The sequence below is a fragment of the Trachinotus anak genome, unplaced genomic scaffold, assembly GCF_046630095.1.
Source record: "Trachinotus anak isolate AG129_WGS33_773 ecotype Australia unplaced genomic scaffold, CSIRO_AGI_Tana_v1 ptg000013l, whole genome shotgun sequence".
In the NCBI taxonomy this organism is placed as follows: Eukaryota; Metazoa; Chordata; class Actinopteri; order Carangiformes; family Carangidae; genus Trachinotus; species Trachinotus anak.
In genome coordinates, this window is record NW_027273864.1 from 21652733 (window position 1) to 22199666 (window position 546934).

At 40.0% G+C, this 546934-nt stretch overlaps 7 protein-coding genes and 1 long non-coding RNA gene across 26 annotated transcripts; 5 read left to right on the forward strand and 3 right to left on the reverse strand.

Annotated features, from left to right (window-relative positions):
* Positions 1 to 10419: 10419 nt before the first annotated feature.
* snta1 (syntrophin, alpha 1) lies at positions 10420 to 43012 on the reverse strand. The gene is made up of 8 exons (XM_071494218.1): positions 42525 to 43012; positions 36135 to 36320; positions 16873 to 17065; positions 16375 to 16564; positions 15903 to 16033; positions 15182 to 15378; positions 13347 to 13534; positions 10420 to 12046 (listed from the first exon to the last, which is right to left on the reverse strand). Exons 1-8 carry the CDS (start codon positions 42805 to 42807, stop codon positions 11954 to 11956), a joined length of 1461 nt encoding a protein of 486 aa, XP_071350319.1. The 5' UTR covers positions 42808 to 43012; the 3' UTR covers positions 10420 to 11953.
* On the forward strand, positions 40000 to 51457 carry LOC139630608 (uncharacterized). The gene is made up of 3 exons (XR_011693192.1): positions 40000 to 41377; positions 46134 to 46211; positions 49138 to 51457. It is a non-coding gene; the product is annotated as an uncharacterized lncRNA (long non-coding RNA).
* An 830-nt stretch (positions 51458 to 52287) lies between these two features.
* Positions 52288 to 89355, forward strand: cbfa2t2 (CBFA2/RUNX1 partner transcriptional co-repressor 2). 6 transcript variants are annotated; one of them, XM_071494292.1, is made up of 11 exons: positions 52288 to 52537; positions 78781 to 78939; positions 79262 to 79503; positions 79634 to 79723; positions 81992 to 82176; positions 82283 to 82536; positions 84544 to 84629; positions 84981 to 85173; positions 86407 to 86475; positions 86739 to 86929; positions 87454 to 89355. In XM_071494292.1, exons 1-11 carry the CDS (start codon positions 52510 to 52512, stop codon positions 87802 to 87804), a joined length of 1848 nt encoding a protein of 615 aa, XP_071350393.1. In that variant the 5' UTR covers positions 52288 to 52509; the 3' UTR covers positions 87805 to 89355. The 6 variants fall into 6 exon arrangements, with proteins under 6 accessions (XP_071350393.1, XP_071350394.1, XP_071350399.1 ...); XM_071494293.1 differs by lacking the exon at positions 52288 to 52537 and adding an exon at positions 66675 to 67133; XM_071494298.1 differs by lacking the exon at positions 52288 to 52537 and adding an exon at positions 66693 to 66749.
* An 8628-nt stretch (positions 89356 to 97983) lies between these two features.
* On the reverse strand, positions 97984 to 134063 carry necab3 (N-terminal EF-hand calcium binding protein 3). The gene is made up of 13 exons (XM_071493401.1): positions 133739 to 134063; positions 127874 to 127898; positions 119073 to 119181; positions 117247 to 117272; positions 115528 to 115625; positions 113896 to 114032; positions 111003 to 111124; positions 108969 to 109048; positions 105909 to 105962; positions 103377 to 103489; positions 102849 to 102926; positions 102129 to 102220; positions 97984 to 99228 (listed from the first exon to the last, which is right to left on the reverse strand). Exons 1-13 carry the CDS (start codon positions 133868 to 133870, stop codon positions 99200 to 99202), a joined length of 1095 nt encoding a protein of 364 aa, XP_071349502.1. The 5' UTR covers positions 133871 to 134063; the 3' UTR covers positions 97984 to 99199.
* A 769-nt stretch (positions 134064 to 134832) lies between these two features.
* On the forward strand, positions 134833 to 141206 carry rbck1 (RanBP-type and C3HC4-type zinc finger containing 1). 4 transcript variants are annotated; one of them, XM_071493399.1, is made up of 14 exons: positions 134833 to 134991; positions 135070 to 135117; positions 135490 to 135634; positions 135953 to 136049; positions 136397 to 136595; positions 136714 to 136865; positions 136996 to 137169; positions 137945 to 138105; positions 138227 to 138323; positions 138843 to 139022; positions 139107 to 139205; positions 139715 to 139858; positions 139997 to 140078; positions 140246 to 141206. In XM_071493399.1, the coding sequence occupies exons 2-13, from the start codon at positions 135078 to 135080 to the stop codon at positions 140075 to 140077; spliced, it is 1569 nt and encodes a 522-aa protein (XP_071349500.1). In that variant the 5' UTR covers positions 134833 to 134991; positions 135070 to 135077; the 3' UTR covers position 140078; positions 140246 to 141206. The 4 variants fall into 4 exon arrangements, with proteins under 4 accessions (XP_071349500.1, XP_071349499.1, XP_071349498.1 ...); XM_071493398.1 differs by having other exon boundaries at positions 134845 to 135117; XM_071493397.1 differs by having other exon boundaries at positions 134845 to 134991; positions 139997 to 141206.
* A 1115-nt stretch (positions 141207 to 142321) lies between these two features.
* On the reverse strand, positions 142322 to 149652 carry tbc1d20 (TBC1 domain family, member 20). The gene is made up of 8 exons (XM_071493400.1): positions 149227 to 149652; positions 148807 to 148992; positions 148572 to 148652; positions 147391 to 147577; positions 146115 to 146216; positions 145544 to 145685; positions 144851 to 145029; positions 142322 to 144615 (listed from the first exon to the last, which is right to left on the reverse strand). The coding sequence occupies exons 1-8, from the start codon at positions 149282 to 149284 to the stop codon at positions 144351 to 144353; spliced, it is 1200 nt and encodes a 399-aa protein (XP_071349501.1). The 5' UTR covers positions 149285 to 149652; the 3' UTR covers positions 142322 to 144350.
* A 1267-nt stretch (positions 149653 to 150919) lies between these two features.
* znfx1 (zinc finger, NFX1-type containing 1) lies at positions 150920 to 166496 on the forward strand. Its single transcript, XM_071494460.1, has 19 exons — positions 150920 to 151079; positions 151886 to 151975; positions 152088 to 153178; positions 153530 to 153764; positions 153929 to 154281; positions 154459 to 154638; positions 155265 to 155371; positions 156252 to 156490; positions 156641 to 156772; positions 157094 to 157242; positions 157617 to 157760; positions 157880 to 157997; positions 158579 to 158820; positions 159519 to 159658; positions 160167 to 160299; positions 160995 to 161162; positions 162789 to 162899; positions 163091 to 163186; positions 163398 to 166496. Exons 2-19 carry the CDS (start codon positions 151939 to 151941, stop codon positions 165846 to 165848), a joined length of 6126 nt encoding a protein of 2041 aa, XP_071350561.1. The 5' UTR covers positions 150920 to 151079; positions 151886 to 151938; the 3' UTR covers positions 165849 to 166496.
* A 6892-nt stretch (positions 166497 to 173388) lies between these two features.
* LOC139630484 (cadherin-22) lies at positions 173389 to 393433 on the forward strand. Of its 11 annotated transcripts, none has more exons than XM_071493972.1 (19): positions 173389 to 173492; positions 174341 to 174505; positions 212076 to 212208; positions 223790 to 223895; positions 247806 to 248081; positions 285688 to 285811; positions 299242 to 299334; positions 322713 to 323834; positions 333505 to 333799; positions 348714 to 348833; positions 352542 to 352709; positions 354334 to 354515; positions 355603 to 355859; positions 358845 to 358981; positions 368306 to 368427; positions 383089 to 383206; positions 385963 to 386112; positions 386460 to 386561; positions 391579 to 393433. In XM_071493972.1, the coding sequence occupies exons 8-19, from the start codon at positions 323604 to 323606 to the stop codon at positions 392106 to 392108; spliced, it is 2412 nt and encodes an 803-aa protein (XP_071350073.1). In that variant the 5' UTR covers positions 173389 to 173492; positions 174341 to 174505; positions 212076 to 212208; positions 223790 to 223895; positions 247806 to 248081; positions 285688 to 285811; positions 299242 to 299334; positions 322713 to 323603; the 3' UTR covers positions 392109 to 393433. The 11 variants fall into 11 exon arrangements, with proteins under 11 accessions (XP_071350073.1, XP_071350077.1, XP_071350072.1 ...); XM_071493976.1 differs by lacking the exon at positions 223790 to 223895 and adding an exon at positions 266045 to 266164; XM_071493971.1 differs by lacking the exon at positions 223790 to 223895.
* Positions 393434 to 546934: the final 153501 nt, after the last annotated feature.

Here is a 546934-nt window from a genome sequence, read left to right on the forward strand (position 1 = left end):
TTATTGCATTGTGAGGTGCCCCCACCCCCACCCCCGATTCACTGCTAGCAGCAGGCACCTACAATGACTTCCACTGCATAACATGATGAGCTTGTGCAGCTAGCTTATTTGTGCAGGGAAAACAATCAGTTTCTCCCGTGCAGTGTGCTGTATGGTTAAGCAATGACGCATGTTGGTCTCTAGGTAGAGAACATCCTTCTTTCCACAAGCCTTCAGGCTCAGATATGCCAGCTATGAAAATGAAACAGCATTTTGCCATGTATACAGTGAGACAGGAGGGCTGTGTACAGGCTGTTAGTAAGCTATCATTCATTTCTGTTCTTCCTCTGGATCAAGGAAGTTTAAATAACAGAAAAATGAGAATGATATTTGTGTTAATGTACTCATTGACATAACATATGACAACAGCAACAAGAAAAGCTAATAGATGATTTTTTTTTTTTTATGTAGCCATCTGTTTACCTCGGAAAAATTGTCACGGTCAAACACTTATAGTATTTATGTACCTACAAAATCCAGAACGCATGATTGCAATTTTCATATCTCAAATCTAATCTACTGTGTCGCTCTATCTGTAAAACCTCTCAGTCTCTATTTATGTCTGAGTGTCAAACTTTTCTATTTCTTCCCAAGGGACATTTATTTTTGTCAGGTGCATCTGCATTTCATTAGAATCAAATACACAAGAATCGTTTCCTCCTCCTTTTTCTCCCTTTCTGCCTCTCTTCCAAGTAATGATACTCTCTATCACTCTAAGTATTTTCAATCAGCCTCCCTAGTTTTAAAGAAATGGACTTAAAAGAGTTGGAGCAATTAAAAAATGTGGATTGAATTTTAACTTGGGTATCGATTCAAAGGAACATCCTGGGCTAAATCATCCTGAGAGTTCCAGGTGCTGCCACACAAACCCTGATGAAGGCCACATGGTGAGAACGTGTGTGTTTTTACAAATAAATATTTCTTCTCACTTGAAAGTATTTCACTTGTTTTCTCACTGTTCCAGATCTATTCCTTAAATTGTCAGTACAGTAGGTAAAGTTGTACCAGAATAACTTTTTCAGTGGTGAGCTGACTTGCCATGAAGATGGGCAGCAGCTGTTGAAGCTGCAGTGCTCCACCTGACTGTGAGACAGGTAAGGAGTTCATGCGTGGTGATGCTCAGATTGGAGAAGTTTTCAGAAGTTTTCGAGTATGCAAGAGAAACACCGGGACAGAAATTCTACTGTGAATTGCCACTGTGACTTATTTGTGAGAATTTTGAATGGTAGTGGAGACGCATCTCCATGACTTTCATATGTGACTAATCTGCAACGGCGAATACATTTTGAGAGCCATGTAGTAGCACCTAAATCATTTCCTCTTTATCAACATAATGAGGAAACTTTTGAATGAACTGAATCTGCCAAGTTGCAAAATGTTCATGCAGTTCATGCAAATGCAAAACATCTACTCATGAAATGACACTTGACTCTTAAGGTTTTAAGGTTGGGGAAAGATTGCTACAACACAACACAAGATAGATTAATATTTAACCCAAACCTCCATCTTTCTCTGACCTTAAGTGTTTCAGTTAAGGTCACCCTGATCACCATCCTATGTCTTCAGTGCAGCAAAAGAACATAAAGCTTACCTCACAGTAAAAAAAAAACCTTGCCAACAAATGTAATCCTGGCAGCAGTTACATCAAAACCTACTGAGCAAAACATCATCAGTATTATTGCCACATGATACTTTAATCACCGTGCCAAGTGAGGATGAATGAAGTCTTCCATCCCTTATTAAAGTTTAACAATTGCCAGTCTCACTATAGCTGTTCTGGAACTTTCGATCATATCTAATGATTTTCATCAACATCTGATGGAGTTTGTCCAGTTGCCATGGATTTTTTTTTTTTCCTGAGCATAAATAAATAAGTACTTATTTTTCATTCTGGCTTGAAAGTTGAGTTACAAAGTTTATTTTTGATTTTGGAGAAAACATTCGACACAACAGCATATGCTCAAGGTCCATTGATTAGTCCTCTGATGATTGTTGCATCAACTGCTGTTTCCATGGTCAATGTCCTAAACTGTATGACGCATCACTACCAGACATATCAGCATCTTTTTGAGGCTGAGTTAATGTTAGCGTTGTATGCTCACAATAAGGTTAAGCAAATGTAATGTCTTCAGCATGATAAGCATCCAACCATGCTAACATTTGCTAGTCATCATCAAACACAGCTGATAGATCATTAGGATTAAGCCTCAGGTGGTCTTTAAAGGTGTTATATGTAAGTTTTCTCTGCCACTAAACGTGGTTTCTTGCTGGAAGTAGGTGGTGGTGGTGGTAGTGGTGGTGATATTGGTCAATTGTCAAGAGCTTCACATCAGTGCATTTACAAAACAAGAGTATAGAATACACCCAGGGTGAGCGACTTCTCCATCCTGTCATGCTGAACTGAGGGCAGACTGGACACAACAGTGACGCACAGGTGCAAAGTGTCAGCTGGTTAGCAGGGCGAGCTAGTTAGCATGCTAACTTTTGTTGAATAAAAAAAGTGATAGAAATAGAAGCAAAACAAAAGTTAAGCACTGCTCCATCTAAAGTGGTGGACCACCTGACCAACGTGCCTAGCCGTGCCACCAGCATAGCTGAAAAGTATATATCATACAGTTTTCTACAACACAGAGAACAGACCACAACCTCACTCACTAATCTAAACATATTTTAATTTGAATTCATTTTAATTTCATATTAGAAACACTGCAATTGAATCATTTCAATAGTAACTTCAATTGCATTGACTTAAATCCTGTTTTCTTCTCACACCCACATACATGCAGCTCTAGGCCTCTTCTTCTATGTCAGCCTCAGATAATAAACACATGAGAACATTCTGGAAAAGGCACTTTTTAATACATTTCTTTTAAAAAATGGATTATCAAATTAATGGAAACTGCTCAATAACTGCTGCAGTGAGGAATGCTTCCCACCTAATTGAATTAGGGTTTTCATTTCTGTGATTTCTGTGTTTGTTTTTGGCAGCTGCCATCTGTTTGCCTGGGACCAGCTCTATTAATAAGCTATTCAGATTGAGATGGGGCTTTATTCCAGCAACTGTTTCTCACCTCCTCTCTCCCTCTCTCTCTCCCCTTTTCTCACTTCCTCGCTCACTCAAATCATTGTCATGGAAATCATCAGAGGCGCCAAACCACAGACAAAAGAAAGAGCTTTAACATACACCTGAGCCAAAAAGAACAGAACTGTAGTCTAATTACGATGGGAACAATTAAGACTGTGCATATTTATTGACAGGGGACTTCACACAGGAGCATATGCTCATGAATACCAAAAAATGAAGATGGGATGGGGTGGGGTGGTTGGAGGTGTTGGATCAGAATGTCTATATAATGGTGTTGTTATGGGGGAAAAAACAGGCGTTTTTACCCTAGAAAGCATGAGCAGGCAATGACAATGCGCAGCTTTGCTTTGACAAATCAAACATATTTAATTGCAATTTCTTTATCAACTGATTATGCACTCATTTTTTCTAATGTTTTGATTTAACACCTTTCTGAAAGCAATGTGATCAATTCTCATTGCCTAAAATACAGAGAAAAAAAAAAAACTTAAGTGGGCTTGTTATCACCAGCAGCCAATATTAGCCCCCATTTATGCTTATTTATCTATTTATTTCCTACGCTGCTGACAGCTACGGTCTCCCTTTCAATGGCCCGAACAAGGAATTCCAATCTGGGCTTTGCTCAATATTCTGATCACACTCCCCTCTCCTCTAGTAATACAAGTCTACTTTAAAATTCATAACTACATTTGGAAAGAATAAAAGGGTGCCCTGATGGAATATTTCCAAGGAGCTTACTTGAGCGAAAATACAATTCGCTTTGGCATATTTAATAACCCTAACCTGGTCTTTAAGACATACAGTAGTAATAACAATATTAAAAAAATACTGGGGACCGAAAAAAAAAAAATCCAAGCTATGCCATAGCATGAAATGAGCACCTATAATTCTTGCCTCTAGGAGGAGGATGAGAGACTGATAGAGAGGAAGAAAGGAAAAGGGGGGAAATGAAGGACACAAGAGATGGAGAGTAGCCTTGTCAAAGTTAGAAAGAGTCAGCTCAGCTCAACTCTCATTTTCTGCTTTTCTTTTCCCTCTCTTCTTCTGCCTGGGAGGCAGCTTGAATTGAATCAAACAACGTACATTGATTAAGCTCGGATGAATGACTTTCCAATGACACAGGATTCAGCTTCAGCCTCACCCTTTCCCTCTGTACATATTTGACATGGTTATTGAGGAGTTGATGTGAAAAGTGATTGCGCAGTTTCTTTTGGGTTGAAACGTTTTACCTAGACTGAACATTGCTGCCATTGTTCATTTCCTTGAAAGTCTTGTTTGATTCCTGTCGAATCCTCCTTTGATTCGAATGCTTCATGACGAAAAGCACAATGAATGAGTGTGAGAAAATAGATAACATGCTCTTCCAATTGGAATATGAATTGCTCTGCTTGAGCCTTAGTAATAATCTCTTGCCCCCTTTCCTCTCTCTAGTCCCTTTGTGTTAAGAGGGAGAAAAGAGATAGGGGAGAGAGAGAAAACAAGAAATAGAGTACTGAATATTGTGGGATGTCCTGTTCTGAATTAGGTCAGAACCGATCAAAGCTTAAATTCTCTCTCTCTCTCTCTCTCTCTCTCTCTCTCTCTCTCTCTCTCTCTCTCTCTCTCTCTCTCTCTCTCTCTCTCTCTCTCTTTCCCCCACTGAGCACTGGTGCTCTCTTTGTGATTTCTCTGTATGGAGAGACAGAGACCCCTACTGTCTCTGAGGGTACATTAAAACCTCTCAGACCTCAAACTCTCTCTCCTCACTCGATACCCTACTGCCACCTGTCTGCTGTGATACACACAGCGAAATATGATGCAAACCAGGATGCAGCATTACCCGCAACGACTGGTAATGCTGCATGTGCATGTTTTATGCATCCTGTCATCAAAAGAAGATCATTTGTCCTCTTTTCAGCATAATGTATTGTACAGAAAGTCCCTCGTCAGTGTCATCACATTTTATACTGCTGGATTATTATGATTGATACATTAACTTGTCAGTGGCATTTTACAGTGTAGCTGGTCGAATTTTAAATACTGTATGTTGGTTAGTTTAATCCAAAAAAAAAAAAAAAAAAAAAATCTAATCAAGTGTGTAAAATCTGAAAAAAAAAAAAAAAAAAAAGTAGTTAAAGCTGCCTGATAAATGTAGTGGATTTGAAAATACAATATTTGCCTCAAAAATAGCACAAGTATCTTGAATGAAATTACTCTCCACCACAGATCTCAGGCGCACACGCAGGAGTCTGATGACAGGTGTTGTAGATATTTCAGTTTTTATGAGGTTATTTGCATTCACAGCCATACCTGATCTCTTCATCATGCACAGCATTTTGAAGAGAGCCTGCTCATCTGTATACAGTGTGATTCAGTCAGACCCAAGGACATAATTCACAGCTTTCATAATGACGATGATGATAATCGTGATTATACTAACTCCTTTACACAGGAAGCGATAGAGACACTAAGCACAAAAAGTGAGTAGTGATGCTGGTGGTTTTGATCATCATCTTTACCAGTAGTTGTTGGCCAGTCTACTAATGTGATGCTCACTTGAAGCTGTAATGGAGCAAAAAAGTGTGAAAATGATGCTAAATGGACATGCTGGACCTACGCCATCTCAGGATGTTTCCTGAGTACTTGCCTAAGTAGACATTTTCATTTTGCCATTTAAAAATGACATATCCATTGTAATTATGCTCCACTAAAATGAAATATTCATCATTGTGTGATTGATTTGTTTAACAAAGAATTTGACACACTACAAATTATCATAAAGGAAAGAAGAGCACGTAAAACTGTAATTGATTTTTATTAGTTAAACTTTTAAATAACTTTTAAATACAGAGTGTAGAACCACGCATAAGACTGTTTTACTGGGGCAATAAAGCATTTAGGACATAAAACCTGTCATTAGTGTGGAGCTGGGAAAGTCTACAGGATGGAGACAGACAGGGAAACAGACAGTAAAGCCACAGTTATGGAAACATTTTGTTGACTATATGCAGCAGCTGGAGTGCATGGTTTTTGACCTCTTAAATAATAATCAGGTTCATTTGATACTGGTGCAGCAAATTGCTAAAATGCACAACATGATGAATGTATTTTGTATCTACTAATGATTTGTTTTCCTAGTAGACACACCAGAAATGACTTGAATGGTTGGTCCATATCACTGTTTTTGTGCATTTTAGCCCTTTGATACCCTGTATTTAAAGCCCTGTTATGCCAGCCTTTTTCCAAAGCATGTTGTGGTGTTCTATACTTAAATTGGTGTTTTTGCTATCTTCCAAGAACAGTTTAAAAAAATAGACCAAAAAAAGACAGTTCCATAATGTACAAAGATTAATGGGAAATAATAGCTGTTTTTTGTGTATGTGCTGAAACGTAAAAACTGCAGTATGGTCCTTTCTGAACATGCTGGACATTATCTCCAGCCTCTGGTCTTTTCATTTTTTGACTTCTACATTCAGACAATATTCCTGGTTATTGTGGAAATTCAAACAGACAGTAATACCTGATTGGTAAACTGTGACGGTGCCTATCCAGTCTTATTTAGAGTCAATGTTCCTTCTCTTTGTTTGTCATGTTTGTTTTTCTGGCCTCAACACAAAAGAAAGGAACTGCAGAGTGTATTCTACCCAGTGCAACATTTTCTCTTGGCCCCCTCTCTTACAAACATCACATTTTCTCCCCCTCCTAAGTGCCCTTCCATTTTTGTTAATCAAAATATATTCACACAATCTCCTCCTCCTCTCCAGTGGATCTGAGAGGCTGATTGGCAATTTCAGCAGCAAAACCATAGTTCAGATGAAGAGATGGACACAGCCAATCTGAGAGCTCCCTGCCGTTACCATGGCAACACCTCAACAAGAGGACCGAGAGCTGAAAGGGGAGGGAGGAGGTGGAGGAAGGAGAAGATATGATCAAATGTGAACACTCTATTCTGATTTGAAAGGCTGATATACAACTCTCAGTTTGTTATTACTCGACTCTCCCACTTCCATTTATTGTCCAGGCACACACATTCAAACCTGTGTGTGCTTAAAAAGCATATGCAATCACACAGACCTGCACTTTACACAGTAACAAACAGCATCTGCGCTTCACTGATAACACTGCCACATAGCTGTAAGAGTATATAAGAGGGGACTGTTTGCTTGCTTCTTTTACAATGGCCAGCAGCAAGCCTAACTGTCTCGATCACACACCCCACTGACTTAAGCATCTCATCATCATCTTTGCTCTGCACATTCAACAGATCTGTCTGGGCTTAATAAAACTGTCAGACCACCAACTGGGACTGTTAAATAAAGACTGCATGAAGGCTAGATCTGCTGTCTGAAGCAGCTCAGTGGAACGGCTCGTTAAAGACCATAAGATATGACATTAAAACTTGCAGCCAGATGTGAAGTACATTAGGACTGACTGAAAAAAGGACGACAAGGCTCTTGGGGTTGAAGAGCTATTATATATATATATATAGATAGATAGATATATAGATAGATAGATGTTTAGATAAATAGGTCTCTCTCGATGAAAAAGATGCTGGTATCTCAATAAATCTAAATCAAAACAACATTTCAGGAACCTGTGCTTGAAGTGACCAACACGATATGTCCATGTTTCTCTTTAGCTCATAGTTTCACAGTAAAGACCTTAAAAGCTGCATGAATTGATTTCTCTTGGCCACTTGGGGGCAGTGGACCAACCTGAAAACACAACTTTGATCATAAAAGTATATAAATAAGGCAAACATGGGAGGAAAAAGCACCCAGCAAACACAGAATATTACCATTTATTGGGAATAGTGTGTCTGTCTCTGAGTTTAAGTCCAGTGTTCACTCTCTTTTTAGCTCCGTTTTACTCTACCCCAAGTCCTCAAAGAAACATCTGGTTCTTTAGATGCTAAATGCCCTACTTGTATTGTGTTGTGTTGTCTGGAAGTTAATTTTAAAACCAAAACAACAAGGTGAAAGGCATTCAAATGTTTCCCAAAGGTGTAGGAAACTTAAGAGTCAAGTGAAAGGTATCACAAGGTCTCACACAGTCTTTTCATCAATTCCTTCATATACACCTTTATATAATATATACGGCATATTAGTGCAGCTTTAAACATTAAAGAGTCCTACTATGCTTTTCCCTCTCCTCTCCTGTGCTGTATAACTTTTTGTGCGTGAAAATAGTCTACAAGTCACATGGCTCAAAATACATGCCAATGGGAGCACCTCTGTGAGGACAAAAAACACTTTTCACTAACCAGGTCGCCGGTGACCTGATAGCAATGTAGCACAAAGTATAATTAATTCAGATCTATCAGCATCCTAAACCAGCAAGACAGCAGAAGTGGTGGCGGCACACCACCTTTGAAGAAATCCTGAAGTCCGATTGTCCGTCCATTCCTCGATTATTTATGTTCCTTTAGTCCGCAAGTGTCCACAGATTAAAAAACAAAAAATGTTTTTCATAAAAGTATTCCAAGTTATGGATATTATCATGTGACCGTCAGCATCTTTATTCTCAGCACTTATCTCGATCTTTTGCCATTCCCATCCTTCCTCTGGCAGTGGGTATGCTTGTATGTGGTAATGCTCCAACTGTTTGTTAATAGCTGCACCAAAAAGCAAGACATGGACGAAACGTGTAGTTGCGGGAAGCTGATCAATCAATGCACAGTGGGCTGTGATTGGTCAGCCTCAGAGGAGGGAGTGGGGCCTTAAAGAGCCCTAAGCTCTGACTAAGCTCTAGACAGAAGATGAACAGAGTACAGCACAAGATGTAGGCTTACAGTATACACTCACCGGCCACTTCATTAGGTACACCTGTTCAACTGCTCATCAACGCAAATATCTAATCAGCCAATCACATGACAGAAACTCAGTGCATTTAGGCATGTAGACATGGTCAAGACGAGCTGCTGAAGTTAAAACTGCGCATCACAATGGGGAAGAAAAGTGATTTAAGTGACTTTGAACATAGCATGGTTGTTGGTAACAAAATGGGCTGGTCTGAGTATTTCCAAGACTGCTGATCTATTGGGATTTTCCCGCACAACCATCTCTAGGGTTTACAGAGAATGGTCAAAAAAAGAGAAAATATCCAGTGAGCAGCAGTTCTCTGGGAAATTATGCTTTGTTGATGCCAGAGGTCAGAGGAGAATAGCCAGACTGCTTCGAGCTGATAGGAAGGCAACAGTAACTCAAATAACCACTCGTTACAACCAAGGTCTGCAGAAGAGCATCTCTGAAAGCACAACACGTCAAACCTTGAAGCAGATGGGCTACAGCAGCAAAGGACCACACCGGGGGCCTCTCCTGTCGGCTAAGAACAGGAAACTGAGGTTCAATTCACACGGGCTCACCAAAGTTGGACAATAGAAGATGGGAAAAATGTTGCCTGGTCTGATCAGATGGTAGTGTCAGAATTTGGCATCAACAACATGAAAGCATGGATCCATCCTGCCTTGTATCAACAGTTCAGGCTGCTGCTGGTGGTGTAATGGTGTGGGGGATATTTTCTTGGCACACTTTGGGCCCCTTAGTACCAACTGAGCATCATTTAAATGCCACAGCCTACCTGAGTATTGTTGCTGACCATGTCCATCCCTTTATGACCACAGTGTACCCATCTTCTTATGGCTGCCTCCAGCAGAATAATGCACCACGTCACAAAGCTCAAATCATCTCAAACTGGTTTCTTGAACATGACAATGAGTTCACTGTACTGAAATGGCTTCCACAGTCACCAGATCTCAATCCCACAGAGCACCTTTGGGATACGGTGGAATGGGAGATTTGCATCATGGATGTGCAGCCGACAAATCTGCAGCAACTGCGTGATACGATCATGTCAATATGGACCAAAATCTCTCAAGAAGGTTTCCAGCACCTTGTTGAATCTATGCCACAAAGAATTAAGGCAGCCCAGAAGGTAAAAGGGGGTCCAACCCAGTAATAGTAAGGTTTACCTAATAAAGTGGCTGGTGAGTGTATGTGCCTTTGGAACACTGAAACATGCAAATCTGTTTTGGTAGACACCTAGAATAAAACAATAAACACTTAAATGGCCATATGTCCTCTTTAAGCTACCAGTAAAACTATTTGGAATTCAGTGTTAGTTCTATTCTACGATATGTATGATTTAAAATTTAATATATAAACTAAGTTACAGAAAGGCTTGTGAAAGGAGTGTTTTGCAACCAAAGTGTAAATGTAATCTGTATTTTGAGTCAAGTCTCAATCTTCAGTAAAGCATGTTAAAGTGATATGAGTGACATTTATGCTTTGTCAATAAAACACAGTCAAAGTAAACAATAAAAGTTAACAAAGTTTATTACGTTTATATACAAACAACCCTGCAAGGCACACCTTTGTTTAAATAAGAATATACAATACATTTTATTCTTGAAAGCAAACAAGTTTTAGTTTTGAAATATATATTAATACAAGTCTGTTTAGTGTTGGACAGAGAGAAGGCCCCAAGTTGTGGATATTCGGCTAACAGAAAATGAATGAAGACAAAAGGTCAAACGCTGCATGATGTAAACCAGTTAACATCTTTCATATGGTATTTAAATTAACTTATTTAAATGTTGGACATAAAAATGCACCATCAGTGCTCTCAGATGAAGCCAGTTTGTCCTCTCCGGTGACTAAATTACAAACAAATACACAGAGCACTATAAAATAGGTTTATTTGGGGAACTAAACTCAGTATTTTACTTGAAAGCTTATCTATACAGAAGTAGCTTAGCTGGACCGGCACTCTTTTAGACAACTGTTTGCCATCTATCAATAAATGATGATGCGACAACATTTGTTGATAGGACTCCAAAAACTCAAGAGCTCTTATGTTTCCACTTTGCATGGGCTGAAATCAAATGAAACTGCAGAGTCACACTGTCTGACTAAGGCCGTCCAGATGTATGTTTTTATCTAATTTACTTGTTAAAGCTAAGACACAATTTAAAAAAAAAAAAAATGTATATCATGTTAGTCCTTTCTCTTTGTTAGGCCATGGATTATAAGCATGCTTAAAACAGGGGAAGGAGAGAAACAGAGAGGAATATAAAATAAGAAGTTGTTAAGCTGCAATGTAAAATATATTTGATTTGCCATTTGCAAATTGCCTAAACAAAAAGTAGCTTCTTTCATGAACAATCAGGGAAAAGGCAACTTAAGTATCCACATGAACAGCATACTGTTATAGTCGTATTCTGTACATTGTTCAGTACAGAGTGTTGATCATGTAGTGATCAGTCATGTCATCCTGTCACTCCACTGAAGCTGCCTTCATAAAAAAATGCTTGTCCAACATCAATCAGGACATTTGTGTAATAACGTTTTCATGGCTGCTCATGGCACATAAAGCAAAGATTGAAAGATGAAAGAATACTCATGACAAAGGCCTGATGTGACTCATCTAACAAAACAAAACTGAACAATGGGGCAAAAAAGAACAAAAAAAAAAAAAGCTTTAAGCTTAAAAACATTAAGATGCAAGCTGTCATACTCACACAGTTTGTCATCACAAAGTGTCATGACCTACAATGACAGATTCAACAAATGTCAGATCCCTTAAGTGGCTGCTGACTTATGCCATCGGTAAAGCCTCTCTTTACTTTACAACTACAAGTTCAACAAAAGTCCATCAATGCTGCAGGTTTCTCTTCATTTGGCTAGAAAGACCAGGAGACGCCTGACCAGAGATGATCATTTTAGAGGCCTTGGAAATCTGAAAAAAGGGGTTAGTGAGCATCTTTTCCTGGGCCCCATCATCTGTCAGTCCTCTGGGCTGTGTGTTTTATTGAATATTCCTATTGTTGATGTTCCAGTTGGTTGGCCATTATCATGCCAGGAGGCCAAGTCGCTTGACTTTTGCAGATAGGAAAGAGTGGATGATGAAGACTAAGGTCTTTGGGCAACAGTGAAGGTCCAGTTGCTGAAAGAAAAGAGACATAGGGAGCAGATATGCATACTGATTATTATTTCCAAATATGGAAACATATACAGACAGGTGCCAAATTAAAGGAAAAACCAATATAAAGTGTCTTGTTGGGTGTTGGACCACCATGAGGCAGCAGAACAGCTTCAGTGCTCCTTGACATTGATTCTACAAGTGTTAGGAACTCTACTGGAGGGATGAACACCATCCTTCCAAAAGATGTTCCCTCATTTAATGATGGTGGCAGAGTAAAATCACCAATATGCCAGCCCAAAATCTCCCAGGTGTTCAACTGGGTAGAGATCTGGTGACTGTGAAGGCCATAGCTTATGATTCACATTGTTTTCACATTCGTCAAACCATTCAACGACCCTTCGTGGATGGGGCACTGTCATCCTGTTTCTCCACTCACTTTTAGGTTTTTAATTTGGCACCTGTCTGTATATCCAAAATAAACAGGACTATACATTTAAACAATGTTAAAATAGATTTTTAAACATCAGTATGTTGTATAAGCAGAAAGTTTGTTTTTGACCTTGGGAATATATACTGAACAAGAATATAAATGCAACACTTTTTTCATTAGTTGAAATAAAAAAATCTAAGACTTTCTGTCAAATCTGGTTCATGAATGTGTTTAAATCTGTGCAAGTGTGCACTTCTCCTTTGCCAAGATAATCCCTCCACCTGACAGGTGTGGCATATCACGATGCTGATTATATAACATAATTGTTGGAGATGTGAGCCCTGGGCTGGTCACAATAAAAGGCCACTCTAAAATGTGCAGTTTTATTTATTTATTTATTTTTTCAGTATAGTTTGACTTATAGATTTTTCCAGTAGCTTTAACTGCATCTTACGGATTTCATCAGCAGATGGAGTTTGCTCATTTGTCACAGAGATGGCTCAGTTGTTGCCTCAGATGGTGATTGCTCTGAGTTGGCCATTTCCATGACAACTGAGCAAACTCAATTTTCTGGTTTCAAGCTACTTTTGACATATTCAGTATAACAGCTCAAATTCATGGTGGTGATAACTTAGCAATATTATTTATTATTACAAAATGTATTCCATCTCATTTTACATTAATGTTTTTAATATGTTTTGATGTCTTTTCATGTGATGCATTTGCTGCATGTGATTTCTTAAGTGTAAAGCACTTTTTGCTGCATTTCTTGTATGAAAGGTGCTATACAAATAAAGCTTATCATTATTATTATTATTATTATTATTATTATTATTATTATTATAAAAAATGCTAGATACTGAGAGAGTCTGATGGAAAGCAGTAACTTACGATCTCAGCCTCGGGGCCCCCAAAGTCAAGGAACATCATGCGAACTCCATCGTCTGAGGACATTCTTAGGCGCTCGAAGGGCTGCTGGAGGAGAACACTTTTCCTGACACCCATCTCTTCTGTGAATAACGTGAAACCATCATCAATGTGCACTCCCAGGGTACACTCCTTCCCATTCCAACTACAGGCTGCCAGGGTACAAAAAGAAAAAAGAAGAGCAAGGTAATAAATGAACAGTGTCCAGCCAGTGTTGTTTCAGATTCCAGATTTATACTGCATATTTACTGTATGAGCTCAGTGGCACAGTACTGATAAAGAGCCCCGACTGGCTTTATCCTATGAATGTGAAATCTTAATGCACAAAGAGATAAAAAAGTGTGATTTTAATCATGCTTATTGTTTCAAAAATAGGATATGTTTGAATCACAGTTAAAATGAACATTCATCCTAATTCTGACACTGAAGTAAAACCATTCTATATTATTGAAAAAACTTGTTGCTCCACCTCCTGCTACCAGCAGAGGGCACTGTATGTATACATTACTACACTGCACTGTGTGTGAAGTGGTGCGCGTCTCACACAGCAAGATTAATAACTTTTTAGCACTAATCTTGCTGAATAAAATGCAGAATATAGATCAAGGAAGTAAAAAGAACTGTTCTGTATTTTACTCAGTGCATACATGGGATTATAAAACACCACATATACGGCTAAGCTTGAAACAAAAAAAAAAAAAATGTGTCGTCTCCTGTCAAACTCTTCATATAAATCTATTACAACAAGCTTCTAAAACCCACTTCAAATCTTTTATAAACATGCAGACAGAAGAAATCTGCAGATTGAGGACATTTTACAAAAGAGCACAGTCCCTAAATCATTGTGTATAGAACAATAAATCATAACTTCTCTCTCTGCTTTGTGAGACAGGCCCCTATTATGTACTGAAATGTTTGTATGTGTGTGCTGAATAGAAACCAAGAGTGCGAGCTGTAATTGTGTGGATGAAAACACTTTAAGGTATATTTATAGATATATTTGAAGAGTTTGTGTGATAGAAGGAGAAATCAGCATTTTGTACTACATTACCTTTGAAAAAAAGAAGATTATCAGTGCAATAAAACATTGACAACTAAGATTTAATTGTGTACCATTAGTCACTGTAAAAGGCCTATCAATCAATTTGAGAGTGGCAGCAGACTCCACTCTGCCTTTCGGTGGTGGTACTACTCTCTATTCATATTTAAATTATGTATCTTAACAGAGCAATTTTTGTTGATTCAAAAAATGATTTTTTTAAATATAAATCTAGAAAAATATAAAGAAACAATGTTCTGCCTACATAACATTTACTTTTACTAATGTCCTGTTGCAGGTGTTTTATTTATTTTTTAATTATTACAGATTTTGAATTTTTACAATATTATGTGCTTTTTTTCTGATTCTCATCATAAATTCACAGGACTTAATTTTGATTTAAATTCCAATTAGAGTTAGCCACTGCAACAATCATTTTGTTGCTGGCATCTCAACAGAATCCTCTCTTGATAATGAGTGAAAGGTCATTATGTTGCATAAAACATTCATCAAAAGTAACTTGCAGTACCAACAGCAGATACGTTTTTTTCCAGGGCTGACCCCAGATGCTAGTGAAACCTTGAATCCTGGTTGTGCCATCTTCAACAAGAACTGCAACACTCACAGACAACCAAACATTATTTCTGGCCAATCCCTATGGCCCTATGACAGCACAGAACAAAATCTGAATTGTGCGTGTAGGAACTGTGCCACAAGCATAAAGTGAGAACTGGCAGTCAAATAATCTCTACATCTGTACCTGTGGTAACCTCCTTGATGAGCTCGGCAGCATTGTGACAGCCCTCCACCAGCAGATGGGTCCAGGTGGAGAGCTCCTTCGCAGAATCCACCCTGAACACGTGGGTCTCAACACCTTGCTTTGTGCCTGAACGCAGGCCAAATGACAGCTCTGAGTCCAAGAGAGGAGAACTTTTTCCGGGGCCAGAGTGGACCAGTCTAAAGGAGAGAGGAAGCATGAGAAAAACACAGTTAAGAAAGAACATAATTCAAATTTATAGAAAAGAATAGGGCCAGAGGAACAAATGAAAGAGCATGTGTGATGGTGTGTTACAGAGAAAGTTTTGCAGAGGTGAAAAGATAAAAGTGCAAAGAGACATGGAGTGCGCGGGAGAAGGAGAAGGGAGGAAAAACCCATGACTCATAGGTTCTTTTTCCACTAATGTCTTCCAGCTGAATGTGACGATATATGGCAAAATCTCCAATAGTCTGGTTATGGAAAGAGGAAGCATGTGTTCTTTGACTGGGCCAACATAAGCCATGGGGACGTCTGTAAAGTCAAAACCGGGCTGCTCAGGGTGGAGGACAGATCTATTGAGCTTCTGAAATACCAAAAGTATGCTTTGTGTAAGGTGAATGTGTTTTTCAGAAACACAGCGACAAGCAGAGACAGCACAAGAGTGTTAGTAGCTGCTACTGTATGTGGTGTATGTGTGTATATGAAGACGTTTATGAATGTGAACCTGGTAGTGATGAGTGGGTGACTCTTGGTGGGGTTGCTGAGGCTCTCTTTGCTTTCAGGCAAGGAGGGATACAGGAGCAGGTCTTTGTCAGTCAACACAGCCAGTACTGGTCTTTCTGGACCCTGAGTCACCTGCACACATGGACATTTGTAACAAATGAAAATAAATTATTTAAAAAGAAAATCTTTCAGCCCCAGTCAAGAATCCAGAATCAGGTAGCTGACACAACCATACATGGGCCTGTGTATGTGCATGTGCTTTTTGTATTTCTGTGTATGCGCTTAAGAAAATACAAATGTATTGTCCAAGAGGGTGCAAGACTGTCTACAGCACAGCAAGACCTGAAAGCATGTAACATACTGAACAAATCATTAACAGAACACAACCTAAAAACAGGAATCAAAAACACAAAACATACAATACTGTAGCAGGTCTTGGCATATACAGCCTGCACAGCCATATTCCTGCATACCTGCTCTGTAATCCAGCCCAGATGTTTCACCTCCATGCCAGGCTGCATGCTCTTCATCTCCTCCTTCACTCGTGGCAGAAGGTTGGCAGCACCAGCCTGGATTCCATTGTACCAGGACTGGGCCATTGCTGGGTCTTTTGCCCGCAGGAACACAGAGTTCTTTCTGTTGGATGAAATTACCTCGAAATACCTGGCAGATGAGATGAGAGGAAGAGAGAGAGAGCGGAGCAATGGCGGAGACAAAAAGGAGGTGGAAAAAAGGGCCTGTTACAGAAGTAAAAGACACATGGCAAAGAGAGAAAAGCTTGAGGGTGAATTGGAAGTTTCAGATATTAACAAAGAGAATTTGTGAGCAAGATGTCCCTCAAGAAGTAGAGTTCCCTTTTACAATATTCTCTCTAAACCATTTTGTTATTTTCAAGGTTTGAGGTCTATTCGATTTTTGTATGAACTGGACTAAAATACTATGTAAAGCAGCCAACCTCTCACATGTAGTACCTGTTTTCTGTGTCCGGGGGGCACTGTTTTCGTGACACCTGACACATCTTCAGCGGGATGCTGCGAGGCTCCTTCACCTCAGGGGACAGCTCAGTACCCCTCTGAGGTGTGGAGGGGGGAGAGTCCCATGGCAGGGCAGCCCCAGGGGACCCCGAGCTTTTAAAGAAGGCCGACATCTCCTTGATGTACTTCACTGAAGCAGAGTGAGAGCGCGTGTGAGAGCGAATTAGATAAGGAGGAAAGGCAGACAAGAGGAGAGAGGAGGGAGAGAAAAGGAATTATGGGATATGAATATGGAGCCTCAGGCTTCAGAAATGAGTTGAAAACTGTAGCAGCACTTTAGAACAGCTTCAAAAAGGAGCAGAAACCAATCTGCAGTGAATTTTCTGTCACTTAGGCGATTTGTCAGCAATTTTAGCAGGGACTATCATGCTCTTTTGTGGAGAAAAAAATATTTCCTACAGTAGCAAATGTAGCCAGGTGTATTTATTACTTATTAACATAACACTCAGATGGTGTGATTGGCAAAAATAGAAACAATAATAGCTAATTTTTGTGATTTAGTGAACATAATGTTTTTTTTCTTTGATGTTGTATTTTTGTGGCATGTGGGTGATTCTGGCATGGGTGGGCATACCTTGAGCAGCAGCTGGAGGAAGAGAGTGGATGTGATTTCCTCCAGCTGGGCTTGGTCACCCATGACCACAGTGTCAGTGCACAGCTAGAGGTGTTAGGTAATTCACAACCTAAATTGTAATATATCTGAAGATTTGAGAATCTTGTTTATAATGTAAATTAATAGCTTTAAAGATGTTTTGACTGGTGTACTCTTGATATAATTTGATTTTTTTCTTTAATAATGATCATGCATCAATAGAGGCATTCATGCGGTCACGCCACTATAAGTCAATTTGGTTGTACAATCATTGTAACTATCAGTATTGAGAGTCCTGTACTGTATGACAGTAAAAAAAGAGGTATCTGTACATCCATTACACCATTTTTCCTATGTGACACTTTTTGTCCATTCCATTATATTATTGTATCCAGTATTTATCTTATGAAGTCCTTGTAATCTAGGAAATAATTGTCAATGATTTATTTTTCTTTCCACATAACTACAGCAGTCTTAAATTATTTCATGACTTGTGTGTTATTTAAAAAAATGTTAGACAAGAAAAAATAAATTTACAAAATTGCTTCCCCTTAAGTTCGACACTTCATATTTTGTTCCGTCGTAATGACTTTACTGTACCATATGCAGTATCCAAATAGACGGCAACATTGGAGAGAGATGGTAGGAAATAAGGGACAGAGTCGTGCAACAGAGTTCCCAGGACAGATTCAAACCAAGGCTGTGGCCTATGCTCAGCATTCCAACCCCTCAGCCATGGACCTCCCACAATTACACTTTTTTTTGTGTGTGTGTGTAATAATCTAGTGTTACTGAAGTGTTTCAAAATGAATTATGATCATTGCCTACTCTGTGCACATCTACTTTTTAAATGCACAGTTCTTACCACTCACACACCTACAAACATATATACCTACACATACACACCCACACACTCTCTCTCTCACACACACACACACACACACACACACACACACACACACACACACACACACACACACACACACAAAACATGGCCTCAGCTCCAGTCCAGTAGGCTGTGGTATGGGTTTGGCAGAAGCAGCCACTGCTGAAGTAAAAATAGCCCAGAGGACATGGTGAGGCATGAGGCTGAAGGCTGAAGGTAGAGCTCTGGTTTCACTGGGGAAGTGTGAAGTGCTCCTCTTGCACAGTACAAGAGGCATGTGGCCAGAGGGTAAGTAGAAGGGTCATAGCACAGGACAACAGGAGTGAGAGAGGGGGCTTCCACCATTCCCAAAATATAGTCCCAGTCAGGAAGTCAGTCAGTGAGTTAATTTGTTAAACATCAAGCAGGACATCGATGTGGTCACTCCTTGTATTTTATTTCACTACAACCAGTTTACTAGTAATTCAGATGTTTATTCCTCTCTTCTGTCAGGAGGTGGCAGAGTGACTCACTGAGAGGGGGTGAAAAGTTAAGGACGTGTCCATCTACAATGTCTTTGAGAAGGAACACTGAGCCCCCCTGACACAGCTCCTCACTCACTGTAAAGCTGCTTTCAGACATTTAATCTGTAACACTGCTTGAGTCATTTGCCAGTTTAAGTGATGGCTTTTAGCTTTCACACATGCGTATGTCTCTGGTGTGGAAAAGTTTCTTGTTGACTCCATTCAAAATGACATCACCGCTACAGATGCACGGTCACACAACTGGAAACAGGCATCGCAGTAAGTTATGTATGATGAGAAAGGCGAGAGATTGTTCACAAGTTACCTCATCCTTGACACTGGGAGGGACAACTGCTGTCAAATTTCAGTGCCATACCAAGCCATCTCCAACCATTCGTATAAAAGTAATGCAGCACATTTTGCCTGCAAAAGTCTCTTTTCAGACTAATTTGTCATTTCAGAATCCTTTCTGTGATCAAAAACATAAAATAATACTGTGTCTTTTCACATCTCCTGTGATTGGTTCCAACACTATATGCAGACATGTAAAATGTAAGAACATCATAAAAGTGTGTGCTTTCAATAGCAAAGTTATTCACATGAGAGAAATGTTCAAAATGTTGCAGAGATTTTACGTGGTCCTACGTAAGAAAGGTTCATGGAGAAAATGACTCTGGTCCTTTTTCCAAACAAGATTCCAACATTTAAAACTGGAAGAGCATTTAGGGATTACAGTGCATGTCTGAAGGGGGGCTTAAATCGCTGTGGAAGAGGGCATGACCTAAATGCTGAAAAATATACAGTGACTCTTCTGAGTCAGCACAAAGTTTGTTCATCTTCCTGTCAGCATCTATTTGTCTTTTCAAAACTCTTATTCTTCCTCAATAATATTGTCCTGGAGCTCTAATCTCTGTGTCTGTAATCTTTCTCTCTCTCTCGCTTGCTCTCTCTTTCTCTCTTCATAGATGAGGTCAAAGCTAAAACTCTCTCACCATTGAAGGTTTTTCTCTCAAAGCTATAAAAAAAAAATAAATCACTGAAAAAGACTGACTGTTTTTCCCCACTTTGGATTAAAGGCATTGAAAATGTCTGCCTCACATAGTCTCTCTTCTCCTCCCTTTCTCTCTCTCTCCTTGTCACACTCACTCACTTCCTCCATCATGCTGATTTAACAGCATCCTTTTCATTTATGGTCTACCAGTATTGTTTCCTGGGACACACAAACAGTATGGGTTTAACGCAAACACTTGCTCAAACACTTGCATGATGAAGCACACATGAGCACACACGGTTATGCATATGAAAACATAACTAAGGTGTAAGCAGTGGTGTGGAACTGATTTTGTGTCTGCAGCACAGAGTACTAATATTTGACATTTGTAAATTTTGGCAGTTTAGACAAAGAAAAAGGGTTTTATATGATGGCATGTTTATATTTCTCAAAGTAAGAGGGAAAACAAAGCTTGTTTTGTATTGGAGCTAAACTGTATCATCATCAAAAACTTAACATGCCGTACAGACATCTGGACCTGTCAGCATACACACTCACAACCATCTCACTAATGCAACTAAAGATTAAAAATGTATTTCTCCTATTTGTACTAGAGGCTTTGGCTTGTATACCTCACCTTATTTGCACTATGCAAATCAGTTCAATGAACCAAGAAAAAAAATGTGCATCTGTAGACAAAACCACATGTAGTGGGTATGTGTAGACTGGGAACATGTATCAAGTAGTGAGAAACTAATCTATACCAGCTACAGCTTTGAAGTAGCTATCAACTTGCATATGTAATGTTTCATGGAAATGAGCTTCTGTCCATTTGTTCATGTGCCAACCCATTGATGTTTGTACCACGGGGTAGCCAACTGCTTCCTTGTTGCTGGACCAAGGCCATTCAAAATTGATGTGGTCAATCTCAATATAGCAGGCTAGGCCACAAGACTGGGAATGGAAATGGGATTGCCTTTATTATAGTTTCAAGTGGAAGCTATCATAGAAGATCTCCTGAACTGTGCAACTATAGTGAAGATGAAGGAGCTGCAGGATTTCTCAAAAACATCCACTTGTGGGTGGCAGCACAGTTCAGTCCAACAGGTTGAGACGGCCACTTCAGTGATGGTTATATATGTGATATGGATGTCTTCGAAATTCAACTAGCACTACACCTCTTATGAAAAAAAAAGAAAGCTTCTCAAAAACTTTGTTGAAAAAAGTCAGAGCACAAGCATGGCTGTAGGTGCTAAAATCTGGCACAGAGCAGTTCTATTCTCAGTGGTCATTAATCTTTATTATGTAAGCCTGAGTTTATGTCTGTGTTTCATGCTGCACAAACTGCAGAACAGAACAGGCTGGGAGAAAACACCAATTATAGCAGGTACAAGGAGATGTATACTTTTGTAAAGAGGCTTTACTATTTTCCAAAAAGCAATGTGGAAATGATCGTATTAGTGTTTCCCAGATTAGAAATGTCAGGCAATGGCTGTAGCCCCACATAAAAAATCAGATGAGATAGCTTTCAAACAGGGTGGGGAACGAAAAGGAACTGGGGAGAGGAGCGGAGAATTGAAGCAGGAGGAGGAAAAGAATGAACAACATGGAAAAGAGAGAGTGGAAGAAAAAGAAGATTGAGAGGAAGAAAAAAGAATGAGAGAGTGAGACAGGCAGGCACCACAGAGATACCCAACATGCAGCTAAGCTCAGCCAGAAATGTTGCCATGAGTACCAGCGGCGGCACATTCAATACAGAGCTAAAATTAGCTGAGATGGCACTGTTATTACTTTAGCTTATCTGGCAGCCAGTGAAACTACTTTTGTACTCTGTGTGTGTGTGTGTGTGTGTGTGTGTGTGTGTGTGTGTGTGTGTGTGTGAGAGAGGAGTTTCTTTGCTTCTTCTACAGAATCCACCACTAAGCTTTTCCTGCTAAAGTCTTTACATTGAACCTCACAAATCCTGACCAGACATTTTCAGCCAATTCAGTTTTGACACAATACACTTAACTGTGGTTTGAAAAGCTTTTTCTCTTCCAGTTCCCTGGAAAGTCCAAATTTCTAAAGCACAAGTTTAAATTTTCAAACTGTGCTCAGCCAAGACTTGCCATTGTGCTGATTACCTAATATACATACTAATGCAATTTCAATCTGTCCTCTCTGCTGGCATACACACACACGCACGCACACTGTAGAAATAATTTTCAAACCATCAGGTATCCAATCAGGAAAACAGCAGAGTGACGAGTGGTTTGTCAGAGACTAAACACTGCCCCTCCTCCCCTCGCCAGTGGTTACCGTGGGAGCAGCTGGAATGCCATTGGCCAGTCAGCGACCTCAGAAGCATGCTGTTGGCTCTGTAAACCATGTCAGGCAAACAATGTCCCAATGTTACACCACCAACGAGGAAAGATGTCTTAGGCCAAAACAGTGTCATAAATAACTGCAAAATACAAGGGCCGCTTGCTGTTTCCATTCAATACACTGGGTCAATCAAGGTAAAAGGGGAAAAAAGTCATTACTGAGTCATTTACGGTCTGCCAATCAAATCAGATGATGTAGGAAAATTTTATGTTTTGGTGCAGTTAGGATGTGGATTGTGCAAAAGAGAATGCAAAAACATCAGAAAGATGTTTCTCATATCTTATAGATTTTGTAACAAACTTAAGCATTCAAACAGGAACACATAGAAAGTACAAGCATGGACAATGTCATCCACCATATACTCATTCTAATTTAGAAACAATTACCACCAGAGAACATGGACAAGTTTACTTTATGTTATATGTGCCGATCAGTACATATAACCTGTATGCTGGATGATGTAACTACCATCACTGACACACCATCACCTAACAGAGAACATATGGCAAACATGTCAACAGTTGCCTATTTCAACATCCAGGAGACATGTAGCAACATAAGCATTCATAAGGAGTCATGTTTCCTGCCACCTGACAAATGTATATCTAATATCCACACTGCATGTACCTCTGCTTTGGTCTCTACCAAACCTTGAGAAAAGGTTAAGCTAGCTAGTTGCTAGCTTTGTCTATTTTCTATTTGATACTTAGCAGGTGGTGCACAGTTGGTTTATTAGAGCTTTTTTGAAAATACTTACATTTGGAGATGACACTGATGAGTGGTGAGATTAAATAAAAACAGTAAAGCTGCAGGCTGAAAAACTACAATACTGTGCTGGAAGAGAGTAAAATCATTCATAGAGTAAGATGGTAATTCAAGATTTGTCACTATTACCTTACACATTATATATAAGTCAATTTAATGGTTGTTAATATACTGATTACAGTGGCATTATGGGATTCTTATAAAAATTCAGAGTTATGACTATCACTATTATTCTCAAACATTTTGTATTACATGGTCATTAAGTGCTGAAGTTGAAGGCAACTGGACGACTTTTTGATTCTTGAAGACGTTTCGCCTCTCATCCAAGAGGCTTCTTCAGTTCTAAAGACCAGTGTGGGAAACCAAATAATGCTGTCTTGGGAGCCCTCCCCAGACAGTTTAACCCCCATTCACACCTGGAGCCATGTGACTTTAACGAGTCACATGATACCGGGTGGGGCAAAGACTCTCTGTTGAGTCACACCTTGGCTCATGTGACCCTGAATGGTTAGGGTCACATGATGATGGCTAGTCAACGACTCTCAGGACCACCCCAAAGGTGTTTGTCCCCACCTAGGGTTAAATACCTGGATTTCCCACACTGGTTCTTAGAACTGAAGAAGCCTCTTGGATGAGAGGCAAAACGTCTTCAAGAATCAAAAAGAAAGTCCAGTTGCCTTCAACTTCAGCGCTTAACGACTAAGATGACCTGGTTGACTGAGAACCTTCACAGACATTTTGTATCACATGGTGTGCACCTAACAAATAAAAAAAATGTACATCTGTGCTTCATCTTAGCCATCTCTGCGAGTTTATGTATAGTTAACAAATGTTGGGTTTACCCCCCAGTGTTTTGCTGATTAATGTTTGTCTCTCTCTGGCAGCATCAGTCAGGCAGAGAAGATTTCCTCTGTTCTGAATGATTTAGATCATCATTCCTACAGCCCATCTCATTAAAAGCATGGATACACGCCAACCTCGTGAGGTGTAAGGTATGGTGTGAGAGAGGCTGAGAGAGAGAGGGCAGAGCACACTGAATCAAACTTTTAAACTAATTCACATACTGCCAAAGCACAGATTTGATTACTCTGCATAGTGTGTCAGGAGAGTTAATTATCCTAATTCAACAAAGTGAAAGTGAAGGAAACTTGAACAGGATCTGGCAGAGGACAAGAACAGAGTGAAAGGGAGGTTCAGCTGCAGACATTACCACTTCACTTTCCAACTTTTCTTTTTTTTCTGTCTGGAGAACAGTTTCCTGCCTGAAATGCAGAGAAATTAAAATTTCCATTTATAGGTACATGTATATACGCTTAGCGTGATTTCAAGCAGTCGCTTGCTGTGTGACTTCCTAATCTAATTTACAATTAATTTTCATTCATAATGGAAGTGATGTCAGCATCTGCTTCTCAATTTCAAATAACAATGGCCTCCAAAGTAAACAACTCACGATTATTATGTGCAAATGTATGTATGAAATCCTAAGTAGCCATGTTGAATATTCATTGGTAAACATTAACAGCAAATAACACATTTAGGTTAGCTAGTAAATCAGTGGTTTTTAAGAGAACCTGAAAAACTCATTCACTTTTATTTAGTGTGGTTTTGTATATACATGTTTTTATGTGTATGCTATGTATGAAGCAGTTTATTCTGGATAACGGCTGCATAGCTTCCAATGCCATTACCCTCCTCCCACCATATGCACATTCTGCACAATACAGTGAGATGGGTCAGTGAAGTCTAAGACTGTAATGAAGTGAAAGAGGGCACAAAGACTGGGCCGTCAATTTATCAGGGGCCCCAGATCAGGGCAGTGGGGTTCAGAGGGGGCCTGTTAAGCAAACTTGACGCCACAGAGGGAGAAAGGTCCGAGGGGGAGTTGTGATTTAATAAAGCTATGTTATTTCGCGGGTTAATCCATTCCCTCACTGAGTCTAAACACAATGTCCTCACAGGCCAGCAGCTTTGAAGGAGAAGACCAAACTTTGTGTGCAGAGGGTTAGAGGTTTCAGAGCAGGACTACAGTCAGAGACTCAGGACAGAAACAGCTACAGTACACCGTAGACTAAATCAGGACATGACTGCTTTGGACAGTATTTATTCTCTGATAAAAAGTTTTGATTTGATCATTCTCATCTGTTTCTTTCAAAAGTTTTAAGAGAGTAATGCACTGCAAAAAAATAAAATAAAATAAATATTATATATATATATATATATATATATATATATATATATATATATATATATATATATTTATTTACTTTTCATGAAAATGAAGCCTGCAGCTCAGCATTTCTATTACTGTGCTAATATTGGTTGTTACTTTTACCATACATAAACAGCACTAAGGACAGAAGGTAGAGGGGAGCAACGCTACCTGGCATGATAGATACCACACTATTTAATATATGTGCCATTACTGCAAGCTGTCCTTCTTGTGTCCTGTGAAAACCAACACCTACATGTGCTAAAACAGAAAGCATTTTCAAGTATGACTTCGCCCAGATCTGGGGCATATGTAGGAATCTAAGGGTGAAAAAATTTCAACCTGGAAAGAAGTCCAGTGCAGGCAAAAAGGAAAGGCTACATTGACTTAACTAGGTCAGTGTAAAGAGAAGTACATGGAATCATATGCTGTAATGGTGCTCCCACCAATAGAAATGTATTCTTTCACCAAGTCAGTATTATTTATTTTAGATACAACATGATGAATCAAACATGCAGTGGTGAAATGTAGGGTTGCACATCTCTCTGTGATAAACGATTCGATATGCATCTAGATACACAGGTTACGATTCGATTCAAAAACGATATCCTTTTATTACAGACTGATTCGATACGAATCGATTCCATACAGTGTAAGAACGATAACCAGGTTACAGGCTGGAGTCAGTTATAGTTTGAACCCGCTGACACAGTGAAGGTCATTAATCTATAAAATAATAAGGCCGTTGTTGTGAGCGGATGACAGGCTGGTGAACTGCAGTCAGGATGAGACACTGCTGGCACACACATCACAGAAACTATCACAAAGAAGCTAAATGACTTAAATTAAAATACCTGAAGAAACTGTTACGGAGGAAGTTATGAAAAATCATATCACGTCTTAGTGAATCCAGTTATGCGGCAAATATATAGATTAAAAACAGTTACATTCCTGAAAAAAGTGTAAGAAGTGACGAATAAATGCGGCAAAAAAAAAAACAAAAAAAAAAACACAAAATGAATGAACCTTGATGTGTGTAGAAGAAAACTCGCCTTTGTGCCGTTTATTCACTTTTTACACTAACTTGTTCTCGTCCTGACGACGCTAGCAGTAACCTAGCAACCATGCTCGTTCCCGAGACACAGCGGGACGTGGATAGAGTGCACGTACACAGTAGTGACGTCACACACAAAACTTTTACACTGATTAAAACCCCATGCCTTAAAAATATACATTAGAAAGATTGATATTTGGCTGTGTGCACAGCTGGAGGTGTCCTGTTAAAAGTTTTACAGGCCTCTCTTTTACTATTGCGGTCTATGGGAAAAATGCCTTTTGGGCCGCAGGGGGATTTTTCACTGCAATACCACGAGTGGCCACTGGAAAAAAATTGGCTGCAAGGCTGAGCGGCGGCACCGTATCCAGGTCTTATAATACATCCATGGTCGTCCCTTGTTTATCACTCATGCTAATACCAGCTAGGCAGCTACGGCGATTCGCGGGCAGCCTCAGCTCTCACGTTGTTTTAGAGACCTGTCGCGTGTGTAATGCTAATGCCGCCAACCAATTCAAAGTCTCGCGATACCCGATCCATGACTATAACCGATTCATCTAGGAATTCATTGATAATTCGTATCGATTGAGGAGGCTGCTACCGATGTTGTTGAACCAAATATCCGGTCGCATCGGTTTATCGTTCACAACCCTAGTGAGATGTAAGCAGCATCAACAAATAACAACCAAAATAAGTTTTATCTCCTGCTGAGGTTACCATGGATGAGTGAAGGTTAACTGAAACACACAACCATCAACTGAAACACCAAACTGAACTGAATTTCATTGTGTTCCCAATTAACTCAGACTGCATGAACCTTGCACCACACCACTCAGCAAAACACAATGGTACATCTGAAATTAAGAGAAACCTTTATCACTTTACTGTACTTCACTTGAAAAGGTTTGTTTAATAATAAAGGCTATCAGAGCAGAGGAGAAGAGAGCATTGAGAACAAAGATCCAATAGGTAGTAAGAAACCAGAGAAACGTGGCTGAGGGATTAAGTCAGGCTACAGGGGAAAGGTTTATTTTCAAAGTTATAATTATTCTGTCACCGCAGCGAGAGCCAGAAAGTTTTAATTAGTACACACATGTCATTGGCACAACTGTTCTTAACATTAAGCAGTTATGACATCACTCTGCTTGCTTAAAGCAGGGCTCAAACACCAACACACTGCTCAAAGATTCCTCAAATCATACATGCAGTTCCAATATCAACACTAGTTGGGTTCACGTTTATAGACCGTCATAGACATACGGTGGGGTCAAAAATCCAAGACCACTTGGTCTCAGGCTTTGATCTGAAAAGCATAAATTTTGAGCAGACATAAAAATCAAGTTGAGAATCTGATCACATAGTCAAGTTACACATGTTGTGCACAGGCTCATCAGTGAAGCATGCCTGTTGGATTTCACATGATCCACACTGGAGCATTGACAGATGCACTTTTCAACTGGCTATTAAATTTGACAGGCAAGTCAAATTAAGAAAAAGATGAAAAATAATACAAGGGTCTGTCCAATCAAGGACTGTAAATTGGTCTTCCTGTTGTGAGACAAGTAGTTTTACTTGCGACAGATAACGCTGCAACATTGTTTAAATGTGCACAAATTTAAAGAGGTATAGATAAGGTGGTAGTGAATGTCAGCACAGAAAAAAATGTGGCAAAGACAGTAGACTGAGCAAAGACAGTGGTGGAGGACGCACCACTGACTGTACCAGTCCAGCATGACAAGCTATCCAGGCAATGTTTGGGACGCCAACAGGATGAGAATTTCAATGATCCTGACTCAGTAGAGAGAAAAAAAAAGATTTCTCATGATGCAACAGCATCCTACAACACAGCGACTGATTGAGAAGAAACAAGAATAACAGAAGATGCTTAGGATGCTTGAAAAATCATAACACTACTGTCACCCAGCAAAACATTCTTTTCAAATATTCTCAAATTAGGGCAGGGATTCCTTCAGAAGCAAAGGACACAGGAGGGACAAACAAAAGGGCTACTGGACAGAACACTCCAAACCAGAGGACCATCCTGCTGCTGCTGCTGCTGCCTCCACCCACCAGATGAATACATATTAGCTCAGACACAGAAACACTAACTCTCAGATCTCTGACTGAGCTGATGCAGCTTTAGGCAAAAGACACCCACCTGAGAATTTGCAAGTTGCAAACTGTAAATTAAGAAAATGCCACTTGCCTCCCTGACCACTTGTCTGGCAGGGGACACAGGCCACCATATAGATCAGCAGGACACAAGTAAGAAGTATGCATATATGCATATATGAGCTCAGTCTACTTACAGATTACATTATGTGTTAACAGCCAGCAGGACTGCTGTGTCACAATGAGGAGCTTGAAAATTTACTCCCCAAAATCATTTATTCCATAAATCACTCACTTAACCAGACTTGAAATAGTGCAGGAAGATAGGGTGGGACTATACATCTGTGCTGGCTTTGCTTAAAGAGACGATTTGGTGCAGTAGACCATTCTGTGGCGGTGCGATTCTGTTTTTTTATTTCTTTTTTTTCCCGTTGTTGTTGTTTTCCCTCTAGTCTATGCTCTCAACGTAATATCGTTCCGTTCATTCATCTCCGCATAGCGCTCTTTCTCTGTCATTCTCGGACACACACGGACACACACAGACACGCACACACACACAGACAAGCGCGCATGTGCCAGCGGTGCGCGGGAAAATCAACAAGCGCATCACTGGTGCATGCACACACACTCGTCTGCATACACTCTGCATACAATGACTGACTCCACCGACCGCCACGACACTGTGACACTCGATTCCCCCAACGGTGTCAGTGGAACACCACAAATTGCTACCGGGTCTGTGGGAAACACTGTGGTATGTATCTTTTTTGAAGGGCTATAGCCACACATGTTCTTGAAGAGCTTCATCTGTTGATAGGAAATGCGATTTTAGCCTTCAAAGCAGAATGTAACTCAAACTGCTTGTCTGCAGGCTACAGTCTGCTGATTGGCTGCAGTGTTCGTCCTTGTATTAACAGCCTAGACAATATTACTTTAATATTATGATCATCATCTTCATTGACTAGCTACATTACTAAAACCACAAGTGAGTGATACATACTGTTTAACATGGGGCACCACGATGCAGTTAAAAATTAATATACAACTTGTATCTATTGCATGTAAGTAATAGAAATGCAGTCAGTAAAAGGATTTGATGTAGAGGGAAGCATGAGCTTTGTGCATGTGTGTCAGAGAGAGAGAGAGAGACAGAGAGAGATTAGGTTTGGAGTGAGCTCTTGTGAAGAACGCTGACAAAGCATCCTTCAGATAACACTCATCATAGACACAAATGAACCTCTTCAAATCTAATCTCACCTCAGGCACTCCTGAAAGACATTCCTGCTTGTCCATATTGAATTTTCACATTCTGACAGTTTTAAAGCAAGTATTAATGCACTTAGGTAGAGGATATGATATAGTCAGTGTAGTCACATTTATTAAATACAAAGGTGCAACCACTGTGTCAGTGCCCACTGGGACTTCACATTACTGAAGCTCATTCAAAATATAGCCTGCATGAGTCCCATGATCTGAACGGTATGGCAACCCATGGCTCAACAAAGGCCGTCTCCAATGGTCATCTCTTGGTCCCTGGGACATATGATACTGTGAAGTCCATGTGACTAAAATATTTGAATTGAATTAAAAATACAAATACTGCAGCTGAGTTATAACTGTGCTGCTCTATCCTCCGTCTATGGGCTCATATTTGGGTCAAAAAGATTTTCAGCTTGCAAAGTGATGTTCACAAATAATTCCAAAGTTTGTAGTTGTAAATCAACCTTTGTAAACCCGTAGATTAAATCTGCATGAGATTAAAGATTTGTATTTGTCAACAAAATTCTGAATGTGTTGCATTTGTAAAAAAGAAGAGACTGTGTGAATAAATTTGTGAACGAATGATATCAGTGGTGAGGTTACACAAAGACCGAAAGAACAAGTTTTTGTGAACATGTGTGTACAAATACAGAGTGGAGAGCTGCGTGTAAACCTCAGAGCACACGTGCCACCACACTGTGCCCGCTGTCGTCCATCTCAAAATACACTACACCTTTTAGGATCTTCTGCAGGGATGAAGGTAATGGAACCACCTGATTCTACACTGCTTTGGGACTGGACTCCCTTTTTTTCCTTCCCTATTTTTTTTTTTTTTACTAATACAGATCTTTTTTACAAATGCAAATCTTTTCTACACATACATACAAGACCAACTCAACCCTACGATTACACTAAGAAATTTCCTTCAGACACACCTTGAAACAAAGGTTGTGTTCAAACAACAAATTCTTAACATATCTGACAGTAAGAGTGATTAAAACATTCAATTTTTACATCCACTGTTGTGCAAAGAAAAAAAAAATGTATTCCACATTCCTGTGAAATTCTACTTTTTCTGTAACTGAACAAATATTTGTAGTCAACAACACAGTTAAATACAAATCTGAAAGTTTTGTGTTTGCATCGTCTAAACTGCCTGAGAGAATGTCACTTTAACTGGATTTTGAATCTTATTTTGGCTTTTAACATGACAGAGTCTTCCCAAGCACACTGGACTTTGTACAAAGTCAATCGATAGTTCATGCTTACACATTGGCTGACAGCAAAAGGGATGACAGAAATCAGGAGACTTGATACAGCTAACAACATATGTCCAAAAATTTCTCCCTCCTAAAGGAAGCTGTAGACAAGGAAAAGCATGCAACCAGCTTCCATAACTAAGCCTACTTAATCCATGTGTGTGCGCTGGGCCTGAGCAAAACTACCTTAATGAAAGGGACAGGGCAGAAAGAACCAGCAGTGTCCAGAAATGTCTTGGCAGAGCAAACGAGCTTTCCCTCACTGCGTCGCCTCATTCGCACAGACACAGATAATTCTGTGCCTGTGGATATGCACATAGGTTCTGTGGAAATTTAGGCTGACATTAAGCTAATATCCTCACCAAGTACAAAGATGGACATCAACACATGAAAGAAGACAGTCAAACTTTCTCATGAAACCTGAGTCTCATGAGGAAGTTTTTTAAAAAATAATTTAAAAAAATTTAAATGATCTTTTTAGATGCAAAGTGGGAGCAGCTCCTCACATAGGATAATAAAAACAAATAAAATTCTTCAACTATTTCAGTCATTTAAGATTACAGAATAAGTACTACAGAATTGTTATCATGCCAATAAGAGGTCAATCGTTTGTGCCATTATTAATGTACATCTGTGTGATCACAGTATTTTTCTCACTCTGGTATTCAATTATGAAACACAGGTTTTCATCTCATCAAGATCATGGGTTTCAAAATCAGCGTCTCCAGCTCAGTCCCCTTCAGTCTCTGTCATTCAGCTACTGATTGGACATTTGATTGTTTATTTGTTTGTGCTGGTTAAATTGTGAGGCAGAATTCCACTTGTCCTGTCCATCACTGACTCTGTCCTGTGTATGGACCACATGAACCATGGGACTTGGCTGAGGGACATTGGAAGTAGTGTGGATAACTACTGTGAAAGTCTACAGTGTCCATTGCTGTTGATGAGACAGCACTACATTCTTCTTCTGCACTACGAAACATAGTGTACCAACACATCCGCTCCTAGGATACATGGACAGCACTCACACATACACACACTGACTGATTGATCCACCTGCCCATTATGAGGGACTTCACATGCACACACAGTCTAACTGCCCCCACATTCACAGTTAACTCAGTGTCTTGACCTGTACTCTGCAGCCCATTTATCCTTCCTCTCTGCCTCACACAGTGGGGGTGCGCATGTGTTCTCATGTACATAAGTATGTGTAGTATGTGGTTGTAAACTTACTTTGTGTGTGTGCTTTTCTGTCAGAGCTTGGTTGCCCAGGGAACAGCTTTACCACTGAACTATCCCTACCCCTCCAACCTTTTCTTTCATGCGTGCATGCATGCGTGCACACAAACACACACAAACTTACACACACAGTTTCTTAGCTCCATGGTTTCTTCATATAGTAAAGGAATGAGCCCTGTCTTGGCAGGCAAGCAGGTGGCAGTGATGGATGTGTTTTCAGTGACAGTAGAATCCAAATTAAAAATGGGTAGAAGGCAGTGGGACAGTTCAGAGACCAGTGCTACATCCCTCATCCAGTCTCTATAGAGCTGCTTCATACATGACTGCAGTCGCTTTTAATTCTGTCCTCATTTTACATTTGCTCATTTTTGCCCCATAAAGCCCTGTCTAAGGGTTTCATGATGTTCTCACACTCAACATTTTACAAAATTGATACATAAATCTCCCCATTTATTGTGGCAGAAACTCCATGACTCTATATAAAGGAACATTCAGGAGGGATAATAAGGTGTGTGTGACTGAAGAAATGTGGAGCTGTCCTATGCACCTCTCCTCTCCATCCTTCTCTCTTCCTCCTTACACATACATGCTTCAAGGTACAGTAGATTGCTTGCCTCTCTCTCTCTTTCTCTTTCTCTCTCTCTCTCTCTCTCTCTCTCTCTCTCTCTCTCTCTCTCTCTCTCTCTCTCTCTCTCTCTCTCTCTCTCTCTCTCTCTCTCTCTCTCTCTCTCTCTCTCTCTCTCTCTCTCTCTCTCTCTCTCTCTCTCTCTCTCTCTCTCTCTCTCTCTCTCTCTCTCTCTCTCTCTCTCTCTCTCTCTCTCTCTCTCTCTCTCTCTCACACACTCGCACACAGTGAGGCTGTAAATGTTGTTGGGATAAAATGAAGGCAGCTGTGGTTTTATTTCATCTGGTCTCTTATATTTATCTGACCCTCTCATGTGTTTACTGTTCCTCTCTCTCACACACACACATTGATTATTCCATCACCATTTTGATGTAGGGTACAACAGAGGAAGAGCATCATCCTATTGGGAACATACATAATGGTTCTAGTAGTTTTTTTCTTTCAAACTGACAGATTGACTATGTATTAACTCTTATTTATGGTTAGAGGTTTGCAGGAGGCGGAAGATTTTACACACATTCACTCTCACACCTGGGAGATGCCCAGTGCTGCTCCTTTCTTCTGCTGCTGGCTGCTGAGCCACTGTGTGGGATATTAAATTTGAATGATTTATCAAAAATCTATAAAGCGAACAATGGAAAAATCATTTCCAGTTGTGCCACATACACACAGCTGGAAACTCCTAAACCTTATGAAAACCATCCAATAAGCAATTTTCTTGTTTTCTAATATTTCAATATTATGCACAAAGATCATTTTTGACCTTTTAGCTGGTAAGAACACAAAGAAATCTGTAGTATCCTTGAAAGTAATTTTCACTTTGATTACACTGCTGAAGGTATGAGGCTGAGGTCAGCATTAATGCCTTGCATGTGCTGCTGCAACAATCAAAACTGCATTAATCTAGGGTGTGCAGAAATCTATTCACTTGGCTCCCAATGAAGTCAAAAAAGAAAAAAATCCTGCCACAAGGACAGAATGCCAACCAGGGATCTACTGTAACTCTCTTAAATGATGTGAAAGTACTGATCTGACAGATTCAAGCATACTGTCCACATATTCAAGATATTTTAATGTGATGGAGGCAGTTTCCCCTTGATCTCAGTCAAGGCCGTCTGTGTTATGAATTTCACAGAGCGATGAAAACTGCCTTGAGCACAGCAGTGGTGGCGTGTTTGTTGCTGTGCACATGTAAGAAAGGCTGTTACTCTAACCTTTAACACTTTAGTGATGCCAAGAAGGAGTTTGTTTCTGACTGTGTTTCTCTGTATCTTGATAAAATGCCAAAACAAAAATAAGCAATGTACTTGAACTTCATGTCATATGTATTTGCACATTTTTTTTATGATGCACAAATAGTCTTGAAATAAAATCAGAATCTTAAAAGCTGCAGCTGGAGAGCTCATAGCCCTCAAGTGTTGACCAGAAACATTCATTCTTTATTTCCTCTGCTCCCCTAAAAATACCCTAAAGAGTCTCGCAACACATGTGCGTCCTGCAGTCCTGCCATCTCTGGGTCAGACAGACATCTGCACACACAAGCAGAGGAATCGCAGGGTATAAAAAAAAAAAAACACACATGCAGCCCTCTCCCCTCAGTGAGCCTTCAAGCCTCTTTCCTCTCTTCAGCCCTCTCTCAAGGTCCTCGGTGGGAGGAGGAGGAAGAGGAGGAGGGAAACCCATGAAATGATTCCTGACATGACGGATCACAGAGCAGCGCTGGTTGAGCCGTCTGATATCAACACTTTTCTGCCTGACTGTGGACAAGTAAGGCAGGGGGATTTGCAATGATTTCCCCTGGCTGGAGCTCCAGCTGTATCTGCTCCGCTGACTGAAGTTACTGATGCTAGCCCACTGTGCAAGTTCACCCGCAGAAATGCTGCCACATGGAAAACTGGTAACTCTGGTTATAGTGTACCCTATTTTTTTACATTTATTTTTTCAACTGGAAAGTTCATGTAACATTTCATGCACTGGGTAATTCTTATTTCATACAGCTTATTTAAACTCTTTTAAACCAAATATTTTTTAGTTTTGAAAATAAATGTTTATCCTACTTTCTCAGGAGAGTTTTCGGACATACTAGGTTTTCATCTGGAAGCATGCCTTGATAGCCACCTATGGTTTGAAGTGTCTGTTCAGCTCATATCACTGAACGTAGTTGTTAGACTATGTGTGGAAGCTTGTTCTCAAAACAGACTTGAACACACAGAATATATAGATCAGTGGAAAGAATAATAAAAACAAAACATAAAATGTGTCAAGCGTTATGTTTCCTGATAAAAACATGTTCTTTTCAAATTGTAAGATCCTTTATAAATCCTCACTCAACCCTGTCTTTTTAGTAACAAATAGATTTACAGTTGGACCCAGTGACTCAGAGTCAGCTTGGAGATAAATGCAGACTTTTTGTGATGCAATCAGTTGGCAAGAGGAAAGGAAACATGTTTTTAATTCCCTTTCCCTGTCTTCATAACTCAAGATCAAATCTCAGATTCACCATATTGTTTCACACATGCTCACAAACTGATGCTTCTAGGCAAATATGTCCACACACACATTCATATGCATGCACAAACACACCCTGCAACCAACTAAGCTGTAATGTTGAGAGAAAAGCACAGAGAGATACAGTACATTAGCTCTGGCTGCTTGCATGAATGAGTTTGAGTGAGAGGGAAGAAAAACACCTGCAAACACCTGATGACTCCACTGCAAACCTTCCTATGCACAGCAGGTCTTACTCTATACGTTCCCCACTGTTCTCAGTTCTGACATGAACTTAAAGTATTTTCTATCAGTGTTTGATGTTAAGGAAGACTACTCATTAGCATGCTGGGATGCTCAGAGAGGTGAGCCACAACTATATTCTTGAATTTTGAGTTTCCTCTTCCTCCACTCTTTTAGCTCAGCTCATTATTTGGATGTTTCCAAAGAAGTCTGATCAAAGTCTGATTTAATGGATTATCTCTCTCAGCTCATCATATGTGACCCCTTAAGGAACCAAAGTGCTGGGGAAATGTATCAAAACATGTCAAGGTATCAAAAGTTACTATTATTTTCATCTATGTGTCTGTTTGGAGCTGTGGAATATAGACAGGGGAGATGGAAGTACTTAATCTTTTTCATAAGAGAATTTTGAGTATTATATTGTTTAAAAAATTGCTCTTGCATATTTTGCAAGTGTGTCTTGTATTTAACTCCTAGTCTCCTGTCACTCTACAGAACATCTTAACAGCTAAGCAGAGATGAAATAGAAAGAAACTCTGCATCAGACAAAGAAGAAAATTCACTCTCTACTCTGGGTTTTTTTCTTTCTGAATGAAAAATATCTTACCTTCAAGGATGACTTCTTTGCCAGTTTTCTTCAGCGCTTGCACAGCTTCATCGTGTGTGGCCTCCCGTAAGTCATAACCATTGACAGACAGTATGGCGTCACCAACATAAAGCGCCTCAGTCTGGTCAGCAGCCAGGCCCTTAAAAATCTTGGAGATGAGGATTGGCATCTTGTTCTCCCTCCCACCTGCATTACACAAAGAAAAAAAAATCTTATAATTCTCTCAGGAAGCCTTTGTTTCACATTGCTGCATGGGTGCAGTAACATACATTCACACCTAAACAGTGCAAACACTCGAACTTTTGACCCTTGATGATCTTTACAAATCATCTTGGAATTAAGTTCTTTACTACTTACTGTACACAATCAATGCAAGGTGCAACCACTTGCGCTAAGAAAACGCCATATGTACACAATTTAGCAACACAATTGGAAGACTGGGAGGCTGTGAGTCAACAAACCACCCTTGATGCTACACCTATTGTGATTCCAGTTAAAAAAGCATACAAGGACAGGTGAAAACAGCAGCAGCATTCACCCTCATGTACTAAGTCCAGTTTCCCATCTCTTTCTCTCCCTCCCTTTCTCACTCATTAAATGAAGGTCAGCTCGAGAGCTGATGGATCTGCCTCTTGCTGAGGGCTTCCACTCTTCATGAGAAATATCATCATTAATATCAGCTGGCACTTGGACTCTGGCCTTCAGGCTTGTGAGAAATTATCCAAAAGACGATTGCATTTAATTAATTCTAAATACATCTTCCACAGGTTGTTTCCTCTGGGTGATTCCTTGGTATTTAACTCATGCATCTTCCTTTGGAGGCCAAAGCATAGTGTTCTTCATAAAGAAACACCTGCTTTTGAGCTGACATGCCCTTATTATGTGTGTCGATCACATCTTAGAAAGAGGGATTTAGCAGCTACTTGGCCGCTCTGTGGCATCATATAGTTGTTCATGCACTAAGTCTCTGTATCATGATGTGTTGTTAAACATTTCAAAGTGGAGATAAGATGAAGAGGAACCTTCACCAATGTTGGTGGTGATGCCATCAAATATGTCATCAAAATTTTAATCCCTCAGAGTATCTGTCAAAATCATGAACTCGAATCACTTCTTTGAATCTTTAATAATTGCACTGGAAGAACTGTACGATGCAAAGGAAAGGTCACTTCATACAATGAAAGTGGACTATAAACTCTGCATACTGTACAGAATAAGACGCCTATATTCTGTTGCTGTTCAAGCCATGTGGCATACAGTGTGCTAAAGGCTGTAGATACGGTGACTGTCAGACAGAAGTTAAATGAATAAAACCAGCTCCACAGTACCACGTGATCAAATACAGTTTCTTTGCAAGTGTCAGTCTAAAATTCAACATGTCCACTATTATTTTATTCAGTCACAGTGGGCTGCCAACAGTTTAAATTTTTAGTGCTCATCATTTCCCATTGGAAACCGATAGTTGTCATTGTTTCTTTTAACCATGACCTTTCCCCTACCGTAACTGTGTGTTTATCATTGTAACCATGACGACGAAGGTCTCTCTAACCTTAAGAGAGTATGTATTTTAGTGCAGACCACAATCTTTTCCTTAACCTAACCAAGTAGTTTTTGTGCCTTAACCTAGCCAAACCATGACCATTCTAAAAGCTTAACCATGTGTTTATTATAGTAACTATGACGACAAAGGTCTGCCCTATTTCAGGGGATGTTCCTATGGGCTGCATAAGAGGGTAGAAACAAACAACCTACATGGGCATTTAGGTTGGAGGACTTGTTGGTATCAGTGATCCTGAGCAAAAATAAGGTCTAAACGTTTTTTTCCACCAAACATTAATGAATCACACATTTTACATGGAGGACACTCAGTGACAGGAATGACATGTATACATGAAGCTGTGTGGAAAACTAGGTTTGCTGATCTGGCCACACACTGCACACATGAAGCACCTTAACAATAACAGTATCAAGGATGAAAAAGATTACCCAGGGACATATGCAGTGATTAAATGCTTCGCCAATTCTGGAAGCTTGTTGGAGCCATTCATCTACCAGTACAAGAAACAGAAAAATATTCAGACTCAACACAGCCTAACACATTGCCAAAGAAGAGCTGCCACAAAAATCATGTCAAAAATAAAGCTTACAACACAGCTGATAGATTGTTGATATTTGTTGGCAAATCATTGTTCAGTATCTAACACAATTAACATGGAAACATAGTAATGTGTGTTTCTAAATAGTCTGTGTCCTGCTGACTCACCCCTATCCAAACTTTCCCAGCTTGAGGATTAAATATGAATACCTTCCAGGCAGTCACAAGTTCCTACTCTTCCTTTAGGTTACCTTTGCCCCCAATTTGCACCACCATAGAAACTGCAGTGAGTTACTATCACCTCTGTTCACTGTACTACTACCAATACACAAACTGCAGACTTATTAGCTGTTTCACCTACAGCAGTTATTCACTACTGGGTCTATTGAGCGGGAAAGCTTCAGCTGATTTCAAGTATCTATAGAATTTACAGTAAAATAAGTAAATAATTTGCATTGAATTGAAGATTGAACATTAGCCAGAAAACTCACAAGCAGAGTAGATATAGGATCTTGCAGACTTCAACAATAACTTGCCAGGGCAGGATATTGTAAGGAACCTTTCAGCTACATTAAAACTGACATGCTAATATTTCATGTACCAAACCCATGCTAATAGAGTGATCACCACAGCACTTCCCACTTCACCAACTGTAGGCCTTTCTTCTTTTACTTGATGAATGGTGGTAATTTATGTCCAGACTGTCCCGACTATTTAAAGTAAATGGTTGGACAAGCAGGCAAAAGAGAAGCCTCGTTTCTTTTAGTTAGCCAGAGGATGATAGTGACACTGGTGTCAAAAAGACACGGCATCGGCACCAAAAGGATGTAGGTACGTTTAGATGGTAGATTTTTGAATCGATAAGGAGTCAAAGTCTACTTTGACAAACAGTATTAAGTCAGCACCCAGAGGTGGTGAGGGCCAGCAGCAGTGGCAAATGCACATTAACCTTTTTCCACGTTTATATTTTCTTTCAATTTCTCCTCGTGTCTTCACATACTTTCAGGTTAACTTCCAATCTCACATACCTCTTATTGACATGACTGCTGAGTAAACATCATTGACATATTGCAGGAAAAATATGTCAATATGTCTGCCATTCTTAGACAACCCTTAATCCTCCCATATTCCCTTCCCATCCCTGCCTTTCTTCCTCTCACTTTTCCTGTCAAACACAATTCAACACCCTCCTGCTGGCAGCCTGTCACTCACATGACAGGAGGGTGGTGGTGGCGGAGGTGGGGTGGAGACACTGGAGCTACCGATGACAGGTAAATGAGTGGTACTGGCTTATACAACACTGACATGTACCTAATTAGGTAGTTTTGTGCCAACAATGGGCTTGTGGTGATAATGCTGCTTTCAAAGGATTCAGCATGATCAGCACTTAACTTCATCAAACTTCCTCAGCTGAGTTGCATGCAACACAAATGAACACTGAAACAAACAACACAAAACATGTAACACAAAACAAAATAATGTGGTTACATATTCCTGATGAATGTACAGAGATATCTTTTTATAATAGGTTTGTTACATAACGCTGCACCTGAGCTTTGTTTACTGAGAAAAATATTGTCTAGGTGAGCATCTGAGCTGGTCTGTGACAAAAGACCTTGAGGCACCAAAGAATGTTTTTAGAATATATGTCCTGAAAGCATTGACTTATAACTTACATCAAGTTATAAGTCAATGCAAGAAAAGAAAAAACACACTGTCAGTGTCAGTGAAGCAATTAAATTTAAAAAAAAAGTCTCTGTGATACTGCTTAAGCTTACATTCAAAATCAATATGACTACCATTAAGCTCACACCCAAGTGGCTAAGAAAAAAACCCAGGTCTGCATAAGCATATTCCTCCTCTCTCCTCTGACCAGTGGGCCTGTCTACAGACCTGGAGCCTCATTTCCTAGGCTCTCCTCTTAAATTTAGACATGCGAGAGTGAAGGTTGACTGCCTTCATGCTTTCCTGCAGGCCGGGGTGGGCTCCCTAAAATTAACACTAGTGGAGTACTCCACTCCCAGCCACATAGCTTTCATCTTTAGCCAATGACAACTGCCTGCTGTGGACTGCTCCTCTCAGCTGTTCACAATGTGGAGTCAGCTAGCCCACAACAACTTTTGCCATGTTCTTTAATATGCATTACCCTTTTTGACACTGTCTTTCTTTCTTTCTACTCATTTGACCCATTCTGCCCTGCTCATTGTGCTTCTGCCTTGCTCTTTCTATTCCTCTGCTACACCATTCTTCCTCCCTTGCTTCATTGCTGCCTTTGAACAACCAGCATCAGAACAGTGTCAAGCCACCGGGGTGCCAGCTATGATTTTGTTTTAATAACATGCTGTCTGATTTTCAAAGCCACCCATTTCCACAGAGATGGGCATTACATTTATGTCATTAGGGGGTGGCTTTGTTGTTGTTGGGGGTGGCAACTGCGGGGGAACTAAAATTAACATGTCACCAGCAGTTACAATGATGAACCATCTTTGAAACATGACAATGGAGCAAGTCTACAGCTGTCCATCAAATCTAGCCGGTGTGTTGCTGAGTGGCCAAGTGATAACCTGTCAATATATGTACACTGCAAACCTGTCAGGAGGTGGAGGCTTTAACCCACAGAGAATGTAAATACAAACACAAAGCACACGCACAGAATTATCAGAACACAAGTCCATGATTCACCTCACCATTTACTGCCTTGATGTTCGTTGTGATAGTGCAAAAATCACAACCCAGACAAATCATAATTTCACCATCATAATACGCCCAAACAGGTCTAGTTTAAGCCAGGGAGATGGATCCCTAATATGGGCAACTGGAAGATTAAAATGACCACGACATCAATTGATCGAAATGAAGATGTAAAAGACATCATAAAGATAACAAGCAGTGTAAAAGGAGATGAATAAATTCTGTGGGCTTGAACTTATCTTGCTCCTCCAAATTTCACGAAATCAAAACATTGTTCAGATTGCATTATGCCAGCAAATGACTATCCTTTGTATTTACATAGCTTCCTAATGCTCAACCCTCCCAGTCTTCTTCGCATTGAGATTGCGACTGAGATAGTAGCCTGTTGCTGCAGGTCGAAGAAACAGGACAAGGAAAAGGCTCTTATCAGTCGGCCGCTGCACAGTACACAACGCAGGTATGTAAGCTGGGCTTGTAAGATATGGTGGGGTCGCAACCTTTTTCCAATTGAGAGGTTATAAGAGTAATGCTGGTGTAACCTTGATGTGTGGCAGCATATGCATTTGAGCTGCTCGTCTTCGCTCAGAGACTCAAAGCAAAAACATCTTATAATCAGCCAAACAAGTTTATTTGTGTAGAAACTGTGAAAACGTTTTGATACCTCTCTTTTCAGCTACATAGCACTTAATCAATCCTCACAGCTATACCCTTTAGTGGTAGTGCAGATGTAAGCACACTTCAGATATATGCCTCAAAATTTAATCAAATTGGAGTTAAAAGAAAAGCATTACGATAGAAAACAACTAAAACATGCGTGCAACAGTTGACATGTTTTATCTGTGTTGGTTTATAACATGTTGGGACCATTTGAGACGTAGGTCTTCTCAATTTGACATGTTATCTTCTGGCTTTAAGTGTCAGTGTGATTCATAAATAGATCAAAGAAAAACACATCAAAAAGAAAAATGAGGGTTGATATTGTGGTTCAACCCATTATTGGCGACTTTTATTTGTAAAAAAAAAAAAAAAAAAAAAAAAAAAAAAAGGTGTTTATGAAATAAGCATCTGAGATTTTGTAACCTAACCAGGAAATTGAAGAAACTTTTCTCCCGCTAACACGACGACCGCATATCTTACAGCAGCATGTGTTTTAATCCTGCCTTTAACTTACCCACGTCGGTTCTGTGTCACCGTTTATTAGGACTGTGTGCGGGGAGCTTCACTGTCAAACACCTAGCATAAAGTTACACGGCTGTAGCTAATTACCATCTCCGGTGACTCTGGGACACTGAAATGGCTCCTCACTGAAGCTTGAGCTGTCATTTTTTTCTCCCCCCCCCGTACAAATAACAGCTTTAAATATATTAAATGTGATTAAAATGTATATTGACTAAACGTTGTTTTTGTCTCCTGTTGGTGCCTAACGGTCCGCTGTCAAGTTAGCTAAGTTAACTTTCAAGTCAACGGTTGTTTGCTCGGCGTCCTTGACAGAAAGTGCACTCAAACTCCTCGCCAAAACTCGACTTTACTGAGAGTAACTTATTCTTTTTGTTTAATATATATTAGCCTACTTTTTATTTATTTATTTTTTTTAACCGCCATACCTTTGATACTGATTCCGAGTCCTCCAACATCTTGCTTCGTAACTCGCACGGTGCGCTTCACGTTGGTGATGGTTTCCGGAACCGGGGACGAGCTGAGGTTCGGGGGGTCTCCGTTGATAGCACCGGCGGGATTCGGGCTGGGCTTCGCCGGCTCCTCGGGACCCTCGCCGGGGTTTATCGTGAGCGTGTCCTCGGTGAGTGTGGCCAACACCCGGATCCAGCGGTCCACGGTCACACGAAGTTCTAGCAGTCCTGTTTTCTGCTCCTTCATCGCGGCAGCCATGTTCAACGCATTCCTGGAATAACTCTAGACGGGCTGGCAGTCCTGTAGAGAGATAGGGGGTGGAGGGCTGAGTAGGGGGCACATACTCTCTCTCTCTCTCTCTCCTTCTCTGTCTCTCTCTCTCTCCCCCTCTATAGTTTGCCCCCCTCCAAAGAGGTTTATCCAGTAAAAGTAAAGTTAATTGAGGGTGATACGATTAGCAACGGTGTTGACACACACACTTCAAGTTCAAAGAGCTTCTGGTTAAGTCACACATGATTAAGTTTTCATACATTTATTTATTTATTTATTTATTTATTTCGAGTGCATTGAACCGCCCGGGCTCAGATCACAGATCTAATTTGCAGTGTGCCCAACAGACACAAAGTCAGTGCACTGATATATACAGACGTTATGTCATGAAGAAAATAGAATCAATAATGTTTCCAAAGGCTGGAAATGCCGAGCTGCCTTTCCAGTGGAGGGAGCTCATATCAGGCGTGAAATCCGCAAATCGTCTTCTGCGTGAACTCTGCTGACAGAAAACATGCTTATTACAATGGATGTGATGTTAACAGAGTCAGAAACCTAATGTTTTTTACCGAGTTTCTGTGGAACCTCTCAACTTAAAACAAAGAGAATTATTTAGACGTATTAGTTCTGGTCCAAAATATTACCCACAAAGAAAATGAAGCACACAATAACAATAAAAAAATAAAAACATCAAGGCTGATTCTGCCTTAGAAGAGCAGATTAAAATGATGCCAATTCAGTACCATGACAGTTCTGGGTTGTGACATGATGCATGATGTTCTCTAAAGAGGAGAAGCCCAGAGTTTCCCTCCAGCAGGCACTAAATGAGGTGGCAGTGCAGTACATGAGCACTGATAAAGCTAAATCATCATTGGCCACAGGCACAAAACCAGAATACTTGATACACCATACTGGGAGATCCATAAGAGGGAGGAGAAAGACTTAAGAGACAAGTAGTAGAGACAAGAAACAAGTTTACTGTTCTCTTTTCACAATTTTTAGGTGTTGTGCAGCATTGTTGTTTAGGTTAATAATCCGCTTCACAGCAGGGCTCACCCATTCCATGCACTTTTGGGGCTTTGGGAGAAAAAAATGTCCTCTGCATATAAAATATGGCAAGGCTTTCTACCAACCAGCAAGATCTCAGTTTTCAGTTTCTATCTGCCTCAATTCTGATTATTTTTTCCATTATTTTCAGGCAACAAGACAACATTTTGAATGACATCCTCTTTGAACAAACTCTATTCCATATATATTATAATTTATTAACAATATTATATTCATTTATTTATTTGTTTTCTTCTGCCTTTCATCAGTCCGCTCTCCCAAGCAATTTCACATGATTTGCCATTACTCTGCTTCAGACATGCTCAAATAACAATGGAAACACTGCGGTTGTAACCGCTCATCTTTTCTTTGAATAATCTATATTTTAAAGAAAATGAAAAACTTTGAAAATGCAGTCTAAAATAGGTTTGAAACTGGTTCGTAATAAGCTATGATTTCAGCAGTTGTAAGTCACGGCCAAGCCACTAGGTCTCTGTCTTGACTCCAGCTCAACATGGATAAGCATGGTGCTGTCTTGGTGACTCAGCAGAAATGCGCTTAATTGCGCAGAGCAGACATTAAGAACATGCGTGAGTCACTGAGACAAGCTGATGAAGCAGTCCACATTTCCTATGCTGGTATTTCGCATCTGCAAGTAATCTGCCAGCCCTTCAGCAATGTGTGTGGCAGCCTGCCGTTGCATCTGCTTCACAGCAGGTGAAACAGCAAATAAGTTACAGCACCCAGATTTAGACAACACTCTTCTGGGTGGGCTGGTGAGGGGCAGTTGCTCCCTTCGTGAAAACAAATTTGAAACATTGACTAAAAAATTTCTCTCAGCCCATAGAGATTGTTTGAAGATGTCCAACTCTTAATAAAACCTCGGAACATGAAAGCAGCTAACAGAGAGGCTACCCCTAACTAAATGGCTCCGTTCACTTATGATGGTTAATGTTTCCTTGGTATATATTGAGCTATAGCTTTATTACCCATAACTCAGTTTCATTCATTGATTGTTCATTATGCACAAACTGAACACTCTGCTCATGACGCTTTGTTAAAGCTGGTTCCTAATCTTCTGTCTCCCCCTAGTGATTAAAAGGTTCCATTACATTAAGACAGGCAGAAATTTCTATACCTTGGTGCTGCAGGGTAAGGCATCTTTTTTAATTATGACACAGATAACTGACAAGGTTTATTCAATACATTCTACCTTAATTTGTTCAGGAATATTTTTGTATTGTTGCCAATTTTATTGTTTAAAAAAGAAGTAAAATCGGTTTCTGATTCAGTGCAAGATATCATACGTTTCTTCTATACAACAAGAACAGGCTGAATGAATATAGTCTTTCTGACCTTGATACATGTATTTTCATACATTTATAATAATATATCTTAATCTTATTTTATCTTATCTTAATAAATTAGATTAATCTCTTGGTCATAAGATTAAAGACACTATTACTGGGTCATCATCTTACATCATACCACCACAATCTGTCCAAGGATTAAATGTACCACAGTTATTAAATTCATATCAGACCATATGTTCGGTTAAATGCATGTATTGTTTAGGCAAACGACTCGGCGTAGTGCTGAAGTTGTAAGGTGGAACAATGAGGATAAAATTTTAATTTAAAATTAAGAGAGGACATCTACTGAGAACTGCTCAAGCCACTAACCAATATGAGCTGCTTATTTATCATGTGTAATGTATTACATACACTATTTAACACTTTGGTCACTTATTCTTAGGAGATTAAATAGCTGGTTTAATCTAGTTAAAAGACATAATTCCATGAATAAATAAATGTTATAATTACTTTGGACATAAATGTGGTGATGAACATAATCTAGCGGTTATAATCTGTTTTTGCAGAGGAGACAATAGGCTTAATGTTTTACAGTATTCTTTTATATTAACAAGAAACCATATGACTATGTGGAATGTGAAAGAGAGACAAACCCACAATTGCAGAGCTTTCTAGCCTCTTTTAGCTCATTTTGGTTCAGTTTTGCTTCAGAATGGTTCAGTTTCTCTGTGCAAACCTCCCTGCTCCCAGCAACAGCAGGTAACTATTTTCGACAACAAACAACTATGATAATCCCACTTTATTGTACCGCACAAACAGCAGACAGGACAGGCAGCCAAACCTAGTGACCAGAGAGTGGAACACTTACCTGACTTTAATCTGACATTTGACAAACTAACAAACAACTAACTAAAGGCCATAAGGCTAACACTGCAATTTGTCCACCCCTTTTAGGCAGAAAACCAAACCAAAAGAAGAGCTAAACATTGGATGGTGGCCACAAAATGCTGTGTCTGCTGAATGTGCATGTGGGTAAGTGTTTGCCAACCTTTCAACTTAAAGAGGCGATAATCAGGTGTGTCTGCCACCTTGGAGTGGAGTTTTTATGCCCCCTAGTGCCCATAAATATCAATTTAAGATCTTTCTGTCATACAATTTAGAGACAAGATTTTGGTGCACGCTCACTACAAATAATTGAGGAAACAAATGAAGTTTATGGACAACTTCTCCTGTGTAGTTGCACAGCTTTTGCACAAGCAGAGTTGTACAATTCTTTGTCCAGACAAAAACACTTGGCTCTTCTATTTAGCACGTGTCTTGAACAACACATAAACAGCTCAGCTATAATGACAAGGGGGCGGCAGCAACAGTGTTCGACTTAAGCTGTGCATGTAGTGCGTGTTTAGCATTATGACAAAGTACTTGACCATCTGACCGCTTGTGTATACATCTGTCAGCCTATTTCTTTGTGATGTGAGTGGCAGGTGGCCAGCCTATCTTTCACAGTACCAGGCCGTAATATTTTTTTTAAAGCTTCAGTGAATAGAACAATAGGGCTTGTGAGGATCTCTGACACACAAAAGAATAGATGTCTTCCCAAAGACAATACATTTGTACTTTTGAGTCATGTGTCCTGAAAAGTTGGTTGTCATATGGAAACATATGTACAATAGCGTCCAGGAGTATTTGGACATTGATACATTACCCATTTTTTTGTTCTGGCTCTAGTCCAGCACATTTGACTTGAGATGAATCAGTGACTCATGGCTTTACGGGGGTTTGCATGTATTTACACTGTGAGTGCTCGTTGCCCCCTAATGTCCCTACACTGTTGATCCAATATGGATATAGAATGTGAACCTGCCTTTTGTTGCTAAACTTAAGTACAGTAATCTAAACGTAATCTATCGTTGTGTTTTCATTGTGTGTGTTAAAATCAATAGAAACAAAAACCAAGATTGAACCCAATTAATATTAACATGAAACATAACAAAATACAGACATAATACTACTAATAAGTAGATTAAAAAAATAAAAAAGTATATCCAGGTAGAATGCATTTAGCCTTTTTTGTTTTTATATTTTCAAATTTTAAAAATGATTTTCTTTATCATATATTTGTGTAGATCCATAGGTTGCAGTTTAAAATGTTTCTGGATTTATGTTGAATAAATATAATGGAAAGTTAGACAGACAATAATATACACACACACACTCGCACAACTAAGCACACTACAACCCCCCTGCTTGCCATCCCCACACCCCCAAGTCAATCAGCCACATATATGCATGTCTCAACTCCCCAAAGACAGTGGACAGTTGGGGTGGCCTGCTGATTATTTTCAGTCTCCCCCCGCTTCCCTCTGCCTCCTCCTGCTGCCACCGTCCTCCGTCACTCCATCCATCCCTCCCCTATTCTGCTAAGGGCAGCAGCTCCAGAGATCTACCATATGGGCCAGTGTCTGAGTGGCTGACTGCCTGCCTCCATGCAGCTTGCATGATGTTTGTGTGTGTGTGTGTGTGTGTGTGTGTGTGTGTGTGTGTGTGTGTGTGTGTGTGTGTGTTTGTATTGCTATCTTTGTGAGGACATATGTCAATGACGACTTTTTTACAGAGTCAGCACTTTTAGGCCAGTCCACGGCGAGGTTACACAAAGACACTGTGTAACAGAGGAAGTGTTTTTTGAACATCTGTGTACAAGATCAAACAAACTCAGTTCCCACACTGTGTTTGTAAAATCATGACAATGTTTTTGCACCTGAATCTGATTGGACAACAGTCCAATCACAAATCAGAGTCCAATCAGAAACAATTTCAAGCTCAATTACAAAGTTCTGGAAAAAGGCAGAAGACATAGAGTGACATTGAAACAAGGCTCATTCATTTTGCCCATATTTTTGGAATTATTGCCTGAAGGGATATGTGATGTGAGGAGACTGTGTTTGTGTGTGTGTGTGTGTGTGTGTGTGTGTGTGTGGCTCAAGCCTCTGCTATCTGTTAGCCTGCCCCACCTGTTCGTCTGTAACAGCAGGCCAGACCTCTCCTCTACAGGCCATCCAGGACAGGCTGGTGGATAAACAGATGAAGCAGTCACAGACAGACAGACGAATGGACTGAGAGGAAGACAAGGAGAGCTGTACAGATGTGACGGTCGTGTTTTGAAAAGATTCCAATCAACAGTCAGACAGTGAGTGATGATCGTGGTGTTATCGATAAGCACCTGCCAAGCCATTTAAAAAGTCATTGGGCAAATGGTGAAAATGAACAGAAAGACGCTGGTAATGGGGCCAAAGTCAAAAATGCGGTTGGACAGACCACAAGACAGACAAAAAGATGAACAGACAATAATAGATATAAAATAATGGAATGGAAATATGGAATAATTTATTCTCAAAATATAAATGACAGACTGCAGTGAACAGACTGTAGACAGACACACCACGCTGCTCCCAAAACACCCGAGGAGACGGGATAATAATGAATGAGAACTTGGGGGTGATAATGAGAGGTCAAACAGAAGAATAAGTCTCAGGCTTGTACACCTGTGGCCCACCTTCTGCCATCTAAACCGCCCAGCGACCATTGCTTTTTTTAACCCCCACAACATTCAGTTACTCTCATTATAACCTACTGAATAATGTAAAGGTATATATGCATGAGGGATCCAAGCGGAGGAGAGGAGACAGGGCAGAGGGTTGGAGGGATCTACATAATAGGGCTATCTCTCACTCCATCTGGTCATGTGTTCATAATCTTCCCCTCCTCCTTTTTAATGCTGATCTATCTGTTTGTCTGACAGACCATCAACAATTAAGCTCTCTCTAAAAATATCATTCTCTAACTGGGCTACAGTCTGCACTGTCTGATTTTGGTGATAATAAACCGGATAATAATCACCGCACATATGTATAAGAGTGAGCGCAAGTGCTTATCTCTCGCTGTGCATTTCCTCTCGCAGGAACTGACGCGAGCACTTTGAAGCCTCAGGAGAATTAACCAGGCGTCTGCCACCTGACCCCGTTGACTCCGACCGTCCTGGGCTCAGCTGATACACGTGCCATGCAGCCCTGACATGAGCAAGACAAAAAAGAAGGAGGAGTGGGAGGAGGCCAAGGACAGAAGGACCAGCAGGCAATGAATGATTATGATGACTAGGGCCATCTTGCTGGCTTCAACCCCCCCCCCCACCACCACCACCACAGCAGAAACCCCGGCCTTGGCCCTGGCTCTGGCTCCCACATGGACAAGTGATCTGGATGAGGGTTGGCGTGGGTCAGCGTGGGTGAAGTGTCACCACCAGGCAGGGTCTGGCCTGTCAGCTGTTGGCTTATGACAGGAGGAGAGGAGAGAGGAGGAGAGGAGAGGAGAGATGTAGGTAACAGAGGAGCAGGGAGATGTACAAAAGGTGAAGAGAAATGAATCATGACAACCTAATTGGTGAGTGAAATTGTAAAAAATACAACAGAGGGAAAAGGAAGGAAGGCACACAAGAGAGAAAGGATAATAGTGGAAGGAGCAGACTGAAACAATGGATAAACGGGAACAGGTTTTGTGGAGGTGTCATTTCTGCCAGGCCTTATGCAACCAACAGAGCTCACACAGATGGCACAGCTGCTGAGAAACTAGGGTAAACGGTCCCAGCTAGTGCCTTGCCCCTTCGTGACTCAGTACAGTGAAGCGAAAGAGCAAACCAGAGAAAACGTTCCCTCATGGGGATTAAGAATGTGTCAGGTCAACCACTGTACAGTGGAGAGGGTAAGTGAGCGTGGTTGCTGAGGGTAAAAGTGTGGGATTAAATTTGGGGCATCTTTTCACAGAGCTGTTGGAACTGTCAGATCACTCCAAGGCAGTGATTACTTCACTGAGCAGACTGAGCGAAGAGGAGGGGCAGCCGGTTACTGTCGCGGCCGAGGAGTACGTGTGGCGTCTGAATGGGACAAAGGCCTGCAGGCTCAGTGGGGGATTATAATTGAAAATGTCAAAAGTTTGCACATTAGTTTGCAGGGTGAGAAGTCTTCCTGAATTAAAGTTAATGGGTTAATTGGAAAGGGCTATATTTATAGAAACTGTACCTACAGCTCAGTAGGTTATACATTCAGACAATCACTCAGTTAGCCACCAGGTCAGGTCAACTGATTGGCTGAGTAACAGTCCTGCTGGTGTGATTAAAGGCGCTCTGACAAAGACGCTGAAAGGCAAGGCAATTCGGGGGGGGGGGGGGGCAATGGCCAGCTGTCACACACAGGGGCCATAATGGCCACGGCAAATCCTGCCACCGTCTGAGCCTGTTTCTTCTTTGACTTCAGCCTCCTGCTAACTGACTGGTCAGCTTTTTGTTAACCTGTCACAGAGCTGGTTGACAAGATGAGTTAGATTGGACATTGTTGTCACGATCAAAGGTCTAGACCTGATTGATTCACTGAATGGGCGACTCACTGAATGCATACTAGATTTAGATTACGGTGATGAATATACATGTAGAAATGAAGGATAATGCTGTGATTAATATATACATGTATATTGGTTGATTATTTGAAACACAAAATGTGTCTACAGTGGAGACTTTTGGTAGTTTATGCATGCACAATTTAAAAATCACATATAATCCATACATTGTCCAGTTGTATACACCACATTGTAATACCAACAACTAGACAGCCCATGTAAATAGATTTGATGCTCATTCTTTCTGCTTCCCAGTAGATAATTGTATTATGTTATTTTAATAAAATTGAGAAGAAGTTAACATTGTCACTGTCTGTAAGTGACAAAAGAACTTATGTATAAGAAAACAATATCTGCATTTGTAATGTTTGCACTTGTGTAAAAGAAAAAACAGGACAATCTTAAATAACCAAACACAAAATCTTTATATGATTCACGAACTGCTTATCCAATAAAATTTGTGTGGATGTGTGTGTTTCTAAGTGCCTCAGCAATTGCTCAAGAATAGACTATGGTAAAAAATAATAAGTCTAAGCAGGGATGTGATCATGTGTCGTTGGAAATGTTGCGTCTTCTTTCATTGTTTGTGAAAACAGCTCAGTTGGCAGCTTGTGACTTGCTCCTGACACTGACACAGCAAGTGGTGACTCTTGGCTTCTGTGTCCTCCTCAAACTGGAGCAGCACCCCCTGATCCTCTGCTCCACATCAGAACAATTAGTGGTCCTCGCCCCCCCCCCCCCCCCTCGCTTTGCACATGAAGGGTGAGGGGTGGGGTGGGGTGGGGGGAGGAGGGGAACCTGTGTTCCCCACACACAGAGGTGGTAGCTGATGCCTCCTCGGCTTCTTCCATAGCAGGAGCAGTAGGTAATGACTCCTGTCTGCCATGGTGGACCTTAATTTGTTATTGTTGCAAAGCAGCTGTGCAGCATGCTGCAGAGAGCAGGTGGCAGCCCGGCAGGAGAGGGGGAATGGGGGGCTGGAGGGGAGGGGGAGGAAGGGAGGGGGGAGGACAGGAGCGTGTGGCATATGTGGGTGGCTGTAGGGGGGGGGGGGATAATGGTGTGTGTGTGTGTGTGTGTGTGTGTGTGTTGGGGGTTGGTATAGCTCGCAGCCTTCTCAGCCAGCATCCAAATATTATGCTTGTAAAGAAGAATAATACGTGAGGGCCTGGAGCGGGTCCAGGTCCAGTGTGACTGTGTGGGTTAGTGTGTGTGGACGCTGCTCCCTCAGTGTGATGACGCTCAGCCGCCGACACACTCAATGTCCAACTTTTGTTTTACGCACGTTTATATTGTTCCACATGTTTAAACTGCAGGTGTCATCGATTGCAATGCATCTTGTTTTTTTTTGTTGTTTTTTTTTAGTTTCATCGCGCTTGCTTGTCTCAGTGACAGTTTGTGTTGATCATCCCAGACTTAAAACAAACAAAAAAAACAAACAAACCATCCCATCAATAAATCGAGGTATCACACGGCCCGGCTCAATGCATTGGAGTGAGTCTGCCGTGAGGATTATGAGCTGAGCTGTGGTGTGTTCTTGCTGCAGCTCGGAGTTAATCATCACTGAGAGCACTGCCCCCCCCCCCCCCCCCCGGTGTAACGGAGCGGCTTTGTGCGTCTGATTAAACGCTTACAATTAGTACCGCCCACTCAAACGCTCCGCGCAGCGCCGGGGACTAAACACCTGACGGCTGCTGGAGAACCGGATCGATATCGTCCCCTGCAGACCGCGTTTAACTCTATTTCTTTGGTTCGCATGAGTTTTTAAAGTGTTTTAATCCAGTGGAGAAACTGAAGGAGTTTGACAGACGATCGTATAAATCATTCTGCCAAGAGAGAGAGAGAGAGAGAGAGAAAACCCTAAACCCCAAAAATACGAGGAGCAATGGTCGGAATGCCGAGTGTCTTCAACTGTGAGTAGACTTGAAATTATGCTTAACATGCAGAGTAAAAAAGAAGCAGCACACCTGGGTCACCTTTCCTTTTTTTTTTTTATCCAAAGGTTGCACCTGCACACAGTCATGCGCTATGCTGAGTCATAACAAATGACTCTCATGTCCTCACGTTTGTGGAGAGCTTAGACATAATGAAGTGCCAGGGTCTCAGATAAAAAGGGCTGTCATAGCTTGAATGACATGAGATGAAAATATAGCAGATCTAGGCTGTATTTCTATAATGTGAAAAAAAAACCAAAAAACTTCTCCTCTCTATTATCTTCAGATTCTTCTCCCACAGAGAGGGCGAAGTCTTCAGAATGTGTTGCTTCAGATCATATGAAATCTTCATGATGACCAAACAAAAACTCAGTCATCTCTTTGTCTGCTGAGATCCTACGCTCATTAGGGTCCATTAAAGAGTGAGAATAAACTATGCATAACACATACTCTATTGAATGCATTATCCCTTATATAGCCACCACAAGACAGCTATTATGCCCCTATTTGATTGAATAGCAGCGTTCAGTCTATGTGTCTTTTCAGTGGAGGATTTGGAGCCCTTAATCCACCAGGCAAAGTTTTTTTTTCTGTCTTTCCACCATCTGGAGTTTGCCGCTTTTCAAGACAAAAACACCAGGCGGTGTGAAACCAGGCTGGAGCTACTGCTTGATGCCAGGAGGAGGTGTCCCCCCCCACCCCCCACCCCCACCCCTTTGCCTGTGGTTTCTTCCTGCTTTACATCAGAGGTCAATAGTACAGTCCTGCAATGCAAGTGAGGTCAGTGGAGTCTGAGGGCTCCACTGTAGGCTCCCATGTGGCACTGTGACTCCCCATGCCCCCCCCCCCTCCCTGTGTCCACTTGATTCCCATGTTTTCCACCACAGATAATAATGGCATGACAAAGAGATGACTGTAAACGCTGACGGTGATGAGGTGATGATGACAGTGATGATGATGGTGGAGCTACAGTGGCCACCAGAGAGCAGCAGAGTGTGTACTGTAATATGAAACTGTAAACCTGGTGGATGCTGGGTTTGAAAGCAACTCCTAATTTGGAAAATTTGGTTCCAACTAAAAACAGATCAAATATGTGTATTCTTCTGTTTTACCATAATCGCTGTTTAGTTGGAATAATTTGATGTTATGCAGAAAGCTGAATAGCCCTCTGGGAAGCTGGGACGCTGTGTGTACACTGGGAGAAAATGTGTTAAAGATCATGTAGCCTCAACATCGCTCACACTAGTCAATCATTTCCATTCTCCCTTGATTCAATTAGCTCTACTCAAAAACATGTGGATAATTTGGAACCCCTGATAATTTTCCCTTTTGCCTTTTCCCTTCTTTTCGTTCGGGTGGGTTGTAGAGTCAGATTCCAATCCTCTGACATTAAAAGGGGAAATAAACGACAAAGGGGCCCTGCAGGTTTGCATTAGAGACCTAATTGGTTTTGGCTTGAGTGGGCTGTTAGCGTTGCCAGACGTGGGCCCTTTGTGTTTTGCCATGTGGGAGAATTTGCCTGTGCAGGAGGTTGAGAGGGGTGCCTGCAGATCTTCTCTCTGAGTCACCCCTTCACAGTTTCTTGTCTTTGTGGGCTGTTTGTGTCTGAAAATGTGTTTGCATGCATGAGATATGTCTTTTTCAGGTACGCATGTTGAACCTGTGAACACTGGTGCTTCAAATGCATTTGTTTTTTTCTTTTTGTCCGTGTGCTACAAGTGCTTGATTCTTTCTTTGCAATGTGTCATGCATGCATTTGGCTGTGTTTTTGTAAAAAAAAAAAAACAAAAAACAAATGCATGTGCCTTGGTGTCTGTGTGTGTGTGTGTGTGTGTCAGGCTGTGAGCCCAGTATCCTTCTCACTCCCTCTGGTCTCTGCGTGGGTCTCTTCCACCAGCACTACCACCTGTTAGTGTTTTACTCGGGCCTCAGGGCTACAATGACTGCAGAATCTTCCAGATTTGCTCATCAGTCCCATCAGATCGGCTCCCTTGCCTCAAATCTGGCTCCCATTTCCTATCAGGGGACCAATCTGAGCTGGATTCCCCGCTGCAGTTTAGCTGAGTCAAGATGGTGCGCAGTTGAACTGGTTCAAGTTGAACTGAGATTGATTAATGACTCATGAGCGACAACATTTTATTCAGTGTGCTGCACTGCTGGATCACACTTATGTGTTTGCTAAGTGTGGTTTTAGTGGGAAAAAGAGATGTTTAAACGCTGGATTTATGGGGTCATTTCTGTTGCCCAATGCTCCACATGTGAGAACCACAACAAAGAATCTGGCGTCTTCTGTTTGAGTAATAATATGTGACCAAATTACAATTTAAACAGGCTTTAATTGCAAGTGTCATATATCTACTGTTAAGGACCGCATGCTGTGACAATTGGAGTCTCAGATTTAAATGAACCGTAATTGTAATGAAGCGTTTACTACCGAATGACAGGAAATGAAAATACATCATCTCTGCAGCCTATTATCAAGTTCTCTTGTGTTGAATCCCATACCACTGCAAACAGCATCATCAGATAGGATTTGTCATGTTCTGTGTTTCGTGAGACCTCTGAGCTTTTCTGTCCCGATGTCTGTTTCCAATTCAGCACACTGTGTTCCCCTGTCGATTATTTCAGACAGTGTGGCAACCTGAAGCGAGGCTTGAAAAAAGAAAAAAAGAGAAAGAGAGGAGTGACCGAACAGTTAAAGGGGGGGAAAAAAAAAACAGTGAGAGAAGGAGAGTAGAAAGGGATTAACTGTCAGGGAGAATGTGAAGCTAATTGAAGCCAGTTTTGCACAGCTGTTTCTTGTTGCTGTGCAGCCCCGCACGGAGCGGCTGGGAGGACAGGATCCAGATGTGATCTTGCGCCGAGGATCACCCGCCAACAACAGTCCTCAGAAATACCAGCCGTAGAGGAGACGAGGGCTATTAGAGTGTCCGCGCTTGCCTAGCGCCCTGACAAACCACCGCTTCTCCGCCTCTGAAAGATACCCCAGCTCTGGGCTTTTCACTTTTGATTGCATGTCTCAGCCCGGCTCCTGAGCGTTGTTAACACTGTTATTTTGTTACACTGCCAGCCACCACCATGACCTCTGTATTCAGGTGTCACCAGGCAGCGTAAACATTGCTTTGACACATTTGACTATTCTATAATGGTGGCTCGCAGCATTTGAGAGTGGTTTTGCATATTTGTCATATGCCTTTAGAAACATTCGACCAAAAGGGATTAATGCGTCTTTTGTGCGTTCCTCTGTTAAAAGTGTTTCATTTAAATCATCGTGGAAAAAAAAAAAAAAAAGACATTTATCCTTCATTGGGATGGTGGGATGCAGGTTCCATGATTGTGTGCAGGCATTTATTCTGCTTTAAGTGGAGGGACATTGGATGGGGACAAAAGGACACAGTCACTTCAGAGTGAAGGGAACTTCTCGCCATATTATCCTTTTTTTTAATGCCCCTGTTTCTCTGTTCCCACTCCTAATGCCCCCCCCCCCCATCATTTCCCTCGTGGCTCAGACAAAGAGGAGTTAGCATTGGTTCCCCCTTTTCTCCATGCTTTCCAGGGTTACTCCAGCACTTCTTTCTCACCTCCAGTTTCTGTCTCACGTTCGGGCTCCCTCCATCCCTTTTTGTTCTCTCTTTCTTCCTTCCCTCTCCGCCTTTCTGTGCACACTCTCCTTTTTCCGTCTGCATTTTTGTGTCTTTATTCCTCTCTCCAGCCCCACTCATCTGTCTTGGCCACCATGCAGAGTCCAACTGCAGCTGGCTTGTCATCGCCCAGAGAAAAGCTGACATCCAGCTGCGTATGAGCTCTTACTGAAGACTCTATGAGAAGTCTCAGTCCATGGTTTGACGAGATGTAGGCGACATCACCCCCCCCCCCCTTCTTTTATATCCTCTTTCCACTTGTCACTTTTGCCCCATTTTAATATAAAGTTTTATAAGTTATTACTCTTGTTTTGTTAGCAATATTTCTTTTTATTGAAGGAATAGATATGTTTTATCATCAGTTATGAGCTGAAACAAGTACATTCAACAAAGTCTCTGACCCAGATAATCACATCCTGACAGATAGCGATGAGAGTGATTTGTGACCTCGGCCTAGTCTCACTTTATCTTACACACAAACACACACACACATGCTGTGACACAGGATCTTAGCTCAAGTCAACATCTCTCGCGAGCTCTCTTCTGCCCACGTGTCAGTTGTGAGTTTTATGACTTTTGTCAAGTTCACCTCATCTGTCCCATCTCTGATTTCACTCCTGCTGGGCCTTGTGCTGTCAGAAATCAGGGCCTGCTCTTCTGCTACACACACATAAACTTGCACTGCTCTCCGTCTGCTCTTGCTCCCGGGCTGGAATGTGTTCTGGCTGCTGTTGTTTATGTGTCTTGTCCTCAGCCGGTGTCTCTGCCTGTTGTCTTTGCTTGTTTGTCCTAGCAGAGCACTGTAGCGAGATGTTCTACCCGCGGTGGATCTGCAGGGCAGCAACAAAGCAGGTGCTGCCGCAGTCCACTGTTGTTCTGTTAGGAGATATTTGTGCCATTTTATTTTTTCCAGCAAAACTAATCAGGAACAACTTTGAAGGCAGGAGGAGGTTTTGGTTTAGTTTGTTATGTCTTGAGATAAAAAACAACAACAACAAAAAAAAAAAAACAACAAAAAAAACCCGGCAGAACAAGTTCAACTGTAAATACACCCCCGCTCCATGACTTCCACTCACACAAATTGAGAACTATATTGCAACACTGACAAGTCCAAACATCCCTGAGGCTTAACCTTGGGAAATGCCAACACATGCCTCTGAATGTGTGTGTGTGTGTGTGTGTGTGTGTGTGTGTGTGTGTGTGTGTGTGTGTGTGTGTGTGTGTGTGTGTGTGGGTGTGTGGGTGTGTTTGTGTGAGCAAAGCCAGCCGTTATCTTCCCTCAGCTTTAATTGAGCCCTTCAGAAATCCCGAAAACTGTTACACGCACACACAAACACACACAGAGAGAAAAGCCTTGAGGCTCTATCTCTGCCTGGCCAGGTGTTCCCGGCTCTGCTGCCAGATGAACCACCTGCAGATCACAGGTGTGGTCATCACCAAGGAAGAGAACAACACAGCTGCTCCTGCAGCCTGAGGGAGAGAGGGAGCGAGAGATGGGAGGTTTATATAGAATCAACTGCTGGTAGCAGGAGGCTCCTCACACATCAGGCTAAGAAAACACAGAGTATAAAGTAACATTATATTGTAGGTGGCGTTGTCAGCGCCTGCCTCTCAGTTAAGACATCTTTTCCATTCTTCGCCTTCTGGAGATCTGCTTTTAATTGAAGCAGCTCAGCGTGATGGCTGTGACAAGAGTGGGAATTGTTATGACTCAAGTTATTGTGATAACACTGACAATAGAGAGCAGCAGGCTAATCGTGCCTAGTGTCTATTTTAAGGCTTAATGTATTGCTCCCACTAATACTTAACTAATACTACACATTTTGTCTCTCTTCTTAGGTTTTTTCTGTACACATGTGCAAGACAAGGTTAAGGCAAACTAATGATATTGTACAATTTTCCACCATTTTCACCATCAGTGACACCCATTCTTTGGTATTTAAGTCATTTTCACACTTAAAATGGTTTATTAAGCCATCAAGGAAAAATATATTTATTTTTTTGAATTATTTAATCATGCTTTTTATAATTAAAACCTCTAAAATGTATGTCTTGTATTGGTGAGTAGTGGAAACAAGTTATGAAGGCATTTGTTTGTCTTCTTGGAGCGACACCTTTTACACAGTCTTGTGTCAGCTATCACTTTCAAAACTGGCCAAAAATGACATTTGAATATACAAAACAAAACAAGCAAAAAAAAAAAAGAAAAAGAAAAAGTGAACAGTGATGCCTGTAAACCAATGCAACAAGAGTTGCAACTGCTTGTTTGCATGAAGTGCTTATTTGTCTGCATATTTTCGTGACGTGCCCTCAGGTCGATAGTGCTGGAATGGTAGGCTAGGCTAGGCTAACTGTAGCTTACACAGTCTACCGAACAAATGTCGAACGTGTGGACTTTTTCTTAACAATGCAATTTCATAATTGAATTTAGAATATTCGCTGACAACCCTCGTATTAACCTTTAAATGATGTCATTTAGAAAACAGTCCCAAATCTTTTACGGGAACACTGTGAACAATGTACAGTACTGTCACTAAAATAAAGCCTGCTGTACTGAGAGGAATGTCCACTGCACAGTTACTAACTGTATGTGTTACTGTCTGTGTGTGGGCTTGTCCGTATCTTAGTGAACACACACACATTTAACACACAGTTTCTCCCAAACACGGGGTTGTTTATGAGAACCATTCATGTTTATGTGCCGACAATTGGGTGAGGCTGGCAAAAAGGAGTGAGTTGTGATCTGTGGTATCATTTTCCAATTAGCAAAATTGGTGCATTTAAGGATTTAATTGTGAGTGCCATAGATGGATATCCCCGACAGTGTATCTGGTACATAAGTTAAACAAGAGAGCGGCTGGAGAGACTTCGAAAAAGAGCGTGGTTGTTGAATATCGTTTAAGGGGAGTTATTGGTGAGAAGGGTTTGGCGTCTGGCTACGCACTTGGCCTCCCTGTGTGGAAACTTCAGGAAGATGCAGCCAAGTGAGCGTGTGACCCGCTGCTCATAAATTTTAAGCACACATGCAGCCACTCTCTCATTCTGTCTCATAACAACACAGACACTTTCCCACTCACTTTCCCTCTCGCTCATAAACACACACTCATACATGCATCTCTCGGCCTCTTTCATACCCGCACTTCAACTATTTACTCATGTCTTTTTGTCTCCGTCTTGTATTTACACACATGCACACACTCGTTGCACCCGAAGAGCAGCCGTGTGTCTCCCCTCTGTGTGCCGAGTGTAATAGGAGATCTGAGGGTTTTCCGTGGGTGAGTAGGCGGGTCAGGCCTTACTTAAACTAATGGCTCCCAGCAGTGTTGAATAGCCAGACACACTGGAGCCGAGGCCTGAGGTTTTGGAATGCCACTGCCGGCTCAATGCCTGCCTTTCATCGGCACCGAGTGAAGGAGAGAAAGAGGGAGAGTAAGAGAGAGAGAGAGAGAGAAAAATAAGAGAAAGGAGGGGGAGGAGGAGAGGGAGAGAGAGAGAGAGGAAAATACGGGACCCATTTGTTATGGGTGATATGAGGATGCCTGAGAAGGAAGGCACAATAGTCGTGGAATGGGAGGACAGAGGGGGGCAAGAGAGGGACGGTGGACTGTGGGGAGAGAGGGGAGGGGAGAGGCGTGTTTGGGCCAGTAGGATGTCAGGAGGGGGTAAAGTACCAGTCAGTGGTTGTTTTGTGTCAGGAAACCATGGGACCCCTCTGACCAGCCACACATTTGTTTTTAATGTCTTTAGGATGAGTTGTAAATGAGCCTTCAGAGAATCAGTAATGTTTTGAACTGATGCCAAGTCCAAATGATTACAAATTATTTTTAAAGGCTTTTTATCCTTCCTTCCAAACTACACAAGCATTTTTGACCATCAAAAACATACATTTTTACAAAAACACTCCATAGTATAAACAGTTAACAATGCCACAATGCATTTTTTTTTGTATTATGATGCAATGTGGCACAACTTGTATGCACACATGGTGCATTTAACATACTTTGTGACATTTTTGGCCACTAGTCATTTCTATGGAGAGACGCTTTGAACATGTTATCTTGTGGCCTCCTGGTCACATGAGGATACAAATGCAGTTGGTAGAGTTGGTGGCACGTGCAAAAGAAATGGAGCACTGTAGCAGGAAAAGGCAGAGAAGAAGAAGACAACCACCAGCTAATTTAAACAATGCAGCATGCTAAACATAGCATATGTTTTACCCAATATTGACACACGAGTGCGCCGACTACAGCATCACTACAGAAGCAGCTGTTCTAATATCAGATAATGTCAGAAATTGAAATGACCAAAATTGTACGGGAAGTATACAGGAAGAAAACTGCATTGCTTTTGTGTAGTAATTGATTTATTCTCCGCCAGTCACAACAAACAAACAAGAGATATGTGTGATTTGAATGGCCTGAGAAACACAAAAGGATCCAGAGTATCTATGACGCATCTGTCCGTGTCAGTGGAGACTGACACATTAATAGGAAGCGTTTTTTTCCCCTTGAGACGGATGTCAAATCGAAATGCTCAAAAAAATGCTGGTGGTGTGAATTTCCCGTAGGAAGCAAACTTTCTGCTGTCTCCAGCCATGTCTGTGTTTATTTGAGCATCAGATTATTACAAGGCTGTAAAAAGTGGTTTAATTGAGTGCCATAAATACTGTTTGCTATCCAAGGAAGAGCAGACCTTTTAAAGTTATGCAAGCACCTGACCACAGAAGCAGGGATATCAATACAACACCTATGCTTGGCTGACATTAAACCACATTCCAAGTGATAACAGAAAGTGGTAACAGCCTTTGCCCTGAAAACTATGCCTATGTCATTGAACATGTTTGTGAAATGATTTATCTCTTTCAGCCACATTGCTTACAAGGACCATTTTTGTGGTGTGCCAACTGCTATTTATCTAAAAGTGGAGGAAGAAGAATAGATTTAGATGTTTGGTTTTTTTTCGATTTCTTTGGTATTTGAGGTTGGTGAAGTGTGTGTGTTAGTGTATGTGTGTGTGGATTGGATGATGTTCTGGGAACCTCACGCTTCCTCCCGCCACCCTTCAATAATCTTGAAATTTCACTGCCCAGAACCAGCATGTACAGTAAAACAGAGCTTTACACGATCTTTTTTTGTGTGCATATGACCTATCTTTTATCTGACCCTGCAGATAGACAGAAAATGGCCCTCGCTTTAGCCTTGATTACTCCAAAGAAGCATCTTATGTGATCTCTTGCTGTGTTTTTTTCCTTACTGTAAACGGTCCTCCAGACAGACATGGACCTGGAAAATGACGTGTCCCTATTAGATAAATGTGCTGCAGAAGATGTAATGGAAAATGTGGCCATGCAAGATCAGGAAATCTATGGCTGCATCAGATTAGCCAAAATCAGGAGTCTGAACAGTGATGAGATGGAGGGAAAGAGGGGAAGGAGAAGGAGGGGAAGCATGCTGGTAAGATGGGTAGACGAGGGGAGGGGGCAGCAATGATAAGATTTGGTGGGAAAAATAGCAACGACATGAAGAACTACATTTTTAGAGGTTTTTATCAGAAAGGGAGAGGGAGAGAGGAGAGGCAGAGATCGAAAGACAGACATCTGGATATGTAACATTTTTTTTATAATCACATTTATAGACACAATGAACCAATGTTTTTCAGTCAACGCTGAGCATTTATTGCCGTCGGTAGTGGCAGTTTTTGCTGTGTGACTCTAGTCAGCTCTTATTGGCAGCCATGTGGCCACTTTGGCAGTGCGATTGGTTGTTTAGCCTAGCAAACCAGTAATTTTACCCATTTGCTGTGGTCTCTCTGTATTTTCTTTTCATCTTCTGCAAAAAATGATGGGCTGTCAATGCCAAGGGTGATGCAAAATAACATTTTTACATTGCCAAGTGCAACTTTTAATCATACAAATTCTTTTTGTATTTTGATAATATAGCAGCACTGTTTCAACAGATTGGCAGAGGCGTGAAAACTATAGCTTATACGTTTTGTTTATCTTTGGGCATCTGTACGTGCAAAGTGGAAGTCATCTTGCTGTCACTTGTCTTTGTGGTGTTTTCAAGTATAACAAAATGTATGCAGGCCGTCATGAGGCAACTTCTTTTATTTGCTTTCACTCTCGTTGTGTCAGGGCCCCACAGAGATCTCCTGCCCAGTGACGACCAGGCCGGTAGGAGCCAGGCCAGAGAATGAGCTGTTCTGGCTCCCCTTCCACACCATATGATGATAGAGAAGCTTGGTAATTGATAAGGCCACGTTCACATCACCGAAACAGCCACAAACATTGATTTAACGCAGTGTGAGGTGGGAAAGCTTCTGACTGTACGAAGCTGTGGCTGGGAAAAGAATACAAAGCAGCACCATAGTGGAGTTTTTTTTTTCCAGCTTATGAAAATCTCTGTCATCATTTCACACTGATTTGGCAGCAACTCTCCCAATGAAATCCCATCACTCAGATTACCCTTTCAAACTGCTCAGTGAGTGCTGAGAACAAAATGCTCTCTCAATGTGTGAGTTTTATTGTCTTGTGTAAATGATATGATTCCACTTGCACAGTGAGTGTTGAATGTAGAGTCTTTATTTTTTTTCAACACCCAGCGGCGCTGATGAGGCCTGTTGCCCAAGGGACCTTGTTTCATGAGAGGATATCTCACATTTCCCAATTTCCCTCTTGAATCTAGCTACAGTGGAAGCCTGTAGATGAAAATATCAAGATGTCCATCTGATGTATTTAGTTTTTCACCGTACCCATTGCATAACTGTGTACAAAAAAAACCCCAAAAAACTAAAAAACAAACAAAATGAAACATAATGCAGCAAAAAAAAAAAGCATTACTTTCTACAGTAAAGAAATCTACAGTCATCCAGGATTTCATTATGTTAGCCAATAAAATGTTAGCAAGCTACTTACACCAGAAACCCTAAACCTTAAAACCCTAACCCTAAACCCCAAACCCTGTATTAACTTGTTGCAGCTTGCAGATGGAGGACAACTTGTTGCTGCTGTTACTGATTTTCTATAATTATAGACCCCTACCTCAAAGTGTAAACCACCAATCTAGTGTCTTTGCATTTGTTAAGCCTTAAGTTGTTAGTTAGTGTTATGAATATTTTATCTTTTTACCTGCATTCTCCTGAACCATGCTCTCACCAGTAGAGCTCCTTGATGTTGCTTTTGGTGTATTGCTATTGTTGGTGTGAAAGCCCAGATATGAAGAGTTAAAGATAGTGTAAAAAATGCTTAAGAAAGATATTACAGGTGATATTTGAATTCAACAGCAAAACCAATACACTCCTCCCTTGAAAACTCCATCAGAAGCTCCACCCCCCCCAAATTCATGGACGTGCATTGCCAAGGCAACAACATCATAGGTCCCTGTCATAGCTGCACCAAAACAAACAAAACTTTATAATATAGAATATGTCATTAAATAAAGGGCATGAACACTAACACAGCATCTAAAACACAGCACAGTAAAAAGTAGCAAGAGTTAGTTGTTAAGGTTGTTTTTAAAAAAACTACAGGGCTGTGTATTGTTTTTCATATTTCAAATTTCAGGAGTATAAGGGCTGTGTTAAAGTTGAATGGATGGAGATGGTTGTCAGCTACAAACTTACTTTATTGGTGCAAGACTATTTTTATATGGATATTACATATTTTTTATATGGCAAGACTAAGATTATATGGCTGAGGCCACAATACGTTTTGCTTACCTATATGAAAATATTAAATAACACTGAGCAATGCTTTGAAAATGTCTTGAGGTTAAATCCAGAGCAATGCAAATGCATATAAATGGAGGCATATACACACATTACCCAGACGCTTTATTTCTAATAAATAAATGTATCTATCTATAAATTCTCAAACTTTCTGTGACTTTAAATGCCCAAAGATGCATGTAGAAAACCAGTGCTCTGACATTAGAGATTCCTATCTCGTTTACTCAGTCATCAAGTCTTATGATCCGCCATTCCCTCCTCTCCTCCTCTCGTTTTTTTTTCTGTCTTTTTCTGTTTTTTTCTGTCTCTAAAAAAAAAAAAAAAAATGCTGTTTACTTTTTCTAAAAGTGGAAGTTTGGTGAGAGAGCGTGTGAACAGAAACAGATGCTGCATGCTCTCTTGTTCCGTCGTTCTCTCTCACTCTTTATCTCACACACATGCACACAATGGCAAACAGCTGCATGAGGCCTGAGCAGCTACAAGGAAGCTGTACAGTGAGCAGGCATACATGCTGACTTTCCATTACAAAAATGATGCGTATAGTTGCATTATTTCCTCATCTGTTTTGGGACCATTTTGAATAGTGCAGTGTATGGACTTCAAGCTGTTGCCTATTTTGCTTTATAATCCCCCAGAAATCTGATGACCAGTTTAATGTTTTTTCTTTAAGGGTAACTTCTGTAAAAACAAAAAAAAAAAAACAAGCTTGCACATATTTGGCTCTTTGACATGTTGGATGATGCTATGTGCAGCTTTCTTCAGGGAAATGATGTTTTCTTTTAAGACAAACATTAAGTGCTGAAACAATTAATCAACTCCACCCATGGCTTACTCATTCCACAGACAGTTAATCAGCTATTTGTTACATCATCTCAAATGTATTTTCTTGCTCTTCTGTTTTGACTTTAACTTGCAGGTTTGGTGTTTTGGGGTCAGAGGCTTTTGATGGGCATTTGCCATCATTTTTTACCTTATTTAGACTAAACATGGACTAATTATTCAGAAGGTTATTTGATGTAGATTAATCGATAATGCAGGTAGGCTAATTATTAGTTGCAGCCAACTAATACCAAGCTGATGGCACAAAATTATTGGAAAAGTATGTACTCCTTCATCAGTTCCTGAACTGACCAATGAATTATTTTCTTGATATGCTAAAATTATATGGCCTACCCTACTGAAATGTAACACCATGTTTGCGTCTTATTTATACCCCACCCCCGTTGTTGAGAAATCTTGTATTTCCTGGAAGTTTCCAGATCTTTTACTGGAAAGAAAAGAGAGGTGAAATTAGATATTATTGAGCCTGTGAGGTCAGGTTTGTAGCTTGAGTGAGATCAATTTTCAGCCTATGATGAAATGTGTCAGCATGCTGACTCATCTGCCACCTGCCAGCGATTACACCTGGGTTTAAATCTGTTTTACTACCAGCCTTTGTCCATCAGTCACGTCAGTTGCAACTAGCCACCTACTATGTGCTACAATAGCATGTGGATTACAGTATGGGGCTTCAGATGCAAGGCCTTCCTCGTTTCTCCATCTTTCCACCCCCTCCCTCTCTCACAGCCACCTGGCCCTGCCTCTGAGCCTGCTGGCTGACCAGATGCACCCTGAATAGAGCAGGCCTACAAGGAGAGAGGAGGGGAGTTAGAGGTTATTATGGGTGATTATTCAGTCAAATGTAGTTTTTGACAACCGACGGCAATATGACAACCCACTGTAAACCTTTTCCTGATTACATGCAAACAATGACTTAACGCATTAGTATGGATTTTACCTGTGTTTCAAAAAAGGCAGAACTGAATTGAGCTGACGCTAATGAACTGTTTGTGTTTATCTGACAGCATTTGCTTGTTTGTGTACACAGCCAAGTCTCACACGTTGATCATGTTCTCTCAGTTGTCAGTTGTCTAATTAAAACCAGATTAATGTCTTATTTACTGCAGACTTAGAATGAACATAGCACAGTCCTCTGTGTTTTCTAGAAGTAAACTGGTGAAGGGGATAATAGGCAGGAGTGAATGAAAGCACGCAGGCTGCCCAGTCTCAGCCAGGCTCCATTATCTTAACCTGCATTGTCTCTACAGCACCGTTTGCGCGAGGCCGGGCATAAATCAGACAGTGATTTAAGTTTAACTCAGTGAAGATGGAGCGCGGAGGATAAGAGAGTAGAAGAGGAGAGAAGAATAACTCATTCATGCTCCTCAAGTGTCCCCCCAATGGGTTGGCTGGTGAGACAGGGCTGAGCCGGCCGCATTAAGGAGCTGAGACAAAAGAGGGCATCAATGAAAGAGCCTGGGAGGGGTGGGGGGTGGTTAGTATAAAAACATTTTAAAGGGCGATCCCCACTTCTCTTGAAGGGGCAGAGGGGAGAGTGGTAGGGAGCGGGGTTGCAAAGCCCCCCCCCCTCTCTTCACACACACATGCAGATGCACACACACACACTTTTGTCTCCTTTGGCACAGTCTCTTGTTTAGCCTTTAGGTGCCAAAGCAATTAGTTATGTTAATTGCAGGGTCCATTGCCGGTGAATACAGGTTGAATGGAGCAAGTCAGCAGTGGATGATTGGCCAGGATCCATGGGGGAATGGCTGTGGAGGGGGAGGGGGGCGCTCGGGAGCTGGGGGGAGGTGGTGGTGGTGGTGGGTGGGGGTTGTGACGTCACTGGAGCACCCGGCCCATGAAAACAGAGGAGAGGACAGTGTGTGGGAAAATAGGGGAGGAGCTTGAGACGAAAGAGAGCTATCGAGAGGGTGGGAGGCTCAGAGCCTGAGAGAGTGAGTGCGAGAGAGTACGCCAATTCAAGGAGAGAAAGAGAGAGAGAGGTAAATAAGATAAAAGTACAGCAGCGCAGCGGAGGCAGATTCAGTGAAGGAGATCATTCGTGTGAGGGAGAGAGAGCTTTCACACGAGAGACAGAGAAACGGCAAAGACAGAAAGAAAGTAAGAGAGAGAGAGTGTGTGTGTGTGTGTAGTGCAGCGTTGTGCTGGTCTGCTCGGTTATCTGTCTCCATCTGGGTGCCATCTGTGTCTCTGGCTCTGGCCTTCGCCACACTGGAGCTCACATATGCGGGAATGCAAACACATGCCTGACATATGAAGGCGTGGAGTCACAGAAAGAGACACAAAGGAAAGGATAAGAAAGCACAACCACGGCACTGCAGCTGACTTTCTCAACGGACCTAAGAGTGGACTCTACTAGAGTGGAGGTAGGACAGAGGAGTGAGGGTTTCAGTTTGGAGCTTGTGTTTGTGTTTTTCTGTGCATGTTTTTAGTGAATAGTGTATATTTATATCTATTTGTGAGTGAGTGAATCTACTTCTGCAAATAGTGCATTTATGTTCATACTGTGTGTGTGTGTGTGCGTGTGTGCGCGCGGCGTGAGTGTGTGTGTTTCATCCTAATTCCCGGAGCTGCTCAGCACTATACAGATGGTGCCTCATCCTTTCCTCTTCATCTCTTCATCTTTTCATCCTCGTCTACTGAGGTAGGAGGCAAGGAAAGGATTAATTTGTCTGCTTCATATATCTGTGCACAGAACACTTCTATTGCCATATGGACAAAATACTGATTGTTAAAGAAAGTTCGGTCTGTGTGCTGACGCTTAGTCATCTTGCTGTTGACGTTTCGAAGTATAGAGCAATTTTCTGGGGTGTCATTAAGAAGTTGTTTGGTTTCGAGGAAGAATTTCTCAGGTCAGCTGGATGGATGTAGTTTCAAATCTCTTTTTCTTCTCTCTCACTCTCCATGGCCTCTTTTCCAAATGCACCTCAACCTGTAAAACTCTGGTCTCATGTGGGACCATCAGCAGCAGGAGTTGATTTTCTGTATAAGTTGCTTGGCACTGTAAAATCTCAGGGCGTAATTGGATTTCAAAAACACTTTAACCACAATTTTAGTGAGAACAAAAGCAGTAACATGTCCAGCATCCAAAACATGGAGCCTTCTGTTCTTCTTTACTTTTCATTTTGCAGCTGATCCTCCATTTGTTTCCACTTGTGGCAAGTAGGAGAAAAGTCTAATCTACTTGGAATGATTATGATTGGAACAGACCTTTTCTTTTATTTTCCCCGTAAGTGAGACCTGCGTGTAAACATCAAAAACCCCGCTGCTATAACCGGATAAATAAACCCAGCAATGTGATTGGCTCCATGTGTGAAAGGTGCTTATCTCTCTCAGCTGTCATTTATTCAGATAGTAATCAGTTTTTCCACTTGGCAAGCAGAGCAGAAGAAACTAGGTAAAGAGGACGTGTGCATCTGCTGTACACTATCGCAGACATATGGGAAGAGGAGGGAAACTGCTGCGTCTGTCTTTCATGCTGTGCCTACATGTTACACAACACCGACATCAGTGGTAATCTGGATCCCAACAGTGCAAATGTCACATTGTTGTACTACGGATACTGCGTACAAGCACTGTGTACAATGTTGGAAACCACCATGGTCTGTTATTAGTAGCTTTTTTTCTTAGTTGCCCGTCTGCCTTGAAGGTGAAAATGTGTTCGTGTTTTTGGGGAGGGGTGTCTGCAGGAGAGTCAGACTGAGGAAAGGCAGAGAGACCTGGCTAATGTCACACCAGGCCAGGCCAGTCCATCAGGGAGATAGGAGCGACTAACTGTCGGCTGCACAGTCTCAAACAAGAGACCCCTGTCTGCTCTGCTGGACACTGTCACCCTCCTGACAGCAGGCACTGTTCTGTGTCTGTGTGCGTATGAGTCTGTGTGTTTGTATATGTGTTTGTGCAGAGATCAAGGATGTGATGTTTCAGCTCATTTTATTTAGAAATTTAACCTCCCATTCAATCCCGATGGGCAATTACTGCTTTTGTCTTGCATTTATGTTGCTTTGAAGTTTTCAATCGCATATGTGATAAGTGTATAGTTGTGTCTGGGGATGATTTTGTAGACACTGTGTCTGCGGAGGTACAAGGTTACTCGTCTTGAAGCTTTCTGTGGCTTTTTTCTTTCTGACCTCAATCCCAGCTGCAAGCTTCTCTACTGAAAGTGTAGAAATAAATGGAGGAACAGACCACCATGACCCATGCTCACCATGCTATTATCTGAAGAATTCATCCACAGAGGACACCCCCCCCCCCCCCCCCCCCCCCCCCCCTTTTTTTTTTCTCAACATACACACAGAATAGAGCAGCTGCTTCAAGAGTTTGATGCAGGAAGTGCTCTATTAGTTCCAGTGGCGAGGACTGTGATATCTGGCCCCAGGGGTTCTCTGAGTGGCTGCGTGTTTGAATGTGTGCGCTTATGTGTTTGTGTGTGTGGACATGAAAAGGTTGGGTCATTTACTCAACAAAAACCTCTCAGTCACTACAAGTAGCACTCTGAAAGATTGTTTCATCACCGAGAACGTCTCCTGACTGTGGAAATAGCTGTGTGTGTGTGGATGTTGGTGAGTGTGCAGACGCAGATCTGTGTCAGTGAGCTTCTAACCACCTGCCCCCCTCCGACTGCAACCTCACTGACATTGTATGGGAACCCCTGTCCTTGTGCTAAGTGCATGAGTCAGAGGTCTCTTGCTGTGTCTGATGACCCTTTGCTGGCCTGAGAGACCCGTGCAGCGACCCAAGAGAAGACCTTTATTTACTGGCCTGGTGAGGTCTGAGAGGGGAGGGTGTCAGCACATGCTTAAAAGGCTATAAAAGGACCGCATCTTAATTCCTAATACGAATCAAATCAATTGACTTGATAGGCCATGTAAATAGAAAAATAATAAATCTGTGAGATTTAATGAGGAGCATAGGTTCAAAAATGTAAACGTTTAAAGTGAGACACCGAAACACAGCTGCTAACATGATACTTATACAGCAGACACAGATCCAAATATTATCTACACATTACATTTGGGGTGGAATCGGAGAATAAAATCAATAACAAAAAAGTAGTACAATCTGTGCAGAGCTGCATTGTGTTGATTCTCAGTGTGTTCAGTGCTACTAGCTACTCTTTGACATTACACTGAGAAAGGAGCCTTTAAGCTATATTTCTGCAATACTGAATCGAGGATGCTCGGATAGACAGAAGAAACACTGAGCTTTTGTGAGCAACAGGATGCAATTAAACTTGTGCAACTTTCCTGGAAATGCAGTGTTACACACAAAACCCAAAAGGCAAGAGTTGATACCCAAGTGAGGTTGCAAGAGCAAAAAAAAAAAAAAAAAAAAAATTGTCTGTGCTTGTGTTGTTAGGTGTGTGGGTGGACAAGAAATGGGTGGTGCTGCCTTTCTCGGTGAATTGTCTGTCTTAGTCATTATTTTCTCTTTCTCTCCTTTGCCTTTCCCCTGTCTCCTTCTGAGAAAAAGCTGGCAAAGATAAAAGAAAAAATACTCTTTTTGCCTATTATCGCTTGCTACACACACACACACACACAGCAGCATGTTGTTTGTAGTAGAAAATGTTACCTCACCATCAGGAAGCCTTGCACATAATCAGAAAAATACACTGTGTTCTTAAAACATTAAATACGTGCAGTCAAACCCAGGCAGCGCACATACACAAAGATAACGCTCTCATCAAAACACACCTCTGCCCACACATTCACAACCATACACTCATCCTCTACGGCTATCTCTGTCTCATTCTCCCCTTTGTTTTGAGCACAGCTGGCCTCTTTGTTTTACTTATCTGTCTCTCTCAACGGTTGTTGAGCTCTGGTCTTTCATACAGCTGGGCTAAGCTTGCCCACAGCTCTGTTTGTGGACTCTGTGGACCAATCCTGCTGCTCTGCTTTAATTCACTGTATCCCCCAAAACCTCAGGGTAACAAATTAGTCTTCTGTATAGCATGCACGGAGAAAGGATAATGTCTTTTTTTTTTTTTTTTTTACTACAATGCAGTATGTCGTTTTATTAGAATTACAAAGTTTATTTTTCCCTGAGTTTTGCTAACAAGGCTCAGAAAAGGGAAGATATCTAAAACAACTTCCATCATCTGTCATGTCCGCTGTCAAGTAAGCTCAGTTTCACCTGCCCATTCACTGTTAGTCACTCTATATAAATGTCAGTGAAATGTCTAACATGTGCAAGTCTTGAGATGAACCTAAATACAAAGAGAGTCCAACTCTCTCTCTCAGTCTGGGTGAAGAAAGGCCACGTAAATGTCTCCTGCACGGCCCGTGGTGATCGCAACATCTGGTTGGACCTGAGCCCAGGCCATTGACACTTGGTCTGAAACAGGACAGTCTTAATGTTTACTTTGTTTTCTCATGTCTAGACCTCGTATTTGGTTTTATGGACTACTGTAACTCACTAGTGAAGAGTGTGCGTCTGCGTACGGATGTCCCCCGAAGTACGGAGTTGAGGAAAAACAGTATTTTGCCTGGCTGCAGTTTAAGTTGATTGTCTGGGTTTATGTGTAGGAGCCACCCAGTCTTAATTCTCCAGACAGACACAATGATATACATCTTCAGTGTTTGTCAGGGGAGCTCTATAAGTCTGTTCTGAGGTTGTTTTTTTTTTCCCCCACATGAACCGTACATGGGAAAAAGAAAATAAGGACAATTCAACTTACTTTTAATGGTCATGAATCCTTAAACTCTACAGCTGATTGATTTTCACTTGGTGGTTTTAGCTTTAAAGAATTATGAGGCTTGTGGTGATTGATGGGCAGGCTAACCAATAAGCCACGGAGAGGTGAGAAGGGTTGTAACCAGATAGGCAGATAATCTTCTGGCCTCGGAGAAGGAGGGGGGAGGGTGTCTGTGTATATGTGTGTGTGTGTCACAGCTTTTGTGGCTGGAGGTCATGATTGACAGAGTTGAATTGTCCCGGTTATGTCACAGTTGTTTTTTGTGTGGGTGTGCTTCCATGTGCCTCGGGCAGGCCATTTCACAGGTGTGTGTGTGTGTGTGTGTTACTTCAGGGATAACTGTCCTCTCTCTGCTCAGCCGATGACAGCCCCACCACCTGGTAAATGAGGCCAACACACACACACACTCACACATGATGACACACATCCACTTCCACCTCTATCACCCGTGGCCCAGCTGTGTGTGACACTGGAGTGTGTCTGTGTTTAAAATTGGTGCCAGTCTGAATAACACACATTCATCTGACCCCCGTGACAGTGGAGCCTGTAACAGGGGCTGAATGTAACTACACACGTGTGTGTGTGTGTGTGTGTGTGTGTGTGTGTGTGTGTGAGTCAAATACACATCATTTACCAGTGTATCTGTTCAGTCCCCAGACACAGGCCTTCTTGTTTGGTTATAAATGTCTGGGACATATACTCATGGTTCATGGTCTGTTTGAAAGTTGTCTTCTCTTAATAATATCTTCAGCACAGGAGCACGGGAACATGGGAGTATCTTGGATAATTTAGGTTTATGGTTATGGTTCTTTTTCAAAGAACCAGATGTTATTTCAGTGCAGTTGCTCACGTATTGTATTTTTTTCAAACACGAGAGTTTAATCTGCATCCAAGTCTTGGAAGTGCTTTAGATGCTTGACACTTAAAGTTGTTTATTCAGAAAATGAACAGAACTTCTCTCACTTTGCTCCTCTATAATAGGCATTGGTGTCACTTTAAGTTTTAGTCCTAGCTGATACAGCGATTGGGTTTAAAGAAGATCCCAATTCCAAATTCATAGCAGAAATGAAACTTGCCAGGATTAATTATCTCTGACTGTTCTCGTGTGTTTGTGAGGTCACAAACTCTCTCTCATCAATCTCTCTGTCTCTCTTCAGTCTGACCTCATGTACACGTGGACACTGTTCGTTCTCGCTGTCCAACCTCTGCCAAACCTCCTCTCCCTCCTCCGCCTCCATCATAACATCACTGTGCCTCTTTTTACTGCTCATTCTTAGTTTTTATGGACGACGTCTGTCTGCCTTGCCGTCCCCTCTTTCGTTTTTTCTCTCCCTTTGCCACTAAGTACATTTCCAGCCCTGGATCCCTCTTTTTTTACTATGTGGCATGCTGGATCACAGCAGTGTTTTTGTAATTATCTCACTGAGTGACGAGGTTATATGAGGGCTTCTCATCATCACTCCGTCTCAGAGAAATGTGACGAGTTCACTCCTCGGACACATCTGTGCTTCTTCACATGTGTACATGTCACATGCATGTTTTCTGTCTTTTCGTCCCTTCCTTCGCCTCCAGTTGTGTTTGCTTGTCTCCTTCTCTCCCTACCTTTCTCTACATCGTTCTCCCACTTTTCTCCTTTACTGTCAACCTTGCCACCTCCACATCCCTCCCCTCCCTCACAGAGTGAGGAGCAGAGTGTTGACATTGGGTTTTGTCCAAATATGTAGTCTACGGGGCTGGAAGGTGGTAATGAGAGCCAAGAAAAACAGCCTGGCTCTGAGTCTGACAACCAGCCTTGTCTTTCTGATGAAACCAAATGAAAACAGTATTTTCTATCCTTGTTATTCCCTCCATCCCTCCCATTCACCACCCTTCTCCACCTCTGGCGCCTCTAATTTGTAAACTAATATCTTATTCCTGTGGGTGCTTGTTTCATGGTGTCTTTAAAGGTGTTACTGTGATAACACATAGGAATACTGAATGCTAAATGATAAGTCAATTTAACTGTAAGCAATGATTGACAACAAATTAGACCCAAAATTTACGGTTTTGTTTTAATACAGAGCTGAATTTGAAAATCATGCGTATATGGGTGTATTTTAAATGACCTGCATAAAGCAGGTTTGTAAAATGAGGCTTGTTGTTATACTGTAAACCAGTATAAACCAGTATACTTTAAACTGTGCTGTAAAACAGATCCGATGACTGCTTTGAGTGGAAGTGAGGCCACTGTGTCGTGGCAACAGTTGAGGAGGTGTCAGCTCCCATGAGAACAATAATGTTAATTAAGTTGATTGAAATAAGCAGAGAGGGCACGTGTTCCCTCATTTTCAGAAATTTGACACTACGACACTCAAGTCCTTGAACCTGTCGTCCAGCTGAAGGTTATAACAGCAACATGACACTGAGAGAGACCATACGCTGTAGAATTATCTGTTTTATAAGTGGATGTGATTGTGTGTGTGTGTGTGTGTGTGTGTGTGTGTGGGTGGATGGAGGTCAGGAGGGAGCGCAGGATAGAGGAACAGATGTGTGCTGTATTGTGGCGGTGTGCGTGGACGGACGGGGACCAGGTGCAGCCTTTGTCTCCCTGGCATTTAAGTCCACTCGCTTGCATTCAGCCGCCTCGTGCCTCCCCTCCCCTCCCCTCCACACCTCCCTCCTCCTTCCTCCTCTCCTTGGAGGGAAGGCAGAGATGTGTGTGTGTGTGTGTGTGTGTGTGTGTGTGTGTGTGTGTGTGTGTGTGTGTGTGTGGAGGAGGGGGCAGCCTTGGCTTAGTGGAGGAGACTCCAGCCGTCCCTTCTGCACGCCCCCCCTCCTCCTCCCTCACAGGTGACTGTTGGAGGTCCCAGCTGGCCAGCTCTTGGCCGATTAGATCCATATGGTACAGGAGGAGGAGGAGGAGGAGGAGGAGAGAAGTTCCCATCAGTTGCATGGGTGCTAAGAGGGCTGTTAGCTTGTCCCTTTTTAGCCTTTAGCTTCAAGACAAGTCCTCTATTACTTTTTTCCCTTCCTCTTTTTCACTTGGTCCATTTTCAAATCAGTTGCTGTGGATTCTGTTTTGTGTTTATTTTGGATCATATGGAAGCTGTGTGTGTTCAAACTAAGAGACTGACTATTTGTTTCAGATGTGTTTATGGCTGGATGTGATTGGAGACAGGATAATGATTTTACACTTTTCATGCATACAACATCATTTTGGGGAACAGTGCAGTTTCATTTCTGTGCAGCCACGGCCAGGCGTATGTTACGGTTAGCTTAGCATAAACAGTAAAAATGGATAAGAAAAGCAAACCACCCCCCAAAACACGAAAAAATATAATTTAGTAAAGCAAGGACATGACTTCTTGCTTCTTGCTACATGCGTACTTATTGGGAAGAAAGCTATGGCGTGTAAAGCTAATTTTAACAGGATTTTTTTTGATACAGCGCATATTTATGGCAGCTTTGAGGTTGTTTAAGACATTTTTTGTTATTTATCTTAGTTTCCCTGTACTTCCAGTACGCTCAGCAAGGCTAAACACTCCGCTAAACATTCCCTGTCCTTATCTTCCTCTCTAACTCTTGGTAAGAAAACATATTTCACTAAATTTTGCAATCAGGCTGCTTAACAGGTTGATTCAGTCAGACGTGTTACATGTTTGTGTGTGTGTGTTTGTGTGTGTGTGTGTGTGTGGGCACTAACGTGTGTGTTAGGAACCCACATAGTTGTAGCATTGCACATGCTGTGCATTGTCTTTTTCGCCCACTGATAAATTAGTCAAGCCTGTGTTACATCTTCTCTCACCTCATTTACAATGACAGGACAGCGATAGCAGCACGGCACGAGTACACACACACACACACACACACACACAATCTCACATCACCACACACTTGCACACACATGCCTCATGACTCACAGCTGCCAACCTTTCACAGAGAGTTTAAACCTCAGAGTTAAACCATGAGCTTAATAAACCTCTAACACCGAACACATTTATTTATACATCACATCAAGTGTAATTTATTTGCACGGACTCAAAGTAGGTTATCCGTCCTCACTTTACATAAGGAGCTAAATGAACGTTCTCTGCACTGTATTTGCCTTGTCGTTTCTGGTTATTTAATGAACTGCTTTCAGTCTCAGTGGTGGCTCAGTGGGAATACCCCTGTTCTGTTCCTCTCTGTCTGTCTTTGCCTCATTCTGCATCACCTGCAGAGGCAGAGGCAATTAAAGCCGATTGAATGTTTTAATGCAGACGAGCGTCACCTGAAGCTGAACAAACAAGGAACACCTGGCTAGCAACAACAGCCTCATCACAGATGCACATTACTTTTCCGTCCCTGCAATAACAACTTCTGTAGAAAGCAAATAAGTCAGCCCAGGTAACATACAAGGCTATAAAACTTTGTGTCTGTATGATCTGCTCGAGAAGGAAGAGCAGCAGCCCAGAATGGTATGAGCAGACTTTGTAAATATTTTTGCCTTTATCAGTCGGAAATGTAAAGGTACTGTACAAGTGTGTAGATGGAGCTTTGCTTGCCAGTGTAATCTTCAAAGTGTTGCCTATGCATTGTGGCATTTCCATGTAATCCTGTTGATGTGTGGTGAGGAGCTTTGTGTGCCTTCCCTTTGTTCCATTAGAGCCAAGATGACAGGTGGCATTTAGACCAGGCAAACACTCCACATCCTCCTCTAAGCCAATATTCACCTGAGTTAACATTAGACCACTTTGTGCACTGTGTGTGTGTGTGTTCTGTGACAGCTGCCTCCCCTGACGGTCCTGTGACTATATACAGTGGACTCAGGTGCTTGCAAGCCAGATGAAGTCATCCAGCTATGCGCGATGTCTAATTGACAAGCAGAGGCAATTCTCTATGGGCTGTCAGCACTACACGCACACACACCTGATGTCTCCTGTTTTGGCCATTACATCTGGCATGACTAATGACAGACCAGTCCACATCTTGAGATTGCACGAACACAGCTGACACCTCATTTTCAGTTCCTTGCCGAAATGGATGCACAAAAGAGAAATTTTCTCATAGGAACTCCGGCCAGTGTTATGAGAATCAGGTCTGAGTGTTGCCCTTTCACACATGTAGCACACAACATTAGATTGTCCTCATCAGACGTGTTCTCACCTACAAGAAAGAGGCGAGGGCGGGCACCTGGTCGCGCGTCCAGGCAGCAGGACATAACACAAAACATACACCACAGAAATCAGTGTTGTTGGTTTTTTTTTTACATCACATCATTGCAGTGACATAATAGAAATATCATCAATATGTCCACTTGCTTGCTGTGAATTCTAGAGACAATGACCCGCTCTGTTCACACATGGGCTCAATCGGACATTACGCAGACTTTGTACCAGGGAGCTGGCAGGGTAAAGTCTGTTTAATGTCTGGTCCAACTGAGCGTTCTTACACACAGCTCCTCCGGGTAAAGTCTAGATAGGGTTGCAGTGCCTGTGTGAAAGCATTATAAGACATTTGTTTCTGTCTGTTTTGCTTGTTTGTATTCTATGGCCTGTCTGTCAAACACAATAGGCCTACAAGCATGGCCTCTCAAAGCTTTATGTGGATGACAGGCAATTTGGACACAAAACTCCTCTTCACTGCCAGTGGAGAACTGTTGATGTGTCAACAAATCACTTGTAAATACATTTACATGCAACACTTTTATATAGCACGAGTTGAATGCCCAAATCCTAGGTCTTGTGTCTCTATAAAGTTGTTTACATGGTAACAGTGTTGACACTAAGGCCATATGCCCCGTTGATTCTGTTATTGAGATGTCAGTCTAATTTCCTGGCCATATGGACAGAGTGTGCAGAGCTTTGGAGCCGGTGCGTGTGCGTGCTGCAGGCTGCTTCCTGCGGTGCACTGGCAGACCGCGTGTGTGGTGGGTACGACTGTCCAAATGTCTGCATAGATCCCTCCTTCCTGCCCCCTATGTTGGTGAACAGGTGGAGCGATGGCAGGCAGGCCACGGGGCTGAGAGAGAGAGAGAGAGAGAGAGAGAGAACTGCAAAACAGAAGGAAGAACATTCAAAGCTGTATAATGAGTTGCAGACATGACAGATGAGCTGCATAGACGGACTCCAGGAAAGGCAAGACGTTTGTTGTCAAGATGGCAGCGAAGTGAAAGTTCAGCTAAGTTTAAGTATCTATGTGTGCATCCAGGTACATTCAAATATTTTTGTGATTTGTGACTTTTCTATGAATTTTTTTTGTAATGTATTGATTTCTGAATGTTTTTACATATTTTCACACCAAGGAATTCAAAAAAAAAAAAACTAAGAGGCTTTTTATTTATTTAATAGGCGTGATTCCTTCTTTTGGGGTCTCCTGAGTTACGTACTAATGGCTTAAACCTTCCAACTTAAGCCTTTATAAACTGGGACCCTGTGGCTCAAGGCCATGCAGAGTTCATAGCTGTGAAAAAGACATACAGGGTGCCATTGAAGCCAAAGCCCTAAAACCATGAAACCACATTTAAAAAGCTGCTCTCTGCTGACCCATGACCTGTGAGACCATGCTTGTCTATTAATCGTCAATTCTTAGAAAAGTCTGATCCACTCTAAATGGAGCCGGGACCCAGCCTTCATGGGTCTCCAGGAGACAAAGACGGCTTCTGATCCCCACCACACCCCCACCTCCACATGTTCTCCAAAACCCCTTATCTGGTGGTCTCATTCAGCGGCAAATAGCATATTGAGAAGTTTCGTTTAACATTCAAAAGCTTTGCCGATCTTGTTAGTAAAGCGTGAAATAGCGCCGTCCCTTTCTCTCCCTGTCCCCGCCCACATTTTGTGAGGAGCTCAATGAGGGGGCATTCTTCTCCCTCACAATAGGCTTCTTGAGCATTTCTTCTGTTATTGATCTGAATGGTTGGGAGCGAGGGGCTAAACTTTAGACATCTGGCTCATTGATGGTGGGGGGGGGGGGTGGTTGGTGCCCTGGCAGTAGGTGTTGTATGATGAGAAGTGGGTTTTGGGGGGGGGGGGCATTTTCTTTTGTGACTATAGAGCCTAAGCTTTTCATCATTGAGCTGACTGGGAAAGTTAAAGTGGTGGTATTTTATGGTTTTTAAGAAAACGATTGTCTTTGAACTTTGCTACGTGTGTGTGTGTGTGTGGGGGGGGGGGGGTATGTATTTTGTGTACATACACAAAATAGTACAATGTGAAAAAGCAACACTTCATGAAAACAACATTTGTTCATATTTACTAGCTAAATAACACACAAGTAAGACATTTCAAGAAAACAGCGTTTTTCAAAGCCTTCTGGTTTCTGACCTGTAGCTGACCTCTTTCCTCTCTCTTCTGCAGACAGTAGAGAGAAGAAGAGCCCTGCCATGCCCGGTTCTCCTGTGGATGCTAAGACTCATTCTAGATCAGCCCCCAGCAGCAGCACCAGCTCCACTATGCCACCCCTGCCTTCTGTCAACCCCAGTGGCCCTCGCCCAGCCTCTTTTTCCACCACAGCATGTAAGGGTCATTGTGAAATTCTTTCTTGTCTCAAATAAGCCTCTGATGCTACTTATTTCAATAAGTACATTTGTATTCATAAGCTAAGATAGAGACTGGCATCCTGCCCAGGGTGCGCCCTGCCTCTCGCCCAATGTCATATTTAACTCCTAAGTAAATAGCTTATGGATGTATGGATGGTTTTAAATGTATTTCAACAAAACCCTAACCGGAATCTATCTATAAGCTGAAATTCTTGGTCATTATAAGAGGGGAGAAAAAAGTGTCCTCTGCTCTGATCGTCTCCATTTCTCCCCTCCTTGTCTCACTGTTTATCCCCTAGTGACCAATGGGAATCATCATTCCCCACCAACCTTGAATGCAGTGCCATCTCCACCGCAGCGCTACAGCAACGGACCGTCCTCTTCCTCTTCCTCATCGCTAGCTAACCAGCAGCTGCCGGCCACCTGTGGGGCTCGCCAGCTGAGCAAGCTGAAACGTTTCCTGACCACGCTGCAGCAGTTTGGCAACGACATTTCTCCTGAGATTGGAGACAGTGTCCGAAGCCTAGTGCTGGCTCTTGTGGTAAGTCATTTGTTATAATGTTGAAGATGAACAAATGAAGCCATATCTTTTAAAAAGAAAAAAAAAAAAGGCAGGATCTCGAACGGTTTGTTTTGTTGTCTTTCTTAAACTCCCCTTTTTTTTCTCCTAGAATTCAACAGTTACCATTGAGGAATTTCACTCACGGCTTCAGGAGGCCACCAACTTCCCCTTACGGCCCTTTGTTATTCCTTTTCTCAAGGTAAACACATCTTCCTACATCCTTCCCATCTTCCTGTATTTGCTTTGCTTTTATTCCGTTGGATCACTTCCTTTTTTTTCTTTGCAGCAGTATTTTCCTTCCCCCACTGAAAGCATCACCTTCCCATCAGCCTCATGTCTTGGCTGTGTAAACTATGTTTCATTATTAACTATTAACTAACTACAATAACAAGTAATGAAGAGAAGGTCCTTGACATTAATAACGCTCTCATCCAGGATGATCTGAATAATCCATGGGCAATCACATCACAGCTTGTGAGTCATGGTGATGGAAAAGCAGTAGATTCATTACACTTCATTACAATTTTTCCAGGGTACAATGCAGTGATCTATAAATAAGCCCCTGTTTAGGTTTTCTAATTGATTAATCTGCTTCTCAGCAGTTCAAAGTTGCTATCGAGATCAACTTGATGCTGACTTGACAAGCAACAGATGAGTGTGTGTGTGTTAAACAGCCTCTTTAGTCCCTTTTGTGACCAGGGGAGTCTGCAAGAGTATACTTTTTAGGAGCTCCCTTCAGTAAAGCAACCCATAAATCTTCAGTCAGTTGTACCGCTGTAACTTCAAGCAGTTGAAAATCTGCTGTTTTTCCACGCTTACCTCTTACTCACCTTTGGAGCCCCTCCAGCTGTCTGTCTGAGGGTGCTGAGACAAGAAACCTCTGTTCCCCTCCTTCTACTAATTTATTACAAGTGGGTGGGGTCCCCACAACTTAATTCCAACTCCTTGAGTGTAGTCTCTCTTAAGAAAGAGAGAAAGGGAGGGGTGAAATGGACAGATGGGACAAAGTCAGGGGGTGAGGAAGTGGGGGAGAGAGAGAGAGAGAGAGAGAGAGAGAGAGAGAGAGAGAGAGAGAGAGAGAGAGAGAGAGAGAGAGAGAGAGAGAGAGAGAGAGAGAGAGAGAGAGAGAGAGAGAGAGAGAGAGAGAGAGAGAGAGAGAGAGAGAGAGAGAGAGAGAGAGAGAGAGAGAGATGGGTGAGGAGGAGAGAGGGAGAAGTGGGGACTCGGAAGTGTGAAACATGCCTATAAAGTGTTCCCTTCCCTTTTTTATGGGTTCCAGTGCGCCATATGGAGCCGCTGTCCCGTTAAAAGAGCATTCAGCTGCCAAGGCGCCGCCAATCTAGCATCCGCCCCGCTGAATCCCAGAGAGCCCTCTGCTGAACTGACACACAGCACATGTGTCAGCTAGCTGGGGCCCCAGGGAAAGAAGGGAGGCGGAGGAGCATGGGAGACGGGCAAAAGGGAGCAGAGGGGTGTTACGGAGGATAGACCGCGAGGCAGAAAAATCAGCATCTTTAGGGTGAAGTACGAGAGGTGCTGCAAGTACCAGTCAAGAGATGGCCGAGAAAGGCGAGATTAGATGGGGAAAGGGCTCTGAGTTTACAGGATGTGGTAGACGATGGCTGAAAGCGCTACGTGAGAAGAGGAGGTCAGAGTCAGAAGACTAGAACGGTATGGTTATTTAGCTGGTTTCTCAAGAAAAGGGAGAAGAGGGAGTGAGGAAGTGGTGTAATTGCAAACACACCGGAGTCTGTTCCTAATTAGGGAAACGCAGGGAACAAAAGCGAGATGGAAAGATACGATGGAGACAGCCACAGATAAATATTAAAAAAAAAAGAGAGGGGGAGGAGGGGTATGGAATGAGGGAGACGTGGAGCCTGTGTATCATTTGTTTTGAAATGTTTCTATGTTTTTAAGCCTCTGTATCATCCTGCATATCTTTGCTGTGACCAATGCTGGGTGCAGGGGGTTATTAACCAGCTTCAGCAGCAGCAGCAGCTTAGAAAAATCTGCCTTTTTTTATTTAAGAGAGGAGAAACCACAGCCACCATGGAGGCAGCCACACAACAACATCCAGGCCCATATTGAGCCCTGTAGCCAGACCTCAAGGAGTCAGCACCCCTCCCCCCTAAACCCACCCTCCCTCCCAGCCAGGCATCTTCCCCTGGAGGTCTCTCAGTTCAGTTACAGGATGGTTTTGGTCTGTCCAGGATAGTTCTGGTCCGTTTTCCCCAGATCTCCGATCCTCTCCTTTAACGACAAGCAGCCTGGTGCTTCTTTTTCTGTCTCTGTCGGCCTCTGATATGTGGCTGATATGTTAGTGATTATAAAGCTTTGTTGGAAGAGCTTAATACATTTAGACTGGTACAATAATGCTCCATCAAAAACAGAAATTGAATTCTCTCCACTCTTTTGACTGTTTTGCAAGTTAGAATGAAACCTTACAACTCTATTTCTGTCTTGCTAGGCAAACCTACCCCTGCTGCAGAGGGAGCTGCTCCACTGTGCCCGGGCAGCCAAGCAGACCCCAGCCCAGTACCTGTCCCAGCATGAGCACCTCCTGCTAAGCACCACTCTGGCCTCCTCCCCCGACTCCTCCGAGCTGCTGATGGAGCCTCCTGATGCAGGGACCAAGAGACACAGCCCCAGCAGGTTGGTTCAAAGCACAAAAACTGCTTCCATTCAGACCTTTACTCTGGCAGACACAAGCACGAACACAAGTGGTCATTTGAGAAACAACTCAGCATTTGTTTTTCAGGGCCAAAGAGAACGGTTTTCACGAGCGTCCACCCGTAGCCATGGAGCCCGCCGCAAAAAGAATTTGCACCATCAGCCCTGCTCCTCGACACAGCCCCGCCCACCCACTGCCCCTCAACGCCCAGCTTCACCCAACTCCTCCACCCCTGCAGCACTACGCCCTGGATGACATCGCAGCGCCTCACATCCTACACCGCGAGCACAGCCAGCGCATTCTGGAGATACGCGAGCTCAAAGACAGGCCCAGACTCCCTGGTATGTGATGCAAACCCTGAGTTATGCTTATTAAGGCCAGGTGTACGACCAGTGTCTTTTCATGTTATTCATGATGACAACATGTTGAGAAGTTCAGTCTTAGTCATGCTGGTAGTGGGGAATAAACATTCAGTTCATAAAAACAAACAGCATCAATTCATTTTGTAGCAGTTATGAATGGTAGTTGCTGGACTACAACACACCCTTCAGGTCACTAAATCATGTTGGCTCATTATTGGAGGAATCATGTTACTGCAAACCACATAAACACCAAGACCTTTTACCTCAGTGTGGTTCAATAGTGTGAGTGCAAGTGGCTGATAAACACATTTAGAAATTAAATAGTTGCATTAAAAAAGGCGCACGCACACACATCATATTCTGTGTGCGATAACGGGTGGTCTCTGTGTTTGTGTAGCCGCTGCCGTACGTCTCTGGAGTCTACATGTGTGTATAAACAGAGCCATACTGTCCAGGCAGGGAGGGTTGGATCTACTCTGGTGTATATCTACCCTCCATTTGGGGCTTGTCAGCACACAGTGGAAACAGCAGTAGCTCACAGACACAGACACACACACGCGCACACACGTACGTACAGACGCACACCTTGATATGTTCATGGTGGAGGTGCTGTGTTTACGAGGCCTTAGTCCCTTGTCTGACAGCCTCCCGCCCGCCTGCCGCCACTTAACTCATAGGCACACACGTGCGCGCACACACACATACACACACACACACACATACACACATATATAAACACATCAGTCCACACACTCATGGCTTTGAACTGATGAACACTGATGAGAACCAGGAGTGGAGAAGAGGGTGAGGGGAAGGCTAGCGTGTGTGTGTGTGTGTGTGTGTGTGTGTGTGTGTGTGTGTGTGTGTGTGGGAATCATTAGTCTCTTCAGCAGACCTAGTGTGCATGTGGCCTCTTGTTGGCTGTTTCTGTCTCAGTTTTAAGAGGCTGTGGTTTGCATCTTCGTAGCCTGTGTGTGTGTGTGTGTGTGTGTGTGTGTGTGTGTGTGTCTCTGTCTCTGTGTGTATCAAGATGCTTTGGGGCTCTGCAAGAGCACAAGCTTGTATGTGCAATTATTACTTTTAAATGTATAATTGAATATTTCTTAAGTCACAACATTGTGTAATAACTGAACTGGAATCAGACAGTTTTGTGTGTGTGTGTGTGTGTGTGTGTGTGTGTGTGTGTGTGTGTGTGTGTGTGTGTGTGTGTGTGTGTGTGTGTGTGTGTGTGTGTGTGTGTGTGTGTGGTTGTAATGGTCCACACTGAGTGTCAGACCGGCTGGTTGTGTTTAGAAGTGGAGCCACTCCACTCAGCCTGAGTGTCTCCCTACTGGAATGCTGTGAGCTCCAGGAGGGGAGGTGCTAAGGGAGAAGTTTGGGGAGTGTGTGTGTGTGTGTGTGTGTGTGTGTGTGTGTGTGTGTGTGTGTGTGTGTGTGTGTGTGTGTGTGTGTGTGTGTGTGTGTGTGTGGTTGACAGCTGACTTCCAGATGTGTTCAGGCTCTCAGAGCTTGGAGTCTGTTTTGCATCACAGGCTTCTCTTTTTCTCTTTCACCCTCTTTTCTCGCTCACAATCCCTCAGTCGATCTTTTTGTCTTTTATATTTTGCTCTCCATTTACGTTACCTCATTCCTGTCATTCTTAATTTGGGATGTGAGGTGCTGCCTTTGACTTTGAAATCATGCTTTTTCTATTACTTTCTATTAATTTATCTTGTGGTGAAATGATGAACCTATTTTAAATTAAAAAAAAAAAAACAGAATTGGTGTTTTGGCCATCTTAACAAAGCTATGTGGCCTGATATATATATATATATATATATATATATATATATATATATATATATATATATATACATACACACACAAACACACACACACACACACACGCACACACCTCTCATTCACTTACTGTCACTTGTGGCTTCTCTTATATTAAGAATGTTAATCACATTGGCCTGTGGTCTGTCTTGTGTGTGTTTTAATCAGGCACTAACGGGGGCTACCGTGAGGAGCCGGTGGACCACAGACTGACAGACAGAGAGTGGGCTGATGAATGGAGGCATCTGGACCATGTAAGAGCAGACTTGTACCACCACTGCTAATGGGTTGTGATATCGAAATAATGTAAAATGTGATTTGTTTCACTGTGGTCGCTCTGCTTTACTTTCTGAGAGGATTGAGATCTAGAGTTCATTTGGACATTAATGTTATGTTAATGCTGCAAATCTCGCTTATTGATATGTGATATTAAGGCATAGTAAGGTTCTTTCCTATCATGTTTATGATGCTAATTCCATTGTGATGTTGTTATCCCCATAATTGTTAGATGACACAGTTAACATTCAGAAATAGAATTTGTATATGATTCTTTGATAAATGCAAAAAGCAAACTCAAACAATCATCATTTCTTTTGTGTGCACAGGTATTGAACTGCATTGTGGACATGGTGGAAAAGACACGGAGGTCAGTGAGCGTGCTCAGACGATGCCAGGAGTCAGATCGCGAGGAGCTCAACTACTGGAGACGGCGTTCAAGCGAGCAGGAGGACCCACGCAAAGGAGGCTCAGGCTCCGCTCCCTTCTCCAAGACACACAGCCCTCACTCTGCAGAGTCAGGTGGGTACTGCTGTGTTCAATTCAATCAATCTGGAATGCTGCAGAAACCGATCTTTTTTTTCATCATTTCTGAGGTTGTTGTTTTTCACTAGAGAAGATAATTGGAAATCAGGGGTCAGTTCACCCAAAGTACACCCTGATAGTATTATCAGGGTGAACTGATCTTTTGTGATCGTGGATGAGCATCGGTCCAAGTCCTGAAAAACAGACATGTCTTTGGCAGGAAAGAGTAACCATTGGAAATTCACTCAGGGATTCTAATGTAGTTATATATTAGAGATAAGTGACTTGTTAACACTCAAGTCTTGAAGAGGCCAGACCCAAATGTCTTGTTTATTCTCGTTATTGAGATAAAATGATTTGGACATCCTATGTTTGACATACATGATACTGCAAGGTCTGAGCACAAACCAGGACAGCCTCCCTTTTATTTCATACTCCATCTAGTGGTTATAAATAGAATTGCACCTAAGTCACATGTTAGTGTGTTAGTGCATCCCTCCACAGTTAGTCCCCCAGTCTGCTGTGTACTGGCAGTGTTCTCTCTGACTGCCAGCCTTGCCGTCCCCCTGCTGGTCCATAGTCACAGACAAGTGCCAGGACTGGCCTGGGCCATATCGGCCACAGAAGGGCCGTCCTGCCGTCCTGCAGGCTCAGAGACCCAGAGCTGGCTGACTCGCCAGAGCACCATCTGGGCCCCCAGCCGGGAAGCCCGCCTGCCTGCCTGGGCTTGGGCGGAGAAAGACTGTAGTGGGGGTGGAAACGACGGTGGGGAGGGTGCATGCAGGCTTGGTTGAAGAGAGAGGATGTAAATGAAGAAAAAGAGAGAAAGCAGGGTTGAGACGGAGGATGTAAAATGGGGGAAGACGAGATGAGCCAGCGACACACAAATGAATTGAGATGCAGGGGGAGAGAGAGATTTGAGGGAACAGGCAGAATGTTGACACAGCTTGTTGGTTTGCGTATTCCCTCCAAGCCAAACACATTCCTTTCTGAAGTTGTCAGATCTCAGATCAGTCCAAGACTCTGATAAACAACAATTACATTGGTTCTGTGCATCGACATTACAAAGATATTATCACTGCCTGCCTGTGTGGCCTTTTCTTTGCAAGCACCTGTTACCTTGATTGAGCTGTCAGTCACAAACTGAACCATTATTTCAACAATTAATCATCTTAATATCTCTATAAGCCCTGGCAGGTGCTAATCCCTTCTGTCTCTGCTTTCCCACAGACTCCCAGCGCGACTTTGCTCCACGGCCAGGCTCAGCATACGTTACAGATGAGATCTGGAGGAAAGCTGGTGAGAACACCATAAAATTTGAATTTTAATTATTGAGAAAAAAAAAAAAAAAAGCTACTATGTTTTGTAAGACACAAAGATAATCACAATTCATTTTTATCAAAGCAATGATTAAGGTTACAGAGAGCAATTACATGAATGTTTTTAGGTGGAACACACACAAAATGCTACTGTGTGCTGATCTAGGGTCTGTTTTTACTGCTGCTGGTAGAGTTCAAACACGGTGAGCTAAACACGCAACGCTTGTCTTCCCTGATATATAGAAGAGGCGGTGAACGAGGTGAAGCGTCAGGCCATGGACGAGGTTCAGAAAGCAGTGGCAGAGGCCGAGCAGAAGGCTTTTGAGATGATCGCTGCCGAGAGGGCAAAGATGGAAAAGACTCTGGCTGACGCAAAGAGGAAGGCTCAAGAGGACGCCATCTTGGTCATCAATGAACAGGAGGATTCCAGTGAGGTGAGCACAGATGTAGGTTGTGGGGTTTGTGCAATATGTTTGGAGTCCTGCTTGAAAGAGGGATGCTACCATATTTGTATTTATTATATATTATGGTATGTAATTAGATGTACACAGTTGTACTTGCTGTTGTAGACAATATTTTTGTATTAACAATGGCTCAGGTGACTGAGTGAAGAGGGTCAGAGGGTTTATGGCTAGTTAGCAACTAGCTGGTGAGGACAGAGGAGCATTTAGCAGCTAAAGAGTAGAGTGAATATTGGACTTGGATTCATTAGATTGACAGAGACATGGCTCTCAATGAATGCTAATTACTATACATCTGCTGGATGGATAAATAGGCAGTTGTTTTCCGTAGCAACTTAACAGTGTGTCAGTGTTAGAGTTTAGCTTGTTTTCACTCCAAGTGAAAAATAATAAATGCAGGTTTTATTTTGGGAAAGGCTCACTCAAATTCAATGAAGACACTAATCTGCGTCTACATTCTTGTGAAAGCTTACAGCTGTTCCTTCTCTCCTCCTCAGTGTTGCTGGAATTGCGGCCGCAAAGCTAGCGAGACGTGCAGCGGCTGCAATGCTGCTCGCTACTGTGGCTCCTTCTGCCAGCACAAAGACTGGGAGAGGCATCACCTTATCTGCAGCCCAGGACTTCAGGCTCAACCCAAATCAGTTTCTGCCATCACCGCAAGCAGGGTAGCTGCCATGGCCACAGCGGCGGCAGCAGCAGCCGGGGTGTCCCCTGTCGGTCTGGCCGGGGTTAAGGCCCCCGACAGCGTGCCTTCAGTCTCCAGTCCTAGTGGAGAGAAGGGCTCGGTTGCTTCTCGTTCCTCCACCCCCTCCACCCCTGCTTCGGCCCCTGAGGCCAATGGACACTAGAAAGTGAAGGACTTCAGTGGTCACCCATTCCCTTCCTTAACAGGGAAGAATAGAATCAGCACCATGAGGGAACTGTTTGTGGGTTAAGTTAGGATAACAGATTTTTCATCGTAATCTTTGGCAGATAAAAAAGGACAGATTATGGATGACTATGTGAGTGATATGTCAACTGGGACTTTGTCTTTGGCAAAGGACAGAAGGACTCGTCTCAAATGCATCCATTGGAAAACAGATCTCCCCAACAGATGGAAACGTGTTTGTCCTCGTCCAAAACCCCAAATCTTGGATCTGGGAGGGGAGGGGGAAAAAAAACTGCAGATTGATCTCAGTTTATCTCTGGCTGCGGGGAGGAAGTTATGAAAGGAAGGCATATGAGAAAAGGCAGAGGAGATTAAAAGACAGTGAGGTATAAAAGATGCCTCCCCTCAACTGATGTTCTCACTTTGTTGTGTATAAATTTAAGATAAGGAGGTGGTGGTGGTGGTGGTGGTGGCGGTGGTGTTAAATGTAAACAGTGTAATAGTACCAGCCCTAAAGCATCTGTCTTCGTCCTGTAGGAAAAATCTGACAGTGGACTACATAAGCAGCTCTCCTGTATACATAAATATTTGCTCGCCAACTTCTTGTCAGGTTTTCTTATGTGTGAATGCGTGTGTCAAATGGTCGTGCCGTCAGTGATTATTGTAAAGCATATGATTACTTTTGTCAAAGCAATATTAAAATGAAGTGGTCAGGTATCTCAAGCCGTTTCTGCATTACCAAAGTTTCCAGTCACTAAAGAGAGAGTCGTCATCATTGCCTGTAAATGTCCTTGTGAACAAGAGTTACTTATACACTAACCCCCACATGTCATATCTACTTGTATAATGAGTTTAACTAGGAACTCTGGTCTCTATTTTTCATTTCTGATCATCAGACGTCTTCAAAGAACAGAGGTACGATTAAGGGAATGGTGGCTGGATTGAGTAAGCGCGGGAGTCAAGGTTCAGTTATGACTTTATTCTGGATGCAGTTTCATTCTGGCACTTGTTCACATCACCAGTTGTGTATGGCAGGGTCAGATGTTGCTCCAAATCTTGCACCCTTGCAATGTTTTCATCAGAGAAGAAGACCACTTTGTAATACAGCTTTTTAATTACTGATGTGTGAAAATGCTCATTTGATGTTAACATTGCTGTGGTGCCGGTTTCGAGCAGCGACTCTCTCCCACAGAGAATCTCAGGAGTTAAACTGTATTTGTTTGTACAGATCATTCTGTTCTCTATTTTTTATTTTTTTTCTTTTGTCACAGTTAGACTAAAGTCAAATGTTTAGTGCGGAACTTTGATATATCGTACTCTGCTGTTACAACTGAAACATTGTTCTTGTTTTTGTTCGTTGTAAGATGACTTTGTAAAGAATATTATGAGATAATGCCTTTATTTTGTGAGCCACGATTTTCCCTTCGTGCTTTCAACACGTTCTTTTGTTATGAGGCATAACAACTTCATATGAAAAAAGATATCTTGACATGAAGTATGAAATAAAGAAATAGAATTACTTCAGAAAGTTTTTCTTCTGTCCTGCGGTCGACTTTGTGCTCAGAATATGTGATGAAATTAAGGTAAGACCAATCATATCAGTCATAAATCACAGTGTTAGTTGAATATTAAATTAGACAGATGTCCATTAATATACACTGACGCATCCTGAAGATAACTGTCAAGCCAGTAGATTTTAATGTTACATGATCACTATAAAAATGACTGAAAAAAATATTCAACTGCTACATAATTTGCCTCAGAAGCTCTAAAACCTTGACACAAAAGGGTATAAATTAAGATAAATTAAATAATGAATCCAGAGCTCTGCTAAATGTAATGAGTGCACAGGAGAGCAAGTATCACTAGCCTTTACAAACCAGCATTATGTGGAGCCACAAAAGTTTCTCCTAAAAACAGTTAGAATATCGTCTCATGGTATCCAGCTATTTACATCACTTATAGGCCTAATTCATTCATTGTGTCTATATAACTTCATTAAATGTGTTTTTTCTGAGAAAAAAACAAATCAAGACAACAAATGCCTCTTCAACAAACTTGTTCTATGGTTAAATCATGGGGTTGGGGATCTTCTCAAAAGCCACATGAGTGTGTCTTATTTTTGCATCTGCTCTCTGTCTCCTTGATGTTGTGAATCATTCAGTGACTCCTGATAAAATATGCAAGAGGCATCTTTGAATTCAGGTATGAGTTAATGAGGAGGCTCGTGGCAAGATTGAATTATTCTAAAGTGGGCGGAAATGTTGTCATGCATAATGCATAATGTTTTTCCATCTCTGAAGTTAATTAATATTCAAGTCAGTTCACATTGAAGACCTTTATCCAAGAGAACAGTGGATGTAGAGGATGATTGACTTCAACAGTAAAATTAGTCATCTTCAAATTTCACATCAAAGACGCAAAACATTTACTCAATTCAAAAGCAGATGGGCAGTGGAACGGTGTAATATCATGTGCAGCCACGAGGTGGCAATATATGATATCACTTGAGAATCGGTGGCAATGCCGTACATCTTAACTGCAAAGTTAGAAGATCCTACATGCTGCTGACTTGTTGCACCAGTCTGCAATGAAGAGGAGATGCCCAGTGTATTTCAGATCACAGTCCATGATTGCTTAAATATAAAATCATTTATTCCACAGTGAAACCACAAAACACGAGTTTTCTGTCTCTTTAACGGAACTTGAGCAGGACCAGAGTAAAGTCATCCAAAATGCAATAACTATGCAATGCAATGAATAAAAGTAATAATATATTCTCATTACAATTCTTCCTTGAACATGTACATAATAGGCTAATATTGCTACTACCAATGCTACTACTACCACTATTACTACTACTAATTACTTTTACTAGTATTAAAAGTAAAAGTAAATGCACCTTGACTGTTGATCATTACATATAATATTACTGGGTTATCACTAGTGATGCATTAATGTGTAAGCAGCATTTTACTGTTGTAGTTGGTCTAGCTAAAGCTATTTAAAATATTTTTAATATCTAAAATAACCTATAACAATTCATCATATTTAATAAATTCATAACTTGTTTTGTGTGACAAATCTAAATCTGCAAAGTAACAGCAGCTGTCATTTAAATGTAGTGGATAAATAAAAAAACAACAACATTTCCCTGTGGAATATAGGGGAATACAAGTATGGATCGTATGGACAAGTAAAGAACAAAAACCTCAAGTTTGTAGTTACAGTAAGTTACAGGCATAGTCCCCAGTTATTGATAATAAATCTTAACAAAAGCAGCAACTGCTGTTTGTCTTTGTGAGTAGTGTTGTCTTTGTAAGCACAGAGACACAAAAGACTGTGATTACAAAGAGTATTTACTGATCATTAGTTAATCTAAAAATGAAATATGACTCATCTGTTGTCTAGATGTAATTGTGTGAGTCACCGTGTGTGCCAGAATCACTGTTGTTGTTTATTTCTGTGCCTGACTAGTAACAGGATTGTGATGTTTGCTGAGTGGTTTCATGCTTTGACTCAGATGTGGGTTTTCTATTTGGCTATTATGGATCTATACACGCAATTCTTTGCACACCACATAAATACTGTATATACAGTACATACTGTAGGCCTATGTGCAAGAGTATCGGAAACTTCTCTGGATTAGGCGTGGAGCTGTTTACTACTTTTGTGAGTGTGCTCCATCTTGTCATCTTGTTCTGTTCTGCATCAAAGAAGTTCTGTTGTCTGTTATTTTTGTTAGTTGGAAGCTAAGTGGAATTGCTAAGAGGGAAGAGGAAAAAGTAGAGTCAGCAAATGTTCACAGTTGTGTTTGTGTGTATGTGTCAGTGTGTGTTTGTTGGGGACAGAGGGGCAGTGTGTGGTGAGTTACTTCTGCTGGTTTCTTGGCAAAAATGCTACTACACAATGTTGTAATGATTGTGGGGAGAGACTGGTTTAATTATGTGCCTGGTTTCTGTCCCAACTTCTAGCTGGAGGCGGAGCAGTGGATGTCACTTTAGATTCTCGTTTCCAAAGCTCCTCTCATGATGCCTAAAAAATAGGCAGAGACACAGAAAACATATTTTTCTCCTTCTCTCATTCCACCCGTCCCCTCTTCTTTTTCTTCATGTCTGATTTTCTCTCTGCTCTGACCTCTGTAGTTCTTAATATCATCTACTTTGATAACAACTCACAGAGAGTGAATCATTCCAGTTACAAACACTGAAGATGATATAGTTTCTGACGTTCTCACCACCAGCTCCCCTTGTTCAGTGTGGTTTGTTATGTAATTACATTTAATTGGTTTAATTTCATGAGTCATAAATATCCCACACAGTACAGGAATTACATTTAACAGTTTAACTACACTGACCTTTAAAGATTGAGCAGTTATGTCAAAACACAGTGACACTGAACCTTTGACAACTTAATTCTTTCTTACTTGTTTTTCTTTTCCCTTGTGGAACACTGTGTAAAAGGTCCTTAGATAAATATGTGTATACATTTTTGTTTTACTGCAGTAAGTGAATATCATCAGTTTGTGGTCCATTCAAAAAGCTTAAATCAGTACTATGGCATTTTGGGAAATATGTTTTATTGCTTTCTTACTGAAAGAGATGGGAAGACTGATTCCACTTTCATTTGTACAGTAAATATGTAGCCAGCATCTGGTTAGCTTAGCATGAGAACTGGGAAGGGAGGTAAGTGCAGGCCTGGCTATGTCCAAATATAACATCTGCCTTCCAGCACCCCTAAAGCCGGAGACATACTTTTCAACCACGCATTTGTGTAGACAATCAGCTGCATCTGGAACATAATCGTTCACACACTTGCCACAGCTGCCAATATGACAACGATGTTGCTGTAGATGGTCTGTAAGGCCCCTAAAACAAGCACGTGGTGAAAACAGCAAGTACGTTTCTCTCGTTTTGTCAATGTGAAAAATCAATGATGAGAAACGCCTAGAGAAATGTCTGCCAAGACGTTTTATGATTTGCTCTGTCCGACAAGCCCGCTCATCACACACCACAACAACACACACACACACACTACACTGAGCCTGTCAGTTCAGCAAAGCAGCTTGTGGTCCCTACACTACCTAAGTGTTTATGTGCATATCGCATCTTGTGTATGTGCTAATATCTGCAGAAGTGCACAGCTGACGCTCGGTGGACACAGGGTGCTTGAGGCAGCCATCGTTTGCACACAAATGCGAAGTTAAAAGCAAGTATATCTCCACCTTAAAGCTCACTACATACACATTAAAAAACAAAAGTGTAAGCTAGCTAATTCCCAGTTTCCAGTCTCTATGCTGAGCTAACTAGCTTCATATTTCCTTTACAGATATGCGAGTGGCGGATCTTCTCATCTTTATGCAAGAAAGTGAAAAAGCACAATCCCCAAAATGTCAAACTATTCCTTTAACCACTACGGTGTGACTAAATGTGAAAACATTGCTCTGATGTAATCTGAATACATTTCTTAGAAAACAACATTACTTGGAGAGCTACAGATAAACAGGTTACAGTACAACAATGTGAACTAGATGGTAGCCCCACAGGAAAATAGTAGTACCCAGTGGATTACTTGTTAATAATACATCTAACGTAGCCCAGTACTGTACAGCAGTTGTTCTTTAGCTGAGTTTCCAAAGGGTTTCACAGAAAGACATAAGATCAATATTTGCTTTATGCGTCATAAGGAGACAAGATGAGAACTATACACTGTAGCAGCAACACTGACACTCTGCACCCACTCTGTGGCTCTGTGAGGACGCACTCAGGACTAGTTGTTCTTTAACCTAAATGCTAACATTATCATGCTAAAATGCTCTCAGTGACAATGATTGTGGAGCAGCTATACCACGTACTCCTTCTTAGTAAAGCATGCTCGCATGCTAAAATATTCTATACACAAGTATAAAAAAAAGTATAACATGGCAAACCTCACACAGTCACAGAGACCCAGAGATGAGAGCAGAGTAAAGCAAGAATTTCACAACCCGACACAACTCCACAGTCGAGATTACAAAGTCATACAAATTCAGAGCACTGAGCAAACAAAGTCAGTAGGATTTAGCTCTGCACAGGGAGCTATCATTGCGTCTTCCACCTCTGCTCAACATGGTGCTTAAATTATATGACCGCGTTGGAGGATCTGCCACAGTTCATAATCACAGAGAGACGAAGAGGACGTTGGAGTGATATCTTAGTCCCTTGCTGGACATCACTTGACACTGAAATCCCCTCCTGATAATGTAACTCTCCTTCCTCATCTGTCTTTTTCACATCTTCACATTTCTCCTTACAGACATCTTTTTTTTCTTCCCCCTCACTCTCTCTCTCACTCTGACTGCCCCTCAGTAAAATTTGCAAAAGCTTTTTGACAGCATGCTATTATGAACACTTAATGTTCTTCAAGGTCGGGCATGATTTACAGTAATTGATTTTGAGACCATTTTTTTTTACACTACTTCTGCTGTGAGGGACCTGCATCAAAACACAACACAAGACAAGCATAAAATGTAGCTTTCATATATTTCATATAAAACACTAAGAAACTGCATTTGCAAAAACTATTACTTTATCTTAAGAACATTATTAGCTCAGCATAATAAACTGTACTGTTTAGTAAAACCCAAGCCAGTGTGAGGAGTCTCTAAGTCAATGACAATGAGTGACTTATGAGGCAAGACATCCTCTGAGGATGTTACCTCCTACACAATAAAGTTTCCAGGGTGAAAAGGAACAGAGAAAGTGAGGCATGAAATAGGACAAAAGCTGCTGCTTTGTCACCTTTGGCCCCCGGTCTTTGGATCTCTGTGGAGATGAGTTGCACTTGAACGCAAGAAAATCCTTTATTATCTGATGCCCTCTTTAATTTCCATGTATCTTATCTTTTTATTTGTTGTATGGGGATCTTCTCTAAATACTAACTTTGAATTTATGATTGGATTTATACTGTTTCTCTCATTTGAGCTTAAAAAAATTGTGTCTGAGCTGAATCATATTTACATATTGAGTTCTAAAATATCTGATACAACCATCTTGCACTGTTGTATTGGCATTCTTCAAGGTTTTCTGCCATCCCCTACAGAGAGGTGACACAGGCTTTGACTTAAAATGCCCCCTATGTGTTGGCTCCTGCACAATAAAGTAACCATGACAGAGAAAATGACAGTAGGGAGGAATGAAACAGGACAATAAATGTCGTTAGGTCACCTTAGCACTGGCCATTGGCTCTCTGAAGTGATGAGGTGTGTTTGCACACATTAGAGCCAAGGGCACCTGCCTGAAAGAGAACAAAAAGACCTCTATTTTTAATTTCTATTTTTTCTACTTCTGGTATAGGAGGGGTGCACAGAGAGGGGACAATGTTATTCCGAGAACTGTAAAATTTGAAGTAATTGCAGAGTCTGATCCTTGACTTTGGCTATTCATCTGAAGCCCACATCCTTTGCAACACAGAAAAGCATGTTTCACAATCAGAAAATACATAATAGAAAAATATTACTTGAAAATGAATAAGGTATGGAAATGTGCTAGTGCTGTTAAGTTTTTATTTATTTAAACCAGAGTCGTATATTATGTTATAACAAGGGCTCACATTTATACAGTAAAAATCCAATAGGTCAAAGAAGCTGGTTGGTGCTTACTGCATGTTGTTTCAGTATCATGTCGGAATATAATGTAAAACTGCACAACGAAATCTCCTGAGACTCTCGGGTTATATTTTGAGAGAATAATGCATTCCACAGTGGTTTCAATATAAACATTTCTCATCCAGCAGCAGCAGCAGCAGCAGCAGTACGGAAACCATACATTGTCTGCAAAAATGGAACAGAGGCTGTGCGAATTAATCCCTGCTGTATCTCCAAGAGAGACAATAAATCAGGAAGAATACTGTCTACAGCTACAGCAGGAGATGAATCTATACTTTGAGTGTTGCAGGAGTTCAAGAGGAGCTGGAACTTAAATCAATCATGATTTTTGATAATCATCATCATCATCATCATCATCATCATCATCATCATCATAATCATCATTTTTTGTCTCCCTGCAATAACCATTTAATGTATTTACATTTATTCCTATACACCTCTATATGGTTTTCATTGTTAGTGGTGGGGTATGTGATTCCTGCCCTGGATTCAATTACCTTCCTATGCCCAAAGGATTCACAGGAAACCTCAACGAGCTGCAACTGACGGATGTGAGTGTGGTATCAATTCTCTCATCTAACTCTACACCAGAAAGCAAATAAGGGCACTGCCCTTGTCAAAACGTCAACTTGTTCCTTTAACATCAGAGAAACAGACCTGAATGAACTGTACTTTACACACCAGGCTGTCAATTAGTTGCATAGCAGCTTTGTTTATCAGCTGTTTTTGGGTGAACAGTTGATACAGTTGATTTTGAAGACAAAATGTGAAATGTCCCAATCATATGTCGATGTTAAGAAAATGACAAGTATTCTGCTTCAAACAGCAACAGGCTTTTGTTTTGTTTAGTTTAGTTTAGTTTTTTGCTTCCTTTAATTTCCTGTGAATTAGACGCTCCTCTTAGTAACAGATGTAGTGGTGACACACGGCCCTCGAGGTTTTGAAGAATAGATGCAGAACAGCATGTGTGGGTACACGTCCTCACAGCCTCGTCTACATGGCTGCCCTGATGGCCACTACATATTCATTCTGCCTTACCAGCAGCCTGCCTGACAGGAGGCAAAAGATGAGAGGGTTTCAGTTCGCCAGCATCAATCATGCAATCAAACATTACAGGCCCAGCAATCAGTGCAATGATGTGCCAGCCTCTGTGCCTGTGCACGCCCGTGTGCGCAGTCGCAAATTTGGCACAAACAATTCCAGCAATTATGTGTTCCTGTCATAACAAGATACCGGCTGTAAGCAGGGACTTTTTATAGCTACTCAGAGCTTGTCATACACATAGACTTCCATTGAGTTCTATGTATAGCCGTAGGTCAGTTCACAATAAATTAGGTGCAGCCTGCAGCATCTCACATCCATTTTGTATGGTGCAGTGCACTGCTGTTAGATCTGTGTTGTAACCCTTCTGTTGCAGCATTGGAGAAATGAAATGTGAAGTAGTGTAATGCACTGGCTTCCAACCTGGGATTCAAAAGCGAGATGAATCTGGGATTGCAAGGTGAGTGCTAGCAAGCAGAAATAATGCAAGACACAATTCTGCAAGACAGATTTTTTTTTTTTTTTTTTTTAAAGTCGCTGTTTGAAAGGCTCACAACCCAAAGATATGCAGCCTGTGACAAGGTCACACGTACACATGGTAAGACCCACTAGTGTATCCTGCTCACATAACTGGATTATCTTGGTTTAGAGAAGTGTCTTGTTTGATTAGTAGAAACCACAAATACATTTCAAGTGCTGTCCTTTTCAAAGCACAGAGGGAGGTTCATAGCTCACAGATCACTGACTAATACATTGACAGAGATGGTGTAAAAAGTTTCTATGCTCCTTATTTGTGAGTCAGACTTTTCAGGCTAAACAATGAACTCAAACTTGCCCTACACAGCTAAGGAGAGCTGCAGATCAGTATGAGAAATATGGATTTTTACATTGTCATTTGATGCATTGTCATAAAAATGACTCATTACAGCTGCTTTAAATTTGTCTGTGAGAAGAAATCCTATAACCAATGAAAAGCGAAACAATTGAGATTTGACGTAGGAAAACATGAATCAGAGGAAAGCACAGCTCCCTGATGATGCCTCAATGTCACTCCACTGCTGCCAGCACCCTCTATGTCTCAATTATTATTATTATTATTATTATTATTTGTTTTATTAGTGGTAGTAGAAGTAGTTGTAGTGGCATAAAGTACATATTATATAAGACATTATATATACATTTAACAAACTCTCTCTCTCTCACTATATATATATATATATATATATATATATATATATATATATATACATATTATAACGCACCTACACATAAAGACACCCACATGCGCACTTTGAAAAACCAACACCAAGCTGTCACTCATCATGAGACAACCTGTCGCCCTTTGTTGTTTTGTTACTGTCTCATCCTGTAAATGACCCTGTCTTTTGTGTTGCAATAAAAAAGACATAAGAATAATAAAATAAAAATAGAGCATATGCGTCAAAACTGAAGATTCAGAGGCTTTTTCACATGTCAAAACAAACACTTAGTAGCTTTAACGATTTATTAAAGTTGCTTTTCAGTCTGTATACAAACAATTAGTAGCTTTAACAATTTATTAAAGTTGCTTTTCAGTCTGTATACAGGTATTGATGTTTGTTACCAAACCAAAGCACAACAGAAATATGAATATATCTGAGTTCCAAATGTACAGAAGGAATGAGCTCTACCATGATCAAAATAAATACAAGATACGTTAAATATATTTTATCTTCATAAGGTAGTGATACAATGAAATCTCCTCACAGAATGGCAATTCCCTTAGGTAGCACATTTTCAGAGATACTTTTACATTTGAGACAAAGAAGGTGTCTCAGGCTGAAGAATGAGGAGAGGGAACTAACAGAAATAACTGAATAACTGACCACTATATCTAGCAATACTGCAGATAGATGTCAGGGCAGGTGTAGCTTTTATAAGAATAGCTTTTTCTAGTGTTCTGTGCACTTGACATTAAGGTAGCTGAATGAAAGAAATACAGCTCTACAATATCATACAACATTATACAAGCCAGGATTTGAAGGAACTATTCCTGAAAGCTCTTGGCCACAGTCAAAAGCATGCATGTTTAGGCTGCAGTAACATTTCCATCGCTTCATCCTCTCTGCTTTTTCATCCAGTTCATCCAGTTTAATTGTATTCATCAGTAAACAACTCACCAAAAGCCCAAAACACTACAGACATCGTATTTTTTAGTTCCAATTGAGAATCGCTGTAGGAGCCTATACTAGTGTCCTCTTGGTTGTTCTCCACTGGAATAATATCAGACAAATACTGCAAGACAAATGAGGCCATAGCACAAGTCAGGGTTATGAATGAAATTTTAAATAAAAGGACTGGATTTTGCGTTGCAGAGAATCAGCCACTTTCAAGTCTATAAATTGGCTATAGGCTGTCAGCTATCCCTTTTGATATAAGCGGCACAATAATGAGCAGTCGAAGCAGAGGAACATTAAAAGATGCTGCTGGAGAATGCTGGATGACGCCATTGTCTCTGTCTCCTGTTGCTTTCAAACACATGGATGCCTTTTGAATTCTTCTGTGTGTGTGTGTGTGTGTGTGAGTGTGTATTTGAATGAATTTGTGTGTATGAGAGAGCGTGTGCATGCGGGTGGGTGGGTTGCTGCGCCAGTGTGTCTTTGTCCGTGTGACAGTGTAGGCAGAAGATGTGACATTCTGGATTCACTTGTTAGTTGTTAGTCATAATCCACCAGGAAGCTGAGGAAACACACACACACACACACACACACAAAGAGAGAGAAAGTTAGCTCAATTTACGACAACCTGCTGTTTAAATCAGGGCAATTTATGACTCCTCAGGGAAACGTCAGGATATATTTAAAAATCATTCATCTAATCCACATTTTAGTGAGCTCCAATTTTTCCAATTTGTCGGCGTATAACATTTGCATTATCCAAAGAACGGATATGTCAGTCATTTACGTCATTTGGGCAATTAAACTGGAGAAACACACCTTTATAGAGACAGGACTTACACTGGGGTCATAAGGGTGGGTGCATATTGTTCTGTTGTTCTCACACTGTATTTTTTTACATGAACATCACAAACCGAGGGCAGATACAAGGCAAACGATGTTACAGTATGTTTAACCTGGTGCTTATTTTAAACCTGACCTTTTCAGTCAGAGAGCACCAGTCGCTTAGGCTGCACTACAGTTTCTTGTTGATAATCTAACAAAGCTGGACAGGACAACCGTGTCCTTAAAAAACAAGGTGGCTGGTTCAAAGCTCCTGCTGGAAAAAACATGCGAAGCCGGTGCTCGGTGACAGTCAGCAGCACAGACAATAATAGCCGCAGGTAGGAGCAGCAGAACGCTGTGATTTATTTATTTCTCTATTATTGATTTCAGACTCGACTCCTTCCTGAGCTTCTGACAGGCACCTCATAAACTATCCTTCCTCTTCCTTCCAATCAGTGCATTGTGGCTGCACTCCTATTCCCAGCGGCAAAACGCCTCTGATGCTCAGGGCAGTGTAACCCACTAATAATGTCTGTACTGAGACAGGCAATATCTCAATACAGACAGATAAGTTGTTCTATAAGAAGCGACTTAATAGCTATTTTACTAGACTCTGAAAAAAAGCTCAGAAGTCATCAACAGGACCTTTACTAATGGTGACAGAGCCTGTTTGCATCTAATGAGTAATAAAGAAATCTGTAAAATGCACACGCACACACACACACACACACACACACACAGATTTCCTGTAATTATCCTTGTGAAGCACTTCACACTTACAGAGGTCATGTTGAGGTTATTTTTCTTGATGTCTGACTCTGTTTTCCAATGTCAGATTTTTCTGTACTGTCTGTCCATATCTGCTATCAAAAGTGACCTTTGTCTGTGTTTACGCCAAAACTCTTTAGTTTATGTCTGACACAGTCAGCATGCATACATGCAAGTCACAGATGTGGAAGTAAACAACCATGTACAGTAGCTTAGCAACAGTCACAACCCGTGCAGCCCACACAGTTTAAACACCATCTGCAATGGACGCAAATAGGCAGAAGTAATAATTAACGCTACTGCTTTACTGCATCACATTCGGAGGCTTGTAGCAACTTAATCAAATGTCAAGAAGAGAGAGACGAGTCATGACGGTAGCCTGGGCTAGAGTGGCAGTGATTCATGCCACTCTCACATGTATTGATCCTGCTGAGGAGTCGATGACGCGGTGACAAGAAAATAAGTTATGTGCGTCAGATGTAAGTCACGTTGCCAAGAATACCGTATCTCCACATGTGAATGTGAAAGACAGCGGGAAAATACTTGATATTCTGTGTTTTTGCCCTGTGTATAACTTGAAAATACACACACCTCTGTGCATGTGATGCTAACATCAGAATCAGCTAACTTTCAACAGGTAGTGTAAAAATAGGAGAATATCCCTCAAGTGGATGTTTAGTTCCTACCTACATTTTCTACCTTCAGGCTCAATGACCGAATTCTCAAAGTGTGTTATTGTCAGGAGGAACAGAAACTCTGGATACACCCCTGATTTCCACAGATGGGAAGTTTTAGTACATCTAAACATGTCATCACTCACCAAAGTATCATCACACAGTGGAGTTCAGAGCTGAAAGTGACACCCTGAGCAGTCACCACATTAACTAATCTTATCTGTCAGCTGACTGGAGCAGCAGTCCGTGAGCAAAAGCATGATGATCTGTGGCTGTGTCTCAATTCCATACTAATACCAAACTACATACCAAACTAATTCTAAAAAAAAGTACATTTTTTTCATGTACACTACTGTCCCATAATGCATTGCAAAGAGGACATAAAGGAGCCACACAGCTGAAAAAAAAGCCTATTGAGTTAATTCATTTTTTGTATACTACCTACAGACACAGTATAGCAGCATGTATGTATGGCATGTGCTGTATACAACTGATACTGTAGCTTGGAGTGCTACACTGGCTGATGGTAGGATACTGATGTTAACATTTTGCATGGCCTAACATGCCCAGTGAAAGGCAGAATAGCAAGTCAACGATGCTATTTCAGAGCCATTCAGTGTGTGGCGAATGTGTGTGGATCCCTGACTTGGATGCTACAAACCCAGCGTGTCACTTTCAAGTCTGCTGTCTACCCAGGCTATTTCTCTAAAGATGTTTCTTCAAAAGACGAGGAATTTCTGTTGACACGGAGGAGAAGCAGGGCTCTGTTTGTGTGACCTCACAAACAACTCTGAAAGCAGCGGAAAAATGTCAGACATGCAGGCAGACAGGTAAGAACCGTTGCCACCTGCTCAACACACAGTTTGGGCCTAATGTGCAGCGACTGTTGGGGGAGCCTTAGGTGCCAGAACTGGACACACGAGTCATACATGAACACCAAATCAAACATGCCGGTGGTCCACATGCCTCACAACGGACAAATGTCATGGTGTCTTTCTAGATGAGCGCTTCACAAATGTGAAGGTGATTCAAAGTGACAACATCCTCCATGAACACACAAAAATCATCTGCACAATTGAGGGGCTTTGGGCGAGTCTTACATGTGTTGATCTCTCACTAAGCAGTGTTTACAGGCACTTGGTTTTCTTTGACTATACACACATGTGAATGCACTCACTGACACACATATACAGACCTGGGAGCAGCATAGTATTTACTGCTTCAGCATCCTCCAACATGTCAATGATGCAGCGCTGGAAATCTTTACTGATGTTGGACTGCAGATAGCTACAGAGACAGACAACGAAGGAGCAAAACCGGAGGAAAGATGCAGCAAAAGGAAAAAGAAAGAGATAAAAAGGTTAGAACGAACTAACTCGAGCATCACCTGTTGCAAAACTAATCATTGATGAAATGAAGAGTATTAAATTTGGATATTCTGTATTTTAAAATAACAGTTGTTTTGAAGGTGATTTTTATTGTTTGTAAATACTTGGCGGTCAAAACTGTATTTTAACCAAGAGTGAGTTGTGCAAAGAGTACAAGAGTATATTTTTTTACTAAACAAAGAGTATTACAAAAATCTATATGTTCATTACACCTTATCGAAAGTGTTGTTTTCATCAGATGTGCTGGCAAAAATGTTCTGAATGACAGATTAATGTATTCATTGATATGTAAATGGAATAGATTCCATTTTAAAGATGCATCCTTGTGCGTCCCAGTGTGTGTGTGTGTGTATGTGCGAACTGAGAGATGGGCCATCTGCTCATCTTCACTGGTGGGGAACATTTCCATCAAAAAGTTAAGAGTGCCAAATAAGTCTGCCAAAATCTGACACACACACAGACACACACACACACACACACAAACACACACACACACACACACACACACACACACACACCATACTGACCTCATCCAGGAGATGCGGTCTTGCCAGAACTCATACATTATGTAACACGACTTTCCCGGGAGCTTGTGAACGGACACACTGACAGCAGGATAGAGAACAAAAGTAGAGTGGGGCAAGAAGAGGATACAAAGTGTAAGAGAGTTTTCACTCTGCAAGGATAGATTACATGAAAAAATCTGACTCTTTTGAAAGATAGAGATGTCAATTAGAGAAGTAAGACAGCCACAGAGTATTGGAGTAAAACAAGAACTCGTTTTCATGAAGAAGTTGTGAAAATGCTAAGCTGTTATTACTGTAAAACTTCATAGTCAAGCTGCTAACAGTTTCGAGTCACATAAAAGCTGCTATAACATCCCGGGATAATTGCTGAGAACATGCTGATGGGAATTCTTTATTAACAGCATCTTTTTATCATCAGTTTTGACAATTCAACGTTGCCTCGGTGCTCACAAAGGTGCTCCAGCGGCCGAGCCTGGCACAGTGCTTGAAAGATGTATTACTTTGTCTGAAAATAAACAAGACACTCACTGGAGGTTGTCAGAGTGGGCTGAGGTGGCATCGATGTAGCTTTTCAGAACTTTCCGGAAGTTGTCCAGATCTTCATCGGTCACTGACACCTGCCTCTGAACGAGCAGGATGTTCTGTTGGCAACAAGACGAGAGACAGAGATGAGAAACGAAATGAGACGACGCCAGTATTGTCAAGATGGATACTTTTGAAAAAGTTTGATGGGGGACCTATTGTACCGTCCTCAGGGTACATATCTCATCATCACTAACAACAGATAAATAAATGTGATGCTTCTTTGTATGTGTGTTGTATACTCTCTCTTATGAAGTTTTCAGCTTTGTTCGCCATCCAAAATCTGAGTGGAAACAGCTGCCCAAACGAAGAGACACTAACTAAAGTCAGTCAGTGAAAATCAGGGTCTTTTTCTAAATTGTAATGAATCAAAAAAACAGCAAACTGATTACATGAGAGAATACTGACACTAGACCTGCATTATAATATCTGTGTTGCCATGATACCTCATCAGTGTCTTTTAGAGTATCTTGTCACGTTCTTCTTATAATATACTGATTACAGCAGCAGGCTGGTTCTTTTCATCTCAACTACATGTGAACACACAGTGAGTCAGTTGTTGACTGTTGCAAGTCATTTGTCACATTTCACTCTCCTCGGTGGAAACTGGACTTGAACTGAGGTCATCTGCCTGTTGTGCGGTCTCCCACTGTGCCACTTCAACCCCGTGCCCTTACTTTATCAACAATTCAGTGCTAGAGTGAGTCATTATTGCAACCAGATGTAAGTTAAACCGGTCTTGTGTTTTCTCTTCTAAACTCAGTTTAACAGACTTAAATTCAGTTTACTCACATGACAAAAACTAGAGACTTTTGTCGCTACATCAATGCAACAGAGGAAAAATTGAATTTACTCTATGATGCTCATAGCATTTAAAAATGACAGTCAAGAACTGAATAATCCACAGACCTGCCTTAGAAGGGCTATCATTAAACCAAAAATAATAGCCATGAAAACAGTATTTTTATTTATTTTTTTGTTCTGAGGAGAAAACAAAATTACGTTCTCCTCTGTTGTATTGAAGTGGTGGCAGGTTTTACAGGTAGGCCCCCTTTTCAACCCATATGGAGGCAGACATTTACTTTACAATTACTGCTTTAAATACTTTGAGTAAAGTAAGTATTTGTCGATATATGGACTCAAACACAGTCAGACAATTTAGACCCGACTTGCTCTTGTTTTGAAGCGAGGCTAGTGAACATGAACTGGCCCTCGCTGCTTGACATTTAGAATGAGGACAGCGAACAAACTGGATGACTCAAATGCAATTTCAAGAGAGAGTGACTGCTGAGGGCAGCTGAAAAAGAGTTTAAATAAAATCTTGTCAGCTTTTGGGAACACAGTGACTCTGCTGAGGGAGTACAGAATCAGAAATTGTGGAGTAACTAGGGATGGTATGGGAGTAGAATCACAAGTAAAAGGAAGAGTGTGTAGGATTCAGGGGAAATAGAATAAATATTAATAAATATTTCATTAGTGTATAATAATATAATACTTAGAATCATGTTTTCGTTATCTTACAATGAGCTAGCTATGTAGGGAGTGGATCACCTTCCATCTGCCAGCATGGTGGCGTCACTACAGTAGCCCAAAATGGACAAATCAAACACTGGCTCCAGAGAGGGCCCTTTGTGATTTTATGTAACCTGGAGGCCACTGTGGGTTCTCCTACATGCTTGTAAAGGGAATTGTGGGAGGAGGTAGCAATCTGTAACCTCACCACTAGGTGCCACTACATCTCACACCCTGGTCCTTTAAATATGTAATTGAAGGAGAATTATGCAAACAATGTTGTAATATTCTAAATAAAATATTGTGGTATTGACTCAACTATGTTCGTTAATTCCTTGTATTTTATGTAGAGATATGAACAGAAAATGTTAAATGGTCTGAGCTGAGTTTGGACAAAGAAGAACAAAAGAAAAACAGTGTGAAAATATCAGCAATTATCCGCTGAAGTGAGTCCTTTTTAACTAAATACACTGTCACTATTTTCACAGTAAAGTGCAGTCACTGGAGCCAAGCTTCTGTATAGTCAGCCACAGTAATTCTGCTGTGCAGTAGCCTCAGGTAGAGAAGTGTCACATTACAACATTGGAGTAAAGGTCTCACCGTACAGTTTCATCACTGTGAAATGTGGTTTGACAAAAAATCTAACATGAGCCTGAACTGATTGGTGAGTGTGTGTCTACACGTGTGTGTGGCTAAGCAAAATTAGACATTCTGTAGTGTCTGTTGTAGAGAGCAAGCATTTCATTTTGGTAAGTGATACCTTTTGTGTGGCAGCCTGTGGTACAATCCATTCCATGCACCACTGAAGTAAAGTTATTTACAGTGATTATAAAGACCATTACCACTCTACTGGTGATCCTAGTGTACCTGCTCGGTAAAAGCTAACCGCCAGAAAACAAGATGTTCAGTCAGAGATTCACTCAGGTCAGTGTTCCAGGTGAACTCCTGCTATCAGTGGGGACTTACAGACTTGTACGTGCTGGCCAGCGTGTCCTCCTTCACTGGCTCCAGCTTGGGACTCTGAAAACAAGAAGGCAACTCACATGAGAAGAGGCTCTGTTAAAGATTTGGCTATGGATAATTTGTGTTGCCAGAGGTCTGGATATAAATACTGTAATAAAACCACTCAACCAATCTGCAATGAAAAAGCAATTTAATAACTTTATTATCTGACAGCTATTAACAGCAATTTGCTGATGTTTGAAATATATTTTGTATGTGAATCAATCCCTATGTTCTTGTGTATATCATAGAGAACATACATTTTATTTTTAAAACTTGAATCGGAAGTTTCATTTGTAGATACAAGACTGACCTCCTGTAAAAATGAGCAGCTTATTACCACCATTAGTTACATCTTAGTGGTAGTGGCAGTAAGATGGCATGAGCATGTGTGGCCTGATGATATGATATCTGTTCTTATCAGCTTGATTTAATGTTTTTCAAAGGCTGCTGTTCAAGACAAAAAAATTGCACTCATTCATTCAAAAAGGCCTTTGTGTTTCTTATAGCTTTGTGTTTCTTATAGCTATATGTGTAACAGAATGATAAGATAAAGCCACAGTCACAGTGGACCAAAGAGAGTGAATAAAAACAAGTTGAAAACATGTAACCTATGACATTTATTTTTTCTGCAACCGTATCCTGGGGCTGTATGTAGCCTATAAATACATGATGTTATCTATAGTGGTATCGCTCAGTCAGATAGATAATGCACAATCTAGCTGACTGAGTTTTCATTCTTAAGGTTATGGTTCTTGTGTGAGTATGTGTGTGTATGTGTGTGTGTACACAGTGAACATAACCTTTGAGGCAGAAAACTCATTCTGTTGCATTTGAGAGAGCTGAGAAAGGGGGCGAGATCCACAGAAGGTGTGTGAGTGTGTGTCTGTGTGATGGTGGTGGCGTTGAGGTGTGGGGATGGATATTGCACTCAGAACATCCTACAGGTTATGAAATGCTTTGATATTCCACTCTTGAGTCCCCCCTGGGTTGACAAAACCGAAGACTGGAGAGAGAAATATGCTTTGAACGGAGAGGAAAATGAACTTTTAAAAAATGGGAATAACAGGAGTTATTAAAAAAAAAGAACAGACAGAGAGAATGAGATGGAGCAGAAGATGGGAGGGAGGAGGGTGTAAAAGATGCTTCGAGACGTGGCAGTGAGAATGGGTCATAGGATACAGAATGAGAGACGCGAGTTGACTATGCTCTGTGTTTGACAAGACACACAGATCCGCTGTGTTTTTTTTTTTTTTTACATGATGTGAGTGCACGTATTGTTCTTTCTCATCATCACAAACACACTAAAATTTATATCAGTGCAAAGCTGAGTAAAAACTTAAAATACATAACATAAAATACAGCAATACTGATGGAAAATACACGGTAGGGGCGTTCAAGAAGTCTGTCATTTCCACATCATGGCTGAAACCGTTCGAGCATTTAGCCGATGCTTTGTTCCAGATATAATCATGAAAACACAACACAACACCGAACCAGTCCAGTGAAATCTGCAGTTATGTACATGTTAATATTCTGTGCCCCAAAACAAAATAATATTTGAAAGACAAACACATTATTTCTATTCTATATATCTTCTGCATAATTTATCCATTTTTATAAGTGAGGTGGCCCTCACACTGCCTGAGTTATTTTGTCATTTCCTATTAGATTGGTTCAGTTCAACCTGTTCAAAAAATTACATTAAATACATTTAGGTTAGATGAAAGCTACATATTTGTTTTCATAGTAAGTTACGCATTCATTTCACCTACGGGTGATCACCACTGTGTCAAAATATTAAAGCTCTGTGCTCACATTTGCCTAACCTTTGAGACTGAATTTGTTTCATGACTAATAAAAACAATAATTTGTACGGCACCTTTCCAAACAAGGTTAAAAACCGGCACACAGGAGAAAAAAATACAAAACAATACAATGCAATACAATACAACAGAAACGACTGAGGCAACAAGAAGAAAAGGGGGCTCACCAATAAAGATGACTCAATTTAATCTATTCTGCAAACAGCACCTATTGTTAGTGGTGACCCCTGCTGGCAGAGGTTAACTGACATTGTCACAGCCACCATTTTACCCAATCTGTGACCAGGAGAGTAGCTATTGTCAAGCATCTTTAATCTGCTGCCCAGATTCTCTTGTTGGAGCATTATCTGTAAGTGTGCTCATTTTATTATGGCTGTTTTGTGATTGTTGATTTGTAATTTAGTAGAATTTTGTTTTTCTATTATCAGCAAACTAGCCATCTGCTAATGTGTTGCTAAGCAACATTCTAGGTAGTTTAACTCTTTATGTGCACATTATGGACCATTTATGGGCATATTTGCCAATTATTGTGTCGGACATCTTATCGTCCTGCCCAACGTCACACACTAGAGCTCTGTTCAGATTGTTTGCTTGCCCACTCGTTCACCATGTAGTGTTTGCTACATAGAAGACTCACTCACAGATTATGTCCATTTTAGACATTACTTGGATGTTAAATTGCTGCATAATTATGCGCCTGATAGTTGTTATTATTATCTCTGTCGCATAAACAAACTCCATTACATCTGCATCACAGAGGTAAAGTACATTAAAGTACAGGCTATCTTTATCAGTTTTTACACATCTTCTATGTATTATGGATGTTTTAATGCCTGTTTACAGTGTCCTCTATTTTTGTCAGTGCCTTACTGTTTTGTCTGTTTGCGTTATTTAAAGAGTTTAGGACTGTATAAATTGCATTATTGCCCAAGGCAAATTTCCCCTTGTGGACGGTAAAGTATGTCTTATCTTTTTATAAAACTATCAGTAGTAGCTCCATTGTTATTATAGCTCACATCAAAGTATTTCAACAAGATTTGACTTACTGCTATCATCAAAAATGTAAAAAGAGGCAGGGCACATAAAATGCAGAAATGTGTTTATATAAATGAGTTTGTTCTAGAAATGTATGCGGGAGGCTGTTCCAGAAATACAAATTAATTCCACTTCAAAATATACATAAAGGGAAGTTTCATACCTGACACTCCAGTTTATCCAGAAGTTGCTGCAGCCTGTTGATTTGGGAGCACCAGTTCTCTCCATCGTCCATGCTCCCACCTGAGGTAACACAACACTAAATCATTGGAATGAGCGAAAAATGTAAATGTGCAACCCACCTCCAATGTGCACACGAATAACTCTAACTGGATTTGAGTAAGTGTAGAAGTGAATCCATACTGTTGTGTACATCTTAGGGTATTGATATATACTATGGAGTTAGAAGCTGAGAGTCTCATTTGACTGATGTCAGGAGACTTCATGCAGTCACATCCAAACTGATTTCCATTAGCTGACAAGGGCAAAAATATACAGCTATGGGGAATGCAGAAATGGTTTTATTCCAGCTGTGAAATATCTTACAAATATGTATTTTCACCTTGAAAAATCAAAGGTTTCAGGAAAAAAAAAATGTGAAAGAATTGTGTACATACATAACAATTACTGTGTAATGAAAATCAGGTTCAGTTTTCCTATTATCTATATCAAAGGACATTCAACTCCTGATACAGTTGAATGACAATTTCTTTTAAAGTTTTTTGAGAGTCACGGTTCATTTCTTTATTGTGGGCTCTATATCTGCTGTTCAGTCCATCAATACTAGTGAAGGAGGAAATAAATGATGCTCAACATAAAATAATTTTCTCTAGTAAATGTCAACAGGATCTTTGTAGATGACAAGAGCCTTCAGGGAGAGTTTACCGTCTGCTCTAATTATGCACAGTGCTAATGACAGTGATGGGAGTCATTCATGTGTACACCACTGAACACAATTCCCCCAAATGTCTGATGATTAGACGTACATCTCATCACCGATGTGCTTTGGTGGGAAATAATTACTAATCAAATGATCATAATGTAAGAAATAGTGTGACTTTGACATAATTTTGCATGTATTTACACATCAAAGGGAATTATATAGCAATAAAACACAGAGGGTGTTTATTTCCCACTGTTAATCAAAGGATAAGGGTATATTCTCCTCACTGTCAACGAATCTACTGAAAACACCTAAACTGACAACAAATAGATCCAACTGTGTAGCCACAGCCGGTTATATCTCGTTCCTCTGCCATAGACCTAAGTTTTGTCCAAAAACTATTAAAAACCAATTTCACTGGGTGACTTTCACATTCCTTTATTATGATGAAAATAGGTAGCGTAGTTTATTTTAGGTCATTCCTACATACATTGTCCTCCAGCCGTAAATACTCACTAGACAACAAATCTACAGCTCAAAATAGTCCCTATTTCCTCCTGTTTGAGCAATGTTTTAAAAGAAAAACCAGCATGCCTGCTCTTTTTGAAAACTATTTTTTAAAATTAAAAGTATATATTTGTGAGCCTCTATTAAAGATATGTCTTTAGTAGGGACCAATGCTCCACAGACAGGTTGGTCAGAAAGCGGAAAGACACTGCGATAGACAAACACATTCTTGGATTTGGTCTATTCATGAGATTTGTGGACAATAAACAATTACTGAATATCACCAACCATATGGGTCAATATGACCTGTAGGAGGGTACCAGCAGCAGGCTTATCGGACATTAGTGATCATGGTAACAACAGTAAATGCACAGTAGAATTAATGGATAAAATAATTATGTTTACCATTGGTTTAGCACAGGAAGGAACGAACAACAGTCGCCTGTAAGAAAGTCTAGTGTTTTGTCGACTCACCCATCCCAAGCTTCTCCTACTCTTTGCTCTTTCCACCACGTCACCTAACTTTTTCCTTTACTTTCAGCATAATTACTCCAGCCACTAGAGGTCGCCTAACAACAAAAAGTAACTATGGTCATCATAAGCTGCTTGGCACAGAGGGACCCTCAAAAAAAAAAAAAAAATCCTATTCAATTATATTTAGTGTGACTCTTTAATCCCTTTCAATATACAATATAATGTAGTTCTGTAGTGCAGAGGAATAGCTGATGGTTGGTTTTGTTGGTTTATTTGTTGATGATAGCAAAAAGTATTTTAAAACGTTTGTATGTAATTGGATATTCCTCTTACCTGTGGTCAGGATACCAGAGCAGGGATCTGATGGCGACATGCACAGGTTATTATGGACCCTCCGACCACACCGCCTGCCATTCCTCTGTACTGCTGTCAGCTCAGGTGCCTTTACTTCTCTCCTGCCGTGACAGCGGAGGAGACCCAGGGAGACAAACATCAGAGAGAAAGACAGCAACTGTCAGAGGAGTCTGGCGGAAAAAAATAAAACAGAACCTGAAGATATGGCAGAGAGAGAGGTAGTCACATGAGGAATGAAGAAGAGGATGTGGAATGAGAGGAGACCGGAGGGAAAGGTGCAAGATAGAGATAGAGAAACCGGGAGCAAGGTAAAGAAGGATGCATTAATAATTTATTTAAATCAGAACTGAGATAGGCTAATGTCTGATGCGGTCGATGGTGCAGACACACAAGAGCCAGAGATAAACAGCAAGTGTCCAGAATAGAGGTGAAAACACTGTGACGTGAAAGGCCGGATGCACACGAGTGCTTATTAACCCACAGGCTGGATGTTAAAGAGGACTAATCCCTCCACTTACACACACACACACACATGCACAGACAAACACACACAGCTCTGTTGTAGATAGATGGAAACACGTTTGTCATGTGTAAATGCAGTGTGTCAAGGGCAGTGCATCCAGTTATGAGACTGTGACACTTGAGACACAAACTCACAATATGTGTGTTCGTGTGAGTGCATACTTTTATTTCACTTGTGTGTGTGTGTGTCTGTTTCTATGTGTCTAAATGCCCCTGTATATTTGTTTATTCTTGCTAGTGTGTGCCTCTCTCTCCCTCCTTTTGTTGTGTCTTTGTGTGAGCATGCTATTTTGTGTGTGTGTGTGTGTCTGTGTGTGTGTGCAGCGTCACGCTGACAGCGCAGAGGGAGTGCATTGCTAGGAGGTTCTCATGCTGAGAACAGCCTGGAACCCAAAGGCCACTGCAACAGCCATAAATCCACTGCAGGGAAGCAAAGCAGAGAGAAATAGCTGTTTGTTGCCAACTCAATACGTCTCTAATTCAGCCCCGCCCGACACTCACACACTCACCCTTTCTTTTTGCAAAATCTATACTTGTTTGAACAGTCTTAAAGGAGTTATTTGTGGCCAAAAAGCTTCTCATCAAGCGACACTGAATGCCTCATCTCTCCGTTTTTTCATCTAGAGTATCTCAGACTTTCTGCACCACTCTGTCATTCACTTACTTTCTGTACTCATCTTTCTTTGTTTCTTCTTTCTCTGTGACTTACTTGTTCTATTTTTCATTGTCACCCTTATCATCCTTGCTGCCTCTGCTCCCCCTCTGCCTCCCCCAGTCCCCTCTCAATAATTCACCTTGGCTATAATCGCTCCATTATTTTCGATAATACCAGTGTGGCACCCACAGAGGAGAGAGGAGAGCTCTGCTGAGCTGTGACACATGCAGTGCAACAGACAACCCATCTGCATGTAGTGCTACCGAAGGACTTAACCACGAAAAGAAGGGAAAGTAGCCTTAAATGCTAACAGTCAGTTGAAAGTGTTTTGACAAGCCACTTGTCCTGATACTGACCTGTGGTGAGATAGATTTCTACTCACTGAATGCCCTTTGACGGATTGCATCTTCTGCACTGACTTGCTTTAATAAGTGATATACGAAAGAAATGTGTGACCCTGTGCTGAGAACTACAATGTATTGAGAAACATATTAAGTGCAGGTTTTTAATATCAAAAATTTGTAGTCAGTTGTACCATTTCCTGCATACCCAGTGGCTCAACAAATCCCACATTGGTAACAGCAGTTTAGATCTGATTTGATCCTATGAGCTCCATTTACATTTGACAAAAGTGTCAGGCTCTTTGAAAGAAACAGCGACTTACAAGCAGTCTGCCTATTAGTGAAGCAACTGTTTGAGCAACTGTGAGAATGCAGCAGATTAAAAGCTTTGTGCTGAAAGGAATACCTTGAAAGAAAGGCGTCTGAGGTGGCACTGATTAGTTGAATTTCCCCACTGCTTAGACTAATCCTAACTGATAGCTGATAATGCATTATAGGAATGCTGTCCTCTAGCAATTTTGATAATACCATATGTTCTCAAAAACAGATTTAATAACACCACTCACTGAGGTTTACTGGCCTAAACCTCCAATTTTCAGCCTGCAACCTGCGGAGTGCAACAAGTCCTCATGCCTAAACAACAAAATGGATAGTTTAATTGTGTAGCTTGTAGGGACAGGTGGTGGTGATTGTGGCTTGTTGCGTTTACAAGACAAGGCTAGCTGGTTAGCATGCTAACTTCAGTAAAGGTAAAGACGTGATAGAGACACTGGCGTTGCTTTCCACCACCGGAGACGGCTCTTGGTGAGTAAAGGAATTAAACTTGATGGTGAACTCGCAACATTTCTTCTAGACTGGTAAGAAAACAGCTGCTAATGCTAATGCTGGCTATGTAGCAATAGGAAAATTGATAAATACATACTTTAATAAGCTGTAGGCAGAAAACTAGAAAAAATAAACTTGTGGAAAATTTAAGAAGTAAAATGATGGACATGCAGTCTTTATTCCATGAGCTGATACTGTGCCTTCTTCAGAGCATAAAGTGAAAAGGATGACAACTCCACGGCCACTTTTTCTGGTCTGCCTCTGGTTATGGAAAGATTGGTAAGATCGCTAACCACAGTTAACCCTTTTTTAAGACACTTTTTACTGCACTATAAGAACATCACACTAATGAATGTGAACAGAGGTCCTATTTATAAATGATTGCATCAGATACCTGTCAGCCAATCAGAACTCCTGTCAGCCCGCAGGACCATGCCTGAGCACTACCCACGGCCATAACATAGTATAGAATAACAGGTTCCTGCACAAGTAACACACAATGCAGACAGTGTCATATTGCAGTACTGACGGGGCAGGGCTGCTCTGCTCTTCCACAGCCTCCATGGCACACTGCAGTGACCTCTGTAGAGACAGCAGCTGACTGGATGTCTCTCTTAGCATGAACCTGGTGACAAACTGGCCCAACACACTGGAACCTTGGTACTCCTGAGACAGAGAGAGAGAGAGAGAGAGAGTCACAAAGAAGTAGAGGTCAAGGCACAGAATGACCAAACAGAAGCAACAACAAAGTAAAAGCATCTCAGAGACAAGAGGTGGAAAGAGAGATGATTTGATAACTTTCTAAAACAACAACAGGCACTTGAGAAACGTGTGACAGCTGCAGTTGAATTGGCTAATTAATTATCTGTACACATGCATTATTCAGTAAGGCATATCCAAATTCCAAGGTGGAAGAACTTTAATAGCAGACATAATTGCTGCTTGAGTCCCCAAACACGAACATGATTACAAATTCTCCGAGGAGTGGTGCTACCTCTATGTGCTAATGAAGTACCAGTGCAGTGGCTCAACTTATAATGATGAGTAGCCTCTACTGAAAATGCATCATGGGAATAGCAGTCCAGAGCACTCTGTGACAGACAACAGCTGTGAACTAGCGATTGTACAATCCTCTATGGATTTCACCACACTGACAGCTTAAAAGTCCCAGAACAGAGGACCAAGGTGATCTAATTAAGACAGGATGCATAATTATTCAGGACACATCTCCGCTCCTCTTTTCATTTGACAAGCATTGCTGCTCTCTCCTCTCTCACAATTTTCTATTATAATTTTACATATACCCTGATTCAAGGATGTTATCTGAAAAACTCCTACGGTGATTTTAAATGATCTTTTCATCTGCATTTAAATAAGGTATTGACTTGGGAGAAGAAAGTTAGGCTGTGCAAAATGTTTGTACAATAATCTTTGAGGTTGTTGTTAAACACACTGGAACCCATGGGTAGTGTTATGCAGTAGTTACATAATTAATATTCATAAATGGTCAGACAAGAGAGTGGACAAGTTTCCCCAAAGTTAAGCTACAGTAGCAAAAATGAAAGAGAAAACATGTCTTTTCTTCTAAAACTAATCTAGTAAATCCTAAGGGCAATTACAGAAGGTTAGATGAGAAGACATATCTGTATGGTAAACATCAGGGTACCACCAGCAGCTCGTTAGCTTAGCTTAGCATAACTACTCCAGACAGGGGGAAACTCTGGGGAATCTATCCATCTCATGTAGCTCTTGGCAAGACAGCGTATTTCCCAAAATGATTATTCCTTCAAAGTCAAGTCTTAGGGTCAGTCATTTTTAAAGCCTGAGTGAAGTGTTTTTTTATTCCTCTTTTGTTTACTCATCAGTTTCAGGAGACTTGGTGCAGCATTGGCTCCATCTGTGCGTGCCACTTTCCTCTCATAGCTGTGAATCAGCACTAAACTAAGCATATTTGTAGCACCCCCACCCCCCCCCACCCCACCCCCACCCGACATTGTGTGCGTGGGTGCATTTAACACCTAGTTGTTTTCAATCAGCAGTTTGAGTTTTTGTAATACAGAATACTGAATGAAGGCAAATTCGCATAAAGCTAAATTGCTCATAACAAAACTTTCAGAGGCAAAATTAGAATTTGTTGTTATGAATTCTGTTGAAATCTTACCTCTTTGGTTTTATCCATTGCCTTTAAAATGGCAACATTCAGGCTCTCCAGAGCTGAAAGGACATTGAGATACTCCCCCAGGTGCTGAGAAAAGTAATCTAACAGGAAATAGGAAACAATCTGTCAGTGTTGTTGCAGTGTCATAACGATCAGAAGTTTCCACCTATCGGCTACAACATTAAAAGTGGTTTTAATATCGTGGCTGATCGGTGTATTTCAACTCCTTAAAGCCGGAGACAAACTTTTACATGTTGCCATGACAGATTCCAATTAAAAGACAACCACAGTGAAGACAGTGAGAATATCTTAGCAATGGGTAAAAATATCCATGTTCAGTTTTATAAACAAGTCGAATTGGAAGCATTACATCTTCTCATGTCTGTGCGTCAATAACACTCACTGCTTACCACATCATGAAGCTGACACTGTGTTATGTTAGTCATGGTTTTAATCACTTCGTGTCATAACAGGAGCTCATTCATACCTGCACAGGTCGTGACAGACGCCGTGACGATTAATTTGATAGCAGATTTAGCCAAATGACATATAGAAACTCCTAACATTTACGTTCCACTGAACTGGGAACAGGAAAAATAAAGTAGTTACAGTAGGAGACTGAGCAGAGAAACAATTTTTAATACTACATTATTAAAGCAGAGAAAGACATAAATCTTACTTAGTTTTCAGTTCTTAATTAAAGTCCTAATTTTACAATAACCAGAAAGTACACTCGATATGACACACAGGCAACAACATCATCCAAGGTTAATGGACCAGCAGCACCTTCTACACCTCTCTTACTGAGATCCAAATTAGATTCAAGTCAGCTAAATGAATTTCTCACTATCATGCTGTAACACAAAGTAATGAACCAAGTCTGAAACGAGAGGAACATTCTGTCGTGGGGAACAGTCAACTTCTCTTGACGTCAGATGGAAAAAAGATGCCATTCCCATTCAATAAATTATGCAGAAGTTTTATTCTGGGTACTACTGGTATTTACAGGTCTCTGCCCTATTTCTCTTCGCTTTATTCAGACCATCTGACACACACATGCATTTTTCAGATGATAAAAAAATATGGGTCAATATTATTATTTCTTTTTTCATATTCACAGATTAAAATCAGTGTTGTGGTGGTGTAGGACGCAGTGTGTACATTTCTCACCAAAAAAAATCTAAGTAATGGTTTGATAATTTAATGGAATAGTTGGATCACTTGCCTTCTTTGGAGAGCTTAATGAGTTTGATGAGAGTTTAATGATACCGCTCTCATGCCCGCTCAAAATATCAAGCTACCACCAGCAGCTGGTTAGCCTAGCTTATTAGCTTAGCACAAAGATGAGGAAAAAGCTGCCTAGCTCTGTCCAATAGTGACAACCAGCACCTCTAAATCTAACAAATATAACAAATTATATTGGTTTGTTGTTTGTTTACTAAAAACAAAAACTGTTTCTAGTCTTTATCCTAAGCTAAGCTAACCGCCTGGCTATAACTTCAGACAGATAAGCTCACCTACCTCTCAGCGAGAAAGCAAACAAGTGTATTTCCCAAAATACTGAACTCTTGCTTTAATGTTATCCACGCTACTAATCGCCTAAAAATATGGACCCACAGATAAGACAGCAAACAATGAAGTTGGTGAATTTCCAAGACAGGAATTTCACAGAAATGAATGTACCGTGACACATTAAATCAGACAAAGCACTCTCCCACCAACCTGATAGCTTGTCAGTGTCCAGATTACTGCAGGGCAGAGCACAAGAGGAGATAAATGGGCAAAGCATTGAGAAAGTTAATTAAAGAAATCCAAAGTTCTGCTGCTCTTAATTTCTGCTAGAGAGATAGTGTGGCTTTGAGCCGTGTGTTTTACAGCATTAGCCTGAAGAAGACACACACACACACACACACACACACACACACACACAGATTCCAGTGTTAAAACCTCACACATTAAAAAAAAAAAAGAAACTGACACAATTTGTTCTGCTTAGAAAATTAGGTTTTCTTCACGTGCATGAAGAATATTTCCGGTGAAAGATGCAGGTTAATGCAGTTGTGCGGGCGCCTGCTCTTTCTAACTTCCTCCAAAAAATTGAAATCAGTACTCCCTTGTTTAGAAGTCATGGCAGAAGTGATTACACTGGAGGCTGAATGTATCTCAGTATCACAGTTTGATAAAGACAGAACCATTAGTAAATGAAAAGTCCCCCTGTTGCTCTAATGGCATTCACAGGTAATTTTCACTGTCAGGTGCAGACCATATGCGAAGCTGGTTAATGGCTTGTGTTAAGAGGAAAGCTCACACAGCATCTGTGCGCAACAACAAGCCATTTTCTTTGCTGTTGTAAATGTTCATTTTGATAGTGACAACATGTTTACACATCTACCATAACAATGACCAAAGAGATGATTCTTTTCTCTTTTATTTTCAACTGGGAGGAAATAGTCTGTGTGCTATGTAACTTTAAACATATTCCACAAAGCCTCTGCAGGTTTTGGAACTGCTTTTCTTCCACCGCTGTTATTATACAATTAACAGAACAAGAAAAGCCTTTAATTAGACATCAGAGCTCAGTTCATGCCAACTGCCTCAAGGCTTGGAGCGTGGTTAGAGAGGTCTTTGAGGGCTAGTGTGTCACGTGAGTGCCAGTCCAAGCCTAACAGCTTGTCCAAAACCAATTTATCACATGGCGATGGAAGAACTGGCAACACATCAGAAAATAAATGCAGAGTTGTTCCTGCAGACAAACACTATGCTCACTCTAATTGGATAGGTGCAGAAAAGAAAAAAAGAAAAGTACAAAGTCAATTTAAAAACTTCAATGCATCTCTGTGCATTTGTGTGGGTACGTGAGTGTGTGTGTGTGTGTGTGTGTGTGTGTGTGTGTGTGTGTTTCCGTCTGCTTCTTGCACAACTGTGATATATGGTGTACCAGTCACAGTGAATTCACTATATCATCAGAGCTGATGCATATGGTTTGACTGCCAAGTTAGAAAGTCTGGCTTCCAATGTTGTTACAACGTAAACAAGTTTGCAGAGGAAAAAGGTTGCAAACTGTCTTGTGAATACAAATCCCTAATCTGCCAGAGACAATAAAGACAACTGGCTTTAGTAAAAGGACGAAACCATTACAACCATTTTAAAAAACCACAACAGTGGAGTTATGGTCTTTTCCTCTGTGGCTGCAGTGACTTAAACCTTCTGTGCAGACCAGTGATTTCAGCAGCTGCCCTGAGGCTGATTTCTCGGATTGCAATTTTGAAGGAGTAGGTTTTTGAAGTGGCTGGTGTGTAGTTCACAGCCCAAAGGAAAGGGATAAACATTAATTCAGCCTGCTTGTGAGGAGCACATTAGCTGCGCCTTTAAGGTTGAAGCACTTGCTGTTCTGTCTCTTTCATGTGTGTTTCTGACTGTAAAAAGCACAGGTTGAACACTGGTGTGAAGCAATTTAGTAAAGCACTTGTAGAAAAAAAAACAAACAAAACATTAGTCATTGTGCACCATGATGGTTTAAAGAGTCCATTTCAAATAAAAAAACTCACTTATTTTGTCGGCCATCTATGGAGTAGAAAAGCTCCTGCAGCTCCTCTGTAGTCAGGATCCCATCCGCAAAGTAAGCGTTGAACTCTTCAAACGACAGCTTGCCATCATCTGAAACACATAGGAAGTGTTTGGCCGACATTGTTACAGAGCAACAATAACAACCCTGCGCTTCGTGCTAAGCAGATGAACATTTTTATATTATTATTATATTTGCCATAATTAAAGATCATAATTAAGATTAATCTGAAAATTACTAAAATATCTGAGATAACATTTATTTATTTAACAGCATCTTACAGAACACATGCAGCCATCACCAATGTGCTTCAGCTAATAATACTCTAAAGAGTCCATTCCCTGTAATCTGGATCCACCGTATCATTAGTTCGCTTGTGCCTATATCCCTTCTTTCTATCTCTGGTGTGACAGCACACTAATCTTATAAACTGATGGGAACCATCAACCATGCAAATTACTTCTTGGGTTTCATCATCATCATCTCCTTTCTAGCTTTTTCTTTCCATTCTACTCTTGCTCTTGAGTACAGGTGACATGTTTGTTTCGTCCACCCAACAATTAAATACATACAATTTAAGATGATATAAAATATACAAAAGCAGCAAATTCTCACATTTAATAAACTGGAACCAGATGATGTTTGACTTTTTTTTTCTTGATTTAAACAATTAATCGATCACCAGAATGGTTCCTTATTAAATTGCCCAATTAACTAATTATTCAGCACAGATTTGGTATTGATGACAGGCACTCAAAAACAAAATTCATGTTTTAATGTGACGCTGTATGTGCTGTGTGAATACGCCAATGAAAACCCTGAAGTCCTCATCAATAGAATTGTACCACAGCAAATACTGTGCAGAAATATTCCACTAAATATTACTGTAAAATGGATGAAGTTCCATAGTTTTGGCAGTTTATAATTTTCTCCTCCCTCTAAGACTGGTTAACTGCGAGCACAGCTTGTTGTGACAGACAATGCAGAGAAAAATCAATAGCAGAAGATAAATAGCTCAGTTGTCATCTGTGAAGAAGTTCTCCTTCGTGAGCCTACCATCAGTCTGTCTACTGGCACAGAGCACACAGATCAGTCAGCAGTCGGACTGCCAGACACAAACTGCTAGATGTTTTAACCCTCATCAGAGTCCAGACCGGCAGATAGATTGGTATCTGTGGAGAGCATTTCTAAAAAATGACAGACACTCAGGCAGGCAGTCAGCAGTAGATTGGTGGGAGTAGGTTACCCAGGCAGTTTATGTGACTGAAGGAGAGAACAAAAGATTAGAGTGACAACACAAAGCCGAGATGGGCAGACGGACAAATGAGAATGACCGTGAAGTATTTGTTGCATCAGGCAAATGGACAGATTTTGCCATAGAGGGTCAGACAGCTCCTGAAACAAACAAAAGCAATCCAGCCATGTCATTACTGCGCACATGCTGGAACTATCACCACTCTTTTCTTTTTTTTTTTTTTTCTTGGCTCTGGCTTTTAAACCTTCAAAGTGCAGGATGACTTTTGGCTTCATAAACCCGTTGACTAAGCTGCCCAAATAACGACCCTGTCTGCAACACGACAAGGTAAAAATGAGAGCAGTTTAATATATGCCATGGAGTTCCAGTTGGCTGACTCAGCATGAAAACTCAAGGGCAAGCTTGGAGACCATCTGTTCAGCTGGAGCCTCTTTGACACTGCTCATCGTTACCTCTGACCAGAATGTGTAATAGGCCTATTCTGGTCAGAGACGACGCCTGGCCCACGCCACTTTGGCCTACTTTCTCTGTTTCTCAGACGGTCTTTTAATCCTTCTCTCATTCTCTATCTGCTTCCTTCTCCACTTAAAGAGCGAAAGCAAACTGATAACAAGGCTTAAAAACATCCTTTGTGATTTAAAGAGAAATATCTTTCTCCTTGTCTCCTTTTTTTGTCAGAAATACAAAGAACTGTACCAGGAGATTAATCTATGTTATTTCTGTACCTCAGAGCATAAAATCTGCATGTTGGAGCAGAGATTGAACTGTCCTGGGGAAAAAATAAACATTATTTCATTCTTTGCCTTGTAATACATACACTTTAATGATAATCTTTAAAACCCTTTCTGCTTAGTTTGTTGAGTTTTACTTATATTTTGATGCCATCTGTAATTAGTTTGTGCATCTGAGCCTTCAGATCCCTCCACATGTCTTTGTCTCTTCTCAGTGTTGTGTTTGGAAAGCTTCCTATATTTGGAGTGCCAAACTAGACAGGCAGCAGTTATTCTCACAAGTGACACTCTTGATAATGTGTTTGACTAATGATGAGTGCTGGCAGTGTCTTCTATTCACTCTGACAGTTCTGGGTTAAACGTCTTCTTCATGAAAAGAGGATGACCACAATAAACACACACACACACAAAGCCTGGGCCTGACTTACCTCTTCTGTTATTACAGGGGTTTATGGTGAAGAGAACTGATTTTGCGTTGCTTGTTAGATGCCTAATAAGTTATTTGGGTTACTCTGTACATTTTGAGGATTGTATTTTCTTTGACTTTTGCGTGACCTTTGAATTTCCAATTTCCCATTTACATCCACTTTCAAACAGGAGCCATGACTGATTAGTGTTTACACCCAAAACAAGTTGTTTGCAAAAATTAATGATGCAAACCCAGTCGGGGATCACCTAAATTGACATCTGTGGTGAGAGCAAAAAAGACAAAATTTAAAAAGTTTTCAGCTTGGGCGGAGTTCAGGGCTCGGAGAGCGGTTCTAGAGGTGGACAGATGCTTGTGTCCCATGGCACAGCACAACTATCACTTTTCTCCCTGTGTTAGGAGAAATCCTGAACATGCAGATCTGTGTGCATAGATTATAGCCACATAAACAGATAACTGATTCATATTAGGTTTTGCTTCTACATTTAAAGACATTTGGAAATACTAGACTGCAGCTGCGATTTTATATCTGATGTACGCCATGTATGCAAATCCACAATAGATCACTTTAACTTCAGTCTAAGTTGTAAACTTACCAAAGAAGTCTAGCATTATATTTGATGGAAAAAATGGCAAAAGTTGTAAGTGTACACTTTAAATGCCAAACAGCAATCATGCTGTTAATCTCCCACAGGTCCTTAAGAGATGCTGGTGACAGATGGCACTGGAAAATTGAAGATGCACCGTCAGATGAGGGGGATTATGTGTTTGTCATCTGAAGACTCATACCTGTTGGTTTTCTTCTTAACTCAAATTTATGCACCCTCACTTCAATCACTTGGATTTCTTTCTATGACTTGAATGATGTGAGGATGATGGGAGGATGAAGACGTTCACGCAACACTTATTTGCCAAATGGGACATTATTGCCCTGTCAAGTGTCATTCTGAAGTGATGTTTATAATTTATAATGTGTTACACAGCTGTGTAATTTATCTTAATTTATCTTATACTTATATATCATAGTGGTCGCACTGTTCTGTACTGACTTGTTGTCTTACAGTTGAGTTTCCGAACTTTGCAGCGTTGTATATACTGAAAGATTTTGGCACTTTCTGACCCAAACCTGTTCTGGATTGTAATCTAAAAAGTACATAAACTCCCTCTTTCCCTTGCAGCTCATATGCTCAAATAACCTGATATGCAGTCACTACTTTAAATTGTATATCCCTAAAATGCGTCACTACATTTATTTTCTCATCTCGTTATGTCCTTCTATCTAACCTTTTTGAATAAAACACAACGTTTTATTCAAAAAGGTTCAAATTAAAATGTCAGTGGCTGCAGTATCCAGTTATTAAACAGATTCCCAACCCAAACACCAAAGGATGTCTTCAAATTAATAAATCACTCATGCATGGCCAGTGACATATAAGGAAAACACTAAAATCTCCAAGTAGATCATACACTCCAAAAACAGTCATAACATACAGTACACATTTAGTCATACATTATGAATATGACAAATGAGGCCCTCTTCTCATGTTTCAAGTTAATGTGAAATTAATGTGATTTTACAGCAGCTGTGGAAGATTTTCAGACAACAAAAACAAGGAGCTTACTGCTGAATAACTTAAACATACAAATTAATTAGACTCTACTTAAGTAAAATGTTGTTGACCTGATGTTGTTGGCCCTGAGGCTACATGTCTAGAGACTTCTAAGATCCAGAACAAAAAAAAAAAAAAGCATAAAACTCATCATAATCATAAGAACTACAGACATTACCAGACCCAAATCCCAACTAGACTCATTTATCACTGCGGCAATTTGTCTTTACAGCTGTTTCATTTGAAAACAATAAATCGCCAGCATGTTGAAAACAGATGTAGCAGAGAATATTCACAGCACACCTGAGTAAAAAGGCACCAGCTAACTGTGTAATATCCCAGACTTAATTTGATCCAAAAATATACACAGTTAAACCATTCATACAGCAAATTGTCATTATTACAGCGAGGAAGTAGTTATAAATCACACTGTAGGTTGAGTCAGAAGCAATATGCATAAATTGCTCACTAATACTGAGCCAGAAAAATCACTTTTCAAAGTGAGAAAAGTGTTTCTAAAGAAAGTGTGAGACTGGTGACATGGTACTGATTCCTCAGAACCCCAGGATAAAAACAAAGCTTGAATCTGGCTGTTTCTCCTTCACAGCAAAAAAAAAAAAGTCAGAATAGTCTAAACAAAGTGCTCAGAGGATCAGAGTAAACAAGAACCAAATGAGCAAGTGAGGAAGTCCTGTAAAGTAGGGCACAAAGTAGGCCGCACTCTTATCTCTCAAAAGGTTAGTCCCATTGCAGTTTCTCCTAAGTGGTTTAGAAATTCCCACAAATGCATCACGGCTTCAAAAGCAACTTGCATTACTGGGAGAGTTTGGTGTTGTTTCTTCATAGTAAACTCCTATAATAGTGCATACGCAAACCTTTTCCGATTCTGGTATTCTTAGTATCGATGCTCTACTTAGGATGTGTTCCACCAGACCATCTGTGAGGACATCTGTGATATAAGCTGTCTTTCAGCTTCCATATCCCAATTTAAGCCTCTATGCTTCTTTTAGACCTCATGCACCTACTGCTTCACCATTCTCCAACTCACTAATGGTCTGAGGCTGACTGGTTTTTTCCTGCATGTTGGAGTAGATGTCAGGCAAGAAGAAGGTTCATTAAAAACTGAGCAGACAGAGAGGAAATGGCCTCCTCAGCTCTCACACTGGAAATTGTGTTCGATATCTGAACATCTGGATACGGAAGACTAATATTTTCTGTCTCATATTGATTTTTAAAAAGACAACAGTTTTTCAGTAGCTATATCTGAAGCTGCTGCACATAGAAATTTCAAAGAAGAGTGCTCATCTGTGACCACTCTGCCAATTACGTTGTGTCACAGTCGGGGTTCTGTAAGATGGCTAATTATCCTCAGGATTTCATTGGTGATAGTGAGTCTTAAACCATTAAAAGCAGGATATGCTTGCAGTATAAAACTTCAGGGACATGAAGATGTGCTGTTTTTTTATCTTTTACAATCAGCTCAAGGTTCTTTTTTTTCTACCTTTTACCAGAGCTTTCCACCACATCACGATATTTTTCAGTGAGTTTGCTCAGTTCTCATGGAGATGGATTTGTTGACCTGCAAATTCAGTACCTCAAAGACTATGTAATACAGTTGAAAACCATGGCAAGGGCTGCTAAGTAAATCTTGTTTTGCAGTAGAACTTAAATCCAGCTTCAATCCAATATTCATTTCCCTTTCAGCTCTGGTCTGGTCTCCACAAACTCCTAAATAAATATGTGTATCTTTAGCTGCTGAATGGTCCACTGTGTTTACCAGCTCTACACTTAGTTTGACTGTCTCATAATTGGTGCTGCGGCTGACAACAGCCGCCTGCTGCAGCTGGAAACGATGATCACGACAGATGTGAGGCTGAACCAGAACAGAATGGCCTGCAAAACCAAAACAATGAGCTGAAAGACACTTAAATGCTTCACAAAGCAGAAGGGAACAGGGAAAATTAGGGTGATGGTTATTTGCGGGCTCCTCACAACTTAACATAACCATTTGACCCACCTTAAACAGAGACAAGATGTCCTACAGCTGCTGTAAATGAATAACAGCTACTTAGCCTGCATGTTAACAAATCTACTACTCATACTAGATGAGATGTTACATTATTCAGTAAATATACGTAATGAAAATTATTGGTTTCAGACATATTATAACAGTAGTTTAATATTCACCACACTCTGCTGCTGAAGATTTCATCTGTACTTTGTTGATGTTACACATTCAGTCTAATCCCTGTGGTATTTATTACTGAAAGATAAAGACCAGTGGATGGAGCACAGTATATTTTCTTTGTGCCCCCCCCCCCCCCCCCACCCCCCCCACAGCTGGTTCAGTGATGACAGTCATCTCAGCTGAGCTCAGTCTAACAGTGAATATATTTGGCTGGAAGCCGTAGAACTATTCATCACATACGAGACTCGTCATAGTGAAGGTTAAGAGCTGTTGAGAAGTAATTGCTGTTTTGAGCCATACTGATTACAGCCCCTGTGAAGCAACAATATCCCAGTAATGTGCACTTTTTTCATGATTTGCTTTGGCACCTTATTTCATCTTAATTAGATAGGAATAAATATCTTTTTGGGCAGGACAGTCTTAGTCACAGTTCCAGCAGAAGCAGTGAGGTTATTATTATAGCAGGGATGTTTAAAATCTCATGTGCAGTGGTAAAGAAATATTACTTTCATAAATATGTGATGTATCAAGCAGACATGGGACAATCAATAGGGCAATGCGACCGGATCATGGCATGAGTCTGTGTGAGGCACTATTTTTTTCCCTAAGATTACAATTTTTCCACTTGTTAAATCTGTCCATTATAATGATGCTTACATATGCTGTATTTTTTTTCCAAGTGAATTGTTGTGTTATGGTGTACAATTAAACAAACTCAAACCAAACCATCATTAAAATTAAGCTCACAGTTTATTATTAAAAGAATTCTGTCCTCCAACCCCATTCAATTATTCTGTGTTTGCTGTCACATTTGCTTTACTGACAAGGATCTGTGTGAGGAGATTTTACTGTTGGTCTACTGAGACCACTTCCTCTTTATCTGCTCAGCTGTCCTGGTTGCTCTTGGTAGAGTACATGTTGGTGGAGTTGTGCTTGTCTGGACTCTCTGGACCATCAGCTCTACAGTCTTACACCATCAAACCACTGTACAGGACACATCTCAGGGAGCTAAACAAATGTTTCTGTGAGCCAGTTTGTGTCACATTCTCATTCATCATTTCATTTCTTTGTTGTCTTGGTAAAAGTAATGCAACAGATGAATCACACAAACATGGAATAATTTTGTGCCATTACAGCAGAATAGTGTGAAGACAGAAAAACAGTCGAAATCATCGAAAACTAGAATTACCGCCTTGTTGTTGTAAGCCTCTACCAATGAGCCAAGTTGCAGGAAATATGGTCAAAATGTCTCCGTCCTGAGTTACAGTGTTGAATAATGGCCAGAGGTGTTTTTGCAGAACATTATGACGTCACAGTGAACTTGACCTTTGACCTTTAACCACCAGATTCTAATCAGTTCATCCGTGAGTCCAACTGAATGTTTGTGCCAAATATAAAGAAATTCCCTTGGAAGGACGCACAGACAGACTGAAAACATAAACCCTCTGGTTCTGGCTGTCGCCGATGTGGAGAAATAACAATGACAAACTTCAGGTACTGATTTCACTCTCATAGAATCAGGGACAAAGAATTTCTTTCTGAACTCAACATTATTAGTCAATGATGCAATAAAATCACACACACAAACACACACACACACACTTACATGAGATATGGCTCTTCACTTTAGGAATATTTTCAGATTTATTATTAATCCAACAGCACGTACTGTAAACCAACAGCTGCTGTCACATCTCCTGGGACTAGTTCAAAGTTGTAAAAGTCAAGACAATCACTCAAGTAAAATTAGATGAGACAACTTGCAGGAAAGTGGGTACACCAAGAAACATAATTTCATCCAGGCACAACTCCCAGAATGCATTTTACATCACAGAACGATGGCATATAACAGTGTGATATCCAGGGGTATTTGAGACTAATGGTAACAAATCCTGTTTAAGTCTATGCAGTGCTTCCACAGTTTGATTACCAAAGCTTACAAAAGTGTATTATCCATGAGGGCCTTAAACCCTGTGCAATAATCAATAATCATCTTACAGACTCACTGCATCTCACACTGCACGAGACAGTTTAATAAAATCCATGTCAGACTGTGCGATATCAGTTCTGAGGGATATTAGACTTTGTGATGAATACCTGGATTACCTGGATATCACAGTGCTCTATTCAAAAGTAGCGCCATTTCTCATACTTACCTACTTTAAGGTAACACACACACCACCCACCCTCCCCCCAACCTCCTCATCCTCCCCACCCACCCACCCACTGCCAGAACAAAATAACTTGGCTCAGGCTGTGTTAACATGACTCACATTAATTTGTAAACAGCACCCAGTCATCTGTTTTGCCACTGATGGAGAGGTGCTTTATTTTGTGTGACACGCTCTTCCACTCGTGGCTATAAGCCAGCATTTTAGCATCATTTTAATTGGGCAGAGAGAAACTTGTTGGAGCATGAAGAGGAAAGGAGCTTCACTCTAAGAGTCATTCATGCACGTCCCTCATTTCTCCGCCCAGATCGTCTCAGGCATAATAACAAGTGAAAGAATGTGGGGAAACAACAAGCATGCATTGTGACAAATTATTCATCACAGGACATGTTATGTACTCACCGTTTTTGTCTGCTCGGCGGAAAATCTGAAAAAAAGAGGGGGGCGGAGAAGATGGTTATGACTTAGCCAAGCATCACAAAAGGGATTCTTGCAATAAACAGGTGCAGATTATTAAGCGTCATGGCAGTTCATCAAAAACACAATAGGATTGTTAACGTCTGTTGTACAAGGTTAGTTTGCTCTGCTGCACTGAACAGACCAGTCATATGAACAAGGACACTGACGAACACTGTTATTCTCTGAATGTGTGACTCATGTTAGGTTGAATAGCAGTTAGTAGTATGTGTCAGTTTGAAAACAGGTTTATCTCTTCTGAAGTAAACGGTAATTTCAGAATCAGTGAAAGGCCAATAGTTATTATCTTGCAGGTGCCTTAGTCACAATATCTGCTGGAAAAACGTGGATGTGCAAATGAATTCAACGTTTGTTGATTATACTGTATAGTTTAATATGTAAGAGTAACTGTTGCCCTGGTAATAAATAATTATGATCCAAACAAACAATCAACAGGTGAGTAACAGCCACAAGCTGAGGATTCATCAGTGATGCCCACAGGAGTGTGAAGCCAGTGGATCTCCCAGAGCACTAACAGAGTGGTGGTGTATTTAAAAGATCAGCTCCGAGCATCAGTCACTAGTCGCTGCTGCTGCTGCTGCTGCTGCTGTTTCTGTCAGCTCCAGTTGCAGCTAAGTGCGTTGACTGGCCAGTAGCTACAACAAGTCCCTGCCCAGCTTTCACCCACATGTGATTCAGTGGACCATTTTCACCGCAAACATTTCATTGTGTCAGATAAGGGAGAGCACAGGTTCAACTGACACTAACAAGGACTGAATCACATGTACTGGGCCATGCTGTTATATGTGCTGTCTCTAGCTAATGGTACATTTCAAATTTTAAAAAGCCATCATTAGTGTTATTAATTACATGTTTGGTGTTTTGCTTTTGCTTATTTTGTCGACTCATGTATTCAGGCAACACTGAACAATCATATTTGTTCTCACTCCTTTTAGTCTATTCCCACTGGGCGGTTCTGGTGCGCTATGAGATGGTTTATGATGTGCAAGAGAGACTGTGATACCAGAGTCAGGTGTATTTTTTTATAATAGCAACTATGATGAGGATATTTCTGAATGAACACAGGAGAAATGGCCACATAATAAAAACAAAGCTACTAACTCAAAAAACATCACAACACTCAGTTACAACAAAAGCAAACAGAAAAACAAAAAACAGCTTGACAAATCTCTTTTCACATGGCACAGGTAAAATTGTACATATGCAGTTATGCATAATGCAAAAAAAATACAAAATCTGAATCCCTGAAAAATGAGGAACATGAATGGAGGAATGGCTGACATTTGCACATAGCCAAAACATGTTTTCAAGAATCTGTTCTTTCTTGCTGATGAGAAACTGAGTGTGTCAGGGGCTGGCAGGGATTGTTGTAGTAATTGTCATGGATAATAAAAAGCCTATTTTTAATAGAGTTTTAAATATGCACAGCTAGGTAATAAATGAGTGATTATGACTGGGAAAAAAAGCCATTTGTTGTCTGATATGAAGAAGACACAAGGCCATAATATGGCTTATGGCTGACCATAATAGAAGGTGTTAGTCAGCTGCTGGCAGCCTTGAGAACAGGATCTGCCTTCTGGTCAATAGAGGAGAATTCCAGACTGTTATAGCCTGGGTTTTTCTCAGTTTATAAGGAACTTTATTGTCCACAAAATGGAAATTGTTCTTGGCTTCACTATACAGCATAAATTCTGAGATCTAAGGACGAGGCAGGATCTGAGGACAACAGACTGCACTGGGTGACTGCACAAACGATCTGACAGGTTTTAAACAGTCCCCAGTGTAACCATAATGTCCAAACTACTTATCTGCAGTGAAGATAAAGATTAGAGCCCCCAAAATGCCCATTATACCGTAAACATCTATTGAATTGTTAATGCACACTCAACTAAAGTACAGTGGACAAAGCTGAAGTAGTTTGAAGTGGCTCTTGTAAATCAAATAGATGTTTACAATGGATAGTTTGGGGGACAGTTTTAATAATCACTTTGTTTTCATGTGGTTTAGATAATTGGACTGTGCAAGGGGAAAATACACTCCATTATAAATCTTTGTCAAAATAAGAGGATGGGAAAATCGCTATGTTCCAATAAGCTGACCGCTTTTTAACTTATCAGATTGAATCTGAAACTAGAATTACTGTATAAACCACTGCACTTTCAGTTTAACCTATGTCCTGCAATTTAAATTACAGAAATTACAAATTTACATATTCACATGACCGTGAAAAATTCAAATTTTGTGCAGTTCACATATGGCACTGTACTTTGTTTTAAGCACCTCCTCTTGTATGCAGCCCAATTATAAGCCAGTGGCACAAAATACAGCTCCTGCATGGATAAATCTAACTTCATCATAGGTTTTACAAAGATGCTGTACTTCTATTCTATTGATTCTATTCCACCCCCTCAGTCCGTTGTTTCCATTGTCAGGCAGAGGTCAGGAATGATGTGCTCGTCAATTTTGACCTACACGTTAATAATAGCAGCCGAACCTGCACCTCACTTTCATTTTTCTTTGGCCAACAACCTCAAAGTCTGCACTTCCGCACTTCTAGCCTTCATTTGTCAACCCCTGTGTCTCTACAGCCTCAATCCTGACTAATAACAAGAGCCAGGTCATTTCAAACCACTTCACAACACACTCGTTGCCCCTTTTCTGATTCATCTGTCTAGACTTGAAGGTGACTGTGAAGCTGCAAATTGCTGTCTGTGTTATTTGTTTAAAGTAAAATGCTTTTAATAACAGGACATTATGAACCTTCCTTAGTGTTTAATACATGAATCTGAAATAAATTTTCTGTCTACTTTAAGCTCCTGCATATTGTATAGTAAATCTCATTTTTCCTTCTCAGTCAGCTGTCTTTTCTTTTCCCCCTTTGGAACCATAAACCATCTAAGCAGTGTTTAAACCAGGTACTGTACAGTTAAACTTGTTTGTTGTTTGGGTGTGACTTTGGGCTCTCCAGTGTCAGGAGATGATAATGCATCATTTACAGCAAGCCCAGAAAAGGTCAGACCTGCTTCCCAGAGCGCTGCTGTTCTGATGTCATGGTGGCAGGTGTGAAAAGACAGTGGGTCCTCTCAGGCTGTGCTGACACACTGGTTTTTGGGGGTTTTTTTGGTTGTTTTTAGGGAAAACTGGAGCTACTGACCATATTCTGTTGAGCATATTGTATGTGTCATATTGACTGAAATTTATATTTTCCAGTTTTTCTTACATTTTTTTTTCTTTCTGTTACCCTACATGCCTTTACATGCATCTTTCTCCTCCAGTTCAAGAGCAGCAAAAGATGAAGACCAGAAGAGGGAGGACAGAGATGCGAGAGAGAGAGAGAGAGAGAGAGAGAGAGAGAGAGAGAGAGAGAGAGAGAGAGAGAGAGAGAGAGAGAGAGACAATCAGAAAGAGAAAATCAGAGAAAGTGGTGGGAATCAAGCAAGCCTCAGAAACCAGAGCCACTGGATACACAAAAAAAAAGACAATTAAAAAAAGCAGCCAACAATGTGGATGATAAAACCACCTCCTACGATCATCACCGGCATCATTTATTGTCCTTGGCCTTTGAACGGGACAGGCACTGCTTTGTCTCTTACCCTGGAATCATGAGTTGTTACAATCTCTACACCTCTAATACGGCTGCACAATTAATTGAAATATAGTCAAAATCGCAATATGGCCAAGCGCAGTGTCCAAATCGCAGTAGCTGCCATTTTTCGGATAAAGGTAAAATCCCTCACAACATTGTTAAGAATTGTTAGCACCATAAGCGTTGTGGTGCTACAGAGACGCCCTGGCCTACAAGTCATATTCTCCAGACATGAGGGAAAATGCTTGTTTGGTTCAAGCCCCAACAAAAATCATATCATCATCTTTTTTTTTTGTCAGTGAAAATGAAATGCAAAAATTATCATTCCGACTGAAATTGTATTGGGTATCAGAATCCAAATATGTGCCAAAATAATTGCAAATAAGATTTTTTTTTTTTTTTTTTTGCATATCAGGCAGCCCTAATCTCTAACATTACTTACTGGCTCATCACCATGTAAGAAGGACTCAGTATAGAGCTATATCTGATGTCCTGATATTCCTGTCATGGAGGAATATCTGTTGCATGTACAACTGGGAGGCGTTCTTTCAAAGAATTAAGATACTTTATATTAATTAACATCCCCATTCTACTTCTCATTTTACTCCTACTGTGTGTGTGTGTGTGTGTGTGTTTTATCTCCAGTACACTATTGAAAATCAATGTGTACCCCTGCAATAATAAAGTTCATCCACTGGCATTATCTCTGAAAATCAATCATCATTGATCTGCTTTACAACTTTCTCTCCAGGCGCACAAAATATTCATGCTCCTTTTTAGGCTTACTATGTGACCGGCCGACTTTATTCAGCCAGCTTAGCACCGTGGGGACAGTGGGAAAACGCCACAGCATCCTAAGACAGCTCTCTGCCTGCCTTAAATGCGAAATTAGATTTCTCAAATCAAAATCTGTCAGCTGTCCTCGGGGAATAGTTGAACAATGTCTGCAATGTCTGAAAAATGTCTCGCCTTTACCAAACCCAAGTGGAGAGACAAAAAAGGAGGAATGAATGTGGTAAAAAGGAGGAATGAATGTGGTAAAAATGAGGCAATGAACAGACAAGTATGGTAATCAAAACCAAGACAGCATGCCCTTGTCTGGCTTCAGAGTATTAAGTATTTCTTAACACCATTATCTCCTGTACAGGCTGTTTAGACAATTTAAACATAATCATATTCCTGAGCTGGGAACCATCGAACAGAGTGTTTCTCTTGGTCTGCCTACACTCTGGCAACACAAAAACTCAAGGTTGAGGACTAATTGCAGAGGCTCTCTGGTGCTGTAATCCATTCAGGGACAGTGTTAGCACCAATAAAGTGACATTTTCTGCAAAATGCAAGTAATGTGTCCCTATTTAGACGAGGCTGTCTGTGCACTACATTAGTGACAGAGCAGAGGGAAAGCTGTCAGTTAGTAAGAGCTCAGATTTGGACAAATCGTTGGCCTACTAACCCAGGACAAGACAGTGTGTGATGGATGGATAATTACCCTATTGATGGATAGTCTCTGCTGCAGTGTTGTAGGTTAATCACGCAGCGGGCGTTATTGGTTTAAGCTCCAGTTGGGGTAGGTGCATGTTTGTGTGTAATTATGTGTGTCTGGGAGATAGATAAGTCAAACACTCAAAAATCAGTGGTATGAAAAAAACAAAAAACATGACACCACCCTAAATCATTTAATTCTCTTGATTTGACACACGCACACACACACAAACACACACACAAAGATTTGTGAGTGTGTGTCTGTGTGTGTTTTGTGTTTCTAGTGCTCTTGCATGCCCAACAAAAAGAGGAGGACCCCCCCAGCAGCCCCTAAAACTGTCTGACTGTGAGAGCTTAATTTATCATGCAGAGGCAGCAGCTGCAGCACCTCCCACTTTGCTCTGACACACGCACACACACACACACTGTCATCTTTAGGTGTGTGATGGGGAAATGCAGAAGAATAAAATTAGACAAAACAACACCTTGATGGAATTTACTACAGAGAATCAAGAAAAAAAAAGACACTATAAACTGTAGGTCACTCTCACATTTCTCATCCTTTATGATTTCGTACAGTTTTGATGTATTGTGACTTTTGCTGTTCATGTCACAACACACTGAAAATGCTTCTATAAGACGATTAACATGAACAGCAAGAGCACAAACACAAACAGCACTTTTTCACGGCGATACACGAGTAAGAGAGTCGATCCACTCACATCATGAAAGATAGTAAGCCCTTGCCCGGCGATGTGGAGCGGCGGCTGCTGCTGCTGCTGCTGCTGAGCCCGAAGATGCTTCTGTTTGGCCGACTGCAGGCACATAGTGATCATCTCCGTGCAAGCCAGCATCTTTCAACGCGTCGAGACACACCTTGATTGGTACAGATCGCTCAAACTGTTGAAGTGAAGGCTGGTGTGTGGAGGAGAAGAGGAGGAGGAGCAGGTGGCAGGTGTGAAAAGCTACAGCAGAGCAGGCGGGGGCTCGGAGACGCTCTGCAACTTTGTGGCGCCGCTGCTGCTGCTGAGCAGAGCGGCCAGCCCCTCCTGCCGGAGCCGCTGTGATTGGCTCGTTGATCTGCGCCGTGCATCTGGATCACAGTGTTGAGCAGAGCGGGATTTAAAGCCTCATTCACAGCCTCTTTTATTTATCAGCTACTTTTATTCATGCACGAATCCTAAAAAATCCTTTATCTATATGCCATACTCACTTTGTAATCAAAATTATAAGTGATTTACACTATTGAAAATACAGTTTATTCTCTTAGAGTTAAGGTCAAATATACAGCCAGTCTGTTTTATTATTATTATTATTATTATTATTATTATTATTTTATTTCAAACTCAATGTAAAGTTTCACATTGTAAAATCTGAGACTTACAAACAGTAAGAGCCAACTTTAGACAAACACCGCCCTCTGCTGGATGTTGCAAATCACTATTATGACTATATTCCTTTTTATTTCATTATTATTTATTATTACTATCATCATCATTATTATTATTATTGCATTTCATGAAGTTTGATGTTGTTATTATTAGACTGAAGTAGGTCGGTGCTGGACTGATTACAATGACCTGCCTTGAATTAAAAAAAAAAGGAAAAAGAAAACGACAATGTGCGCAGTTGAGAGAGTTGAATGAAATATTTCACTGGTGTTGTTTTTGAATTGTGTCTTTTAAAACTGTAAACCTTTCAGGAGGAAGGCGGAGGGGCGGGGCGGAGGGACGCTTTCAATCATCTCTCTTCCTGAACTTCAGTCAGTTTCACTTTCGATTCCAGCTGTTTTGTGTCCGCGTCAGTGGCTTCGGAGACTTCTCGCTTCAGAAAAGAAGAAGAAGAAGAAGAAGAAGAAGGACACACGTAGTTTAGTCTCCAGCAGGCTGTCGTCTGCCCCCCCCCCCACCCACAGCTGGGCCCGTCCAGGACCTTTTATCGTGACAGTTGGACGCGTGGCAGCGCAGACGCTCAGGTATCAAACCTTCGAGTCTGGCGGACAGCTGGGTTTCTGTCACCGCTGCGACACATGCTGTGTTACCTGTCGTTTCAGGTGCGATCATGGCGTCCGAAGCTGCACCGGGAGTCGCTCTGAAGGAGGGTGAGCGGCTCAGCCTAGTTTCGATTTTGTTTTGAGGGAACCGATTTAATCTGGTTTCACTCCTCATATGAGACCACCTATTTCACCCACTCTGTGTATATGTTTAATGCATGTGTCGCTTTTTATTATTGATCTCTGCTATAAGAGTGTGTGGGCATAGTCACAATTCAATGTCCATTCCTTTGATTAGTCATAAACAACCTGCGAATAGTAAGTTTTACTTAACTTAAACTTAAGTCAGACGGGACAAACTTTTTTTTACATGTGTGTGTGAGGAAGGTACAGAGAGAAAACTGTGGACGATGTAAGAAAAGAAGTGTGTTGATAATAAGTGACGTCGTGAAATGATCTTTTCCCTTGGTCCCTTTGCAGCGGAGGAACTCGCCCTCTCTCTGGGTGAAGCCCTCAGCAGTGGGGACAGTGAGGAGGCTGTTAAACTGTGCCAGAGGCTGTCACAACTCTCTGTCCCAGTGTCTGTCAGCGTCAGCAGCCAGGCCTACCCTCAGGACTCCATAAGGTGGACCACTACCTTGTGTTGGCATGTGGTTGTGTGTGTGACTTGACTTGACTTCCTCACTGTGGCCCCGATGTTTCCATGACAGAAAGCTATGAACATTGTCGCTTGTGTGGAAGTGTTTCCCTCTTTTGAAGTGTTTATTTTTTTGAATTGGGATTATGTATAGGGGGTTTTGGGGAACGAAGTCAAGTATAGTGAATAACAAAAGTGTGCGCAGGCATTGTCTGTGCCTCCGTGTGCGGTTACATTTGATGCTGTTTTGCAATCAGGACAACAATAACGCAAGACTGACAGGTTGTGTTGTTTTCTGTTCTGTAGGTTGAAGGTTGGGGTGGAGGATGCTCAGTCAGATAACTACATCCCAGTGACTGTTGTGGTTTCTACTGGTATGACCATTGCAGAACTTAAAGACAAGGTACTCATATGACAGCAATTTCAACTACTATTGCTATTTCCTATGTATTGTTATCAAACACATGGCATACTGTAGTAGGTCAGCAGGTGTTCGTTTCTGTTGTTACTGTGTTAGAGGTTTTATAATTCTAATGCAATTCTTCACAACATGAATTTCTGTAACATACGGATTTTTTTGTGCAACTTTATTTAAATACATGTACATGAACACTGGCACAAATACAGTTCACACACACCTTCTGTTACCATAAGTTATGATTACAAGTGAGAATTTTTTTTCCCCCCTGAACAGATGTTACATTGCAGCTGTGTCGAATGATCTGTCTATCCCTAATTTCGCCCTCACAGATCAGCAATGACTTTGGGTTCCACCCTACGCTGCAGCGCTGGGTCATTGGCAAGCGTTTGGCCCGGGACCAGGAGACGTTGTACAGCCACGGTGTCCGTAAGAGCGGAGACCAGGCTTTCCTGTTCATCCTCTCCGCCCATGCTGCTCATCTCACGCGGCAACAGCGCAACCTGGACCTGGAGCAGCAACGCATAGAGGGTCAGTAACACACACACAAACACAGATCAAGGCTGCAAATTAGTTTATTTCACGTGTGGTATTAACAAGTCAACTAATCGATAAATAGAAGTTTTGTGGAATGATGATCTGTTCTTAGGCATCGTGGAGTCCATGGAGTCGCTGCAACTTTTTCCTAGAGGGCTAGGTGGAGCTGGCCGCAGGAAGGCACCTCCTCCTCCAGAGCCTCAAGAGATTCGTCCCACTCCCCCTCCTAAACTCCCTAAACCTGCTGTGCCTCCTAAACCTCAGGTCAGAATGGAAACTCTGTGGTAGACATTCTGTCTGAGCCCTTGAAGTCTGCCTATAATACAGTATGCTCACATAGTGTGTGTCCAGGGGGGTTGTAAGCTGTACTGTATATCTGTGTCTGTGTGTGCAGTTGGGCTGGGCCTGTTTTATGTGTACATATGTGAACAAGCCAACACGGCCCGGCTGTGAGATGTGTGGAGGGGAGCGGCCGGAGGATTATGAGGTGCCTGATATCTACCAGCCGGACGAGCAGGAGGTTCTCCGGATTCAGCAGGAAACGCTGGCCATGCTGCAGTATGAACAGGTAACAATAAAATGAAGACAAGCAGAGCTCCTGAAACCTTTTCACCCTTTCATCCTAAATTTGACCTGACTCGCGCTCATTAAAACATATGGTTATTGCGTGGTGACCTGCAACACAGTGCAGCTTAAGCCAGGGTTTGCAGCTTTCCAACAAGGCTTTACATTTATGAAGAGGCTGTCTAATTAACCCCAGAACACTAACGTTAAAATTAGTAACACCATCACTAAAGTCGGGTGAAAATCACCTGAACGCATGCCTCTTGAAAAAACCATAGATGGGAGGAGGGAAACAAACATACCATTAATGACATCAATGAGCAGCCTGAAGCTACCCAAGGACCCATGCAACTCAGACAGCAGCAACACAATAAAAATCACATGACAAGAATCGTGTGGGTGAAAATCACCCGGCGTTAGTGTTCTAGGGTTAAGAGCTTCTTAAAATTTTTCTGTGAAACATTTTTGTGAATATTTTTTTTTTAATCTGTTACTGAAACTTGAAGTAATCTAAGAGGGCTTGGATGCGTAGCATAGCTCTCTTGTGTGGTAGAATATTTTCAGTAGAGTAAAACTCTTTATAATGCAGTATTTATGATGACTGCAGAACTAATAGGTGACACTTGATGCATGGAAAAGTGAACATAACACCATATCTATAAAAACTTTTCTGATGCTCATTTCAACAGTCTTTAGCTGTTTCTCTTTCTATTTTCTGGAAAGAAGAAGAATCTAATCTCTGTGCCGTGCATGTATCTTTCTCCTGCTGGGTAATGAAGGCTCGGCAGGCAGAACGCGAGAGGAACTACCGGTACTTGTTGGAAACCGAAGACCAGAGCCTTATCCCCAATGCCACAGAGACAGACTGTCCCATCTGCTTCTCTCCCCTGGAGCCGGGAGAGGGCATTGTGCTCAGAGAGTGTCTGCACACCTTCTGCAGGTCAGACAGGAAACAGCCTTTCTTATCCCTACTGTCTATAAGTCTACGTGTACATTATTTACAAAACGTCCACTGCATGCATTTCTTCTGTGTGTGTACGTGTGTGTTTGTCCTTGTTCAGGGAGTGTCTAGTAGGGACAATAGTGAACAGTCAAGATGCTGAGGTGCCCTGTCCTGACAAGTGTGACAGCAAGATACTGGACAGAGAAATCAAAGCGGTGAGACAGGAGGACAAGACACTTTCAGAATCTAGAAGCTGATGGGAAGTGACAGGATTTACAATCACATAATAATAATCATCATCCAGAAAATAATCCACATGATGACTGTGGGCAGATTTTCATTTCACTTGTTTCAGTGGACAATTATTACAGAGAATTGTTAGAATTAAAACTAGCACATTAGCTTTTGATACCTGATGTGAACTGATTGATCTGACCGGTCAGGCTGATCAAAAATTCTTCTTCAAACTCTCCTATAAAATGTAAGAACTTGTATGGTATAGAAGCACACACACGTTGCTTACTCGTAATCCTAATTTTTAAGAAAAGATTACAAATCTCATAGTGCTGACAGGTGAACAACGGCGTATGGAATACCTGAGTCACAAAAGTTCAGCAACAGGACAGTGGGGATGAATTTACAGTATATTAAGCTTTAGATAAAGTATCTTCTAACAAGTAGCAGCGTCTTTCCTCACACTCTGTCTTTCTGTTACTGTTAACTGTATGACGCAGCTTCTCACAGAGGACGAGCACCAGCGGTTTCTGGAGTTGCGCCTGAGCATCGCAGAAAGCCGCGCAGAGCACAGCTTCCACTGTCAGACTCCCAACTGTCGAGGGTGGTGCGTCTACGAGGACGAAGTCAATGAGTTCCACTGTGAACTCTGCAACGAGACCAACTGCATCCTCTGCAGGGTAGCTTTCGTACATGTATTACACTGACCGAGCAAAGCTTTTCTTTCGACACAAAAATAAGAGATGCTGTGTGGATGTTTTCAGGCCATCCATAAGGACATGAATTGTAAGGACTACCAGGATGACCTGCGCATCCGAGCAGAGAACGACCAGGCGGCTCAGCAGACTAAGCAGATGCTAGAGGTGGGTCAACCAGTACCATAGCATGAGACAATAAACAGGCACGTGCTCCCTGGTGCCCGCAGATCAGCATGGACTGAGAAACATATTCAGAACAGTAACAATCGCGTTTTTGCACCACTTCCTGTGCAGCAATATAACTGAACTTCTGAAGGTAGTATTTTACTTTGAAAAAGTGACAGCTTAGAGCTTTTCTTTATTTTTATCTTGTCTAACAGCCAGTAAATATTCCATAATCATGAATAATAATAATATGAGATGTGCACCACAAACCTCAACAGGAAGGTTGATGGAGTGTCTGTTTTCTTTAACTTGAATCTCTTTCATATGAAGTTGAACTGCAAAAATGCTTTCGAGACAGTTTCTGACTTTGAATAGGTTAGACAAATATTCAATATTTCAATATCCATGTGTGTTGCACCAGCAGCACCTCAGGCTTTGACTTCTTAACTCATAACTGTTTAATGTTGCAACTTTTACATTGTACACTTTTTCACTGTGTTTCACTGCAGAGCCTGCTGCAGAACGGGGAGGCCATGAAATGTCCACGGTGTGACATCATCGTCCAGAAAAAGGATGGCTGTGATTGGATCTGCTGTTTGATGTGCAAGACAGAAATCTGCTGGGTCACCAAACAAGCTCGCTGGGGACCAAATGTAAACACACACACACACACACACACACACAGAGGGCTAGATACTCATTTTCACACAGTGTTGGTTCAGTCTTGTGGAAAGTCACATGTGCATCTGACTTACTTTTCCTTTTTCTTTCCTTTTTTTTTTTTTTTACAGGGCAATGGTGACATATCAGGTGGTTGTAGATGTCGAGTCAATAATCAGCCTTGTCATCCTAACTGCCAGAACTGCCACTGAGGCAAGCACACTAATGAACACATACCATAACATAGGGTTGCAAGCAAATGCACTGTGTACTGTTTGAGGAAATGTAGACCTCAGCTGATGCTCAGGCCCCTGGTTTAATGCTGGCTGCGTTCATGTGCTCTTTTGATGTATTTAACTGACTTTCAGTCCTGATTTCAGTGACTCACTGATAGGACAGTGCAGTGGTCGTCCTGCTGTCGAGGCACCCCTTTCTTCAGCGGTGCTGTTACTATACACAAGCTATGCAACTGCCGGCTATATCTCCTACATCTCTGCAGCTGAGGATATTAAGCATCAGTGTGAGAAAATAAGCTTTACTGGGACCTTCTGCTGTGATAATACCTTTTTGTAATGCATCAGTGCTTGATCTGCATTTTGACCTCTGGCTACTGCTTTCATTACTATTCAACCATGATATTGTTTTTACCCAAGTTTGGCTTCAGCTCAAAACTTTGATTCGGCAAGCATGTCATAATATAATTTTTAAATCTTTCCAGACAGAAATGTGAGAAAAGGCACATTCAGTATATACAAATGTCTCTCCATAGCTGACAAGTCCGTAAATAAGGAATTTTCCTGTGGGAAAATAAAGCCTCAACTAATTTACTACAACTAACCACAATGATCATTCATGAATAATTTATTGTGCTTTTTTTCATACAACTCATCATTTAGTCTATAAAACACCCAGAATAACTAACAAATCATTGTTGTAATTACTTGAGCCTAAAAGTGATGTCTCCCTGACTAAACCGGTGTATTTATGAAGTTGTAACCAATATAATGTCAGTGTAACAGCTGGTAATGAAAATGATTGATTGTAATGGGAATTGTAAGCAATGGATCTTGTCTCAGTCGACTAAACAGACTGCGGTGTGGGATGTTGTGTTAAGTGTTTACGTTGAATGAATTTGTACTTAATGCAAAACAAGCTGCTCAGATGCAATTAATGACTTTGAAGTATCAGGTTTAAAACATGGAAAGCTGGACAAATAATGATGCTGGGTTTTTTTTTGTCAGGTGTTCAGTTCTTTATCTGTAGTTCTCATGTGTTAATTCATCAAGATTTACAATAACCAATGTACTATAATATATAGAATATATTTTGTTTTATATTGTGTTTGTTGGGTTTCGCAATTAGTTGAAATATGTCTTGCCAAATCATATTTGTGAATTTGTTTTCAGTTATATCATCAGATAAAATGAATAACCTTTCAGAGGAAGTTCATCTATGCTGCCTCGGCAGTGAAATGCAAGCACAATAGGCAATTTAAAAAATCTTTTTACTCTTTATCCTGGACAAAGAACAAGGTGCTGGTCATTTCTGAACAACTCAACCGATGCTCAGCTTGCATCACTTGTAGTTATACTTTGTCAGGCTTAGCTCAACATTTATCAGGCTCAGCTGTACTTTGTCAGTTTTCTTCTTGGTACCACTTATGAGCTACACTTTAGATTCAGCTAGAGCTTGATAACAAACAACTTTTGAGTTTAATATTCAAATATGTTCCACAATCATATGGGCGTGCCTTCATTGCTTTTGGAAATAACATGTTTGAAAGCGATAACTGCCTTTACACTGCACTTACAGGCATTGTATCCTAGCATTATTATTATATAATGAAGTGTTAGCAATAAGCTTAAAGTACAACTGAAGTTAACAAAATATGACCAAGGTTGATGGAGAATACCAGAGGATGATGAAAGTGTATGTGAAGCTGATGATGTAGTGATGAAGCTGACAGCTGATTGTAACTGAGAGCTGAGGCCCACAAATGTTGAACTAATCCTGATGAATATAGATTAGGCTGAATCAAGTTTATGTTCAGGTGGATCTTCCTGATCTGAAAAATATCTTTGCTGTTTCAAAATGGTGTACCTTAAAGTCTGTCTCAACTAAAAAATGTGTCTTGCTTTTTGTTACTTCACTTGGGTGTTTGGCCTTCACTGTGCAGAGTCAGACACTAGAAAGCTGTTTTCCTCTCCTTAAATTCTGACGCATCACAGCTAATTTGGAAGCTATTCATGGTCAAATATATAACTTAGTTTGTGTAGAAACTTGAAACCTCCATTGCACAAACACAGAAAAGACTTTTCAGTGAAGTAGGAGTTAAACTATTTCAGGCACAATGTATTATTCAAAGCAGAGTATGTTTGTGTCTTATGATATTTCTGGAGATATTAGTGTTTACTTTACTTTTACTCCGATGTGTAACTGAGTCCAAACAAATACACTGAACATTTTCACTCTAGTTTATTAGCATTCTCTTGTACAACTTAACATTAGTGTGACAGTTTTATGATAACAAAATAAACATAAAAGGCAGATAATTCATTTAGTGCAATGAAAATAAATGAAAACCACTGAGTGCAGATACATGTTGCATTACAATACTGCTGAACAGCTATACTCTCAGGCACCTCAGACAGCCCTGGAAATGTTCCAGGTTGCCTTCATTTTGATCTCTTACCAGCTGATCCAGTAGCTCACAACAAAGGCAATAAATCGATCGACCCTAATATAGGAATGGGATGCCCAGGGGTTCAGTTCCTAACACGCAGTAGCAAAAAAATATATTTTCTCAACATGTCTTTTAAATTGCTTTTATGATATGTTTTTAGTCAGCTGGGTTTTGTGCCATCCAATGTGGGTGACGATTTCTGTTAAGCAAAAAACAAAAATATTCAGACAATCCAAATTGACTACCTTAGAATTAAGTGCTCTGACAAACTATTTGCTAATTATCTTCTGTTAAGACTTGGGTATTCAGGTGAGTGCCATACCACTGACCCATATGCAATCCCCCATTTTAAAATATGTGATTGAATGAAAATGACTAGAACATTGGAATGAGCTGGACTGCCACTGAAATGTCCATTCTTTGCTGCAGGCAATCCTATTTACTAAATGGTATGTGTTCAAATCAGGTTCAGTCATGTTTAAAACACAGATGTTGGACAGTATTGATTTAAAGGCTCAGGTGCTCAGGTCTCTGACAGGGGCACCTTTCCAGTAGGAGAGTGAGCAAAGCACCTACCAAACTAACTTTAGAGAGATTTTGCAAAACAAATGCAGTTTAGTGCAAACTGGGTCCCCCACTGTGCCAACTCAAAGACGACCACTTTAGTTGCTATTTCTCCCATCTCTGACATTCTCTGCTACCAGGCATTGAGTGAGTGAGTGAGTGAGTCAGTTGCTGAACTATGAGGAGAGATTTAGAAAAAGTGAAACAGAAAACAGAGGCCATGGAACACAGACACATTTTTAAGGTTGCTCAACCAAACAATTAAGTGAATATGTAACTGGATTTTTTTTTTTCTGGACTGTGAAAGCTGGACTCCAATCAGGGGGCTTGTCCTCACATTTAAGTTTTGAGATACATAATATAGTCTCAAGCAGGCTACAATACATCTACTTTGATAACACCAGAAACATTTTGACACCAATATTAATCCCAAACTATAACGTGCAGTAAACTGTTAACATGTTTTAAAGATATTGATCCCAGAAAGAAAAATACATTTTCTTCCCTCACTGAAAAGTCTTATTCAAACAATTAAACAGGGACAAAAGGTGCTAAAAATATAATAAAATGTTGACCTCAAAAAAGTGCCTGTGTGAAATGACCATATCTCTATACAGCCTCTGACATACCTATGAATTAAGAAACAGGAAATTATACAAAGAGAGGATTCTACCAATCCTCTATTTGGTCTCAGTCCAGGTATCAAATGGATTAACAAACACGTTGCGAACACACACGCACACCCACACACACACTCTCATACATTCACTTCAGCTCTTTTAATTGGCAGCAGTTTCAAGTGTAGTGAGTCCACTAAGCTTTCAGCATAAATCTCTGTGAGCATAACTCAATATCAGATTATCCTAATACCAAATATAAATAAATTTTAATAATGACACCATCAATAATAGTTCTTAGAAATAGTCTCTTCATTATAACAGGATGGATTCTTCATTTCAGAACACTGGCAGCTGTTACTGTTAGACTGCTGCATGCTCTTCAGGAGTCATAAAAAGGTCCCTCAGCTGGGGTCCCAAAAGCCCTACACAGAGTAGGATGTTGAGTAACATCCTAGAAGACAAAGAGGAGTGTAAACTGGTACAGCTTAGAGAGTACACTCCAGACAGTGTTATTGACTGTAGGGTTTGTGGTTTAATTACTTAAAGGGTTCTTGGAAACAAACCCACCAACTAGATTCAGTCAAGGAAAGATAAGTGTAGGGGTAAAAGAGGAGCAGTTCAAGGAAACAGATCCAGTTTGGGGGCCCACTCCAGGGCAGTGTTGACCACAGCGAGAGCTGCTGCCCCTAGAGCCACCGTCAGACCCATGACAGCCAGTCGCACAAACCGCCGTGCTGCAGAAGGCTGAGCCACTGCTACTACTGCGTTGGCTGCTGAGCTCTCCAGGGCAGCCTGTTTTTGCCTGCGTCGGCGACGGAGAACCGAGTCTGGTCGCTGTTGAGTGGACGCAAGGTCAAAGTCCTTAAAGGTAGAGGATGCCATGCTTAAGAGGTAAATAGAGAGATGCATAGCGAGAGACCAAGAGAGACAGAAAATGAAAGGGTTAATGAAAGAACGGTGAGTAATTGGAGTTGTTGAGAAACAGAAGAAACTGAAATATGAATATTACAGTTTATAATAACAGTCAACATGCATCTGTAGAAGCAGAGGAATAAAATATTCAAGAAGGCAAGTAGTGTTCCATAAAAGTAATGTAGTAAACCTAAAGAGATGAGCACCTTTCATGTGAGGCAGCTTCTTTAGCCAGTTCAGAAGGAGGAAACTGGACAAAAAGGTCTCCTGCTCTGCTGATGAGAGTCTCATACGGCAGGTCCTGGGGAATCTGAGACAGCAGGTGATGAACCATGGCCATGTCGCATTCACACTCCAAAACCTCCTCTTCTCTGTACAGTACAATCTGCGACACATGTACAAATAACACATACAGGGACACCTGTCATTCCAAGGGCCAAGGGTCATTTCATCAGAGATATAAGAATTAAGAATAAAATGCCTGTGAAGATCAAGTTAGCTGAACCAGTGGCCACTTTATTAACTTCATCTGACGTTATGGTTTTAAACAGCAGCAGTGATCTAATTATGTAGGGATGGACCAAATGATCAGCCATGTATTATTAAAAAAAGATTAATCAACACTTAAACATCACCTTTATAAGTGCAGGTGAGGTCATGGCATCATTACATTTTAGCAACCTACAATTTTGTCTTTACATAATTCTCACATTGTGACACAGTGACAACACTGTCCAAGTTGAGTAAATGGATACATCATCAAAGGATAACTGTTGGCCTCAGACTCACATTTACATAATTGAAGCTCATTTAAATGTCCTTTCCTCTGGAAACGTTTTATTGATTGAGCAGACTTAATTCATGTACTGTTAATCAAGTGCTGATTATAGTGAACTCACCACAGCAGCAAAGTAGATGGGCATTAGCGGATGGCAGGCCAAGAAGAAGTCATACAACCGGACAACATGGCGGAAGTCTGACAGGACGTGGCCAAACCAGGTGATCAGCCAACTAAGGGCAAAGACTGTGCCCACCTCAGCCCTAAGAATCGACACATGGCAGATATCCTCTTACATCAGCACATAAAAGTGATGTTTTCTTATGCTCTTGCTACAATATAGGGCTCCAGACCGAGATAAGAGGGCAACTCACATGTTAGCCCTCCAAGTGGGAGGACTTAATGACCTGTGATCCTAAGTCTTTACAGAAGTAACTTGAGCTGTCATAATAGGATCAGTATGCTGTAAAAGTCGTCCCTCACAGGAAACATCCAAACCTAATGACTTTAAAACTATGTAAAATGAATAGATTCATTCATCCCTTTGATAAATGCCCATAAAATTTCAACAAGTCCCGAGGATTTCTTAACTAATTGACTGTTAGACTGTTTCATAACCATAGGGGAAGCTCTATGAAGGCTTTTAATACTGTCACCTGGCCTGTTGCCACTTAAATAGCAGAGAGCCTTACTGTTCCATGAAATCATGCACCTCTGGGTTGACCCTCTCAATGATGGGCATCAAATAGTTAAGAATATGTTTGGTGTTGTCCATGGTGGGATCCATGAAGTCCCTGAGAAGGAGGATAACACAAAGAGCATGTTTAGACTGCATAACAGAGCCTATTGTTAAACAAGAAAGGGGGGAGGGAGGAGGGAAGGGAGGGACAGGATATTTTTATGAAATGCGGACATACAACAAAGAGAGAAAAACTGATAAAACAGCTTATTATAATTATACTGAGCAAAACTATAACCCGACATTTTTGTTTTTACTCCCATTTTTCATGAGTTGAAATAAAAGATCTAAGTTTTTCCTACACACATAGAGGGTTTATTTATTTTCAAATTTGTTCAAATCCATATTAGTGAGCATTTCTCCTTTGCCACGATCATCCTTCCACCTGACAGGTGTGGCATATCCAGATGCTGAATACACGGCATGATTATTGCACAGGTGTGCCTCCGTCTGGTCACAATAAAACTTTAAAATGTGCTGTTTTATTTTGATAAAATATATTTATTATGCACTGAACTATGGGTTTCACATGATTTGGGCTACTGATGTGCATTTTTTGTGGATCAAGAAACAAGTCACTATCTGGTGTAACCACCATTTGCCTCATGCAGTGCCACACATCTTCTTTGCACAGAGCTGATCAGGTGGTTGAATGTGGCTTGTGGAATCTTGGCCCACTCCTCTTCAGTGGCTCTGGACTTGTTGGATTTTGGCAGAAACTGGATCACGCTGTCATACATGCAGATCCAGAGCGTCCCAAACATGCTCAATGGGTGACATGTCTGGTGAGAGAGAGGCTGGTTGGATGTACTGCCACATTCTCAGAAATGACATTGGAGACGGCTTACGGTTGTAAAATGACCAACAACTCTGGCGGACACTCAGCATGCCAGATGCACACTACCTCAAAATGTGCAACATCTATGGAATTGTTCTGTGTGTTAAAACTGCACACTGTCAGGTGGATGGATGATCTTGGCAAACTCACTAACACAGATTTAAACAAGTTAGTGAACAAATTTTAAAGATGTGTTTGTAGAAAAATCTTAGATATTCTAATTCTAATCAAGAAAAATGCAAGTAAAAACATAAGTGTTGCATTTATGTTTTTGCTCAGTGTATGTACAGTATATGTATATATGATCTGAGAGCACTTTCCCATTCATTTGAACAGGAGTGGTGTAAGACTTTTGGACCCACTGTATACACTGTTTTTTTGTGTTATGTACCTGAGATGATGCGTGGAGAGCTTTTCCACGAGAGCAGTTGCAAGGCGCTCTCCCAGGACCAGTAAGAAGGTGACAACAATGTCATGGTATCCTTGGTAGTAGTGCAGCTGGGGATTACGTTTCAGAACTCTGAGGATGATGTCTATTAGCTCTTCCTGGAGACCCTCCCTCTGCTCGTCTGGCATACCTGTGCAAATCCACCCAAAATAAAAATAAATACACTTGTTTGCTTATTTAAGCTACAGGAATGCCACTGCACTAGGGACCCTGTAAATACGCACACACACACATCCAATGCAATTTTCATTACCAATTCCACTGTAATTTGTTCAGGCCGAAGATTTCACAACAGTGCTTGTTGTGTTATACTATTTAGCCAAAAAGACGATAATCTGAGTAATTAAGGAGCATGAATGGTAACATTCATTGCTGGATCACCTACCAGTCATGTGTGCCAGAGAAAATGAATGAAATATCAGTAAATAAATATTGCAATTCCATAACCTCAGTATAAAACATAAATTGGTGCTAATTCTGTTCTGTTCTGAGTAATATCAAGTACCTGCACTCATTTATTTAAAAGGATAGTTAAAAAATGCAGTACTGTATATTATTGCTTCAGGTTTTTTTCCCTCCAAAAGTAACAATTCCACCGTTTTATTTTAAAAGAAAAACTGTTTGACCAGCGAGATCACTGAGATCAGAGCTTGCAGAGAAATCTCCACAGTTTTTTCCTACCATCAGTAGCACATTCTGGGTACAGCCCCTTCCAGTAGAGTGTTAAATTGATAGATCTTGATTTGACATTACTGTTGAGATGAACTGTCAGAGAATCAGTAATGACAGTGTGGGCAATATGGTTGCACCCCTTCTGTAATTTTGTGTTCCAAGATTACTACAAGCAAAGGCAAGTAATAGCAAAGCAGTTTCCATACTGCACCGGTCTGGAGGATAAGAAATGTAGATTTTCCTAAGCAAACGGCATTTAATCATTTGAAGGTGCTGAGATGACTGTCCTATAGCGTAAATATAACATATAGATTTGAAAGTCAAATTCTCTTGAATTGGTGCTCAGGTGCACTACAGCTGGGTTGTGTGTTTTCATCTGAGGGCATTACACTCTATCTGAAATAATACAGACAGAGTATATGAGTCAGACTGAGTTGTCTGTCAGTAGTTACCAGGTGGGAATCTCCGCAGTGAGCGTTGGACATCCAGCAGGACCTGGTTGTAGTCCTTGTTATTCTCTCGCTCCACCGTCTCTGGACAAGACATGTCACCATTAGCAATGCTGTATGAGTCAAATATGTGGGAAAGCTTGCATCTATCGTGCATAGTAGGAAAGGAAAGGTATGTGCAATAGCATATAGAAATGCTGCCTATGTTATTCTGTCCACGCTGGTGTAGCTACCATACCTGGCTCCTGATCCAGGACTTGAAGGGGCACGTTGAGAAGCCGGGGCCAAACTTGACAGCGTATCTCATCGGTCAGCAGTCCCCCTTCACTGATAGCCATCCTCCTCAGAGCTGGTACATCCACTGGACTCACGCTCAGGGCCTGCGTGATGTCCGCAATTTTCCTCTTCCGTCTGGCGTCCCAGTCTGAGACACACAAACCACTGTGTTCAGCTAGTTAGCATATATGTTAACTTTTAGCTTGCAACTGTCCGTTTACGAGCAGCGATACGTTCACGGTCGTTGTTGGGGATGTGATTAGCTTAGCTAACTCCAACATAAACAAGCAGTCATGCGTTTCGTTGTACCCCGAAAATACACAGAATACACAGTCTGGTAGCTTGAACTGGAGACAAGTCAAGTTAGCGGCTTGACACTTACCGTTACCCTGCTTTCCATTCACTGGTGACGGGGCACCAGCACTTCTAGATTTCTTCATTTTTTCTCTACAGTCTTCGATGTGTCCTTGTTAGATAACATTACTTGCCATCCTTTGTCTGGCTAAACTCGATTTATCCCTTCTTGCCTGCCAACTGGAAGCTAGCCCTCTAATTAGCAAGGCCAGCCTCATACAAACACGACCCCGTTAGCTAGCTATTCAGTGTTAGCTAGTCAGCAAGCTAACGCTGCACTGCCCTGGTTCCGATACCAACATTTCCGACGAGACAGCCATCGTTATTCAGACTACTGACGAATGTTTACCGATAAGAAAGCGGCGCTAAGTGGCAATCCGGTTAAACTGATGACACGGCTACATGTTTACATTGGCTGAAGCGACCAATAGGATACATTAGCATTAGAGATCCTCCCTGCTCAGACTGACTCATCATCACGTAGGGTCAGGATGTTGGGAGGAGGCGCCTACCCTCCAGTGTCCCGGCTATAATAAAAACACAACTAATACTAATACTTATAGTAGCTATTGATACTACTACCAATAATAATAATATAATAATAATCATCATCATCATCATCACAATAATAATAATAATAATAATAATAATAACAACAACAACAACAATAATAATCATCATCATCATCATCATCATCATCATCATCATCATCATCATAATAATAATAATAATAATAATATTTTGAATACAGGAATTTTACTTACTTTACTGACTGTTATCACAATGTAGTATTAAAGGTCCTCTCCAGTTTAAACTATTCAAACTATGTAAAAAAATACTCTGCTATGAATAATATTTTGTTGTTGTTTGTTTGGTAAGAGGTGAAACAGCAGAGCTTTAGAGATGATTTGTGGAGGAAACATGGGAGACTCAGCTACATATTTGAGCCTCAGTCAGACCCAGACTCAGGAGTCTTTGAGGAGTTTATTGCCACCAAATGTAAGCAATTGTTTATGCTGTTTGTTAGCTTGTAACTGGCAGTGGCTGACACAGTGTTAGTGGCTGTGCTGATGCAAACCCTCCCACTCTGCACTTATAGTGGTGAAGGAGCAGGCTGCAAGTGTCGGACAGACTCAGCTACATGTTTGAGCCTCAGTCAGGCCCAGACTCAGATGAGGAGCCTGCTGTGACCAAAATCAGGGCCTAGCACACATATCAGAAAGGTTACTGTAGTTATCATCATTTATTTGTTGACGCTGAGCTTGATAGCTCTTAACTCAAAACTGGCAGTGACATAGTGTGACAAATTGATGGGATATTTTCCTTAGTTATATTATATATAAATCCCTGGCTGTATAAATCCGTTTTTATGAGACTGCCATTGGTCTTGTATTATATAAAAAAACATCACATGGACACTTTAATGAGGTTAAAAACTTTCATTTTCATTGGAGGGGGTGTTTAAGTAAGACATCTGAGTGCTCTTCAGTAGCTATCACCATGATTAAAGTCAGGCAGCTGGCAAGGCGCCCATCATTCCGCCACATATTTGTAAATATAGACACAGAACAGATGAAACTGTGAGAACAGATGATACTGTGAATAATCTGCGTGCATGGATATTAATTATGTGCGTCTTAGTCATCCATGCTCCACACTAACTGTATCTAGGTGTGGTGTGCCTCTTCTTATGAAACGAAAACGAAAATGACAGGGCATTTAAATAGCAGCTTCCTGAACCGAGCAGTCAGCGTCTGAGCAGCTGGGGAGCGCAGCCAGAGACTACAGTGAGCAGTACAGTCGCTGCAATAATAGGAAATAGGCCCGTTTTCTTTCTTGAATGTCCCTGGAAATATTCATGTCAAGTGGATTTCACTCTGGGTAAGCTATTGCTTCATGTGACTTTTGACGAATAGGTAATTATTCGAAAATATCAATAAAAAAATAAGCGTGAGAATAAAAATGACAGGTGACTGATATAGTCGGTATGCAGTAAGAAATATATAGTGTTATTGGTGATTATAAGAAAATTATAACAAGTAAAGGACATAACATTTTTACTAAGATGTTGATTTATTGCCTGCTCAGCCTGGGGGTATTTGGTCAGTTTCGTGATGTAAGATAAGCTGTGGTAAAAACAAAGCTCTCATCCGATTTCTAGTGAAAAGAAACTTACACCCAGCCCCATGCAGGTCCTTCGTGTTACCAGTAGAGGGCGTGCTCTTTGTTTGAGTTGATTCATTGCCACTGAAAGCCAAGTTCACTCTCAAAAAGCATTTGGATAACAGATGCATTAGAATTAAAAATGTTACACATAACCATTAAAGTGTCAGAAAAGCTCAAATCTAGGGTGCACTTACTATTATGGGCTTTCAAGTACATGTCACACAAAATAATATTTTTTTAAGACTGAAGAGACAGGCACAAGCACAAGGGCGGCTTTGATTTCCCTAGAAGCTGTGAATGGCGAGATCATCCTTATCTGTGGCCTTGCAAATCATTCTCAAATGATAATAGGACACAGTGCAAAAGAGTATGATAAAATGTAACCACATCTCAGGAGTGACATGCTACTCACCGCCATCTTTTACTGGCTGATTTTTATGGTCTTTTCCATAAATGACACATTATTTAGATGCTTGTCTAATTGTAATGAACTTTGTTGTTTTTCACTTTCTAATTTCTAGCCACTCAGAAACCAACCAACCATCCAGCCTAAATTTCAACAGCTGCCACATGCATGACCATGGAAAGACTGGCTTTACCAAATGGAGGAGGTAATTACACAGTATGGGGCAGCAATCAAGTAAAAACCATGAACGAAGGTCAAGAAACTAAGGTATTCATTTTCAAGGTCTCACTGAACGTATGTTTTTTTTCCCCCCCCAGGTAATGATGCTGACCAAAATGAGAATATCCATGGAGGCAGGTGGAGAAGACAGAGAGGTGGACAGGGAGACAGGCAGAGAGAACAAGAGATAGATAGAGGTGAAGGGATGCGTTGGAGAGACAGAGGAAGAGCAGAGTTAGGGAGAGGAGGACAAAGAGGTGCAGGAAGAGGAGGCAGGGACGGGACAGGTGGAGGAGGAGGTGACGGGGCGCAAGGCAGAGGCAGAGGAAGAGCAGAGTTAGGGAGAGGAGGACAAAGAGGTGCAGGAAGAGGAGGCAGGGACGGGACAGGTGGAGGAGGAGGTGACGGGGCGCAAGGCAGAGGCAGAGGAAGAGCAGAGTTAGGGAGAGGAGGACAAAGAGGTGCAGGAAGAGGAGGCAGGGAGGGGACAGGTGGAGGAGGAGGTGATGGGGTGCGAGGCAGAGCAGGAGGGGGAGGAGGAGGAGGAGGAGGAGCAGCAGCACGAAGAGGTGATGAAAGGGATGCAGGAAGAGGCGGTAGACAGAGAGGAGGGGGGAGAGGGGGAGGCGGGAATAGAGGGCAAGGTGCAGACAGACAGAGAGGTAGAGTAGGAGGAAATGGAGAACCAGGTGCAGACGAAAGAGGAGGAGCGAGAGGGGGGGTGGCAGGAGTGGCTGTAAGGAGAGGAGTACATAGTGAGGATAGAAGAGGAGGTAGAGGGGGCGAGAGAAGAGATGGAGAGAGGAATGGAGGGCGATCAAATTCTACAGGCAGAGTTGGGGCACCACAGGGCCGTCGCCTGGGCTATAAGACGCTGGAGGAACTCTCTGGAAAAGAACCGTCTGTGGTGGCCATCACCCTCTCCTCGAACCCTGCCCTACATGAAGTCCTGCGTGACACAAAAATGAGGAAGGACCTTGTCGAACTCCTCTGCCTGTTGCTGAGCAAAGCATTCAAATCACGCACAGACAGAGGATCTCTGCAGCACCTGGTGGGCATCGTAAAAGATTCAGGGTTCTTCTGCACCGTCCTGCCCCACTATCTGGTGGGCATGGAGTCAGAGTTCAACCCTCTCCGCAGGGCACAGTACCCTCAGCAACTGGAAAACATCCTGGCTATTCTGTCGAAGGTAAATAGAGGAAGGAACGAATGAAAGATCACTTAATAAATTAAGCTGAAGAATATTACAACTTTAATGCTCAAAAACCATGAAATCACCTTTTTTTTTACAGCAGCTAAGCCCAACCACTTCAAACAAATGAGAAAAACACAGACAGAAACACAAATGAAGTAACTAACACTGTACAAAATAGATTTTCAGGGCATTTAACAAACTTTGTTTCACAGATTCTTAAAACAAATGTGAATATTATTTCAGTCTAATTGTGCTTCTGTCTGTTACCTGCTCATAAATTAGTAGTTGAAGTCTTTGTAGTTGAATATATAGTTTAACTAACTACACTGAACATGTGCTTATTAGGTGACGAGCATCTTCCCTGCTAGCTCCGTTCAGTCAGTGAGTTTGCTACTGACGCTGCTCCAAGCCTCCATCAACAGCTTGAGGGCGTTGGGAGTGGACATCCAGCCTGGAATGGAGGAGACTTTGGGAGATCTTCAGGGTCTGATCCAGCACCTCCAGGAGAGATCCAGGGAGGGAACCCTGCGCTCAGACAGGGACACCTATACCCTCCTACCCACTGGTGTTGATAACCCAGGTAATGGGCTCTTAGAGATACTTGTTTTTTTACCGTTTTGTTTTGACACCCTGCCTTCAAACCTACACTGCACAATTAGCCAATTTTTGGTAAGGCTCAGAAAAATTTGCTACAAGGTTTTATAGTTAGGTGTGTGACTGAAACTCCCATTATTTCTAACCCAGGTGAAGAACAGCAGCAAGATTTCAGGACCATACCCATCTACCCAACTCTCGAGGAGTTCCAGCCAGGCAACAGGCCGTTCCTCAGGCCCAACCTCACCTCTCAGCGCTACACAAACACCCACCTGTATCTTGACACGCACTTCCGGCTGCTGAGGGAGGACTTTGTGCGGCCACTTCGTGAGGGGATCCAGCAGTTGCTCAAGAACCAACTGGAGATAGGAAGGAATGATAACCCACTGAAGACAAAGCGCTTTGATGATATCAGAGTTTATTTTGATACACAACTGGTGGTGCCCAAGTGCACACACACTGGCATTGCCTACATTGTCAAGTTTGACATTCAGCCACTTAAGGTTAGCCTCCGGATGTTTGTCACAGCTTGATGCTAAAATTTGACTGTCCAGTCAAACACATTCTGTGGTGTTGACATTTTACAACATGTTCTTGCTGTTTAAACAGTACATTTATACATGTTAATACATAATTATAATAATCTATAAATGATTATATTTTCTTCATCCTTCCCACAGTTTGTGCGCTGGCAGAACTCCAAGAGGCTGATCTATGGTTCCCTGGTCTGCCTGTCCTGTGATAATTTTGAGAGCTTCCTGTTTGCCTCAGTGTCAGATCGGGACCCCAAAGACCTGGAGAAAGGACTGGTCCAGATTACCTTCACTGAAGAAAGCAGATACAAGCTGGCCAGAATTCAGGTGGGTCAGTAGCCTACAGTTAGTGCAACAGTTGTTTATGGGGACAGGAGGCATGCAGTTGCTGAGAATACATGATGAACTGATTTCAGCCACTTAAATGCAAAGTCAGTGAAAGTAATACACATTAATTTGGCAGTTTATTATGTACACCCAGTTAAATCACTGTGCTGAGAAGCTTCTGTAGTTTATTCTGCTCTCACTGATATGAATGGGGTGGACAAAATATTGAAGTCACTTATCAGTATCAATCCTTACAAGTCAATTGCACCACAACCTACAGGCTCCAAAACGACAATAACTTTGACGCCTCTCTAAAGCAGTTTTGCCAAAACTGATAATTATAACATTCATGTATTTAGATGACGATCAGTCTTACACTTGTATTCAGCACAACTGCTGTACATTAGTTTCTATCATGCCGCACATAGTATGTTTTCATATGAAACAGATATTCTGTTTTTATTTGTGAGGGGCCATGTACAACATTTAATATAACTGTAACCATTTGATGTATTGTACCAGACCTTGGCAGGTCACAGTTAAAACACATGGTGACAGAACACCATTAAGCAAATTCGGCAAACAAGACAAGAGGAACTAAACTATAAACCATATTTATCCCACAGAAAGATCAATCGTTCCTTATGGTAGAGTCCACAGCCTACTTTGAGGCCTATCGGTATGTCCTAGAGGGCCTACAGGAACAGGAGGAGGACGACCTGCCCTTCCAGAGGTATGTGTGTGTGTGTGTGTCTTTGTGTTTGTGTGCTGTGGAGGAGTTTGAGATTTTAACTGTCAAGGTCAGAGTTATGATCTAATCCCACAGCACTTTCAAAACAAGTTCACTGATAGATTTTTCAAAAGGCAGCAGGGGGAGAAACTGCACAAAGCGAGTTCAGCAATCACACTCTTAATTGGCATGAGTTAATTATATCACTGTGGTATTCCCAAAAAGCTGTCACGCATGGATGAGTTCAAAAGTTCTGTTACATTCTGCACTCCCAGTGCCCTTCACAGATACCACAAAGTGATGCATTATATGACACACTTTGTTGGCCATCTGTCTCTCGAAGCTTTTCTCTGGTGTTTCCCTCAGAACCGCAACATGGGAGTTCTCAACAACGTGAACTGCTTATATATATCAGAAACAGTTCTCCAGTCCATCTATCAAATTTCTTGTTGTTGCTCTTGAAGTTGAATTAAACCCCCGTAGGTCAGCTGGGGACATTTGGAGACTGATTCTCCAGCTCCCTCCACCGCTTTCATTTCTTTATCTAAAATAAAAGCCTGTTGCTTTTACTTAAGACTATGTAATGTAATGTAAAAAAATATATATAACACAATGCTGAATTCATATGCAATAACATGCACTCTTGCTAGCTCTAGCTTTTGATAGCTATTGTTAGCTAATATTAACCATCTTTGGATAGATATTGCTGTGTAATTGAGTCAGTCCAACAATTTTCTTACTCTTCTATACTTGTGCTATTTTTACACTATGACTGTGACAAACATTTTGCATGTTTATTGCAATGGATCTTAGTCTAAGCTTTTACCTGTATATTAACATATTAAATATATAAAAATTTTCATCCTATTCATAATACTTCCAGGTACATCGTGGAATGCAGCACAGATGTCCACGCCCCAGCTTATCTGCAAAGAACAGATACATATGACCTGTCATCTATTGCTGACCCAGAATATAAAAGCAGAATGAAGCCTTTTCACAGCCTGAAAGAAGAGGCCTGGCCAAAAATGGAGATGTTGGGACTGGATGAGTCTCAGATGAAAGCCCTCCAAATGGCCCTCACAAAGGAACTGGCCATTATACAGGGACCTCCTGGCACTGGTAAGACACTCCTGGAGGGATTACTTAATTCATTTGTGAATGAAAGTAAAATAAAATGGTATTTTACATATTTGTAAAATAACAAAATCCATATAATGTGCTCCTAAACTACTTTAACATTAAGCTATTCTGATTCCTTAATTTTCTTAGGAAAAACCTACGTTGGCCTTAAGATTGCCCAGGCTCTATTGACCAATCAGAATCTTTGGAGAGGTGTATTTGGCAATGCTCCAATACTGGTAGTGTGTTACACTAACCATGCCCTGGATCAGTTCCTTGAGGGTAAGCAGAGATATCAGTTCATAATAATATCATATATATTTTATTCCTTGTTTGAGTGGTTTAGCAAATAAAAACACAATTGGGCCTCTTGTCAACAAAAGAGGTGCATCTCTTCCTCGGACAAATAATAACTCGTTTGTTATAATAACAACGTTTGTTGTGCATTATTATTATTATTATTATTGTTATTATTTCAAGTCTTAGTTAATTATTTTTATTTGTGCAAACTCCAGCTCTGTGCCCTGGAATGGACGATGTAAGACCAATAAGTTTTCAGTTTTACGGGATGTGATGTGCATATGTTTTGCCCCTGCATCTAAGGTATTCATAAGTTTCTGCAAGACGGCATAGTGAGAGTAGGAGGCCGCAGCAACAGTGAGATCCTGAAGCGTTTCAATCTAAGGGAGCTGACCCACTCACATGACTTCAGACGTACGCTACCGCCTCACCTGCGCTCTGCATATAATGAGGTGAGTTCATGCTTACCTGACCTACAGCGTGACCTTTATAACTTAAACTGATGTTTCAAGATGCTCCAGACTTGATGTCTCTCATGTAGGAATTGTTGGGTCCTGTAAAAATACTATAACGAGAAGGTCTATACCTCCTCTATTTGGAAAGTGCCTTGAGATAACTTCTGTTGTGATTTGGCGCTATATAAATAAAAATTGACCTGACTTGTATTCCAGCCTTAGCCTCTTAGTTTTAGAATTTTCTTTTCCTATTTTTTATGTTGCGTTTTGCACATTTTTATACTATGTCACACATTCATTTTGCACAGCTCTAGGAGTCGCAGTATATCACACACACACACCTAATCAGTGTAACAAAACCTGTTTGACAGATTCACAAGCAGCTGTGTCAGGAGGAGAGGGAGCTCCAGGATCAGAGCATGAGGCTGGAGTGTTCTCTGAAAGGCATCCTGCGGGAAAGCGTCTTACGGAAGTTCATTTCAGACATACACTGGCACAGTCTGAACCTGCCACCAGTGAGTCATACTGAATTAAAAAAAAAAGGCATTTTATGTGTGCATGCGTAAACTGAGATAGACAGTACAGCACAGAGTGAAAACTCATCAGTTTGTGTTGATTATGGAATAATTTGTAGATGCAGGATGGTTTTGAGATCTGGCATGAGATGAAGTCCAGTCTGATGATGGAGTGGTTGGGTTTGGGTTCCACTATCTTCCTGCAGAGGGAGACAGAGAACACAGATGAAAATGAAGGTAAGGCTCAAGCAGTGCTCCATTGAAACAGTGCGAGGGAATCTGCTAAGTTGTTTCAGCGCGCTATTGTTAGGATACAGTTAAAATGTTGACAGACCAGTTTAAAGTGTTACATAATCAAAGAACTAATGACATTAAAGCCGACACATAGGACCATCACAGATTGATATAAATAGATGAGAAACATTATAAATGGATTTCATTTAAAAAAATTCAGCTAAACCTTTTATTTGAAATAACCTTAGTTAAAAGAAAATCATGGATTTGCGGTATATACAGTATGTACTGAATTGGAAAATATAACTTTGTGACATAGCAGAATTTTGTAGCTAAACAATGATAAACAGTCTTGGCACAGTTCAGCTAGACCATTTCAGTTCCTTAAAATTATATAAACAATTTATCAAAAATATCCACTTCCTTCCTATACCATCTTTCTGTATTTTAAGAACTTTCTTTTCCTTTGGGTTATTATGCTCCATGCAGTTTTATAAGTTGTCAATGAAAGCTAAAATTCTGTACATTTGTTGGACTAAGTGAATAAACTCATTCTTACAATAATTCTCACAAAAATGTGTTAGACATTGCAGCAGAGGAACCAATGGAGTTCGAAGAAGAGGAGGACCTCATTGAAATCGCAGAGGAGGCAGATCTGATCCAAGCAGAGCGGATTATTGAAGACAACTTTCATCCCAGAGGTGGCAGAGATGGCAGAAACACAGGAAACACAGAGGAGGCTGTCAGAGAAGTGGAGGAACTGATGCTGGCTATGAATCTGGATAAAGCTGAAACACAGGCTGAGCAGAGCGAGGAAGAATGGCAGGTACAATTTTTAAGAGGAGATTGTTCATGTGGACATAGTAAAGCATTTCGTTCCTGCACTGTACTTAAAGGTATCCTGTGGAGTACAGAACAGTACCAATCCATGTTTGCTTGATAGCAGTCCTCCCTGCCTTTGTTGGCAGGTCGCTCCATTTATTTTTCACATCACTGCCACCAACTGTCGATCGGTGGAATAGCCTCGAGCCACTGGCAGGGCTGTGTTATCATGTCACCTGCTTGCACACATACATGCTTGTGCGGGTGCCCATTCAAAAGCACATTGCTCTGTAACATTATAAATGGTCACATACTCCACAGCCTAGCTGCAAAGGAGACACTTACATTTTTAAATCACCCATTTAAAAGAATACTTCATCAACAGAAACATCTTTTGAGATCTTTTGAAACGTTTGAAGCTGTCCTATTTGCAGCATAAAGCAGCTGTGGTCAGTTTTGATTGGCAGCAGTTTGTTTCCAATGTAGACGCTTGTCAAAATGCCTATGTAATTATCTGAAACCACTCCTGCACGACAATCCAAGTCTCCACCACTGATGCTCCAAACATTCAACATTTCTGCCTTACATACTGTAGATAAATACGCCACTTTTGTGCCATGATATGAAACACACTGAGAGTGGGCTGTGCTGCACACCAACAAATTAATGACGGAATGAACTAACCTGTCCCGATCTATACAGATGCAACGAAAGCAGAAGAGAAAGATGAAGAGCAAAATCAAAAAAGAGCTGGGGAAGACTTCAGCCATGACTGCGACAGAAGCGAATAATGTCTTTGATGTTTGGACCCTCAAACAGGAAGACAGATGGCGACTCTATCGGTAGGATTGCGTCTGTGTTTCACTTTTCTTTCGTACGTTCACTGACTACGTGACTCTTTTTTCACCTCTTCCTTTCCATCACCTCTCCAATTACTTTTCTCACATTTCTGTCCATCTGCCCTCCTTCTTCCCTTTCCTTCCTTCACTTCTCTCACCCCCCAAGCAACCTCGGTCTTGTAGAAATAGTCTATTCCCAGTGTGTATAATTAAGTCAACTAATCACCAAGTATCCCAGAGGATCTTTTCACCTTAGAGAGCCAAGACATAACTTCTATCACTGTGAAAACAGGACTGTAAGGACTCATGTTTATATAATCTTAATTATCATTTAAAGTAACAAATAGGGCAAGTTCCTTCTAAGACAGATATATAATGTCTTGTTGTAATTGTACCAACATTTTTTTTTTTACTGTACTTCCAAATGCAGAGCAAATAGTCTTCAGGCTTTCATATAGCTAAGTCAGTTGTCACAGTGTTTTACTATTACAAATTTGGTTTGTGTCTGCAGGTTCTGGGTGTCACAGTACAGGATAGAGCTTCGCACCAGATCTGTAGCATCTGAACAGGCCTATCAGAATGCAGTGGACAGACTGGCTGATGTAAAACGACAAGAGAGCCTCTGTATCCTAAAGAAAGCCACGGTAATATGAGTATATTTGAAGTTGTGAATATGAAGTATAGTTAGTTAATTATAGTTTTATTATAGTTATTATAGTTTTTTTTATTTTTTTGAATGATCCTACAATAGATCCTTGTTAAGTGAAATCTTTACATTCCAATTAAAAGGAATGTGAGATTTTAATGTGATATACTACATGGTTGTATTTTCAAGAAGGAAGGTAACAGGTTAACATTGGCACAAGTCTTGTTTTTGAACATATATGACAGGTTACAGGGTTAGTTCAGCTGTATTACATAAAATATATATTTTCCTATGTATATATAGTGGTATCTTGCCATGCTGATGGTTTTGGTTATATTTCGTTTTAAGATATGCATCTCTAAGATTCCTGCCTCTACCCAATGGAGGACAGTGAAATATACATCTGCTGTGGAATTAAGAGAAATTGTACATTTGAACTTTTAAGGAGAAGGTTAACTGTGGGGCAAAGCGTGGGACTTCACATCAGAAAGCCACCACTGTCTGTCTAGTGGTGTAAACCCCTGAAAATCTTATAACCCCATTAAATAGGCTAGTATTTAAATTAGCTGTACCTTATTTGTAAGGGCAGGCAGCAATAATAATAATATTAATGTGGTAATAAAATTAATCATAAAATCAGCAGAAGTGATAAGCTAGTTTTGTGTGTAAATAAACAGCTGTCTTGTCCATCAGATTATTGGCATGACAACAACTGGAGCGGCCAAGTATCGCACAGCTCTGCAGGAGGTGCGCCCACATCTGGTGATTGTAGAGGAGGCCGCAGAGGTTCTCGAGGCCCACACCATCACCACGCTGAGCCAAGCATGCCAACATCTCATCCTCATTGGAGACCACCAGCAGGTAAGAGCTCCCACAGACAGACAGCTCAATGTTTCAGAATCCCTTGGTGGGCCTGGATTTTATTAAACTCTGTGTGACTATTTGTGTGCCAGTGTATTTTGAATAGGCCATCATTCTCTGAAATTACCCCCACTTGCATGTCCAGGTGCAAATTTGAAGGACAACCTGTCAAGAGGGATTTGTATAGTTGTGTGGTTGTCAGTGTGTGCGTGTGTGCTGCCTTGAGGGAAATGGAAGCTGGACAAAAAAAACACCACATGCCAGACATTACAAGAGAAGAGAGAGGAGTGATATGCTGGACATCAGCAGACTATTACAACAACTTGTCAGGGCCTGCCAAGGACATATGGCCAGGCAGCCTGTCTAGCAATCTGCAGTACTGCGATCACAACTACACACAGTTCTATCACACATCTCAATATTCTGTCCTGGTTTCTTCTTGTTGCATAACTTCTGTCTACTCCTCTCCTAATATTTTCTCATTGCACTTTGTTTATACATGCATTTATGCATGTATTTGACTATACAAACAAACCTGACTTCCTTACAGTTGCTGAGAATTTAGCAAGAGTAAGAATAGAATTTAAAATAGAGTTTGACCTGAAAATTGTTTTTTATTGTATCTCTGGCTTGGAAACCAATGGCCATTTTTATACAGGTACATTAGATTAGTATAAAAAAAAATCATAAAAGTAATTTGCCACTATACCTGAGGCTACAAGTGCGTTGAATTTAATGTATCAGATACACATTGAAATGAGTGGACAATTTCAGGCAAGGTTAACAAAAGACATATAAAAACCAACCCAGTTATTCTGATGGCATAAATATTGGAGAGTCTCTTGTTTCATGGCTTTAATGCCATTTGATAGTATTTATTTTGACTCTTCGAACAAGTGTTAAGAGCTTTGTTTTTGTGGAACTCAAACTTGAACGTGTGCATGTAATGGAGGTGGATGGATCACACTTGCCGAGTAAAATAAGCTCTGGCATTTTTGTGCTGTTCATTAATCACAGGTTTGGTGTTGAATCGAGCAGAACACAATGCTTCACATTTATATTAGAATTTGACTTGCCTCCCCCACACCCCTCCCACATACATGCACAATCACACTCTGTCCTCTAGCTAAATTAGGTTTGCACACACGCACAGACACTTACAAACACAAACCCACACACATGCAGGCAAAACAGTGAGAAACTTAACAGGACAGCAAAAGAAAGTTAGAGTGCATTTGCATGCATTCTATATTCCCATCCAGTCATCCTAAGACCCATAGCAGAATATTGTTTATTCCTTCCAGGCTTGCTACCGTATAGATTGTTGCCTCCACCTGTGTCTAGGAACTGTGTAATAACTCTTCACTAGCATTTGCATAACTGCAAATGGTCTGATCACACTAAACGTGACCATGAAAGTCATCACTCTGTCCTTCACTAACATGGTTATTATCTTGGAATCTTTAATACATTTAAATATGAAAATCTAGCACAGAAAACCCTCCAAATTTAATCACCACTGGATGGAAAAAGGGAAACGTTGGAAATAACACAAATGCATATCATGTTTTCTAAAGATTAAAAAAAGGTTTAGAACATATGAAGAACATGTGATTTCTCCTTTAGCTGCAACCCAGTGCCACAGTATATGAACTTGCTAAGAACTTCAACCTGGAGATGTCCATGTTTGAAAGGCTGGTGAAGATGGGACTTCCTTTTGTCAGGCTCAACTACCAGGTTTGTGTTTCTGTGTTTTTTTTAATTTTCTCAGCTTATTGCAGCATCTGTGACTCAGTAAAATACATCTTTGGATGATGCAATTAAAGGCAAGTTGAATACATTCCACTTGAACTGGTATGTTTGTGCGCATGTTTGTATCTTTCTGCAGCTGTCTATGTTTATCTGTTGTATTTTTGTTTGTTTATCAGCATCGCATGAGACCAGAAATTGCCCGTCTTCTGACCCCACACATCTACCCAGAGCTGGAAAACCATCCCTCTGTGTTGGACTATGAGAACATCAAGGTTTGTATTGTTTTTGCTCTCCTGCTGTGTTTCCATTCTGCTTGTTTTTCGCAGCAGTGAATATCTGTTTACTTGCCTTCATGGGTAAAGAGTAAAAAGTATCTGCATAGTCTCTTAGCTTTTTCAATATATTTTGAATCAAAGTTGGGGAACGTATACAAGATAACAAAGAATAACCAAGAATATGCTTCTATTAAATGCTGTCTTACAGGGCCTTAATACCGATTTGTTCTTTGTGGAGCACAACTACCTAGAAGAAGAGATCAAAGATGGGAAAAGTCATCAGAACCGACACGAGGCAGAGTTTGTAGTCGCTCTCTGCCGCTATCTTCTCTTGCAGGACTACAAACCAGAGCAAATTACCATCCTTACGACCTATACCGGCCAGCTCCTCTGTCTGCGCAAATGTATGCCTGCCAACCAGTTCTCAGGGGTCAAAGTGCATGTGGTAGACAAGTACCAGGGAGAAGAGAATGACATCATCTTGTTGTCTCTGGTCCGCAGCAACAAGCAGGGTAAAGTTGGCTTTTTGAGCATCCCCAATCGCGTCTGTGTCGCCTTGTCTCGTGCCAAGAAGGGTCTCTACTGTATTGGCAACAGTGCAATACTGGGCCAAGTCAAACTGTGGAGCAACATCTTCCACACTTTGAAGGAAAACAACCAGGCTGGGAAAGCTCTGACCCTGTGCTGTCACAATCATCCAGATCGACAGGTAAAAGCTTCTTGTGCCGAGGACTTCAGGCAAGCCCCTGAGGGGGGCTGCACTCAGCCTTGCCAGTTCCGTTTGAATTGTGGCCATGTCTGCTCAAGAGTCTGCCACCCCTACGACCCTGAGCACAAGAAGTACAAGTGTAACAAGAAGTGCGAGAAGATTTTGTGTGATCAGGGACACAGGTGCCCACTCCTGTGTTTTAGAAAATGCCCAGAAAAATGTTCAGTGAAGGTTGAGAAGATCATACCCCGGTGTCAACACGCACAGAAGGTCCCTTGCCACCAGGACCCGGAGACATTTGTATGCCAGGAACCTTGCCAGAAAATGCTTCGGTGTGGACATCGATGTGATTCAGTCTGTGGGGAACCATGCACCAGTAAGTGTCAGGTCAATGTCACCTTACAGCTAAAGTGCGGCCACAGCCAACAAGGTGCTTGCTTTTACCGAACACAGACAGAGAAACCTCAATGTAGGAGCCCATGTAAGCATCCGCTAAAATGTGGCCATCCCTGTCCTGGTAGCTGTAGCGGGTGTCATCAGGGACGCTTCCATTTCCCATGTTTTCACAAGTGTGAACGTCTCTTGATTTGTTCTCACAAGTGCAGGGAGCCTTGCACTCGCGATTGCCCCCCCTGTCGTAGACCATGTGAGAATTTCTGCATCCACAGTAAGTGTATGAAGCCATGTGGGCAGCCCTGTGCTCCATGCATTGAACCCTGCTTCTGGCAGTGCCCTCACCAAACATGCAGTAAGCTTTGCCATGAGCCATGTGATCGTCCACCATGCACCCAACCCTGTGACAAGACCCTAAAATGTGGCCATCCATGCATAGGTCTGTGTGGAGACAAATGTCCCTGCAAATGTCGCATCTGTAATCAAGATGAGGTCTCAGAGATTTTCTTCGGAACCGAGGATGACCCCGAGGCGCGCTTTATCGAGCTAGAGGACTGTCAACACGTCTTTGAATACACAGCCATGGACAAGTACATGGCAATGGATGACAATCAACAGGCAAATGAAGAAGAGGTGGCCATAAAACTAAAGGAATGTCCCAAGTGTCTCACTCCAATCCGCAAGAATCTACGCTATGGATCTCACATCAACCGCTGTCTGGCAGAGATAGAGATGGTAAAGATGAAGATAAATGGGCATGAGGCAGATATTAAAGAGCACAGGAAGGCCCTTAAAAAACAGTGGAAGGAAAACCTTGACATCTGTGCAGAGCATCAGCAAGATGAATATAAACGCATCATTGAGAAACTGGGAGAGAGCTATCTCACAGCAAACGACCTGTGGGTCCTGGAAAACAAGATGGATTTCCTCATAAGAGTTGCAAAACTACAAAAGATTGAAAGAGAAAACACATCATTATGGGAAAGCTACCAGTTTGAGAGAGATGTTGCAGAGTTTGTTCACTGGCTCAGTAACCGCCACCAAAAATTCACGGACCAGCAGGTCTTTGATTTGCAGAGACAGTTACGGAGACTCACCTTCCTCACTGAACTTCACGTCCGTTGTCATAAGGCAAATAAGATGGGACAAAGTGATCAAATTAAATCCGAGGTAAAGACAATAAAAGAAGTTCTGGAAAAGTATGGCCAATTCACTGAGCAAGATGAAGAAAAAGTGAAAGACACCATGAAGAAGCTGAACCAAAAGCTTCCACTCACAGGCTTGGGGATCAGTGAGGAGGAGAGAAAGATGATCATCTCAGCTATCAAAATGCCTCCTGGACACTGGCACAAATGTCCTAATGGCCATGTCTATCTTATAACAGAGTGTGGAGGGGCTATGGAGAGTCGACGGTGCCCTGAATGTAATGCTACCATTGGTGGGAGCCAACACAGGCTGGCAAGTGGCAATCAAGTTGCCACAGAGATGGATGGGGCACAGCATCCTGCTTGGTCTGAAGCCAACAATCTTCTGAATTTTGATGAATTTCAATTCTGAAAGCCATATCGGAGAAGCCTCTGGTTGTAGTCGCCATTTCAACCTCAACTGTTGGCTGCAAAACCTATGAGAGGCAACAGGTTATGGTTTTAGTGCGATAGTTAAGTCATACTGGGCAATGAGAAATCTCTACGAAAATTTACTGTACTCAGTGTAATTAAAGGGGGATAATGTAGCTGAGGCAGTCAAGTCATTTGACACATGGATGGGCAGAGCAGTCTGCTTGAGACCATAATCTTCTTGCATGAAACTGACTTTTGAAAGTATTAGCAATTTTCAGTTATACTTTTAAGTTTTTTCTTTCATGAATTTATGTCACACTGTTGTGACTTCTTAAGTTTTAACATTTACTGTTGTAGGCTTACTGAGTTGTAGTAAAAAAAGAAAAAGAAATGTTAACTGTAACCCTTTGATATGTTCAAGAGTCCTTCTGTTAAATAATAGCTGTCCTGTATTTCAACAATAGATGGCAGTAAAACACTGTATAAGAAGATACAGAGAAATGATTAGATTTTTGTTGTCCTTGGAACTTAATTACTCACATTAAAAATATCCTTTCCTTATAAGCACATTCTTGTCTTTATTTAACACACAGATGCCTTCAAATAACACGTCCCTGAAAATATAATTGGGGTCATTCTGTATGTTCTTTGTATTTTTATATGGGTCTTCTTAGGCTGAGAGCATTAAGCTCAGCAGAAGTGATTAATGTTAACGTGTAATACTGCTACAAGACGTGCATATGTAGAAAAACAGAGACACATGCACATAAACCTAGTATTCGGGAATGATCAACATTTATAAAATAATTTTTTTATAGTTACTGTTATGTAGAAATATTAACTACCAAATGGATCAAAACAAATAATTTCTCTTTTCAAAGCTCAGTCTCTCTAGCTTACACACATACACACACTGAACTGGTACCAGCAAGAGTTAATCATTTGTCTCTAACCGAACATCATTGGGCATGCAGGAAAAGAAACAGCCCTGAAATAGCAACAATTCCTCTTCACTACTGTACAGAACTCATAGTCGCTGAGTTTCATTTTGGCATTTTGTAACAGCTTGCATCACTTTATTACATGATGAATGTGTCCCTGTCACAAAACCAGCTCCAATGCAAACTGTCTGCAGGGGGAAAAAAAGAACAACAAAAATGTGCTGTCGAGACAAGGTTAAAATTGAGCAAACTTTAAAAGGGTGCCACTCTTTCAGTATTTATAGGATTGAAGCACCAGGCTGAGAGAAAGCTGGACAAAAAGAGGCACTGCAGAAAAATGCTAATATCCTACACTGTGGACTATCTCATCTATCATGTCAGGTGGACTTAAAATATGTTATCGTCAGAGTTAATCATGTAGTCTGGCCCTGCGAAAAAAAAAAGAAAAAAAACTACCGGCAAGACAAACCAAGTCAATCAGCATTGCTTAATAGCAGAATATGGAGTATCCAATTTGCACAATTAAAAATTAAGTAAATATAAGTAGTAAATGTAGATGATATGATTTACCTGTAGATGTTATATTAGATCTTTCTGATGGTTAGTCATATCAGTTATGTGTTATTAATGTGAAGGATGGGAGCCTGAAAAAAACGTAATGCTGGAAAAGCTACATCTGAGGTTTCATAAGTAGAGTCTATGACACTGGTGCGGATCCAGACCAAAACACAATTCAATGCGGACCGGGAACAAAACTTCACAGCAACCGAAGAGATACATCAGTATCACGTCACCTCACTTGTCACCTCCTTAAACCATTTGCAACCACAGTTAAAAGGCTCATTGTAAGAGGCCAGACTGAAAAAGTGAATGCTATACTCCAAGCTAGTCGATGGAATGAAAAGAAATTTTGACGGCAAAAACCATGAATATAAGACTAAGTAGACTGAGAAAAATGCTTTCATTCTGCCTGAGGGAGCCTGACACCAGTTACCTTCATATACATTGAAATCTGTGGCCACTGCGAAGACTGGTATCAAGAAACAAGAATTACACCAAACATACTCATTTTGAAAGTGATTTCCACATGACAGAGGTAAGAACTGTTATATTAAGCTGCCAGCTACATCAATAATTGTAAAGTCGGTGACCTAAGGAATATGATATATGATGTATATGTTTCACTATGAATCCTGCAGGTTAAGCAAATACTAGTGCCTTGTTGTGTCTCTGATTTATGCAGAAACGTTGCAACAGCTGCTGGATAAAACTAACTGTTGAGTACAGGTTGAAACAAGAGTTTTTGCAGAAGTGTCAAAGCAAATGCCAAAGCATGTCATAGTGTTACCGTCCTGTTGATTGTTAACAAAGTTTAATTTAAAAAGTGCCTTTATCGTGAAAACTGAAATCACAGACATGCTATTTGAAATTTGGTTTAGCAAAGATTATCCAAGGTCCACTGGTAGACTTAGAAAAAAACAAACAAAAAACTCAGAGAACTCTGCCACCTTTGTAAAGATTGTTTTAACGTAAAAATGTAAGCATAATGTGTAATCAGGAAAACTACATGTCAAAGTACAATTTAAACCATCCATTTGTTATTACAGTTGTCTAAACCAAATGTAATAGGTGTACCTTTGTCTATATGTCATAGTTCATACTTACCAGGTGCCACTGTGTTATTGTTTTTGTACTGTATATTTTATTTGTATTGAATAAAATAATTTTTTTTCACAGTTTTTAGGTATTGATGGTATTATTTTCACCTCTTTGCATTTCAAACAAAAAAAAAACAACCTGTGCTCCTGAGAAAATGTAACAAGGTCTATACTCGCAGAATGAACCGTTGGTATTATATTGGCTGCCAGGGAAATGGGTCTGTATTATCAGAAAATTGCTCATTAATGTTCCCTTGGAGGCATTTCATCAGTAAAGCTGGTTTAGGTCCAAAGTTTCAATGTAACGCAGGATATATAGACACGAGATAGAAACTGTGTGTGATGCAACGTCGCAGACAGAACGCACAACAACCCCACTGCTCTTTCAGCAAAAGATCTAAAGCAAAGTGACTAAAAGATTAGTTTTCAATATCATGTGTTACCTTTAAGCCTTTTTACGTGCGATGAGCCACGTCCCTGAGTTAAATAATAAATTAGAGGTTGTTTACATAGTTGTGCTCCAGAGAAGTTGTTTTTAAACTTTTTTACTGCACTGCATAATTGCAACATATTTCTGTAAGTTATTACGCTCATCTTACAAATACAGGGAGGTAACTATCCACACATTTTCTTTCCAATCATCTCAGAAAAAAGTACCTTGAGAATGTCATGTGATTGCACTCTCCTGTATCTCCATATGTTATGAAAAATGATTCCTTTCATCATATGTACTTTGAAGTCTATTTAGTCACGTTGCACTTTAATTTATTTACCTTGTGTAAAAGCTCCCACTCTAGGCTGTAGAAGTTTGTTTAACACAGGTTTTTATGAAAGTAAGGACAGCCAGCACACTTTCATTAAATGTCACTTTACCTCTCTATTGTCAAAACTGCCCCACAGGCCATAATTTCCTCCAAATTCCTCAGCAGCCTTAGGTGTGAGTTTCTGACCGAGTGGATCACCAGGCTGTTTTCTCCCTCTTGCTGACAGTGGCAGGCTCACTTAGCCTCAACAGGCCTTCCATCCCTGGCCATGTTTCCTAAAGATGCTTTGGGCTCTGTTAACATGCTTATCATATCCCACTGGATTTGACTGATCCCTATCTACTGGACCAGAGAGACAGAGAAGGCCACACAAAGAGACAGACAGGCAGAAACGAATACACACGCATTCACATAGACAGAACAAGAGACACAGAGGTGACGATAACATCAAGAGAGAAATAGTCAGATTGGATGGGAAGGGGATGTACTGGAGTGATTGACTGATCCGCTTTCAGTCCACCAGAGGATCCACGCTATAGAGGATATGCGGAAGAAGACGGTGAGATAGAGACAGAGACAGAGACAGAGAGAGAGAGAGAAAGATGATGCGGAGGGGGAATGAGCCGGATTTGATATGAAGTGAATAGAATAGTTTGACTGATTTTCCTCTCCACTGGACCAGTGCGTGTGATAGGGAGAGAGGGATGCAGGCAGGAATAAAAAGAATAAAAAAGGGAAATGGCAAAAGGGAAAGAAAATGTAGATGCAGGTTAAAAAAAAATATGGAGGACCTAAAAACCAGTAATAAGACCGAGTCTTACATTTCAGATCAAGTTGTCTGGCTCAGCTCTACACCGTTAAACTTGGCCTCACCCCAACTATACCTAAAGAAAGTGATCGTCTTAACGCAAAATCGGCTTGTATTCACATTTTGTGCATACTTTGGTTTATAAAGATACTGTACACTCTGTGATGCCAGTGGTGTTTCTGATGGTTGGTCAACAGTCAGTCATTCACGTTCTGATTTCGACCACATCTGTCACAGCAAATCTGGATGCAATCTGATCTAATACAACTTCATTTATCCCTGTAACAACAATTTTATGCAATAACTCCACACACAGTAGATAAAGCTATGGTCCTGGATGGCAACATAGTACCACTTGTATGCTAGATTTTACAGAAGATTTTTCATGTAATGGCTGAAACTTAAGTGTTTCTGAGTTTTTTTTGTCAGAAATTCTTGTACTGAAGGATAAATGGTTTTCAAGAACAGGAAATTGCCCCTTTTTGTACTCTTTCCACAGTTTTTTTTTTGAGTGATAAACACAAAAACCTTTCAATCTTCTGCACTATAATCAGGAAATTACACTTACTTTATGAGACTCAGTTATAAATGAGCTGGAAGCCAGAGAGACTTTTAAAAGGTTTTGAGTCTGGTAATATTTCAGGAACACAACCTGTGGTTTTAATTGGTGCTTAATTGCAGCGCGGGCAGTACATTAATAACTTATTACCTTGGTTCTCTCTTGAGTAACAGGCCTGGCAACTTCTCACGGGGCGTGTGTCATCACGTCAAAACTCTGATTAAGGCAGTGGGAAAAGCACAGACCCAGATCACATTTTTGTTAGGCTTCCAGGTTGATTTAAATGTAAATTTATTTTCATTTCAGCTCCTCCCATCCTGACAGTGTCTTGGTAAAGGAGCAGGGAGGGAGTTGAAGGGAAGATGGCAATTCTGCCCTGGTAAGCATATTTGGTTTGTGAGTGTTTGATTCCCAACTAATTTGAATAACTGTGTGAATGCCAATTTGGTTTAATTGAGCTCTGCTTCTCTGAACACCTGCAACTAGATTAGTGACTGACATTAAGGTGTTTTGCTGCATTGGGCCTCGAAGTGCTGCTTCAACTGCTCCATAACTCTGGATTTACCTCCAAATTTTTAATACAACACCATATGCTATGTGCTTTGCAGAATATGCAATGAGCTTGGCTTGGTGTTTCACTCAGCAGCTGTGAAATATGGCTGAGAAAGGGAAAATAATACCTGGGCTAATCCATTCTACTCTCCTATGCCTGAGCACTATGACAAAGGTGGTTTATTACCATTACCATCAGTGTATCATTATCAATATGTATTAAGGCATTTCACCATCCAGCAAAGCCCCAACAGGCCATGACAGGCCTAAAACAAACTATGTTTCTGCTCCATCGACAGAAAACATTAAGCAAAGATGCACATCCCCCTGGCACCACCCCAGCACAGCTGAATCTGCCCTCAGAGGTTGAATGGGTTTTTGTGTTAGCAGAGACCAGCACACACTCTGTCCTGGCCTCTGTCAGCTTTTTGTACGCTTGTGTGGCTGTATAATTTGTGCACCGCCAAACTCACTGATCCACTCCTATTCAGAAGGGAAGGGAGGAATGAGGGAATGTTAGAATAAAGTAAGACACATGGTAAAAAAATAAATAAACCTTGTGGTAATTGTTTATGAAATCATGAAATTAAAACGCAACTGTTCTTAATTCCACCTGAAACCACATATTTTCCCTTTTTTTTTTTTGCTTTGATATATTTTATTTATTTATAAGGGACCAATACAGATCACACAGTGTTGGGCAAGTTAAAACAAATGTTATTAATGCCTCATTAGTTGCTACTCATTGAAAAAATAATTGAATTTTTTACTAATTACTCAACATTAGTCATTAGTTACATTATTCTGTGCATTACTTCACTGCAAAGTCACTACATACAAACTCTGCATCAGAAAACCAGCAGACCCTGTACTTAAACAGAAACGCTTATAACATAATATTAAAAAAAAAACTACCTTACAAGTAAAAGTCCTGAAATGAAAATGTTACTTCAGTAAAAGTAGTTTGTATAAGTACAATCTTCACGTTTCAGAGGCTGGAACCATGACAGGTTTGGTATTTTTAATTCACAAAAGACTTAAACCATTATCAAAATAGTTGGAGATGAATGTTCTGACAATCTCGGTATCGATTAATTGACTGATCATTTCAGCTCTGCTTGTGAATATTATTAGGTACTGCAGTTTAATCTAGTTTAATCTAAAGATTCATTTTGGAAAAACATGGGTCTTCAAAGTGACCAGTAACAAAAGCTGTCAAATAAATGTAGTGTAGGAGGTAGGGTAAAAGTATAAAGTGGCATGAAAAGAAAATAAGTACACTACTTCAGTAAATAAGTTCATATTGATGAATTTTTAAAGTTTAGGGACCGTATTGAGGAGTTGACACAAAAAAAGTCCAAATATATTGGTTTATTTTTTTTTTTTTAGGTCGAGGCAATTTCTGGCAATTGAAGCATTTCTATCTTTACATTTGTCCTTATTTGAACCTCATACATCATACCTTGAGAAACTACAGATTTTACAGAACAAAATCATACATGTGATTTCATATCATGGTCCAAAGTAAATGCTCCCACTGACCTTCTTTTCCACTGCTACAGTTTTGTAAAGCTTACTGAATGTAATATCTTTCATAGTTCTTGCATGATGTATAATGTTGTATGTATGCTCAATGACAGACTTTGTGACTGTCCCTTTACAGCTGTCCAAATTCATTCTCACTGCTCGCACAGAAATTACATTCCCTCATATATAAGTATCTTATAAAGGGTGAGAACACGTACACGTACACGTTTTACCACGGTTTGTACAGGTCAACAGTTGCGGGATGAGCTTGATGACACAATAAAAATGTCATTATCTGGGTTTGCTTTTAAAACGAGCTCAAAGCAGTTGCTACTAATATATGTTTAAACTTGTAACCTACACCCTGAACAGCTGGGGACTTCAGAATGGGTGCTCTTATTTCTACACACCATAGAGCTCTGGCTGTGTATCTCGCCTATTGGATTCATGTTTGGACTGATGGGATAAACTGTATGTTTTGAGATCATTTATATTTTTGGATTTTTAGGGTGGTTTTTATTTTGTGGTTATAAGAGCATTCGTATGCAGTACCTGGGCCCCCTTTACACATAGGTGTCCCATTTTCACCCTTTCTTATTGTGTTTTTTTATGATTTATTTGTACATTATATTATTATTGTACTTAATTCCATTGCATCACTATAGAAATCAGTACAAATAAAAAAAAAAAACAAATTAAAAATTGAAAGACATTTTTATTGTAATATAAAATATGACCTGCGCTCACCTACGTCAGTGCGCATCTCGGTCAAGAAGCGTCACCAGTTGAGATAAAGTGTTGCTACTGTCTCAGATGGGCTGTGAGTGGCACAGGTAAGAGTACTGTAAACAGGCTGTTCTGGTGATAGGGTGCAGTAAAAACAAACAAACAAACAAATTTAATTTTGAGTTAAGTGCAAGACTGGGATGCGTGTATGTGCTGCAAGCGTTTGCCATTAGCAATAAGTATTAGCCTCAGCAGTTAGCATAAGCGATTCACAGGCTAGTGAAAGTGCTAACAGCTAACATCAGTGGCCAGTTATGGCAGGGGTGAGATGTACCAGCCCAGCACTATAAACAGTGTTTCGTGTATAATGTGTAAAACTGAAAAGATACTGCTGGATAACCTGTCAGGCAGCAGAGCTAGCTAAACCAGGTAATGCAGTTAAAAGGGTAAAGTGAGGTTTTACTCATGCAGGTGTGAGAATGTGTTCATTATTTTGTACTTTAAATGTGGTTTTTGTATTTTAGTATAGAAACTGGAATTGACTTTAGGTGCATAAGATATATGTAAATGTTTTCTATAATTTGTGTATTCTGTTTAAAGGGAAGTTTACTTTAAGTTGAGCTAATTACAGCCAAGTTCACAGCCAGAACGACAGCAGAGTTGATGCAGGCGAAGTGTACACCAGACTGTAATATCAACAGTATTGCTGACTTTTCATAAAAACTTTTTTGCACATGTAGACCCTTTCACTGTGAGTCTGTAACACTTAGAAATGGTAAACTAGGCACTGTGGTTAAATAGGCAGGAAGCCTACAGTTTGGGTTATATATTGACCACCAACAGCTGGTTTAGTCCTGGTGACTGCACACAGCAGCACTTTAAATGTCCTGTCACAGCGTGGCCACAGAGTTTGTTCACCCTCTAACATGAACCAAAACACAATTCCTAAATTCAGGATTACCAGTGGTCAGCTACCCTCCTATGAATACACGGCATGGATATAAGACAGCTCTGGAGTTACCTGAAGGAGTTTTCATCCACTTTTGTCAGAGCAAGCCCTTGCGCCAAGTTAACGCATCTCAGACCTGATGAAACTGAAGATCAACCTACCCAGCTCCTGGTAAGACAACAAACAAATTCAATCCACTAAATGTCAAAGCAATGATACTGTAATTAGTAAATGTAATGTGATTACTGAGTTTCTGTAATGTACATTACTATTAACTGGAAAAAATGTCAAATGACACACGATTCAGTAATGAATGCTGAGAGGAATCTGCTTGAAGATTAAATTAACATCATTTAAAAAAAAATTCTCTCAGTCCAACTAAAAAGTGGCTATTTTGTTTCATTCCTGCATGTATTTCTGGCTGTATGCACACAGACATCACATGGAGGTAGCATACTTGAAAAGACAATCACCCTCCTCAATCATCTGCATCAAAGTAGGACTTTATAGAACAGTTATTTCAAATGGACTCAATGGACTCACTCCATGCTATTACAGTATTTCACATATTCCCACAAAAGGAAATGATAATCATGAAGGTGCTGCTCTGAAAACTAACGTCAGGCTTTTGACCCTACCAAGCATATAAAACATGCTTAAAAGCTCTGGCTGTATTTCCACATTATTTTGAGGGAGTTTAGAAGAAGTGTTACCACTTAGGGAGACATGAGATCCAGATATGGTTACTACTGTCACTGCTCAGTAAGCCTTAGCCTGTCTGACTGCTCCTTTCAGCAGAGACAACACACCGGTGTCCTGTTCACATCTTTATGCTTTGCTGGGTTCATTGAAATGTTTGTACTCTTGTGTCGTCCTCATTCCGTTGTCTTACGATAAATGCTAGGCTTTAGACAGCACCATATTATAGGTTACTATTCTCTAATTAAACAAGATATTTATGGGCAAAGTTGCAGTACAAAAGGTAATACTGCGTTTGTTAATAACCCAAAGTGGCAAAGGCATCACTCCCACCCTCTGTGCATTCAACCCACTGAGGTGGGAAAAACAATGAATGCCTGCTGTGAAATGTCTCTTCAGATGCTTATATGCACCAGAAACCTTAATGTGTACAGTTTAAAGCAACTAATGTTAATGTACTGGGGTGTTGATAATTTAAAAGCGTGCCAAGCTGAAAATTATCAACTAAATTAAGATGCTGTAAAATCATGCAGTCTTGTTAAAGTAATATTGGTTTACTGTTGACTACGTGGGATGCCATGTTCATTAGGCACCATGCCAGGCACTGGGGTTTGGGAAAACATACTTGACATCCCCAAGAGAGACTTTGACTTAATTTCTCTAGTCTTAAACAGATGTCGCACTTTGATTTTGGAACAGCGCTCTGCGAAAGCACAGAGAAGCAGATCAGTGCACATTTTTGAACGGCATCGTGAAACTCAGTTGTTTCCCCTGACCTTTAATCAGTTTCATAACTTTGCAGTCTTAGTGGTTCTTGCACTTGCCCAATTGTACAATTTGTCCTTATTTTTATTAATTATCTCTGGTTTTCTTGACTTGCTCTTTCTCTTTTATTTAATCTGTAATGTATGTGTCTTGTAAAGAGGATGCAAATTAGATATTTGATATTTGATATTTGCACTGAACATTTGAATTTGAGACTCATGTCGAACATGTGAGTAACATACCAGCACCTTGGATCAGCTTTAGAAGCTGGATGCAGGCTGAAATAAGAATTATTCTGCAAGCCTCTAATAGGGAAGGCATTAAGTGGAGTTGGACTTGTAAGATCATAAATAGTTGTTTCAATTTGAATACAGAAGCAAAGCCTCAAATGAAGCCTAAAATTTGTTCAAATACCCCATTTACTTTCATACTTTTAATCGGCAAAATGGTGTGGCAAATATTTAAAGACCTCCAGCAGTAAATAATTTTAAGCCCATGATTCTAGTCTGGGACTTCAACCATAGACTTATATTTGAACATCTTGCTATGGTGCTTTCCTTTCTGTTTCCTGGATAAACTGAGCAGAAATGTTCTGCGCTTTGAGCACTGTGTGAGCAGTGAGAATGAATTTGGACAGCTGTAAAGGGACAGATAGTTACATTGTGCAGCGACAGCAAAACTGGATCCAGGAGGAAAGCCACTCAAAAGCCCTCTGTCAGTCCTTTTAGTGACAGAACCAAGCACTGACCTAATCACCATTGCAACACCATCTAATTATGCTTGCGCTAATGATGAAAAGTTTTAGAACACTGAGATTTGTAAAGTTTTTATTGAAATTTAAGCAGTTCAAATCCATTGCATTACCTCAAGTGGTACAACAGTAAGCTGTGAAGTGGTACAAAGGTAAGCTGTAAAAAAAAATAAAATAAATAAAATAAATTTAGGTCTCCATAAACTGAAAAATCGTGTAAATTTCACAGAAAATAGGTCCTTTAAGAAACTGGTTAACTTAGAGTTTTCCTGCAGCAATGAAAGTAAATGAAGCCTTGAAAGTTAATGCAGACAATTGATACAGGTGTCCAACTATTGTTGGTGACTTTCAAACCACACACTCTCAAACCCTCTGTCTGTACAAAGGCAGTGCTGGAACAAACTGTGTTAGGAAGAAGGCTGGTTGGTCAGGACTTCATTCTACAGCCACATAATGACCCAAAACCTTCGGAAAAAAAGCAACAGACAGTGGCTTCAAATGATGAAAGCACAGTCTCCCCATGGAGCTGGTTTGGGATGAACTGGACCGAAGGTGAAAGCAAAGTAAACTGCAAGAGCAACACATTTGTGGGAACCTTCTGAACAGTATTTCATTGTTGAAAGAACATCACGTGTGTTGGTCTGTTGGATGAGTCAGAAATTTAGATTAAATTTAGTTCAACAAGACGATCCCATGATTCGTTGTTTTTAAAATCTCTCAAGTGTTTATTTCTTCTCTGCTGGAATTTTAGAAACACTGAGACATTAAATTATGTAAATTTAAATGACAGCTGAAAAAATGGAGGTGTTCTGAATATTTTGACCAGTATGGTAGGTTACATTCAGTGCCCATTACACAGACGGATGAAGTGCATAAATGAATGAATGAATGAATGAATGAAAAAGTATTTTGCATAACCAAAGCCGAAATGTCTAAGAAAACACTGACAACGTGCTGCAACACTGTCTGAAGCATGTTATAGCCCTGTATAACCTATAAATGTTGACCTTTGATCCCCTCTTTAACAAGCCCATACGCTGCTAGTTATGCATGGTTAGAGCTCTGTCCCTTTACAGCAGGCAGTATTTGTGAGGACCCAGTATGCTCTTAAGTTTGTATATTACTTGAAAGGTGGAAACCAAAAAGCTAAACTAACTAGCTAAATAGTTGAAAGCTAGTTAGTTCACTTTGCTCGTGTTACCACCACCACTACTCAAAAACCCAACACCTGCTAACATCTGGCTTTTGCTGCAAGCATGAAATCGGCATTCACTCATGGGTTGAATGACTATGCAATAGTCACCGGTATCAGCTCCAGCTCTGGTCGGCAGTGATGTAAACATGACACCTGGGTGAATGAGCTAATTTTTTGCCTTTTTTGTGCTCAGGGCACACAAACACTGTAAACAGGACTGTCGCCTACCCAGCATGGTGCTGAAACACTGTAGCCACACCTTCCACTGAGTGTGAGCTGCATTTGAGGATACATGAACGAGTGCAGCCCAGAAATAAGTTTTAAAGCACACAATCACAGACTGAAGAGTGTCACGTGAAGGCTCCGACACACAGGAGCACCAGACTTGGGATGATATGCAACGGATGCTTTTTACAAGTCTGCACGGCAGCTAACAGTGTGTGTCTGTGTGTGCTCTTTAACGATATGTGCTGACGTTGCACCCTGAAATTGTGTGTCCTCCCAGTGTGAACAGAAAGGCAAACCTGTATGGCAGAAAGGAGTCAGTTGCCCTTTTTAGAGGGTTTACAGGCTTTTAAAAAAAACCTGCTTACATGCTCTAATTTTGGTGTGAAAAGGGTATAACTCTCACTAGAACGATTCATGTTATTTCAACCTATTCTGTCATTGGCAGCTCTTTGGAGCACTTAGTGTTGTTCACCCAGTGCCCAAAATTCATAGTGACAAGTAGTCTTGTTTTCTGACTCAGAAGAACTGTGTGGAGTGATAGAGTAAGGGAGTGTTGCTTGTAAAAGAGTCACATTGGTAGCAGTGGGGATCTGAGACTGATCCTGAAACCCATCGAATATCTACAATTTACAGATGTTCCCTGAATGCCTCTCATGCAGGCAACAGGTAAACGCTAGCTAAAGCACACATCATCAGTTGCCCCAGGATTTGGGTTGATATAACCATACTAACAGTGACTTGCACAGGCTTTAAAATTCAAAAAAGTTACCTGAAAAACAATAACACACTGTGACAGCTGGTGAGTGTGAAGTTATGATTATTTTCAACAGTGTATTCGTTCTACATGTTTGCTGTCTCTCAAACAGTTCATTTAGATAATATTGAATGGAAAAATCAATTAAACGGCCTAAATAAACATGCAATACTGAGGCTTAAGTTGTGGAAGACTTTCAAGGACTAGTGTAACAAACACAATTCAAGGCTATAGCCAACCTCTGATAAACAGAATCTCAGTTTTTCACACTGTCCTCTTGATCATACACATCCTTGGAAGGAACATAGTACTGGGCTGTCGTGGTGATTAGTACATTTGGCTTTTGTGCATTTCCTTTTTGCAATTACATTAGTTCGCCTAGGGCTATAGGAAAACATTAATCTGGCTCTTGGTTTAGTCAATTGCAGAGTGAGTTCTCAGGAAGAATTAGGGGCAGTGGCATCATCAGAGTTGTAGAAATGACTGAAAATGACTGGAATGACTTTGTTCTGACCTGGTTGTACTTGAGGTTAATTGTGGTGTGCTTAGAAGAAGGGGACAGGTTTGTTTGAGTCCAGAAGGAGCTGCAGATGAGAGTGAAGTGCTTTGTGAACCACCAAGAAAGCTCTGCAATTTTCTTTCATCGTAATATTTTACTCAAGAGGGAGGAGCCCTTTTTGTATCCTTCGGTGCAGCACACAACTGCTTTTAAATCCTCACGAGAACTTTAAATATAAAACTTCTCATTGTGTAAACAGCTTGCTCCTGTGAAGTGTGTGTTGATGTCTGCTAAAAGTGAACTGCACAGCCGAAATAGTAGCTGGGAGTATTACACATGGTATTTAAGTGTCAACACACTTTTTATGTCAAGATTATCTATGTAAACAGTATGTTTCCTCTGTGGAGAGTGACTCGGAATGACTGGGGCACTGGTGTCTGCCGTGAAGTCTCATCATCCTGACAAGCATAAGCAACGCTAACATGGATTGTAGGCTATGAACAGTGACGTCTCTCTAATTGGTTTGCTGCTGTCTGTCCTGATTTACAAGTGTATCGAAGCCGCTTTCTCATGCCATGCACATTATAAACAATTGGACATGGCTCTTGCCCTCCAGCTTGCTCACAATTACTTCAGTTCAATCTCCTGTCTGTGTGTGTGTGCGTGTGTGTGCGTGTGTGTGTGTGTGTGGGTGTGTGTGTTTGTGTGGAGAGGGTGAGAGAGGGAGAGAGCATTTTTACACACACTGCTACAATTCACATAAAAAAGTATTTGTTGTAGAGTGAAAAATGTCAAATCTGTCTAGTTGTGGCAGAAGTAACAAGACATAATTAAAAGTATTAATATCTGTGTGTAAAAATACTTGTGCCGTTCATAATTTTACTGAAGTACAGATATATGAGCATTAGAATATTACTTCCAGTATTAAAAAGTACTTGTAGTACTTGTAAGCAGCAAGTACTGTAAGAGTGCTGTATTATTGTGTTATATAGTTACTAATGTATTAAATGGTAAGCAGCATTTATATCTTGTTGATGGTCAAAGTAAAGCTAATTTTAACGACTTTATGTACTGTTGAGTAGTTTAATCTTAGATGTTGTGTCTTGCAAAGCAAATTCTATCTATCTATCTATCTATCTATCTATCTATCTATCTATCTATCTATCTATCTATCTATCTATCTATCTATCTATCTATCTAGCTATCTATCTATCTGTTGTTCTATCTATTGTTCTATCGTTCTATCTATCTGTTGTTCTATATGTTGTTCTATCTATTGTTCTATCTATTGTATTTATAGAAGTGACTTACATCTATCATGGCATTAAGTAGTGACACATTGCCAGGTATGTTGAAACACACTGGGGCAATGAGAAAAAGCAAATAGTTGTGCAGTGCAACAGATTAAAGAAAAAAAAAAATCCTGTGCCCAGTCCGAGAAGGGAAGTTTTCCATTTTATTTTTCATTTTCATTATCTGTCTGGTGAAAGTATAAATGCCAGGAGGATTATAGAAATTACATGGGCTCTCGCCTTTCCTGGCCTGGTGCTTATCCTCCTCTCTGCTTATCTCTCTCTCTCTCCTTCTTTTTTCATCCGGTGCTCTCTTACCTTCTTTGCGTTGCTCTCTCCATTTACCCACCATCTTTCCCACTCCACTGTCCTTTTCTCTCTTCTTTGCCCGTCTCTTTCAATCTCCCGATGTCATAGCTGCTCTGTTGCCTTCTTCACCTCAGTCCATGGTGACATTCCCCTATTTCTATGTCTCCCACCCCTATCTTCGTTTTTAGCCATGCCACTGCTTCGCATCTGTTTTTGTGAGTGTGTTGCTCTCACCACCCCACTGGCACTCCCCATGCGGCTCATGCTGGATCAGCATGACTGGGCCTGGCCCCCATGGGTCCTGCTGGCTGGCCAGTTCTCAGCAAAGTGAAGTGTCTTAAGAAGGGCCCTCCTAATCCTTAAGATCTATTACAGATATCAGGGCTAACACAGGCGACAGAGATTAGAAGGGGCAGATACTGACGGTATTGATTGGCCTTCTCATCCTGAGGCCAGCCCATCAGCTTGCTCGTGTAATAGCATGCTGTAATGAAATTCAGCCAGTACGTCAGAAGCAGCCGCTCGAAATGCACAAAGACTGGACTTAACTGAGGGAAACTGGTGGTACTGTAGAGACATGAACTGAGGGCAGGGGACAGAGTGCCTGCTGCTGTACTAGTTTAAGTGGAGGTTAGCATCCCTAAGTCACCTCCCTAAATATATGCTGGCCCACAGTGGCCCAAATTTGTTGAAAGGGAAAACCACTTTGTGTTTGGACCCAAGGGTTTTTTTCCTTTATTTGTAATGTCATGAACTTGTGTTTTAGTGAACCGTTTGTTAGGGATTTTTCTTTGGCAGTCACATTTAGGCATGGTTAGGGAGCCAATAAACAAAAACCAGCTGGACCACTCACTTTGCAGTCTATTACTGGAGGTTGCAGGGCCATGTGAGACAAAGCCATTTTGTGCTTAACTCAAAAAGATAAGTGCCAAATATTTTCATTTAGGGAATTTGACAAATGTTGACCCATGGCTCATTTAGGCTCGTACTTTAAAATTAGGAACTGTATCAAACACAATTTAAAACTGATACTGAGGGTACAGATGTTTCATCATGTATATTCTTGGAATGGAACAGATTAACTAAGTTTCAAAAACAAAATCTTAGTTTTTGAGAACAATTATTTTGCAGATACAAAATGTTAAATGTGTAAACAGATATTGGATAAGTTCAGTGTTTGAATTACTTGTAATTGATATTTGGAACATACAGCACATACCAGCATTGGCTGTGTGAGAAAAGAACTCACAATTATATTAACTACTGTGTACGTGGCGGGCGAAAGCCGTGTTCCAACCATAGTGACTGAAGTAAAGCACTTATTTACATTGAAGTAATGTTATGCTGTCTAGAAATTGTGTAGGGAGGTAAAGTTAATGGTTATTCAGTTTTTCAACAAATGCTTACAAGTCTGGTTGCATACAAAGTCTAATCAAAAAGACAAAAACTGAGCTGTTGTGAAGTCACACAGTAGCCTGGTGCACATTTCTCCCCTTGCAGTGGTAGATCTACAGCAAAAATGGCAGACTCATTGTTGAAGGCTGTGTAAATCATGTATTGCCTATAGCAACAGTGCTGAGTTTTGTGGCAATTTCAGTGCAGAGGCCACTGTAGTAAGTGCGGGTCACATGACAGCTTAAACTTTTTCCAACACTGACACTGCAAAAGAAAATAGCTGAACAAGAATCAAGATATTGATATTGATGTTGAAATGCTCATTTGGTTATTTTTTTAGATCCAAACAAAATCACATTTAGTCAAAATTTGTTACAGTCACAAATAATTTCAAAGTGATTATTTATTTATTATCAATTATTATTTATTATTGACAGTGGAGCCGTCTGAATGGTTCACCGTGTTTAGATTTCTCATGGCTTGAAATGTTTGATTTGGTCCATTTTGAAAGTACTGGCTCTCTCTGCCAGGGCAGGTGCAACACGACAAGCTACATTTCTCAATAGCTGAGTACATGGGATGTCTCCAACAAACCTGCGCATTAAAACATGTTACTTTCTCAGTGTTAGTAATTTTTTGTATAACATTCTACACACGATATGCACTAATGGGCAATTTTCTGAGCAAACTATACACAGAGCTCCGACCAACGTCTGACTTTTGGTTTTATAACAGTGCAGTTATGGTTTTGTAAGTAAAGCTTAAACCAGCAGTGATGTTCTACAACCTCTTGATGTACATAATACTGTATGAGTGGTACATCTTAGTATGGCTCATTTTATTTGGAGAGTTACTGTTTTTTCACTTGCTTTTCAAAAACAAAAGTAGAACAGAAGTGACAGTTACATCCCCAAGAGAACAAATACATATTCAATATTCAAATAGCTCACAATTTTTGCCATCTGTCTGCCTTTTTTTCTGTGTCTTTTGTTTATTTGTTTCTTTCTTTGCTGCACTGCATTTCTCAGGCTCCACCAGTGCCGTTTAACTACGGTAGTATTATTAACAGGAAGAACCTGCGAGAATTTGTCCTAATTTATGACCAAACAATACAATACTGTCATGTATTTACAGTCATTCAAGGAGATGAGCAGAGATTACATGTTGAGGATGTGACATTTATTTTCAAACATCTGTAATGTATTTTGAAGGCTGACTACATCTGGCCCTGGTTAGACCTCTTTTCAGCCTCTTTCTCATGCATTCCTACTCCTCCTTTGGCCTCCATGCTCGGAAGGAGCAACAGCCCCCCTGTCCCCTGGGTTTAGCTTGATGCAATGGATTGCCAACAACACACTATAGCTACAAGGCTTCTGCTAATCACACTATTGATCCTGTAATTCCACCCATTTGAAACTCTTTACCTCGGTAGGCGGTATCAATGAATAAAGTCCAAGTCTCCGTTTCTTCCCTCGTTCGCTGAGGCACCTGGTGTCTCTGGGGAGGTGATTGAGACCTGTGCTCCTTCTCAACATCACAGCCTGCCTCTCTCTTTAGTATTCAGCCGCCACAGACTCGACAGAAAAGTCTGCCACGTTGAGAACAAACGCAAATAGAGAATGGCTGATCGTCGTCCTCCGCTTTGACTGCATCTTTGTGAAACTGTTGTGTTGTCTTATGCTATGTTGTTTTTTTGGGGGGGTTTTTGTTGTGCAAGTAAAGATTGTCACTTCATTGCAAAGAACAGGGATGCAAGAGAGGAGAAGCCTAAGAATGCAAACTCTTATGGAATATCAATGGGCAGAGTAATGGCCTGGTTTTCGAGGTGGCAGAGAAGGTTTTGGTCCGTTGCATGTCATTTCAAAAGCTGGACCTGGAGAACAAAAACACAACTGCACATCTTATTGTCCTAATAGCTATCTTGTGATTACACAATGTCCCCAAGTGGTTAGTTAGTCTGTCATCTTGTCAGTGAATTAGATTAACTGTGACACACCTCCTTGACAATAATTATGCTTTACTACGACAAGAGCAAACTCAGCAATGCATGCCCTCCGAAGAAAAATCAGGCTGAAATTTACGACATCACTCTGCGTGTGCACTCTGCAATAACGCAGATGGTGCAAAGCAGCTAATGGTGGGTTTAATTTTCCTCAGCACTTTGCATCCTATTATTGACCCTTTTATTGTAGATCTGTGAGGAGATGAGCTTGAAGTCCCAGAGTCATAATGTAATGTTTTGTATGCCTTTTAATTAGACATGCTGCATTAAAGAGAGAGAGAGGGGAGGAGGAGAAGTGGGAAAACATATTGCAGCGAAAGATGCCAAATCACTTATTCTTGTTTACATATTGTCCTTGAGTAGATAAGGACTGAGGGTAGGCATTTTAGGATGAGGTGGTGAGGGTGAGTGTGGAAAAAAGGGAGGAAGAAAAAATAGAGATAGAAAGGATTATAGAAATAAGAATAACAGAAATGAAAAAAGGAAGAACAGGATTTACATAGAGTGTAGTTCTGGAATGGATTTGCAGAGAAAGAGACGATATCTGATAGATTTGGAAAGTGTATCAGTGGTTCAGGGTATATGTAGGTGAGCTCTGTATAATGTTAATACCAGGATAAAAGTATTACATGAAATGAGCTAAAGAACTGTAGGCAGAGAAGAGTGGATGAAGTGGTGTCATTTGGAAAAAGGGATAGAAGAGAACTGGTTGAACCATAAATGTGGTTTCCTCTCTAACTCCAAAAGTAAGAGCTAAAAGAGGCAATGGACAATGATAGCTGGAAGGGATTTTAAATAAAGCTGCAGTGACATCAGTGTATGACTTGACCAGTGTCTTATCTTCTTTAAAGAATTAAAAATGTATGGTGAAATGTATGTTTCCCCCCCAGTGACACATAGAATTGTTGTTTTTACACTTGTTGTTATAGACCACAAAAAAAGATGAGCTTTAGAAGTGCTGGTAGGTGGATATGTCCTCAATCAAATCTTGGTAAGGAAGTAAAAAAGCATATTTCCTAAAATGTAGAAGAACTTTACCTTCAATATGTGAGTGCAGCTAAAATATCAGTAATAATCAGTCATAATTTTACTATTCAACTTTGCTCTTTTGCATAACTTTGGCTAACAAATCCCATTTGTCCTCTTTTTAATGATGTTGCTGCATTTTCAGATCTCTGAGTAACAATGATAGTATTACAGACAGGCAAGGTTGCTAAAAAATCTAAAGTGTCAAACAGAGGTTAAACATTTTGACAAAGCACAGGAGCACAAAGGAGGGAGTCATTTGCATTAATGTGGTAAAAGTTGCTCATCACATTTAGGCATTTAGCCGATGCAGGTGACAGCATGTCAGTGCGGTCACACCTGCTTCCCAAGGTCATAAAAGTTATTTTACAGATCTATGCCAGACCAAGTGGAACAGCTCCCTCTGTTTTTTGACAGTGTGTTATTGACGGATTGGAATTTCATGACATTTTTGTAGTATTTTATACTAAGCCTTCAGCAGGCTGTTCATCTATCCAGCTATTATTAGCCTCAGAAACTCACATGGACCTCTGGATGATGAGGGATTGCCATTGTTCAGCCCCTCACTCTGCGGTTCATGTGCTGCTTCCTCTTCATTATGGTGCAAAGAGATAATACCACTCAACAAACCCTAACTGCACATCCCTTCATTTGCTCTCATCATTATCGAAAGTAGTAATGGTGTTGCTGTGGCCCCCTCCCTTTCTTGCCCTCGACTCACTCTCTTACTCTGTTATAAGAGGCGCTCTTTGCACTCAGCCACGGGCCATTAAAGTTGTCCCACAGCAATAAGCCTTTGTCTGCGTGACCAAACAGTTGATGCTTGATAAGCGTAATCCTGGCCCATGTTTAGTCCCCTGAATGGTGCTGTGTGGGCTGCGAGGCCCTTCACAAAGCAGTTAGCACTAAATTGCTCACTCTTGCTTGCCTTTTGTCTTTGGATTTGTGAAACACTTTGAGCCGCTTTGCAGTTCTGAGGGCAGTGGCCTCTGTGGGATGGAGTTTACTGAGGACCGTGTTTTGTGGATAAAATGACCACACAAAATCAGTACATAGCCCACTTCCATTGGCTTATGGCAAAAGTTGAATTATTTCACGGCTTTGATATGTTATATGTTGTAAAAGTAAGTTTGCGTATAGTTCAGTGAGCTCAAAATTTTATAATAGCATGCTTCACAGTAACATAGAAGATGGCAAAACAGCTGATCTAAATTTTGTATAGATATTTTAGAGTGAACTGGCAGCTAATTTGTGTTTACCAAAAAAAAAAAACACAAAAAAAACCCCACAAAAAAACCCCACAAAAAAACGGGTTGAGACATAAAGGACTGAATCATGTGATCAGCTGCTCAACACATATGTCATAATTAAAATTAAGTCATTGGGTGTCATCGTTCTCATTGTTTGATGGACAAACTGTCTGAAATATATTCTCTCTGCTGTGTTACTGGATTGTGCAAAAGGTGCACAGTTCTACAGCAAAATGGCTGTAACTCTTTTGTTGTAAGATGGTTTTCGAAGGGATTTTAACATCACTTTATTTCTTTCAGTTTAAGACATAAACATATGTCTATCTGCCACTACTTTTATCCCCTAGCAAGACTATGGTCACCCACATCCAACTAGCTTTAGCCACAATCCCATTAATCGCATTAGCACTCAAAGGAGAAGCAGCCAAGTTGGATTAATTGGCCTGCACTATGCAAAGCAGGCACAGTGTAACAGGAATCCAATACCAAGGAGGGCTGATGAGTGATTACAAAAACATTTCACTGTCTGCTCAAAGTTTAGCAAGAAATAATCTCTTGGTAAATGTTGTCTCCTGTGTTCCTCACTCTTTTGTTTCAGTATGAATTGACTCTGTATGCAAATTGACAATGGCTGAAATGCCAATGCCTTGTTTTTCTCTCTGTCTGAGATGTCAAAAGATGTCAACATTCTCCACCATCACTCAGTTCCCTTTTGTGCAGACCTGAGCCCAGCTAATGCTTCCTATATATCCCCTCTGGGCTCCCATACATCAGCCCTTGACCCAAGGGAGAGGTTCAGAAAGGAGGGATCATATATTATTTAAATATCTAAAGGGGTGGGGTGAGATGGGGATTCACATAAGGCATATTTTTTTTGAATGTAGTGAATCTGCAGCAAGACATTGAGGTCAATATGGCTGTCACACATCCACCACTGTAGTATCCCACTGTGTAGCATGACAACCTCAGTGAGGGCTTCTTTGCTGAGAAAATAGCAAATATGCACACATTTGGAAAAAATATTTTGCTACTACTAAATCAAAACCATTCAGTTGAAAACTTAATAGTTTAGTTTTGAAATTCATGTTTGGTAATGTGAATAAATACGGGCTGTGACTCAAAGTCTTACCTGTCTGCATTTTAGGATACCAATATGCACATAGGCCACCATTCTCAAGGTGGAGTGAGGTTGACTGTATTATTGTTATCTAAATCAAATATGTTAGGTTAAAATGATGAATAGTCCTCCAATGCATATGCAGTAGTAATCGTTTCATTCTGATTATCACAATTCTGCATGGGCACTCAGCACCCTTTCTTTCTTTTTCAAACAAAACACATCTGCAGTGAAACATAATCCAGATGAGGTAGACATTGATAGTCCACACTGTGCACCACTACACTGTCACTGGTGGACAAACAGTCTGTTGTGTGATCAACGAGCATGTGTTGGAAATCATAGCACAGTCATAGCCCGTGCAATACAAAGGTACCTCATATATCTGGAAAATGCCTGCAATAACTGAATGCTATGAATAATGTACAGTGTACAGTGTACAATAAATAAGCAATGAGTTAGTTTTTTTTGTTTTTTTTACCAGTCTTGTGTGTCTGTCAACAAGTGCTGGTTATTTTAAAAGGTTGCACATTCATCAAAGGTGCTGGCAAAACAAGGAAGGTCAAGGTTGATATTTTCTACTTCTTTGTTTGTTTTTTTTTCTCGTGGACCCATCAGACAGATAAGGGAAAACAGATGACTGGATACATATGATAGAAAAACACCTGTCCCAAGCAGCGAATGGATAACAGATTCACCTGGCTTGTGAAAGTGGATGGCAGATGTATCACTATGCTCTTCCAAATAGCATTAGGTTGCATATAAAAACATGAAATTTGCCACAAAACAGAGAAAATGTTTTTCTTACAAATTATCACTAACTGGTCATATGAAGTTGCTAATATTAGCCAAATTGCTGTGCCATAGCATAAATGCATAATTTGCCCATCTCAAAGGAACATGTGATGTTTGTTATATTTTCAACATGTTTTTTTTTTTTTAATCGGTTTTGCCATCATCATCATCATCACTTGCTTTTTAAAAGTAGCTATGTTGTTGACTTGTCATAAATGTAATTTTGAGCATCTAAAATTTTACAGATTTTGTTTCGAACTTGTTAGATAAACATGAAAGTCTACTTTTAGTAAACGGACTTTAACTACAGCTTATTAATGACTACCAAACTAAAGCTGTTCTTTGACACAGTATATGAAAGCACATAAGAAGTACAGTACCAAAAATGCATTGCAAGCATACTGTGATATGAAAGATACATACTCGTATACATTTTTAACACACTACAAATGAATATATGGCGCTAATTTTTCACTTGGGGCCAGCTAACCCATCATACTTTGTGTACAGTGAGCATTTAGCTGTTTCTCATCGAAAACAAATGCAGCTGTCTAGTTAAATAGCTGGCACTGCAACTAAATTGTCAGTGAAACATCTTTTATTCATTACATTGGCAGTATAGCCTCACAGGTCTTAGGTGCCTGGCAGAGCAGTCCTGTAATTCTCTGAAAACATAACTCACTGAATACATGTTTACTGACTGCTAATTGCATTGTCAGACACCCTGAGTGCATCTGAGACTATCAGGCCCTTTTTTATATATACAAGTGTAGCCTTGGAGAGCTCACCAATGTGATTTGCATCATCTTTTCCCTCTAGTGTCTGTTTGCTTTAAGGTGTTTCTGAATTAAGACTCCTTAAAATGTCATGGCTGCCATGTCTTGGGGTGATGGGTCTCAGATGGTTGCACTCAGGAGCATTACAGAGTAAATCAGAAGCAAGTCACTCAAAAACACTGCTACACACACACACACACACACACACACACACACACTTTTTCTTTTTTAACAAAAAAGAATAATGAAAGTTTCATATACTGTTAGTGGTACTATTTACCCAGTTAAAAAATTGTGTGTTGGCCTTGTATAAACCTAACCCACCATTTATCCACTGCACTTATTCTCAGAAAAATACCTGAAAGGCAAATCTTCATATGTATTATCAAGTTATTCATTGAAAAGGCTCTGAACTTTTGATTTCTCTAAGTAACAAAAGGCGTTTTTATCCTCAGTGGGATCAATGGCATGAATTCAAACATATTCAAGTATCAAGGCTGTGACAGTCTTGACTGATGACACCCATGTATTTACACAGACTTTATTTTACTGTTTCATCTGTTACCTTTTTGTCCCTTCCAGCTGTTTTGACACTTGGACACTGACAATGCAAATTTTAGAAAGATTCACAGCCTCCAAAATCGGTTTCCGCACTAAATCACTGACCACTTGTCTGCTTGGGGCATTAAGCCTTTAGTGTTTAAAAAAGCTTATGTTGAAATGAACAGCTTCAGGTCTCTGTCAAACCAACAGAGCATGAAGATGTGAATGAGATGTAAAACAACATCTGCCATATAATGGATGCTGTAATTCAAAATGCTCCACAACAGACATTTTTTTAACATGAATGGTCCCCATTAGGACTCTGTGGCACCGGCACACACTGAGCTAGTGTACACATTAACCGCTGGATTACCCATCAGCTGTATGAAACATTTCTGCATCTGTTAATTCTGCAGGATTAAAGTCTTTAAAGTCTTCAGTATTACTTGTGACATTTCAAATGGTGATATTACTGAATTCTGCTTGTCTTCAGTCAGTAGAATACAATTTGGATGGGCACGACAGAAGCCTTTTTTCAAAGAAATAATTCATAGTTCTGATAAAAAGTATCCAAGAGAGTGATATTGTTTTTTTAGTAATGCTAGTGGCATTACCTAGAGGCATGCCAGTCCTAGACGTGCCTCAAGGCATGTCTGTCAGTCGGTTCGCCAGTCGGTTGGTCAGTCCACCACTGTGGTGTGGACTGAAATACCTGGACAACAATTTGATGGATTTCCAATCAAGTTTGTGCACCATTGTCAGATCAAAATTTTAGCGTGCCCAATACTTTGTTTTATGACCAATAATAATTACACTCCCATCAGCCTCAGATGTACTTTGTGTGTAAGATGTCAGTCTGACACCAAAAATGAATATGATAGTTATTATCAAACCTGCAAAACTTCAGCCAGTTACCATTGTGATTGTTAGTTTGTTAGCCCACTGACTTCAGCATCTAACTCAAAGCACCAATGCGGAGACTCTTCAATTTAGATTTTTAGGCCGCTGTTTAATGGCTTTGATGTGCCTCTCATGTTTGAATGAAGGTCATCACTATGTGTTCTGAATGAGTTACATCCCATCAAAAGCAACTGTACCAACTCTTTACCTACTTGCTTATTTTAAAAGGGCATCAATGAATGGTTGCATACTTCATTGTAGATTCAAGAGGATGAACTTTGTAAAATGTGTCATTTTGCATTGAAAGTCACACACAGCTCTCCTTGTGGTGCCTTTCAATTAAACTCTAGTTACTGTAGACATTCAGTTCCATACCCCCACTATCTACACTGTCCTGGAAATAATGATTTTAGTGAAAATAAGACATTCAGTGTAGACAAGTATCATAGATTTCACTCTGTAAATTCTCACTCATGTTATTTTAAATCTGAGGTCATGGTGTAGCTTTGGATGAGAGGAAGAAAGTTAAGCAGATGCCTTGTAAGCTTCTGCGCTCCAGAGAACTCTACTTCTTATTCTCAAAGGGTTTACAGAAGGAGAACTGTAACAATTTCTATTCTGATAAGAAGCAACTATGTGGACCGAAGGGCAAAATCAACTAAAACTGTTTGATCTCCCCACCAGCTGATTTACATTTGCAGACTACAGTCCTAATCTGCCCATTTATAACTTATATAAAGGAGCAGAGACACAGAGAGAGAGAGAGAGAGAGAGAGAGAGAGAGAGAGAGAGAGAGAGAGAGAGAGAGATCTGAAGCCAATGAAGTCCATTGTCTTGTATATCCCCCCTCCCCTCTGTCTGTCCTTTCCTCTTATTTTTTGACTGTCTTTGTCTCCTTGTCTCTCTCTCTTTCTCTTTCAACATCTGTCCCATCACTTTCTGTTGACTGACTCCCCTCCATCTCTCTCCATCTTTCATTCTCCGTTCTCATCTCCCCGAAGGGTCTCCATCTTATCTCTGAGATAAGATAAAGTGCCACAGAAACGCATTGGTCTTCATCTCCTTCTCTGTACCTCCCTTCTGGGTTTATGGAGGCACATTTTGGAGGATATCTGCAGTTTAATGAAGCATTCACAGTGTGCACGTCTCTCAGTGTGTGCGTGTGTGTGAGCGTGTGGCGCCAAATCACTTTTTACTTCCATGGATACTGGAGAAATGAAGGGAGGCGCACCTCCTGTACACTTGACAACATTATAAACCTCCATGGTCTCTGAACCATGAGGCCCCCTTGGACTCGACATCAAATAGTTTCGTGTTCAAGGAATTTATTCAAAACTTTGCGATGTAGTAGATATCCCCTGTGTGTTTATCTCATGAGATATAGTATGCCCAAAAACATGCTGCACATCCCATGTGAAAATTAATTTAAATTCCTTATTACTTTGTTGCTGTCCTCTGCATAAATAAGAGGAAAAATATAATTTCCTATTTTGTTGGCTGTATTCCTGCATACTGTAAGATCTCCTCATTCATCACCTCATTCTCTCTCTTACATAATGAACACTTACACACACACACAAAGGCACCCACCCACACACACACCCACTCACACACTCTCTCTCTCTTGCTGCCTTCGTTCACCCCACTGGCACAGGTGGTCTGCTCCTCACCGCATGAGAAGCCCGCCTGGCCCTACTGCCTGTGCCATCTCCCATGAGCCTCTCTGTTACCATTCTGAGCGAGACAGGAAGGAACTACAGTTCAAAGCCTGATCTGTTCTGTTCGACTGCTGCTCGCTGCCATCTGGCTGCGCGGCATTGCGTGGCATTACGATGATGCGTGCAGATGTAGAGGAAATCTGTTTGCCTCCAATGCTGGTTGTTTGGCGTATAAGGATGGCAGACTGGCAGATGTTAATGGTATGCATGTATGCACATACAGTGCAGTATATATAATATTCCTGCATCTCCAGTGGTATATTTTTCATCAGGTGAAGGCCTCAGCTGACACTGTGATGTGTGTGTGTGTGTGTGTGTGTGTGTGTGTGTGTGTGTGTGTGTTTGTGTGTGTGTATGTGTGTGTGTGTGTATGTGTGTGTGTTATGATTTATTGGTGAACGGCTGTGTGTTGTTGCTGAATCTGCAACTGTGCTACAGTGCCAGCAACTGATCTTCATAACAACATGTTGTTCTCTGTTAGCGACAGGGACAGGGGAGGGGAATGAGAGGAATAGGAAAGCAGAGAATGAGAGAGCGTTTCTTTACCTTTGAAAATGATGCAGTGATTATTTATGGGTGTGTGTGTCTGTGTTTATTTACAAGAGAGACAGACTGAGGCAGAAAGAGAATATGTAGACACTGCTGTATGACCCTGACCTTGGTTTGATGCTTTTCCTTCTGGAGATGCAGAAACAATATTTTTTCAATTTAACTATAACTTTAATATGTGTGGTAGCTGTGTTATTTAGCAAAAAAAGAAGTTTACACACTGAGAGACAAATCCAGAATAACACGAGAAGCTTACAGCTGTGCTTTTCAGTACACTGCAGAAGCTAGGACAGTAGTTTCTTTTGCCTATTATTATTATTATTATTATTATTATTATTATTATTATTATTATTATTATTATTATTATTATTGTTATTGTGATTATCCCTGATAAGGCCTTTACTTTTTACATGATGACATACATGGTGTTGGTTTTATTTGTGTAGACAATAGATAAGTAAAGGGGTAATCCAGGGGTAACGCTTAAAGCTGGGGGACTTGGGACAGACAGATTAAATGAAGTCCAGAACTGATGCAGTAGAAACTGAGATGTCCTTACTTGAAGTCCCTAGCATGGCTTAAGCTCTACAATAAATCTCAGTATTGTCTTTCATTAAACCCACCATGCCTAGGAAATACCCATGTTTTTCGAGCTCCACACCTAAATAGTCTTTTTGTTAAAAAATGTACCCTTATATCCAGGAAACAGTAATCCTGTTAACACCATCAGAGGTTGTTTTGTTAGAACCACAGAAGACATTAAACTCTTTTCACAGGGTGTGTAGGACTCCTCATGACCCCCTTTAATATCTGATAGCATGTTTTTAACATCTAAGGAATGCAGTTTGAAAACATTCTGTGAACATCTAATATGATAATTGGCAGCACAGCTGGTTGTTTTGTCTATTTTGTCCTACAGATGGCAAGGCCAGGGATGTTTTTTAATCTTATATGGAGGGATGGGGATAGGCAGCTGCATCAGGGCCCCTGAGCCCTTGGGTCCCTCAAGGCCCCACATTCACTGTGTTGAACTTAGTTGTGGTAATTTGATTAATTGCAGCTTTAATTATAGCACATTATCAGCTGAGATAATGAAGCAATGGATCTTACTATATTTCCCTATTTGAAGAGAGGCACTTTATTATTTTTGCTGATACTGTACTGTTATTTTCCTAAATAATCCTAAATGAATAATTAATATGCTTAGTTAAATTGCCAAACAGCAAATGGAATAGCAGAGGGGGCAGAAGCTCATTTCAGTCCTGCCAGGCTAAACCAGCCACACAGCTAATATGTCCTCATATGTACACTTATTAGAATACTTTTGTGGATATTGAGTCATTTACAGGCTGAATATTTTATGACAGTTTTGAAATATCAAAATGTCTTTTATTGTGACCTTTCTGCTTTCACTTGTATAAATGAATACATGTAAGATGATATCCACACACTATGTGTATTTGCTAAAGCCTAGTCAATGCTTGGTTTGCTTGTAGGTTTGTCAACATCTCATCACCTCTAACTACAAACCTGTCTCTGCAGTATACTGTAACAGTTAGTGTCCCAAAATAACAGTAGTATGGTGAAGTTTTAACAAGATACTTGAATGGTTTGAGGATTTGCTTCTATAAAGGCCAAGTAGGATTTTCTTGAGCTCTGAGAAAGGATTTAATGGGCAGTTATGCTTTAACTCTGCATCATGGCCAAGGGCACAAATAGAATTCACATGATGTTGAGTCTGCCATAATCAATAACCTGTGAACCAAGGATGGATGGTGAGCTGTTATGGCCATAAAACAAGGAGCCACTTGTATTGACACAGCTATCCATACTACTCTGCTAACTCTCTGTCGACTGGAGAGAGATATTTTTATACCTTTTCTGGGTTTCTTTTCTGTCATGCTGAGCAATGTTAATGCTCTCAGAGTTTTCACAATCAGATGATTTCCTCAAAAGGCTGGTACCTTTTCAAACCTCCACCTTAAGGAGTTTCATGGGCAGCTTTTTTGCACTGCACTACAGAAGACATTTTCAGTGCAAATATAACATTTAAAGTAATTGAAAAAGAAAATTTTGGTGTATCAACAAATGCAGTGGCACATGTGTGGCTCTAAAAAAGACATGGATGAGCTGTTATGAAAAAAAAAACTTCTAGGCATACTAGAAGACGACACTCAGCAAAGTAAAGACAAGATATTAATTACGCTTTTTCTTTCTTCTTTTTGAAATATTATACCCAGTTGATCACTGACCAGGAAACCAGTAAGCACTACTTTTTTATAAAAAAAAAAAAAAAAGACAAAACTTGATGTAATGTGGAAGGGTTGTCATTACTGCCAATCCCTCTGAGAATCATCATCTAACTCTGAAGCTGCACGCAGCTTTCAGTCACTTCCAGTTAGTTTTGATCTGCTTTCTGTCTGGTAGTTCATATGCTCTCACTAGCTAAATGTGTCAGGAATATAGTGCTGCATAGCCCCAATCCCAGTGCTGTCAGACATTCCCACCTGCTTAATCAGTGAACATTTGATGAGACAGTCCATGTCATTTGTTCAACCAGCTTTAAAAAAAACCTATGTTTACTTTCACTATCAATATAGGAAGTAGTATGAGTTTGTTACACTGCAAGAAATGGGGTTAAGGTCCCGGGAACTGTAGCTTAGCAACAGACAGACAGATTTGGTTTCTGTTAACCATGAAAAAATCTATTTTTTTTAACCTTTTCCAAATAGTTTTTTAATTGCTTTTATAGCAGTAAGACGGTTTATAACTTCTGTAAAGTGGCATGCTTTGCAAATGAAACAGAATATGTGGGTGGGATATATAACTTTGAGCTGAAGAGATTGCTTATGGATTTGAATGAATCACACAAAAGTAGTAATGGCTTAGCAAGCATTAATTCTGGAGAATATGGAGCATTACACAGTTGTAGAGGGATAAGGATCTGTGTAGGACAGTTCACTTCCACACACACCTCCCTCACCTACATTGTTAGATCAGGACGAGAAGGACAGGGATGAATGAATGAATTAGACCTCAACCAAGCTCTTCTCAGCATTTTCTTCAATCTAATATGCAGACACACATTCAATCCATGATATTGCTCTTTTGCCAACTACAGTCAACAGTTATATCATGGGTGGGGCTAGCTGGTCACTCCACACCATCTCATTTAATTGGATAGGTGTATATTAATACCCTAGAGTGATAAGAAAATTGAGTTATTTTAATATTTCATTTCTAAAAATATATTTTAAAACACATAGTTGAAATATACTGAGAAATAACAGAACAATTAACTAGGAGATAAACACATTAAATGCATTGATTTTGTTTGATGCAAGGGGACTGCAGATACATGTTACATGGTATGTTGTTGAAATTGTTCTGTGGTCTGCATTTCTGTTACAAATGAAACCCCTGCTGTGCATCACAATACATATACACTATATTGCCAAAAGTATTCACTCACCCATCCAAATATTTGAAATCAGGTGTTCCAATCACCTCCATGGCCAAAGGTGTATAAAATCAAGCACCTAGGCATGCAGACTGTTTCTACAAACATTTGTGAAAGAATGGGTCGCTCTCAGGAGCTCAGTGAATTCCAGCGTGGTACTGTGATAGGATGCCACCTGTGCAACAAGTCCAGTCGTGAAATTTCCTCGCTCCTAAATATTCCACAGTCAACTGTCAGTGGTATGATAACAAAGTGGAAGCAACTGGGAACCCCAGCAACTCAGCCACAAAGTGGTAGGCCACGTAAACTGACAGAGCGGGGTCAACGGATGCTGAGGCACATAGTGTGCAGAGGTCACCAACTTTCTGCAGAGTCAATCGCTACAGACCTCCAAACTTCATGTGGCCTTCAGATTAGCTCAAGAACAGTGCGTAGAGAGCTTCATGGAATGGGTTTCCATGGCTGAGCAGCTGCATCCAAGCCATACATCACCAAGTACAATGCAAAGCGTCAGATGCAGTGGTGTAAAGCACGCCGCCACTGGACTCTAGAGCAGTGGAGACGCGTTCTCTGGAGTGACAAATCGCGCTTCTCCATCTGGCAGTCTGATGGATGAGTCTAGGTTTGGCGGTTGCCAAGAGAACGGTACTTGTCTGACTGCATTGTGCCAAGTGTAAAGTTTGGTGGAGGGGGGATTATGCTGTGGGGTTGTTTTCAGGAGCTGGGCTTGGCCCCTTACTTCCGGTGAAAGGAACTGTGAATGCTTCAGCATACCAAGAGATTTTGGACAATTCCATGCTCCCAACTTTGTGGGAACAGTGTGGAGATGGCCCCCTCCTCTTCCAACAGGACTGTGCACCACTGCACAGAGTCCTGACCTCAACCCGATTCTCGTCCAACATCAGTGTGTGACCTCACAAATGCGCTTCTGGAAGAATGGTCACAAATTCCCATAAACACACTCCTGAACCTTGTGGACAGCCTTCCCAGAAGAGTTGAAGCTGTTATAGCTGCAAAGGGTGGACTGACATCATATTAAACCCTATGGATTAAGAATGGGATGTCACTTAAGTTCATATGCGAGTCAAGGCAGGTGAGCGAATACTTTTGGCAATATAGTGTATGTGTCCTCAAGTATGTTTGAGCCTTGGGTGAATAAGATAATTTGTCAGCCAGTCAGTGAGCATTGTTGTTTTTATAATGAAAATAGTAGGTAATTAATGTCTCAAAAGACAGATGATTAACCAGTGTCAAAGAAAATACTCAAATACCTACTTGAAACACCACAAAGCATCCATTAAATATAGTAAGATTATTATTTCAATGTAAAAAAGAAGCCACTTCCACCAGCTTCTTGCACGCACACTTCTTTTGCCTATAGCCTTATTCATACAGTATCTCCTGACGCTACACTGCAAAAGCTCTACAAAACATGCCAGATGAGACATTTGATGAAAGTGATATGTATTGATTTTTAATAAGGGACTTCTGCAGCTTTTAAGATATTACTTTCACAATTAATAGCATCAGCATTGAGCCATTAAGCTGAGTGTTGCTTTACACCTACTGCATTTTCCTCATTTGGCATTTTGATGATAATGGAATAAACTATCTTTGGCACTATTTTAGTCCTCCCTTAGTGATCAGCTGAGAAAAAGTCAGTTAACTTAAGTATAGTGTGTTTAATTTCATATGAGTTTTGTGCATAAGCCACGCTGACCACTGGCTCTGTGTAACGGAGCATTGAATTTATATTACAAAACATGAAAAATAAGAATATACTGTATTTGTGACTGCAATTTGTAAGCACAAATTTCCATAATGTCGGGGACACACTGCCTGCATTGGGTGTGCGTGCTACTGCCAGCTCTATCTTTCTATATAGAATTTGCCTTTAATAATAGCCATTATCAGGCTGCTTACAAAATACAAAATATATTTTCTAAGTTCTGATTTATTCTTGACAGAAAATTGCATTAATTACCACTGTATCCACATGTAGCTACTAAAATGCTAAAAAATATATTGATATTCTTTCATGTCTAAGATAGTGAAAAGTCAATTTTATGTAATATTGAGGGTATGTTGTCAATATGACTATCAGCAGGTCTTTTACCTGTCTATTTTTGCTGGGAACTGCACGAGGTGAGATGCTGAATCTCACCTCACGCATGTCATCATGCAAGACAGTGTATTCCACTCTAACCTGTTAACGAAATGAAAACCAAGACGTTCTGCAGCTGCCATGCATACGCCACACAGCCGGTGTGCTCCCAGCCTTACAGTATGCACATAATGTGAAGGTGAGTTAATTTTTTACTAAGAAATGCTCGGCACCCTCCAAGCTAGGGAAGCCCTCCAATAGTCCACCAAACATTAGTTTATGGGAAGAGTCTTAGTCGATCAAGTTTTGATTGGTCGGGTGATTGCAAAACAAAATCAACTCCATAGCGACCAGCTACACTCAGTCACTCAGTCAGTGACAGACAGACATCATTCACATGGCTGGTCCCTGCAACTATTAGTTAAAAATGTAACTGAGCGTCTTGGATTCCCTACCTGGCCAGATTCAGGAATAAATAAGATAAATGGGACTGGAGACAAACGGGAACAACAACTTCTTCATTTGTGAAATCAGTGACAAGCCGGACTCTGACAACAACTCCTGCCTTACGCCAGTCTTAGGGCAACTTGTAGGGGACACACGATCTCAAATATGACTAAGGCTGTCAAACAATTCATTTTTTCTTAGTGACGATTAATCGTAGAATTTCAATAGTTAATCACGATTAATCGCATATTTTATCACAAGATTACAATTGTATTATTTGTCTTCACCAACAACGATTCTGGCATTGGATTTAAACACTTTAGGTCTCCTGACACGCTACTTTATGCAGACTGGAACCGTCCCCCTTTTGCTCCCATAGACATGACTTGCCATGAAATGTCTTGCTCTGCCATCTAAAATCTTTGTAGGAAGTGTCTGTGGCAGCTTGGCAACAAGTAAGGGTGCGTCAAAGGGTCAAAATAGTAGCAGCCAAAGATTCTGGAACGTAGCGCTCCAGAATCTTTGGTAACAGCACCAGTGACGGTGTAAAATAAAGAATCTTTGGCAGCACGCAATTAAAACGATTTAAAAAAATAATGTGTTATGCTCGGCCTTTAATCTCATAGCGAGTAACGTGTAAATGCTGTCAGCCATAAATATGACATAACATTCTCTCTCAACCTTGGACTCAAACAGATGATATAAATATAAATAATTAAATTAATCTCATAAAGGTGCATTGACTAATGGACTAATAGCTTGAAAAAGGAAAATCTTAGGTTGGAGGTAGACCTGCTCCAAGCTCACTTTTCTGCACTAGCTTCCATTAGCCATGAAATTCAGATGAAGGCTAAACCCTGAACACATCTAACAATAAATGGATGAATTTCTGTCTGTCTGCAGTGTCGAGTGTGAAGATGTTTTGATGATGCTCTCGTGAAAGCTGCAAGCTGTGTATTTGCTCTTTTCTTTTGATGGATGAACACTTAAGCAACAAATGACTCTTGATAATAATGGCCACTATGTAATCTCCACCTCAGGATTTGGAAGCAGTTAAAACCTGAATGTGTTCAGTGAGCTGGTAAACATGGAAAAACTTCAGTAAAATGCTATTTATTTTCAACTGGCATGTACACATCTACACTTTCAATTAGTGTATTCTATTGTGATATTTAATGTTTCTCCTTGAAGGGGATACTCAGCGTGCTAGGCCCCTTTCCCAAAAGCATCTTAGGGCTAAGATTAACCAAGTCTACATTCTTTCAGTAGGGATGATCTTAGCATTAGGATCCTTTTGGGAAATGAAGGGTAAGTAGCTCTCAGAGAAATTTCTTGTAAAGTGAAAAAGGACTATAAAATTTTTACTACCTTTAATGGCTTAATGAAAACAGCATAGCTTTGTCATGAACTAGCCTCTAGCATTAAATGTCATTTAACGTCAACAGTATTGTTTTTTTTTACGTGCTACACTGTAGGGAAACTGTAAACATTTGCTTTTAATTACCAATGCCTTCAGATTCACATATACATAGGATATTTGTCTATATTTGGGTCATTATAGATAAATGCAGCCAAAAAAACTTCTTTGTACTTACTATGTACTGTATATCAGTACGGACTCCTACAGAGGAGTTATGCCTTTACAACCATATGATTTGTTAATCTTTGTCAGCATCTGCTTGTGTTGGCCAGCAGGAGCAGCCAGACCTGTGCAGGCATTCCCATCACTGGTCAAAGTGATAGAGGCTGACATTCCAGCATCTGGCAAATGTGAACTGTGTGCCATCTAGCCAATGTCAGCATATGCATCGCGCCAATGTCCCAGCAGGAGGATAAATAAGACCCTCAGGTGATTCTCTGTTCAGCCTCTTATTCTTTGCTGAGGAATTTTGGAAGAGAATTGGGAGATAAATGGAGGGTTGTCCAATGTTCCACCATCTATGTCATTTTCGGTCAGTGTGATAGCTTTGTTAGTGTATGCTGTAGGAACAATTGATATTTTCATGACAAATAAATTTAAGACATTTGATTTGTGCAACTTGACTTATCCCTCCCTTCACAGCTGCAGCAAGCTCATCCTTGCTTGCTGTGTTTTTTGTGCCTATTTTTCTGTTACTGTTTTTCATGGTATCATCAAGCATCATCAAGATGGTTGTATGATTGCACAGCTGGTCATGTGTGCACCATTTCCATTAAATCTAGGTTTAATTACATTAAACAACAGACTTTGGATGATTTGTAATTATGACTTGGATTTATAACTTGTAATTATGATAACTTTGATATAACATGAACACATCTGAACGATTTAGGGATGTGGACAGTGATTCAGAGGTCTGGATATTACTTTGCTTTTTCCAAGGCTTTTTCCACCTGTGTTACAGTATGTCCCGTATATCTTGGATCTAGTTGCCATTCCACTTGGATATACAGTTACCAAATAATAAGCAACAAAGGAAAATGATGTGAGATGCAGTTTACTTTTTGGGAGTATAATAGTTTTCGTTCAAAGCGACAAAGATAATTTCATTACTTAGTTTGTCAATTCATCTGAGCATCTCTGTGTTTTCTATTTGTTGTTATTTTCCAAGGACTTTGCTCTTTGTTTGCAGAGTAAAAGCCACATTCTTTGAAAACCTCATGGAGACAGTAAACAAGAGATGGTAAAGAAAAAGGCATGTTTGACAGATATCAAAATCAGAGCTTGAAGGAAAGTGGAGGGATGTCTAACCTTAAGGGCTTGTGTTGCAACAGTTGTCTGCACTTCCCTCCTTCCTGGATGATCTTAACTAAGTAATGACTTTGGACTTTGCACTGACTTGTAACACTGAATAATGAGGTGCGAAACGGAGTCAGAGGGTGGAGTGATTAGTGTTGACATTTTTGACAATTTATGTCAGTGATTTCACAAACACCAAAGAAGCCTCATGATATGATGATTATATGATAATTCATTTAGGGCTGGATGATTCCAGCCCATTCCTGTTCCAATAATTTGAATCTGCACTTTTGCATGTATAAAATGTCTACATCGTGAAAACTAATTAATGAGATACTTTTTGCACAAAAAGGGTTACTTTTGGTCAGATGTTACGTAGATGATAGCCGGCTACATTAGCTGTCGTGAATCACAGTGGTCTCATAAACTGATACCTCCTGCAGTTTATGGCACTGTTGTGACTCCAGCTGCCTCTGGCTATTTTGTTGTGAATTTAATGGATATGTTCGTGAGTAGCTGAAAAACAATTCTGCACACTGTCCTGTGCTTTTGATTGGTCTCTGGTAATGAGGTATCACAGCCCTCACAGTCTAGTGAGCAGTGTGGCGATCCTACTTTGTTCACTCTGTCCCTGCATGCCCAGGACAGCAACGCCAACTGTCATCAGATATCAGACTGATGTCCAGAGCAATGAGGAAACACAAACAGCAGGAGTGAACTGACTATTAAAGTGGAGAATGGCGCTCTACTTAGTTGATGCCGGCCATGTATGGGATATTTTTTTTTAACATGCATAGTGATGGCAGCATTGTGAGTCAAAAAATGCCACAGAATGAAAAATGCTCATCACAGTTTTCTAGAGATTTCTTCAAATGGGTGGTTTTGTCTGACCAACAGTCTAAAACTGACAGATGTTCAGTTTACTATCATGTTAGACAAGGAGAAGTAACAAATCCTCATGCAGGAAGCTGGAATCATGAAATGTTTTCTGCTTTTGCTTGATAAGTTACTGAAATGATTAATCATACAATCAGACTTGTAATTTATTGACTATTTGATTAATTGACTGATCCATTCAACATAATTTTAAGTCAAAAATAAAACATTCTGTAGTAACGATGAAATACCCTTGCCATATTTTGTTATGGTGATTGACCATTAATGTGGCAAATATATGATGCCAACAAACATGCAAAATGAATGACCAAATAAAACACTAGAAATGCCATGCGTTAACAATGATACTGACCCCAAATTTCCCCGCTTGCCCTTTCACAATATTTTCTGAAAAATTGTCTGCTCTCTAAGAGATAATGTTATTATCACTGCATCCCTTAGTAAAATGTTGTTTATTCCATTAATTACCATTCCTTTTTTGTATGCTGCACTGTAGCTGTGGGTGCTATCTGGCACATGCAGCCAGGCAGAGCCTGTAAAAACCCTTCTGGAAGATTCATAAAAGTATAAACCACAGGCAACTCCTCCTGAGGGCCTCCTAATGGGTCTGTGTCTTTCAGGAAGTGTTAAAATGTAAATTATGGAGAGTTTTATGCCTCTCAATGACAGCCTGGGGAACAGTGAGAGGGAGACCCGGGGTGGATCCTTATCATGGCAACAGATAACAAATATTCCAATAATCTATTTCAGCATTTGCCAATGGCCAGGATATACCTGCGGTAGTGTAACATAAAAGATACAGGACTGCAATAAAGGAGACACACCTTTTCACGTATAAGTCGTTGTATAAAGATAGACAACAATAATAAGTCAGGCTCCAGAGAGTTTATAAAGCCTCTGTGAGAGAAGATACTCATTTTTTACATCTTTACAAGGGAAGCTTCATAATCTCACAAGTACATTTATAGGCTTAAGCAGTGCTATAACACTCACACTTAGATTGCCTGGCTTGTCAATGAGTAGAATGAACAACTTAGTAGAGGAAGTGCTTTTCATTGAACAGTTGTGATGTTGGTGAGTGAAAGTTCCTCTCGAGATGCAGCACCAGTTATCAATGAAAAAAAGGCAATCACCCAGCTGCTGTCACACTATGAGGGAGTAAATTGTTTTAGTAAAATGTCTTTTACATGTGTTTAAAGGTTTAAGACCAGGTGTTTACTTGCTAAGTACAACAACAAAACATATATTACATTCACATTTTTCTGCATTTCATGCCACTAAATCTTTTTTTGTCTTTAGTTTTTTTATTGTATTCTTAAAGTATTATTATTATTATGACTTTCACTTTACAATATATAAACTACTGTGTGTTTATTTTATCTGACATATTTTATGTTACTTTCAAAGTTATAAATGAAGAGGAACTTGCCAACTAGTGAGCCTTTTTTTCTTGATAAGCCATTGCCATGGGCTAAATTCTTGAAATTTTACTGCATGAGTGGTGGTACCAGCTTAAGAGCTGTCAGGTGTAAAGTATGGCATAGTAATAAGTCTTTTTCTCCTACATCTGGCCACATTTGTGTCTAAGATGAATGTCAGTGTCAGCTCAGGGCCACGTATTTGAGTCTTTTAACACCACCTTTGTGAATATAAAATGTAGTGAGGCAGAATTCACTGTCTGCTCGCCTACTCAACTCATTTCAAATAAAAAATCTTAATGGTTTTACTAATGGCAATCATCTGCGATGGAAAAAAATTTCAAATTACCTTTGAAGAACCTGCATAAACTACCAGATGAAACACCAGGTATAAGCTGTCAGATTGGTGAGTGATTTGTTATTTGCCTTTAAAAAACCCTACTCCAGAAATGGAAGCCACTAATTTATAACAATTTGATTATATGGCACCAATACAGAGTTGAAAATTCTCATTATTCTTACCTGTAAACTTTCAGCCAATTCAAATCTGTTCTCCATGTGCAAAGGTTATCCCTAAGAAACACATTCCCACTTTGATGAATCTTTGATTTTGTGTTATCTTCTGAGCGAATAACAAAAAAAATCCCTCATTAACCAGAGTGAGCCAGGGGTGGGAAGGAGAGATGGAGGGATGGATAGAAGATTACAGGACTGTAGATAAAAACACACTTTTAATCAGAAGAGCCAAACAGGAGAGGAAGAGAGGAAACCTCAAGGAGATGAAGAGATCTTTGAAGTGACACTCTGGTCTTCTTGAAGCTGTTCTCTTGTCCAGAAGCAAATATGGAACTGCACTGTACATTTTGGACATTGCGTTGGGGATGCAGAGCAGTGTAGTTACACTGTAGGTTTCTGTCCAGAAAGCTGCTAAAATGTTAAAACAAAATGGTTTGATTTAAAAGTTATCACTGAAATCACATTGCTGCCAAGTGAAGGAACATGAGGTCCTCAGGAGCATGCCAGGAGTCATTTGCTGCTATACTTTTCAAGCAGATTAGCATGTTGGTTCCATCAGTCGGGGAAGTGTTGGCCTCTGGCATCATTGCAGATTGGCACAGGGAGATCAAGCTTGTAATATAAAGCATTCACTTCTCTATTCACTTGCTCTTCCCCCTCACATCATTGCATCTCACTTCTGTATCCAGACCGAAACTTTGCAAACTTTACACTTCTGTCTTCCTTAGTTACTGTTGCTATCCTTATACAGCCTTTATCCTTAAGAATATCATCATATCAAACTCAATTATGATACTAACTATGGCCATTAAATGTATTTACAGTAAGTATGTTTAATTTTCTGCCATTCCCATGTTGTACTGAAGTGTCATGTGCATGCACAGGGGATTTACAGGAAACAATGCTTGCAGACACTTGAAGAAACTCAAGACAATAGCATGTCATTTGTGTGATTATGCATTTATCATGTAGTGATATAATCCAGTATAGCTGCTCAAAGTTGTTTACTTCCCCCAGTGACCAACAGGCATGTCATTTTCATCAAAACCTTAGAGACTTGTATTATTAAGACCTTTTGTTGCCAGTTCAACCAGAACTGAAATCTTAAGGATTATAGCTTTAATTATATGATTTGCTTAATTTTAGTCTCCAGCTGATTAGTTAGAACTCCAGAAAGAGTGGTACTTAAACCCACAAATAAATCTTCCTATGGATATCAAAACTTCACATAAAAATATATGGGGCCTCTAAATTTAATTTAAGGAACCCAAACTAACTCATGTATTTTCTTCACTAACATTTACACACAACTTTGTTCGGCTCACTTTTCATGAATAAACTTTGAGATATAGTGTGGGATTCATGGCCATTGGGAGCAAAGAAAGAATCTCTAACACTAGTCCCTGTGTCTGCTCTCTGGAGGATAGTGCCAGACATAGTTCCTTTTTGTAATTGCTCCTCTTGTTTTCTGCAGGAAGGTCAAGAGTGATTCTGTCTTTCTGTTGAATTACAGTAAGTGGGACATAACAGAATTGGGCACCATAATCCTTGTTCATGTCTGAATTGCAACAGACAGGAATTGGAAGAAGTAAGATGAAAAAAAAGAAAGATAAAAATAAAAGAACATTTGTATACACACATGCACACAAATTGTGATTTTCACTCAGACCAGCCACTTATATCATCTTATTTGTTGCTCTGTCTTATTAAACCTGTAAAGATACTGGATTATGCAACAATAAATTAGGTTAGTATGATGTGCAAAATTCAAAATATTTGATTCCTGACACTTTTTTAGTGTAGTGTCATCCTTTAAATTACATTTATATATCCAAAGAGATTCATCCTGTATATACACTGGTTAGTCAACATGTCAGAATAAAACCTGTTGGTTATACCATGTGGTATCTTGTCCAGATTTGAGACCTGGATCTGGAATATGGTGGGACTCAAGGCAGTTGGTACCCTTTGGCTGCTCGTCCTTAGGCATAATGAGTGACAATAATCTGGAATATCAAGAGAAAGACATTGATGAAGTGGATACAACTATTAATATATGAGGAAATCAATTTATTATAGAAAAGAAAAGAAATCAAAATTAAATAAAAACAAAGCAAGCAAAAAAAAACAAAAAAAACAATAACAACGCAAAATATGCAGGTGACCTATGCCGATGCCCTTGCCTGCAACATTGTTAGATGGTGATATTTGGTTGAATGTCAGTTGTGAGAATTGTGAGAATACTGATATCAGCTGACGTTTACATTTTGTTGGTTTAAGTTGTGTTGTTCCGTAACCAAAATGCAATCCCCTCCAAATGTCTCATGCCAACGCCATCATGACATATAAAATACTGACATTGTAGTTGTGAACTAAATGTCACAGTGTCAATTAGCCAATCAACCCGATTTTCTATTCCATTAGAGTCCAACATCTTTCTGACGTTATATTGGCGCCTGATGCCTGCTGGGTTTCCACCATTTGAAAAGGTAACGTTAGGATCCCACAATCCCAGTATACAGAAAAACGAAGTCTGTTCTCCCAAACTGCAACCACTAGTAGCCAAGCCTGCAAACAAACCTCTTGGGTTAACGGTAGTTCAGTCCCCTGGGGTAGTTGCTCATATCTGCCTTCTCAGTCATTACCAGATATGACAAGAGTGAAAAAAGAAGAAGGAGATAGAGTGTGCAATTTCATATTTCATAGCAAAAGGCATGATGTCAGTTAAAATTCTGAAAAACTAATGAAAGTTGTTGACTCCGGCAATAAAGCCCCAGCATTGAAACAGTTTTCAAAACAGTGCTGACTCAGCTTTATGCAGAGTGGAAGGAAAAAGTAGAAAAGCAGCTTTACACACTTTGCCACCACAGCTGACATGTTGTCTAGCCGGCAGAGCCTTACATGAGCCACACGGCAGAACATGAGCCTAATTAGCATAAATGCTATAAGATTTTAGTGATTCAAAAATAGTTTATTTTTTAGAACCGTAACAAACCTTGTGATTTATGCGGGATTCAGTGCTACACTGAATATACCCCTTGAAATTCAAATTAAAGGTGCCGTGTGGAGTTTTCATGTTTCCATTCAGAGGTGCTCACCATAACACACAGTGTGTGTCCTTGAGGGCTACCAAACATGCTGAATGTGTTTCCTTCATCATTAATATTAAATGAATATATTGATATTTACTTATATCGATTAATATGAAAAAAATATTGGGATAATATTTTTAGCCATATCGCCCAGCCCCTAAGTCAGCCATCATTTTAATGTGCATTTTCATCATTCTTTCATTAATAAACTGCTGAATTCTTGAACTGAATGAGTTTACTCAGCACTGCAGGACTGTGTTTCTGGATCAGGAAGACTCTTTGTAGGTACCACTTTATAGGTGTCTTTATTACACAGTGTCGGCCTGCTGTTCCCATTTCATTTTTTATTTTTCATTTGGTGCATGTAAACTTTTGTGAGACTTGTTTTATGTAGAGGCGCTTTACACTGCATGCTGTGCTAACACTCTGACAACTGTTGTATTGAAATAATGCAAGGATGCTGTCGACACATTACAATGACAAAAATGTATGCATGTAACTCATGTTACTGCAGCATAATTGTCTTAGAAATGCTTTTTTCGCATGATGAATGTGCCAATATTTATTGTTCAGTGGCTTTACTGCAATAATAATGTGTTGCACAATAACATAATATTTGGCGCTCTACATACTGCAGTAGTTAAAACTGCTCATTATGTGCTGCGTGTATACTCAAGATCATCTTTATGCCCTTGTACCAACGATACACTTAACCTTTCATCAGTAATATACAGCTATGATTGTTATAGAGCATTCATAAATAATTCGTATTTGAATGGAACAAGAGCAAGACTGCTCTGGCAACATAAAATATCTCATAAACATCTGCTTATCTGTTTGCACAATTTCAAGGACAAACCCCCTGAGGTTAACTACCTAATTTTTAAGCAGGGCAGTAAATAACTGAGACATAAATAAACATGAACAAACATTTAAAGACAAGAAACAAAATAGACGTGAAAAAAAGGACAATATTTAAACAAAATACAAACTTAGTAGTAGTGATAATAGTGATAGTGTACTACTGAATTAATGCTCCATTTAACAACAATGGGCATAACAGTAAACTTAAACAGGGAATGAATTTGATTAGCTTTGAAATTAAGTATTCACATCCTTTGGGAGAGTAACCTTACCCTTGTAAGATAACATTTGTATACACACACGCACACAAATTGTGATTTTCACTCAGACCAGCCACTTATATCATCTTATTTGTTGCTCTGTCTTATTTAACCTGTAAAGATACTGGATTATGCAACAATAAATTAGGTTAGTATGATGTGCAAAATTCAAAATATTATTATATATATTTTTTAGTGTAGTGTCATCCTTTAAATTACATTTATATATCCAAAGAGATTCATCCTGTATATACACTGGTTAGTCAACATGTCAGAATAAAACCTGTTGGTTATACCATGTGGTATCTTGTCCAGATTTGAGACCTGGATCTGGAATATGGTGGGACTCAAGGCAGTTGGTACCCTTTGGCTGCTCGTCCTTAGGCATAATGAGTGACAATAATCTGGAATATCAAGAGAAAGACATTGATGAAGTGGATACAACTATTAATATATGAGGAAATCAATTTATTATAGAAAAGAAAAGAAATCAAAATTAAATAAAAACAAAGCAAGCAAAAAAAACAATAACAACGCAAAATATGCAGGTGACCTATGCCGATGCCCTTGCCTGCAAAATTGTTAGATAGTGATATTTGGTTGAATGTCAGTTGTGAGAATTGTGAGAATACTGATATCAGCTGACGTTATAAAAAGCAGACAAACAAGGTTGCCAGTTTGGGCCGCCACTAGTGACAGTTATCCTTGTACTCTTTCACATTTTGGTCCTTTGAGAGAGTAAATGGGATCTACTGACAATGTTTACCCACAGGCCATCCAGATCTAATCAAGAGGTGAAAAATGCAGAAGTAAATGAAAATGCCACAAATCTTGTACTGCACCACTGCTTTGCCACTGCTGTTTTAAATAGATCAATTGCCTCAGCTCGCATTGTCAGGCCCTTAATGTCCTCCCCGCAGGCTTGTGGTTTAGCTCTTTAGTCCCATAAAAATAGACTTGATGGATGGCATTGCAGCACTGTGACAGAGGCAAGGGAATCCCCAAACTGCTCCCACTCTCCACACTGAACCCCACTCTCCACCACCACCACCAATCCATCCACCTCGGTTGGCAGGCTGTTATTCAGCATTTTGCCAGGCTCAGTTTGGCTTTTTTTGTTTGATTGAATCACATGTCCAGTGTAGTCAGGGGTTCTTACGAGGGTCAGTCTGATGGAGGCGCAAAGTCAATCTTTTGTAGATGAGGAGATTGTAGCCAAGAGGCATGGGAGAGAGAGAGTGGGACAGAAACAGAGAGAGACAGAGGCAGCTAAAGATCTTGTATCAAGAGAGAGTAAGGTTTGGACGAAGGTAACAATGTGTGTGCTCATTTGTACCATATTTTACTCAATTGCTGCCTCATTTTTAAATAATAGATCCCTCTTTCAATCACCATCGGTGGTTTGAGAGATATTGATCGGCCATCTGGTATTCTCAAGCCAAAGGCTAATATCCGCTGTTTACTACATATAAATCTTCAGTTGGGTACACTAAATAATGCAGTGCCAAGCTGGGGAAGCGAGAGTGAGAGAGCAAGAGAAGGCAGATGAGGCTCCATAAGGCTCATACAAATAGAAAATGCTCCAGATCTGCCAGTGATCATACTAAACTGAGACATTTGTCTCTGTTGGTTCTGTCCTGCTGTGCCTGCTTTGGGACGATTAAACTCCAGCCGACATCAGCTTGTCCAGGAGCAGATGAAACCTTTTTAAGCCACACTATGAAAAATGAGTGGGTGCAGAAGTGTTTGCTTGTAGTTTTGGTTCGACATTACTCAGTGTAGGACACATTATTCTACTCAGGCCAGTCAGTATGAAGTATTGAAACAATTGCCCCTTGGGAAAACCTCTACAGGCTCTGACTTTTAAAGGAAATTGCAAATACACCATTGATGATATAACACAGGCTTTCCCCCTATTGTATTTCAAATAAAAGATGTGAAAGTGCAAAATGCCAAGATCTCAAGACTCTTATGCATTCAGTTGTGTTTTTTTTAAACTTAAAAAAAGTAGTTTGAGAATGTGTTTTTGTGGCCTTTGGTGCAGATAAAGCGGATTTGAAAGTGACAAAATGTAGTCCTTATCATCTCACATTCACAGACAGCCAAAACAAGGTTTATACTTTGATCAAATCAAATTTTAACTCCACAGCCCAATATGTAGAGTAACTGAAGCCCTTTGTGCAAAAACTCTGGAAGGCCTCTCATAAGCAGTTCTGCCATTTCTCTCGCATGGAACATAAATCAGCTGCCTGCATTGTATGGGAGGTGTTAGGGGTCAAAGGCAGCAAAATATCCTGCTGAGACCAGATGATTACTTCAGAAGATATGTAAGCAACAGCCTTAGGCAGAGGCCCACCTGGTTATAGCTTCAACGTGCACTCTGAATCCAAATGACTATGAAAATAACACAGATCTCCTCAGTGCAGTATAATCATAGGCACGCTCCACTTGATGATGATTCTATTGTGTTTTCATTACCATCTCAGAATTTTGGGTTCGGCTCTTTAATGCACATCAGTGTCTAAATATTTTCTAATTTTCTCTCATTCTTTGTGGGCCTGACCCAGTGTTTCCATGGCCATTTCAAGGCGAGCTAATGCATCTTCTCCTCTGATCCCCTGTATGTTTAAACTCTCAAAACAAGCCCTATGTGTCATTTACTTTTCAAATTATATTAAATGCATCAGACCATGGGGTGTATTGATTATTTAAAAGCACCACTGGATGAAATAGATGTGGCAGCAGTGAGAAGGAGCAGAGGGCGAGCTGCATAAAACAACCAATTATATCATTCTTTACCTTCGCTTGCTGCTCTGGATTGTGGACTGAAATTATAGCTATTTAAAACATTACACAAAAAGCAACAATGCCCTGGGTGGAATATGGATTGATATTCTGGTACATTTTGTTCAAGAGTAACCCATTTCTTTTAGTTATTATCTGTGATTTTTGATGCTTCTGAAACTGAATATAAGGTCAATGAATAGCAGGAATGCAGGGATTTTTTTTCTTTCCCCAAGGCACTTTTACATGATGGAGACCTTTTCCATTTTCAGTGTAAGATTTCTCCCACACACTTGTTACTGAGAATGTTCAGGTACTGAAAAGCCTATTTGAGGGTGAAGCCTCAACCCAGATGAAAAGGTGGAGCATGAAACTTTGAAACACAACAAACAAGCAGGCAAAAATATGAAGCTCATATCTCTGTATGGTATGACACCCTGAAACAGCCATCAAGCAAACGTGAAAAAGTAATATAAAATAAATATTGAGGCTACCTGTTCAAAGCATTGCCAGTGGTCACAGTGGCACAGTGTTGAAAGAAAATCTTAATACAGGATGTTCAGCTGAAGCATTAGCCATTTTTTCACCCCTGAACTCCTGGCTATGTGATCCCTCAGGAGTCGCTGCCAGCGGGCAATGGTGCAGCAGTGGCTGTGTTCTGCTTCCTGGACTGGAGTGAACAGGAGGAACGCTGTGGATATGAGGTTGCTGGACTATCAGGCGGCACACAGCACTGACTTTGACGGCCTGGTGTGTGACTACTGGCATCACTACACAGACCAAGTACCATCAACACACACCACATGGCACGGCACACCGTCACAGTGTAAAATCACTTTGTAGTCAGCATGCATCATACCCTAGAGGCATGTGTATGTGTGTGTGTGTGTATGTGTGTGTGTGTGTGTGTGTGTGTGTGTGTGTGTGTATGGTGTGCTCTGTGCCCCTGGGCTCATGGGTGCTGAAGGGGAAGGTTAAGCTGTAGCCAGATGTTGCAAGACACTGCTCCAATAGAGTCCCCAGTGTGAGCAAAGAGGATTACGGAAAGGGCTTTCATGACTGTTGCACTGTCATATTTACACTTGTCCCAGGTTTTTGAACTTTTATTTGGGCAAAAAGCAAACAAAGAAACCAAACCTAACAGTGTTCATCTGCCTGTGAAGAAGGGTGCATGATACAGCGCTGTGGTTCTTTTGTCCTCAGTTTTTGCAAATCTAAAGATCTTTTGTTCCTAATCAATACATATCAACAGTGTATTTTATTTTTTACAGTTTTTAAACTAATTGGTATGGATTACTATACTGTTCACTTTAATCATATCTTTACATTTAAATGTACACATGCACAATGATTGTTGTTCAGAATTGGCACAAATATCTAAAAAATGAAACAAATAAAATACCACAGAAAAGTAAGGGAGTTACAAAGCTTTATAGCTTTGTGTTTATAGGATTTCAGTTTACAAAACTGAAATTTCAGTTTACAAAACTGAGATTGAAAAGATGTGTTAGCGCTTATGTATGGTAAGGATTCTCATCGACTAATTACCCATCATGCCAGGCCGAACTGCTTTACATCTTTGTGCTCTTTGGTGTAGTTTTCCTGCTCTTGGCAGAGTGTGATAAGAGGAACTTGGCCTGTGGGATCCTCTGACCTTTGCACCTTTCCAATGGGTATGAGGATGAGCACCCTGAGCTTCGCCGGCCCTCGTGGGCTCTGATAAGGGCCGTCTTGGCATCAAGGAGGAAAGTTATCGGGGGTTGGGTGGCCATTGTGACACCTTGTTGCAAAGATAACGAGACCCCCTTGTGATTACGAAGTGTCAGATCAGAGGATTTTATGAACCTGTGTTGGATTACAGGCCCTTCCCTATAGCACTCTTGGGTTGGTTCTCTGGAATGTCGCCTGGGAAGAAGAGGATTATACATACTGGGAAATCATATGGAATTACAGGGCTGTACTCAGTGGTTATGGCATACAGCTAAGTGTAGCTAGCTGGGTTGTGGGGAGCGGATGAAAGAAGGTAGTGAAAAAAATAACTGCTGGTAGAGAGGGAGAAAGTCAGAGAGAGGAGGAGTGATTATGTTTTTTTTCTATATTGTGGCTTTTCTCATGCATGCCATCTTCAGCTTTTACAGTTTGCAGTCCAAGGAAACGGTAACCAGTGGGCCCAAGGCTTAAGGGGATAATAGAGAAGTGGTTAGCCACATGGTGTAGAAGTGGCTGTGATGAAACATTGAATGACAAAATTACAGAAGGGTAGAAGAGTTTCAGGAGACTGGCATGTATTTGAGTATACCCTCTTTTTCTTGACAGCTTGACTTTTTTTCACAGAAAAACACCTGAATTGGAATAATTAAATACAGCATAGCACTTTATTTTGTGGAAACAGGCAAACATACAAGCAATTTGATTTGTGGCATTTGATAAATTGCTTGTCTACACGTCACCATGTGAAGATTCAAAATGAGTTAACTACTGCTACTAATGAGATAACTACTATATAAATAAACATAACACTAACTGTGAAAATTAGTTTTGGACATGAAACTTTATAGATAAAAATTAAAGTAATCTTTTATTTAAAAAATAGTAGATTTTTAAGTAATTATGATTTTAAGGGTGCAATCATTACTCATTTTGGAATATTAAATTAAATAAAGTTCAGGTATAATTTTTTCCAAAACAGAAATTGCATTTTGAAATGAGGGCTGGCATGTATTTGATTAAAGACAGAACTTAATTTCATATTCTGCTTGTTGTCGGCACTGTCAGGGCTCCACAGTCAGTCAGTTTTTCTATCATAAAAATCAACATGAACTTAACCAACTTAATCAAGATTCATCGTTTGCCTGCAATAGTACACAGTGGTAATGTGCAGAGCGTATGCATAATCTCTGGACTCAAACAGGATAGAGCAATTTTTTTTCCCTTGGATAATAGATGGAGACAGGACTAAAGATAGAAGTCTGGTTCATGTTGCCAGTGTGGTGTCTTAGCTGTCTGTGCTGCTCACACAGTGTGACTGTGAATGCCAAGTGGAGCTGAGAGCAGGACCTTTGATCTTGCAAAGCATGCCTTTAAAGGGTACGTCAAACTCACTGGAGTGTACATGGCAAATCTGACATAGATGATGTTAGTATTTTCCTTTATGCTGCATGTCAATTATTTCTTCAAATGCTAACTAATTAACTGTATACTGTATATTGTAGCGATAGTTGAGGTGAAGTTAAAAAAAAGAACATCTCTCAGTCTAAAGCAACTCAGTGCAACAGTACCACAAACCTCAAAACTCAGTGTGGCGTTCAATCAACACCTCTTTGATGCGCTCACAACAAAAACTGCAAAAACAATAGAACTTAACAGTGGTAGGATTTTTTGTATGTCTGTTGCATTGGATTGCATTAGACTGTATAGCTGCACATTGTATCCCCGCAGAAATTATGTATAATCAGCCATACATTCCAAATATATTTTACTATATAATATACTATAATATAATGCTTATTTATTTAGCAAGCATTAATAAATATTCATTGCAGTTTTCCGCAGCCAAAAGAGAAAAAAAAAAGGTCTACGATGTCACATCGATGTGCTGCTGCAGAAATAGGAATAAGTAACCTCGTGTCCTCTTTTCATTCTCTCTACAATATTTTAACTCTCTAAAGACACTACATCACGATTCAAATCTGTCAAGTGAACTTTTTGTTTCACTGGGATACAGTTGTGCTCGAGTGGAATTTTACGATGCAGTTTTACCTAGTCTGTCTCCAACTGATGATGAAACTTTGACACAAACACTAATATTTCAATGAAATGCAAATTTGATAAACTCATAAAAATTTTGTCTTAGTAAGTCTGTCATAATGTCTAGAATGTCAACAGTGTGTGTGCTGAGGTGTCCATAGAAGCTTTAAACCTCTCTCCTTAAGTAATGGTTGGAGTTGATGTTTGATCCAGTAAATCAACATTCTGCTCTGACTTTTCTGAAATTGCTTCTTGTTCTGACCCACACTTTGAGTGTTAACAGGTTTGAATGCCTCACCCCTTTTATCCCACACTAGTCACACACACAGACTCACAAAACACAAGAGACATAGGGGGAGATGATGAATATCAAGTAGAAATAAGATGATTATCAAACTGAGGTCTTTTTTTCTTTTCCCTCCATCTGCGGTAGCCCTCAAACCCTCCATCTACCAGCAAGCCATGATCCTCTGACAGTAGCAATCATGACCCATTGAAAATGTCCCTCTCATCAGAAAATGGCAGCATGCAGAAATCTATAAAAGGTTTTAATGTTGTGGGGGCTGCCATGATTGCTCAGGCTTTTATCTGTTATTCACCAGATCACAGTGTTCCACTCCCTCCTGCTTGTCTCTGCCAGCCAATGACAGGCAGAGACCATTAGGTGTAATGGCAGCTCCATTGTTGCAGGTAGATAGCCCATATCTTATCGATACTAATTGTATCTGCTTGACAGAGATAGTTTCTCCCTACCTCATAATTTGGCTGTTGTCTTCTTTTTTCAAAGGAAACCAGAGGAAAAAAAGACTCAAAGGACAAAGATATTCTTTCATGAGATGATTTATTGATCATTTATGTGAAAACATCTTTCCATATTTTGTACATAAGCAAGTGTAGGTGCCCATATCATATGGAAAAAAATCTCCTTCCCACATATGTAATTTTCCTGTTTTTTGGAATAAAAACTCAAAACTACTAAGGTTTTCTCTAATAGTCTGGGGGCATTTTACTCTTTTAAGGTTATGCAATGGACTGAAGAATCTTTTGTCATTAGTAATAACGATAACCATAGTCAATAAAGCGAGATAAAGTTCTGGGTATTTTAATGGGTAAAAGTTGGTGTTTCTGAAATTCATTTCAGCTCATTTACAGCAGCTATTTTGTCATGTTCACAGTGCCAATGATCAAAGGCACCACTCAGTCTGTTCCACAGACATTAAAGGAAAGAAATGATTTACCTCTGCAAATGAAATACCTCCTGGAGAGCCATGCCCATGCATTTCAATGACTAGCTCGAGAATCCAAGAAATGCATGTCGAGAAATATTGAGGGCATGGGGTTGTGTTAATAGTTTGCCAATCAGACTGGTTCACAGTTTTGATGAGTGCATTCAATTAGATTTTCACATCAAATGAAATTTGGCAACACATTAATTGGTTTTGTCATGCTTTGATTTCACACATTGATGAAATAGAAGTTGTGACTGCCGCCAAACATAAAATACTGTAAAGTATTCAGTTCTGTATGGTCTTTTAAACCTCAACGAGAAAAACATTGCAGCCAGATTTCATACACTGATGAAGTAAAACTCCTATTCCTGATAGCATTAAAGTAGCAGTCATTTTGACAAGTGTGGAGAGGTTATCGGTTCACATTTGCCATCGGTCTGAGAGCCGCACCCCTCCAGGTCTAAGAGGAAGTGTGCTGAGTTGACGGAAACTCACCTCTTGTCTCCAGAGCGCCACATGTCTATCAGACCTGCCTCTGGCCTGATTGTTAAAGAGATGATCCTGTCACCCGTTTGACCTCAACAGTAAATGCTGTCCATTAACAACAACGAATGCTGTCAAAGTGTCCTTGAGAGCAGGACACTTAAGTCTTATCTGCTCAATCAACAGAAGTACCTCTATCATAGTGAGAGAGTGTGAGGTAAAACTCTCTCTTCCCCAGTGATGCTGTACTGTACATGTTTATCAGACTTGCCTGTGGCAAACACAACATCCCTGTTTGGGAAAAGATGCTGAAGCATTCCTCCAGTTTTGTCCCTACTTATTAGTGCTATCATTTTCCATTATGCTGTTACGAATCTTAACCTCTTCAGTCCTGTCCGAGCCACCTGTGGTCCATCATTACAAACCCGTGCATGGCTAGCCACTGTTCAGAAAGCATTTCTCTGACTTTTTTTTGGGGGGGGGCATTTTTATCATAATGGAGAGAGAGAGACAGGAAAGTTGAGGGAGAGAGAAAGGGAATAACATGCTGCAAAGGGCCTGGGTCAGATTCAAACCCGGGCCACTACGATAAGGACTGAGCCTAAATAGTATGCGTTCTACCAGGTGAGCCACTGGGGTGCTCTATTTCTCTGTAAACTTGAATATTCACATCCACAACAGTTATCCATGGTCAACAGTTAAGTGCTGAAAAAAACACAGCTACCTCATCAAGATTCTGTGTATATGGTTTGACCAGATTAGATTAACCATAGCAACATTAACAAATATCCCACCGTTGGCATTCATCCAAATTTTGCTAAATTCAGATTTGGTGAACAGAAAACAGATGAAAGCGATCATGGATGAGTTGCATAATCATATCTATTTTTCGGATTAGTGGAAAAAAAAAGAGATAAATATAACCTTAAAGAAGTTAAAGAATACTTAAACCAGTGAACTTTTGTCTATTGTAAAAAAACAAACAAACAAAAAAAAAAAACATTCAAGATGGCCAATATTCAAATAAAAATGTTCTATGTGCCAGATTTCCAATTCTTGCTGAACTGTGGGGTGTGGTCTGTATGGATCACGGATCAACAATTGCTCGTTACAGCCCGAGAAATATGTGACATGATTTCCAACCAAGCTCTTCACACCTCAAACAAGAAAAAAAGCAGCACAGGCAGAAATCTGTGAATGAAGTAACCCACCCAGTTCTAAGAAAATCTTGTGTTCATGCAGGACCTCATCACTCATATTAGAAGATAATTGTGAAATAGTTTTCCCATTAACCCGTTACATTTACATATTCAGTTACATTCATTTACATTTTCATTCGTTCATTTGTGAAATTAATATACACAACATCCTTGTACATTAACACTTTAGTGATATGCGGTGGATATCCTTTGTCCTTTAACTAAGCAATAGTATTAAATAATATCATATATTATATTTTGTATAAAAAATGTGTGACAGTCATGTATATACCAAACATCTTGTACTGTTATGCACTACATACTGTATAATTACATAGTAAAGACAATTTTGGACATAAATCAGAATCTTGTCTTGTATTAATTTGGGGAATGCTGTAATGTCCCTCCAAAAGAACTAATTAAAAGAACAGTTTGCATTTTCAGAATTAAACTTATTTGCTTTCTTGCAGAGAGTTAGATGAGATGATTGATACCACGCTTATAGAACAGTAAATATGAAGCTGCAGCCAGCAGCCAGTTTGCTCACTAATTACGAAGTTCTGTCTCATTTATTTAATCTGTACAAAAACCAAAGTGTGAAAATGACACATTTGGTTTTATGTGGGGGTTGTTACTTTATATTTCCATATCTTCCAAATCTAACTCTCAGCACGAAATTAAATAAGAGTGATTCCCAAAATACTGAACTGTTCCTTTAAGCTCACGAGGATCTTCCTACTTAAAGACATTTGAAAAGGATTTTAAGTCCAGGCCTGCTGCATCTCTTATGGGAGCCGTCGCGACATCCAGCTCCTGGTAATCTATACTTTACCTGCAGCCAGACATTCACATGTGCTTTAATGCTGGACATCATTTTTCTGATTTCAGCCAAGAATGTTCTTATCCTTATGGTATTAAGTTTTATTGCACGTTATGTGCTTCAGCTGCAGGGCAGGTTTCAAAGATAATCTACAATCTTCAATTTGTGACTGATACTAAGCTTTAAAAATGTATGGCGGAAGGGGTGAGAGGGAGCGAGAGGGTGGATGAGAAGCACAACCTCTGCCAAGCTTGCTGGCCACAAAAATGGCTGCCTGTTTGATTTCTTCCCATGGTCTCTTTGGGGCCTGAGTCACTACCCTGCTGAGCTTCACCACTGCTGCTCTTTGAAGTGTGCAGCAGGGATGTTCACACAAACTCAATTTTGTGCGACGCATGTACAGACACACAGCACACACTAGTGCCCATGTCTCTCTCTCACACACACACACACACACACACACACACACACACACACACACACACACATTTGTACTTCCATCTTTGTGAGGACACTCATTGACATAATGCATTCCCTAACCCCTTACCCTAACCTTAACCATCACAACTGAGTGCCTAACCCTAACCTTGACCCTAACCTTAACCTAAACCTAATTCTACCCATAACTCTAAAACCAAGTCTTAGCCCTCAAAATGTGATTTTAAGGTGTCTCAAAAAGTGAGGACCGGCCAAAATGTCCTCACTTTCCCAAAATGTCCTCACTCTGTTAGTAAAATACTTTTTTGGTCCTTACTATGTAGCGAGTACAAGTACACACACACACACACACACACACACACACACACGCAAACACAGACATGCAGGATACATATATGGGTGAGAACTTGATTACTACAGACAGTATAGGTACACTCAGCCACCCTGCTCAAGGAAACTACAAATTATGAAGCCAGTTTGATGGTTCCTCATGTGTTGATGTGTTGAGTTAAATAGTTTATTTAGTTTAATATTTTATTTTAAATAGTCAACACGTATCAAGGCACCAAAACAGCTCTGTTCTCAAACGACTAGCCACATTTTGTATCTTGGTTACAGCTAATATAACTGAAACTGCTTTCTTGAATGAGAAAGAATTTCACCACTTCATTTGTGGAAAGCTTGGCTAAAAGTGATCTGGCATTGTGCTGGGCTGGCAACCCTGTAGATTTGAAAATAGATAATTATATGTGTAACTGGTTAGTGTCTAGCATTGTGTGCATTGAGTTTTGATCAAGAGGCAAAGACCAGGATATTGTTAGAAGTGGTCTCCATTTATTCTGACAAAGAGGTAAAAAGCAAAATCCTCCAGTCAACTGTGATCATGTAACTTAGACCCTCTTGAGTACAACAGCAAAAGGGGAGAAGTAAAGGAGGGAGATATATTTGCATATATTTGTAGCAGAGACCCCGCAGAAGTGACTGTGGGGCTACAGAAACTGAGTCTGTAACGTTCCACATACTGACTCTGGACATGTCAGGCTATAAATATTAATACAGATTCTGTGTTATTATATTACTACATATTACTGCTGTATAACTCACTCTGATACATATGTGTATTGATTATTGATTAAACTGTTGCGTAGCATGAATATAGCTTTATATCTATGTTTACAGCCATAAGGAACCCTGTCTTTTGTATTAATACCATTGACCTACTTTAATTTAGTAAAAAGCAGACCTACTTTATTAATTGTTATTATTATTATATTATTTTTTGGACCTTTCAAGTTAATTTGAGGATTCACATTTAGAAATTAGTAGATTTGGTGCTCATGTCTTTCTGAAATGGGTTGTAATATGTGCCTCAGCCATCATCCATACGGCTTGTTGACCATAGGTTGCTAGACTATTCTTTTAGCATCTTACACCGATTCATAATCTGATGCGATGCGGACGTCAAATTGTTTCAGTGTTTACCAATGAAGATGTCCTGAGCTGCTCTGTGCATCAGCAAACTGTGAATTTAAAACTGACTAGTAGCGAGGTGCTAGCTCTGTTATTCTGACAGTATCCTAACTGTCAGTTAGGATACTGTCAGAATGTCACTCTTTATTAGAGCCTATATAATCAGCCTATATAAAATACAGCAGTATACAAATAAAAATAAAAAAAAAGTCATTCTTGTTCAGGAGAGGATTAAAATGTATTCATTTTCCAAAGAAGAATTCACAAATGAGGTAAAAAAAAAAAATTTCATCCCCTTCTTTCACATCTTATTGCACTACATTGCTCATAGAATATTTGGACATTTTTTTTGCTCGATGCATGTTAGGTATAGGTGTTTTACCACTAAATACCTGTAATTTCAGGCACAGAAATTTGCCTTGCTTTAAGCCCTGGGAAAGACAAAATTGTCTTATTACAATACTTTTATTCCAAGGGTATCATTTCCTTTCATAGATAATTTTATTTAAATGCTGATACAATAAGCCAAGTTTTTCAGTGTGACTTCTCTATTGTACTTCTGATAATATCTAACTCAACACCTGTGTGGCAGCATTCATTGCAGGTGTATTACATTTATGTCTCAGTTCTTTGGAGTGTCTGGAGAAAACGAAATGAGCCTCGATCTTTGTACCCCCCACCCCACCCCCCACCAGTGCTTGCCACGAACAACAGTGTTGTGTAGTCATCAAATGCATAGTCATCATGCCCGTTTCACCGGTTTGTTCCAGGCCAGGCGATAAGGGAGGGGACTTCAGTCCACAGAATGAGGTTCATACTCAAATGAAGTCTGTATTCATTGATAAAGCGCCCTTGTAGCATGTAGCCTCACTGTCCCTTCCTCCCTTCATGAAGCCCTTCCTGGCAATCTGAAAATTTAAATTGGTTCTGCACCAGTCATAGTCAGGTTCTCCCTGCGCTCATCACTCACGCTATTGCAATATATTACAGATAGCGGAGATGGACTAGATTATGTTGGCAGCCTTAGTGATATGTGTGTATGTGCATACAGTGTGATTACAAGTACTCTGTGTGTGTGTGTGTGTGTGAGGGATGTGAATATAGGCATGTTTTATTTTACTCAGCACTCAGTTCATGAGGTGTGTCATCTGTACAGCAAAGGTCAACCAAGGTGAATTTAACATCTGGCAACAACATGGCATAAATAATCCCTCCTGCAGCCAGACCTCATATAATGTAATGTGCAATCCAGTATATTGAAATTGCCTACCGGAGAGGAGTCTTAGAAAATTGGCCATCTGCCGTCAATTTGAATGTAAGTTAGTAATTATAGTCAGTCAGATGTTTCATGTGTGTTCATAGTTGAATCCCTTTGTGTGTTGATACACAGATACCAAGTTAAGGTGTGACTAAGTCCGATTGACGGTGCTGTGCCAGCGTCATCAAACATACAGCTCTGTTGGTGACAGGATAGGTCATATTTACTGACTGAGTCGAACAAGAAAAATCTAAATTGAAAATAAATTGGCCATAGGTGTGCAAGGTCGCTTTCACACGTTGCTGCCTTCTAGTTTGTGGTCTGATCTGATTTGTGTTCACACTTTCTTTTTACAAATAAACCAAGAGCTGTAAGCATGAAGTCATACAGACTGACAGGGAATTCATTGTTTGGACAGTTTTTGGTGACTGTCATTGTTCATCAATTGTGCAGCATGGACCCTCGCGGGAAAATCAAATTTCGGCACGACATGAAGTCATGCTGCACTTCACTGCACCTTATGTGCATAATTATGTCCTCTGGTGTCACAAAGAGCTCACGGAGAAATAAATGGTTATGAACGTTATCAGCAGAGACTCCAATTCAGCCTCAATTTGAGAATAATGATGAACAGGTAGAAAGAGAATGAAAAAAAGGAAGTAAGGTACAGGCACATCGCACCTCTGTTTTACCTCCATTTCACTGTTTGATTGATCAGGAAAAATCCCAGCTGTCACTTCCTTCACAGTTCACTGCCACATGATTAGTGTCTGAATTCCTACCAGAACTCCTGCCCCAGACACAGCTTCTCACATGAGTTTAATGATTCATTTGGTTTGTTTATTTGATTTTTTTTTCCTGTTAAAAGAAACCAAACCGAAGGGAAAACATTAACAGCTTTACCAAGGCGTCCACTAATTCAGACCAGAGCAAACATACTGTAGGTTTGAAAATGCTCTCAGATGCTCTTGTTCCAGTTGTTTAGTCTGCACCAGTTTAATTGACTTAACACCAGCTCGTATGATCCAACATAACCAAGCAAGTGCATCAGAGTTTGTTTCAACCAAATCAAATAGGCGTAAAAGCAATATTGTTTCAAACCATGATCCAATTCTAATTTTGTTAGTGATCGCCCAAATCCCCTACCTTTAGCACGTGCATCATATGTGGTAGTCACGCTGTAAATGTAATATTTGGAAATGTATTATTTGTTGCAAATACTATGTTTAGTAAGTTTAGTGTCTACATCATTATTTACACTCAACTGCAGAATTATCTGCTTTCATCGTATTGCAGATCATATTGCATTCACAGAAGGATGATACATGTAACATCTGTCTGACTCAATTTATTTAATTGAATTTTCCTAGTTCACATTAACTTCTTTGCTGTAGTGTAGATCATTTACAGTGGGAGATGTGATGCGTGCTTCAATAATGTATTTATCCCTTATAGAGTACATATGTGTACAGTACAGATGGGGGGGGTGGGTTGACACATGTGGATCTGTATGTGATTAGATAATGTTCAACTGTACCAAACACATTTTGATGTGGTCTTCACTGAGTCACTGTTGGCTCACCCAGAGAAGTGGATCACAGAGCTCTGAACAGCTGAACCGAGTACAAAGGAATTCAGCACAACAACAGATGTAAATAAATTGTAAATCACCATAATCGTGTTCCAGGAGGCCCGAGAAATGGATGATGTCATTAGGGGCACAGCCGGTGCCTGGTCCCAGAACAGCCTCTCAGGTGGAATGTACTGCAGTCCCACTATTCCCCTGTCGAAAGGTAATGTAGAGTCCAATATCTACTCTCTTCTCGGAGGGAGAGGCTGCTTTCTTGTTGAATAATTGAGACCCAGATAAAAGACCAATGGTTTTGCATTAGACAACAGCGTGGCCTCATTGGCTCTCACTCTCTTTTAAAAGCTGTGCTTCTCCACCTTTCCTATTTTCTGAGTTTTCTTACTGAGTCTTTGTGTGACCTGGTGTCTGACACACACACACATACACACACACACACTGCTTTTGGAGGGTAATTGTCTTGGTAAATAATTATGTGTTGGTGTTTCCCCAACTAATAGCTTCCCTACCGTTTGGCTAGGCATGCTTAAAATTACTGATAGGACTGTCTTGTGAAAGATAAACTTAGGTAACGTGTAGGTTAAAGCAGTGCGACCTCATCTGTTACTCCTAAAGGTGGAGATATGGTCATACAAACTTCCAATTGCTTGGTGGAAGATCTTATCGTCAAGCCAACATACACATTCCCACCCACCTCTTGTGCCCAATGATAGTAGGGTTTATTGCTCAGTTCCCTTCACCCCTGAATCCCCTTGTCAATAGGCAGGTCAGTGCACCACCATTATTAGGAGTATTGGTGCTGGACCATCACACATTCTTGTCCTTTATTATCCTGTGTTTTTTTTTTTAATTACACTGAGATGGCTGAATATGGTTATTTGCATTTTCTTCCCATCTGTCTGTTCATTTTGTATCACCTGAAGCATATTCAGAACAGTGCTTACCACAAGAGAGCAATGTTTGATGCTAGATATGTTTCAGATTTTTGTTTTAGAGAGAACAGGTAAAAGGTATATTGATGAACCTTAATTGTATTGTACAGCTTATAAGCAGAATGTGGATGGAGAGCATGAAAAGTGAAAATTAAGTATGCATAATAATTGGCTCCAACTTGAGTCTGATGAGCACTTACCGTGAAAGGTCACTCATCTTAATGCACTGAATAGGTCACCAAAACCCAGGTGGTTATGGGTTTCTCTTTTCCTCCGACATCTAGTCTCTTTTCCCAAAGCCATGCTGTCCTGGATTTGAAGTTGCCTCACAGACAGGCCATACTTTGTCTCTGGGACAATCCATTGTTGCCTAAGAAAAAAGTAGTGTCACCTTTTTTGTTCACTTGATTGTTAATGTAACCTTAGACATGTTTTCTGCTAGCACTCCCCTGTCTCCCTTGTTGTAGGATAAAAGAATGAGAGGAATGAGGAAGATTTGACCTACAAGTAGACTTGCAGTAGAATTGGACATCAACATTAAACCAGACTGGTGTACATGCGCGACAGACTACATGCTCTTGGAATAAGTGGTGGTCAGCACAGTAGTTTTGGAAAGGAGTGCTTGGGGATTGACAATAAAGTGGTGCAGGCAGGGATGAACAAAAAAAAACTGTGAAAAAGGGTTGGCTCTGCTGTGAGGCTGTGCTTTAGCACTATTGGAGAGGAGCATGAGGACGAAACTGAACTCCATTTGAGATAACATGTCCCGCCCAGTGCTGTGGTGCAGCTACAGAGCACCTTCAGACTCACATATTCAGATTGTGCAATGATTTATGCCCAGTTATCCCCAGCTGGCGGGGTGCCTGTCAGCACTGTCTGCATGAACTACCCTGGACTGTCTTTTGATTTGTGTTGTACCAGTCCTTGCGGCATTTTCATGCACAGTTGATATATTTTAGAATACATGTATATGCTTGATAGCATATTTTAATATATAGAGAAAACTCTGGTCATGGTTTTAGAACATACCAATGTATATTATTTTTGATGTTGTACTTGCTGCAAAATGTTAACTTAATATATTCCTCTGCGGTACGAGATTCTCTTCATAGTAGTAGGCTACTTCATTGGGAACAGAATTTAATAATATTACAAACTGCCGTTTCTACATCTTTTTCCTCCACCTGGTAAAAGTGACAATGTGGTGACAGTGTTGCATTTTCCCTAATCCGTCCAGCCTATATGACAGAGAAACTTGTTGCATCTTGAATTCCACAATAGGTTATTGATCTTCACATCTCAAAATTGTATGTGATGCCCTGACACAGCTAAATTTGATTCTGAGTGGATAGAAGAAACTCTCATATACTCTGCAGCCAAACATAAAAATCTATTTTCTGTTTAAAGAAAGAGGAGAAAAATCCATTCAACCATCTTGTATTGCTTGCTATATAACAGGTAACTAATGCAGTTATAGTTTCTGGAGCTTGTTTTCACTACATTAATTACACTATTTCTGTAATTTGTTATATGTTTCAGCATGTGTTATGATGCTGTCATGCTGTTTGTGGCCATGTTGGAGAAAACTTGACTACTTAAGTGCAGCTCCCCGTTTTAGTCCAGACAGCAGTGCATGACTCTATGTGGTGCTGTCTGACAACAAAAGCACAAAAACATGTATTTTCCACATGAATGATATAATGCACCATCTCGCGTCCTTATACACACATAGTATTACATTTATGGGTGGCTGTGGTGGCCAAAAATGTTATGAGCCAGATCCCCTTGGGCTAAACCTTTCAGAAAGTCCAAATTCTATTTTGAACAGCCGTGCGATATGTTTGAACTCATTTGGAGCACACAAGGCTGCTTCAGTGTTTATTTATACTTTATGGAATAAATAGTAATATTGCAAATTTTCCATCTAGATTGAACATTTTATTCATTAAAAGGATATATGAAAATGTGAAATTTACCTTTTAATGTTACATCTTTCTACATGTCACAGCTGCACTTGTGCAAGATAATGATTTTTTTTTTCAGTTTTGACAAACATGATATGTGCTTCAGGTTTAGAGGTTTGTAGCTTATACATAAAGCTATGCAGCTTTGAAGCATCATATTATTTTATCTTGTATTATGTTGTATGTCATTTTTATCATGCATGACAAAGTAATTCAAGGGGGGCACTGAACATAGCTGGTGTTCACAACGCCAACCTGATATTTTAAAGGGTAAGACTTTGAACAAAGATTTGTATGATGCAGTTATACTGTGGTTAATTAAAGCACATTGAACTAAGCATTGAACAATACAAACCACCTACGCTGGCTTTTCAAAGAAAATCTGTCAAAAGGCTTCAGGGCCTGTCCCTCTCTCTCTTTCACTCTCTCCACCATTGGAACATTAAAATAATTGCCAACAATTATTATGATTGGGTCCAGTGAGTTTGCTAAGTGACTGACAGTTTTTTTTTTTTTGTTACTGTTGAGAGTGCAGTAGAGAAAAATGGATTCACTCCCAAGAGCTATTTCAGTGATGCAACTTATCAGGCAGATTAATGGCTTAACAGACCGAAACACTTGCTATTTGTTGTGATTGCGAATTTGTTCTTTTCTCTTTGAAATTTTATTAACTTTTCAAAATAGCAAATACAAACTCAAAAATCAGTTCTTGACAACACTTAAATATATAGCAGATTGAAATTTCTTGTCAGGCCATGTTAGAAGAATTGTTTGACATTTAGAGAAATATTATTGTTTTCCTTTTTGCTGAGATAAGAGGATCGATACCTCTCTCATACACGCTAAAGCTACAGCCAGCAGCCAGCTAGTTCGGCTTAGCACAATGATTAGAAAGAGTGAGAAAGAGCTAGGCTTGCTCTTTCTAAAAGGCAACCTATTTGCACTTTTAAAGCTTACTCATTAGCATGTTACATCTTGTTTGTTTAATTCCTACAAAAACCAAAGTGTAAAAATAACAATTTGGGGGTGCTTTGCAGAAATGCAAGTGTGATTTCTTGGCTGGGCACAGTGTATTCCTGGAGTCTTCTCATCACCATCATTTACAGTCAGCCACTGGAGAGTCCAGGAAGTCGCTGCTCTCAACCAAGAAACAGTCTAGAAGTAGTATCATTTTTTTCATCCCTGTGTCAGATTTATTTTATCATGATAAACCCCTTTGGGGCGAGAGAAAGAAAAAAACTCTTAACTCAGCATCCACTGGGACGAGTGTCAAGCTCCTTTAATCATAGGCTTGTTTTGTTCATATGTAGTACCTGGAGCCTAGAATAGCATATATCGGAGTGTTGCAGATATAAATGAATTTCGAGTTGACATTTAACTAGTAACATGGCTAAGTCCCGTAACCTGCACCTCATGACACTGTGGCAGGGGGTTACTTGCCATAGCTGTAATTAAACATAGCCACTATTAGACACCTGACTGATGAAAGGCCACACCACAGTGTGATGTATTTAAATTCAACAGACTAATCTAGTATGGGATGGCTGACTGATGGAGTAGCCTATGGCTTCTCGCAGGACCTATGAATAATTTAATAGAGGCCCAAGTTTAATAGGCTCCATTATAGAAGAGGAGGAGAGGTGCTATTTATGGTATTTCAGTACTGTTTACCAGGCTTAGGTCATTCTTTAGTTCCAACTGTTACAGTGATATTTTCTTCTCCTTCTGATCTGATTGAAACATTTTGTCACAAATGCCACAGCATTTCTTCTCAGAGTCATAATTCAGTCAAATAAAAACACACAAATCAAGCACACTATAATCAGGGGAAAACAGTTAAGAGATCCTAGACAAAACAAAACATACTCCTTTAAACTTCTGATCTTGCTCATCATTATCATATTTACACTTTTTCTTCAGTTTCAAATTAACTCAGGTCATTGTTGTCTGTACAATGGAAACAGGAACTGCTAGTAATCAAAGCAGCATGACCCTTCCAGTTTGCAGATTTTCAGAAACAAATAGGCTCACAAACTTCAGCAGAGTAATTAGAATGCACTGTAAACTTATGAAATCATTGTCTTATTTTATTATTATTAGTCCATATTTGTATTTTCCAACATTAATCACTCCTGTTCTATTTCTACTATTCATGTCCACCCAGATCATTACTCAGATTTTATCTAGATGCAATTTAGATCGAATGTCAAAGATATACAATACAAATAATATTTCATTATTCATTTACTGTAATCTAGGTGCAATCACAGCATCATCATTGGCAGAACTGGGACTTTTCCCAATGGGCTGCTACACAAAATTTTAATGAGTCTCCTGCTGTATTTACTGCTGTACCGTCCAATCTGAAATCTGATCTCACACTCTCTGTACTAACTTGAAGGGTTGTATGGTCATTTTAGAAAATAGCTACCTTGCTTTTGTAGATTCTATAATTTATATCCATGTGTTTGTATTTCATGTATTACTCTACAAATCATTATAGTTCCTTTAATCTCATGTACTGCATGATTCTTGTAAAGTGTGACATGACCTGTATGTAGTGGTTTGTCTCCAGATGGGTTTTGGTGGTCTAGTCTGAGTCAAAAGCCCCGCCCAGTAGTCAGTCTGTCTATCTATCCATCCATCCATTCATTCATCCATCCTTGCTCTATGCACCAGACATCACCAAAGGAAAACATCTCTCCATCTCACCTGTGATTCTTCAGATTTTCACCTGGCTAGAGATTCATGTGTCCTGTCTTCTGCTGGCAGTAGCTTATTAACTGGCGCTGACTGATCTATACACAGCATAGAGTTGGAAACAGTCACACACAAACACAATACACGTTGGCTACCTGGCCTGCTGTGGTTGTTGGTGTGGGAATGGAATCCAGCCATACCCTCTTGTAGCACTCTGACACGTTGAGTTAAACAATTCATTGCTTTATAAGCCACCTAGAATGGAACATAATATATGTCATGTAGACTGGAGGAGGGTGTATTGTGTGAATTGTGTCCGTGAATAGGTAGGGGGAGAGATAAGGTGTGCAATGTGCTGGGTGACTCACTGAAATACAACTGCTTCTGAGTTAAAAAAAGACCTTTAGGAAAGTCCGATTCTGCAGTTTGAAGTGGGAGATACTGAGATGGGCCATTTTCGACCCTGTTCCACGTGCAACCATATTCCATATTCCTGACCTGATGCATGCCAAGTGGCTCCAAAGATGAAGAGAAGAATCTCTTGTCTGAGCCATACTAACAAAAAAGCAAAGGAAAATATAATTGCTTTAAGAGGAGACATACAGAGACGATGACTAAGGTGAAAAAAATGTTTCTCGTTAATATTTGAATGCAGTAGCTATAACTTCTTTTCTTTTCTAGATTTGTTCTTTATTTTTTATATCCTTGCACACAATGTACAGTGTCTCTGTTCAAATAACTATAATAGGGAAAATGAATTTGATCCTGTCTGCAGTGTTGTTTTCAAAATGAATTAATGGTAGACCTAAAATGTTTTTGTATTGGACTGTAAGTTCAATTTAGTGAAATTGATCCATAAGATATTTAGAAGGAGAGTTCAACAAAATAGTCTTGACAAGTTTCATTTTGTGGCCATGGCTGCATTTTGTCCCCAGTTTAGGAATCTTACATAACCAAATATAGGTTAATAGATGAGATGGGCAGTTTGTCTTGTGCTATTTCTTTGTATCATGTCTGTGTAGGATGCGACATTCATTCATTTTTATCTGAGAAACAGAAAGGTCACAGATGTATCATTGCATGTGCCCCTGTCAAAATGCCCCCTGAGGTTGTCATGACAGCAGATACTAACTACAAATCTCAGTCTTGTTTTTATCCCCCTCTGAAATATGATGTGGCAGGACAGTGTTACAGCCCACACGTATGAATATCGGCAGCAATGTATCACTCACTGCTCACATATTGATCATGCCTGCTCTCACAGTATAACGATGTAAGTTAAGTCACTGGTTGGTCAACTGGGACTGGGGCAAGATGTTAGGTTGGGTCCCACTGGTATGACTTTAGATCATACCGTACATTTTCATACCACATTCAAGGTCAAAAAGATTAATAACTGTTTGAGCTGTGGATTTGCTGTGATTGGCACACACACACATATACTACACAAACACACACACACACACAGGATTAGGTGGTGGTTACTTTTAGAGCTACTGTGCAACTCCCCCAGATTACATCTTTCAAAATGTACAGTAATTTACACTGATTTGTCAAAGTCAGTAATTCCTTTACCAATGATTTATTGTGTTCTAGATATATATATCTAAATGCATTTGAACATGTTTCACTGTACAGTATAATGTTTTGTTCTGTTTTTTTTGCCATTTTGCAGTTTTGTCTCAATGTCAAATTGGAGCTATTAGACCCTGTTTAATTTGCGCTCAGTTGCACAGAAAATATTACAATAACAATAAAAACAAATAAAATGTCTGGTATCAGCTGTTGGTAACACAAGAGTTAATGCTGCTACATTCAGGGTCTAACCTGAGGAGGGTAAGAAATTGTTTTGTGATTGTGCCAAGTAACCCACGGTTTAGTCCCTTCCATGGGATTAGTGAACAAATTTGGCCACATCCTGTACCTCTGAGTTGGCATAACAAAAAGGCACAGCGTGTGGCCAAACGATTTGATTGATGAATTGTTATTCTTAATCATCTCAACATAATAGACACCGGTCTCAAGGTTTCAAGGGTTTATGTCATGTGAAACAATTTAAAAAATCACTGCATTAAACGTATTTGTTGATGTTAGTGGAGGTGGACGACAGGGCAGGCCCCTGGCACAGTAAACGCTGCTGAAAGAGAGAACAGCTATTATTTAATTAGGGTGCATTTTTTTAAATGCTGTTAATTGTTACTATGTCAAAACACACACTCACACACACACACACACTCACACACACACACACACACACACACACACACACACTTGGGTGAAAAAGACTCCTGAAGAAAATTCTTCAAAGCCTCCACTGATCTTTGGAGAGATACCCCTCCTGTTCTCAGGTCTGCACAGCCCTGCCCTGCTCCACTCTTCTCAGGGTGCTAATCTGAGTTATACCCTGGATTGGCCAGGGCAAACCTAAACACCCTGAGGCTCTTGGAAATATACCTGGCCATCTGACAAACAACCTCAGGGGTGTAATATCCCAACATGACAGCTTTTATTCCGGTTCATCTATCTCTGGGCATGCACAGAGTCATGCCAGGTCTCTTCACTCCTGCTGTGGTGTGGAGACCTTGCATGAATCTCCCATATGCAGGAACCCTAGACAGGGACAATCCTCTTGGCCATCTGGCATTTGAAGCAGAGTGTAGTCTTCTGCTGAGTCTTAAAAAGAGTCTTTCTGTGTATAGAAAGACCCATTTTGATGAAAAAAGCCCTCAGATATGCAATTGTAACCACCTGACTAACACATAAAATACTGCTTTGAACCCTGCGGCCAGGATAATTCCATCAAGAAGAAACACATCAAGAATAAGCCTATTGTCAAATTAAAAGTAAAGACATAAGAAATATTTTCCAGGCAATTTTTTTAGCAGGTTGCACTGTCTTTAGAGAAAGCAGAATGGAGTCATCACACCAGTGCATTGGCTACATATGGTTTTAGTGACTATTGCTCCTTTAATAAATGGCAAAGAGCCAAAATATCTATAAATCTTTAATCTGTGTCGACTGCTCAGATCACTCAAATTGCCCTGTGCTGGTTTGCCCAGTGTTCCAGCTGTTGAAACAAACCTAGTAAAGCATCTTTTAGTTTCCATGGACCTCATCTCACAACAAACTATATCTGACATCTGCTCCAAGTCTGATAAAACAAGACTAAAACTTTTCTCTCTGCTAGTGCTTTTTTTTTTTTTTTTTTTTTTAAATTAAATTTAGGCCTGTTTGTGTCTGCTCTGTGAACTGCACTATAACACTTAGATGTTGTTTTTCTGCATTTGTATTTCTGATGTAAAGCACTTTAGATTGTCCTTTTTGTTTGTAAGGTGCGAAACAAACTTTGTGCTCCATTGATTGTCAAATTCAAGAAATCAAACAAGGTAAACTAGGTCACTCTCCTGTAGTTTTCTTGAGATGAAAGTACAGTCCACTGCTAAAACATATAGCATACCAACATAAGGAAAATAAGTGAGCAAAATATGTTTGGAAGTCATGTTTTTTTTTTTTGTTTTTTTTTAGTATGTGTTAAAATTAGTCTAAAAGTCCCACTCGCAGCCCCTTGAAACTGCATCACATTGGTTTTCAACCCACTTCCCATCTGAAATTTTCACCCTTAAAGGTCTTTGTATGAATGAATTGCATGTTTAGGTTGAAACCCTCTCTCTGTTTGCCTCTCACTGAACAGCACACACACACTCTGAAGTAACTGAGCAGCAGCACACCTCAGCTGCAGCAAACAGGGGGAGACAGAGGGCTTTGTGACCATTCATCACCGCTAATAGGTCAGAGTTTACAACCTGACGTTGGGCATACATCATCGGTCAGACACGGGGACCAGGGGGAGAATGGAGGAAGAGGTATGACGGTACAGCAGGAGCCGGGTGAGATTAGATTATATGATGTCGGCCACATTCAGCGACAAACTAAACACAGAAGAAAGGGTTCACTTCAATTCTATTGCAGAATCTGTCCCATCAAGGATTAGAAGACAAACTGGGCAGAGGAGCTTGAATTCCTCTGCAGTTTAAGGTCTAGTTCGGCTCTAGAGGAGGAAGGTTTGCCAGGCCACAGGATACTGCAGGTGAGAAATATTTAGGAGTATATGCATCAGACTCACCTGGATTTGCTTCATGAAGAGGTTAAACATGAGTGACACAAGGTCAAGTCTTCCTGAAGCAAAATGTAGTGAGTTTGGTGCTCTACAGTATTTCTCACCTGCAGTGGCCTATGGCTGTCTTCAAAGTGCTGTCCAGCTCTTCTTTTCTCTGCTGTTGAATCAGCTGCATACGGCTTTGTCAAATCTAAGATCCTATTAAATCCATTCATTATATCCCTTTGTGCAATCTGTGACTCTGCTCTCCATCTGTGCATCAGACAGTGCTCATCCAAGAGGGTAAACTTGACAACAGCATGTGTTTGCTAACCTGAACATTTTATATGACTTTTAAATTGCACAGCGAACCTCAGATGGAAGATCACAGAGGGATCCATCCTGACAGGGGACCTTTTTTTCCACACTGTGGATTAGAGATTCTCTGTGTCGATGATTGGCTGAGCCCAACTCGTGTTGACATCCAGGCAGGTGCCTGCCTGTCATTAAGGTTTAATAAGACTCGCCACATAGTTCCTCATTAATAGCTGCCCACAGGGCACACTCAAGACCTTTGCATAGAAAGGGGAGAGAGCAGCAGAGAAGAGATGGTGGGGTGACTTGAAAAGAGAGATGACACGTTCATATGGCTCTACTGATAGAATACTAATAAAGCTGGACACATGTATGTATGTGCGCACACACTATCCCTTTGTAAATCTATACACTGCACAGCAGAGCAATCTACTGCCGATGAAATTCGAATTCAAACACCAACCAATTACTTCAATTTAAGGGAAAGAATTTGAGACTCTCAGCCTAAATATTTGAGCTGAGGAAGCGAGTGTAGTGGAGTTTTGGGAGTAAACACATTTCTCTGTGTAGGCCTGATAATGTCAGGGGTGTGTGTGTGTGTGTGCGTGTGTGTGTGTGTGCGTTGTGCATGCACAGGACTTGAGAACTTAGAAATAACTCAAATGCTAAATCAAAAGAAAGAGTTGTAAATCTGCCCTCTAGATACCCACTAACTGCTGAACTCTAAAAAACATCAACTGCACAGCTCCCGAAGCTAGCAGTACCAAAACTATTTTTGTTGATCCTGTATGTGTGCATAATTCTGCAGTGCTGGGTGTTTTCCGAAAAAAAAAATAAAATAAAATAACTAAACAAAAAAACTAAAAACCAAAAAAAAAAAACAAAAAACTAATGTTATTGTTAACCAGCTCCTGTGCTTTCTCTGTCGCTTCAGAGAACAATTTATTTGTATTTTATTACAAAAATGCTCAACACTCACCTTAAATGACCTCTGATATAAAACTTTACAATATAAAACTCTGCTGTTTTATTACTGGGGAAGCTTTTTGGCTTGATGTGCACCGAGAAACCATCTCTGATTGTGGGGTGAAGTGTTTTAGGTGCAAACACAACGTAGACATTAGAGTTGAGGGCAAAGCACTTAAAAGACTCTTCCTGTTCAGAGTCAAAGATCCGTGAAGGGTAAAACCATGTAAGGCAGCTGGAGTGTAATAAAGACAACTGAAGGCGTACACATGTTCTGTTGACATTCTGAGTGGGGGGGGGGCAAGGTCTTAGTCACCCTGTAGCGTCTGTTTTACAATTAGATGTAGCTACAGCACCTGTGTTGCTGCTGTGTATGTGATCTAGTGTTTGACAAACACAGTTTGGGGAGTCATCCCCTTCAATAAGTCAATAAGGGAAAGAAGAAAGAGTAAGGCTTGTGATAACGTGCACTATTTTTTTTTTTTGTTTAAAAAAAAAAAAAGAAACAGGAACGCTTTGGATGACCAACAGTATAAAGTGTGGCCACATTAGTCAGCATAGAAAATGTCGGGTTTGCCAACTCCATAGTTGCAAGATCTGAGTAAGTGGGAACAGGAAACTGGACTCAAATGCAGACATAGGTCTATTTCATTTATTTAAATTACGGATGTTAAAGGGTTAACCTGATAAAGCCCAGTATGCTGTGGAATTATGTCCATACTGGATGAATCTGCACCTCACTCTTCATGTCCAGTGCAAGCATTCAGTACCAGTGACTTAGTGCACCACCTATGTTGCGAGGTTGACAGTAAAAGTGCCGTGATTGAGGTGGTGAATGGGCATTTGGCAAATCATACTTACACTTTTTACTGAGGTACCATACAGTGGATTTACAATTACACAAATACAAGCTTCAGAACATCTTTGCAAACCTATGGGGTGATATGTATTGTCCATACAGCCTATATTTGATGTAAAAAAACACATGGCTGTTTTTGTTGAGTTGCAGAATGGCACAGACTTCCCACTATATGTACATAGAATATGACATACAACAGGGCAGCATTACATGCACTCCAAACAGTAGCACATAACACTGCATGCGTCCTCCTCTTGGCTTATTCCAGGCCGATGCATCTCTTTTTCTGCCACCTCTCCATCAGCCTCTGCTCCTCCCTCTAGCCCCCACTCTCCTTTTGGCCTCTTAAAAGATCTAAAAACAAAAGAACCTCTGACAGGGACATATTATATGCTGTTGAAAAAAAACAAGCAAATGTCTGCAAAATAAATAAATAAACTGCCCTGCGACTTTCTTTAATGCATGGGGTTTTATTCAGAGAACGGACAAAAGATGTAGCGTTGTCAGACGGAGTAGAGACCGGAGCAAACAGAGTGTGTGGGCGTGTGTGAATGACAAACCAGAAAGTGCTTGTTTTTAAAATGTCCTCTCCATCTCGCAAACTGAGTAAAATATAGTGCGATGCCAGTTCTGTTGAGAATGTATGGGCATCATGTTTTGAGCAGGCTACACACAGAACACTGGAGAGAAATGTCACGCACATAGCTCACCTGAAAAGGCCAGTGCTGTATCATTGCGCTTTTCTTCAGATCAGAACCTCAGAACAGTGCCATTATTTCAACAAAAAGCCCTTTTGACATAACCACACTATGTTCCTCCTTAACCTTGAATTTACTGGCACATTGTTTTGACTTGTTTTGAGGCTGTATGCCTTGTTCTGGGTTTCAGAAATCCATCTGATGTTGTTTATTCTTCAATTTAAAAGAATTCTGTTATTATAGTTCTAATTATAGAGAAGTTTGTATGAATAAAAAAAATGAGAATAAATTTAAATCTCTCCATTAAATCTGTTGCCACACAGTGTGGACCTCTCTCAATCGATATTTTCTCCTTCCTATCAGTTCCAGGTGAGTGAGCATGGTAGTGGCATACTATTAGGTTATTACAAAAGCAAATCAGTCAGCAGAATTAATTTTCTTGAAAAATATGAGTCTGGCTAAAGGGAATTAATAACCATTGCGGAGCATGTAGATGCTGAATTTTCATCACTTTTCCCCAGCGATTTCAACATGTGTGCGGAAATCTGTCTGCTTTGATGATGGCTGGCTGTTGTTTATCCTGAGAAATGTTCTCTTCAGTGGGCATCACAATGAGGGGAAGTTTTCTAACATAAATTCTCTTGGAAGTATGATAAGCATGCTTTCTGCCAGAGGGGAAAAAGACATAAATATTCAGGTGCAAAATTTATACTTCAAGATATAATGTATGTTGTGTATTCATGAAAGACAATACTTAGACAGTGTGTATATCATTCTGCTACAGAAACCCGCTTTGCACCTTGCTGTTGTGTGGGGGGTTTGTGGGGGAGCATGCATGCGTACTGTAAACCATTTATGTGCGTGATCAAGATGAATGTCTTTATCTAACTTCTATTTACAAAGACAAGGGGTGATCAAGCATGGAGTTGTGATGTGTAGGGAGATGAAAGGCTTGTATGTTCTTCAGGGTGCAGTGGTGCTGAGAGTGACTGGAGAGCCGTGGACTGGCACAGGCAAAGCACAAAGTGTCTGCTTTAAAAAACATCTGAACCCTTCACAGAAGCTGTCCTCTGTTTTCAAAATTGCACAGTGGCAGCATGTTCTGGGCTTTAATTCTGAATCTTCATTTATTCAGCTGACAAGCACTGAAATCTGAAATGGGTGTTCAAAACACTGTTTAGAAAGTTCAGTATAGGTTCTCAACTGTCAGGTGATAATACTGTAAATATAGTCAGCAGTGCTTTTATTTTCTCATTTGCTTTCACTTTACACACCATGATATAACCGCTAGCTAATTTATCCCTAAACCCAGCCCTGCCTGACCGTTTTTATAAACCTAACACCCGGTCCAAAATGAACCCTGACCAACATAGTAAATATTTATAAACTTACACAGTATTGTCAGAATCACCTGAAGCTCAGTGGCTGTTTCACTGGTGTAATCACTCGATAACAAGTTCATTTTTAGCAGAAGGCTACTTTAATTAAAGGGCAGAGCTTGCACCACACTGTATTTTTCCAAAAGCAGTTGGGCATTGCAACTTTCAGAAAACTCAGATTTGTTGGGGACTATTTTAGTTGGGATTGAAACATACACATATTTGGTGGTGGTGAGTATTTACAGCAGCAGGACAGTGTATGTGGGTTCCCCTCAAACTACACTATTCCTATTTGTTCTAATGAGGGCACATTTCACCCACTGCAACAATGTTTACTTGTTAGTGGGCTCATTGTTGGTCTTGGTCATTGTCATTCTGTGACAGTAGGACATGAGTATTATGTGTATGTTCACTGCATTTATTTGACCACTCAAAAAAAAAAAAAACAGCAGTTCCAGGCTTGTGTAGAGGAAATATGCCAAAATATACAGAGAAATATAAACAAAGTCTATGAGACCAAAACAGCTTCACTTCTAATTTCCTGCACTGTGTTTAAAAAAAGAGTAGAATAATCTCATATCTTATCTGTGGAGGAAATAATTGAGGTCGATAGTGTAGTGTAGTCAACATTACCACTTCTGCAAGTGTCCTCACTTTTTCTAACTTCAAACACTGACTATCAGACCATGAAACAGAGTAGAAAGTACTGTACCTGAGGTTAAACCCATTAACCGAATGGGAATATTACTATGCGAGCTGCATAGGTAACTAATGTTTAGGCTCCGGGGATACTACACGGCTTTCTGATTAAATGTGCTCATGCGTTCTGTGCCTGTTTCGATCATACAGATGAGGGCTTACTTAGTAATAATGCAACACCATGCTCTTGCTGTTAGTGTGGATTGTGTGAGTGGGACAACAGCAAATTTGCATTCAACAGAGGCAGGTGTTGTCATATGCTTAACTTCACTTAATCACCTCTGCAGAGTCATGCAAAAATATTGCTTATGTCTGGATTAAAGAACGACACCTACTGTCCCCTGGAAACTAAAAAGGGACACTTTCTTCCTTCCTCACTTGTGGGAATTCTTTGTCTCTCGTGTTTCTTTCATTATAGTTGTTGCATATTTCCTGAACCCAGACACCTAAGTGGAGAAAGATTTAATGACTGCATTTACATACATGCAGTCTGTATTGATCTGCCTCAAATCCTACACAGTCAGCAGATTCGAAATTGCCACCATCAACATTAATGTCATAACATGCCAGTTTTAGAGACAGGCCTGTAATGGTGCCACAAACAATTTTAATAGCACACTTAGCTTTTAGCTATTGTGCATACAAAACAACCTACAGTGTTGTCATCAGGTCACAAGCGGTTATATGTGCATCCTATATGGTAGCATACAGATTTTTATTTGACTAGTTAAGTTTGTTGTGCTGCGCATAATTGATAAATTGCATGCTGGAAAAGAAAATGTCCACTGGTCAGTATGAAATTTTGCTGCTTTTGAAGTTGATTTTCCTTTCTTACCCCATAAAAATTTAAATATGTTATGGAGCCAAGCTCCCCTTAAAGCTTCAGAAAATCAAATTTATCACTACTCTGTGAGAATTAGAGTTTATGGCTAAGCCAATAGAGGTGAACCATGTCTGTAATTGCCATATAATACTGAAGCATGACTCGTTGGAAGTGAAATGTAAAAACTGCCTTGCCATCATTTTCTCTCTCATATATGTGATTTCATGCAAATGTTCTAAAGCCTTGGAAAAGGAGGTAATGGCTCAGTTTGTATAATGACTTTTTATGCCACATTTCACTCTTAGAGATAAGAGGTGGCCAACGCCTTTAACGCCTTAACATCACATAAAGGCTCAAATATTTACTGTACATTATGTATTAAAATATTTGATGCTGATGTACTGAATATTCAGTGTTTGTGATAGAAAAAAGTGGTTGAAGGCATTGATCTTCACTGAAGAGATAAATTACTGTTGTGCCATTGGTGCATTTTGAAAAAAAGGGGAGAAAGTTTCTAGAATGTTAGTTCTAGATGGTTTCAGTATGTTGGCAGGGTTTTGACATTACCCTACTTTGAATCTTTCACAGGCTGTTCTCAAAGCATCAAAGAATTAAACTGAAAAAACTAATCAGCAATGATTCATCACACAATAATGTCCCTGGTATGCAGGGTAGTCTGTAGACCTTGCTGTTAATAGACCTCACCGCTGCCAGTAGAAAAGACTATAATTATCAATGAAAACTTTTCACAGCAAGATCTGTGCACTACCTTATGTAAGGGTCGCTTCTGAAAAGACAAAACAGAAGAAATAGAAACAATCAGTTATCTTTACAATAATAAAATTCCATGTTGCTCCGTAATGCTGTGAGTGCTGTGTAAGTATCAGCAATGGAGACTCAGACTTGCCAAAAAAAAAAAAAAAGAAAAAAGATTTTACTCAGTTCCATTTAGGGCATTAAGCAGGAAACTATAATTTCATTTTGTGAATTAAGTGGCTGACCCTTTAATCTTACTCAAGGTCAGTAAACTGTAATGTCCTCACTTAAAGTGGTAAAGCTAAAACATTTTAAAGAACAGCAGCATGTACAAAAACTGCTCTAATTCTGTCTTCTGTGTATTTGTTATGGGAGCACCCTGTGCAGTGTGGCCGTTTAGTCAGTTGGGTACATTTAAAAAAAATCTCTCCATCTCTCCACTGGTCAATCTATCAGGTTGCCTGCTTGTGTCAGGCTGTCGGACTCGTGAATGACTGATGAACGTTTGAGGTGCGTAGAGAGGGAGGTGCTGCCAAGACAGACCCCTCTGTGACAAAGGCAGTAGTCTTGCACGTCAGTCAGAGCTCCCCGTGACCTTGTGTCACTTTAAACAGCTTCCCTGTAAGACAAGCAGCGGAGGCCCTCTCACCACAGCGGTCAGCAAGGAGGAGCCTGTTCTTACATTGGACTTTAAAGTCAGAGGGGAAGGGTTAATTGTCCTTCAAAACCCACAACATATTAAGCTATCCATCTACAAATCAGCCGCTCCTCCACCCATTTATTTAGCGCTAAATTCAAAATTATAATTATGGCTTTAGGCTACTACCCTAATAGCAGTAAATTAGCTGTCATAATTTAGTGGCTCCCTGTTGAAAAAGTCTTTAGCCAGAACAGGATTCGCCAGAATTTTATACATCACACGATTAGTTTTGATTGGATGAGAGACATTACATAAGCGCGTATAACATAAGCCCCATATGACTACTATAGGATTTGCTTTGTTTAGTTTGAGCAACAAATTTCCTCACACTTGCACTTGCTAATCATTTCTGCCTCCTCCAGGATAACTTACTTGACATTACCCACAGTGGAGGACAAGGTTTTGGATGTTTTTTTTTTTCCTTTATGATGTAGCTGTGATATGACATTTAAAGAATGAATACATCTAAAACAGAGGGTGAGACAAATGCAGAGGAAGAGCATGAGGCTTTTAGAACTACTTCTGATGTTAGTATTTCTGTGCAGTCAATGTTATCAGAGTCGAAGCTGGATGATCTTAAGTGCGGTCAGATACACTTTGACAATAAGCCAGAATTAACTGTCAGACACAACACCGGCTGCTATTGAGGGACGCAAAACAATGTTGCTTGGCAACCAGAAACAGTGGAGAATTTCTATTTTTCCAAACAAACCCAAAGAGTCCTTGCTTGAGAGTTCAAACAATGTTGCATTAAATGCAGAATGAAAGCAATGATAGACTGAATAACTCAGGGTAATGCTACAGCCTACTGGGGGAAATTGCCAAAGCTGTATGTAATGTTTCATATGTTACTCCTTATTATGCTTAGTTATATAGTCTACACTTGAAAAACACAAAGGACAGTTTAGACACTTTCCCTTGTGTTTAGTTAGCTTGAGGCCCTGGGTGGTCAGAGCACCACCCCACCCTCCCACCACGACACCCTGTAGACCCGCAGCACAGAGCAGCGTCCATCATTTTCTTTTGTAGATTAGATTTCAGAAAACTAACAGGATGCAAGTTTCAACTGCTCGCTTGGCTTCTCTTCATACGCTCACATCATCAGACACAAGCCATAAGAGACAATATGACAGCCTCATTTTCTCTCCCACACATTTGGAAACACACATTTCTGATATGATTTATGTTATGTTATCTTATGTTATGTTATGTTATGTCAATTGACCTATCAATAGATCGATTGAGCCAGTTTCATGGATGGATCCTCAGTGGTTAACTAACACTGTAATACTTTTATTGCTGAGGCCTTGATTAGTTACTAAAATATTTTTTGAGGAATTCATCTAAAAGACAAATAAAACTGTATGGCGTCTCAGATAAGCTGATGTACTTGACAGGCCTTGACCTGTGCTCCTTTTAGTATATTCAACAGTTACTCTTGAATTAATACATCAACATCTTTCACATTCAGGCTTAGTTTTGCTGTTTACTCGTGGGTTCAAAAATTAGCAAAAAGCCTTCCAACTTGCTGTGAAAACACAGTATTTACATAGAAGTACATGGAAGAACCAGGAGCAGCTGAAATTCAATATGAGTCTACTTAGAGTATATGTCTCTCCGATATAAATACCTAACAATATGCACAAGAATGATATAAGATTGTGGTAGAATATTGCTCTTTCTCCATTTATGAGCTGTGGATCTACACTAGAATTGTGTTATGAACACAAAATGTGGATATTTCCTCCTCACACATTCTGAAGAATGCTAACTCGTCAGTGAAATAGACGAGTGAGCAATAAATTTCCTTTGCGTTGCAAACAAGCCCTCCCCTTCACGCAGACATACACAATGTAATGCAATGCCTTGGTAATACTATATGACTAAAGAAACTCTCTTTGGGAAAATAACTGGATTTTACCCCTCAGTATAATGTCTCTGAGGGGTGTAGAGAAAGATTAATGTGGTAAATATGAGAGACTATTTTTAGGTCTCCTGGACTGCCTAGCATTGAGCAGCTACCAGTGTGTGGCAAACTAATATTAAAGCCTGATGAGGAGAATCATACTTTTCTCCTCATATTCAAGATGACTATGCAAATTCTTGATTGTTGCCCAGATTCTCTTGGTTTCAAACTGTGATGTTGTGCTTCAGTGTTGTTTAGGCAAAAGAATGGGGTAAAAGAGCTGCAGTGACGTAGAGTCTGCAGATAGTTTCAACTGGCAGGGTTTTCTTTGAAGGAGATCCTACTGCCTGCAGGAAGATAACATCAAATCAGCACAGATTATCAAGTCGTGGTGCTTTACAACCCCTGCTGGGGGACTGTGATCCAGCTGTGGGCAACGGGAGTCTCAGTGATATCTGAGAGTCTTTTCTACCCACATGCTACAGAAGATGAACAGAGCGATAGGAGCTGATAAACTTCAGATGTCTGTCAAATGGTGAGATAACTGGGCTCGCCTGCAGCACTGGGACAGTGCTGCTTGATATGAATTGTTGTGTTGATTTGTGTACATCAGTGTTTTCTTTCATATATAGGTGATAATGTTCTAAATCTCACTTTAAAGTGGGATTAAAAGAGAAAGAAAAAATCACAGCATTGCATATAACTACACAGGCACACATATGAAAGTATCACTGCTGTGTGGATACCTTGCATTTATATCCTTTGTTTAACATCTTGATGATTTAACAAGTTAAAAAATGATGAAGTGTATTTTTCAGTCTCTGTCTGTTGCCTTTGGGCTGTAAAACTACACAGCCCCTGTTAATTCTATGATATTTAAAAGCACTTGAGTGATTGTGAATTACAACTGTCACCACTTTGTTGTGTTGTACTGGCTCTGTTTGTCATTGTTGCAGTAAAATTATTGATAAAAACACTCAATAAATAAAGGTTTTATATGTGTTCCTTTGTTAGTACAAATAAGAATTTTATGTTTATCGTAAATGTGACAGGGATATAAACTAATTAACTTGTTTTTTTTATTGACATAACATAGCATGTGGTTGGTTTGCAAATCTTAGGTTGAGCTTTATGAAGGTTTTGAGAAAAAAAAAAAAAAGGCCAATAGATTGTTAGAATTGCAAATATAAATCATGAAAAACAGGTGAATGAGGAACAGACACAGCCAGTTGTGTGAAGTGAAAAGTTGCGTTTAGGAAGACCTGTCTCTTTTGCGAAAAGATACCGATAGGAAAAACATGTCTTAACCCAGAACTGCCATGCACTGAACCACCACGTTTAAATACACTGGAGAAAGTGACTGCAAGTAGAGGGTAGTGGCTTGAAATACACATAGTAAAACACAGGTGCTGCACTATTGATTTGGGCCTCTGGTTGCTCTTCTCTGATCTCTCGAAAGTGAGAAGGGTATGTCTGGCAGGTGTGTTGATTTTAACCTAGGGCCTGCAGCTCACTTTGACACAGCTAAGAAAACACTCCAGTACAACTATAGATAGATCTGATAGAATCTGATAAAGAGTAGGGTGAGACAGAACAGCTGCACTGAAGCTCTAGGTTGCTTTTGCTCTACTTTGTGTGAGCTTCACTGTTGTCTTTTAATCTATCATGATATCTGAGGTATTTACTAATGCTTGATAATTGCAGCCCTGCTTTTATGTTCTCAAGGGCTAAATTGCCTTTGTTGCCAGTGTGTGACTGATCGGTCTTATCTACCTCAGAATCTTGAAGTTTACTGCTGATTGAGCTTGTACAGTATTAAGACTTGATTAAAAATAATTAAATGTAAGTTTTCTCTCAGCTTAAGTGAGTAGGTAGCTGTTAGTTAGAATTCTGCCTCTGTTAAGGTGAGGTGTTTTGCGAATTGGTAACTCTTTATATTCATAATGTGTGTGTGTGTTGTTTAATGTATTTTTTATCCACCATGAAAACTTGCCTGCAGGGATAAATAAAGTTTATTGGATTGAATTAAATTTAATTGAAATGGCCCTGCAATGGCTCGAGTGAACCTTCAATGAGTCAAGCCCCAGCTAATTTGACACACAGCACAGACAGATCTTTATTAAATAAATAAATTAAAAAAAGTGACGGAGTTGGTGTGTAGTGTTGTGCTGTAAGGAAACATTATTGCTCATTTCTTAATCTTGGCAAGCTTTGTTTAACTTTTTGTTCTAAACATCCTAATAGTTCTTGGTCCTTTTTTCCAAACTGATGCTTACATTTATATATTTTATTTGTCTGTTTTTCTATTTCTTCCATTAACATATATCTATGCATTTTTTCAATAACTTGTCCTCTAACCAGCCACTGGCATGTGCTTTATAAACAGAGATTTTACTGAGGCTCTCTCAGACTGACCTCACCTGCCCTACAAACATGTATTATAAAGCACTCACTTTCTTTGTGTCATTTTTAAACAGAGACTTAAAAAGAGAATTTGAGAACTGTGAAAAGAGGAAGCACACTTGGGTGGCGAAGAAGTCACTGTTACAGTGCTGTGGATGGCTTCCCATGCCATCATAAGAGAAGAAATTCTGTTTGGTGGAGGGAGGTTGTGTGATTAACTGATGCAGTCCATGGTGCTGACATGGGATCAGCTTTCATTTAGCTCAGTCCTTCATTTGGAAACGAGGAGCTGTCTATTAGCACTGATTTGGAATCAGCTTTGAGGCAGCTCCGGCCTTCAGTCTCTCTGACTCATTTGGCAACAGCTTTAAAACAGCTCTGTCTTATGGTTAGTTGTTTTATAGTTGTCCGTGGTGCTGATTTGGGATCAGCTTTGCAGACAGACTTTCATACAGTTTCTCACAGTCTGCTGTTTGGAAGTGAGGAGCTGTCCATGGTTCTGATTTTGCACCAGCTTAAAAGCAGCTCTCTCTCCGATGGTCCCCCATTTGAAAATGAGGCATTGTCCATGGTGCTGATTCAGGATCAGCTTTGAAGCAAGACTCCCTCACAGTCTCTTACAGCCTGCTGTTTGGAAATTAGCATAGACTTTGCAGTCTGTGGGAATGAGAAGCTGTCCATCATGCTGATTTGGGATCAGCCTTAAAGCAGGTCCGTCTCACATTCTCTTACAGCCTGCTGTCTGGAAATTAGCATAGTCTGTGGGACTGAGGAGCCGTCTTAGATGCTGATTTGGGATCAGCTTTAGAGCAGCTGTCTCCTACACTCTTCCATTTGGAAATGATGAGTTGTCCTAATTTGGGCAAAGGGCCATAAACAGCAGCTCACAACGTCTTAACCTAGCTGCCAGTACAACACGGTGTGGCAGTTATGATATTGCAAGTAGCTACAGCTGTGCTGTACATGTAACCATGCCAAGTATATTAAATCAGCTGGGTTGGTTGAAATACAAACGGTATGAGGCAGCAACCTACAGTAATAGGCTGTTGATTTTAGAACACAAGGTTACAAACTCAAGGATACAATCATGTGTAATACACACATTTAAACAAGGCAGGAGAACTATTCTTTGTTGGGAGAAAATAGATTACTTGAGCAACCTTTAAGTGGTGCCTTCCTTTGTAGTCAGTTTGCACACTTGAGATAGAGCGTAGTACTGGTGGAGTATACTGGTAACACCACTGTTACCATCTGAGGACCTTGTATCCATGGCCCCTCATCTCTCTCTTTCATTTCCTTCCTCTCTCTCCTCCACACTGCCCTGTATTGATCTGTTGCTGGTTGTGTCTTACAGTACTATATCCACAGATATTTATGTTTGTAGCTGCTGGTCTCCGGTTCCCATTATAGGCTTGAGCGATAGGCTCGGGCAGTGTTTCAACACCTCGCTGCTGAGGAAAAATGTAATATTCAAGAGACATGCCCTTAGTCAGCACTTCCTCCCCCAGGAGCTGGCTATGTAAAATGACCAGGGACAGCAAATATACTGAAACGTGGTTGTAAAGGTTGAGCTACGAGGAAAAAAGATGATTGAAAGACAAAACCTTGGTTTAACCGCGACCATCAAATGAATTCAGTACTTGACTTATTAATCATATTATCGGTAGAAAAACAAGTCTCAAAAATCATGGAAACAGACAAAAGGTTTCAACAACAAGAAACAGTGGTTGCAGGATAAAACTGACCATCCAATAGCAACACAATGGACACTATGTCGTGGGTTCCAAAGTGCTGCTAAATGGCAAAGAGATTACCTCAGGAGTTCTTAAAAAAAGGTGATATTAATGCTCACAATCCTTCACAAGTTTCTACATTTGATTTTTTTGCCTGTGGGTTGAACTATTGATTTGTAACCTGCCAGTTGTGAAGCCCTCACCTGGGTTTAGGATGAGAACAAATATTCTATATCTTGTTCTCACTTCCTCTCTCTCTGTGCCCCTCTCTGACTCCCCCTGCCGCCTCCTCTTTCTCTGGTCTCTCTGCCTCCATTCAGCAGCTCAGCTCTCTGCGAACAGCCTCTGCACACTGGCTTTTAAAATCCTTGTTGGTACATCAGCTTCCTAACCTCCATAACCTTGCTGACTGAGCCTCTGAGAGACTCCTGCTGCTTGTGTGTAATCTCTCTCCCTCTCTTTGTCTCAGTCTCATTCCCTCTGTCACAATCTTGTCCCGTGTCCCTCACTGAATATTTTACAGGCGCACACACCCACCCACACACACACACACACACACACACACGCTCTGATTAGCAGGTGGACCACTTCAAGGAAGTCAACATACTTGACATTATCACCTTCTCAAATGACCAAAGAAAATTCATCTGAATACCACTTCAGGGCTTTATCACAGTCCATTGTGCTAAAGTATTTCTTCATTTCAGTTCACTGTTGTTTTCGACTGCTCATGCAGGTGATAAAAATAGTATTCAGTCTCTCCAGTGCAGGTGAAAGCCGTGGTGGTCCTTTTTTTCTCGTTATGCACTGGTGAGAAACAGTGATTTCCTTCACAACACTGCCCAGAAAATCCCAATTTCCACTTTTCTACGGACATTCCACTGAAAATAAAGTTGCATTATGGAGTTGAGGAATACAAGCGAGTAACAGAATAGAATTCAAGGCGGACAGTGGACTGAAACAATTTCTTTACTCATGCTTTAGATGCTTGTAGCTCTGACAGTTATGACTTTGGTTTATGAAATAATGGCTGTGATTATGGACAAATACACAATCCTCACGCCTTCATGCCAAAATCATCAGAGCTCAGAGTTGAAGCACACATAACTCTCTCTTTCTCTCTCTCTCTCTCTTTGTCTCTATGTCTCTCTCTCTCTCTCCCTCCCTTCCGCCCCTTCGTTTGTAGGTTCCCTCCATCACCACCAGGGGCTTTCCACACCGCGCCGTGCCGACAGCGGCTTGCTTGGCCGTCTCCTCCGCCTGCACTTATCGGAACGGAGACTCCAGACGCGTAGCGCGGTGGCAGACAGGGCGCACAGAGCGTCTGTCCCTCCGATTTCCATCGCACCGGGGATCCTATACCTTTCATTCCGGGAGAAAGCGGCAAGTTGAGCACTCGTCGCCGCCTCCGTCTGCAACTTGGCACGGCAAAGGCATTTGTTCCCGACACAGGATGACAAAGGTAGGACTTTCGGCAGGGGGGGTTGTCTTAATTGAATGAGAAAGTTCACTGTTGCAGTGGTTTCGTCTTGTAACGTACAACTCCACTGGACTTCCCCTCCGACACCGCGCTGTGGGAGTTCTCAGTGCACTGCAATAGAGGGAAATTGCATAAATGCATACACAGTGATTTTTGTGTGCTTGTATTTGTGAGCGTTATGTGCACCAGGAGACAGAATGGTGGCTTTTGCGTTTTGCTGAACCCCTTTCCATCTTTACTCAGAGGCCGAGCATCAGCACCTAACTTGTTGCCACTTGGAGCACAATTAACGGCGGCTCTAGTGCAGCCGTGACGAGCGCAGCGCAGGAGACCAGGCGTCAATCCGACCCTTTCAAATCGTCTCGATAGTAAACGGGCTAATTGTAACGATTTTACAGTGAAGCAGGGAATTGTGTCCGACGGGTTACACACGCCGTGGCACGGCTGCACGTCGATAATTGCGTCACATAGATTTAGTGTAACAGAATTTTAGTCAAATCTCCGGCAGAAAGACTGGGCATCAGGAGTGCCGTGCGCATGCTTTTCGTGTGGCCTGGATGTGCAAATTTCAATTCTCCTGTGTAATGAATTTGTAGCCACCTGCAATCAAGAGTAGAAATATGTGTAAAAAAAAAAAAAAAATGCAGGTCAGCCTCATAGTAGCAGCAGTTTCATAAATGAAACAACAAGGGTGTAAAGTGATTGAACGCTCCTCCTGCACAGTGGGATGCGTTTCCCAAGGACTGCAGCCACTTGATGCGCCAACAGGATGCATTTGGAAGTTGGATGTGTGCCACTGTGCACTAAAGCCATGCTGCTGAATGACTGAATGCAGACCTAAAAGCACACTACCCTCAAAACAGTTTTTATCTGGAAACTGTGCTGTAATCTTTCATAGATACACTTGTTGTAGATTAAAGTCATTACAGAGAATAATAGGTACAGATAACAGTCGGTTCTTTCTCTCTTTTTTTAATTATGTGAATCTCTGCTGTGCACACATTCGTATTAACACAAAATTTCCTCTAGTTGCATATATTTCATATTTTTATTATTTTTAATCTTCTCATGGATCTAATGGATCATCACAGAACAATGTCAACACAAAGTCCACATTTTGTGCAACATGCGTTTCTCACAGCAGTTACTGTTTGTTTGATTCTCGTTCTCAACAACCTTTCATTCTGCTTTGTTGCCTACGATTTCTTTTAAATTGATTAATGTATCTCAACCGTCCCAAATTATTTGTAGATGTGACATTTAGATTCACTTGACTATCATCTGACATTTGTTTAGCTCATTCAACAGTCACTGATGTCACTCCTGCTCTTATTATAGAGAGAAAGCCTCGTTGTGCTGTGATTTAGCTTTCTGTATTCTCAGAGACAGCGCACTGCCACACTTAGATCGCAACTACAAGATTGATCAGATTCTTTCTATCCCAACTTAATATTTGTTTTGTTTGGAGGCAGACCCTTCATCTCTGTGGTAGCTGGATGAAATACAACCTATTCCCGACAGGAGGACTTGTGTGTACGTGTGTGTGTACGTGCGCTTTATATTGCAGAATATGATTTGTGACCGTGGGGTTACAGTACACTTTAAGCTTGGATATTACTGAGTGACCTTGGCTGAGGTTAGAAATGCTCAAGTTTACTCCTTTAGGGTGTCTGCATTGTTGACCGTGTGTATCGGCGTGTACGTGCATGCACATGTGCCTGCATGTGTATGTGTGAGTACATGGGAGCTGTGTGTGTTTGTGAGAGTGCAGACATGCCTCCTTTCACCATTTATCCTCAGCTAATTGGTGTTTGGGAAGGTGAGAGAAATGCCTCTTCTCCCAATAACTAATCAATGACTTTAATTTTTCAATTAGATGCTGATCTGTACAGGAATCGGTCAAAGAGGCAGGACCTCTGGGTGGGGACCACGACCTGTATTGACCCCGTGTTCGGAAAATTGATTTTGCAGGTCACAATATAGGATGAAAATTGGTTGGTGTAGAGATCAGCAAAACCTAAGGCACATTTAAGGCATAATTAATTCCTTATAGTTCTCTATAGCATTAAATCCCCTACAGAATGTATTGTTCATAGTGTAGCCTCTGCCATGCTGAAATAAATGTTCCATGTCGAGTCACTTGACTCTAACATTGTACAAATGCGTATGAGTATGGTAAAGAGTATGGTGGTCATTATTATTGTAATTACTTCTTTATTTAGCAAAGCCCTCTTATGCACGCCTCTATCATCGCGCAGTAGACACTGCGGATTTTGTGAGAAAGCTTTATAAACCTGTTTTAAGATCAGCTGATTGATAGATATGTAGGGACACACATATGTGCGCACATTCAAAACACACATCTCTTAGCTGGTAGGTGATACTGAAAATAAAACCTTTTCTCTGCAATGAAAAAAGGGGGAAAGGAACACATTTGGAGTCTTACTGCCCATTACAGACATGTATCTGCGTTGTATCCAGGACTCCTCATTTATTCAGCCGGTGGTCTAACCAGCGTGTACATTACAAGGGCCATGTAGCAGTAACCCAGATGGCAGAATGGGCTGATTGTGATTTATGTACCAAAAGTGAATGCATTACTGTGAGCTTCTGGAGTCAGTGCCAATTCCAGGCAGACATTTTCACACATTTTCAACACACATACACACACATGCACACACACACATACACACACACACATGCACACACACAGGGAAATTTTAGGCATAAGACACACACCCACACACACACCCACACACAACACACACACAACATAGATACACACAAATCATACATACACAAAGGCAGAAGTTTACTTAGATACACAACTTTGTCATTACTGATGTATTTACATACAGTAAAAGTTATATCGCTCGCTCTATCACTCTGTTTGCTCGGCCCCCCCCTCTTTTTTTATTTCTGACATTCTTTCTCTTTGTCTCTCACTCTCTCACACACACAGCGCTCCTGAAAAATCATTTAGATGAAGCAGTCCACCGTTGTGAGACATTGATTACCGTTTACCAAGCTGGAGCATAAATGTAGTGTTAAAGGCGAGATGGCTTGGATAAACAGAGGGAGAGAGGGAGGAGAAAAATAGCAAACAGAGAGAGAGCAAGAAAAGGAGAGAGAGAAAGAGGCTGCTAGATGGCAGTAAAGATGACAGACACAGGGCTAAACCAGACAATCTTCACGGCCAACAGAGGGGAGCGATTAGGCCAACTAACTGATCTGGACCTGTGGTTAGATGCCTGGTTCATTCTCAGCAAGCTTAATATACACACACACACACCTCCAAATACACACACTCACACTCCCCACCGCTCACACCTGCTGTCTTGACGCCAGTCAGGGACGCTCAGCCCTTAGTCACTTCATTACCCCCTCCAGGCAGGGACTGCATCAACCATATTAACTCTTAAGCTCTGTGATGGAATCAGTAGGTAGGAGGAGACAGAGAGCTGAGGGCGGTGGACAGGCCCCGTGCTTGATTTTCTATGCCCTGTTTGCCCCTGATCTCAAGGGGAGGGTTACAGGCAACACTGTGATCAAACAATTTTAGAGTACTGTGGCTTTGCTGAGGAAACTCGGCTAGTTTTTTGATGCTTTAACTTGTGATGAAGCAGGCTGCTAATACAGTTTCTTGTCATTGTTGCAGCTAAGAGATTAAATTGCTATGAGAATGTTTTGGAACAATGTTACAAGTACCTGTCCTGGAGTCTGCTATGCAGTATCGTCATAATGATTGTCATCATGTTTAATTCAATTCAATACAGTTTTATTTGTCGGTGCTAAATCATAACACGCATTATTGCTAGGCACTTAACATGGTAAGCTCAAGCCATGACCTTACAATATTACTGAGAGAAATCCAGTTTCCACAATAAGCAAACACGTAGAGACAGAGGGGAGGAAAAACTCCCTTTTAACAGGAAGGAACCTCCAATAGAGTCATTTAAGTTAAAAAGAACAGTTTGCCATTTTCGTAAATAAGCTTGCATTTGCGTTCTTGTCAAGAGAAGATTTATACTACTCTCATGTCTGTGCTAAATATAAAGCTACAGTCAAAAGGCAGCAAGCTTAGCCTAGCCTAGCTTAGTGTAAAGAGTTGAAGTAGAGGCTAACAGCTGGCCTGGCTCTCTCCAAAATTCAAAATTATGTTAGTTTGTTGTTATTTTATACTGTGTAAAAAAAATCTGCAAAGTTTAAACACACACGATAAAAGCCAATTTCTGCTATTTTTCCGTCCATTTAGACAGTTCAGTCATAAACACGTTGATACTAATAAATGACCACTATAAAAAATTGCATTGCACTGGCTAGATTCACATCTTTAAAGGTTACAGGCACCATAATACTGTAATTCCCAACGCAACTAAAACGATAAAGGACAAAGCAACAAGAGGAGAATGTGGATGCGAACAAGATTCAGACAGCTGCTGAGTCCATCTTTCCTTGTGATGCAGTGAAATCTGTTGATATGGAATCAGTCTCTTCAGCTATTTGAAGCCAGAGAAGTAATATTATTAATGGAGAGTTCAAACTAAATCTAAATACATGCATGCGTATGTACAGTACTAATGAAAGGGCCTGTGGGCAGTGAATTGAAGACGAGACTTTTAAGCAGATTAATGCTGAGATATGAAAATAATTTTAAGTGCTTCATTATAAAATTATATTCAGGTTAAAATAAACATGAAATCCTTTTTTTAGTCTTGACATTCAGGCTCTTATTAGCACGAGAAGCTTTGTTGCCCTCATTCTTAGCATTGCACTTGAACATCCTTATGCCGCTGATTGAGGATCAGAGGATGAGCATAATTATGTGGATTTTCGTGATGCTTTTAAATCAAGATCACCCCTTTTTTCCCCCATTTCCTGTGCTTCAGAAGCTTGCAGCCTTGTTTAAAGCTGCAAATAAAATGAGTCATCCTGATTGCAGAATTTCACATATTGCACTTTACGATACAGTACATTGTTGATGGTTGAAGGAAGGTACTTTATGTTCATTTCTCCTAGTGTGCTGTTTGTTTGTCTTGTCTTTTGACCTTATGGGCATGATTTCCTGGAGGCAGGAGTCCATCTCTAGTGATGGGATCCAGGTAGTCAGTCTGCCTTCTGTAGCTAGTCTGCTGGTCTAGGTTTGTGCGTCTTGCACTGGAGTGGGAAGAACAACGGATTTGTAAACAGGCAGTTCTTCACCTGGATGTCACGGTTCACAAAGACTCTTCCTCTGAGTTTGGCATAACCCCACCGGCAGAGCTTATGCGGTGGTGTATTTCTGCATCAGTGTCGGCTTTGGATGGATGAAGGCTGCCAAGGTACGGAAACTCATCCACATTTTTGAGGCTGAAATACTTGATGTGTATTGAGACACGCAAACGCTGTGAATCACCACACGCATACATGCTCATGCACACATGTCCACACAAATCCGTGCACAGATATAAGGGGATTTTTTTTGCATGCTAAGGAGATTGAAATGAACAAGGGATTAGAGGTGATGTGAAGAAGAATAAGTTATTATCATATTGTTTTGTTTGCTCTTCTTCAGATTTATGCATGCAGCCCAGTGTGAGAGGAGGCTTTGGGGTCATTTTAATAAGTAAACAGTCTACATTCAGAAGTAGTTAATTTTATTTCCTGCTTGGCAAGTGCCTGTAATGCCACTAAATATGAGTTTCATTCTGTTTGACAGGGGAAGCTCATGTTTTTCCAGCTCTTGTCTCATCTCCGATTATCTACTGGCAGTATAAGGTGACATTTTTGCAGACTGAAGATGCTCATTGACATCGAGTGTCCCTGAAATTAGATTTATGATGGGCTGTCAGTTTCAAAGACTAGCAGAGTGACTCAGGTACAGTCATAATGGAAAGGACCTATCTCTCAGTAGTTTAGATTGCCTCCAAACTAAACCCTGTTTATTCAAATGAGCTTTAACTTGGTTCAGTAAGTTAAAAGCCAGATCTTTAACCTTTGTGACTAAAAATACATATATTCATATATTTTTTTAAAAATTGTAACTTTATATTTCCTTTAGTTTTTATATAGAATGTTTCCCATTTCAACAATTGTTTTAAATTCAGCCAGCAAACACACAAGACACAAAAGGCATTGTGGCTCAGTAGTTGTAATCAGAATTGAGGCTCAGAGCAAGAGGGATCCACACTCATGGGTTTCCTCCAGCTGTCCCAATAACCTGCCATAGTTGGAATGCATGCATGTTAGACTGACTAACTGGAGACTGCAGATTGTCCATAAATGTGAATGTGACTGTCTGTGTCAGTGCATCTGTGAGCTGGCAACTTGTCAGGGGTATTTTACTGCCTTCTGTACAATCTACGCTGGGACAGGCTCCAGCACCTTGTGACCCAGAGTAGGAATAAACGGATAAGACTATGGATGCAGAGGAAACATCAATACACAATTTGTGTATTTGTCAAAATTACCCTCCAAAGCTTTCATTCAGTGTCTGGTTATACAGCCTAGCAACAGACAGTTGGTTCCTGTGAGTGACTAATATAGGCTTTGGCTACTTTTCTTTGTCTTTGTCCTCCTCTTTATCTCTCTCTTGCTCTTTCTCATCTCTTTCTGGCAGGATTTTAATCTTGTCACTGATGAATAACTCTAGCATAATGATATTTGGTATGTAATGCGGAACTGACTGCTAAAAAAAACATGGGGGTTTTTGTTTTTGTCTGGTTTGTCAGAAGGTACAGTATCTATCAGGTCTAATATGCAACAATTAAAAAAAAAAAGGGCAAACATGCAGCAAGTCTTAGCTTTCATATTGTTTATGTGAAACAAAACGGGCATTACTGTATAATACACCAAACATGTTATAATATTGCAAAGCTCTCAGTTGTTGTATAGACTACAACAGTAGTTCTTTCCCCTTTCTGCTTTGTAGCTTTAAACTTGTGAGGTGATGATTAGTACTGGCAACATAATTATAAGTTTGCACAACATAGAACTCAAAGAGTTACAATGTAAAACGGACTCTTGCGCTGTTATTATTTATATCACCTATATTGTACATTGTATCTGGAGTGACAGAGAACAGCAGGTGTGTTGATAAGTGGCAGCTCTATGAAATGTGCCTGCAGTCTTCATGGATATCACTTCCTCCAAGCAAAGTAATAACTCTTATTACAGCCCTTTTAGGGACTCCTCAGGACTCGGACTAAGTTGTTTTCCAGTGTGATGCATTTGGCACCTTGCAGAGGCATGATAAACACATCTTTAAATAATTGTGGTTAAAGTGATAGTGAGCTTTTTGGAGCAAGTCTCTGTCAGGCATGAGAAAATGATCCCTTTATAAAGTATGATGAGATTCAAAAATTACAAGTGTGATTGTGCAGTAGAATTTGCGCCTATTGGAAAGGGGTGGATGATTGAATAGTTTAGATATGAGTGCATGGTATGATGGTTTTATAACATAGTCCTTGATGCTCTTTCCTCTGACTGCCACCCAACAGCACACATACACAAACACCAAAAAGCATCCAAATTTTTAACTTTTCATGTGTTTGCTGAATTATGTATTGAGAACACACTCTTGGGGATACAGTCTTACTAATGGTATTAGCTTTTGCTGGGTAAAGCATGTTTACACACATTTGTGGGAAAAAAAAACACACATCAACATGCACAGAGCTAAGTGCATGGACACACACACACACACACACACACACACACACACACACCGATACATCGTTCATATTTAGAGTAATGCAGCTTGCCTCTTTGCTGAAAGGTTCAAAGTTGTCTTCCCTTGTGAGAACATTTCCTGCTTCAAATTTGGGAACTTCAGCGTGCACTGGCCAACTAGTTTCAGCTGTAACTTTGTTTCAAACAAATATTCATGGCGTCAGAGGGCATGAATATGTAAGGAAATCTCAATGGTCATCAATATAACTACTCATTTAAAAAAAATGAGGAGTTCGTCATTCGTAGACCCCTTAGGCTTCTCTATGATGCTACCAACATACACTGAGGTCCGACCGCTTCAGTAATGACCCTGCATCACAGATTATGGTCAGGAATCCATCAATTGAGCTATCTGTGCTGGACAACAAAGCCCTCAGCTCAACGTCCCAGACAAATTGCTGATAATGTTGAGTTATAGCTCATTTTCCCTTTCAGTAGGGAAAGCCCAATCTCCACAATACCTCATAATGGAACAGAATTTAATAGTAACCCCCAGAAATGTAGCCAAGAGGGTATGAAAAAAGCTGTATTGTTAAGAAGTCATGAAACTTTGACATAATCCTCATGGCTCCCTTGGAGGCAGACAATGAGAAACTTGCACAAGACTCAAATATCACTTACTCAGTGGGATCTCAGTGCTCTAATTGTGCTGTGAACGTCTGGTGTCTCAAGTGACTGTCAAAATCAATACTGCACGAGCTGGCTGAAATGTCACCAAAATTAGATTCAATTAATGGAAACTCATGTGTAATGTAGAGGATTTTGGCAGTTTTTGCATTCGGGTCACTGTAATTGGATATGTTGTATACGGTCCTTTTGCCTTTTCCTCACTCAAGGGCTTTGAGGAAAAATGTTCAGCCATTGCATTTGGAAATTTTGTCCATAGTTATGTGTTGTATAACAATATAGCAGAGATTATAAAATTGCTTTCCTTTCTATTGTCTCCTGTTCTGTCTGTCTCTGCATTCTTTGTCTCATTCCCCATCCTTTTCTGGTTCTCTGTATCTCTCTCTACATTATCTCTAACTTGCTTTGTGATTCTTCTGCAGTTCTCCATCTTTTTTCCCTCTGTCTGTATCTGTGGTGACTCACTCGGTAGAACTGTGGCTTTGCACCAAGAAAAGTTTCATTGTGCCATCCGGCCTAGTTCTTTCTGTGTGGATTGTGCATGTTCTCACCATATGTGATCATGCTAATACATGCTGGGATAGGTTCCGGCACCACAAACTGTGAACAGTATGACCTCCTCAAAAAATGGATGGACAGAGGATGTGTCTGCTTCTTTGTCTTGGTTCTTTTGGTCTCTCGGAACAATATGCAACATTTCCAACATTTCCAACATCCTCAGCTCTGCTGAGCCCAGACAGTCATTTGTCTGCTTAATGGTCGCTGGTGCCACTCTGAGTCATAGTGATGACATATTAAGGTTTATTCCACTGTCCAATTTAAGCCCTGGTGAAAGTGAGTGTAGCTCACAGTTCCTTATTCCCTTTATCCACTGCAGGTTTCATCCGCTTTCTGACCTTCCAGACACTAAAAATGTAAAAGTCCCACCAGCTTTGCGTGCCTATATGTAGCTTTGCTCTCTGGAGAAAAAAGCTCTCCACAAAGCAAAACATAACCAAGAAAATTTAGCACCAATATCAACACTTTAAGATTATTAGGGGTTAAGAGCTGTAATTATAGCAATCACTTCTAGTTTCTTGGTACATTTTTATGTGCTTAACATTTAATTTCCATTTTTTTGGGAAATTAGCATAGAATGTCATAAACTATAGTCATGCATTACCCTGTTTCAAAGTAGCAGATTTAAATGTGGTCAGAATCTGATACATTTCAGTATAGTTGGTATGTAGTTAGTACTGTTCAGGGTTGGACCACACAGATTGGTCATCTGGTTCCGTCATCTGTCATTTCACAGATTTCATGTGCTTGTATCTAAATAGCTAAATTAGTATACTCATTTAAAAATGTTTAGCATTTGTGGCCTGCTGTAGTTTTTCTTTTCTTTTTTTTTTCTTTTTATTAATTTTTCCTACAGTTACTACAGTCAAAAACATGCGCGGACAAACTTTAAATGGTCTGATCTATCAGCAGTTTATATAGGAAGAGATGGTACAAATGTGACAGCTGCTGTGTCATGCTGCCAGATGTTGTACTTATAACATAATATAATAATAACATTGCACTTATAATAAAAGGTAGTCTGGCACTGAAAATAGCATGGATTTGACTCATGAGCTTCATCTGTTCAACTAATTTTACAAATTCAAAATAATTTAAGGAAGATGTCTACAGTAAGGTGTATGAAATAAGCAACCTTTTACAGTCCAGTTCACTTTTTTCTGCTGACAGTATCACTTGTGTTATAACGCTGGATTAAATCAGTCATTAAGCTATACACTGCACTATAAGGTGGCTCTCCTGTCACTAATCCAGATGTAATGTGTAAAAGGCTGCGTATTGATGTGTAGTTCAGATGTGAAGATTTTAGAATTAGTCATTGCATAAGCAAGCCATTTCCTCTAAATGGCTTGAAAGTTAATTATTTTACTATTCGTAAAGGACAAAAATATTTATAATACCAGAGTCGATCTTGAATGTTCCACCAGGCAGAAAAGATGGAAAGAGGGAAGTATGTGGATCCAGTATAAGAGGGCATGAAATAGGGAAATAAGCTGACAATAAACCAGTAAACTAATTTATTCATTAAACTAACTGGATTCCTCACAGAAAAAATGAAGAAGAAAGAGAGGTGATAAAAGGAAAGGATGACATTAGAAAATGCAGAATGTGTGTTTTTTGTGTGGGTTTGTTTGACTGTTTAATATATTCCTAATTTCCCCATTAATGCTTGCTTTGGGACTTCCTGCAGTATTTGAAAAAATATGTTAAGAACCCAATTTTCAATTGAAAGAACATTTCGAAGAGAAGTTTAAACACCAGCACCCGCTGCTCTGGGAGCAATGGCTTCTTTTCTTGTACTTTCTTACCTTGCATAATTGTCTGCTTTTAAAAAAGCTGCAAATAAAGAAAGACTATATAATTACAGACTGTTAAATTAACATGTGTTTTTGTCCTTATGATGATCAAATGGGGGATGATGTGGCGATACTTAGCAGCAAAGTCTGCAAGTTCCAGGTTGACTACTCTGTTCAACTGTGCAACTATAAAGTTGCTGAAAAATGAAACTAATATCTTGAAGACTGTGAGCTTCAAGGTCACAGTCACCCAAACTGTGTACTGGCACTTCTATTCTTAGAAGCTGTAAAAACAAAGCAGAGAGGAGTGAAAGACACAGGCAACAATGTCAGTATCAGATTGGATCATGTACTGCATGACACCCTCAAGAGTATGTTCCTTCCCAGATTTGCAATCCTGCAAAAACTTAAATCTCTCAGAGGCTCAGCCAACAAAGTTAGTAAGGTTACAAAGCAGATCTGCCAAGATGGTTTGGAAAGTTCCCTCTCCAGTGAGCTGAGGCTCTTTTCACAGCGAAGTGTTGACTAGACTCTAAAACATAGATAAGTTAAGCTTTTAGATGACGATTCATGGCAGTCTGACTTTGAAAAATCTTTGAGCAGCCGCCGTGGTTGTGCCATTTTGAGCGGGGATGTACTCCCCTAGAACACAGCCTCAGTGGTATTCACTCCATATAAAGTACATTGCACTTCGGCTGTATTTATATTAGGTGATTTGAAAACACCAGTTACCTGAAAAGCATACAATACAATAATTAAATAAAGGAGTGCGTGTGAATGTGTCATGCTCTCTATTGGCCTCTTGAACTGGATGATGGTCGGCTGGATATTAAAGAAGTGAGTGACACAATCTGTGGGGTTTGCAACCCCAGCAGTTGAATCCTAATTGCAGAACAGCAGTGCAGTCTCCAATTTCGTGCACAGTGCATGTATTTTTATTACAACACGAGTGCTCATTTAACACAATTTTGGGAGACCAGAATCACATCTGAATGAGCAAGTGCATATGCCTCTGACAGCACCAGTGATTATGACTGTACCAGCTTAATTCACTGAACATCCACAAGAAATTACAAGCTTCAGTGGTTTATGTGGTGTAAGTGTTTGGGCGTTTTTATGTATTGTTTACACATTACTGAATTTGCTGTATCACATTATCTGTCTCAGAGAATTTATGATACGAAAATGTCACATCTGTTTTTAATGGTGCACAGCTGCATGCACACATATCAGTAATCCGGGGACACGCCGGGATTTGTACTGATAATACATATCTCTGCAAAGATTAAACTACTATGTGTGCATGTGGCAGTGTGTGTTGTGTGTGTGTGTCTGCGTGCACACTAGAGTTACAACAGTTCTGGGCCTGTGTCTCCTCTTTGTTTCTGCAGCATAATGGGCTTTGTAAGATAATACCCAAGAGACATAACAATACTTCTGAGCTAGGGGATTGTGAAGCCGTCCCAGTTCGCAGCACCGCTTTGGCTCTGAGCTTCAGCTATGATTGGAAAACCAGCAAAACCTGGATTTACCGGCAAATGATATTAATCGCTGCTGTGGTCCTCTTCACTTCATCATCTCCTCTCTTTTCAATCACTTTGTTCTCAGTTTCTAAGCTATTTTGTCTGTACCTTACAATTCACTCCTACAGTGACACTCAATGTCAAAATAGGTTCATCCTCTGCAATGTTTTTCTTTATTGCAGCAGTAAAGAGGGACATTGGCAGAATTCAGCTTTCAACTAGAAGTAACCAGTTTACTATTGTTGAAACCTTGATAGGCTTAGTAGCAAATGCAAAAAAGGAAAAATAACACTGCAAAACACAATTAACAATAAAAATGCCAATCTGCCATTTCAAATCTAAACAAAACCTTCTTAAGCCCTCTTAAATTTCACCATGATTGGTGTGAAAGTACAGTATATCAGTCTTTATGTAACCAGTCTTTGGCGAACATTCCTATATGTTAAATTGGTTGCACTTGTATCGTGCTTTTCTAGTCTTAGAGACCACTCAAAGTGCTTTACAATACATCCCACATTCACACACACAATCACACATCGTTCCCACTCAGCCACTGATAGAACAGCCATCAGGGGCAATTTGAGGTTCAGTATCTTGCCCAAGGGCACTTCGACACTGCTAGGAATTGAACTACCAACCCTCTGATTCGTGGCTGCCCTTGAAAGATATTGACAGAGAAATACAAAACTGAAAACAACCAGGTGAATCTTATGGCCTGCAATTTCGGCAGTTTGTGTCCCTGTTAGTTTATTGGTGTGAACATATTTTCAGATCGACAGTTTTGTATTATAGCAATCTAAAAAAGGTTTGTGCTTTTCCACTGCAGCATCAGTCAATTTTTGAGTTAAAATGTTCTGTTTGTCACTGTGTTGAACATAAAACATTGACAAAATGATGTAACTATTGAATGTGAATCCTTTCCTATCTATGTTTGTACTATTTTTGGACTATTATTTGGTGTTACATTTTATTTGAATTAAGCAATGTTGACTTAAAATTACACAATTAAATCACACACAGTACCACACAAAAATGCTAATATTTCAGAAAAGGAATTTACCTAACAAACATTTCATTTCACATTACTGTTTTGCTATCTGAATTACTTCCCTTTTATTCATTGATAGTTTTATCTTTTAAAATAGAGGTAAAGACTCATTTTTAACAAATACATGTTAGATATAACAGTGAAACTCACCACAAACAACTGGAGGTATAAATGATGACTTTGACAGCAGGATGTATCAGACTCCCCTGGTAATTGCTTTGATATGAGACACGTTGCACTATAGAAGACATTGAAATAGATAGCCTAATTCTTTTTTGTGAGCGATGCACTGTTTAATAGAGATCTATCAAGTGAGATGGGGTATTGCACTGTAACTCTGCAGCACCTGTGTTTATTTATTGCCCTAGCTTGATGCCTCTAGAGAGGCTGTAATAGAACTGATAAACCGGACAATTATGCTCGGAGCTCCTTTAGCTTGTATTGATAAGGACGTTTGGCACTAAAACTAAAGTGTCTGGCCTTCATTTCTCATGACAGGTCATAGTTTGATATGCCCCACAATCTTATGGCAGTTAATTTTACACCTAGCCAGTCACTTTCTCAGCCAGTCAGTTTGCTTATCCAGCCAATTAGGATATTGAAGAGGCAGGAAAAGAAAGGTGAGATTATTAACCAACCAATCTATTAGCTGTCCAGTTCATTTTTACTTCTTTGTGTATCAAGCCTGCTGTACATTCATCATTTTTTTTAATAATTCAGCCATACAGCCTTCCCCTCCTTCATTCACCAATCCAACAATCTACCTCTAAATCCACTGCCCACCAGTGGCTTATTGGCCAACATTGCCATTGTTTTGTTTTGCTTTGAATCAGTCCTTTCAGGTTTACTAATTCTGTCAACCAGATAAGCATTTTATTTTGCTTCAGAAGTCTCAGGAGTGCAAAACCCTCCCCCATTTTTCCAACTCAGGCATACTACATGTCTGTTTCAATCCAGTGTTCAACAACAACGAGACATGTAGAGAAACAAGCAGTAGAGCTGGCAGCTGACATTTGTTACCTGTCTGTCACAACTTCCCAGTTTAGATTTAATGTTGACATTGAAACTGCTATATTATCGACAAGGCTTTTATTAGCAGAACACTGTGAATGGGTGTTGCTTTCACTTGTAGCTCTGTTTTTATGTGCTCCATGTTCATAAGAGCTGAGATAACACAACACTCCCAGCTGAATATCCTCCTTGGCTCCGAAGCTCCTTGCACATCTGATCACGAATGGACAAAGCACTTGACTGAAATTGAAAGCAGACAGCTTACATTAAGTTGTAATTTGTAATAGAGGAAATGAGTTTGTCTGCCAACCTCCAGCATTGGTTGCAGCATGTATTGTGTTTCATTGTGTCTTATTTCATGTTTTTGGCTCCTCTTCAACTGTGTGCACTGAACTAGCTTTAAAATGGTAATTATGGTTGGGAAATATGAGATGCCTTTCACTGAAATGTTATCTACCATGCATTTGGCCGAACAGAAAAACACATGCCCTTTGTTTCAACATTCATTTGAATTAGAAATGATGCACCCCTCTTGAATCGACTGAATTCAGAATTGTATTGCCCATCTACTCTGACTAACATGGACTTCAAAGAACATATTTGTCTTGTTCCCAAGCTCAAAACTCTCAAGGGAAGATGCATCATTTTTGCCTATTATCCCCAGTACACCTCTATTGCACTGTTGCTGGTGGGGATGTGATTTGACAGACATGTTCCAGCTGTATGAGTCTTTGCCCACCTACCTGAACACTTATGAGGGATTATGTGGTATTGCCCGCTTCATATTAAGTCTCAGGAATGGATTTTTGACTCTGTATGTGTTTGTGTTTGTGCGCTTTTTGTCTGCACTGAGACTGCAGTGAGACTGTTCGATGCAAAAACAATAAAACACTGTGTGACTCTGTGTGTGTGTGTGTGTGTGTGTGTGTGTGTGTGTGTGTGTGCACCTGGGTCTTTGTGATGTCTGAAAGGTTTTGGTGTCCACAGTGACTGCGGTTGTCAGTGTGAATGAGGACTGTGCATGCACCTGTCACAGTGCTTTGAATCTGCTCACCACTGGTAGCAAGATAGAACCTCAGAGTTACTTGGAGTCATTTTTGTTTGTCTGTAGTGGTAATAATGCACTGATGACCCTCGAGGTAGGCTCTGTGACCTGCTCCTTTGTGAATGTGTGTGTGTTTGTGTGTGTATGCCGAGGACTGTGCATCCCCATGAACACATTTGGACAGCCTTTCTGTCTGGCATGTCTGAACTTCATTCTTCATTCTCAATAGTCTGAGCTCCACAGACTTGATTGTACTGGATTCAGGTGCGTATTAAATGTAACAATGAAATGGCCTCCAACTGCTCACCACAACTGGTTAGAATCTCACCAACTATCTGGAAATCAGAAATATATATATATATATCTGTTCCTTCAGTTTTGCAGCTATGAAGAAAAGTTATCAGCAGCAGTGTGAGAAACTGTTCCTTGGTTCTTTCTCGTCATGTTTCAACATATTAGAGGTGGAGGTGGCAGATGGGGAGAAAAGGAGGACTGATGAAAAAGAGAGTAAGGGAGCTGAGGGTGAAATGACAAAGTGGAGTGCACAGTAAATGTCACCTGCAGGCTGGTATAGCTGCAGCAGATTAGTGGAAGATGGTCTCAAACCACCACAGTGAACCTCCCTGTCCATGATGAGATTGATCGTGTCGATTTTGAGGATAATCTGATGGGAAAGTTTTGGTCCAACTGCAAGTGTGTGTGCAGCATTATGACAAGTGCACCGTGCATCTACAGTACATGACTGTTTCACAAATGCTGGAATCTACGTAGGAGCTCTGTATTGTTGTAGATTTAGCTCAACAAATAATTTCTTCCTTCTTTTTTCATTTTATTTTTATGTCTCAGGATCAGAGGCTAATCTCGGAATGCGATATCTTAGTAACGCCTTGGGGGAATTTTGTCAAATTTGGCACATACATTCGCTTTTACTCAAAGATGAACTGATTTGATTTTTGTGAGCAAAGGTCACAGTGACCTCAGGTTCTTGTGAATGTGATATATGTGATATATCAGATCGCCCGGAGGGATTTTCATGACATCAGGCACAAATATTCACTTCGACTCAAGAATGAAATTCTTAGAATTTGGTGATCAAAGGTCAGTGACCTCCAAACATACATTTAACTTTATCTCTCTCTATTCTTCCTTTCTTTAAACACATTCACCCTCATCAAAGTTTATGCTGTTGGTTGGTTTGTGGCAGATGGCTGCTGCTACAACACCAGTACCATGGGCTTTATTTAATTATTCATTTATTTATTCTATTGTAAAAAGAGATGCAATAACACTGTAAATGACAGGTTTTCCATTAGATGTAAAAGTTCAATAATATGCACACTGGCAGGCTAAAGTAAAGCAAGAACTATTTGGAAAGTTCTTACTTTCTCTTCAAATAGATGTATCAAGGGGGAGCTACTGTAGTATTTTATTTTTATTTTATTTTTTTCAGGATTGCACCTCAGGGAAAAAAGAAAAAACAGGGAAAAAGAGGAAGTGTAAACAAGCATGTTCTGAACAAAAAGACAGGAAGCAGCAATAGTGCTTTCTTTTCAGCAGATATATCAACCCTACATTTGTGCAGATCAAACTGTCCTTCAACAGAGATCCCTCACAAATTTGTTTGGGAAAATGCATAACTTTGAGAAACAGGATCAACTAAAGATTATGTAAACAAGCTACAGGGGCTTTTGAAGCTCAAGGCGGGACTTTGAGTTATATGACCTCGATAACAGTGAAGCTGGAAGTCTTGAAATCCTTCATGCAGTCATTTTCTTCCATACTTCCAGGGCATCATTAGAAATCTACATCAAAAAGCTTAAAAACATACTTTGTAAATTAGTACACCAACTGTTGGTTGTTCTGCCGGTTATTCTTTGAAGCCCAGTATCCAGATGTTTTCCATAATAGAGAAATATGTTTCCTCTTTGCAACAAAGCCATATGTCTAATGGCCCTAATGTTAATTCCTCTAGTCACTCTCTATTTTATTGATGAATAATATGTGAGTATAATCATGGCTGTACCCAGCATTGAGGTCACTAAGGTCTGCACCTCTGTATTTTCCTGAGGTGTGTAGAATAAAGAGTCATGAAATAATTGCCTAAACATAGACAGACTTTTTCATCTGATCATCAATGTCATTACTTGTGTGGTAGTTAGTGGCAGTAATGGCAATGATCTTGTTCTTTACTTAACACTGTTGTTCTTGATTATGTCAACAAACCCGACAGGCAGCTGAAACCACTGAAGCGTGATGCAGGTAACTGGAGGATTTCACTAGTGGATTGCTTGTAGTTCAATGCCATTCGTCCCCAGACGTCATGTGACCAATAGCTCCTGTCCAGTCACATTATGTTAAACAGTAGCCGTCCATCATGAGGCCTTCTAGTTAGTTTCAGTTTAATTAATTAGCTAGCTAGCTAACATTAATTCCATGCATCCAATGTGAGACTGGTAAACTTTCAACAAAAGCTGAAATGATTTTCTTTCAGTAATATTTGTGTATTGGGTTGAAATGCATGTTAAAATGAGGTATCCATATATATTTTTATTTTACCCTATTGGAGGCCCTTAATATTCACATATAAATATCAACTGACCCTGTGTTAACTTTGTTCACTGACACAGATGAAAATGAAAAGATTGCATCAATCAAAGTTCAGCTTTGGGAAGAGAAGAGATGTGGGACAAGATGAGGAAAGAGAAAAAGAAAGAGAGAAGGTGATGGCGATGACAGAGGAAGAGCAGGTACACAGAAAAAAAGCGAAATTTAGGAATTTGAAATATCAAGGAATATCATTTATTATCACAGATATCACAAATATCATATATCAAATCAAGGCGATATATGCTTATTTTTGTCTGACAAGATATTACTTCCTACCAGGCAATTTTCATGTTTTATGAACATTTCACTTGTTTCATGCTTATGATTATAAAAATCTTAGCTAGTGAAAATTTCCTGTTCTGTTGGCCAATAATTTTGCTTATTTTAAGTGATATTTCCCTTATTTTATTGCTTTTATTTTCTCGTTTTTGAGAGCTATGTTTTTTGTGGTACCTAGGATAGGATTAGCATTTTGTCCCTGTGCTGTTCAATTCAAACAAAAACTATCTGACCTGATCACATTCATACAATTTGACCTTATTACCACAGAGATGTATGTGAAAGTTATAGGCTTAATTGAACAAAAACAGCAATGCAAACTTTGCGTGATTATGCTGCCATAATATAGTATTATTGTATAAAGATATTATCATGTAAAACAAACTGCACTGTTTGAGACACTGATATTGTTTTAAAGCCATTGTTATCCAATTTTTGCCCTACAAATGTATTAAAAAGCCATATGTAGATCAGGGAATGTAACATTTTCTCATGGAGCCAACGAGCCGCCCTAACAAGCTCAGTTTTTTAAATTCATAAAAGCCTGTATATGGCCATGAGTGAAATGCATATATTGGGTTAGGCTCCATTATCTGTCTCCCATTAACAATCTCTCTTTCACATTTCCTGTTTCGTGTACGCTGGCACTGAGAATGTTTATGAATCATTGGTTGTTAATGGGACATTGACTATTCCAGTCACAGCAGGAGTGGGGGGAGGGGGCAGCTGGGAGTCCCAAGGGGACTCAGACCCGTGGCAGATCCATTATTCATGGTTCACCATGGGCTTGTAGCGAACACTGACACCCGACCTGCCTAAATCAAACAGGGCCAGTGAGTTTAATGCCCCCTGGGAAATGTGAGGCTCAGGTAAAGGTGGGAGTTGAGGGTTGAGGGGAGTAGTGGGGGTGATGGGGAGGATCAGATCGGAAAGGAAAGAAAGGAGGGGTGAAGAGGAGGAGAAGGAATGGCCCCTCTTCTTACTCCACTGGCTCTTGCTTGAAAGCTGTCAACACAGTGGCTGCAATATCAGTTTCCTTTGCTGCTTCTTTCTTTCTTTCTTTCTTTCTTTCTTTCTTTCTTTCTTTCTTTCTTTCTTTCTTTCTTTCTTTCTTTCTTTCTGTCTATGAATAATAGTAAATAGATAAGATGTTAGATGGCTACAGTATTGCATATCTATGCATAAACATGTGGTCTGGGAAAGAGTTTGCCTTGACGACACACAAGGACAAGGATCAGTTAGACCTCAGACTGGATGCTAAAATGGTGTATGGGAAATCAGTGAGACCTCACTGGTGTCCTCTCTGTGTCATTGCTATTCAGGAGGTTTAGTAGTAAGGCTCCATTCAGCCCCTGAGCCAGTAGGTGACATGGTATTGAAGCCAAGCATTAAATACCCAACAAGGGACTGATTTCCTTGCGTGCAGCAGCATTAGGATGAATCAAAATCATAGAAAGCCTGAGAAAATCTTCACTGCTGAGAACAGTACAAGTATTGTTTGCACAAATATTCTTTTAACCTATATCTCATGTGCTTGTGCACAATGGCAAAACTATCTGCATCATATTCATGTACAGTGAAGGGGTGACAAAAACGAGCTCATAAGAGAGGCCGTCCTCTTTGAATTAATTCCCTGCTCCTCTTGTTACTGAGGTGGAAAAAACACTTTCCAGCAAACACCTTTAAGATAAATTTTCCCTTGATAACTTCTGCCTTGGTTGTAACAGGTCATTACCGCCTTGTTTGTGCGTGTCTGGTTTTCCTTGAGTAATAGCATAAAATCAGTGGAAAGCATAACTATGGCACAACTACATTAATATTCTTTTATTTATTGTTTAGATATGGAATCTAATGAATCCAGAGACTGTTTTACTGTGTTCAAACATGATGCACAACTCATTTCCCAGAGACAAAGAGCCCCTGAAGTCTCTTGTAATTACTTATGGAGATGTTGAGTTCTTGGGTTGCATGTTTATCTCCTTCAGCTCAACACATCCCATGGGCAGACCCTTCCTGTTGTCACTGCAAACTCCTCAGTAATGTGTAGCATTTTCTTTGATCTTGCTACGTTGCTAATCTAAGTCAGATTTCCTGAATTTGCTAATTAGATAATCATTAGCTTGTTTCCACATTAATTGACATTGCAATCTATAGTCAAAGCACATGGTACTGAACAAAACAGAAGCAAAGAACAAGATGTAAGTGTGCTGTAGATGCAGTTTGTTTGCATGGTATATGTTACCTGTGATAGCCATAATTTAGTGTATGACAATTTAGCACATTCTTTAGGGAAGATGTTTTTTTTTTAAATTCTTGTGGAAAGTTTGCAACAGTTTGTTTATGCTTTGTAGTTCATCCGGAGAGCTTGTCCTTTTTTGTGTGTTCTTTCTTGCCTAATGTGTGAGCTTTTTAGCATTCATTTTCTGAGGCATTTTGGGAAGATAGCCAGAGGCATTCAGTGTTTGATCAAATCTGCAGTGCCACTTAATATTAGGTTTGTCACTGCTTCAGATATGTTACATCTAATGAACATGCCATGTTGAACATGTTGAAGTTTTAACAAGGCACAGCCAAAAGAAAAATGTTGTTTATTGAAACTTTCTTCAAAGTGTTGAAAGGCTCTCACTCTGTGCAGATGTGCAGCCAGTGCTGCAGCACAAAAGGCTGAGAAAAAGAAATGAAAAGGAAAAGCAATCAGTGTAATAATCACGGTTGACAGGAGTCTGGATCTTTCTCAAGCAGATTCAGATAATGTTTGATATGATGGGTTGACAGTTCCACACAACAAATAGCCATGATCTTAGAGAGGGCCAGGGAAAGTCATTTTCTAGCAGTTTTGGCTGTGTTGACTAGAGGTCAGTGTGTAGACAGACAGAATAAGGCAGAAAGGATTGCAGTGGTTGTGGCCAGGTGCTCAAATCTCTGCTTTGGCCAAGAGCTTGGTGCTGCAATGTTTCTTCCCGTTAAAAGGGAGTTTTTCTTTGTCGCCAAGTGCTTGCTCATGGGCGAATATTGGGTCTCTGTAAATAATATTGTTAAGAGTATGGTTTAGACCATGTAGACCTGTTATGATTTGGCACAATATAAATAAAATTGACTCTGCTTCTTTCTATCTATTGTCAAGCCTCAGATTAATGCATTTGACAAACCACTGAGCAAGAAAGGGCATTAATAGCTACTCAAAGCAGAGAGCTATCATGGGAACCCTTGTTGTGAGAAAATTACGCATCCTCAGACCCGCAAGGCGCTATGCAGGGATAACAGAACACTTCTACACATTGTTTTCTAAACACTCTTTTGGCCAAGCCTGAAAAGAAAGAAGAGGGACTTGGGCTTTAACCGGTGAGACAAGGAGAGGCGAGGCGAAGGGGGGTCTGTTCCCTGGATGCATGGGTATAGGCCTCTGCTTCTTAAACAACTAGTCCACAAAAGCCTAATCACCAAATGACATGATGATCCAGCTTACAGTGGCAGACTGACAATGAAACAGTGTTTCCTTCACTTAAAATCGCCATGGGTCTTAAACAATGCATGTGCACGTTTTTTTTTAAATGTGTGTGCGTATGCGCACACTCAGCGTGCATGCATGTGTGTTCACACTTGTAATAATTTCTTTATGCGTCTAGCTGACTTCAAAATATAAACACTTGGCTAATTCTCATGTGGTTAATTTGCATAAACTTGAGAGTGTTTTTGCTGTTTGATGCTATTCTCTTCAACTGCTCTTGACAAATGACCACAAAAATGCCCCAGTGTTTACTGGTGTCTAAATACACAGTGTGTTTTGACAACTGTATGACCTTCAGCACAAAGTCCTGTGGTGTTTTCAAGTGGCAGAGACACTAAAGACTCAAGGTGAAAAGAACACACATTTAGTTCCAGCCTTTGAACAAAAATAATGATCAAAATGATAAAAAAAAAAAAAAAAAAAAGAGTATTTCTAAATGCATGACACAGTCAAGGGAATGCTGTGAATACAGTCAGCTAATTAGCTTTCAAAATCAGAACTAGCCAAAACAAAACACTTTCTCCCTTCATACCCCCTGTAATTTTTAATGAGGTTTGTGGGTTTCTCATTTTAAAAGCATATTTTGTTTTTACGTAATAAAAAAATATCAGTGCAAGTTTCAGATTTTCTTAATGTATATCTGGTGAATTTTGCATGTACAATTTTTTGTTTTCTTCAAGCAAATACTGCCAACAAGAATTTGCTCACAAATGGTTTTTTAACAAATGCAATTATCAGATTTAGATTTAGAGACACAATCCAGTGAAATGTTTTTTTTTCTACTCATTAGTATTCAAAAAAATTATAAATACATCTTCAATATAGGGACATATGTGAGTGATGCTGTCAGTATTTAAGGCAACCACCCACCAAGAAAAAGATAAGAAATTAATATCTACTTAATTCCCTCCCTTTATAACTGCTTGTATTTCAAAATAAATACAAGTGTGAGTGTTACATTCAGATTTTGAGCAACATAAAAATAGATACATCTTTCATTACTAACTGAACATGAATTATGTTGTCCATTTAGGTTCTGCAGCACACAATTTATGATCAATACCAGTGCTCCCTGCCAACGCAGGGAGCAGTGTGCCCTTTATGCAGCCAAGTGAGAAGTGAGGGTGTGAAGGCTGATGTAGTGAATGCCTTCAGCGTGTCAGACTTTCAGAAGATCACATCCCATCTCATTAGATTAGTTTTTTTTTTTTTTTTCATGTGAAGATGTCCTCTGAAAAACGAAAACAAACAACCTCCTGCTGGCAAGACCTGCATGACTATTATGGTTATTACATATTGATAAAAAATGATTTGATTCTTTGTTGTTCATTTTTCGTTCATACATTGGCTACCCACAAAATGCAGTGGGTTTTTTTTCCAATAAAGGCCTTTAAAGAGCTCCATATCACCATCAGCTGACACCTCATCTGTACGTACTTCCCTGAGTTTCTGCTGAATCTCGCAATACTTAGCAAAAAATCTCACAGGTTATTTATAGCTGGTTGCATATTACCTCTTTTCATGGCCTCTAGTGTTGTTGTGCAAACCTCTAAGCTAAACACTATTTTATTATGCCCGAACAACTCCATAAATATTGTCCGCCCTAACAATCACCTCAAATGTACAGATGGGAAAAAGCTGAATAAATGTGTGGAGAAACATAACAAAGGTGCACTACATGGTACAGTTAACATCCATTCACCGTCTGTGGAAAATATGAAAATGCTGTTCAGGCACAGTTGATACTGATTTTATGTCAGGATGGCAAGAGGAAAGGATCTAAATGACTTTGAAAGAGGGTTCATAGTTCAGGCACGGCAGCAGAAGCTTCAGCCACAAAGATGCTCAACCGGCTGGTGTTTCAATAGAAACAGTGACAAAAGTGACATCTGCAGTTAGATCTATGGAAAGGACGTCAGTAAATAGGGTCCGAAATTTTGGTTGACAGTGCACATTTGATGACTGTGATTTTAGTGCATTAGTGCGAAATGTAAGAATAACAGAAGAGCAACACTTCCTAAGGTGATTGAAAATAGTCTACAGAGACGTGGCTTTGTAGCTGTCACCGGCTGCAAAGGCCAAACCAAAATGAAATGGTCTGGTCTGTGGAGGATTTCCTATTCATCCTCAACTGTTATATATTATATTTGTCTGCCATATTCATGATAGTGATTCACGCCTGTGATTCATCACTTGTGTGATGAATCTTGGGATAGGTTTGGCCCTGCATTTCTCAGCTGCATTTGAAAGAGCCTTCGACATGGGCTGTGATGCAATCAGTCTTCAAATGCATCCTTCGAAGGATGCAGCCTCTGAATTGAGAGACAGCTAATGTCAATACAGGACGAGATAAGACTGTGTCAGCAAGAACAGTCCAACTGTTACATAGAGGGATATTATAGCAGTGCTGCAGTGCATAAATGCCATATTACAAAGACCAATGCACATTTGAGAGTTCAGTGGCGGAAGCCTATAGAGATGTGGGAAAAAAAGTGTTATGGTCAGAAGTGCATATGTGGCATAAAGCTGTTCTGGCAGAACATGGTGGCCCCACATCTTAGTAAGAGACTTTATGTTGGTTTTTCCTTTAATTTGTCACCTGTGTGTATGAGTCCCTTCATGGTAAATATCACTTACAGTGATGTGATTACACTGGGCTAAAAGAGAAGGGTAAAGGTGGATAAATAGAAAGGAGATCGTGGGTTATGGGCGTTTCTTAATACAAACTGCACCTGGACTAAGCTGTAGAGATAAAGAACATTCAATTTTCTGCCAGTGATTGAATGTTTGAGAGCTAGACTGTGTAAATAACATTGGGCTGGGCGTATAAACACACACGCACGCACACACACACACACCCCTGCTCAAGCAAATATGTGAAGCACATTGTCACACGTGCTCTACAACTCAGAGTAGTGTCTAACATTCAGAAAACACTTGCCATATTCATTAACGCAGTAACTGCAGACATAATTGGGTTCTCCAACTCTTTACTGTGAGTGTGTTTGTGTGTGTGTGTGTGTGTGTGTGTGTGTGTGTGTGTGTGTGTATGTATGCATGACAATGAAACATAGGAAGATAAAAAATTTGAAGCTTCATTTGAATGGCTTTGGGCTGTTGACAAGGGTTGAGAAAAAGGTTGTTTTTTTTCCTATTATAAAGGGGGAAAAAAATCCACATGCACACATACACATACACTAGCGCACACTAACATGTGAACTTGTGCAAACGCACACACAACTGCACACAGACACATACACTCACTTTAAGCATATATCCAGGCAGTGATCTGACAGGTGAGAATGGCTTACAGCTAGGTTAAAGGGGAAGCACACTACATAAGCAGGTCACCTCTCCTGGGACACAGCAATTTTTCAGAGTGTTGCACTAGAGAGGGGAAAAAAAAAAGAAAAAATACAAAACAGTGCAATGCAATGAATGGATACCACCTGGTGATCTTTCAGTTGACAGTTTGTCACCCTCTTTATTCTCTTACAAGAAGCTTCTTCATTAAGTCTGCTTCTCCACTTCAAAATTCTGGCAGCCTTGAGAAAAATTGCATTTAATAACTGAGTGAATTATATAACAGTAGTAAGCTGTATGACCTTTCCCTTTTAACTCTTTGTCCGTGCAAATGGTTCATTTGTGAGCATTATTTTGTGAGTTTTAAGAGTATGAGTAAGGCACATCTCGACCTTGACCTTTCTCTTTGATGTGTGTTTGATACTATGTGAGAGAGTGAAAGATTGCGGGAGAGAGAGAAAAACCTATGGAGCCTGTGTATTTCTGGAACCATTTGACCAAACCACTTCTTACCAAGCAACAAGAGATGGTAGCTATGATTCACCTGCTATAAAAATGCTAAAACCTGCTTGTTTTGAACATTGATTCTGAACCCAGTGAAACATTGTGGTATACTAGTGGTAATATGACAAAGATTACACATGTATCTATTCAATTTGAGACTGATAACCCTAGATTTGGCTTTGTTGTGTCAGTCATGTTCTGTGAATGATCATGAAATACCAACATCTGCCATATCATATGTTATTAATCCATCTAATCAAATTGTAAGATAGTGCTACTGCTGGAAAACCTCCATGGCTGTATTTTGTTGTTAGATCATTTATTCATGTTGCACAAACATATTCTCATAAATTAATGAAAGGACAGACTTCACTCAGAATGTCAAGGATTATTTCCCAAACCTCCAACCAACTATTACAAAAAAAAACCCAACTAATTATCCAATGTTAAATGTTGCTTTTTTGTTGTGTGAAAAAGGGGGTTTGTCCTCTCTCAGAAAATACTTAAGACAGGAGTAGATAGGAGGAGAGTGTTTGCATTGTGTCAACTGTGGGTAAGGGCACTCTCAACATGTTGCTAACAATGATTTCTGTTTGACGAGGCCTATTGGACCCTGCTCATCCAGCGTGTTTGACTCCCTTGTTTTTATAGATTCTTCAGTCAGGACTGTGAGCACTAATCGGTGCCACTCCATTAGAACATGGTCGAACAGACAGGAAAGTCTGAAAGACCTCTTACAATACATCTATCATCTTCTTCATAATGTGGTGGCCACAGGAGCTGCAAGCCACTTGTGGAGTTTTCCCGCCGAACAATGGCTCCATTTGGAAGGGTCGATGAATGGTAGTTATGGCAGGGTCATTCAGAGCACTGCTTTTTTTTCTCTCTGTCAAATGGCTTGAGAATTTGAAGTTCAGGTAAAAAAAAAAAAAAGGAAATGGCAGATTCCCAGGTCTGTCTTCATCACACTGTGAAGATAAAAGCCTCATGACTAAGGTGAGATGCTTTTTAATATCAGGGAGCTTTTCCTGGAGAGTCGACACTTTGACACTGAAGCAGCGCCTGTGTCTGCTTTCTGCTGCTTTTCTTCCAGTGTGCTAAAATCTGACTGGAGAGACAGAGGGAGTAACTTTCAGATGCTGGCAGGCTGTGATTATTCAGGCCTGTGCTCAGCATGCTGCTTATTCTCATATTAATTTCTCCAATGTGCCAGCTCTGGCGAAAGTAATGTGGTAATGGAGCACAATGATAACAGTAAGCAGGGGTACTTGTACTTGGCATTGTAATTTAAGAGAGAACAATATCCTGCCAACGCAGAAAAGATTTTTCATGCTATCAGTATCGAGGTATCTATGTGTATTTTCTCTCTGTAGCATAATGTAATGAAAACAGTTTGACAAATGATGAGAACAACACGAACACTCTGAATACTCATCTTTTCTTTTAATGGCTGACATCTCCAGTTTTTAAAATAGTTTCCCAACTTTTTGCCGCACGTATTATTGCAGTATTTATGATTTTCTTTGCAGTGTATTTGCATGAAATTGGGTCTGAGCAGTCAATGAATCTTATTACAGTACCCACAAAGAATAATATCGAGCATTAGGCATAGTGCGAGCCATTACTTTTAACCTCAGTGCAGCAAACAAATCTGATTAAAGTAAGTCCATCTGTTTGCCTTTTTGTAAACACTCTTGTACATTGTGTCATTGCTTCAAAAAGCCCTTGCCACTAAATGCTAATTTCTTAAAGCATGGTGAACACTTTAAACTGATCCAAATTACCACATTCCCTTTTGCTGTACCTACACATCACTTGTTTCATGATCTGCTAATTCTTTAGTTATCCCTGTATGTCTTTTATTTCCCTTCCAGTCACTGCCTTTGCCTTATTTTCAGGTTTTGAAGTGATGTGTTGAATGTGTTGAATTTCTCTGCATTATTTTTACCAGAATGGAAGTGACCCTAGTAAAAAAGGTTTTGCAACTGTGTGTGACTGTTTTCATGTTTCTTGTGCATTTGTGAGTTGTTAGTGTAACACTGTATGCATTAGGGGGGCAACATGCTCTCTCAGGTAGATTAGAGACAGGGGCTGGAGCTAATGTTGCTTGCTAACAAGTGACTTTCTCTCATTAAGTGGGAAGATTTGTCTGAGTGGCCAGTTAGTTGAAGGACATTACACAAGGTCAGAGCCTCTGGCTGCCATGGGAGAATAAGTGAAGTAGAAAAGAGGCCTAGCAGACAGGCTGGAAGACAAGATACTTTCTGTGCTGTCTGAAAGCTTCTCCCCTCTCTGACTGGCAGGGCTTGATGTGAGAGGAGTCTGAAGTTTGGACTTTGGTCACTGCTGCTTTTGAACATGAAGCTATTTTGGTCCAGCATGGGGCATGTCTGTGTGCGTGTGTGTCTGTGTGTGTGTGTGTCTGCAGCAGGATATGTACTGGTCTATGTATCTATTTAAACTGACTTTGCTGACCATCAAGAAGAGGCCAGGCAGCTCCTCTTGCTTCCACAATCCCTGTGGAAGCAAGAGGAGCTGCCTCGCCTGGAGGGTTGCTAGCAGAATGGGAAATCAATAATGTCGATGGGATGAGCATAAGGATGGCCAAGTGGTTTTAACAGCCCCATTGTCATTCCACCATTTTTGTAAAGCAGTTTGTGGGCCATTCTTTCTACAGTCTTCAGTTTTCAGACGGCTGAGGAAGACGGACAGTGAGATAAAGAGAGCAGAGAGGCAAAGAGAGGGAGCCCTCAGACAATCAAACTGGAAGCATATTTCTGACACGTCTTCTGTTCGACAGCCATTCACAGGGGCTTTCAATGTGTGATTTTCTTTCCAGACCATCAGCCCCTGAATTGAACCATACTTGTTTTCTCATCAGCACTGAACAGAACACACAACTTGCCCTTCACCAAGGAGGTTGGCCTTTTTGAGCAGGTCTCCTGATACTACAACAAGTAAACTTTTTTTTATTTTTTATTTTTTATTGCAATCAAACAGCTTGCTCAGCTGTACATGCCCAAAAAAACAAAACAAAAATTATTATTGATTTATTATTATCGGTCTTATTCTAAGCAGTCCTGTGCAAATTTGGTCAGACAGGAAACAAGAAAAGGAACATCGACAGTGTTTCAAACTTTTTTCAAAACTCATCAGATAAAGATTAGATGACAGCTTAGATGATACTACTTTGTACTCATTCAAATTTAAGTCATTCGTTCAGATGTTCTTTCTACCATCATGACTTTAATATGTTGTACATTGTTCTAAAGTGTAATCTGCAACAAACTACTGTCATGTTTGTGCTACAGTACGACTATCAGTCTCAGAGCAGAAAATGTACCTCGATATCTACACAATCATCCAGGTCTATCTGGATTGGAGCTATACCCCGGTGTGAAATCAGAGATAAGGTGTGTAGGGCAACCTCGCTCTATCTCTCTGACTGCAGAGACAGTAATGAAAACTAAGTAACACAGACTGGTACATCACATTCAAAAGTAAGGGAAAAGAAATAGCAGCATTATCCTTTGTTTTGTTGTGTTGTTGATTCATTCATTTTCATTCATTTCTGTGTTGTACCAAGAATATGTTTTGTCCTCAGTGAAACTATTTCAAAGCTCGTGAGCAAAAAGAAGAATTGACGTCAGGGAGTCTTAGTGCTGTCATGTCTGGCTGTCACACAGTTGCACTGATGGTCATTTCCCCAAATGCCACTGTTCTCATAAAACCATCACATTGAGGTGTCATTTAGCCTCATATCTGTCAGAAAGCATCACATAGATCATCCTCTTTTTTTTTTGGTGACATTTCTTCAGACCAAATCCTTCTCACACAGATAGGTTAATCTAAATGTTAATCTGAATCTTAATGTCATCCCTCATTTTCACACTGCAGCTCTCTTCTGTACAGTATGTGCAGATGTGCTTAGTGTGCACAATTGTTTAAGTTAGACAATTCAATTCGGCAATCCCACTTCCCCAGTCATAAAAGTGTGGATTATTATTACGGATGAAAGCCTAGTTAATTATTGGTCCAGGGGAAAATGGTTTCTTTGTCACTAATAATTTCTCTCAGCAGTTGCACAGTAAGTCTTGTAAAGGTCATCTTTACAATAATGGCTCGAAATTTCAGTTCCTTTTGTTCTACATATACATTGTTGTTGGTTGAAAATGTGAGATTCTATTATGTTTGAAGGAGAGGTGCTTTTTGTCATCAAGCGTTGGCGGGGAATTTAAGAAGTTTACTCATGAGCAGGTACACAGGTGCAGTAATGTGCAGAGGCAGCAAAGAGAGATCGGTGGTGATAAAAGAAGACCGTAGATGACAAGAGGAAGAGCAAACAGACAAAAGCGAGGATTAATGGAGGGTGAGTGAGACATTCAGTCGTGTTCTCTTATTATTCCCTCGCGATTCACGAGTCACATTGTCTTAACAGAAGCAGTGCTTGTAGAAATTTACTTTGTACTGCCGGAGTGCTCTGTAACTACAGCACTTGTGTCTCATTCTCAAGAGGAATATTTAAAAACAAGATTTGTTTCTGTGCAGCTGCCATAAATTACAAAGAGTTATGTCTTAACTTTCTTCAAATGAGATATAAAAGTTTTAACTACATTTTATTACTGATTCTAATATGAAAGGTTAAACAAAGAATATGTGAAGATAAAAGGGGACGAGCATACAGAGATCTATGTCTAACACCTACTGTATGTGACTGTACTCTAAAGATCTGGCAAGACAAGTGAGGTCCATGCTGAAAGTCCCATTTTTCAAGACAGTTGCCTGTTGACAACAACAGTCCAGCTATGAGCCTGAGAAACAAAAAAGAGAGAATAAAGAGACAAAGGTAGTGTATCAAATGGATCTAAACCTTTACTTTGCAAAGTAACGCCAAAATATCTTGTCCTGAGCATCTGAATCGCATCTGAGCTTAGATTTGTGAGACTTGTGCATAGGCCAAATATAAATTGTCCAGTTCTTATTAAATGTTAACCTTAATTTGTTAAAAGGTAACTGTTACCAAGTAAGATACAGGAGCATCGTTCCTGTTACTCTCCTCTGGGTTGCCATTTTCTGAGGCATGTTCAGCCCGAAACATCTTAATGAGGTCTTCTCTGGGAGCAACAGGGTAATGCTCGCACGCTTGCATGCAGAGACTAGAGGAGCATGCTTTTGAAAAATAAGAACAGCAAAAGTGTTTTATGGTAGACGCCTGGTAGAAGTGAGGTTTAAAAGGTGCTGTACTAAAAAAAGACAAAAAAAGAAAATCAGACATACTGTACAGGTGGCAGAATGTCAGTGTGAAATACGTCATATATTGTATGTATATATGTAAACCTTCAACATTGAGGCATTTCCTGAAGCCTCAGCTGAAGCATACAAAGCAGAAAGCAGTCAAAGCGTTTAGACTGTCTCGTGCTTTCAAGACCTGAACAAAGATAATATACAATTAACTCTGCACGACATTTAAAGTTAGATTTCTGTGCTTTTCAAAAAGTATTCTGCTCTGTGTCTGAATAAATTTGGCACCACTTTGTTTTAAATATGTGAACATGTAGCATAGCCTTGGGGTTGCACTATAGCTTACTTATTCTCTAAGACTTGTCTCATCCATGAGGCTTAAATATCAGCACTAAAGATTTTCAGTCGTCAGCCTCACTGTATTGGATAGACCAATTTAACAGGGCTTCACTCCAGTCTGGCTCCATAAACAGATAAGAATAACCCAGAGCAGCCGAGAGAACCTTTTCCTTTCCTTGATCGTGTTATCTTAAAGGCATATTCTCTCACTTCTACCGGATACTGTCATGTTTCTCAGCCCATGTTTTATTTCTCTGCTCTGCACAGGGGAGCCTTGTGCCAGCTGAGAAAGGCAAGGGAAATTGCCCTTTCTCTCTGTCTTTTTGACTCACTGTAGAGCTCCCTTTTTCCTCTTCTCAGTAGTAAATAATGCTTTTTCATTGCACGCGTACTCCAGCTCAGCAGTGTGTTGAAAGCATTTTATGAAAATCAGGAGGTGTTTGAAGTTGAAGCTTATTTCAAACTTAAATCCATTGGCCTGCTACCTCAGCCCCTCCCCTTTCCTCATTCTCTTTGATATGCAGGCAGAGTACACAGCACTGATTGAATTTGTATCCTTTTTTTTTTCCTCAATCTTTTTCTTCTTTGAGACCTAATTTCATCATGCATTGCTATTACTGAATTTCTGGTGGTTGATAACCATCCCTGCAATCATTTACCCTTGATGTCTTTAGGAGAAGATTGCTGGATGAGAGAGACGAAGAAAAGGTGGCTGATTGACTTAGATATTTGTTTTGCTTTCCAACTTCTGTTTGAAGTGGTTTAAATATGAGGGGGGGGGGGGGGGGGGGGGGGGGGGCGTGTGCTTATGAAGACTTGTGAGTCTCTTAAGCTTCCAGTGTAGATTCATTTAGCGTGATATGCTCTTCAAAAATTCCACTTTACCAACCATATTCAGTTTAGACCCTACCCCCCCCCTCCAAAACAGATTACTCCAACATATTTGCAGCAGACAGCCAGTCTAACATTTTTTAACACACAAAATGTCAAAAGGCGCACAAATAAACACCCTCACACAATGCACGCAACTTTCAGACTGGAACACACAAACAAAACACATCACTGAAGGCTCTGTCAGGCTTGTCAGATTTGACAGCCTGCCTGTCATTAGCATAGTTTTGACTCACAAATCAATACGTCTCTGGCCGTTTGAGTCCCTTGTTGAAGTTGGTGTCTGTTTGAAAGTGTGAATGAGTAGAGCGCAGATTGCAACTGTTAGTTGTTGAGAAAGCTTTCGAGGCTCATGGGGCTGCGGGTGTATTTAAATTTGGATAAACAGATAGAAACAGTGCACACTGAGAAACACACAGTCACACATCTACACACACACACACACACACACACAGTCACTGAATCATAACTTGCTGTGTTTTTAGCCATAGGGAAGTCCTTTATCCACATAACTAGATTAACTCACAGTGAGCTCTGATCAGCTTAATTTGGATTCAGCCTACTTACCCCTCCCTGGTCCGCCTGTCAGTCTGTCTGCATGTTCATCTGTCATTCTGTCGACTTGAATGGCAAGATATTTGCCTATATGTCTCTGTGTCACTTTATTTAACCATCTCTGTCTATCTAGTCTTTCCCAGGGATTACCACTGGCAAGTTATACCTCTGCTCATTTTTAGCTTTTTCCGCCTCTGTCACTCTTCTTTTTTATTGTTTCTTAAATAACAAAAAAATCCTTACCCTAAGAATGAACAGATGAATATATTATAGCGTTTGTTTGCCCCAAAAAGAAATTCACTTGCTTCAGGTAGATTATCTTTTTTTTTTGTTCTGTCTTTCTTTTTTTTAACTACATGTATTGAACTCATTCTGTCTCCATGTCTTGGCAGAGTATCAATTCACTATATTGACTGCAGCAGTCCCACAGTGCCTTTGGATTGCGGAGTCTTTAGGATTCCCCCAGGGATTGACTGACAATAAAATAACACAGGGCATGTGGAAACTGTCAGTTTCCCGAATAAATCTCTTATTCTCAAACAGTTAACATTTCCACAGAGAGAAAAATGGATACAGTTTTCAAATCACATCCACTATTTACAACACATTTTATTATTTGTATTGTTTTTATGCACTGACACTTGAGTTTAGTCAGAAGCTGCTTTTTATAGTTTACTATTTCTGTTAAAGTTGATGTAATGACGCCATTCAAACACAGCCAGACATCACACTGTTAGGGTCTGTCAGTTATATTTGCCCACATATGACAACAGATTAAATATATCTTCAAATGCCAGATGGGCCCTGGAAATAGTGATAACTAACAGACAATAAATATTTATTCTCCTTGTGGTCGTGACTCTGCACCCACAACTCATTTGATCTCCCAATATGCTTGGGTGCATTTCCTAAAATTTTCATTGCCGCCAGGAGTTTTGGTTGTCCGGAAAACCATAGTTCAGATACCATTCAGAAAAATATTGTTGACTACCATTTATTTGGTTGGAACAACAGCTCCAGGCATTATTAGTTTGTCATTAAGTATTAAATTTGTACTAACTGCATCGCTGAACTAATGAGAAAAAGTTTCTGAAGTTTATCTTTGTATATATTTTTTTATACTAAACTTAATATCACAAAACCAGTCATGTCTGCAAAAGAGTGGGTGTTGTAAGTTCATTGCCCTTGAACCAGTTTCTCTGATGATAGTCACTTAAGACTTGGTGGATGAGGAAGAGTTAGGCTTTTCAGGACATGAAGACACTAAGAGTCCAAGAGTCCTATTACAGAGCTCAGCTTTTGTTCATGGAACTGAGGTTACAATGCATAACCATAAGTTCATTACTCTCTAGCTGGCAAAGATGGGCTGCAAGCCTCGTTCATTACTGAAGTCTAGAGAAAGACAGCAAGATGAGGGCAAAAGATGGAGAAAGGGATGGACACAAAATGGGAGGGGAGCAGTATAAGGAGGCATGGAAAGGAGAATTATATGAAGGGCCAGAGGGGAGGAGGCGACAGATAGTAGGACAGAAAGCATGAGATGCTGAGGAAAAGAAGGGGGATAGAAATAATGAGGGATGGAAGGAAAGTGGGGATAAGGGAGGAATGGAGGAGAAGGAGGGGCCAGCAAAGAGAGAGCTGAGTGGAGCTGAGAAGGCGCTGGGCCTGGGGGATTGCTGCGCATTTATCCTCCTCTGCAGCAGGCTTCTGAAGCACTACCTCAGGAAAAGACTTTAAAGCAGGGTGGCTGCTGCTCTGCACTGATCTGTTAATACCCGCAGATACATGAGGCTTCACTATAGTACTCTGGGGGTGGGGTGGAGTGGGACAGTGTGTGTAAGTCTGTATGTGAGTTTGTGTGTGTTTTTTGTTATGTGTTCAAGGATCATATCATATCTCTGCAGACGATATCCCATCCCCACTGCTAGCTTGCCCCAACTCACCCGGGGACATGAAGTTACCGAAGCGATTAAAAGATTAGATTGGACTATCATGTGGCTGTGTGTCAGCATTGTCACCTAAAGCTGCTGCTGTTAGGGGGGTGGGTTATGACTACCCTGTTTTAGGGGGCCTGTATAAATAGACTCCCGCCCTCTGGGAATTGGTGTAAAACTCCCTCAGAGCCACAGTATGAAGCAAAAAATATACACTCCTGGAGGTGGAAAGGCTGCATGGGATTTGTGCTGGCTGCTTCACAGAGGACCATGTCCTGCGCTCTCAGGGGGGCCCTCATGATTAATTCATTGGAAGTAAAACATCTAAGGGGGAATAAAGATGTAATATGTTAAAGATCAGTTTCTTTGTGTTTAGCCATCTCGTGTTATACCTAAGGTTGTATTGAAAACGTGAAGTCACAATCTGCATAGGGAGTTTTTAAAGGTTTGTTCATGTGAACTCAACATGTCAAAATGCTCTTTACATGCATCAGATATATTGTAAACAGGTATTGTAAAACCTAATTTGGAAAACTGAATAGCCTGTATAATCTGTGTAAAACTACATTTGAGACCATTTATGGGCTCAAATCAGGGCCAATCAGAATTTGAGCTTGTAAAGTGATGTTCACAAATTATTCTAAGGTTTGTCGTTTAAAATCAGCCTTTGAGAATCATCATGAGAAATTCAAGTAAATCAATAAATACTGACAACTGGTTTTGGTTAAGGATGGATTAAGCGTTAATGGCTAATGTAGGTATAAATCTCCACTGAAGGAGTGTAAGTCAATAAATCAAATGTCCTCACAAGTGACAAAAACTAGTGGATGCGTGGATGCTGATATGTCTGTATAAATTCCTGAACAGTCCTAAAAATGAGAGGTGTTCAAAAAAATTACAGGCCAGCCAAGTGGAAAAAAAAAAGAAATTATTAGGAAAAGACAAATGCCACCGCCAGAGTGAAAGACTATTAAAAGACATCACGCTGGTGACCGCTTTGTTATTTGTTTGAAGTTAGGGACAAAACTATAACAAATTGTCATTGTGGGGACAGGTAAATGATAACTTAAAATGCACTGAAATGATGAAAGCCACAGCAGCATCACAGCAAAAGAAAAAATGAGAGACAAAAAAAGAATGAGGGGAAGGACAAAGATAAAAAAAAAAAACAATGAGACCATCGCAAACCCAGTTCAGAATCTGCACCTTGCAGTGTTTGATCAAGATAAATCTCAGAGCTGCGGCATTCCCTTAAAGTCCTTTACAGCCGCTCAGCAGTAATCTCCAGGAGAATCCTTTTGTTTTCCACCACAATTTCACTTAATGCTTAAATGTCAAAACTCCATGTCATAGGCAATCCTAGCTTACTAGTTAAACATTTTATTTTATTTTGAGCAACATCTAATTGATTATGTAATTGATTTTTCATGTTGTCTCAACTCGTACACTGACTTCCCAACAGGTAGGGAAAAAGTGTCCTGATGCTGCCGTGTTCTTTATTCCTCTGTTGTCGTCTCCTATTCAAATATTATTTTTCTTTTCTTCTTTACGCACAGTGCAGTCGTCTTCAGTGGACAAACAGTTACAGCTAGAAAAATAATCACTTCATCGTGTTATTATACGTCAAATGTGCCTGTAGACTGGTGGTTGTTTCTTCGACCCAGGCAACTTATCCACTTGATCAAAATCACCTGTATTCTCAGATAACGTGACAGGCCATTAGAAGGATGTGGTTAACCAGGCGTGTCATATCGCCGGCAGTTGTCTTTAACGATCGTGTAAACAGCAGCGCTACCGGGTCACTGCCCTCTTTCACATGCACAGAGCCTCTGCTGCTTGTGCGCGCGTTTCTGATAGAATATAATTTCATCAAAAAACTGTACAGGTTCAAAACAGCTCATATTTTGGGCTACACTACCTGTGTATGTAATATTGTGTCAACCGTCTGTGACTCCATTGCCTTTTAAAGTGATTTAAAGAGATGTAGGCTCTGTTGTGATTTAAAGAAAACACTTAGGACACAATACCTGTCATTTCAGCTGTAGCACAGAAATCTTCCAGCTCTCTTGAACTTGAATGAATTTTTTAACGGCTTGAGAAATATTTCAAACACCGGAAATGAATGTGTTTATAATAACAGAATGGTTATTATCTATTTCTGCACAATTTGCTGAAGCCTCCTCATTGGAATATGTCCCCAAAAGTGTTACAGCTGCACCATACAGCAGACTGCACAGACCAAAGAATGGGTGTTCACGCCTTTTGAAATCTTGAAATTATGTTTGTGCTCACATTTCAGTCATTTCCAAACATCTACGCAGCTCAAATGACCTCCATTCCAGCCAGTCGAGCAAGATTGTAAATAATGTTCCCACTGAATTAAGAAGCCTAAATCCTGGAGCTTCATCTTGCTGAGAGAGTCTGTGGCTTGTAATCGGGACACACACTTACAAGACAAGCAGGTTTCCTCAGATAGCTTTTTTGCAGCGGCATCGTCAGGATAAAGCTTGTGTGCTTCGATTCCAGCTAGACTGTAATTAACATAGTTAAATAACTGCACCTCAATCTCCGGGGACCCCTGCATCTCACACTATAGGTAGAGGAGGGAAGGGTTCGGGGAAGGACATGGTTTGGAGACGCAAGGCAGGTAATTAAATGAAGATTGTAGGCTACTGAATGATCTCCTGGGCAAATACAGTACCTCCTCTTCTTCCTCCCTCCTCCCCTCCCCACGTCTGACCCCTCACTCTCCAGCCTTGCACCTGAGATGGAGATGACAGTTAATGATGGTGTTTTTTAAAACCACTTTAGCACTTGCCCTATAGCTCCTGCCTGCTCTCTCCAGATAGACGGAGGATTTTTTTTTCGCCTCTTCTTTCTTTTCGCCTCTTCTTTCATCCTTTTTCATCCTGGGTTCACACACCATTTTTCCTCCATGTTCCATTAGCAAATTGCCTCCCCCTCTTTCTCTCCTCCTTGTTTCCACCTCCCCACCTGCCCCTTAACCCTCCTATTACAAATCTAACTGGAGAATTTATTTGTTTAAACCAGGAAGAAAAAAAACCAAAAAAACAATGAAGTTCACTCCAGGGTCTGTTTTATTTTTCAGAAGTTGGAGAGGAGCCACAAAGCTAGAAAGAGACTAATGTTGGATGGCATAGTAAAGTCAACCTGAAGTACCTGAGAGCCATCATTTGCGCAGAGTGGCAGCAAGGTCATCAGACTAAGGGATGGTGAGTCTGTTATTTGCATATGCCGTGGGCTATGAGGTAATAAGGTCTGCTTATTCTCTCCATTTTAATCATTTTAAAAAGTGTTAAGAAAGCCATTAGTAAACTGACCAGCAGACTGTTTAATTTGCTCCTATTATATATTATCCTATTATCCTGTTATATATCTACTCTCCTGCATGTGATGGCCTGGAAAAGATAATCCTACACATCTTTTTTGGAGAATAAAAAGAGAAAAATAGAAGCTTTGTAATTTTATTGTCAATCTGTACATTTAATGTTGATAACAGCTATAAAACTTTAATTTCTAGTTTTGCATAGAGTAATTGATTGACAGGCTATAAAAAGTTAGGCCTAACAAAGAAAATAATTACCTTGTAAAGCACAGAAGAGGTAGTATTAACACTGTAGGCAAGTCTGGGTAGCATATAATCACAGTAAAATCTCTTGCTGAATAAATACATTAATGTGATCCATTATTACCAATCAATCTCTTAAATTCTCTACATATTTGTATGCAGAGCATAACAGCTGCATCACATTTGGGGTAATCAACACTTGATTACCATAATAAAATAAGTCAGTTAGTTAAAGCTGAGTCGATTAAACAGAGAGAGAGAGAGAGAGAGAGAGAGAGAGAGAGAGACAGTGTTTCCTGTCTGTGTGTGATTCGCTCAATATTCTGTCCTCATTAGTGTTTCACCACAGTGTGCGTATTCCCAGTGCTCTGGATTACCCCACATCCAAAAACTGCTGAGTCAGTCAGCTCAGAGCCCTCACAGACCGCTCCCTGTCTTAATGTGTCTAGTCCTGTGTCAGGTCTTTGGATAGCAGGGTTAATATCTAACTGAAGGATCCAATCTTCGAGATTATGTGTGTTTGATTTTGTTTACACCATCTGCCATCAGATGTAATTGAATGTACTGCATGGTATAATCTGATACATCCGGGGGTGATGTTCTGCTGCTGCTGTCGTTTTGTGTGTGTGTGTGTGTGTGTGTCATCAGTGTTTCATAGCCTGTAGATGCCCTGTAGGAATCCAGAATAGCCTGTAGATGTCCTGTGGGAATCAGTCCTGGCTGTATAGTAAATCATGCTCTCTGAGCTAAAGTCTTATCTTATTAAGGTGATATCCTCTGCATCTGATTAAGGCGTTGAAAGATTCCACACCTCCTAATGGATGTATTATAAGTTGGAATTCATCAGTGTATGCACATTTGTTCATATTTTACTGCGGCTGTACTTCGAACAGTTTTAATATCTTTCAAATGTCAAAGATGTGAAACACAGCTCCTACTTAAAAGTTTACTTTTTTGTTATTGTAAGATTTTTTTGCATAATGTTTTATTTAAGTTTATGGTTATGTATATTTCATATTCAATGGGGGTCTTTTAACTGAGCACTAGGTTACGTCTGTGAACATTCAACACCACAGTCACTCCCCATTTTACCACAACCTGAGGCAGCTGGTACTTGATACAGTACCTGATACACTTACATACATATTAGCATTTTAGTCTGTTGCTGCCATGTAGAGTGATGAGTGAGCAGGTACAGTAGGGGTTCAGTGTCAGGCTTAAGGCCACATCGACAGGACACAAGGTTGCGGCTGTGGCACATCAGCACTTGAGGTGATCATAGTGTTTCTGTAACAATCAGATGTCTCTAACTGGCTGATATACCATCATAAGAAAATTAAAAAATAATCACTCTAGTGAAGAGTTTTGCATCTACTTTCTCTCTCGCTGTTACAGGAATAGTTTGACATTTTGAGACGTACGCTTACACGCTTTCTTGGAAAGTTAGATGAAAGAAGATCAATGCCATACTCTTTTCTGTCTGTTGATATACCGCTATATAAAGCTAGAGCCAGGTCGTAATTAACTCATCTTAAATCTGAAGGCTGGGGGAAACAGCTAGCCTGACTTTGTCCAAAGGTTGAACAATGTATTATTGTCATTACAATCAGGTTGTCAGGTAACAAGTGCAACTTATTGTTTGTATCGTACAGATTAACTATTTCAATATAATGTGTAAATTTGTGAGCTTTGGAGGCGCTTGTAAGCATTTTTTTATACCTTTGGCCATGTCAGCTGTTTCACCCTGTTCCTAGTCTGTATGCTATTTAACAAAAATGTAGCGTTTTATCTATCATTCTCCTATTATTCGTGCATATTCTGCTAAAATTATCCAAACTTAACATTAATACCTTGCAGGGATATAAAATGTTACAGGAGGAAAATGCATTTCATGTGTTTATACAAGGTTTAGCAACAACATTTGTCATCGTCAACACAACAACTACAGAAGACTTCAAAGGTATATCCTGAGAAATACAAAAAGAGGATGTTACATGTAAAATGTTGTGTTTTTATTTTGTTTTCAGCCCTCAGAGGATCTGCAGTTCAAAGAGGTAGACTAGTGAAAAGTGTGTCACTGGTACCAATCCAGGATAAGGTATTACTAGCTTTAAATCCTTTAGTACTGATCAAAACCAGACTCATTCCACACACACACACACACACACACACACACACACACAAATACATCCAACAACACACAAAAACTGGTACATCCAAGAACACACAGCCCATCACACACATACAAACCCAAAGTTATGCTTTGATGACAATAACCTGAACAATAACACCAACAGCAGTGACCTTTGTGGTCTGGTTCATGGGCCAGATGACAGTCAGCAGTAGATCACACCATGTGGCTAGGGATGCTGTTATACTGTACTCCCTCTCCTTCATCACACTGTGTGATTCTGTATTTATTTTTGTCCGTTTTTAACAACTGCAGTATTATCAATAATGCATCAACAAACATTGTTATTTTCATCCTCTATTGGTCATACAGACGTGGCTCTCATACTGTGGTTGCAGTGTTCTTGTGCACAGTGATTCAACCCCTACACTATTATAGAATTATGTGTTGTTTTACATTCTGCATTTCTGTTTTAATCAGGCCTGCTCTTAGTGTTGGAATGATAAGTTCTAATTTACAATTAGTCCTGAGGAACAGTTTTGCTTGGGGCCTCAGGAATGATGGGAGATGGGAAAGTGCTCTTTAGAGTATGTTGCTCCAGTCCCAGAGGTTTAACAACTAAAGATTTGGATTAACTTCTTGAAATGAAAATATGACTGTTAAGTCTGCATGTCTGCGTCGGAGGGTTTTTAAAGGCTTTTCCAAATCTCAAATTTTCACAGTTTAGTAACATTTGTAATGCACAAGCTCTAAAAATGTATGAATATTTACTCTACATCTGTGCATGTGAGGGTGTCCAACTATATAGGTTTTTCACTTGTATCCTATGTGTGTAACTGTGTGTGTGTGTGTGTGTGTGTGAGAGAGAGAGAGAGAGAGAGAGAGAGAGAGAGAGAGAGAGAGAGTGGGTTAGACTGTCTGAGTTCGTTTGCTCATGCTTGTGTACTCATATGCCTCCATATGTCTCATAATCCAGTAGACTGGCACACATCATAGCATTGGGAGCTGGGGAATTCAGAGCATTCTGCCACATTCATCAGTCCAAAGAAACAGACAGAGAGAACTTATGTGGCTGTGTTTAGCGTATTACACAAAATAAAGAAAGATTTCGACTGTGCATGGGTAGAGGCTGCCTCACTGAATGAGGAATCCGCTGTGGAGAAGATTCAAAGGGGCAATTTTACACTAGCTTATGAGCAAGTGAGTGAATAGAGGGATGCAGGCTGCCGAGAGACCGCCAGATGTTACACAAGGGAATCCATCTACAGCAAGACTGACCAAGGGTGGAATGATTCTAAATTGGCTCTGAAAAATTGGGTCCTCACATACAAACAGATGTAGGAAATATTTAGGGAACAGTGTGTTTAAAAAAAAAAAAAAAAAAGATTGCCGGTTTGATTCAGTGTCTTTTTCATTACCTCTCAATAACTAGACCACAGATTTCAAACACATTTGGTGGGAGGTCCAGCCCACCGGCCAAGGAATGATTAGTTTTTGGTGCGGATCCCAATTTAGATCTTTAGATTTTTCTCGACATTTCAATATTTTTGTACATTTTCCATCAACTCCTGCACTGAAATTAAAAAAATAATAAATATCTCCTGTTCACACCACTATTTAAATTTCAAATTAAAAGTGGTGCAGATTAAAGATTCTTAACATTTCTCTTATTGAAATAATAACACATACAATACAGAGAAGGGTGCAGACTTGGCAGAGGGACAGTATGTGCTCTCAGTGTTTTCTAGTTTTGCAGCAGAACTGCAGAGGACTGATGAATCAGTAGGGACAATGTCTTCATGCCTTACAGTGTACATACAGTGTAATATGACGAGGGATACTGCATGTTCACTTCAGAACCACATGCTGTATAGTGTACATTGCTGTGGTTATACGCTTATCTTGACTTAGGAAACACAAATACCTCTGTGTTACACATTCATGGAACAAACCTTTATCATTAGTTGCTGCCTTTTACAATTTACAATCTTCCAGTAAAGGCTTGAAAGACCTCTACAAATTATCAGTGCATTCAGTATGTGTATATTTTGAGTATTTATTTATTTATTTAAATCTCTTCAGGTAGAGTATTTCTTTTCCCAACAGAGAATTGGTAAGCATGGCAACAAAGAGTGTTTAAAGATGTGCGCCACACAGATAACATGCTATATAAATGTCACATAGGGAAACAGAAGCCCAGGCTGAGCAGCCTAAAAGCATGTACAGGTAAATACCTTGTGTCATATGTCCATTATAAAGCCTACCTGGCAATCCCATAGCTGTCAGTACATAGCAAATCCCTCGGGAACAATGTCATAGTGAGGTTGAAATCAAACAAAAATAAGAACTGCAGAGGTAACACGGTTACCACCAAAGATATAAATGGTCAACTTTTTTTTCTAGCTGCAACTGTGCAAAGAAACTAGATGATTTTATACTGTAATTCAAAGATACTGCTTCAGAGTGCTAGTCTTATAAACACAATAAAAACACACCCAAGTATGAGACTGCTGTGTGTTCAAACCCTGTTATCCATCTCCAGAGATGCTGTGATTCCATGGCAGATGGGAGAGGTGAGAGGCAACAGCATTGTGCACATTGATCATTGCTGAGAGCAAATCCAATCCTAGAGATCCCAGAGATATCCTAAAGATTGAAGCAAGCACTGGTTTAATCATTCGGTGCGTTAGCTATGGCAGGTGGTTGGCAGTTAGGCAAGCTCCATGTAAAATCCAGCTCCCGTTGTGTTTATTGATCTTTTATCTTTTAAGGAGTAACAGACAGGTCCTTTGTTTTTGCATCTGTAAACACTGATGATGGTTGTAGCCTGAGAAGATGATACAGACATTGATTGTGACTGATTACAGCATAGCGTATAGATACAGTTGGTGCATGTAGATTAGACTCGCTGCACTCCTGCCACATTTCATCTTCAACCATAAATGTAAAAGAATTGAAGTCTTTTGGGGGAGAATTCTGGGTGGATACAGACCGTTGACCTTTCAACAAAAGCTACCACAATAAAAACCAAGCAGTCATCGTTCATAGCATGTTTTGCAGTTTACAGTACATGTCGTTTCCTCTGTATTATGTGTCCCTACAAGAAAGCGTTGTACAGAGTACAGCCAAGCTAGGGCCGCCTCTGTGATTTTCACATCCAAACTAATAAGTTCCCATAAGTCGTTTCTTTGTATTTCAAAAGCTTTCCTCACATTCTGCGAGCTTTCAGTCCTTCTTTGACTTCCTTCTCTATCTTGCACCAGCTGAAAAAAGAAGAAAAAAAAGAAAACCCACAGACTTGAAACCGGAATGGAAATTCTGCCAGGCGCTGCCACCTCCTCAGATGCAATAGTGAACTGCGCGAGGGGATCTTTGAGGAAGCAAAGGGACTTTTAATGAACAGGCCCTTTATTGATCTGTGGACAAAACAGTCGTTAATTATGTGAGGGTGGGCATTTAATTGAAGGAGTGAAACAAGGTCCCTGCTTGCTAAGCTAATGCATGGTCAAGAATTATGAGAATTTGATTGAGTCCTGTGCCATTGGGGTAAAGGATAAGACACAAACGATCACTCAGCCAATGCATCTGGATCTTTCCTTCTCCCTCTTGCGCTTGTGTCCTCTTTCTTCTCTGTTTCTCTCTGCCTCTTTCTCTCTTGGTCTTTAAGTAAGTGTCACTTGCTGTGTAATTCTGCTCTTCCTTTGTTTTCCAATTAAGAGGAAATGCCCTCCGTCGCCTCATTTTCCACATTTCTGTGTGCTCTTTTATCATCTGCTCAGCCCCGTCTGACTCGTGCGCCTTTGATTTTCTGACTTGTATATATGGCAGCAGTGAGGAAGTGTCTAAAGCAACGGAGAATATGGAAGAGGAGCATATTGACTCTATATGCTGTCCGTGTGTGTGTGCATGTGTGTGTGTGTATGTATTTATGTATAATTGCACCCATGTCTCTGCGGTCTGTGCAGTGATTTGTGCTTGTCAGTCATCATCAGGCAGTCAACTGTCTTATGGCTCTGCTCAGTAAGTCTTATTGAATGGAAGCACAACTCCTCTCTGTCTCTGCTGTCTGTCTGTTATATTATCTCTGTGAACCCTCTGAAACTGATGGTGATTTAATAGGTCCTCTGCAATAGTTGCAGTCGATGATTCCAACTGCTAGATAAAAATTCAAAGGATTATCTGTTCACGCACAAGAAACAAACCCGAGAGGAAGATAAATTAAAGACAAAATATTAATAACTGCGAAAGTGGATAAATGAGAATAAGATACAAGTTTAACATGGTAAAGTGATAACAAATGATTAATTACCCTCATTTATGACCTAAAATATCAACACAACATTTGGGTATTTTCAGTGATATTATGAAATGATATTCAATTAAGACCTGTAAACACACATGCTCATACAACCTTGAGCACCGTACACATGGGGTCAGTCCAAGTATGTTGTGCTGCATAAGCAACAGTGTAACCTGTGTCGCTCACACCACAGACACCTCTACAGATGAATGCGGGTGTTCAACTGAAGAACTGCACAAGGTGTAATCCCTACAGGGGATGGGTTACGTTGCTTGAGCAAGAGTGCCTAAGCTCAGCATGACTTAGATTCTCATTAAAAGAGGCTTATTTATCTCTACACCTTCTAAAGAATCAAGGCTGGCGTCTTCAAGTCTTTGGGCTGGCAGCAATTACCATACCTATCAAGTCGCTTTTATAACGCCTGTTCTGTGTCATAAGAAAGACGTGCCAAGCTATTACTCAAGCTTCTGGCACTTTTCACAAGGTGTAAGTGCTGAATGCGCTCTCGAAATGGATTTATGTAAAGGGATCAGTTTCTGTGCATGCAAAAAAAAAAAAAATCACACACATCCATTTTAGAAGTTAAAAATATAGCTTTGCCATCTTTTCCCCCTTCTGGAGAAAGGGGAGTAGTATCAGAGCAGTTTGTTTAAACCTCTTGTGTTGGGGATTTTAAATGCAGCACTGCTTTTCATTTGTCAACACTAAGTTTAGAAAATTGTTCCTCTAAACATCAACTTAGATTTTGTCTTTGTCCTTGTATTAGATTGTTACTTGTCCTCATTTTAACCATTATGTAATCATCCCTGTTTCTTAGAACAGATGTGAGAGAAGCAATATTTTTCAAAATTCACACCGAAAGAAATGAAAAATCCAAATACTTGCACACAAAACACTGTAGTGTAACCATAGATGATCAGGAACAGGTTGAATATGAATGAATTCAAGCATGGAATAAGTGTCAAACACTGTTATATCATTCATTCTCAAAAGAAAACTTTTACTCCAAGCTGAGAATGATCATGGGCAGCTTCATAAATAACCAATTGCTACTGGTAGGAGTATATTTCATTGTAGTTTAAATTTCAGTGCAATTCCTAGGAGAGACAGTGGAATGCTTGATAAATATGGGTACTGATCCTGGTGTGATGAAACACAAAGCAACTCCTTGAGCTCAGTGTATCCAGTGTAAATTTAGCATATGAAAATAAAAATATAAATCCATTTATTAGCCTTAGTTGAGCTATACCTCCTTAACAATGCAAGTGTTCACCTCGTGTCAGGGTTGCAGAAAATTCCTCTGCTTTATAGTATTGTGTGACTAGCCATAATATCCCACTGCTGCTTTGAGGGCTATTACTGTCACAATAACCCAACAGGATGTCATTATATGGCTAGCAGCTGCGACAATTTATTTATTTTTTTTCTGTGTTACTGCAGCATTACTGCTGTGTTTGTGTCTGCGTATGAGCATGAAAGGGAATGAGTACATGCACGTATTTGTGTGTGTGTTTATCATGCATCGGCTTGTGTAGCATGTATAAAGCGAGCCTGGGTGTGTAATCCGCAACACTCTTTTCTCCCAGGGTCCATAACCTCCCATTGCTCTATGATAAATGTGTGGCACTGTGGCACATGTGTGGTCTTAAAAGGAAACAGCCGGGTGGCCCCCGTGGGAGCAGAACATACTGTGTTCAGACACATCATTACTGGTATAGATCTATTGATTTTTTGTTGGTGTGGTTTTTCTGTTTCTTTAGTCGTGTTGTTTTTCTTTTCAATTAGCTGCACTTTCAGACAAGTTAAACATGCGACATGCTGAATTATTTGCCTGACTGAATAACAGCATAAGCATCGCCATTTGGGACTATACAGTAACAGTACAGTAACAGTAACACTCATCATTCAAGTGCTTCAAATGACCTGTGTTTACATTTTTCTAACAGGGCACTTTTTGTAGATCTCTTCAGAAAAAAGTGTGCATTGTTTGTTTGGTAAAATGAAATATGTTTAGTAGCAATGGACATTGTCACCCTGGTGAAAACAAGTGTTGGGAACGAGGTGAGGGGGAGTGAATGGGCGTAGAAAGTGCCTGACTCAGACACCAGAGACTGGGGTTTACATTCTGTCTGCAACAAACAAACTGTGTTGATTTCTTTTAAACCTGAAGGCAATTTTTCTCTAACATTAACAAAGAAGTTTCATTTGCCTAAAGCTGATCATATCTTAATCATAGGAACAGCAGATAAGCAAACCCTCAAATGATTTCCTCAGACCTCATTTTTCTCTACGGTGTCTTTGTGTCTTCAGATTCACACTATCACACTTCCATCTCTGTCACACTGAAAGTTGCACTAAAGTTTTTTTTTATTTCGTAAAATATCTTTTTGATCCATTATTATGAGCACACTATCTCTATAATGTAGGCTACACACACACACACACACACACAAATATATATATTATGAAATCGATTAGAACGGTAGCAAAGTGGAAGTGATATCTCTCCTTACATCTGATCTCAGACCAGCGTTCTGTCCCTTACAGGATCTGATGCCTGTTTGCATTCATCATGTAATTTACTGCCCACTTGTGTCCCTGCAAGTTAGCTTGACTTCCAACTGCTGTAACTATTGTTTCTGTCATTTTCGTGGGTGTGACCATGTCCCGTTGACAACGACTGAAGCTTAGCAAGTGGAGAGGAAAGCAGCTTAATTTGGAGGTTTGCGCATGTGTAGGATAATCTTGGGATCTTTGACTGATGACTAGAGCCAAAGTGTGCTCGGCAAGTTGTCTTTGACTCCAACCCTTCTGAGATCAGTAATAGTATTGCACGTATCATGCACATGTGCAGTCGTGTGGAAACTAAACCTGCGCATTAAGAGGCAGCAGGAGCAAGAAAACAAAGAAATTACACTCATTTATCATCTCTGGTCAAGATCTGCAGTAAGTTTGAGGTGTTTGAGACAGAATATTGTTACAGGAGGAGAGCAGCTCCTTTCAGGAAAAGATCAGTAAGCAGGTTGTGTGCGTAGCAGACCAGAGACAGAGAGAGAGTAAGAGAGAGAGAGAGAGAGAGAGAGGTGAGGCTGGCGAATGGAGCAGAGTTAGCCAGTTAGTTTGCAGTTAGCAGTGTAGCTTTGAACGTAGGAGTGCAATGTATATGCTCTTTAGGCTGTTTGTCAGTTAATAAATGCTACGACTCAAGACTAAAGTTGCTTCAACTACAGTCGAGACAGTGAGCCAGGAAGATTAACAACACTGAGGCTAGTGAATACAGGATTCTACCTCATCACTGGAGTTTGTTATTGTGAGTTAAGATTTTTATAGCAGTGATTTTAGATTTTTTTTTCTCCATATTGCACATTTGATATGTTTAGTGTCAGTTCAGAAGAACAATCCCGAAACTACTTCAGCCGTGTATGTATGTTTGTGTTTGTGTGTGTGTGTGTGTGTGTGTGTGTGTGTGTGTGCGTGTGTGTGTGTGTGTGTGTGTGTGTGTGTGTGTGTGTGTGTGTGTGTGTGTGTGTGTGTGCAGTGACTTTTACAAATAGAGATAAAATATAAAAACATTAAGGAAAAACTGTTGTGAAATTAGGGAGGAGATTGTGACATTACACTCTTTAAGCCTGATGGTTCCACTGACTTTTTGTTCCATATCATCAGTAACAGGTGAAAATCTGCCCTTGGAGTTTGAAAGGAGGACAAGTATTATTCACATTATTGGTGTGTAATGGATCTTGCCTTAACCCTCATCAATTATCTTTCCTTATAATCAACGTTAATTGATTACAGGATTGCTTCACACCATTAATGTGACATGAATGTATCTGTGTGTGAAGTGTGTGTGATGAGTTATTAACATCCATGCACTTGAACTGTACTTGTCTGACTGTCACTGCAGCCACTTGCTCGCAGCCTTGGATAGAAAAGAAAACCCACACACTCTACCAACATTTTGACTGAACACCTCCAGGGCCTTACTGTCCTCAGCTCAACACAGTTTGAATCAGTGATTTTATTTTTCTCAAGACTGTAGATGTCTCTTTCCATCTCTGTTGCTTCTTTAGCAGAGCATTCATAATCTACATGTCTTTTTTATCCTTGTTTTAAATAAAAGCATATATATATATATATATATATGTATATATTTCTTTTTTTTTTTTTTCTTTGATTGAGTGTCATGGGGTATATTATGTGGCTTAAAGGCTGCATGTGTTGCCTTTCTCTAAATATACAGTTTCTTTTGTGAATAAGAATAAATATAAAATAAAAACTAAAATAAAACTCATTTCTATTTGATACAAGGCCAATCTGCTTTCACTTATCAGTGCCGTCTTCCCTTTCCACCCTCCCTCTGTCCCAAAAAACTTCTGAAACCTGACAAGAGATTTTCAATTTCCAGCAGCCATCTCTGCTAACAACCCTGGCCTACCAGGATATATAAGGCCATTACCATTCATAGTAACAACAAGAAACAAGGCAGAGCAGAGGTCCCATAAGACAAATAGGAAATGCATGGTCTTGTCTACTTGTGTTAAATCAACATCATGCTCTGTTTAAAAATAATTTTTCTCGAAGCTTTGCTCCCACTGTTTGTATCTTTGCCGTCTGTGAAATGTGTTTTCTCTGAAGTAGGATCAGACGAGCCCTAATGCTTTATTTTGGCAAGGCGGCACGGCAGACTTAGAGGACACTGATTGCTTGTGTCCCCCACTCTAATGCTCTTGTTAATTCTCCAATGAAGCTGATTGCCACATTCAGATATGCGGAGGAGGTTAGAGAGGAAAACTGTTAGCGGTGCAGTGACAAGGTCCTGCCTTAGCCTGCCATTAATTCAGCCACTGAGTTGTTTCACCTCTTGTCTTTCCCTCTCGCTCTCTCACTCTTTGCCTCTCACCCTCACTCTCTCCCTTTTTCTGTCCCTCACCCGCTTCACATAATGCTCTAGGAATTAAATTAGAGCTTGCGAAATCTTCAGACATGCTTATTACCGGGCTGGCATTGTTGTAATGTGTCTGACCTTGACCTGTTAAGGATTAATCCAAGCAGACAGGGCTGAGCAGGCGCCTCGGCTGATTCTCATGCAGAGCACAGGCACCAGTTGTGTTTACCAATCTGAGATAGAAGAGGAGAACAAACAAGAAGTACCAGCTCCTCACACAGGGAGAGCAGTTTGGACTGGACTCAGTGTGTCACATCAGACGGCAGGAGGGAAGAGATTAATGTTTGTGTGTGTGTGTGTGTGTGTGTGTGTCAGCATACCTGCATCAGGGTGTATTTGGATGTTTAGTGCCTTCATTTGCAAAGGTTAAAACTGAAAGAACAAAAAGTCACATACATCACAGCCAACATTTCCATGCTGGCCACACTTAGGTTAGTGAAGGGCTGGCTTCTATTTGAATAACTCATACGGGCCACATGTACTGTATGTCTGCCAGTGTGGTTTGCTAATGGGGCCAAAGTGGGCTACAAGTGGGGGAAATCTGAGCAGCCACCGGGTTGTTTTGTCCCCTCTGTTGTTACCAGAAGCTACTAGATAAATGAGAAAATTGAAGAATTCTTTTAAAGTTTTATATTTGCATTCTGCTGCTTTTCATCTTAATCATAATTAAACACAGAAAGCAAACACTGATGACATTTACCTAAGGAATTATCTTATCTAAGAAATGTTATAATAAATCTAACAGGCTTATGTGTTGTAAACAGCACTGGTGTACTGTCATACTGAGTGTGAAACCTTGTGAAGGACTAATCGAATACAACCTAAAACCTACGTCAATCATGACATATTCAGTGGAAGCAAGACGACGCTACCCACAAAATGTAGGTTCTGCTTTGCAAATGTATAAAAGCATCTTCAAGACAAGTCAACTCTACTTGTATAGAACAATCACACGGCGTTTTCATTTATTTGACACCAAAAGAGTGTGGTGACATCTAAATGTATTAGACTTGGGGCACTGTTTTGCTTATTGCATTTGAATATTGTCCAATGTTGGGCAGGTTAAGTCTTTGAAAATGAAATGTCAAATGCTATTTTCATTTTCAAATCAATAAAAATTTGCTTTTTAAATTCAATTCTGACTTGAAAAACCAGGTTACATTCTTTATATTGCAATTTGATTTTCAAATTTGAATTATCATTTGAATATTGTCCACTATACAGCTGTGTATGACTTTGAAAATTAAACTTTTTCCATTTTCATTTCAATATGGTCATAGAATGCCCGTACGAGTATGTGACAATGAAAATGCAAATTGGATTATTGCTTTTTCATTTAGAGTTTTACTAAAATAACACATACACTTGGAATAACAATATTGTGAAATTAAGTTTTCATTTTCAGGTTAACATTATCATTTTAATATAGTCTCTTATATGCTTCCCTATGAACAAATATGAGCCTTCATTTTAAAATAATTCTTGCTGTCATATCATTTCATATAAGCTAAACACAGCTTCACCCTGACTGGATTTAACTCTGGACACAAGCTAAACCTGCGAGGCGAAGTGGTGTGTAAAAGATGTGTTAAAGATCAAAGATGCATTTTGGTTCTGAAAACATAAGAACAGGCTGGAAGCAAGTGCAGACATCTGAGAACTGGAGTGATGTGCTCAGCTTTCGTTGTCTTTGTCTAGATACTGGAGCAGGAGTGTTCTGATCCAGCTGTGGCTGTCTGAGAGCTCATATAGAGGCCTGTGAAAACTCCATTAAAAGAAGCAAAGACAGAGGTATGGATTAGTTTTCCTAAATCTTGTTTAAAATTCTCCAATATTTTGAGGTGATAATGGTCCGATTTTGTTCTTGTCTTGACACAGTTCTTTTTGTAGTAAATCAATCAACTGAGCATCGACTTTCGCTCGACTTTCTTTGGCACCAAAAAATAATTTCAGTTCTATCACTCAAGCAAAGGAAAATTTGGCAACTCCAGTCATTGATTTGCTTAATACACTTGTAGAACTGTTCTCAGTAACAGAATAAATGTAATAAGAAATGTTTTTGATTGGCATCAGTTGAGCATATTGAATATATATTCTTGTATACTTTATCTTCCACCTTTGTTTCTGGCGTACAGCACTGTAACATGCATACGCTTTGCCATGAATGTTTTCACAGCACAGCCATACCTAGAATATTTGAGTCCACTATGAGCTTGCTGAGTATAGTGTTGTTCCCTGGCCAGAGTTTTGTTGCTGCTTCCACAGTTCGATGTCCACTGACCCCTGGTGCTGATCTTGTGTTTTGAGGGGCCACAGGGGAAGCACAGAGTCCACGAGCAACCACTGCTCAACTGCCTCACACGCAGACACACACACACACACACACACAGCTTCAGGAAGCTTTCTCACATTCTGTAATCCTTGTTTGGAGAGTGTTGCTTGACATATTTTCAAGTCTCGTCTTTGCACTGGTGTCTACCACAAGTTTAAGTTTAACCTGGCAGCAGGGCCTCCCTTTGTGTTTTGTATGTCCGTCGATTTTACCCTCATCATCTTCAAATTCATCTTCATCATCACTGTCCTCCTTATCTGGTCATCCATGCTCATGTACCACCTGCTGCATTTTCTCTCTCTCAACCATCCCTCTCATCTGCCAGTGCACACAGTATGACCCTACCATGCAGGCAAGAATTCCTCAAACTGAGCACAGCCATCTGATTCTTAATCTGTTCTGTCACATGTAGAAAAAGTACAACAAAAACATTAAAAAACATGCAACATATAAACACATAATAACCACATTTAAATGAGGAATAGAACCAATGTCTGATCTTCGACATCACAATCGCAACCTGAGTGCAGCTGCAACATTGAGAGTGCTGCAAGCAAGCAAGTTTGAATTCATCTTTCATGTGTTAATACAGTTATTACAGTCATCCTCCATTTGTATTCAGGCGAACCAAGCAGATGTTCACCAGTGCTGCAGGAACGTTAAACATGGCAAACCACTAATTTAAGTCAGCACATGATGCACGTATTGTTTTCTGTGCAGAATTTAAATGCAGTGGAAACCAGAGCACGGTCTTGGAGCCATGCTTTCTGTTCCTAAAAAGAAACACCATTTCATATTTCAAACACAGACTTGTTATATTACACACTGGAATATGGGATTTCATAGTAAGCGAGGTCTGGATGTCTCGTGTTTTTGATGTCTTATTTGTTCTAAAGCCTCCCAAACTAAAACAACATGCAGAGTGAATTCCCAAGTGGCAAGGTGATATTTTTTCCAAAAGAGGACCATATACTCTGCTTCTATGTAGGTCATTAGTTCTCAAAATCCTCTGCTCTCAACGGTGCTAATCGGTTGCCTAAATTTAGTAATCCTGTTGGCAGTGAGGGCAGAGATTCTCTGAGTTTGGCTTCTACGACACTTCTGAGGAGCCTGCAGAAATGTTGTCTCACCGGTTTAGCTAGTTCCAATGCAGAAATAGATGAATGAGTTTTGATATTTATTTTTGCAGTTGTTTTGTTGTCGTTGAGCCATAATTGGCAACTCTTTCACAATATGTTTTTTTTTTTTTCTTTTGACATTCTCTCAGTGTGATGTAGTATTGATATTGATGTGGTCAGTACACACAACTAGCCATGTTTTACTATACCATCTTAAACTGCGATACAGTAGGTGGATGTATTATTGATACTGTCCAATATAATATAATGCATTACTATTTTGTGCAGTTGCTACAAATTTTTTTGGGAGTACATGGAAGAGGTGTTGATTTAATATGATAATTTTGAGGATGTTTAGGTTGTTTTGACGAAATGACTAAGAAGAGCCTTACACCTTAATGTAAAAGCACTGGACTGAATTAAACTGTGTTGGTCAATGTGCTGCAGACCTTGCTCAGAATGCACTTAACAACATGAGGCAGTCCTTCACAGTTTTAACAGCTACCTGTTAAAGCGCACTTTCAGTTGTTGTAGTATTTTGACTGATGGTGTGTATTTGACTTGTAATTGCATTCACATTTTTTTAAAGCTTTAACATCCTATCTTATGGTACTGTGCATATATATTTAACATGTATTTAACAATATATATAATATTTAATATATTTAACAACTCTTTTTCCCAGATACTCTTAGGCCAGTGTTTACCCAGACTCCTATTAATATAGAATATTGTTTTGCATTTCCACCGCGCTGAGTCTTATCTTTACCACAGAAATATGGAAAATGAAAAAGAATGGAGTTATCTCCCTTTTGAGTCGTTTCCATAGCAACCTGCAAACTTGAGTCCCTGACCCCTCATTTGGACTCTCGCTTAGCCCTATAGCCCCTATTAGCCCTGAAAGACTCTTCCGCTTTTCTGTATCTCTTATTCTCCTTCCTTTTTTGTCTCATTTTTCTTTCTCTTCCTGTACCTGCAGTGAGTTATCCTCTCTGTCTCACTGTTTCTCTGCTATTTCTTGACCACATTCCTGTGTCCCCGTGTTTCGGTCTCTAACCCACTTCCTCTCTCCTTGTCTTTGTCTTTATTCCTCATTTCTCCCTCAGCAGTGTTTTGTGATTGACAGCTGAAGCTTGACTGCGGTAGAGTTAATAGAGAATAGAGAGGAATACCTAGAGGATTTACAGCTGAGTGGAGACGCACAAATAAGATAATGACTTGGGAATAACAATTTTGCTGCACCGTTTGGGGAGGCAGTGGAGAGAGAGAAAGAGACAGAGGGAGGAAAGAGAAGTAAGAGACAGACAAAGAAAGTCTCAAAGACAGTGAAGAAGAGAGGGAGAAAGAGAGGCAGACATAAGTGAACAGATTCCAGGGGCGGCTGACTTAACAAGATTTTTCGAAATTGGAGAAAATAGTCAGAATCCCTGTGGGTTTTCAGAAAAGATAGAGCTTTGTGTTTTTAGACAGGTTTCACTGATGAACTTAAACAGTCATTTTCCTTCCTGATGCAAGTGTTTTGATACAAGTCCGGTTGATTGCTGACCGCATCTTTTGTTTCCTAATGTGTGTGTGTGTGTGTGTGTGTCTGTCTGTGTGTGTGAATGGTGTCCCCACGTTTGTCTTATATCTAGCTTTGTTTGTGCTGTTTATATTCCTCATCCAAAACAATGGCTGAGTACCAATAGAAAGACATTTTTTCCCACAATGGGAGAGGCGCCTGCTGAAGAGAGATAACCCACTAAAATTCATAATGCCCGAGCATCCCTTTAACTTTGCCAGACAGGAGTGGGTCACCCATCAAAACCATAATCTATAGTCATTTCCTTGTCAGAGTTGTTGGTTGAGTTATAGAGGCTGGCAGCACTCAGAAGGCCTTCTTAAGGGACCTAATCACAGACTAAAGACAAGGGCTCTTGGTGATATCATTTTCCCCCTTTCGCTTCACTGCTCTGTCCCTCCATCATCTCTTTGACATCACTCAACGCTCAACAAAGTAGCTAATGAAGCAGAAGAGGAGAGAATATTTGCCTGGTAATTAAGAAAAATGAAAGGAAGTGAAGTTTGAAAGCTGACACGGATGCACACTATAATTGTCCTCTCCTTGACGTGGGAGTATGGCGTAGGCTATACTTTTCCAGTACACTCTTCTTAATTCAAGTCTCATTAGTCTCTCACACTTTGTAGCCCTAAGATCTCTGTCTGTCTTTCTCACAATTTCTTTCCCAATCCAGTCAGCAGTCAGCCATTTTCTGTTGAATGTGTTGATCTTAGATAGTCACTCAAGTTCTAATCAGTTTCTGTCCTAACAACAAACACCAAACCTGAATAATGTCTTAAAGGTCATTCACACTATTTTAGGTTTTTCTATAAACTCTCAGAAATACTAAACAGAGCACCAGGTTCAAAGCCCATCCCCTTTAAACCAGTTCTGGAAAATACACATAAAAGCCTCTGATTATTAGAAATATATTGTTGAGTTTACCTAGCACTGAATGTAAAGGCTTGGTGGTCTGCTCAGCTGCTTGTGCACAGTATAAAAAAAAAAATCACTCTAGCTGACAATACAGCTGGACGTCTTGAAAAACTGTTCAGAAATATACTATTACCAGGCGAGCCCTAGGTACCAATTTTTCACAATGCTTCCTGACAATGTTGGATGTCCATTATATTCGGGTACAGGCTAATTTTGTAATTCAGACAGTCACAAACACACACAAACTGGTATAAAATAAGCTTCAATTTAGTGTAAATGCTAAAAGAACTGTGGAAAGTCACCTGGGATTATACTTGTTGAAACAAGCAAATATTTATTTATTTTTTTTCCCTCCTAAATGGAAGCCATCCATTAGAAGTTCACCAGAGGCTTAACGAAGCTGGTAAGGGATTTCTTCATCTTACCTGACCTTCATCAGAAACGGAAGGTATGCCTTAGAGGTCTTCTTCATTACCTTGTTTTAACAGCACAGTCAAAAGATCTGTACTCATTATGGCATGTCAGATTTATAAGCATTTAACAATTTTAGAGTTTGGCCTTGATTATCAAAATAATGTTTGGATTCAAATTTGTAACTGCAATGCCCTTCTATTAACAGAGTTTTGTTTGCATTAACAAGTATTTGGTGCTTTTCTCTAGATTCAACTAGAGAGAACAGATAGCTCAACACTTATTAAGCTTGGTCAGTCTCTAACCAGGCATGTCATTAAATTGTGGCGGTGCATTGCAGATATGCATTGTAACTAGTCATAGCTTGATGTCATAACCTCACACATTACACTGTAGCCTCTCATATTTATAAATGGAGTAAACACACAGGAATCCCTTCGGTAACTGTTTGTTTAATTACTGTGTATTTCTCATACAGCTGCATTTCTTTTTTTCAAGGATTTAGAAGGGGGGCTACCATCGCTGGTTGGGTAATCAAAGCAATTAATAGCTAAATAAAATCCTGAGCCAATTAATATATTCCAAAGAGAGTAGTTTGAGTATGTAAGCTCCCTTTTAAAGAGGTTGTGAATGGATGACTAATTCAATGCCAAGTGTTGAATTTGACCTTTAATTGTTACACGTATTAGAAATATTTGCACATCTTAATTTTTCTTTTTTTTTTTTTAAACATTTTGCTCATTTCAGGGTATAAGTGTGCAAATTGCACTAGATTTATTTCTATTTGCAAGCCCATTATTAAATAAGACAAGTATATTAGTGTGTGAGTTCTCCTCTCCATTCTCCACTGTTAAATAATGTTAATCCTCACTGTAGCTGCCATGCATCCATTCTTTATCTGTGTTTATGTTACAACTTCTACTGCAAACTCTGTTTGCATCCAGTTTTACTTGCTGATGAAGTCCAAGAGCTAGTACCAGCACAGCCACACTCCTCCTGCCGGTCCACTCCTGGCCACATGCCGTGATTCAGATTGGTTTCTGATGGACATAATTCTCTTTATGATGGTAATAATAAATTCAATGTTGCCCTAATGGTAGTGATCATAATACTGGGAACTCACTCTATCAATAGTGTGTTGATAGCCATGCAGGAACCTCAGCAGGGAGTAAGCAAGCTGACTTCAAAGGTGTGATTTACCTCACAGTGGAGTGCAGGGCGTTGCAGCAAACGTGGGCGGTTGTCATTTTCTTGGTGAACTTCTCCTTTTTGATCCTATAGTTCCATATTAGTGCTGTTCACCAGCCAGGTATTTGAGGGCTGAGAGAAAGACCGTAAAGGTCTTCGGTGATTTTTCTTTTTTCTTTTTTTTATTGTTCCACCTTCATATAGTATCTCTATAAATAGTCCATCCATTTAGTAATATCGCCATTGCGGAGATCTTGGCCATGCTTTGCAGTGACAGTTTGAATTAGACAGAGAGGGAAAGTTACACAGAGCTCATCTTGACATTAATATTGATTAGCTCGCCAGTAAACGGCACTTCTTTGCTTAGCCGCAAATTGAACTCTAACACTCATCCACTCCCCTCATCTCTCCTTGAAATCCTTCCTGCACAGGCCTGGTATATTTTCATGCAAAAGATTGCCTTTTTCTGCCTCAAGGAGAATACAATGGATAGATTGATTAGGCAATATCATAATGGGGATAGGGTAATGAGCCTGTCAATCATACAGCAGACAGTGTCCGAGAGGGAAAATACGCCCAGGCAGCAGAATTACTTTGCTAGTATAGATACTATAGGCATGGAGGTGGGGGTGGGGGTGTGGATGAGTCAAAAAAGACTGCTGAAACAGAAGCTCTTTAGGCTCAGATAGACTTTTCTCTTTAGACAGAAGAGAGAGAGAGACTTATACATTGCACTTCAGGGTTTATTCATGTCTAGTCATCTATCATTTACTTGTTGATTATACACACAATGGTGCTTTGTACTCATCTGGACTCAAAATAATATAGATAAATAACATTGATTCCTAACTTAATATCCTAACTGAACATCAAAGCATGAAGCTGTTGAATTTGTTGCCACTGAAATAAAGAGCTCTTTAATCCTTAAAACAAAGACTTTCCACTGACATGGGTGAACAGTAGTAGCTATCTTAACTTAGTGGCAATAATCCAACAAGTCAGAGAAGTATTATCAGAGGATTTGCATATGTCATTATATGTCACCCTGTATGTTTCTCTGTCTGGTTATGAGGGGGATGTAGACTAATCCAGAGGTCAGGTGTCAAGGGTAGTGATTGCATATCACATGTGGTATTTCCCATCTCGTGCCTCCCTTTTAATGAATTACTTCCAACTGAGAATATAAATCATTAAAAGCCAAACAGCCATCTTGCACATATGACTGAAATTGGAAAATGACATTGGTCGTTCACGCTGTGAACAAGTGCATTATAAACCCAAAAAGAAAGAAACGTTCTCCAAGCCAGCCCATTTGTTTTGCTGCTGGGCATGGAGAGCAAATTCGCTTGTATCTGAAGCTGAGCAATTTGTTTTATTTGACTTCTCGCCCCTTAAACTGTCAACTCGGGTTCCCCTAACCCAGAGGAGCTCTGCTACAGAAAACAAATGGGCTCCGTAATGACCCTCTCCAGCAGAGTTCAGCTTTGGGGTGTGATCTATGTATTTATCCAAGAATGCTTTGCTCTGTTTATCTATAACAGGGTGGATAAGTAGCAACTGTTTGCCTCAGTGTTTGCCCTGATATCTTTTCATGGATCTCATCATTTTCTTAGAGGGTTTTTAGAAATTTGGGAACACGTTTAAACATTTATAAGGCTTCAGAAAAGCTGTTGTGAAATCAGGACACTTTTGTGTGTGTGTCTGTGTATGTATTTTTATGTCTGTCGAGACACAAGGAGAGGGAGAGAGATATTTGTACCCCTGCATTTGTAACTATGAAGAAGTGAATGTTCAGCCAGCTATTGATTTTGGAAAAGGCTCTAACTGAGATGATGAGGAGGTGTGTCCTGTGAAGTGGCTATTATGTGAAATCAGTAGCCGTTGGCTGATTCTGTGCGCTCTATATTCATTGCTTCCAGTTCTCCAAAACAGATTAGACTGCATCTCTTTAGGATGCAGGCAACTTCATTCAGGTTCCCTATTTTAAAAAACACACAGATGTCTAAACACAGTTTGCAGGTGCTTCCATCATAATTGTTCCAGCTCTAAGCAGAATTTAATTAATTGCCTCACTTGTCTTAGTCCTCTGAAAGACTTAAAGTGGATTTGTATGGAAATCTACCAATGCCATGTTCTTAAATTCTTGAAAGAAAATGCCAAGCAGGTGCAGGAGATTTTCACTATTACCTGCTTCAAATGCAGAGAGAGAGTTTTTTTTTGTATTTGATTATGATCTCTGATATAGACTCCAGGGTTTTAAACACAAGCTTGCAGTTGATTCGATAATAATGTAATGCAATCTAACATATTCTGTTTTTTTTGGTTTGTTTTTTTTGCATTGCATTACAGTTACTAGCCTGATGAAAAATGTGTCTGTGCATTATGAATAAAATCTCAACAGAATAATGACGCAACAACACACAGGAGTCAAACCCGTGTCAGGGTGAAGTTAAGTTATTTTGTTAAAGGGGTATGTGCACGTTCGTGAATGCTTCACAAGTGCTGGGAGACAGTTACTGTTTGCACAAGGAAAAGGAGAAATGTCCACATGGTACTATACCTTCAATGAAGCATGCGAGGATTTCATAAGCGAGGATACTTTTATGTCATGTTTATGTCATATAATTTTATAAATTAAAATACAGTATAGACACTGTCAGTAGTGTCTGGGTAAGAAACACCTGTCGACAGCAGCAAACTAAACAAAGCGTTCTGTCTAAGCTGTCGCAAGTCGACGTGAAACTGGTGAAATTAGAAGCTTGTAATATATATATATATATATATATATATATATATATATTAGGGCTGTCAATCGATTAAAATATTTAATCACGATTAATAGCATGAGTGATCATAGTTAATCATGATTAATCGCATATTTTTAATCTGTTCTAAATGTACCTTAAACTGATTTTTTTCAAATTGTAATACTCTTTTCAACATGAGAATAGACAAATGCTTGCTTTATGCAAAAAAATCATGTTTATTTATTGCTACAATGAGAAATACTCTCAGTTCAAGTAGCTTTTGCCATTCAAAATATCTTTTTTATCCATTACTGCTCACGACAGCATCGACCTCGGTGCATTGCTTCCTGATTTCCTGAGCTACAGAGTGACCCGAGGTTCAAATGTCACAAGCGTTAATCACGTTAAAAAAATTACTCCCGTTAAAGGCATGTTACGTTAACGCGTTAATAACGCATTAACTTTGACAGCCTTAATATATATATATATATATATATATATATGCACTGTATAAATACTGTATGAATTTATGAATGACAGGTGAATACTGGTATGACTTTTAGAAAATGAATACCGTGAGGATTGGAGTACAAGTTACAGCAATTACTGTTCTCAAGTAACTTCCTCAGCCCTGACATTTGCAAACCAGTAGATGTGGATTGAAACAGGCTGTGTCCTAGCTTTTGACATTTGACATGAAGTTCCCTCTAATTCCTGAGCAGCTACATAATAATTATTGCAATTATACAACCCTGTCCCCGGGCTTGGAGCATTGACCTTTCAGCAAATAACATCATTTCCCTTAATGTGAAAACAGGGATGTCATTTCCTGTTGCATTCTCTGGATGAACACAGATATCATCCTACATGAGCAGCATGCACTATGTGTTAATGCACCCATGTGTGGAAAGGTGCCTATATGTGAAGAGGAAGTTTGCAACATCTACAGCAATAACTAATATTTTGGTCTCTAATGATTGTCTAGCGTTGGCTAGAGTAGCACTGCTCCCGGGTGTTCACACACAAGCACACACACATAAACACTCAACCATCACAGATTGTGGAGAGTGAGAAGAAACACACAGTCAAGTTCGATCCTTTCTGACCACAATCTGGCCTAATGGGAATCTTATGGCTGAGTGCGCCACATAGCACACGCAGTGAGGATGTATGGCCACAGTGAAAGTATTCCAGCAGGAGAAATGAACTACACTGAGAGGAAAAGTAGGGCCATATAATATGGGGATGAAGGAAAAAGAAACAGCATTGGGAGATACAAGAGTTCAAGATCTCAGATTCACACCTATTTTTTTTACTGTATGCTATCAATTATGGCCAATAATTGGCAGTGATAGCCTGATTTTGCACATATATTTCTGGCACACATAATTATTTTTGCTTTTGCTGGCAGAGGAAGCCTCAGTTCATAAGAGAGGGGAAGCTGTGTGCTGTACTTGCCTGGTTTTTACTTTGTACATATTTGCTTCTTGCTTTGAGATTGGCTGTTGTATTGCTGCTCTGGATTCACACAGTGATAAAGAGGAAAGTAAAATAAACATGTTACTTCCTCTGAAGCCCTGTTGAAATGTTTATCTCCTCTGAATATATTAAAGGATTAGAGATCATATGTAACGTGATTTTGAACAAAGCAGCTGAAGTGTGATCAAAGGGAGGGAGAGAGGAAACACACAGACTTCCACTTGCAGACGCATACACAGGAGACAGTAAAGGTGAGGGATAAACAGAAATTATGAGATGGATTAAGAGATTACTCCAGAATGAGATTTTTTCATTAATGGAAACAAAACATTAGCAACGTGCTTTGTTATGGGAGAAAAAAAATATTGAACATCCATAGGGCTTTTAAAGATATGCCTTTACTCTTGCGGGTTCCAAACACAGTGTCAAAACATGATACGCTACAGAAAACTGCACTTAAGTGTCTGTTTTTCCTTTTCTCAGTATTTTATTTCCAAATATGAATTCAAAGTTGTACAGCTAGTGTGTAAAACATGCAGATGCTTTATTAAGAGAAGGTTAAAGTGCCAGTGCAGTGTTAGTGACAATATCTGAGCTAAAAATGCCTACATGAACAAACAATGACTTCAGTTCTTCACTTCTAAAAGAAGTACCTTTCTATTGTTACTTGTGTTCCTTCAGCACTACTTTACAGCCTTCGGGGAGTGTGGTAGTAAAATGCTCCATGCTTTAGAAGTACTGTGTAATCAACTGGGTTATTGGGATTTGAGATTGATAGAACTGTCAAAAATAAATGGAGGTGGGCTTGGCTTTGCAAAACATGTGAGAATAGGAAACCTTTAAAAAAAAAAATCAAACAGCCAGATTTATGTTTTTGCATGGTAGGATTTTCATCTAAAAATCAAACAGCTGGCCAACCACACTGCTGAATATATCATGTGCAGGTGATAAATGTAAAGAATGTAAAGAGCAGAGAAGGAATGACAAATTGGAACAAAGAGCATACATAGAGTGCAATATTGATATGCAAAATTTACCCTCTGTTCCTACATATTTACAAGTTATATATTTTTATGTTTTTATGAACCAAAGTACTCAAAAATACATATCCTTAGAAAATTGCTTATCCAAGTTGTTACATGGATATAGTGTTTTCTGTACAGTATAATAGCCATAAACACCAAGAACTGGTTGCAGAGCACACTGATGCCCATGGCACATAGGCAGCTGTTACCAGGACTCTGCCAAGTGAACCAAAGGCTAGTGTGCAATAGTGTATGATTTGATTGCTCTAAAATGCTCAACTTATGATGTAAATCCCATTGCTTGAGACCAGTCTCCTGATCCGTGATGCATCAAGCCTCCTTTCATAGAAAGAGCAAACAAACCTGTCATACTTGTTCTGCAAGATATTCAACTTGTTGACGTAATGGCAGTCCATCCAACTCTCTTAGTTTTGCATTTGCATCGGTAGGAAGCAACTCGAAAAGGCACCAGGTCTCTGGTTGTCCAACGAGGGTCCTAAGTATAGTTGGCTTGAAGCTCAGGGCAGAGTCAGAGCAGCGTGTTGACAGACACCAGCGCTCTTCTACCAGCCTGGGTCCATGTGCCCTGACAGCTGTCAAATACCTTGGCCATCACCTGTCTTTCACAGAGATACACACATGCCTACATATGTGCATGTACACATGCACTGACGCGCATAATATTGCCTTTGCACACATGCACACGAGTGAGCAGAAACACACAAACACACATAAACACGCAGTCACAGAAGAGCAAGCTTTTGCCTTACGTCAGTCTACCCCTTCAGATCCCACTGCCCTTTTCTTTTTGTTTCATTCACCATTCATACTACCTCTCTCTCCTTCTCACTCTTTCTCTCTCTCTCTCTCTCTCTCTCTCTCTCTCTCTCTCTCTCTCTCGCTCTCACACTTTCTAAGTCTCTTCCCTCACTTTCACTCTCTCCCAGCCAAAGCTGGGGATACAGAGCACCAACCACCCGTGAGATGAGCGATTTAGTAATTGTGTAGCTGGCAGCCCAGGCTTTGGGGGCCTGTGCAGCAGTAGTGGACATTGTGACATGTATGGGTGCAAAAAGTAGTCAAGTGGGAGGGGGTTGGGGGGTGGGGGGTGGGGGGTAGGAAGAGACAGAAAAAAGACCGATAGGCAGAGACAGAGTGGATGGAATGGAACAGGGATAGTTCTTGAAAAAGAAATATAAGAAAAATTAATGGATGTAAAGAGAGCGAGAGAGAAACAAGAGTGGGTGCAGGCGCATCTTGGTATGTGGGTGTAAGCTTTTGAGTTTTGAAGAGTAGCAGCAGTACTAGATTTGAAAAGAAAGGGAGGGAGCGAGGGACGGGGGTGGAAAAGCAGCAATTAGTGTAATTAGGAGACCAGCTTTAGCAAGGCACTGACAATATGTCACCTCTCATTATAACCCATAAGCAAACACAGCAGCCTAATGCAAGGCAGCACCCATTCTCTAGACAGTTCCCTGTGTCAATGCAGATTTTGTTCTCCCCAGTCACGCTCAGCTGCATATCATTGACTTGCCAATACAACATGGGCTTTTGGATTCAGAATATAGAGTCCAGTCGCGGGGGAGAGAGAGAGACCCAAACAATAGCAAGGTCCAGCTAGCATGCTGCTGGACTACAGGATGTTTGGCAGCAAAACAGAAAGGAGTGTAGATCCTTGTTAAACTACAGTGGGATCGATTGATTCAGATAGATGAAATGTGCTAGATGTTTGTGTATGGCTGGTTTGACAGAAGGATTATAATGTTATGGTCAGTTGAAATTGCTGTTTGGACAATTATGGCATGAGAAATGCATTGTACTTTGAAGCCCTAGATAATTTGCATCAACATTGCATTGCACTTTGAACATAACAGTATTTTATCAATGTATCAATTTCAAAGCTCATACTGAGCTCATGTACAGTATACATTATAACAGGTAACTTTGAAGTTGGATTTAATAGAAAAGGACACCGTGCCAGTGCAGTCTATGAATAGCTATAGGAAACATGTTTGTCATTACTGAGTTCTTGCCTGAGTAGCAGGCTCCTCATTTCTGCCCATTTTTGTGTTTTTACACAACTTTGATGAGCCAGTATACTTGTTTTCATGGCAACCCCACTGTACTCCAAAGCTAACTGTTGTTTGTTGCCTCCTTTTATTTTTTTCCGTTTTGCCAGTCTCATAGCAAACGGCCCATTAAAACTTTACCATTGCTACATAAACACTTTACAGAAAGAGACATGTTTTCTGTTGTGCCTCTGGTTCTTTTTTTTTTCACCCCTCTGTGACATGGCACAGGGCCACTGAGCCAAGTGACTGTGACAAATTGGGATTGGAAATGATAAAATAGGCTATTTAATAAGCATGGCGGAGGGGATTGGACTCTGGTTTCGGGTTCACTCGAATAAGCAGACTGTCTGAACTCCTCCTGGGCCCGGCTTTGATGGCAGCTTTCATCCATCTGATGGGGAGATTCTGGCAAAGGAAGATGGAGCCGGGTATGTTTCGCTATCTGCAGTGTGTATGTGTGTGTGTGTGTGTGTGTGTTAAGCTGTGCAATGCTTGTGTGTGTGTGTGCACAGGGACGGTTATGAGTAAATGCAAAATCAGTGCACACATCAATTCAAGGCAGAGATATACTGTTGAGAGCGAGCGAGCCCAGAGGGAGTAAATGTGGCCATGTGTTAACCTCAGGCTATTAACTTACAAATATAAACTCCTTGCCTCAGATAGTAATCACTTGTGCCATTTTTTTTTTTTTTTTGTCACTGTGGACCCTGAAATGAGAAGTTGTTATTAGAGAGAGATGCAGCGATTGTCCCTAATGATACCAGGCTCAACTGAGATGTCACACTGTATGTTTGAGTGTGTGTGGGTGCAGAGAGAAATGATACTGTGTGCTTAAATGCATACACACAAGAGTGTGCAGAAAACATGAGAGGAGTAATAATAAAATAGTAAATTATAAAAATAGTGCACATTTGTGTATACAGTTGTCATGAATTTGAAGATGGTAGCAACATATACAACAATGTCTTGGAAAAATGTTTTTTAAGGTAATAGAAGATGGCATTGGAAAAGATAAAGGAGTAAGAGGAAAAAAAGATAAAACAGTTAGAAAAACCGTGAACCTGCAGAGGGAGCGATGCTTAGACTGTTAAAGGGACAATGGGAGGAAAGGCAATAAAATAACAAATGGAACTGACATCAGAGTGCAAAGGAGAAATGAGTGAGAAAGATGGTGTGGATAGGCAGACAACATCAGGGAGGGTAGAAAAGGTGTAAAGGGAGGATGACGGAGGAAAAGCAGGAGTAAAAGCTAAAGGAAAAGACAGCAAAACAAAGTGACAGAAAGAGGAGAGAGCGGAAGGCAAGACAAGCAATGGGTTTCAGAACTTGTTGGCAGTGAGTTAGACACAGACACAGAGAGAGACAAAGACAGAGAGGCAAAGAAATGCGTGGAATATAGAATAGGACGTTGAAGGAAGGTGAGAGATGAAGAGTGAGGAAGAGAACTAGTGCTAGGATTGGTGGAATAGAGGGACAGGGAGAGGTGCTTGCATGCATTAACAAGATGTTTATATTTCAGTTTGCATACATTTTCCATGCAAATGTTTGTGTGAAAAAGTGGACGTTTCTGTGTTTCTGCATGCTTGTATCTCTGAGTGAGAGAGTCAATGTGGATGTGGTTTGCCTGCTTTCATTTTTTTGATTATACCAGCCCCCCAGGAAGAAAAAAAGTTTTTTAGCCCAGCAGGAGAATCCTGCATTTTGGACCAGCTCCAACACACACACTAGTATCTGTAAAAACATGAATTATGAATTAAAGCATGACTTTTCCGACTAATGCACAAATTCAGTCCCATGAGGAATTTTATATTTGCCTTCCTCAAAACATTGCATTTTTAAAAATTTGGTTGGAGCCAATAATTCACAGCTGCAGTGCACTGTTGGACGGATACACTGATCTGTTAATGACTGTCTTGTTAGAACTCAAACCACTACCTATGTCTGATGGGAAGAGCTCACTACAGACTCAGTGCTTTTGTTGCCATATTTGTAATTCAAGGAATTGATACAAACTCAGATGGGATTGCTTACCAGTGAAACTCAGCATCACTATGTACTGTACAGCTTTAAAGCCATGAGATCTTGAACCACACTGTACGTACAATACATAATCTATGGTTTCTTAAGCAGTGAAAGGATTCTATTGGATAGTTTAGACACATTCACCTTCATTTCTCACTTGGGTAAACCTCTGATAGTTCATGTTGTGGTACATTTGCTTTGTCTCTTACTGTTGTAGTATCCCCCCTTTTGTGTTAAGTCAGTGGCTATCAAGATCATTCTTGACCAAAACAACATAAAAAAAACTACATGAATGAGTCCTAAATCAATAAGTTAGCATTTTTGCAGTTTGGTTCCCTCGTTCCAAAGTCTGTGGGTTTTTTTTTGAATGGGTTTCTTGTTAGATACCTGAAATAAGGTCTGTGGTTAGCACAAGCTGAAGAAATATTCATGTTTTATTTTACAATATAAAATGCATCAGTAAATACCCCAGTTGTGATTTTTTAAAAGCTTTTACATCTCTGGTTGCTAACAAGTGGCTGAAAGAGACTACAGAGGTTGTCAGGGACGTTAAATGTCATCACACTGAACACAAAAACCGTTTTACACACGAAGAGGTAATCTCTCTAAATCAGACCACAAGTTTAGTGGTGGTGATGCCAAAGTCAGGCGACCATGGTGTAGTTCGTTTATAGCCTAATATCACCTTTTTGCTTCTGGCGATTGTATTAGGTTTCAAACATCAGTTCATTTGTAAAGATTATCCTGCGGATCAATACATAAGTAAGTATCATAAACTTCAGAATATTTTTTTGCAATAATTGAAAAGCCAATGGAAAAATTCCATTGGCTTTTTGTTGAGGGAACCAGGGTGATGTGAATTTATGGGTTAACCTACAAAAAAATAATCATCCCTGTAGTACTCCATAATCCATGTAATTGTTATGGAGATATTTCAATAATATGAATTATATAATAACTGAATACCAAATTTAGAAATTGAATCTCTACTGAATTCTTAGTGTTTCAGTACCACTGAGTTTATTTCACTAAAACATTTGACTTGACAACCTGTCTTTCTGAATTTATGTGGTCTGACTTTCAGTTTACTTTAACTTTATTTCCAGTATATATTTATTTGAGGGTTCTCAAATTCAGGTTGAAAATTCACATACACATCCTCCTTAAAGGGTCTGCCACATTTCCTCGGGCTTTCTTACACACCTGCGCTTTTGAGCCCATAGTGCATGTGCACTAGAGTCCTTCTCCAGTCAAGCCAGCCAAGGGCTGATTTTCTGAGCCAACATCTGCTCATTGGAGACTTCCACCGAATGTCTTCCCAAATGTTATTAGACCAAAAGAATCCAATTCTGATATGTATATAAAGAAAAGTCTTTTCACAAAATGAAAGTTGTATTCACTGTTTTATAGCCCTCCTTTTCCAGTGATTGTGTATGGAGGGTTCCTGGGGGTTTGCCTGCAGAAATTCATCGTCTGAAGAAAGAGTTTTCTGTCTGAATTTATCTGAAGTATAAACTAAATAAATAATGGAAAAGTTTTTGAAAATGCACAGCTTGAAACTGACCATTGAGACTTTCATGATTGAGAATTTCACAAAGTGAAAGTCAAAGTAAAATATATCAGTGTAATAAATTCAGTGGTTTCAACGCTGAGCATATCAAATTTCAACATTTGGTATGAGATTGCTGACATAATTTAAATTATTATGGCAATGATTTGCTTTCCTATAGTACAGTATATACAGTACAGTAGAGATGAAAAGTAATTAGGATCTATCCTCAGGGACGCTTGAATATCTGTAATAAATGTCATGACAATCCATTCACTTGTTTTTGTGACATTTCACATAAAAGCAAAACTGTCAACATGATGGTGGTGTTAGAGAAAAGTTGAAAAATTGGATTACCAAAGTCAGAGGGCTTCATTCTCTTGGGACCATGAATGTCTGTACAAAATGTCATTCATTGTGAGCCATTAACTGCTAATACTTCTAATTATATCTTTGTAAGTCTACCAATATCTCAGTAATATGTAAGGGACAACAACATCCATGTTGCTGGGAGGGCTCTCTACTTATCTGTCCCTTCAGTATGTTAAGAGATCTAATGAGATGTTGCTACCTGCTTTGTCAGCTTTTGTCGCAGCCATGCAGTGTGTGTTCGCAGTGAATGAGAGTATCTATAAATGAGCCAGTGTCATCTGCTGTACTCAATCAATGACAAATGGTACAAATGGTGAATCATCATTTTCAACTCAAGTTTAAAAAAGTATTTCTCTGAAAAAAAAGAAGCAGCCTTGTACTTTTCAATCAGTCATTCACAGCACTCATACGCACTCCACACAACTCTCTGAAGTGGCATCTAATCTGATTGGTCAGGGAAGGCACAATAGAGAGGAGAGCAAGTTAATGGTGGAGCAGAGAGGCAAAGATAACGAGCTTATCACAGTGGGAAAAGAATGGGTAAAAAACTTGTTTTGGAGACAAATCCAGATAGACTGACCAATCACTTGACTTGTCAGCGGCCTCATGGCACATTTCAAAATATAGTCCTTAATGCTAAATCCTGTGATAGCTGCAGGAAAATGACAGCAATGGATAAAACTCGCCTCTCTCAGTTGTTCAAATACTTCCTATTGTGTGTATTGTATTTTATTATGTACGCATTTATTTATTTGATACATTTGTATATTGCTTTAAGTATAATCTTTCCAGTATATGGGTCATTTTTCCCCATTAAAGAAAAGCTTTTTCATGTGCAGTATTCACCCCTCCCTTCTCTGTCTTGTACTGTCCCCAATCCCCACAAATGGACCAGATGCATGTTTCAAACATGGAACTAAATATTTAATTCATCAGCATGTAAAAAAACTCTGTTCACTCATGTTGCTATGATAAAACACATCATTTTAGAAGAAGATATAATGAAGACCATAATATATGCAGAATTAGTTTCTCAGTCCATCAAAGTACGCATCCTTAAAAGTTGAGATATTTTAATTATATTTCAGTCACAACCCACTTGTTTGCCGACTGCTTTAGCTGCCTCACTCATCTATGTCTCTGCACTGCCCCCACCTCATCACTCGCACTGTACACAATGTGCAAACAACCAATATGAAACTTCATTTGTAAGGCTATATTAACCTTACAGTCAACAATTAGCCTATTTGAGCTAAATACAATCAACAGTTATCCCATAAACAGCTATAAGATATCTGTTGTAACGTACTGAGACCCAGTAATCAACAGAATGTAAAGAATGACAATTCCATCACGTCTATATACAAATTATATATTATATCCTTTAAATTATATTAAAAAAGATTTAAAGGATAACAGTTACAACTGACTGAACACACAAACGTGATCACCATCTGATTCATTGCTTGCTGAATGGCATTTTTAAAATGTTTTAGAATACTATTTTATTTCACATATTAATGCTATAAATGAATTATTCGTGAAGCATTATTGTAAAATTATTAATATTAATATTAATTTTGGGCCAGAGCAGCATATCAGCCATAGAAGTCATAAGGCCACCTATTTGAGCGACTAATGCCACTACATGTCTCTGGTCAAATGCTTTGTAACACGCACACACACACACACACACACACACACACACACACACACACACACACACACACATACATACACACACACACACACACACACACACACACACACACACTCCTACATTACAGGGCTGTCTGCCGGCCATTGGCCCCTTGCCTATCAGTTTGCAGTGATCAGTCTTGCCTGGCTGTCGTCTGTCCGCTGCCAGCTGTCAAAGGGCCTGCTCTGGGCATGCCCACTGATGAGAGGCTGCAGCCATGCTCTAGAATCAATCCAGCACTCTAATAGGTCACGAATGGCTGCACAATGCTTGCCAACAGCTTGGGATTGGAGAATGAGTGGAGGAGGGGTGGAAAGACGAAGCGGAAAGAGAGAGATACACAGGGAGAGACAGATATGTCAGCTATGTTGTTATAATCAACAGCAACTTTTGCTGGCCACTGTTAAAAAAGGAAGAGCAGTAACTGACATGCCGCTAATTTGCAGACACTAGTCAGTGCTTCTGGCTTCGATATAGTGATCGCCGTCTTTGAGTGAAACCAGAACAAACTAACATCAATCTCTCATTCTCGGTCTCTGTCTCCCTCTCTAACTCATTAGACTTTCCTACTTTTTGACTTAATTGTGAGTAAATGTGTGCACACTTAATGAAATTCCCTGAGTGGGGAGACAGAACAGAAGGAGAAGGAAATTCAATGGAGGAGTGTGGATTTTGTTTTTAGATACCAAGCAGTTGGTTCTCAGCAAATGTTTCAGTTTGCAGAGCAACTTCTGTGCCATTGGTGCATGCAGAGAAATATTTGATACAAATGCTCTCTCATTAAACACATTCAAAATGCCTGCTGCACTGTTAAGTCATCTACTGTAAGGGAACAGGGAAAGTGTAAATAGGCAAGAACGAATTAATTCTATCCTCCCAATGCTGTCTGCCTTTGAGGCACAGATGAATAAACAGTATGTTTTTATTTCTTTGAAGTTATCGCTCCACAGCTCAAACATATCTAACTGGAAACTTGAAAAGAAATATTTTTGATTAATTTAAGTAAAGCAAGAGTTTTCTTTCCTTTTAAAAAATTGTGAACTTTTTTATCTTATTAAAGTTAGGCCCCTATATGTGATCAATTTTTCAAAAATAAAAAATTTCATCTTGAATTTGTGTTGTATTCTGATCTAATGTGCACTGAATAGGGGAAAATTGCACTGGTTTGCAAGAAGTTATTAGCATTATTTTCATTCACAGAAATAATAACAATAAAGAGTTACAATGTTGTGTGTGTTTCTAGATATGCCAACACCAGACGGCTCAGCAGGAACCTGCTTGTTCAAACCTGAAATAGCACTGTGTTAAAAACCTCCCTAGTGGCTGCATTGGCTTGGGCAGGTTGCTACAGGTAGCAGTGAGCAAATGAAATAAGGGAGACTAAATTAACAGACACTGAACAGCAGCCTGGAATCTGCACTGATTGGCAAGTGCAGTGTGTTGCCTGATGCTGCTGCATTTTATTGTGAAATAAGTCCTCTGTCTCTTTGAGCTTGGATGGCAATTGCCCAGTGCTTAGGTGCTCCGCTTCTGCTGAGGGAAACCACAGACAGAGCCACACACTCTGACCTAGCTACTTCTCACACATGAGCAGATGGTGGAGGAACAGGACATTGTTCATATCTGCAAAATATTACTAACCCCAGGAGTCCTTCACATCTCTGGTGGGAGACAACACAGCAGACAGGTGATAGTCTGTGTGACTTTCTGCAGACAGACAGCTACAGCCCTGGCCTACAGTGAATATGGAAGTGGAGACACAGAAATGTTGGAACTTGCTCTTTAACATCTCAGTGGGGTTGGTACGGCTGCAGAGGGGCATGGGTCTGCCTCAGCAGAGAATGGTAATAGTGTGTCATCCCCACTGCCAGGCAGCATGGATTGGCCATCATCCTCTGTACGGGCAAGTGGTGGATCTTAGAGATGGGCACAGGGCAGAGTCAGAAGAGCCCAATCACATTCTGTCTCACTGCTGTCAGTGCAAAGCGCCATCTGAGGAGAATCCTCGAAAATAGGCCTATTACTGCCAACAAGCGCACTCCTACTGTTAGTGGACGCAGGCAGCGGAATGCTCAGTGCCGAGGCACACATTGCACCACTGGTGTTCGTCTGCTGTGCCAATCAGTCCAGGGCACAAAAGGGAGAGTCTGACTGTGCTTGACTGCTGAACTGTCTCTCTGCAGTTCAGTGTTGTTATGTCTAGTCCTGAAGGAAAGTGAGTGGGATTCTGGGTCCGAGCAGCCATTTTCTGCCCTCAAGGGTTGCTGACAGGCTCATTTTTAATTGGATGACATTGAAAGTACAAATTTCATTTTATGGTTCCTGGGGTCAGGTATGATCATGAGGTGGTTTTAGAGTCCAGTAAATGGGATAAGTCTATGCAACATTAAACCAATCATTACTGAGCAAAAAACATTGCAAAACAGTAAAAAGGGCACTTCACTGAGACAATTTTTGTGTTTTTTTTTTGTTTTGGGGAGTCCTGCATAGCCTGTGAAAAACAGTTGTATAATGTCTTTTTACAAACTTAGGTAATGGTGTATAATTAAAAAGGGGGTCTAATGAAAGATGCTCCAGTGTTTTTTGGAGCTTGACCCATGTTAGGGTCTAAAAGTCAAGCTATCTTGGTTTCTGCAAAAATTTTGACAGTTCTTTTTTTACACACACCAACTGTCTGTTGGTCTGTCTAAAATATTTATATATGAAACATAGAATATAACAATTGAATGGATTGTCATTAAATTACTGGAAACCATTCAAGGTCTACAAAAGATGGTGCTCCTCTGACTTTTTCTATAGCTCCACCATTACATTTTTGTTTATTAATAATATCTTAAGATATAGTGTTAGTAATATCTCAACAACTATTACATGGCTCGCCATAAAACCTCAGGATGAATTGTAAAAGCTTTAGTGATCCCCTGACTTTGCATCTAGCACCATCATCAGGTCAAAATTTCAATACATCCAATGCTATTTTATGACAATTTCCCTGCTAGATTAACAACATTTCCATCAGCCTCAGTTTTGCTTTGAGTTTAGTGCTAATTAGACTGGTACTATGGTAAGACACTGAAATAAGATGTTGACCAGTATATCTGTTAAACATCAGCGTGTTAGCATTGTCACTGACATTATCATGTAGCTCAAAGCACTGCTGTGCTTAACTGCATCCTCACAGCTGCAAGCACGGCTGTAGTCTCTCATGTCTCCCAACTTGTGTAATACTAGAGCACCTTTCAAGATCACTATTAATATGTGTATACTACAGCTGTGACATAATATGTGATTGCCTCCTGGCTACATGAGCCCCTGCATCACACAACTGACTACACTGTATGTACATTAACATCAACAATATCTTATACGTGTATGTGGCAATCCCCATATAGCTCCATCAATAACTGTTAACAACCAAGAGAACGAGGGGCTCTAAGCTGTTTAAGTTGTTCTTGAACTGTTTGCTCTGGAGATTGGACACCCCCAGTTCAGTTGGTTTCCAATACCACGGACATTGCCTTGACCAACAGTCTGAGAAGGAATTATTTCCGGAAGCTCCAAGCTTGCTAGCGGGCAGGAAGAGACTGAGATTAGAAGTCCTCTCCCAGCCGGCAGAAATACAATAGGTTAAACCACCTGCTGGCCTTCCGAGCTTTTCTTCGACTGGTGTTGTAACTTTTCCTTTCTTGAGGTTGTAAGGCCAGAGACATAGTTAATGTTTTGTTTGTTGTCGTCATAAGACTTGTGTTCTGAATGTTTCAAGGAGACCATTAATCACACCCACAGCAGCACAACAGTCAGTCCCATTCGCTCTTTTAGTCTATCACTCATTATTTCATTTTTCATTTCTTTGTGTTTTTTTGTCTCGCTCTTTCTCACTTGGCCCCCTCCCTCTCTCTCTGTCTCTGCCCTCTCAGCTCTGTCTTTCTGTCTAGCCTCTGTGCATGTTTCACAACAGCCAAGCACCGTATCTGCTCCCCCCTACTACATGCCAATGTTTGTCTGAAGTATTAGGGGCTTGTTGCCTCATTGGATAGAATTAATTGATTAATACTTTTATCCAATTAGTGCTCCCTCATGCAATTAATCAGCCTGCTGAGGTTAGGGCCGCTCCATCAGTCGGACGAAAGGCAGGCAGATGCTTTGGGTCTGGTGTGTGATGAACAATGACCTCTCTCCCCGTCTCTCCCTCTTTCTCCCAGCCTTTCACTCTCATCTCTCCTCTCTATTTTCCACACACCTGGTTTCCTGTCCTCTCTTCACTGTTTTTCCATCGCTCTTCAGGTCACAGCACATTGTTAAGATTCTTGCTGAACATAAGAATCGCTGGTGGAAAACAGTTTCCTCCCGATAATCCTAACAAAACCAACACATTATGTGTTTTGTTGCTCCGAACACACAGAGGTAGAAGAAAGGCAAGATGAACAGAAAGTTCATGTTTGATTTTTTTTTTCTTTTTTTGTAGAATTCCCTGTTCAAAAAAACAACAGAACTGAAACTATTTGTACTGTACAATTTTATAAAAAAAGCATAAAACAACATAAAAAAAATATCAGTTGTTCTAAACAGTGACCGACTCTGATGCTCAGCTGACCTTTAAAAGTATCAAGTAGAAAACATTTCCAGATACAGCCCAAACTGCAATTATGATAATAGCAATTTTCCTTTCTGTCTTACAGGTTTGTCCTTTTCCTGCCTTTGAATCACTGGAGTTGTCACGATGGCCAAAGAAATACTGTAGGACCTTTGAAGAATGAACTTTCCAAACCACTGGATTGTTCTGGTTGGAAAAGCCACTGAAGATCAAACAAATCCACCAACAGTAAAATCAGCTGGCCTTTTCTCAGTTCAAGGGTTCTGCTTCCAGAGGCAAAACCAGTCATGAATTTTCAAGGAACTGGACTACACAAGAGTTTCCTTTGCAAAAACAGTCCCATAGAATAACTTTTGTACAACTTAGTATCAAACCACCTGAAACAGGCATCAAACTTTTGAAGTGGCATGGGCAGAAGTGAAATCGAAAGCCCTGCAAGCAATCGACAAAGGCCAGAATGGATGAAAACCATCGCTCTTCACAGGCATGTACCTCAATGCCACTGTATCCCAGTTTCCCCCTAGTTCTCCCACTGATCAGTGAGCCAATCTAGAAAAATCTGTCTTGGTTTCCTTCAAAAATTCAGCTTGAGAACAACTTTACAGATTCTTTGTCACTCTAGAACATACTTTGAAAAAAATATCAGAAACACTATAAGGTGGGACGGGTACTATAAGAGAATCAGAATCAGAATGCCTAGCCATGTTACAATACAAACAGGTACTCTGCAGGAAGTAGAAATCCAATATGCTCTATGACCTGCCTTGTGTTCACCAGATAACTTCAGATTGATTCGTGATCTCATGGATTAACTTTCAAGTTCTCACACAAAGACCTTTTAAGTTTGCCCTGGTGGAGTTTTATTTGGTATAAAACTACAATTGAAAAATTTCCTGTCTGCATGTATCTTTTATATTACATGTAGACCCAGGTTGGATATCTTTCTTTTTTTTCTTTTCTTCTGTTTTTAATCAAAATGGCTCCTTGTTGGACAACAGGAGCTTGGACACTGTTGGCAGCATTGGGTCTTCTTAGCTGCTGTAGTTTCCACTGGTGTGAGGCCTCAAGGACTAGTGGTTCAACCTCAAGAGAGAATAGACAGGACCAAGGACCCTCATCACTTGAAAGAGTTAAGAGAGGATGGGTGTGGAACCAGTTCTTTGTGGTGGAGGAGTACACGGGCACAGAGCCACTATACGTCGGAAAGGTAAGACTTAAACACTTAAATCTTAAGAAGACTTTATTGAATAAATGTTGATTCCTCAAACTGCTTTTCAAAATAAAATAAAAAAAAACATTAAATCAAGACTGCCTCAGTCCAGACAAAGTCAAGACTATAACACCACTCTAGAGAATGTTCGAAGTGATTTCATATGACAAATTTCCGAGCTATAGTCAAATGATTGCAGATGTCTGCATGCTTTTGTGATCAGGATGAATATATAATTAAAACGAAGCTTGCCCAGTCACAACAGCTCCACAAAGCAACAAACATTTTATAATGAGCTGGATTAAAATCCTGATCAGTTCCTCAATGGTGAAAACTGTTCTTGTCCTTGAGCAGAGTAAATGCACAGCAGCCAAATATACAGTAGTGTGCAGCAACATCAGTAGGCTTCCGAGGGCAGACATCAGTTTATACATGAATTTACTGTTTGAGGAGTTCTACAAATTCTTGTTAGAATGCCTTTTATATGTTATGACTCAAGTATAAAGTCATTTTAGACAATAATAAAAATTCTCCAGTTAGGGTGAAGTTGCTGCACTTTGTACGACAATGAAATGGGTTTCCATTATAATTGTCTGCTCCCTATATTTTTATCTACTGAAGGGATTCAAAAGGTCACACTGAGTTAGTCATGTTTTATTGTATATAGAAGTGCATGAGAACGTTGCTAGTGCCTTTAATGTAAAGCTAGTCTTTTAGTTTAAATGACAGTCCTGAATAAAAATACCAATGTTCCAGTGTACATAACAAAAAATGATTCTCTTTATCAGTACGTTAAAGGCGTTTATCAACTTTTTATGGTTTTATCATCCATGCATAAACCTTGTAGAAAACAGACGCAAATTGTCAGAACTTGCTGAAATTTTACTGACTAAATGGCGCCACCCACTCACCTCAGTTCATTTGGAGTCAGTAAATTACTAAACAGACACCAACACAAAATTAGAGGCCATCTTGTGATGGGATCACACCAGCCGCGACAGTCCTAACATGTTAAACCTTCAGACCCATGAGTACTCAGAAGTTACTACTGGATTATTACATGAGTACTCAGTACTTTTGGGTTTGACCTCACCAATCTTCAAACTCAGCTTCAACTTCATTTGGCTCTCAACTACACACCTGTGAAGTTTTGTGACTGTATCTTTCACAGTTTTGATGCTATCATGTTCAAAAAACATCAAAACCACCTTGGTGGTACTTCCTGCTACAGAAGGTATCTCCAGGACGATCATGACACACACACACTCTCTCTCTCTCTCACACACACACACACACACACCGACACACACACACACAAATTGACTCACAAGGTGAAAAACAATACTGTCACGCTGTCACAGCTTGTAAAAACTTACTTGTATTCAACAATAATTGCATTTTAGTTTCTTCTATTCTTCTGCCAGCTTCTCACCTGCATGAAATAACAGAGCCCTTGAGGTCAAAACCATGACATGATGGGTTTAAGAATGAGAAGAGATAAAAATCAGGGCCCAGTGGTTTTCTGCAGAGAGGTATTTCTGAAAGATCCTCTATCAGTAAACATGCAGTGAAACTCTTTCCTACTGCAAAGACATTGATCTTTAAAAATGTAAAGCTTTAAATTTCACTTTTTCACTAACATTGTGCTGAGTGCACTTGCTCTGGCAGACATGGCACACATGTGACCTCGTGTAACTGAAGAGAATCTGTCATTTTTAATAGAAAGTCTACCTTCAGCTGTTAGTACCTAACATTGGCAACATTCACTGTTACATTCTTGTCCTTGTTTTGTATCTAACCATAGGAGCTTCATTGCTCTCTGATCCACTCTGAACACTGCAGACATCCACTGGCCTCCCACAAACTGGGTACTTCCTGCTCGTGCAGCTAATGAAAACCTTTCCAAATATGAACCACTGGAACAGCTTGTTATGAAGCAGCAACACCAAGTCTTGACTTTAAGAAAATATATATTTCAAAGAAATTTTGGCACAGGCTGTCTGAAACTGGTCTACACTTACATGTAAATTTGGGATTTTTCTTTTTTTCTTTTTTCCTTTTTTGTCAGCTGTGGCCTAAATCATAAGCTCTAATCCTGAATAATACATTTACCTGTTGAGCTATGTATAAAACCTAGAGTACAAGAGTATAATAATTGTTTTGCAAATAAACAGAAGGAACTTAGGAACCTTTCAAGAGCCTTTCCTGCCTTTCCATCCACCTCCTAATCACTCAGGAACTATCAGGGCAGAAACTGTTTCACAGTTTTCACACTCCTATTCCACATGTTTTTCTTTGCATCCGGTAATTACATGAAGTCTGTGTTGTTGTGTTGCCGTATATGAAAACCTGTCTCCAATATTACAATTTTTTAAAATCCATTTTCAGACCAATTTGTCCAATCTTTTTTAGATGCAGTGGAAACACAATAAACACAGTGACTACTTTTTCTTTGTTTAGCTCCTCTGCCTCCTTAGTTCCTGCAAGTATTTGGTAACAAAGAACTGATCAGTGATTATAGCCTCAGCTGTGCCCTTCTCTCCGACACTGAGGACAATGTCTTGACACCAGAGATGTGCTTATCCAACGCTATTTTTCTAATGTAATGATACACAATGAGTATATGTCAAATCAAATCTGTTTGCAAATAATCTGTGTCCCAGGAGTGGATTTTGGGGATAGTCAACCCCCCACACACACACATTTCTTCTTCTTCTCATCACATTCATCAGCTGTTTCTCAAATGAACCTCAGTGAGTTGATAAGAGTGGACGGCGTGTACGATTCGATTGCCTTACATAGGCCGTGATATGAAAAGACGGAATGTTAATGCAGACAGCATGAGACTCGGCAATGAGTCAGATACATCAATCATGTGATCGCCTCTTTCCTAAACATTTAGACATGGCATTTGACCAACTGATATTAAATCTGCATATATTGATCGCTCTCTTCTTATAAATAGATGTAGATGTTCTCCACAGCAGGGCTGGGTGTTATAGAATAATTATCCTGTGGCCACTATTTATCTGCCATTGTGACTGTGCTGCATTCCTGCTGGCAGGACCAACAACAAAGCCAACGGGCAGCACTGTCTGACTGCTGGGAGATAGAGGGATATACAGAGAGAAACAGAGTGATACATGAGATAAGGAATGAGAGAGGAGGGAACACTGCAAAGGGAGACTTGGAATGAAGAGGCTTCATGCACTCACTTGTGATTCATTACAGGACAGGGGGCCAGAGAAGCCAGTGAACTGATATAAAAGAGTTGAAGGGAGCTCGAGGGAGCGACACAGCAGGAGAGAGAAGAGAGATGATTTTATTAATAAAATTATCTAAAGTTATTGCACTCCATGTGACCGGGGCAGAGGCCAGCGCTATCAGTGCTATTAATGGTGTGTGTGTGAGTGTAGATGTGTGTCCCTCTGTCTTTGTGTGTGTGTGTGTGTGTGAGAATGTGTGTGTGTAACTCTGTCTCACACCCTCACACGCAGATAGACTCTGCTGGATTTTTGGTATCAACACTTAATTTGAGCAGCAGAGGATTAAAGCCAAGCAGTGTGCCTCTGTACTGGATAATTGCAACAAGCTTTTTTTTTTTTCCTTTTCATATTACTTTACCCCAACTCAGCAAACTTGCCAAGCCTGCCCTGTCTCACACTGTGGCTGCCACTACTCCGCTAATGAAATCAGATTTACCAATAAAAATGGTCACTCGCATGACATTAAACTGGCAGCTTTGGTTGGTACATTTAGATAATTAATCCTTGTGGACTTAAATGATCCTACATCTATATTTTTTTTTCTTGCCAACTGCTTTTCAAAAAATGTGTTGTCATGAAAGGAAGGGAACAGGGAAGAGCTGGGAATGAACTTTTGTACGAGATGGAGTTGCTGCTGAGCCCGGATAATCCTAAATGGTAGTAAAGGAGGTAGAAATGACGCATTCTTCCTCATGTTTCTCTCTCCTCTATTATGACAAAAGCTGTCAGAAATAAATGCATTGTGTGTGTGTGTGTGTGTGTGTGTGTGTGTGTGTGTGTGTGTGTGTGTGTGTGTATAAATATGAGAGAGAGAGAGGGTTGGACTGTCTGCAACAGGTGCACATGCTTTTATTTTCCCTCAACAAAAAGAGTATAGTTAAATGTTTTGTGCACAGTTTCACAGTGTTTTTGTGTCCATCCAGCTCCCTGATCTTTATGGATGTATCTGGCACTGCTCTCCTTATAGCATCACAGCAAGAACAATGAAAAAAAAGTGGCGGTACAGTCCAAGTCTAAGATGCTTCTTTGTCCCTTTTCCCTCTCTGCATTTAACTTGAAGCCAAATTAAACAGATGGTCTCATCTTTTTTGTTCACCAAAACGTCTATGTTCTTCTGAAGAATATCAGTTTGATTTATGGGGCATCTCTGATTTTGGCTGCAGCAGGTTTGTTGTTTTGTTGAACATACAGTATAACCCACAGTGATTTGTATGATGGAGTTTTGCTTTTTTGGTGTGTGTTTCATTGTCTTGTATTCTGAAGTTTTAGTGAAAGGATGTCAAAAGAAATAAATGGGGGGAATAGGAGCAAATCATTGGGATATTTAATCTGTTCAGTATTTTTCTTGATTTAAGAGTTTCATAAGTTGTTTGTGATAGCTGAGTTATGTTGGGATAATGTGTGAGTTTATGAAGGAGAGGAAAAAAGTGCTTGGCCAGTCAATCAGACAACAGAAAAATGCATGTACCATGCCTGTTAAAGCAATTCTCCTCGTTGTTATGATCCAAGCTATAATTAGTCAGATCTAGGTCCAATTGTAACAACATCACAAGGCTGTCATCAAAGGAACAAAACAGCTTAAGATCTGAGGGATGAAGAAAAAAAAAAACACACACACAATCTGTGGAGCTGTTGGACGTGGTGCTTTACGGAGCCACATTTCCCATTCATGAGGATGAGAAAGCCTTTTGTTTAGTCTGCTTTATCAGCTTTTGAAATTATTTTAAAATAATGTTATTACCATGTTACTGCATGTCACTCTCCTATCTTTGAAAGTCCATCCACACTCTTCTGTCTAAGCATCTGCAAGTCTGCATCCCATCCCAACACTAACATTGAAATTCTTTAGTTCCTCTGACTTTCTTCTCTTCCTTTTCCCCTCTGCTCTGCTGCCATTTAGTCTCCCCTCTCGTCTCTGGCTCAGTTTCCCATGGTCTGTACCCCTCCTTCCCCGTAGCTGTCTCCACCTAGGCTGTCTCTGATACAGTCACCTTGTTAACACTTTGAAGCTGTTAAGATCAGAGAGCTTGACAAGCCGCAGTGAAATGTGGCAGTCCTACTCCTGATTACACAGACTTAAATATAAGACAGCCAATTTGCTCCTGCTTTGAAACCCTCAGTAAACTAAGGGTTCAGCGCAGCCCACGTTCTGCTATCTCCACTGCGAATGTAAAATCCTGCTCCACAAATGCCTCGCTATTCTATTCTGTTCTACTCTTAAGCTTGTCATTAGAAACATGCGCAACTTACGGGTTCTTCAGATGTTTTAAATTTCTAAAAGTCCGTTTTTCTAACACCCAATTATTTCAAACCACTCCGTCATATTTATTTCGATGAAGTTTGTGCTTTGATACACTTTTAATGTACAAACTCAAAAAGCGCTGACTACCAAATAACTTTCCGTCACCACTTCTGAGTCAAATGTCATCCCCTTCAGCAGGTTAGCCCACAGTGACAGCCAGACACTTTGTTATGACCCAGAGGTGAACCTGACAGGGCATCAACAACCTCGCTCTCCCCTGAGTCACCCTCCACTGTAAACCCTAGGGCATTTCTATCTACTACTTACTTGTTTAACTTAAGCCAGACACTGAATCATAATAACTGCTAAGATACTGTGACAAATCCAGATTTTTTCATTAAGTTCAAAGAGTAGGTAGGCAACTTTTTTTTTTTTTTAAATCAGTCTTGTAACAATATGCTATACTGCTGTGTTCCTATGCCATATTTACATTGAGGTGTTTGGTTGCTGTGATCATTCTTTCAGCTGAAGCAAATATGAAGCTTCAGCAGTTTGAGCCAAGTTAAGGTGGAATGATTACTGCAACCAATAACTCTTTCAACATACACATGGGCATCTGCACTAAACTAATAAAAAATTTTAACCTGCAACTGACACATTTTTTGTAGCCGTTGTAATGTGAGTTATGCTATGGGCTAAAACCTGAGCTGCTTGTTTTAGCATGTATTTCTTAACATTTAAATCATTAGAAAAGTAAGTTGATTTAGCTATTAGTAGTTCTATATTTAAACCCCCTTAGTTGCCTCCATATGCTGAATTTTCACACCCTGTGCTACAGCTCCGACCTCTGACTGTGTCGATAAGTGGTCCAAATCAACGAGGGAAAAAACAATAATTAACTTACCATTGTTTTTATGAAAACAGTACTCACTTGTACCATTCACCTCACTCAGTCTCTCTTCTCATGCCTCCCACATCCACCTGCCTGTTGGGTCAGCAGACCCGAAAAAAATCCTGCTCAAAATCTGTTAATGTCAAACTTAAATTGGTTTAGAATTTAACTGACTAAAATGAACAATGGCATTGCTATAGTACAGTACAGACAATTTATAGAACAGACTGTGTTTCATGTATTTCACACACTGCAACTAATCTGTACTGTACTGCCCAAGTCTGAATCCATCCTCCTTTGTTTATTTGTAAGATGAGTGCTTGCGCCATTAAATGTGAATACATTACATATGCATACGTGAAAAAGTGATAATGTAATACTCATACTGTGTTCCAGTTAAAAACTCTCTCCCTGCGGCCTTGAAAGGTGGATATCAAAAGTTTTTTTCTATCATAAAATGGGACCAGTGGTCAGCATGAATTTGGCCTGTAAAAATGGATTCCAGTGGTGGTCCATTTTCACTGTTGAATAACCGTAATGGCCAAGAAATTCCCAAACTGCAAACGCAGTAGAATCCACATCTCTGCTGCTGTCCACCATGGTGTTTCAACAATACTAATCCAAACATCGCAAGGGGAAGAATCTAAATTTTACCTCCATCATGTTACTGTTGTGATCTAATGACACAGCAGCCTAATTTGAAACACTGTGAGCTCATCAACATGCATTTGACCAGTGGAGCAGCTTTGGTTTTTTTTTGCTCTAAAGTAGCAATAGACTTTGTGCTTTCATGTAAATTTGTTGAGGGAACATTTGCACTCCTGGTTATTATTTTACTAAGCGAGTGACGTCCTGGCTCTGACCTTTCGTTTGCAGAGAAAAACTTACTAAGCGTAGTGTTTGTGTTTTTCTAGCTGCCAACTTGAATCACTCCAGTGAGGATAGACTGACAGACGGATGGGTATATCCAGCCTGAGGGGGGGAGAAATAACATCATCCTAGCAGAATGATGAACTCACTGTCCGTGTGTGTGTGCGTGTGTGTGTGTGTGTGTGTGTGTGTGTGTGTGTGTGTGTGTGTGTCACTGTGTGTGTGTTTGTGTGCGTGCATGCGTGTGGTGTGCAAACTGGTTACGCACATGTAAAGCAGGTAGCAACTTGCTTGCATGGTGCTCGCATTTGTGCAGTTTAATTAACACATGATGACAACACGCATTCACGCACATTCTTGTCTGCAGGATCTGATTGAGGAATTAAGGATAAGAAAGAGAGAGAGAGAGAGAGAGAGAGAGAGAGAGTCTCGGGAAAACATATCCAGTGGAGCATGAGGATGCACACTTTTATTGGATAACTCTCACAGTTTGGACCAATGAAACTTCTTTTATTATAACTAAAATATTGATACCGCCAAAGTATCCAGCAGTATATTTTCTCTGACTCCTTCCTGTATTTGTCTTCAGGATGATTCAGAATGGTGAGAAAAGGCAAAAGTATATAGATAAAAAGGGAGAGGAAAATGGATGAGAGAAGCAATATCAAGGCACAGGCTTGCATTATTCCACAGTTTTACGACAAATACTTAATGAAAACCCCCGCAAGGGTGATAGGAGCCTGTATTTAATTAAGCCTTAATAAAATATTAACCAGGGAGGCCAGGGCGATTTCCCCTCTCCCCTGGTCTGCTCAGTAGATTGAACCATAGTTACACTGCATAGACAGCTCTGAATTATAATTTCAGATAGAAGGTGAGAGAGAGAGAGAGAGAGAGAACAGAGAACAGGTCTACTGTTCACCAAAGAGCCAAAGGGGAGGTTGGGACGGGGGACCAGTGCTACTCCTATTGCTGCCTCTGGAATGTCTTCTAATCACATTAGGGGCGACGATATAGCTCTGATTTATAAGGGCTCTTTTAAGTTCACTTTTCAGCACAGACACTGCTATGTCTCTACCTTTAACAATCTTTGAAATGACTTTGATCTTCTAATTTGGGCGTCACATCCTGTGAAGGGCACAATGTGCAGAAAAGGTGTAAATCATCACTTGAGCTGTGGTGTCTTTTTTTCACTGTGATGGTGATGTCTGGTCTATAGGGAGCTCAGGCAAGGCATTAAGCTGCCATTGCTCTGTGGGAAAAAAGATAAGAGAATTGGTGGAAGAAATGTACTAATTCGTTTGGTTACTGCTGAGGAACCGTGAATATTCACAAACAAAATAGAAACTCTGATGCAAAATGTGTGACAAATAATTTCAACTCAAAGGTAAACCTACTAGTCATTGGTGAATTAAGATGGCTCAGGTGCCATCATGTGATCTAAGTGTAGATGTTGGTCTTGTGATAACAAGTGGTTGTATATAACAGGAGGATCATAACCTCTCTCTTGGCTCAATGATAGCCTTTGGCATCAGATGTTAATGGAGTCATGATCTTTCTTCAGCCACCCTCAGACTCCTGGTCTATTACCCTTTCCCGGGTCAGTTTTAGCCTGTTCTTCTTGGCCTGTCTTCAAATGTACTCACGCTGTTGGCCCAAATGACAATCCAGAACACTAGTCCTGGTGGGAAAGGTTCCCAAAAGATACTGTTCAAAGACAGGATAGCCCTCGTCAGTGAAACTTATTCTCTAATAAAGTGAAACAGTAAATACTTTGATGAAAGCAGAACACAAATCCCACATTTGTATTTGCGCATTGTCCCGTCAGGCTCCTTGAAGCAATCTCTGATTTTCTCTGGCTGTCAGCATTTTTCAGACTGACTTTACGAGCACCTCATTGTGACTTCATGTGACAGTAGTAATTCTTGGCTGTTTGACAGATGATTCAGTCCCAGGTCAGTTTCTGCAGAAAAGACATATTAATGCTTTCGACTCATTGTCACTCATCAGAAATTCGTTCCCTGTCTTCAGACACTCCTGTAGATTTAAGTGGTTATCATCAACACATTTTGGACTGGCACTATAAATGAGCTAGCCTGGCAGTATTAAGGCTACAAACAACCCATAATGCAACATTCTCTGGAGGAACTGATGTTACACTGGTACTTTTTCCTTTCAAAAATAATATCTAAGGTTGTAAATATGTAAATGTATAGTTCCTGAATATAATATCAACCCAAATCTTTGAATATAATATCCAGAGAGAAATATTGATGTGGACTGGGTGAAATACTGTGGTACTTTTAAATCAGTGAAATTACAGTAGCTACTGCTAAAGGATTGTCTCAAAAAGAAAAACTTATTTTAAAATTTTATTCATTTTGTTTCAATTTGCAGATCCATACAGACTCAGACGAAGGTGAGGGCAACATCAAGTACACTATCTCTGGAGAAGGGGCTGGCTCCATCTTCATCATCGATGAGCTAACAGGAGACATCCATGCTACAGAGAGATTAGACCGTGAAGAGAAGGCTTTTTACACACTCAGGGCTCAGGCTCGGGACCGGCTCTCCAATGACCCTCTGGAACCAGAGTCAGAGTTTGTCATCAAGGTCCAGGACATAAACGACAGTGAGCCCAAGTTCTTGGAGGGTCCTTATATCGGCAGCGTGGCAGAACTGTCACCCATAGGTAAGGCGGGAAACATTTAGTGCAATCAGACAGGGTTACATCTGGGTAGCTGTTTGAAGCTTTGAGCTCAGGATGGCCCAAAGGTGCACATACTGTACAGAATTACCTGTTATATTACAGCTATTTCCATGATGCATAGTTACGAGCTATAACATAATGCTTTGTCCTGGGCTCAGGGGGAAGGTAGAAAGTGCCAAAAAGCGCAATATGCTAAAATTCTTCCCCGTAGTGGAGATGGAAATAGAAAAAGTAGACAGGAGATGCTAGATGAAAATAGATGTGGAGTCAGTGAATTCACTGTGGATGAGGAAGAAGTAGAATGGTGAAATGGACATTTGAGGAGGATCCCCACATGGACTGTGTCAGAGCTATGACCCGTAGGTAGCAATGAGATGGAAAATGAAGGAGACGTTGCAGGCATATAAAGAAAGGAGAGGTAGACGAATTGCATTTCTCCCAGATGAGCTTCGTGGCTGTGTTCTGACACGCTGTTATGAGGCAAATGAAAAAGGGGGGAATAAGGAGGAAACAGGAGCAGAGGAGAAGCACTTCAGAAGAGTAGATAATCGTGAGAGTACATCACATCTTCATACAGGCTTTTGACATTAAAACCACAATGCTTTTAATCTTGACAAACATGTTTTTATTGTGAGCAGGAGTATTAGCAGCATCCCATGGCTGCTGAAAATTCTCAGCAAAATGGAAAAGACAGGTGAATGAGGGTGTCATGGGCTTCATTTGCATGGTATTAATGTCAAACCCGCAGCTGATGTTTAATAAACCGAATTCTGTGTAGCTGTCAAGTGATATCACAATGCCATATGTGCCCAGACTGTTGTGTGTGATACGGGTATGTGCATTTGTGTGTGTGGGTTTGTCTGTGCATATGTAGAGGAGGTGGGGGTGCTTCTTGTTTGATGACTCCAGGAGTGGTGAAAATGAAATAGTGGTTCCCTGTTCAAGCATGATTAGAATGAATTCCTGCTTCCTCAGCCTGATCCAAACCATGGGCAACTCTGCCTACGGTTCTCTCTAACACTGAATGGAGTGTGTGTGTGTGTGTGTATGTGTGTGAGAGAGTGAGAAAATGGGAGCGAGAGGCAGAGAGAGTCTTAGGGACAGAGCAGTAGAAATACGGCAGGGTTTTAGAAAAAGATGCAAACTTTGGGAAGCAATAGAGCTATTATCTCCTCAAGAAAGAGAGAGATGAAGTCACAGTCACTCGCGCTTAGTTAATGTCAGTTAATGCAATCTAAATGATCAAGACCTTTCCACATTGGCTGCCCCTGCCCCTTGTCCGACCCTGTCGCACCGCAGTCAAATTACGCACGAAATGAGTTCATGTTTTATACATTGTTGTGGAACACTAGCCCTAATGAGGTAACAGCTACTGCTTGGTCAGGCATTCTCCTGCCCTCTCCCTGGGTTTTTTTCCCCGCTGTTCTCCTGTTGCACATCAGCTAAGGCAAGCATTATCTTTTTGGCATGTTAGTGATAAGGTCACAAGCACAGTGACAATAACTGAGGGGAGTGAAAAGACAGAAAAAAAAGGTGTCGGACAGACCAGCTTGACTGCCACGTCTCTCACTGAACTTATATATTCTATGTCCTCCTTATTATCCACAAATGTCAAACCTACAAGAATTGACCCCACTAACAACTACTGCCTGTGTAACCAAAGCCTGAAAGCTTATTCCTCTTTGCCATAGACCTCTGTTGTTGTCAACAGACTATTATGAACACATCAGTGAACTGCACCATTACACTGGGTGATATGTTTCTTAATTACTATTATTATATACATGGGCGCTGTAGTTAATTTTGGGTCAATGCTGTCCTGCTGCTATAAATACTTGTTGCAGGATCAGATATTTATTAACCCACAGCTAAAAACAGTTCCCTGCACTGTTAACTCATGCGTGAGCAACATCTGCTTATAACTGCAGTGCCCAGCTGTTTTAAGAACTTTGTAACTCATCTGTATTTTTATCATCTGTTTTGAATGATTTACATCATCACTGAGAACAAACAGGTCTGCCACTGAGTGCTCTAGACATATTAGGTAAATCAGAAAATTTTGAAAGATGGTCTAAAAGCATTGCTTGTCAATTTTATAGGATTTATTAAGAAAACTATAAAACTACCAGCCTTATCTTTGAAGACAAAATGTTTCACCAAAGCTTTTAATATTTAGTTTGTTCATTTGTCGGCTTTTGTAATAAGTCCCTAGTTGTGTCCAGTTTGTGCGAGATGCGAGTAGCTCCTCTATTTCTTCTGCATATTGTAATGTTGATTAACACCACAAAAATGAAGGATATTATATAAGCATGCTGACATCTTTATGCTATATACTTTAATTTTACCACTTTTCCTTTGTGAACGCACTATACACTCAAAGCCTGAATAGAATCGGTACTTTTTATGTAATTTGGACACAGCTCCTTTGATGTAATCCAGCGCTGTGTTTTACGCTGTGATGGAACCAGGTTGCAAGCATTAGCCACACAAGTGTTATGCTCACTGTGGTGTTTTATGGCCAACCGTGCAGCGAATTGCCTTGGAAAACGTGAGGCCATAAGAGTCAGAACGTAATCAGTGGTCTGCTGCCTGAGGCGTATTCATTTTTACTTATCACTTCTGTCATGTCTCCCAGTGCACGTCTTTGTCATAGCTTTACAGCCTCCACCCCTGCCTCCCCCTTGTTTTTTTTGCAGAGGCTTCCTATCTGTCTGTCTACCAAAAATAACTCTTCTGTACACAGTCTAAAAAGGAGAAGAGAGGGCAAATAAAACCAGAGTGGCAAAGATGCTGATGAAGAGTGAGGGCCTGAGCTCTGTTTTGTCCTGTGGAAAATGTGCAGCTAATGAAATTGCAGTCTTAAATCAAATTTGTAGTGCACGGGTGATTGAATGTTGTTTTGAGAACCATGCATGTCTTTATGCTGAGACAGAAGAGGGAACATGGATGGAGTTGCCCGGCAGAACACTAGCTGTGTCGTCTGACTCATGACGATAAGACTGTGAGAGATGGACTTAATACAATGTCTCAGCAGAGGACAACCTGGACTAAATGTAACCAGAAAGAAACATGTAGCTGACTAGAAGATGTTGCTTTGTACTGACTTGAATGAATTACAGATCAAATATGCACTGGATTTCTATTTTATAGTATACACACTCCAGTCTGTAACATGCAGCTTAATTCATCTAAACTTCGACAACAGTGTGGCCTAGAGGTAAAGAACTTCAATGATAAATAACAGTTTGCCGGCTCACTTATCACCACCAACAGGAGGCTTTATTTTTAGCTAGTATTTCTGAGCAAATTAAAAAAAAAAAATAAACCCAATGTTTTGAAAAATGAACCAATGGTTGGTTCAATTATTTAATCTATTTGATGTATCTGAGCTGTTCTTGAGTTTGGTGTGAAACTACTATAGTTATTAAAACTTTTTCAGCACATTGTAAAGTGTTAGGTAGGCAGTAGGTCAGTGTTGAGTACTGCTGACACACAGCAAGAAGGCCCAGGGTTCAAACCTGTGCAGGGCAAACTGACACCATTGCCACTGTGGGTTGTACTGGCCACCTGTCCTATTGTTTCCCCGCTACACTCCCAGTGAGGGAATTGATTCTTATGGTTGTTGTCTGGTCAAAGAAACACATTTACAGAAGATGCATAAATTTCACTCACATAGTGATGCATTGGATCAATGAATCCTACATCTGCCTTTTGTTCCTCCCTCTGGTGGTGCGAAGCACTTTTAGAGCAGAACAGTGATCTTTTTCTCTTATGCGTAAGGATCAGTAATCTTTAACAGTAATCTGTCAGAGCTGAACTCTGTAGTGCACGGTGGCTGCATTACGCTTGCCCTTCTCAAAATCCTGAATAGTGGATCTCATTCTGAAGGCACGCTGCAGAGCACAGACCTCTGCCAAAGCCAGTGTCAAACAACATACATCCAACTTAAGGGGAAAGCATTTACACTAATTGTAAATGCTGCGCATCTGCCCCAAATTTGAACGAGTACATAACCTCATTGGCAGAGGTAAATATTTTTCACCTTTATGGTAAAGCAGGCCCACAGTACCCAACACTGTGTACATAAAAAAAACATAATTATGTTTTACACCACAAATTTGGACTAAATATCTGAGCTGGTCAAACCAATGACTGTATATAAAAATTGACATCATGATATCTCCCTAAAAATGATGCCAAAACATTTCAGTCACCCTCTGGTGGGTGGCTGTAGTATAGGTCATAAACCCCGTCCCTTTCATGTTAGCAGATGGGAGTAAATTTCAAATAAATTTTACCTAAAGATGGTTTCTATCATGTCTTGTGTAGTTCTTCTCAAGTTGATGTATGTTCAAGTGTTAATTTTTCTGATAAATTTGGTTTTAATTAGTTATTTGATTCTATAAAATGGGAGTGTGTCATCATGATTGACAATTGTGATTGAGTCACGATTGGGTCGGGCAGACATATGGACAGGACCTCAATAGCGTGGCTCCACCGGCCATTCACGACTCTACAGACTATGGCTCCATATGTCAGTGCCCATATCAGGGATAGTTCATTTTTGTACAGAAGGAGCAAGTGGAGATGTGGCATTCATCGAGCTTTGGTATGGCTGCAACTGTTGTCTCTAAGTTAGCTCCACCGTAAAAGTTGTATGGACATGCAATAAATGTATGTGTGTTTGTAACTTAGACATTACACCAATCAACCATAACATTAAAACCAATAACTTGTTGGTTGGTTTGATTGGCGTATATGTGGAAAGAAAACAGAACTGCTTATCTGATGTAAAGATAATGCAACTCTCTTGTCTTTTGCTTGTTTAAATTTATCATGTTTCAGTACATTTTTTAGGCATAAAGGAGATAAAGATGGGATGTATTTTGAAACCAAAACCTGTGCAAATAGACCTGCATACAGATCTATTTGATTAATGGATACTCACTTACAATCTAACAGGCTATCTTTCTCTGATGGGCCCATCATTAATGTAAATCACCAGCAATGTTAAAAGCTAATGTTGCCTCGTGTCCATTTGCGAGGTAAAGTTGGAGGTACAGGTCGATCTGTTTAAAACACCCATCCTTCCATTATACAATACCTCTAATTCATGGCAAAAAGCCATGTGTCATCCTAAAATTACAGGAACATTCACTGGGACCACTTAAAGTTACATAATGTGTCAACGTGTTAAGAATGAGATGACCTCAAATGCTGAAGGTTTTTCTTTTAAATAACATAAAAGGTAACTTAATGTATGCATAAAAGAATGTATGGACAATTACAATGATATGTATCTTATTTTTAAGCGAATAGTTTGACAATTTGGGAGAATATGGAGGCACTTTTTGCAGAAAAGATCAATACACCATAAGAACCTAGAACCATAACTATGCAGCTAATTCCAGCTTAGTGTAAAGACTGAAAACATGGCCAGTCTTGGTCTATTCTAAGTTAAGAAAAAAAATCCTACCAGCACCTCCAAGCTCACTAAATTACATGCAAACGAATGTGATGAAACCAGTGATGCAGCTTGTACCAACCTATAATCTACTTCATGTTTTTGAACCACTGCATAATTTGGTTCATGAAGGCTAAATAAATTTCCATTGCATTTACAGTATACCTTTACTGCACCTCTTTTTGGCTGGACCACAACAGCAATGCCAGCCCTATAAATGCGAATGTCACTGGCTGACTGTGATGAAGTTACACCATTGGTCAGCCAGCCCAGAGTTTCTCTATTCGTTGTTATTCTTTCATAATGATGTGGCGAGAATGAGCTGTGTTGCCAATTTGGTGTCTTTGTCACTTTATTATCTGACTTCTCAGACCTATAGTGACTTTTTTTATTTGAAAAAAGCACTTAGTGACAAATTTAGCAAATTTTGGTCAAACTTTAGCTAGTAATGCCACGCAAACACAAGATCTGGATTTCCTTTCGCTAGTGCAGCTTTCTATGCTGACACAAATGAACTTCTAATTGTCTGTCTGAGTGATCATTTTATAAGTAAATAAACAGTACCAGTCAAATGTCTGGACACACTTTCGCATTCCCTTCCCCTTTTCCTCTCACTAAAAGGTAAAGAATAATAGATGGCCTTAGGAAAATTTTGATTGTCACGCTGACAGAGAGTCTAAGTAAAGTTCAGTTCTACATTTGAAGTTAGCCCATTAAAAAGCAGAGCAACAATCCTCTTGAAAAGTTTGTAGAAATCAGTGGGTTGTCATTAAGTCCAGCCGTTGTAATAGTCATAATTATTATAGAGCTGATTTCTTCTTCATTTAAGTTGTGTTTTGTTCAATGTGTTTTCATTTTTTTTTTTTTTTGATTTAATTACCTTTGCCATGTATTTCTCTGATTTGTTGTTCTTGGAAATTTTCAGAGCTGAGCTGTGAGGTCTGTTAGGAATCATGTTTTCTTCTATCATTTAGTTGAAGTTTGTTTTGTGCGTGTCTTAGTTCTGTCTGGGTTTTCTCTGTTGCAGTACCTCCACTATTGTTGTTTTTTGATTATTTAGTTTTATATTGTAAGTTAGCTTTTTGTTCCATGTGTTTCTTTGTTTATCAAATAAGGGATTCTTTTTCCTCATAGTACTGCTTTTCCCAAAGTAATATTGGCCTTGATTTGTAGTTTGCAACAAGGCTTACAGATGCTTGAGAAGTGATTGAGACAGGCGAGATTTGTCTTTAAAATGGAGCTCACAAGTTTGCAAAGCCCACTCCACTGTTATAATAATATATTTGACAGTAATATGTATTGTGACTGTCCTGTTGCTTTATAGATGAATGCATAAGTATATGTTAAGTTTAAGTGTGTATTTATTCATAGACATGTAATGAACATCCCTATTGAGGCACTATGTTAAATAACATAGTGTGACTGTGGATTTAAACAGAGATGGGAGAATGTTTCCTTAACATTTTTGTGTTACCTCAGGCAGTGTGTCTCACAGCACTAAGAGATGTTGGCAAGAATTTGGGCACTGAATTTACTTTTCTATATAAACAGCAGCTTTTCCATTGTGCTTATATGTTAACACCAGGTGGCTTATGTAGGATGACATATTAGGCCCATGTATATGTTTTGGAAAAGCCCCATCATAAATATTTGAATTGGATCCATCTCTTTTCCTTTTGGTTTTTTGCCCTACCATAGTCAGTGTTTAAATATTCATGTAGCTTTGAGCTAGGCTTCAAAAGTTTTAAAAACCCAGAGGCTAAAGTAATGTCAAACTGGTATGCTACCAGTTTTCAACAATTCTACATACTCATATGGGCTGGCATCTCCTACAGTTAAGCATCAGATAGATTGAGTGTTTAGACATAATATCTAGCACACATACTGCACAGACCTTATTGGCAGTGGCACAGTGCCACCCCAAGCTAATGCTTATGCTCCGCACGCCCAGCTAATATTGAAGTAATAAAGACAGACCTTTTCCAATTTGAAATCAGTATTACATCGTGTTACAACATGCATACTAAGACATCCGTCACTCTCTTTTGTTTTTTTCTTCCCCTGTCTTTATGTGAGCTGACTGACAAAGTAGCACAGTTTGTTGAGTTTGAAACCATTTAGGCACTGAGGCAGACATCCTTTCCTACCACTCAAAGGTCGGATGACAGCGAGCGAATCGGGTGGAAATGTGACTAGGAGGGGCAGCTCTTGTTGGCGGAATCACAACAGGGTGAATAGTTTCCATGGAGCTAATCCTGTGATTGATGTGGTTCCATTAGAGAGGACCTCAGGACCTCTGAGTGGCAGAGATGTGGCACGACACGACATCTGTGCGGTAGCCTCTAAACCTCAGGTAACACTAACTGACAAGTCACGGTGGCAAGCAAATAACGGTCTGATAATGGACATTAAGCTGACCACTATCCTCAGCTCTTTTCCTCTAATGACACAAGCTGATGTAGTGTAGAATTACCAAACACAAAGAACAACAGAAAATGGTATCCTAAAGCTGACGTTTATCCTATTTTCTATCAAAAACACAATCTAATGTATAAAGCCAGGTTGTAGAAATTGAAAAAAACCACGAAGGCCAACAACAGAGATTCGTTTTGAGACAGTATCATGCACATTTATTTACTAAATGCCTTCAGTGTCTGAGGCTTTCTTGCATTTTTCTGTACCTCAAGGCACATTATCTCTGTAGATGCCACAACACAGTGCATTTTAAAAAGTTATTGTAACTTTGTTGTTGTTGTTGAACAATTGCTTGTTTGAATGGAAGCTGCATTGATTTCAGGTATCAAACATGCTGAGTTTCAGGATGTTACCACTGCAGCACAGTTCCTAACAAATAAACATGCTGTGGAGTATCGGTACAGACAGATTTGCTGCTAGACAAGATATCTAGTAGAGAGATGCTTCATAAAATACCTGAAGTGAGATATAGTGTCAAGCAGTGTCAAGACTGAAAGTCCACAAAGCAACATAGGAGAAACGTTGTGGAATGTACTTTCTAAGGGTCTTCTTGAAGGTCACTGCCCTATACCTATGCCTGCGTATAGACCATAGACTGTATATAAAAATGGACGTCAACGCCGGCTCCGGAAAATGAAGCCAATGCGGAAGTGCCTTAAACCTGCATTCTATCGAATGACCATCAGGGGGCGACTCTACTGGTTGCAAAAAGAAGTCCGATTGTTTGGAAGTCTATGAGAAAATGACCCTACTTCTCACTTGGTTTATGATCCCAGTAAACGTTTTCATAACGAGTTTATGGTCTCAATCGCTAGTTTCAAGTCTTCTTCAATACAACATGATGTTCATTTTTTAAATTATAGTCCCATTTAATTTAAAATAGACGATAAAGTAGGGTATGCATTGGGGCGTGGCTAACGTATGATTGACACATTTTGGCTTGTCAATCAAGAGCAGTCCGTTTTAACTATTAACTATTAAAAGTACTTTAACACTTCGTAATAAAGTTTACCTCGACTTATGGAAAATGACTTCGGATTCAGCAGCGCTGCGTAGCCAAAAGATTGATGCCGTTGTCAGGTCAACAGTTTTAGGTGGGCGGGCACAGTGACCTTGGCTCTTAGGTCAGCTCCACCCCTCGCTCCTCCTCAGCTCCACCCTCTTCTCCAAATATGGTTTCTTCTGGTTTCAAAAAATCAAGATGGCGGCGGCCAAATTACAAACTTCAGGCTTCAAAACGGCAATTCGCAAACCAATGGGTGACGTCACGGTGGGTTGCCACTTGGTATAGACATATAATACTGTTCACAAAATGTACAAATTAGAGAATAAAGCAGACAGCCTTGCTCAAAAATCTTATGAAGATATATTTTTATCATTCGACGAACATTTTCCAAACTTTTTCATGACACCCAAAATGATTTTTCCTAGTATCGTTTTGGCAAGTGACCTGCATGCACTCAGAAAATCAAAGCTTAAAACAGAGAAGTGAGAGGCCTTTGTAGGAATTAAGTTTCAATGCAACAAAATAAAGCATTTCCAGAAGGTAGGGGTACCTTTGTGGTATTTCGCCTTCTATTCTTCTGATCTCTCTCTCTTTCTCTCCCGCACACTCAGCACAAGAGATAAATCCCCCACTCGTCTTGTATATAATGTGAGAACTCCACAAGGGGAATTAAAGTAATAATCACCCTTCTTGTTGCTTTGGTTCAGAGAGGTTGCCCAGGAGGCTGCAAATTGCTGCAGTCACCATTAGGACAGTCAGGCCTGTCATGCTAACAGCAGATGAGACATTTGGAGCAGCCGGATCACAGGAGAGAGCAACGCAACAAGGCAGGAGCAACTTACAATCAATATTCTCTGCCAAGCACCTTTATGTATATGTCCAGTAACAGCCACCATTATGCGGTCGACCACAGTGCTTGACATAATTGATTTTGGCTGATCTGTGGTGTGTGTGTGGTCATGTGTACGAATGAGTCAGTGTGTGAGGAGGAATAGAAGATGTGTGTGACAATGTCAGCACAATATAGTCACAATTGTGAAATTTGGTTAAGGCTCTCATTTTGTCGTGTTTGTAGAGTCAGAGTCAGGCACAGAAGCGTAAACATTGTCTTCAGTTTCTTGTACATGATGTTTTTTCACATTGTACAAGAAACACACAGTCTAAGACATTAAAGTTGATACCTGACCTGCAGACATGAGGGGTATTCAAATCTAATAATGATCTATGAATGTGGTTTGACATACCTGAAGGATTTCTTTTTTTCTATCTTTTAGAAATAGAAAAGTCTCTCTACCTTAATGTTTGTTTTCCTAGGGTGAGAGTTGAGGGACAACTTTTTGTAATTATTTGTCAGGAGACAAATGCTTGAAAGTAATGAGAGGATGAGGGTTAAAGTTGACACACTGGCCCACAATACTGTCTACAAAACAAATACTGATGCGATCTGTTAAAAGAAAAAAAAAAACACGAGTTCAAAGGCTAACAAAGATTAGATTTACAATCTCTGCCAGGAGAGATGAAAAATATCCCTAAATCCTTGTAGAGATCACGAAAAGGATCAATGTAAGCAGACCATTGGCTTTTATGACATGGCAGATTTTTCTTCCCTTTATACTTCATTCTCTCTCACCCTTCTTTCTCTCCCCACCTCTCTCTCCCAGGGCATTTATGTGGATGAGAGAGGAATGAATCACAGTAGAAGTAGTGAAGAAATAACTTTTCATGTGAAAACACCTCAGCTTTTATGGCTTTACTAAATGATCCATAATGCGGGCGGGGAGCACTCACTCCTGCAGATTAAGGTGGGTCGGAGTGGGAAAGGGGCTCAGTGCTGCAGCCGTTAGACCCCTCCACTGAAGCTCGCACCAGTACAGCACCAGCTGAGATAGGCACAAATCTCTTTTACGAGGCTGCCTCTTAAATAGCTGTCAGTCTAGTGTCTCACACGTGGCACTCTCCTCCAGCTCCCCTCACAGTAATTGAACCATCTCTCCCAGAGTGCTGAAATGGTGTGGGAAGCCATTCCGACAGCCTGTGTTGATACCATTAAACCAAACTCATGCATAAATCTAACTATATAGCCATCGTCACCCACCCTCCACTGAATCCTCCAGCCCCCAAAAACATCCCAGCTCCTTACTCCATTTCACCAGAGATAGTCCCAGGGTTAGTTTTCATCCAAATATTGTTTACATTATCCTTCAAGGGATATTGTGCACTGCTTAAATACCATTTGCAACACAAACTGCTTCACTGTGTTATTATTTTGGAACAACTGTTGCTTCCTTCATGTTCTTCCCACTATGACAATTGTCAGAAGTACCTCATGTTCCAGTATGAAACAGCATAAAAAATAGAAAAGAATCATTTCTAAGCTACATGCACCAGTTACAGTAACTATTGTTGCCATTATTACAACTTATTTACTTATTTAGCCATTAATCTCATGTGCACAGTGGAGTTTTAAGTTCCTTATAGAGGAGTTATCATATTGTGATAGTAGAATTATAACAATTAAATAAATATGGAAAATAATATGTAATAAACAGCCGGCATTGAACTGCAATAATGTCCCAGGCAGTCTTCCCTGCTAGAGGATATACAAGGAATAACAATGCCATATCCTCATTACAGTTGCACAGCAATAAGATGGTGTAACCCTGACGAGGCAAGTGAGTGAGAGAAACATTGTCGCTCTAATGAATGCTCTGATGAATGCTAGGAAAACAACAAAATTATAATTTGCTGTCTCATCATCTAATTATTAATATACTGAAGATCGGTTGTGTCACATTTGAAAGTCAGAATATTAAAATTAGCATTATGCTGATTTTCCCCTGTGAATATTGTTTTGATGGTGAGACCCACAATGTAATGCCTCCATGCATTAGTTTCACAGTAAGTGCAGGGACTGAAAGTGTGAGTAAGTGAGGTGACTAAATATTTAATTGCTAAACAAGTGTCCAAATTTATTCCTGACTACTGACAAAATTAAGGTCACACAAGTTTTTGGACTAAATTAACACCAAGCTGAAAAGTATTGTTTTATTATTTTATTATTTGTATTTTTGAGTGGGCATGGTCAGCTCCGTTGCACTTGTAAGAGCACCTAACAGTGATGCCAGCATGTGAGTGTGTAAGTACACACTTTTCTACACTAATGCAGCAAGATGAAAGGATCAACCACTGGGTGTCAGCAAAATAATTTCTTTCTAAGTGTTAATCTGCTTCTTAGGTTAGAAAAAAACTGAAGCAATAACATGAGGTATAATTAACTGTGTCATTCAATTTCATTTGTCTTATTATTGCATTGATATGTGAAGAATTATGAAGCTGAAAGGTTTGTTGTATAACCAAACCAAACAAATACAGCCCAAACAAATGAGTCCATGAGGGGGAATAAAGAGAGACAAACCTGTGCATAGTGGTCATTAAAATTATTATTGCAACAGTACATGCCGCCTCATCTGAGAGCAATTTGTGCTTCAGGTTTTTAGTTGGTGAGAGAAAAACAACATTTTAGATAATGAATATCTGGAGCTTCTTCCCATTAGACATACTTCTCCTATTACTGCTGTATGCATTACATTCCAATCTGCAAAAGTCAATAATTTTGATTGAATTCCCACCAGTCCATCAAAAGTAGAATCTGCTTAAGTCAACGCTAACCACGCCAACAGATAATGTAAGTAATGACTTCTCACACTGAAAACACTGATGCAAGCCAGAGCTTTAATAAGAACCTAAGTGCCAAACTCACTGCCTCACTTCTCTTTTTAATATAAACACAATAAAGAAGCATTTGCATTTATATAGTTCTTCCAAGCCATCTGACGTTGCTGCCAGGCAGTACCCAGAAACAGCTGAGCATCGGACTGATTGTTACCTGGGGAAAATTAAGATAAGGGAATAATCCCATGGATGAAAATGGCTGTGTTGGATCCACAGCAGTAGAGCCAACCAGGGAGGCAGAATTAACAAACCACTGACTGTTGCCAGTAATGAAAATGCCTAGACTCTATACAGCCTTATGATTTTAATACAATAAGAATGATAACTCACTCATCCCCCAACAAGGATGTAGCACATCTTGATCTTCTGAGGATCAGGCTGGTGTGTATCTTTGCATATTTGGATGAGTTAATGACTATATATGAATTAAAAGCTCATTAGATCCTAGTTAATATGCAGTGCTTTGAGTCCACTGGGAGCGGCAATATATCAGGATTTATCTGGCTGTTGACAGTATCAGAATTTATGATTTGTTGGTGTTGCACACACTGGTCCAACCATTTGTCCACCCACTTTTTCCTGTGTCTGGACTTAATCGTTTTCACAATTGTTGCTTATTATAATTTACCTTTAGCTAATTTGTCACATTCTCATGCGGTTCAGAATAGCTGTAGAAAAGCACAAATCAGTGGTATCATAGACCACGTAGAGTGCCGCATCGCAAGCTAGCTATCTGTTAGCATTCAAACACTCCAGCTCCTTGTGCACGTACCTGGAGAACAAAAGACTCTTACAGGTGACAGCATCAGGGTGGTGATCTGAGCTGTCTGATTTAATGGCCGAGTGACTTTAATGATAATCCACTGGCCTCTCCCTCGCTCTTTTCCCCTTAGGAGCTCTGTGGGATGACAGGAAACAAACAGTGCTCTGACACTTCCCACTAATTAGCATCATTAGCATACGGCCATTATGTGGCTGGACAGTAGCATGACAGGGCTCTGAGAAAGGCTACAGCGGTGACCTTTGGTGGACAACACCAGCTGTCAGTAATTACCCATAGCATCAGCCAGAGTGATGGAGACAAAGACTGACTCCTTGTCCTTGAGGACCGATGGCGCCCGGGAACGTCTTCCTTTTTATCTTCTTTTGCCTGTAACTGAAATTATTTATAGAAAGAAAATAAATATGCTCCAGTGCTCAAAGCCAAGTGTATGGTTGTTTCTTAACCTAAAAATGAAGCACCTTAAAGTTTTATAGGCTTTAGGCAAAGCTTTAACTAAAATGTGTGACTAAATGGAGAGATGCGCCTGCGTATTTGCTGCCAGAGGCTTGTGTATGCACACTGTTGACAAATACGCTACACAGGGTGAGAAATAATGACTTAAACACTGTTGCTCCATAAATGCCAATTTTAAGGTTTCATGTGGAAATTACTCTATTCTCTGCCTAAGTGCCAGTAATCACAAGTAATTGTTTGCTGTAGATTTCTTGAGCTTCTAAGCGTCTTTGAGTATATAATGTTATGACTGTGTGTTCCCTTTCATCTCGGAGCGCAACTTCTGTGCTGATGAGAGGCAAAACACCGCTGAGCACTGGTATGGTGAAAAGATAATTTGAAACATCAAAAAATTTGTTAGGAAAATTATGTGCATGGAGATGATGTATTTACCTGGTGCAGTGATACCCAAATGCATTAACCTCCCTCTCCCAAGTATAATCACAGACAAGAATGCATGAATGCACACACTGGTATGTGCTTAAATTCACAAACAGATGACGGTTGCTATACTTGTGAGGCCTGCTCACTGATATGATGCATTCCCAAGCCCACAACCTTAACCATCAACCATGTGCAGAACCCCAGGCTTTACCCTAAACCACATTTTCATTTGAGCCATAGCAAAAAGGCAAAGCCCTCAAACAGCTCTGTGAAAGACTGGAGACAGGCCAGTATGTCCTACTTTTGTACAAATGTCCTCACTCTCAAGGTCTAAAACTCACACCGGTAAAAGACAGAATTTCTAGGGTTTTACTCACACACTTAAAAAGAAACCGCATACATCAACACATCTGCCCTTCCTTATATAGTATATACTAACTTTCCTCTTTGAGTCTGATTTAAACTCACATTTTCGGATTCCAGCACAAAGTTTCCCCAGTGGCCTCCTCACTCAGATTTCTTTTTTCTTTTTTGACATTTTGTTATCTGTTTTCCACAGGAACGTCCGTTATGAAGGTTACTGCATCAGATGCTGATGACCCTACATACGGCAGCAGTGCCAGAGTGGTGTACAGCGTGCTGGATGGAGAAAAATTCTTCACTGTTGATAGACACACAGGTAAGAGTGATAAAGATCCCACATTCCGCACTCCCCGCGCTTTATCCCTCACAAGATTTTTTTCAGTTCTCCTTGTTTTTTCATAAGCAATCTCAAGCTCAGAGACCATACTTCCCAGATCAATCAGAATTCGTAGCCAAAATCAGAAAATCAATTGGCCTAACACAAGTAACTTACCAGAATTTTAGCCAATAACTACTGGCTCCTCTTAGTGAGTACTCAAAATACCATATGGCATAAATTGCTTGGCTCAACACAGTGTTTAGTGGCACCTTCAAGCCTATCTGTGAAGATGTTATTTTATACGATAATTAAGCAACAGCAGCAGCATCTATTGCCTGGACATTTAATAGGAGAAAACACAATATTCTCATAAGCATAAATTTCATGTATTTTTTTCTTAACTGTTTTGGGTGTATTGTTTTTGATTTTCTCTAGACTGCTGGTATCAATTAGAACGAATGCGCTGACTGTTAAGCCTCATTGTTTTTAAGGATCTTAGAATAATACATTTGTTAAGTAATCACCTACCATTAGATAAGAATCCATAGAGTTACAGTTCCACCAGGTCCAGATTTATCCTATAAAGAGTCTTCCCTAGTTATATAGTGGAAAAAGTCTTCCCTAGTTATATAGTGGAAAAAGTCCCTATTTTCCTTATAGGAGTGATATGGTGACCCACAGTCTTTCAGGAGTAGCTTAGCATCAGTATTGCCTTCAGATGCCCCCCCCCCCCCCCCCCCCCCCCCCAGGGGAAATGCACTAAAGTTTTAATGATTCCTTTTTTGGTCTCCACCACTTCGATTTGGTCAGCCTGGGTGCCTGGATGATAAATGGCTCTGCCTTGGTGGGACTAGCCAGGAGACTGGATGGCTTATTCCATCTTATGTCTCACGACCCCCATTCTACCCACCCCCATTCCCCATTTTTTAGGCAGACAAGCCAGCCTAATAGGTGCGAGTCAAGAAGGTCAAAATGAAGAGGAGACAGAACAGCTGTGAAATCTGCCTCATTAATATCACTCTCACTCACCCTGACAACAAAGTGAACAGCAAGTCTCTGTTTTTTCTGTCACTTTGACCTGAGGTGGAGACGTTTTTGAGTATCTGAGGCAAAGGGATGATTTTACAAAGACTGAACCACAGACTCTATATAGGAAGATTCAGTTTTTTTCTCATTTGTAAGTAGATCGTATTATTGTTACATAGAAAGCTATAAAAATAGTAATCGAATCAAAACAGAAAACCCTACTAACACACATTTACATGTCTATTTTGCTGTTCCACTACTGATTATCCTGTTATTCTGTTACTGTTATAATTTAGCAATAGACTTAAAAAAAATGAAATCCCTCATCATTCACCCAGGAAAACGGTTTTTGATATCAACTTCAGTGGTTTCAAACATGTACTGATATAAAAATTCAGACCTACAGTCACTTTAGGTTTGTGTTAAGAGATTTGACTCACAGAATTTTAACAAATACTACAAAAGAATAAGTAGCAGACAATGTCCTTGACTTTGCCATATGCAGTTCAGTTTGCAGAGGTAGGCAGAGGTCTGCCTCAGAGCCCCTGGATGCGTTTTGTGCTGGTGTGTGTGTTCTTGCATGTGCCACCTCAAACCTCCAGAATTATATTACTGAAGCTTTCACTTCTCAAATTGTGTGAAACACTAGTCTGCAGCTGAGTCGACTGCACGTTGTTCCTTGTTGATGATTGGATTTTCGGTCTGTGCTAACACAGAGCCACTCACTTCCCCTTCTGGTTCCTTCCAAAACAAAATCGTCAACAAAGGAAGCTTCTATATCTAAACAAGGAAGTCAAAACAAAAAATAAATTAATAAATAAATATATAAAACCCAGCACAAGCTCTGTATATGAATACAGATGGTGAAAATGTAGATAGAGAGTTGTGTCCAGGCCTCGGGAGGCAGTGCTGCATGTTAGCCGATGTGTGTGCAGGCTCAGAGTGCAGCAATATGTGCAGATCATTGGGTGCTGACAGCGCATGCAATGGCAAAGGAAATGAACCCTCTGATAGGCGCAAAAGACAAGCTGAAACCTTAGCCTGAAAAAATATCTCTGTGAATTTTTATACAGTAGCCATGAAGGCCCAAATAGCAGGAGATTTGGCTTCGTGAATGCACAGTTGAGTTAGATTTCCATTGGCTAACCAGATGAAAACAGAAATGCAATTGATTTGAGTAGAAAGAAAAAATATTGGAACATCCTCATTTATTCCATACTAATGTAATGCATTACCATACTGAGACAGTATTTCACAGTTGGTGTACACGGCCCCATTACCCGGTTAAATTGGTTAATGTTAAGGCTACGTGATATGCATTGCAATACGGATCACATACTCTTAACTGATGGCATTCGGGAAATACAGACTACATAGAGTCATCTACTTACAGGCTCTATCATGATGTTGCAGCAATAGTGTTGTATACTAGTTGCAGACTGAGGCTTTACTCTTGACACCCCTAATTTAAATATATCCCCACTGGCTTTTGGTGGATGAAAGAGGAGCATGTCATCTGCCTCCCTCCTTAACTCCAGTGCTGCATGTACTGTATTTTGGCTACTCATAGAACATGGCCCTGGGCTAAATGTGACGGGAATCAGTGAGTTGTGTACCCAACACAGTGCAAACCTTTGGGAGTAAGACAGCACACCAAGCCCAGGAAATGCATCAATACATGCTGATGTGATAAATCCCAAGGGCTAAAGTGGAATTATATTACTACTGCACAGTAAATCAACCAGCTACTGATACTACTGCTACTAGGCCAATAAAGAGAATGTCTCTTTTAAACCAAGAAGGGCCATGTGCTAGTTTGTGAGAGAGTGAGAGAGAGATATAGAATAAAAACAGGGACCACAGTACTGGCTCTTTGAGCAGCCAAATACAGTTTAATGTAACCTTTACAAAGAGAATGTCATATATTTGTTTAACCAAACAATGACAAGACATTATGGCCAGGCTGTCTGTATTTGGTCATAGGGAGCTGACCAGATTTGCTTCCACAAATGTTTGCCGGGGTGACCAGAATGGTTTGTCAGTTCTTTGTTCTGCTGATTTTCAGTTGAAAGTAAGTAAATAATGGAAGACTTTTTCTTAGTGTGCCTTAACTCAGACAACGACTTATTTTTATCTGACCACTGACTCGGTTTAAATTCAACAGCATGTGCACTGTGGAGTAAATGAATTCACTGCCTTTGTTTTGCCTCCTACTGTGTGTTTCCTAACTCTCTCCCGACATTATATCACTTTCTATCTGCCCCTTGCTTTCTTCAAAATCCACTTCTTAGGTTTGAGTGCAGTTTTACCCACCATGGAAGAGTTGTAATGCTGTTCAGGGTGGCTCAGGCATGCCTTCATTCCGCCCGTATATATTATTCATTTTAATACAGCAGAGCCATAAAATGGTATATAGGCCGAGGCGCAAATATGACACAATCTCCTCCATCCAGCCTGTCTGAGGAGGTGAAATGGAATGTGCTGCACTTGTGCCTCCATAATGCTGTGCTTAGCAGAAGTCGATATTCAAACTGAGAGGGAAAATATAGTTAGTTATTGCACAAGTGCTAATCACTAACGTAACCTTTCCCTTTGGCCTTGCTTCTTCCCCACTCTCTGGCTCCCCTCCCCTCCCTCTGTGGCTCTCCTTAAATCTCTCCTCCTTCCCTCAATCATTAGGGATCATCATGACAGCAGTGGCAGATTTGGACCGTGAAACACAGGATCGTTATGAGTTGGTCGTCAAGGCAACAGACATGGCTGGACAAATGGGCGGTCTCTCTGGCTCCACCACGGTGACCATAGTGATCACAGATGTTAATGACAACCCACCACGCTTTCCACAGAGTGAGTGTCTCCAACACATTCTCTTTCTTTAGACAGAGAAAGAGATGGTGAGGCACAAAAATGAGAGGGAGGAAAATATCGACACTATATAGTTTGCAACCTGCAGGCTGCTGACACTAGTAAGCAATGGCAGCATCAGTGGCCATACTTAAATGCCTGCATGCACGTCCAAAAAAAGCCCACCAAACTTAAATTTATGGACCAATCAAACCCGCAGCCCATAACAAAGTAGTCCATCAGATGTGGAAAATTGATGCCTTCCGCTGCACGCTTGATCATTCTTTTTAAGCAAGGCTGAAGAAAGGACTCAATCAGTACATTTGATTGCTCCATCATCCTAATGTTACATATTCCTGATGGTAAGGTGGTTTTTGGGCTTCCGGTGCACACGTGTCCCACAGGTAGAGTTAAAACATGTTACTAAAAATACAGTCTATGTCACCTCACCTCTCAAACACACTTCAATCACTTGAATTATAGCCTTCTTTAGCACAAACAGCTAAAGAGTCTGGAACTGGAGGAACATCATCTGACAGTGTGGTTGGTTGTATTTGATAGGTCTCCACACACCTTTTTTTGTTTCTGTATAAATCCCTTTTTCATTTCAGTAAGTCATATTTACCCAGTCAGAGGGATAAACCCTGCAGGATTAGAGTTTCTCCACTGTGTGATATGGGGAATAGATAGAGCTTGGAAGCCAGACTCATAAATAAGATGCAAAGGAAGACAACATACTGTATATGTAAGACTTTGATTTTTATTTATTTTTTTGGTAATGTTGCTCTAGGGAACAATAAAGGTTATCTTCCTACTTTTATCTTATTATTGTGTGCATAAGGAACTCTGGCAGGCCTTATGCATTTCCTCCAGTCTTTTTCTGTCATTTTAAATGTAACTTTAAATTTAGAATTTACAATAACTGTCATCAAAAGTAAATGTTGTCCTAAACTTGTTTATGCAAACCACTTGGCTTGAATTTAATACATTAAATCATATTATAGCTGGGGTTGGCAGAAATCTAGAAAAATGAAAGAAAATAAAAATCCTTTATACACACCCGTGTATTAACCTATTATTGTAGCACAAGATGACAAAACATTGTGATGTCTGATGTAGAAAATATAATAATGTGATGTGAGTATTTTTACAGTTTTTATGTGAATGTATTTCACTGATAACATTGATAACACTGATATTAACTGCCTGAAATCAACCTGTTGCCATTCTTTTATTATAATCACATCCCATCTTCATTTTTCCATTCCCTATATCTCTTCCTCTCTTTATGTCTTTATCTTTGTTACTATCTCATTCCCTTCCTCTTCCCACGTTTCTGTTTCTAGTCCCTATCCATCTTTTCTACCAATATCCTCACATCCCATCCTCCTTTTTCCACCTACGGCCATCCATCTGTCTTTCCTCTTCCTTCCTTCCACTGGTGTTTTTTTAATCTCCTCCCTCTAACCTTTGTCTCTCATCCTTCTTCTGTTGTGATGCTTTCTACACCTACACCTGTGCTGTTGTTTGTCACTTCATCCCTCTGTTGCTTTGCTAAACCTGACTCTCCTTGTTTTCTCTGTCCACAAACGTCTTCCACCTCTGGCCACCTTCTCCATGATACCAGAGATGTATCAGTTTTCTGTGTCAGAGGGAGCGGCTATGGGGACACCAGTTGGACGTGTCATCGCCACGGATGCAGACATGGGCGAGAACACCGACATGAGCTATCTGATCAAAGAGGGAGGGGAGCTCTTCAAGGTCACTACTGATGTAGAGTCACAGGAAGCTATTGTCTCCATCAAGAAGGTGCGCCTATCCTAAAAGAAGTCTGCACTTGTGTTATTGCTGTCTGTTAAATCAATGTTGATTTTTACTAGTACAGAGGTAAAGTCATACAAATACACACAATTATGGCAAAAAAAAAAAAGACCTATTAAATGGCCACTTTTCATTGCAAACACACTGTTCCTTCTTCCTGTCCCTTAGAGCATGACATACTAAATTAACTAGCTAAGAGTTATTTTTTAGTTGTGCTACAAATGTACATCACAATTCTGTATGCACCCTCATAAACAAAATCCAAGCTTTTTGCTGCTTTGTGCTGGACGTGTGTTTTTTTTAACTTAATTTCAAGCCTCGTCACAGACACACAGATTGGGATTTTGTTGATTAGTGAAAATTAATACTGCTCGCTCCAAGCAGCTATGTAAGGCTTTCTTCTTAGTGAGCTGAACAGCTTTTTTGAGGCAAAGAAACTCAAGGTCCATAGAAGAAGTGGAGGAAGAGAAATGATTGGTCTTTGATGACTGATGATCATTGGTTGCCTGCTGGGGTTTGACAGTTGCTGTCAGTACTGTCTCTTCAACAGTTGAACTATTTTCCTTTTTTTTTCCACCTAGCAATCTATAACAAAAAAAAGGTGCAAAAAAACAGAATCCTAGCAGTTGCATCTTTTCATTGAGAAACAGATGTCAGAAGTATTTCTTCACAGCGACACGTCACTGTTGTGAATGGGGCATAATGGCAAAATGGCCCTTGAGACATTCAGCCAGCAGCAATGTTTTGGTTCAGTGGACTGCCAACAATGTGGCAGTCCTAAACATTCAAGCCACCAGTAGTGATGAGCCAGTGGTTTGCTGGTGCTACTGGCATCACAATAACTTGAAAGAAACCATCAGCTTATATTTGATGGGATATGTGTACTTCGAAGCACTGGCTCACTGCTGGCACTGATGGCTGGAATCTATATTGCAGCAGTTTATACTCATTCATTAGTATTATTGTGATATAGCTTCTGGCCATCAGTGTCAGTACTGGGCATGGTGCCACTTTAGATGCTGGATGGCCTATTGTGGAGTGAAACTGCTCATTTAGAATCTCTTTTGTCTTCCAGCCACTGGACTTTGAGAGCAAGCGCACGCACAATGTGGTGGTGGAGGCTGTAAATAAGCACGTGGACCCTCGCTTTGTGGACCTCGGCACCTTTCGAGACCAGACCATTGTCCGGGTCAGCGTGTCGGACATAGATGAGCCACCTGTCTTTCAACCAGCACAGGGCGCTATCATGGAAGTGCAGGAGGATGCCAAAGTAGGAGCGCTGGTTGGCATCGTCACAGCTAGAGATCCAGATGTGAAGAATAAACCAATCAGGTACGGCAAGAGGTTGCAGAGTAACAAAAATGCATTATACTGTTAAAAATGGTAGATCAGACTGTGGTTTAATATCCCATTCCCTAGTTGGTGTATACTAACCATACTGATAACACTGGGCGATATGTTATGACGATTATAATCCACATTGGAATGCAAACCACCACTACTTAAAATGTAATGGATCAGGTGGACTGGAGCTTAAAAGAAGAGAATTGTTTCTGACCCAGCAGTACTGAGTTTGTACTTCTGTTTGTATGATGTGATTTGGAGATGATATTAAATAAAAACCCTTGGGCTGTGTTAAAAGTGTGGTATATAAAAAAAAAAAGATGAAAATACAGAGATAGGATTAAAACAGTGCTGAGATACTGTAGGTACACAACTGCTTTTTGCAACAGCCTGATAAAATATATCAACCAAAACATTTGCAATAACATATTGCTGTGGAAAGATAGCCTTACTGCCTAACACGAATAACAACATCACAAAGCAAAGTTGTGCATGACAATGAGTACCTCAGTTTCATGCGGCTTGGACAGGAACCTGTAGCACTGCAACATGGGCAGCCACTCCACAAGCCTCATAGCATACACTCACTGCATCTACTGAATATTACTTTAAAACTGTAGACAGATTTTTGTTGGAACCAAATTTGCACTGTGAAAAATGTAACCTTCAAAACTTTAACTCACTAACTGCAAGTAAATATGTGGGTAGCTGATAGGCTTAAGAGCAAAATCTTTTCTTTTAACAATTCCTCTTGAAGATGGAGTAAAAGCCTATGCAAACAGTGAACGGTAAGAGTTCTACAACAGATGAAGCTGTACAGACGCTTCTCTCTTTTTTTTTAATCTCAGATCACAGTGTGTGATAAAAACAGTATCATCTGGTAATCTGCTATACCAAGGTCTGTGCGTTATATGTCCTCAGAAGAGCAATTGCAGCATAAGAGGGGAATACAGATAAGGGCTAAGACAGTCTCACTGACAGAGTATACTCCAACACACGCAGCGCCTGTGCAAATTACCTCCATTAAAAATGCATGAGGCTCGGAGTTCCAGGTGTAATAAAGTACAACACAATGGCAGCGCTGTCGTTCACTAGTGTCTTGGCAGCCCACAGCTGCAAGCACGCGCGCGCGCGTGTGTGTGTGTGTGTGACGCGTGTGCGAGCATATATGACTGTGTGTGCGTGAATGTGTTTGAGTAAGTGAATGTGCGAATAAGCGAACGGGAGGGTGAGAGGTGGGCCAGTAGCCACCCACAAGAAAGCGAGTTCATGGCCTCTGACATCACAAAACACACCCTCTTTAAACACAACACAATCATGCATCCAGAGTGATCAGGTTTTAGCGCTTTAGTGTGGATCTGATCACCGAGACCACCTTTGTACGGGTGAGAGAGTCGTACTTCAACCAGGTGAATCAAATAAGTGAGAGACAGTGTACATGTAGATGCACCTCAAAAGATGCTCTTGAATACAGCAAGAGATTATCATCACCGAGTAATAACTGCTTTGCTTACATGGTGTCTTTGGAAAAGCAGCCGAGTTTGTTTGTTTTTTGTTTTTTGTTTTTTTGTTTTTGTTTTTGTTTGGTTTTTTTTAATGTTTGAAAGAAAGGGTTTTTTAATTCTGACAGTGGGAGACTTTGTGTTCATGAGCACAAAAGGTTTGGTAAAAGACTAAGAACCCGGTAATGATGCCCCCCCCCCATAACTGACATGAACTGAAAAGCAAAGGTTCGTTTTCATTTTTATTTTAGTTAACATGATGCCAAGTCTGACGTCAATTTCAAAGAAAAAAAGAACAATAAAACAAGAAATCATGCAGCACACTGAGGTTTGGTAAAGGAGAGACAAATCAGATTTTAATGGTTTCACTGGAGACAGACATCAGAGGCAGGTGTGCATATAATCCAGCCAAATCCAGTTGCTGCCCCTAAATGGGGTGTGTGTGAATGTTAGAGGAAACAAAGGATGCACACTGACAGATCCATGAATGCATGTGCACATACATGGAGGCTGTATGTTTGTCTACGTACGAGCGTGTAACCTTCCAGTTCACTACCATGGTGTCGTTTAAAATGCAAGAGTTTGATTTTTATGCGAATGGGCAAATCTAATTTCAAACACAGGTTATCCTGAGGGCATCTAATCCAAACCTAGTCACACACTAACTCGTAAACAGTAGAAGAAATGGTTCATAATTATAATCCGTTTCATTTATTGACATTCAGAAACATGAATAAAATATAAATGCAGCACCCACACTGTTATATAAAGAACGCGCGATCAGAATCCTAGTTAATCCATCTGCTTTTCTCGATACCACATCAATTTAGAATTATGGTTCACTTGACATTATATTTTATATCTACAACATGTGACCATCATTCTCATGAGACCTGAGAGAATGCTGGCTGGCATGCTTGTCAGAGAGGCTGACTGAGCTGATAATGCCCGTGGTGCTTTTTTATGGTCTATGTGGGCATGAGTAAGCCAGCCAGCTGTGAGTGTGCGATGAGGGAGAGGAGCTAAGAACAAAGAAACCTTTCAGCAGATTTTTGTTGACTCACCAATCTTTTGAGAGCACCAAGTACCCCAAAGAAGGAAAGATGTATTTGTGGTTTTTCTGGAGTACACAATGAAAATTTAATGTTTGTTTTCTTACTCTGAAAATGCAAAGAAAAAGTCACACAGTGCTATTAGAGTCACAGGACCTGTGATAAGTCTCCAGCAAATGCCTTGAAAATATAATTACTTAAACCTGGTCCCTGCTGTATAAACTGTTTTTTGTTTTTGCTGTAGCCTGACGTTAAGTCTCAACGTCCTTGTTTAGCTCATGAAAAAAATACAAATACCCTAAATTACTTAAAAATTGAAATTCCTGTTTAACTATAGACTGTTTTGCCTACCTCTCGCTCACTGTTTCTCTTTCTCGACATCCACAATATATCTTGCTTCTCCGCGTCTGTTGTTATAGGTTCTCCATCGATCGGGCCACAGACCAAGAGATGATTTTCCATATTGATCCCAATTCAGGAGCCATCACACTGGGCAAGATTTTGGACCGAGAGACCGCAGGCTGGCACAATATCACCGTGAAGGCTGTAGAAGCAGGTACGTTGTTCTTTATTTCAAACTGAGCTCTTCACACAGGGTTTTTACATAATCATACTGCCTGGAAAAGTGTTATATTATTTAGCATCTATTGACTTTTTCAACTTGTTCAAATTTCTGAAAGTTGCTGAAAATAATCTTTAAATTCAATTTCAACAAGCATGTATAACTTACTGATCCAAAACGTGTTGTTGTTTCGCTGTACACATGGCAAAACACACTTTCATGATAACAAAAAAAATCATTTTTATAATTTTTGACAATTACAGCTATCTCCTCCTCTTTCTCATATCACAGAAGAGAGAAAACAAAACAACAAAAAAGTGACAACTTAAATTGCTCCAAAGGAAACCACTTGCATTTGTTTGAACAATTTCCAGGCTCCATTTTTAAAACAAGAAAGTTGAAATTGTTCTGATGATTGGCATGCTTTGTCTACACCCAGTGCCTGCCAGTGATGGAGACTCTACAAGTTGAATTAGCTGTCAAACATTTGCCGACTCCCACCAGGGGTGATAAGGGGTGACAGACAACCTCAAACTGCTGTGATCATTAGCTACTAAAGCTTTTGGCACATTTTCGGCAGCAGAGTGTTGTGGCTTTTAGCTTTGAGAATGACAGAAAATAGGAAAGTAATGCACTATGGTGGAAATGGATGTAGAATTTTATCATCTGAGAAGAAGATACAGGGTCATGGGATGGAAATGATTTAATGACTCATTAAATTGACAATATCTGTTAATCTAAGTTGTACATTATTCTATATTATAATGACATGGATGTGATACTTCTTTGACTTGTGGATGAAAAAAAAGGATTTAATGTGTCTGTCATAACTGAAAATGTTGCCCTTTTTTACTCAAAGTTAAGGATAATTAACATAGACAGATTTTTTTTTACAGAATCAGAAAACATAAACGACTTTAGTTTACATTTAGTTGTGGTTCTAGCATCTGTTAGACCTGTCAATCACTTATGGGGTGATAGCAGCTTTCCAAAAATTTGTCTTGAATATTGATGTTTCAGCTTTTACAAGGCAAACAACTTGTCAGCTTGGAATCACGCTGAACTGGTTTTCATTTGTTCTGCCAACCCATCAAGAACATCATAGTCCTGAGTAATAGCCGTCAATGCACTGTCATTTTTCTGTCATCAGGGGGAAAATGCAGCCCTCATTTTATCACTTCTTAGAGCTGAAAGACGTCACAGATTCCTGTTGTTGTAGCTAGGAACAAGAAGAATGTAATAACTTCAGGAAACTGGGAAGTTATTATGATACCATTACAAGTAAACTTGAGAATGTAGGAGGCCCGGTATTCCCCACTTTTTCAATCTTATACAGATGAAGTGATTTTGTGATTGCAGTGAAAGCAGAGGAGATTGCTTTCTGCATCTAACTGGCATCCACCATCACACACAAGAGGGAAGAAGAACACAATGCATTTAAACTAAGCTGATTTTTAAAATGTCTTCATATTTGCTCCTCTCTCATATCGCACCAAGTCTGAGGGGCTATACTGTGTATTACTGTGATAGTCAATACAGCCTAAACTGAATAGTAAGCAGTCTCATCCAACACAAACATTAAGACAAAATTAGTCTTTTTTTAGACTTTTTTTTTTTTTTAAGCTGTAATTCCCAGGGCAATTTGGGCGCTTTTGTGCTCTGCCTCTTTGTGCTTGGCATTATGTCATAGGCACATTTTAATGTTAATTGAACATTTAAAGCGGTCCTACCCCTTCCAATATCAGTCATAAACACATGCCTGGACTTGATAGATAAAGCCTCTCACATTGCCTTCCAAAGAAACATCCACACAGACAGAGTCAGTGGTCAACACCATCAGACTCCGCATCCAGAATGTTTCTTCTTTATCACCTGTTAGCTCACGGAGTCCTTAGAGCTGTAGACTCACAGACAGGAGGCAGAGGAAGAAAAAAAGGCCACAAGAGAGATGGGAACAGAGAGGGGAGATGGGCGGCGTATACTTGTGAAGAAGCTAGCTAGAGTATTTTAAGAAAAGACTTCATTTTCTCCATAATGATTTTGTTCCTCTTTTTTGTCGTATCCCTGTGCTCATTAAGGCTGAAGAGCCACAAGGTCAACTTGTCGGAGGACATTGTTAAAACTAGAATTTTGTGGCACAGCCCTTAATTATTCCCCCAGTCCATTACTGACCTTTGAACTATTGTATTGCCACCGTATCAGTATTGGACAAGTGACAACAGCTTTCTGACAGTGCTTCATGTCTGTGCCCCAGGATTAACCCCTGGCTAGAAAACTGCAAGAAACACACTAAATGTCAATTACCACACTTGCGTCTGTGGGCTAAGTAAAGAGATTATAGTTCAAGTGCAAGTATTAGCAAACTGCACTGTAATGATACCCCACCAATCAAACAGAAATATACACACACGTGCACTGACACCATGTCTTCAAATTCAACCAATTAAAAGTAGCAACCGCTGGCATCTCTTCCTGCAGACATTGTCACTGCAGAAGAGGACACAACTTCTCATCTGTATAGTACTTGTCTCCCTTGCAGAGAACACAGAACCTCCTGAGTACAGCAGTAGCATTTAACTGCGCTGTCACTAGCCAGGGTACTCGTACTTCCTGACAGTCTTCTCCATAGAAACCTATCAGGGTAAGTTAGAGTGACATATAATTTTCAAGAACTGATAGCAAGTATGATATCACCTTGCAAAACTGCTTTTTTACCCAGACAGGTAGGTGGGAAAAAAGGAGCATCACCCTGAGGGCAAAAAGATACAGAAGTAGCTGGAAAGTCTTTATCTCCTGCACTGTTGCAGCTAAGAGACATTTTCCACAGCCTAACTTTTCTTACTTGCTGTCTGGCAAACAAATGCACACTAAAGACCAAAGCAGAAAAAAAAGTCCAATATGTGTTTCACTTTAAACTTGCAGTCAAAATGAGAAAGTGTTATGTTATTTTTACAAATTATGCACCACAGAGGGTTTGAAGTGCTCTGCTTAGAAGAACGCAGTAGATGCTATTGTAGTGCAAAGCACATACAGTGCATCAACAAAGGTGGGCAAACATAACAATGTTTAATCAAGGACCAGAGGTTATGACCTGGCAGATGGGTTCTGTTTTTCTGTCCTATTATATAATCACTCACATGTCCGTATTGTCCGTGTAGTTGTGGAAGAGGGTTATTTGATGTGTATTGTTTTCCTACATTTGTTAGGTTGACATAATTAAATTGTCAAACAGCACTCATGCACTGTATATTGAGTGCTTGTGGGGAATTTCTGGCATTCAAGGCCACAGACTTGCTCTGTTTCATTGTAATAGTCTCAAATTATTGTAAATACAAATGGTTCCATAGACATGCCACTGTCATCAAGGCTATCTACATTTTGTTGTTTATTGTGTATTGATGTGTTTTAGAGAGTAGTTGTGCTCAATGGGATGAATTTAAAGTGAACCTTTTGTTTGTCTCCTCATTCATGATTCATGCCTCATTCAGTGAATTTTAATGAAACATAACAGCAGCATATTTATAATCAAACTATTGTACTGATTACCCTTATTATTTGTTTGACTGTTGTAAAACTTGTGGGAATTTTGTATCTCTCCAGCGTTTCAAGACTTTCACTGGTTGGCCAAGAGGATTGCTATTGTCCTGTGGTATTAAATGGAAACATGTCGCTAACATGTCAAAGTCAGAAGAAATATTCAGCTGCTCAGATTCCTCATTCAGCTTGTATACAAAAGAGACTGCTTCCACCTGCATCCAGCCAAGTAAGCTTTCATTTAGCAAAGAAGTGGAGTCAATGGGAAATTAAAACAGCATTTAATTCTGGGGGTATGTCAAATTTCTTCATGTGAAAGTGAAGAATTTCCTAAAATCAGATTGCACCTTATTGCCAAGACCAAAAAAGTACAACAACGATTGAATGATTGAGGTCCTTCACAGTTTTCAGTCACAAGCATGGGTCTGTTGGCTGAGATGCTATGAGGTTAGGATCACCGCCAGTTTGTTTCTCAGTTTTCAAACAAAGCATGTCGAAAATTTTCTTTCTGAAAAGGACAACTCTCAACAGTATTACCCACTTCTACAGGATTGATTTTGACAAAGACAGTCTTGGATTACATCACAAGATGTCTTAACATCAGTCAACAAAACCCCTCATACAGAGACTGTGTGGATATCTCAGAAAGACAGCAAAGAGACTAAGAGTGGCTGCCAGCATCGACAAAACCTGCTAATACGTACACTAACTGTCCCTTAAGTTCATTCAAGAGGTGTTTGTTGAAGATAATAATAATTTTAGACTCATAGTATTGACGCAAAACTTAATCACATCACATTGTAGACCGTCACAAAATTTTCCAATCATACACCTGGATAAGATGATTGGAGAATTCACCAAAAAAGATTTTTCATACAAATGCTACAATGCTGGTGAAGTTCTTTTTTATACTATCACGTGCTTTTGTGATATTTATAAAAGGAACAAGTAGCATATTTTTGTACAAGTGATTGTACAATTTGTTGCCTGGTTGTCAAGTCATGTACAGGGGACCAGGGTAACATGGGTCGAATGGAAACCAAATTGTTTGTGTTTAGATGGAAAGTCTAAGTGCGATTTTGTGTGTTGGTGTGGCATTAAAGCTTTAGCAAGATTGCTGTTTACATTCATTTTGTCCCAGAAAGCTTTTGTCATGGGAATGAATGAAAAGCAGCTGCCGCAGGCCCCGAGAAACCCTATGCATTTGGAAGCATGTTTTGATTATCTTTGGTATATCAGATATGCAATATGTGTATTCCCAGTTGCTAAACCTGTTTAATCTTGATTGTGATGAAAATTGTTTTCTTCATTCCTTGGCTTAATATTGTAAAGGAAAGTGGCTCTCAGTGTATGGAAGTCCGAGGTCAGTTTTTTCTTTCTTCTCACTGTTAACTTGTTTGAGGTAAACCACGGATAAATCCATAAATCAGCACCTGATTTGTGAGCTTTTGTGAACGTTTTTGAAGGGAAGGGAAGGGTATTTGCTGAAGAAAAAGGTAATATTTGAATTGTGAAATGTTAATTTTTCATTAAGCATGTACGACATAATTTGCCAGATTTACAGAATGATTTCAATAATTCATTGTGTTCAGAACACCTTGAAGTACTTTGTGCTGTTAGCATGGAGGGGACATTTAGCGCTATCTGTTCTTAAATAAACTGTAATGAAGACATTTTCAGCCACTCATGCATCTGTGCAAAAAAGACAAATGGCTGTAATATTTTGCAGCCTCTGTGCCTTCACGGTTGGGCCTCTGGCTTAGTAAAGAGACCAGAAGCAGACACTACAGAGTACATCTGTATTCTCATTTTACCCTTCCTGCCCAAAAGTGACATTTTAAACCAAACTGTGTCCTCCAGCAAAGAAGATGAACCATTTGGTCATGAGCAGCATTACACTCCTGACACGCGCCCACGCACACGCATGCAGGCACGAGCATGTATACGACAACATGCATACACACTCTCACATCCTCTCTCTGTCTCCTCTGAAGTTATGTCAGTATAATTCAGCGCCTAAGAGATCTACCGTAGTCATTCTGAAAGATTTGCAACAGCTGGTGTGTGCCGCACAGATGCAGAGCATGCCAATAATCTGTTGAAATCCTTTTATTCTCCTTCTCTATCTGAAGACAGATTTAGAACAGCACCACTTAGTCCAGATGAATGAACCTGTCTCACTGAATAACTCTTTTTTTTTTTATCCCCATAGAAAGAGTTTTGGGTGGGTAGGGGTGGGGCATACTCGCATTGTTTCATCTGTTTTCAATTCTGGGAATTGAAATGTAAAATGAGTAACATCTGATGATTGCTGCTTTTCATTCTGGCACAGCGGGGACAGCAGCAAAATGTGAAGACGAAATTAGAAGAAGAGGAAGAAGAGAGGAGATATCTAGAACTGGCGGGGCATTTATGTTCTTGCTGCTCCGGCAAAAAGCAGTCAATTAAAACCCAGCATTGATGTGAGGATTATGCTATTAGTTGAGACCAGCATTCTCATTAGCTGCTGTGCCAGTGCTGGGCAGAACTGTGTGGTGAGTGAGCGAGAGAGCTTGAGAATTTGCTCCCTATAGTCTGCTGATTATCGTTTTGACTTGCTGTCTTTGCTAAACCTTGGCTTTTCCGTCTATCCACCCTGTGGCCCACCTGTATGTCAGCTGTCAACATTTCTGTCATCTGTCCTGCTCCCAGATGGAGGAAAATCATAGACCTAGCGCTTCTGAGTTCACCCATAGGTTTCTGTTGTACTTTTTCAAGCCTGAAGTTTACCCTCAACATCATCTTGTGACAAGTAGCAGGAGCCAAGAAAAAAATCCAAAACTGGGCAATAAAATGAAAACTGGGTGGAAATTCTATGGGGAAGGCAACAATTACTGTGACTGAGTATCTGTGTTATGGGACAGTAAATTTGAAAATTGTTTGAAGGACACATTTTTGGGACCCAAAATTCTCTTGAATAAAGTGAATTCATAGAGAAAACTTGAGGGTCTTTCCAAGGTACAGTCCTCAGGCCAAAGTAAAGCAGTGAAACTACCAAGCAACAACAAGCAGCTTAGTGCAATTGTATTGAGAAAGAATTGAGAGGTCTAAACAACAGTCAACATTTGTGTATTTGAACTATGAAAGTGTTCTTCCCTTAACCTTCATTATACCCATTATATTTACCTAAACTTGACCAAGTAGTTTTTCACACCAGTGTGACAGGGATGACAGATCAAAAAATAATTCTTGCATGAACTTGTAGTTTGAATATTTAGCTCACACTTCTTGAAGTTAATATTGCATAGACCCTTTTGTAGTTAAATTTAGTAGATTTAAAATTCTATCATTTTCCCACTGGCAATAGTTAGTAACTACTACTTAAAACTAAACGTTCATTAAAATTTCAAACCGTAGCTTGGATCACTTCACAGTATTAATTTAGTTTTTAAAATATACATGCATCAGTAATTTCACAGTGTGAAAGTACTCATTCTTAAAAGTGAGGTCACTTAATTGCACTTAACTATCTGCTATATTTACATAATTACAAGAATTTAATTTCATTCAGTGGTGTTGTTTTCACTACACTGATTTATGTGTTTTCCATCACTGGGTAATTGTCAGTGGCTGTGGGTTATTACATCTTCTGTAGGGTGCCACTCAGATGTGTGTACTGGGTGGTGACAGCTGTGTATACTCATTTATTCATGAACTGTGTACTCTAATTAACCAGGATATCCAGACCAACACTTGAAGCAACTAGATCACTCATTTAACACTGAGATAATGTTCTCTGTCTCTTTCTATTTCTCTCTCCAACTCACACACACACACGTGTGCTCACACACTAGGGGCCTCAGGCTCCCTCCTGTACGGTACGTAGTATTTTATGAGTAAAATGTAGACTCCGTTAGACATTATCATATGATTAAGAATGGGAATTAAGATTCGAGAAGTCGAGCTAATTTGAAGTGGGTTTTGATTGTACTAATTATATAATCTTCTCCTCTCCCACGTTTACATTCAGGCCCATTAAGGAAAATGTCTTGAGAGTGCATTGTGGTGTTATTCCACGTGTGGTATCTGGTTGAAAATGGCATGAGAAATAAAAATTACAGCACTACATTTGCAATTTTGTCAAAAGCATTTATTTGTCATTATCATCGCGCTGAGGTGCGTTTCTTGCATTCAGACTATTAAACAGCAATATAGTGTAGTGTCATTCTCAGATTGTGGGGACCTAGAGACGAAAATGGAATCTTTGCTACCATTTACATGTCCCTCACTGGTGCCAGAAAGTGTCATTCAGGTAATGGGTGCAATTTGAGAAGGCATTAGATTAAAACACTCAGCACTTAGATACAGTGTCAAACCAACGGCCTGCCTCCTTGTGGAAAACTGCATCCATATGAGTCTCTCTCTTTGCATCTGTGCCTTGAAAAAGTGAATGGCTGGATACCATAAAACATACGTTAAATAAAGACAAGACTGAGATAATTGCAACTTATTACCTACCTGCAGTGTAGAATATTAAAGACGTTATTCCATGTCCAAACCATAGTTAGGGTCACAGACTTTGTGTTTAACCAAGACTTAGAGACGCTTATTCATGCTTTTAAATCCTCCAGAGTTGACTATTACAATGCTGTCCTCACTGGTTTACCAAATAAGACCATTAGACAGCTACAGCTTATTAAGAATACTGCTGCCCAGGTTTTACTTATTGTCTACAAGTCACTAAATGGTCTAGGCTCCAAATATATTTCTGAAATGTTCAATGTACTGTATATGAGTATTGTAAGATCTACAGGAGCTGCTCAGCTAGTGGTGCGTAGAATTGCAACTAAACTGGGTGAAATGGCATTCAGCCACTGTGCTGCCCACTGCTGGAACCAGCTCCCAGTGGCTTTAACTTGCTTTAAAGAAGCTGAAAACTGCCCTATTTTCCATTGCCTTCATTTAATCATTTGCCATTGCACTTTAACTAGATATTACCTGTTTTATGAGCTGTGTTTTTGTACTGTTTTTATTTTTTCTATTATGCTTCTCACTTCATTTGTTATGCTTCTTTTATTTCTGTTAAGCACATCAAATAACCTCTGTGATGATGTGCTATACAAATGCATTTTGTCATTCAAACTGAAGGCAGACAAGAACAGTCTTACACCTGTGTATACACCAGCCTCTCATGGCAAAATCAGCAGGTCAGCAGAACATAAAAGCAGCTGCAGTCCTCTGTCAACATCTACACTGGATCTGTTCAGTCAAAGCACCGCTGGGCGGTCAGTTGCATTTTGGCACAGCACAAAGCCCAATACACAATCCCTGTAGTAGGTCGGAAGAAAATAGGCTTGAAATATAAAAATACAATTTGGTTTGCAGTTGTGTGTGTAAAGTACAAATGAAACACAGGGTGTTTGAGACCTGTGTAGACACCTGTACTGATTAAAGTAAAAATGTATCTGAACTATTGGATGTGCATGAGGTGAATGACCGAAAAACTGAAAAGCCCTCAGTGGGTTTTTACATGAAAAACACTACAGTCAGGATCATAACCTCAGTCATTCAGTTGCCATGCACTTGTGTCATGTGTGGTGGTCTTAGCCTCACTTTGTACAACCACGATACTCTAGATAAAGTATACTCTGATTTGCATCAGTCTACCTTGTCTGACACTTCATAGTTTGTTGCCAGCTAGAACATTATTATATAAGACATATACTGCACATCTGTCACAGTTCTTAACACTGCATTGAACTGGACAAATGTCATAGATATGTTTTCCTTCTGTCTCTCCTGTAGATAACCATACCATGGTGTCCCACTCAGCAGTGAGCATTCGGATTCTGGATGTAAATGACAATCCTCCTGAGTTGGCCACACCGTACGAAGCCTCTATATGTGAAGATGCCAAACCAGGCCAGGTAAGCTTTTCTTGATTCAAAATCTGATGGAGTCATTAGTATGTCCTCAGTCACAATTGGATGGTCAAAACTAAAATGCAGTTGCTGCTGAAGTTAAAGATGAATGTTGTGCTGATTACGTTTTGGTTTCTTCACAGATTGATTGTTTCGCGAGTACTGATGATACTGAAGGCAAAAGTTGGGGCACTTGAACACAACGAGTGTTGTACCAAACCACTTACATATTTATTTGACATCATAAGAAAAAAGGATATTTTACATTGCTACAAAGAAACCTACTACTTGTGAATAAATCAGTTTGAAAGGCTAGTACCAAAAACAGTGTGCTGCCTACACAGTACTGAGCACAGCACATTTATTCATGTAGAAAACTCTAAGCTAATTACTAATATGAAGTGCACTGGAGTGCAGTCATAGATTGTATATTATAATATAATGATTTTGTCTTGCAATATACACATTAATAACAAAAGTACTGTTAGGAGAAATAGATACAATCAACACACATACACATGCAATTAATGCAATTCACACATTAAATAATTACCACTTACAAACATGAGGCAGTTGAGTAGCTAATTTCAGCTGAATTCACACATTAAATGCAGTATCCTTAAGGTAGACTATACAGAAAGAAATTTAAATAATGTTTACATTCTGACATTTTTTTGGTGAAACAAAACAAAATGTTTCACAGTTTTTCAAGTCTGGAAAAACAATAGTGAGGTTTCTATGTGTACATTGACTTGCTTGATATAATTATTCCCCCTTTTCATACTGGGCAGTAAAATATCCCTTCCTACTGCACTTGTGATTGGGGACAAAATCCATATCCATGTTTATATGAGTCTCTCACATCAAGTGGGTATTTTCCAGAAGTGTAATTTGTTTAGTATGAAATATGAACCTATCCTAAAGTAGTTGTATCTTTAGTGAGTCACTCACAGGCAAACAAGAAGCAAAGACATCTATTCTATCATCACTGCAAATATTATTCGAGCAAAGAATTGTTTGGATCAACGTTAATGAAGGCTGCTGATACTGAGACCAGAGTCATTTCTTCTGTGACCTCATTTGAGTTAGACTAAATTGATGAGTCACAGTTTGCAGTGTAGTTTCAGGCCCAGATTTCAACTTTCTGCTTCATAGGCTGCATGGATATTATATAAACTGAATGACTTAGAATGTGCAGTGTCTGACTTTTATCCATGATTTAGAAATTAACATCAGGTTCACCAGGTGTTACATACAGCGTTAAGGATCCTGAAAGAAAAACAGCCACTTTAAATATATTATAGAGACTCATCAAGTGAAAGCTGCTGTACATGAAAGGAGTGAAGAGTGAAACATAACATTTCACTGTGTAACAAAGGAATCAATGAAATTGAATCTTAGCCTTTTTAACACAAACAGTAAGCTTGTAACATCATTTTAAGGGAAAAGTCAGAAGCTGTCAAAGTGGCAGAAGTTTTAAGTTTAAAATGTTTGCAATGCAAGAAGAATATGCCTCACTGTCAATGTCACAAGTTAACATTGTAACATTCGCATCAGTCCATCAATACCATAATACAAAAGAAGAAACCAGCATCTCACCTGAGAATGGAGGTCCATTATTGATTTTGGCAACACATGATAATAAAAATAAAGTTAGGTTTCATTTAATGGCTTTTTCTGATGCCTTGAATTCCCTCTGTCGTCTGAGATATATGGAGCTTTCTCAGGTGTTAGCATGGACGGTCATATTAACAACAGAGTCTATCTAGGATCCAGACAGTGGTGACAATCAACCTCCACATGAAGTTAGCAAGTTTAGAAATTTTTTATCACAGATATTTCAGGATTAATTTTCTTTGCCACTCATAATCACCAGCCTATTTCTTGTCCTCCCAGAACTGCCTCATTATTTCAATCATTTTGGTTTGGATAGTTTTCAGTTGCACACCATGATCTAACGATCCTGACACTTTATACCAAAGCCAATTAATAACTCAGCTTTTGGGCAAAGGCACATTTGCCAGACTGTTAGTGCCAGAAGGAAACTGTTTTCGAAAGAATATTTTTATTTTCTCGCTTCTTCTCTGTTTTCATGCAGGATACAGATTAAAAGTCAGTAGGATTAATATTTCACAGAATTTCTTTCTATTTCAGAATGGTGTTTGTTTAAACTAAAGGATTCTTTTGCTCACCAGAGGGTTTTCAACATGTCATTTGACTTCATCATAGAAGCTATCAATTATCAATTCTTACAATTCTTACAAAAGCAACAGACAGATAAATGCAGTTCGACTTATGGTGTTTTTTTTTACTTGTTTAACAATGTCACACAAAAAGTGAGACAGCAGTTAGTACAGGGTATCATTAATTCCTAAATGTCAAACAGGTGAACTCTGAAAGAGCAGAACAAAATCCTAGAATGATTTTTTTAACGTGCATCGTTACCCAGTACCAATCAAACAGTGGGAGTGTGTTTAAAATAATCAAGACAAAAGACAGCACCAGTCCAGCTCATTCCCCTGATCACCATTAAAAATGGGCAAAGTCATTAGGGTGTTTTATTCTCCTTACATAGTCAACAGGCCCTGGGCGAAGTTAGACCCAATTATCATGTGCAGAGCAAAGGAATAATTAAAAAAGCAAGGCTTTAAAGTGGGGCCTCCATGCTGGAAGCTGCATTTACATGTGTAATGAGGCTCAGGCCTCTCCTCCCCTTGATCCACAGACTCTTAACCACTCATTGCCCCCCTGTGCCTCTGCAACGCCGTTCGCCTCTCTAGAACGTTGTCTGGTCTGATCTCTCTCACTCCCACTTCGTTCCCTCTCCCATCTGCAAGAGCCCACATTAACCTTCAGCTCGTAATCATACAGAGATGATTAGTCTTCCAGCAAAAAGATCTTCGCTTGCTCCTAGCAATATAAAAGAAAAGTTTTTTTAAGCTCTCATTAGAGAAAATATGTAGTGACATATTTCAAACTTAAAAACCAAAGAAAGGCATTCAAAAGTACATTCATCCATTCATTTGTCTATCTTGAAGGGGTCAACAAATGACAGGAACATCTGTCAATATCTGTTCATTTTCTTTTTTTTTTTTTTTTTTTTTAACTACCTGCTCTTGAATTGTTGTATCTCAGTTTTTGCCTCTTCTCTATAGACTCTCTTTTTGTATGTTGTTGTGGTGACCACTGTCTGAGTCTGCTGCCGAGATTGAATGAAAATGTGTTAGCCTTGGGTCAAAGGCTTTCCAACGCTCATTTTCAGCCTTGAGGGTAACCACTGGGGGGCACGGGGGAAACAATTTTCACCTCCATGTTCCTTTCAGAATAATATTTTAAAAACTGGTTTCCACCGGTTGTTGTCAGTCACTGTATCTTTGCCTTTGAAAAATGGAGCGGTATGAAGAAAATGTTTTAGGTCTGAGAATTTGCTGCATGACGAGTTGTTATTTGTAGCACTTTTTTTTTGATTAATTTTTGATTAATGGCAAGGACAGAGCATTTCTACTGGAGACGTGACTGAGTGAAGAAATTGACTAATGAATTTCTCATATATAATATTTATTTTTCTCCATTGAATTGGAAAACAATAAAGGTGTAGCTAATGACAAGATAAACAGCACTGAACTAAAAATTGCCTTGCAACCAGAAGTCAGCTGAATGCTGCTGAATTTCTCCCTGTCAGTAAGTGAAATGTTTGTTCACAATACTTTCAGAAAATCAGAGGTGCTGGCACCCAGCCTCCGTCTAAAACCCTTGGTCTCTTGAGGGGTAATTGAGTTGCTTGGCAACTGTCTGATCAGAGCAATTTGGCCACATCTGATATTCAAGCTAGCACTTGCCCTGTTTTTTATTTGTGGCTTGTCAAAAAATACCAACACAACAGCTTTGTGTTGACATGAGGTGGAGGAAGGTGAAGCAAAGTAGATGATATCACACAGCCTTTATGAATCTCTGCCACTGATAAATTAATGGCCATTTTCTCTTGGTCCTGCCTCTGCAGCACACATTTGCTCTGTGCCACACACACACGCACACACACACACGCACACACCAGTAAGCACATGCGTCCACACGCAAAGATGACACTGCATATAGGTCGCATGTTTTTAGGCTTTATTATTTATTCATACAACGGAGTTGCACAGGCTCAAATGGACATTTTAATTAATTATAACCAACAATATATTTGAGTTGTTCCCATAAACTGTGCAATCTGTACAATCATCAAACTTAAATACAGGCCTGGTGTAAAACAGAATCTGAAATCAGGGTAAAGCAGAGGATAAAGTCAACATCACAGCACATTGAAAGAATGTCTTCAATGAACATTTCACAAATACTGGTACAACCAATCACTGCCAATATTGCCAGCCTGTACAGAGCTATTTTTACAAGGTTTCTACATAGAACAGAACTAATAATAGTCAAGAACATCATGTTAAATCTTATCTCATTGTCTTCTTATCTAAAAGCATAAATCTGTTGATTTGTGGGAGTGAGAAAGCATTTTTGGGTCTTTATCTGCCTGGAACTGACAATTTGACAGTCGCAAATAAAAATAAACATATTGTAGAAGCTTGCTATTATGTTCCTGACATTTGGAGGATTTCATTACATCACATCAACTTCCTCATATTTGTAGCAGGGCTGTTTTACCTTTCAGTATAAACTCAGAGGTCAAGGCTATAAGGTTCTATTAAAGAGGGCTGTTGTCTGATATGTTAAAGTACTTCGATGTCTACTGCTTCCCAAGACGCTCTTATTTAATGAGTAAAATAAACTTCCAAAAGACTAGTCCAGAGGTGTGAGCATCAGCCATCAGATGTTTTTGTGTAAAATGAGCTTGAGTTTCGTTTCAGCTCCACGGACTGTAGTTAATCAATCTTGAAACCCAGACAGGGCAGCGACTCTCGGAAATAGGCATAATTAAGTCCATTTTTCTTTCACCTGGAATAGACGTCAAGCCCAGTAAGCCGCCCTCTTTTGCATGCATATGCCTCCGGACCCAGAGAATGTGCACTTTGCTCACTTCATCTGGCCTCTGTGAAAAGGAAATCTGAAGTTAGAAAAGGGGTTTCGCTGCAGTTTTCGCTTTGTTCAGTGTCCTATAAAGAAGGCCATTGTAGCGGGCCTTCTTTTATAGGCCTGCTACACTGGCAGAATTAATTAGAGCCCACACAACAACTGTTATTTTACAATTGAATCAACTGTCAAATTGCCTAACTCCAAATTCAAAACTTTTCACAGAAGAAAACCCACCTGTGAGGTGTTATGCATATCACATGATTGATAGCAGGGCTTGATTGTGGCTAATTATAAGTAAACAGCAATTTATTTCATACCTAAATCGTTCAGTCAAGCTGTCAGTGGAACAACAAGGCATATACTGTACTGTGTTGTTCAGTTTGTTTTTGTAAGGGTTTATTATTGACAGAAAAATACTTATTGTGAAAATACAGACAAGAAATTCATCCATCTGTCTATCTATCTCTGTACCTCTCTATCAATTCAAAAGCGGCTTTATTGGCATGAAAGTATAAAAAAACAAGGTTGCCAAAGCATCAAAATGCAATATAGCAAAGTAAACAACTAAAAAAACAACACCAACATATGTATTTGTTATATATTTACATATATTATTTATTTCTATACCTCCCTGCATATCCATCTATCTGTCTGTCTTGTCATTTTGAACAGAATGAACTTACCATAAATTATCATATACATGGTATGATATATAATTATCATATACACAGTCACACATGGATTTTTCTGCACAGACTATACAATTAAATACAGATATGTATACACACACCCACACACCCGCTGCTCACACATAGCATTCACTGCCACTCTCTTAATATGTCAGATCAACCCCCAGTTTACTAAGCTAATGAGGAACGTTCCATTGTGTCCTGTTGTGTGCTGTGTTATAACCCAGTCTCGTTCCCAGAGTGTCAGCTCCCTGGCTCAGGTCCAGCTTTTGGTGGAACCACAGAGAAAATCAGATTAACCTAAGCCTTTTAACTGTGGTTGGGTTTGATCCCATTTGAGAGTTGGCAACACAACCTATTTTGTTTGTGTTTAGAAGGAGAATGTCTGTGGAGGGAGAGGGAAGGGTTGGCTGAGAAGAAAATAAAAAATAAAAAATAAAAAAAATGGGTGACACAGGCTAAGCAGCTTTTGCTCAGGGACATAGTTCAAGCCAGGGCCATGACACAAAGTGTTAAATAGCTTGTCACCTTTTATTTACAGGGCCTTCTGGGGGTGTTATGCAGGTCGATGCCCAGATATGGAAAGAGGAAGTAAAGACTTTATAGTAAGATGGAATAAGGGAGAAGATGTATTTAAAAAGAGTAAATACAGATTGGATTCACACTTACATCTTACTATCATATGGAACACGTGCAGATCCGTGACAAAAAAACACAAATCATTTTTAATCCATTTCTAGAGCATCAGTTACAGGTTCTTCTGCACAGTAGATTTTTTTTTTTATCCTCTTCTTTTTATGTTCAGTTTTGATTGGTGCATGAAAATAACCAGTAGGAAATGCTAACAATTTGTAACAGTCGAAATATAGTAAAAGGTTTCTAAATGTGCTGGAGGTGGAATGGTTGGCACACTGCTATCAGTAAGGTGTAGTAAGATGTAAGACAGGCTGAACCAAATATTTTTCACCTTAGCTATGATTTTTCCAGAAGGTGCTTTTGCTTCTTCCTCTGTGTCGTTTGTCGTTTTGCCGCTGTGTACTGTTTCATGCCTCTATTCCAGCTAAAAATAAAAACAAAATATGGCCACCATCACAATGAAATAAGGTGTGTGTTGGTAAGCAGCAATGAACCCTAACCATGGCTTGGTTCCGTTCAGGCACTAAAACTACTTGGTTAGATTTATTAAAAGATAGTGGTTTGGGTTCAAATAAGTGCTTCCTCATCATTAGATGATCTTTGTTGTTGTGGTTACAATAATAACAACGTGGTTTGTCGAACAGTCATGGATAATAGAAGCAACACAAACTGGATTCCACTTAGGAATCGCACACTGCTCTCTTGTATCAAAGTCCATCTATTCACCCCAACTACTACTACTACTACATCACCACACTTTTCCCTCTGTTAACCCTAACCCCAGCTGTCGCCTTAAATATTTCTCTCATTAGTCAAAGAGGTAACGTATTCTTTAATTCAGTATCTAGATTCACAGCAACCTGACACCTGATTTTTTTTACAATGTAGTCATTGTAGACTACAGTTTTCTTAATTTCATTATTATTATTTCTGTTATGGCCATGACTACAATATACAATGTCCCTTTGATTCTGGAAAGCACAATTCAATACAGTCTCCTACTCAATCCATGATTGCTCTCAGACCTGCAGTCCAAACGCTAGTTATTAACAATGTTCATTCCACGATGCTTCTTCAGGTCAGTTCTGAGCTTTTCATGTCTTTTGAATGTGCTTAGGATTTGACTTGAAGCAAGTTCTAGTCTCATTAGCAACAGCTGCGTAAAGCAAGGCAGAGAGGCGTGTCCTAGTGGTTTTTGCCTTGGGCCTCAAACTGCAAATGCACACACACACACACACACACACACACATATTTGAACTCATATGCTTTTGATGTAATATATTCCTTAGTTCAATGTTCAATGTTTCAGTAATTACAAGTTACTTTGGATAATAGTGGTATGTAAATCTGTAAAATGAAAATATAAATCTTTTTCTTTACATTATCTTATTGCTTATAATTTTACAAGAACAAAGTAAACAGTGGGGCAGTTATAGATCACTTTGCTAAAAATTGCCAATTTCTAAATGGGCCATAAAGGTTTTAAGATAGAATGCAGTTAACTGCAGTATGACCATTCCGCCAAGTATTGAATCACACACGAACAACACAAATCTTAGCTTAGTGATGTGCTTGTCATTATAGTCCCTAAGCTTTAAATTCTCTCTATTTCTACCACTCTGCATCCGTGTCCTGATTTTGCCATTTGCCCAGTCCTGCTGCACCACCCTGAATGACACGTGAGCACAGTCTTAGCCTCTCAGCCCATTCCTCGCCCACCTTGTGGTATTTATCTGACTAAATGCAGAGGGACAGATATCATATAGTGCCATGTGTGCAGAAAAAAAGGCTGGGTACAAAGCCAAATACTAAGTGTGGCCTGGGGAAACCAAGGCCTGTCATCTCTGCCGTGCTGTCTCACAGCTGTCTGAGTGGGTCACTGCGACAGATCACCTCAGTTTAGCCACAGCACCGCCAACCTCCAACCCCTGGGAGAGTCAGTTTGAAATAGCTAAATGTTAAGCCTGTCTGACAAACACTCACATCATGTACACGTGAGCGCAACACTTAGTCACTTCATGCACAAAGGGAAAGGATAGTAAAACTAACAAACACACAGGCCCTCATTAGATGTTCAGCAGTGAAGTGAGTGAAAGAAGCAAACCAAGATAGATGAGAAAAAACCCAGACAGCCTCACAGTTTTGGCAGGCAGTATTTCATGAGTAGGACAGTGAGTGAGTCATCTATTCTACTCACCAAATGCCTTTTCCTTTTGTCTTTCAAATGTTAACATCAATTCAGACAACCCAGTAGACTAACCAGACTGGATTATCCACAGTGTCCAGCAATATTTTGTCATTTTAGTGTTTAAACCATAAAGATTTAGATGTATTAAACCTATGAAATGCGTCATTTGAGGCAGACCGTCTGGTTCTGTGTTGGTTCTCTGCAACCTCCAACCATCCATGCTGGCATGCTGAAAATTGACTCAAGTTCAGAGAAAGGTATTAAAATATTAGGATTCTCCACTGGTGACCATGAAAATTCTTTTTAACACTACAAATAATGAACGCGTTTGAAAATACACCTCTTACGCTAATAGTGCATTCCAGGCTTCAGAGATGAATCTCTCTCGGCTCATTTTAAAAAGTTGTATATTCATTTCTTTATTTATGCATTACCTCCCCGCTGCCGTCGTGAAATGGTTGATTTCTGCTGCAAATGAGAAGCCGCCTCCCTATCACAACCTTGACCTTTAGACACCTCTAGTGCAGATGGGCTGTACTTTTGGGAAAGTCTCCCCTTCTAGCTTTCCAGAGATACAAGAGATTTAAGGGGGTCAGGAAAGGGGACCACTAGATAGAAATCTAATTAGGTGATTGTGCTTGAGGGAGCTTCACTGGCTGCTCGATAAACTCCCACACGCTTGCTCTCCTCCTCCCTCATCTCCCTCTCTCGATCCACTCTCTCTCCTTCAGCAGTCTGCACTCACCCCGAGATGCCGCCTGACAGTCCCCCTGCTGAGGGTGCAGTCAGAGAATTCAGATCGTGGCTCACTTACTACACACTCACTGCTGTTCCTGTTTCTTCAGAGAAATGAGTAGATGCATCCCTCAGCTGACAGTAAAGCTTTTGCTTATGGTGTCACTGTCTTTGCTCATTATTCTTGTACCTTCAGACTGAAATAAACCTGAAAGGATGATGAGAAGAATGATGAAAAGATAAGATCAGGCCTGTTTTGGTATACAGCACGCTCTGTTTTATTTTTTCACAGATCACTGTGTATTGAAAGGTTTCTGCTTCATCTCAACATGTTTTTGTGTGAGAACACACATATGTGTAAAAATAGAACAGAAAATAGCTGATTCCCAAATCAAAGAACCAAATGTATTTGTCTGAGCCCCATTAATACACATCCAGCAAATTCATTTTACAATACAGACTTTCTGTTCTCCATGATCATTGCACTATATACATTTATAAACATAAACAGTTCATAAACATAAAAAGTGATTGCACAGCAGCAGTCTTCCATAGAGGTAACTACAGTTCTGTAATTGTGTGTGTTCCCACTGTCACTCTGTGTGATTAAGTAAATGAAAGCATGTGAACGGTTACTCTGGGGGTTATAATTAAATCATGATATGGCCAGATGATGCATACTACTTTGTGTGTAGCAGTGCAGTGGGGATAGTAACAGGTGAAATCAGACGCTCAACTGTAATTTAAAACCCACAACCCCTTGCATCAGCCATAAATTCGTCTTAAAATTAAAATTGCATGGCACAGTAAGTCATGTGAACAAGTGTGGCGGAATTAACAGAAGGTAGTGTGATGTTTATCTAAACCTAACCATGATGGGGAACACACACGTGTCACACCTTTGGAGATCTATAGCACACGCTGGGTCACCAAACAGATAGAGTAAGTCAAGGAACTGTAGTCAGGTAGCAAATGTGATGAAATGAATCCTTTACTGTAGCATTGCTGCACATACATGCAAGGATACAAGGAAACAGTGGTGTATCCTGAGCCTTCAATATACCAACAACTGCAGGTGAAAACAATAAAAATAGTGCTTTGACTAAAAATATACTGTCCTGTCATCATATTTTAGTTGTCAAGCATAGGTATTATAAAATATCCACCTGTTGTCAACATTAGCGATCACCATTAAAAATATAATCTGGACAGCATTACATTTCAGAGAACTTATTTTGTCATTGCATTGCAAGGTTAAATCTTGGCATAACATCAACAATTTAAGCCTCAATCTAGACCGTGGCTAAGATTTCAGATGATTTTTTTCTTTGTTTTTAATCACCTTTGAAGTATAACCTGGCTCATTTCCATTTATTTCTAGAGCACAGATCTCGCAGCGTGCTAAGGGAAAGGCATGTGATTTACACTGAAATCATGCCATAGCATTTTGTAATTACAAAGTAAGCCATATTATCTCAGACTGGCTCCCTGAGCTGAGGGTATGACTAAGCCTGTTTTGTGTCTGTGATGCAACGTCAATGCTGAGGAGCCGTTTATTGTGAAGGTACAATTGTATCCCGGAAGTGTGCTTGGCAGTAGCTTAGTCACAGCAACGCATAGCCACCGCTCTGGCTCATAATTGAGAGTTTTATGCAGCGGTATAAATGAATGAGGCTGTCTCGCACAGACAAGACAGCATGAGCTTAAATACCACACAATAAAGCAAGTGTCTTTATTTGAGAGAAAGGTGTGGAGTATTTCTACAGTATTATTTTTTAAATAATCAATCTGCAGGCAGATGATGAATGAGCGACACATTTTTCTGGAAAGGACAAGAGCGAGAGGAAGATACCTTTAGAGGAGATAAATGCCGAGGACAAGGTATCAGAGGAAGGCGAAATGATGAATAGAGAGAGCAGACTGAGGAGGCGGAGAGGTGGAGGAGAAAGGATAGACAGAAGAAGAGTTCAGTCCTGTAAACAAAGCCGTGTTTATCATTTTATAAGTATCTTGTCTATTAAAGAGGAGAGTGCTACTGTAACAGCCGAGTAATAGTTTGATATATTTCCCTCGATCTTATCTGATACCGTGAGCTTTTGTGAGTCCAGACAAAGGAATTACACCAGTCCAACAGCCCGCTTTAATCATTCTGAGAAATGTCTCACTTAATAGTAGTTCTGGGGGGTTGTTTGTCATGTGTGTCTCTGCTGATTTCTAACAGTGCCTCTGAGCAGTTCACCTGTGTGTGTGTGTGTGTGTGTGTGTGTGTGTGTGTGTGTGTGTGTGTGAGTGTGAGAGAGAGAGAGAGAAAGATAGACTTCCAAAATCAAAATGAATTTGAGGGTCTTCTTAAAAGGTTCTACATAATCGAGAAAAGACAGAGGTGGATTTAAGAGAGACTGTCTGTCTCAACTCACAATTTACGTAGTTGAATTTTAGGAAGTTTTATTTTTGTGATGGAAAAACCTCGGTTTAATTTGTTCTGTCTCCTGATGCAACTTATCAAAGAGTGGTCATTTAAGTTTTGGATAGTAAGGATTATATTTTATATTCAGAGGAAGTTTCTTTTGTCAAGACTGAAAGCCCTTTGTGTGGAATAACAATGACAAATGACAGTAGCTGACTGTGCGTACAGTGGAAGTAAAGCTGGCAGCAGTGCAAGGGACTGTTGCTAAACAAATACCTATGGAAATCGTCAAGACAGAAAATAAAGAAACTGAGCTTCCATAGAGTTGTGCGGCAGCACTCAGCTTTTTCTGTAAATCAGAATAAAAACAATCATTGTCTTATTGACAAAATGACATTTGCCATCTGTGCTACGTGTCTGCTGCATTCTGTGATCGACAATAGAACAGCAGCAGATAGTGTACATGCACACAGCTGCTGTTTGGGGAGGAAAAGAGACTGAGCATCAGAACCACCTCAGGCATTTCTGCACCAATATGGCCGTTTTCCCTCAAAGAACACAAGCATACACAGCTATTCATACTAGTTAAGATGTATTGTAATGCTGTGCACTGCTGTTAGTCATTAATTTGCAATGCTTTTCTTCATAGTTCAAGATTGACCTTAAAACAATAGTTTGACATTTTGGGAAACATTGCTTACTCGCTTTCTGGTGGAGTGTTGGATGAGAAGATCGATACCACCCTCATATCTGTTCAATATACTAACGCTACAGCCAGAAGCCTGTTAGCTTAGCTTAGCTCAAACACTGGAAACGGGTGGAAACAGATACTCTGGCTCTGGCCAACAGCTACAAAACTGCACTACCAGTCACCTCTAAAGTTCAGCAATTTATATTTCTGAATTGTTTAATCCATACAAAAGCTGAATTAAGAACAATTTGCTGTTTTTTAGTAATTTCCTGGAATATTGGTTTGTTGCCTGGCAACTACTCAGAGCCAAAAAATAGTCACTTAACCTCCCATAAAATACCAAATTTTTGTTTTTTACCTTTTGTACAGATAAAACAAATTGGAAAATTGGAAAGAATTGTAGAGGTGCCGGTAAGCTTAAAATACAGAATCAAAATTTGTTACGGAGTACATTGTAATTTATTATTTTTGATGGTATTGTGTAACCATCTCTGTGAAAATAACTGTGTTTGTCAGGTTTGTTTCTGTGTCATGTACAGTTACCAGAAAAACTGCCATGACTGACTTACTGCACATATTCCCCAACCAAAAGAGCATAACCACGGAAGAGTAGTATTTTACGTGAATAAATACTGACACAACTGCAGATGTTATTATCGCTTTTTATTAAGTGCTTTAGGTGGGAAGCTTTTAGCACTTGCAAGAGTAGTTGAAAACAAAATAATTTCCTAAATATATTATCAACAGGAATAGATCTGTTATGTAAACTGATAAAAATGTCAAGCAAATCTCAAGCTCTTGGTAAAATATTCCCTGTCAAAATATAAATCTATTATCCTCACACACACAGTAGAAGTAGAATAGTTCTACCCAGCTCAGTGCAAGTGAGCTTTATTCAAAGCACCATCTGACTGATCATAGATTATGTGACTGCATATTTTTGGCACAGTTAGTTGAAATTAAAACTCTTCTTCAGTCTACAAAGTTTACATGATGAAGGTTTTAAAACACAAAGACATTGCAGTTATATGTAGCATAACATCACAGGGGGATTTTCTGCTTTCTCCTTCGTTCCGCTCCCCGAGCCCTTCACCTACATCCTCATCGTGTTCGCTGTCTCAGCTAATGCAGGAATCGGGAGCTAGCTAGCCTGTGAGTCACCCATAGTGACGTCCTCCAGCTCCTAGTTTGAAGCCTCAGAGCGAGAAGTGTAGTTGGCTCGCTCAGAAACTTCAGGAGGGAATATCTCTGCATCGCTGCCAGGCTGTTCAATGAGATTGGGTCACAGAGTCCTTTGACTGCACCTCTCCACATTGAGATATTTTTATGTAAGAATGTTGCACACTGTAATTTCAAGCTACTTTTAAGACTGATTTGTACTGCACCATATATTTTCTGCATCTTTTTATGCTTTATTCATCTACATTACAGGGTCAGTTATTGCTTTCATTTTTTTTTTTGAGTTTGTTGCAAACAAAGGTGAATGAACTCAAAACAATTAGATATATGTGGATTCCTATGTCGTGTGCGAGACAGATGAGACAGATGTGATGTGAAAATATCATTTATCAGCTTGTGGTTTGATGCATGCTGCAGAGTAATAGGATGAGAGAATGAATTGTCACTGAGAGGCTTGTGTTAAGGCGAAGGATCTCCAGGGGCTGTTTGATGTCTGTTCATCTCACAGTGAATCCTATCTCACCTATATTGTGTCCACACTGAGTTCTCAGAATTGGATCACAGTTGAGTGTTATCTTTGAATGAAGATCACTGTTATTGCATTAGATGGGAGGACTACACTCTCACCCAGTCTCTGTGTCTTTCTTTCTGTTCTTCTGCAAATTTGCATTTTGACTTTGCTCCTTCTTACGGCAAATACGGCACATTTGTGGAATATCTCTGTCCTTTACTCTAAAAAAGAAAAAAGGAAAAAAAGGAAAAAAGAAGAGAAAAAAAGCTTTTCAGTGAAGCATTTTGTAATGGTTTTGCATTTCTAACATGAAGACGTTTTTTTGTATCGCTGTGTCAACTTTGTGGAGAAAGACTTTTTTATCTCCTTGTGACTGTACCGCCTTTGAACTCCACTTTCATGGGGAACCTTCTGCGTCTATTTCATCCAAGTACATTCACTCTACCTCTCTCCCTCACTCATGAAAGAGGCATTTGAAATGTAAAGTGTAAAGTGCTTTTCATTTTCATTTTCTTGTTCCCATTGAGTGGATCTGAGTAAGAAATCTAACCTCTGTTTCTTTTCCCTTTTGTCCTTTCATTTCCTTTTTCACTTTTCTTTCCTTAGCTAATTCACACCATCAGCGTGGTAGATAGAGATGAGCCACAATCTGGTCATCGCTTCTACTTCACCCTGGCCCCTGAGGCCTCCAGCAATCGACACTTCACCCTGTGGGATGTCAAAGGTAAGCAGCCAAAGGTGCTATATTGGGGTTATGGGTGAAGATGTATATTTGTGTAGCTGTGCTTATGGCATTATCAGCATAAATACAACCAGGGGTCAACAAGACAAATGTTGTGAAAAATGCGATGGAGCAAGACTGTGCTGATAAAGATGGAGGCGTTTAAAATTTTCTTAACATTTTTCTGAGTGGCAGTGTGAAGGTCTGTGGAAATGCTTAAAGGCATTCTGCAAATGTTGTCCTTAAGGCAATATTGAGTTAGTTTAAAAGACTTCAGCTTCAAAACCTTCAAAACACGCACCAGTAGTTTTAATGTCTTAGTTTTTAACATAAGGTAATTCATAGAGCCCACTGCCAGAAGGTTTTGACAATCACAAGAGGTGATGAAAAATTAAATTATTTTATTTTAGATAAATACCACCTGTTCTGGTGCTCTAAGCAGAGTCATATTATGAGAAAGTATTCAGTGCCAATGCATGTGTGACACTGTACTTGCAAAGGACAATTAGGATTGTCAGTATCCTTCGTTTGACACAGAATCTTTTCCTGATTCCTCTTAAATAGGACATCAACAGCTTATACATCATTTCTCACTGTAACTGTAAAAACAGAACTTCTGTACAATGTAAGGAAACATTAAAATCACTGTCGTTCCCCAGTGATGACTTTGCTGTATCTGGTAAATGAGTCTTTTTCCATGCTTGTCTGTGTTTTTGCAAATGTGCTTGCAGATTCCACGTTTAGAGATGTGTACCTAAGTGAATGTGACATCTGGCTAAATCAAGATTGATCTGACACCAGGGAAATGTCAGGGGAGCAGCCGGAGCTAGGGAAATGTCACAGTGTGGAGGCAGTCCCACTCACACACATGTGTATGGAAACATGCATAACACAAGCTTTGTGTAATGTACAAACACATACTGTACTCGCTCACACACACACACCAACATCATGCAGACCATAGTTGTGTGCTTTTCACTCTTACCCCTTGCGTGAGTGTAAATGGCATGTTTACAAATGCTTGTAAATGGCATAGTGAAATTGTGTGTATGTAGGTTATAAGGGATTTCCCCAACACACACACATACATACACACACACACACACACACACACACATTTCCAAACCCTTACCATCACCACTGACCCAGAAATCTCAAATTTTTCACACACACACACACACACACACACACACACACAAATAAATACATACATTTGTTTAAATCTATGTATTTATGAACACAGACATGACTGCACATCATGTATATATTTCATTTTAAAGACAAATAAAACCCCACACATACTTTTTATCCTCCCACCCCTCTTTTTTTCCACTCTGGTGTCTCTTTTCATGGACACATTTGTCAACCTGTCACTTTCAATCTGTCACTTCTTCTTTTCCTCATCATGGCCTCACGTTGCGTTCTATCTCCAAGCCTTGACACACAATCATGAAAAGACATGTTTTCCCATGTTGCTAAAATGTCACTTGGAAAACGTCCCTGATCCTGTTTAAAAAGAAATCTCAGGTGATATGAAGCTGAAGAAAGTCGTAAATTTACATTTTGGTAAATTACTTTTGCTTGTGTCAATCATTTACTTGTCATTGTGTTTTGTTTTGTTTTTTTTGTTTGTCATCATTTGCCTTTTTTTTAAATCAGGTATTTGGTTGGTTTTCGCTTAGTGTTTGTTAGGGTTAGGGGATCATGGGGGATATATCTGTAAACATATCTAGCAAAGCTAAAGTGATGCAGAATCCAGGAGGAGTCATACCTGCTTACTTACTTACAATATGCTCCTGTTCTGATCAAGCCATATGTGTGTGTGTGTGTGTGTTTGTTTATCGGTTCTGATTCAAAACTACTCCGGAGGCCTCAGTCTATATGTATTCACATGTCTGGAGAGAATCTTTTCTTAGAGCAGACAGCCGTGGAAGAGAATGCTGCATAAAAGTCAAAATGACAAACTCAGGGGCGTAACGTTCCCGTACATAAACAGTAATATGAAGATTGTTCTACATGTGCCAGAGGAGTTGTAGGGCAACATGGATAACAGTGATATATGTTCGGGGAGATGGATTGCTCGGTACCCTCTATGAAAGTCTAGCCACAAAGCTGCATGGACTCTATTTGTCAAAGCTTCCTCCTGTATTCTACGTTACATTTATCTGTGTCTCTGGCAGAGAGCTTATAGATACACCAGTGAAGTTTAATTTGAAACAGTGGCTCTCTCACTCATTTTCTGTCTTGCGTTTTGTTTGCTTTGGAAAATAAATCGCACAACAGCACTTCACTCTCCCAGTGAAATCCATTTAACCCCACATTAAACTTGACAGTCCTGACACTGTTTGTTTGGAGCTCCTGTATAACAAGGATGGTACTCTTCTGTGTGTCTTTTTCTTCATCACTTGAACGCTAATTTGAACCCTTTCTTGAAGAAGATTATTTTTGGATCAGTTGGTAACAATCTTACATTGTCAAACCTGGATGTATCCTCTCATTGTAGTAATGTTAAATAGGCCCACATGATCAACACTTGCACCTCTTCCGCCTCAGTGCAGTTCAAAACAGAAAAAACAAGAAGGTTAATAAGAGCACTGGAGGGAGCCTCATCAATTTTAATGTTCAGTGGTAAAAACCACACATTGGTGAGCAAAAAAAGATTTTATTCCTCAAATATTAAATCACTCATGTGTAATTCTCTGTTTTACCTTGTCTCTCTGACCTTCCCACTCCCCAATACGCTGACACTGCCCACCCAGACAACACAGCTGGCATCCGGACCCAGCGGTCAGGCTTTAACCGCCATGAGCAGAATGTGTACTTCCTGCCTATCCTGGTGGTTGACAGCGGGCCTCCCTCTCTCAGCTCCACAGGCACCCTGACCATTCATGTCTGCGGCTGCGACACAGGTGAGAACTGCTGTAGGAGCAGCACCATTACTAACATTATCGTCACTGTCACCTCCTGCATCGGCAGCAGCACTGCCAAAAGGTCAGCTACATGCCATTGTTTTGGTCAGCAAACAGTTCACATCAGCTTCTGTTTGTGCAAAAAAGAAATAAAGCAAGGCCACAAATCTGCAGACAAACGGCCCTCAAGAGTGATTTCAGTTAATTGAAAATATAATGTATGCATCATAAAACTGTTTTTTCTCTTGATAAAACTGTGCTTATTCCTTGTCCACTGAACAGAAGCACAACTGCTGTTGAATCTGTACAGCAAATAATTTTTTTTTTTTTTGTCCTTTACAACACAGAGGGAGCCATCCAGTCCTGCAATGCCACAGCCTATGTAATGAGTGCTGCTCTCAGCCCTGGGGCACTTATAGCACTACTGGTCTGCATGCTCATCCTCATAGGTAAGCAGATGGATGTACTCATGTATGGATGGATGAATAGATGGATGGATGAGGGATAAATGGATGGATGTATGATGGATGGCTAGAGGGATGGATAAGCACAATTCATTAGCATTGCTTCTCTGTGATCATTGCTAAGTTCAACTGCTTCAGCAGGACCAGCAGGAGCATGAAGTTCAATAGTGTTACGTGCCATTTAAGAGGCAAGTCTGAGGGCTGCGCCAAAAGATAAGACTCCATGTCTTCTGGTCATAAAATCATACAACCCAGCATGAGTCTTTTAATGGATTGGCCTCTTTTAGAGGGTATCTATATTTCACGAATGAAATTGCACGTGCAGCAGGAAGAAAACCAACAATTTTCTTCTATCTCTCTTTCAAGAGGAGCTCTCCTGTTGGACATTTTGTCGCTGCATTTATGAGAAGACAGCTTTTGTTTAAACAGACGCACATATGATGCCTGGGTTTATGAATGATATCAAGCCACTTTGATCCTTGTAACACAGATGGCGAGGGAGTGAATGGGAGTAAAGTGGCGGGGGGGGGGATTGACAGAGCAAACAGGCAAAATAGCTGCCTCAGCACTTGTATCCCTCTGGAACAGCAGGCTTTAAATAGACGGGGCTTTCCAGACATTCTTTGATTTTAATACACAGACCCATATACACGCATGCACAAAGCATACACATGCATGCACACGCTCACCCTCTCAGGCACCAAAGAGGTTTGGTATTGTCATATTTTAAAAATTTATGAGTTAGCCCCCCCCCCCCAACATCTGCACATCTTAGCATCCCACTCCTCGGTGACAGCGAGAAACGACATGGCTGTCGTGGTGTTTTGTCTCTCCTGCTCATGCCCCTACACGTGAGGCTGAGTGATGGACGACGTGACAGTAGGCAGCTTTGTCTGTGACTAGCATTTGCTATATGTTTCTTTTAAGAGCTTCTCTAATGAGAGTTGTTAAAAGTCTGTCTGCATTAACCGAACCATCTACTGGAGTGAACTTCAAAAGCAGAGCATCATTAATTCATCATGGTTTTAAAAGCCTCAACAGAAAATGTTATGTACAAATCTGAGGCAACCTCTGCTGGCTACAAAAAAAAAGCTGTAGTTACAGCTTATCGTGGTTTTGGTGTCTGGGATAGACAACATCCTCTCAAAGGCCAGAGTAGAGAACAATTCTTTGGCCTTTAAACGTGTCAAAAACAACACCCCTGTGTAGAAAAACAGAGTTGCACAGTAAAAAATAATCTTTTTTCGATGTAGTATGAAAAGATACATTATGCAGAGTAACATGCTTATGTTAAGACTGAGATATTTTAACTAATGAATGAACTGATGCCATGTTGATTCCAGTAGTGTGAGAGACTCTAATTGGTGCTAAGCTCATGCCACTTTGAGTGACTCATACGGATTGGTAGAAGATGGACTGAACACTTCTCATCGAAGCACTGACGGGAAGGCTAGATGGGAATGCCAGTCATGTGGACGGTAAAATCTCAGGGCTGCAGGTGCTGGAATCAGCCGGGATGAACAGTGTTTTCACAACTATCGCGTGGTTGGAAAAACAGACAGTAGCACGTCTTGCAGCAACAATCTCATCGACTGCCCAATACTTACTTGTTCCTCCTTCACTTACAATACACTTGAACAGACACGCACAGCTTTAATGTGTGTCCACTCGTGCATGCTAAACATACATCCACACGCTTAGATAAATCATTCTTCACCTATTAACTGCAATGCAATCCATTCTCTGTGTGTGTGTGTGTGCCATCACTGTGGGCATTGTGTCTTCTCAAGCACGCGCGCACACACACACACACACACACACACACACACCCTCTGCACACACATTGACTACCTAACCAGCCATCCAGCACTCCCTCTCTCCAGAGGCTGGACCACCTCTATTACATCAATTGTTGGATGATGAGAAAAATGAAAACAAATTTCTGCCTAATTACCTTACAAACAAACAGTCCCTCCATCAGTTCATTTATAGGCCTGATGTGATGAATCCATTCCACTGCGTCGCAGCATCTGCATGCATCCATTCCAATTACCTCCCATCTGCTTGTGATGAACTCCTGGGTGGGGGCAACCAGCGCAGCCCAAGGGTAAATTAACCGTCTTGTCAGGAACGCTTATCGCAACATCTGTGCACATGGGGACCAGCTTTGTATGTATAGGCAGATAGACACAGCTATGTATGCTTCTTACAAAGGTAAGATCTGTACATGGTGTAGTGTTAACATCGCCTGAGGCATGCTAATCTCCAAGTTAAATAGGTTTTGAATGGCTTACAGCTCAAGCATCTGCGTACCTAATAGGTAGTGACACACATGCTATCAGTGAGGAAGGATGTCAGAAGTGAGATTATCTGATCGTCTTTGCTTCACACTGATCTGCCACATACTCCTTCAATACAGTGTGCTGAAGAAGCAGCTGATCTGCACTTGTGAGGGGACGTAAAGTTTTCTATCTCTTATTACTCTCCTCATTAGTGTAAATTTAGAGTAATTGTCTTAGCGGTTGTTTAGTATGCATGGCAGTGCGTGCTGCAATTTACCACAAACCATGACTGCTTCCTCAACCCAGGGGCAATTAGTTCGCCCCATTCACGGCGAAGAAGAATAAACACAATGGTTACAGACACCGCTTTCCCAGTGGAGCCCAGCAAACAATGTAGGAGAAGAACGATTGTACATTATCCAGTCAGAGATACTGCATAAAATCCCCATTCAAGATCAGCAAGCCTCTTTAGGCTGGCACAGCTTTTTAGGAAAGGAACACATGGGGTGTTTTCACTCCGCAAGTTATTTTTTAGGCTATTTACACCATATGAAGACAATTTCCAGGAGCAGCAACAAGTCATTTGTACAGATTATATGCTTGAAACTGATGGGGTTTTTTTTTACTGTTTACAAGAAAGAAAACAGTTGGGGGCGGGGGTGGGGATGGAAGGTGAAACATGGTGTTTTATAGCCGCATCCTGAGTTCCAAGGTTACAGTGAAAAAGTAGGCTGCATTTGTCCATGGGCTTTTTTTCATACATACTAATATTTGTGCTTTAACATGTAAATTTCTTGCACACAGCAAATAAAGTCCTGTCGTCGATCTAGTTGGTCCGTGGATGCAATGTGTGGATGGGTGTACTGGTGGGTTCAGAGCGTCAAACAGTCCGTGCCGTCCCAGACAGCACAGGTCCCCATTATAATTGATAGTCTTTATATCTCCTTGGGCTTGTAGGCATTTGTTTTCGGCAACAAGCTATCTGTTCCAGAAGATGCACGGTGCCTGCTGGTTAACGATCTGTCCCTTCACTGGTATCCCTGGATAGGAGTTGCTCAAGAAAAAGGGATTGTGTGTGTGGTTTCACAGTAACACAGGCCATAGATGACTGACCACAGGAAGCATATCCTGCTGCCAGTCCAAACTGTGTAACTCAGGGAAAATATGTTCAACTCTTTATCTGGGTCCCATCCACCTTTTTCGTCACAGAAATTCACTCATAATAAGCCTGACTAACCAATATTCAGTGTTTCTCAGCATGTGTGAGGATTACTCATAGCCATTTTAAAAAGCAAAGCACATGTCTGCTAACTCTTTGCCAATTGAAATGAAATTGTAAAGTGGAAGAGCAAACAAATGAACCAGGGCCCATTTCACTAAATGTAACACATGATTTGCTACATGAGATCATTTTAATTTGTTTTAGAACTCAATACGTTTCTTCAATTTTATTATTCAGTTATTCTCTCTAAATTAGACACATGTCTGTATTTGAGATGATTCACCTTGCACCCCTTCCAGGCATGAGACTATTGTAAATGGAGTTGTTCATTATCTTTCTCATACTTCCAAGTGTGCATAAGTCATTCATAACTTCATATAATATGTTTGGCAGTTACATTTGGTGCCAAATCTGGTCACCTGAATCTGTGGAAGGCATCAGAGAGAAGGGTGCAGCCCAGGGGAGGGATGCTGGAGTCAGGGTGGGTGGGTGTCTGAGCTAAGTGAGACTTGTCTAATCAGAAATGTAGGCAGTAATTAAAATAACTAAGCTGGCATTAAAGCCTCATTGATTTAACTGTGCGTACACCCTTTGTTTTCCTCTTCACTCATTAGTCTATAACGTGATCCATTTCAATTGTTTTTCCTTGTTTTAATCCAGACTTGACTTCTGAGGCATTTCTCCAATGTTTTTCAGTTTATTTTTCTTGTAAGGTGGCTGCCTCTGGTTTTAAGTAGTGATGGAACCACAGAGTCTTAGTTTCATTCACTTGGATGAGTATTGATATACAGATCGGTCTCCATTAGGCCTTTTGAATCATATTTCTGGGCAAGGCAATCAGGATTGTGAAAAATCAATGCTCATGCATTTGTAATGTAAAACTTGATAATATATTATCTTCCCCTGCTGCGCCTTTGCCCTGAGAGGTGAAATTAAAGTTACAGCGGGAGTAGTTAGAAACTTTCCCATGGAAAGAGCTTGCAAATCCATCATGCACAGTGCATGTTTGATGTGCAGCACCATATGTATACATCTAGTACAATTATTTTCTATAGTATGGTTGCTAGTAGTGAATGCCTTAAGTCTGGGTTTGGTATGTCATTATTCTCAGCAAGATGAAGAGGAATCCCATTTTTGCATGCGAGCTCTTTAAACTCAGCCTGCCAACTCTTAATCCTTGTCTGCTGTGCAGCAAGAGAGTTAAAGCCGCAGATTTCAAAACACTTGCTATAATGACAGTTTATAAAATCCCTTAAACAGGAACCCGTCTCTCCCCTGGCTTTTATCTCAGCCGACTGTTCAGGTTGATCTGAGGAATTCATACTTAACCTTTAAGCTGTTTTGTGCAAAAACATGAGGGTGAAACATGTCCCGACACTTAAGAATAGCAATATCTTCTTTATGAACTCATTCAATTAACATGTTCATGTATAACTTTAATGCTGAAATACAATCTTTTCTTTCTCTATTTTCCTGTCTTGTTCTGTGTCTCTATCAGTCCTTGTGTTGCTGATCCTGACCCTGAAACGCCACAGGAAGGGCCAGAGGATGGCAGAGGACGAGGAGGACATGAGAGATAACGTCATCAAATACAATGACGAGGGCGGAGGGGAGCAGGACACTCAGGCATACGACATGAGCGCCCTGAGGAACCTCTATGACTTCCCAGAGGCCAAAAGCTGTGACTCTGGCCCAGACATCCGCTCACTGCCGCAGTGGATACAGGCAAACCGTGTGGGTGGTGGTGCAGAGGGCGCTGCAGCAGCGGCGGCAGACTTCTCCCTATTCAAAGGCTACATCCGAAAGAAGGTGGAGCAGGCTGATGCTGACCTCTCGGTCCCGCCGTATGACTCCTTCCAGACGTACGCCTTTGAGGGCACCAGTTCACCAGCGCTCTCGCTCAGCTCCATCCACACGCTGTCTACCACCTCGGAGCAGGATTTCTCCTACCTCAGCGACTGGGGACCACGTTTCAGGCAACTGGCGGGCTACTACGCTCCAGGGAACCCTGAGGAGGAAGGGTCCTAGCACAGCTTCTCCTCTGCAGAGAGACATTTAAACTCCCTCTTCTTATTCCTCCTCCTTCTCTGCCTCCTCCTCTCACCCTCTGGCGCTCTACTGAGATCATCAGAGCCAGCACTGTGTACTCCTTAAAACAGAGCATTGCCTCTTTATCTCTTTGAAAGAAAGTTACCAGTGTCTTTTTGTACGCACTTCTGATTGGTTTTCAGACTTCGACATGAAAGCCCTGGCAATGATACGAGAAAGAGGAATGAAAGCCTAAATTGCCACTCAGGCACGTGTGAAGGGAGGATTTTTTTTTCTCTTCCACACCATAAATGAGAATCCTTATTTTAAGCTATGAGACTGTTTTCAAAGTTCAGAGAATCAAGATTACATATGTAGGGTTAAACCATGCCAAGGTAAACTGTTCCACAAACATGTATTTATTTGGGAGGAAATATTTATGTATTTATTTGTTTTTATGTATTTATTTATTTATTTACACCAGTATCATCATGGTAACTGAAACAGTGGACTCTGCTGAAGTGCTCCAGAAAAAAGGGGAAGAGAGGAGGACATTATAGAAAGGAACGAGAGACAACATTGAGGAAAGAAAAGGCTGCAGGGGCAGAGGACTCAACACAATGCTGGCACAGAGGTGACATCTGGGTCATTGAAAAAAAAAATTATGGAAAATATTTGTATTTATTTTCTATGACCACTTTTGTAAAATAACCAACTTAAGACAGATAAAAAGCAAAGGGCAAATAGAAAGAGGGAACAGATGGAGAGAAAGAACTGCAGAAGAGCTGCCAGTTCACTCTGAACGGTTGAGACTGACATACTTCTGCTATATTTTAGCGATTTATAAAGTGGGTTTTCAGAGGTCACAAACTGAGGACAATTGTGTGTTAACAGTTTCTTTTCTTATCCTCTTCACAGCCAATTGTAAGGCAATAAGGCACAAACCACAACAGTGATTTAAGACTAAACAAAATGACTGTTTCATGGAATTGGCTGGTGGCCAGCTTTGTCCCACGGGGGAGGGGGGGTGCAATCTTCATTCAAGATTTGTGTGTGAATGTGTACAATATGTTCAATTCTTTTTATATCCTGAGTCGTTTTGATTTTGCTTTTGATATTTCGTTTCCTTTGGGGGAGGGAGGGTGTAGTAGTGGCAACAGGATGGTTGTGTCTAATTAAGAGGGAGAGGTTTAAAATGGTAACACATCCACCTGTTATCCACAACCTATTCAATGTTGACCTTAACCTGCAAATGTATGGAAAATTAAAAAAAAGAAAAAAAGATTAAAAACAAATAAATATTTAATTTTTTTGGTAAAAACCTACATCTCGCTGTGTCCAATAAACTGCTTTACTCGCTGAATTACTCAGTAAAAAGAGATCACAAGGAAAAAGTAAATAGAGCATCAATGTTACTAATTATTGTTTGCCACTTGTTTGCTGAAGATGTCTCCTGAATTATGAATGATGACGGAGCTAGTTTGTGTTTACACCAGGGCTAGATTCAGAGAATAGCCCTAGATGGAAACAACCAGACCATATGACAGGCCAGAGCCAAACAAAGACTCCTTTCAGCATGGCTCCCTCCTGGCTGTCTTCTGCCAAACTACAGTAATTGTCATAGTCACCAGAGGATGCTGAGGCATATGAAGCAGCTTTCATCTTTCATGATCTGCTGCTAAAATGGCCAGTCAGACAGTGGCTGGGATTCATATTCAATTGCTTTTATAACCGGGTTTCAAAGAAAATGTCAGCGTTTCTTTCCTGTCACTCGTAGGTCTTCTGTATCCACCGATTGTTTGCTGAGAGCTGACACTGTGTTTCAAACATAAATTATCCATCACCACTAAACAAAAGAGGCCTTATCCAGACTTCTGGTGTTCTTTCATGGGGCTCAAACAGCAGCAACTTGAAAAAAATAGAAAGTATTGCAGCTGTCACACTTTTTTTTTTGTTTTTTTGGGTCTATACAAGCACAGAAGTGTTGCCACAATTAGCAGCACAGCTGGACTTCATGGTGTTGCAGTTGCAGCATTTCAGGCTTTTACTCATCTGTCATTAATTATATCAATGACCATATTAAACTGTAATTCCCCAAGGATATGAATGAATAGTCTGGAAGAATTTAGTAATGACTAATTAAGCTATGTTAAAGTTGGAACTCAAATTGATTTCACAATCTGAACCCCATTTTACATCACTGCCTTTATCAGTGTGCAGCATACTCTGTTATTCTGTATTGAGCTATATTGCTTCAGTGTGGGTATTTACTAAAGTAAATTTGCCAAGGAGTGATTTGGCCATCTATTATTAATCATAGCCTTTAGCCTAACAGCATTTGCTAACTGATGAGCAGATGTCATGGTCTTGATGGATCTACTCAAATAGAAGGTCAGCGTCCACGGTCACAGTCGTACAGGCAGAGGTTAACATGTGTCCGCCTTTAAGGAAACTGTGCAAGACAATGTCACCCACATGGCCACAGGTCGTGTGACTAATGCTGTGAAAGCTGAGGTTAAAGAGTAAGCACATATTCAGGGGAAGAAATCTCCCTTTCAGTCCTGTTTTCCCTCTAAATGAGCCTTGCATTCATCTTCCATCACTGTCAGAAAAAATGTCATAGCTTAGTGATGGCCTGCACATGTGAACATATGAATGTGTTGAAGTTAATCAGAACATCAACCCCCCCCCGCAACTCCAAGGGCAACATGAGGCTCGTCATCCATTATGCAGATAGTTGTTTTGTGATTGACAGTTCTCTTGGGGGATAGCCGTGTGCACATTAAATATCCTCTTCTGTCTGGACTTGGCTGGGTAATGACAATTGATTAAACATTGGGCGGAGGGTATGAATTTGCACTGCAGAAAATATCAATCATATACAGCCTAATGGCTGAATGGGGTTGGTTATTTAGTTTTCATACACACTCAAAACAAAAACTTTCACCTTCACCAGGGTAACAACAAATCTATTTAGCTAAAATACACTACAGAGGAAAACCCGGCTTCACTGCAACAGATGCAAATGTAGCATTTTGAGAAGCTGAATTAATAAAGTGAGATGACTATGATGGTTAGGTGCCCATTGATGCTTTACAAAAATTGCACTCATGTAGAGAATCGTTTTAGCGTTTGTTTTATTCACAAGGTGATATCCATGCCCAGACAAGCACTTCATTCAAAGCTTGGATAATGACAATGACTTTCTTTGTTGCTGTTTTTTTGACAATACATTACTTCGGCCTGTGAGGATTATTAAATTCATTTTATACTAAATTAAATCAAAAACGATAGTAACATTTATTCGTTTAGTACTCATAAAAACTCAGGACATGAGGTGCTTGAAAATCTATTGATAACAGCTTTGTGAGGTTAAGCATAAAAACAAAGTGAGATAAGGGTAGAAAAAAAGGACAGAGTCATGAAATAAACAGGGCCAACACATGAAGGCAATTTAGAGATGCCTCTTCACTCAACCTGCAACGCTTTGGATTATTGATGGAAACCTACACAGGAACGTGGATAACATGTTGCTCCACATAGAAAGGCAGCAGTGGACTCAGAAAACAGGAACTAGATGTATTTTTATTTCACAGTGACACTGCCACCATCAAATAAAAACACATCTACAAAGATAAGGCTTAAGATGTTAAGAAGATATTGATTCTGTTATTGCCTGACCTCCTCAGGCAGGTTGCTCCAAATCACAGAAACCCTGATGGTAAAAGCCCAGTTACCTCTTCCTTTAATGCTGAATGATGGATCAGCCAGAAGGGCCCTGCTGGAGGATCAGACGCTCTGAAGTGGCTCACAGAAGGACAAAATGTGGGCCCTGTAGCTTGGGTGCGGACCTAACCAGGATTTAAAAGTGATCTGTAAAATTCAAGTTAGAGTAATGATTTGCAAGGGGTGACATGGAGGATGCCTCTGATTTACTGTATAAAATACTCTAAGCAAAGAGTGTAAACAAGGATCAAATGGCTTAAAAAAAAGGTCCCACATCCATTACTTTTTGATTTTACCGAGAGCTGCAAGTACACTTGAAAGCAACAGCCCTGTGCAAGTTTCATCTGTTGGCTGCTGCAACTCCCCCGCATAAGACAGCACTCTCAGTCTCTTTCAGTCTGAAAGTTCCCAAAAATAGCAACGAGCCAAAGTAACCAATGGACAGGTGAGATAAGTTGTGTGTAGCAAGTCAGAAAAACCCAGATATTTTCTGCAGGTGTGGGATTAACCAGAAGTGGCACGAGAGGACTCCATTGGGATATGCAGGTGTTTACCTGTTTCTGCTGGATATGTAGGCTAAGTATTAAACTGTATCGCTGAGGCAGCTGTAATGAGGCTTCTTCCCTCCTTGTGGTCAAAAACCTTCAAAGCTGAATTCTGTATTACACTGCTTTCACATATTGATAATGTCTGGCTTATTTTCCAAGGTAATGATGAAATGCTAGAGCGACACTCAAGTGTGCCTAAGAAACCAACATCTACAACAGTCACGTTATGTACTCGACTAGAGCACACTCTTGATCAATCAGGTGAGGACTTTGTGCATGGATGCCCAACCTTTCTGTTTTGTAAATTTCCTTGATGTCCGGTTGAGCTGAATTCATGCAGCTGTCAAAAGATCCCTCATCGTGCAGCAGCTACAGCTGAAAATGAAAACGACTGTACAAGATGGAGTGGTGGATTGATGTGAGTGTGTTTCTCAAGCCTCTGTGAATGGTTGATATTTAGGGAGCTGAGGGAAGTTTCATTTGTTAGGGTCATGGAAATGAGAGGTGATTACACAGGTTTATGATGATATATCTCTATAAACCTCTTTCACTGCAGCAATTCTCTGGGGTTACTAAAAGTTGATGTTTTTGTTGCTGTTTAGTCAGATTCCTTTATTTAATATGGGGAAATAATATAGTAGAAAAATCAAAGAAGGAGAATGTGAAGGTGCTACATCACCCCTATATCACTCCTTCACCTTGCCTGGCTTTTGCTCATGGTGTGTGTGTGTGTGTGTGTGTGTGTGTGTGTGTGTGTGTGTGTGTGTTTTCATTTTTCTTCATTTAAGAACGTGTTTCTTTGTTTTCTTGGTTGGGTGTGCTGCTCTCATTAACAGGTTGATGTACGAGCCTTGTGCTCTACCAGGTGTTGTCAATTTGGATTTTACCATGTGGGATTTGTGGGGGGATGAAGCGTTACGTTTTTGGTTTTCTCTTTTGGTTTTCTTTTTTCCTTTCAGCCAAGTAAAATTACCTCTTGTCTGCATGTCATGTTATAGAGTAATTCTGAAGCTAGAATGTCAGTGGAAAAAAAATGTGTGTAGTCAACTCCTTTAGATGGGTTTTTTTCTGACCCTTCTTGATGTCCAGGTGGTTATGACCATCAGGTATTTAAGGCAGCTTTTTCCTTCACTAAGGTTTTTGTTTGTGGGCTAAGGGACCCTCTCTGTCCCTGTGCTTGTTTCTGTGTTCAGTCTAAGCAGTCAATTCAAAGTGTGTACACCTACATAGGAGGTCAGCCGTGGCGCCTCTATAACTCGTTGCACATTGACAGTGTAGCAGACAATTGATTTGACGCTGTCTCTGTGTTACTGCTTTTGAGTCTGCCTCTGCAGCATCTCTGTCACTTTAAATAAAGGAGGACAACTCACTGAGGCCTCACAAAACAATGTGGAGAACATTCGTGCTGCGTTGTCCTTGGACATGCAGCCTGTGTGGGTGCTGTGAAGTAGATTATTTAACAGCTTTAGATGCATGAGGTTTATGATTTTTATTTATTGCTAACATGCAAAAATATGATGCAGAAAATTGTGAGTGTTGCCCACACATGCTTCTGTCTGCAGACTGACAGGGAAAAAAACAAACATTACAAAAACACACAACATTCATTTTACCATACACTACAATTGCTGGTATTTGTATTATTTTAATAGCCTATAATTATTTTTTTGTTGACTAATGAAAAATGCCCATTCCCATCTTAAGGGAAAACATGGTCTGTATCAGATTTTGTTGCATGCTACTTTTGATCTTCAGTTCTTGGGTATGTAGATGCAAACAACCTGCATAACCAACATTATTTTGATTATGTTTGTCACAATTGATTCAAATATGATATTTAATTATGTATTCAATCTGCCAGAGGGGAAATTAATTAGATTAATTAGATACCATGCTGTGAGGACCATACCGTAGACTCTCAGGATAAAATTTCAAATTGATGCCTTAATCAGAGAATAATGAATCTTCCTCTTGATGATGATGCCCTCTCTCTTCACACCTTTTCTCTCTCATTTCTGGCAAATCAGCAAAATAGTTTGCTTTGTGAGACGAAAAGCTGCCAATCCAACTACCAAGTTTACAGTTGAAAGGTGGCTCGATCCACTCTCATCTCTCTTTGTAGATGCCCTTGAGACCCCATTTCTGTGGCCTTGCCTCCTCTAAGGCTCCACTGGAGCTGTAAGATGATGCCTCCATCCCTGAGAACATCACTCCACCTGAGCTCACATCAACCGTCATCACATCTATCAATGTTTTCAAAAAATTCTTGTCTCTCAACAGGAGCTCCCTTGAGCCATCAACCTTTTAGAAAAAATTAAACAACATAAAATGCCACATTCAGAAACCTGAAGACATGAAGATGTTTGATGTTGTCATATGCCCCCACAACAAAAGGCTACCTCTGTTTGCCCTTTAAGCCCCTTGCAGCAGGTTTTGATCTGGTGCATACTAATATTATTTAATTCAGTCATTTAACCAGCCCCTCCCAAAGGCTGAGCCAAGGGGACTTACTGTATAGGCCCATAGCTACCTGTCAAATGTTGTCTTATTGAACTTGTAACACTTCATCAGTAATATTCATTTAAGATTTATGGATGAATTAATGCGTGTCCAGGCAGTTGATCTCTCTACTGGGAGGTGTTTCAAGCATGAGCTTCTTTTCCCACAGGGAGATAGACAGTTAGAGTCTCTCATGCCTCAAGCCATACTGTATTAGTTTCTATGTAATAGTAGGAAGACACAGAGCATACATCACTGCATGCAGAGGTGTTCCTCAACTATCCTCCACAATTTCTTGCCCCGGTTGGATCAATTGTCCTCTAAATAGAGGTCGCAATTCAGCTCAGGGTTGACAAAGTACCAAACTTGTCAAGGGCAAGGGTAGAGCTGCACTGTTGTTTCTCAAATTTAGTCTTTGATCCCTGTTCGTTGTTTTATTTATTTTGTTGTTGTTGTTGTTGTTGTTGTTGTTGTTGTTGTTGTTGTTGTTGTTGTTGTTGTTGTTGTTGTTGTTGTTGTTGTTGTTGTTGTTGGACTCAATTTCTGGGGAATGATTTCTTTTTATGTATGAATGCTAAATGGGTTTTTACTCTCTTCCCCTCTTGATTGACTATTCAAACATTTCCAGTGGCCCTACAGACATGAGCTACCACACAAAAATGACCTATCACTTGGCATTCAGGAACAGTGCAAGATAAACTCCAGTAAATGGTAGCTGAACATCGATAAACAGGCTTGTACTGCCAGTTCAATATGCTCGCCAGCACTGTGTTCTCATGCTTGTGGTAAAACTGACCATAAAACGGCATTTGGCACAACAGATGCTGTAAATGTAAGGGAAAACTAACGTAGAGGGTATGTCACTCACTTTTGAGTCTCACTTGAATCAGCATTGTGTTGTCAAAAACGAGCCATGACTATATAAATATGAAATGTCATCAGTGCTGTTATGATCCATTGCTATTCATGAGCAGAAGATGTTATAAGGTCACCTCTGTAAAAAGGCCTGGAGTCTCTAAAGGGGCTGCTTCAACAATAGACTTGAGAGGCTCAGTCTGCCGTAGCCTCGCTCTTTGATTAGGAATCACATGTGCCTGCATTAATAAGAGACAACCTAATCTAGGTATGCTCATTCCAGTGGCTGAACAATGGACATGGCCTTTAATTAGAAAAGGAAGCATTCATGTTTAATGAAAATAAATAGCATTATAGTAAAGGGCAGCACAGGAGCTCAGTGGTGAGCATTGTCGCATCACAGCCGGAGCATTTCTGTGAGGGGTTTGTTGTTCAGTTCATAGAGTTCATGTCGCAGTTCACACAGTTCAAAGACATGCAGGTTAGATTGTTGGACACTAATGGTGTGAATGTGTTTGTGCATCTATACTGATAGTGTTGGGCTTGTGATAGACTGGGCCTGTCTACACGGTGAAAGGTTGAGTGGAGTTATACCGTTTGGATTATAGATGCTTATGGCTGAAGCAGAAGTGAGGCTAGGACATGAATACAATATCCCCTACATACAGGCCCCAAACCCCTCAGAAAATGTGACCAAACATCAACACTGTGTGCTGCTACAGAACACATGAAACCGTGTGCATATGCAGATGTGGAGAGAGGAATAGGGTAAAAGATGTTTATTATTATCTGAGGAAGAGAAGCAGGGCCAGATGATGATGATGGGGAGGAGACAGAACAGACAGGACCGCAAAGAAGACAGACAGAAGAACAGGATGAGCACTGGGGAAACAGGCAACAAGAAGTAAATGCTGAAGAGTAAGACAGGTGACAAATTTTACTCAAAGCATAGCACCACTGACCAGTTTCAGAGTCTACAACTTGACAGAGTGGAAGCGGCAGGGCTGAGCTGGTTGCAGCTGGTGAGATTCTGCTCTGACTCCAGCACACCTGTCTCCACACACACACACACACACACACACACACACACACACACACACACACACACACACACACACACACACACACACACACACACACACACACATGGAGTGGCAACAGGTTAGGGAGACAGTAGCTGTGATTACATGTGCATGGTTTTTTTTTTTTTTTCCATTCCAATTTAAGATTTTAGGTTTACCATTTACATGGGAGCTGATTTTAATATGGTCTAGTGTTGCAGCTGTGTGACATGTGCAGCAGTTAACAGGACATCATACATTCCTCATTCTCAATGGTTATCTTAATCTCTGCCATCCCTCTCAAGACATGCACGGAAAGAACACCGCCAGAAAATAATCAGGTTGAGTAATTTTACATGGTTTTTTTTTTTTTTTTTTTTTTTTTTTATGAAATCAGTTTATGAAAAGGTTTAAATTACCCCTCTGCAACTGAAATTTGGGGGAGCAGTAGCAATCAGGGGAAAAGAAAGGGCAACTAGTTGAGAGTTTCAAACACTGGTGACAACAGAGGCCTGAAATGTTACAACATAGCAAACGGCACAATCTGGCAGAGATTGCATGATCAACAGAGGCTTTTCAACTGGCCGGATTGAGCGATGGGCTGCAGGTGTTTCAGGCTGCCAGTGCTGCGCCACGCCCCTGTTGGAGAGAAGACACACGAACACTGACGACATAGGGGGAAAAAACACACTGGGGGAAAAAAGCACTAAGCCCAGCCAGGCTGTTACAGTTTGGGCATTTAAATTGAGTATAACTGTAACATTAGGCTCTATGTAAATGTACCCACTGAAATGGAGGTGGAAGGTGAGGCACACGATGTTCCAGGAGCAGATCCAGATCTAACAAGGAGGTTTATGTGCCCTTTTTTTTTTTTTTTTTTTTTTTTTTTTTTTTTTTAGGCTGGGCAGTACCTGATACTTGTGCCACACAATACATTTGTATTCAAATATGCAGGTAGTTTAAATCATTTGTTCTGAGATATAAACCACACTGACACTGTCCTGATGAAGCTGATTAAATTGTGTTTTTCAGTCCTTGAAGATTTTTTTTATTCTTTATTTTCATTAAGTCATGAATATCTGCAAATGCACTGAGCTGCTGCTTCAAAGGGTCTGCTGTGCTGTACGGATTATTTTTAAGGATATAAGGACTTTTTTTTTTCCACACCTCCTCTCTACCTCTGACATTTCAGCAATGAGGAGAGGGAAGCAAACACAAAGACTTAGCCTTCCTACATTACTAAGTGCATGGCAGCAGAGAGGAGAGGCCCTAATGGAGAGAAACTGCAGCAGGTCTTGATATGAATCCTCTGAGACACTTTCATGTTTTTTCTCGTCGAGTTGAAGTGGATTTCTCACACTGTGGAGAAACAAAATTAGAGTCTGATATGTTTATGTAGAGTGTGAGCCATTAACAAAGCTCATCAAAACACCTCGGATTTGACAACAATGGGTGTGCCTTGTTCCGTAAAGAGAGAGGGGGGAAAAAAATTCAATTAACCAAAAGTGCATGTGATCATATTTTGAAAACAGCAAAACTAATTTAACTACCTCAACCAAGTTTACTAATAGGTATTTATTCATGTCCCTGTCTTCCCATCTGTCATATTTATGTCAACATTTGGGAGTTCTCAGGCCCAGACGTATCGGAATCAAAAGCAATCCCGCACCTCAGAATGGTACCCAGAACAGAGATATAACAAATAACACAATAATTAGATGAGATTCTTTTGTTTGAAGCTTGCCAAGCATTTCCATGACAATAGAAATGTAATTAGTAATAACACCTAGAAAGTGTAGGCTGTCACCAGGGTTGGCGACATTCTAATTTCCCATCCTTTTTTTTTTTTTTTTTCTTTTTTTTTCCACCAGCGATTAGACAATTTGTGGCGTTGTAAGGCTCGCTGTGACTTTGAATGAGCCTTTATAGCTTTGTCAAATGAAATAATGTGAACCGCCTATCTGGGTATTTTTGTATGTGCTAGAATTATGGGTTTATTGAAGCTGTATAATTGCATTTTATTGTTTCTTTCTTTCACCTCTCCCTTCCTCTTGTGGCTCATACCACATCCACCCTCGGAGGACAGTCCTTTTTATTTCTATTTTACTTCTGTACAGTAAATTTGATCTCCTTTCATTATGCAAATCAATTTAATTTCAGCTAAAACCTGGAGAGAGCGAGTGAGGGAGACTTGGCGAGAGTGAAAGATGAATTAGAAAAAGATGAAAAGGAAATACAACAAAATGCATTCAGAATGAAGCATTAGATTCTCACTGGATCTAATTTCAGTAGATTAAACCCCCCCCCCCCCCCCCCACCCCCACCCCCCACCCCCATTCTGCCTTTTTATCCATGAAGCATTCCAAGCTGATTTAGGTTGACACCTGTTTTGCCCTAAAACAATTGCACTCCTTGCCCAATGTCGGAGGGTGAGAGACAGATGGAGCTTTGGGATAAACTGTCTCAGTGATTACCCTCTCTGTCTTGTACAGTAAGTCAACATTATAAATCTCAGCGGAGACAGTGGAGCAGTATCAGCCAACTCTAAAAGCCAATTACTTTCTCAATGACCTGGCTCATGTAATATTTACAGCAATATAGTGGGTTCTGTTTACTTCAAGTCTATGGGATTGTGATGTGGAAGTAATAAAATTATTATCTTACATTTACATTGCTGCTCTGTATCAGATGTGATAGCTGCTCCAGCGTGACAAGAAACATTCACAGCATCACAACCATGAAAGGTGGTTTTTTTTTTTGTTTTTTTTGAAGTTTGTTTTTCCCATTTCACATTGAGGATTTTCTGAAAAAAAAAAAAAAATGATTTTGTGAATTTGCTTTGATGCTCTGTTAATACAGAACACAAGCTCACACAGTCTGGCATGTTTTCCTCTAAATTGCGACTCATTTCCTCCCACACCCTTGACAAATTTAATTACCATTACCAAAGAGTTCACAATCAAGCAGTTTGCTAAGTGATGTGAAGGCAACAGGACAGACCCCATGGTGAGAGGGTTGCTGCTCCTCTCCACATGGAACCATTCAATGAAAATGCACATGCGTTTGTGTGTGTGTGTGTGTGTGTGTGTGTGTGTGTGTGATAAGTGTGTCTGCATGGGGCCAGGCAGACACTGGGGTGTATACAAGCTGTCTCAGCTGGCCAGTCCCTGCCCACGCACACTAAGTGCTTGCCCCATTGCACACACAAACAGAGAGAGAGCGAGAGAGAGAGACAATGAATGCCATTGGCAAGGTTAATACTTAGTCTCAGTCTCATGTGTCCTTATGACCCCCCCCCCCCTCTTTTTTATATGAAAAATAATGAGGACGTCATTGTAGATACATCAAATAGGCCCAACGTCATCTTCGCAGATGCGGGAGGCTTTGTATTTTTGTGCATATCTGAATAAAATAAACAGGGTAAGTGCGCACTATATCTGACAGCAATAATAATTTAATACTTCCAGAATAAGCTTCACAAATGTGTGTGAAGAGCAATTGTACAAGAACAGGTGAATCTGGATTGTCTGATGTTCCAGTTGTCTTGTCTGTACTGTTGTTTTCTAGAGTCACCTAATGCTGATTAAAAATGCAGTTTGACCTATAAAATACCAAGTGGTTTGTCACCAGGACACACTGTACAGAAGTGTGTTTATGGTATTTGTGGCCTCAGTTTCAGCCAAGAACAAATGCTGCCAACTCCTATTTCTTGGCTTTGACTTGACAAGCTTTTCTGCTCAAGGCTTTTAAGTCAAAAAAAAAAAAAAAAAATTGTGCTTCCTGATAGAGGAGGGCCTCTAGGGATCAAATGTATATGGTATATCTTGTGTTTGCTGCTATTGTGACCTTGTTTGAATTACTGTATATACTTCCTGATCAAACTGCAGGGCCAAGGCCTGAAAATAGTGTTTTTTTTTTTTCATATGGACAGCTAGACAAACATCTATTCACACTGATGCCAAATTATTAAGATCATCCTAAAATCACTATTTAGGTATTAGCTGTGAATATATCTAATTATTCATTCATATCTATTGAGACAGTAAGAAGACCATAAACACCTGCCTTATTGGGCCTGCCATACTATAGACATGTTCATGCTCAACATAGAGGTTGATTGAAATACATGTTTTATTATTAGTCTTCCAGTTAATAATACATTATGTTTTACTGTTTTTAATATTTCTCAGTTTCTGAGTGGATTTAAAAACATAATGAAATGTTATTCATTTTTTTTATTTATTCTACAATAATTGTTCTAACAGGACAAATGAAAAATTCTTGCAGCACTGATGAACTTGGAATTTTCAAGCTGTCTATTTGCAAAGTTATCCATCAAACTATCTTCCCAGCCCACTTTGTTTGGTTATTCATTAAGTTTCCATCAGACTGTCATCAGCTGAAGAATACATAAAATTGTTGTGATTGCATTTTCTGACTAATCAGTGTAGTTGATGCTGTTGATGGAAATGTCAGTGTAATTTCAATCAATGCAATCAATTCTAGTTCCATCTAAGAATGAAGATGTGTTTGTCAACCACAGGAAATATCATAGTATCCATCTATTGATGGATGATACTGTATTTCACATTCATAGACACAGTGCGGTGCCCTGTCAACATCACTGTTGACATATTGAGTAATTTCATAAAACGTGACATCATCCATACCTACAGGGTCAACCCCCTCACTTCTCTCAGTGTAGCAGGTTATTTCCATTTGCCTGTTTGAAAAAGGTCTCAAGAGGAAACTCTTTAGCACCACTTACTGTAAAAGGACAGTTCAGATCAGTTCATCGCCCTTCACTTTATTAACAGGCAGTGATAAACATAATTTTCATTTTCTATTTCTCCAGATTTACGGAGGACTTTTTTTTTTTTTTTTTTTTTTTTTTTTACATTCATCATGAAAAATAGCTCAACCAAGATGCCCAATCAGGATCGCTCAGTGAAGAACGATGTAGCCTCGGCAGTCTGCCGGTTTCAGCAGCCTACTTTCCCTCATACAGCTGGCAGTGGATGACCAACAGGTGGACCCAAGGGTGCAATTTGCCTCTCAACTTTGGTGGAGACATCTGCTTGGGGCTGCTCATTGCTACTACAATTACAGTCCTTAACAAGAGCAATGTGTTCTTCATGGAATACTATTAACATGCATATTACACTCCATATACTATATGTAGCCCATTTCATTAACCATGTCAACATGGAATGAACAGTGAATTGAGGGGGGAATGACGGCTGCAATTCTGATTTACATTTAAATGCAAAGATAAATGAATTAATCAAGGCCCAGAACATGTACACAGGATTTGAACCTTAGCTGTGACGCGACCTGCTTTTTGACTTGATGAACTACATTACTGAGGGTTTTTGAGCTACAACAGCTTTATATCAAAGTTCATTGATAAAAATCCCTGTCATACCATTTGAACAAACCACTGCAACTTTTCTTTATTTCTGTCCAGCGTTTCAAAGGCGATGAGACTGTTGTGGACACCTGATACAGTTAAGTGTTAGGGGAAAGTGATTTATTTGAGGTTGCTTTTTGTGGAATATTCCCCACAAAATTACATCTACGGCTTGAGACCATAGGTGTGATTTCTGGAGGCTGATCAAAAAGCACATGTTGCCACTTATGAACCATTTTGGTTTGTCAAGACAAGAATTCCATTGCCAGGACAGCATCCTGCTCTCAACACCCAGGCCTGAAGTGCCTGAAGAGCCCTGAGAGATGCTGCTTGCCATCCATATCATTGTCTTGTGCACAGAGATGAGTACTGGCAGCACCATGAAAAAAGTGCTTCAGTGAAAGAGTAGATGCCCATGTGGATGTTGCCTGTCTGAGGGCTGCCAGTGTTTCCCCAACAGCCCTCGAACAAGATGATGCTTTGCTGTCTTGGTGCTGACAACAGTGGTTATAGGTCCTGCAGAGTTCACAGCGCTCACCACTTGAGTTCTGGCCGGTGGAAGGGAGAGACAGTGTCTAAGAGAGACACATCTAACTAACCATCACTACTTTCTGTTGGTCAAAGAAATGGTGTGGCAGGATTTTTGTTCCGCTCTTAAGGCAAGTCATGCATAAAGGTCTGACTGGTGTCTGGAGGATATGTCTAAGCGTCACTGTATTTGGATAATTCCTCATTTACAAATGCAGACTCAACAGTAGCAGGTTGTCTCTTCATCTGCAGCTTTCTGCAGTGTTTAACATTGACAGTGTAATTTTCATAGCATCGATGGGGATTATTTTCCCCCTGGCTTTGTCACTATACCGCCACACAAAGTACTTCATTTCGGAAATGATCTGAATTCGCAGTTTTACCAGTGTTAATGTGCTGGACTATTTCTTGGCCAGGAGTGGTAACTCTCTGGAGTCTCTGCTGGCAGTTGCCTAGCAACTGCTCCCAGCCAAAAAAATGGCCTGTAAATTCCACCACGACCAACCTCCACTTAAAATGGCAAATTGTTGTTGTTGTTACACTTTCCATGTGTTGTATAGATGGCATGTTAATTAGTGACCTTCAGAGGTGACATTGCCTATGCTAAGCTAACCTGCTGCTGGCTGAGGTCTTGTAGCCTATTTAATGAAAAAGAGTTTTTCATCTAGCAAATATTCCTCAAAATGTTGAGCAATTGCTTTAAAGCTTGTTTATTTAGTGAAATGAAGAAGAAAATAACCCTGTGCTTCCCTCTCAGTGGCAGTCCAAATGAAACACTGTTACTTGTAACATTAGAAGACATTTGCACCAAGTTGAAACTTTTTCAACTCCTCAATGTTGTGCCACTGAGTCTCTGAGTCTTGAATGCTGGTGCCATCATGTGTATTGATATTCAGTTCATAGTGACTGGTATCTTGTGGCTTCGCCCGTCATTGAGTTGGGGCTGTTGCCACTCATTTGTACTACAGACGTAAGAAACTCAAGCCCTGGCTCCAGTTCAAGTGATTCCAGTCTTCTGATACAAAGCCCTACTTGGCTAATTTGTCATTTAGACACTGAAGGAAAGTTGATTCTTGACGCTTCATGAATCTGCATGTACTGAGTGCACACAGATGTCATTTAGCTGTACATAAGGTTAAGCCTACAGAAACGACACGCATTAATCTGCCAACGTTCGTCTGCAATTTTATTTTATTTTAATATTTTAAAAAATAGTTTTTCAAATAATTCATTTTAAACAAGTTATTAGACTCATAAACTCTCACACTATTTCCTAATTTAGTAAATCATGTAATGTCATTCATGAGGATACAACACACAAACAAACAAAATGTGGAAACTAATCTATGTTTATTTTATTGTAGCTGTGGGAATTCTCTCATTAGTTAAGAACCATAAGAGATTCTTACTTTTGTATGATTTTTAAAGAGAAACTTCTCTGACCTTCTCTGTCCTTTTTTTTTTTAATGTGGGATCAAAAATCATCCATGCCCTTAGAATTTACTCCTAAATCCAGTGTTAATTCAACAAGACATTTTCATTATACACACAGCCAGCATATACAGTCTTTGCCATTTGCTGACTAAGCTGGTAGTGCGGGAAAGTAGATATGCCACACTATTAATTATAAGTGTTTGTACATCATTAATTTTTATTAAAGCCAGCTGCAAGTGTGAGTGAGATCATTCTCTCTGTGCAATGATAAAACAGATAAACAGATCATTAGTATTTTCTGTGTCTAAAGAGAAAAAAATAGATGCTTGCAAAAAAAAAAAAAAAAAAAAAGAACCCTGTCTCAGAGTGGACCTCTTACCATAAGTAATCAATAACATGCTTGTCAAAGCAGAGGGGTTAGTTTAATTATGGACAAGTACCAATCATTACCACAAACTGCTTGGTTCATTAGCAAGTATCCTCCACATCATTTCATTAATTTAAAATGCCCCTATTAGTACATGTCTAGTGTGGGGAGCACATATGTCTTGCTTGAGAGAGATGTATGACCACAGTCAACTATGTCTGCGTGTTATCAAGTCTAACTTTGCCTGTGATTTTCAACCTAAAACACTTTCAGCCTTGTAAATATTACTTCTAATTATGGCCTGTATAGATGAGTGACCACTTATACACTGACAATACATCACTGGTTTACTACTGTTCTCATAAACTGAAAGAGAAGCGGTTGCTTGATAATGTAAATGGATTTCTTTATGGTGTGCTGATGGATCCTCTGCTGCAGAGTGGGAATTCATTGCAGTGTGACATTCAAGGTATGGCCGAGATTAAATCCTTTGAGTAACTGCATTTCAACTACTGTTACATGAAATACTGTCAAATTCTTTTACCATACCAGTGCCCCAAAAATTTACCTCCAGCAGTCAGAATTACCATTTATGTATTTGTATTCACAGCAGCCTATAATTGCCATGATAAGTGCAATTAACAAAGCATGGTAATTGCCTTCTCTCTCTCTCTCTCTCTCTCTCTCTCTCTCTCTCTCTCTCTCTCTCTCTCTCTCTCTCTCTCTCTCTCTCTCTCTCTCTCTCTCTCTCTCTCTCTCTCTCTCTCTAATGAGCTTCTCATTTTGGTAGACAGATCTGCTGCAGATGAGAATCTGGGACCAGGACGACAGCAGAAATAAATAATAGTCATTAGAGCGTGTTCAACTAACGCAGCGCCGGGAAGTAACTTGCTCATTTCCTGCTTACGCGAAGCCTCCATGCCTCCCTGGCTCCTTTCCTTTTTTTTTTCCAATGAGATTTATAGATGAGTAAAAATAGGGTTGTGAATCTGATTTATCACAACAAAGCTCCTTGGCTGGATCTCTCTGCCACCGTACCCATGGTCCTCTCTGGAGAGCTTCACCTGGCATCCGGCCACCAGCCACTCCGTGTCTCCCCTCCCGCCGCCCGTGTTTTTATGGTTCCGTGGCGCAGAGCTAATTTCAGTCAATTTTTGAAAAGCACTCTGTTATACTGTGAAATGGGTCTATGAAGAGGTCATAAGGGATAAAGTTTCTGGTTGATGGGATGTTGTGCTACATTACAGCATTTTTGAGATTTACCGTGTGTGGCAACAAGTATTCCAGCTTTCCAATTTTTATAAAGTGAACAAACAAGCTTTCACATTGTGCCGTTTCCCACTAGCATCAGCAAAGTAATTAATAAAGTGTGAGCTGTGGTAGGATGCTGCTGACTGATCCTTTTTGAAATATATTAACTGAAACCTTAGCTACATTCGCCACCAATCAATTTGCTGGATAATGCTGTTTTTAATGTGAAAATGATCATGGACAATGCAACTGATGTACACATTGCACACCAAAGTAAATATAGAGAATACATAGATCAACTCTAATAATATGACAAATTATGATTTTAATGGGAGTTATATATATATTCAGAAATACAGGACCACTATGTCAAATCGCATGAGAAATGCTTTTAAAAGTCATTATAGTGAAATTACTCATGATATCGTTTGCAGCCCATAACTAATGAAAATAGAATACCAAAATCATGCATTATGCCAAAGGCCATCAAAAAATAAAAAAAATGTGTCCTAGGAGACATGTGGCTGAAGGCCCCTCCTTGTCTCTCACAGCTGTTGGCATGAGATGAGGCACAGCATCTCACACATTCACAGTGGCATAATTACACCATGTGTATGAGCCTGGTGAGTGTCTCTCAGAATCTGAAACATCATGGTTTTGTGGATGCGCCAACTGCACACACGACTGATTGTTGGTGAGTGATGAGCATGAGCTATACTCAGCCTCTGCCCCTACAAAACACAACCTGGAGACAGAAACAAACAGCAATGCCAGGGTTTACACAATTTATGATTTTTTTTAACATCCAGATTTTCATGTCTTTTACTATACAAACGTAAGTAATAAATAGTCAAATTATTTTCTGTAGCTTGTAGAATTTCATCCTCACTGTGCAAAGGCAAAAAGAGGATTTTTACAAGAAGGTTTAAGTCACAAATGCAAAAGTAGTATGTATGTGTGTAACAGTGGATGGTGCATGCACGTCTGCAGAGTAGATCCAGAGCTTCAGCCCTTCCTATCACTCCCTCCTAGGTATTGCTCCAGGTGTGATAGTTTTCTCCCTTGTTTAACATTGGAGAATACACATGTTGGAGGTGATTTTTCTCAAAGGCTTTTTACTTATTACACCATCTGCCATTGCAAGAAAATTTGAAAGCTTTGAGAGGAACAGGAAGAACAGGAGGCACACAAAGCAGTATGTGGTGTGTATTATGCCGGAGGGGGTGAATCCAGATTTCCCCACAAAATACAGCCTTGTAAAATGTAGAGTGGGGGCCAGCAAACACTGCCAGATTCCTCATTCTTGGTTTTGTTGTTAATGATAACAGACTGCTATTGTTTCAAAATGAATGTGATAATGACTTAAAACACATGCATCACCACTAATATTTATATTCCAGTCTTTTCAGAACTAAACTGCAAATGGTTTTACACAATCTCACTTCTCCTGGTTTAGTTGTAAACACTTTATTCTGAATAATTGGTTGGTTAATATGGGACTTGAAAAGGACAAGCTTGTATGTCACTACACAACAAGCTATGTGCACAGTACTCCAGTCACATACTGACCCAAGAGAGTGCAGCAAGGATGAATGACTGTGATAATACAGCTGGTCTCCCGGCAACAAGGAGGCAGTTCTTTTGACTAGATAGAAGCCAGGGGATGAAAAAATATTAAGTAGATTAATTGAAAAGACCCCCAAAAACAGGGGATTGAGAGATATGTTGCAGGCCCTCCTGTAGGGAGATGTATCAAGAAAACAAGGGAGAGAAAAACTAATTTTCTCTCAATTATGTATCAGACTATTGTTCCATGGACAGTTTCATATATAATATTGGAAGCTTGGGACTCACACGTATGTGGAATCTCTTCAAATTAGACCTATTTTGTTTTCTGTCAATATTAAACTGCTTACCATTACTGTTATACTGAAAACATTTTTCTTTTTCTTTTTTTTTTTTTTTTTTTTTTTTTTTTTTTTACACAAATAGATGAGACACATCAGTTTCAAATATTTTGAATTAATGACAATGTAATGTTGCATAAAAGTGATTCTTATTATGTGATCTACAATGAACAGTAGGTTAACTTGATTCAAACTTAACTTTTTTTTTTTTTTTTTTTTGGGCAGGGGGTGTAATTGGTATATTAAATGCAATTATCATACCAGGTTTGAGCACTCCAATTAATTATGTATAGTAAAAGTTAAAGTAAACTAGTAATCAGCAATCAATAATGGTTCATAATTAATGTAGCCTCAGCACAATGGATTGTTGTACCTTGTTAAATGTACAGTATGGTCCATTACCTCTCTACTGGTCCCAATATTCCAAGCAACATTAAACTAGCGTGTCAATACTTATTTGAAATTCCAACAAGAATAATTGCATTAGATGTATTATTGTGTAAGGCTGTGTCTCTCTGCAAACCTGTGTGCATGCCTCAATTCCCCATTTACTTGAACTTGGCTTATTAATAATTAAGAGAATGATTTGTGGCATGTTGAGTATTGTTGGGTTGCACTTGTCAAAATGAAGTTAGCCGCTGTAGAATACGAAAGTAGCAGCAACAACAAAAGTTAAACAAAAATAAAAATGTAACAATCACAGATACAGATGGCATTAGGTTAACTGCAATTTGAAGGTAGACTGGCAGAAACGAGTTTGAAGACAGGCGAACTGACAACACACTTCCTGCCTCAAGGTAAATAAATGCATGTTTTATTCTTACAAGAAGCTCTTCATTATGGACACTTTCTCCCTTAAGATTGTCACTTTCCTTTGCACTATGAACGGTTGTGGCTGCATTCATGTTCCCTTTACAGATGTCTATTCTTGTAAACTTATTTGTTTGGAACCTTTGCATTACTCTTACTGCTACTACTTTGATGGATTGATATAATTTGGTTTGTAGTAAGTCATGACTGCTTTAAAATGCAGTGAATTCCACTGTGGCAAAGGAAAGTGGTACTTTTTCTTCTTTCCTTTTTTTCTATTGAAAGAAAAGTTTTAAATAAAAACACTTTTACAGACAAAATGTGTGATGTCTCTCAGCGAATAGTGCCTGACACAGAAGGAATGATTCCAATTGTCTCTTCAATATTCACTTAATTGACATAACATCTCATCAGACCTTCTCCTGCTGCGTCTTCGTTTATAAGTTGCTGGCATGCTCCTGTAACACTCTCCATACTTTCTCATTTTCTCCCTTGAACAGCCATCTGACATGAATCTCATTAAAAGCAAAGGTAGTGCAGGACAGAAAGGGCGAAATATCAGCGGTGAGCTCTATTATTATAATTTTTCAATCACTTGTGAAGATTGATATGTTGGTCGAGAAAGCTGTTTCTGCCCCCCCCCCCCCCCCCCCCCCCACCATCCCTTTTCGTTCTCCCCTCCAGGTCTGACTGACTCCTTGGGCCCATGAAGAGGCTGGGTGGCCCCTCATTAAGCACATTCTGGATTACAGCTCCTGGCCAGGGCTATTTCCAACAACATGCTAGTGCATTGTAATGAGCCTCTCTGTGTGCTGCTCAAATACACTCAATCTCCCACTTTAATCACAGAGGAGGAGATAGGCTACTCCTCGAGCCCTTAACAGGAGCAGTGAAAGGAAAGGGGGATTTGCAAGTTCCTCCATCCTCTGATGACATATAATCTCCTTGGGAGATGAGTGTTCTGTCTCAGAGCTCTGATTGACATGTCTAGTATTATGATGGAGTGAATTAGGAGCAAAAGCTGGAAGAAATGCCACAGCCGGGAAAGATGAGGCTGAAATGGTTCCGAGTGAACAGTGATCCCTCATCTGTCTGGTCATTCTGTTGGTTGTGTAGCTGCAGATCATCCGTATGTCAAACACTTTATGGGAAGATTCAAGATGTCATGTGCAGTTTGTGGTGTGTCATCTCCTCCACACTCCATTTCATTGCATTCATGACACAAAATTCATGGCACAGTAGGAGCAGAATTTCTCTCTTCAAAAGCCTTACTGATAATGGTTAGTGATTATAAACTTTATTTTTTAAAGCACAAATAGATAAAGTGCTTCTCTGACAAACAAACAACAAAATAAAGCAATGAAAAACTCTTACTGCAGTAAGTCCTCAATTTCCTAAGCCTTGACTTTTGGTTGAATCACAAATGCAATGTAAAAGAGTTTGAATGAATCCAACTCACAGTCAAAATTGTAGACTTGAAAATCCACAAGTGTAGGTTAAAGAAACAGCCTTCAGCCACAGTATCCAAAGGCAGTCGTGACATGAGCAGGGAGTGCTACCTGAACAAATTGTCCAATAATAGCACTCCAGCATTCGCCAGGTTACTAACTGCCAAGATAAGGCAAATATTCCAGTGCACAGGTCAAGTGACAATACTAAGCACAATCAACATTGTAGAACAAAGTTAGTACATGCAGTATGTTACAAAATGAGTATCATCAGTGTTTCATACAAGCATTTCTATTAGGAATGAGAATTATTATTGCCATTTAAACATTAGGAAACCAACTACTGACTAGTCTTAAAAAAGAACAAGAAAAAGAAAGGACAGGCACAGAGATAGAAAAGGTTTCCATAACCCCTTTTTATGCATGTTTTCAATTTGAGCATAAAAATTTGGAAAATTTGAAATCCGACTTTACCTTGCAGTACCTGCTTCTACTTTAGACAAAGCATTTGTGTCATGCTGCCGGCTATTGTTACACAGTGCCCTCCTAGAATAACCAAGGTATCCCTAATTGTAGTCCAGGTGGGGACCAGTGCTTCATGTTACCCCCTCTCACTATCACCATAGCAGCTGTTGAAGACACCACATGGATCAAACGAGACATTAATTTATTTAATGAACACACACACACAGCACACACACACACACACACACACACACACACACACACACACACACACACTTGTAATTCCAACTTTGTGAGGACACTCATTGACATAATGCATTCCCTAGCCCCTTACCCTAACCTTAACCATCACAACTGAGTGCCTAACCCCAACCCTTACCCAAACCTTAACCTAAACCTAATTCTAACCATAACTCTAAAACCAAGTCTTAACCCTCGAAATGTGATTTTAAGGTGTCTCAAAAAGTGAGGACCGTTCAAAATGTCCTCACTTTGCCAAAATGTCCTCACTCTGTTAGTAAAATACTTTTTTGTACACACACACACACAGCAGCAGTTTTCAGGAGGCACCAGGGCAGTTTTTGATATGTGATACAATGCAAAATATTGACAGAGAGGATGTATGGAGGCCTCCTCGCCCTTGGGATTTCATTGCAACAGAACTACTACTTTGAAATTCCTCTATAAAAGAAAATATTTCTCTTTGAACTCCTAATGTCTAGAATTTTGACAGTGACTTAATCAGAAACAATGCTCCGCTGCCTGACTTGATTTGTTTTAAGGGGCCATACAAGAAGACAGGCAGAAAACACCTGCTATAGGGATTTAATGTGATCGAGGACCTGTTGCTGTCTCTGGGAGGCTGAAGAGGGAAATGTAGCAGCAGTGATTGATGTCTGAGTATGTACAGCAATATGCAAAGAGAAGTTCCTGCTCTCTCTGCACTGTACTGTGAGCCTCTCTGACAGTTTATCCATGTGGCAGAGCCATACAGCAATGCCTGGTGTGGCCATTTTTCATAACACTGATACATCTGTAGTGATGCAAGATGATGTCCCCATAACTCTGGCCTTACTGGCACAATGTTTGGTGGAATAATTCATGGTATCATAAATATGTGGCTGAATATAGAGAAGGAAGAATTATGGTAGTTTTATTAAAACAGTAAATCCAACACCTTGGCCATGGTTGAAAAATGGAGAAAAAAAAGGGGGGAGGGGGGGGGGGACAACATGCTCATGTCCATTGCCAGTTTGCTCTTCAGTTGACGGCAGCATTTGAGTTCATTTACAGCTTGTTATGATACGGCTGGTATGGGTGTGGGTTCTGTGTGTTGAGAGGAGGCCAATATAATCTGTCTTTCAAACAGGGACTGACATGGGGAGGGGAGCGGAGGAGAGCAAACAGAGACAGGTATGCAGCTTGTCTAACTGGTGGCTGTATTACATTCCACAGCGTTAGTACTGGTGATGGATTGACGCCAGCTGGAGAGAGGCAGTCCTGAATCAATTAAGGTGAGTTCATGAAATTGAACAGAGTTTAAACTGGGGGGGGGGGGGGGGGGGGTGGGGGGGGTGGGGGGTGGGGGGGTGGTAATTGATCAAACCTGTGTTCGCCTTCAAACCTCAAGACCTAATGGGTGATAATGTAGTGCAATTGCATTACTTTGTTGTGACAAAAAATACATATTCCAAAGTTTACTTTTCCATCTCATTATAAAATTTCTACTCCATTATTGGAAGTCACTGGACCTTAATGAGACCCTCATATATTTACTTACGCAGTAATGATAATATGAATTATTTAAATATGGTAATAGTGTGAAACAGTCAGGAAGTACAGGGATGAGGTTGTCTGCTGTTTATCTACTCTGCTCAACTCACTTCTGTTCCCTTTGCCCTCTGATCAGAAGATAACATTTTGATTGACATTTATGAAGGTCATTGGTTAATTATCAGTAACTCTTCACCTTTAATTACGCATCAGTGGTATTATGTACATGCTTATTTGCTCAAGACCCCAATCGGTTCAACAACATTTCTTATGCAAATTGGGCAACAATTATCTTCCCCATCAGTGATGGAGGAGGCAGGACTTGTTTGTTCCCAACGACATTGTTTGCGATATTGAGCGCGTCATTAAGTCCTTCCCTGCAAAGACGCTGTCAGGGTGAACACCCTTTCATCGCATCTGTAACCTCCCTCTGCTTTGCAGAACAAAGCCACTGCAAACTTGACCTTAGGTACTTCAACAAACAGAGAAGGACATTTGTTCGTGCATGTAAGTGTACCGTGTATTCACTCGTGCACGTACATCCACATGCATACTGCTGTCAACATAATGAATCAATTAACTCTCAGGCAAAAGACATAACGCTCTGGACATGGTGACACAGTACATGTAAAATGAGGCTGTATACAAAGGAAAGGTAAGCAAATGCACCATCTATATGAAAGTCATTGCCTATTAAATGCAAGGAATAACATGAACATTGAGAAGTAATTGTTTTTTCCAGACACATTTGCTGTGCTTCAAATGGAAAGTTTATTCCAACAGTATAATGAAAAAAATCACTGTGGGGCTAATCAATTCCATAAAAATAATCACTTCTTGCACTGTAATTTCAGGTGATATAGTTTGATATGCTATGTGACTCATTACTGAGTAGCTGTTGGCTGTAAGTGCAGAAGTTTATGTTAATTTGAATGGAGCAATGAAAGCTTCAAAAAGATTTATGAACGACTACATTATGTGGTTTGACAGAACAGAGGCTGCTGCACCATTCCTGATTGTCATTCCCTTTCATATATGCATCACAGCCATATTTTCATGTGGGAAAAAAATGTTACACTACGTTCAGTTAGTGATGAAGATGACAGATTCTATTGTCTTATATTGCCTTGATAAAGATAATATTAATAATAATGATATTAATAATAATAAAATACATAGTCAGTGTCCCACAGGCTGTATGTGGATGTGGACAGCTAATTATAAATGCCAGTGTAGAAGCCTACAGAGCTTGCCAAGTTTATGAGAGTTCACTGAGCCCTCAGCAGAGCCAGAGCGACTCACATTCTGCTCTGAATATAAAATGTTAATTCATGCTGCGGGGAATCCAGAATTGAGTAAAAGAGCAGTACTATAACCATCATCTCTCTCCCTCTCACTCTCTTTCTTCATCTCCCTGTTTCTCTCTCCAACTCCCTAAGTGACTGCATGCACTCCACTCATACACTATCATGGTAGTTTGTGTTCATTCTCACTGTCTGATACATTTCCTGTTTACTTGGAGGCTGTCACTGACCCGATCCTCTCCCCTTCTCTCTGACCGCTGGCCAGGCTGATGAACCAGAACCCCTCGAGGCCTCACAGTCAACATCCATGGAAATCCATATAATTTACTGAACATATCCATATACTACACCAGCAAATGGCCCAACCTCGTGGCAGAGGAGAGAGGCCTAGAGATTCAGGCAGTGGTTGTCAAAAGTCATTAACATGCAGTGGGAAACATATCCTATTTGGACACTAATTGGAATAAACAAAGAAAAAAAAGGATAATGATATGGAATTTTGTAAAGCTTGTTATCACCATAGTGTTTTGAGTTTCTTCTGCCTTGAACTTCGCCATGAGCCAGTGAGACATCTTACTCATTAGTAGTGTAAGTAGTGCAGTATGTTACTATTTGACAAGTCAAGTAGTGCAGAGGTATCATGTACATATGGCACATATGGCATTTTCTTTCTCTTCACAAAGCCAGTGAATTGGTCAACTGCTAATGTGAAACATGTTTTTTTGTGAACATGCACATGCTCCTGTACTATGCAATCAAATTCGTGTTACTCTGTTTTGGTAAAACTTGTCATCATACCAAGTGGAAGTCAGTACTTGATTAATACTTGCGAGGTGGGATTACAAGAGAGAAAAAGTCTCACTCATACATACTGTATGTGACATGTACGGGTTAAGGATTCAACTCAATCCCTCTGGAAAATTGCAACCCTCTAAACGTCAGTGAAAGTGAATTTCATGGTTAACTGTCTGCCAATCTCACACCTCTTCCTCCTTCACGCAGCTTTCAAGAGTGATTGATAGGACTCAATTCATCCATCCTGGGACTGTGTGTGTCTTTCAGGGGGTTACATTAATCTTAGCTGCAATTACTTTGTACAGGGCAAGGTCAATTAAATTTAATCAGACATGCATGTAAACAGCAAAAGTACATCCTTATGTCATAGTCGTATCTGTGTGACTATAACAACAGCAATTATTAGTGATGGTGAGTACAACCTTTTTCTGAATATATGAGAACAGGCCTTATGTATCAAAAAGCACATTCCTGCAATAATGTGGTGGTTGGGAAAACAATTATGTGCTGTTACTGAGGATGGGTAGTCTTTCATTTCTTTTGGGATGAGATCCGTTTTTAGTTTGTATAGGAAGAGTTCAGTATGAACACTATCCATAATGCCCAACAGAGCTGCACAAACTGTGGAAGTGACAAAGTGTTGAGTCTGCAGTCCTCTGACAATGGTAATCAGCCCTCTGCTACTGTGCAGGGCTAGTAAATTGTGAGAGAGTATGTGTGGCCTGTGTGTGCATGCTTGTTTGTGTGTGAGTGGAAGAGAGTGTGTTGCTGAAATGTACGGTGACCTTGTCTGATAGTTTTAATATGCATTAATAGAGCTGTATAGAATGTGAACAAAATAATCATATTGCTTGTGTAATCTCAGAACTATCTAGTGTCTCATTCAGCTTGATGATAACCAAACTGAACATCCCCACTGATGTATCTATGAGACAAACATAAAGAGCATTTCTTATAAATGTACTCCATTCAAAAGCATCAATAAATTATGTATAATCATAGAAATTATGGCAGTCTAATTTTCTAAGACACTGATAGGTCCTTGTTTGAGGGGAAAAATTGAAACTCTTACACAATAATTAATATATGTACCAATATATATAAAAGCTGAAAGTGACACTCAGTGGAAAATGATATATTCATGCTTACATGTAACCTCTGACTGTGTAATCATTCCTCTCAGTACCATTGTGAAAGCTGTTTTCTGGTGCCCAAGCATAACTTTACCCAGCTGCAGAAAAATGTACAAATTAAAAATTGTATTTACTGTTACAATACCAATACAGTACAAGCAATAGAGAGCAATAGAGATTATAGGCTACTGTTAGCAGTTAGAAACCATGTAAAGTGATGGTCTGCTGTCTAAAAACCAATGCTTGCTTACAATCCTTGCACAGTATCTAATATTTGTTAATCTGTCATCTCTGTTGGTACAACTTGTTTTTTACAGGCTATTTTTACAGGCTCCAAAACCTCTCTTACCTATTTTCTGCATAATAAACACTCTGTAGTTTCCTCTACAGTGAGCTGTACATTGAGATTTCAGACACTTATGAATCATTAACATTTTGGATCATCAATACCAAATGTAGTGTGCCATGACTGTAATTTGAACATCTGTCAAAGGCATTGCGGGATTCATAGCAAAAAAAAAAAAAAAAAGGTTACGCACACTACTTAGTATGATATGTGTATCGAACGCAGTCATGACTTGTTACAACATACGGCAACTTAAGACAAATTAAAAGAAAAATCAAGATAACGTGTATTAGTAAGGTGTTGGTCAGTGCTCCTTGATATTGATTCTACAAGTCTCTGAACTGTACTAGAGAGATGAACACCATTCTTCAAAAAGTTATTCCCTCATTGTGTTTTTATGGTGTTGGTGGAGAGTGCTGTCCAACACATCAGTCCCAAACCTCCCATGTGTGTTCATTTGGGTTGTGATCTGGTGACTGTGAAGGCCAAAGCTTATGACTCACGTCATGACTCACAAGTGCACTGTCATCCTGTCTCTCCACACATATTTCGGGTTTTCCTTTAATTTGTCAACTGTCTGTATTTTCACGCTCAAGTTAAAAAGCTGTCTAGAGGTTGCAGTGATTATGATGGGAGCAAAACAGGAAGTCAAATCATGACCACAATCCTTCCCAAACTCTAACTGTAACCATGACAACGAAGCTCCCCTAACCTTTGCTAAACCTAACCAAACCTTAACAACAGGTTTTTTCTTTGAAATGATTTCATTTACAATAGGGACAATTTGTAACAGTCTTGGAAGACACTGATAGATGACATCCTGTCAATAGGGGGATCAAATTAGAAAGTGCTTGTATTTGTTATTATAGAGGGTATGGACAAAAAACTTTTTTATTTTTTTTATTTTGAGGACTTGTTTGGTAAAAAATATGTAGCAACCTACAGAGGTACCTCAGCTCAAAGACAAGATCTAATTTTATTATATGCTGGTTTGAGGGTAAGACAAACTCATTTGTCATCATCCTTTGACAGGAGACGTTTTGCTGGTAAAAATACAAGGATTTTAACGGTCAGTGCAGAAGAATCAATGCTGATCATGGTTGTAAATCTGCTTACCTTTAACTATTTGAATAGTGATTTCAGTAGTTTTAGAAAGTGCAGACCAATGATACCGTTCTGCTCGCGGAAGCGGTGGTTCGGAAAATGCTCCACGCGTAATTCTAGAGGTTATTTGGAGGACTTATTGATTTGCGTAACATGACTTTTTTTTTTTTTTTCTTTTCAGGGTGATGTGCCTGAGGCAGGGCTCATCATCACTGTGGCATTTTGGATTTAGGTTATTAACCTCAGTAAGTAGTGGGGATCATAAACTATTGGCCTGAAGCTATGTCGGGGAGAGTGGTTAAGTATCCTAAACATCTTGTATGACCACAGGGCAGGAACACAATAAATGGCCATCCCTTTGGCATTTGTCTCATCTGCTCAAGCTCTCTGTGGAGCCGAACCCCCACCCCTCCTGCATCTGTGTTTTTTGCTGTGCTCATCTTCTACAATCTTCTCTATCTCATGTTGCTTTAATCCCCTCTTCCTTCTGCTATATTCCATCTGCTTTCTTGCTATCCTCTCTGACTTCCTCCCACCCTCTCTCGCTCTCTGTTGCTAACCCCCTTTGTCCTCTGTTGTCAACCTTCCCCTGAGACAGTGTTGTCACTTCTCTTTAGTCTGGCTACTCACTGAGGCTGCGCAGCTGTAATAGTTTTGGATTCCAGCTAAACCTTTGGCTAACTGCATTCAGTGGAGTGGTGAGAACAAGAGGGACAAGTGGAGAAAGAAGGGGAGGTGTGTGTTTGAAGGCTGCAGTCATCCACACAGGCAATTAATGACTTTGAGGACAAACCTCTGTCTTCTGTCTCTGACCCTGGGTTATGCATTTTCTTCCTCATCACGCCCTTTCAACTTATTTTCCTCCTCTTGTTTTGTATTTTATGCAGTTCCTACGGGGACATGGATGCGTTTGTGGAGTTTTTCTTTTTTCCTTTCTGTTTTTCTTGTCTTATCAAAGAAATGCATTAAGGGCACAATGGTATTCCTGCCCTCTCCCTCTCTTCTCCTTCCACACAATATTTCCTGTGACAGTGTGGGCCCCCTTACAATGGCGCTTTTGGACATTGTGACTGATGAAACAGCCAAGTCTGAATCACTGGCTTTGGGCTTTTGGCTGTGGGTGGTGAGCAGTAGAAGGTTACCATGTCAGAGGCGTTGCAAAATAAAAAAGCTTCCCTTTTATTATGAGTCTCTTCATGACATTTGTGCCCCTCACGTGGAACTGCAAATCCATCAGCAACCATATTTAAGAAGGTTTTGATTTAAAATGACTGAATTTCTTGGAGCAGTTTTACACAGAATATTGTTTGGGGGGATCAGGGTGATTTGTGCACTGACCAGGTTGTCTGTTGTAATGTGCACCATATAAATTTCAGATTGTTTTGTAGAATTACAGTCTGTTTACAGTGACATTTAGTCACTGAAGCATTAATGTTTGACCTGCTTATATAGCATGGGATTGATGTAATGAAAAAGATATAGAATAAAAAAGAGTTCTCCTTTGTTGACCTCAAGACAGCCCTTTCCCTCACATTATAAACAAACTATATCAGCATCTACAATGATTGCAGCTTTCTTTCTGCCCGTAGTGAAACATGAAGTGAAAGGCAGCACTTCTCCACAGCACTCTGATTTTGAGTGGGCAAGCCCAGCAGCGTGAAGAGCATGGCACTTCTACTCATCCCGCTCATGTACTCCAACAGTACATTTCCTGCTCTTTGCCATTTTTATGGTACTGTACATAAGTACTTACTGGTTTTACATTATGGCATAACCATCTTCTACAGTAGATGGACTCACTTCAAATATACTGAATTGGCTAAAACAACACAAGAGACTGTATTGTTATTTCATTGACTGCATTACTATGTATACTATGTATTAGTATGTAATACAACCAGTAGTATGTATTATTACATTGAAAAAGTTTTCCAATATCTGCCTACTTAGTGAATGTTATTAACTTTTACCAACCAGCTATTTCTGGTTCACATTATTTAAAGGAGCAATTTGTAAGTTTTGCTATTGCTACATAACCAATAACATTAACAGCTGCCAACCAGTGCCGTGCTGCCAGGGCAAGCAAGGCAAGCAGTGCTTGCCAAGTTCAGCTAAAAATAGACATCAAATAGAATGATAGCGAAGTGGAAAAAATATATCTCTCCTTACATCTGATCTCACAACACCTGACAGGAGCTGCGCTAGTTGTGTACAATTTTCCGTCTTTAACCTCTCAAACTTACTGCAGAGCTTGCACAGAGATGATAAATCACAATGCAATTTGTTCGTTTACTTGTTACTGCTGCTCTAAAAGACTGTGCAAGTAATTTTCTTATGCGCAATTTTAGTTTCCTCACCCCATCTGCGCATGCATTATCATAATTGATCTCAGAATAGTGGAAGCTGAGTCTTGGACAGCTTGACAAGCACACTTTGGCTATAGCTAATCACCCATCATTTATCTCAGGCTTATCCTCAATGTGCATGCACAGATTTCCAAAACATGCTATTTTACTATCTACTTGATGAGCTCCAACAGGACAGTGCTGGTAGACAAGCTAGCTTCTGGAGACAGTGGCCTGCCACAAGAGGGTAGTAAATTGCATGATGAATGCAAACAGGCAATATCAGACCCTTTATGGGACAGAATGGAATAGCTCAGTACGTAGTAGTGATATGCATATTGGATCTGATGTCATCCAAATCTGCATGATACATAAATCATCCACTCACCAACTCCCCAAACAAATTATTTTCCGTGATTTAGAAACCCACACTTGATCATTACCATTATTTCTCAGTGGGATATTACAATTCTTTGGTAAAATGAAAATGGCAACAGGTATTTCCACAATATTCATTCCTTTACTTGCCAAAAGCGGTGGACAGCAACCCTCTTATTTAACTTCTGTTTCTATCACTTTTTTTCCAATGACGTTAGCATGCTAACTAGTTAGCTCCGGCTCTGTAATATCCAGTCTGCCCTGAAGAGGCAGCACTGCTCATAGGGCGTATATCACCTCTTGTATAGTAAATGCAAAGCTGGCTGAAGTTCTTGACAAGACTGGTAATTAAAGAGCGGTTAATACTAACGTTGACTATGTAGCAATAGCAAAACTGAAAAGTAGCCCTAAGCAGTGTCACAATATTCAGTAGTCATTCTGGTTAATAAAAATTTTTAATTTCAAAGTAGAAACATTTGACCAAAATTGAAGTTATATTAGTTGTATCATATCCACTCAATATCTTTGTATAATAAGTGCAGCCTGGTCACCTTTTCACATAATCCCGGTCACATTATCACATAATCACCCTTTATGTAAGACTCCCACCTAATGAATGCTGACCCAGAGAAAGCACTGTTAGAATTACACATTAGATTGAATGCCTTTAATTCAAAGCACCCAGTGCTTTCATCGGGCATCAACCTTTTTATTACCATGGATCCTTGATTCATTTTTGTCTTTTCTCGCCATTGTTGGAAGACATATTCCAACAATATTCAATATTCTCAAAACAGGGGTATATATGATGGCTGTGTATATACAATGTCTATAAACCAACTATAAGTTTGGCAAATGTTTAGTGATTGGAAACCAGATATACTGTATGTAAGTACTCTCTTGAATCAGCTTACTTATTTTATCTCCTCTTTCAAGCATTGTAACACACAGTGCTTGAAAGAGGAGATAAAATAAGGAAGTTGATTCAATTATTTGACAGTTTATCAGTTATTTGGTTTGAGGTGATACAGTCATATGGCCAAGGAAAAATGGTTTTTGGTTGGTTGAGGTTTGCAAGAGTCATTTTCGCATTTCATCTACTCTGTGGTACGTGTTATTAATTAAACCCAGTAAAACTGTGCTGAAAAGTCAGCCAGTTTTACTTTGCAGTTGTGAAAAAAAAAAAATAGGAAGAAGGGAGGTGATTTTTGCCTCATAATCCCCTGCACTCCTGGAAAGGTTTGAGACCTTGCTAAGCCAGTAATCTCTGCCTCCCACAACTTCAGAAAAGTCAATATGAAAGACCAATTACCAGTATAAATACTGCACATTTCCTGTCATAGAGATAATATAAATAAATAAATAAATTGGTGTGTGAATGGGGAGTGAATGGGGATTTTCAAAAATCCGTCAACAACAAATACTTACGAATACTTACTACTATGTGTAGGCCCGTTTCTGTCATGTATCACTCAGCAGCATGAAATGTAATGTTGATAAAGTCTTATCTTCAGTTATATAACAGACTGCAGTCTTAATAGCAGCACATTCATTCTCATTCTTCTTGAACTTGTGGAAATCAGATCCGATCATCTCAACGCGTACCTCTTGTAGTTTGTCATTTTTATCTGCCTGTATTCCCTTTGTCTTTGTGGACACCCTAACCCTGTCTGTTTAATTAAGTATTGTTATCCTCAGAACCCGACTGGGAGCCTTCATTAAACTCCCTCCATTATGCAATTTCTACATCACTTACTACAAGAGCCCCCTCAGCACAAGGCTAGCTGGATGTGCACGGAGGAGGGGGGAAACCCCCAAAGGTAAAATCAAATCAATACCTTCAGGCAAGGGGAGTTAACAAGGTCTATCTAGTGTTGTGCTCTGCGTCTAAGTAATGTCAGGGGACAAACGTGCAGGTTCTCAAAGTTAGCCGATCACATGTCTAATGGAGTAGTACTCTCCCTCTCTGTTTATGTGTGTGTATGCGTGTGTGTGTGTATTGGAGGGCAGGGTGATGACTTGATCAGCAAACTTCCTAAATATAACGACCCCACAGATAATTACTTGACTATCACTGATACAGTACTCAAATAAGATTAAAGAATATTTCCTATTCATTAAAATGTTTCTGTCATCAAGCAACCTCACTTGTGCAGCCTCTGCACAAGTGAGGTTGCAGCTAATTTTGAGATTCATTGTTAGCTGGCTTCCAGTGGTTGTAGGAAATATGACAGAAGAAAAGGAAGAAGTTTGGTGATGTAGTATATAGAGCAACAAAGTGGTTGAGGTGAATGGATGGGCTGACAAAACATAGGACGTTTCCAGATTGAAATCAATTGTCATGTTTTACTTTTAGAAAGTGCTTATTTTAAGCCAATTTTTTTTCCCTAAATCCTTATATGAGAGGGTAAAGACCAACTACATATCCACTGTATAGGTTTGAGGACTTTTCCCCTCTGCAACCTATTTTGTCTCAGGGGTTCTAAATTCTGTGTTAAAAATGAAATGACATGTATCACAAAATAAACCTCCAATTATACTTATTACAAGATCCTTCTTTGAATGTTGGTATGGAAAAAAAATGACATTTGACAACATTTGAATCCCTTGCAAAAAAAAAAAAAAATATATATATGGAACTTGCTTCAGCTATATACCAAGTGTTTAGACAATGTTACAAGTTGCTGAATGAAAAATCAAGCCATTTACAGAAGGTTGTGGTATTTTTTCTGGCTGCTGTGCACCCTAATGTGCTTTTTATCTTCTGTCAAAAGAAAAGCAGAAAGCCAGATCAATTTCCACCAGGTCAAAGTGTCCTTTGACCAGGTTGACGGAAACATATCAACTGTGTTGATTCACTTGGTGATTCTATTAGTGTGTGTGAGCCAATTCACTGGCAAATCGAACTCTTGTTAGCATGGTTGGCATGTCCTGATTGAAGGGTATGGCAATTGCTTGTGCTCTTTAATTGCCGTGGCTTGTGTTCGTGTCATTGTTGATAAGAACAGAAAAGGTGTTGTTTGTCCACTTCAGAGAGGTACTAGTCACGTCTTGATTCTTTTGTTTACCCCCTCTGTGTCCTGATCCACCTATTCGGCTTCGCTCCAGTCCCTTACACATCCTGAGTTTTTTTTTTTTTTTTTTTTTTTTTGCTAAATTAGGATGTGTAAATAGTGTGTACTGATGCACAAAAGCACACCCCAAAAGCACATGTAAAATGGCTTTCTATGTCTAAAAATACTGTATGTATACTTTTTATGCATTTGGCATATAGGTATTATATGGTGTCAGAATCTTTGCGATACATTCTTCTATCATCCATTTTAATTAGTGCCTGTTTCAGGTCTTTCCAGTGGTTGCTGTTATTTAAGCCATTCTGCGTTCCACAGCAACAACTCCTCTAGTCTCCTGCCTAATTGCTTTGTTTAACAAAGTGGCAATCAATCATACCATTCACTAGTTACCTGTCATACTATCCAGCCGTGAAATAGATGAGGGACACCATTCCATCTTTTCTTTCAACTACAGCACTTTTACCCTGCCTCAAACATTTTTTTTAGTCAGTGGAGAAGAGAAAATTTGACGATTTTTCATAATGTGGGGATTTTATAATCTGTCAATCTTCATCTTGTGCTTTTTCATTCACTCTCAAGTGATTGATCATTCGCACTGATTTGGAAATTACTGAATAATCAATGAGCCTTTTTGCGACAAAAACATACCTATATGCAGATTACACTGAGTCAGTATTCACTGAAAGATGTCAAAAATTATATTCATTGTGCCTTTATGTATTCATTTTTTTTAATGTAAAAATCTATTCTCACAGAAAAAAAAGAAAGCTCTCTGTTGGGCTGTATCAAGTGAGGTAAGTATGTTACATATAGATTATCAGTTCAGTCCAATAGAGGTGAGCTCCTTTAGATAATCCTGATAGTATACAGTACCTGAAAAGGCAGGAAAAGGATGTGTTTCAGGGAAGCTTTTTGGGAACTTTATCATTTGATTAATGGAGCATTGATATGCATAGCTTATGAAATGAAAGGCTGGGAAATTGCTTTCCTATCTTGATGGGCTGATAATGTGCATGGGATGGGGGACTTGCCTAGCTCAGTCAACAGCACCTGTCATTACACCTTTGGTCCCTATCAGCCCAGCGATCTGTCTTCTCCCGGTCTGCTTCAGAGGGGTAATCTCACAAAGCAATTAGGACTTTCTCCTTCTCCCCACTGTATTTAAATGGCAAATTATAATGAACCCCTCCTCTCCAGCTGTGGTAGAAGCAATGGCTGTAGTTGGATGCTTGTTCAAGATGTTCAAAGAATTGGGGAATAGCCATGGCTCATTAGTTTTTGAATTTTGGAAGGTAAAGTACCCCTGCATGAAACACACTTTACTGGAGCATGCTGTGTTGTAAATCCACAAAACAAAACATTTTAAAGATGATCCATTGTGACACAGTATGTACAATACATGGTTTTGAGACCCAACCTAATAGGTGGGCATTTAAGGAACATTTCCCCATTGATTAGAAGGGAATGTATTTGAAGGTATGAAGAGTACAGCCTCAATATCAGGTCAGCTTGGGGAGGATGTGTGTTTGTATAAACTCTTGTAATATCTTTTTAAAAAAAACTGTAATCACAAGAAATGGCAGCATTGGTTGTTTGTTGCTCTTCTTAAAGTGGCCTACATTTTTCTGACCTCTTGTGGCCATGAGAATAGATTGTTGTCTCTTTGGAAGAAAAGGTGGAAGGAGTGGAACAATCTGAAAATGTCTTCAGTGTCTACAGTGTCCCACCACAATCGCAAGACAATATGCAACAATAAGTGACCACTTTTGGCGGATGAAATAGTTATTACATCCCCATTTTTTGCTCTGTTATAAAGCTACCACAAGGAACTGCACTGACTAATTAAGTGATTATATTAATAAAAAATGATATATATTATGATCATAAGCTCCGCTCTTGTTTGTGGCAAAATGGGACTGTTTTGTGTATTTTTTAAAGAAGATAACTTCCTTGTCACATCCTTTAGTTGTTCTTTGTTGCTTTACTCAGCACTTTGGAATCATCTCAGCTAGACACCCACTTCTAGGGAGAGAAGCCATGGAACTAAATCATCACCATTAAACAGTTTGTCTTGCTGTGGACTGATGAATATTAAAACACTTTGAGACGACTTTGTACCCCTTTCCAGCTTTATGCAAATCAACAGTTCTTGATCTAAAGTCTTCTGATATCTCTCTTTTTCAAGGCATGTTTCACATCAGCATAAGTGTCTTGTGAACTGCAAAAATATTTGGAGGTGTGAGGTAGAGCTACTAAAAAACACTCAATCTTGTTCCATTGACTGGACTCAAGGTTTACTCATTTCACTAACCTGGGGGGTCACACACTTTTTCCAACTTACATTGTGAATATTTTAATGATGTGTTCAGCATGGACAAGAACAATAGGCTACAATGGTTTATGTGTTACTCTTTTTTTTTGTTTTTTTTTGAAACTGAGATGAATATCTGACCATATTTGAAGACAAATTTGGCGAGGATATTTCCAAAGGGTTTACTTAATTTTTCTTGCAAACACGGGAATATTTCCAGTTAAGCGTGATGCTTTGGAAATATCAGCAGTGATACTGCAAGCTGAGTGAAAAGTAGAGTTAATATGTAGTTGTTGATTCTGTGGCATCTCAACTGTAATAACACTATTAATCCTTGAGGAAGGCAGTTGCCTGCCTGCAGATTGTTTTGTTGAAATGCATTTATTTCAATCCACTTCAACCAATTACCTAATATTGACACACCAAGGATAACTAATAGCAAACTAAGGTGATGTAATGACAGTGGGAGTAAACTGTGCTTCACTGTACAGGTACCTTTTTTTGTGCATGTATGTGTTCCCTTTAGCAGGCTCATTTGATGCTATGAAGCAATGTAATGAAATTTGCATGTACTGGTATGTTCTAATCAATCAGTAGTGAGTAATATATCTGTCCAGCCGACATCATTTTCAGATTGACACAGGCTTGCTCTAGCAGATGCTTCGAGCAGTTACTGTTTTCAAAGAAATATTTAGATCTGTTTAGATTTGTTATTTCTGTAACCTGTACATCAAACTCATAAATACTTATTGTCATGATTGTGGCTATTTTTCTGTCATTTTCTTCCATATTACAAAGTAACATGTTAGCTTTATGAAAAGATGACGTCTCCACTGACTGACTGAACAAACTGGGAAATCAGAAATTTGCGCAGCAATTCTGAGGTATTGAACCAGGTTATGGTTAGTAAAGATGGACCTACCGAACACTCTGGTACTGGCTGTATGCCTTCTTATGAAAAACATACCCTTTCTGAAAAAAGCTGCAAAGACATCACATTTGTATGACAAGAAGGTCAGGGCGAACAAACAGTCAAGGAACTATTAAGCAGTCAACTGTTAAAATGATGCTTTGTTTTGTCATTGGGGGTTACACTGAAAAGTAAAAATTCAGTAATGAGGCATGTGTATATAGTGCCTGCCCATTGTCCCCAATTCCCCAATTCCTCTCAATTAAAATACACTGAATCAGTTTCTTTTGTCTTTGAGCTAAAATATTATCATTTAGAATGAACAATTTGCATTACAAAGAGCTTACATTTAAAAGTGTCATAAGGAGCTCAGTTACATTGTTAATCCGTTGAGGCTTTGAGTCTCAAGGGAATATAAATAAAAGACTAGCAGTGTTTATTCCCTGATGAGCCAATCTTAAATTGACAGTGGACAGTAGCAGTCTAGCTGAGATAATGGAAGGGATCTTTGAAGTAAGTGTAAGAGTGTGGTGGTGGAGGTATTGGAGACTATGGGAAGCAGGGAGGAAATGGCTGTATCAGTGAGTTCAGAACAACACGGGCTACTTCTGTAGTTAGTCATACCACACAGACATACACACTGTTGTGATTATTAGAGGCATACATCTGTGCTACCAGCTGATCCAGTTGCAATCCATTTCCTTCTGAAAATATCAAAGGATGATCCCAGAAGAGATTGGTTTGCCACTTTTTGTAGACAAATTTAAACTCAGGCTTGGTATAATTTGCAGCATGTAGCTTGGGCTCTCATTACAAGCACACATGTAGTGTTTCTCAGTGTTATAGCAGAGTTGCAACCAAACCTCCAATACATCCCACCACCTATAGAATCAGTTAGATGGTGCTGGATGTGTGAAACAGAATAAAGGTACATATCGTAACCTTAGTTCAGTGAGCAGAGGTGTAGTTTTGTAACTACTTGGCCGCCAATACATGAACTCCCCCAAATTAAATAACAGTACGTCATTGGTAAATAACCTCAGAAATTACACATATAATAATCAATTTACAGGACAATATAATTGACCAGTGTCTTCCAAAACAACTTATAAATCACTGCTGCATAAACAAACTGTTCTCTGATCTGAGGTCACTATTTTAAAGGTTTGGTTCAGGTTAGGCACAAAAACACCATTGTTGTGATTTTGGAAATATTGAGGTTTGCATTTAAATCACTACTTCATTAGAATCATGCAACAACTATAGTAATGGCCAAAGATGCCAACATTCATAGAGAGATATAAGAGAACATATTCTCTCTCCTATTGAAGTCTGGCATTTGTTGAACCGTCAAACCACTGTAACGCCTCCTTCGGCAGACTTTCTGGCTCCATGACAACGTCCCGACAGACAAAAGTCACCATTCTCTCCGCTGCTAGGGGGCTTCATCACTTCAATGTTAACATAATTGTGTTGTTCTGGGGCATTTGCTGAAACGTCTGATGTGTTGTGTTTTTCTTCATCTTGCCAGTACATTGTCACTGAAGATTGATGGATGCACTGGTAAGGTTTTGATGGCCTAATAGTCTTGAATGTTGGCAGCTCATTCCAAATAGCTGACAAGTACATTTGTAAATAGTATTGTGCTACTGTTGAGGGGAGTCATGGCAGCTTACTGGAGCCTGTTTGAGGGCTTCACCGATGGTCATAGGGTTATGATGTGCACTCTACTGGTAAAAAAAACCTGGTTGCACTCTCCATGCAGTTGGATGAATCATGAAACGTGACGCTTGATCTGCGGGCAATGGAGAAGAATGACTTTTCTGCTTGGCTTATTAGGCCACAGCCTGTTGGCCGCAGTGTCTTGTCAGTGTCTGAGTGCTGACTGTCTTGTTTATAAATAAAGATGTTTGTGGATATCATTTAATTCAAGCTTTTGACATTGTCACTGACATCAAAGTCATTCCTTTTGGCAAGCCTGTACCATCTGGGGAAAAAAAGTGTTTTCATTGGGGCTGAATGCGCAGGAGCATGGCCATGCATCTCTAAAAACTGTTTACCAAGCCGCTTGAGCCGACCTCTGTGAAATGCTCAGTGATTGGACAGAATCATCTGTGTCATAACTAAGACTCTTAATTCTCAATCTGCCTTTTCCTTTTATCTAATTAATGGAAATGTCTTAACTATGTAATTGTCATTTTCTGCTTTCCACAAGGGGCAGGAAGTGTAGTGACAGAAGATCATGTAATCTGATAATAGGTCTGCAAGCCTGGGTGAGAACATTAGATATAAATTTAATAATGCAGGATTTGTGCTTGGACAATTGGATTTTGATTGGCATAATTGACAATTACCATTCACCGTCATGTAACACAGCCCATTGTTTAGTGTATTCATTTGTTATCAGAACAAACAAGACACTGTGAAACACGACAGTGACAAACATCTGAATTGTCCTGAATTACCAAGAGTGGCTATGTGCTGAATGTGGGTGTTGTCATTAACATTATGATAAAAGGTCTGTGAAAGTAGATGTACTCATGTGTTTCAGCAATTGTGTCATAACTGTCACATCGTTTTGCATTTTATTTTTTCCCTAGAATTAGAAAACTGAAGATCTAATTTAATGTTTTCCAGTAGAAACATGTCACACAGATTATATTTCACTGTAAATTATGTCATTTTCTTATTCATCTGCACTGACTAGCACTCTTGCATTGTGATGGTAATAGAGTTGATGAATGCATGGAAAATGATGGCATTTATGAGTGAAGGACCTACAGTTTGCCACAACACTTTCTAGAATTAACAAATACAAAAGGAACCACTATGACTGCTTTTCAAAACCATAGTCTTTATAGTCAAATCAGCTAGTTTCACACATGCAGAAAGGTCCAAAAGAGAAAAAGTTATGTCTCTCTAAGGAGAGACATAACTTTTTAATAACAGTAGATGCGAGTGGTAATTACAGTGGATAATGGTAAGTGCTAAAATAGTAGCGCTGTGGCAAATGATTATAAAATTTGCAAACTGACAGTAAGGTCAGTTATGGAACAACATTTATCTTAACTTTACTAACATGATCAACCATAAGATACTAGTCATACCAGATCAGATAATGCTGTTCTTGAAAAACGCCTGAGTGTATTGAATTGAGCAACAGTGCATTTTATTTCTTATGAATTCAACTTTTAATTTGTAAAATATTGACTGTTTATTTATTCTTTCAGTGACATGGTTCAAGTTGCAGTTCACTCAAAATTCAGTTGCATTATAATATTGGTGTTCATACAAAAGTGTACTTTGCATTACAAATAGTAATTTGCTTTATACATTTAAATTTGTTTACTATTATGAAACAAAAGTAAAAGTCTTCTTAAATGTCACAATGGTCAGTGATTGACCAATTAAAATCTCATTTTAATGGCTTTATTTCCTTACCCATGATCTCCTGAGTATTATATCTCTAAAGCAGAATAAAAGGATAGAAAGAGATGACATTTAAGCCTGCTCTACCCTCTGAGTGTGAGCGCTTGTTGAATAGCAAAAATAGGGAAGGCAGAAAGTTATTTCAGTTCCTCAACCTTGCCTGTCTTGCTGCCATCAAACAATTTATCTTCCCTTTTTGTTGTTCAGTGCTCATTAGTCTTGATTTAATTTTCTTTCTCCGTGCCCACTTGCAAAAGGCGTCCAATTAGGCCTCAGCCATCACTCGTCTTGCTTCCAACTCTGTGCTGGAGTAGACTTGGTGATAGGCAGGTAGACTGGAAAACATAGGCTAATTGATAGGGAGCAGAATTTTAAAGCTAACAAATCTGAGTCTTGAGATTTTCTGAGGAATTACTGTAGTCTTTAGTTGAGTTAAAAGTTTGTTGTGTTCACTGGGGAACTTATTATTAGTAAACATGTGCTTTTACTGTAATCCTTAGTCAGACACGTCTGAGAACACATTTGGAAAAATCACAGTTGAGTGCAGAAAGCACTGAGTGGGGGAAATATTTTTGAAATGAATTGCATCAGTTTAAACCTTGCAATCAAAGCAAGACAGAAACTTTGATGATTGATATGATTAATGATTGCTTTGACTTCAATGTGCACAAATTTTGTTGCAAAGAGACACCTGCATGGCCAAATGATCACCAGCTACGTTACCAGTGGTCAAATTTGTATGGACATGCAGATCGCTTAATCACTTCAACATGTGTGAAAGCATGCCTCGTTACTTTAACAGCATTGTCCTGATGAGCAGCAATGAGATGTAATTAGTAATGATTTCAGCACTCCAAAAAGCTGTTAGACACACTTCTACCAACACAAAGGAGGCCAGCGGAGTAAGTATGGAATGACAGGGTGATCCTTTTGTTTTGTTTGCCAGTATCACAAAATGTGCATATGTCATGTTCTGTTTTCGATTAATACATTTTTTTGTGTAGACTATTAACTGTCATAAAATTGTAAAAAATACTCTCTTATAACTCACCCAAGGTGACAACTTCAAATGTCTTATTTTTTTTTACCAAGAGTGCAAAACCCAGCAGCAAATCTTCTTATTTTGAAACCAGACAGTGTTTGACATTTATTTCACTATTTTCCCAAAATGAGTAAAGTGATTTTTCTGTATTTTGACTAAGCAGTAGATCAACCTTGCCTCTTTCCGATTTTCAAATCAGTCATTTTGTCTCGTATAATATGTAGAATTTTGGAAAGTTAAGACTCTACAACTTACATTAGCTATACTTATATTTACACAGTATCTTCAGAAAACAAAAAAATATAAGGAATATCAGTGTCACTATTATCAGTTAACAACTAAGTAATCTTACCAGCAGCCCCCAGCCTGCCTTGTCCAGCCATTATTTCAAACAGTGTAGCTGAACATGCTGAACTTGGCTGCAAGTCACCTATTACCTAAGAGTCTCTCTCCACCTCATCTACATGTGCAAGCTAAAGAAAAGATGGTATCTGGAGAAGAAATGAAAGTCATTCTCACCTCTTACTAGCATTTTGAATAACGAGAGTGGGACCTCATCATTCATTATGACACTGATCATCTATAATGGTTCAGATATGATAAAAACCCAAGCTTGTGTAGAAATACCCTCTTTTCCAATTCTGATTTCTATGGATCTACTGGCTTTAACCTTGAACAGTGACAGATAATAGGTTTGTCATTAGAAAGCTTCCTCCTTCCCACATAAAGAACCTTTAAAAGAGATATATTGCTGGCCTCCAGTTGATGAAGTCTGCAGTGTTTTGGGATTATATCTCGATTCATTCTAATTTACCTTCCTGTGGGTCTCTAATTTGAATGACCCCGACAGGGTCATTAAAGCAGAGGTTATCATCTCTGAATGTAGATGAGATGCGTCCTTAAGCATTGAGAATGGGTCACCTTTTTCATTTTCACAGTCACCTGGCAACCATCCCCTTCTCAAGCTTTATGGCCCAGATACCCTCGCTGGTGGGAAATGTTGATCTCTTGTACCCAGTCAAAGGGTCTAATCCTTTGTCTAATCTACAGTGACCATCAGTGTCACAGATTTTCTAGTTTTAGACATTAAGCATATCAACAAAAAACCAAAAAAGGTCTCTAGGATCCAATTTATAATTTCATATCTTAATTTTAAGATATCCTGAAAAATTGCATAAATTTAACATTACCATCTGTATAGGTTGAAAATGAATGTGTCCTTATTTGTTGCTATTACAAATTGTGGGACACATAGACCATAGTGTGTGGGCCCCTGAAACCTGCTGTGTATAGAACAGAATAAGTGTTTATATTCTTTACTTGATGCTACAATTTAAAAAAAACTCAGTTACTGGTAAAAAAATTTTTTCATTCAAGTAGGGTAAATACATGCAAAGTGTACTGTAGTTGCTATAATTTATATTATTATAATTAATTAAGTTTCATCATGATTATTATTCTATTATAATTATTATTGTAATATTTTGAAAGAAAAAGCTCCCCTAAACCCATTAGTTGGCAGCTAGTTGGCAACTAGCCTAGCTAGTGAACATAGTGGAACAGCTACAGTAGCTGATATTCCGCTCAGGAGTTGGTGGAAACCAAAACAGAGCCACAAGAAGGTTGACTATTGTACTTACATTCATCATGTGACCAGACACATGACTCCAAGTGAATGCTTAAGTTTCTCTGTGGTTGCTGAATGTGTAAACACACAACTGTTTGCTAACAAGTTCACCATATGATCTTAACAAGCTAATAATATCTCAGTGTTGTGTTTACAACTTGTTTATGTTGTTCCCTCAGTGCCAGGTATCTGATTGTTTAAGCATCAGCTTAGGTGTCACAAGTAAGAATCTCCTTATCTGAAATCCAACATCTTTCTTACTTTTAAGTAGTTTATCATGAACTGGTGTGAGATACTGTTGTACTGTATAGATTAAACAAACTTAATATATACAGGATTTTTTCCTGAGAGGATAGTTCTGAAAATAAAGGGAATAAATATGCAGAGTAACAGTTTTCAACAACAAAACACTACTTGCATGAATATATTGTTATATATCACAGCAGGGTATTTGAGACAGTTTGATTTAGCTGCCATTACTGTTGTTATGACTAAATGCAGCTGTTGCCCTGGATTAGAATGAACTCACAACATTTCAAAGTGACTTGAACGCAGACGAAGAACTTCCTTGTAATTCTTCAATATTCACAGTATAACAATATTCACACAATAACACTGCTCAGATCAGAATTCAGAGGTATGTATTTGCATAAAGATATTCAATATTTGAGTTGTTTAAAATTCATCAAATCTGAAGTGTATTGGTTTTGCTTCTGTGTGTAATTCCAAGGTAAGCCTATTTTTTCCCCCCAATACTGCTTCCCCTTTGGGTCCATTAGCTGCTACAGTGTAATCCTGATAGCACTGTTACAAAAACAGACAAAATAAAACCTGTCAAATCCTTTCCTTATTTCATAACCACACAAAGAGATGGAGTACATGGTGGGGGGTAGGCAGAACTGGGATGGGCTAAATAAAGGTAGTGGGACTACACCTCAACTTCCTTCATCTCACTATCTGAAGTAACATCATTGACGTCTGATCAGATTCAGGATCGACAAATAAAGGTAACTTTTGAATGCTAGTGAAATGTGTTTCCTTGAAATGTTTCTTTTAATTAAATATTGTATTTTCTGAAATGCCACTGTGTTTTGTGGTTTGTTTGTACAGTTTCGTATAATGTTGCGTTCTAGCATCCCTGAGTGTCTGCGTAGAATTGATTTTGACAGAGGAGTGAACCCATTACATAGTTATTTATGACCACGAAAACCGACTACTTTTTTTTCCTTTTACTTTGTCTAATGTGAAGAGCAGCTTCACATTACAGAGCCGAGGAATTGCAAATTACAGGCTGTGCGGGCTGAGAAATTGGTTAAGTCAAGATCTGAATTCCCATGATAAGTTACATTATTCAAGGAAAGGCGAATACAGAAGAACACAGCCAACACTGAATAAAAACTTGCCAAAGACTCTGACTTGTGGAATAATAAGATTTTGTCTCGCACAAAGGCTAGGCGTTCTGGTTATTGTGTTGTAACGTAATTACAGACTTTGGTGTGTCCATTTCAAAATGCATCAGTCATGCCTGTGTTTTCTTTTTTTGCTGTGTAGTTAGTGCCACTGCTTGTCATTACTCTGTTGGCCCCAGCTCTCTTTCCTCCAATCTTTCCTTGAAAGTTTGCACACATTCAAAGTACACAAAATAAAGAAATTACACAAAATAACAATAGGCTAGAAAATAGGAGCATTTTACATCTGCTATTGGGTTGTTTTTGTTGCTTCAATAGGATGTAATACTTCTTCAATTTGCAAAATCAAAGTGTTTTTATCTTTTTTCTTCCCAGTATTCCCCAGTAGTTTTATGCTTGCATGCATGTCAGTGTGAATCTTTCTTTTGTTGTCTGAGAGGTTGAAAGCTTCATGATTAACACTGATTCATTCATTTTCCATGAATACTGCTTATCTGAAACTGGGTCACAGGGTGGGGGGGGGGTGGGGGGTTAACACACCCTGGACAGGTCGCCGGTGTACGGACAACCACACACACTCACTCACACACCTATGAGCAATTTAGAGTCACCAGTCAACCTAACTGTGGGCTGTGGGAGGAAGCCAAGACATGGGGAGAACATACAAACTCCACACAGAGAGGCCCCAGGCCCGGGGCTCAAACCCAGAACCTTCTTCCTGTGAGGCGACAGCACTAACTACTGCAACTGATTCACATACTGTGTTAAAAATACAGAATGAAATGAATGACTCTTACACACAGTGACATAATCTTAATGCATCACATTTTGTGGCCATACTGAGTTAATTCAGATCCAGAAACAGCATTGTGTTATTTGTTTCAGTGTTTTTCACTGTGACATCATTACTTCTGTTGTGTGATCAGAACAGTTATGCAACATTTCAATGGCAAATGCAAATGCATTTAATTCAGCTCAGGCAGATCCTGGCCGGTCTTTTCTCAATCTGCCATATTGATTGGCACCCATATATTAGTGTCTTTTCATTTGTTTCTTTGGATCAAAATGGAATGAATTGAATTTCACCCCTGCTAACCACATGAGAGCCACTTGAATTAAGAGCAGAGGTTGGCTCGCAGTTTTCCTCGATGTAGGCGATCTTGATGGTGCTCCTTGGGTCATTTTCAATCAGCACAAGTCTGTGGTTGAGCCCATGGCATTAGTTTCTGGCTTTGTTTTTTTCACTCTCTTTTTGCTACACATTTTGCTTTTTCTGAATGATGGTCTATCTTGAAATGTGAGTTTAAAGCAACTCAGTATGGAGACCTCCTCTACCGAATCCCATTACAAAGCTCATACATCACACTGACAGTAAATTCAAGATTAAAGAGTCAGGATATGGTGATTAATCTACTTTTAATTACTTAATCATCCTTGTCTGATGAGTTGTTTAAGGTCATAATTTTCTACCCTTGACTAAAGGCAACTGATCTTTGCATTTTCAAAAATGATGATGGAAGTGGATCACTGAATAAAGGCAGAAAGACTGTATTTCAAAGCCAGTGTACAGGTGTGTCTCTCTATTAAAGCTTTCACAATCATTTCTTTCAGTTGTTTATGCATGGCATTTCTTCTAAAGAATAAAAAATTAAAGGGATAATTTAGCTCAATTTGTAGGCTGACCTGTGAATAGCCTTGTAACAATTATCCTCATGAATTGTTATATTTGTATATTTATTTGTAATTAGCTATATTTTATTTTCCATTTTTAAGTATTCCAAATAATTCATTCTATAATCCATTTCGGGATAATTAGTTTTTACAACCAAAAGCCAGCCATAGAAAAGTTTGCCAAAAGTCAACTTTCTTCTCAGTTTAAGTTTTTGTTTGTTTTTGTGTTGTTGTTTTTTTTTTTGTCTGTCCACTTATATACTCTCAGAATTAATTGCTTTGTTTTCAGGTTTTTTTGACAAGGCTTCCTCAGAAGTTAGCTTTCCATAATGGTCTTAAGTTGCCACATTGGTCATACGGTGATGTCATTGTTATGTTGCAGTAATTTATTAATCAATTAGACAATCCACCAGACAGACAGATCAATTTGCAGTTTAAAAGGTTGTTCCTAAATTCTAAACCTTATGGAATAATTTAACACATGATCACAAGGCACTTTTAACAATTATTAACCATTTATATTTGCAGTTTTTAAATTTGCCCTTGTGAATTCACATATTTCTGTCCTCAGCCCACATCATTTTGGATCAGCTACAGTAATAATTAGTTTCTTTGACACTGGTACATATAAACAAAAGCTAACTGCAAATCCTGCCTCCTTAGAGTAAATCATTGCAGAGTAAGTGTAAAATTCACACTGTCATGTGTTTAACAAGAAAAGAAAAAAAAACAAGTGAGAACAAAGAGTAGAAAGTCCAGTATCCTCCATCTGTGCTCAGGTCTGGTGTATAAAAGGAGGAGAAAAAAATCCAACTAAGCTTTATACTTAGATTATAACGACAACTGTCACGCCTTTTCTCAAAGTAGAGAATATTGAACATATTTAACATGCAGGTCCTCATGTCTAAAACATGACAGGTTGTTTGTCTATGCCTGCAAATCCACTAATGTGAGCATATTCTAATCTGTTACCCGGATTAGAAATGTGAAACTTCCCCGTTAAGTTTAGATGAACATCACAATCATGGTTAACAGAAAACATTACTATACAGTTACAGCACACGTCATCAAGGGCCCCACTTAGGGGGAGGTTTAATGGGGCTTATGGTTGTCCTTGCAAAATATGCCATTATGAGTGGTTTGCGCCTCCTCTGCCTCAGCCTTCTTCCTACAAGCCTTCTGAACATTAGTCACACTATGGCAAAAGGTTGCTTGTTAAGAAAACAAACACAAGTCATTTCAGCTTTTGAACAAATGACCTATGCTGTTGTTTTTCTGGTGTGGACAGTCTCCAGATGAAGATTTGTAGACTCAGCCACTCCCTCTCTCTGTCTCACTATTCTGCATACGTCATGCTTTTAATGGAAAAGCTTTTAGATATTACCAGAGGCAGTACCTAAGGCCAATGTTGTCTGACTGTCTGTGTGTACATACATTTCTGTGGTAGTGTATTATTCTGATACCATCTAACAACAACTCCGGAAACAGCACTCTACTCAGGGTCAGAGTCATTACCCACATCACCTCTCCTCAGTCCATCATATGTGTATAGATGAACTCAAAGTACAGAGTAGCATTGATTTCAAGCATGAGAACTTATTTCTAAAAAGGTAAATAATCATAAGGAAAAGATGTAGCACTTGCATCTTCAATTATTAATTGTATGAATACAATAGATAATACACATGGTTACATAAAATGTCTTTGACTCTTATTATATTACAGATATTGGAGACAATTAGAGTAGTCCAACCTAAATGGAAGCTTTGATGTCTTCTGTAAGTCTTTGACCATTACTGGGTATTTCAAAAATGAATAGCTTGATTGGCATGGAAATTGCTGGGCATGTTCACGTACCCAATGATTAGGAAATTAAAACATAAAGAGAGACAGTAATTTATGTAAGCAAGTGAAAAATGGCAGGATAATTTTTCTAAGTTTTTTTTCACTTGTCTCTCCGGGGTTGTTTTCACGGATGGAAAAAAAGAAAAACCCTAGAAGAAAAGTTAGTGGGACACTTGGACACCTGCTTTGGGAGAATGTACATTTAATGAAAGGCTATATACAACATGACCACATGACAATCAGGGCTTAATTTGTGCCTGGACTCACAGGTTGGAAACAGCTCCTATTTGACTGGATCCGGCATGTCCTTAGTCACTTGGGTGTTTTTTACACAAAAAAAAACCCTTCAAAAAAAAAAAAACTTCACTTGCTGCACAGGACTTCTGTAGTCTTTAGGACGTGTATGCATTTCCAAAACTTTTTTACTTGGACTGTGATTCTATTCAAAATCACAGCCTGCTTGGAAAGCTTTGACCAATTTCACTCACATGAATGATTTACTAAACAATCCTACTAGGCACAGCCCCGCAGCCCAAAGTGCCAGGGAGGGCCCCTGGGCTTCACCTGTACAATGCCGTGTAAAGAAACACCATCTACAAAGAGATGCCAAAAAAAAAAGTCCCAAAAAACAAACCAAACAAAGAACAAAACACAAAGATATGCAAAACGACTAAGAAGACACAATATGAATTAAATAAAGAAGCAAAATGACAACTACAGGGACTCAAAATGACTACTGTGATGCAAAATGACCACAAAGAGACACAAAAAGCACAAGCGGACATACATAATGACTGGAAATAGATGCAAAATGACTAAAAACAACAACACAAAATGACCACAACAAGGCACAAAAGACCACATGTGCATTGACTACACAGAGACGCAAATCCACCAGAGTGAGATGCGGAGCAGCTAATCGTCAGTGTGGGTGTCTCTCTTCATGAAGGAAGGATAGAGGGGCCTTTTTTATGTCTGTTTCCGGAGACCCATTTTCTCCTAATCCATCCATGATCATTCATCATGTTTATCGTACCTATATTGACCATACATTTTACAGGTTTGCATGCACACAGACACCACTCACTACATATATACAGACTCAAACATGCCAAACATTTCTATTTCATACGCCAGAAACAAGCCAAAAAATAGGAAAAAAAAAAAAAACCACTCACATAAACTCACAGAGAGCTGTGTGGCCTTGATCCTTTGACCTTTCATCTTTTCTTTAGACCTCAACTCTATAGTTTTACTCAGAATGTATAATGTTTTAATAGTAAAGAGTATGGCAGTAGCCTAAGTAAAAATTGAGTACCTAAACCTTTTATAATTGAAGCCCAAGGCAACCAGTGTTGCCAGGACACTTAACCATAATGAACATATGCTCTCCTAAGAGATTCAAGGGTACTGAAAGGATAAGGCAGCAGTCCTTTCTTGCTAAGAAAATAGGAAAATACTTCCTGCACCACCACAGAACATGTGGATCAATGGTGCTGAAGTGGTTTATCCTGCACTACTGGCTTGCACAGATATTATTTTTCAACATGTTATGCTTTTATTTATTTATTTTTTACCATGATTTGTCATTGGAATCCACTGACACTGCTGTGAATGTAAAATACTTTTTTGCACAGGTGCGAGCTTCACAGATTACTTGGCTCCAGGTATCAAAAATTTGCTATTCAAAAGATAGATTTTTGGTGGTGCATCCTTTCTAATTTAGAATTAATGACTGGAAAGTGTTAGTATGTTTTTGGAGTCAAGAAAATTCTGGAAATGTGATTTAACTCAGGAGCTTTTATATTTAGACACAATGACATGATACGAAACCAACAAAGAGGAGTAGAAATAGCGTGGGGGATTTTCCAAGACAGAGAAAAAAAAGTTTTTTGTGCTTAAACTCATTCTTTCTATAGAGGTGTGCACCCTGTAGAGCAACAGTTTACACCTGCAGGGAAGGCTCAATTACAAACGATTAGACTGGTAATATATTGTAATGAAAATATAGCCTCTGCCCCTCTCTTATGATTATAAATGTCACATTAAGGCAACGAGGTTTTATATATTAAATGAATAGGGCTTAATGATTTTTCTAAGCTTTAAAGGAGCACAGAATTACATTTTAGATTCTCTCAGATGTCTTTCCGAGCTGTGGGTAGCTCTCCTAATTAGATAGGTGTTTGTGTGCTGGAGGTATTGCCAATTACCGCAGTGACAAAGCACAAACATTAATGGGAGATCGACTGCAACCAGACAGCAGTGTCTGGAGCTGCAAGTCCAAATAAAAACTCTTGTAGACAGGTCATAAAGCCAAAGGTGAAATCCAATTAATTCCCCTATATCATTGCAGATAACGGCACTGAACAAGAATTATAATACATTTGTGCATCTTAATGAATGTGACTGTAATTAACCTGTAAAGTCTCTGCCCAAATCTGCCCCTAATTAAAGCAAAAGATAAAGTCTATCAAATCAACTCTCCTCAATCTGTGCCACAGTCTGTGTCACTATCTGGACTATCAAGACTGTGGTTTTACTCCTGTAATTAAGATATCATCTTGAAAGTATGGCCCTGGGCTACACTCCTAGATTATCATATACAAATATCAGGATGCGCTGGTGGAATATAGTCCATACTGAGTAGCTGGATAAAAACGCTTGATAGGATACCATCCACAAGATCTGGAGAGACTCAGACGTAAAGTGTTTTGTGTAGCAAAAGCAAGTGTGTGTGTATTGTGAAAGCAGCCTTTGTCTTTCATGTGTGAGATGGTCTGTGATCAGGTAAAATAAAGACATATTTACAGATGCAATTTGCCTCACTAACTGATGGATACTTTTTGGATTTTTCTTTCACCTAACACTTACTTTAAGTGTTGTGTAAGCATTGTGGAGAGATAAACATGGCGCTGGAATTGTCAGGGTTTTGGGGTGTGTGACAGATAGCTGATGGAGGAAATCTCAGCCTGGAACACTCACTGGACAGAATATGGGACAGATGTAACCCTCTTATGTGCAGACTAGTGCAGTCAGTTTTTCTCTGTGCTCTCCTGTTGCATTTTCAGCAATGTGTTGGGAGGCTTTCTAGTCACATTGCACAGCAAAGCCAAGTTGATATCAATGAGCGTCCAAAACCTGAATTCCAATAAAAGAAGTAAGAATAGCACATGTTATATAAAAAAATACTGTATCATTACCAATTGTGTGACATTTCTATGTTGGTAATGTAATGTTATTTTCGTTTTATTTTTTTAAGGTTACGTAAAGTTGAAAAGATTTGAGGGAATGTTTTTTTCTCTATTATTCACTCTGTTAATAAGAGGATTGAGAAGACAGGGAAAAATTACAAAACACATTGTGATGCTAAATCAACAAAACAAGGAAATGTAAAATAAAAAAATAAAAATTTAATAAAAATTAAATCAACTTAAAAAAATAAGAAAAAAATTGGGAAAAAAAGACTGTGTGACAAAGAAAGAAAGGGACTTATAGTCTCTCATTTTCTCCAGTCTTTGCATGTGAATGGATCCATGCGGGTCATTGGTCTTGTTTCCTCCTGGCTCGCCTGTCGAGTTGGATATATGTAAACTGGCCTGGCCTCCGGCAGCCTTTAAAGGATATCAGTTTGTTGGAGAGTGAGGGCAGGCGGGGGCCCAGGCCCAGCTCAGTGAGCAGTTTTGTGTGTGTGTGTGTGTGTGTGTGTGTGTGGTGGAGGGGGGTAAGGGGCAGGAGGGAGTGTGGCGGGGTATTACGTCCCCCAGATTGAGCACAGTCCCTCAGGTACAAATTCCAGCGTTATGCATGCCTGTTGACTCATGTGAACCTTTTCCAGTTGCTATCCTCTGTAGATGGGGACATGATGTGGCTCTGGATCTGTATGTGTGCACGTGTACTACTGCTACACTTGTGTAGAAAAAATAAAAACTGTCTCTCTCCCTCTCTCTCTTTCTCACACACACACACACACACACACACACACACACACACACACACACACACACTGGGGGGAAACCCAGTGCGACCCTTAGCCACAGCAGAAGCTTCAGCTTTACTAAATGCCAGTGTGTAACTGTCACTGTAGTTTTCTCCATCATAAGACTGGTGAAAAGTGGGGCACTCAAAGGGCAGAAAACTGTAAGTATAATTACACAGCCAACCATGAGGTCTAAACAACCTAAATTGTCACATTTTCACAGAGAGGAAGCATAATGTTGCAATTTGACCTTTTTTAAAGTGTGAATTCACATTTAATTATAGTTATAGTAATTATAGTATCACAATAGGAAAACCACAGGCTTAAAACAATACTGTGGAAATTAGCTTTGAATGAGAGGATGGATTTCTTTTTCTCTTTTCTTTTTTTTCATTCTAGCATGAAAATACCAAGATATCTTGGAGAAATAATGCATTAGTTTTTATTAAAATTCTTTAAAATTCTTTAAATGTGAATTAAGAGTATTAATAATTATAATTCTCCTTTTAAAGAATTTTATTTGAAACAAGGCATGAAATATCAGAAACTATTTCTATATCCGAGGTATTTACACAGCTGGTAGCTGCTCTGGTAAGCGACTTGGAGGTCATACTGTATGTGACCTTTGCACCCCTTATAATAGTGTGATATAGAAGTATGTACTGTGTGTGCATCTATGCTGTGTGTGTGTAATATGCACTGCGCTGTACAGATGTTTGTGAATGTGTCATTGAACCATTGACCCTTCCAGCTTAAGTGTTGCTCACTCTCAGCCTGCCTGCTCCACTCCTCTAATTAGAGTTGCCAGACCTGTCAGAAATCCTGTCACAATCCGCCTGCTCACAAATGGCACTCGCCTGTTTGTCACCCCTATTTCAGAAGAGTGTGAAGAACTGTAGAGGTGACACATTCTCACCATCTCAGTTCATCTCATCCCCTTCCTCTATGTCCCTTCTCCGAGCTGCATGTGATTTGCTGTGAAGAGAAGCAGATATTAAGATGTCCTTGATTGCTTTTGCAAACCTTAGTTTGTATAAATCACAGTACCTACATAAGAGCAGTCACTTGTCTTTGTAGCTGACAGATTGTGATAACTTTGCAAGTTGCATATAAAAACAATAGTGTCTTTCAACATGCCTGCAGTTATATTAAAAAAAAAGCAATTTCTCTATTTTTTCATCTTTTATTATATGGATAGGTTGCCTGAGGAAACCAGTGGTTCTGAAGAAAGAATGAAGGGCAGTCTGAGAGTGAACAGACAGGAATGATTCTCTGTCTTTTCCAATATGGAGTGATTGTGGATACTGTCAGCAATGTTCGTAACTACCTCAGCTGCGGTGTCATGGCAACTGCACAAACTTCACAAGACATGTTCAAAAAACAGCAGAGAGAGGAACAAAAGTGAAAGTGGGCAAATCAATAGGATCACCCGTACCCATACAATACACTGAGGTTGTCTATTTGTAAATGAAGAGCTTACAGGTGTTCACAAAGACATAGAAAGTGCCACACACACCTATTAACACAATAAAATCCATGTAAATGTATATAATGGTATATACCTCAGTACATGCCTGGTTTGCAGGCAGAGATGAATAGGAATGAGAAATCTGTTGACAGATTTTGGTTCTACAGTGTAGTATTAACAATTGATGATTAATAAATGTAAGGCAGTGGAACACTAATGACTGCCTGTACATCACCTACAGCACTCTGACGTAGTGTAATTTATGTGTAACTATGTATTGTAATAATATTATCATGATTGATGTGAAATGAGTGTGTAATAAACAAAATTCTTAATCATAGTGTGGAATGGCACATTTGACAAAGATTATAAACCAAACAGGTTCTGTTAAACATACATATACACAAACATATACAGTATTTCTGACTGATGCGGACTCTGTTTTGGAGCTTTGCAGCTTTTCAGATGTAAGGAAGACTTAAGGCATCCCAGAAAACTAAAGCCCCCTACCCTTAGTGGCAATACTAGTTAAACCGGACCGCCTACACTCATGATCCCCAACTGACCTCACATATTTCTCATGCCAAGCCAGCTGGCAATTAGAACTACATGAAATTATATGGGTCAACATAAAACACAATGTGGTGAAGAGCTCCAGTGAAAAGGAATAAAATATGCCCACATGACCTTGATAATGGAATGTGAAAACTGAAGAAAGTAAAACTGTCCGTTATTCGGTTCAAGTTCTTTTTTTTTTTTTTTTCCCTTGTGCAACTAGCTGAGGATCCACATTATACAGAAGCTATCTCTCGCTCTCAGTCTCTCCTTTTTCCTCCATCTCTCAACTGCAGAACATTTCTTTTCGATGATGTGGCTAAGATGACCTTTACCCACTTTCCCGCCAGAATACAATAAGCAAACAGCTTTGCAGATGCAAAGGAGACTTTCACTATTCGCTAAGGAATGCTAGGTCTCTAATGGAAATAAGGCTTTTGCCAAGGGAGAACAATATCCTGCAGTTTTCAAAGTGCTCAGACAACTCGCTTCTCTATGGAGGCAGTCCAAAATGCTTTTTTTTCATGTGGGAAAACTGCCAAGGCTTCCGGCTCAGCTGTTAATGCCTCTGGTTCACCCTGAAGTGTACCATCATAGTAGATACATACAATAGATGCACATTCTCTTAGGTCATGTTTTTACCATTTTACGCTTAGCATTTGTGGTCAGATTCTTCATGCCTCTGTTATGAACTCCATACTCAATAGCTCTCAATCACCATGAAATATATCTGCAAAAATCTGATTGTATGTTGAATTCATCATGTTTCATAATGTTGGTGCATTTTGTAATCATATAAAGACAGACTGTTGGTTTTCATTCTTTAATTCTCAGCAGAGGTTTTTATGCTTTCAACTCAAAAGGTTCCTCTCTCATTTTCAAGTGCAGACTCTCGCCTGGGAAGCAAAATTTGATCAGATGAGGTAATGCGCCACGGATGTTTTTTTTTCGGTTCATTCTGAAATAACACTGTCAAAAATAACTGATTCTGATGTCTTGATTATTTATTGGCCATTTTCTCTTCTATATTGATTAAATGGACAGCAATTACAAACAAATTAGCAGTGTAGCATTTTATTGAATAGACTGTGCTCTATAAACTATGTTATTGTAAATATAGACAATTTAAGCTATGAAAAGTGGTTGTTCAAAGCAATATATTTATTGTATGAATGATTATACTTCATTGCAGAAATTTGCATGTTATAGTACTACGCAGATTTTTCACGCAAGACAGGAAACATATTTTGTTCATATTTAACCCCCTGAACTGAAGGCAGGATCAAAAAAAACTTTTGATCAAAACAGATTTTGCAAAACTACACCACTAATCATAGCCAGAAGCTGTAAAAACTGAGAGAATCGTCAGATTTTTAACTTTCCAAGGGTCAATGAATGCACCAAGTGTGAAGTGCACTTCACATCAGAAAAGCTAACTACATTTAAGATTGAAGTTGTGATCTTTGCTCAAACTCACTGTATTCTACATGCCTCATTTCAGTTTCGAACAATCATGTAATCATGGAAAATACAATAAGCAATCATACACAATAAGTAGACTGTGAGTCCAACAGAGTTAAACTGTAATTTACCACGTTAACTGCCTAACAGGCTCTTATGTAGTGCTCAAGTGTTTAAAAATTATATTGCAATGGTGCTTACTGTTACAGCTATTGAGCCGTGTGTAGGAGTGGTTCTGTTTCCGTCCTCTCATTCTAGGTATCCACCTTCTTTTTCCCTTCCCCCGTTCTCATGGTAAGTGAACCCACCAGTGTTCACTTGACTAATCAGGTGGCTTGGGTATTTAAAGTTCAAGGAGGAACCTAGTCGGTGCCAGTGGGCCATTCGGCAGCTTGAGTGCTGTGTGTGTGTGTGTGTGTGTGTGTGTGTGTGTGTGTGTGTGTGTGTGTGTGTGTGTGTGTGTGTGTGTGTGTGTGTGTGTGTGTGTGTGTGTGTGTGTGTGTGTGTGAGCTGTGAGCTGTGAGCTGTGAGCTGTGAGCAGTTGTTGTGTACCGGATTCGGTAGAGTTGTTAATCCAGGTCTTGGTGCTAATTTAATTCTTTGTTGTATTTCTGTTTCAGGCAGAACGACCGCTTCCTTCCAAAGAAGTCCGCTTCTGTTTCTTTGTGTTAGTTGTTGTAAATAAATTATCTTTTTTTTGTATACCTCTGCTTTCCTCCTCTCCTTTTCCCTGGGTTTAAATTTGTGTTACTCCCCACATCCCCTGGCCAAAAAGGGACATAACACTTACATAGGAATGTTGTTGAAGTGAGGACACATGTTTCCAGACATGCTAAATGGTTTAGTGATGTCTCAAACATGCTTATATGAGGTGGTTGTATTCAGAGAACTAAGCATGTGTATTATAGAAGAGTTTTTAATTTTGTGTTTAAAGGCTGTAATTTAGCAAGGCAGTTTGACTCTTAGGTATTAACAAGTTTTGCATATTGGAACTCCATTGTGAAGCATGATTAAGACCATCCTAAAATACTGTAAGTATGAGAACCAATAAAAGCTCTTGCTCGATGGCTCAGTGGTTGGAGACTTCCCAAACAAGCGATTACAAACTGCTGGGATTGCATGAAGGCAACAAGCCAGGTGGATGTTGGGTGGGCATTTCAGTGTGAATGCATAGAGAGTTACAACAACAGATTAAGCGGCAACAAAGAATGAGCAAGTGGGTTTGCCAGCATTAATAGAGCAGTTGGTAATGGCAACTCAAAGAGTCAGCTGACAAATGAGCTAATAGAAAGCACAACACCACCTCCAGTTATCTGGCTCTGGTAGCTCCTTTACATTTTTTGGCCCTACTGAGTTTTACTGTTCTGTATATGAAACATACAATGGTCATTTTCTCCTGCACAGATTACACAATGCCACAGATTACACAATGACAGATCTTTTCTTATTAATAAAAAAATCACACATATGGATATTAACTGAATTTCCATGAAAAGCTAAAAAAAAGAAAAGAAAAAAAAGCACTTCAGATAGAAGTATATGCATTACATGTGTTTGGTGCCCTCATTTCTCCTGATTGTGAAGAGTACATACAACCTTCTATCACCTATCCTCTATCATCTCTGTTTGAGTACATAGTCTCTGGTTAGGCAGACACACTATCCACACATACAAATTTATGTTAATATTGGTAACCAGTCTAGCTATTCTATATCTGTCTTGGTCATCTGTATTTTTGTCTGGTTTTTGTTTTTGTGTCTATGTGAGTTTATGTTTGTGTATATCAATATTGTGTCAAAGGTAAGAGCTGCAGGCTTTTTGCACACACATACACACATGCAACTTACATGAAATACATGCATGAGTCCAGAGAGGTTTTTGTTGACATTTTTAATACTAACCAGTTGCCAGGTTATGCCACAGGGGGATTTGGCTGGCAGAGTGGGAGTCGTTCTAAAGGGGAAAAGGTCCACTCTGAGTGAACACATGCCCGTGTCTGTAACTGAGCTGCTCTTTGAGTATTAAAGATGGTGCCAGTGGTGGACCCCTGAGGAGGTTGGCTTTCAGAGTGTGATACAAACAGAGTGAGATGGCTGTCATGGTGACACTTACTCTGTCTACCTTTTCCATCTTATCTGAGCTGATGTTGTGAGGAATGCTGTCATTCTTCACCTGCCCACCAGCATCACCTGATCCAGTCACCAGTCCACTAAGCTGCCTTTGATTCCCCCATCAGGAGATATATTTTATACAGCACATACTACAGACTAATTCATGGTATTCTACTTTTGAAGAAAGAAGTGAAGAAATATGTATACCGTTTGACTCAATGGGGGGGGAGGAAAAAGAACATCACTGAACTGTTATATGTAGTATCAATAGATTCAACACATTCCATAATCTATTATTTGTTTTCTGAGGTCTCTCTGGCTCACTGCCATCCTTAACTGTGCAGACATTCTCCATTTCTTTTGGGCAGAAAGAAATGGAGTCAAAGGCAAACATATTGGCATCTTTGATTAAACTGGCTTGAAAACTGGGCTGGGCTTTTTGATACAGTCCTAAACTGGTTCCACCACCAAGACAGGACCTACATTGTCTCATTTAACTTTGTACCTCAATGGGCCAACATGACATGTGGAGTTCACAAAGGCTCATTCTGAGGGGTCCCTTGTATTTAACTTTTACACGTTTTTATTGTTTTTGCATTATTAGGCCTGATGAAATCACCCATCAGTATGATGCTTCATTCACTCTGTACTTTGTCACCTTGAAACTACATTATCATAGATTTTCTCTGCATGTGCATCACACAAACCAGTCACTGGAAGTGCTTGAAATTCCTTGTTGAATTTTTTTTTTTTTCATCTCGCTCCACAGTTTGGAGTGACTGATTCCCGTCTTAGCTGCTGCCATCTCCCACAATTGGCCTGGGAGGTTGTAGTCAGTCATGTGTCTCCTCTGATACACATGGAGTCACCAGCTGCTTGTTTCCACCTGCCAGTAAGGAGCATGCAGCAGTTCACAGCACTGCCTGCCCCAGATTCCACCAACGTCCACACAGACACAGGAACCTAAACATTATGAATCATTAGTGCAGCAACAAGGAAATTTTAATAAAACAACTTTCCCATTCAGACAGTCTATTGATAAATGCCTGGCACCAAGTGTAATACATTATGGCCCGGCTGCCCGAGTATGTGAGAAATTCAACAGGGTTTGATTGATCAGAACAAAGTTTCAATTGAGATTTTGTGCATGTCTGGGTCTATGGGAGACTACATGTCAAAGGGTTCAATTTCGGTGACAATATTAACAACACTGCACATTATGAGCACACTGAACTGTAACTTTTCGTTAGTAAAAACTAATACAAAACTGAACTATGGGATTAACAAAACTTTAGAGAGAATTATAATGTTATCAAAGACAGCAACAGCCAACATTGGATGTGTAGGCAAGACCTAGCAATAAAACAAAACCCTACACATACCATATGAACAAATATAGTGCAACCCTGACAGTTTTTTTCCTTTTTTTTTTTTTTTGAAACTCTCTTTTTTCACTACTCCTGTTGGGAAAGTTTCCCAGAGATACCGTTAATTGAAGAGAGTCCTCATCACTGAAGCCTTTTGTCTCGAACATAAACATGAACATTTGTGTAAAGCTTGTCTATCACAGAGTTACTCTCCTGTCGGGATCTTAGTTCTGCTTTCTCTGACAGTTTCGGAAGTCGGAACATTTTTCAAACTAACTTTTTGAGCTCATCAGCTGTGACAACAGTAATTTTGGGCTGTGTGACAGATTTTCTCCCTTGTTCGTTTCTGCATTAAAGACATCAGGAGACTCCATGAACTCATTTTGTTTCATCTGTGGGGGCACAACACATTACAGAAGACATAAAAAACGACTGCAGGTGGACTAACAAAGACTTTTAGTGCTAATTGACAAACACACTCAGCAATGTTAGGCTACAAACAACCCATAATTCAGCAGACAGCATTACACTGGTACCTTCTCCATTTAAAGGGAATATCTGATGTTAGATAGAATATAGACATAGAATATAAGACAACCCACTTTTTAAAATCTAATTTCCAGAAAATAATTCCACTTTACATTTGGGCCAAAATGGTACAACACATTCGAGTGCCTTAGTCACTCATGCTGGGTTTCTGTAGTCACACAAGTCAAGAGGATGGGACAAGAGGATAGGGTTATAAGTGAACGCCTGTTTAATTGTAACTGAGTGTAGACTGGGGTAGACTGGCAGCCAGCAAATTCTACCAGGAATGAAAGGTAAAAAATGTGTTTTTCCTGCATTATTGTTGCTAATGTTATCAATGTTGTTACACAGATGACTCACACACAAAACATACTACTGACCAATGGCTTCTACTTGTAATTCAGAACCGTCATTTTCTAAAGCTAAAGAGTGCAGTTTCATTTTGGGCATTGTGAGTGATTTCCCTTTGTGTTTACAGAGGTTAAACTCTGATACTTTCATGTCCGCTCAGCTGACCTTGAGCTCTTTTCAGGAGTGAAAAAGGATTTGAGCATATAATTTCTAGTCTACTGAGCTGAGAACTATCACCTCCATACAGGTCTATAACCACCATCTGTAATCCAAATAAATATAGTACATGTTTCCCTTTATTTTCACCGTAAAAATAAAGAAAACAACTGTAAGAGACCTGAACAAAAATGCTGGACATTTACCATGAACACTGGAGCAAAAATCCAATACCTCACTCTTAAATGACTGAAATCTGTTTCATCCTCATCCCTTGCAACTGAGAGGCCAAATGTGTGAACTAGCTGGACTCATTTGGGATGCGAGAATTGCCAACAATTCTCTGTGTGCTTGTGATTTTTTTCATGTAAAGCCTCAGAGAATACTGAGAAGGTCCTGACTTGATATGGAATTCCTTTTGAACTTTTTCCATGTGCCACAGCTTCAGGGGATGGTGAGAAAAAGAAAAGTGTTGCTCTGGCAATTGTCACATAGCCCCAGCATGTATGACACCTTCAATACTTTTTTTTTTTTTTTTTTTTTTTTTTGGTGTTCTTCTCATAGTCAATTAAGTAAGAGACATTTCATCAAGCTGAATCTCTCACGCTGTATATTTGGCACTCTGTAGGGGCCAGAAACCTGCTGTACTGTACACTAATTGGACACCTCTAAAAATGTTTTGGAGCAGCAACTTGACAAATACCCATGCTTCACCTACTGTTTATTGTCCCATATGGTCTTTGAAGACATGTCAAAGCTTTTTGAAAGAACTTAAAGATGACACAGTCACTCGATAAAATCTTGACAGAAGTATGTGGGTTTTAGAAAAAAAAATGCTTTTCCAGTACACACAAACACGTAAGTCACAAGGCACGAGGATGGAGATGACATATGACACAGTTTTGTATAGAGACGAGAGAAGTAGAGGATAAGGACGTACAAAAGCTGGAAGGCTGAACTGTAAACTCATAAAATCACTCACTTCTTACACTTTGTCTAATCTAATATTAGAAAGACCAAAACATAAAAAATATATACTGTTGCCTTAGTGTTGCCACAGTCACAGGGCTGCTGTAATTAGATGTACAGACAGGGTCACGTGAAATACAATGATTTTGCATGTATGGAGCTGAGATAAAGACATGCCATGCTGGAGAGCAACAGCGATCTGTGATAATCTCCGGAGAAACAATGAATGCATTTCAAGTGTCTAAATAATGTAAATAAAGGCTCAACAAATTGCAGATAAGATTGTTGGAGAATATTTTTGCAAAGGGCACTTCATTATTTCTGTCTTGTGTGACAACTATGTTTTTTTTTTTTTCTGCTGCTCTCAGCCTAGTAAAGGTTACCTGCGATATCGCCTGGAATAATTGTACTGCTGTGACGACACAAATTTAGAGGTACTCAATCAACCTTTGATTTGCTACACAAAGCCTGTCTTGATGGTTATGGAAATCTAGCAATGATACTCTCTTTGCAGGCAATGCTTTTTACTTTCTTAGATTTGTAAATTAAGAATTGTTTTTTTTTTTTAAACACCAACTCTATTCCATGTAAATGCCATATAAGACAGGAACTTCTGATCACTCTCTGTAACATCATCATGACAACAATTGACACAATTCTCTAGTTTCTAGACTGAGAGAAATTTCCACTGCTGTTTTTTGCACATTGCACTACACTCACAGCCAAAAACTTTGTGTCGGCAGTTCAATGGTAATATTCATTGCCAAGTCTAAATTCAATGAAAGATTTAGAGATTAATTAGTCTAAATAACTGAAGGCTGATGATCAGGAGAACAAATCAGAGACAGTGAAATCCTTTCCACATTTTAACCTCTTCTGTGTAGTGTTCACAACATGAATAATATCTGTAAATTTCTAGTAAAGACATTTTTTCCATGCCCATTTTACCCACTGAAGAATTGTACTTGAACATGTGTATTTAATTTGTAATGTTTCCATTGTCTCACTTGACAAAGACAGGTTTGTTTCAATACAAGGTTTTGCAATCTATACAACATTCCACACTCTCTGTCCTTTGACCCTTAAGACAGAATGGCACTCCATAGAGAGCATACCTCAGCCAAGGCCAGCCAATCCTACACATGTCTGTCAGAATCAGATTATTATCTGAATCTGCATGGAATTCTACTAAGTTATACAATGGCAAAAAAAAAAAAAGTAAACCCTTTGGAATGAGCTGGTTTTCTGATCTTAATCTAAGTCATAAATGCAGACAAAAACAGTGTCCCTAAGCTAATATCACACACACAAGGACACTTTTGTTTGTAGAACACACCCATTAAAACATTCACAAACATTCTGGTGTTGGATTGGATTTAATAACTGGCTGAATGGTAAATGGACTGCACTTCTATAGTGCTTTTCTAATCTTAACACCCACTCAAAGCACTTTATGGAAGCCACATTCAGCCATTCACACACAATGTCGTACAGCGCTTACTTCTACACATAGAGTGCTTCTACCATTCACAAGCACTCATACACTGATGCATACATTGTTGTAGTTCACTATTGTACCCAAGGACACTTTGACACTTGGACTGGAGAACCAACCGGACGACCCACTCGCTTTCCTGAGCTTCAGCCGCCACACCTTTGAACCGCCTTTGGATAACAGTAACCTCAAACAAGCTCATCCTGTAACTGCTGATCAGACCTGCCCAATGTTCAGGAGGAGTTTTGGACCATGCTTCCTACAGAAATGCTTCAGCTCAGACATATTCGTAGGATGTCTCTCTTCATTCCACAGCACCTCTATTGGGTTATGGTATGGGCTCTGGCTTGGCCACTCCAAAAATTGGATTTTCTTTGTGTGACATTAAGATTTACTTTGATGTTTAGGGTCATTGTTCTGCTGCTCCATCCAACCTATACAGAGCTTCAGCTGGCAGACTCCCACCCTGGTATTATCCTGTAAGATACCTTGATATACTTGGGAGTAAATTTAACCCTCGATGATGTTGAGTTTTCCAGGCCCAAATCATAGTGCTCCCTCCCCCCTACTCAACCTTTATAATGATGTTTTCATGTTGGTATGCAGTGCCCTTTTTAAACAATACATATATCTGCATGTAATTTTCAAACAATTTAATTAGTTTCATCAGTCTGTAAAATGTTTTCCCAGTAGCGCTGTTGAAAGTCAAGCTGCCTTTTGGCAAAAGTCAGCTTCCTCTGCAGTATCCATGGCAGGACATGAGGCTCCATGCAACCACGCACTGTGATTTGCATAGTGTATGGTAGACTCATGAACATGTTAACCAGCTCCAATGATTCCTTTAAGCCTTTAGTTGTTACTCTGAGGTTATGTTTCTGGTCATTCTGTGTTATGCTTTTAAAGTCAGCTGGGCGCCAACTTCTCTCAGAACTAAACCAGTTCCAGTTTGTCTGACGGTGGACTAGTGAATATATAAATACTTTGAGACGACTTTGTTCCTCCTTCTGGCTTTATGCAAGTCTTTTTTAGAATCTCTAACCCACACCTCCAATCTTGTTTCATTGACTGGACTCCAGGTTTACTAACTCCTGACTCCAGTTAGCTTTTTTGATATTAGCTGACGGGCCCACATATTTTTCCCAGTCATGTTTCTGGCCACACAATAAGTCTAAGTATAATATTATCTCTATTTTGTCCTCTACCAGAATTGCTTTGTCCTTTAGTGTTGAGCTGGTGGTGTACAATGAGTTTATTTATTAATTTATTTATTTTTATCTTTTTATTGCTGAAAACAGGGGCTGATGACAGCAGAGTTTGCAAGAACTACAAAAACATGCTGAAAGAAGATAAATGGGTCACATTTCACATTGTCATTTGATCAATTTTTTAATTAAAATATTGATTAGTGCAGCTTTAATGTAAAATGTAATATTACAAAGTTTCAAACAAAATGATGAACATAGCTGAAATGATCTTTTGTATAATTCTAAATTATCTTCAGATAAACAAGTCTAAACAGTTTGGCCCGCAATACCATTCACAGCAACGATCCAGATAACCCTTTACTGCACAGTACCATCGACACTACAGGTGATAGGGAAAAATGACCATACTCATAAATTCTCTTATAATTCTAGCCTCAAGGAAATGAAATGATGGAATTATATTTCTGCAGTTCTGTCTGTTTTACCTCTGGGCTTCCTTTAAAGACCAGTAAGAACGTTCTCAAGGGATGAAGGTTGCTAATCATGCATACGATAGCTATATTTATTCTTATTCTTATTTATTTTGCTCCCCGTAGCGCTTAAGTACTGTATGAGCTATGCATATGGAATTGGAGACATAACAAGCAACAATGCCAAATGCTATCTTCATACAGAGACCAAATGAGTGTTTATCCAAACATGATTAATGGACCCACATATCCATTTGGAACAACATGCTGTATTTGGCTGCCACACAGGAAATTCAAATTGTTTAGTAACCAAACAAATTTGCATGCTTGTCCATGAACGCTAATATTTTTTCATTCATTATTTGGCTCACCTGTCAAGCCGTAGTGGTAGTGTCATGGCGTGACAGCAGCTTGGCATGATCTACAACTTGGCATGTGTGAACAGGGAGCAGGTATCACATGTGTTTGTGTATAATGACTATTTCAAAAACCAGTAATAATAAACATGTGTGCTGGCTTGGATCTGCTACATCTATACCAGTGCAGGGGTAACTCCAAGAGCAACTCCTTGGAGACAGTGTTTTTTTTTATTATCATCACCCTTACAAAATCTATTGAACCAAGCAGCTATTAGAAATTGATCTAACTATGAGGGGCTCAATTGCAGGATGAGTGTCTTTTTTTGTTGTATTTGAATCAAAATGGAAATGAGGAGTGATGACCTTCAGCGAGCCTGCCCATATCAACTGAAACAAGCTCAGTTTGCAGTATTGTAGCCAAGGAAGAAATTTCATCTCAATGGCAGTTTCTCTGTAGTCCAGTTCATAATTCAAACTGAGATGAAAGTGAGCTGTTTACATTTTTCACTTGTAAATGATGCACCCTTGCCTTTGTGTCTAGGTAACACCATTTCTCAGTGGGAACGGTGATATCTATGGAATACATTCTCAGGTTCAGTCCAATTAATGTTGTTGGATATGATATATATCAGATAGCAGGTAAATGATAATATCAATTCACTGCTTATTCATTCTCGGGCCTTTGACACTTTGCATTGCAAGATGCAGGGTAGGTTGGTCAAACTCATTTTATGTTTCCTTGATTGATTTTTCTCACAAAGGTAAAAATATCCAGCTGAAGAATTTATTGAATGAATGCACATGGAAATGAGAAACAAACTTTGACCTTCTTTTGCTAGGGCTTTAAATGTGAGCAAAACGTAATTAGAAATTTCTAATCGTCAAAGAGCTTATAGTGTAGCGCAGATAAAAGAGTTAAGTTTTGGAAAGTGTTCTCTGCATTAATATATTTCAGTGGAAACTCAGCCACTAAAATCCCCTTGGACTCCAGACTCTGGAGAAAAATGGTCACAAATGTACTTCTGAAGAAAACTTAAAATATGCTTGCATAAAAGAGTCTTTGCAGCGCACCACATCTCTTTACGGTTACAAGGTGACTGCTAGTAAATTTAAGACCATTAATGAGCTTCTGACACTGTTTCAGTGATTGATTAAGTGAGTGAGTGAGTGATTGCAAGCATGACCTTCTTAACATGCCTACTACAGGGAACTCTTTTATCATTGCAGGATATTGCTTTAATTAGGTCATTATTTGCTTATTTTAATCTACTTCACAGGAGGAAACTGTTTGTTGTTGTGCATTCAGGTGTGCAGCTGACCTCGGGGGAGAAGATCAGGTAAACACACAGTGAACTGTCTCATGTCACAGTGAGAGCAGTGACTTTTGACTTTCTTCATCTTTCTATCAGGATGTGAGCAGTGCCTTCGTCATACTGTGCATGTAATGTGTGAGGCTGTAATCATTTCTATAGGTACTTGTGGTTGCTGCTTTTTGCACACCTCCTCTCAGAACAGTGTCCAAGATCCAGTTTCTACCACTGTGGTATGTGTTTTCACCACCTTTACCACGTATATGAAACACAAGTAAAAGCAGCAGTTTCTACCTGCAGATGTAGACATGTCAGTGTCACCACCTAAAGGCAATGAAGGTAACAACTGATTCTGCTAATTGAGGCCTTGTGCCACCTGCAGGGAATGAATGTTACAACTTATTTTTATTATATTTTTGTTCTCTGTGTGTGTGTGTGTGTGTGTGTGTCCGAAATACTCAAATAGAATACAAATATTCTTCCAGCTGAGCCTAATGTTGGCTTTTGAGGATTTTAAAAAGTAAATTCATCCTTTACTAGTAGGGTTAATGTTGGCCTAAGGATTTTTAGGCACTTGACCAAGAAAGTGAGTGCAGCATTAAAACGCAGTGGGCATTCAGTTACGCATTAAAGCTGGGGAACACGTGACAGGATGATCAGCCAGCCGTATCAGAACACTACAAAAACAACATAACCACTCAGTCATGCCTTTATTATATAGTTAATTAATTGTTGTCATAAGTTAAAAATCCCACTGTATAACAACATTTAATCATGTAAAATCATAGTCTTTGCCACCCTCTCCCTAAATGTGGTTGTATAAATGAAACTGGCCTGTTCTCATTCTGTCTGACTCCCTGCCAGTGCTGTATGCCCTTTACACTGCATCAATTAGTGAGTACATTTTATGGGCCATTTAAACTTGGCTCAAGCAGTTAAGATTATCAATGGTGGAGCTAACAGTATTTGCCCTAAAGAGAAGGCCCTCCCATCAGGATAAGCCAGCCTGCCCTTCCCTGTAGAAGCGAATTGAGATTCAATTGTGGAGTGACATTCGCTTTATGACAGAGAGATCTTGGTATTCACAACTAGGCTGTGATGCCCTCCTGTTTAAATAAGGACATTTTGTTAATTGTGAACTAGAAAAAAAGCAGATTGGCATTTGTCTGGTGAGAAGGAGGGCATAATCAGGCAGATCGGAGGCTGAGGAGTGGAGACAAGGGTCATTATGCCAGTGCAGACACTCCAGAGGAAATGATAACCGGAGCCTAGAGTGACAGAGTAATATCACACACTCCCCTGCATGAGGGGACGCATTCCTTTGCTGACGAGGACATGAAGTAAAAAAAAAAAAAAAAAGAAAAAAAAGAAAAGCTTTGAATTTAAAACTACCATTTGAAGGCAAATTGATGGCCACTCCAAGAGCTGCCGACTACTCCACTTCACCCCTCCAATGATATTAACAGACTGTAATTAATCAAAGTTTTACTTTTTCTAATTGAACCCAACTTTCGATTTGCCGGAAATGAGAACCCCTGACATTGGGTTGTGATGATTTCACATTATGCCAAAGACAATTACGTGCATGTCAAGAGTGTTGTATTACCACTCCTAATAACACCGTGTCCTCTTTCAGAGCCACTGCGGTCATCTTCCATTGCGAAAATACTCTCCAGACAGAAGACGTGTGGGCTGTAGAGATAACAGGGAGGTCACTGCATTTGCAGCCTTTGTCAGTCCCACGGCATTCAAAAAGGAGCTTCAGTATCTGGTCAAAATAAGTCCGGAGAATGATATATTGGTTCTTTTTGCAAAAATCATTAGCAATAAAAAAGGTGCACCTCAGTACACCTCACTGAAATTTGGTCTCTCTTTGGTCTTTGAAAAAACAATAGCTAATTTTTGATCAAATATTCTAAATAAGTTTGCAATAAACTCTGGCTCAATGTATTCCAGCTGCTTTTCCAGCTTTTTCTCAATTTGGTAAGACAAAACACAATTAGATCAGTACAAATTGGAAATTCAATTGTGTCAACCATTATGGAAATAAGACTAGGGGAAATAAAGCAGTGGAAAGAAACTCAAGTCAAGAAAAAAATCAATAGCAATGTAGGCCTCTAGCTTGGAAGCTGGAGAAAGACAGCAGTCACGATGCCTTCAGGATTAATTTTTCTCACTTGCATAAAGATTGCATTTGCCATTTAAAAATAAATGAAAGAATTATGTATAATCTGTTTAGGGCACTCTCTGCATTTTCTGTAGCTCTGGGCATTTTGGATATGGGAGGGTCATATACATGGCAAATAAATGTGGCTGTTTCTTCTGTCACACTGACAGGACAAGGTGTTACTGTGACTAACAATAAAACTGCTGGGTATGTGTCACTCAGGTATGAGTACATGTCACTTGGCGGTGGTCATCTTAACTAAGTATACTGTAGAAATATCACACTATGTTGTTCAAATAGTAATGCTTATCCTGTCTTTAATTTTTCTTAGAAATGTTTCTCTTCGTGGAAGTGACATTTTTAAATACTAGTAATGATGTGAGATGGAGAAGAAGCTTTGCAAATTACATGAATCAGCCTGTTCAACCAATCTGTTGAACATAGCTCTACTGGCATCAAATATTGGCAATGCTGACTCATGCAAAAAGCAATTACTGCATAATTTATTACTGTCTATCAGTCGGTAGCTTCCAAGGAAGAATTGAAAATATGCACATTAAAATGCAGGTTTCAGAGAATCTTGAATAACTCAAATGCAAAACAGTGTAAATTTTGTTTAAGCCTCTAAATGTCATGCTGAAACCTGGATGCCATTTGGGCTCAAGCGTCAAAAGCAGAAGGGTAAATGTAAAAATGTTGTGGCATGTAGGTTCTCTGTATGATGGGTATTCTCTTAAGTATGTTCAAATTGGCTCCAACCAGCTCTTTGTGAGGCCTGAGATCTTTTGTACCCATAACCCATAATATCCCAGGTGGACTGCCTAGTCAACAGCCCAATATACAGCTAGCTGTTCCACCTGCACGGAATTGCTACCGATGCGCCACATCAAAGAGCCTGTAAAATCTGCCTCCATGAAGGGGTAAATGAACACTTCTTTCATTTTTTTTTTACTGTTCACCTTGTTGTCAGAACTGCCCCAAAGGACCAAAGATTGCTAGGGTTGTAAATAATGGGATAGTATCTTGAAGTCTGGCTACATTGTTCCATCCTGCTTTAGTTCAAATAAACACTTTGCCAAAACATAAGTTTGGTGCCTTCTATGATTACACACACTGACTGTGCCATAATGTGTAAAATGGTAAATGTAATGGCTGGGACCTGGGGTTTAAGCACTGCAGTTATTGAGTTTAGCCTTATCAAATACTGAAACCGATAATCTCTCTCAACCGTAAAAACACTTCACCCATCTTCCATTTCTGTGTAGGTGCACAGCTATGCAGCAATCGAAACACACTTTTTTAATAAGGGTTCAAGACAGGAGTTGGCTTTTGAAATCTATAGTGGAATCAAAAGTGAAAGTGTGAAAACTATATTAGATAAAACACAGCAGAGTCAGTGATCCTGGTTACAAATCTGAAAGTTTTAGATTTAGGCCCAAGGTAATGATACATTTGTAAAGTAATAAGACAAGTGGATTTACAGAAGCACACGCAAAATGTCAAATAGCAGTCCAGGAGGGAAATAATAAGTCCCATGGATATAGGCTATAACAATTATCTGAAATGTTGTATCAGAAACACACCAGCCTCTGACAGCTGTGTCTTGTGGGTCAGCACTAAACAGGAAAAAAAATCACTAATATCTAAAATTACAAACAACAGTTACAAATTTGTTGTAATAAAAGGGGTACCTACAGATGATGGTCCAATGGAAGAGAAGAGAAGATAGAAAAAAAAGTCAAGTAATACACTGCACTATACAGTATTTACCCTTTGCCATTTTATTTGAGTGTCCCAGTTCTGAGTGCTTAAATCCACCCACTGCCCTTAAAAATTCCACAAAGAAACAAAAAAACAAACAAACAAACAAAAAACGCAAAACATGTCCATGGTGTCTACTCTACTTTCTGATATCCAATCCAATCCAATCCAACCGTGCAAAGCATCGCCTTTTAGAGACACGAAAGTTACAGTGAGTGGCTCTGCGTATGTGATGTACAAAAATCATGATGATTATGAGTAAAGTATTGGCTATAAGAGCAGGGAAAAGAAGAAGAAAACACACTAAAACAAAAAAAACGTAACATTATCATTATCATTAGCTGAACAATAAGTTATAATTAACCTGGAATTTTGCATTAGCAACACATTTGCCTCAGACAGCTAATGCAATGACTAGCTCAGTTAGCAATGAGCTTATCACAGAAAAACTCATAAGGAAGTAAGATGACATACAGAAAAATAAGTCAAATAATAGCTATAGTAAATAATAATAAATATAGTACTAACCAAAAGTGGTGTCACACGGGCATTAGGAGTGTAGAAAAAAATTCCCTGTCAATGTTTAGTTTGTCAGATTAGACAAAAACCTAGTTAAACTGCAAATATGAAAAGGTGCTGATAGCGTTTGCAACACAATGTTCAACTCAAACCAGCTGCTGGTGACAGACTAATAGGTCCTAAAATAAACCGAGACTTTAGTCAAAATGACATTGGGTAAATCCCCAAATCTTGTGAATGTAAGCTAACTTTGCAGCAAAGCTACACTGACACACATAATCTAACAAAAATATAACAATTACTGTCTGACAGTGAAACTAATTTTCCAACCATTCCCATTCCAACATAATTGTTTTTGATTTAAGTTGTCATTTTCTTTAATTGCCTAGCTGTCTTTCTTTTTCTTTCTTCTTCTTTTCTTTTTTTGCCTTCATTACAAATGTTCACTCACTACCTAAACCTTACTGATGAGACGTTATCTGGCTGCTCAGAGGCCATGAAAGCAGTACTCCAAACAGGGAGTACACTCACCTCTAAGGTTTTGTTGCAATTATCAACAAGTCCTCCAACCTAAATGGCCATATAGGTAATTTGTCCCTACCCTTGGATACCAGCAGCAGGAGTACTGCACTTCTGTCATCATGGTAACAACAATAAACAAGTAGTTAAGGTTGTGGAACTGACATTATTTTGGTTAGGTTTGGGAAAAGATCAAGGTTTGGGTTACAGGACCATGATCATTGGTCACAATACCAAACAAGGTTGTGGAACGGTCGTGGATTAAAGAAATGACACTGACTATCTGTTTCAAAAGGGGAACTACCAGCAGTCTCAAGTGTGACTAGTCTTTGTGCTTTGTTGACCCATATATCCACCCTAACCTCCTCCTCCTAATGTGGAATTTGTTATTCTATTTAACAATCACCTGACCTATCATACTTACTATGACTGTTAGAAGTCACCTAACAATAACACATAACTGTAGGTTTTAATAAGCTGCTTGATGATCTATAAGGTCATTTTTTACATGAAGGCAGTCCCACAATCACACTACAGATGCAACAAGTCACAAGTCTGTTTAACACACTATTGTGCCTCGTGCAGTTATTTCAGCTGTCCATCAATTAGAATATATGTTCATGCCATAAATTTAGGCATTGACTTTACTAAGGAACCCTGAACTCATGAAAACACCAGCATTACAGAACAATAAAAAGAAAAAAACTGAAACAACAGTCTATTATTATTATTCATTCAATAGTGTTAAATAATGAGATGGTGAAGTGAAGCTTGTCTGGTTTTATTCGAACTAACACAAGCCAAAATAGTACCTTTCAACATGTCAAAAAAAGATATATCTTTGTCCAACATACACACAAACAAACTCACTGTACAAAGCTCTGCACATGGCAGAAATGACAACACTGGAGAAAGTGGCTCTGCCTCAGCCCTTGGATCAATAAAACTGTATCACTAAGTGTCTAATCTACACTGGTCTTCAGAAAGTGACATCCGCGCACACAACAAATACAAGAAATCACAAAATGTTTTCACCAGTTCCGGTGAAGGTTATTGTGAATGTATTTGCCCTATTGGAGGGATTCCATTTGAAACATCACAAGACTTACAATAAAAATAGACTTAAAGATACATACACTATACATCACACACACAGTTGGTATTATACTTGCTTACTTGCCTCTGGTACTGTGTCTTCATTTTGAGGTGCCCAAAATGCTGAGCTCTTTGCTCAAAGAGACAGCAAACTCTGAAAACTGACCTGAGCCCATGGGACCAAGACATGACACTCAAAGGCAGAAAACCCTATTTCACAGTTACACAGGAGAATAGGCCACATTCAGCAGGACTGATTATACAGTGCATTCCTGCTGTTACTCTGTGGCGATACGGTACAAACTTAATCTAAACATGGAATACTATTGGAAACACATGAAAACAATAACATAAAATTGTATCCAGGGATTCTAACACGAGAAATTGGACTGTTATTGCTGTGTGACCTCTGCTGCTCAGCCAAGGTGCACTCATCCACTAACCATTGGATGTTTTCAGCTCAGTAGTCCCCTAGCATAGACAGGAATGATCAATATGGCCCTCTTTTGCTGCATCACTTCACAACTGTCTAGTCCTGCAGCTCTAGAATAGCTTGACATGCACAGACATTGGGTAAACAAACTTAGAATGGCAAAGGTGAGTTTAAAGGGCCCAAGAGGGGGATACTTTTTAAATATTTTTGAACTTTGAGTCTTCCTACTTCTCCTCTACCTCCTTTTTCATTTTTTACTGTCTCTCAGGGGTGCACACATTTTTTCAGCATGATTTTTCAGCTGTACCACCAAACAACTTAGTTCCCACCTCTTTCCATGTCAACACTTACATCTCCTCTGCATTAAAAAACTGAGGATTGTTTTTTTACAGACAAATATGGTTACAAGTTAGAACAGCACGAAAGCATGAAACATTTTTGAACCCAAGTCCTTCACAGTCTGTTCAGACAGATCTGCTATGATTGGGTAAATGCTTTTGTGATATTCTATGTGACCTGCAGTGGTGGTTTTACTGTACTGCATTGTGATATTACTTATAATATTACTTTAATTTTAATTTAAAAAAAAATATTGTCGAGGCAGTTTTCAAAACATGACATGGCCAGTGTCGCTTAAATTAAAAAAAAAATGTCATCAGCATGTATCTTATACCCATTAAGTAAAATGTCTTTATACACTTCAAAGCTCATCTCCCTTTTTACTCTGACCCTCAGATCTATCCCACCCAAAAGAAATCCTGCTATAAAGTTACAATCATCCATTTAAAAGCACATCACAAGTGCAAGCAGTGACTGCTCGTTCTCTGAATATGCTGCTCTTGCCAAACAAGATCTTTCTGCTTTGGGCTTGAGGAGAATTAAGTCATTAGGCTCTAGTCCAAATGAAGTCACAGTGAGTTATTCATGTTAAAGGTTTTTGCAAGTGTTTTCTTTTTTTTTTTGGCTAGTTGAATAATAAGTCATCAATTCCTTAACACAAGTCCACCTTGACACATCTCTGTGTTAACACCACAAGATGGAATGAATGCTGATGAAAGGGTAAAGAAAAAAAAAAGCATTAGGAAAGGTCTGAGATATGAAACAACACGAGCATTATTTTTTAGCAGTGCTAAAAGCAACAGTGTGTTGTGCCCACAGTGTGACTGTAAATTCCACTCCACAGTGGTTCAAGATATTTAGAAGAAGGTTGAGTTGATTATATTTGGTTTATGCAACAAAATCCACATCATTTTTGCAGTTTAGCACGCATGTTTGACATTTTTAAACTATATAAATCCAAGCCAAAAATGCCTGCAGCCTTAATTTCCACTATCTTTCTGTTTCACATAATTATCATTGTCATGCTTGATCTCTTTAATTGATGTCTCACCCTGGGAAAAGTATTAGTGGTCTAAAAATGTATTTAAAAACCACATAATTAGAATGACTCCTGACTTCTGTCTGCTTAGTTGGTCCTTGTGACAACCCCTGGGTCCTCTTGTTGGGATTGACCTGTACTAATCTGTCTCTGTCTGTCAGGTAGCTGACTGGTAGATCTTGAAGACCTGTGATGCCCGGTGTGTTCCAGGAAATATATAAGTCCTGGCTGAAAACTAACCATTCTCTCTCTGCTCCTCTCTCTGCAGGAACACCGTATTTTGGGCTTGGTTCATGTTACCTTCAATGTTACCCTCATACGTTCAATACTTATGTTTATTTTTGCACCTTCCAACACCCACTCTCACTTTCCTCACATAAAAATCCTTCATCCATCCCTTCTTGTTTTTCTGAACAGTATTCGTTCCATGCACATGTCTCGCTGAAGGACACGGACAGGGATGGAACTATTTCTTACATGCATTCAAAAGATGAATTGATGCATCACACACACATATTTTTGCATATGCGTTTTCTGGGGAAGTATGATGTAAATGCTTGTGATGTGCCCTTGAAGTACTGGCATCTAAGGTTAGCATTAATTAATCTACACTGTATACCATAGCATAATTCATACAATGTGTTCAGGAGTTTTTGCTGTAAACATTTCTAACGCCAGCGTCTTTATGTCCTTGTTGTTATGCTGTCATACAGTAATCTTTTTTGGGCTCGTCATATTCTAAGGGTGACAGTTCTGGATAATTTTGTCGTACAGTACATTTGAAACTCTTTTACCATGGAGCGTGTAGGTCCCAAAGCCGGTTAACAGCTCCAGCTGTCGGCATTTTGCACAATGTATGCAAAGAATAAAGAATAAACCTTCTTGCAAGAGCAAAGTGATGTTTAAGCGATTGAATTATTGTTTTTTTTCCATTAATCTTGTGGTTCCTTATGCTTATGTTGACCTTTTGCACATGGTTCTGTATTCATTGCATATTCTGCACACAGTTACATGAATTAGTGTCAGTGATCAATAAATAGATTAATTAGTATCAGTGATCAATAAATAGAGTCAAAAACGTGCTACACTACCAGAAGCTACATGAGATCACCAGATGTGTTATGTCTTTTTGATAAAAGTCAATTTATGATAACTACCTATTCCTGTGTATGAGTCATTTTCTAATTACATAGCTGCTGCTGTCAGCTACTGCATCAGCGGTACTGCACAATCTTTCATCCATGGGTTCACACGGAACAAATTTAACATGATTTCCATATTGTCTGATTTCTATCTTAGAATTTGAAGAGTGGAACGAAGGCCCATTTACACAAGCCAGTTCATCTGTTTGAACAATCTACAGGCCCCCTCTTGAATATATCCCTCAATGCATGCTAAACAGGCCTTAGATTATCACTATAATCCAATATTGTGCATGTTTCCCATGTTAAGTTGTGGGATACACTGAATAACAATTTCAGATCTTGAATTGGCAGCATATAATAGGAGTGTAGTCTGTAGGGATACAGAGCCATTTGTTTAGGAATAGTGCAGGCAGCCCCGGGGTATGGAATAAATATGTGTTTGAAGCTTTTGTGTTCATATGCAAGGGACTGAACTGTGGTGTTGTGGCTTATGAGAATGTTCTAAGGTTAGAGCAATAGGCTTCCTCTCAAAGGTAACCACAAAAATGTTTTCATGTTCAAACATGGAGGACGGATACAGATGCTGCCTCTTCTGCTGCGTCCTTGTGGTAAAAGCACCATAAAGCTCATGACCTTTTTTTGGACTGTAGGTTAAGTCCTGAAATACCAGGCCTGTAATCCCCACCTAAACAGACTTCTCATTTTGTCACATTTTATATCCAGTGTAGCTTTTTCCTGATGGAAAGCCACCAAAAAACATAGTTTGCCACTGACAGATGTTGCTGGTATAATTCAGAGTGGAACGCGTTATTTCCATCTGTGGAGTCTGTGTGTGTGTGTGTGGGGGGGGGGGGGCTTTCTGGAAGGCTGAGTGTGCAAATTTTTCAGTGTGGAAATTAACTGCTAGACGGAGGGGAAGTTAGGATTGCTTTGCCTTCTGTGCATTTGTGTGTGTGTGTGTGTGTGTGTCTGTGTGGGTGGGTGTCTGAGTGTGTGTGTGTTGTGTACTGCTGTGTTGTGTACATGCAATAGAGTTCTATAACCCGTATTTGATCATGCATTTCATAATCATTAGGTGAGGCCCAGGCTGTGGCATCAGCCTTTCATAGGAGGGCTGCAGTTGTTTATCTGCTTGTGCTACTGCAGACAGCTGTAAATAAATGAAGAAGGAGTAACTCCTGGGGGAGTATGGAGACACTCACATTGGGATTTGCCAGATAGGTTTGTCATGGTAGACTTGGTCCTGCATTTCTTTTCTTTTCTTTTCTTTTTTTTTCAACTTTTGTCCTTTTTTTGTCCATGTTTCATTTATCCATTCATCATGCCACAACTTCTTCTTACATTAATTTCTGTCTTGGTAATAGAGTTTTCCCTGATTAATCTTTCACCCATTTTACTCTACAGCCAGTATTGCAGCAGCACCCTACTTATTTAATTTGAGAAACGATCTGAAAGAAAAACTCAGGATAATAAATGTTTTCTCCTCTGGGACACTGTTTGGTACATGCAACATCCATCTTTGTGGAGCTGCAACCCCCCCACTCTCTACCTAACACGTGTGGGTGCATACATGTTGACGGTTTACATCACTGTAATGTTGATGTTGCAGTCATGGAAAGGAGACAGAGCTTATATTGCACATTGGAATGATATGTTGTATGTGTGCACCTTCAAGATGCATTCTTATGGAGAACACACATGTAATGGTTGAGAGGTTAACAAGAGAACCAAAAGAGGTGATACAAATATTCACTGTCTGGAAAGGCTATCCTGAATGTATTCTGCTTTGTGGACAGAGACATCCAAGATTCATCTGCACACAGACATTCCTCCTCACAATTAATCGCGAGGAGGTGGAGCTGATGAGGATGTCTCTGGTACGGCAAACAGAAAGGCCTATTCAGTTTTAGCTCCCGCATTACAGTTAAGCTTTGCATACTCCTAATCCTTATTGTCTACAATTAATGAGTTTCTCTCATACTGAGAAACATGCAAATTGAGATTTCTGGTTTGGAGACTGCAATTATGGAAGAAGCTAAGGGATATAAGACCCTAATTATGTGCTATCATTATTGCCATGGCTACTGCTACAGTTGACTTAGTATGCAGGGGTGTAAAGAGGAGTATGAAATATTATGCAATCCAGTGGCTGCATGTGACACAAGGACTAAAATATTAAAGGGAGAAACAGCGCAAAGTGTCAAAAGAACACCTCTTTTGTTTCTATTCATATGCTGATGAACAATACAGCATAACCGAACACTGCGGTCTTCACACAATGCAATTTAATTATACTACGCAACCAACAACATAATATGTTACACATATTTGCTTAGAGTATTTTGAATTTTTTCACGTTGTGTTCAGAGGACAGGAAAGGACACAAGCCCACAAGGTGAAACTCAGAAAAATGGTTGAATCAAGCAAAACAAGTGATGTGGTGTCATACCGCCTTGCACACTGCAACTCTGCACAAAACACAATGTTCCATTGTCATGGAAATTTGACACTATTGCATTCACCTCTCAAAACACAAACACAACCCATGGTACATGCTGATTGTAGACACTGCCATACACACATGCCCTCATAGGTTCATAAGTGTTCCACATTAACAAACTCACTTTTGTCAGCCTGAGCATTGAATTTAATCTGCTCTGATTTTGCTGCAGACAGAGCATGCAGCCCTTTTGTGAGCACCATCATCTCAAAAGAGCTTAGTGGGCAGAACTGCTGTTTGACGCAGGATAAAACACAGTCTTACAGACAGAATCGATGCACTACTTCTAAACTGGCATGGATTATGTTTGCATTCCCGTCATCTCTGTCGCGCTCGCTGTATTCAGATGAAAAGATGATGTCTATCACAGGGTAGAAGCCCCACCACAGCCTCTTGTGCTTTACCACCTTTGTGTACGGGCACTTACTCCCAGTCAAATCCATGCACAGGAGGACTGCTCAGATGTATGATCTGCGGAGCAATGTAGCCAACTCACTGTGCACTTTTAACTTCAATGTCATCCACCAGTAGATTTCCCCCAGGACTTAACTGATTTGTAAATGGCACAGTTCGCCCCTTTTGTGCTGCTTACAATGTGCCTTTGAAAAATAGAGAAAAAATAATAAGTTCTATTCCCTTTTATCCTGCATTGTGCCACTCAGTGCACCTGGGGAAGTGTAGCACTTGCATGATAAGAGGAATATTGAAAGAGAAGCCAAGTGAATTCAATATTTCAATATTTTTTCCTCCCATACTATTCAGCATTGCAGACTTAAAGCACACTCAAGTGTTTTGCATGACATTTATAGTCAGACATACTTTGCCTTATGCCGAAGATATTATTTTGCATAATGGCTTACATTTGACTGTTAGCAGTGAAGCTTTATATATTGAATGAATAAATATTAATCCATTAATTATTCATCCACTTTTATATTGATCTCATGAAGTGATTAATCTGACTGAGGCCCAAGCCATGTCTCAAGAATCCCATAACATATTAATCACAGGTACAACCCGCATGAAATCCTGCTGTGTTGTCTTGGCGACACAGGCTGTGAGGGTGAGAGAGGGCAGGGGCTTGGGAGTATACAAAAGATGATCCTAGTGAAGAATTATTAGACCCATCGTTTGTACTTTACAAAAAGGTCATGATGTTCACATCAAACCAGAAGCCTTGGCCCCCTACACCCTCCCTGTGTGATGGGCTCTGGGGAATCGGCACATCCTTTAAAAATGTGCCCTTGCTCCACAAGATTTCCTGCCTTACTATCTAGTTCATACACCCTGAGTCACTGCTGCCAAGCACAGTGTACGATTGCAGGGGCAGCTCTTTCCCCTAAGAGGCCTGTGGTGAGCTAAGCGAGCTGGTCACACAGCCAGAGCCAAAGGATTGTGGGTAGTTGAAAGTAGCTTTTCCGTCACAGCTACCTTCAAAGACCAGGAAGACTCCCAGAACACAGGGACATAGGATCAAAGGCCCAGAGAGCTCTTTCTAATTAGTAGGTGGGAATCCTGTAAATGCACCACAAACTATTGTCTGCCACTGTCACATTAGTGATAGCAAAGGTTTAGCAAAAGAGGCAATAAGAGGATGTAGCAGGATGAGGGAGGAAAAAAAGGGAGGGGAGAGAGAGAGAGAGAGAGAGTGAGAAGGACAAGATGAGAGAGGGGACACACAGTCCCATTGTGTAACCATGAATGTTGTGTGTGTGCGTTCCTTTGTCCCAAAGTGAATGGCATGCGTAGGTGTGAGCTAATATAAGCTGAGAATGCAAAGTCACAGCACCCCTTTCTCCTCAGTAACAATCTCCCACAAGGCGACGGTGACCTCCTTCTCAAATTCTCTTGACGGGCACCACATCTGTTCCAGTAACATGGTTGTCATACACCACCATCAAACCCTCATACCTTACAAACAAAAAATAAAATAGCCTACATTTCTTCACACCCTGGGTATTATTTTTGTTGTTCTGATTAGTATTCCAATTGCTTTTAATATGAACATGTTTACTCAGAAACCTCTTTGTAAATGTTGTGTGCAGGTGTTTCGGCTGACACTGTAAGTACCTTTTCCTGTAAACTGCTGAGTAATGTCCAAATCTTTGTCATCCTGCTGCAACCGCTAACTGTGCACTGGACAGTTACAATGATATATGGCTCGGGTTAAGTTGAACCACCCACTGCTGAACTGCAAGCACACACAACTACAGTAAACACAGCTTTAATCCACGTTGAACCAAGAAGTTGTGACAAATGTATGTTACCTGGATGTAATGAGCATGTGTGTAGCCCACTAACAGACTTTGCTTTTGGTTTACTCTGAGGAGGCCGTGCCTTAGCACCTCAAGGAAGATCAATCCACTCACTGCCAAATCAGGAAGTAGCATGGCCCATAAATGAGCGCAAAGCCCTCCTTTCACTGGTCTGCCTTTGAAATCACTGAAGCGTGAACAAGGAGCTGGAGGAATACATACACACTCATGCAACTGGACTTTTATCCAGGTAACTTCAATTTTGTATGTGCTGCGCCCTCTAACAGGCTTTACTGTCGGTTAAAACTGGAGGCAGAGCATATTAAGCATGAAGCGCTCTTCTAGCTGGGCCTACATATGCGATGACAGACCCACCAGTAGGCTGCGGTTTAGCTACACACCCATGTGCCCAGAAGATAAAAAGAAGGAACCACAGCTAAGGTAACAGAAGGAAGACCACAGACAGATGTTTCTAGACCCTTGTCTCAAACCTGTGCCCCTTATGAAGTGTGCTCTGACGGACTGTGATCTACCACCTTATACAGGCTCTGAATGGCATCATGCAGCCAAAGAGCTAAGCTATGGGTCGAGATTCTCCACATCTGCAACCCATGGCAAACATATACTGGCGGACATAAAAGAAAAGGACAAAAGCCAAAATAAAATGCCTACACCGCACATGCAAGGGGTCACCTTCTCATATTGCTGCTCACACTCAGTTTCAGAGCGGGGCTGACAGTTTGTTCTAATTTCCCTCTGCACACTGGTGGTTTCCCCTCCCTCCCATCTCAGATGCCTGGGGTTCAACCAGACTGGCAGTGTAGTGGTGAGCATTTGTCAGCACAGATTGACTTTTTTGCCCCATGAGGTGTCGATATGCTGCACCTGACAGGCCGCTGGCACTGCGCAGTTTGCCTGCCTTGTTAAGTCTGACACTGACACAAAGTGACTGGGTGAGAACTGACACACAGAGGGAAATCTACAGCTACAGCAAATATTTGATGATGTGATTTTCGCTGGATTGGAGATGGAAGCCGATGTTGACATTTATGTAACATCTGCACAGTCTGGTCGTCAGAGTCTGTCTCTCTCCCTTGTTTTATCTCTCCCCTCTCTCCACCTCTCTCTCTCTTTCTCTCTCTTTCTCCTTTGCTATGTGTTTCCACAGTAGCAAAAATTTCACCTTTGTGTATTCTGCAGCAATATTTGTAAGAAAGAACTAAAGAAAGAAGCCTGGTTTCAAACCTAATTAGCCAACAGCAGGTGATGAGTACTGAGGTGCCAGGTAAATGCCAGGTACACCTCGCTTGCATCTTCCAAACTGTGCCTCTGCTGGTCGTCAACGTTCCACACGCCACCACATGCTGGCCTAAAGCATACATAATGTATCACAAAGCCAGAATAGTGTCTCATGTCCCTTTATATTGAGATAAGATAAAAACACACTTCCCATGGAGCATTGGTGTACAAACAACTATGTGTTTAAGAGTCGAGCAGGAAGTACAAACATTTAAATGCCAACAGGGAACACATGACAGAATACATAATTTCTCTCTTTCATTCGGAAAACTTCTGAAACCTCTAACAGTCTTTGAACTAGAAATGATTGCAACTATCTCTGTGCACAAGATATAAGGTGTCACAGAGGGGACAGAGCCAAAAAATGAAACCATCTAGACTTTTGAAAAAGGAAAGGAATGGTTAATACCAAAAAAAAAAAAAAAAGAGAACTGAATGCTAAATCACTCCCTTAGTAAGCTGCACAAATACACTACAATCTGCCTTTGACAGAAAATAGGAAGGGCAGAAACAAAAGAAAGGGAAAAACACTAAAGTATGGTAGATTTTGTTTCCCACAGTCTGGGATGGTTTCAGTGGGGCCATGAAAACACAGTAATGACTTTAATGAAGAGGACTTGTTCTTAATTGAGATTAGATTTCTGTTTTATCTAGCTGCCACATCAAGGATCCTTTAGTTCCAGTCTGAATGGCGTCTCATTGTGGTCCATTACGTGGTTGATCGACCATGTTAATTTAAACTGCATGCCATCAGTTAGCTGGTATAATTCTCACAAACTACAGTGTTGAGCCCCTGTGCTATTAACAAGTGTCAGAGGGTGGAGATTTTTATTTATTTTTTCCCCCCTTCCTGTTTGTAAGGTATCAATACATGTTTACACTGATGTGTTCCCCTCCTCAAAGTGTCCTCCTTTCCTGTTGTGTGGTACATTGTGATGACATAGTAAACGTTGTTACTCTCTTGGAGCGCACTCATGTTTCACGAGGCAGAGACGTATCACATGTTTGACCATGTGACCATGTTGGATAGACTGCATGTCTGACAGCTTGAGTGTACGCCCCCCCCCCCCCCAGCAGAAAGTGCCTTTTAGTGCAATTACATGGGTTTCTACACATCAATTAGCAATCCAATTAAGTCTTGATGTGATGAATAGCAGTGAATAGGAGCGGAGGAGCTACTGATCTTGCTAATAATGATTTCGCCGATTACACTGATCAGTCAGTGGCTAAGACGACAGACACACCAAGGTCATCAATTAACACACAGAGGGAGCAGTGGGTGAAACAGTGGGAAAGGCTGATACACAATGTTATCATGTGCCGAATAATAGCAGTATGAAAGTTATAAAGGGTTTGTGTTCTCTACACAATACCCATAATAGCATGGTGCAGTGTTTTAATTGAGTAGTCTTGATGAGGGACCTTTTCCATGACAGATAAATGAATAATTATAAGTTTTTAAGCAATTCATAAGTTCTTGGTTCCTGGTTTCTTGGTACAAATATGTTCTATATTTCATTTGTCATTTAATTGTATTTGGCATTCATTTTGTGTGTTTGTGTGTATGTAGTGCATCATTTGGTTTGTGTTTTTGCTCACTTTACACACATGTATCTTTTGATAGTCTCATAGCCCATTAGCTCTGCACATGGGTCAGTGTTAGCATGTTGTGTGCTGCTATATATCACATTTAACAGCAGATTGAGAATTTATCCTAGATGGTTACGTTGTAATTTTTCATCCTGGATGGTCCATCACTGGCCAGCATCACTCTTAAGATTGTTATTGTTTTCAGTGTCCTAGAAGTTGCAAAGTCAAGTTAAAAGGATAAAACTATTATTATTCTGACTCATGAACTAGAAAACTGTTGAGCTGTTTCAACCTTTTCCCCCTCATGCCACCTTTAGCGCACTGAGCAGCTTCCTAATATTTAAGGTTCACGCATACTTGGTTACTCTGGGCCACTGGTTAATTCTATTTGGGTCAGTGACTTTAATGAATTAGATTTCATTCCTTTTTTTTTGCACTCGCTCCCCCTCCCACTTTGTCAAGCTCTGATTAGATATTTTAGCACTTGAGCCACGCACTCGCTACAAAGTGAAGGTTCTGGGAATTCATTTATTCTAAAGGAGGTACAACAGAGATACAGTATGTAGTGTTAGGAAAGTCAAACGTCAGTGATGGGCATGTAAACTGTTTCACAATCAACTTCTATCAAATTTCAAACGAGCTGTTAAGCCCATTAGCTCTGCACATGGGTCAGTGTTAGCATGTTGCGTGCTGCTATATATCACATTTAACAGCAGATTGAGAATTTATCCTAGATGGTTACGTTGTAATTTTTCATCCTGGATGGTCCATCACTGGCCAGCATCACTCTTAAGATTGTTATTGTTTTCAGTGTCCTAGAAGTTGCAAAGTCAAGTTAAAAGGATAAAACTATTATTATTCTGACTCAGATTTTTAATGCATGCTATTCTTGCTATCACCATCACAGTGTGGCGCCCCTGACTGCCATGGTATAGTTCGCACAATGCTTTGCTCTCCCCCCACTGCATTCACGTGTGCTATCTTCTCATTGTTTTCAAATGCTTTACAAATCAAATATTTCAATTTCCACTCACTGAGACATCATTCATGACAGCAATGACCCAATTCCAAGAAATATTTGTTTAACTGACTTCTACAGCTACTCCTGGGAAACTGTATCTCACTGTGGGTTCAGGGGAGCTATAAGTCACTGAACTGTATTACCATAAACAGAATGAGAATGGGAAACACATGTACTTTTAGTAAACTATAATCTTTAGGATGTACATGAGCATTATCTACTTTGCAGTTAATCAAAGAATGAAAATTAAACGGACCCTTTGATACCAAACAAATGTCTGGTCTTAGCCATTGTCTGTTCCCACCATCTGGCTGACAGGTTTAAAATATCATCATAAGAAAATAAAACAGTAAAATATGTAGAATAAATACACGTGTTTCACTTTCATTAAACATATGTTCATAGTGATCTCTAGCAAATTTCAAATATAATAAAGTTGCTTTTACTCATTAGGCAGCATCTTTCTCCCTCATTAACTAACACAGTACAGCAGATATAGGCTCATTAATTCTGTAATGCAGTTAACAATCACTACATTATAAAATTAGACAGTGATGTGTGATTTCAACATAAAACTTGGTTCCTCACACATCACCTAGCAACATAAGTTCGGTCATTATAAAAGGTGGAGCTGCATTTTCCTATACTGAAAGTAAAAGTGGCATGCCGACACCTTCTTCTTCTCTTTCTTCTCTATGATGTGCACAAATTCCCAGTTAAAGTGGCCACTGAACACACAATAAGAAGCACCACTGAATAAAGTTACCCTATGTGCACGAGAGCCAACAAAAACACATTCTAGCCACAACCCCTAGACCTTTAGCAGCTCGTGGGGGCTCTCCATCTTGGTAAAGCCAAAGCAGGACTGGTTCAACAGTCACACTAGGGAAGAAATACAGCCTTGGATTTATCCGCTGTATCCACGGTGACTGGCAGCATGACTGGCACTGAAGGAGCCTGTAAAAACTTTATGGATGTTTTGATGGGTCACCGAATGACCCAGATTTGAGCTAGTAGTCCCCATAGTCAGTCTGCCTGTGCTCATGGTCTTATCTTTTTCTTTGTCATAGGTCTCAGTTGTGGTTTCTTCAGTGGAGGAAATTCTGGAAGGTTGCTTTCACCTAAATGCTGCTAAGTACACTGTGCCAGCTCACGTGGGGGCGGTCCCTGTGTGTTTATAAACGTATGAAGGCTCAACATGCATTAACATCCACACATAGATGCACATGCACATGCTGCCAGACCAGATACCAAAACTAATGCCATGACTACACTATATCTTAGCAAAGGAAATAGTTGATTGATGCTATATTGTTGTTTAAAATCTCGTAATATAAAGTGTGACTGCCTTAGATACAGTCCACCATTGGAGTTTAGAATGTTATGTTATGAAATTTAAGCAGCACTGCTCACAGTAACTGACGTACATCTGATGACAAGACCTGCACCCAGATTAAATGTTCTTATGGTCCCATTTCCAGTGACTCAGCAGAACTTTTAAATAAGGCTTGGATTGTGAATATTTTACATCAAGCTGGCAACCATGGCAGAACCTTTATAAGTATACAATAAACACTGATCTTTCTCTCCTTCAAAGTCAAATGATGTGCAGAGTCAAACCTATGAAAACATATGAATAGGATTGCAGTGCAATTCATAGAATGGGAATGAAAGGGACTGAAAGATCGAGGGCTTTATTCATTAACTTATTAAACCCTTCCCACTGGAGACTAGATTAACATAATGCTGTGGAGAGTGGTATACTTCTATCACTACTGTTGCCCTTGACCACAGACAGCTCTTCATTAAAAATGGAGTACTATGTCTACTCAAACATGTCAGCAACACACTGGGTACAAACACAGTCACACTACACCTTCAATAAAAAACAGCACAAAATAGGAGCAGTATATCTGATTTTGGCCTGAGAAGCCTCAGTATTTTTTTTTTCTGGTAAAAAAAACATTTTCTCAATCTTCAGTACATCCAATATACAGTTTAATTTCTTCTCTTTAATAACAGGTAATTATTTACATTCACTACCACAAATAATCTCGACCTCCATGGATGTGCAATATCAGCACATTCACAGTTACCTTTAGCCTGTACATCTTAAGTCCCTCTTCTTGCCCTTTTGCTGTTTGTGCTTGCCTTCTCTGCCATTTGATATGCTTCTCTGCATCATATTAATGATGATAGAAAGTGAATTTCTCCGTGACAGATTTTATGTTGCTGTCAGTCATTCAGGGTTAGGGTTAGGGTTAGACCCTAACCCTATGTCACGGGAAGAACATGAAAACTCCACACAGAAAGGCCCCAGGCCTGGGGTTCGTACCCAGAACCTCCTTTCTGTGAGCCCTTTGTATTGACAGTGCTAACTGCTGCACGACTGTACTGCCCACAATCAGCACTTGTGAACAGAAATGACACATCCACAGTTATCAGGACAGGTGCTGCAAAAGGCATTGTGTTTAAAAATGTGCACTAACAAAAGAGCTTCAGTAAAGCTTTGGCTGCATCCATTATTTTCACATGGAACCTTGATGACTGAGCTGTGCTGTTGGTTTAACAATATCTTGCTGAATCACATCACATAACTTTCATACCTTCAAGGTGATAAGTGCTGTCCCAGCAGGCCAAAGTGTCAGGGGACTATTTGAGAATACCTCAGAAGGCAGAAGTGTAAATTCAGTATAAAACCTAAAAAAAAGATGATTAGAAAAATAAAAAAATATGAAGTACATAGATAATAATAATATTAATATATAAAAGATAAATAAAAGGCTTAATGCCACAGCAGAGGGATGTGAAGAAGTTAGGTGATACATTCAAAGATGCTAATGACTTCTGTAATTAACAGGTCTCCTGTTTGCTGCAAGCTAATTATTCTCAGACTTTGGTCTGTATGGCTCATCACTTCCCTGCAGTCACTGCCAATGGCAAGATTCTCCAGTTTTCAGTTTTCACATTGTTGAGTAGTAGTCTTACAATATAGGTCTACAAGTTAACAGTCCAATACAATAGCCATGCAACAAATACTGCCTCAATGAAGGTTAGAATGTTTAATGCTGAGTTTGTGGTCTGGTGGTGACTGTGTGGTGATGTGTTTCTCAAACTGTGTCCATGTGCAAACAGAAAAAAAAAACAAAAACATAAAATATATAGAAACCGCAGGCATGTTTGTTTTTAGGAACACACACACTACAGTTCCACAATATAAACATAGAAATCTTTAGTGGTGGATGTATGACTGCCACAGTCATAGAAATCTTTTGTCACAGTAAGGATGGAGAGTACACATACTGTATGTACTATAACATACTTGGCAATAAAACTGATTCTGATTCTGATTCTGAAGTGTTCCTCAATCATATATTTTCTATGAGAAAAGAATCATCCTTCTAACAAGGTTACTTTTCCTGTTTGTTGTCTCTGTTGTTTACTAAAGTCAGAAGTTTCATTCGAGGTAAAAATGTTTTTAAGTAGCAATTTTATCACCTCGACTGCCTCTGCAGCAGTAAAGATAGTATCCACTTCCAAACTTAAATATGGAATCGTTCCAGGTTAAGAGATGAGAATGTGCTTTATACCACAGAAGCCCAGTGGAACATGGGTTAGCAGCAGCTGGGTTGGTGGTATTACATGGAGGTGCACATTGTATGGTGGGTAGGCCATCCATCAGAGAGACTGCAGCTCCCAGAGGCAGACTCTTCAAGTGCAGCGCCTGGCCCTACTGCTGCACACACACCCTCAACTTGCTCTAGTTATAAATAGGCAGAGAAATGCACATACATAACAGACATGGACAAAAATAACAGAATTGCCACATAAGAAAAGAAGGTAAATTAACTAAACTGCAATAAGTTAACTTGAAAGCTTGAGTTAAGCCACTGTTTGGAGGACTGATGCGCCAGCCATTTAGGCTCTGCCTATTTGGAATTTTTGAATCAAAAGATCAAATAGAGACAATTGATACAATAGTTGCCATAACCCACATAACTACACATAAATAAACACAGAACAGAAAATATCATTGATTGAGTCAAAGGAAAGTAAAGATTCTGAGTTTTACAAAAGTTGTATTTATGACAGAACTGCTGTTTGGAAACTTTTTGCACCAAGGCCGGGGGCCAAAACTCATTATTAAGAGCAGTTGTGAATTATTTTTTCCTACATTCAAGCAAGTTTAGAGAAAACCAGTGAACACCATAAATCCACAATGTATGCTTCCAGCATAATACACAAGTGTTGGCTCTATTCTCTGATTTTTTCTCATGTTCCAAGGTGAAAACATTGCCCTTCACATATGTCTTGTCAGAAAAACCAGCATTACTAAAGCCTCGATAGTCTATGGCCCTCTCAAATTGCCAATGTGTAGTGCCTCCTCTTTTGCTTTTGGAGGCCTTCTATTATGAGGAATAGTCCAATGTCTCACATAAATAGTTCAGGATTTGTATGACAGCTTTTCACTTTCTTAAACTGATGCCGCCATAGGTGTTGCTCAAGGCAAACAGTATGATGCTGTGTATAATATTAGGTATTTGTATTATCTTGTCCATCTCCTGTACAGGCACACCTGCATAAATGCACATACACATAAAGACACACACACACACATGCTATCTACAGGTCCCTTTGGGGCCACTTACACCAGAGGCAGGATTGAAACATAAGCACTTGTGCATTCGTGTCGATTGGTGAATAAAGTTGGCCTCCTTACATGTAAAGTACATGCATGATATTTGATCTATGCTTATTCATTGGTTAAATATTTTTGGCTGTGTTCATAATGAAATTAATTATAGACCTGGACTTTATGCTTTGAACACATTCCCTGACTGTGGAGAGACGTATTCTGCATTATTGCAGCTGCATTTATTTTGCTTTCTTCATATCAATTCTTTTCTTAGCGATATGCCCATCATCATTCTGCCTCATGCTCCCTTGAAACCGCATTTAAATGCAACTGATTCTCTCCTGCTTATATGTGCAGTCAACCAAACCAGCTGGCCGTGAAACATTTCAATAATCTCACCAAGTGAATCCTCCTACATGTATAAAATTTGCATATCATGGGATAGGGTCTATATTGTGAAAGCAGATTTAAGAAACGGAGGGAGGCTTACAGTGGGTACATGATGTCTATGTTCGTGCATTAGCTTGGATACAAGGCTGGGGAAAAGTAAGTATTATCCAGTCATCAAGCACTCACTTTGAGCTTCACTTTTGTTGTCCATTTGTGATTTCTTTACAACGACCTTTTTATATAAGACATGTGGCACGCAGGCTGAGGTGAAAGAGCTCATGAATATCTACTGCATTAACTGATTATGCATATTCCATTATTCATCGGATGGATTATTAAAATGAGGTGATCTTTGTTCACTGTATAGCTCCAACACCTTCACCATAAAGGTGTGCTCTCCATGTCAGCTTTAATTGCTGAAAGTGTTGTAAGTTCTGTAGGACATTGATGGTAGAAGGCTGAGTATTTACAATGACCACGTAAAGAATTATATGTAATATGCTTTATCTAACAGATATTGATATTACAGCCTCCATGAGACAACGTCTGCAATAATGTGTGTGAGAGACATTGCACATTTGCGTTTGGTGTGATGGCATTTCTATGACATGAGGTGACATCCATAACTCTTATCTATGTGAAGCTACAGGAAACTTGAAAAGTTACCATATTCAATCATCTGCAGATTAAAAGAATATTGCACATTTTCATCATGTTTCTGTTATTTATTCTTCATGCAGCTGCCTTTTATTTTTAGGCACAGAGCTTTGTTCTGTCACCGAACCAGACTCATTATCTGCTGTACCTGATTCTTCTACTATTTCATTTGATTTTAGCGAGCTTTAAGTTTGGTGGCCATGTTCCTTCAGCTCCAACTCTTTCCTTACCTGCTGCATGACACGACTACTAGGTGGCCACAGCTTAAACGGCATAGTACAGACTATTATTTTATCTACCAGCAAAGTAATAGCTGTTCCCCAAAGCAGTCGTAATCTACCTTTTTCCCAGTCTGAGCAGATTCCCATCAGATAGTTAAGAAATTTGAACACAATCAGGAACGGTTCAGCCTTGTTCTGCACATGCATGATTAAGTCATAATTGTTGCAGACAGTTGAATGTACAACACAAAGAGCAGATGGAGAGATAGAAAGTGATGTAATAGGCCACTGATGGTAATTTACTTCAGAGAGATGAGCTTTATAATTTCTTTATTGCTAAGGATGTTTATGATGCTGACATTACTGTCCACCCACATCCAGACAGGTGGCATGCTGGAGGCAGAGCAGTGTATCACAATACCATCAACCACATATTCTGTTTCTGTACTACGTGCTGCCTATATCATTAAAAAAACTATGGAGCTGACAGTTTTACCTTTCTGAGCCTACACAGTTATTTCTCCTGTAAAGTTTGTGGTCATATATATAACTGTGTAAAAAAAACTAAATAACTTCTCATCAGGTAAAAGACTCTTAGAGCCAGTGTTACTGTCACTTCGTCACAACAGTGATATGTATGTTGTTTTGGGCCAGTTTGTAAATGACATTGACAGCCATGCCAACCTTGTGTTACATCACAAAAGTCATACTATAATTACGGATAACATGTATACTTATTTAAGATCTGTTACTTTTTTTTTTTTTTTACTTATCTATCAATTTGAATTTCAATCATATTTTCTATAGCGCTAAGGATGAGTTGATATGCCTCTCTTGTTAGTATCAAGTAGGGTGTTACCGAGGACATAAATGAACAACATGATTCAGTATTCCACATGGAAAGCATGTATGAGGATGCACCCCATATCTGTTAAATCCAGTGACATATACACAAATTGCCTTTAGGTGTAATTTGTCTTCTTCTCTCATCCATTCAGAAGAGCTTGCATACATTTTGTGTTCCCCTTTTCCTACTTTAATATCTCTTTAAAGTAGGAAAGTAGTATCCCTTCTTTTCATTTCTTGTTTTCATCCACACTCTCTGAAAACCTTGTTAATTTACAAATCACAATGAAGTAGAGGCCATTATGTAAGAGTCCCTGTTCTTTTCTTCCCTTCTCCTCAAACCTACGACTGTATAGGTTGTTTTTCCCTAACTCATGGAACAGCACTCCTCCGATGGCAGGCAAACCGGACATTGGCGACTATAAACATGTGGTTTAGGTTTAGGCACAAAAACTACTAAGTTAGGTTTAGGGAAAAGTCACGGTTTGGGTTAAAATAAGTACTTCCTTGAGGTTTAGGACCTTTGTTGTCATGGTTATAGTAATAACCATACAGTTGAGGTTGTAAAACGGTCTGGGTTAAAATAAACAATGATCACAACTGGTTTTAAACAAGAGGTGAACAACAGTTTCCTATGTCAGAGTCCTGCATTCTGTGGACGCATCCATCCTCCCTACAATCTCCTTGTAACTTGGACGTTGTCACTTTTTAGCTGTGTCCCAATTCAGGGGCCGCATCACTCAGAGGACCCTGTCTGTGAAGGTCTGGCTCTTTGTAGCCACTACAGACTGCAATGGCTGAACCGAAATGAGAGGGTCTGGCCCATGGGGAATTTTCGCTTCATATCACCAGCTGTGCTGTTTCATTGCATAGCACAGCTTCTCTCTCTTGCCTAGCAAACCATGAAAACATGTAACTTTCTTTCGCAAACATTTGAGGTTTTAAGGGCCTTGGTTTTAACAGTTGTAGCTGTTGAACTGAGCTGAAATACTTAAATTTTAAAGTGTAATCCGAGGGCTCTCTGTTGGTGTTGTTTGCTACCATATTATTTTGATTACTGGGGCACAATGAACCAGGATCCACCCGTTGGAGCCATCGTTGCCCAGGAAAATGTGGCTGCATTTGAAGGAGCCTTTGAAATGGGACAGCATAGTTGCACTGCTGCATCACAATCATCCTTCAAATGCAGCCTCCAAAGGATGTGGCCTCTGAATTGGGACACAGCTTCTATACTTTGTCACCAAACTTCCCGCCATAATTACTACAACCACTAGAGGTTGCTAAGCAGTAAAACGTGGTAAAACTACGGATTGCAGAGGCTTGCACAGATGACCCATGACTTGTTCATTATTAGAGGACAGTCTCCTGTCTTTGCCAAAGTTTGAGAATTTGTATTATCCATCAAAAATGATAATCACAGACATAAAGCTGTATATGAATTTCTAATAAATGAATATTTTACATATTCAATTTTCCTATTTGCATGTTTCAGTGTCCCCCTTACAAAATAGACATTAATGATCCTTATCGGTAGCATGTTGACTCTGCATGTTTATAAATGTCAATGAACTCAATTCACCACTATAAATTATGCTCCAAGTAACGATATAATGGCACACTGAGCTGTCTGTGTTCACACTGGAGAAATCATCACACAGCTCTCTCAATTGCCTCTTCCTTCAATTGAGCGGATGACCTCTCCTCTTCTCTTTCCATCTGCTCCTCCCTCATCCCTTCACAACCTTCTGAATATTTCAAAGAGCCTTGAAAAAGCTACTAGTGGTATCACATTGCAATTATAATTTTTATTTTTCCACTCATTTGGTCTAAGATGGTGAGTCCTCTTTCTTCAACTGTGGATCAAAAGATGCCTTTGCGTATATGCGTGTGTGCGTTGCAAGTGATGATGTATCTTTAATGTAATCACAAAACCATTCTCCCCGCCAGACTTCTCTTCTTCTTCTCTTTTCCTTTCCTGTCTTCTCTTCTCTTGCAGCATAATTCAAGCAGGAGGTGCAATTTCCACAAGATCTCCAGGAAGTATCATAGGACAAATGTCAAAATACATCAAGATCTTAAATTGGCCATTAAATTAAACATGCTCAGTGTGATTATATTTACAGAAGCATATCACAACTACTCTGCATGTTTATCTGCCAAATAAATGGGTAACTAAGAGAATTCAGGATTGTACAATGTATGTGCTGACATTATGTGATATCAGGCTGCTTTAGACTGTCTTTGCCCATTCTCAGAAACGTCTCCTCATTGAATTCAGAATGGCCTTACTGTCTGTCTCCCTTCTTTTATGCTACTATCCCCCCCCCCCCGACTCTCCCACAACCTCTTTAATATTTTACCAAATGGCCCGAAGGGTCTTCTCTTTGCATCTCAGTCTTATTATATATCTTTTTAATTTCTCAGTTATTTATCCATCTCTGAGATGGAGCCTTGTCTGTCAGATACCACTTTTGCCTTTAATTTCTTTGGTACAAATGTGAACTCATAAGATTTCATCATGACTGAATCTACACAGAATCATTGAAGTCTCAAGGTAAAAACACTATGTGTAGAGGTTTTTCTTTGATTATAGTATCTTTTAAATTAATCCAATACATTTTTGTCAATAGAAAAATAGATCATTTTGATGCTGTCTGCTTTCAGCGCATTTATACTGCCGCACTGCTATCACCTGCATAGTACACAGGTTAACTACTTTGGAATGGCTTAACAATGTAAATTATAGATCTGGACCTAAATGCTACAAGGACTAACTTCTAGTCTCCTGAGACATGTATTTTGCATTATTCAAGCTGCATTTATGTGCCTCTCCACACACTGAGTGAGGCCATGGCCTGAACCTATTTTATCATCATTACAGCTCAATAAATAGACAAGAATGTAGATGATGGAAATTTCTGCAAAATACCAGATTACTGTCAATGCCAATGTTTACAAGGGCAGTGCCAACAATATAAAAAATCTTGCTTTCTACAATATCTACAATTATGGTGGTGGATGGACATTCTCCACATTCCCTACTGCAACTGTTCACGCAATGAATATTTTTGCATTTGACGTAAATCGTGATGTGCAGACTCGTCCACTATCAATGTCATTCTGAGTGATACTGGGCTGTCGCAGCCATGCCATGGTTGGATTTGTCTCACAAAGCTTTGTTGAACAGGGAGAGTATTACCTTAGGGATAAACGACAGGAAAGATATGGTGCAGTAAACAGACCGCCTCAAAGACATATTTTATTCTATTTTTTATCTTACTAACAGACTGCCGGTTTAAATTTATGATTTCATGCACTATGTTGAAAAGCATTTTTCTTTTTGTTGTTAAAGCATTTTTTTTTTTTAGAAACTCTAATTTTGTTGATTTCATGAGGAGTTTTATGCACACAAAACAATTTGAAGTTTACATTTGCTGTTTTGCTAATCATAATATAGTTTCTGTGCCCTTATAACTTTTCTGAAGTATTATAAAATTGCCAGTCAGTGGCATTCTTAAGCACAATGCTAAACCTTAAGCTAAACTGTTCATTTTGGCCAAGTGACAATTTACTTTTGTACAGAGTTTGCATTAAAAATTCCAACTGCATGCAGTTTACTTGAGTATACTGAAGCATATTCACTCAGGGGCCTCAGTTCCTCCTCATTTCAATATCACTTTGATTTTCAGACATACAAACCTGTTCACTTTTGCAACTAAGCCAGGAATCTCAGTAGTCCCCTGTCTAAATGGCAACATCCGCTCATGTCTCTGGTGAGAGCTGAGCAACTGTGCCAAAATAACACACCATGAAAGACATTGTTACTCAAGAAACTGTCATAATGAGCTGGTGCAAAAGACTCCCTCCCTCCCTCTCTCTCTCTCGCATTCATTTTTCCTATCAAATTACTCTTGTAAGAAGACCCAAAGATGGAGCTCATCACATCACAAAGGGTGAGAAACCAGATAGAAGAATTCCCAACGCTCAGTTTAGCAGAGATTTGAAAAAGCAATCCCCATCAGGGCCTGGCAATGTCGGTTAACTTCCCCATTCACTTAACAATGGCACAGAGCCGACCCTCCTGAAGTACTGAACAGCATCGGGGGACACAGCTCAATGGAATCAGCCAGGGGGATCTCTCACTTCTTAAGCTTTTCAGTAATATGATCCCCTGCTATCTACATTACCATATGGGATCTGGCAGCCAGGTAGGGGAGGAGGCAACAGGATTTCAGACAGATAATTGATTCCCATTTTTGGTAAGAGGATTGGGGATGTTGGATAGCAGCGAAAGGACCCTTTTCAAAGCTGCAGCCAGTAGTCTGTAAGGCTACATTATACCTGACTCAAGGAGAATCTGATCTGTTATTCTTGTACAGCTCTCTGAGGTGTTAGAGTGCATGAATAAGCTATGGGCTACAAGAGTTCTCTGGTTGCCATCAGACAGGAAGACTGACATTCAGCTGAAGGAGTGGGGCAGAAAATGGATGTGTGCAATTTTATCGTTTTTCACTTAGAGGATTTGTTTCAATGGCCCAAACTATCTCTCTCACAGGATGTATCAATTAGAAGGGTGCAGTGTTGTCAGTTAAAAATGGGAAGCAAAATAGGAACCCATTTAGGAACACTGTATCAGACATAAATGTCAAACAGAAAAAAGCAGTCACAAACAAACAAAGAATGGTTTTGTTCCTTATCACAGACACAAAATATATTCTCCAGCTGCCAGGCTCTTGGACTGTGAGATATCAGGAGACTGGGTCTCCAGCCAAATGGAGTTCATTCCCCCGTGAGTGAAAGAAAGAGAAATGCCACCGAGGATAGATGAATGACAGATGAGTCATTTCCATTTATGAGGTTGAGAATGCTCACATGGATCTGCTGTCATGTCTCCCTGAGATTGAAATGTGTTTGTGTGTATGAGGTTGTGTGAGAGAGACAAAAGAGCAAAAGAAAGAAGAGAGGGAGAAAGAGTGTGGGGATGAGATTTTATTTTTTTCCGTTGCTACATTATGCTCCTGGCCATCATTGAAGGTCCACACCCCGTCCTCATTTATCCAGCCAGCGTCACTGTTCTTCCACCCTGCTTACAACGTGCCAGGTGTTTCTCCAGGAAAGAGCACGGTGGGCCACCCCCTTCCAGATATGACTGCTTTGCGTCTTTTCAAAAATGTAAAGAAGGGAGAGGAAGAGCGCCTCTGTAATATAACGTTGGATCAACACCAAGCCAGCTGAGATGCACAACAATTCCAACCACATCCAGTTACAGGGGCTTCTGCATAACTTAACATTTACATCTCTGCCCACACAGATAATACATCCACTGCATAGACCTACTGAATATTCACACAGTGAAATCAGTGGTTTAAAAAAAAAAGACAGGGGAAAGTCTTATTCCTTTATGGATGCAAACTTTGTGCCATTATACAACCTGCCATTCAAACAATAGGAGTTTACACAAAAGATGTTGAATGCAGGATTGATGCAAAAAGTACTGCACATAAAATCAGTTATTATATCTCACCAAATATAATCTAAATATAATCTGCAAAGAGCCAGTTGCAAATGATTCTTTTCTGTCACTCTAACTGGTGACCACAATTTAATATTTGTTATCTGTTTGTGTGCTGCTACTGACTGCATCACTTTTGTTCCAACACAGTAACTTTAACCAACAATCAGCCCTTCTGCTCTTTACAGTAGCTGTGGACTTGAGACTTGAGATGAAGTTAGAATTAAAGGTAGCCCGTGGTCTTTTTGACCACTTTTGCTGCTATGGTGCAATGTTGTGGTGAATTTCTCTTTGTTACATGCCCAACTAGCGTGCACAAGAGACACAGTTATACACACACACACATTCATGTCAGGATTGTATATCACATCAGGAGTGCAACACAAACTTTCTGACAAGTGAAACTATTAAACTTCTGTTGACAGAAGGTGGTGATGTGGCAAGAAATTAAGGAATGTGTAATACTGGGTTGAAATCTGACTTGTTTTCAGCATTTAAAGTGTACATTAAGCCTCAAGAGCATACACAGACTGCATTTTGGTGAGAAACACTGAAAATAAGCAACTGTGGTGGGTACCACATGGTATCTTTAAATGACAAAATGGGGAATTAAGAATTTCCTCCATAAAGACCTGCCTTGAATACAGTCATTAATGTTTGATCTGGTAAAAATCCTGGAGCAATAGGGAATTAATATAACAGTGCCATACAGGCTTTGTATACAGGCCTATAACTGCACAACTTGAATATTTAAAGAATAAACCCCCTGAAAAGCTGGTTTTTAACTTACCTTGCTGGAGTGGTGTACAGTTGCACTCCTGTGACATCACCTCTGGGTTAGGTTACGAATACAACAGAACACAACATTACTGCTGAGTGAAACAAGCTTGAAACTTTTAACCAGAGAGGGCAGCAAAGCACTGCTTGGTGTTGTGTTACTTTTTAAATGAGCTAATTGTAAGTTTGCTGTATCTACATAGCCAGTGTTAGCATTACCAGTCTGGAAGAAATGTCATTCTTTTTCTTCTTTACTTGCCAAGAGCTGTTTCCAGTGGGGGGAAACAACTGCAATGTTATTCTACTGAAGTTAGCATGCTAATCAGCTAGCCCTGGCTCATCTCGTGACTTTTTGAAAGTGACTCACTGTAGCCTCCAATTTGCCCTGAAGACATAGTTCTGCTCTGAGGGCTTCTTCAAACCTCTTGACTTGTAAACGCATCGATGGCTGAAGCTCTTGTCAAGCGGCAGTCCCCAGCACAAGCTCCCAGAAAGAGTCCATGGCAAAGAAAACATACAAATAGCCCCTTTAAAGGTGTTCAGAGTAAACATAACAAAGCTTATGTTTATACTGAGCTGTCTCACCAAAACCCGCTAGTGTAACCTTCTTGTCTCAATGCATTTATAAAGCTGACATTTTAAATATTTATTATAGCTATGTTTAGTCACAGGCAGTCTTCTTCTTCTCTGCCTTTATAGGAGCATTACTCTTTCTTTGCACCTTACCTGCCACCAGTTGACAGTCAGTGGAATAACTTAAAACCAATGTCAACATGTGGGTCATGCCAACACATGCAAGTGTATAGGCACCCTTGTGCATGTGCACAATAGGCCTACAAGAAAAATGGGAAACCAGCCTTGAAAACATTGCTGCACTACTACTCCTCTACCACTATTTACTTGGTCTCAGGGGCATAAAAAACACTATTGACACAGATGCTGTGTCATTTTACTCGTTTAACATTCACAGACTTGACAGACATCTTGATTTGGAATTGTCTGCTATGATATTTGACTTACTTGACACTTAGCTCCCCACAGATTTCAGTTGTGTGTAGTATATGTAGCCTTATGATTTCACTTGAACTTGACCTGAGACTTACTGTGGAAGCCCTGAGACTTGACTTGGAGTTGCCGCAGCAGACTTAAAAAACTACTCTGGTAACTCCTCATGAAATGTTGTCGGAGCAAAAACCCAATGAGCCAGCTAACTAGCAAGTAGCTTTTTCTTTCCTCCCAATCTTCACAAAATATTGCAACAGCATTAATGGTCCACATAAGCCAAGTAATTAACTATCTCTTACTTTTCACAGTGCTTGAACGCTGTTGCCACTCTGGTGAGCTACCTGTGTACCCAGTAGGCTCTTCTCTCTCCTCCTCCCTAATGTTGTCACAGTGCTCACAGTACACTGCAGTACTTACAGTAGGTTAATTGCACACTAGCCCAACAGTCTCTCAAAGCTCAAAAAGTTGCTTGTTACATGAGGCGCCACTGTTCAGTTTCCCCATTGTGCATCTATGATGTGTTCCTGGGGGAATGTACAGTCTTAATTGGCAGACTGTTGCACAGAACCAGTTGCATTCCTCTCAGCCACCTGTTATCACAACACTGACTTCTGCGGATAAAGCAGCATTTGAATTTTTCAAAGCAGGATCACAATGATAGCTACAGAACATTTTGCAAGCGCTTCAGTTTCTCCATCAGCCAGCGCAGTTGCTGGTAGCCTGCCATCAGTCTTCCAGCTCTGCCTGCTAGATGTGTTTCAATCTGCCATTTCTCAGCAGAGCTGGAGAGACATGTAACAAGTCATGTGTCTCTCCCAAATGGAGCGAGCAACAACTGCAGGAAGAGAGAGAGGGGATTGCTGAAAGGAAAGTGTCTGAGCTGTTTGTTAATTGGAGAGAACATTTAGCAGGCTCCTTCACAAACATATGACAACCCCACCTGTTCGTTTGCCAGTCTCCCTGGCTTGTGTTACAATATGGAGCTGACAGTACTGCCTGAGAATTTGGCTGCTGTCTTGACAGGAGAGAAAAACTTGAAACGCCTGACTTGTCAAAACACACATCACAATCCTCAAAATGTAAAGCTAACAAATCAGAGGATACATTTTTGTCATATATTTCTTTCCACAAGTCTGCTGCGGTGACACAAAAGACAACCTGTTACATCCAGATGAGCAATTGATTTCACTTTTCCAAAACAAATGTAAAAACGATCTGAACAGGAGTCATATAGTTTCATAGAAACAGTGTGTGATTCGTCTGAATTTTCTTTATGGATTTACCTCCACCAGTTTTGTTGCTACTCAAAAGGCACATTTAGATTCCAGGACACAAGCACACAGACCAAGTAATACATCATTACTCTTGGTGCAGTTAACCTGAAGTGTGACTATGAAAAAGTCCAACAGTGTCTTAAAACTGCACAACAACAACTTAAACCTTCACTCTTTTCCCAAAAATAAAAAATAAAAAATTACAAGCAACTTCATGTGTGAGTCAACATCACACTCACACAATGAGTGGCCTCCGCTGTGTCATACAGATTGTGACATATGGTGCACACCATCTGAAAACTGTGTTCTCTAAACTACTCTGCAGACATTGCCAAATATAGGTTGTCAAATATAGGCTAGTAATATGTATTCTCAACCCCAAATGGCCCTTGAATACCCACAACCTCTCTTGTTTTCTCACAAGTGTACAGGAAATGAGGCGTATCTACTTACCGAGGCAAGCCTATACATGTTCCTTTTTCTTCTTCTTAACATTTGGAGCTAAAAAGGATTGGACTCCAGACAACAGTCTTCAGAGAACTTAACGATCATGCCATCTGGAGGTAGGGAAGTGTTGTAGCCGCTGATATCGATCATCTTTTTACACTTTACACTCACAGATGGTAAAAAAAAAAACACCATCTGTGCACAGGTGTTGGTGCTTTGAAAATGAAAAGCAGCCACAACAAAATAGCCTTAAAAATATTTGTCCTGACACTTCTAAAAGTTTGCTTTAATTAGGAGCTTTTAATGTTTGAGTCTTTCAAGAGTTAAAGTAGCTGTGCTACTTTAACTGTGTGTGGGTGTGTTTGTGTGTGGGTGAGTGTGATCATTTATGCAAACACAAGTATGTAAAAGCCAGTGCTTAAAACTTTGAGGCAAAATTCATAACTTAATTTTTAATAGCTGCATTCAGACACAGACTGTATTACATTTTCTACCTACTGCACAGGAAAAAGCCACAGTACAAGACATACAAATATGAGTCGTATGAGTTGTTTGTGCCTTTTAAGGGTTTTGTCTCACATAGGACTTTTCTTTGCAGAAATAGACTTGTGCTTTTCTTAAACTGAGACACCATAACAATGCTGCCATCAAGTGGTCAAGTATTTTTATCACATCATTCCCATAATCTCTTAGCCTTGTGGTCTTTTTCATCATCATCATCATCATCATCATGATCATCATCATCATCATCATCATCACATAATCATTGCCACCAATGTTACACCTGCTCTCTCTTTGTCAATCCCAGAACCAGCTGTCCAATTTATCACAGTGTACATCTTCCCTGTGCCAAATGGGTCAGATGTGTGTGACCTATTCATACTCACTCTTGACACGTGTTTGCTCTACAGCTGCAGGTACAGGTGGAACGGGACAATAGGCAAATAACCATGCCATTTCATATCATATCAGTAGGCAAGAATTTGCCTGTTAATTGCTTCACAAACAGCTACATCAGGCCACTAGATGGCACTGCTTACCATTACCTCAAACCACAGCAGAGGTACAGGCTACACCTGCATACTGGGGAACACTCCAGTGCAATAATCAGACACAGCAGTTACAGTATATGGAGACAGACTTTAAATCACAAACAGAAGATCAGCCTTGTTTTTGTTTACATGCTTCCTCCGCACTGCAATCACAAAATCAACCCCAGCTGCAGAGACAAACTCTGGGAGAGCACGTACAGGAGTTTAAACTGCATTTGAACTAGAAACCCTACCAAAGTCTCTGCTGTGGTAGGTAATTATTTCATTATTCAATCCTGAACATGTTAGGCTTAACTGACACTGATAGCAAGAACAGAGTGTACAAAACACGCACACACGCACACTTTACAGTATTGAATAAGGGCATTTTGGCAACTGGCTAAATGTATGGATAATATGTTGTGATGATTTTTGAAGGTCTATAGTATTATTTCTTCCTTGACAAAGTGTTTGAAGGAAGTGTAGTCTTCATGTTCATTTTAATATTATTCAGCCTATTAAGATGTTTATTTAGTGTTTGTCCCACATTCCTAGGGAATATCAACCTGTTTTTTTGCAGATCTATTTAAACCTATTACTTATCATTGTTTTATTTATTTATTTTCTCATAATATCTTCATATAGCTTCTATAGTTTTGTAAACATACATACTTGTTTAATCCATATGACATTGGGAAATGCATTTGATGAACAGTGCGTAGGATTCTTTTCAGTCGAGAGTTATGATCATATGCACCCGTCAGTTCTCGGCTGTACAAGACCTTGGTTAATAGTGTTCATCAAAAGGAAAAAAAGGTAATGCAGCAAAAGCAGCAAAGAATTGGTTATATGATAAAATAAATAAATGATTTTATAACATATGTTGGAGCTGAACTGTTGTTGGTACACATATGCACCTGCGTGCCTGCACGCATACACATGCACACAAGGAAAAAAGCACCACTCATTGTGGTAAATTGTTCCATCTCCCGTCCACAGTACTTCCACTTGCTTTGTTTTGTCTCCACTGGGCCAATACCTGGTGACTGTATTCAAGCCTGAAGCCAGGGAGAGAGTAAGAGAGAGAGAAAGCAATGCTCAGATCCTTCTGGCCCTCACCTGGAGACTGTAATGTGCCCTGAAGCTGCAGCCTGTCAGACTTAAGAAGGTAAGGAGAGTGTTAGAGGCCTGAAGCCAAACCAAGTCACATCTACACTCAGAGATCACACACTTTCTGGAAGCAAAAATAATGCTACACTCCAGCAATTGTCTCGGAATTGTTTTTCATCTTTCACTGGTGTGATTTTCATTAAAGTATGAAGCCATCAAAAGGCTCTCTTTCTGTTCCTCCATGTGTGTCTGTGTCTGTGTGTGTGTGTGTGTGTGTGTGTGTGTGTGTGTGTGTGTGTCTGTACAACACGGTGTGTTTATACTCAGATATTTACCAGTATGTGTAAGCGTTTTTCTTCCATCCATGTTTCAATAGAAAAGTTTTGTTTACGTGAAGCTGTCCTCCAACCTACCTGCTGTGGACTGACACCACTATTAACAGTATATTAATTCCAGGTTTCAGTCTTTCCACATTTTCTGAGCTCGTCGTGAATGTGTGGGCCTGATAACACACCCTGGGACTTGTAAAATCTTGGCAGCATGTTGTGTTGTGTGTTTCCTTGGGGCTGAAGTTTAGAAGTGAAACTAAAGACTTAGAAAATGATTTCTCCTGGGTCTGTAAGCTGGGAATAGTTCTCTTGGGCTCTATTTTGTATTTAGAGTGGTTTCAATGCGTAATACTGTGCAATGATGTGATACCTTAACAACACTCCCTGAGGAGTTTTAATGTTCAGGATGTAACAACGCAAGGAGAGTGCACTGTGTGTGTGTGTGTGTGTGTGTGTGTGTGTGAACATTACTTGAAAGTTGTACCGTTAAACTGGCCCTGCACAAGGATAAATACAAACAAAGCAATAGTGACTGTGTTTCCTCATCGTTCAGCAGTGAAGACAGATCACAATAACAAATACACAAAAGGAAATGATATGAAAGCCAATGTGATGTAACTTGCAAAATAAGTTGAGTAATATTGAGAAAAATCTTTCCCTATTATTCTAACTATACGTTTGACATCATTTGATTTTTTTTTTTTCCTGCTTTACTTACACTTGACTGACCTGTCAGGTCATTGAAGAACAAATTCATATTAAAGAAAACAGCAAATTTATTTCCTTATGTCATCTTGTGATTTTGTTCTGTCAGGGTTCACAAGTTTGATGACTGAGGGAATCATCTGTGCGGTGAATTACTTCACTGGGCGTCAGCTGTTCAGGGAAACATGGTTCAATCAAACATGTCAATTCAAGTGTGACACAGAATAAATATGAATAAATAAATTAATCAGCGTGGTTCTTGAATGTTGGTACTCACTTGAGACAAGTCCTAATAACATCAACTCTGACATCACTGACAGCGTGTGGGCTCCGCTGTAGCACACTATGGAAAATATTCCAGTGTGGCCTGTGTAGCACAAGAGCAGCAAAGGAGCGCAGCCGATGCCCTGCTCTCTTTGCTTAAACCGTAGCCGAACCACAAGGGTGCGTGATGTTGGGTCCTTTGATGCCAGGCTTGTTTACATGACATAATGATGCCCATGCTGTCAGTTTAAAGCATTTCAGTCCTCTCCGTTCCCTCACAGAAGACGCTCATCAGAGATTCACAGATGGTCTGTTTGGTGGTGGAAATGTGGCTCATTATCATGGGTAAAATTATATGAATTGAAAATTTAGCTTTTATGTCAGTGCTTATTGTGATGTGTGCTCTGAACAAATAAATAAATAAATTGGGACCATTCGGGGGGGGAGAGAGAGAGGGAGAGAGGCAATAACAGGAATCAAAATAAAGAAGACAATAAATCAACACGGGATGTAAGATTTTGCATTGTGTGTGAAGGGTCCATTTGGAGGATAACTGTTGATAGCTGTGTTTACTATAGGTGGAACAATTTGTCAAACAATGACACAACTAGTGGAATTTCAGGGAGATGTGCCAGCGTGCGGCTTCACTGTCTCTCTCCCAGCCGCTCTTGTTCTTTTAATGTATTCCTCTATCACATATATATATATATATATATACATGTATACATTTGCAAATGTGTGTTTGTATGTGCACGCATGCCTGCAAACATGCATATCATGTGCACACATGTTCCTCTTGTGATCACAAGCAAGCAGTTTGGATGGGAAAAGCCCAAAAGGGTTTATGTATATTTTTAAGTGGAATGTTTAAAACCACATCCTCAGTGTTTTGTTAGTGTGTGTGTATGTGTGTGTGTGTGTGTGTGTGTGTGTGTGAGGGCATCTGTCCTTTTGTATTCAGTGAAATGACTGTCAGTACTGACAATACACATTTTTATCTACAGCAAAACCTGAAATAAAAGTGCTATAAAAGTGTTAAGACAAATTATATAATCATTATATAATATAATAATTAAATAAAAAAATAATTTTGTTTTTGACCAATGTAGACATTTAGTTTACCTATAAGCCATATTTGTAGTTTTCCATTAAGTAGTTGTGCAATATGAAAAATATAAGACAGAACTAATAACACTGTGAACTGTACAACAGGCAATGGACTTTGAATACCAAATTTTGCAGCATGGGTGGTCTTTAGTTGGACTCAAACGCCTGACTCTGGCACTTCAAAGCGGTACATTATGTGCATTATGTTTCTTAGCGTGCTGAGCCACCAGGTCATCATGAAATGGTTACGTATGTTCTACAGACTCCTGCTAAAAAATAAATGTCATGTGTCTCTCCATTGTCTTTCCAATGAATTTTGTTGTCAGTCAGTGTGTTTTTTTTCAGGAACAAACTGATTAAATACTGTACATGCCCATTACTTTGTTCAGTAGAGCCATTTTGCAAAACGACCCATGTTGCTGCTGAGGCCATCGCTAAGGAGATTTAGATGTTTATGGTGGCCGGGCAGGTGATATCTAATTAGCCAACATGACAATGAGTTTAGCCCAGAAGAAGAGCTCTGGTGTCAGAGGTCATGTTTTTGGCCTCAGGCAGGGGAGGGGCTGAATCTGACCCCAGAGTCCAGTTCCAACATGGACTTTCCCCCTGGACCCTGAGGGAAGTAAATGGATGCAGAAGTGTGTGTGTGTGTGTGTGTGTGTGTGTGTGTGTGTGTGTGTGTGGTGGGGAGATGTGGAGGGGGGCTAATAAAAAATCTAATTTGAGTGTCTTTTTATAGACTTTATTTGACTTCTTATTTTCTTTTTTTTTTTTTTTAAACTTTTATAATCACAAATTAAATCAAATACTCTCTTTTTGAAATGACTTTTTTTCAGTGTCCAACTTGTTGACAGACATTAATAGCTGTTAAAGTTGTGTATTGGTTTAGAGAAAATTTTGACCAGGTATTATAGTTACAAGCTGGCAAATCCCAAAACCATTCAGTAAACACAGAAGCATGGAATTGTAAATTGTATCATTTGTGGTGAGTCATCATTGTAACAAACCATCTCACACATTTGGAGAAAAATAATGTAAATATTCGTATAATTCAAATTGGACATAATAGAACATGACTTTAACAGAATATCATCTTGCCCTTTTTTTTATAACTATACAAACAAAGCCTTTGTATTCTGTTTTCAGAAGATTTGATAAGAGTCTTTGCTTCCACACAAAAATGTGTTCCTTGTTTGTCACGCTCTTGCATATCCAACACTCTCAGGTCTGTTGAGTCTCAGTCTCCCCGCACACTGCCAGACTTTTTCCCAAATGGGGAAACAAATAACAAAACTCTGAAAAAGCCTTGTTCTCCTCTAATGTGCAGTGTGTCTGCCCACCTCCTGGGAGGAAGAAACAAAGAGCTACCTATGACTCACAATTCACCACTACGGCTTCCTTTCAACTGTCACCCCGTTTAGTCTCTGAGCAGAGCTCTGATGGTTAAATGTTGGACAAGAGTCCCAGCTTTTTGACAGTTCTGTGGTGGTTGTGGTTTCTCTGGTTCTCTCGTCTCTCTCTCTCTCTCTCTTTCTGTGCCTAGTTGTCTCTCAGTGCGGCCTTGCTGACTCTACCGTTCCTGCAGATTAAAGGATCGAAGGGAGAGGAACACACACTGCGCTAAGTGTGTATGCATTTTTTTTGTGGTTTCCTCTTTACTCTGCAGCTATTTTTATTTTAAGTTTGATTATGCCATCATGCAGTCAGAATCAATGACGGATACAGAGTGAAGATGAACCTTGGCAGCAGATGAATGTCATCTAGATTGACTGTCGTGCAGGGCAGCTGCTGCTTTACAGAGGGCGAATAAGTCAGTTGCAGTGTCTATAAAAATGCTTAATAAAGTTCTGAGCTTGTACGTGTGTGTGCTCAAGATTTATTGGCAATGTGAAATATGGAAAGAATCAGAGGCCAAGACAGTGAGTCATCTGGTTCCTAATTCCTACTCAGTCACACAAGATTGAACTGGGACTTTATCACTGTTATGAGGAAAAGTAAGTTACTGATTTTGCACAAAAATAATTAAACGCATTAACACACTCACTCCTGGCGGTTTGTTGTTTTATGTCACTCTCAGTGCAGCGTAACCAGTTTTAGCTAAGCCATGCGCTCCCATGCCATTTATGTCTGTCATGACATAACTTCAGACAGCTTCCTTGCCAGACACACAAAAATCTATGCATTTTGTGGGCAGCGGCAGTCATGGTGGCATGACATCCAAAAGCCACGTTGTCATACCACTGCGGTGGTGCTGGAAATCGTCATAATTTCCTTGATTCCTTGATCTGTGCCCATCTGTGTATCTGATGCCTTGCCTGCAGAGTCTGTCTCTGTCATTTGTTCCAGCATGTCCCCAATAAGTCTCTGCTACTCTCTGGGAACATGGACCGCAAGAGCCCCTGGAGGGATTGAAGTCCTTAACGCTGTTTTAGATAGTTGGGGGTCAAAGAGAGCAAGGGAGATGGGAAGAGTGACATACGCAGAAACAGACACAAACACAAGGAGAGGACTGAATGGTAGAGAAAGGGAGGGGTAACGCAGGGGAGGTAGAAGAGGCATTTTACTGGAAACATGTTTTAGTATGAGGCTGAAATCCTTCTGAACAAAGAGTAATTGGAAAAATATGAAGGGGAAATAGTGGATTTAGCAATAAGAGTCTTTTTGTTCTTCTTGTACAATGGCAGCTTCTTCAGCTTGCAGTGATGTTTAGCTGAATCAGTAAAACTACTTATGAAAAAAGGACAGTTCTCATTACAAAGTGTTCTTTACACTAACTATTAACTGTTATTACATTTGCAGGATGAGATTTTAGACATTGAGAACTAATTTAGTTTCTTCATTGTCTTGTTGAAGTAGCTGAAATTTGTATTCTCTCTTTAATAAAAGTAACTTTTGAGGGGATTGTTTGTGTACCCCCTAAAAATACTGCTAAATGCACATTACACAGCAGCAGCGTCATATCTTTGTGCTATTCTGTCAAACAGTTTATAAGCATAAACTTGAAAGAGTTTGTATATTTTGTTCAGCAGCTGTGATGACTTAATCTCCAGATTTGATTGAAACTTACTGTAAGCACCGGTTACTATGCCAGTCTATAAACATGACATGTCACGACCTTTTCCTTCTTCTCTTCTCGTTTTTTACTACACACGCTGGATTATTTTTGCCCTCCATGAAAAAAGAAAAAAAAAAAAATCAGCAGAAGCAGTTTTACTCCAGTCTGCGTTTCTATTGGAGGCCAAACAGTTTGACCAGACTGCTGCTAGGCCTCTGACACATTATATCATTCAGTGCCTGCCTCTCTTCCCACAGAAACCTTTCTCTAACAACGTAAGACTGATTTACACAGCAGGGATCATTAAATGTGCAACCAAAGAGACACTTATGAGGTTGTAAAGCTACCTCATTGTAAGTGTTTGCCCTAATGACTTCCAAATGGCCAGGGCTCATCTGACTATGGTTTTCACATCAATTTATTACATGTAAACAAAGGCTGAGGCCAGTGGAGCATGAAACCCCACCTCTCTGTGATGTGTTGCTTCACCAGTGCAGGGTGAAGAGGGAGCCCCAGAGTCAACGTGTGATCAGGTTAAGTGAATCTGCTACAAAATCAAAATTAGAAAATGTTTATTTGAAAGCACGTGAGCATAGTTGTACTTTACATGGGAGTGCATGTATTTTGGGAGGTTAGCAGATCTTTCTATATTCATGTTTGTGTAGATACATATAACAGGGACTGCTTAAGAATGTGATTTAGATCTGTTTGAAATTAATGAATCCCTTTAGAGTTTTTCACCTGTAGCCGCATTACGAGTAGGTTTTTTGCTTTGGTGACCACCAATATATATTTTTGTTCCTCATGCTGTGCCTGCATGGTAACAGCAGCACAAACACATTCCTATCATCAGGGTTTATTATCTTCCAGTGATCATCACTTCCGAGAAGAGGAAAAAAGAAGGCCGTTAGCTAGAAAACAACAAACTAGTTCCACATTATTTTAAAATTCTGTTATGAGGAAAGAGTGGCATTGAACACATTAAAGCCATCAAGGACACACACAGTGAGTTCTGGTAAGAAACACTGAATGGAAAAATAATTGTTTGCAAGAATCTCTGTAAGATGTCATTATGCAGGACTATATTTACTTTGCATTTATCATTGGAACTTGTTCTTGAAAACACAACAATTAAAAAAAAAAAACATATAAAAAATTGATTTTGTGACCACAGAAGCTGTAAACAAAACATGTAATGTACCATTATGTAGAGCTCCATGCATTAGCAAACAATTGCCTATTGTTTGTTTTGGTTTGTTCTTTTTTGGTGTCCACCAACTCCTGAGAAACAATATCTGGCTTTCTGGCAGCTGGAAACTCCACTGTATGACAAGCTTCACTAGTTAGCCGCAGTCTATCATGTGCAGCAGGTGTGGCTCATGGCTTAAAAAAATGCTGATGAGAGCAGGTGAGACACAAACTTAAAACAGTGAAGCTGTGGGCTGTAAAAAAAAGCTCCACAGAGTTGAGAGGACCTATAGAGTCAGATGGTTATTTTTCGGGGGCTTGTTTGTACAAAGACTACCTTTTCTAATAATAGACAATACTTTGTTCCATTGTTGATATAAAAATGTTGATTATTGAATCTTTAATAAGGTGTTTTATAATATACAGCAGGCACCAGACATGAAAGTAACATCAGGGAGATGTTGGATGTTTAACACTGGACAGACGTTAATTTTGGGTGGTAATGGAAATCGGATTGACATCAAAATCCAACAGTAGTTAATTGACAATGTGACATTTGGCAGACGCTGGGTTTTGCTCACAACTAGAATGTCAGTATTTTATATGTCAAGATGGCGTTAGACATTTGTAAGACGTTGAGTTTTGGTAATTTAACAACACAACAACGTCAGCTGTTGTCAGTATTCTACGTCAAATTTACGTTGGCATTAGATGTTTTCCTGATATTGAATCCAACCCTGCAGGATTAACATTAATCACTAACTAATCATCACTAATAAAACCAGGTCTTCTAGATCTCATTTAACAGCATATACTTTTTCACTGAAATTTTAACTTTACTGATAATAATTTATGTTATCAGTTATGTAGTATGTATTTGTAGTTATATGGATTTAACACAATACGCACATTACGATTTTACACACACACACACACACACACACAAACACACCCTCTTCCCTTTTCATTGGCCCCTCATACTTATGAGAACACACGATTTGCCTGCGTCTCCAGTGTGCAGTGCAGCAGGTCAGATATCAGACTGCAGGTGACAGGGTTAAACCTGCAGCTCCACCTACATCGGCTCCTCCTCTCTCCTCTCCACCCTGCATGCCTGGAGGCAGAGAGGGCGGCTCAGGGACGACTCATGCCGTGCCAGAGATTCACACCGGCAATTTGAGCTGTCAGCATGCTCATGAATCACCTTGCTAAGGCATCATTACTCTAGAAGATTTATTGGAAACACATAGGCCAAATTTTCATACTGAAGCATCAAGTGGAAGAGCCCCTGAGGGGTTGAGGTGGTGGAGAATATGTGGGAAAAAGAAGGGGGCTAGAAAATTGGTTGTTGAAGAGTATGAAGCTATAGATCTGGTTGAGAGGCATGAACGTGTTGTGGAAGCACAGGTGTCCGCAGATCATTTTGATCCTGGACATTTACTAATCAAGGTGATGCTGAAAAACTTTTGGGAGCTGATCTCATCTTGATTCACACACAGGATGTTTGCTCAGAGATCAATCAATCATCACATGATTACATTACTATGATTCCAGAATTCAAGTAATAACCTCAAACACTCAGAAAATACAAATACAAAATAAAAATGTCACCATGTCCCTGGTATGGAAACATAAAAGTGTTCAAATCTAAAGATAAAATTGGGAAATTGATTTAAACACGAATTGAGTTGGTCTTCTCTTTGTCCTCTGTGTCACAATGTATTAGCCTTTTTGCATATGTGTGCATGTGTGCAAAATTGTTCCCATTGTTTTCTTTTACCAGCTTTCACAGCAGGAATGCAGTGCTTAATTTACAGCTGCTGCTGTTTTACTTATCTGCCCGTCTGAAGATGACGTGTGTGCGACTGAGCATGTTAATGTGATTTTGTAAAATCTTTGTAAAAACACAGAATAAAAGCAGTATATTATTTATATTATTTACATCATGAAACTCAACGAGTGATTGCAGAAGAGGGAAAAATGCTTTTGCATAAAGTGCCCGGGGGTTAAGAGTTTTGCTCAAAGTCACTGTTTGGGAGGTTTTTCGTTATTTCTGACCTCACTTTTCTCTCCATATTTTCTCAGTCAGTCTGGGATTTAAGCCAGCAAAGTTTGGTTCCACTTGTACTCAGGCTGCCTCCACTGTGGCTCTAGATTGTTTCTTTGTTATTGTCAGCTGGCTGCAGGATGAGTTGTGAAAAAAAAACAGAGGCACATCATAGTCTAATCTGCTTTTCACGACTAAACAAACAGTTGGATGATTCATGGGGTATTTTTTAACGCAATGTGCAAAAAAAAACAAAAAACAAAAAACCTCAAAAATAATGTAAGTTTGTTTCTGTAGAACAGAACAGGGCCAGAGAAGAAGTGACTAAACAACTGAGAGGGTCACACCAGCACAACCAGTAATACCACATGTAGCAGCACAACACATATATGCACACCTCCTCCACAGAAGCAGGCATGACAGGCGTTCAGCCTCAGAACTAGTCTGAGCACCTTCTGATTGCTCCAACAAGAATCCCTATTTAAGTAGTCTGTTAATGAGTTGCATTTAATTCCGCTTCTCAAATGTCCAAGTGCCTGAAAAATCATGCTGAAATTACCTGTCAGCCATCTGACAGCGCCATCTCTCAGTGTCCTGTGTCTGTCTCACACCTTTAATTAACTCCCTTTCAAAATGTAACCTGTTGCACTCTTGCTGGTTGCCACCAACAATCGCTCTCTGTCAAGTACGCGTCAGATGAATTCATTTTGGTTATATGATCGCGGATGTATTTCAGTTTTCAGGCAGTGCTTTCATGATAACAACATCTATTCTCTACTCTGTCTTTTGTTACATCGCCAATGCTTCTCGTATCTCTGTACGTGTGTATCTGCGTAGTTTGTGGATGTCTATTAACACAAATATTCCCTATGGTTTTCATGAGAGCGTTATACTCGTCACATTTTTCCCCGTTGAGTTTATCTGCAGTATTGCAACTGCAGCTAAGTGCAACTGAGATACTCACCAGTTGTGAGGTAATTCATACTACAGTAAGTGTACAGTAAATACATATGACGAAAGGGAGTTTAAATTTCATTTGAATTACATAAAATTACATCCATACCAAAACCCATGAAGAAAGCAAGTGATGAACTAACCAACAACAGCAGTAACACACACACACACACACACACACACACACACACACACACACACACACACACACACACACACACACACACACTGTATCCATGGGGACCCAGCATTGACATAATACATTCCCTTGCCCCCTACACTAAAACCAAGTCCTAACCCTTAAAACAGCCATTTCAACTTGTAGGGTTGAGCAGCTTTGTCCCCACAAAGCTCTTGGACCCCACAAGTATAGTAGGCTCCTACTTTTCAAACATAACAAATGTATAAAAATAAGCCCAGCCACACACACACACACACACACACACCCAGTAAGTCCAATACCCTTTGGTCAATGTACTTAGCAATATGACATTTAATAGAGATAGAAAGAGACAGGCATGTCTGGTTTCTCTGTCTGGCAACATTGGCCTCTCATTATTTAGCAGGAGGCTGTGAGGTCTGAACCCCGTGGCTCTGAATTGAATTAGACACATGTTGGGCCCTAAAGACCAGAAACCCCTAAGATGCAAAGGCTTCATGACTCTGGTAAACCTTAGGCCTTACACACAGAGGGGATAACGGGTATTAAGAAATAGAGGAGAAAAAATACTGATGAAGGGGAAAAACATTGGGGGAAGCATAATTAATTGAGATTTAAAATGCAAAAACGTAAAATGAAAAAAACAAAACAAAACAAAAAACAACAACAAAAAAAACTGACATGCTGTACCCCGTGGGGTGATTTACTGAAGCACCAGTGAGGGTGTCATGGCAGACCCTGACACCTTTACCTCAGGCCTTCACTTTTCCAGTCAGTCTTCAGCTCACTGACCTGACAGAAGCAGCAAGTGCTCCATTCCACAACCATGTTAGCCAAGGGCTTCATGTTTATCATGGTCAACAAGTGCAGCTCTGTGTTGTTTTTACAACTCAGCATTTCACATGCAGCAGAGTAGCGTAATGCTGCATAGAATATAGAACTATATTGCTGCAAGAGGACGTACTGTGGATTATTTAGGGTGATTTGCATTGTTATTTGTTTCTGGTTTTGTACCAGTTTTGTTCTAGATCTGGTGCTGATTCCACACTGTCTGAGCTCTACTGGATCTTCCTGCCTGTCCAGAAGTAAATGTTATACTGATAATGCCTTTTACAGAGGCACATCTAAACTGTTCTGCTTCTGAATGAAACAGTTTTACTCAGGTCAAACTGATTTGTTTTTGCATCTGTAAGTGATTAGCTACACCAGCTACATACAGGTCCCAACATTTACTGAATGGCTTAGGTTGGTGGATGCCAAAGAAAGAATATGGGCTTTTCCTGAACCCTGTTGAGTTTCACAAAACTCTAGTGAGGTTGCCTCCCTCTGGCTGGAGGGTGGGACCCGACTGGCATCCTCTTGCATGTTGCCAACTATACACTGATGGCTCACAGGTTTTAAATACAAATGCAGACAGCAACTAAAGCAAATCACCTCAGGGGATAAGGATTATTATTAATCACAGTGATTCCTATCCCAGTCTCACCAAAGGAGTTCCTTGGTAGTCGGCACCATGTCAACTTTCTTGCATAATGTTTCCATCCTCTGTTTCTGTCCTAATGTGAAGTGACCATTACAGCCTTGGACATGAATCCTATGATCCTTGCTATATTTGAGGGATGATTTAGTAGATAGACTTTGTCATTGACTTCAAGTGGCTATTAAATTGAAATGTCCAATATTGCACCATGTTTTCAGACTTGTCATTTTAGTGTTATGCATGATCTAGCCTTATAAAAACATGTAAGTTAAATATAGGATCACCAAGGACTAAACCCTTGGGAACACCACAGCTCATACTGCACAGTCAGCTTGGATGTGTACCAATATAAGACAAAGAAGGTCCTGTCTGTGGAATATGACCTGAACCACATAAAAGCCGGTTCAAGAGGGGAATGTTGCAGCTTTATTCCGCCTCACCGTCCTGTGTACAAGGTATGAACACAGAGTGGGGTGGAGAGGTTGAAAGCGGAGGTAGTCACAGCAAAGGTATGTCTGTGTAAAAGGTAGAGTCGGCATCACAGGACAGACGCTGTTGTATTATGTCAGGCCTCTGATTCCAGAGTGTCAACATGCTATGTAAAATCACACATGGGGGCAGCAATATGCTGACTTTGTTTGGTTGACTTTACACAAGCAATGGCAGCAGAAAGAGGGGTCTCCTCTACAGAAATATAGCAGTATCTTGGTGTAAAAAGGCTGTATCAGCGCCCAACCCTCTTTATTCCCTGTCCAAGAGTAATAGTATTGTATGTTCTGTTGTGTCAAAGGCAGCATTAAAAAGGAAATTCCAATATATTTCAACATGATATTCTATGCAGGTATGTACAAAAGCTAATCCAGTGGATACCTTTTCAGATTCAGGGGTAAGATTCTGAAAATATTGATGCTTAAGTGAAGTTTATTGATATTCACTGTTCTCATATAAATATGTTGTCATTAGTTATATGTGTTGCACATTGCTTCCACCGTTGAATACTGCTGTTTTTTTTTATTTTTTTATTTGTAGTTCTTTTTAAGAAACTCATAGAAACCAGTGGACCACATGGACACATGTAAAAAACCTACACAAAAACACTCAAGTCTGACCCATTATCATGAGTGAAGTAGCTTCCACATAGAAGTGTTACTCACTAGATAAAAATTGTAGCAATTACTTGATGGCTGTATTTTGCAGTCTTTGTAAACAGGGCACTTCTCCTTTCGTCACCAAACTCATCACTTATTCGGTTGGTTCTGCTCATTCACATTTTCCTTCATTTTGCATCCATCTGAATATTCTCCTTTTTTGACATTTCCGTGTATTTCATATCAGAGATCTGAGAGAGAGAGAGAGAGAGAGAGAGAGAGAGAGAGAGAGAGAGAGAGAGAGATGAGGCATGCCACAGACTCAACTCAGAGTGACATTTCAAAGCTGGCCTGCAGTAATCTGCCGGTAGATTCATCAGTGTCAACACCACGGAGCGCTCATCAAAGCGTTTGAAAAAAACAGAGGCTCACTGATCATGTCAACACACTGATATGTCATCATCCATTTAAAAAATATTTTTAGTTTGAAACATCACCCTCTTGTAATTATCACCCCCCTGGGTGACCTCATGTTTGTTTAATCCTAATATTTTAATCTTAACGTCAGTGTTTCTCTTAACAATATTATATGCTCTATAGTTCCCATGCTGTACTTTATAGTAGAATTTATCAATCTTATTTAAGATTAAAGCCACTTTTTATTTTTGCCTTCAGGAAAAATATGAATAACACGGCACATGAACCTGTGTCAGTAAACAATTTTTTAATGATTAATTAAGACTAATTATCCTATTGTGTACATCGCTTCTGGATAGATATGGTATCTGTATCAGCAGCTTGGACATTGATGACATTTATTCACTATGTCTCTGTCAAGCTTCCTCTGATTTACAGTTAAACTGCGATAATAAAATTAAATAATCACCACATTCTCACCTGCGCTGTTGGTCCTCACTGACAGCACTGCAGCGATAGAACTGCTTTTCTGCCTGCGGGGCTGAATGTTGACCTTGTCAAAGAAAAGACTGAAAAGGCGTGAGACAGATGACTGGTGATGGGTGCAGTTCTTTCAGAAGAAGTGTGATGAGGGTTTTATTGTTTCACAACTGCCTGTGCTATCTCTCAGCCAAATCTGTCAGTTTGCATGGGGTGGTGCAAAGTTGCAGCGAGTTCAAGTGTTCATTGGTATATTAGTGTTTGATTCGGGTTTGTTTGATGTGTAACACGGGCTGAGCAAAAACGCTTAAGATGCCACAGATTAGGACTTGGTGTTCTGCTGCTGTCTCTTTGACTCACCTGAACACTGAATTTTAATGAATAAATCATAGTAGATCATAATGTTGGTCGGTCGTTAGAGACCATGTCATTTCAGAAAACACATGGTCAGTTTTTATAAATATAACATGTATATTAACGGGTGAAACAAAATCAAAGACATCCACCATTACCCCATCTCCACTGAAACGACTGACATGTCATGCCCCTCTCTGTTATAGCATTTGTCCCGCCTTCAAGTGCAACTGTTCAGAGCGGCTGATGTGGTTGGATGACACCTAGCACAAACTCTTTCAACTCAAGGATACCCCTGCTTGATTGAAGAGTACACCTTTTGATCAAGAAAAGTATAAATATATGGGTTTAATATATTTTAAAATGTTATTTTAAAATGAAAATTATCTCCACCCAGATGAATGTTTTGGCTCTATATCAGAAGTAATCTCTATCCATACTAACATGCCTGAAAATGCAATACATTACATGACCATGAATGTAGCTACACTGAGAATGCACCTGCCAGTGTAAACAGAAAGCAATTTGTCTGCTCTGCAGTTGGTTGCTTAGTTGCAGGAAATACTATGAATGGGGAACAGCGACAGCAAAAAGTGAGAGCAGCGATTTCTTTTCTCAGATTGACAATAAACCGGGACTGTTACTGAAAGTAAGGAGAAGAAGAGTATAAGGTGGTCATGGTGGAAAACATAGACTGGGAGTCGTCGAAAAAGCAAATTCAGCGATATATTACAGAGGTATTTGGAGCAATAACCATCCCAATCTACGAGTCAGGGAAGAATATGCTGTGACTGATAGACCCAATCAGGAAGTGAACATGTGCGTCTGTGTAATCATTTCCAAAAGTCTCAGTTTCTGCCAATCCAGACTGAAATGTAACATTAGAGTTTTCAAAATGAAATGGGGTCAGCAGCGTTTCCAAAAGTCTTTATTTTAGGGGCTCGAAAAGCCTGGGAGTAGTATGGACGCCAAGCGTAAACGTGAAAACGGTGACGTATTAGTGTGGATGTAGCCTTAGACTTGATTTGTCCAGGGTCAGATTGAGTCAGCCAAAGATGGAGGAGGGAACTGACAGCTTCTTCTTTAATAAGATTCTTCTTCTTGCCGATAATGATGCAAATGCAATATTTTTTATGCATATAAAGGAACTCTTAAAATTTCCAAACTCAAATATACCATTTCTCATAATGATGGTTATGATCATAGTGATGATGATGATGATGAATGACTAAAATAACAACAGTTTATAACATGCTTTTATGTTTTAAGTGCATGGAAGTGTTATGGAATCTGGTATTTATACTTGTGTAATAAATCTTCACCCTGGTGATGGAAAATGAGCATCGGATCTGCTCTGATAAAAGAAGCCAGGCGTGTACAGGGTACTGACTATCTCTTTTAACTGCTCTCCTCAGTCTAGTTTTGACATGTTGCAATGTTTTGTTCTCTCTCTCTCTCCCTCTCCCTCTTCCTCTCTCTCTCTGTACTGAAAAATGTGACTCCCACCGCTGAATTCAGGGCCGGTTAATTGCTGTGAGTGAATAAGTCATAGATGGCAGGAGCAGGCCCTTGGGGCGCAGATCATTTTCACCCTTCCTCAGCCTCACCGCCCTGCTCAGGTTCTGGCTTTTAACCAGCCCAGCTCATTTTCAGTGGGAATCATCTGGCCTTGCTTACCACTAAACTCTGTCAACAGCTGTTACACTAACCTGCCGTCTTTGTAATTAAAACAGATATGGTCAAATCATAACGGTGTTAGCGCTGCATGCACGGACAGATTCAGTCATGAATGAACATACCTACTCCTGACTGTAAAAGACTCCCTCAGTTTGACCTCGGAACCAATGATTGGTAAAAACAGCATCTATTGTCTTTTGATCACTTCAATTCTGCACATATCTACAGCTTGAATTTAATAACAGCAAGTGGGATTTTTTTTTTCTCATCCCCTGAGTTTTAGATGCAAACTTTGAATACAAACCCCTACTACTGTATCTTATTACATATTCATGTTCTCATACTTTATTGTTCTTTAGGGAAGATTTCTGTCAAAAGCCTTCGGTTTAGTTTAATCAAATGATCTAACCATAACATCAGTTATCATGGTTCCACAGGTGGGATATTTGTTTTCTTTGAAGAAACACTGCTTACTGTAACAACATTTCAAATGAGAAACACATGGAAAAATCTCTTCAGGCCATGAGTTTATTTACTATGCCTCAAGTATACAGCCATCTTACCCCCGTGTAACAACGTCATCCATCATTATATGTCACCAGTACATTTGCTAAGTGGAGTAGGCCCCAAGTAGCTCTTTGTTAGATACTTATTCATGTTAAAGATTTGAGTACTGTACTGTACTGAAGAAAAGTATTTATGTATTTATACAGCACAGAATCAACTCAAATAAAGATTCTCTCTTTGTAATTTTCTACTTTTTGTCTCCTCCATTTCATTCTTGTCACAAACTTTTCTTTCCTCTTTGCAAACCTTCCTAATATTTACCGTCCTCTCATGACTGTCATGAAGCTTCTTGACCGGTAAACTCACTGTGTGTTTACATACAACATACTGTACATCCTCCAAGCATCTTCACAAATTCTAAATGGTCACATCCACAACCCCCTTCAGTCAATAAATCAGCGGTTTTCTGTTCAGTGAGTCGTGCGGACCTGCACTGTTCTTCCTGGTTCGCTTCAGGGCCATGCTGCCTATCACTCAGAGAGATAAGACTGGGATTCTCACAGAGATCCACCTTATGGTAAATATCTCCTGCCTACACTGAGCATCCACACTGTCGACCTGTCAATCAGTTCCCTGTAGGGCCCTGGCCTGTCACGCGATGGCCTGATTTATTTTATTTGCCAATTTTTTTATTTTGTACTTTTATTCACAGACGGGAATCATTCGCAAAAAAACATGAACAACAATGGTAAAAATTGAAATCTGACTGTAGCACATTTCCCAAAAAAAACAACAACAAAAAAGAGCTTAACAGCCATACATATGCTGGATGTTAGTCATACAGGTATTCAACAGGTCATTTAGTCGTCATTTGGCCTTTGTTAACCCTACACTCTGATGCCCCAGGGCTTTCTCCTCTGTGATGCCTATCAAGTTGTTTATGGTAAACAAAACCTGAAAGGGATTGTTTCTGGCCGCTGTGCATTTGTTCGACAATGTTGATGAGATGTGACATAAAAAAAGAAGACAAAAGAACAGAGCATCATGAGAGCATCTCCAACTAAGAAGAAATGTGTCATTTTCTCCCTTTGAGTCTATTTTCATATTCTGCTGCTTTTCCCCCTCCCTGATTAAAACAAAATGGGTGAACTCTCTTCTTTCCTGCCCCCACTTCACTACCAGTTTTGGACAGATATAACTGCCACAAGAGCAAACTTAAAACAGTGACAATCCAAACTGTGTATAGGAGACCATTGTTTTCTTGCACAGTGTAGTCTTTCTTGTGCTTTCATTTTTTTAATTTTCAAATTATGTATTTAAATTTCAAAGCAATCTTTACCAGATGAGTATTTGCTCATGAGAGGCCATGCATGAAGACAAAGAAAGTGGCTGATTTCAATTGTGTTCTGTCGTTTCTTGTTTAGTTTGGTTTACTCGTGGATGGAGGTGGGGGTGGGGGCATGGGGTGGGCGGGTGGGGGTGGGGGTGGGGGGGTGGGGGGGGCATATTGCATAAAGTTAGCATAACATAAAAAGCAGAGTTTTCCTTTCTTTCCAGCATGCACGTCATCCCATAGGTCCAAAGTGTTACAGACACCAACAGATGCACATGTTCTGCACAAAATTAATCTCATATCCACTCAAAGTGTCACAGCTGCTGACCATGCAGAGGATGGGAGTGCCTTGGAGGGTGTAGTGTTTTTATTGTGTTTCTACTGTGCATAAATCCCCTTCCTATAGCTTAATGACAGAGCAGGTTCTGCAGGTGAAGCCCTCAAGGGTGAGAGGAGGAGATGGGGAGCAAGAGAGAGCTAAATGCAGCAATAAAATGTCATAAATATCAACTTCATTCAAAGGGGATATCATACTACAACTGAGTGATATTTGTTATTTTTCATGATGAAGACAAGTATCATTTTTAACCAGCTTCCTGAAATGTTTTAGTTTTCAAGGTATTCATTTGGAGTTAACATTAAGTTTACAGCCACAGGGATATATATATATATATATATATATGTTTTCATTATGGTGGTGTATTACAACTATATATAACTATACATATACTATACACATAACTATACATATATATATATATATGTATGTATAGTTATATATAGTTATATATAGTTGTAATACACCACCATAATGAAAACATATATATATATATATATATATATATATATATGTATACACCACCATATATATACACCACCATAATGAAAACATTTCATTGTGTTTAGTTATATCCACCTGAAGCACTACAGACATAATAATTAAAACAACCTGAAAGAAATGCTGTCACGTTCCAAAGGCCTGTGTCTTTGCCTCTGAGCACTAAGAGAAAGTATTAGGTAGGATGAGCTATTAAGTTACCACTTGTGGTATAAGACGTGGTGAAAGGAGGTCCCTTAGGCAGGTCCCCAGTCTCCTATTTGGCCTGACTGATTTTTTTTTTGGAACAGAAAATATCTCTCTCTGTGTGTCTGTAGGAGGTTGAGAGCAAGTTTACCTGTGGCCTGTTGTTACTGGAATGCAGGAAAGAGTGCGGTCTCTACACTGTCTATTGTAGTAAAGGCCTCTGCCCCCCCCCCCACACACACACGCCCCCACACACGCACACACACAAACACACACACACACGCATACACAAAGGTAGACTGAAATATCAGTGGCTGGCCAGGTCCTGGGTAATTAAAGGAGATGGTGATCTTTGTGACCTCACCACACCCAACACTTAGCTTGGCATGTTGTCTGCATATAGCAGCCCTGCCCGACCATGTATACATGACAATAGAGAGGATCACAAAGCCAGCAGAGAAGGCCAGTGTGTTTGTGTCTGTGTGGCAAAGAAAGAAAGATTGTGCCGGTACTTTCTAAAGCTTTTGACCTCAGCTTCTGACCCTGTTTTAACCTGCTGTGTGCCTGGAATTCCACACCAGCTTTGTCGTTGTTGTCTCATTATATTTTCATCATTAGTATTCTCATTAAACGCCTCATATTAAAAGGGAATAAACTATCTATAGCTGATAGTTAAGCTGGTACTGTCGACATTTTCACCCGGTTACTCAAGAAACCTTAAATTTAAGGTGGCATGATAAATGTATCACACCAGAACAGAGTTTATCTCATTTATTTTCCTTAACAAATTCTCCTGTTTTAATCAGCTTGCAAAGTTGATGCCAAATTAATGTTAAATTTATATTATGGTGGATATTTGTTGACAGATACTTTGTGGGTTGTAGGTGACAGATACATTATGAAAATGCCTCAGTTGGGTGTTGCAGGAGGTTGAAAGCTTGATGGCAGCTACAAACACCAGAGGGCTCTCTTTCTCTCTAATTTATTAGCTCATGGGCACCACTGTAGAAATTAGGATATGGGGGCAAATGTGTAATGGTGATAGGGTACATCTGAATAATAATAGACTTAGAATAGATATAAATTTGAATAGAAATTATAATGATCTAAATTGAGGTTATGTTGAATAAAGGACAACTGGTGTGATGAGAGTAAAAAAAACAAAATATTACAATTGGTATTTATAGATAATTATAGGGTATTTTGGTATATTTAATTATTACTATTTGTTCATGTATTTAGATCTATTTAGTTATTTGATTCCCACCTTTTCACAGCTTCTGAACAGCAAACTGAACCCCAAAACCGCTCCATATGAGCAGGTCAGCAACCTGCATATCAGCTCAGTGATTAAATGTGTGTGTGTTTGGTTGAATATCGAAGGTGTGGCACTGTTCTCGGGATAAATGCAGAGCTTTTTTTTTTTTTTTTTGCATTTTTACATTTCATTTTCACAAATATTTTTCACTGTGAGGGGAGGTTATATTTGCTTTAAAGTATTCTGAGTAGTGGGTCACATGTTAGACTAAAAGAAACTGGAGCAGAGAGCTAATCAGCAGGAAGAGAGAGCACTGACTGTCGCCTTGGCGGCCGCTCAGAGCACTGTCCAAACCTCCCTGTGGGTAGTGTTAATTGATGAAACTTCCTAATGAATGGGGCAGATCTTTGCCATGGGCTCTGTTTTAATAACAATTACTACAGAAACAAACTGAAGGATACTTGAATTAGTGATGCTGCATATCACAGCAAGCTGTTTGAAGCGTGTGACACGCGAACCAGGTCGTCTTTGATAAATGCCATCAGTGTCTTTATGTCAACATGATGTAAGGCAGGCGTTGTGGCAGTAGTGAGGGCTCTTTTGAAGCATTTTGAAGTTTTCTTCCCGCTACCTTTGATGTGCTGTCACTGTGGTGGCTGAACACAAAACACGCTGTGCCTCTTTAGAGTGCTAGATTTTGTTTTGTACTGAACACATTATTTGATATTGTCATTTCTGATTTTCCTCAAGATAACAGAATGAATTTAACCCTGACAGAGCTGTCAACATTAGCCACAGATGAGTCAGTTTTGACAAACCTTTTAAAGAAGCCCTAGCACAAGGTTAAAGCCTACAATTGTTTAAATCTGAGTGCTATCAAGGGATATGAGTTTGAACAGAACTCTCCTCTAAATTGTGTTATTTCTGTAAAGAAGATTTGCCACAAAAATGTGCTGCTTCCACCTTCATTGCAGGTTTGCATTTTGAGGGTTTAAGCCTAAAAAAGCACCATTTGTTTGGTGTGTTCACGGCTGCACTGAATGCAATTTACAGCTTCGTGAAATTACACATGTGGTATTTCTACTTTTAGATGGGTGACGCTGAGGTTTTGTTATGGGTACATTTATCGTCTTTACAGAAATGTCGTACTTGTTCTGCTTCATTCAGCATTACTCAATAATTACAGTTTTACTTGGCTTGTAACTCACCAGCAACAGCGAGAGATCCATGCAACAGAAAAGCTGTAAAACGTCAACTAATCAGTGTTTGTTGCTCCACACAGAGGCACAGTGAATAGAGGAGCGCAGGCAGTCCCCAAGCAGCGAGTGCTGCATGAAGCCGGCCAGCCAGCCAGCCAGCCAGCATGAGCTCTGTGCCCCTCAGGCTCTCTGCCACAGCGTTAGGGCAGGTTACACACTTTGCCTGTTTGTAATTCCCAGTGACAGCGCTGGCGCTCGGGGCCAGACCTGTAACCCTGAACGCAGCCTTCCCAAACAGGCCCAGAGAACACAGAAACCCCACAAACTCCAGCTCACGTTCTGTCTCTTGCTTTTCCTGCCCACTCTCCCATCTTTTTCCTCCCCTTTGTCTCCCTTTCTCTCTTCATATATCACGGTGCTCTGATGTTGCGAAATGACCCTCGGTTCAACCTTTTTCTGTCCACTGGCCAGTTTTCAGATCACTTCCCACCGCTTTTGTTTATCAACAACACAGTGTCACATAGTTCATTCTGATGCCCCTAACCCTGCTGCCGAGACCAAACGCAGAACCAAGATTATATATTTGGTAATGCTCAGAGCTAAATTTAGTACACCTGGGAATTATATGTTTCTATGGTGGCCTGGTGGAAATCTGTAGTCTTACTGAATTTAAGATTGTTATTGTTTGAGCTTTACTCTATTTATTTCATTTTTTCATTTTTTGTTCCCGTCACTCTGCAAATTAGACTCATAGCCTTAACACCTGAAGATCATTTTACATTAGACAGTGGTTTTATGTTATCGCTCTGACTTACAGTAATTAACATCTTTTGTGATTGAAAGTGTGGAATTCATATCCTCTAGGCAGTCTACTTGTCAGGGGACATGGATTTCTCTCTCTGTCTCTCTCTTTCTCTCTCTCTCTCTCTCTCTCTCTCTCTCTCTCTTTCTCTTTCTGTCTCTTTGGCTCTGTCTCTCTCTCTCCCTCTATGCACCATGGTTGACCCCCTGCAGACCTTAGGGCGAGTACTTGACTCTGCATCGCATGAGAACACCGCTGCTTTTCCACCCTGATTAAAGCCACTGCCAGAGTGAGTCAGAGGCAGGCTTACTCTGTGCCTACACCCTGCCTCTCTGCCCTGAAAACTCTGCTTCCTTCTTTCAAGAAACATCTAAAAGGGGTTAAGATATACTATCAGCTGGGCTGCCCAGTCAGGTTCACTCAGCAGTAACATGAGGAACTGGATTCATAGTGCTCCACGAGGAACTTGGGAGCACCTGAGGCAGCAGAGAGGAATTCTTAATGTCACAAATGAATATGCAAATATCACTGAATGTCATAACACATGTTTAGTCATGCTCTGATCCAAGAGCAGCCAGGATGCCAGGCAGCTATCGCTGCACCAGTGATGCCTGGGGAACAAGAGCTCCACCATTAACAAGTGAGAGATCAGAGCTTTCGGCCAGAACCATGCAGGTTAGAGATTTACAAATGTCATGGCAGGCATGAAGTGTCTGTTTGAGGGTGAAAACTGTGTAACATTTAATACATTCAAGAAAGAAGGAAGAAAGAAGGAATTGGCAAAGAGCAAAAGAGTAAGAGACAAAGCAACAAAGCCAAAGACAGAAACCTGGTCAAGCATATTCTCCCCCTCCAGGAGTAAGAGTCAAGACTTCCACCCATGTCATGAGCCTCTGGCATAACAGATTCATCATCATCACCATCAGTGTATTCCCTCTGGACCCCTCTGTCCCATTTCCCATCATGCTGAAAACAGACCTTCCTGTTCCAATTCCTCTGTGGTCACAACTTTCAACCTGAAATGTAAAATAGCATCATTAATTGACTGGAGAACCGTAATGTGCAGTAATTTAGATTGCGTAACACCGACAGGTCTGAGCACTGTGTTCTGGGGACACACCTGTGGTAACTCTCTGTTTGAGGCTCCTGGAAGTACTGAAGCACGGATGACTAATACAACCAACTATTGATGTGTTTGACTGCTTAATTACTGGATTTAATATTGAACATTAAAATGCATTCTCTGGAAGATCAGTTGTAATGAGTCATAACAGATTTCTGTTGGGGTGCTGCCATTTTCTTTAAACTGCCAAGAAATAATCAATGTGCTGTAAGGTTTGGTTACTTTTTCTTAAATAAAAAATCAAATTGTTATTAATGTGCTAATAACACCTACCCACATAGCCAGGATTAGTTATAGAGGTAAGTTAGTGGTCATCATTCAAGCCACCAAAGAAAAAAGTCTGGAGTGAAAGTGATGAAATGAAAGTAAGGACGCCAGAAATTCTATCTATCTTTCAACACGGGCTTAAAACCCAGTTCTCCACCCCTCAGCATCCCATGGTAGCACTTGCTGATGTCTGTTTTTTTTTATAATAAAAATTGAAAAAACGTCTGCTGTTGAGCTGTTGAAAACACTCTTAGTTGTTTGTTTTGGAGGGATGCGCTTATCATTTTTGAGGACATGTCGCTCTGATTCTTATGGAGGCATTTGGATAAGTAAGTGTGCAGTGTGAAGTCTGCACAAAAGCATCTGCCATAATGAATGCAACATAAAATATTAATTCATGTGACCAGATGGCCTGACTGTCTGTTAATGAGGAAAGTGTTGGTCATCATCAACTACAACAAGAAAAAAATAAATGTAAAAAATATGCAGTTTATCATTGCCTTCTAAAGTGACCTATGACTATTTTATGATCTGACATATCATTTCTGAAAGACTGTGGCCATGACTAATTAATTGTGGTTAAGCTATAGTCATGGTTAGGCAACTAAAACAAAGAGTTATAAGTTTAGGCAAATATGATGTTTGCAGTTATTAATAATGTGGACATGTGTGAACGCACCCAAGATGCACTGAGGATGCATTTTTAAAGTCCAATCACACAGACCAAAGTGGGAGGTGGTCTGGGCCACATGTGTCCACTTTCTTTTAGCAGTGTGAATGCGAATGAGTCGTGGGCTTCATTGAAGGACCGCCTACTGACTAGCGTCCTCTGCCTTTGTCTAATTACAACTAATGCTAACTTTGTAATTTCTAGGATACCATGCTGGGTTGCTAGACATTTTGTGTCAAGCTAATATAAACAGTAGGTTGTTGGACATTTGAACAAACAACCAATGCCGTTGCTTTTCTTGTGAGGACAGTCTTGGTTCTTGCAATCTACAATACTTGATTTTATTCTATGAAGCTTTATCAGAATTAGAATCAGTTTTATTGCTAAGTATGTTTCCACATACAAGGAATTTGAACAGTAAGAAATGTTTTCAATATTCTGAAGTTATTTTGACCTGATCTCAGATTTTTAGAACCATTATATAAGGGGATTCACTCCCATGTCGGATGATTCTGCGTTAGTCATTTGTATTTAGCAGCTCCAGCTCAGATCGGCGATGATGTAAACATGACACCCAGGTGAGTTTTGGCCCCTTTCATGTTTTGACATATTTCAGAGTACTGTAAACAGACCTGTCACCTGCCCAGCACGGTGCTGCTAGACCTGCAACACCACAGCTACACCTTAATCCTATACAGTCAATGGGCTACACACAACATGCTAACCATGCTAAGTAGCTGCTAGCTGCCATGCATGCCTGCTGAGAGTGTGCTGCCCAAAAACATGCATTTACCGACCGAAGCGCCTCACAGGGAAACCAACGGGAGCACCAACCTGCGGATGAGATGCGATGGATCCATTTCACCAGTCTGCACGGCAGCTAGCATCTCAATCTCTGTCCCAAACAGAAGGCAATGTGAAAGGGGTCAAGCACCTTTTAAGCAGGTCTGCCGCGTTTAAAATACACACATATGTAAAAGCTTAATGTCATTTTTTGTGGCATCCATGTTTCTTTGTTGTTTTACTTATTGTCATGTTTTGATGTTCCAACAATATCTGGTGAATAAAATCGTGTTTGGTAACTGACTCTCAAAAATCAAACGTAGAAGGCTCACACTAACACGTCTTTGGAGCCTCTTGTGACTGTTTCATTCCATTCAGGTCATCACATGTCAGGATGTCACCTTCACCACGAAACATTTGTGTGTTTATTCCCATCAGTCGTGGGAGAGATTTTTGGAAATTTTGTTATGCTCTGAGTTGGCAGTTTGTAAAAGCATCGTACAGGAACGTTCAAGGGTTAAAGTAGAAAGAAAGGAAGTTAAGTGGGCATGTTTTCATTCTGTCTATGTTGCAATGCGCACAGTTGCAGTGACAAGCACATGGACCCACATACACACGTACACACGAACACATACACACACACACAGGCTTGTACACGCATCCACAAACATACACACACACACACACACACACACACACACACACACACACACTCACACATGTGGATGGAAATAATTAGACTAGAACAAAGCTGAAAAATTAAAGTGGGGAGGAAATGTTGAAAACACGAGTTTGGTAAATGACCTCATAAACACCAAGTCCTCTCACTCTCTCTCTCTCTCTCTTGCTATGTCTCTCTCTTGCTCTCTCTCTCTCGCTATCTCTCCCTCTGTCACTGTTTTACAGTGATTTCAGTTTGTTTTTCCTTCATTTTGTTGTGAGATGTAAATGAACGACATCAAAAGACCCCCCCGTCTTTTATCCACCCCCCACCCCTCTCTCTCTCCCTCTCCCACTGTCAGTCCTGCTTGGCTGCTTACTCTCTTCATCTGGTCCTCATATGGGCTTCATTCCCCCCTACTGCAATCCAGCCCAAAACTATTTCCTCTTTCAATTTCCAGGGGAAGTTGTTAAATGGTTTCTGAACCAAACAAGCCTCTTTTTTTCTCTCTCCCTCTTTTCTTTCTCGGCTACTTTTCATACGGCAACTCATGCAGAGGCCCACAATCAGCCCTGTGTTGTTCAGTATGCAATAATGAAACTGCCAAGCAATAACGCTGGAGGAGGAGAAATAAACATTTCCACGCTGGAATAATAACTAATATGGTGAAACTCCCCATTAAGTATTCTATTCATCTGCATAAATGCATTTTAAAAGGAATGTTTACATGAAAATAGACTCATTACCAAAGTGAAAACTGAACTGTTAAGTAGTTGGAGCATCCTATGTCACACATACACACAACCTCTTTGTCCCGAGTAGGCAGTCAGGCGGGAAGGCGAGCTCTAGCCACAGGGGCAGAGAAGCATGCTCGTCTGAAGGACAAACGCTAACCAGGCAGACTTTCCTCATCCCTCCATCCCTCTCCCTCCTTTCCACCCTGCTCTCTGCCTGCTCTGTGCCCTCTAACCTCGCTACCAGTATGGAGGACAGAGAAAGAGGGGATCTATAAATCCACCCCCTCTACCACACTCCTCTCCACCACCACCCCCCATTTGTCGGCGGCAGAGGCGAGGCGAGGCGAGGCTGGAGGTGGTGTGTAGCAGGTCTTCAGAATAAGCTGTGATGACAGGTGTCACTGAGTCTCATGGGCGGACCTGTGACGAGTGTCCTGCTCACTTACAATCCTCACTTTGGCGCTTTTCACAAGTCACGAACTGATGAGTGCCAAAAGAGGTGGTACGAGGATTCATTTGCCCGATTTGTGTTCCCTTAATGCTGGTGTGTGTGTGTGTGTGTATGTGTGTGTGTGTTGGACACAAGCACACAGACATGCAGGCTCAGGATGCAAGGCATCTGAACGCCTCCATCCCTGCACAAGCAAAACTTAGATATGGGTATACATGTGCACGAATCCACACACAAATACGTACCCTCCCTCAAGCCTGGCACTACACACACGCCGGCTGCCAAGCCGGTTTAGTGTAGTCCAGGAGAGCTGCTCTGTCTCAGGGCATGGACACTGCAAACAAAGCCTGTAGCTCCTCAATGCAGTGGGTAAATTAGATGTGCTGCAGGAAAAGAGAGAAGAAACTCACAGGCACGTCTGTCTTGTTTAATGTGATGTACGAGAAGGGTTTTGTCGGGTGCAGAGAGGTTGTTCACACTCCTTAAAGTCTCAGTCCAATGATAAATGACGACAAAACAACTTCAATTAGGGTAGTTTGTGTTTCTAAATGTACATGGCCTGGTGTTGGCTCTTTTAGAAAGGCATACAATCGGCTCTGTGAACCAAATTAATTGTAAAAAAAAACAGCATTGAGTTGTTGTTGCCACTGCTTTAAGTGCCAGACATTGCTTGTTATGTCAGGTTGTGTTGTTGTCATGTGAGATCACAGGGCTTTCATGCTTTTTTTCACACTTAGCATGTGATGCGGGAGGGAAGGATGGAGGAAGAATGACCAAATTCAGAAGCAAAAATTAACTTGTGCCCAAATTCATCAGAAAGATTATGTTTTTACCCCAGAGAATGGAGCTTGATGGGCTAAGTATTTTTGTTCATGATTAGGGTAGTGATGCGTATCTACCTGTCCTGTTGTCCGGGGGCATGTGCAAGGTATTCCTTTTCTTGACTATTAACAGGTAAATCTGATGCAAGATCAGCTGTTGAGGGCCGGCCTTTTTCCCTCCCAAGGACCTGACTCCCCACAGAAGTGTGAACATAGCAGGACAATGGGGCCAATACGGCCCAGGAGGAGCTGACATTCATCAGATCATGGCAAGTACGGCATTTCCATTTCACTGGGAGCCCAGCAGGGATACAAATACTCACGAAGACCCTCTTTTGTACCTGGAACTGGGCCTGCCCTGCCTTCTTTTATCCTGCAGCCTCAGTTTGAGGAGGCTAATGAGCACAGGCCTGGTACCTCTTTTCTCCAGGAGGGCAGATCCCATTCACCCACCAGCCCTTCTGCGAAATCCCATGTGTTTACCAAAGGCCAAGCCCGCAGTCAGTCGGTATACACACCACGCCTCCCTTGCTCTCTCACCCCTCTGTGCTCGTTCTCCCCACTGCGGCACACAAACCGTCAAAGCCCAGTTCCACCTTTTCACACTGTGCCGGGCTCAAAGGGAGGCTGGCGGGGGATGTAGAAAAGAGCTGTGTTTGTTTAAACATGTCTTTAAAAAGCAAAGGGGGAACTTGTTAAATGCAGGCCAGCATGGCCCCGCTGCACACACCAGGACATGAAGGAGAGAAGCTGCAGTTGTGAGGCTGCTGCTGAAGGCCTTTTAGGTATCACTGCCACTCAGGCGCTTCATAAAGACCGTTAAATGCCACCAAAGCTCTTTAACACAGCTCAGCACAGCAGTGTGTGTGTGTGTGTCCCAATGATGCCGGGAAATGAATGCAACCTTCTTCTTCTTCTTCTCTTCTATTATTATTATGATTATCATTATTATCTTTATATGACTATATTATCATGTATTATATAATTACACATGAAAACATGAAATAGGATCATTGACCTACAGATTGTTTTGTGGGATTTTTTTTTTTTTTTTGTCTTTTTTTCTTTTTCTTTTCTTTGACTGTCATGAAATATGTTTCCACACACCTTACCCGGCGTTCTGTGGCTGTCTTGTGGCCTATTTAAGCATTTATTTAAAGGCCTCACTGCAAGTCAGAGCATCAAATTGGCATGTAGGATATTTATTTATTTATTTGTTAATTAAATGCACATTTTTAATGACTTATGAAGTGAAGTGAACCCAGTATTTTATGGCCTTTTACATCTCAATCTGTGTTACATTTTCTTGCGGTCTCCAAGAACAACTGACTGTGAGTTAATACAGCCAGTGACATTTTCACCATTCACTGAATGCAGTTAATTTATGTCTTTTCAAAATGCCAAGCAAGTATTTACCACCATGTTGTTACATAACAGCCCAGCAATAAATTCTAATTTAGCCTTTTTTGCTCTAGATATTTTACATTACTTTTTTTGTTTTGTTTTGTTTTGCTTTTAATAAATCTCTCTTTTTTTTTTTTTTTTTTTTTTTGTTCCTTGAGTTTCTCTAACCAAATACAAAATGTCAAAAACGTCTAACTCAGTTTGACAGATTCACTGAAGGTATTCATTTTCTTTCACTGAAAATCGTCGTCTTCGTGTGAATGCATTCTATGGGAGTAAACATGTGTTTGGTCATTTTGCATGTCTAATAACGGAATGTTTTCACGGTTGATTTTGCGCGGCGCTGCAGGAAGACGCAGCCCTGTCCCGTTTGTCACGCCTGGACCCTGTCACAGACTCGTCCCTGCTTTGTTCCCCCGACTGCTCAGGCGCCTTAGACGGACCTCCCGAATTAGGTTAATTTATATTAATAACGAGTCTGTTTTTAATGTCTTAATGAGGCTGTTGACGACTCCTCATTGTCCCTAAATAATCACGACGGGCCTGGCTGCAATGTCCCTTATCTGAGTGTGTGAGGAGAAAAGGGAAATGATGAGTAGGCCTAACTGCAGCATAACCTAGAATTTCCCTGTAATATACTCGAGGAATGACTATGGTTCACATGCATCTCAGAAGCAGCTTTATATGTGACTTTATCTGTAGTAAAAGTCAAACTTCTTTTTTATATATATATTTTCATAATATTTTAATCTTGTATTATATTTACCAAAATGTATCCTGGCAGTAAGCTAAATTCATGTTTTTTGTTTTTTTTTTTTTTTTACAAATACACTGTATGAAATTTCACATCAACCCAGAGTGTCTGAGTAAATAATAAGGTTGCCTGTACACTGTCGTCTGCGCCAGTCATCTCCGTGCACACTCAGGACGCTCAAGTAGGACATTTGCATTTATGCAGATTAAATTAATCTGTTGATCTCCGTGTCTGTCTAATGAAGAAGGCACTGTGGTGTGTGTGGATATGACTGTCTGTATGCATGAGGAGGGCGGGTTAATTAGGGAAACTGCGCCTGGGCTTCCCTAAAAGGTCACACTTTGCCGAAGGCTTGAATACATTCTACTCTGTTGACATGCCACAAAGTGACAAGTGCAATGACAGATTTTTTTTTTTTTTTTTTCGTCATGCAAAAAAAAAAAAAAAAAAACCAGAAGGAAAGAAATGACATGATAAAAGACATTTAGGGTTTCAGTGGGTTGATTTTCTATAATTATTTGTAATTGTCCTTCTCATTAATACATAGCCCATGGAGAGTCCAACTTAATTCATTCCTTGAATTCATTCAGGCCTGATTATGTGCATTATTGAAGGATTTCACTCTTTTGAACATGTAGTCTCGGATTTTGAAGCCCTTCAAAATGAAAACACATTTTTGTTTCTTCTTTGGGACAATTACTTAATAATCATAATCATATGCTGTTTATATTGCCATCCACACATCTTGTTCCAAACATGACAAGTGTTGAAAACAAGGCATTCTTTTTTTTTTTTTTTTTTTTTCCATCAAAGCAACACTAAACTCATCACAAGACCCAAACATGGGTGTGAAAACATTTTCCTTGCTTCATATTTTCTCTGGCTGTCACTTCCTACTCCAGCTGCTTTGTCTGATGGTTATTGCTTCCCTGTCTCATCAAATTATTCAAATACTGCCTACCTGACAAGGCCTGGCCACCGGCTGATATTCACACACAATACACACATATTTGTGTGGTTTCCGTCAGACAGGGGGAAGCAGCAAAGGAATGGAAGTTAACATTGACACAACAAAATGAGATAATGAATATAAACATGGCACCACTTACGCAAGCCCTTTAAAATCTGCTCTAAAATGTGTCTAAAGTCTGGGTTAGTGAACCCCTTCAGTGAACCCCGTTTTTCCTCCAGCACTAGAACCATCAGCCCGCAATGGTAGTCATGATCAACATCTTTCCCTTTCTTAATCTCTCTATCACTCGATCTGTGGCACCACAAAGTTGCTTTTTGATCCCTCCTAACCATGCTGTCCTCACAAACATTCATGAAAAATGTAAAACATCTTTCATGGTTTAATGTTTGTGGCCACATGATTGCCTCTAAAGACCTGTGACAGAGACATGGACTTCTAAAAATATCCATTCTGGTCATGTACCGGAAGAACTAGAGCCATTTTGGTTGGACTCTTTGGCCCAGATAATGATGCTTTGTTTACAAGTGATATAATATTGATGTCAGCTGGGACTTAAATGCCTGTGTTAAAAATCACAGTTCTGCCTTTTGCACACAGCCTGTGAGGTCTAATCATATTTTATAAAAATGTAATTCATTCATTAATATCAGTATAGCATATTGGATTTGTTTTTCTTATTATTTCAAATTAAAACTTGAATGTATATTAATTTTATATTAATTTCAAATTCATTGTAAAAGTATAATCATTAGCTGAGATTTGATTTCTGATTTATTTATTTATTTTTTATTTTGTCTGTTCTCTGTCAAGAAGCAAAAACCTTGAGCGATGTGGGGACTACAGAGCTCCACTTTTCTCACAGGATAGTTGGTGGCGAACAAAATTTACTGGAGCAATGAGAACATGTGTTCATTTGTAGGTGGACACACTAAGGCCTTCCTTCATTGTTGTTTGTTGTTTGAATGACTACATTTGGGTTGGCCGCACAACGTCAGCCACAACACAGAAACTCCATAATGTTTTTCATTAACAAGTTCACAGGGGTGGGGGTGGAGGGTTATATGGGCGACACATTTTTCTTTGGTTTTGTGCATAATGAAGAACACACTGTGTCTTTCGGTAAAGTATATTTTCAGTCTTTTGGTCATACACACAAGTCCACAATTCTGCAAAAACACAAAAGTTCCTGCATTGCTGCAGAGCTGCACTTCTATTGTGAAGCTCATATAAGTTGGTAAATAGCATGTGGTGAAAATTAGAAGCATCATACAGAACCACTGAACAGTACTAGCCAAACCACACAAGTGTCGAACTGTTTTCTTGTACCATCTCTCCCTCTCTCTCTCTCTCTCTCTGTCTCGCTCTCTCTTTCCCTGCAACAAGGCGAATTTGCACAGAAACCTTCAAAGCTTGTTTCTGCTAAACACCCACTAGAGCGACCGATTGTTCTCTTTTCCATAGTGAACATCAAACAAATAGATTTTAATCGGTCGTTCTGCTGTGTACCAGGATGAAAACAAACAGGGCAGAGACAGAGGGGCTCAGCGGAGCTGGTTGCAATCTGGAACGTTTGTGTTGCAGCACACTGGCGGGCCTGACAGGATGAATGTAATGCTAACACACAGGAGCATAGCTAAATGTATGACATAAACTTGTAGGTGTTCACATACAGCTGAAGTACCACTCTACAGGTTTTGTCTGTGAGTTAATCATGTTGCTACAGCTCAGCACCTCAGATGCGAGATGACTTCAGCAGTGGATCATGATTGACCTCAGTGTTGATTTGCGGACGCGTTTCTATCAATCAGCTCCTGCGCAAAAAAAAAAAAAAAGCCAGGCTTTCTAAACAAACTTCCAATCAACCTTTGAGAAGTGCTTAGGCATATTACTGAATGTGCTCTCACCGAGCTTCGAATCCAAAAGCCCCCGAGGGCTCAGATAGTAGCGAGTGGGCCGGTATTAACAGATTTCATACCAGCTATTGTGGTGCACCATGAACTGGGATGAGCCAAATCCCTCTCTGGGCCTACCTAACCAAACCACAGCGTCTCACTTTGTTTGAATATTATAAAAAGAGAAGTTTGTGCTGACACTGAAAATGACACAAAGCAAACAAGCACAGTGTAAGTGACACAAAGGATCCAAAAGATAAACATGTGTGACTGAAATAAATGGATTACATGTTCCTCTTGACAAAGTAGCTTTCTGCACCTCTGGGATTTTGGAGTTTGCCAAGTGTTGACTGCCACGCCCGGCCCAGTGAATAGATTTGGAGGAGAGGGGGTGTGCTGACGGATCCTTGCAGTTCTATGGAAGAGTTAGTAATATTTTCCTACTTGATTGTGGTCATTTTATTAGGTCTACTCAAAATCCTCAATATGCCTTGCAAAATGTCGAACCTTTTAACACTGTGGGTTAAAGAGACTCCAGAGTCTGCTTGGATGATTGTACCAGCTGTTTTGGCAGGCTATAGCATCCTGCTTTTTGTTTGTTTTCTATTTTGTTTCAATTTTATTTCTCCTGCTGTAGCAAGTGAGAGCACATTTTTAATATATTAGGGCATCTCAAGATCATTAGTGGTTGGTTCAGTGATTTACTTTGATTTAACTTTAGATAAACGTAGGATTAGAGTAAAAGACCACAGCATTAAAGTTGCATGTGACGGTTTCAACTCCTTATTCTTGTTGAAATTGGTGAACCAAACCTAGTTCCTTGATCTTAGCAGTTGCAGAATCTGCAAAGCAGATTTACTCTGCTGCGGTGGCAAAGTGGAGATCTTAGTTATACAGGAGCCTGTAGATGTTGGCAGCCAGACTGGAGATGATGAGAGTAGGGCGCGCTGCAGCATGCCTCTGCTTCACATACATTATTTGCAGAGGTGTGGGAATTTGACACAGGATCCAGCCTTCTGCAGCGCACACATTCTGTAGTTGGGCCAAGAAAACCTCAACTTTGAGTATCAAGTTGTTTTTAATAAATCTGAAGCTAAAAATTGCCATATTTGCAGAGACAAAGGTGCAGAGTTTGCTGTTCTTCTCTGGGACAACCATGAAACTTGCTCTGCATAATGTAAGGTGAGAAGCAAAGTGTTTCAAAGTGTTAGCACAACCAACTCATCAAACTTAAAAAACACACACACACACACACCTGTACACATGCTCAGTTTGCTAGATGATGCCCCCCATCCCTCCCCCACTGTCCCTTTGAAGTGTGGAGCTGGCAGTAAATTCTTGGGCTCTTTTATGCTCATTCCCATTTCGATTAGTGGGGTTAACAAGCCGCTGCAGCTCAGGCTAATGAGACTGTACCACGGAGAGGGGTCATCAGAGGTGGGGTAGGGGGGTTAAGGATGGATGACTCAGTCCCCTTCCTCCTGAGGAGTTAAATGAGACGGAGGGGAATCCTAAACATGTGCTGCTATAACTGCTGTTTTAAGACCTAAATAAACAGGAAGTGACAGAATAAAGGACAAACTGTCAAATCCACACTGCCACACACACTTACCTGCTCTATACCTGCAGTATCAGGCACATCACTGCCTTCCGCAGAGGATGCACGTACTTTTACCTTAACTACTGCGGTTACTTGCGAGCACATCTCCCCTGCACAAACACACACATACACGCAAACATCCTCCTCACTAACATGGGGGCCCTGTGCGGCCAATCCCGCTGGGGACAGATGGGCAGACAGAGAGGGGGGCCTCATTAAGGCAGGATGTACCAGGATGCAGTAAAACCTCTGCTTTCCTTTCCTCTCGTCCCCCTTTTTTTTTCTCCCCGTGCTCTTTCACAGCACACGGAGCCGTTGGAGATCACTAACAGATGGGAAGGAGATAGAGTCGGATCACTTAGCGACAAAGAAGAGACCTTCTTGCGGTCTTTGTCCTGTCACTGATATGTCAAAGAAAACCGTTTCACTTCCATGTTCCATAAAGTACAATTTCTAAATCAGAAAATCTGAAAAGTGAACAGTGAATTTCTGAACACACACAACATCGATGACACACGTCTGAGGCAACCTGGCTGTCCCACATAGCAACAGATGGTAGCTATTTGAAAAATGTAAACACTGACACCCAGAAATCTTGTAATGTGACATCACCTGACTGCACGTAGCAGTCTTGTGTTTTCCTGTAATGTCCTGTAATGTTTCATACAGTGATGAGTTTATGTTGGTGCAAGCTTTCTCAACTGACCCATGACTCAAAAAAAAAGATCATCTCACCACCAAACTGGTGATATTGACATTATTAGGTATTTATGACCTATATTGTTTATATATTTATGAAAAAGTGCTTGACACAGTAACACATAATACAGTAGAGAATAATTCTGTGGGGTAAAATCCAGGTTCATCGGAAGTGACAGCTGGTTCACTTGTTGGAGTAAATGTCGGATTTTAAACTTTTGAATTTATATTGTTTATATTTTGTCTTTTTTTTTTCTCTACATTGTGGGAGGAAAAGAGATGTAATTTTACAGTATTTATCTTAAGTAGTGCAGCTTCAACAACAACAGCATGTGACTGAGTAAGAAATTCTGGACACCAGCACTGACCTCTGTGTATGTGAAGGCCTGGACATTATGCATGAAAATATCCACCAGTGTAATGGAGCCCCATGGGCCGGCCCCAGGGCTCCCTTTTCACGTGTAAATGCTTCGTGAGGGTCATCACACTAACAAACCAATCCGAGACTGTAGCGCGGTTCTCCCGCAGAGGTTAAGTGTCTGAACCAAGAGGTCAGGCCATCATTTAACAAGTGTATCTGCATCCCATCCTATCCAGGTCAAGTGCTGGCATAGAGATCCGCTGTGATGGCTGGCCAAGTGAGCAGACAAATGAGGAAATGATGAGAAGCAGGGGGCCTGTCTGTCTTGTCTTGGATCCTGCAGCATCAGCCCTCCCCTCCCCTGCTGTGTCTGTCTGTGGTGTGGTGTCCTAATCAGGCCAGTCAGCGTTGACACACAGCATACTGTACTACAGCCCTGCATGGCCTACAGTCCACCAGCATCCCTGCTCCTGTCAGTCTAGTGAGGGAGAGCAGGAGAGAAATCAACCTTCAACGCCTAAAACATTTTAGGACAGACAATAAGATAAAGGTATTTCTTTTCTTTCCCCTCTACTTTCCATTTCCTCTCCCGCACCCTGTCATCACTCCATCACTGTCTCTCTGGCCCACGCCCACTTGAATGTATAGTTTGAGTGTGAGACAGACGTTCCCTTTAGGTACATTGGCAGACACAAAGCTTTCTTGCCTGTTGCTCAGAGCAATGGAATGAACATTGATCTCTGCGGAGAGAAAGAGAGAGATGAGTGGAGGAGAGAGGATAACAGGCCTCTAGATCTTTCACATGAGAGAGGGGGGGCAGTTCCTCCTTAATTTCATCAAGCAGAACCGTGGGGGAGGACAAGAGGAGGGGTTAGCAGGGAAACAGTGGACATCAGGATAATGATCATAATTCAATTAAAAGGTTACTCACCTACTCAGTCACTGAGGGAGGGAGGGGTGGGGGGTGAACACCGCTGCTAGAGCTGCATCATCCAGTCAGCGAGGCCTATCACAGCGCAGCCTAATTGAGGTCTGTGTCTCTCCCTCAGTGTGTGTGCTTATGTGTGTGTAATGACAACGAGGGGAGCCTCGAACGCCTCCGAGGGGCTCCTCTCCTAATTGGTTAATTAATCCTCACAGAGCTCGTCTGCAGGGCCAGAGGCACTCAGCACAGAGCGGGAGAGAGAGAGAGGTAAGGACAGAAGGCTGGAGGGATGTGGGTATGAGTGTGTGTGTGTGTTTGTGTGTGTGACGGGAGGGACAGCAAGTTTGACAATGACATCAGCAGCCACAGAGCGGATATTATCCCTTAAAGCGCCACATGTTTCTCACTAAGTCTTAAACAATCTGTTACTTTTATGAGATCTCTGTCTGGTTCCACATTTTGTCAGAATACATTTTTCTAAGTTTTGATCATGGTGATATGAACTTTTTTTTTTTTTTGCACTTGAACCCCTCTCCCTTCTTTCCTTCCCTGTTTACACCCCTCTGTGTCTGCTCCTCTTCTTTCTGTTTTGCAGAGAAGGGTTACAGTGGGCTGCAGGGAAGGGCAGCCATGTATAGTGTTTGTCTGGATGATACTCACTGAAAGAGACAAGTATGTAATTTGCCCTTAGATGCAACACAACACATGTTCCACTCTTGCATAATATGTTGGTTACATGAGGTAAAAGTACGATTGTCAAGCATACGTGTTCCCGCTCTGCTCAAGTAGTGAGACATTGGCCAACTGGCAAAGTAGCTCACTTTACTTTAAAAACGCATTCTTGCACAAGAAAGGTTCACTGGGATTTTTGTAACAAGGAGGACTTAACTGTTAACTGAGTGTGTAATTTATTTTGTTTATAATGACTGTTGTTTGTGATGTAGTGGTCTCCTGCCAGCCAACTTTTACAGAGGCACTGTACATGTTTTTTTTTTTTTTTTGTGTGATTAATCCAGTTTTGAGAATGACTGTGTTTTACCAACTAGCACTCTAAAACAACATGCAGTTGATGTTTGTGTTTGCTGTTCAAACCATATAAAATTCCTTTATATTCAGCAGAGGGAATGGAGTCAACAAATGCACACCTGTACACACAAACTTGCTCAGGCACACAGATACACACACTGAAGGAAACAAGTGCAAATTCGGAGGAAAATGCAACCCACGCACAATGTGTCTTTAAGACATACATGCACACGCACACATGCGTGCACACTGGGGAATGTAGTCTGTAAGCAGACTGGTGTATGTGAGCAGGTTCAATGAATAAATCTAAAAGGGTTTGATGACTGAGGGAGCCTGCACACACACTCTCTAATCCCATTCACACTGCTGGTAAAACACACAACATGTAATGAGGCAGCTGCTCTACAAAAAGCATTGGATATAAAGTACATTACAGGGGACAGTACATCATTAACAAGTACCACAATGTCCTCCTCAAGTACAGGTACAGTTACTGCAATGCATTTTGTGTGCAAGCGTGGAGGGTTTAGGGTTCTGTTTAACCTTTTACAATGGGGAAACTAAAATTTTATATTTTACAGTTTGCCAAATCTTTTTTGGACATTTGGGTTACGTGGCCAATGGCCAACTCAGGATCAGTTTGGCTGAGGCAGTTCTGTTCTACTGAAAGAAGTGCCTGTCCTGGCCCATTGTTTGCCTTGCTGTAGCCGTGTTTGTAGGCCATGTGCACTGAATGATCTCTCACAACTGCAGCTACTAACAGGTATAGTTAAGGCAGCTTGAAAGACTGCACTCAATCTTGGGAACATGTCTGGGTCAGGCAGTTTGTACACACTGCACATGTCAGGAATTGTTCCCTCTGTTTTTTTTTCTTTGCAAAAAGAAAAAGACTCAACTGTTTAGTCAGCCATCTGTTTTTGTTTGTGCCTGGGATAAGTCAGATTCTCTGTGATATTGTTGCACTCACAAATTTCTTTCATTTACTTGCAGAGCTTCTCTGCAGTGATTTCAGCGTTTTGATCACTGTGTCTTTGTTGAATGGTGCTTGTACCACAGTCCATAGACTCTTTCTGCAGGTATTAATGGAGCTCCTCTGTAGTGGACAATATAGTCCTGAACATCATGTCGACATTGGAAAACCTGGAAAGTTTGAAATGCAGTCCAACTGTCATAGATATTTCAGCAAGTGTGGCACAGAACCAAATTTAACTTGTTGGCATAGCAGGGAACATAGACCTGCTTTTAGACGTTTCTCACAGAAGCGCCTCCGTCTTCCCCACTCATCACAGCAGCTCCATCAGAGGGTTTAGCCACACATACAGTCAGTCAACCCAGTGGATTCAAGCTCATGTTTAACTCCACTTGTGATTGAAATGGCATTAAAAAAAAGCACTGAGGATAGATAATTCAAGGATGCACTCTGTCAATAATCCATCACCAGTGACACAAACAGCAGCCTGATCTATATGCCTCATCTAACATAACAACTTACATTTTTGACGCCTTTGGCTCCTCAGCGATTCTTGCTGTTATTTCAACTGCACAGCACTGCATCATCTCATTTCATGAGGACAGAGAGAGATAGCAACTGCCGTAAAAGGTTCATCAGTTCTTAAAAGTTTCTCTGAAAGAAAGGCCACCAAAAGAAAGGCCTTGTTTTCTCCCAAAGAAAAAAAAATGTGGAACCACAAACATGGCACAAATAATCTCTCCTCAGTAATATCCCAGATGTGGGCCTTATTCATTTCATGGGTGACACTGTCTTGTGTCAAACTAGCCTGTGACATCTTCATGTAAGCATTGATGCTTCTATCCAAGGCTCACTTCCAGTTTGAAAATGTTGCTTTGCTAATCAGACCATCTTTGTTCATTCATAATGGATGTTTCCCAAACAGACAAGCCATTCTTTTTTATCCCTATATAGTCTCTATGTATGTATGTAGAGAGAGAGAGAGAGAGAGAGAGAGTGACAGACTTAGCCGTCAGTACGGTGGCTAATTATTGGTGTAAGGGCTATCTAGATTGGGTTCTTACAATGTCATGTCAGTAAACCTTTTTTTGGCATCAGCATAGTTCAATGTATTGTCTAATACCCACTCTCAATGATTCACCTTGAGTTTTCTTTTTGAATCGGCCAACATGGCTAGATTGCTTTTTGAAACCTGAGGTTTTCATCTGGATTTGTGCGTCTTCCAAATAGGTGTGCACCGTGCACTGTGCCCCTCCTTTGGATGCTGAAAGTCAAGTTCTGCTCTGATGCACACTCTGTCCACACCTACTCTCTCAGGACGAAAATATTTGAAGCGAAATTCTAAATATTTTGGGCTGTAGCCCTGATTGATTGGATGTAACGACGCCACAGGTAGAAAGAGATCGAGTGACTTGAGGCGGGGCTCAGTAGAAAAAAAACAGTAAATTACCCATTAAAAACAGCAACATTCATATTTTAAGACATCACCCTGATCTTCCTCTCCCATCCAGGTTGTGAATGCAGTATGACACAATAGGCAGCCTGCAGGCCTTGGCACGCTCATCACTGCTGTTGCACCACAAATCAACCATCACTCAAACCACCTAGTATGATGCTGTTTTTAATTTTACGCTCAGATATAAGGTCTTTGTATGGGGCTCCAGTTACATGGAAAATGTTACTTTGGTTGTACACTTGGTTTATTTGCTCAGCTTGGAGTCAGGATAATGGTTTATGGGAATTTGCAAGACTTTAATACTCAACTATTTTTGAACTTTCTAGGTAGCTATTATTACAATATATTTACTGTAACTCCTTAGGTATTAACCCTGTAGAGAACAGACTTACTGTCATGTATCATGTAAAGTACCTACAACTGTTTTTGCACCATGGTAACTTCACACTTTTTTCCTACAGTATTCCTCATTCTGTCCGTTTATTGTATAACAGTTTTTTTTCAACTGGCTACTCACATTTCTCTATACTGAGTTCAGGCTTTCAAAACTCACACTTAACTTCAAATCCAAAATATAAATCAGGCAACATAAACAATTCATCTCAGGACCAACTCTTGTACACAGCATTTGTCTCCCAACAAACGTCATCACTCATAACACAATGACCGGAAATAACACCAGCAGCTTTTACATTTTTGTCTTTTTAACAATCTATAAACACATTTTGAAAAATATCATTATATCCCTTGATCTTTTTTCTCCAGATGAAAAGAGTTACCCCTTGGTCATTCCCTTGTACATTAAAATCTAAGGAAACAACCCCAGTCTGTTGTAGCTGAGATCCAAAGAGTTCAGTAATGATGAGCCATGGTGGTGTACCAGAAAACATGGCCCAAGTCGAATCGAGTTCTTTTCTTGGATGTGTCCACCCTGAGGCAAGGACGAGCGCAGCACCGAGCAGACAGCATGTGACATGACAGAGCTCCAAACAAACACAAATGGACACACACTGACTGCCCAGGCAAATTTATGTGTGAGTTTCTGTGTGTGTTTGTGTGTGTGGATATGTGGTCACAGTGGTAGTGATCAAGCAGTAAATGATACACATGTACATACATGCACATATGTTGTGTGTAGTGTGAGTATAAACAGAGAGATGAAGCAGCGCAGTTCCTTGTGTGTGAACTCAGTCCCCTGACAGTCCTTCTCCCTCAGGCCCATACTAGTTCAGGTCAGGGATGTTAAAGTAAAACACATGTAGAGTAAATAGATACAAGTAAATGAAAGCAAACAGAACAACCAACTGTCATGTTCCTTCTTTGGGAGACGCTTGAGCATCAAATTTTCCATTCAATTTTCCATCTGAAGACACTGGAGCCAAAAATGTTCCAGTTTTCTGCGCACATGTGTGTGTGTTTGTAAGCATGTATCTGTTTGTGTGTGGGTGTGTGTGTGTGTGTGTGTGTGTGTGTGTCATCTTGTCTCCTCAGACATCAGAGAACAAGGCGAGGAGTGTCAGAAATCATTTGGCCACAATGGAGCCACACAGCACGCTGCCATTCACTTTGAATCAGCCGCGCACTGAGAGATCCAGCTCAGCCCGGGGGGCATGGCCACTGCCACTGCCACTGCCACACATACACACACACACACACACACACGCATACACACACACACCTACCTCCATCACTCCACCTCATTCTGCCTCACAGACGCACCAAACACAAGGTCCCTAACACGCCTCATCACCCAGCCCCTGGCCACCCCTCTTGACCTGCCTGGACACAGACATGCACAAAAGAAAAGCACATAAACCCAGACACCTACATTTTGGATGTACACACACTGACGTACGAGGATGTCGCCAAACACACGCATTTAATACACATGCACATGCACCAGACAAGCGCTGTCTCTCCCATTTATTGTCCTTCCATCCTCCACCTTCTCAGAGATTTCCTCCCTTCCCCACTGACTCCACTTGTCTCCCCCCTTCCTTCCTCTTTCTTCTCATCTCCCCCCCTCTCCTCCCTTTCAGAGATTTCAGAGAAAATAGCTGAAGGCCAGATTAGAGGTTGGCTGCCTCTTTGCGTTACCAGCAAAGATAAATATTCCCAGGATGACTCCAATTGCCTGGAGGATGTTTATGTGTGTACATGCATGCCCCCCACCCCCTACACACACACACACACACACACACACTCACACAGACACACACTCGCACACTCTGACACACATACGTGAGCACATGTGCAAGTTCAAACACACACACACACACACGCTGTATTTCAGCTGTGTTGAGGGAGATCACTAATATTCATCTGCCTGCTACCGGCTTTACCTCACCGTTACCTGTTGCTGCACTGAGGTGGCCTCATCAGTGTGTGTGTGTGTATGTGTGTGTAGGTGGTGAATGTTAACAGATGCTCTGTGATGTCACTTTCACAGGGTGTACATTATCACTATTGATACTGTCAGATCACTTAGGCATGTTGAGTTTATAAAATGTGTAAAATATGAAAAGTAGAAAGAGAAAAATTATTGGTAATTTCATCACATTCACAATAAATTCAATCTTTGGTTTTAAAATTTAACATATATTGCAACATCTTCAAAAAAGCTTAGCATCGTGTTTATAATGTTGGACATAACAAATTAAAATCTGCCCATAATTTCAGTGATTCACTTTCTTCTCAATGAAAAAAGAAATGTGACCATCAGCCAGGATTCTCTTGATTCTCCTGAGTGGTTTTAAACACATCATCATTAGGCAGCCTGAATGAGAGGGAGAGCAGTGGGACCACCAACAACATGTGTCTCCTGATGTTTACTTCTTGCTTCACTGTTGTAAAAAAAAAAAAAAAAAAAAAAAAAAAGCAAAGTAAAACATAGTGTAACAGAACCACAAGTAGAGAAGAGACACTTTAATATCAGTTACACAATGACAAAGTAAGCTAGCATTAGCCACCATAAGCTACTGGTCACACCGGACCAAGTCAGGCTGCAGCAGCAAAACCTATTTGTGCACTGAGTTAGTGAAGTGAGTTTTATGAGCCATGAATTCACATTTTAATATGAAAGAGGAAGATTGTCTCATTTGGTCTTTTCATTACATGTTCTCCCTTTAAATTGTCTCCAGTCAGATGTAGTTCTTTTTTTGGTAAATATAATATATAATAAAATTTAACTTTTCCTGTTTAGAACATACGACACAAATATACTGCCAACTCCCAACCCTGCATGTTTGCGCATGTGTGTGTGTGTTTGCGTTGTGCACATCTCAACTTTATGACCATGTTTTGGATGCCAACATTTGTGTAGTCATGCATGTGTATGCATGCTTAACAGCAGTGGCAATACACTATGGCTTGTAACCCCTCCCGGCTCCAGCATGGTATGTTCACCAATAAAATGGGAGTTCCTAATTAGCTTGTTTTGTTTTTTTTTGTTTTTTTTTTTGTTTTTTTTATGTTGGTTGTGAACACTGCAAGAGAAATGACCATTTAAACATTAACACAAGCTTGCCATGCATTAGGTAAATTACAAGGTAATTTGTGATATTTCATTTTTTTATTTTCTAACAAGACTACATGAGCATGATTTGGTGGTAGCAGCAGCCATATGATATTGTTTCATTTCACATTTAGCTTTTTGTAACATGATGATTTACTGGAAATCAAAAACATGTTTTCCAGTTCTCCAATTAAAAAATAAAAAAAGTGCTCACTCAAGTATGATTGTTTAACTTTGTAATGCCTGAGGGAAGCTGATTTACAAAAGAACAAACATACACAAAAAAACAAAAAACAAATCACGCATAAGCATAACAGTGACACAGCGTCACATTTTACTGAAACACACACCACTATACAGACAAAGACAATATACACAATGACTTTGTTTTTGCACTTTGTATCCTAACCACCAGTGTAGATGTGTATCTTCTCAAAGAGGCAAGTTGGGGCCACGTGGACCATAGGAGACCACAGGAACTCTGCCCGGTCTCCCTGGGTTGCTTTGTGTTTTCTCCTACACGAACGTGACCACAACATGTAGCAAGCTGTAGAAAGGCTAATTTTCTCCTTTACAGTATCACAAGACAAAGTTATATTTTGCGGTCTATGAAAGCCCTTTCCACTGCAAAAAGTTTAGAGAAACTGAATGAAAGACCATTCATTTGCTCTGTTAAATGACTTTGTGTATACAATATAAAGAATGGGGGAAAACGTACTATAATTTGTGACAGGTCAGTCTTGAGTTATTGTCACACAGATCCTGCACTTCAGGTCTCTATAGTGTCACCACCAAAACACCATGATGTGGAAACATAATTCATCCCTCTGTAACTTTTTTTTTTTTTGCATCTGTAAGGAAATCTAGCCTCACAAACCAGGCTGTCCTGAGCCTCACTCAGGCTGAATCAATGTCTTTATCATCGCATCTTCCTAGAGTGGTAATTACACAGAGCAGAGAGAGCTGGCAGGACCCAATCCTGAGCCAGTGGGAGAAACCAGGAAGTTGTTAACCATATTGGACATTTGAAAGTACTGGTAGGATCTGATGCACCATTGTATTGATGTAGGCCCATAGGCTAAATGATAAGATCCTCCGTGCCAGTGTCCTCAAGCAAGACTGTAATACCTATTGACTGCAAGTGCACGTGCAAGTCTTATGCTATTAACATCATTATCTTAACACTGTAATATGACCTCAGGTTTGATCTTTTGCGCTTTAAATGAAGCATCAGAATAAACAGGTAAAGACAATTCATGCGACTTCCGAGAGGGATACAGATGAAATACTTTAAGGAAACTGCTTTCAAGGGGACAGTTAGAGGAAATTGGAATCAGATGGAGATTAGACAGTTAAGAATATGTTCCCCCTCAGAGGTAATGTAAGGAGAAAGGATGGGACGGGGGAAGAGGGGGACTGTGCTGTATAGCTTACGGCACCAGTGACCTGTGAACAGAGGAAATGGACTTATGTTGTAAGCTCAGCTTCTTTGGAGAGCTAATTTACCTATTTCCCTTTGGACATTTACCTTCGTCTGTAATAAATCAGTAAAGACTGACTTCTTCGTTTATCTGTTGACTTATTTTGTCTTGGCACCAGCCACACTGACTAACTTACACAGGTGCTTTACTTTTGCTTACCGCCTGTTGGATGGGTGTGTGACCTATATTCATTGCTATCACTTTCACACATTCATAAATCTTTGTTGTCAATTTTTAAATCACACTTTTACCTTATTGTGTAGAATTGTGTTGTTATTGTGTTGTTAGAATAAAGCTTCAGCACCACCCAAATAAAAATGATTTTGACATATATAAGAGGGAGTAAATTACAAACAGCAGCATTCGGATTATATCATGTTTTAAGAAACTTTCAAGTTGTCGTTTTTGATCAGCTGGTGGCAAGTTTGTGCTACTGTCAGGCAGCTCAGCAGACAGCTGTGTTTTAAGTGAGGCGGTTGGTGTGGAGCAAAAAAATGATGAGACGTGTCAGAACAAGAATGATATTTTCAAGCTGCACATTTTTCTCCCTGCTGAAGACTTCTGTCTGTGTGTTTGGACAAAGCACTGAACACACACACACACACACACACACACAGTGTGCTCACACATATGCATACGTTCAGACTTACACACTCACACACACTTCTGTAATCATACACTCAAGCTCTTATTCATACTCACTCATGCATGCGCAAATGAAGACAGACACATACACACCACACATTATTAATCTGTCCTTTTGGTCTGTTTCGTATTGTTGTGGGAAATAAAATAAATTTGTCCTGATATTTTTATGCGCCACAACTCTACATATTGTAGCTCAGCACATTGCATTTAAAAAAAAAAGTTATTCAAGGTGTGAGGCAGTTGTTAGATTACTATGATGCATTGTGTGAAGGTCATGCTTCGAGTGTCTGACAGCAAACACACCCAAAACAGGTGCTGTCATACCAGGTCTACCTGGTGCATATGGGGGCGTTTCATTCACTCCTGGTATCTCAAAATACATTTCCCAACACTCAGGTCTGAGCTAAAATATGAATGATGAAATATGTCACCAACATAATATTTGTCTTTCCCTGATTTGGAAGAGCAACTTCCTGTTAATACAAACCGGAGATCCATGTGGGGAAAAATATGGCTGAGAGTTTCTTATCATCCCAGGTTTGACACCCATGGCGTATATTATGAAAGTGTATGAAAACTACGAGCTGCACAGACTGATTTCATCAATGTTTACAGAGCAAGATGCCAGTTTGAAGGGTTTTACGTGAGTGCCTCGATCAGAGTGACACCTCTGTTTCTCTCCAAACAATCAGATAGTACACAGCAGCAGCAGCTCTCTGAGTGTAAACGTGCTGAGATATGAGCTTTATCACCCTCATATCACTGACATCTGGGATCTCTCTCTCTCTCTCTCTCTCTCTCTCTGTCTCTCTCTCTCTCTCTCTCTCTCACTCTCTCTCCTTCTCCCTTGTGTTTTTTTTTTCCCTTTCGTTTATCCAGCAGTGGTTACATCAGCAGAACCGCTGTCTGTGGCAGTCACGCTAATTTAGCTTCTTCTCTTTTTTTTATACCCTGGATAAGCAGGTGCATGTTAGTGTACAAACAAACTCTTATAATGCACGTCCCTCACACGCACACACACACACACACACACACTCTCTCTCTATCTCACACATGCATAGCTAAGCAGAATAAAGAACTCAATGCTTTTTGTGCTTTTTGTGTTTATTATGAACAGATTTGTCCATTTCTAACACTGTTCAAACATTTCAAGCAACCACAACTCAACTGCTTCAAACTGTTTATATTCAATTGTGTATTTGCCTGGTGTAACAGACACATACATACCACACTTTACACAAATACAGCCTGGAGATATTCATTTCACTAATTTCCACATCCAGATATAAGCAGATTCCTCTCCTGCCCCTTTTCTCCACATTACATGAGAAAAATGATCAACACCGCTGCACTTGTTTGAGAGTTTATTTTTCCATTTTCGTACATGAAATAATATCAGAAAATGCTTCTCTGTTTCCTTTCTGCTGTGTCTCTCTTAACTAAAGCCACAGCAGAAAATAGCTTCGCCGTTTCACTTTCTTCTTGTCTCTGTCTTTCTCCTTCAGTTGTTTAAAGAGGAGCTACGCCAATCTGACAGTGGACACTGACACCTTTCATCACCACCTTCCCTCTTTATGCAGAAAAACAGCGTTGTGGCCGGATGCCATGGGTAGGTACTGTAAACATCATCACTCCCTTTCTCGCCCTCCCTCTTAACACAATAGCGTCCAACATAATTGAGGCATGCAAGTCTGTGGCTGCCATATGCCAAACATGGGCTGGATAAATTGCTGGGAAGGAAGGAATAAGCAGAGGGAAGAAAGGATGAAAAACGGCTCAGTGTCTTTGATTAAATCATGCATGAATGATTCATTCAAATTTAGGAAGGAAAAATGCATTAGAGCAATTCTTTGGTTTGTAATTTTTTTTCTCATTTTGGTTACAAATGAAATTTTGCAAACTCTAAAAGATAAAGCCTGGATTTTTAGCAGCCTTTAATTTCTTATCCAGTAGCAATGAGGCTGTCAAACGGCTGTTCATAGAAGTGTTACGACAAGTTGCCTAAGCATGGCCTTTCCCTGTCTGAGATGAGCGCATCTCCCTTTCTGTTCACTATCCTGCACACTGCAAACAAGTCTGGACAGCTTTGTATCTCATCCCTCTTTGGATAAACACAGGCAGGAAATGAATGTGGTTTTACAATGATTCACTCCATACTGGAAGCATTTGCTGTCAAAGAAATCCATTCAAAGCAGCTTTGGCTTCACATGTTTACTATTTTCTCTCGCTCTGGCAGATATGTATCTTTTCATTTGGTTATTTCCTACCTCTAAAACGCACCTTACCAAAGACATGTTTTGATTTTTGCCCTCTAACTTGAATAGTTGTGTCTGAGTTTTGGAGATTTTTTTTTTTTTCTTACAAAAGGCATCATTTTCTATTGTTTCTTTTCAGTGTAAATGATACAAAACTTAAGTCCATTCCCCTCTCTCTGCCTTCCAGCCTTCCTGCCTTTCATTTTGGCTTTCAACTTGTTTTTAACTTTTTTTTTCTCTTCTTGCTTCATTCTGTCCTCCTTTCTCTGCTGAATCCCTCATTTTTACATGTTACTCTTCTGCTCTGCTATCTTTATTAGTGGAAAGTCAAAGCGCCCCAGGCCAGAGCTTAAACCATGCAGCTGGGTAAGGACTGTCAGCCGAAGTAATGAGCTTTACCTTTAGCTGAACCATAAAGGCTGGTGCCTGCCTATGGGCATTCCTGCTCTGAAGTGAGGACAACACACAAACACATGCACATGTACGCTCAACGCTCCATCTCTCTGGTTGTAACAACTCCCACTCTCCAGCTTCTAAATGTTACCCCACATCATGTAGAGCTAAAGACAGCAAGACTCGAGTTGTTGTCGGCGGTCTTCGATTGTTGAGTGACCTCTGTGAAGAATCATAAGCTGCTGAGCCTTGACAGAGGTCAGTGTGTGCAATTTAAAGGTATTTACTCTTCAGAGATGTTATTATTATAACAGGTCCCTCATAAATTAAAATGTGCTCATTGGCTGCCTGTGAGCTATGGGATTGATTTTAAGGTCCTTCTCATTGTATTCTAAATGCTCAATGATCACGCTCCAGATTACAACAATGACGTACACACACTTAATGACCCTAATAGATCACCGCTACCAGATGACTTTCTTATCTAAAATATAAAAGCCTGCTATATGTGGAAAGACCAAAAAGGTGGAACTTCCTCAGGATAAATTAAAAAAAAAAGTTGGTATGACCTATGGCATCTTTTATTGCTTCGTTCCTAATTTATATACTGTTTTTTAAATCATTTAAAAGTTATTTTTCTTGTCTGTCTGTATTTTTTTATTTCATGTTTGTATATTTTTCATGTTTTCTGTGGCACATTGTATTATTATAATGATTAAAGCCGCACTAATCCATGCTTTTATATTAACAGTGGAGGAAACGACTGATCAGACACAGCAGTTCCCCTCAGAGCTGTGCGGCACTTTAGCGTCTTTCAGCTGAAATGCTAACTGTGTGTTTGCCAAATTCCACTGATTGGAGAAAAAAAACTAACTGGTGTGGGTTATGACCAGCTCCACCTAGGTGGTCAAGGTGATACAAAGTCTTGACAAAGATTGGAGAGACCATTCTAACGACAAGACCATGTTGTTGCTAGAAAAGAATGGAATATATGTTTTGTATGCTGAAAACAACAAACACTGTGTTGTGATTCAGATAACAATTGAATGACACCTCTTAATGATGCAAAAATGATTCACATTCACACTATTTCCGCAGCCGGCACCTTATGACCAGCAGCATGTCAGTACGCTCTTGATTTTTCGCTAAGGTTAATGTGTGCAATTTCAAGGTGTCAGCAAAGCCACACAAGACTGTCCAGTTGACGACACACAACAGGAGATGATGCATCATGAGCTCTGTGTGGAATGAGGTGTGAATGGCGGACTGATGTACAGGGCATGACTGAAACGGTGCAACATGCATGCTGACTTTGATGTCAGTCATGTGATTGCTACAGTGCTTTCCAAGCAGTTGCATGTAATTTGTACACAATATGCAAAGAAAATTTTAAAAAGTGAGAAGAGAGAGAGTCCAGTAGAGAGAGTCCAGTAAGTTTTTCTTTTTTTTTTTTTTTAGCAAAACTACGCTAAAACAAAGGTCCTGTTTTGCTGATATTTAAAGAGTCTGTCATCTACTACATGAATTGATCAGGACTCACAATGTGCAAGAATCTAAGTGGTTTACTGCCTCTGCTGAATAACCTTCCGAGGGAAACCAAACGTGTGATTGTGAGTGATTGCAAACCTAGAATTGCTCTTAGAACTTTAGGCAGAAGCTTTTGACACTCATATCCTTCTTTAGGCATTTTCCTTGACATGAATTAACATTAAGGCGCAAACAGGCCGTCTCATCATGTCTTGTGAGAACAGCACGATAATGGCAGCAGGTGGTTTCTGAGAAACTCTTTTAATGCTTCACCAATGTGACATGGCCATTAATGTGGCATTAACCTCTTCTTCAGCCACGCAGTCACAGGCTCCACTCACTGGGCCTGGGAATCAGCCATGTGTGGGCCAACGATGAGACGAAGAACTGATGAACAGTGAGACAGACAGATCAATAATCCCTGCTAATCCATAATCCCATTAACTGTAACAACAATAAGCAACAAATGTTACTTTTCAAGAGTTATTTGTTTCCTATTGATCTATGGCTGACTTAAATAACTGTTATTTGTGCAAAACCCCTTGAGAAGCACGCACCTGAGTGACCAGTGATCCCACGTATGTAATCTATTGTTGTTGTTCCCCTGTCCTCAGGATTTCTGACTCTGGTAAAGCAGTAAAGAGGGCTGTGTGTAAAACACAGTACATTTCGTGTTTACAGGCCTGTTTGTTGACCAAACAGCTTGTTCCCATTACTGCACTCAGGCCTAGGTGAACAGGACTTGCTTGTATGTTGGTTAGCAGGGGAGACGCCAGATGCTTTTCATTAGATAGATGAGCGGCGGCAACCATCCTGTGTAATTTATCTGTTTTTGTGTCAGGGTAAATAAGAAAGACGAAGAAGCTCTATCTAGTGTTGGAGTGTGTTTGTGTGTGAATGAGCTCATGTGTATGTGTATGTGTGTGTGTGTGTATGTGCATATCTAGGCCTCCTCAATGGCTAATCCTTTTCCAGTTAGCTAAGAGTTCTGGGATGTGGCAGGTTTGGAGAGAATGGGAAGGACCTTTATTTTGGAGCAGAGGCTGCAAGAGGCCAGCAAAGAGCAGCATGTTCCCTGAGAAACCAAGACATCTGTTGTCTGTGAGAAGAGAACACAGGGAGGAGAGCAGGGATTGAGGGGTCCCCATAGTCCTGTCCACACCGGCAGTGGCTGCACTGCTGACTAATTGGTAAGAGGCCTGTGCGTGAGCAAGTGAAGGAGGGGTGTCTGGGTGGCAAGCCAAAGAGGAAGGAGGACAGGCCACCTCATTCCCACAGGATGAGGGGAAAAAGAGAAGAAGAAAAAAAGAAAACGGCGATTAAAATGCAGAAAAGGACAGGAGTAATAGATGTTTCCCCTCTTCCTCCCCCCTCCTTCTCTTCCTTCTGTAGCCCTTCCAGACCCAGACTCCAGACTAGCCTCATCCTTGTAATTTAGATTAATTTCTTCCACATTTTCCTCAGGGATTAGGCTACAACCCACCCAACCCCCCCCCCCCCCAAAAAAAACTCCAGCTCCTCCTTCATACACATACACACACACACTCAGCTCACCCCCTACCATAGTTACTTAATGCTCTCATTATTGAACTACGTTCCCCTCACAGCTAACCCCTCCCCACTCCCCCCGGCCTTCTTCACACACAAACAAACACAAGCGCACACTCAGAAATGAAAAACTCCCAGCTCTGATCAGTGATGATCTTTTTTAATATCATTAAATGATTCAACTGATTTTATGAATGAAACAGTTTTGTCTTCATTTGTGAGGTTGTCTGCACCAAAGTCGACTGGGAGTTATTTTACTTTTAAATACAGTCACCAGATGGATTATTAAGTATTGGGCTACGCTACTTTTGTAATGGCAGCAATTATTGGTCTAAGTGGCCTGTTATGGAACAATCAGGAGGATTTTCTATTTAAGTTTGTTCTAACCTCTTTTCCTTAGTCTCTAAAAGATTTTCTTTAAAACAAAAGTTGGTGACCACTTTGTGGAGCATCACTGAATTGGGCAGGGATAAAAAGAAAGGTTGTCAGGATGCTACAACAACCATTTCACAGTGAACACATGTAAGACTGGCAGTATGTCCTCCAGGAAAAAAATCCCGTTTGCCATGTTCTCCGACTGCTGTTGCATACAGCACAGCAGGCAAATACCAGCAGAGCATACTCACTGTAACTCCAGGTGTGTTTGTTTAATGCCAGTCAGGAGCGAGTCATGCTGGGAGTAGACACAACTCAAAGGTTCCTCAAAACAACAAGTAAACACTAGAACCAATATCAATCCAGAAATGTTAAGCAAAAACATGTAGGGCATTAATCACATCACCCACATTTAAAAATGCATTTTTTCATCTATTATTGCATTTTCCTCCTTTCTCTACCAGTGGCCACTTCCCCTGCATTGTATTCCTTGTTGTACATTTAACACCAACTGTTTTGCTGTTTGCTGTTCTTTAAAAGCTTTTTAAAACCTTCTTGTTTTCATTGACCGTCTCTACCTCCCCCTTTCCCATTTTCTTATTCCTGAAAAGTACATTGTAACTTTTGTTCTGAAAAATGCTGTTAAAGTTAGTCACTGTTTGTTTTATTGTGTCATGTACATGATAGTGTCTGGGCCACATGGACACACCAGATAGTGTTTGAGTAGTGAAACCAGACCATAACTTCTTAAATATAACATTACATTGCAAACAAATAACCTTGTCTTGTGTCCCAAGTTTGACAGATAAAGTCTGCTAGAAAAAGCTCCATACTTGACACAACTCTCATTTTTTATAATCAATCCACCCTGAAGGACTCATTAGAAATGAAGGACATTTTAATAAAACCTGAAGCCCTAAAATCATCATATAATGACCAGTAAATCGAGAAATTGACCTCTTTTTCATTTTCTTGCCAATATCACATTAAAAAAAAAACCCCTTTTCTTTCCAGAGACCATTAACCTGGTTTGTTTCTATAGCAAATAGTAATATACCTGGAAATATAATCCACACAGAGATCTTTGACTTTTTGGTTCAATTGTAACAAGCAATATATAAAGTTTTGTTGTTTTCTGGAAATGTTCCTCTCTAACATCTCCTCCAATATAAAAGAAGTCACCATCCCCTTTTCTTCACCTGTCAGGGAGGAGCAGTCCATGATTCATTAAAGTGATGATGAACAGTCTGATGAATTTATATGGATTATGCAAGAATAAGGCAAATACCGGGCTTGTTTTTAGTCACAAATGAGCCATTTTCTCGGTGAGCCCGCTCCAATCTGCTGCTCTGAATGAACTCTTCAAGAGAGTTAATGTCATTTTACATACTTTTACTATTCCACCTTATGTCAGCTAATCTCTTCTTTAGTAGGATATTCCAGTACAGCACTGATGAAGACAGGGTCCTTTTATTGGTTTGCACCAATTGAGTTTCTGTCATGTCTTTGCTTGCACTCATTTATTTCATTATTTGATCTTTTTTTTCTAAGAGGTACCAAAATGGCCAACCTAATCACTGAAACTCCTCTGGTTTTTTTTCTCCAAATGAGAGACACATATTTTCAATTCAAATGATCTTCTGCTTCCTGTGCTTACTGAACTGGACCTTGACTCCTGATTTACACATGAGAATCTACTGTCGTCGGGATAACTTGTTGCTTGTGACATGGGATATTAAGACTATGGTTTAACTCATAAAGTGGTTTCAGTGGTTGGGAACTGCAAGCAAGCGATTAGTCTGACTGCAAATGAGCCTTAATGTGCAACAGATTTCAAAGGCAGTTGTTCAAGGGAAGTGGTTGGACTAAGTGGAAAGGGGTAAAAGTAAAGTGCTAAGTATCTGGGAAGT

Coding starts and splice junctions, on each gene's coding strand:
- snta1 (XM_071494218.1), bottom strand. CDS start 42,807: ATGGCTGCCGCGATGAAGGAGCAGAAAACAGGACTGCTAGAACTTCGT. Junction 16,034..16,374: donor TGGGCTGGATTACAGAGCAG/GTATGCAGGAAT, acceptor CCATGTGTGCAG/GTGACTCAGGGTCCAGAAAG. Junction 15,379..15,902: donor CACCCACTCATCACTACCAG/GTTCACATTCAT, acceptor TCTCTCCTTTAG/ACTGGTCCACTCTGGCCCCG.
- cbfa2t2 (XM_071494292.1), top strand. CDS start 52,510: ATGGTCGGAATGCCGAGTGTCTTCAACT. Junction 82,177..82,282: donor AAGAGACACAGCCCCAGCAG/GTTGGTTCAAAG, acceptor TTTGTTTTTCAG/GGCCAAAGAGAACGGTTTTC. Junction 85,174..86,406: donor CCCTCACTCTGCAGAGTCAG/GTGGGTACTGCT, acceptor GCTTTCCCACAG/ACTCCCAGCGCGACTTTGCT.
- necab3 (XM_071493401.1), bottom strand. CDS start 133,870: ATGCTGGCTTGCACGGAGATGATCACTATGTGCCTGCAGTCGGCCAAA. Junction 115,626..117,246: donor GGACACTGACAAGCTATCAG/GTTGGTGGGAGA, acceptor ATTTCCTGTTAG/ATTACTTTTCTCAGCACCTG. Junction 111,125..113,895: donor GAGCAGAGCAGCCCTGCCCC/GTCAGTACTGCA, acceptor CTGTCACGGCAG/GAGAGAAGTAAAGGCACCTG.
- rbck1 (XM_071493399.1), top strand. CDS start 135,078: ATGGCGTCCGAAGCTGCACCGGGAGTCGCTCTGAAGGAGG. Junction 136,050..136,396: donor TTGCAGAACTTAAAGACAAG/GTACTCATATGA, acceptor TCGCCCTCACAG/ATCAGCAATGACTTTGGGTT. Junction 136,866..136,995: donor CTGTGCCTCCTAAACCTCAG/GTCAGAATGGAA, acceptor CTGTGTGTGCAG/TTGGGCTGGGCCTGTTTTAT.
- tbc1d20 (XM_071493400.1), bottom strand. CDS start 149,284: ATGAAGAAATCTAGAAGTGCTGGTGCCCCGTCACCAGTGAATGGAAAG. Junction 147,578..148,571: donor ACTGCGGAGATTCCCACCTG/GTAACTACTGAC, acceptor GGATTTGCACAG/GTATGCCAGACGAGCAGAGG. Junction 145,030..145,543: donor CCATCTACTTTGCTGCTGTG/GTGAGTTCACTA, acceptor CATGTGTCGCAG/ATTGTACTGTACAGAGAAGA.
- znfx1 (XM_071494460.1), top strand. CDS start 151,939: ATGACCATGGAAAGACTGGCTTTACCAAATGGAGGAG. Junction 154,639..155,264: donor ACAAGCTGGCCAGAATTCAG/GTGGGTCAGTAG, acceptor TTTATCCCACAG/AAAGATCAATCGTTCCTTAT. Junction 158,821..159,518: donor AGAGCGAGGAAGAATGGCAG/GTACAATTTTTA, acceptor CGATCTATACAG/ATGCAACGAAAGCAGAAGAG.
- LOC139630484 (XM_071493972.1), top strand. CDS start 323,604: ATGGCTCCTTGTTGGACAACAGGAGCTTGGACACTGTTGGCAGCATTG. Junction 323,835..333,504: donor AGCCACTATACGTCGGAAAG/GTAAGACTTAAA, acceptor TTCAATTTGCAG/ATCCATACAGACTCAGACGA. Junction 358,982..368,305: donor CGTGAAGGCTGTAGAAGCAG/GTACGTTGTTCT, acceptor TCTCTCCTGTAG/ATAACCATACCATGGTGTCC.